Genomic DNA, 505,803 nt, shown 5'->3' on the forward strand with positions numbered 1-505,803 from the left:
GCAATCAGCACTCACCACACTTCATGTGCCTTGGCTTTACATGTGTGTCACTTTAGTAATACCTTAAGGGAGCGGGGGGAGAGAATGACAAAGAAAAACTAGCGAAATCAGGCAACCCTGAACATTGGCAACAGTAAACAAAATATCTCATGGGCCACACACAGAACCTCATGGGCCACAGGTTGCCCACCATCTGTCTATGGCCCACCTCTTCCTATGGCTAGTTCCACAATTTGCAATGGGCCTTAGCTGCCTAGACTATAAAGCTATTTAAAGGTAAATATCTCTATTAGGTTAACAAATTTACCAACTTCTGTAATAGATCAGGGTTTATCAGACTGAAGGTAAGAAACAACAGTACACTTGTATCCAGTTTTAATGCTTTCTTGTAAAACTGAAAATATAAAACCAGCTGAGCAAATGAAAGCTTTATATACATGAGGTCTGTGATTTTAAAAAGTCCTTTTAGTTAAGAAAATGTCCAATGAATGAAACTAAAACCGATTAAAGGGAGCAACAGTCTCAAATGGAAAACATACATTTCAGAAAAAAAATCTTTACAAGTTATATAACTTACATTTACATTCTTACTGAGAAATTATAAAACAAGCTGTTTCAAATGCTCCTCATTCCCTTAAAGCATGAAATTCAAAGTGCCACAGCAAAGGAACAGGTTCCAATAATTTTCTGATACAGTATATTCATTTATAAAGTGGGTTGGTAAATGTGAGGTGTTTATTTAAATGAGCACATAGGGATACAGACTAAATAAAAGTACTGAAACAACATTTCTGTTAATACGTATACACTTATAGTAATAATAAAGGAAAGAAAGGATAAGGCTGTTCTTAGGTATCTGTATAGATGGAGGGAATGTGATTCAAACAATGGTCAAAAGCACCATTTTGGAAAAATCCATTTTCTTCGGTTCCATTGGTGACTGCTTCTTCAGACCCACACTGTGCTTCAGAAATTACATCATAGCCTGAAAGCAGGAAAAGCATGAAAGCATGATTTAGCACCATAGGACATATGAGAGCTGAGGCAGGAAGCATAAGTCTGAGTCCTAGAGATAGGCCTCGCATTAATCAGACAAGAGAATTCACCATCAAAGCTTCACCTTGGCAATATGAAAATTAACCTCATAATTTGTGTCAATGTGCATGGATTTCCATTCACTACTTTGTACGGAAACCTCTCTGAGAGTGAAGTTTATTCTTTATAATCTGGCTACCATTGTGTGGGTGTCAGGGTTTGCGTCTCTGGCAGAATTACTATTATTAGGTCATGATGGATCTTAGGCAGTGTTCTGAAAATGCTGCAGTCCAATTGTGTTGTATATTTTTCCCTTTTAAAGATACCTTGAGGATATGGAAATGCTTCACATGTGCTCCACATACAGGGCCCATATATCAAACTCATGGTCCATTTTTTGTCAATGTCATGGATTTTAAAAATCATAAATGTCATGCTTTCAGCTATTTAAATCTGAAATTCACAATGTTGTAATTATAGGAGTCCTGACCCAAAAAGGAGATGTGTAGGGGAGGTTGCAAAGTTATTGTAGGGAGGTTTGCAGTACTGCGACTCCTCGGTGCTGCTGCTGGTGGAAGCGGTGCTGGAGAGCAGCAGCTGCTGGCTGGGAAGCCAGCTCTGAAGGAAGTTGCCACTAGCAACAGCACAAAAGGTTCCTATGGTATTGCCACCCTTACTTCTACACTGCTGCTGTTGGAGCCCTGCCTTCAGGGCTGGGTGCCTGGCTAACAGTCGCTGCCGGCCAGCCAGCTCTGAAGGTAACAGCACAGAAGAAAGGATAGAATGGTATGGCACTGCCCTCAGACCTAAGCGCCAGGCCAACAGCTGCTGCTCTCCAGCCACCTGGCTCTAAAGACAGCACAGAAGTAAGGGATAGCAATACTGTGACTGCCTAAAATAACCTTGCAACCTCTCTGCAACTCCCTTTTGGATCAGGGCACTCATTGAGAAATGCTGGTCTCCCCTGTGAAATCTGTATAGTATAGGGGGAAAGCACACACAAGACCAGATTTCATGATCTATGATGTGCTTTTCATGGCCGTAAATTTGGTAGGGCCCTACCTGTACATTCTTGAGATCCTGGAGGAATCTGGCTAATGCACCAGCTGGTTCCCCCTGAGCTCCAGAGTGGCCTGTTATACAATTTGGGGTTCTGTCAGATTCCTGGTGCTCTGCATGCACCCTGGGGTCTGCATTGGGGGCACAGGGTGTTCCTTTGCATTGTGAAGCATGGTGTCCTCAGACTGCCTAAAACAACCTGTATCGGAAGCATCTCCAATGGACCTTCCATTCTGCTGTTACTGCTCTTCGACTGGCCTACTCAAAGCATGCCTTTGAGTTAAGGCATGGTTTTGTCCCCAGTTCTTAATCTGTCCAAATTCTCATTGACATGATACGCTTCGTGCCATACCACTTATTTGAAAAGGCGCAGTGTGTGCTTCTTGTGCCTGATGCTGACTGCAGCAAGACTAGGTCTGAACACACACAGATTAGTGGATTTCAGTGTAGTCCAATATACCTGAATAGTTTCCTTTGTGTAAAATATTTTCTTTAAATTCCATTGCCAGAAACAGTTCAAGTGATTGGTGAAGATCTTGTCAAATCTTGCCACTACTCCCACACCTGCTCCTCTCTCTGTGCCCAAGCCTCCCTTTTCACTGATCCCTTGGTTTACTTTATCCACTCCAAAGCCCAGTGTTCTTCTGTGTGGCCTATGTGGCCTTGAGTAGCTTGCTCCTCCAAATATTTCTAAAGCCCCACCTATTTGCATGGAGCACTGATGCTGTTATGATCAGAGCCCACCCTGCACATGCCGTATCACCTCAGACAGCATTGTCTGTTTGCTTATATTGTTATAGCGGGTTGTATGTTCTTCAGAACAATGACGAATCAGTATTTCTGCAGCACAGGTTACCTACGATAATGCATATGCAGGAAGGCCGCATTTCAGTTGTCAAGACGCTTGCAGCTGATTGAGTGACATGGAAAACACGTTACTATGTACAGTAAATCACATCCATCCACCGCACACTTACATGAGGAAGGATGCTCAGGTGATTAACACACTGGACTGGGACTTGAGGTTCAGTTTTCTGTTTCATCACAGTCTCCCTATGTGAGCTTTGGCATATTTCACCATGCCTCTGTTTCCTATTCATACAATGAAGCTGACACTTCTTATCTCCCCCTTGTTTATTTAGATTATATGTTCATCGGGGGAGTGATTGTCTCTTACTATGTATTTTTACAGGAGCGAGCACCATGGAACCCCAGTCTTGACTGAGGCTCGAGATTCTATGTAATTCTATAATTCTACATAATTATAATAATGAGTAATGTACTCTGATCCAGTAGCCCTACGTAGGCAAGTCTCCCATTGATATCAAAGAGATTTTCCTTAAGTAGGACTGTAGTAGGGTCAGGTTCTTACAAGTCAATTTGTTACTTGTGTGTGTTTATTAGTTTTTAACAGAGGCCAGATTCTGCGCTCTCATATACTTGTGCAGCCTCTAGTTTACTGTATTAATTAACCAAGGGTTCACTCATCTGTGGATCAGATTCTGCTGTCAGATACACACAGTAAATCTAAAGTAAATGAGAGCAGAAAATAACCCATTCTATTTATCTAGTCAGCACTGTGTATGTAGCCTAACTGAAGAACGGTATTCCATGAATTTATGTAAGGGTACATATTATGTTAATTATCTGACAGAGCCCACGTATAAAGGGGTACACAACCGCACATGGACCAAAACCAAGATAAACATACACCCCAGAAATTACTATTAGATTCCAGATAGTGTAAACCATCCAAAAGCCCTGAACACAAAATAAAAAATTTATTGACTGTTAATGTGATTCATGGAACAGCTGTTTGCCAGTCACATTTGGCATTCCTGTGAGATGAGATCTCCATTAATATTAATGGTGCTATAAAACCCCTGAAAAAATTAAAGCATAGCTTTGATGAATCTTGGAAACCTGAATGGTTCTATTTTATACATAGAAAGATGAGATAAGATTTATACATTCTATATATTTATTTGTTTCAGACGTATAAGTATTTGTATCCTCAAGCATCATTCTAAAAATAAAATTGAGTAGAAACCATAATAGGTTAGCCCAAGACAAAAACATAATAGGTTAGCCCAAGACAAAACCAGCAATGTTGTTGTAGTTGGTGTTTTGCCACATCATTATTTTTTGCTTTGATAATTTGCTTTGGAAATTATATTTGGTCTGTTCTCTCAATGTTGCAGGCTGCAGTCTAAACTTCTTAAATTTTAACATTTAAAAACTGTTTTATTATCATCAAACTTAGGAATAACACAAAAAAATTGAAAGTTAAGGTTCAAGCTGCGTCATTAATGCTTCCTTTTTGCTAGTTATTGCTGCACATACTTTTTAGTATGTAATATAACACAGTTTGAACTGAGATTCCTTTAAAGCACAGTGGGTTGGCATGTCAGTTCTTGTTTTATAGTCCTTGCTTGGCCCCCAATTCATGAAAGCACTTATACACACATTTTCAATAATGTCCTGAGCAGAGATGCTTTCCTGAATCAGAGCATCCAGCAAAACCATCTTTGGAATCAGTGAACATTGCCTAACTAAAGAGTGAGGAATTGGTACTTTTTTACTACTATGCATTGCTTAAAATATGTTGTTTTTTGTTACTCCCATGATTTTTCATTATGGTTTTTTAGAATAGAAAAAAAATCTCTCAAATATGAATTTCGGCTACGTCTACACTGGCAGCTTCTTGCGCAAGAACTCTTTTGCGGAAGCGTTCTTGCGTAAAAACTCTTCCAGAAGAGAGCGTCTACACTGGCATGTGCTTTTGCGCAACAGATGTGCTTTTGCACAAGAGCATCCATGCCAGTGTAGACACTCTCTTGCGCAAGAAAGCTCTGATGGCCATTTTAACCATAGGGCTTTCTTGTGCAAGAAAGTCATATTGCCTGTCTACACTGGCCTCTTGCGCAAGAACAGTTGTGCAAAAGGGCTTATTCCTGAGTGGGAGCGTCAGAGTTCTGGCTCAAGAAGCCCTGATTTCATACATTGAACGTCAGTGTACTTGCGCAAGAATAGGCGGCCAGTGTAGACAGACAGCAAGCTTTTGCGCAAGATCACGCCAGTGTAGACACAGACAACAGTTCTATATTGGAGCTCGTTCTCTAGACTGTAATTATTCTAGTACATCTCTAAGCACTTTAACATTACGCAAATATACGGCTAGGAAAAAAGTTACACATGTGCAATAGCCATTGTCACTAGTTCACATTTGGTAAATCTCAGTGTAAAAAAACTACATCCTACTTTTTACTCTTAAGTGAACTAGAAATCCCTGAAGCCAGTTAATGTTTAACAGAATTTCATGGGAATATTAAAAACCAGTTTCTAGACTTAGACCCTGACTATGCACTCACTGCAGCGTGAAATGACTTATATACACCTGAAGAAAATGCTGATACTGTCTTTACAATAAGCGTCAAGGGAACAGGGCAAAAAAGTGCTTTTAGTGAATTGTCCAACAGGTGAAGAGACCTATGGAAGTCACTAGATTTACCTACATAAGTAAGAGGAGAGTCAGTGAAATTTTGCAAGAAAAAGGAAATCAAATCTGCTTTCCTAATGAGCTGATTTTAATGAAATGTTGCATTTTATGTTACAAGACAACATGGTTTTTTTGTTAATAAAAAAAATCACGAGCAAGCTTCATAACCAGAATAAATTACCTGTTGAAGCTAAAGGTGCACTGAGTACGTGACACCCATTCTGTCTCAAAGGATTAAAGCAATGGGATTCCCCTGTTAGCACATCACTGTTGACAGACTGGTCCATTGTTCTGTAGCAGTCTCCGTAGTGGAAACAGTTTTGTATTGAGTGAAAGCTGCCTTGGTAACCTGAAAACAGACATTGCATACACAGTTTAACACTGCTGTGGATGGTATTAGCTTCATTTCTGTTACAGCATTTCATTACTGCCATGGGTTCTTTAGATCCTTAGAATTTTAACTATGGGAAAAACAAAAAAGCCACAGCCTTTATTCTACTTACATATTTATACACATTGGCTGAGTCTGGACTAGCAAGTTTTTCCGCAAAAGCAGCTGCTTTTGCGGAAAAACTTGCCAGCTGTCTACACTGGCTGCTTGAATTTCTGCAAGAACACTGACGATCTCATGTAAGATTGTCAGTGTTCTTGCGGAAATACTATGCTGTTCCTGTTCAGGCAAAAGCCCTCTTGCGCGAAAATGGCGATCGGGGCTTTCTTGCGCAAAACCGTGTCTAGATTGGCATGGACGCTTTTCCGCAAAAAAGCTTTTCCGCTTTTCCGTGCCAATCTAGACGCTCTTTTCCGCAAATGCTTTTAACAGAAAAACTTTTCCGTTAAAAGCATTTGCGGAAAATCATGCCAGTCTAGATGTAGCCATTGTATGCAATAATCTCTCTCTCTATATAAAAAATTTTTCCCTATGGGTTGACAGAGTGATGTCATCATCTCACCCCGCCCCCAGCTCCAGGCAGCTCCTCTGGCCCTTACATTGCTCCCCCATGCTCCTGTTGTCACTACCAGATCCTGTCCCCCACCCCTGACACCGGCCGCCTTCCACAATGACCGGCCTCTTTCCCCCACAACCTGCAGACTCTCCTCACGCCACACTACCATTGCCACCGTCCACTTGGGCCTGCTTCCCGGCCCTGGCCCCTTTCCCAGTGACTGATCTCTTTCCCTGCATTCTGCAGCCCCTCCTTGTGCTGGCTACCTTTGCCGCTGGCCCTTTGGGCCTGCCCCAGCCACCTCTCTTGCTGACCAGCCTCTTCCACTGCAGCCCTACCGAGTGAAGCCTCTCCTCACACCATCCCCCTCACTCACTCACCCCCAAGCTAAGACCCTGCACCCTTAACCCCGTCACTCACTGCCCGGACGAGACTGCGCACCCCCAGGTTCCTCACACACCATAGTTCTACCACCTCACACTCCTGCAAGTTTGAAGCACCATCACCCTCCCTGCTGGCAGACACCTATCCCCAGAGAGAGGGGGGTGGGCGAGCATAACGAGTAGGGGGCACAGCCCTTTAGTAGAATATAAAATCTGTACTGGACTAGATTCCACAAGGTGCTGAGCTCTGTGGCCCTATCAGCGAAGCAAGTAAGAACATGCTTAACTCTGAGCAATTGACTGAGTTGCCTCTCTGAAGTTAATGAGATACGCGTATGTTAAAGTCATGCATGTTGGATCAGGGCCAGAATGCTCACCACCCTGTGGGACTGAGCCTATAATGCATTACGGCTAACTTTATCTGAATTAAATAATGCAGTCTTTTACTGATAGACCCTTGTAACTGAATAAAGGCCTTTTACCACCCAGAATGAATTATTTATTGCAGGAGATAACTCTGTATTTGTGAATACCTTTTAGAATGCTTCAGCCCTCTCCTTTTTCAAAGTCCTATCTTGTTTCAAAGCGGAAAATTTCACTAGTCATGGTGGTCTCTATACAGCAAGAAGAGTTTGGCCCAGAAGTGCTACCCTGCATTCTAATTGACTTAAAGACCTTTACACCTTTTTACCTTGCAGCTGGGGCCCCTTTGGATTTGGATTCCCACCATTGGAAGCTGTTGAAGAGTGTTTTGTATAAGCCCATTTCCTGGCTGCTACAGTTGCGTTTCCGCCCCCAGCCAGCAAAATCTCCTCCTTCCCTAAAACGTCCTGGGTCATAGGCTTTCTACCACCGGGGCCCCATACTGGCTTGTACCCACAGAAACTTGCAAAAATGATGGGTAAATTCCACCATATGCAAAAAGTCACTTAAAGTAAAGCGTGTGATGAGTGTAAATGGAGAGTGGCATTTTACTCCTTACTGGTTTGTGCCAGCGTCCTGAAAGAACAAGGTGGTAGTTCAGCCTCATCAATGTGAGCTCAGAGCAACTGGCAAAGCTGAGTACTAAGTGGTTCTCAGGGCATCCTTCACACTAATGACACTAAATATAAATGAATTATATTTTCTAATCTGAATCCTTCCTCCCCTACCTGCCCGTCTAAACAGATTTATATTCTTGCTCTCTCTCCATTTTCTAATCCGAATCCTTTCTCCCCTATCTGCCAGTCTAAACAGATTTATATTCTCGCTCTCTCTCCATTTAGCAGAACGTTTTATGGAAATTTCTCCATGGTTTACCATGAAAAGGGCAGTGGTACCTTTTCTTCTTGTTTTTTCTCACTCCTGCCCACACTCAGGCAGAATTAAACTTTTCCTCCAAGAAAGTCACATGACTTCTCTCCAGTTTTATCGAATGGAGATGCCATGCCAGATCTGCAGCTACTATAAATCTGCATCACTCCACTGACCAGCTAATGCACTGGCCTGTTGTTTTAACTGGGGGCTTAGTTTCATATAGTGAAAAAGTAACACTGGTGCTTATCGTCAAAACAGCAGGACGCCTGACACTGCTCAAATACTCCAATTACCAGTCCACGGACTGTAACAGACTCCTTCTTGTTCACAAAACTCTGCAATGCGGATTCTTACCATTACTGCAGACTGTTACAAGCCAGGCTAACTGGTGCAATTCTTTAATAATGATATAGCAAATCTAGTTGGCTAGGTTTTGTAAGGAAATTTGATTATTACATGGGTTTTGGTTGACCTTACAAGCACCACGTGTCCTGTTTCTTGAGAACTATGGTCCCTCATCACAAAAACACACTTTAATATTTCAGGACTGAAGTAATAAGGGAGGACTATTCCGGAGGAAGATACCAAGCACATTTTACCAACTGTACAAGTACTTTCTGCATTAGGCAAGACGGCCTAGAAATTTGGAATGTTGAATATTAAATGATGCATGTCTTTCCTTGGCAGAAGTAAACAGCTACCTTTATTTAATGCTAGAGTCTGGCTCAAAGAATCAATGAGCTCTTATGAGAAGCTGCTAAACTATCTTGTGATGAAGCTGCAGGTACAGTAGCTTACTGAGTGATGTTAATAATTATGCTGAATTTTACATTTACAAAACGTTAAATCCTCTCTGCACACCATCTAAAATCACTATATACTTTAGGGATGAGCAATGAAAACATCAGACACTTGGCTTCCAATGAGGCATTACTGGCTTAAATGAACACTTTATGAGCTTGGAGCAATCAGACTTTCCAGACTGCCTACTGGACAAATCACTGCTAGGGAAGGCATAATGTGTATTTTCTATGTTCCTATAATCACTGTCTCTCTCATCATACTCAGCCAGCATGCCTCATTAAAACAACTGACAATCTTTAGGACTAAGATACTGTGATTGAGAAAATCAGGGACCAGCCTAGCATCACACACTGGGATTAAAACACACTTTGCACAAGCTTTTAGATAGGCAGCTGGATCCACTACTGCTCTTGGATTTATGGATAAAGTTTCATTTGAACTGTTTGAGGTTGTACTTTATAATTGGTCAATAAGAAGTAGGGTTATGGGATTGGGGAGCAGCATGCTCAGTAAAACTAGGAGTGCTGAAAATAGCTACCAAAAGCAGTCAAGATATGTTTTGTACTAGGCTGGGTGTACACCAGTGCCTCCGCCAGGCAGCCTGATATTGCACTGAAAATGTGGCTGCAGCATGACAATTCTAGGGAAAGATAGTGTCATGAAAATATCTTAATATTCAATTATCAAATTTTACAGTGTTTGTTAAATACTTCCCAGTACAAATACAAGGGAAAAGGCCTAGCCCCATCTCTATAGAGCTTGTATATGTGATGTGACTGGTGGGTGTAGCAAACTGAAGAAAGGGGACAGAAGGACAATGGACAAAAGTTACAGCAATACAATCATGCAGTTACTCAGTTTAGAAATATGCAAGTAGCAGCAATGGGTGTTTTAATCCTTTTAAAATTAGTAGGATTGTCAGAAATGTTTGCTTACTTGAGGGCACTGTGGAAGATATTAGTGTTGCAGAGGGACCTGAATAAGGCAGAGGATAGGATAGACGAGAAGGTATTCCAGACATAGAAGGCAACATGGCAAAAAGGCACAGAAATGGTTGTTGGAGAAATGGACAAACTGAGCATCATGACTGGAAATTTGAGTCCTTAAGGCTGAAAATCAGAAGGGATAAAGCAGCTTCTAGAGTGTGTCTAGGCTGGCAGAGGCCTGATAACTTTTTGTCAACTAGAGACACTAAGACAGATTTTTTTATTACCAAAAGGGACACTCAAGAAAGACAGCAAATCAGGCAACACCTACTGTGCCCCTTGAACACAATTTCAGAAGGACAGCTACAAGCAGTAATTTTATTACTTATTGGTATGTTTATAAAATGAATCATCATCTTTGGAATATGATCATAAATGACTTATTTTGTAGCATTTTTGCTGCGAATGGTAAGATGCACAGAAATTCATTCAAACAGACTTCTTCCTTGCCTGTGAAATTGTAAGCAACTACAGTTGTAGCTAATACACTTGATTTGCATGCACACAATCCAATTTATGAGAAAAATTCAGATCGTCCTGGCACTTAAGCTGGGACATGATCAATTTCATGAGCAAAATCTCGAGTGAGCAAAATTGTATGTGCGATTTTAGATGCTGTTTCTAAAGAAAGGGAAGTTAAATTTCAATAGAAAAGAAGGAAATAACTCTGTCAGTAGCTGAAGTTTTCTAACCTGATAATGCTAAATGATTTAGGACAGCAAAGAAAATTTTATGTCTACCCATGAGTGAGATTTTGACAGGCCTTTTCTCTACTCTAGATCAGTGTTTCTCAAAATGTGTGATTGGCCTCACTGAGAAGAATCTCTGAGCATGTGTAGGGGAGATGTGAAAAAAAGGTTTAAATTACTATATAATAATCCTTTTTACCCTTCGTCAGCTCATCCAAACCATCTGCAGTAACATCCATAGGATGTGTGGTCCCAAATGGGAAGACGGTGTCTCCTAGGAATTAGGAGATATGGAAGGCAGGAAGCTCACTGACATGCATTCACATCTGCCCTGAGGCAGTTGGTTTAAAAAAAAAAAACAGTCAGAACCTCCTTCTCCATGATGAATGCAATCATGGTTTCATATTTCTTCACCTCATTCAGCATCACCACGACTACCCTGAGGGCCCTTTCTCAGATGAGAAGTCTCCTATGCCCCTGGGGATAGGCTTGGCCACATGGCAGGGTCACTTTCATGCCAGGCAGTTGTGCAATGATCTGATACAGACCGAACCTTCTTTTGGTTGGAAGATGGGTTGGCTTTCAAACTATCCTTTTGTCTGGGCGGGCTCTCCTAGCATCAGAACCTGGCCTGGCTCAGAAGCTAGCAAATATTTTAGGGGCTCAAATCCCTTGAACTTCCATGCTGATAACGAGAAGTTTTGAGCAGCCTGAGTGAATGTCAAGTGTTGCTGAAAAGTAGTCATTAAACCACAGATAAAAGTGAAACTGATTTGAAAGTAAATCTGCTAGTCCAGCTTCAGTAGCACCACAATTGGGGCAATAGGACTGTAACTTATATTTGCATATGTACTAGTGGCAAAGGAATCTCTGCAACAATGCATGCTCTAGCCAAATAAAATGTGCAATAAATGAATGAGATTTTGAATAAGACTATTTTAGGCAACCTCAGGAAATGAAACTTGCTGTTTATGGGCACTATAATTTAATTGCTTAGGCAATATTAACCCAGGGCATTCATGTAATATATCATCTTAACAATTTTTTGTAAGAAAAATTTTTTGGTTCATTTCATTTTAGTTTGGTTCATTTAAGCTCTATGAAAAGCTTTGTTTCTACATTGAATTGTCTCTCAACATACAATACAGTTTAGCATAGAAGCTGAGTCTTAAATCCTGTAACTATGGTTCAGTTAACAACAAATGGCTCAGCACAAATCTAAACATGGAACATTTCAAAGATTTTTTTAAAATTCCATATGCAGCTGAAATAAGAAGAATGCACGAAATATTTTTAGTAGAAATTTTTCTGTTCTTTTGAAGAATGCAGAGGGGTAGTACCCACTTGGCAACAGGAGCTCTGCTGATATTTTTCCAAATGGTTTTCTTTCTATTTGTGTAATTTAAATCCAATTTTCTGAGGTTAAGTTCCAATTGAAGAATTTACTAAATGCCTGTCAGTTTAAATGATCACTGTTAAACGTTTTATGTACAGTAAATGTAGAAGTATAACAGTTAATAAAGGAATAAACTGTGTTCCAAACATAACATTTAGCTCCAATTTTGCTTTGAAATCATTTGTGACAAAATAGCTGTAGTTAACCACATCAGAAAACACTCTGCTTGCCTCTATTTCCCCAAGCCATAACCTAAAAAACCTGAAACACTTTTTAAATGAATGATGTAATGAGCAAATGACTGGAATATGTCTAATAAACTACAACTCATATACGTCAAGTCATTTAAATGTATGTGCAAATAAATCCAAGCACTTCAAATTCCATAAAATCTCTGACAAGAAATCATGTCAGATATAAATAAATGCAGTATGCTGCTTGCCAAATTCTTTCAGTGTATAATAATTTCCATGTGATTTCACCATAACTAGCTAAAGACACAAATACTGTGGTTTATCATTCTTATTATCGACAACCCATAGCAATTCTCAACTTTAATGCACTTCTATAAAAACGGATTGGTTTTACAGATCAAGTTATTTAGAATTTTTCCTTTTTTACAGTAAAAACATAACAAATTTGACTGAAAGATTCCCATTTAAAAAGCTGTCACTAAAGAACTGAAACAAAGACCTCAAGTAAATTTAAGTCCAAATATGGGTTACAGATGAATTGGTTTCAAAGGCTATTACTCAAAATTGATTTTTAGAACTTTTTCATAATGAAATTATAATAATAATTTAACATTTGGTTAAAGTGGAAAATTATTACCTTTTTTTAAACCACACAACAGTTTGAAAGCAATGGTTTGCTCAAATGGGAAGTGTGGTTTTCTCTACGGAATAAAGTCAATTTATTTAAGTGATTCAAAACTTGTTCTGTCTATTTGTTTTTGCTATTATAATGAGCTGCTAATCTGTCCTCTTGTGGTTTGCAGTTATTTAGCTCATTATAGCAACATAATCATATATGATTATATGCTATCATAAATCTGCCACAATTCCCCCTCATATAGGCTGTCATTTTAAAATTGAATAATCTTTTGAGCATCAGATTCAGTTCGTTTTTTCTTTGGCACAAATAATTTAATACAAGATGCTTTTGCCTTTCAGACAAAGTCCAATCAAACAACAAAAACTCAGCAAGCAATGTAATCTAGAGGTTAAAATACTACCTGGGGATTGAAATGTATGGAGATGCCACTCTCCTAGAACTAGAAGGGACCTTGAAAGGTTATCAAGTCCAGTCCCCTGCCTTCACAGCAGGGCCAAATACCATCCCTGACAAATTTTGACCCAGATCCCCAAATGGCCTCCACAAAGATTGAACTTACAATCCTGGGTATAACAGGCCAATGCTCAAACCACTGAGCTATCCCCTCTGCCCCCAGAGGGGGATCATGAGGGAAAAGGAGGCTATGTATTATTATATGTGTCTATGTATTATAGACGTATCCTGCCATTAGGCTCATATCCAAATCTTATTTTTTCAAACTTTATAAAAACTTGGCCTTAATATTCAAAGAATAACAAGCAAGTCATTTTGCCCACTTGGTATATTTATTGTACATGAAACTGCATTTCTGAAAAATGCCTTATTCAAACAATGGTAGAGTTGTAAACTGAGCTGAGAAACTCGTTATCTACCTGTGTATATTTATATGATTGGTTATACTTGCAGCAAGAAAGCTGAAATATGATGAATATTTACCATAGGTAGACAATAGAGTGTTTAGATTATATGTTACCTAAATAGCCCAGCTTCCATTACCACAGTAATCTGTCATAATATTAAGTGCTAATGTACGCTTTCAAAACACTGTAGACACAAATCCCTCAACAAGATAATTTTGGGGCAGGAAAATAAGCATCGTCCCCATTTTAAAGACTGGGAAATTCTAATGCAAAGGATTAATAATTTGCTTAAACTACTCAATCAGACAGTCACAGAGTTAGGATTAGAACTCTAGACCTCCTGTCTCTGTAGTACCCATACTAAATGGGTGTAATGCTAGAAAGTGCCATTATAATCTATTGTATAAAAGGTGCATTTAAAGCTTCTGAAATAGTACATAGACTGATAAAATAAGCAGTTACAGCTTCAAGGGAATTAAATATTTTTCTGTCTCTTTCAATCAGAGTTATTTTGTTTTGTTTTTTAATGTGCTTGCAAAATACTTTGAGATCTTTTAAAGAAAGGTGCTACAAGCCGTCCTCACTATAAGTCCAAGATATGTTCCAAAAAACTTGCAAATTTGGGGGGGACTGTTTCACATGACTTACAGCGGGGAATGGGAGGACTTATAACACATCAGTTCCTAAAAACTTCAATGACTTTAGTGTGGAACGGATGTATACCGGGGCGACTTATAGTGGGGATGCCCTATACATAAATTCACAGCTTTGTCATTACTGCTTATAGTTTGTCCCTATAATAAGTGGGCAATGCATGTACTGATCTGAGTGATGAAAACTACAGCTCCATGTGACTCAAAACATTTATAAAATAGGAGCTGCCATGGAACTGTAGTCAGATAGTGTTGCTGGATACTGCAATAATTAAAACACAAATACAGCAACTAGGAAAACTCAAAATATAGTTACCTTGCAGTCCCTGTTGTACAGATGGGTTTTGAAACTGGGCATATGATTTATTTTGTATTCCTGAAAACTGTTGCCCATTTGGAGACTGGCTGTGTGGTGATGATGATGAGCCATGTTTCTGCAACAGAGAAGGTGGACCTAGTGTTTTCAGAGGACTGACAAGAGGTGAAAGAGTATTTGGAGCAAGCCTAGAAAAAGAAAAGAGAAAAAGCGTATTATACTACAGCATGAGAATATAAAATACTTGAAAGACTCTAGGAAGTATTTCCATAGTGATTTTAACATACAGAACTTTATTTACAATTTGTGCGGACATAAATATTTTAAAAATAAATAATAAAATATTTCTTTCAGGTGTATTCCAATAGTAAAGCAAATTAGAAATTAATTTACAATCTTTCACATTGGCTTCCCATTCTGTTAACAGTTATGGGGTCACAAGTGACAGCAAGCTGTCTGACTCCAGAATTAGATGCAAAGTCAGTTTTAATTTCAAATTTTACTAACTGACAAATGGATCTGAAAATACAGGCAGAGACTAGTTGAATGCTAACAGGTATCCCTTGATCAAATTCTTATGTATTGCAACGAAAAGGTCTCTGTTAGGGTATGTCTACAAAGCAGTGTTATTTCAGAATAACTGATGTTTTTCCAAAATAACATAGTGTGCGTCTACCCTACAAGCCTTTATTTCGAAATAACGTTGAGCTGGAGGACTTCTTTCTCCAACTCATGGTAACCCTCATTTCATGAGGAGTAAGGGAAGTTAAAGGAAGAGTGTTCTTCCCTCGACTTCCTACTGTGTAGACAGAATTAAGCTATTTTGACTTAAACTATGCAATTGATGTAGCTGCAGTTGCGTCGCTTAATTCAGCATTAGTCCGGCTGTGCAGACGTACTTAGAGTCTAATTCAGAATTCCATTACACCAATTATGCTAAATGGATCTGTCTGGGAGTAAAATAATAGCAGAATTTTATCCTTAATGATTATATCTAATTCATAGAAAACTTCATTGATATCTTTAGTCCATCCCCTTTGTTCTATGTGTACAAAAAATGAAACTGAGAGGAAACTTTCTTTAAACATGTAATTCTTTATCATGTCTCAGGACCCTTGTAAGTCATTGTACTACAATACAAAATATAAAATTATTGCCCTTCTCAACTATCAGCAGACTTGTATACTTGTTTAGAAAATCAGCAAATATTAATTCTAATATTAGTACTCAGAAATTTCAGATTTCAGTTGTTTGTATAAAGGAAACTTTACCAGTTGTACTTCTGCCCTCCCTCGCCTGCCTCCCCCAGACTCCTCTTTCAAGGCATAAATGGATGTCAAGTTTAAGTATCTTATTTTAATATTGAATTTACCTCTTTCTGAACTATGAGGAAACTCAAGCTCTAATGGTGATGTCCTTTCATCCTAAGAGGTTCCCTAATGAGTCAGAATTGTCTAAATGCACTACTACCTAAAACAGGGCAAACCATCTACCCTCAAAGGTTCAGCCACGTCAGGGATGCATACTTGTTTTCAATTATTGCTCCTCTGACAGTGCAGTTTTAAATAGAGAGGTCCAGATTGTTCTTCAAAAGCACAGCCTTGAGTAAACACATGTATGCTACGGCAGAGCCGCAGAGAAATGCTATGGCAGTGCCACAGAAAAAGGCTGGGAAGTAATTGTATCTCAGATGTAAAACCTCTTCCCAGTGAGCTGCCTGGCACAGGAAGGTGAGTCAGACAATTGGCTGCAGCTCTCGACTCAGACACTGCCACAAACTAGGAGCTGCTTCAACTTACCCCATTGCCATTAGGGACCCAAAGAACTTTACACCAATAGGTGGAGCATAGCAGAGCTTCAGCATGCTTCCTCTCCACTGGCACCTCCTCTCCACTGCAGGCAGAGGTGGCAGCCAGCACAGGAAGTGGCTTTATCCATTTGGCACTGGAACTATCTGCAGGCCATTTCCAGCCAGAGTCCTGCTGCTTTGCAAAGAGCAGGATCAAGACCCTCCTCTGTAAACTTTTTTAGAATTACGTCACCATCCTACAAATTAACAATATTGTTCTAAAGGTTTTTCTGGGGCCTTTAGACCTCTGGTTTTTTGACTTCTCATTGCAGCAGAAGAAATAATGACCAGTTGGTTCTAGACTGGTAGCCTCAAATGTTGATTTTTGGAATGGAGATCAGTCTAGAGTATGTTCACATGAAATACAGTACTGTATAGATACTATTTTCCCCCCTTCAACCTTATATGTCTTGGACTGAAATGGAAACAAAGGACAGTTTAAGTTATATAGGTTTGTGGCGATGTGTGTGAGGAGGGGGAGCCACACTTCTAATAGATTTCATAGACTTTAATGAGGCATAAGTATAAAAACAGACAAGCAGATTACCTATTGACTCCTGATCAAGAAAAGGATATTGAGAGCATAGGAGATTGAAGATGCTACCAACTCTAATAAAACTGCAATACAGTAATGGGTGATTTCAACTCTCACATACACTGTTCAAATGTCACAATGATACATAGCATAGAGAAGCAGTTTCTCCACACCATAAAAATTGCTCCTTGGAATAGCTAGCTCTAAAGCCCATAAGTGGTTAGACTATTTTTGACTTAGACCTATGTAGCACAAAAGAGATGGTTCAAGAAGTAAATACAGCTAGCCTACAAAGAAACAGTGATCAGAACATAACTAAATTCAACAGTCCAATCACTGTAAAGGTGCCAAAAGGTACTAACCTCTGAAAGGGATTTAAAAAAAAATCAGTAATCAAAAAGACACTAAAGTAAAAAGCAAGGAAATTAAGTGCAACAGGGTCACAGAAAGCATGTATGTCCCTAAGCAAAAAGGGAAGGCAAGAAACAAAGCAGTGTTATTAAATGGCATGAGTCAAGATGCTTTTCAAACCACATTTTCAGTCTGAAAGGGGCACACACTCTGGAGGTGCACAGCTGTTCCAACCTCTTTTCGTTTTCTAAAAATTTGTTCTAAAAATCCAGTTAATGTTCTTAAACTCCACCCCCTTTTCTGTAAGTGAATGTAACAAGTGCAGTACTGAATGTTACTGAGACTGAAATCCTCTGCTTATTTGAAAAGAGGGAAAGGGCCCTGTCCAAATGGCAATTTGACACAGTTTAGGCCCTGTATACGGGCTTCTTTGGGATAGACTGGTTGAACAGCCAGGCAGAACTGTCTGTCCACCACAGCACATGGTTGATTCCACAAAGGGGAGGGAGCAGAGCAGGGCAGGACAGGGACAGAACATCTGTATATGCCAGTAGTTTTCAACTTTTCTTTCATTTGTGGACCCCTACAAAATTTCAAATGGAGATGTAGGCTCCTTTGGAAATCTCAGACATACTCTGCAGACCCCCGGGAAGTTATGAACCACAGGCTGAAAACTACTGTTCTGTGGTAATGACAATCTTCTGCAGACCCCTTAGAGACAGTCTGAGAATCCCCAGGGGTCTATGGAGCACAGGTGTATGCAATCCAGTGGCCCTAGTATATAACTGGCACCTGAGCTGAATTCCATTAAAGTCTTGTGTTGTGGGCTGGGACTGAATTTCCCCAGCTGGTCTGCAGTCACCGCTCTAAAACTTGTGTTACACGTGGGTGAAATGGATTTCACCCAGTCTGTCTGAACAGCTACAGGAGAATACACAATAGCTGGTGCAATGCTGCCATGTTTCCCCTCCATTGTAAGAAAGCAAATAAGGGTATCAAGTGGCATTCATGTGTATATTGGCATCTAGATGAATGTAGATCCCCAGCACCCTCCCAGCTCATTTTCCTTAGGCCAAGGAATTACTTTAATTCACTAAGATTAGGTTTAAATTAGAACAAGTGGCTTACAGGTGAATTGGTTTTCTTAACAAAATATCAATTTCAATGGCCTAGAATTCAAGATCAATCCTAAAATACAATCCCATTTTCGTATCTGTGGTAGAGGGAGACAATTTTTTTATGGACCTCGCTTTCAGTTTCAAGCTTCAGGTGTCCTTTTCTAATTCTCTCTCGAGTGTTTGTCTTCTAAACACGTTGCCTTGGCACAGAAACTATTAGTGTGCAGGTGAAATCATTCCAGATACAGATTAAATAAATTATGCATTCGCTACAGGAAACAGTTTTAAAAGAGATGGCATCCAGATAGAAGAAGAAACTCTAAACTACTTAAAGAAAGATCTCAGGATGGACAGCTATTTGCATCAAAAACTCCCAGATGGTACTTCAGGCATATCTGCTTCAAGATCTAGTAGTTTGGACATTTCCTGTTAATATTGTACTACAGACAATATTTGTTTGTTTTGCTTTGGATTTTAATAATAAATATATATCACATTTTTATTTTCATTTTTGTTTGTACAGTTCTGCAAATTTGCAGTCTTTTTAATATATACTTTTAATTTAGATAATTAAATAAAATCCAGATCTTTTGTAATTCACTAAAATTGGGTCTCATGACAATATTGAATATTTATATTCAGAGAGGATATTTTTTTGTCCAGCCCACCTCTTCTCATCTGCAAAGATGCAAATGTCCAAGAACCACCGTAGATCTGTTATACTGTTGTGGTAGGCTGCAAAAACATTCGAAAGGACTGTACATCCCATTTTTTTCTTCTGTCTTCTGCAATATTATGAATGGCTTTGAGAATGGGCAAAGGACAGGTCAGCAAACCCAGGGTTACATAGATCACCTGGCCTCATTCCCAGAGACTCAAACCCATGGGGGCACAAAAGCCCAGAACTGTACAACAGCTTAAGGGGTTGAGGGAGCAGCCATAGAGCAATTACATGGCCACTCACAACTTCCTCCTGCATTTGGAGGTCGAAGGTGCCGCCTTCTCAGTCCCTCATGGGTTCATTCTGTTTTTAAAAACTCTGCTTACTCTTGCTTGGCACACAGAACTGCTGTATTTCAGGACAGAAATGAGTGAACTCAGATGTTGCAGACATAATCAACGAAGTCACCAGATTTTAATGAACCATAAACATGAACACAAATGCCCTGTCTACTTTCTCTACATCTCTGCTCTCCTGTCTTATTACTAGGGTTCTGTCCAAGCCTTCCACCTCAGTACTCCCTTTTTATCCATTTTCCTCTCTTGTGTTTGTGCCATCTTCCATGCTGACTTTTGAATTTCCCTGTGATCCCTGGTGCACCACTCTACCACACTCTCTTCATTCAAGTTCTTCCTTAAACCCCATTCACTAAGCTGGTAGATTCTATTCTATACTAGTTCTTATATTCACTCATCACTGCAGTATCTGCGCACCTATGGTAAACCATCTAAATCAGAAAATCGGATACACACCATTAAATAAAAAAGCCAGAATAGCAAACCATGAAACACTTTGGGTGCATCTACACTGCACAGTAGCTTGAAATAAGTTACGCAATTTGAGCTACACAAATTGCATATCTTATTTTGATCTTATTTTGAAATAGCGCCAAATTACGACATAGCTATCTACACAGTGCCATATTTCAAAATAACCCGCTATTCCGAAACATCCCTTATTCCTCGTGGAATGAGGTTTATAGGGATGTTGGAATAATGAGTCCATTATATTTCGAAAAAACAGGCTTCCTGTGAAGATGCAGAATAGCTATTTCATGATACTCCGGTATTCTGAAATAGCATTGCAGTGTAAACGTAACCTTTATAACCACCTTCCTCTGGTCATCCTATAACCAATGCTCCCTCTATTTTTTTTCCTATCAGTGTGCAGACCACTTTTTTTTATGTGCACCAAGGTATGTGTTATGTGCACCACTAGTAGAAACACACATTGCTGGTCTATACCATTTTATCTCTCCACTAGAACTGTAAGTTTCATGAGATTTTTTTTTAAAAGCTTTGGATATTGGAATGAAGAGTATGCTTATAAAATCCACAGACGACACCAAGATGGAAGGTATTGTAAGCTATTTAGAGGACAGAATTAGAAACTGGAGAATTGGACTTAGAAACTGGAGAATTGGTCTGAAATCAACAAGATGAAATTCAATGAAGAAAAGTGCAAAGGACTACATGCAAGAAGGAAAAAACAAATGCACAAACAAAAATGAGGAATAACTAGCGAGGCTCCAGCTGAGCACAGCAATGCCTGATCATCCTTAAAAATCTGGACTTAACTTAGTTGTGAGTAAAAGTATCAAGCCCATGTCAGGGTGGACCATTTATGACCATGGGCACTTAGCCAATGCATTACATAAGGACTACACACTCAGGCCACACATCTAGTGCAGTTCATGAAGAGACATTCTGTAACACTTGGAATTTCACGTCTGCTTAAAAGGAAAGTTAACAAATTAATTCCTTTCCATGAGCTTGAAATTATACAAAGTATCTTGTAACTCAAGAGCCCTTCTGGTTATAAGGAACATGATAGCTTTCTCATTTTGTAAAGTTAACTGCATCTATGACAGTCCTCATGAGAAATGATACAGAATTTTCAATTATATTTGTTTCAGGCAAAAGGGGCTGGGCCTTTATATAGCAGGAGTTGAAAGGGCTCACGCCTCCCCAGTGGCTCCCAGACAATGCATTAGAGGGCAGGCTGGGAGCTGCTGGGGGCTGGATGAAAGGACTAGGCAGGCTGGATCCGGCCTGCTGACAGCATCTTGCCCAGCCCTGGCTTAGTCTATACCCATGTGAGTAGCTGGGGGTACACATGCAACTTTGTAATAGTCCCACAATTTGCACTAACTATCTTTGTCTCAGTGCTATTACTATATAAGAGTTTTCCTAGAACCTATTAAATTGTACAAAACCAAGAACGTGCCGTTACCTGCACTCAGATTATCTTTTTTCTCTGTTCCTGAATACTGAAAGTACAGTACAATATGCTTAACTGGAAACAACTTGCAGCGAACTGAAAAATAATAAAATTCACTTCAACCTAAGATACTATTTGAATAATAATTGAAGATGAAATCTAACCACAGCATAGAAATATTGAAGGCAAGGATGTTTCCAATATGAATAGTTGTTCACTGTTTTTTATAGAAAAATCTTGATTGGCAGATTCCTTTGCTACACAATAGGCCCCAATCCTTTTCTCATTGAGCTCAGTGGGAACCAGATCAGATCCAGAGTGAAATACATCTGTACTTTATCTCAGATAAATTCTTCTGTCTATTGTCTATTAGACTGGTCTTCAAAGCTGCTTATCGAGTCCGGTCTAATACCACATTGAAAAATATTGACTTTGGGAATTGTATCTACCACATACCAGTCTGAAGGACTCTATATAGTGCTTTGGGTAGAGGCATAATGTTATATTTAGTTACAAAAGCTGATATGTTTCAGTGAAACCAGGTGCTACCATAAAATTCGTTGTGCCAACTGTTTCATTCATAAAACCTTGCCTACTCAACAGAAAAGTTACTTATATTATGAGAATGTGCAATTCAGTTCCAGAATCAGGAGATTATATTTTGGGGAGGAAAATAAAATGGGGCGGGGGGAGAGGAGGACTGGAGTTAACACTGATTTTTCATCTCTTCCATCTAATAAAAAATGATGTGTAAAGCTCCGCTAATCTGGTCTTTGGATGACACCCAGTCTCTTGCCACGTGTTTCCGTTCTGGGTCCTGCCCTATGGGAATTTCTGTCAGCACATGCTCAGGAAACAGTTATACCATTTTTTTTTTAAACAGACTATCTGAAGTTTGGTGAATTTTGCACTAATCACTGCCAGGTGGAGTTGGATAGTTCTCTGGAATGCATGGAATCTTTTTCCAACTTGATAATAAATCCTTCATTGTAGCTCACCTTGTTGGGCATCATTGCATTTTATTATCCTTTCCCACAAATGGTGATCAAACAAATTACTGGATTGTAACATGCCACATATTTTACATAGACTGAGGCTCAACACTGTGTTTGTGTTTCCATTTTCTTGTTGTTGGGACAGTGGCTTTGTACTGAGAGAAGGGAAATCGAAGTCAGTGGCCCTGGTTTTATCATGAACATGTGGGGTGACCTTGCGGGTAATTTAACCTCTATGACACATCTTTGAAAGATGGCTAAGGAATACCCACCATTGTGGGCTCCTGAAAACTCCACTGGGCACCTAAATATCTTTAAAAATCTGGCCCTTAGTTGCTCAGCATAGAGGACTGGATTGGATAACCTCTCAAGGTTCCTTCCAATCCTGCAATGACATGATTGCGTGATTTTTCACATCAGGACAAGCTTTCATGCGTTCTCTTTGTATGGCTTACTTCCAAGCCACTGAATTTGCTAAAAAGCAACAATATCAGGTTTACAGAGACTAAATGTTTTGTTCCTCTATCACAGAAAACATTAACTAGTGGTTACGTCACATGACTGGAAGTCAAAAGACTTGCATTCTAATTACCCCTCAGTCAAAGGCTTGCTGAGAAACTCATTTAACCTCCTTTTTTTTCCCTGTAGCAGTATTATTTCTTATTTTGAGGCTGTATCTGTTAGAGCTCGGCTTTAGATGCTTGGAAGGACGACACTAACAAAATGACATCATAAATGTCAATACACCCATTTTAGAAAACTGTAATATTAAATAAATGTCCATCTACCTCCTGGTGCAGTCAGGAAAACATCAGTGCTCTCTCAGAAATCAGATGCTACATTTTTCTTAGCCAAACATTGCAGAAGTAAGGCCACTTTAATGCTAATTTTGCTTTTAAAAAAAGGATAGGCCAATCTGGAGATGATTATAAATGAACTCTGATCACATTTTCTACAATGAGATAAATGACTTGGAGTTTAAATCCAGATGCTTTTAATTACTGTTTTTCTTTGTTACATAAGCCTCAACCCCGCACCTGTACATTGTTCTTTCTTTGGGCAGACGTACTGATGCCCCTTTCGCGTGCTCAGATCCATAACACTGAGATAAATTATGATGGGTTCTTGGCTACCTCCGCTGAAAATGTTTTCGGCTTTCGGAGATATCTGTTTCTTGTTATTGGGTTTTAGTGCTTTTAAAAGAGAATAAAACACTGACTTGTGTATTCTGTTATAAATGAGGAGTAGTCCCAGTGGAATCCACAAACAATGAAGGATATATTTTTCTGGTCCTAGGAACTATTATAAAAAAGGTGTTGGTATTTAGTTCCATCGTCTAAATAGTAGAGGCTTGTTTGTTTCCCACAACCATTCTAATAATGGGCCGAAATTTACTTGCCTCACACGTGATCTCACTGCCTTCAACAGGGGTTGGCCCTTAAAATGCAAGAAAGAAATGGCTATTAAAATATAAATGATCTGCAGTAGCATATTGAAGAATTATCCTTTTCTGTTTTGTTTTTAGAGCTAGTTTCCTAAATTCTATCATAGGTGACAAAGACACTCCAGAAAACTTACAGTGAAATCTTTTAATCGCTGCAACCTTTTTATCCCATCTCACATGATACAACCTTCTAAATTTCATTCACAAAACCATCCGCAGTGTCCTCTCATCTCCTTGCCACAGAGCCAGAATAATTCAAAACTTAGAATTATAGAAACTTAGGGCTGGAAGAGACCTCAGGAGGTCATCGAGTCCAGCCCCCTGCCCAAAGCAGGACCAATCCCAACTAAATCATCCCAGCCAGGGCTTTGTCAAGGCAGGACTTAAAAACCTCTAGGGATGGAGATTCCACCACCTCGCTAGGTAATCCATTCCAGTACTTCACCACTCTCTTGGTGAAATAGTTTTTCCTAATATCCAACCTAGACCTCCCCCACTATAACTTGAGATCATTGCTCCTTGTTCTGCCATCCATCACTACTGAGAACAGTCTTTCTCCATCCTCTTTGGAACCTCCCTTCAGGAAGTTGAAGGCTGCTATCAAATCCCCGCCCCCCCTTCTCTTTTGAATACTAAATAAGCCCAAATCCCTCAGCCTCTCCTTGTAGGTAATGTGCTCCAGCCCCCTAATCATTTTGGTTGTCCTCCACTGGACCCTCTCCAATGTGTCCACATCCTTTCTGTAGTGGGGCCCCCCGAATTGGACGGAATACTCCAGATGTGGCCTCACCAGTGCCGAATAAAGGGGAATAACAACTCATCAGATTTCTTTTGGCCCAATCCTCCAATTGTCTAGGTCACTCTGGACCCTATTCCTGCCCTCCAACCTATCTACCTCTTCCCCTAGCTTAGTGTCATCCACAAAATTGTTGAGGGTGCCATCCATCCCCTTATCCAGATAATTAATAAAGATGCTGAACAAAACCAGCCCTAGAACCGATACTTGGGGCACTCCACTTGAAACCGACTGCCAGCCAGCCAGCCAGCGACCCATTAACCACTACCCAGTGGGCCCAACAATCTGGCCAGCTTTCTAGCCACTTTACAGTCTATTTATCCAATCCATACTTCCTTAACTTGCTGGCAAGAATATTGTGGGAGACCGTATCAAAAGCTTTCCTAAAGTCAAGATATATCACATCCACCGACTTCCCCATGTCCACAAAGTCGATTACCTCATCATAGAAGCTAATCAGATTGGTCAGGCATGACTTGCCCTTGGAGAATCCATCTTGACTATTCCTGATCATATTCCCCTCTTCCAAGTGCTTCAAAATGGATTCTTTGAGGATCCCCTCCATGATTTTTCCAGGGACTGAGCTAAGGCTGACTAGTCTGTAGTTCCCTGGATTGTCCTTCTTCCCTTTTTTAAAGATGGGCACTACATTCGCCTTTTTCTAATCATCTGGGACCTCTCCCAATCTCCACAAAAGTTTTCAAAGATAACTCTCCTGTATTGTATTTCATCCCCTCAGACATTAACCTTACTATCTTGCCATCTACTAACACAATTATTCTTCCCCAATCCTCAGGCTACTACCACAGCCTCACAGCAGGGAAAAGAAACAGGGCTATTAAGACTTACATCTCAGGAGGAGAGTCTGCTGGTGGTATGTAGAGTGGGTCATTCCACTGCTGATTTAGGGGTAGGACATTCCTGAGGCCTCGTTACTTCACGTCACTCTAGCAATATAAAGAAGTCTTAAGATGGGAGGCTCCTTTACAGTGCGAGAATGGTATAAAGTGGCCATCACCTAAATGAAAATCAGGCCCAATGGATTTGCTCCTGTACATTTTTACCTTAAAAATATCAGGAATATATTGCTGCTAACATAGGTGTTAGCAAGCCCAAATCAATTGGCATTTAAAATGCTCCAGCTAAAAATATCCCCTCTCATTTGCTCTAAGTCTTTGGGATGTCTTAAGTCCATTAATTCTTCAGTTGCCATAGATTTTGCATAGCAGATATGACCTGAGTTGCTACAGAGTGTAAAATTAGTGTCCCAATCCTCCCTAAGGGATACATCATCATTACTGGCAAAATTGTTAGTAGCCCTTGGCTTCCTCCAGGAATGTAAATGCTATTTTCTATGTGTAATGCACATGACTGAGGTCACATAGCCACATTATTGAGTTCAAAGATTTTAACAGGCTCTTGCTCCAGTTCCACATACTGAAGGAAAATTCAGTTTTGCTGATGGATGGGCAAAAACATAATGGTTTTTGACAAACGTGCCTAACCCTCATGACCTTCTGTTAGCAAGGCTTATGATTACATGATAATTGATGTGCTAGATTGTTAATGTATGCTGAACGGTAAGATTATCTTCTTTTCTTATTATTAAAACCATGTAATAATGCTGTGGAGCTTACACTACATTGCATGGTGTTTATTATCTGCAGGGTGAACAAGATCTTGCAATAGTTGTTCCAATTTATACCAATGGCTCATTAAGTCTGAATGACTGTTACTCTACCACAGATTAGTGATCGGAATATGAAAGCATAGAGAACTGTATTTCAAAAAGCCACCCTGTTCTCTATTATTTCAAGAACAAAAGCCTTCTTTATGTATTTGTGTGCATATTTTACAAAGCGGGGATATATACAGCAAAACAGATGCCCTGGCTATATTAGAAAAATGTACCAGTTTAATTAAATCAGTACATGCACTGATCTAGTAAAACTGATATAAACTACTGATGGAACCCACAGACTAGTTTAGCTAAATTAATATAAGCAAGGATTAAAGTTGGTACGTATCAGGGCAAGCTAAATTATTAGGTTAAACTAGTTCAAATAGATCTATACTGAGACATCCACAAATTTAACCAGATGGATTTTTAAAACTGGTTTAGTTATGTTCATGCAAATTTTGTAGCATAGACCAGGCCAGACATAGCATCAATATAGTAAAGCCAAAGCTTAATAAGATGAGTTGTTTTTTCTATCTTCCAGGTGCTACAAATAAAATTTTACTATCTTTGTAACTGCTGACGTTAAACAGTTTTGACATTACTTATAGCATTTGCCATAAATAATGTTAAAGTAACACTTCACTACCTGAAATTAAAAAGCAAACAAAAACCAACCTGGATCATTACAAGCCCTACTTTCTTCTACATGCTAAAATACTCCTAAATCACACACTTCTACCTTAATTAATATTAGTATAATTTAATGTAAAATTACTTGATCCAGCAAGCTATGTACTTCATACCAGAATTTTAAAAAATTCTATGCATATTTAAAGCCAGTGTAAATACAGTGTCAATGAAGTCAGATTCTGTTAGAACATTTTCAAATTAATTAGATAATTTTGTCAAACTATTTAAATGTCTTAGCAAACCAACTGGGAAAATTGAGTGCTACACTTGGTATTGACTTTGGCAAAGGATAGTATAACATAGTGTTTTGTTTTGGTTTCTATTTAAAAGTCTTTAAATCCAATTCTGAATGTTCTGTCAACCTTGAGTAGACTATTTGTACTCTGCCCTGTGTAGCTTTTGGCATCTTACATATCTGATGACTCAATAATTATAGCTTTTACTAGTAATCATTCTGGTCCATTCCTAAGACAAACTATGGAATCCAATCTTTTCATCACATTGATTCACAGTATAGAAATTCTTTACATGTACCTAAACATGGATGCTGAGATAGGTGACGAATGAAGCAAAACGCCATATGGATGGCAAAAGTGTAAAGTAGTTCACAGAGAGTTTTAAATGTTTATTTCTCTTTGTGTAGTATATGTTTGTATCTGAATACTTATACAGAACTATTAACTGACAAAGAAAGATACAGTAATTCAGCAGCTCTAAGCATTAGTTTATAAAGAGTTTTTGTGGAGAAAATTGATGCATACTTTCATTTAATATTGTTTTGTGTAAAATATAAGATTATTAGGGCTATTAATCATTAACTCACATCATTAACTTAAAAATTAATCGGTATTAATTGCAGCTTTAATTTCAATATTAAACAACAGAATACCAATTGAAATGTATTAAATAGTTTTGGGGATGTTTTTCTACATTTTCAAATGGACTAATTTCAATTCCTACACAGAATATAAAGTGCACAGTGCTCACTTTATATTTATATCATTTTTTATTACAAAGATTTTCACTGTAAAATGAGAAATAAAATAAACAGTATTTTTCAATTCACCTCACAAAAGTACTATAGTGCAATCTCTTTGGGAAAGTACAACTCACAAATATAGATATTTTGTTATGTAACTGTATTCAAAATTAATATAATATAAAACTTTAGAGCCTACAGGTCCACATAGTCCTACTTCTTGGTCAACTAATCACTAAGCCCTGATCTACACTAGGGAGTTTATTTGAAATAACTCTATTTATTTCTAAATAACAAGCAGAGAGTCCACATTACAAAGCCCATTATTTTGAAATAAGGGGCTGGTTCTTTCAAAATAATAACCCCTGCTTTCCTTAGTAAATAAGCTTATTTTTAAATAGTTATTTCATCATCATCAACAACCATGGGCTCAACACCCATTGGTGTTTAATGCCTCCCTCACTACTTCCTTCCATCTTTCCCTGTCCAGTGCGGAGTGGCTTAATTGGAGTTATTTCAAAATAATTAATTTCAAAATAACTTCCTAGTGTAGACATCTCCTACGAGAAATATGTTTGCCCACTTCTTACTTACATTTGTATGCCTCTTCAAGATTTGGCCACCATTCCAGAGAGCATGATTCCATGCTGACAAAGCTCTTTAAAAAAATGCATTAATTAAATTTGTAACTGAACTCTTTGGGAAGGGGGGCAGGGGGAGAAATGTCTGTTTCCTGCTGTTTTACCTGCAACCATTCTGCCATATATTTTAGGGTACGTCTAAACGTTGTTTTGGCAAAGGTAAATGAAGCCGCGATCGCGGCTTCATTTACATTTACATGGCTGCCGCGCTGAGCCGACAAACAGCTGATCAGCTGTCTGGACGCTCCCCTGCTGACATCAAAGCCCTTTGTCGGCAGCTCCGGTAAACCTCATCCCACGAAGAATAATGGGGCTGCCAACAAAGGGCTTTGATGTCGGCAGGGGAGCATCCAGACTAGCGCGCTGAGCGGACAAACAGCTGATCAGCTGTTTGTCGGCTCAGCGCGGCAGCCATGTAAATGTAAATGAAGCCGTGATAATTTAAGTCGCGGCTTCATTTACCTTTGCCTATGTGTCTAATCTACATGCCTCTGACGACAGAGGCATGTAGTCTAGACAGCCTCATTGTTTCAGATTATGACCTTGAACATGTTGTTCATTTTAAGAACACTTTCACTACAGATTTGACAAAATCCAAAAAAGATACCAATGTGAAATTTCTAACAACATCCACAGCACTCATACTGAAGATTAAGACTCTGAAGTGCTTTCCAAAATATGAGAGGGACAAAATGTGGAACACGTTTCCAGAAGTTTTAAAAACATAACACTCTGATGTGGAAACTACAGATAAAACTTTTGCTGGGGACATCTGACACAGATAATGAAAATGAACATGTGTTGCTCCGCACTATCTAGCAGAACCCAGCATGGACACATGTCCTCCGGAGTGGTGGTTGAAGCATAAAGGGTCGTATGAATCATTAGCAGATCTAGCACATAAATATCTTGCGATGCTGGCTACAACAGTGCCATGTGAATGCCTGTTCATACTTCCAGGTGACATGTAAAAGGATCACGCTGCCTTGAGAGGTTGTTTACTACCACCACCCTATTTATTATAACACTCCTTGTGTCTATAAGCCCTACATAGTCTCGTGCCTTGACAAGAAACTCCCAGCCTCCGTACGTTTTCGAAGGAGACCCAAATTTCCCGTCTCGCATACCAGCTGCGCGACTTGCTTCATTCCGGATGATGGAGTAGGGGGGTTCGGGCCCTCCCTCTCTCCGAACCCTGGCCCAGGGCCCTAAGGCAGGGATTGCCTATCCCTGCTCAGTGGTTGGGGTATTGCCCCTAAACCCACCTGCTCACAGGCTCCATGACCCTGCCCCGGGCCGCTTCCTACTCCGTCTCTCTAGGGGCAGGTCAACTCTGGCTCCCCCTGCTCAACGTTCGTCCGCTCAAGCGTCTCTCAGTCTCCCCTCCTCCTCTGGCTGGCGAGACTCCTTTTTAAATCCCCCTCCAGTGGGGCTCCTGGCGTTATTGCCCTTGCGACTCAGAGTCGCCCTCTGGTGACGTCATCTGCCCACGCCTCTGAGTCGCCCTGTACGGCGTCACTGCCGGCCACTCTAGCCCCGCCTCCTGGGGCGTTCCCTGCCAACGCTCCGTGCTCCCCACGTACCTCGGGGCCGGTCTGGGGAGCCGTTGCCTGGTCCTGTGTCCCCGCGACGGGCCTGCTCTCCCCCCATGGTCCCACACGCCCCTCGCCCTGATCCTTCTGAGTGCGGGGCGGGAGTGCCCCGTCACATGACATTGTATACAAGAAGCAGACTGCATTATCTGCTACAAATGTAAACAATCTTGTTCACCTGAGCATTTGGATATACAAGTAGTAGGACTCAGTGGACTTTGTAAGTTCAACTTTCATGATAAAGAGATTGTGCATTATTTGTATTGGTTGAATTGAAAAATACTATTTCTTTTTGGTTTTTTACAATTCAAATATTTGTAATAAAAAATAAATATAAAGTGAGTACTATGAACTTTGTATCCTGTGTTGTAATTGAAATTAAAAAAGTTTCCATACATCCAGGGTTTTCTAATATTAATAGCACAATTAAACATATAATTAATTGTGATTTATTTTAAATGGTGTGATTAATCATGATTAATTTTTTAATTACTTGACTGCCCTAAAGATTATTAGTTCAGACTGTATTTTTTCCTCTTAAAAGTAAATGCTATTAAAACTTGTTCTTTATTTAGCATCTTATGAAAATATAAACAATTAAAATATAGCAAATGTATTTTATGGACTAGCTAATTCAATGCCTAAAATAACAGTTTATTTTGAATGTAGAAAATGCTATTTCAAATGTTGAAACATCCCCAGTCACTGTATAATGAACAAGAAGACTTGTTTTAAAATAAACATTCAAAAATATGTTCTATTCTTAGTTTCTTGATGGCTAGTTCACAGTTAAAACCCTGTTATTGTCTCAACCTTATATTATGTCATAGAAAATTAACTATAGTGTTTCTGTAACCACTTTGCATTTCTTAAGCACATAAGCATTGAGACACAATAAATCAGCACATTATTCTCACACAAGCACAAAAGCTTATCCAGCAAAAATTGAAAACCATTCCAAAGTAAAACTCAGATTGTAACCAAAAGCAAATGATCTGGCACTAAGTAATCAAAGCTTGTGTAGAAGGCTCCAGTTAAAAAACTGGACTCTCAGCATTTTTTTCTTTTTTTGCTCACAGGGAACTGACCCTCTCAGAATAAAGACAACTCACAAGCATCAACAAGAGTGAATCTGTGTACCTCAGAATGTTCATCTACAGAATCTGAAACACTCTTATGTTAGCCATGTCTTTGGTTATTATTATTTATTGTTGAGATGAGCAAACAAGTTTCAAATGTTAAAGTGTCTTGAAAACAAACTCAGAACTCACCTGTGTGGTATGGGTTTCACATAGTTTGGCTATATTGTTTTCTGTTGGGATTCTGGGTGCTAATTTCACAAAGGGCCCATTCCCAGATCCACCACCCAACCTCAGTTACTGGATGGTTTCCTGAGGATTTACATAGGGTTTCGCGAGAGGAAAAAGATCCTGCTCCTCTTCCCTCTCCAGGTTGTTGTACTCCCTCCCACAGGGGGAAAAATGGCCCTTCAATCTGCTTCTTCATGGATTCTCTCACCTCATTCTGACTGTCAGTTCCCACTTTCACCTGTGGGCACAATGCCCCTTTGTGGAACTGACCCACAACTGATAGGGGATCTCTGACCTCTGCTTGGGTTCCCTACCCCAGGCCCATGCTGGATCTGCTGTTAGGCAGGGGAAAGGTGAGAATCTGCCTCCCGATGAATCGTTTAGAATCAGATCTGTTCTTTTTAAAACATCACAGAAAATGCTTGTTTGGGTGCAAATATACGAGTGGAGCAAATATAAAAGTTTGACTCCTATTTTTTTGGGAAGGAGGGGGGATAGAAAGGATGGTTTGATGGTTAAAGCCAGGACAGGGAGTTAGGAGAGTGGCTATCCCACAAGCATCCTATGTGATCCTGGGATATCGTTTAGGTACAGATTTGGACTAGTCCTATGTTGATGCAAGATGGTGTAGGGGTGGTGTGTATGCTTAATGTGCCTCTGCACAGGGGCCAGCTGTAATGTAGCTGGGGAATACAGACTCAATGTATGAAGTGAGAACTGCCACACACTGCTTAAAGAAAGAGGAGGAAAGTACTTTCTCCATCCTCTGCACTAGTCAGAATAGCAGGCTGGATGCAGGGGAGGAGGAGTCCACGTCTACCGCAGTGTGCACTCCCTAAGGCTCCAGGAGAAATTACACTAATAATTAATGGGACTGGGTCTTTTCAGCTTAGAAGAGAAACAACTAAAGGGGGGGGGGCTATAATAGAAGTCTATAAAATCATGACTGGTGTGAAAACAGTAAATAAGGAAGAATAAGAACCAGGGGTCACCAAATGAAATTAATAGGAAGCAGTTTTGAAACAAAAGGAAGTATTTCTTCACACAACTCTCAGTCAACCTGTGGGACTCCTTGCCAGATGATGTTGTGAAGGGCAGGACTTTAAAAGGATGACAGGGAATAGATCACTTGATGATTATCTGTTCTGTTCATCCTTTCTGGGGCATCTTCCATTGGTTGCTACTGGAAGATAGGATACTGGGTTAGATAGACCTTTGGTCTCTGACCCGGTATGGCCAGTCGTATGTAATACTGTAGTACTGCACCTTAAGGGTACAATTAAGTTTGTAATCTCTCTGGGTTTTAGTTTCCTTAGACACATATTGGCAGTGCTTTTTTTTTGTAAGAAAAAAAGTGCCTGTACTCTGGGGCAAACTGGTTGAGCAAAAAAAAAAAAAAAAGGGTTGCGGCCCCTTTAAGAGCCAAAGCACCGCACTGGGAGTCAGAATGAAAAACGCTTCACATCCAGAACAGACTTCCGTCAGGAGCCAAGCCACCCCAGGAAAACAGGTGCCAGTACGCGTGGGGGAAATCCCATTCCCCTTTCTGTGGGCTGGGAAGAATAGGTGACAGTATGCTGTTCTGGGCAGTACTGTCACAAAAAAAGCACTGCGTATTGGTGTTGAGAAAGAATGGTGATGGCACTGGAATGGGACTGAAAAAAATCTACATTAAATGCTTGGCCATACTAAAGATCTTGGGTGAGCCTTGTGTCTGAGCTCTCCCTCAGTAAAATGCAGATTGCTCTTGTCCCTGACATTTGAATTAAAATTCATTAATATGTGAGCTGTTCAGATACTATCAATATGGGTACAAGAGTCACTTGTTCATTATATGGTGAACGGCTTAATGCATGTAATGAACGGCTTAATGCAGTGACTCTCAACTTTTCCAGACAACTGTACCCTTTTCAGGAATTTGATTTGTCTTGCATACCCCAAGTTTCATCTCACTTAAAAGCTACCTGTTTACAAAATCAGACATAGAACTGCAAGTGTCTCAGCACATTGTTACGGAAAAATTGCTTGCTTTCTAATTTATAACCATGTAATTTGAAAATAAATGAATTGGAATAAAAATATTGCACTTACATCTCAGTGTATCACAGCAATATAAACAAGTCATTGTCAGTATGAAATTTTAGTTAGTGCTGACTTCATTCGTGCTTTAGATAGCATGCTGTAAAACTAGGCAAATGGCTAGATGAGTTGATGTACCCACTAGAAGATCTCTGTGTACCCCAGGGCTACGTGTACTTCAGGCCCTGGTAGAGAACCACTGAGCTCATGTATATTTCATGAGTACAACTCTTCAGCCTTCAACACTGTAGTTATAAGCCAGAGAGAGTGTCTGCAATACTTAAACAAATAGCTCTCACTCAGACATGGACTACGCTAGGAGGCAAAGTCAAACTAAGGTACACAACTCCAGCTACGTGACTAATGTAGCATGAGTTGAAGTTCCTTAGTTAAAATTTCCGTGGCATCCCCACTGCGGTGGTTTGACAGGAGAAAATTTCTCATGTCAATTCCCCTTACTCCTTGTGACTCAGTGGAGTACCAGAGTCGATGGGAATGTGATCAGCATTTGATTTAGCAAGTCCTTACTAGACGTGATAAATCAATCCTTAGGAGATTGATCTCCACAGTGTAGATCTCTCAGTAAGTGGAGACAAAGCCTCGGGCAACCACTATCACACTCTGGCTGCTGAAATGGTGGTGGGTTTCCCACTGAAGTCAATTGGAGTCTGGTGCACTTAGCCAAACCTATAACATCACCATGGAACAGTTTTAAAAAATAAATTATAAAATCTCAGTGCAATGACACGATGAACAACAATGTAAATGTTTTTTAAAACAAGGACATTACATTGCTGAGTCTACACCAGTTCTGAATACTCAGTAATCTTCTCGATGCACTGAACAGAATTTAACATTAGCCCAATGGCATAGGAATAAATACATCTTTGAGGATTGGTGGCATGCTTGTGTAAAGTACATACCCTTCCCTGGCACTCTCCAAAGGTAACAGATGATGGTGTGGACTGGCAAGGGTTGATTCCAGTGGATGGTGTCTTGAGGGTATGTCATGAGGAGGTGGCAGGAGACCTGGTGATGGCCCATTATGGTTAGCGCTGGAACCAGTGTACATGCCTGTGAGGCAAACAAATATAATTTTTCAAACTAAAATGAGCATACTGTTGGAGAAGGGAGGTTTGTTTCAGACCCTATTAGATTAGATTACCACTGAAAATACGCTCTTTTATAAGACAAAATTAGTTTATCAACTTCCAAAGCACCTCTCAGTATGGAAGTGATCTTTATCCAAACTGAGCACGAAAAGCTCTTGATTAAATTTAATATAGCACCTTCATTTTTCTTCTAAATCAGAATCTAATCGGCAGTGCTCTTCCTGTATCCACTCATTTTAGACTGTATGTGTCAATTTTTTTTATTAGCTATTACCATTGTACATTCAAAGTCACTCCAGTGATGGCCATGTGAGATTTCTCTGGCAGGCAAACCACTAATCTACAGTTATTTGGGGATTTTTTTGAGGGGGAAAGGGGAGAAGAGTAGTAAGGCAGAGGGGTTTTTGGTAACTTTGGATGAGGAAATCACCCACAGATTCCCTGGCAGAGATTCTCCTGCAGTTTGCCATTATCAGATGTGGAAATGGGATTTGACTCCCCCAATGAAAGGCCTCAAGCTTGCCACTAAGCCTGGCAGAGTCCTTAAGATCCATGTGAGGCAAAGACCATCTATGCAGAGACCATCTATGCCTATTTCAACCCTGGCCTCACAGCAGTGTCCTCCTAGCTCTCAGCCAATGGCACCATGCTCCTGCGGATGCTGTTGGGCTGTGGCTTCTCTAGAGTATCTAATATAAAAGGTGCCTGTGGGAAAATTCAGACTTCTCAGATCTGTTTAACTTTTTCAGATTTTCATGCAAGTTTCATGGGGCATCAGGTGAAGTCAGCAGGGGAGAAGATGCATCTTTCCCCACAGAGCCTGGACTGTAGAAAGATGGCTCCACAGGTCCGGAGGAAGTTCTGGTGCCAGAAAGACGCACAAGCTCTATTACTGTCTAGAGAGGTGGAAATTTGCATGTAGTGGACCCCATCTGATGGCATGAACCGCCACTTCCCCATCCAGGTGCCTAAGCCCGTAACCTCTTACTTATGTGACTAGTACTCCTCTAGCAAATAGTTTGATTGATGGAAATGGGACTATTCTCCTGGGGGAAAAATTGGCAGAACTGGTGAGCAGGTGCTGATTAAAATATGTCATTCCTTGATAACTCTACATTACTCCATGCAGTCTCTGCTACCCAAAAACTGTTGGAGTTTTAGTATTTTATTTACAAATGGCTATAATTTGGAAATAAATCAACTAACTTTCTAGTAAAGCAGGGGCAGACATACTGAACCAATTTTAAAATAACATCTTGAAGTAAGTGAAGTCAATGAACTGAATTAAAAATAGAATGAGGATAGCATGTAGGAGAATCACACCCTCAAAAACAAGGAAATTACACATCAGGGCTGTCAGCTTGCCTTTTCATGATGAGTCATATCAATAAGAAACATCATATGACTACATGCAAGTTGCCAAGGAGACAAAGTGATGTTTTCTTTAAAGTTTTGATGAGATTATGTGACACATTAGGCGGTCCCACATGGTCTATGGATTGGATTGTGGCACTATGTAAGAGCTTCTTGCCTGCCTTTTACAGAGCTCCTTTGACCACATACACAGTTCCTTGACCAAAGTTCACTGAAGTCAATGACAGCCCCTCTCCTGACTTTGGATCGGAGCTTAAAGTAGTCCCGCTGAGCTGACGGGGACTGTATACATGTGTGCTTATAAAAGAGGATTTGTGTGCAAAGTCATTTGACTAATATGTATTATTATGTGATAGAGATCTTAGGAATACGTCACAGCGTATTTCCATCTGTGGAGAACATATATTTATATCAACTCTCATTTATTCTTTACTTAGTCAGAACGAATCAGCAGCTTCCACAACAGAGGACTCTACCTGTTTCTATTGCTATAAAATTTGAGTCTCTGAAATCCAGGACACTCTGGTCTGGCAACATTCATGTCCCTGTGGGAGCATGGATATCACTGGATCAGAGAGCCCCGGCCGGCCAGTATTAGGAGCGCAGCCTAAGCTCGCAACAAAAGGGCCAGTGACTGGGAGCTCTAGCCGGGCCTGTGGCCAGGAGCACAGCTCAGGACTGTGACAGTGGGGCCGATGGCCAGGAGTCCCCGCTGGGCTGGCAGCAAGGAGCCCCCACTGGTGCTGGAAATGCAGCTGGGCCGGCAGCAGGATGCCCCGACATGGAGTGGAGCCCAGTGGCCACGGCTGGCACCCAGGAGCGGGGCAAATGGCATTGACCTACCCTGGTCTGGCAAACTCTCTGGTTCGTGACCACTCATGTCTTGAGGGTGCCGGACCAGGGAGGTCCAACCTGTATCAGACGTTTACGTGTTCAAGCGCGCACTCTGTGAAGTAAATGTTTCTTACTCAAGTTATGTCATCAATAGGGCCCTAAGAAATTCATGGCCCGTTTTGGTCAATTTCACGGACATAGGATTTAAAAAAAAAATAATACATGTAATTATTTCAGTTATATAAATCTGAAATTTCAGAGTGTTGTAACTGTAGGTGCCTTGACTTGAAAAAGAGTGGGGGTGTGTGTGCGGTACTGCTATCCTTAGTCCTGCACTGCTTTCAGAGCTGGGTAGCTGGAGAACAGTGACTGCAGGCCAGGAACCTAGCTCTGAAGGCAGAGCAGCTGCCAGCAGCAGCACAGAAATACGGATGGCCCTGGTGTAGTATTGCCGCCCTTACCTCTGTGCTGCTGCCTGCAGCGCTGGGCCCTCAGTCAGCAGCTGCTATTTTCTAGCACCCGCCTCTGAAGGCAGCAGTGCAGAAGTAAGGGTGGCACAGTATTGTATTGCTACCCTTATTTCTGCAGGGCTGCTGACAGGGCTCTACCGTTAAAGCTGAGCACTCAGCCAACAGCCACTGCTCTCCATCTGCCCAGCTCTGAAGGCAGCACCAAAGTAAACCCTGGTCTACACTAAAGAGTTATTTCAAAATAACCCCCTTATTTCAAAATAATAAGCGGCGCGTCCACACTACTAAGCCTGTTATTTTGAAATAATGGGCTGGTTATTTCGAAATCTGTACTCCTGCTTTCCTCGGGGAATAATGCTATTTTGATTTTGTTATTCTGGGAGTCATTATTTCGAATTTAGTTATTTCAAAATAATTTCCTAGTGTAAACATGCTCTCCGGGGGCAATACCTCAACCCCCCTAAAATAACCTTGTGACCTCATGCAATTCCCTTTTGGGTGAGGACCCCCAATCCGAGAAATGCTGGTCTCCTCTCTGAAATCTGTATAGCATAAGGTCAAAGCACACAAAAAAACAGATTTTATGGGTGGAGACCCGATTTCACAGTCCGTGATACACTTTTCATGGCTATGAATTTGGTAAAGCCCTACTCATCAACATAGAGACAATTTATCTATATTTAATCATAAGACATAATTTTGCTACATTTAATTAGTACATATCTTTATAAGCTTTTCCTTGCTGGTGCCTAGTTTCACACTATAATAGTATACAGAGTTTCTATGACTGATTAATTAGTTCATTTTATTGAAGATTAAAAAGAAAATCTTTAGCAAACTCCAGCCCCAATCCTGTAAAGACTCACAAACAAGATACAGGCCAGACTTGTGACGCAACTGATTCCTGGGGAAGTTGCAAGTTGGGGGCATCGTAACTCAAACTCTCATTTACGATAGGCACTGTGCGCTGTTGTAAATACGGGGCCGAGGACGTAAGTCGGGGGGGTTTGGCCCCTTCCACACTTGCAAAAATAGGTGTAAGTACAGGGGGTCATAACTCGGGTGGTCGAAAGTCGGGGGGTTCCTGTAATGGAACAATTTACATGGTTACAGTTCAGCAAGTGTAGGTTTGGGGCCTTTTGTGAGGCTTCTTCTAATAATTTGGAAAGTGATTTAATGAATGAGTTGAAATTTTAAATATGAAGGGAAATAAATAATTTACTGTGTTTGTTTCTGTTTAATTACAGAGACCATATTCACGTGTATTTTTTAATTTAAACTAACATTGGATTATCTCCTCCTGTTTTAACTATAAAAGAAGAAATATGTATAATTTTACATACAATTTTGAGAACCACATTAGTGTATGCATCTCTGGAGTTGCTAGAAAGATCATCTTTCTAATGGGATGAACTGATGTAAATTTCTGTTTTTGTAAGATCAATAGAATAATTATAGTACAAACTTTCTGTTTGTCCCATCCTTAAAAAAATTTGGGCCAAAACTGAACATGAAAGAATTACATTAAAAACAAAACAAAACAAAACAAAAAGCTGCAGAGATAATGAGACTTGTAAAGTATCTATTGCATATACATGATCATCGCTGTTCCTAGCAATTTAACTTTTTCCCTTTGCTACCATAATCCATACTATACACAATTCTGACACTCTGCCTGTTGACTTCAGTGGGCGCTTGGCCTTCAAATGGGACAAATCATCTCTAAGTTACGGTTTTGAGCTTGATTACCTCTGACTTCAGCAGGAGCAAACAAGCCCACTGATAGCAGTTCTGGGCCCCTGGGCAGAAACCAGAGGCCTCCCTGGCCACCCCCTGGGCCACAAAAACTCCACTCTGAGAAGCCCCAAGACCCGCCTTACCAGCAACCAGAGGAACCCTGGGCCAGCCTAGCCCAATCTCACACCTGCTTGGATGACCCCAGGGCAGCTGCATTGCAACTCCCTCCCTTCCCCACATCCAACCTGCCTTTTCTGGAGAAAGCCACAGCCACGTCTCTTTGATTGAAAGACACTTTTGATAGATATGCCCCATGCAGGCCCTAGAACCGAGTTACCCTGCTCTGGGTCCTGCATGGGGCATATCAAAAGTGCCTTTGAATGAAGAGCCACATTTTGGTAGTTACTGCGACAGCGACCAGGGCCCCAGGACCCTTTTAAATTGCCAGTCCCTTGTGCATTTGCCTCCCCTATCAGCCGGCCTGGTGATAAAGCTCCCATTGACCTGAATGGGAACAGTTAGGCCAATACTGAACACATCTGAAAATCCATCCACCCACCCAGAATCATGTACTCACTCTTTGAGATATGTCTTTGTAAATTATTTCTGACAGCATCCAGCAGTCTGCTAAATCCCTCGGAGGCCTTCACACACACAGACACTGCTCCTCCCTCACTGCTGTGGGTGGCCTAATGGATCTGCTCTTCCTCCCTCCATACATGTGGGTGAGAAGTGCTGAGATGAGTAGGAATAAGAGATCCTCCGGAAAAGGGTTTTTTTCTGGAGGATCGGGGCCAGTGTAGACGCTCTTTTCCGGCTTTTCTAAAAGCCGGAAAAAAGCGGCGGACATTTTTATTTAAATGCCGCGGGGGATATTTAAATCCCCCGCGGATTTCCCTATTACGATCTGTGAAATTAGCATGCCCCTTCCGGAAAAGGGGCCAATGTAGACGAGCCCCATGACTTGGAATCACCATTTTCCCCTGGGCCGCACCGGAAGAACTGCAGCCATATGCCCACCCTTCTCATTATGCAAAGTCACTAGCTAGACTCCAGGAAAACAAGAGCGTAAAGATTAAATGTTTAGATTAAATGATTAAATGTTAAAGATCAGAACAAGGGTGTAAAGATGAAAGATGATAAGATGTTCCTGGAGTTGTGTGCACTCATTGAATTTGCAGTGCAGGAATCAGAAATGTGGATTGCTCAATTTCTTGGACTATGTAGAGTTTGTGTGTAGTAAGCGAGCAGAACTACAGAGAAATAATTGACACTGCTGGTCAGGTTGCTAGCATAGGATTTCTGCCGATAGTTAAGAGTACATTTAGGCTATGTGTCACACACCACAGAACAGACAAGTTACTAGTAGATTCCATTTTAGGCTGCAATTAGTCATTTCTGTTGAGTCACTGTGAGCCAAACTTGTAATCACTTTGAATAAATAGATTTTTATTAATTATCACAAAGAAAGGCCACTTATAAAGAACTTTATTTCCTTCACCGTGCTAGGTCTTATTCTGAAATATCAGCATTGCTGAATAGAATTCATTTACAATCCTTGATTGCTTTGAACTGAATATTTTCACTTCAGTTTCAAGACATGTTGGAAGTTTAGATGGAGCAAGTCCTGTGTTCTCTGGGGCAGTCATTCCATTTTAGGTGCCACATTGGCAGGGAAGAATGCATATGTACAGTATTGCACAGTGGAGCATCAGGTATCTGCTTGCAAAGTGGGAGGTGATCAGAGGGGAATTCTGGTACCTTTTGTGCTCTGGGGGTGGAGAATCTATATAGCCTGAAAATATAGACTTAATCTGTACTTAATTGCCCCCCACCCCTATTCTAAAGAAAGTGCAGCTCTGGCTATTTCAGCTGGGATAGTGCAACCTGAACAGGCTGGAGGTGTGAATTCATCCAGTCATATGATGCTAGTTTACTGTGCAGGAAGAAAGAAAGGGAGCTGTCTCTGGTAAGGACTTCTGAGGTCAGTTTTTCTCTTAATGGAAGCAGACTCAGTAAATTTCACTTTCTCATCTAGAAAATCTGTATGTACAAAAGACTCTCTATGATTTTAATAGATCTCCCAAAAGGCTGAGAGTTAGTCTTTTCTCGATGTTCATAAAATTTGTCTTCTAGGTGTGGTGTGTGTGGTGTTGTTTTTTTTTTTTTTTTTTTTTTGAGAACTAGCTCCTAGATGCAGAGAGTTGCATGAAAACCTGATAAATTACTTATGCCTGCTGTCGTGATCCAGTTTGGGACTGTGCATCTCAGGCCTCTTAACACATTAGCCATTTCAGTTTATAAATACATGTCATCAATCAAAATTTTAAACGGTTTAACCTTTAGACTTAACATCTGTTCCCAAACCAGCGTTCTGAGCATCTGTGATTAGTGCCTTTTCACTACATGTGCCAAGTCAGAGCAAAAAAAAAAATCAATAATAAAAATGGAAGCCCAGATAGGACTTGCACGGAGACAGAAGCAGCATATAAAGCTTCCCTTGTCATAGATCAGGCTCAGGCTCTGGCCACAATGCTCTTCCTCCAACAATCTCTGTAGGCATATTTGAGGTTTAAATTAGGGAACAGTGAAGCAATCTAGCAATGGAAATAAAAAGGAATGAGGTCTGAGCAGCTGCGTACTGTGGATTCCTCTTCATGCCACAGAGCATTCTTTCCCCCTACTATCTGCCATTGGCCTAAGCACAAGCCTGCTTTGAAGTTGGACACAGGGGATGGGAACTTTTTAAACATTTCATTTCTGCATTGTTGGCTTTCATCTCTGACATACTTAAAATATGCTGCAGCTTTACTTGGAAAAAAAAATAAAAGTCCACAGTAATTCAAGTAATCCCAGAGGCCCAGGGCTCTGCACATTAATATTGTGGTTTCTTTGAAAAAATACATGAGTATTTTCAAGTGGAATGAAAAGGACATTATATATTTGTCCATGTGGTATACTATATACCATGCCATAGCCTGATTTGTCCTGAAACATTGCTGTTGCCTATTTGTAAGCAGCAACATATCATTACAAACTATAGGCGACTGAATATCCTTTTACTTTGATTCTATTTTATATGTGCTCTAAATGATGATGGATCATTTTTGCCACTGGGATGATGAGACAGGTAACATGAGATTTATTTCCTCTGTCTCTTTCTCATATGGAGTAATGTGACCTGGCGGAAGTATAGGAGGAAGTTTACTGAAACTAGATTTTGAATACACCCCACTTACTGATTAAATATGATCAGCCAAGAAAACTTTTTGGGGACAGATTGGTATTATTGAGGAACATGCAATATTCATGAACTGGAACAATTTTACTTCGGTGACTCAGAGCTGCACAAAGACAGGTTTTCCCAAGAGCTGAGCTTTTTGCTCAGTCTGACACTCTGAGGGTTTGTACCGAGGTAACTGGATTGATTTTAACACCAGGGAATGAATTTATTTTATTTAAAATATGTTTACCCCGCCTCTCTATTTAAAATATTTGAGGCGGCTTGTAAAAATGTTAATTTTTTTTTTTAAATACAGACCAAGTCTTAGACTCACATTTCCAGAAGTGGCTTCCTCTATTTTTGAGTGGCTCACTTTTAGGAACCCAACTTGAGAAACCCACAATGCCCACCACTGCATGAACTGCAAATTGGCTTAAACTCTCAAGCCTGGAGTCCATGTCTCCCCACATCTCTTTGCATGCCTACAAGGACCATGGACAATCTATCCAAAACTAGTATTTATGTGTATAGAGATTTAAGCAAATACAGAATGAAAGCAGCCAACTGATGTCTACTACATCCTTTTGTGGAAACTCTATACAGACCATACAGGCGATGGATGTAAAACAATGGAATACCTCACTTCCAACATCCATCTGTGGTTTAAAAAAAGCAACAACAGGATGCTAAGATGCATAAGGAACAGGATGGAGAACAATACGGAAAATATTATAATGTCATATTATAAAAAATTATAAAATCAATAGACTGGCCTCACCTGGAATTCTCTGTGATGTACTGGTCACCCCATCTCAAAAAGAATATAAAGGGGATTTAGAGACAGATAACGAGAGAGAGTGATTAGGGACCTGGAAAAACTGTTGTGAAAATTGAAAAAATAGGGACTTTTTATCTTAGAAAAGAGACAAATACAAGGGGCATTTATGAAACTGAATGTTACCAAATTCAAAATTGATAAAAATATTTTAACAAAGCACAAAGACTGCGGAACTCACTGCCACAGGATGTTGTGGAGGCCAAGCGCTTTAGTTTCAGACACACACTGGACATTGATATGGGCAAGAAGAATGTCCAGAGTTATATTAAAATACAGTTAACAAAAAGTAATATAAAATTAGTATTTCAGGTTTAAGACCATCTCTAATTATTACAGATTATTATTTGTTTTGAATGAGAAGCCTCGGGACCATGACCCTATTGTGCTAGATACTGTACAACACAGAACAAAGAGATTATCCGGGTCCTAAGGCTCTTACAATTTAAGTAGGATGGGGGAAGATTACTCAACGTTTGCCTATTGCAGGGTGTCTTGTGCCTTCATCTGATATATCTGGTGATGGCCACTTACAGGGAAAGACTAACTGGACTAGAGGGATCATAAGTCTGATCCAATCTGGCAAATCCTCTTTTACTATCAGGTTGTGTCTAGACTGGCAAGTTTTTCCGCAAAATCAAATGATTTTGCGGAAAAACTTGCCAGCTGTCTACACTGGCCGCTTGAATTTCCGGAAAAGCACTGACGATCTCATGTAAAATCATCAGTGCTTTTCCGGAAATACTATGCTGCTCCTGTTTGGGCAAAAGTCTTTTTCCGAAAGACTTTTGCGCAAAAGGGCCAGTGTAGACAGCATAGTATTGTTTTTCGCAAAAAAGCCCCGATCGTGAAAATGGCAATCGGGGCTTTTTTGCGGAAAACCACGTCTAGATTGGCCACAGACACTCTTCCGCAAAAAGTGCTTTTGCGGAAAAGCATCCTGCCCAATCTAGACGCGATTTTTCTGAACATGCTTTTAACGGAAAACTTTTCAGTTAAAAGCATTTCCGGAAAATCATGCCAGTGTAGACATAGCCTCACAGTATTTAACTCAGTAGTATTGCAGTATCAACAGAAGACTAATATTGGCATGGGTTGTGTGTGGATCACTGGCTAGGGCAGGCTAGCCCTCAAGCCTGTCCTTTCAGCTCCATACCCTGTCCCTTTCAACCCCCTGCCAAAGCCCTCTCCCTCTCCCCTGCCCCCCAGCTGCTGGCTCCCATCCCAGGCTAGCACTCCTGGCATACTGAAAGGGCAGGTGGCGCAGCTGCAGTCTCCCCAGTCTTGGAGCACCGAGAGAGCGCGCGCATGCAGGTGCTGTGGCTGCAGCTTCCCTAGCCTCAGAATGCTGGGAGTGAGTGAGGATGGGAAGCACCGTTAAAGCCTCCGGACGAGTGGGTGCCATTGCCGCAGCCCCACCCAGCCCCAGACAGTGGGTGTCACTGCAGTCCTTCCAGCCCTGGAGCATGGGTGGGTGGGCAGTGCGGCTGCAGGCCTGGAAGCCAGGCCATAGCCACAGAGTGAAAGCAGAAGGTCTGGGGCAGAGCCTGGGAGGGGCCACGCCTGGCAGTTTGGGAAGGCATAGCCCCTGCCAGCTGATGGGGCCTGCTGCCCACGAGTATTAGTTCCATTAATAATGTATCAGAGCAGTTGTCATCATCAGCCTCATACCTAATAACGACACAAGAATCCAATGTGAGATCAGTGGAAGTCAGAGGTCAGGGGCCCACTGTGACCAGCTGGGAAGGGGAGTGTAGAAATGTCAGGGCTAATCAGTTCTCATCAATTTAAGAAGAATAAGCACTAGAGCCACTAGGTTAAAGTGCTGAACTTCCACCTTAAGGGGGCTAAATCCAAAATGTCATTGCCCACAAACAGCAGCGTTATTTCGGCATAACTGACATTATTTCAAAATACCAAGGAGCATGTCTACACAGCAAGCCATTATTTCGAAATAATGGTGAGCTGGAGGACTTCTTACTCCAACTCCTGTAAGCCTCATTTCATGAGGAGTAAGGGAAGTCGAAGAAAGAGTGTTCTCCCTTCTATTTCCTGCTGTGTCAACAGAGCCAAAAACCGAATTAAACGATTTCGACTTCAGCTATGCAACTGATGTAGCTGAAGTTGCGTAGCTTTATTCAACTTTAGCCCTGCTGTGCTGATGTGCCCTAACCAGAATAGCACAAAAGGGATTTGTCACCACTGCCACAACATTATTTATCATTTACAATGGGATATCTGTTTGTGAGCAGAACAATGGGTTTATCTGTCTTTGGACTGCTGAGCATTAACACAGCTTGAGCATTTGTGTACTGCTGAGACCACCACAAACTAAAAAAGATTGAGCATTAAGGGCCTGATTTTAAAAGAGGATGAACACCCACAACTTCATATAAAATTAGAGCGCTATGGTGTTCAGCATCTCTTAAAAAAATGATAATTTATAACGGTTGGAAAAGAGCAAACAGGTGACTTAGAGACCCGCTACCCAGGCCCTAGATTTTAACTCTTGCACTCCCCAACAGTAACCTGCAAAATAATACATTATAACATTTTAACTTTTGTTCTGTTTTTTGCAAAACATAATGGGCTGATTTTCCACAGTGGCGCAAGATCTTTAAGAAATCTTACTTAAAATGACACATATAACACCATCTGTATTGGAATTATTCTTACCTGCTATTAGATCATGGTGACCTATAGATCTACCACATTTCCCATCCAAAATGTGTTGTGAAGATGTGTGGAGTTGCTGTATAGCTAAGCATTCACTTAGTACATCTTGTTCAATATCAGTACATGAATGTAGCTGCAAGAGGAGGATAAAACAAAGAGCTCTTATTTCAAAGTAAACCAAACTGTAGCTAATTGAATTCATATGTCTGTTTGGTTATAGCCTACATATAGAAGGAAGGAACAAAATGTCATTCTTAGGAACTTAGTGTAATTGAGGATATATACCCAGTACTAAGTATTTCTAATTAGAGATCATGGGGTTTTCTTAAGCACACAAGTTAAGTGCTAATCTTACATCAACAGCATTTTGGTGCAGAAACACAATGTACCCTGTGTTTCTTCAGATTTTATGGCATAAATTAGCTATATATTTCTGGCTCTTTGTAGTGTTTTGAGTTCTTTGAAAAAAGGATTACACCACTTTTTGTAACTGTGACACTTGGAAAGACTTTTTGATAAGGAAAAACAAGTGTGCTTATCAGATTAAAACTGGCAAAATAAAGCATAGTCAGGAATGTGTAAAAGGTATCACTGATGTGTCAGCTGGTTTCCATGTAAATTAATGCTTTGGCAAACGTGTCTGAAGCATGCTCTGAAAACCACAATGTCGATCATATTAAAAACAGCAGAAGAGGAGAATTAAGAAAGAAAAGCATTTCTAATTCTCTTTCAAACATGCTTATGTTGCCAAGTGTTTGTCATAATATAGTTCTCAAATTACACAAACAGCCATCGTAGTCTGTGGCCATTAATAAATAGTTATTGTTTTGAAGTTTACAGTTTTGCATACCAATCTCTCTAGGGATTAGTTATTCTAAATGCAAGGCCCAAGCAAACCTATTTAGGGTTCTCTTAACCAGGCATTTGTTTGTTTAAGATCGATATCTAGCATTTCGGATAACAATCTGCAGCTGAAGCCAATAAAACTTTAACTACTATTAAATTAACCACTAGCATCCTAGATTCCGTTCACCTAAATTTTTTTGAGAAAGAACTAACAAACCTCCTCTGAGATATGGACTAAATATTCAGGGTTCCTCTGATGTAAATCTCTGCCTCAAGCATTTTTCAAAAAAATCAAAGATGGTGCCTATTGGTAGGATGCCTCAAAATGTAGGCAGAGCAACCTGTTATTTCTTCTTGCTTGGCTATGTCATTTCTAGTTAGAACTCAGCAACTGCAGATAACAATGGACAGCTTTGCCTTTGCTAAGTCATAACCCACAGACAATGAAGCAAGTGAAAACAGCTCTTTTCTCATTCTTTCTGGTTCAGATTGGAGAGGGGAAGAACCTGGAGTTGGTTTTAGAAACACTGAACTATATTCACAGTTGCACATTTTCACCCTCCAATGTCATTTTTCTTATTGCTTCTTTATTGATGATACCTGACTTGTTTTATTTTCATAGAATCTAGGGATGTGAAAGTGTAACTGTGTTCATAGTTAATCAATGAGCCTGGGCTCATCATTTAACTTTCACGGTTACATGCAGGCTCCCCGGTACATGTGGGTGGTTGACTGCTGCCCCGTGTAACTGCTGACAATTTCAGTGGTTACACAGTGAATTAAACATATTTTAGCATCCCTAACAGAAGCCTGATCAAAATACATTCAGATCTACTCCTGTCTTTGAAGCCTTTTTAATAAAAATCCTGAATGGCTCTAGGATCTATGTAAACATAGACTACAATCGTATAAATACCTGTCTATATACTTGGAGTCAACGGGACTGCATGTATGCCTAGAGTTAAGGACATATAGAGTTTGCAAGGTGGGGTTATATGGAGTCCTGATTACTAGTGAAATCACCTCCTTTGTGGGGAAAATCCAAAGGGGAGATTGGAAATTCTTGGGCCCTTAAATCTTTTAATATCTCTAGTTTGGAGCTAATAGGTCCCATGTGACCTGGTTGCCAAGGTCAATCAGCAGAAATAACTGCATCTCTCTGCAGGATCCCGACATCAGCGTGAGTCAGTTGATCATATCTCTGTTCAGGATCCTAAAACTTGATCTGTTCTTACAAGCCACTATGAAAAATGGTGCACCTAAAGTACTCTGAAGGAACAAGAGGCAAAACCAAGGAACTGCAGGGGAAGAGGAACAACTAAATATGAAAGTTATTCCACTGGACCCAACCTGTGATTAAAAACCCCTCTAGCAGCCAGGTTTAGCTTAGCTCACCAGGGAGAGACAGTTTTGGAGCAAGAAAGTGTTTCTGTAATGCTGACAGAGCCTCTACAGCCTCTGTAAGAGGTCTAAGTCTCACTACATGGGACAGTACACCACATCCAATAGATATGCGGGTTACATTTCCACATAATATGGTGCTGACAGAGCTTGTTTGCACTGTAAATGCCCAAGAGGATCATGGGAAATGTCATAAAAAGCCATCTTCCTCCTGCCTTCCTTCATCACCACTGCTTACACCAGAACCCTTGGAACTGCAGCTTTTAAACCCCATGTAGAGAGCTACTGGTGGTATGTGGGTAGAGGGATACTGCAGCAGTTACTTCATCTCCTGTCCCCGTTGCATGTACTACTTGTTGGTATTGCTCTGTTCCCAGCTTCTCAACAGGAAGAGGAAGGCCATACCATTTGGGCATCATTCTTTGTCAGGAAAAACCCACCCTGAATTCAGAACTTTACTGGGAGTTTTACCACATAAAGACACCCTTTCACTGTGGCCCATACCTGACTCTGGCCTCTGCTCGACATGCACACCTACGCCATTTCCAAAGATTTTGTCTCTTCTTCCTCTACAGCACGACCAATTCTGGCCTCTTCCTCTGTCAGAATCATGAACATTTATCTTCCTCCTTATCCTCTTATCTCCTGTCCTGACTGCTGCACCCACTTTCTCTCTGGCCTTCTTGCCACCCATTGTGCTGCTCTGTGGTCCGTTCAAAATTCTGCTGCTAAAATAACCTCCATTGTGATACTGTCACCTCTCTTGTTGAGTCCCTCCACTGGCTGCTGCACGCCACTCCATTAAATACAAGCTTCTGGTCCTTACCCTGCAGACTCTTTACTACTAGCTGTTCCCCACCTGCACTCCCTCTAGTGTCTTGTGTTGTCACCTCCCATCCGTTCCATCATCCTAAAACCTCTCCTTGCTCCAATGCCTACAGATTCTGACCAATGACTAGGTAGCTGTTGTGCTGTGACTGCAGCTTACTATTCTAACCACAATTGCGTCATTGTTACCTTATGTTCCCCTATATGCCCTTTTCTGTTGTGTCCACGTGTTATCTCCTCTCAAATACTTAGACTGTAAGCTCTTTGGGGCAGTCACCATCCTTTCATTAACTGGAATGCAATGCCTTACTACAAAAGGACCCTGATCTTTGCTTGGGCCCTGATCTTTGCCTGGAACCTGCAAATACTACCCCAAGAATAGCAACAGTATCAATGAATTCAGGATTGAACTCATAGAAACTAATGGTTTCTGATTTTGTTTTTTATAAAATGCAGGCGGGATAGAATACTAATAAATACATAACGACCAGTGTGGGTTTGCAATGATCTATAAATGCATTTAAAACACAGGTCCAATGAGCCATAGAGGGTATTGTTTCCTAGCCTACTAAAATATCACATCTTTCCTGAATTTTACACATTTTATAAAATAATTTTATACGTGTGTGGGGTTCAAATGAGCTCCTAAACTAAGAAACCTATTTGATCTGGGTGTGAATGAGAGCAGAATTTGGAGTCGTATGTCTGAAGGCTGAAGAGGAGGGAATGTGAAAGACAAGCCTGGTTTAATAGCACAGAGCAAATCATTCTGCAAGGAGAAAAAGAGCACTGAAAATCACTACAACAAGAAAATGGGAGTGTGAATGGCCACAGTGCTTAAAAACCATCAGGAAACTGAACTGCAGTTCAATTTTTGCCTAGCAAAAACACAGTGAAATCCCAATTTGAAAAAAACACAAATCACAGACCAATTAAAAACAAACATATTGATGACATTTCAGTAAGTGTTCATTTGAATGTGCCACAGTTTTGATCGATGGTCTTACCTTCTTACGCACCTGTTGTTCTTTGGCAGAATGAGCTTTCACATGTTTGCGCAGGGAACTTGGATCCGTGTAGCGTTTGGAGCAACCAGGAATTTGACAGGCATATGGTTTCTGTAAGTGCATGGAAAAGAAAAAGAAAGAAAAAGCGTTCAGCTTTTATAAGTGCCTTCCTTTATAATATGAAGCCTGAGTTTAACAATTAAAAAACAAACTAGCTAAGATTCTAATTTATGGGAAAACATATTGTAAAACCCCAAGCTGCTTGCTCAGCTTGCAACCTCTAGTTTTGGAAATACTTCTGTGTGTAAGAAGTCTGACTGTGGGCCAGCTGTGGCACACACAGAACAGCAGTGACAGCTCATATTCTGAAGTCAGATCAAATACTGAGAACACGTAACACATCTCTGTTCTTATACTTTTGAGGACTGATTACTGGATTGCATTAAATCATAATGAGAAATAAGAAGCTGGGGTTTGGGACCATCATAGCATTCTCACTTTTTGCAAGTACAAAAGTAGTACCTTCGGCCTCTTTAGAGAGGTGACTATTTTGTATGCCTCCACTCAGCACTTGTCCAAGTGTTAAAAACATCTAAGTCTCATGATCACCACCCTCCCCAAAAGAGAAAAAACACTGGTTCCTGATTCTGATTTCCTACTGGTTTTACAGACAGTGTCATGTATGCTGCAAAGCAAAAACTAAAGGCATCAACACTGGAGTGCTTTCATACGTTCTTCCCATTCCTATTCTAAATAACATGTTTGTTTTATTTACACAATTTATAATAATACAAGCAACACTAAACACAAACATTACAGCAAATCAATATATGTAGAAAAATCCAGCTTTGTCAGAGAAAGACTCTTCCAGCTGTGAATAGTGTCTGGCAGATGTTCTCTCTCCTATATGGTACAACATGAAGATCTCCAGTGGTAAGAAAAGCTTCACAGTAGTTCCAGTGGTTTCCTTTAACATGGTAGAAAGATACATCTCCTACAAGTGGGAAGAGCACTCCTTTTAGCTGGAGGGCATAAGCTCCTGCCTGTTACAACAGAACAACGGCAGGGACCTCCTGGTAAGGCAGTGGTTCTCAAAATGTGGTCTGCAACTGTCTTGCAGGCGGGCTGCAGGTTCAGAGCTCACCCACCCCTGCAGTACGGAGCCTGCGCTGGCACTCAACTCCCCTGTCCTTCCACGAGGTTGGAGCACCAGCGCTGGCTTCCCAGTGCAGGGACGGGGGTGAGCCTCGCAGGCCGGATCCGGCTTGTGGTGGCAAAAAGCAGCTCCGCACGCTGCCACTCCCCATCCCCACCCCCCAACTTGGGGAATGGCAGCACAGGAAAACACTTGCCTGGAGGCTTTCCCCTCTGTTCTCATTGGCCAGAATCATGGCCAATGGGAGCAGGGCCAAGCCCAGAGCCAGGTAAGCTCCCCCATCCCTCTCATGCCCAGACCTTGCACTCCCACCCTGATTTAGCATCCTCCCTCCTGCCAATATCCCACGCCTGTACCCTATCTCCCGGCCAGACCCCACACCCTCACTCCCTCCTTCATCCATTTTGTCAGAAAGGTCTGTATTGACTGGGGTGGGCCACAGGCCCAAAAGTTCAAGAACCACTGTGGCATGGTCCCAGCTAATGCAAGCCTGACCAAATGCCTTTTTTTTTTTAGCTGTGCCACCATCTCTCAGCCCTGACAAACAAAAGGCAACCTTGAGACTGTTGGGGGAAATCCTGAAAGACTGTTATTCATTATTCCCAAGATCAAATGAGTGCCTTTGAGTGGACCTGATCATGATATTGTCATTTCTATCTTTGAGTCCCTGAGCTAGCTCCTGCACGCCTCTCCATTAAATACAGGTTGAACCTCTCTAGTCTGGCACTCTCTGGTCCGGCCACATCAGTGGGTTGGCATGATTTTAGTTAGCCACATGTCCATTTACCATGGATGTCGCCAAGTTTCCTGCAGTCCCATAAAGTTTGTTCATAGCGACCAGTCCTGGCTCTCAGGGTTCTGCGCTGTTATCTCGCTCTAATTTACCCCTAAATGTCTTCTAAGAGCCCACTAAGCAGTGGAAGTGTTGGCAATGTGGCCAGACAATACTGAGCTCCTGTGGTCCGGCTAATTCTCTGGTTCGGTACTGGTCAGGTCCCTAGAGAGGTTCAACCTGTACAAGCTTCTGGTCCATATATTTGAAGATCTTCACTACTCAATGCTCCCTACCTAGATCCCCTCTTGTGTCTTGTGTTGTCACTTCCTTCTGATCCATCATCCTTAAACCTCTCCTTGCTGCGATGACTACAAATTCTGAACAATGACTAGGCAGCGTGTTGTGATTGCTGCTTTGTCACAATCAGGTGGTCACAAATGATCACTTCATGCCAAGCCTCACAAAGTCTCTAAGCGGAGGCTAATTTTGCTGGGGGGGGGGTTCCCCTGTGGTGTTTTAGAGCACACTTGCCTGCATGCCCATAGTGCCAATGTACCACGCCAGAGGTGCCTCCGGCCACGTGCCAGTAAGTTGTTTTAGTGCTCGCCCATGAGGTTTGGCTTGGCCTCTCACCTTTGTGCTTTGATCCCCTTCAAAGGCTGACCTCAGAGTCACATATCTGAACCTCTTCTCTTTCCATAGAAAACATTCTGGGACAATACCTTTCACCTGCAGTGCAAAGTGCACACAAGCCCACCTGCACCCCTTAAGCTGTATGTGAAGGCAGCAAGGGAGGAGTGGGATTGGGGCAGCCAGCAAAATGGTAATAGGGGTGCCTGTTGCACCCTTGGTTTGCACAGAAGGGGTGTCGTACAGAGGAAAGTGATGGAGGCGCGATTCTGCAGTCTGCAGCTCCATTCCCATGATGTGGTTCTGTTTTATCCCTACACTTCAGTGGGAGAAAGCCCAGTTACTCTGGCTTGATACAAATAAAATGAATTTCAGCAGCATTGGAAGAGTGATGACACCCCTTCCTATCTGCAGCACAGATAACTTCCCTAATTCTGCTTTCACCATGGGAAATATGACCTAGTAATTTCAGTTATTTGATCAAACCAACCCAATCTAACAGGTCCTGGTAATTATTTACACATTCTCCTTTCTGAGAAGATAAACGATGGGTTGACCCGCATGCAGAGTTTTAAATCAATACCAAATGTGCTCCATAAGAAATAAGCATCCATATAAATCCCTTTTTTTTCTAGGTGCCTCCAGAGTGTAAGTAGTCCTGTTCCTTATACCAGGAGGAAGTTTCCAAAGGAAAAATAGGATCATTCACCAACTCAAAGCCTTAAAGGCCAACATAATGCCTACCCAGAAACCTATATAAGAAAGTAGATTTATTGAAAGTCACTAGAATACACAGAAACCAGACTCCTGAGGCAGGACTATAGAAACCTTTACCAATTTCCTCAATAGAAGAACCAGCAGAATATTTTTCTAACCATGTAACACTATCAGTGATAGGGAAACTAGATCAACAAAATGCTCATTCTTAAAAATTGCCTAAATCTTTTTTGCTAGGACATTCACACAGTCCTTCAATATATGCTTAGTTTTAAAAGGGGTCTCCAGGTCCTCTGTGCTAATATTACATCTAACCTTTACAATAAAATCATACATGCATCATTAATCGCTTAAATAGACATTCTATAATGGGAAAAAATGCTAAAAAAACCCCAACAGGTCTTAAATGGAGCAAGCAAATTAATGTTAGTGTCGGCAGAATATGAATATAGTGAGAATTTCAAAGAACCTGTAACAGGGAAGCATGAATAACAGTTTCAGGAAAGTTGGAAAGTTAGTCAAAAATTATTACTGTACCTTTGCGCTGATGTATGAGCATTTCAGAGGTTAAGAAACAAAGAAAAGGAGAAGAAAAGAGAGAGAGCTAAGTTTAGAGATTTCTTTGCAATAACACATACATCAACAGATATAAGACTGGGTTATTTTGTTCAGTGTACTGTATAATTGTACAAAAGCTCTAGTAAATGATATTCCATTGGCGAATCAAGCTTATAAAAACACTAATATATATATAGCTTCAAGCAGTTAAACTTCAAAAATGTGTATCCCATACAGTATATTCAGTTTCAAAAGAGAGACATTTTAAAACTAATTACAAATTCAAATATTTCAGGTTGACTTTCAAATAAATAAAACATTGTTATTGTAAGTGTGCTTGGGTTTGGAAAATGTGACTGACTCGCTTCTCTTACTTGTTTGTTTTTGGAAGGCATAATGTACATTACGCATTCCTTAATGCTGCACTGTCTGAAATATGTAGCTGCTTAAAAAGTAAATATCAATTAAACTCAAAAGTTCTGCCTCATAAACACTCGGCCAAACGTTAAACCATATATTCACCTCTTTGAAAAAGATAAAGGAATGACTCTTCTTATTCTTCATAAACTCTAGGCTGAGATTTAACTGGCCTATGTTGTGTGTCTGCTTCCTTTGCCTTGAAATTGACTAATTAATTTTTTATCGGGTTTAGGGTAACTTCAGGACAAATTAAGTATTTTAGAATGGCTACTCAAAAAAACTGATTAAAGGGTAATATGTCAGAAACCCAAGCATCCTGGAAAAAGGGCCAGCTAACATGGCCTTTCTATTATGGATCAAGAAGAAAAGCACATTTTGTATCTTTTACTGGTTCTCCCTTTGCAGATACACGTCCATAAAACTCCACTTCTGAGAATCACACTGCAGAGTAAGGATGTTAAAAAGTGGGTAATTGTGTAACAGTGTAACTGCTGAAAAACTCAGCGATTACACAATAATACTTCCCCTCGTTCCCGCAATGGTAGCTGGCTCCCCGGGAGTCGGCTTTTAAGTTGGCTCCCTGGCAAGTACTAACTCCCGCCTGCCAGCCCCACTCCTAGGGATCTGGCTACCGCCCTGCACTCCTGCCTCTGATACAGCTCCCTCTGACTGACAGGCAGCAGCATGGGATGGCAGCCACTCCCCAGGAGCGGGGCATGAGCCTGTGTGTAACCATGAATGGTAACCAATAAGCCCAGGCTCATCGTTTAACCATTTACATGGTTACACCTTCACATCCCTACTATAAATATTCTCTTCTCCTGGCAGGCTTTCTGAGGGTCTCATCCAAAGCCCATCGCTGAAGCCAATGAACAGGCTTCCACTAACATCAATAGGGTTTAGAATAAGTCCATGTGTTGTGTGTGCAAGAAGAGCAGCACATTAGAGTTGATGCATTCTCCTTTTTGGCGGGGGTTCACAACATTGTGTCCATTAATTTATTATCTCTTCAGGCGATTGCCTTGTTCCTGTGGTCATTTAGACCAGACTATGTCAAAATATGCAAGAAAACCATTGAATTGCTTACAGTAACAATTTTTCAAGTCTTGCTTCGCCCCCTTTTACAAACACAGAGGAGCACCTTACTTTACCTCATGGTGAGCGATACCTTATTCCAGGAATATTCCCAGAGTAACATATTCCTCCTTTTGAGTAAGGGTAATGGAATTTGGCCCTCGGTAGTTAAATGAGCAAATCCTCCATTATTAAAAAAAAAAAAAAAAAAAAAAAAAAAAAAAACATGCAGCTAAAAAAAATAAAAAAATCAAAGCATCTCTTTCTTCACCTCCTACTATTCAGACATTTTCATGAAATGGAAGCTTCAATGCAATTTCAGTGCCAGTTTCAATGCAGATCCTGTACAAAACCTGTTTAAATTCTCTGTGCAAATGATAATATGAAATAAGGTAATGCTTACAGTATCCAGGTGTGTGCGCTGGTGCTTTGCCCGATCACTGGAGTTACTGAAAGCTTTCTGGCAGCCAGGATGCTGACATAGGTAAGGTTTCTCTCCAGTATGACTTCGCAGGTGAATCTTAAGGTTTTCAAGCCTAGAGAATGCCTTGTTGCACCCTTCAAACTGCAATAAAGCCATGAAACATTTCAGTTAAGCATTATTAAATAAACCATGTGTAGTCACAATGACTTCAGTGTAAAACCCAAGCTGACATGTAATAAATCAATCAAAACTCAAACATCTGCTGAAATTTATGGGTGTGAAACAACTTTTTGGGCTGTTAATTTCATCTATCATGAAAAGCATGGTGAGCGGATAGAGAAGAACATCTCACACATGCAGTGTTGAACCTGAAAGATACATTTTTGTAAGGTCTAAAGAAAGAACAGGTGTTCAGCTTCTGAAGTGTTCTCGGTGTTTTTAACATCATTCCTGGGGGAATTCTGTGCCACTGTGCAATGCAGAATTTTGCCCAATTTAACATTGTGCATGCAGAATTTCCTTTCCTCCACAGAAACGGGCTGCAGTGCTGTGAGCTGCCACTGGACTCTGCAGAACCCAGCTTGTACGGACACTGCTGGTTGGGAGGAGGGGAAAGGGAGCCAGAGACTTCCTGGCACCTGTAGTTCCCAGCATGCCCTTAGGAAAAGAGAAGGCAGCAAGTGGAAGTAGCATCAGGCTGTTTCTCTCTCTGGACCTCTGTGCTCTGGGAGGGGTGGAGGAAGTGTGTTTGGGCCAGCGGGCTCTGCAGCTGGCCTCGGGAGGAAGATGGGGTGTGGGAATCTGGGCGGGGGGAGAGGGAGGGAGAGCTTGCGATTGGGCTCTGGAGAGGAGGGGCTTAAGTATGCTGGCTGGAGGGGCCCTGCTGGTGGGCTTTAGAGGGGTAGGGTTGTGGGTATCTGGCCCTCTAGCTGGGCTCTGGTGGGGGGTGGGGAGGGCAGAAAAATGGGAACTAGCTGTTATATGGGTTTCTTTAATTCTCTGTTCCTGGGGGAATTTCTGTGTGTGTCTGAATTATTACAGACATACTTGCTGACAGGTATTTTGAAATAAATCACCAAAATAATTGAAACTGGCATCATTATGTAGTGTTATTTTGACAGATAAAATGTGCAGAATTTTAAAATATTGTGCACAGATTTTTTTTAATATTATGGCATGGAATTTTTAATTTTTTGGTGTAGACTGTCACCGGGAGTATAACATGAATTGGCATAAAAAACTCTATGGGGTATAACAATCCACTGCCACACACAGAACTGAGAGAATCGTGCAGCTTGGAAGAGCGTATTTTCAGAGAGCTGAAATGCTGCAAAATGAATAGAAAAAAATATGCTACAGAAAATGATTTGCTCCAACTCTGTATTATTCAAACTAGGCCTTTGTCTACACTACAGCCCAGGCTGATGCTCTGAGATTGATATAACAGCAGTCGATTTAGCCGGTCTAGTTAAGACCTGCCAAATCAACCATAGATGGCTCTGCAGTTAACCTCTGTACTCTCTTCTAGATGGGAAGAGTGAGGGAAGTCGACTGGACAGTTTCTTTTGTTGACTCTCCAGGTTGTAGACTTTGTGGTAATACAGCTTATGGGTATATAAACTGCAGCTTTGTTATTTATGGAGTTACGTATCTTAGGTCGACTTACCATTGTAGTGTGGATGCAGCCTAATTGCTGATGTGCCACTTTTCCTCTAGCCTGTCTGCAGCTGGCACATCAACTGCTTGCTTGATTCCCCATATTTATTTAACTAGTTATCTGAGCAATACTGGCTTTTACTGTTCTGGTTTCATTAAGAAAGCATCAATTGGTAGCTTACAGTGCTGTGTAGCATCTGTAACAAATCCTATCGGTCAAGAGCAAATACAGATGTGGATAAGCAATATTAAGAGAGATGGCTAGCAGCTGAAGATGTAGAAGTATTACTATTCATGAGTTTATGAAAGTCTTGCAAAATTACCATGAAAACTCACTACATCAGACACTCTCCACACTGGAGAGTGAGTGAGCAGAATTTGGCAAGAATGCATGTGAATTAGTCTCTGAGTATATACATTTGAAGAGATACTAATCCAGATTAAACAGACACATGAAAAATAAGAATGATCACTATTACACTTAGTGTTCTACTAGTGTAAAAATATAAACTCTGAAAGAGAAAAAGTATGTGATTGTACAAAGAATATGAGACAATTTAACTGTTTCACAGTACCGAGTGTTTCGTAGTTGCTGGGTGCCTTCCGCTCCCATGGAAAAAACGGATACTACTGATCCAAAGCCGACTGATGTAAATTGAAAGGGCTGTTAGATCCTTGCCAGGACATACCGCTTAGCTACAAGTGACACTACCAAAATATGACACCTTTTCCTCTTTAGCTTTGTTTCTATTACACTACAGGATTCCAAGGTCTAGTTCTAAAATTTATGTTACTAAATTTTATGTGTACTAGTACATTTGTGATCCTATATAAAATATATTTTCCCTTGGAACTTTAACCCCTCTCTCGGATTGAAATACAGATGGCTTGCTGTAAAAGAAAAACAGAGCCTAGTGAAGGATTAAACATAAGCACTCTAGCCTCTGTTCTAGTACTGTTCCTGCTGTAATATAAAACTAAGTGGATAGAATGGTTTCTCTTATCAGTTTGTAATATGGATTCTAATCTATAATTTGACATATGTGATGATAGAATTTGTTGGTATCTGATACACATCAGGAAAGGCTGTATTAACCAGTTGGCCTTATCAAATTTCCTAACTGGTCATCAGCTTGTTTTTGTCAAAAAATTGGTACCATTGAATAAAATGTGTTGAACCTAATATGCATCTTTTTGACACGAGGCAAAAAATTAAAGAGACAAACTCAGAAGGCCCTCTCAACATGTGGTTAGAATCAACCAAATATACCCTGATTCTTTGTATTTTTGCTGCAATATCCATTTGCTGTCTTAGAAGTACATAATCACACTTTTGAAATAAGTTCCTCTGTTTTGCTTTGCTTCAAGACAAGACTGCAGCTGTTTTTTAAAGGCCTGTTACATTTCATATTTCCAGATGTTTTGCCTGGTCCCTATTTTACACAACAAAAACCAGAAGGAAACTCTCCTTCTTGTAGTAAATAAAACTGAATGCCAAATATCTGATTTGGCATGGCAAATTCTATGGACCAGTGTCTCACCTGGTGTAAAGTGGTATAACTCCATAAACTTCCAAGGAGCGACACAAATTTACCTCATCTAAGGATCTGGTTCATGTTCCTGTACTGTAAATGGTATTTCTAAGAAGTAAAATGAGACTGCCAAGGGTACATTAGATCTGCTTGTTGCATTTTGCAAAAGTTTAACCTCATCCAAGATTATATTAACTGGAGCTGAACTTTCTCCTCAAATACTGTATGCAGTATATTTATTGTATGCCTTTCCATTTAGTAACTACTGTAACACTAGTAGTAACCTGTTCTTACGAAGTGCTAATGGAAATTAAAGATCCTTGCTTGTACTTCACAGGATTAGGCCTTATAAATACATCCTTACATGTAATTTCAGATGATCGCATGTGTTAATAAAATCTAACTGTGGGAACTTTAAAATCCTGACATAAATAAACAATTATGCATTTTGCTCTTTTGTTTACCAGACCCGGCTGAAAATGGTCTTGATTTTTTTTCCAAAGAAAATGGAGTTTTCAACAAAACACAATTTTTGGCAAAGAGCATGTGCTTTCTGTGGAAAATTTTGAATTTCAATTGAAAAGCGGAACCTTGCCCCCCCCCCCCCAAAAAAAACCTCCAAACAAACCTGAAAATTTTGTCCAACAACTGAAAAAAAAAAATCAGTTTGGCAATGTTGCTGCAGTGCCTCCTTGAAGTTGTGGTGTGATTCTCCATTCTCTTCTATGAGCCAGATTTTAACATCATATCTCTCCCATGATGTACTGCAGATATGGAATTCAGTGGATCACCAAGCAGAGTGGCTATGAGTCTCAGGGTATGTCTACACTAGAAAGTTAGTTCGAACTAACGGACGTTAGTTCGAACTAACTTTCCTATGCGCTACACTAGCGCTCCGCTAGTTCGAATTTGAATCGAACTAGCGGAGCGCTTAGTTCGAACTAGGTAAACCTCATTTTACGAGGACTAACGCCTAGTTCGAACTAGCTAGTTCGAACTAAGGGCTGTGTAGCCCTTTAGTTCGAACTAGTGGGAGGCTAGCCCTCCCCAGGTTTCCCTGGTGGCCACTCTGGCCAACACCAGGGAAACTCTATGCCCCCCTCCCGGCCCCGGACCCCTTAAAGGGGCACGGGCTGGCTACGGTGCCCGTGCCAGGTGCAAGCCTGCCAGCACCCAGCTAGCAGACCCTGCACCTGGCACGGCACAGAGCCACCCACCCGATGCCCCCCAGCCCACCCCCTCTTGCCGGGACCAGGCTGGCGGCTCCCGGGAGCTTGCCCTGGACCGCAAGAGGCGGGCACCTTCCTGGGCTAGTGCGGACATCGTGGACCTCGTCCACGATCTCCGCACTAGGCACAGGAAAGTGGCCGTCTAGGGCAGGAGAGCTGCCAGCCTGGCCACCCAGGACCAGGTGTGCATGAAAATCAAGGGGGTCCACTGAGACCCCCGACCCTGAGCCCTGAGCTTACAATGGCCGTACTGGGTCAGACCAAAGGTCCATCTAGCCCAGTAGCCTGTCTGCCAACAGCGGCCAACCCTAGGGACCCTGGAGGGGATGGACCGAAGACAATGACCAAGCCATTTGTCTCGTGCCATCCCTCTCCAGCCTTCCACAAACTTTGGGCAGGGACACCACTCCTACCCTCTGGCTAATAGGACTCCATGGACCCAACCTCCATCACTTTATCTCACTTCCCTTTAAACTCTGTTCTAGTTCTAGCCTTCACAGCCTCCTGCAGCAAGGAGTTCCACAGGTTAACTATTTGCTTTGTCAAGAACAACTTTCTCTTACTAGTTTCAAGCCTGCTACCCATTCCTTTCCTTTGGTGTCCTCTAGTCCTTCTTTATGGGAACTCAGAAAGAACTTTTCTGAATGCACCCTCTCCACCCAACCCCTGCTTTTAGAGACCTCTATCCTGTCCCCCCTCCGTCTCCTCTTTTCTAAGCTGAACAGTCCCAGTCTCTGTAGCCTCTCTTCATCTGGGACCTGTTCCCAACCCCTGATCATGTTAGTTGCCCTCCCCTCTCCCAGCCTTTCTCTTCCCCTCTCCCACCTCCTTTTCCCAGTCTCCCCCAGTTTTTTTCAATAAAGACAGAGTCAATGTTGGAAGAAACGTTATCTTTATTTTGTACATCAATAAGAAGGGGGGCTAGGGAAGGGCAAGTGGAAGGAGGTGAGGGAGGAATGGGGTACGAGCCCCCGATGGGGAGGACTGGGCTGGCTCTGCGGGCTTCTGGGGGTGGAAGCTCTCCTGCAGCCCCCCAATTACTCCCTCTCCCCAGATGGCAGCCTGCGGCAAGTGCAGCCGGGCTGATGGCCGAGTGGTGTGATGTGCCCAGTGTGGGCACTCAGGGCACTCCAAGCCAGAACTTCTTTGCAAGCGGGGCACCCCTTAGAACTGTGTGTCCGGGGTGGGGGTTGGGACCCTTTAAGCGCAGCCCTCGGCTAGCCTGAGACAGTATCTCCATGCTCTAAGTCCTCCTTTTATGCCCTGCCGGCACTGCTTCCGGCCATCATTAAGCCCTGTTCAGAGTCCACTCAATGTGGACTTACTAGTTCGAACTAGCAAAACGCTAGTTCGAACTAGTTTTTAGTTCTAGATGCGTTAGTTCGAACTAGCTTAGTTCGAATTAACTAATTCGAACTAAGTTAGTTCGAACTAGCGCTGTAGTGTAGACGTACCCTCAGAGAGGTAGCTGTGTTAATCCATAGTTTTTAAAACAACGAGCAGTCTGTGGGGCATCATGGGATACACAGTCAGGAAGTCTGGCCCACAGAGGAAAATGAGAGTATGAGGCACCAGAACTAAAATTCTTAGGATGCACCATGGCAACGGAGATATTTTCAAACCAAATTTGTCAGCCAATATTTTTCTGTTCTTGGCTGAAAATTTTCAGTTAGTAATTCTTTGGCCAAAAAATTGAAATTTCCTGTTTTTTCCCCACTGTTTTCCTAGGCAGGCCTGCTCACAGGGTATGGGAGGGAGGACAAAGGGGGCAACTGCCCTGGGTCATAGTGATTCTAAGGGACCCAGAGCTCCTGGCTGATGCCACTGTTACAGCGACAGCCAGAGTCCTAGGCCCTATAAATTGCCGGCGGAGCACCACACTGGCTCCGTGTGACTCTGAGGGTTGGGGAGGGGGACCCAGAGCAGTGCTCTGGCCAGCACTGAGGGGGCTAGCTGCCCCTTGGGCCTCACCACTTCCGCCTGAGGCCCCTCCCAGATCCCGCCACACCTTGCCTCAGGGCCTGCAGAAGCTGTCGACTCCCCTGCTCCTAGGGATAGGTGTTTCCAATTAGATCAGGATGAATAAATAAGGAAAGTAGCCATCTTTCATTCCACGGCCCAGGTGCTGTATGCTGCACTCTGGTGAGTTCCTCGCTCTGCCCAGCTTCGTCTCCATCGCAGTTCTACTGTATTGCACATTTGCCATCATCCCTGCAAGCCAGTTCCAGGGTGGGCAAGGGAGTATGGCAGCTGCCCTAGGTGCCCACATCCATTTCCCCTCTTCCCTGCTCTGACTGGGAGGCTGTCAGGTTTGGGGGGCATTTGGCTCAACTGCAGAAGTGTGGGTGTGATTAAGGATGTGAGACACGTTTTCCAGCAACATGGCCAGGGATACTCCTGCTTGCACAGCCGGGAAGTTGCCTCCTCAACCATTTGGGATCTCAAACAGTTTATTTGAGAAATGAAGCCAGCTAGCCTTTATCACAGCTCTCGGGGGGAAGTTTTAAGAGTGAGAAGTATTTTAAAATTTTCATTTACAGACACTAAGTTTCTGGTGATACTAGTTGACTAGAAGCTTGCATGAAAGATATCAAAGACAGGAGAGAGGGCAAAATCCCTCCTCTACTGAAGTCTACAGAAGGATTGTCATTGACTTCAGGTAGATCAGGATTTCATCTTGGGTATATCTACACTACCACCCTAGTTCGAATTAGGGTGGTTAATGTAGTCATACGAACTTGCAAATGAAGCCCGGGATTTGAATTTCCCGGGCTTCATTTGCATGTTGCCGGGCGCCGCCATTTTTAAATGTCCGCTAGTGCGGACTCCGTGCCCGTGGCTACATGCGGCACGAACTAGATAGTTCGGACTAGGCTTCCTATTCCGAATTATCTGTACGTGGAACGAGGAACGTGGAACGAGGCGTACAGATAGTTCGGAATAGGAAGCCTAGTCCGAACTATCTAGTTCGTGCCGCGGGTAGCCGCGGGCACGGAGTCCGCACTAGCGGACATTTAAAAATGGCGGCGCCCGGCAACATGCAAATGAAGCCCGGGAAATTCAAATCCTGGGCTTCATTTGCAAGTTTGTATGACTACATTAACCACCCTAGTTCGAACTAGGGTGGTTGTGTAGACATAGCCCTAGAGAGTATACAGTAGTTATCCAAGTGTAAGTGACCAAACTCTAGTACAGGGGTGGACAATTTTTGACAGGGGGGAGGGCACTCCAAGATTTTGGTAAGTGGTCAAGGGCTGCCCTTTTCTATGGAGGAGGCGTAGGGTCTGGGATGGAGGTTAGGTGCAGAAGGGAGCTCAGGGTAGAGGACTGGGGTGCAGGAGAGGATGTGGGGTCTGAGAGGGAGTTTGAGTGAAGGAGGGGGTTGTGATTTTGGGCAGAGGATTGGGGTACAGGGTCCTGGAGGGTGTATGGGTTCAGGAGAGGATTCATGCCTGTAGGAGGGATGGTGGAGGGGGTGCAGGTTCTGGGAGGGAGTTATGATCTGGGGCAGGGAGTTGGAATGCAGGAAGGGGTAGGGTGCCAGATGCAGGCTCTGTCTAGGAGGTGCTTACCTAAGTGGCTTCCGGCTAGCAGCCCACAGGACCTTCAGGTAGGCTCCCTGCCTGTCAGCAGCCCTGTCTGCTCCAAGCAGCTGGCTATTCCATGCGGCTCTCTGTGATGCACATGGGGTGGGGTGGGGGCTTTGCGCACTGCCCCTGCTCCCAGCACAATCTCTCAACTCCCATTGGTCGGTTTCTGGCCAATAGGAGCGGAGAGTTTGTGCTGGTGGCGAGGCAGCATGCGAAGCCTCTCCCTTTCCCCAGAGGGCAGTGCAGAGGGCACACTGACCTGTCAGCTGCTTTGGGTAGCAAGGAGCTGCTCTGGGCTGAGCGTCCCAGCGGTGCAGGCTGCGGGCTGGATTAAAAGGCTCAGCCCCCCCTTGCTCTAATCCATTCCTCCTTTCTGTCGCTTTCTCGCTCACACATACACATGGCTTGTCCTGCAGATTTCCAATGAGTGAGCAACACACAGAAAGTTAAGGTCTGACCCTAATTGAAGTCAATAGCAAAGCTCCTACTGACATCAGTGGAAGTAGGGGTGGGCCAATAATCACTGCAGCTGGGGTGTTAAATAAATCACAGATTTCCCTTATTTATTGTCAGAATGGGTCTGAAAGTGATTCCCTACTACAAAATGATCATGCCTGGTACTAGAAACTGTCCAGATATGCAGATGTTCCAGCACCTGCTTGGCTGGGTGATTTAAATATGACTGTGTCACATACGAAATGATTACCTAAAATATTGCTTTGAACTGCTGACCCAGCAGATGCTTTCAGCCTCACCAGAGGAGCTGGACCACTTGTGTTCTGTAAATTGGAGGCACAAAAGAAAGAGAACAGTGGCCCACGCTCAGGGAATTGGCTGGCTCAGGGCACTTGTAATGGGATAAGGAGCTTTTCACCTCTAGATCATCCCCTAGACTCCAGCTCAATGTAGCTGAAATCAGTAGTGACCTGAAGTCATGACAGTCTGGTGGTGGTCTCAGTCTAATGCATAAGAACAAAATTCTATGTGAGTGGGAATCGCTCTGGGAATCAGTATGAGGTGTTGCAGCTGGTGAAAGAATTGCTCTAGCACAGGTGTGGGCAATAATTTTTGACGAGGGGGGGCACTCCAAGATTTTGGAAAGCGGTTGATGGCCGCACTCTTTCATGATATTAATGGAGGAGATGCGGGGTCTAGGATGGAGGTTGGGTGCAGAAGGGAGCTTGGGGTAAGGGACTGGGGTGCAGGAGGGAGAATGGAGTCTAGGAGGGAGTTTGGGTGAAGGAGGCAATTGTGACCTATGGCAGGAGGCTGGTGTGCAGAGGTTTGGGATGTGGCCTAGGATAGGAGGGGACTGTGATCTGGGGCAGGAGATTGGGGGGCCAGATCTAGGAGGGGGTATGGGTGCAAGAGGGGGGCAGAGAGTTTGGATATGTTGATTGGGGGGCAGAGTGTTGGGGAAGGAGGGGCTGGGGTGCTAGAGGCAGGCTCTGGCCATGAGACTTATAGACTTGCAGAGCTTAAAACATTTCCCACCCAGCTTGCCTGCCCGGCCATGTGCGTGTATGAATAACCTGGCTGAGGAGACGGTGTGTGGTGGTTCTTGGTTATTCGAACAGGCAGCTCCCATTGGTCAGTTTCTGGCCAGAAACTGGCCAATGGGATTGTGCTGGGGATGAGGGCAGCTCCTGAATCTTTCTCCCCTCCCCTCCAGAGAAGGGGAGGGGAGGGCAGGGGAGCCATCAGCTAGGTTTTGAGTGATGTGGGGGTATACAATGGAGTCTGCTTGGGGCTCCCCAGTGCCTCCGCTGGCTGGATCCGGTGGCTTGCATCCAGCCCACGGGCCTTATTTTACCCAGGCCTGGTCTATCATCATTCTGTTGGCATATTAATTGGAGTGTATGACAGGAATGACACCCTTCTTTCTATTACTGTTGGAACCTGGTTAGGCACCTTCTTCATTTGTGATGTTTGATTCCAGACAGGAATACAAGACAGGAAAAATACTGGATTTCAGCATCAATGAATGAGCTGGATAGAAGGAGCAGACTTACTATAGAGTAGAGAGAAAGCTTCTATTTACATACAAAAATCTTGGTAATCAGCAATGACAGGAAAGTAAATAGAAAAAAAAGTACATGACAGTTTAATGAAGTCTGGGTAAAATATTAGGGGGAAAATTCAAGGCTGGCAGAAACCAGTGACTCTATTGAAGCCAAATGAAATTGTGCCTGCTGATGCCAGCTCTGAATCTAGCCCTACATTTTTTTTTTCTAAATTGGTCCAGGGTAACAGTGGCCTCCCAGTTCCTAAATGATAGCTCAGGCTACTGACAGAGAAAGGGTCATCCATCAGACAGAGATTGAAGACGGCTGACCCTTTAAATAGTATGGACAAAGAGATCTGCATCTCCAGAATAGCTTTTTATTTTGTGGACCATATTTTCTGCTTGAATACACAAGCAGCTCTGCATATGATAAATTCACACACACACTCACACAAGCACCCTCAGGCCAGCTGCAATAATTTTGCTGTTCTAGGCAAACTGTAAAGCTTCTGCCTTTCCCAGTCACTCGTACATTAAATGGTCTCTAAACCTTTTGCCATTCTTAATATTATGCTGCCTTAGGCAATTGCTTATTGTGTCCGTATAGCAGACCTGGCCCTACACCCACTCACAGACATTGATCAGAAGATCTGTATCAAGCAATCACAAACACTTCTCCCAACCAGCTGGAAACAAGTGGCCTATAACTTCAGAAATTCCATTTGGTCAGGAATCCTCTTGGAACATTTGATCTCTTTTGGAGAGCGGGGAGGAGCTTCAGCAGATTCCATTCAACCATGGAAAAATAAATAATAGGAAAAAAAGCTACAAATACTGCAAAACTTCAGAAACCAGCAACCTGCGATTTGCAATTTTTTAAAAGTTAAAAGTCAACAAATACGCTGAAATTCACTAAAAAAATAAAACAACCGTGATAAAATCTGGCATTCCCAAAATATCGTCCTTAAAGGCAACATTTTGAAAATGCAGCTCATGTCTATGGACCGTGCACTGCACGACTGTACCCCTCCATTCTCACATCAGGCCATGTCTGCATTGGGGTACTCAGGAAAGTTAAGGTGAATCAACTATAGATATATAATGAAAGAGCATAAGTTACAGCATGTTTAGTCCCCGTATGTATATTATGGTAAACTAAAGCCACTTCTCTCCTGAACGAGATACAGAGCACAAATCAATGCAGGATCTTGTTCTACAATATAATTTTTAGGGCACTGCTAGTTAGTGCCATATCTATGGCCAAATGCAAAGTACAAAATATTCTGAATAATGCAGATTAATTAAGGACCCCATCCTGCACCTACTTATGCTAGTGGCAAAATTTCCACTGGCCAATATCCCAGTCTAGTAAGACCCTTAAGCAACTACATAACCTGAAACATATGAGAAGATCCAATGACTTCATTTCAACTGTCTTTATGCTTGTAGTTATACAGAAACATACTTTGGTGAATCAAGTCCCTAGGAGGAGCAGAAGCACACGCTATCCTATATGGTCAAAGCTACACTAGCAACACAAATACACACACAAATATGTATTAAATTCTTAGTTTGGCCAAATTCTCTCTATTTTTGGATCCCACTGACACATACTGATAAGAAAATAGCAGCAACAGTGAGGCTTCCACTTCATTCCCCCTATCTCTGTCCCATTCGTTTTATCTCCTGATATTGCACTGACAGGATATTATTTACTTATGCCTTTCCTGCCACCAGACCACATCTTAGCCTCAGTCCTTTGACCATACAGAAATAGGCTTGCCAGGTATCCGGTTTTGAACTGGACAGTCCAGTATTTGAGCTTTCTGTTCGGGAAACAAAATGAGAAAATATAAGTGTCCGGTATTTTCTAAATAAGAGGTAATGTAGATTGTGATGGAATGTCAAGTGTGTCTGGCATTTTTGGTGAAATCATCTGGCAACCCTATGCAACAGAGAAATCACGGAACCTTTGCCTCATTCCAAATATCTGCCACTAAGACAGCAGGGCTGGCCTGAGCCATTCATGCGCCCTGGGTCCCGGGTGCCCAGTGCATGCGCGGTGCCACCCCTGCCCGGCCCAGCAGCCCCGCACGGTGTTCCCTACAATGGGGCACCCCGGGCGGTAGCCCGGTCAGCCCGTAGCTTGGGCTGCCTCTGTAAGACAGGGGTGGGCAATCACTTTCACAGAGGGGCTACTTAATGAATTTTGGTATGTGGTCATGGGCTGGCTCCACCCTTGAAAGGGGCGGGGCCTGGGATGGAAGGGGCGGGGCTGAGGACTAGTTTTCCCTTAGTGTTGTCTGGAGCCGGAGGCTCTGAATTAAAAAAACAGCAAAGGGCTCACGGGCTCCTGGCCCCACTGCTACTGCAGTACCTGGCAGCTGCCCAGGTTTGCTGAGGCTATTTAAAGGGGGCCAGGAGCCATTTAAATAGGATCCTGCTGCCTGTGCCACTGTCTGGAAATTCGGTAGCATGGGCAGCAAGCTATAAATAGAAGTGGCCAGGTGCAGTGTGTGGGCCAGACAAAAGTGTTAGGTGGGCCAGATCCCACCCTCTGGCTGCATCTTACCCAGCCCTGTGCTAAGAGCTATCAGTCATGCTTGCTAGATTCTAAGATCCAACTACCAGGAATTAATGTATAGTTCCCAAAGACCACTGGGAACTACCTGATCAACTGAGCAGACTGCTTATAATATCTCCCAGACATCTGGTATCAATCTGTCAGTACTTAATCCTACTACCTTATACTTTTTTTTTTTTTGAGATCTGATGCTGGGGATAACTGAAACAAATGCTTCATAATCCTTTGTTTTGGTAAAAGCCACCTAAGCCTTTAAACAGGTTTTATAAATAAGAATAATAATTATGCTTCTGGAACCTTCTTTTGGTTTAGATAATGAATGTGTGCTTTATAAACCATCATCTTACATAAATACAGACATGAATAGAAAATAATGCCATTGGGGTACAAGGAATAAAATGGTGCAGTCAATTGGTTTTTAATGCTGTATATTAATGCTTTCCCTAGAAGCAGATAAACTGTACTATAGTCATCACATTTGTTCATCAAGAGTCATTTTCCCCTGCATAAATATTAAACAGCTTATTTAATGCTGCAACTCCCACCACAGTTCAATTGCTGGAATGTAATCAATTTAAAATGCATATTTATGAAAATACCAAATTATGTCACAATGTTCTAAGCACATCACAATTTTCCTTACAAAAACAATTTAATATAACAACACCAATTGCTTAAAATGTTTTCCTTTTCTCCTATATTACATCTTAAATGCACCTGAAAATGTCACCATGCAGAATAACAAGTGCGCTCCCAATAGGGATTATATTATCACATTTTTGCCGTTTCCATAAGTATATTTAATCACAGCCATGTCTAGGATGTCTGGCAGTGGTATAGATCAGAAGAAACGAACTATAAACGAAAGAGCTCAGACCATGAGGTGGAGCAATAACTGACATTTTAATCGGAAATGAGTTATGACTGAAAGAGAGAAGCCTTCACAGTTGTAGTGCTAAATAGGTCCAGTGTGTCATTAGAAAAAGCTCATTAATATACACCTCTGCTCTCTGCTGCAAGATCAGTTAAACAAGCTGCCTTTTATTTGTAGACCTAAATGGGAAAGAGCAGGTCATATTGGCTGCTGACATCTCAGACGGCCTACGGGTGGAAAACCCAAAACATTTCATTCCAAAGCATTTAATACTATCAATAGGAAATCTTATGTCTGGTCAAAACATTTAAGGTCCTTCTCAATATCATGAAATGTTCTTTCTTCCCAATTGATTACCAAGTATGAAAACATTATGAATATTTATCATAATATGTTGTTATGGAAAAAATCCTTTTAAGTATGTATATTCCACCCAGATGGAGGAAAAACATTTGTGGAAGTCTTGAAAAGCATGCAAGTTTTAAGTAACATTGACCTTAATGTCATGTATAAGGCCCCAATCCTGCAAACATTTATGCATGTGAGTAACTTTATGCATGTGAATTGTCCTATTGAACTCAGTGGGGTTTCTTGCGTGTCTGTTTACAGGATTAGGGCCAAGTCTGTAACAAAATATTCCAGATGGTCTCCTTTTAAAGCTGTTTTTGTTAACTCTTGATCAGAATAACTTTAAATACTCTGCAATAGTTACAGTGTAATGACTCAGGGTATGTCTACCCTGCATAGTTTTCCTGGAAAAATGGCCGTTTTTCCAGAAAAACTACACTTAGGTCCACACTGCTATTGTGTTCTTTCAACAGAAAGTTGAAAGAATGCAGGGGTTTGTCTGACAGCGGTAAACCTCTTTCTACAAGGAAGAAACCTTTTTCCAAAAAAGCTTTTTTGGAGAAAGGCATGTGTGGACGTGGAAGAGGGTGTTTTTCAAAAGAAGAGGCCTCCAGGAAAAAGCTCAGGAGCCCTGGTGGCCACTCCGTCCATAGTAATCACAACTGAAATGCAAGATAGCATCCAATCAATGTGGATGCTATCTTTCGAAAAAGCAGATCGCTTTTTTGTTGTGTGTTTACTGTGTAAACACTTTCTTTTGAAAAAAGATTTTCTGGAAGATCTCTTCTGGAAAAGCTTTCTTGCAAAAGAAGCTTGAAGTCTAGACGTAGCCCCAGTCCTGAAAATACACAAATGATTCTACTCATGCAAAGAATCTAATTATCAATCTTGATAGAGGGATTCACATGCTTCAAGTGCCTGCAGGATTGGGCCCTCAACTGGAATGAGGAGTAACGGTAGTTCGAACTAGGAAGCCTAGTTCGAACTACCTAGTTCGTGCTGCATGTAGCCACGCGGCACGAGGTTCGAACGAGTGGGGATTTAAAAATGGTGGCACCCTGCTTATGCAAATTAAGCCCGGGAAATTCAAATCCCGGGCTTCATTTGCAATTGCGGTATGCCTACATTACCCCGCTAGTTCGAACGAGCGGGGTAGTGTAGACATACCCTCAATGAGTTGTAAAAGGATAAGCAATGTCAAGGTGAAAATGACTAAGTCACAAACTTCTTTTTAGAGGGTTTTTTTTTTGCTGCATATAGGTGCCTAATTGGGTAACCATATGATCTTATTATTTGAGATTCCTGTCTTCCTTCTTGCCATTTTTGTCTCGTTGGGGACGTCTACACAGCAAGACTAAAGTCGGAATAAGCTTTGCAACATCAGTCATGTCAATTGTGTAGCTGAAGTGAAAATAGTTTCGACCTCCCTTACTCCTCATAAAATGAGGGTTAATGAGTCAGAGAAAGAAGTCCTCCAGCTTGACATTATGCCAAAATAAAGGCTTGTAATATGAATGTGTTCTTTTTATTTCGGAACAACATCAGCTTTTTAGGCCACCGTTAAATCTGTTTTTGTGCAGCATTAAGTACATATTTTTTAAGCTGGGAATAGGTAACAATGGATGGGTCATTTGATAATTACCAGTTCTGTTCATCCCTCTGGGGAACTAATTAGCCACTTTCAGAAGACAGAATACTGGGCTAGATGGATCTTTGGCCTGACCAGTAGGGCCATTCTTATGCCACAATAATTCATATAAAAATTATAATTTTAAAAATTGTATTTAATGAACTTTAAATTTTCCCCTGTGAGGAAAAGGAAAGAAAAAGTTGTTCTGCCAAAGGAATCCACATTGAACTATTTATAGATTTAATTCTTCCTGTATCAGTAAATAATACACCAAGAAGTGAATGTTTAATGATCCCATGGTCTTTTTTTTCATCTTGTTTATCACACATTTTCCAAGAAAATACAAAACATATTAAGAAATACTGAAGCATCTTCTGATTTTCATAGCAGCCCACTGGTATCTCCAAATTCCTTGTAGGTTACTCTTCCTAGTATACGTCAAGGGATAAATATTTGTTCAAAAGAGGTGCAGTGGTATGATACTTGGTGAAATGTATGAAGAGGATATAAACCCCTTTAGGATGACTTACAGTCAATTTCATGACACCCACCATTTTGCCAGAAGGTTTTGTTTGCAACCAGACAGTTTTCTGAAACTTCGTTACAGTTGGCTTGGATGCAGTCTTTTGGCTTGCTGGTAAAACAAAACAAAACGAAACAACAACACTGCACAGAGAACTTTTTTTCAAGGTACAGGATGAAAAATTAGATCGCCATGTCATGAGCAAACAAACAATCTTTTTTCCAGCAAAAGTACATTGGAAAGGTATTACTTATATTGGGATTTGTAAAAAGCTTGCAAGCTACCTGCCATTAAAGGACAACACCGAATCCAAGGTGAGTTTTGGGGTTTTTTTGTGTTCCAATTTTTATAGACAGGTTTGCTCATTTTGGGGAAGAAAACGTGATTAATAGAATTGATTTAAAAAACCAGCCTGTGTCAGCAATTACTAAGTTTAAAAGCACAACAAATACAGTCCACATGTCATTCTCAAGCTCACTTAATTTTTTTCTTTACATAGAAAAGGGTAACATAGTTAATAAGTTCACTTCAGAAGCCTGTTCATCTATATGAGCAAGTCACCACTTTAATTAATCTTAAAGGAAAATAAAATATTTCCATTCACATTTGTACTGAACAGCCAACTTATTTACATCCATCTATACTGAAATTTTGCTTAAGTTATTAATTTAGTTGCCTACACATGGTTCATCAGGCACAGCATTTTCATCTTATTTTTAAAAAACAAACAAACAAACAAACCATGCTTTTCATGTTTAAAAGCCTGATCCTGCAAACAATTATACACATGAAGAACTTTACTCATATGAGTTGTTTCACTGACGCAAATAATTCCTTTGCAGGTGTGTTTGCAAGATTGGGCTTTAAACAGGGTAATTTCCCCAGTATAATGAATGCAACAACAGGACGAGATAAACCTAAATAAAACGCTCTGTATTTGGGTTACCATGTCTCAGAATAAAGGCATTTAAAGAGAAGACAATATTCAGAAGATAAAATGGTAAAAAACTCGAAAAAACAACCAACCAAAAAAAAACCCAGCCCAGCAACCATGGCTGATTAGCATAGCATAGCATCTTAAAAGGCCAAAATACCACATGTGTGGCATGTTACAAAAGAAGATTAAAATAAAGGGGAAAAAATCCAGAGAACCATGAAATCTCAAAACATCTGGAGTTTTATAGTAACAAGCAGGAAATAATCAAAAACATAATTGAAAAAAGTCCACTACAATACATTATGGTACAGCAAAGCTTAATAGAATTGAAGGGAGGAGAGATGAAAGCCAAAAATAAGGGGAAAGGAATAAAAGAGAGACAAGAAAAAGGCATTTATATTTTAAAGATGCCACTAAATATTTATTTCAAATTTTAATTCTGGTTCATTAAAAACTACACACCCTGTTTCCATGAGTTATTTATGTAACATGTTGAAGACTCCCCTTTCAGGAGATAATACCCATGGGAGTTTTTGCAATTCATTAACCCCTTCTGTGCAGCATAGAACTGGGGCACCTTTTGCTAATAACATTCCAGTGTGGCTAGAAGATGATGTAGGAGAAAATGCTTTTCCTATTTTAAGATGGGAAAGGAGGTAGGGAGGAGTGAGGAATGGGAGGAACAGTGAATACCAGCACTTGAAGAGTTTGACAATAATGGATTCTGGTTGCGTGCAGCCTTTAAATAAACATATTTTTTAGATTGGGTAAAATAGATTAGATTATAACCTTTTAGCACTGTATCCTCAGGTCAGTCACCACACTGTTCTCCCTCCTCGTCCATAACTTTTCCTTTAAATGGACTAATATGTTGATATTTGCATACAGTCCAGTCTACCTTTTGAAAGGCCATCAACTATTCTATATACAATCACAGAGTGTGGTAGAAACATGCCAATAGTTCATAAGAATTCACATACTGGATTGGAATTGTGATCTATGTAGTCCAGGCTCCTGTTTTTAACAATGGTTCAAACCAGATACTTCAGAGGAAGATGCAAAATAAATAAATAAATAAATCTTGTACTAGGCAAATGTGTGATAATCTGCTTGCAATGAAGGTTTTACCTGAACCCCTAGCACCAGAGCCAGCTTCAGTCTTGTAGCATTAAGTTTTAAATTCCTTCCAAACCTTTCTTCTTTTAAGCATTAACTATTATACCTCTTGCTATCCTGCCCACGGTCTGCGGCCTGATTTCTGCAAGTAACTCCATATTGGTCCTTAGCAATCATACCTCTTGTTATCCTGCCCCCGGTCTCCGGCCTGATTTCTGCAAGTAACTCCATATTGGTCCTTAGCAATCACATGCAGTATAACAGAATCCTTCCCACATCTCCTCGTGCACAGCTGGAATTGGCTACATAGTGCACTGGCAATAGGTTAAAACCTTTCCATATCAGAAAAACCTACGTTCAATTGCTGCTTAGGCCAGAAAAGAAAATAATGTTGATTATCTTAATTCAGAACCTTTGTGACATTTGATCATGATCTCGCACGTGGTGAAATTACTCGTCTCTGCCCACAGGAAGACTAGTGCTACAACCGCAAGTCTAGATTGTGGAATATGCAGGGGAGCCAACAGCCTCTGCAGACCCCTGGTGGGGGTACAGTGTGGGGGGGGGGGGCAGCTCCATGCTCCTGGAAGGGGCGGAGACTCAGGGGGAAGAGACTGGGCAGCCAGCCCTCTGCACTGCATTCTCCCAGCCCTCAAAGCCACACAGAATTATGGGAGAAAGCTTATAAAATGGCTGCTATAATATTGCTGGCCACAAGCAGCAGCCCCCTCTTGATTTAGAATAGTTTCCATCATATATAAAGTTTACAGTTAGATTCAATGGCTCTGAGCACCTTCACTATACAAATTGTTCCAGCCCTCCCGAGTCTCTCAGTGTTACCAGTTCAATTACTCCCTTAATTTGTCATCACTAAATTTCCTGTAGGAAAATATGAAGTTCAGCAGCAAAATAATGCTCTACCTGTCTACAGTGCTCTTTCATGGATCTGCATTTTTACATATGGTACGACACAGTTCAGTGGTTCTCTTCAAAACAGAATCTGTTTCACAAAAGTGGATAGATTTACATTCCTGTATTAAAAGGCACTGTCCCTACCATACACTGTTCTAATTCATTTCTCTCTGCAAATAAGGGGGCTCTGTTCCCAGTCTGTGATTTCTAACATCATAAAATAAGAATAAAGTTCAGTGTTTCCCTCAAACAATCTGCAACATTTGTATATCTAAATGAACCTTCAAATACTGGCTGAATCCCTATGAGGAACAGCAGGTAGAAATTCCATGGCTAAATCTCAACATGAGACTGGGCCAGTTTCTGTTCTCTACCATTCCTTGCTGTACAGTAATAACCAATATCAAGGCAAGGTACAGCTCCTAGAGATTGCTGCTTATTTGGGGTTGGGTTTAGTCCAGGAATCATGGGGGATCTGCTGAGATGCCCTGACTTCTGCTCTGCCATTTGGCCCCACTGGGTCTTTGACAGGAGAGCGTCTGCAAGAGCCTTGCCATGGTTTTTCCTGGGGTCACCCATCAATGCGAGGCAGCAGGGAATGCAGAACGATTTGCCTCCACCTGTACTGATTTGTTCTGCCATCCTCAAATGGTGTGTGGAGGAATATCCAGAAAAAATCTCTATCACTGTTCCACTCCATCTTCACCTTCCTGCAGATATTTTTTGGTGGGGGCCAGGACAAAGTGGGAGAAACATATACTAGAGGAGGACTTCCTTCTCTTGTGGGTGGATCTAGGCTCCCTTCCCCAGGCAGGGACTTTGTCTCCTTCATTATCAATTTTAGCTTTGCTGGTTTGTATTGTGCTTTCATCAGACCCAATAAGCTAAGCAGCATGGGCCATGATCACTACCTGGATGAGATATCAATGGGATGAATCCAGAAAACATGCAGGAATGGTGCTTGGCGATTTAGTAGGTTGCACTCTTCCCACTGAGCCAAAGTTCAATCAAAACCCCTAGCATTTTCCAAGGGGCACTGGGTTATTGGACGTGCCATCTTTCAGATAAGAAGTAAAATCCAGATCCTGCCAACGTGGACTCATCAGACACACTGGTATTTTTCACAAGAGACAGGGCACTGAACACTAGTGCCCTGAGACTATGTTCTAGTTTAGGGGATTACATTCTGCCTATCTAAATTCCTTTTTAATTTCAAGTGGAGAAGCTGCGTTCTACAAACTGCGGTGAGTAGCTGTGTGCAGAACAGCTGTCATGTTCCACTACAGAGATGGATGCGTTTTCAGTGGTGAGTGAGTGATCTCTACTGCACTGTGGGATCCTTTTGGATGAAAACCTCTATAGAAATGTTCTGCTTGAATACCACTTATTATTTTCCCACAAACTATTGTTTAAAGGGTGTTTAGCAAGTCACATCACTAATTTGAAATAAACTGCATCCCACACGGACGGGTAACAATAAAACATACGGGTGAATCATATGGCTTTCAATCGGTATGTATAAAAAAAAATAAGTGCTACACATATTGCCTGAAATGTTATTGTGTGAAACCACAGCACTTAGCTCCCTACCAGCTGTGTCAACAATTCAATGTAATAAATAAATACAAATGTGAAATAACAGGGAGGATTTGGGGAAAAACTAAAAGCTACAGTTTTTTAAAAACAATCATATGTAAATGAGTACATGTAAGTGGAAGAAAGTTATTCATGTGGGAATAGTAGACCTACAAATGAAATGACCCCAGGAAATACACATACCATGGTCTTGGTACTACATAAAAGCCTGAGAGAGAAAGGGATTAGATGGATGAAAGAATTTTTAAAGGGAAAAGAGGATCCCTTATGATTTATTAGAATAATCACGTACAGGTTGAATCTCTCTAGTCCAGGACCCTTGGGACCTGACCAGTGCCGAACCAGAGAATTTACCAGACCATGGAAGGTCAATATTGTTTAGCAGCATTTCCAACACCTCCACTGCTTAGTGGGTTCTTAGAAGATATTTAGGGGTAAATCAAAGCTAAATAACAACAGAGAACACTGACAGCCAGGACTGGTGGGACTGCAGGAAACTTGGCCACACATATAAGTGGACATCCAGCTAACTGAAATCATGCTGGACCATGGATGTTGCCAGACCAAAGAGTGCCAGACTAGAGAGGTTCAAGCTATACTATTTTTAGAACATACATCTATACACTGCTAGGGTTGCCAGGTGTCCGGTTTTTGCCCTAACAGTCCGTTATTTGTGGCCCCGGTCCGGTAAAAAAAACAGAAAATACTGGGCATGTAAAATTTCTGGTATTTTCTGTTTTTCTTGGACGGAAGGCCGGTGGGGCCATTCTTCCCCTGCCATGTCTGGCGGGGGGGGGGGGGGGGGAGGGAGGGAGCATGAGGATTTAAAGGAACAGTGACTCTTTTTTTTTTCATTCAACAAGTTTGGTCCCTTCCCCCCTTTTTTTTGGTTTGTTTTTTTCTCAACCAATTTTTTTCCTGCCATGTTCGGGATTTTTTGTTAAAGTATCTGGCAACCCTATCTGGACTGCAAAAGGATACTTCTAACTTTCTCTAGTGAGCTTTCATTCCAGTCAGGTTTAGCTTAAAAAAAAAGGAGAATCTCTCCTAGACTTCGTTTCTCAGGTTCCTATCAGTGCATACGCCCGTGCTGTTTCCCTATTACGAACTGCCTTGCACATATGATGCAGTTCCAGAGAACCCTGCCAGATGCCATTCTTGGCATACTTGAGCAACAGCAGCCTCTATACAGGAACAATTGTGTGTGCTGAGCTCAATGTTCAAGTTTCCACGTTGAAATGCCTCACACTTTAGAACTGCCTCACACTTTACATACTACTCTTAAAAAAAACTAAAAAAGAAACTTTACAAGATAATATTTGAAGAAATCTGGAAATGGAATTCATCGGAAATAAGTTTTAAATTGAAATGTTGAACTGTAGCCCAGAAATGACAAGAAAATTAAGTGTATTTTTTTCCTGAACCCCAATAAAAAATGTCTGAAACATCCACCACAGACCACATTTCTAAAAGAAATGAAATTATGTTATTGTCATGCATGATTATTCAACTTTTAGAAGGGATCTACAAGGTTTTCCTGATACTTATACCTCCATCCCCTAACCTACCAGGAAACCACAATCACTTCTGTACCTTACATGAAGTACTTTGAAATGAAAGTGCTTCAAACTCGAGTACAAGCAGCTTTCAACATGTGCATTTAATCTGCTTAGGTTAAGAAACACCCTGTGGCCACCACACTAAAGAACTGAAAACGTAAATTGAAAAAATTATATCCATATGATTAAATATGATTCTTAAAGAGAAACATGTTGTTAAGTACTTCATTCAGAATAAAATGAAATGCAGTAAAATAGAAGCTTTTCGGAATAAATCACTGACGCACATGCTTTCTATGCAAAATTGCAGTGTTCAGCTCTGTGTGGACATCTGGAGCAAATTAGCATGATGTTGAGAATAATATAAAATTAAAACATTTAGTTTCAGCTTCTAAAATTAAATATAAAAATCAGAGAGCGATGTGCTGAGCAGCTCAGCCCATGACTAGGATAACAACAATTTGAGTGTTTTTTTAAGTTGTTTATGCCTACTATTGTACTTGTTGGAGCACTGATATTGACAGGCATGATCTGTGCAACAGCACCGGGCAGCATATTGTGTTATGAAAACCACCAGTTTTTTGTTAAAGGTGCGTATCAAGGAGGTCCAGGCCAATGACGGGCCAAGCCAGTTTGTATCAAATAAGAAGTGACCTGAAAACTCAGAGCCTTTCCATGGGCTCTTATACACTCTGAGTAACTAAGGTCAGTATTTTTCACTTTTGCATGCTGAGACACTGCACTTTCTGGCTCTTCTGGGATCAGATGCAGAAGTGTTGCAGAATCCTGATAAGCTGGTTCTTGGATGGTTTCTGGCTGATCCTGTGAGATACGTCCAAACATCCTCAGTTCCTAATAGGCCTAATCTTGCAAGTTGTTCTTGCTTAATTTCCCTGAACTCACTGGGAGCTGGGGGAGCTTTGTGCCTTATTGAATCTGGTCTAGAGAAATCAATGGGAGTTGTGGACATTCTGCACCCATCAGAACTAAATCTGGATTCTCATTTAGGCTCTTTGTTTCTTGTAAGCTCTTTGTGGCTGGGACTGTCTTTGTTTTGTGCCATATGCAGTACTGAGCCCAGCAATAACCAAATCATAAATGGCCATGTATATTGGCTAAGCCGTGCAGTCTCTGCGACAAAGGATAAATGGACACAAATCAGACACCAGGAATGGTAACACAAACCTGTAGTGGAACATTTTAACCTCCCTGGACATTCAATAAGGGATATAAAAGTAGCCATTCTTCCACAAAAGAATTTGATAACCTGTTTACAGAGGGAGACAGCTGAATTGGTGTTCATTTACAAGTTCAATGTTATCAGCATAGACTTGAATAAATATCTGAAGTGGTTAAAGCAATACAAAGGTAATTTGGGGAGAGACATGGGTCAGTTTCCTGTTTTAGAAGACTCTGTGGATAAAGACACTGAAACCAAACATTCAAAATGATAAACCTGTCAGCACCCCATCTCCCCTCTCTTGGCTAATGCCTGAGTGGAACTCTGGTCACTCTACATGAAAACAACACTTCAGAGCACTGGAGATGGGAGCTAAGGTACCTGAATGTAGAAGCAGCCAGATCTGAAAATGAGCCAGTTGAGAGGCAGTGTGGTCTAGTGGGCAAGGCACTGGATTAGAGAACAAATATTGAATGGCGGGCGCCTCAATTTAGGTGAGAAAAGTGTAACACAATCCAATGGCTGGAAGTTCAGAAGCTAGACAAATTCAGACAGTAAATAAGGCATAAACTGGTAACAGAGAGAGTAAATAACCATTGGAGCAACTTACCAAGGGTCAGGATGGATTTGCCATCACTGGCCATTTTTAAATTGTTTGTTTTTCTAATAGATCCACTCTGGGACTTATTTTGTGGAAGTTCCCTGGCTTGTATCCTAAAGGAAGTTAGGCTAGATGATCACAATGGTCCCTGCTAGCCTTGGAGTCTATGAATCGGAAACCCATCTCTGACACTAACTTGCTGCGTGGCATCGGGAAAGTCACTTCACCAATGTTTTGCTTCCCACCCTTCCACTGTTCTTTTCTATTAAGACTGTATGCTCTTTTGGACAGACTGGGGTTAAGTAATACAGCACACAGGAAAGAGAACCACAGCCTCTTGAATTTGCCAGGTACAGGGTAAGTACCCAGAAGAGACTGGCGAGGGATGGTGCCTCACTCAATTGCTCCAGGGTGCTCCAGCTTTGCTGCATGCTCTACTCAGGATTTTGCCTGCTCAGTTCAACCTTTCCTTTAATTTGGAAATGGCAGGTTAGTGCTGCTTGAAAGGGTGGCGTGCCCTCCCTTTGTTCTGGGGAGTCCATGCTCTTCACTTGGACTTGTTCTAGGGCAACATGCTGCCACTTGTGGTCCTGGGGGCATTCTGCTGAGGCTCAGTGAAATTTCTCATCTGCTGGTGCAGATCAATTGAGTGCTTACTGAATTCAAATGTGTTCATCTCTAAGGTTCCTCGTTTTTTACTGAATTCAAATGACCTTTTTTTCTAGCTCACCTCCAAACTCACTGGATCTGAGTCTCCTCTACCCTGCACTTTGCAGCATTACTTAAATCTGTGCACAAAGAATACACAGTGGGTGTAAAAACATTTCCAGTTTCTGAAATGTATGACATCCACTCTGAGCTGGTGCAAATTGGTGACTCCACAAGGTGCCAGGCAATGGCGATTCAGAGCCTGACTCGCTACAGGCTTCTTTAACCAAACTGCACTTTTACTGAAAGAAACTTCGCAGAAACACTAGAACAGCGATGAATTGCAAATACTGGCCTAATCCCAACATATGTTTGCCGGAACCTTATCTCCAGGTAGCTTGCTAAGCGCAATGTTCCCATGGAGTCCTGCCAATGATAGATACAATCATATAACACAGGGGCAATAATGTTTGTAAGGGGATCACTTCACCAATTTTGGTAGTGATCGTGGGCCGACCCCAGAAGAGGAGGGGTCTTAGGCAGAAGGGGCAGGGCTTTGAGTGGAAGGGGCAGTTCCCTCTAAGTACTGTGTGCCCCTGGGGGGTAGGAGTGGAGACTTTGTGCACTGCCCCATGGGGTGGAGGAGCGTGCAAAGTCATGTGGTGCCCAGGGGGCACCCCCGGCCATTTCGAACAGCCTGCAGTTCTCTCTGGTGCCACACACCCCTGGCAAGGGGAGATTTGGTGTGCTCCTCTGCCCCTTCCCCCCCCCCCCCCCCGGGTCTCAATTGGCCTTGGAGTGGGGGCGCAACTGGGCAGGCCATGAGCCGTACCAAACTGCTTAGCAGGCCGTATCTGCCCCCTGGCTGTATCTTGCCAATCTCTGATCTAACACAAACAGACACTGAATCAGTGTTGTATCCACATATCAGGAAAACAGGCTCCTTACATTAAGGCTCCTTCAAGCGGTCTTTGGGAAAATGCCAAGCTGCCCACCTGCTTCTGCATTTCCTTTAAACCGAAGGTAACTCTGTCCTTCACCTAAATTGGATGTGCATACACTTGTCCAGTGCTTTGTGGGTATAACCCCCTGCTCACGTGCTTTAAACAGCCCTCCTCACCCTCTCCTTCCAGATGATCTAGCCTGGGGGAGGGAGACACGTTTCCTTTGCAAGCAAGATGCCAGAACATGAAATATTCCTTCATGCTTCAGCTTGGAAGCTGGTGCCTTTTTGTAAGTCCCTAACGACAGAGAAACTGACGAGAAAGAGGGAGAAGGCGCAGTTGGCAAAGGTAAATGAGGGGCATGAATGTCAGACTCCAGTTGTCTTTCCTGTTCTCATGATTTATGTGCTTATGACCTCACGAACTACATACTGCGAAAGGGGTGGGCAATAATTTTTGATGAGGGCCCACTCCAAGATTTTGGAAAGTGGTTGAGGGCCGCACTCTTCCATGATATTAACAGAGGAGATGCAGGATCTGGGATGGAGGTTGGGTGCAGAAGGGAGCTTGGGGGAAGGGACTGAGGTGCAGGAGGGAGATGGGAATCTGGGAGGGAGTTGGGATGAAGCAGTCGGTTGTGATTTAGGGCAGGGGACTGGAGTGCAGAGGTTTGGGATGTGACCTAGGGTAGAAGGGGCTGGGGTGCTAGAGGCAAGCTCTGGCCAGGAGACTTACAAGCCAGAAGCCAAACCAGCCTGCCTGCCTATACAGCCAAGACTTGCAGAGTTTAAAACATTTCCCAGCCAGCCTGCCTGCCTGCCCGGACCTGTGCTTGTGTGAACAACTGAGCTGAGGAGAGGGTGTGTGGTGGTTCTTGGTTATTCAAACAGGCAGCTCCTGTTAGTCAGTTTTTGGCCAGAAACCGGCCACTGGGATTGTGTTGGGGTTGAGGGCAGCTTCTGAAGCTTTACCCCCTCCCCTCCAGCCCACATGAGCAGTGTGTGTGGCAAACAGGGGAGTCTGCTCCCTGCTGCCTCCCCGGGCCGGATCCGGTGGCTTGGTGGGTTGGATCCAGCCCACTGGCTGTATTTTGCCCAGATCTGTGCTATGAGATTATTAGAGCGGCACTGCTCCCTCTGGGTTGAGTTTCTCCAAAAAGACACCTGAGTGCGGAGATTCTTCTAATTAAAGCCAGTCTTTAGTATGCCGAAGCAGGGAGAGAGCGTTAGCTGTCTCTTATCCAGATTGACTTTAACATTCCCAATCAGACAGGCACACTGTCGCACCCTTCTGCATCCTCAGAGAAGACACGTGTGCCTGGTTGGGAGGGGAGCGGGGCTGGGTCGGGAGGAGCTTGGCTGATTGGGGTGGGGGGTCCGGCCGGCAGGAAGCAGGGCTGGCCGAGAGGGGCTGGCTAGGGGAGACTGGCCGGGGACAAGGAGCTGGCTCGTGGGGAGCAGGGCTGGCCGGGGAGGGGGTCGGGAGGAGTGGGGCTAGTCAGGGGAGATCGGGGGAAGGAACCAGCAGGCAGGAAGCAGGACTGGCCGGGAAGAGGTCGGGGGGACCAGGGCTGGCTGCGGGGGGAAACTGGCCAGCGGGTAACGGGGCTGGCCGGGGGGGGGGGGGGGACCGGCCGGTGGGGAGCGGGGCGGGACCAGGCGCATGCAGAGCCCGGAGTGCTGCCCATCCTGCACGTGGTCCTGGCGAGGCGCAGGGGCGAGTCCGGCCCCGGGGATTCCATCCTGCCCCTACCCCACCCCCGCTCCTCTACTGCATAGCTGCATACTGGTTAGCTGGTAGACACGCTCATGCAGTGCGTAACTATGGACTGATACTCATGATAACAATAAAACTTACTTAATTAGAAAATACTGGACATTTATATATCCGGTATTTTCTCAATTTGTTTCCCGGACAGAAAGCTCAAATACCGGACTGTCCGGTTCAAAATCAGACACCTGGCAACTCTAGGCATGAACGGCTGGCTCTAGGGCTGCATTTATAAAATCACTGTGTGCAATCAACAAGGGCCCTGTTCAGTACAATCTCTAGCCATCGTTAGGCCTTTGGAAGCTTCCAAAGGAGACAGTGGGCCTGGGAATATGATGCCGAGTCATTTTTCTGGAAGTATGTATTAAGTAAAAACATGCCCATTGTGCGGGAACTCGCTTTAGCCAATAAGGACTGTCCTTTGCACTACGAGCAAAAAGAGATGGACACTCACACAATGGCCCTTCCCACCCTCCATGAACCCAGCACCCGAGTCCTGTAAGGTAAGTACACAGGCCAAATAATCACTACTGTTCTCCAGCATTGTACCAACATTCTTCCTTTTTATTCACCTTCAGAGGCCCGTCTGGGCCTCCATGATAGAATTTCATTCAACCAACCTTAGCTACACATAGTCCTCTCCAGAGCTCATGAAAAGTCACTAGCGGAGTTGCTGTAGGGTGCACCCTTCCCTTGGGAGCCAGTGTCTCCTCCACAGCTTAACAACCTCCCACCAGACAGGTCTGAGAGCCTATACAGGTCTATACAGCCTCTTGGCTCTGACAAAGCACAGTAAGGCAAGACAGGAAAAAACATGCAGAAAAAGAGAGTAAAAAAACAAGGATTATTTAATTTGAAAAGGGAAACAAATAAGAAGGGGGCATGATTAAGGTACATAAAATAATGGTCTAGAAATGGCAAACTGGGAGCATCTGTTTTCTCAATCCTGTAATACAAGAACAAGGGGACATTCAATGCATTTGAAAAGTGCCAAATTCAAAACCAGTAAAAGGAAATACTTTGTCACACAACACATAATTAGACCGTGGAACTTATTGCCACAGGAAGTCACCGAAGCCAACAATTTAGCCAGATTCAAAAAGGGGATTGGACATTTTTATGGATAACAAGAGTATCCAGAGTTATCATAAATTATAACAATGTTTTTTGGAAGAGATTGCAAACCTCCTGCTTCAGGGCTTATGCCAAACTCTAATTGTTAGAGAGCACGATGAAACCTAATGTGGGAGGCAGATTATCCCACATCTGCTGGCTCCCAGGTTTTCACACCTTCCTTTGAAGCCTCTGCCGTCAGAGACAAGTGGCTAGACTAGGTGAGCTTCAGCTTTGAGACAGTCTGGCAGTTCCTATATTCAGATATTGGTTCCTTTACCCAGCCCTTGAAGGATAGATTACATCAGGGCTGGGGAACCTACAACCCTATGGCAAGTCTCTGTGTTGTGACCAGAAGTTGAAGCCTATCCCAGTGGCCCGTAGGTGCAAGGACGATCAGGAAAGCTCCACTTCCTGCTCCCACCCCTAATGTGATCTCTGCACCTCCATTGGCCAGGAGCTGTAGGAAATGGGTGATGCAAAAGCAGCACCTGCACTGCACACTGTGCAGAGCCGCCCGGCCCCTCCACCTAAGGACCAGACATGTCAGATGTTTCCTGGACCAGCGAGGAGCCAGGGAAGGCAAGGAGCCTGCCTTAGCCTTGCTGTGCTGCTGACCAGGAGCCCTCTGGGGTAAGCTTGCACCTCGAACTGTCTCCTGCAGTCCAACCACCTGCTCCAGCTTGGAACCCCCTCTTATACCCTAGTTCCCTCCCAGACCCTGCACCCTAGACCCTTGCTCCAGCCCTGATCCCCTCCTACATCCAAACTCCCTCCCACAGCCTCCACCCCAAACTTCCTCCTGTACCGTAACCTCCAGCCTGAACCCCTCATTTCTGGCCTCCCCCCAGAGGGTAGGGGAAGCCCCGAGACTTCACACCCTCCCTCCCTCCCACAGGACTGTGTGTGGCCCACAACTGATTTTTTCTGTGGCGCCAAGAGAAAAATGGTTCCCTACCCTCGGACTACATGATCCCATTTCAAACTACTGTGCTGCTTTAGTATGACCCTCTGTATCTGCGCATGAGTAAGTCTGTGAGTAAACCATGGGGACTGTGAGTTGGCAGGTAAATGGGAGCATAGGCAGACGAAGAGCTGAACCTGTTTTACTGAGATGTAATGGAGCATCTGCCACATGCGGCAAATCAGCTCATTAGGGTAATCAACAGCAGACAAACATGGGATGCAGTCACCAGCCTGTGTGGCAAGGATTACGAAAGAGGCAATCTGGCTAGGGAAAGACATCCTAAATTGAAGGCTGGGTCCATTCAGAGAAGCAGCCCTCCTCTCCCCCATATCTTTTCTGCCATCAACAATTCCCCTTCTACTTTGCTGATAGCCAGCATGATCTTTGACAGTGAATGCTCTTTTGGGCTCCCCTGGTGTGAGATATCGCAGTCCAGAGGAGATGCTGCTATGGATTTGGTGGACTTTCCCAGTTAAGGACTGGTTGGAGATAGCATTGACTTTGGGTTCAGTCATGGGGCAGAAAGCAGCTTTTCAAAGACAGAAAATGGAAACCACTTGGCGTAGACCAGAGGTTAGCCAGAAAGCTGACTGTACCTAAGTGGGAAGATGAGGCAGAAGAGGACAGGAGACAATGCAGAGGGCAGAGAGATGAACTTGGTTAGATTGGGCAGAGGGAGGAAACAAGACAAGGTGTGGAGGGGAAGACAATCTCAGAAGTTTCAAATAAGCATCTGAACTGTGGGATCTGAATGGAGCTCCCCCGCAAGACTTGCCCATACTCTTTGTAAGCCACTATCAGGAAACCACAACCGCACAGGACAGCCAGATATGGAAAGGAGACAAATATAGAGGACACAGTGGGGCTTATAATGCCCACTAAATGTGAAGTTCTTTGTACACTGAGTCTAAGCCTTTAAGGACTGATGGGGGCTGAACCAACGCATGCAAAGGGTACAACATGCCAACATGTCCCCCCAAATGCTTTTTAGAAAAATGTATATATTACAGGTTGAACCTCTCTCATCCAGCATTCTCTAGTTTGGCAACATCCGTTGTCCGGCATGATTTTAGTTAGCCCGATGTCCACTTATCATGGATGTGGCCAAGTTTCCTGTGGTCCCATAAATTTTGTTTATAGCCACCCCAGGCCTGAGCGTTCCGTGCTCTAATTTACCCCTAAATGTCTGCTAAGTGGAAGAGTTGGTAATGCTTCTACACAATACTGAACTCCCCATGGCTTGGTAAATTCTCTGGTTCGGCACTGGTCAGGTCCCGAGAGTGCCGGACTAGAGAGATTCAACCTGTTTTAGTTTTAACATACCAAGCTACATGTGGTTAGCAGAAATCACATCCATGTACCTCAGTACCCAGTGCCTGTTAGAACAAAAGACCCTGGCTTTTCATGATTTCATTAGGTTCTCCATAACATTTGACATTTTTACCATGACAAATCCATGATTTTCCCTCAAAATGTACCATGTCGAAATCTAAGCCCTTAAACATAAGAGTACAGCCCGCAGGCTTTCTGGGTTAAAGCAAGCCCTGGCAAACAACAGCACTGAGGACAAACTCAACCACAAAGAATTATGCTAGCAGATTAAAATGGACATGTTGTGCACTCATCCCGCAAAGCCATTGGCACTAAACTTTGGGGAGCAACAGAGTGTGTAAAATGCCCTTTCATATATGTACAAGTGAAAAGCACCTCTGGGTTGAGTACAAATTAACACAAAAACCTGAAGATAACATCTTTCTCCCCATTGTCTGGTCATTTTGCAATCAGTTGAGACTTGTATTGTAACTCATATGCACCAGATCATGTAATCAAGTACCATGGGATGTAGGGGTCTTGTGTCTCTCTTTCTCTGAGTACTTCTCCCCTATGCTAAAATCATGTTCTTTTGAGAAGGAAGAGAGAAAAAGAGAACTATCTGTATATGTAACAGTGCTTGGGAGGACACTCTTACATACCAGTGTGCATGAGTAATTCTATCATCTCTGGTTGCCTAGACGACTGTCCCAGCCTAGCAGATGTTGACCTGGCTTTAGTTATCCATGCCTTCATCACCTCTCAGCTGGACTAAGAAACATGATATACCCAAGTGTGAAACCTTCAGTGCCTAGGAAACACCAAGTGATAGAAAACGCTGCAATGCATTCCCTGAGCGACATAAGCTACTCTGAGAACATCATGCCTGTCCTCTGCTCTCCACCTTGGCTTCCCAAAGAACTTTAAATGAAGGTCAAATTCTCAGTCTTTGTCTTCGAGGTGCTCTATGACTCGCATAGTTGTCAACCAGGAGAGTATCTACAAGATTACCTAAGGCCCCAGGATGAAGAAGCTGGGTGGATAGCTATGCCCCCCGGCAGAATGGAACCCTCTATAGCAAGGGTAAATCTTGTCTATGTTAATGATCACATTTTCTCTAGGACCAGTCTAAAGCTGTGGAACAGACTCCCCCAGAAACTGAGGACCATCAAAACCGCCACCTTCTGCCTTGAGTGTACAGCATATTTTTTTGACCTGGCCTTCTCTAACATGAATCTACAGAAACAACCCACCCAAACAAGACCTTTCACTGCACATGGTTCTCTCTGTGGGGAAAAAATGAGAGCACAAACAACACATGACGGATATGAGTCACGTTGCTTAATGCACAACTGGAAGGCACTCAATTGCCACAGTGATGGGCGTGGCACAAGACCCTACTGTAGAACAAAATAGACTAGAAAAACACGTTCTGCAAGATTAGTGCAAGGAATCATTCAGACCCTGGATTCCACCAAGAAGTTTGTCAGAGTAGAAGATTTACCCGGGTCCCTCATGGCGGGGGTTGTGGGGTGTGAGAATGAGGGTTGGGGAGAGGCTCTGGGGAGGCGGTCCCATGCAACGGGGCTTTCTCTCTCTCCCCCCCACCCCCAACTAGAGGGGCCTTCTCTCTCCCTCTGCTCCCCTGGGTGGCCTGGGCCTATTTTCTTCAGCTCCCCCAGCCAGCAAGAGTTTTCTCTCTCACACCAGACTCCCCAGCCAGCATGGGCCTTCTCTCTCCCCTCATCCCTCCTGGCCAACATAGGCCTTCTCTCTCCCCTCATCCCTCCTGGCCAGCATAGGCCTTCTCTCTCCCCTCATCCCTCCTGGCCAGCATGGGCCTTCTCTCTCCCCTCATCCCTCCTGGCCAGCATGGGCCTTCTCTCTCCCCTCATCCCTCCTGGCCAGCATGGGTCTTCTCTCTCCCCTCATCCCTCCTGGCCAGCATGGGTCTTCTCTCTCCCCTCATCCCTCCTGGCCAGCATGGGCCTTCTCTCTCCCCTCATCCCTCCTGGCCAGCATGGGCCTTCTCTCTCCCCTCATCCCTCCTGGCCAGCATGGGCCTTCTCTCTCCCCTCATCCCTCCTGGCCAGCATGGGTCTTCTCTCTCCCCCGCCCCCACAGCCACCAAGGCTCTTCTCTTTCCCACCAGGCCCCCAGCTGCCAGGAGCCGTCCCCATGCTTCCCAGCCTCCTGTGGCCACCGGGGTATTTCTGTCTGCCCCCAGCCCTCCTCGGCTGCTAGGAGCCTTTTCTCCCCGTCCAGCGCTGCAGCCAAGGGCCGGAAGGAAGGGTTTGGGGCAGAGGGCTACTTACCTGGTGTGGTGGCCAGCAAGAGGGCAAGCCCCAGCACTGCTGGCCATTCTCTTGGTGGTGCGGGTGCCCCCAGTGGTCTCACTGCAGTATAGCCCTCCCCTGCGGCTTGCTGTCCCCAGTGGTCCCTTTCAGCACCACATTCCTCCTCTCTGTGCCACTCCCTTTCCATGTTATGGAAAGCAGTCCTATTCCTGACACTTCCTGTTTTCTTGGCACAACCAAGTCCCGACCTTGTTTTAAATTAGGATAAGAGGATGCTGCATACCAATGTTTTGGTCCTAGCTCTTACTGTTTATAAGGAGTTCTTGAATAAACAGACTCACAGAAGGACAGACAGATGCCTATTTCTAAAATACATACATAGATCAAAACTGTCCAGACCCAAGAAGCTCACCCTTTCTTCTGAATGGTGCCATACAATGTGGATCCACTCAGAAAAATAACTGTAAAATTGGCAGCCTATTGCTGAGCAGAAATGCTCCCTGTGTTTATTCAGTTGTAGTCACTGCAGTGACTACAGTCAGTTTGTGCTGTTTTTTTAATCCTTTGTGATGTGTCGAGCACATGAGCTAGGAGAAGGGGAGCTGGATTGCATTCCATCTTGGAATGAGGTTTTCGTTTCAGAATTTATTTAGAACTAGTTGTTGGGCCAATGACTCCTGAAGAACTCCATTGGAGCCCTCAGAGATGTACCAGTATCAATGCATCACAATTGGAAGATAATAGGTGTGCATAGGTGAAACTAAACCCCTAGTTTAGCCTGCAGAACCCTCGTTAAATATGATTAGGAGGAAAGAAACTACGTTGGGTCACAGATCTCAGGATGAGTTTATTATTGCAGGGCTTACAGATAGACCAATAATCCTTTCGTTTGTAGGTCAAGAGCATTTAGTACCATCACAGAGAGAATAAGCATGGAGCGTCACAATGTGAGTTTTACACAGTCACTTTTCAAAGAGGAACCGTAAAAGTTACATGACTTCTCTTTGGTTCACCCAAATGAGTTATGCCCCTAGTCATGGATAATGACCAGGGTGATTAGGTAACCATCAAAACTGCTCTCCTATCCAATTTTGTACATACAGATAGTTACCAATGGCTCACCACTGACGGAATGCCACAACATGCTCAAACTCCACACATACCAGACAGAGTTACAACAGCGTCTATCCCTCAACATTACTCCCATTACTTTTTGCCTCTCTCCTTTCACTAGTGTGGTTGCTCTTTTAAGTTTACAGTTAACACAGCTATCCCAGATGCAAGCTCATTGGCAGTCTATCTGGTATCTTACAGTGTCAACAAACAAACATGTGAGTAATTTCCATGCCAAACATAAAACGTCAGCTCTGAATCTGTGCTAATATTTGGGAAGGTGAATTTGGAGGTGGAGAGGAGAAGCTGAACATCACAATAGGTCAAAAATCATTTTTATGTGAGTTATGAAAATTGGTAAGTGCTAAACCCTGTGCATAATGCTGGCCAACTTTTGTGCCCTTAAAAAGCCAGGGAAATGACCTGAGGAAAATGGCAATATAATCACAGAGATAGTAAACAAGATAATGAAAACATGCAATTCAGCACAATAAAGAAATGTCATTATGACCCTGCTTTTTGCTGTTGGCCACCATTCAATAACTGGTAATTTAGCCATGAAGAAACTTATTGCTATGTGTCTGTGATCTATCAGAAACAGTTCTCAATTGAAACAAAGTTACTGCTGTTCTTTGATCTACTGTTGTGCATAGGACTTAATATTCTGTTTGTGCAGAGTACTCTAAACTGGAAAAGTTTGTATTTTTTAGCACAAGGACCATAGAGTCAGTTCCTGTGTTGAAGAACACTGGATCATTTATATTAATCAGCCCCTTTTTATATTCAATTCTTTCAGTGGACACCAATCTGCAAGCAGATGTTATGTAAATTGTATGTGATACCTTACAAAATAAGGCAATATTAAGCACTTTCTACTGGGTTGACAGAATCAAGTCAACCTGGATAATCACATTAGCTTTTGGCCCAAGGTCTGGAAAATTATGTTTGTAAATATAAAAATTACAAGATGATTTTTTTTTAAACTTTCTTACAGTGTTCTAAAGTATTTCCCCTTCTGTCAGTCACAGGATATTCTGCTTATGGGTGAAACTGAAAATCCCACCTGACACCCTCAGCATAGTTAATTGGGCTATCAAATCATCTTCAGGGTGTGCCTGGAAGCCAGTGGTATTTATGCTTTTTCTGGTTCAAGTTTTCAAGCCCATCTTGAGCACTATGGAGGTAGAAACTTTTTTTTTTCTTAATAAAAGTTTAGATTCTAGCACTCTCTTCTGTGACAAAAGATCTGGGATAAGGATTTAGCCCATTGCATGCATTCAAGCTTTCGTGCCTCTCTCGTTGGCTGATCTCACTTCCTTCTGGCCTAATAATTCCTACATAAATATTCAGTGGACTTATCTGTAAAAGACAGAAAAAGAGATGCACATATTTATGACTGCAGCCCACTATGAAGCAATCATTTTCAATTACTGTGTCTATAGATGAATACAATAAGCCATTGTTTTTCATTTGCCATTTGTTTTGTTCCATGCAAGAGAAATTAAAGAGATAAAGGAAATACAAAGACTGGTCCCAGATGCATCTGTAAAGCAAGATTTGTCAATTGGTGTGTTAAAAGTATCAGGCTGGCCACCATTCCTAAAGCTTTGCATTCCAGCTTTTTAATTGTATCGAATTTTCTGCTTTTAATTAAATATTGAACATATGACTTTGTTATTTGGGATGTGATCAAAAACATATAGCTACTACTCATCGCAACTCTATGGCTGCCAGATTCAGCTGTATGCAGTTACTCATTTGAACAGCCAGGACATATGGAACAAGAAGGCAAGTTGAATAAAAACTTGTTTCTATTTTACTTCTAAGCAATGGAGGAATAATAGCAGAACCGGTATAAAATATTGACCCTTCTCAAGTAAGGCAGATTAGCTTCAGAAAAGTATGATGTATAAATAAATACAGGTTAGGGTGATCCTGATTAGAGGTCATTAAATCCAATCCATCTCTGTGGGAGTTTTTTTCTTAGTAAAGACTGCTGGATGTGCTCCATGAAAGGGACCAGGGCACTTTTCAACTAGCCCCAGTGTCCTGCCCAAATTCTGGTTTATGAGATTAAATTCTGACTACTTTAAATTCCCCTCATGAACTTTTACCTGGATATTGCATTTACTTGCTCTCTGAAACTGATAAAAATCTGCCATGAAGTACTAAAAGATGCTTGTATTCCTGTGAAGGGCACACTGATTCTTGATTTAATGTTTGTAAAGCACTTGGGATCTGATCCAGTGAGATAAAAGGCTTTTATTAATATTAATGTATTCATTTATTATATATAATCATTATTATTGTAATTTATATGGGTTTCAGATGGCAGCATTTTCATGGGTACAGCATGTGCCTTTGTAATAGTGTCATGAGAAACAAGCATCTTCATAATGGCTTTGTCAGAAGAGAGGAAAAGGATTCTTTAATTTGAACTTAAAATCATAACGTGAATTGTATTCTTACACGAACATTATATTCTGGACTAGAGCTTTTCTAATCCAGGCAGTGCAACTCACTGCACATTCTTTCCTAAATTCCATGCAAATTAATTTCATGCATGACTTACAAAGCAAAACTTGCAGCATATTCCCAGAATCCTGGGGCAGCCAATATTTATGACATGGAGAGTGGGAGTGACAACTTGGCAGGAGAGGCACATCATTTGGATGTAAACTTACATATATTTTCAAATAAATACATTATTTTCTTGTAATTTAATTTTATATGGTAGAGGAATAGAAATTGCATTATTGCTGAGTTAAATAAAAAACTGCTGCTAAAGTCTGTCCATTTTGTTCACACCCTGCAGTTACAGGGAGGGAGCATCCAGGCACCATATCACAAGACTGTGTTTTGCTCCGATCCAGCATTATTGTTTTCCTCTAACACTCAATGACAAAAAACTTCATTGAGCAGCTAATGTTGCTGGTGGTATCTCGTGCCCTTCCAGATAGCCAAGTTGAGCAAAATTCAAACCTCTGAAAGCCAGAAAATAAAGCCTTAAAACACTCACCAAGTACAGCCTTAACTCTGCCCCTTCCCTCCTCAGAAGTGGCAATAGCCACTCCATGCACTCAACTGCATTAATTGTGTTTGGCACAGCTATTCAGAGCTATGATTGTGACATGAGGCAATCTGAGGAATCCTGACATTTGTGATAAGAGGGAGAGTCTAAGCACTTCTGCCTGCCCCTCACCTTGTGTGTGTCATGAAAGGAAACACTACAAAACTAAGTTATGTAGCCTGCATGATTAGCAGCACCCTGGAGTTGCTTTCTCTTGGGGACTGTCACCGAGAGACGGGATACAAAAGTGGTGTGTGTGGGTTATGATGGGTATCGTTCAGAGTTGACGACTTGAGTCCCACAACTTGAACACGAGTCCGATTTAAGTCTTCTGGGTGACTTGACTTGAGACTCAACTCGGGTTCATTGTTTGTGACTTGAGACTCGACTTGGGTCTTGACTCGAAAGTGACTTTAGGGACTCGAGACTCGACTTGAGACGAACTGTAGTGACGTGAGACTCGACTTGGACTTGACAATGATGACTTGAAGACAACACTGGTATCATTAACCTCACTAACTTTCATCTTCCTTCTACTTCATCAGTGCTAATGGATGAATCATTTCGGCTCTCTGCTACTCTAATCACCAAGGTGGGAAAGTAGCAATATGCTCAGCTGTCATGTCATTTATCTTGGTAGAGCATGTGTAATTTATTATCTTCCAGAAAATCATTAGATCCCCTTCCAAACTACCTGTACAAATTAGCACGGGACGTTTCCCAAAATTAAAAAATAAAATACTATAAACCAAACACTGTTAATACAGGTGGTTAACAGCTATGTGCCTGTCAATTATTCTCAGATTTCTGCCAAACTGAGAGTTGAATTTACCATGTACAGATTGAACCTCTGTAGTCCGGTGTCCTCAGGAGCTGACCAGCGCCGAACCAGAGAGTTTTTGAACCACAAGAGGTCAATATTGTCTAGCAGAATTACTAACACTTAGTGGGCTTTTAAAAGACATTTAGGGGAAAATTAGAGCTAAATGACAGCAAAGAACACTGGGAGCCAGGACTAGTGGCTGTAAACAAATTTTATGAGACTTCGGGAAACTTGGCCACACCCATGATAAGTGGACATCCGGTTCACTAAAATCATGACAGACCAAGTATGTTGCTGGACCAGAGAAGTTCAACCTGAATAGGTGTAATTCAGATTCAGTGACCACAGAAGTCCCTTTTGATCCATTAAGTTACTGTGCCTTCAAGTCCTGTTGACTAAACTTGCCACACATGTGGGTTTCAATCTCTTTGTCATGTGAATGTCTAGTATATACCAGTCCAGACAGCCAAACTCTTCCGTCCTTAAATAACATTTCAGTATTGCCTCCCCAAAGTGGCAATGGTTGCCATGCACTGAGGTAAATGTCAAGGGACTATGATCAGTTAGAGGACAAAGTACAGCCCCACGTGTGTGAGGGGGAAAGGTTATCAGAACCTTATGATTTTGTAAAATACTAATTTTTTCCAATGGCTGTATCACGGGAGCCCTGTTGGTAAAATGACCCTAAATGTGGACCACTAACACTACCCATCATACCCTTGAGGCATGAGTTACCCTGTGAATATGAGCCAAGTGTTTGCATTACAGAAGGAAAAACCAGGCTTTCAACAGTGTGTGCTGGTTTCAAATGTCTAATAAATATCTGTAAAGCCCTAGCAGCTAAACAACTAACAAAATGTCAAACTTTCTTTTTGCTATTTCAGGTTACAGTAATATGGATGACAGGTAAGAACAACTCTGTGTAAGTTCGAAATCTTGTCTCTTTCCCTAACTTGTTTATCCAATATCCAGGCCCAACAAAGCTACCTGTGACATAACATATGAACATAACCACAAAGTGGAGTATTTTCAGCAGAATTTTCAGTTTTGATTTTTGAAAACTGAAATTGTTACATGAAAGAAAATATTTTTACTGAAAAATTTTTGGATTTTTTTTTCAAAACGAAAGAAAATGTCAATCAAAACAATTTTTAAATGAAAATATTCAGTTTAGCTTAAAAAAAGCTAGTTTTAGTTTAAAAAAATGCAATAAAAAAATCAGACCAGCTATAGCACACTCACAAGAGAGCTGGTATTTCCTCACTTTTGGGTGTTTGATTTTGCAACTATAATATTATTTCAATGTATTTTTGTATGTAATTCCCTGTGATTGCTTTTAAAGCAGAAAAACAGCAATTTCATCTTATGGATTGATATTGTGTTCCACAGTTCTTCAGTATAAAATGACCCTTTAAATCCATGGTACAGACTTTGACTACTTGAGCTAAAGGAGTAAGCAATAAGAGTAGCAGGGTGTCAACCTCTGTGTGCATCAAACACTAGTGGGAGATGAGACATGCACTGTGCCCTTGGGTTGCACAGATATTTGCTCACAGCAGAGGAAATGTGATAGAAATGTAGCCGTGTTAGTCTGGTGTAGCTGAAACAAAATACAGGACTATGTAGCACTTTAAAGACTAACAAGATGGTTTATTAGATGATGAGCTTTCATGGGCCAGACCCACTTCCTCAGAATCTATTATAGGCACTGGGGGGATACCAAGCCTTCGGTCCTTGTCCCCTTCAGTTTGATAGCTTTTGCTGTTGGCCCTTCCATCATGTCTTTGTCCTGGTGCCAGTCTGCACCCATCAGCCCTTGGGCCCCACTGAGTCCATGTCCCAGTCCCTGTCCCCCACCAGCTCCCAGTGCCCCCCTATTGCTTGGATTCCTTATCCAAGCCTCCCGCGCAATTCTATGTCTCAATCTTCTTTTCACCTTTCCAGCCCTGTTCTCTTCTGTACATTTTCCAAAAATTCTATCTGTCCTAAGCATGCTCCATCCCAGGGATGCAGGGCTGAATAGGACTTTCCATGCAATTGTTTCTCCCACCAACCAAGGGCCTCTGTGAGGCTAAGTACAGGACTTTTCCTGTACCTAGCCTCACAGAGGCCCTTGGTTGGTGGGAGAAACAATTGCATGGAAAGTCCTATTCAGCCCTGCATCCCCGGGATGGAGCATGTTTAGGACAGATAGAATTTTTGGAAAATGTAGCTGCCAAACTTTAACTAGTCTCCACTGAGCATGTACAGACAGCTTCAGATGTTCAGATCTGGGCCACGTTATGGCAAAAAGGTACATCCCGGACACTGGGGTGCCCCCCCCCCCATGTCAAATTGCCAGCTCCAAACCACAGAGGCACTAGAGCTTCTCAATAGTAATATGAGCAAATCTAAATATTTCCCTCTAACTTCGGTCTGAGAAACAGATGAACCATTTTTGCCAAAAGTGGGGGTTGGGGTGGGAGGAAAAAATAATCAGTCTGAGGCAAACACAACAAGGAAGGTTTCAGCCTGAATGGTTAAATGCAGGCAAAGTTATAAACAATAGAAAACAGTTGCAATGTGGACTGGAAAGTGTTGGGCTGCTTTGGGATCATTTGGGATGAAAGTCGCTAAATATAGGTTATTCATTAGGAAGAGCAGCCACTGTTCAAACAGGACTTTAACTAGTTTTAATATTTAGTAACACTCAAAGGCACTAGTACATGTTTAAAGAGGTTTGGGGGTTATACGAGTATAAAAAAGCAACTGAAACAACTGGATTTCTATCTTATTTGTCGCCTCCTATAAGCTGAAAACAAACACATCAATAAAATAAATTTATTTTAAATAGAGAAGGAATTTACTCCCAGGCTAGAACCTTGTGTGGCAAATTACAGCCTCCAATAATTTTTTTATGGGCAAGTTATAAATCCCTGAAAAATGGGGCTTAGTACAGAAACACTAGAAGACCCATAACTACATTGGCCACAGCAAATGTTGCTAGAGCGTGGTTAGTTCGCTGTAGGGTACAGCGTGGCCCCATATACCAGATGTGGCTGAACTATTTGGTTAATATTTTTGTTTTCATTTTTGACCAAAAACTACCCTTTTTTCCCTAAAACCAAAACCTTTCTTGGGAATTTAAAAAAGAATTATAGTTTTTCAACAAAAATCTGAATCCAATTTATAATCTTATTTAATTCAAAATCTGAATTTTGCTTCTCTCTGTTTTTGCCAACCTTCCAACCCAATTTTTCTAAATATAATACTGAGAAAAGGGAGAACAAGATTAAAAAAAGGTGTGTGGAAAAAAAGAAAAATTAAGTCCCCCGGAATTTCCATATTTATATTTTGGGGTTATTTGTGGGGGATAGAAAAAAATTCAATTATTTCATTAAAAATTATAAAAATGAATTTTTTCCACAAAGCATCCTTTTTTGATGAGCTCTGTTTATGACCTTCTGTGGGATACTTACAAAACCAACGAGGCTTTCCACCAGATTGCCCTTTTCACCTTAGCTGTTTCAGTAGCAATAGATCTTCATGGGAGTCTTTTTGAAGATGGTTTTACTTTTCTCCCTTCCCCCACCAAAGTAAGCTGTTTTTATTCTTCTTATTACATTGCATAATTAATATAAGCAAAAACCAAACAATGCTAATGGATTATTACCAAGTGCCAAGATTCGTCTCTCAAACCTGTTTGACAAAGATCTAATCATCATTGTGAAAAATACCTTATATTCAAGCCTTCTGCTCTCTCTCTGCCAACAAACACAATGACAGTTGTACACAGCAGAGTCTTCATAAGTATTCCCCATTTTCTCATCATCTCAGTACATAGTTCTTGATTTAATTACAAGTCTTGGCTCTACTTTGATTTTCAGTTTATACTAATGATGTTTGATTGGCAGTAACTTAAGTAAAATCACAAACTTATGTTAAATTACCAGATTATTTATGTACTTTTTGCTGTACTGTTAACAATGACTTCAGTGAAACATATGGAACAAATAACGGGATATTTAGAAATCAGGAGTTTATAAGAAACTGGAAACAACTTGATATAAACCATTTAAAATCTATATTGTGCTTCATTAAAAAAAGATATATATTTACCTAGTCTGTCTGATTTTACAGGAAACAAATGAGAGAGAGGTACTCACAATTGTAATTGGAGTGACAACAGATTTCATGGTAGCTGCAGATTTCTGCTGTTTGAAAGATTGGATTCTCTTTAAGGCTGTACTACCTACTCATATTGCTGCTCTGTTTCAAAATGCACCCAACTTTAATAGGGACTGGGGCTATGTTCGTCACACCAGAATAGTACTTTACACTATTGAAAAACAGGTGATTTTAATTCACCTTGTGCTAAATTGCACCCTTAAACCACAGCTGCATGGCCCAATCTCTACCTGAACTTTGTAGCAGGCAGCAGGACTGCGCAGCCTTCAGTATGCTGTCGGATGATGCTACCTTGCTTATCAAATGTGGAAGTGCACAACTTTGGTATCGCTTATGGCTCATTATCAGACTACAAATTAGAATAGAAGCTGACAATTAAAGTGCTACTAAGAGACGTCAAGAAGTTACAGAAAGCACAAAATGGAATCTCAGCTAGGAATTAACCTCCTTATTTGTATAGCACCTTTCATCCAACTGTCTCAGAGTTTTACCAACATCAGCTAATTGAGCCTCTTGATAGCACTGAGTAAGCACTGTCCCCATTTTGCAGTTGGCTAAGAGAGACACAGAGTGACCAAATGATTTATCCAAGCTCACACAGAAGTCAGTACTAAATCTGGTACGAAAACCTAGTCATGACAATTGGTAATGCCCTTTACTAACTACTAGACCAGTGTTTCCCAAAGGGTGTTCCGTGGAACCCTTGAGTTCCGCGGAGTGAAACTAAGAGTTCTGCGAGAAAATTCTACTCCCACGCCTCCTGGAGAGCCTGTAGGCTGCTCCCATTAGAGCTGTGCCGGCGGGGGCAGGCTTCTGGCAGTGCGCAGCTCTGGCCACTCCACCACCCACTGCAGCTGCCCCACCACTGCGCGACTCCCTCCTCACCCCGCAGGACTGCCCCTGTCTCACAGGGCCTCCGGTGCCACGCAGCCTCCTCCTCCTCGTGTGCAGATGGCTTGTTACAGCAGCCGCTGCTGCCGGGAGTGGAGGGATGGCTGGGTCTGCGGCACCAAGTAGCCACTTCTGGACCTCAGAATTTTTAAACTGCTACCTCCACCTCGGCAGGGGCCGCACAGAACTCGGCTGGGGCTCTGTCGCCCTCCCCCACCTTGGGGCACACTTAGGCTCTGCTGCCCCCTTTCCCCGGGGTGTGCTTTGGCTCTCTGGCTTCCCGTTCTGCTGCTCTCTCCCCCCCGTGCGCCCCTCCCCACCCTGCTGGGGAAATGGCAGAGTCTGGTCTGGAGGGGAAGGTTGGGGTTTCTACACCCTCCCGCCTCCAGCAGGAAGTCTGACCTGGTTCTGCAGCTGCGCTGAGATCCCCACTGCATGGGGGGAATGGAGACGATTGAGATCCCTCTCCTGCTTCCCTGCTGGGGGAACAAGAGCGTGCTGCTTGGAGGCTGTCCCTGCTGCAGCAGGGTGCCAAGCCAGGTAAGCATCCCCCCTTGTGCCCAGACCCCACACCCAAATCTCCGTCACTCAGTCCCCCTGCCAAGACCCCACATTCCCAGCTTGCTCTGACACCCTGCTCCATATATAATACTGTTATTAAGGGTTGCACAAAATTCTTTCGAGTTTAAAAGTGTTCTGCGGCCAAATAAAATTGGGAAACACTGCACTAGACAATAATCCATCCTCCTCTCCTTAATGGAACGATGTTTATCACAAGAAAGACTGACTTCCATCTTTAACTATTTGCTATTAATCTTACATACATATACTGGACACAGCCTTCTTTGCATATATTTATCGGAGAAGCCAGAGCAGACCCTGTCTCCTGAATAGGGTTTGTGTGAAACCTTTCCAAAATTAAGTATTAGAGAGATAAGGTGAGTGAAGTCATATCTTTTATTTGACCAGCTTCAACAAGCCTTTGAGCAACACAGAACTCTGGATCAGGCAGATATGATCTCACTCACCTTGTCGCTCTAATATCTCGGGACATACCTGGCTACAGCTACACTGCATACAAAATTAAATATGACATGTAATTTTGAATAAAAAGAGTACGGTTAGGCCACAAGCCCACAGCTATATGGAGGGATTCAACAGCATGCCAAGCTGGCTTCATCCTTGGTTCACTGAAGTTAGATGGAGAATGAATTTGGTTCTCCAACTTTAACTCTTTGGAGTGAGTAAAGGGATAATTTTGCCACTTTTGATGACAGCCTAATTACTATATAAAGTATTGCCTAGCCAGAGTGGTTTGGAATTTTCAGGAACATTTGGCTGTTTTTAGGTCAAAAGTAAATAATTATTTGATAAATAATAATAGGTAATGCTAAACATCTCCATACTTCTAATTAACAGTGCACAAATTCTTTAGGTTTGGCCCCGCCTTGACCATTATTCTGTATTATCAGTCCCATGTTTCACTTGACTGCTTTCTGCCAGCAGAACAGAGTTTCATTCTGCAGCCAACACTCTTCAGCGAACTTTGAGGAATAAATAGTAGTAAATACTTTTCAAAGTCCCCGTCCCAAAAGACTAGAGCTCAGCAGCAAAGTCTACTTAGTCATCTTATTAAGTGTTGCTCACACTTCTTTGAAGTACTGAACAGCTTGTAGTCCATAAAAGGCACCGTTTTGGGTACAAAAATAGTTGGAGCCTTATGCCCAGAAGGGAATTATTAGAAGCTGAGTATGGAGTAGCTCTGTGGTCTATCCCAGTAGCTGGACAGCAATGAAAGGTTGACCTACTCTTCTAAAGAAGATTTCTATTTTGTTCTTGCTGATTTTAACATGAATGTACTTTTAAATTTCCACTCTCAGGATTATAGGCCCAATCCTGCTCCCAATGAAGAGGACAGGAATTTAGCCGTTGACATTAAGGACAGCAGCAGGAGACTTTGAAAGCAAGAGTTTGTATAGTACTGAGCCTCATTTATAGCCAGTGCATTATACTGAACAGCTTTCTATCAAGTATTATTTTAAAAAAACAAAGGTGTTTGCAAAAAAAAAGTGAAGGTTACAAGGGTAAATGACAAATTCAAGCAAACAAACAGTGGCCAATTTGTTTAAACTTTGGTTTAAATTTGCAATGTTTATTGAAGAAAAGTTTGTAGCCTGAGTATAGAATTAGATAGGTTACTTTAAGTCACTTGATTATTTTTTATCTAAGCAGAAATGGTCCCTAAAACAGCCAAGTAACAGCAAATCATATTGGTTGAAAGCACATAAATATCCTTTGACATACTTTTTTTTAATAATCTTATACATACTTTTTAACAAGCCTCTATAACACAGAGAACATATGAACCCTGGTAGTATACTGTATGGCAAGGTAGTTAAGAATATATTGCATTTATAAACTATGCACAACTTTATGAGTCTCTAGCTATAATTTCATCATAGCACGGTAATTGGAAAGTCTGCATAATTTTGGAAGGATATATGTTTTAGTTAAAAGAACACTATTATTGCTAATTGGATACCAAGCTTACATTGTAAATCAGACCAAAATATGGGCTCCTAATTACAAACTTTTTTGAAACAAGCACTGTATGTCTTTACATTATTTTTGGCTAACAAGTTACTTAAATAATTGTAGAGTTACAAAGTCCATAAATCTCTTCTTTAGCTGTGACTGATGAAATGTTACAGGATAAGAACTTATGGTCCCAAGGTAAATATCTAGCTTGGCAGCCTCATCCTATCAAGTGAATCAGGTTGGAGGGCTATGTAAGTGGTTGGTTGGCACTGAAACACCACCAAATAGAACAGGTAAAAGCAGAAGGCTGGAATTAGCATGTGTAACATGCCGTAGCTTACCACATTTTAAACAGTTTGGACTAGTTTTCTGGCACCCGGAGTTGAAATCTTACAACCATGTTCTTGTGTGGAGTGAACTTGTGTATTAGGGTTTTACAATGCCACTAACTACCCTTTATGAAGCTATTAAGGTTCCGAATCCAGAAGCGCTAGGCAAAGCTATTTTAAAAATTATTTCACAACAATTGTTCAAATAGCTTTTCCTCTTCCCTTCCATCTGTGGCTGGGAGGTAGGGGAATAAGGGCAACAGCTCATTGCCAGGTGTGGAATCAAGGTGAGAAACACCAACAGGAGTACGAGCTGGCAAACGTAGGCCAGCTCGTGCATGCCTCTGAATGACTGTTGAGAGGTGCCAAATGTCCTAATTTCCTAATGGACTTTTTCAGAATGGAAGATGCTGAGAAGAGCTGCTAAGGATCTTGTAGGATGAGGCCCTCTGAAAACAACAGGCCGTACAATCACAAGTGCCAGGCCGTGCACCTAAATAGTGCAGGAGAGGAAATCTGACTCATTCCTCATGGCAAGGATGTTAATATATGTAATGAAGATACTCAGCATCTTTTTCTTAAAGAAAAGCTTTCTGTGAGAACTATAGGCAGGGCTCGACAAATAATGCAATCTACTCGCCCGTGGCGAGTAGATTGCATCCAAGAAGAGCCAGGTTCGGGCGATCTGAGCATGCACAGAACGATCTGAGCATGCGCAGATCACCAGACAGCACGGCTGGCGAGCGGGGCTCGCCGCAGTTCGGCAAGCCCTGACTATAGGTACAGGGAAAACCCACACGTGTTAAAGATATGAAGAGGAGGAAGAAAGAGAGTGCCTCCTATTGCATGTAATGCGGCCCCAGTTGATCAGTTATGCCAAGCACAACCTCTGTCTTTTATTCTCTCCACTGAAAGGAAATTCAAATCTCTCTCAAAAATCTGTTGTGAAGACGACAGTGTATTACAAATCTTGGAAAATCCCTTTGATTTTTCTCAATATTTTCTAGCACCAAGTATGACTTGAGGGCTTAAACCCCTCCCCCCCCCCCCCCATACACATTCAACTGTGGTGATGCTGTTTAAATGTCAACCTGGAGAGCATCAAGGCACAGGCCATGTGTTCCACATTTAAACGCTGTATTCACTTTTTGATATACCGTTCAGCAAGTACGCGCTGTCAGACAAACTTGATAATCTGTTCAACATGTTTCCACCTCCTTTCCAGGGTACTGCTGGATTAAGTCTGATCAAGCGATCTAGTTATTTTGGTATCTCAACAGCCAGTTGGAGTAGAGAGGGCATCTACCACTCACTCATATACTACATGGGTTCCATCGAGTCTGAATGAATCTCCAGAGATGCTAGACCGCAAATTCTGCAAATTCGGAGGGATTCCTTTATCCAGGAAGTGGCCTGGGGCTGCCTCTGTCTAGGAAGTGAGTCAGTCATTGAGCTTGACCCAGGAAGAGGGTTATTTCCGGGGGGCAGATGTGTGCCAGTCAGTCAAGGAATAAATGTGAAGGGGTAGCAGCTCACATTAAGCTTGAAACAGGGCTGCCAGGCATGGTGATGAAGAGCAGTGCACAGATCAATGACCAGTCTGTAAAACAGGCTAATGTGAAGGGGGAAAAATGCTACTCATACGTTCGTACGCTTATCAGTCTACTGTACTGAGCATGCTATCTAATGCATTGTTAGACCTCACCTAGGGCTTCTCCAAAACGAGTGTTCTCATGGGGAGCCTGCACTGGGTGCGACCACCTCCAGCAGACTCAAAATGCGAGGTGAGACGGCAGATACTACAGTGATGGGAGCCGTACAACCAGAAACGATTTCTGGAGAGACTGAGCCATACTTTGTCATGGCTCAGCTCCCTGCAGCACTGTGTTGTACAGGAGTAACCATGGCCACTGTCCAGGATACATCTCTAGTGGGGTAGCATAGCTGAGTTGTTCTCTACCGCACTGTGAGAAATACCTTTGGCCCACCTACCAGCATATCTGCTTTCAGCAGCCAGTTGAAACACTGTAGGCCCGGAAAGTGGAGATGTGCGTAGGCTCAACAGGGACTAGGTTAAGACCACCACATTGCTGCTTTCATCTAGTCAGAGTGCCTTCTCTAGTGTCAGATGTTAGGTTAAACTCAGATGATATGCATGGCAATTCATGTAATAAATTCTATGTGAATGGAAGTTGAAACAAAGTGCTTGGCCTCCTGTCCAGCTAAAGATGAGCCTTGTTTTATGGCCATCCTAAGCATTACAAGGAGAAAAAATCCTTTCCCATACATTCAGTAGATAAGACACAACTGCAAACAGGAGGCAAGAAGGTCTTGTCCACCTCGGAGAAGAATCATACTAGCTACCACCAGGGTTGCCAAATTTGGTTGGATCTGTTTCTGGAGATTTCAGTACATGACATCATTTTTAATTCCTGAAGACACCAGGTCAACTGTTCAGGGTTGGCAACCCTAGCTACAGTCCAGTTTATACCTGTCCACTGCTAGCAGTGTCCTAGAATGGCTTCTGTCACCGATGAGGCCAGGGATTTTGTCCTGAGAACATGGGTGCTGAGTGAACAAAGGGATGGGAGAGGTAAGGTGCCAGCCCCGCCCCTTCTGCCTAGAGCCCCCTGGGAGCCAGGCCCTTCCACTATAAGAGCAGACCACACCCCACCAGTGGGAGGTGCGTGGCTCCAGCCTTCCCTAGCCCCGAGAACATGGGAAGGATGGGCAGCACATGGCCTCCGCCTTCCCCAGAACATAGGGAGGGTAGGTGACCCCACCAACCCTAGAAGGCAGGCAGCATGCAGCCCCCATGTTCCAAGAGTGTGAGTGACACTTGGCTCCACCCTCCTAGGACCAAGGAGAGCTGGAGGCATGGACCAACCTTTGGCGGGACTGACACCCAGACAGCCCCCCAAGATTGGGAGAGCTGCACTGAATAGGGGTGGGGCTGAGGGTAGAGTGTGGGCGGGGCCAGCCAGGCAGTTTGGGAAGGCATTGCCTTCCCCTGCCTCTTCTACCCACCACCCGTGCCTGAGAACTGTGTTAACTGCCCGGTGTTAAAGACAATCACTCTCTGGCTGCCAGGTACTCTATGCTCTCACCCACCCTGTGAAAACTGCTGGGGCAAGGGAGAGACAGCGCTCCGGTTAAAACTCAGCCCACCAGCATGATGTAAACAACATTCAGCCTTGAACGGCCAGGACCACTCCATGTTCCAAAACGGTTGGAATTTGCAGGGGTCAGACTGTAGGACGATGACTCAGTTCACTGCCTACACTGGCCGGGGAGAGCCCTCCTTGGACTGTCCCAGCTGCAGCTGTACACAGTAAAATGGTGTTTCCAGGGTGGAGAGTCACATAAAGATGGAAAAGAGTAAGCTGCCCTGCTGTGCAGATAAGTTGCTGAGGAATTTCTCTTCACTGAGTCCATTCACCCGTTCCCCCGCAGCTTCCTGTTCTCTTTTTTATGGCACAGATGTCATAGCAACCCGGCGATTCTTCCTTTTAGGTTCCTCTTGAGCAACTGCGATATTATGGGGTGGCAGTGCCCCCCCGAATAGTTTACTGAAATCCTTGAGGAGCGTATTTCCCTATGGTGAATACGGGACAGTTGGTAAAACTGCTCAACTGCAAGCGAGTGCAATGGCAATCAATCAGAACGGTGAGGTATTACTCCCAGGCCAGGGCTGTTTAGGGGAAGGGGGGGCCCTCAGAAACAGGTGTAGCCAGGGTCGACTGGTGGGGGGGTGACTTGAGGACCTCCAGCCTGGAAGGGCAGGGACAACCACCCTCTATCCCAGGCCCCACCTCTTCCCCAACCTTGCTCCACCTCTTTTCCCAACCAATACCACCTGGGAACTATCAGGGCAGGGGATTTGGTGCTGGCAGCAGGGTCCTGACCCCGCCCCCTCTCACTGGCAGTGGTAGCTCCAGCTCGGTCTACTCCCTTGGCCACATTATTTTGCTTCCTGCCAGTGAGTGCAGGGGTGGTCCAGCCCCTCCCCTGAGTGCTGCACAGAGTGAGCTGGGGCTGCCCTTCTCCTCTTCCCCTGCTGCAACTGGTGAGCGTGGATCCCTGTTATTGGTGCCAGCCCCAAAAGGGAGCTGTGTGTGAGCAGGGGCATAGCCCCGGTGCAGATAGGGATGGGATAGCTAGGGGCTGTGTGCAAACAGTGGAGACTCAAGGAGCAGGGATGGGGTAATTGGAGAGACTGTGCAGACAGGGACTAGCTCCAGGTTAGGAAAGGGTAACTACAGACTGTGCGCTGACAACAGGTAACCCGGGGGCTGGGAGGGGTAGTCAGAGGCTGTGTGGCAGGACGACTCCCCTGCGGCCCCTGCCAACCATGAAGCGGCTTTTACTGGCTGACACACAAAAGGGGGCTGGAAGCTGAAGGGCAGTTTTACCCCGCGCTGCCTGGCTCTGGCTTCTCACCTCCAAACTGGCCAGGGGTTGGGGAGAGAGGAGGGTGGGTCTGTCCCCAGGACTGCCCTGCACTTTCACTGAAGTTGGGGGCGGGGGAAAGGAGAGACAACATCCTCAGCACCCACCAATGCTGCTCATAGGCTGCACGGGCAGTGCTGCGGATCTGGAATTCAGCCCTGACGCTCCTGGCTTCAGTGTGGGGGAGACGGCAGGGATCGGGACTTCAGTCCCTTGGCTTTCAGCCCTGCAGATGTTGCCAAGGCCTGGGGCTTCAGCCCTTGGGGAGGGGCACGTAGGGGAGTGGGGCTTCAGCTTGAGAGGTGGAGGGGGGCACCAGGGATCAGGACTTCTTGCTGTGGTGGGGAAGGGGCTCCTTGCAGGGATCAGGGCTTCAGCCTGGGAGGATGCTGGGAATTCAAAGTGGGAGGGGCCAGGTGTTGAGGATCATGATTTCAGCCCCATGGCCTGAAAGGGCTGGCAGACCTCACTCCCTCACCTTGAGAAACCCTTCTTTATGGTGCACATGCGGAGGAGTGACACCCACCCCCCACTTACCCCTCTGTCACACACAGGCTGCCTCTCCTCCTATTGGCTTCCTGTCTTTCTGCCTCTGAACCCTGCCTGAGGCGCCACCTGCTGGCCACCACCTACAGCATTCACCTCTCAGCCACAAACAGGAGGCTGCTGCAGCTGGGCTGATGCCGACCGACCAGCAGGGGGAGTACCAGAGTGGAAAACACGGCACAATTCCTCGTTTTTTTAAAAAAAGGCAGGACACCTGCAAGGGGGCTTAAATACGGGACCAGAGGGAGCGATTTCTGAGCAAAGAACTAATCATTGAGCACCTGAGAGTCAAAGGCAAACCAAAGGCATGTGGCAAGGTGATTGGGATAAAGGTAATTCATATTGACCAACATATTCATAAGCAATGTGAAAGGAAAGGGGCAGAATAAAGGCAGATGGATAAGGACAGGGACAAGAAGCCTTTGTATAATCCTGACTTTTGATTATAGGCTATGTCTGAAGGACCTGGCGATATCACTAGTCTCTAAAAATCATTCATCTCACCAAAGCCAAATATGCAGCATATGCTCCCCATACCCTCTAGAAATTCTCAGGCTATAACTGGCACACACCAAATCAGAGGAAGGAGTACAATGTTCAGATTTAATCAGATACAAGTTTGTAACTGACTTACTCCAGTAAGGCGGTCAGGGTTCTGTGTGAGATGCTCTGCTCTCAGCAGCAGAGGAAAGAATTACTGTACCTGGCAAATAGTCTTTCCATAGAGAGCAGAATTTGGAAAGGAGGAGGATTGTATTTAGAAATCTGCACAGCCACCCACAAACCACACATCTGAACCTAAGCTGAAATTCAAGCCATATTTTTCTAAACTGTCACATAACTGCATCCTCTGTTTTTGTTTTCATCCAGCAATTCTGTCTGTGTTGAATGCGTCTTAAATGGCAGGCAGGGGATCTTTAATTTCAATCAAACCCAGGCAAGCTTGTTCATGTAAGTCCATATATAGCCACCTAAAGAACGGACCTGGTTTTTAATGGTGCTGAGGCAATGAGTGCTTGGCACCTTAGAAAAATCACGGTCCCTCTTTTTATGAACCCAGGTGTTAATAGTTTTGACCTTAGTGTCCTTTAGGATGGGAGTTTTATAACACCATGGGCACCCCAAATGCACCATTCTTAACTCAAAGTTGGGAGGCAAAGTTTCTCTCTTCCCCAATCCCCCGGCTGTGCATCTTTTAACCTTGTTTCTTTACAGAAGTGGTTCTCAAACTGTGGGTCAGGACCACAAAGTGGGTTGTGACCATGGGTGGCAGGTAGTGTAGGCAAGGGAAGACACTGCCTTCCCAAAAACTGCCTACACACCACACCCTAGCTGCCAGGGAAGGTTCAGCCTGGCCTCCCCAGCCGACTGAGGGCTGGGGCTGTGGTGCAGCAGCCCCATCCCTCCAGGTGGTCAGGAAGGATCCAGATGGGGATGGGTGGGGCTTGGCTCCAGGGGCAAGGCCTCAAGTGGAAGGGGTGGGGTTGTGTGGTGTTTTAGATGCTGCTTGTAATTATTAGAACTGGGAGCACTGGCTGTTGGGAATCTGGAAGCACAGGAAACAGAAAGGAGGGGGGAGAAGATGGGCCAGTCCTGAGTGAGAGCTACAGAAGGGAGCAGCAGCAGCTTTGTAAAGAGGTTTCACCTTTGGTAAAGAAAGGCCTATTGGAGTTTGTTACTACCTTGCTTGCATGATACAATATTTTGGTGACGAGGATGGATCTTCTGTCTCTGAACCCACCTGCACCCTTTCTGCAAAGGCCAGGTGAGCCTCCAATTGCTTTTAATGCCTGGATCCATATGTTTGAGACTTATCTGCTTGCAATCAGTGCTATAGAGATTTCTGAAGTAAGAAAGCATGCTCTGCTAATCCACTGCCTTGGAGCAGAAGGGCAGCATATATTTTACACTTTTCCCCTTGCAGATGATAAATATGAGACTGCACTCATTGCATTAAAGAACTTTTTTGTGCCAAAAGTGAATGTAGTAGCTAACACCATTACAGATTTCGCCAGCGTGAGCAGAAACCAGGGGAGACTATAATGCAGTATATTGCTTCTCTGAGGAGTCTGATTGTAACTTGTTACTTTGGGAATATGGTAGATGAGATGATTGGAGACCAGCTCATTGAGAAAACAATCATGCTTCGTGTAAGAGAATGCTTGCTTCTAGAACCACAACTTACACTGGAAAAAGCAATAACCATTGCTACCCAGGTTGAGTCCGCTATAGCAGAAGCCAAAATAATGAGCATGGATACAGGAGGTCCAGTCCAGGCTGTGACTCCTTTGCAGAAAAGTCCACTATTGCTGCAGACAAACAATCACAAGGGGAAAACTAATGAAGAACCACAGAATCAGCAAATTCCCCACAACACCTGGCAAGCTACACAAGATATCCTGCAAAAGAAGCTCAGTGCAAGCACTGCAAAAAGATTGGGCATTTTGCTAAGAAGGTATGCCGCAGTAGCCAGTCCAATCAACAGGTGCATGCAGTTACAATACCAGATGTTACTGTGCTGAGTGTGGACAAAGTCACTACTGCACATATTCCAGAACAGATAAGGTGCACTGTAAGGCTGTGTCTACATTGGCATCCCTTTCCGGAAAAGGGATGCTAATGAGACACTGCGGAATTGCAAATCCGCGGGGGATTTAAATATCCCCTGCGGCATTTGCATTTACATGGCTGCCGCCTTTTTCCGGCGCGGGGTTTTTGTTGGAGAAAAGCGCCAGTCTAGACGCGATTTTCCGGAAAATAAGCCCTTTTCCGGAAGATCCCTTATTCCTCCTTTAATCGCGTCTAGACTGGCGTTTTTCTCCAGCAAAAACCCCGCGCCGGAAAAAAGCGGCAGCCATGTAAATGCAAATGCCGCAGGGGATATTTAAATCCCCCGCGGATTTGCAATTCCGCAGTGTCTCATTAGCATCCCTTTTCCGGAAAGGGATGCCAATGTAGACACAGCCTACATGTTTCTGCCATACCTTCAAGCAAATCACATCCTATTCAGCTAATGTTGGACACTGGTTCAGCAGTATCTATCCTACTTGATTCCATCTATTTGCATTACTTTAAAGATGTGCCTCTTACTGAACCCAAACTTCACTTGGTGTGTTATTTGAAAAACCAAATTCCAGTACATGGCTGCCTGTCAGCAACAGTGACGTTTGGTGATTGCTGTGTAAATGCAGAGTTCTACATTGTCCACAAAGGCACTCCTATCCTTGGCAGAGATTTATTGGCTGCTTTAAACCTCAGGGTAGTTAATGGACGAATTGATCTTCCTCAGCACAGCACTCTTGCAGTACACACACCAGTTTCAGCTGGGACCCAAGACCAGGTTGAGGAGAAACTTGGTTATGCTTATGGGTTTGTGCATAAAGTTAAAATGCGACATAATGTGATGCCTCTACGACAGAAGTTACGGCACTTCCCATTTTCGGTCAGGGAAGCTGTTTCAGAGGAACTTAAAAAACTTGTTCAAAAAGACATTATTGAAGAGATTGACTCCTTGGAATGGGTTTCACATATAGTAGTGACACAGAAGAAGGATGGAGGCATTCGCCTTTGTGCGGACTTAAGGGAGCCAAAAAAGCTATTGTGATTGACAGCCACCCTCTTCCTCACATTGAAGAAGTATTTGCAGAACTCTGTGAAGCAAAGATGTTTTCTACTCTTGATTTGCAGAGCGCATACCACCAGGTTAGGTTGCATGAAGATAGCAGAGACCTCACAGCATTTATTACACATGAGAGACTATTTCGTTTTAAACGGGTTCCATACAGTCTTGCATCTGCCCCAAGTGCCTTCCAAAAATGATGTCATTGATTCTGAAGAATCAACATAGAGCTCAGTGCTATCTGGATGATATTATCATGTTTGGAAATACTTCTGAGGAGCATGACAATCTGCAATCTGTACTAAACTGCATCAGCACAGCAGGCCTCAAGCTCAATATGTCTAAATGCCCCTTTCTGGGGCATACAATTTCACCGGCTGGACTAAAACCTGATCCAGATCATATCCTAGCAATTTCAAATGCTCTTCCTCCATCAGATTTGAAAACCTTATGTTCCTTCTTGGATCTAACCTCCTGGTGTGACGTAGTGGGGGTACTTGCTGGGCTGTGGTGACCCCTGCTGTCTGGAGCAAGACCCAACAGGGAAAGCCTCACTGTGCAAAGGTAATGCCAAACTTGTTGAACCAGTGGCCAGACACCCCCCATGGAGAGGAACAAAGGAAGGTGGAATGCTGCCCTGGCTGGGGGGCAGGGCTGGAAGAGGGTTAGTTAGTTCCTGGCTGGAAGGCAGGGAAGTAGGAGCTGGGGAGGGGGCTGGGACTCCCCTATCTCAAGGGGGGCACTGAGGCCTCTTAGCCCCAGTTCCTGTAACCAGATTACATCTGTGCTGCGCTGTGCTGGAGGAGCAATAAACCACCCTCAATTCCACTGGCTGGTGCAGTCTGTTTGTGCCATTTCGGGGTGCAGGAGACGGGGAACCCCCAACGCGCCGTCACACCTGGTATGCAAAATTCATTCCCAATTATGCTTCTGTCATTGAACCATTACGAGAATTACTATGGAGAAGTTCAGCATTGGTGTGGACAACAGATGCACGAGCTAGTTTGGAAACTGTGAAAGACTTGATTGTACATAGTCCAGTACTTGCACTATTCAGTCCTGCATTGCCCACAATTGTGACTACTGATGCTTCTAATTATGGACTTGGGGCTGTCCTCACACAACTTCATGAGGACAACACAGAGAGGACTGTTGCATTTGCTTCAAGGACACTGAGTGATGCTGAGAGAAAATAATCTACAGTTGAAAAAGACGCATTTGCTTGTGTCTGGGCTACTGAAAAATGGAGAACTTACCTGTGGGGCCGCACATTCAAGTTGCGCACAGACTACAGCCCTTTGACAACATTGCTAACCACGAAAGGACTGGGAAGAGCAGGGAATCGTATTGTTAGATGGTCTGCAAGACTACTCTCTTCCAATAAGCCTGGAAACCAAAATGTGATAGCTGATTGCCTTTCTCGCCTGCCTTTGTTTTCACCAGATGGTCCACCGGAGGATGAGGATGAAGTAGTTGCGCTTATTACAAGCAATCTTACTGCAGTTACAAGAGAGCAATTCCAAGCTGCTTGTTCAGCATGTCCAAGTCAACAAAAGCTACAGGAATTTCTGACAAAGAGATGGCCCAGTAACCCTAAAAATATTGACCCAGTTTTGCTGCCTTATTTTAGAATTTGGGATGAACTTTCTTTGCTTGATGGCTGTGTGCTACGAGGTACACACCAGCTATGTGTGCCAGAAGAATTACAGCCAAAACTCATACACCTGGCACAAGATACTCATCAAGGTATTGTCAGAACCAAACAACTACGAGATCTGTATTAGTGGCCAGGGATGAACTCCCACACTGAAGCAATCATAAAAACCTGTGTCACTTGCCAAATGCATGATAAGACGGCAGTGACATGTACCCCACCATTACAGCCTGTTCCTCTTCCGGATTCTGTATGGGAAAAAGTTGCGATTGACATCGTAGGACCCTTTGATACTGCTCCAATTGACTGTCATTATGCCATCACTTTAATAGACTATTTCAGTGAATGGCCTGAAGTGGTGTTTACATTGCAAATTTCTTCTGCTACAGTAATTAAGTTCCTCTCTACAGTTTTTAGCAGGGAAGGTAACCCCAAAGAACTGGTTTCAGATAATGGTAGTCAATTTACTTCCGTGGAATTTGAAACTTTTCTAGCAGAGAGAAACATTTTAGACAGAAGATCGTTCCTGTATTACCCTCAAGCCAATGGGGAAATCGAAAGGTTTAACAGAAGTTTGGAAAGAGAGTTTGCAAACGGCTAAACTGGAAGGGCGCTCATGGATAACCTTCACTACTGATTTCTTGCAAGCTTACAGGGCTACACGACATGCCACAACGCAAAGATCACCCGCAGAGTTACTGCATGGAAAACAGATGAATATTAAACTGAACGTTGCCGGATTGTTAAAGAAAACACCTGATGCACCAAATGAGGATGCTGTGAGAAAAACAGTTGAACAGAAGCAAGCAAAGTATAAGGCTTTCACAGACAAACGGTGGAGTGCTAAGGAACCTAAGTTTGAGTATGGTTCCTTCGTTAGAGTAAGAAAACCTGGAATTTTACGCAAAGGGGACCATAAATTCACATCTCCTCTTAAAATCATAGAGAAGAAAGGACCTTACACCTATCGACTTTCTGAGGGATGGGTATAGAATGCTTCTTATCTTGCACCTGCCTATGCACCAAGGGGAGATGATGCCAACACCCAGCCCACGTTGTCTGACTTCACCGTAGCACCAACACAACAAGACATTGCACTGGAACCGGGGTTTGAGAGACGGTCTGTCAGACCTAGACGACCACCTGTCTGGACTAGAGACTATGTTATGTAGTATTTACGGTGTTTTCAGTGTAATATTTCTGCCAACAGTATAGTTTCTTGTTCCATATTTGTTGCTGTGGTTAGAACAATGTTTATTTTATAATTGGGAGAGCTTCTTCAGGGGGGAGGGAATGTGGTGTTTTAGATGCTGCTTGTAATTATTAGAACTGGGAGCACTGGCTATTGGGAATCTGGAAGCCCAGGAAACAGGAAGGAGGGGGGAGTGAGAGCTACAGAAGGGAGCAGCAGCAGTTTTGTAAAGAGGTTTCACCTTCGATAAATAAAGGTCCGTTGAAGTTTGTTACAGACAGTCCCCGACTTACGCGGATCCGACTTATGTCGGATCCGCACTTACGAACGGGGCTTTCTCGCCCCGGAGGTCGAGGTAGCGGATTGCTACCTGCGAGCTCCGGGGCGAGAAAGCCCCGTTCGTAAGCTGCTCCGGTGCCCCTGGTCTGCTGGAGACCGTCTCCAGCAGACCAAGGGCACCGGGCGGGTTCCCGTGCTTCTGAGGCTTTGCCAGAGCAAAGCCTCAGAGGCGCGGGAACTGCCGTTGCTGCCGCTTGAGACCCGGTGCCTGTGGTCTGCTGGGGACCGTCCCCAGCAGACCACAGGCACCGGGACTGAAGCCGCAGCCACGGGGGGGAGGGGTCCCGCGCCTCTGAGACTTTGCAGAGCAAAGCCTCAGAGGCGCGGCACCCCGCTGCCGCTGCTGCTCTGCTCCCCGTGTCCCTGGTCTGCTGGGGGGGGGGGGCGCGGATAGTGTGCCCCCCCCCCCAGCAGACCAGGCTTTTGTTTTGGACCCTGGAGCAGAGCAGCTGGGGCGCTGCGGATTGGTCTTGCAGTACCCGCTCTGGGCACTACTGGACCAACCCGGCAGCATCCCAGCTGCTCTGCCCCAGGTCCTGATTCAGCCGCTGCTGGTCAGTTTCAGCAGTGGCTGAATCAGGACGCCTGGGGCAGAGCAGCTGGGGTGCTGCTGGGTTGGTCCAGTAGCACTGAGGGGTGCTACTGGAGTAACCCAGCAGCACCCCAGTTGCTCTGCCCCAGGCGTCCCCAAGTCAGCCCCTGCTGAAACTGACCAGCGCTGACTACAGGAAGCCCGAGGCAGAGTTGCTCTGCCCCAGGCTTCCTGGAATCAGCGCTCATCAGTTTCAGCAGCAGCTGACTTGGGGAAGCTTGGGGTTCTTAAGTTGAATCTGTATGTAAGTCAGAACTGGCGGTCAGTTTCAGCAGCGGCTGAATCTGGACGCCAATTCCGACTTACATACAGATTCAACTTAAGAACAAACCTACAGTCCCTATCTTGTACGTAACCCGGGGACTGCCTGTACTACCTTGCTTGCATGATACAACAGGCTGGGGCTTGATTTTGCCAGCTGGGCCTTCACCCATTGCCCATGGTCATGACCGTATTTTAATAGGGTTGCCAAGGCTGGCTTAGACTTGCTGAAGCCAGGGGCCAAAGCCCAAGCTGACTGCTTGGGGCTGGAGCTGATGCCCAGGCTTCAGGCCGAGGCAGGAGCGCACCCATGACATATCACCTACATGGGGCTGAAAACCTTGAGCTTTGGTGCCTCCTCCCACCTGGGGCAGTGGAAGGCTCAGGCCTCCTGGAGTCACACAGTAATTGTTTTCACAAAGGGATCGTGGAGCAATGAATCGTGGAGCACTGTAAATGCTTGACCATGTTTCCCAGGCACTGGGATTAGAGCTATTGCATAGTCAGTGGGTACAATCACACTCATTCTCTTTTTGGCTGCCTGGGCCAATTCAGCTGTTAAAAGATTTTCTTCAGCACTGGATTAGGTGAAGTCAATGAGCAACCCACAATCAACAAACATCAGAAGGTTTCATAATGATCAGTTCCCTTAAGAACAGTGTCTCTCTGGGGCTGGATTTCCAGGGGGACTGATAATTAGCATTGATTCCACAACAAAGTGGAACAGTCTGTTCAGGGGCTTTTAAAATCAACTACTTGATTCTCATTGACATGGCTGTTTTGGGGGCTCTCAAAGCAAGATATTATAATCCCACCAACACACAATCACTTCTACATCAGAGTAAAGTATCTATAAAACAGTTTTATGTCTGTTAATTGTAGCTAACTACTTTTTTTTTTTAACAGAAGGATTTGATACGTTGGCTTTTGTTTTCTCTCCACTGGATTGATGCACAGGTTCCTCTGATAAAGCTCCTAGATATTTTAAATTTTGAAAACCCTCTTTCTCCGAGAAACTTCCAAAGTTTATGGTATCAAATTACAGAATAGTAACAGACTTCAGGTTTTCTACCTTACTATTCCTAATGAGTGAACCTGAGTGGCCTTCTAACGTGATGATGACTTAGCAAGAAATACTCCTTTCCATGCAAATTTAATGACTGGTAAACTGAAACTGACTAGTATATACAATATACTTCAGTGTTCTTAAAATTTGGAAAATAACAACTGCTCAGCCCAGGACAGACTTTTTCCTGCAAACAAACCTACAACCAGCTAACATACAAAAACAAACCAAGCATATTCACAGCTTGTTGCTTTGGTGTGAGAGCTACCTAGGAGCTTAGCCATTGACTCATAATGCTTTTTCTTGTTCTAAAATGACAGGCAGTCTTAGTTCACAAGCTTCATTCTTTAAATGGCCATCCACTTAAGGAAAATGAGCCTCTGTTGAATACAGTAACTGCTAACGCTATTAATCAAAGCAATAAATAGTCAGTCACCAATCCATTCCCTTCTCTTCTGCTTATGGGTTATTATGCTGCAGCATCCTGGCTGCTGGCCTATTTAATCTCAGTAACAATAATCAAGACCAGAATGCACAGATCTCAGTAACCTGGCTAGGTTTACCATCCAACTGTACATAGTACAGCAAATTACTTTAGAAAAAGGGGCTCTGCCAACAGCTGTCACATTTGATTGGAACTTTTACATTTCTCAGAAATTAATATTATCATCATGTGTTTATGTCCCATTGGACTTAAAATGGTAACTAATAAATTTATTCATTTTCAGAATTGTTAAAGGATTCTGGCAAGCGGAGAAGCATTTTCTTTTTTTGAATTTGGATCAAGAATGATGACTAGAAACCATCAGAGAGCAAAAGGAGGAGGGTGTTCCTCCCATAATGCACCACAACTAGCTAAGTTTTATTCCTCCCTCTGAAAAATTAAGAATGGCCAAGGCCTAAGCCAAGTTACTGTGCTGAATGGATTACTGGCCATATTCAACATGGCAATTATATAGGACAAAACTAATACCTGCCTCATTTATTTTTAACACAATATCCATGCATATTAGAAATATAGATGTCGGCAGTGTGCCCACACTAAGGTCCCTATTTAGCGCTCACTTAAGTTAATGGAACATCTCCTATTGATGTCAATTGTGCAGGTTGTATGTCCAGATTCAAATTTCAGGCTGTAAATAACAAGCGTTTTCTTGTCTAGCTACATGCCCATACTCACTACTTTAAGCAGCAGGCATGTGGTGTAAACTTATCTGCATGGTTCAACACTGCCACTCATTTGCCAGCCCTCTGAAGCTGTCATGCAAGTATAGCAGTATAATTTCACTGGCAGTAAAATAAAATATTTACTTAAATCCCATCTGTACACTATTGTCCCAATTTTTATGGTATATTTTAAATTTTACCCCTTCCCCCCATAATTATGTACAACTCATCAGTTTATGCTCATTAGGACAATCAGAAACTGACCCAAGTCTTGTTAGAACAGTGGTAGAAACACAAATGTGTTAACTTTGTGTTTAGATTTTTACTAGAAATATGTGGGAATACCACCACTGAACTAGCACATCATCACTGCCTTACTATTACTCCAAAAATCTGCATGTAAAATACTATGTTGTTATCACTAGGGTATCACTGGCAGGTACATAACAGAGAGATAACAACAGACTCTCTGCCTGCTGCCATTGCTTCATGTTGGAATGGTTAGGTATTCCTGAAATACATCTCCAGAAAAGTCCAAATAGAAATACAATCTGATATATTCACCCATTAGGGTTACTCTATATTTGAAAAGTTTGTGTGTTTATCCAGTCGTGGCCACTGCAGTCCAAGTTTGATTTTTTTTTAAATGGCAATAATGTGTTGTGAAGTATTTTGAACATATGTTAAGGGCTTAGGTTTGAAATTTTCCTACGGAATCAGATGTGGGTTAAGGCCAGAGCTCCAGTGTGCATGGTCCCTTTAAAAGCTGCTTCGGGAATGAGAAGTGAATGAAGGAATCACAGAAGAAAATGTCCAGTTGAAATACAGAGCTTAGTGGCTGTGAAGGCCACATGCAGACAAGCGTGGGCTCTTTAGCCCAGACTGAACCCAGGCAGGCATGGGTGAAATGCACCCCGAGAATCTCATACAAGACTCTACATACCATTTAATCCCCTCTTGACAAGTTTATGTTGGGGACAGGGATTTATATGGACCCTCTGCAATGGGGTGAATTTCGCCTTCCTGAATTAGCTACTGAAGAGTATAATCAACTCAAATGGTCACTGGGAAGTTCTGGGACATGTTTTTTTACCTGATTAATCACTTCTTTCAATTAGCATGTTACACTGCATTGCAGCACCTGAACCAAAAAGCTCAGAGGGTGGACAGTTAATTATAAGACAAAACAACTCTCTTGGGCCCCAGTTCAGGAAAGCATTTAAGCATGTGCTTAAGTGCAACCCTATTTCGGAAAGCATTTAAACTCATACTGAACTTTGACCATGTGCTTCAATCCCATTGACTTCAATGCGATTTAAGCATGTGTTTAAGTGGCTTGCTGAGTCGGGACCTATGTGCCTACAAGCTATTTACATAAAAAGGTCTCTGGTGAAGAGGCAGTTCATTCTTACATATTAATAAATGCAAGGCATCTGAGATTTGAAAATAATTTATTTGGCACTGGAGGCTTTGGATAACTTACAGAAAGCACAAATGTTACACTGTGAATCTGGAACAGTGATCTTTAATATGAGTGCATATATTTTGTAAAGTTAATGTAGAAAGCTATGAACATGGAATATCGTAAAACAGATGGAAGTTTTCTCAAATGCATTACATTCGCATCACAGAACATTGCATTTGGTGTTGCATCCCATGCAAGCACAAGATAAACCTATGGGAAAGGAGTTGCACTATCCTAAGCATCATCTTGAAAGAGCCTCCACTCCTGGGGGCATTCTGCACCAAACAAAAATTCTGTCAAAAAAAATTTAAATTCCGTGCACAATAATTCTGAAAATTGTATGTGTCAAAATAATCATGCCAGTTTAAAATATTTCAGTCATTTATTTCACAATACCCATCAGCAAGTATGTCTGTAACAATACAGACACACACACACAAATTCCCCTGGTTGTAGTGTCAAAGAAAACTCCATGACAACCCAGTTCCTGTTTCTCTGTCCCCTGGTCCCACCACCTGTTCCCCTCCTTCCCCAGAGCACAGGGATCTAGAGGGAGAAACATCCTGATGGTCCCAGGCTTGTATGGAGTCTCCTGCACACTACCCTCCCCAGGCTCTCCTTCCCTCAGGGCATGCTGGGGACTGCAGCTGCCAGGAAAACCTCTTAATTCAGTGGTGGTCAACCTGAGGCTCACTGGGGTTCCACCTGCAGCCTGCACATCCCTCGCCTGCCCCCTTCCCCATGTACCTCTTGTGCAGTGGGGCCCTGCACTTCTTACTCCTCCCTCTTCTCCCCTCCCTCCCTTCAGAACTTTCAGAGCCACGAATCCACTGATTTCACGCCCCCCCCCCCCCGGCTTCTCTCCCTCCCTCCCAGAGCGTGAACAGCCAGGAACAGCTGAATTGCAGCACTCAAGCTCTGAGAGGGAGGGAGAAGAGCAGCGAGGGAGTAAGAATCAATGGATACATGGTGCTCCAAAAGTGCTGTGAGGGAGGGGGAGGAGTAGGACATGGGGGGCTTCAGAGCCCCCAGTGCATGAGAGGCATGGGCGAAGGGGTGAGAGAGGGGATGCACAGGCTGCAGGTGGAACCCCAGCAGGCCACAGGATGCCTACCACTGCAGCTCGCTGAGACGGAGGAGGACCACTCATGCGGCCTACACACTAGCCTTGGTTGCCCATCTAATTCCCTCTTCCTCCCTCAGTATTGTCTTCTATGTGCAAGCTGGGAGCCGCTGACTGCGGTGTCCTGTAGCAGCACTGCGGGGAGGGAGAAGGAAATTCTGTGTGCACAACATTAATTTCTGCAAAATTCTGCACTGCACAGTGACACAGAATTCCCCCATGAGCAAAGAGCACCAGAGTGGAGAACTGGGGGTCAGAGGAATGAACTGTAATGTGTAGTAGTGTCAAACTCTGCAAAGGTTTTGATGCAAGAAACAACATATTGCAATTTTAAACACAAATTTCCCAGCTTGCAGGAAATTCTGCTTCTTAGCTGCTTCTACTGTTTAAGTTGAGAACCTGCCAACAATGTTATTATTCACAAAGGCTCTGGGTTCAAACACAAACCCTAAAAGCTGGTACTTACAAGGTGGTAAGACCTGATGCAGCAGCCATGAAAGGGTATCATTAGCTTGAAGTATCCTTAGCAGAAAAAAAAACTAGTTATAATAGCAGGAGCAAGCCCTCTAAAATAAAGACCAACTCTCACATATGCTCAGAATGCGAACAACAGAAAGAAATGAGGAAGCTCCCCATTTTGGAAGGTATTTCCTGCAGCAAATATCTCTGAGGTACAAAAGTGTTGCATTTCTGTGTTAATTGGAAATGACATAGCACATGTCCTTGCAATCGTATGCACATTTGTGGGCAGGTCCTGCACCCATGATCTTAAGCCGGAACAAGATTGGACCTCCAGGTTGAAATCCTTGTTTAGTCAAAATCAATGGCAAAACTCCCACTGACAGCAATGAGGTCGAGATTTCATCCTGGTAAATATGCAGGTTGCCTTCATTACCTGTTCTGGAATTTATTTAATTCCACTCAATGTGCAGCTGCAGTCAAAAAAGCAAACAGAATGATAGGAATCATTAAAAAAGGGATGGAGAATAAGACAGAGAATATTTTATTGCCTTTGTATAAATATATGGTATGCCCATATATTGAAATAATGTGTATAGACGTGGTCACCTCATCTCCAAAAAGATGTCAAGGCACTGGAAAAGTTCAGAAACGGTCAACAAAAATAAGGGATTTGGAACGGCTGCTATAGGAGAGATTAAAAAGACTGAAACTTTTCAGCTTAGAAAAAAGGAAGCTAAGGGGGATATGATAGAGGTCTATAAAATCGTGACAGGTGTCAAGAAGGTGAATAAGGAAAAGTTATTTACTTGTTCCCATAAGAAATAGGGGTCACCCAAATGAAATTAATAGATAAAAGGTTTAAAACAAACAAAAGGAAGTACTTCTTCATGCAACACAGTCAACCTGTGGAACTCCTTGACAGAGAATGCTGTGAAGGCCAGGGCTTTAACAGGGGTCAAAAAGAACTAGATAGGCTCATCAATGGCTACTAGCCAGGATAGGCTCATCAATGGCTACTAGCCAGGACGGGTAGAAATGATATCCCCAGCCTCTGTTTGTCAGAGGTCAGGAATGGGTGACAGGGATGTGATCGCTTGATGATTCCCTGTTCTATTCCTTTCCTCTGGGAGCACCTAATATTGGCCATTGTTGGAAGACAAGACACTGGGCTAGATGGACCTTTGGTGTGACCCAGTATGGCCACTCTTATGTTCTGGTTGTTTATTTAAATGAATCAAAATAGCTCCACACTTCAAAATATTGCCTGGATTTATGGCATAGTACAGGATGTTCCTTTCAATTCTCCATCTCCTCCCATATTTGACATTAGTGCCTATTGTCCAGTTCAGAGAGTGGGTGGGGAAGTGGGGTGGGGAGTTGCCTGTGCCCCTGGGTTAAAAGGGATTTAATGAATCACAGAAAATAATAGCTTGTACAGTAAAAGCATTCCCTTGTGGCTTTCCATATAAATTATGTGAACATATCATCAAAACATGATGATTTTTAGTTTAATAAATAAGGCCATATGTCAGTTAAAACAGAAAATCTGCGCTGAACTATGATGTGGGCTATATGACACATTTTAATTGGATGTCGCTCTAATGTAAACAACTTTCTATAAACCCAGCCTAAAAAGAACCCTTTTAAATTGTTAAATATTATTCGCTAAAACAACTTAATGCAGTATGTCTCTTTTGCTCCATGTAATCAAATACAGAATATAGAATTGACATAATGGGCTACCTTCTGCTCTCAATAGCAGCAATATAATTGCAGCGACTTCCACAGGCTTATATCACTGGAAATAAGAACAGAATTTGGCTCGGGGCAGGAGGGGGACAACATTTCAAAGGAGCTTCAATTTGGCCTCCCTTCTTATGTTTGAATGGACATTTTCTAAATTTCTGTGCATCAAAGAACTCAGATTTATTCTTGCAAATATCATTTGTACATCTGGAAGTCTAGCAAGTGCAACCCATTTTCTGCTCTCGTGAAGTTTGCATGCAAAAATTCCATTTAAGACAGGCAAACTTGTAGCCCTTAAAAAAAACCAGACAATACTTCTGGTTAAAGACTAGAAGTCACTTTTCTAAATCAGGTACAGTGCACTGTAGTGATAATTTTTAAAGAATTGGTTTTAAGATTTACATTTGTGCTATTTAAGTGTGTTTAAATGAACTGAAATGCATTTTCCTCTCAGTATACATTTGACTGTAGTTACCATTAATGGAAGTTATACATGAGACTGGAACTGATGGAATTCATAAAGGATGCAGATCTAGGCAGCAAATTAGTTAAATAAACATGGTGTGTGAAGATGAGGGAGGTAACCTAGTGACAGATGATGTGGGACATGCTGAAATACTCAATGCATTTTTTGCCTGTCTTCACAAGCAAGGTCAGGTCTCAGACTACTGCGCTATAAAGGAGCACAGTATGGGAAGGAAGCGGGCAGCCCTCCGTGGAGCAAGAACAGATTAAAAACTATTTAGAAAAGTTAGACATACACAAAATCCATGGCTCCAGATTTAATGCATCCAAGGGATGTTTAGGACTAGTCGATGTCACTAGTCGATTTCTCCCCTCCCCCTCCCTTCCCCTGGCGCCCCCCCCCCCCCGCTTGATGCGTCCATCAGACAGAGGCAGCAAAGGGGCGGAGGAAGAGGGGATACTTCAAAGGGGCAGCACTGCACAGCTGAGACCTGGATCAGCTGGGTGGTGTTGCCCCCTTGAAATGCCGCCTCGGCATTTGAAAGGGACAGCTATGCACAGCTGAGCCAAGGATTGGTTGTGCAGCACTGCCATGCATGGAGCCCAGGGTCAGCGGGGGAGTCCCCCACTGACCCTGGGCTCCGTTTTGTGCTTCTGCTTTGAAATGCACAAGAGCCCCCACTGGGGACTCTTGTACATTTCAAAGCTGGCACGCCACACAAAGCCTGGAATCTGTGGGACTTCCCGCTGGCCCCAGCTCCACACAGAGTTCCGTATTCCTCCTCTGAAATGTACAAGAGCCCCAGCTGGGTCTCTTGTACATTTCAAAGGAGGAATGTGGAAGTGCCTATTTTACTGGACTAGTAAAATAACCATGGGTATGACTACACTACCACCCTAGTTCGAACTAGGGGGGTTAATGTAGGCATCCGAAGTTGCAAATGAAGCCCGGGATTTAAATATCCCGGGCTTCATTTGCATCTTGCCGGGTGCCGCCATTTTTAAAGCCCCGGTAGTTCGGACTCCGTGCCCGCAGCTACACGCGGCATGGAATAGGTAGTTCGGATTAGGCTCTCTATTCTGAACTACCGGTACACCTCGTTCCACGAGGAGTAATGGTAGTTTGGACTAGGAAGCCTAGTCCGAACTACCTAGTCCCTGCCGCGTGTAGCCGCGTGGCACGGAGTCCGCACTAGCGGACATTTAAAAATGGCGGCGCCCGGCTTTATGCAAATGAAGCCCAGGAAATTCAAATCCCGGGCTTCATTTGCAACTCCGGTTGCCTACATTACCACCCTAGTTCGAACTAGGGTGGTAGTGTAGACATACCCTGAGAGTCAACAGTGTGCCCTTGTAGCCAAGAAGGCTAATGGCATATTAGGGTGCATTAGGAGGAGCATTGCCAGCAGATCTAGAGAAGTTATTATTCCCCTTTATTTGGCACCGGTGAGGCCACATCTGGAATATTGCATTCAGTTCTGGGCCCCCCACTATAGAAAGGATGTGGACGCATTGGAGAGGATCCAGCAGAGAGAAATCAAAATGATTAGGGGGCTGGAGCACATGACCTACGAAGAGAGGCTTAGAATTTTGGGCTTATTTAGTCTGCAGAAGAGAAGAGTGAGGGGGGATTTGATAGCAGCCTTCAACTTCCTGAAGGGAGATTCTGAAGAGGATGGACAGAGGCTGTTCTCCGTAGTGACGGATGGCAGAACAAAGAGCAATGGTCTCAAGTTACAGTGGGAAAGGTCTAAGATGGATATTAGGAAAAACCATTTCACTAAGAGGGTGGTGAAGCACCTAAGAATGGGTTACCTAGAGAGGTGGAGGAATCTCCATCCCTAGAAGTTTTTAAGGCTACAGTTACTCTGGAGGTGAACTGATTATCCTAAAATTTAAAAAAATCAGTTTCTTGTTAATGCTGATAAAAGAGCATCCACTCAGGGCAGCATTGGAAAAGCAATATTTGCCAACAGCTACCACATAGTTACCACAGTTATTTTCTATATTTAAGTAAAAGAAAAACTGTCAAACCTCACCTACCCATAGTGGTAGCTGTTGGCAAATGCTGACTTTTTAATGACAACACTGCGATTTCATAGCGAAGGAATATCCAAAATATGAGATCTCGAATGACGTTGATCACAGGTCAGAGGGGTAGCCATGTTAGTCTGTATCTGTAAAAACAATGAGGAGTCCTGTGCCACCTTAAAGATTAATGGATTTATTTGGGCATAAGCTTTCGCGGTAAAAACCACTTCATCAGATGCATATGACAAAGTAGTTTTACCCACAAAAGCTTATGCCCAAATAAATCTGTTAATCTTCACTGTGGCACAGAACACCTTGTTGTTTAACTGACCAGAAGTTCAATTTCCAAGTTGTTGCCAATATAATTGCATTAGAATAACACCATGATTTTTGTATGATAGAAGTGCAGAAGGATGGCATTAGCAATCTCTTTTTTTGAGACATGGAATAACATTGCTGGCATCAGCATATATTTACAAAAAACAGTTGATAGGTTTAACGTACACCTCTGATGTGCTCTGGCACTACCTATTTGCACAGGCATATATTACTGCATATACTCTCTCCTATCTTAAATATTATCCCTAACTCTATAGTGCTCTGTCAGTATTTGTGACAAGAAATGTGCAGTAAGGACTATCCCTTCAAAGTCCAGGGTCTCCTTTGTTTGAAAAATAACAGCTACTGTTTCTAATCCATTTCCTTTTGATAACAAACACCACACACATAATTGATAAGGCAGAAGATCACCTGATATCAGCTTATCTTCTTATAATAAAAGAGTTAGTACCCTCCTCTCAGAGAATCATCTAACGCATTTAAGAATTAGGATTGGACCACCAACAAAGCCCTTAGTGAAAAGGGGCAGAGGCATTGTATTACAAAGCTTTTCCTTACAGTGCCTGTTACTAGTTATTGTGGATCATTATGGCTTTTATAATGACAGCAGCATAAATCAGCAGACTGAGCCTGAAAAAAAAAATGCTGTATTCTCCTCTACCAAGGCAAACGCTTGTCCAAAGCTGGTATGCAACAATAAAAAGCATTAGAAAAGGAATCAATCTCTTTCTCAGGTTTATTTTGGTTTGATTTCTACAGTACGCTCCCCAGCATAATGCAGAAAGAATAATTGAAAGAAAACCAGAGCAGCACTATCTTGCGCCTTCCAGGTGCTACCTTGCTGGAAAGGCTGCCATTATGTCTCTCCCCACGGCACACCTAAGCAGTCCTGAAGCCAAATTGTTAAATGTAGTAAGGCACCCTAACCGGTGCTTAATTTGCAATGAGTAAGGTGACGGGGGTCAAGCAAAAATGTTTTTTTTAAGCTTTCAGAACTGATGCGGCAAGCCCCGAAATCCCAGGGCTATGAACTGCCAAGCACAGCGATGCTAGGAATCAGCCCTGACACAAAGCAAGCACTGCATCTAACTTCCACAAATACCTGGCCTTATTTATTTATCAAGGGAGACCTGCTGAAAATGTGCCCCCGAGGTTATGTCTACATTGCCCCGACGTTTGGACTACAGAGGTGGGAAAACAGTGCACAAAGTACAGTGCTGTAACTCCCTCATGTGGACGCTGCAGGCGCGAATGAAAAAAGTTTCCTACTTTGTATCAGTGGAGTCCTGTTTGAAGAGGACTGAATTAGGAACCCTTTAATCCATGTCTGCGGCATCCACACTGGAGAGTTATAACACAACACTTTGATGGCCACTACCGATGGTGCCCCTGTAGTCCAAACGGTGGGCAGTGTAGACAGCCATCGAGAGAGCGCCATTCCGCAACCACTCAGCACGTGGATTGCCCTCTAATGTTTATGAAAATCATGTATGTTTTACCGCTGCTGAATCAAAGTGTGTAAGTGAACTTTCAAGTCCAGGAGAAACTTTAAAAACACTCTCAGACATTTGCCAAAAGTTCTGCCCTGTTACGGCAAGGGGTGGCAATGGTGAGGAGTTTGTGCGTGGAACATTATCATGCATTTCCTTGTGCTGGAGAAAGGATTTAAAACATGTTCAGAACAAAATATAATTGCCTAAGGAAATCTCCTCTATCACTAGGCAGCCAATCTTTCACATATAACTCCGTAAATATTTCAATCCAAGTATAAGAACCGTAGCCGAGGTATCAATAACAGTAACATATTATGAAGCCTTCACCCGCCTCCCCCTCTGACCCCCATAATAACTGTCAGGCAATCCTGGCAACGTCACAAGCATAGCAATGATTCAGTTGGCAGATTTCACTGGATTATTGTGGCCAGTTTGGAAAAACACTCTAATAAGCATTACTTTCCAAAAACCAATATAAATCTGGAAGAGGAGATTATTAAACCCAGAGAAAGTATAACAAAAGACGTTAATTGCATTTTTGGAAGGACCTTTTGTATTAAATTATTACCTGCTAGTTTGTAAGGCAAATATATAGATAAAAACCACTAACGTGACAAAGAATTTATTTATATTGGCTATGTACACTATAGGAAAGTTACATATATATGTAAATCATCCACACACATTTATGGCATTATATTACAAAAACCTTTTGTTATCCATCTCTGTATATGTCTACCTATAGATACAAACTATTTGAACAACAATTGTATGTAATTATAATAGATTTACCTGGTGTTGCTCGGCTTCTTAACTCAGTTAAATTTTGTTTTTTAGAAAATATAAATGAAAATGTACACGCTTCATTTAACTTGTTGCTCTGGGGTGAAGCTGGGGATGAGGGACTCAATACACAGGCTGCCCAGGGAGAGAGGACTAACCCTGCCCTCTCTCACCACAGCAGCTCGGGGCCAGGTAAGAAAAACCTCTCCATGGACACTGCAGCGCCTGAGGCACAGCCAGGGAGGGGTGCATGTCCCCCGGCTGGAGCTGGTCCTTGTGTTCCCCAGGCAGAGTGAGGAATGCAGCAATCTATGCACTTACCCCTCACTCCCTGACAAAGGGGAACAGCCAGCAATGTCCCCATGTGAAATTGGGAGGGGGGGGGGTGCTTCAGCCCCACCACATCCTTCCTAGAAAGCACCTGGGGAGTGGGAGGGTTGGGGCTAGGGCAGTCCTGGATGTGGGGAGCACAACCCCAGTCAGCCCCTTTTACCTGGCTAGTGATTCTGTCTTTTTTCTGTATGGTTTTATGAGAAGCAATCCCATTCCAGGCACATTCCATTATCCTGGTAGAACCAAACCGTTACCTTGCTTTGAGTTATAAGATGAAGCTGTCTGCCAAATTTGGTGGTCCTAGGTCTTATCTTTTAGGATGAGCTCTTGAACAAACAGAGACACAGACAAACTCTCTCAAATGCAGAGTAGATTATAACTTAGACCTGCTGTAAGTGTAGGGGACTAGCCCAGGTGACCTTTTGAGGTCCCTTCCAGTCTTATGAATTCACATTTACATGCAAGGACAGCAAAGTATCAGACTTCATCAGGACACAGGAATGAGCATAATGGGTCGACTGATGTGGTCCATATATACTCAGGCCTAAGGCAACAAAAAATGGCGGCCTGCCAGGGTTAGTCTGTGGTAGGCCACCGCTGCTATATTCACCTCCACCTCCACAGGTATTAGGTGATGGTACCTCTCGCTGGCCGTGAATCGCCATTCACGGCCAATGGGAGCAGCGGAAAGCAGTACAGACTGGGACACCACTTCCCACAGCCCCTGTTGGCCACAAACGGTTAGAGCAGCTCTCATGAGCTGTGATCGCCCCATTCCTGCAGAGGCACAGGTAAAAATAGAAATGGGGGCCCACCAGGGACTAACCTTGTGGACAGGATCTGGCCTGCGGGCTGAATTTGCCCACCTGTGCCTAAGGGTCACAGATTTTGTTGCATAAGTAGGCCGAGCTGTAAACTCAACCAGGTCCCTCACTCCAGTATGGCCAGCACAGCATGCCCTCTCTCCCAGTTTCCTAGATGGGCTGAGAATGTTTCTTAAACTGATTCTACAGGATCGGAAAGATTTTCCAACATTTGTAAGCAATGGTTTGCAAACATGTTTTTCTTTAAACTAAATAATTACAATCTTGAAAATAGATGGCTCTTCTCCAGAGCCTGCTGAAATCAATAAGAATGTTTCCCTTGAGTTTGGTAGGTTTTGGATTAGGCCCTCTTCAAAAAAAACACCCACAAACAAAAAACAAACCCTCCCCCCAAAAAAACACAACAAAATACAAACAACCCACCACCCAAATTACTGTGATTAATTATTCTACCATTTGGAATTATGTGAAAAGGAGGCTTAAACAGCCAGAAGACACTTTCAAATGGTGGATGACGTGACTCAAGGACTCACCGCTATTGTTGAATACTTGCAAAGACCAAACAATGGATTCTTACAAGGATACAATGTAACTGTTTTTATTTTTGTTATGTCTGCATGCACCTTTTATTTATTTTTCTAAAATTTTGATGGGATTTTTGAACTAAAAAAAAAAATATTTTCTCACAAAATGATCTGTTTCTCATTGGCATTAGCAACAAAGCAGAGACGAATAGTGATATCAGTGAAAATCTAAACCAGGGCGAGGAACCTCTGGCCTGCAGGCTCGATCGAGGCCCCTGATTAATGTGATCTGACTTGTGGCAAGTCTCCATGCCACAGGCTGGAAGCCATGAGCCTCAACACGCCGCAGGGCTGGAACTGCAAGTACCAGGTCATCCCAGAGCAAGGGAAAAGCTAAGGTGCCAGGTAAGTCGGCTATCCCCAGACAGCCCTTGGGCACAGGGAGAGACAATCAGGAAAGCCGAGAGTCCAAATTCGCTTGCCCCTGCAGCTCCTATTGTCTGGGAATCACAGCCAATGGCAGCTGTGGGAGTAGTGCCTGCGGGCATGGGCAGAGCTGCCTGGCCACATCGTGGCAGCTCTGGGAGCAGTGCAGACCAGAGTGGGTGGAGCCTGCTTTAGCCTACTATTGGGAGGGAGTCATGTGAACTAAGTGGTGCCCGGCCAGTGCCTGCACCTTTCCCTCCCTCCATCGCCTCCCAAAGCCTGGACCCCCATAATGAACCCTTTTTCCCAGCCAGCAGTCCCTTCCTGTACTCCAGTCCCCTTTCCCAGTTCTAAGCCTGCTCCTGCCACAAAATTCCCTCCCAGAACTGAACACCCTGTCCCAGGTTGGAACCCATTCCCTGCACCCCAATCCCTTCCCAGAGCCTGCTCTCCAACCCCCAGCCAACTCCTGTACTGCAAACCCCTCAGCATCAGTCTAGAATTCCCTCCCGCATCCTGAACCCCACTGGCCCCACTCCAGAACCTAGGAAAAGCCCTGAGCACCTCCCCCACAATGGGGCTGTGTGCGGACTGCAACAGATTTTTTTCTCTGGGTCAGTTGCCCCCAGAAAGAAAAAAATGTTCCCCACCCCAATCTAGACATATCTGCACAATACAGCCATCCTTTAGATTCAAAATTACTACTAAGAAATAAATCCAGAACACCACAGAAATCCCAATGCCAAAATCACCATCACCACCTTTAGGGACAGCTTTGCCACTCAGACCAAAGGTGCCAACCAAGAAGGTAGCAAGACCAGGAATATCCAAGTAAACACACAGAGGTAGGATTACAGCTGGGTCACAAGCCTCCTACAGTTTCTACAGTGCTGCTGTCTTCCTTTATAGCGAAGGCATAAAGCCTGCTTCCTGAAACATGCCCAAAAGAGAGTGAGGGGGTAGGGCCAAACATAACTCCAATCTGGAGAACATGGATATGGCTACACTTTGTCCCAGCCTGCCTGTATTATCTAAAATTCCTCCTTGGGGATTCCAGCTGCTTTACTCCTCCTCTGAATCTGCTCTTCCATGCCTGAGGACACAATTTACCTTTATTTTAGGAAATATTCCTATACATTTATTGAGATAACCACTGTACTACTCCCCACTCAAAAACAACAAATAAAACAAAAACAAATAAGCCCACAACAATTTGAAAAATAAATGCTGTGTCTGCTTCTATAACATTACAAAACATTTATCAAATTTAGAACCAGATTCAGGTCAGGAATAAAGCTATTATAAATACACAATTGTGGGAACCAACAGAAAATCAGGATTAAGGGCTCTCTGTGGTCTTCAACTTTCACAAGTTTAAATTAAAATTGGTTACAATCATTCCTGAAAATCAGACAATCCCCCTGCAGTTGTTTACTAGAAACTTTACTTAAACTAAATTCACTAGTATTATATATTTATTGTTTTCTTAAATACACATTAGTGTATTTGAATGCATCAAGAGACTAAGTTTTGAAATAATTACAACATTTGCAGTGCAACGTTGCCATCAATAGCATACAATTGAACATACTGTACTGGTTTAATTGACTTATGTCTAATGTGGCTATTGTGCACACTGGACTTTAAGTGATTCCTGGGCACAAAATCATAGATTTAGAGTTATACAGTACAATGTTTTTATGAAAAAATAAAGTGGTCACAAGAATGGTCACACTAATAAATTATGATTGCCATGTACTTACAGATACACAAACATCCAAAAGTCTAAAAGCCACACAGAGTTTTAGAGCCATGTGTGGAAATCAAATATAAATTACACTAATTGGAATTCCACCTCTGTGCAGATAGTGGGCAGTATATGATCTTAATCTTTAAGGATTCCCTTTACAATTACTGCAAATATTTTGGTCCCTTTGACTTTATAAACCGAGATATATATTTGCCTTAATAAGAGGAAAATTTCTCAAGTTAACAGACTCACATGCAAAGATATGGATTTTTTTTTTTTTTTTTTTTTGGCCAAACCCCTCCAAACTGACATGCTCTAATTTGTACGCATCTGTTAAACATGAAGTCACAAAGTGTGCCACTGAGGGAAAGAAATGCAATTAACTGGCTACAGTTTCATGTGTACCACTGCCTTCCATTACATGCAATTAGAAAAACTCAGCAGTTTTACTAAGCATAACAGAAATAGCCAGCATTCAATTTTAACTCTTTTATTCTCTTTTCTGCTTTGGAAGAATAACCGTCAAAGATTCCCATAAACCCTCTCTCAAACATTTTCTTTATCCTGTACTTTTTACTACTAGCAAAAATAGGGCCAAATGCCAACTGGTGTAATTTGGCGAAGCTCCATTTGCCTGTAGTTCGTTAACACTGAAAATTGGGCAGTTAAAAATCAGTTCACAAACCATAATACATTTTTTGGGATTGTTATACACAGTTGGAATGAAAATCTGAAAGAGGACTATTACAAACACTCTCAGAAAAGCGTACGCCATTCAGAAATTCACAAGACGTTTTTCTTTAAGAATACCTTGTCTGTATCGGAACCCACATCCTCTCAGAGAGAATGTTCAAAGTGGGCCTCAACCTATAGTTTCTGTGTTCAAAGAACTCCACGCTGCTCACTGAAATCCGTCATACAGATACCTAACGAGAGTGCCCACACCTGCAAAAAAGGCACCGCTCATTCAAAATTGCTGGTGTAAATATTAAGGTCATTTTTACCACTACTAAGGTGAACTAGAATGCTGCAAGTTACATGAACACCAAAAAGCTCTACAGACTCTCAAACATGCCAAAGTAAAAAATAAGAGGCAATTTACCTTACACTTTTGTTCATTAATTTTCTTGTCTTGTCTCTTCATTATCACAAACATTGGAGTTTAAGTGAGTATCCTAACTAAATATGCCTCCCCCCCCCTCCCAACACACAAAAATCAGACCCAAATGCCCCAGAGTTTTTGAAATATTCAGCTCACTTTGAATCACTGAGTGCTTCAATCCCTGGGATTTGAGCCCTTTGAATTCTGAGGAAGTTTGCACCAGACCATTACAGTTCAGATTTTTAAGCCCACCCCATATTCTCTACTTTCTTCACTCCATGAGAGAGTCAAAATTGTCCATTTGTTACATTGCATTCCTCTCGGTAGCAATGGCTGGAGAGGTCAAAAGCACAGAACAGATGCTGAGAAAGGAAAAAAATCGTATCCCAATATAAGATGAATCCAGTAATAAAAAAGAAAACACAGAAAGCAGCTGCTCTAGTAATCTGATTTTTCTGTCCCCTCGCACAGGGCTACTCAACACATGGGCCACAAGTGGCTCGCGACTTGTGTATCCCCTGTGGTACATATATGCAGTTTGGGTTTACGTGGGGCTCCACACGTGACTCACAACACGTGGCCTGTGGATGGGATACTTTGATCATGGCCTTCACTGGGAACATATTCTACGACGGCAAAGCGTCTCCCAGGCGGGATGAGCACTGAAAGATGCAAGCAGAAGGGCTGGCTGGAACAGACAGGTACAGGGTCTCGCATTTCTAGTCCCCAAGTAGGTGGTGTCGGGAGTGCTTGGGCATTGTGGGAAGTGCTTTGTATTCATGCCTGTCAATGTGAAAGAAGCTATTTGCATGTATATTTGCACGTATATGCAATCACACTTAAGTTGCGACCCTCAGCATGTGCTGTGAGTATTACTGAGGCCCCTGGGGCTTCCAAAGTTGAGTAGCCCTGCCCTATCAGCTACTTTTCATACTTGCTCTATTCTGAAAGTGCCCTATTAAACACTGGTAAATTAACAAACATCTGTAAAATGCTCTGGGATCGTTGAGTGTACAGGACAATGTGTGTTCCACCCTACAGAATGCAAGGTGCTTCCTGAATCGTGCTTATCATCCAACATCTTCAATTCCTTCATCAAAGGAATGTGAGGAGGTTCTTGACTTTCAAGCTGTGTTGCTATGAGTATGCCTACACTGCAAAACAACAACAAAATCTGTGGCCCTGAGTCTCAGCTTCTTCTACACACACTACTGTAACAATATGGAAGCCATGTTGTTTTCTGTAGCCATGTTGGAAGGCCTGTGCTAGGCCTGAACCACTGCCTTCTGTAGCCAGACTGAAGAGTAGCAGCCATTACTGTAAGGCCTAGAGTCACATACTCACAGTTCCATCTAAATTGTATTATGAAGTGTCACACCAGGCTTTGAGGAGGGAATTTGCCCTGAAAGCTCCCCCACTGTCATCCAGATAAAGAAACAGATCTCAAGATGGGTAAAGAAATTTGTGTGTAACACCATTCTGTCCAGCAAGAAGCTGCTTATCAATAGAGGATGTTGTGGAATCCTCAAATTTGATTTGTCCGTTTTATATGTGTTCACTTTTTTTGATTGTATCCCTTTGGTATATATGGTCATGCCAATTTTCTTCCACAGTTTGATCTGAGGAAGTGGGTCTGGCCCACGAAAGTTCATCATCTAATAAACCATCTTGTTAGTCTTTAAAGTGCTACATAGTCCTGTTTTTTGTTTCAGCTAGACTAGACTAACATGGACGGCTACATCTCTATTAGTGGTTTGTAACTGTTTCTGTCTGCTGTATAATTAATTTTGCTAGATGTAAATCAATTAAGGTGGTGGGGTATGATTGGTTAGGTAATTTTGTTATGATTGGTTAGTAAAATTATACTAAAATAATTGGTTAAGGTATAGCTAAGCAAGACTCAGCTTTCATTATATAAACTGGGGTTCAAGAAGAAAAAGAAGAGGAAAATCATCAGGAGTAACAGAAGGAAGAAAAGGCTGGAAGAGGACCAGGAGGAGGAGGAAGACCTGGAAAAGAAGAACTCACCTCTGAGAGACAGCCTAAGACCAGAGAGACTGATATTGCCTGGCCAACAGGGGAAGTCTGTTTGCCTTTATCAGGATTGGTGAGCATGACACTGTGCTTAGCATGTGCATTCTGCTTGTTTAGGAATTGTCAATAAATAGAGGATAAGGACATTATTGTGTGAGGCTCTTTCAAGTGGCTAAAGATCCTGCCAACTCGCGGGTTGTTACACCCTGAGCCCTAGGTATTGGGTAAGGGTGGGTGTGTAAATTAACAGGGTTGCACCTTGAGCCCTAGGAACTGGGTAAAGGTGTGTGTCCCTACAGTGTGGAAGGCATAGAGAAATTTGTGCAGGTAACACTGCCACATGTGCCGCCGAAAAACAGCAAAGTTCTGTTCTGGCTGGAGCTCAGGCTCTACGGCCCCCCTTGCTTGCCAGCTTTTGAAGTTTGAGTAGGAATATCTATGCTGCTACTACCTGTAGAGCTGTAGTACAAGCTCCATGAGCCTGAGTCTGTGGACTTGAGCTCTGAGACTTCTGACTGTGGCTTTGTTTTTTTCACTGTAGATTGTTCATTCATTATGATGTGCCTCATTATTCAGTCATTGATGGTCACAGAACAGCAAAGGAAGACACCTACTCAGCAGTGCAGCACACTTAAAGTCCAAGATGGTTTGCAATATTTCTCAATGCTTTGTCCAGTCCAGTTTTAAGTGATTCACATGAAGAGGCTTCTATGAATTCCACTAGGAAGTTATTCCACACTCCAGTAGAAACAGTGAGGAAATATTTACTGAAGGTCAACTTAAAATTTTCCCATTGCTCAGCTTCTTCCTATTACTCTTATTTATACCCCCTGCACCTTCCTAAACAATTCCTCCCTTTTCTTGTTTTTCCCTATAGCCCTTGTTTGAGTATACTCAGACATACTTAATTCATTTAATCATTCCTTAAAAGTCTCTCTCTCCATTCCCCCAACCATTTTTAAATTTCCCGTCCTTTAGAGGCGTGCCAAAGACACTAGTCTGAGAGATGGATATTTGCCATGAAGAAACAGACCTCCGGTAATTCCAAGTAGTTTACAGCATGAGAGCTTGAAGGCTGCTATGCGATCATTCGATGGGCTTTTTACAATGTTAAAAAGGATTATTAATCTAAATATGCATGTTTTAAGAGAGGCAACAGAATAGCTGTTTTTCATAAAGATCGATCATGTTACAATGCAAGTACTAGCAATTTGGAATTCCCATAGCAGATCAGATTAGTAGTCTGTTTAGTTCCCATCATTCCAGTGCCCCATTTACAGAAAGTGGCCATTATCAGCAGCATCAGTGAAGATGCAAAATACCCTGGTCAATAGGTACAGCATAGCTTACCCTTAGGGGAAGTTTCTTGACATGTGTTTGGCTCTTGTCCTGAAGCATGAAGCCCTGAAATGCTGTCAGTATCTATAGAGAGGTCTAATCTTTAAATCTATGAATCCCACCAATCACTTGCAATCATAGATACTCTGTGGCACTCTCTGTAAAAGGTTTTATACATTTTCTGACATCCTGCTTTATTGGAAAGGCCCCGTGTCCTGGCTGGTGAAAGAACTGATTGGATAGAGGCAAGCATGCAACTTTTCAAACATCAAAAGTAGTACTCTGAGGCTATAGAATACTGAGACACGTTTGCTGTCTGTTTCCTGTAGGTGTTGCCGACTCATTGATAGCACCTATGAATACAGGCATTAGAACTTGTGTCATTCAAAGAGAAGGCCCTTGTTTTCTATGAAAGAAGCATCTTTAATTGTTAAAGAAATCCAGGGATTTGGGTTCTATTCATTATTCTGTCACTGGTTTACTGTGTGATCTTATGCAAAGTCATTTAATCTCTCTGAATCACAGCTTCCTGATCTTGTCCAGTGGGTATAAAAATCCATTCATCTTCCTCAATTGCAAGGTACGATCGAAGTGCAACATGTTTCGTATTTGCATTCAGGAGCCTCATTTAGGGAATCACCTCTAGACGTTGGTATGTGACTGTGTGCCTTTGGCATTATTTGGACAATCCACCCATCTTTCATAATGCAAGAAAAATGCAATCTTAATACAACAGAATAGAGCTTTATGAGAAAAATAATGATTACTAGTACCAAACACTAATTAATCAGTGCTCTCAACACCTTAATAAGGTATGTAAATACTGTGTTCTCCATTCTAGAGAGGAGGAAACTGAGGCAGAAGTGAAATGAATTGCTCAAAACCACACATCTCAATGTAAGGACCGGGACTGGATCTCAGGCTCCTGTCTCCCAAGCCATCGGTTAGGCCATATAAAATTTCTCCCTCTTTTGTACCTACAGATACTATATTTTTTTCACAGGTGTAGATAGATATTGTATATATAGTGTGTATGTGCATATATATATATATTCTCTCTCTCTCTCTCTCTGTCACACACACACACACACACAAATAATATCAATATGGACATAGCAGATTAGTTTTACAAGTTTCCCACCAGTCTGACATTCATCGGCTTTATAATCTAACAGAAACAAAATACCCTTTACAAATACATGTTGAAGCAACATGCTCTCACTCCCGCTCCAGGGACTGCTGATTAAATTGATACCCAAGACTGATGTTCTACCAGTCAGACTGACTGACTAACTTTGATTTTGACATTCCCTGGGAATGTGTTTTCTTGCCTGACCTCATAAGTAAAGTTGTAAGCATCAGTTCTGAAATACTTGGAAGAATCTCCCTGCATCAGAAGTGCTCTGTAAAAGGCTCTCAAGTCAGGTAATAAACTATTTTTGATGGATTCCTATTTTATCATTACCCATGTAAGAAAAATGTATTGCAAGAATACCAACACAATTCAGGGAAGTAATCATTTGCAGATTTGGTAGGCATTCTCAGTTGGCAGAAATGAAAGATTTATTATTGGGACAATGAAACAAAAAGCAGTTGTGCAAACTTTACTGAACAGGATTAAGAGAACATGTTTTTTCCATTTCCCACTTTTGAATGCTTTGGATGCAGTTTCAAAAGAAAGATCAGGATCAATTATTTAACATAGTAGTTATGCTGTACCTGACTGTAGGATCTCTTCACACATATGTTATCTATGTACAATAATAAAAATATGAGAGCCAGAGGGCACACAGCCGTAGACAGCAAGTCCAGCCTCAGAAATAAAACTCACATTGTTCTTTGGTTCAGTGACTAGCACAGAGATGTGAATAGAAAAGGCAGGCAATGACAGATGTCTGGGATGTAAATGTACGTGAGGCTGTGTATCTCAGCAAAAAACTGCCCACTACACTATGTTAAGTTACCTTGCTTCTCAGAAAACACAGATGTCCTAAAGACATTATACCACATCACATCAGTCAGTAACTTAGGTATTGACTTCAAAAGCTACCACGCAGCTAAACAAAAGCTTGATCTCACAAACCTCACCTGTATGTGTAATGCTACATAAATGATGTAGGGCTTCTTGTGTGAATAAGGATTTACAGGATCAGTCCCAAAGCAGCCTTAAGAAATAGGTGGAAGAGAAAACAATTAAAAGAGAAATTAGTTCTTTCTCTTTCCATTTTTGTCAAAGGCTCGGTGTGACTAAGCATGCTGTAGCTGAAGCTCTCCAGGCCATATTCTGATCTCATCCAAATGGGCGTAAATTCAGAGTAAACTCTGGGTTCACATTGTATAAATGGGAGCAGAATTTAGCTCAGAATCTGTGAATTACTTGATAAAGCTATGAAGTGGGCACAATTATCAACATTGTGATGATGAATTACTGTTTGTAGAGTAGATCCTTAGATGAAAGAAGATATATTATTATTATGCCCATTCATGCAATGCATGATAGTAATAAAATAATTGGCATTCCTTAAACCTCACCACATTCCTGTGCCATGATTATTATTAATATTCATTCAATTTTACATCAAGGGACTCTCAGGTACAGAAAATGTAATACCAAAATTTCCAGATGTGTACACTGATTTTCAGTGACTCAGTTATTGCATGCCTACTTTGAGATATCCAGAACCTGAATTTCATTGGTGCTTAGCATCCAGCTGCACTACTCAATCTGCATCCTCCCCCTCCAAAGAGCTATCCAAAACTGGTAAATGCTTTTGGTAATTTTAGCTGATGTGTTTTGGCAGAAGTCCAAGAGGGTCAGATTCTGACACATTTACTCATGCTGAATAGGGGTTGAATTCAAAGAAGTAGTTAGGCATTTAAGTACCTTTGTGAATACTTGACAAGTAGCCCCCTTGAAATGGGCAAAACTATTTGTCAAATAAAGTACTACACAGTATAAGAGTATCAGAATTGGCCCACAATGAGCTGTGTATATACATAAAGATCATGCTCTGAAGAACCACTGCTTTTTATTTTTCATAAGATTATCAAAAGGCCAACTATTGCTACCTTTTCCTGAACTAATAATATTTCTTTTTAGAGTTTAGATCCAATTGTGTAAATTACTGTATAAAGTTTTTAATGTGCAATAAATTCCTCCTTCGCCCTTAAGACTACATTACAAGACCTTTTACCGACTGCAAATGCAAATTAGAAAAATTATTAAATGACATTTCATATTATACAGCTTTAAAATGGACTGGTATAATAAGAGATGTTAATGAGTATATTGTTGATCAAATTTTTAAAACAATATTTAATGTTAATCCTTTTTAATTTGGCCAAACCCTCAGGTGATCCAAGCTAATTTTTTTAAAAGATTAAATCACTGAAAGTTCAGAAGAATTTCATGCCATTTTTAATAATCCTCACTGAGCACACACTTTGCAATCAAGTAAGGCAAAGCATCTGACCTCAGGGATACATTCCATAATGCTTTATTTTAGAGCCTAGAATTTTAAAGCCAACTAACTTCTGTATAATAACATTAATAATATTCTGATGCAAGACTAAAGGATGTGGACTTATTTTTGATAATACAAGAACTCTTACATTGTTTCCAAATTAAAGGTTATTGTTCTCTGCTCAACAACTGCAGTTAAGCCCGCTATGGACAGTTTTCTTGACTGGACCTTCTCCAGAAAATTTGCCTTACTTAAGTGTGGAGACTCAGCTAAATTATACTTTTGGGATTCAAATGCTGGAATTTCTTTTAGAAACTGTTGTAACATTAAGTCTTGCCTACAGAAAACAGATAACTCACAATTATATTAACTGCTTTGTAATGTTCATGACTAGATGGGGAATAAAACTGATTACTTTAGTGTGTATCACTTGTTCTTTACCACTGGGCGCATTCATGTAGTGAAAATGATGGGCAATGAAATCCCAGAAGGGATGCACAGTGAGAAAGTATCTTGTCACACTTTTGCAACATGGAAAATAGTGAGTTACACTAAAATCTTAAAAGTTATTACAAACTGGCTTCTTGGAACTGGGAAGGACTTTCAACTTTTGCATCCGCAGATGCAACTATTTGACACAATCCATTGATTTGTGTTGCAAAGAAACATATTGTGATGCAACTGGAGTGACCTGGGATTTGGCAACTAGTTTCAGGGTATCTTCACAAGGAAACTCCCCTTCGGGGGTCTGTGGACCTGTGCTAAGAGTGGGCTTCAAATGAATGTGTTTGGAAAATCACCCAGAGTCTGGCTATAGCAGAGCTGCAAATAATTCCTAGCGTCTTACAATGAGAAAGCATCCCTGTACCCTGAGTTCTTTGTGACAAGTGGATAACACTGAAGAACTGATAGGAGATGTTATTTTTGCATGCAAGCAGGGAAAAGGGAAGTAATGAGAGTCTAGGAGAAATTTTCCAAGGAGGATTGGGAGCAGCGCCTAGAATTTTGGTCTCTGGCAGCCAGAGGTGGCAGGCTGCAGCTCATAAATTTTAAGGATTTGACTCTGGGCATAATATACCCTATATCATCAGAAAATGAGCTTGAACGATTCTGGTCAATGTTGGAGGAGAGTTCTGGTGTGACTAGTTCATTTGTGCATATCATATGGGAGCAGCAGAGAAAGTAACTTAAAATGTCTTACAGGGACTGTCCTATTGCAACCCGCATCCCTGCCAGCTCTTTAAATAGCTCCCTGCTGGCTTTTGCCACAGCTCAGCCAGCTCTCGCCAGAGCTGTGCACCAGGGCGCACCCGCTTACTTTCACCTGTGCATAGGAGTGACAAATGGCACAGTAACTAGGGAGAACAGCTACTATAATGGAAATCCCTCTTCATTACAATCCTCACACTAGACCCAGTTAGTGATTACTCTTTTTCAGCATCCTGACGTATTTAGTTTTCTAACTAAGATCTGCTGCTTTGGAGGAAACGGTCTTCTCCCCACCTCACATATACCCTGTCAATGGCACAATGTGGTAAAAATTCCATCCTTGAACCGAACAGGTGAACAGCTTACCTCTTACCCAACTGTACTTGATTACTTTTGTTTTCTTAACTTGCATAGCTACAAACGTTATTAGTGGTCATGAAGTTACGCAGCACTTTACAAACCTAGACACAATATCTGATTTGACTAGGTTGTATGACCGTAATCTTCATAGGTTGAGTACACACTGTATTAGCATGATATTTCCTTTTATTGATTCTAAATGCACTGGGTTTATTTTCATAAGTGTTTCCTCGTTCTCTTATTAAGAGTCAATAGTAATGCCTACATGCCTTGGTGAGTCATTTGCATAAACATTGCAGACCAGCTGATGAATAGATAGCAAATGAATGGAGTGGCTAATGTTTTAACTATGCTCCCCGCAACCTCTGAATAATCTTACCAGGTCAACTGAAATAAAGATGCATGAAGAGTCTTTTCCCTTATGAAATGCTTAACCTCTACCCTTCCTTATTACCCTTCTCTTGATCTCTTCAATCTTGTTTGTCATTTTCTGAAGGTAGCATGACCAAAGGTAAACACAGTTCTTTCAAAGAAGACATTATATAGTGGCAGATACAACTGTTTTTTTTTTTTATTTATGTACATCTAAAGAGAGAGGCACCTAGCCAAACAGTAGCTGATAACAATTACCAGCCAAGCTCATAACAGTCACAAAAATTCAACTTCTTGTAGAGGCTCCCATAAACCCCATTCCACACACATCCAACTCCACCAAAATCCTCCCTGGTCATCAGGCTGATCAAATAGACACATGTATACACGAAAGGTCAACAAACAGTGGCTATTTTGCCTCCTTCTGAGGTCCTTCACAGAAGTAGAAGGGAATCCAGCATAAGAACCTCTCTGCTGACTGTATCTATGGCAATACAGCTTGAGGAAGAGGTGGTCCTTCAAGTAGGTCAGTCCCCAAGGCTTTTAGGGTAAAATTATTGTCTGTACTACATTCTCTCTCTTCGATGCACCAAAGAATTTCAAGTTGTTTTAATTGCCTCTGATCACTGAATAAACACCCTTATTGAGTCAGCAACACACTTTCACTTTTAAACCATTTGCTTCACAGGATCCTGCAAACTCAGAGCTCAACCATGTAGAGCATATAAAAAGTTCAGACTTGCTTATATGCATAGAAGTTAAATTTTCATGTGAATTCCTGCTATCTAATCTTTCAGTGCATTCAAGATTATTTGTAATGCCACACAATCTGCAGTGGTTTAAACAAACAAATAAGCTTAGTATCTTCACCAAACCACTGACTTGCTGTCCTCCTCCTCCTAACCACACAAAGCTCTTAATCCTCCAATTCCTTGACAACATCAAGAAGTGCTGTATGAGAGATGTGTATTGCAGATTCAATTTTTTTTTTAAAAAGGGATCTCTGGGAATGCGGTTATACTCTTAGGCAGTGTTTTGTACCATTGGCTATAATGGCAGCAAAGTTAGGCCAACACCACTAGCATTTCTGAAAATATTACCCCTGGCATCTGTGCATGATTGTTCTGTGCTCACACAATACCCTCCATTCAAAAAATCTGAAAACGCTTCACAAACATGAATGAAATAATCCTTAGCACTTCTTTAAACTGGGCCAGCATTAAGCTTCATTTTACAGATGAAGGAACAGTGACACGGAAAGGATGTAGAACTGAGTTTCCTGAAACTACATGCATATCAATGCATATACCATTATGTAAATCAGGTAATTGCATGTACAAATAATGAATTTCCATGCTGATGAAGGATTGTCCCCTACACTGTGAGACTACAGTACCCAACACGCCTTGCTGCATTTTGATCAAAACGGATTCCTCATTGGGTGCTGTTCGCAATGAGTCATGACCTGCTGAGGGCACAAGTTTCCCATTGGCTGCTAGCATTCTAAATTGCCTCAGAATGCCACAAAGGTGTTGCAAACAAGCTAAGACTCCTGATTGCTTGCCAAACGTATCAGGCTCTTTTGAGGCTTAAAAGTTTTAAAAAGCATGTGAAATTCTAAACCAGTGATACAAAATACATAGAGAAAGTGTAAGTACAAGTCACTTATGTATACAGTTCTGTATACAGAGATATGAGACACAGGCTGCGATTTTAGGAAGGTAGATGGCTAGCTAAAGTGATGTAGTGGCCAGATCAGAGGCCAGATACTCTTGAGTTCTAATGCTGCCCCAGTGCATGTTCTTTAGGTTCACTTAAGCAAATTACAAAACTTCTTTGTGCCTCAGTCTCCCTATTTGTAATAAGGCCATAATACTACCCACTGCACATGAACTGATTAACAAGTTATTATGTTTAGATTAAAAGGGCTAATTAACAACACCGTAAGTAGACTCTTTTTGGTACAACAGCTGCATCCAGATGCCCCACCTCGGCCAGCCCCGGGGGCATGTGCAGGAATTTAATATTTCACCAGTTTGAGGGGGAAGGCACATTCTATGCCCCTGCTCTACCCCAGGACAAAAGGAGTTTGCTCTCTCCACGATGGCCGTAGGGCTGAAGGAGCTGGTCTCCTGCCAATTATTGGAGGGGGGCCTTGCCCCCCCTTTTTTTTGCACATCCCGGCTTGGTCCTTCCATGATGTTTACCGTACATATGTAAAATAAGAGAATATCTACTCTGAAGAGCCTGTAATCAAAGAAGGAACAAGAGGTGGTAAGTAGGTGTAGGACACCACAGGGTGGAAGCAAGAGCAAAAACAACAGGCTACACAGTTTGCTTTAAGATACATGAACTAGAGATGTTAATGAATGACAGACAAGCCTGTCTAGCCATTATCACTGGAGGTTTACAGGAGTACCATGATTTTTTATGCCCGTAAACATAAACGCATTGCATATGTAGAAATGAGATTTGCTTATTTCTCTTCACACTTAGATGCCCAAGTTTGAAAATGGTGTTTTTCACATACACACGTGCGCGTGCACTTTGTTGCCTATTTTTAATGAAGTTGCCATCATGCAGGAGGAACAGAGAGATGACCCTCTAGTGGTTTTGTCCACATCAAACTATCTTAGGCCTAAAAACGACTAAACACACACAGCCATATATTTACATTCTCAAGCAAGAACTTAACAATAGTCTATAGCATTTAGCAATCACTATTATTCCATACACCAAAATGCTGCTAGAACTGAAAGACAACAAAGATGCAGCTATGAGAATTTTTTTTTAAATAAAAACCATTTTTAAGGTTGCTAATTTTTGCTGTCTCAGACAATCAAAATTCCAGTTGTCTGGGACATCAAATCTAAAAAAGCATGACATTAATCTTCAAAAGTTAAAGTCTTAAGTACATTGCATCATTATTTTTGTTGGATATATTTTTGATTATAATGCAGATGAACCCCAAATTTAATAAAACTAAAATAACATGAGTTAAGTATGAAACATAACAGGATATTGCAGAGAGATTAGGTAGTTTCCTTTAGACTACTTGCAGAGCCCAAGAAAAAAAATCAAACACAAGGAACACAACGAAGAGAAGACACGGCTTAATTAGAATATAACTGAGGAGGAAAGCAGATACTCAGAGTACAGGTTTTGGCAACAAAATACAGAAAGCACTAGAAGTATCCAAAATCTCAGTAGTTCCTCTACGGCGGATGTCATTTTGTCTTTCAATAGTTGGTAGTAGAGAAAGAAGCATGCTAGCTAAATTTAAACCAGCTGTAATGATGAGAGTGTTACAGTTGGACTGGAGGAAGCTTACCTCATGAAAGTATTGTGGAAACTGCTGTTGGAAAGATAATAAAAGGATTAACTGCAGTTTTAGTGGACCATTTACTTTTCAATCAAAATGTCTCATCTATTTCCTGTTCTCAAGTGGCTTGAATTCCAAAATTCCTTTGTCTATTACAGTACATAGTAGCAAAGCCTGTCATAAGAAATTAATAATTTTACATGGAAGAAAACTTTTACTTATATGGATTGAGTACTATTTGTGCTAACCGCCCCAAACAGTCTCAATACCTACTTTGCCTGCAATCGCAAAAGAAAAAACAAAATCAACAACTTCATAAAAGAAGAAGTATGCACAATGGGTAATTGTAAGCAATGAAAGAAAATCTCCACTACAAATACCAGGAGTCTGGAGATGCAAAGCTACTGAACAGGGCAATCCACCAATCATAACAAAACCAAACCTAAGACCTCAATTGATGCAAAATGAATTGCCTTATTAATTTCCAGGGTTAACTGCACAATTATTACCCCATTAAAAGATTTCCAATAAACTAAAATGACATATCACAACACAAAGAAAACACATTTTTAAAATAAAAAATGAAATGAAATCCAGCAGACAAACAATCCCTGCTTGAGGATAATAATTTTAAGAAGATGTGTCCGTGACCTAAGATCTTGCACTGCTAGATCAAGTATTTTCAACAGCAGGAAGCTAGACTTGCAAAGAAGATGCATTTTTAATGTGCCCCAATAGGCTGGTTTTACAATAGCACAGGATACCTGGACTCAATGATTATTATCTGCTGATAGTCACTCTTTTTGTTCTGGCTATGGAAGGAGTTAACTGTATGATGTTATGCTCTTAATTTTCTTTGGAGCACACAGAGTATTGGTATGACTACACTATCAGCTGTAGCAAAACAGAGCTTTATATTTCTGCATGCCAAAACTACACACATAACAGCACAATATTTCCAGTATGTAGGTTCTCATCGGGCCTCTCACAATACTAAATTCTTGAGATATTGTCAATGGTATTTTATTTAATGCAAACTTACACAATAACTGAAAGGGGAAAATTTTTAGAGTTACATGAAGTAACTTCTGTGGTATACACAGACTCCTATACAAACACTGACAGGGGAATGTAACACTAGAAATTTGCTGTACAATAGCTGTCATATAAGCATCTTAGGGAAAATGAAGAATGGTCTCCATCTCCTGCCGGAATATACCTGGCACTCTTCTGAATCTTTCATCATCATAGAAAAGCTACCAAGTTTCCCCATTTTATCATTTTCCTTTAAAAAAGCCTGAAAGAAATGAAGAGAGAAGATTGTTTTCATTTCTTTGTAAGTGATTAAAAAGCCAGCTCCACTGAGAAATCCAGATGGTTTAGCAGTTTCATTACATTTGTATTTAAAAGAAAGGGGTTTTCATTACTCTTTTAACATTTATGGCAATAAAAATAATTGTAAAGAGTTTAAATTCCTCAGTGCATTTTACAAGAGATGCTGGTGCTACTTATGAAACTAAGGCAAAAGGTGATCATTTTATAAGTACTCTTGCTTTATATATTTGACACATACAGTTGTTATTCTTTAAAATGTTCAATTTTACCTCAAGATAATGATGCCTCACTACTTGCATTATTTTCACTGTTATTCAGTATACATGATAATAGGGAATACTGATTGCATACTTCTAAATTTAAAGATAACATTACTCAGAATTTTAAGGCAAAAGAAAAGTTGTTAAGGTTATATAGCACAATTAGCTGGCAAAGCAAGAAATGTTGCATATTACTTTTCCTCCCCTCCAACCCATCGTTAATACGTGACACAAGGCCTTGAGACATTTCCATCGCCTATATATGTACAATGGATTTCATCCTGGCTTAAACTTCTTATGAGTGTTTTTCAGTAGAAGATTTTGCTACCAATACAATAATGAGGGCAAACTGTGTCAACTGGGTATCATCACCTGCAGGTGCAATTATTCCTTTGCTTTTATTTGTTGCTTTTTTAAAAAACAACAGTACACAAAGAAGCTTTGAAAAATCTCATAGCTCAGTTTGGAAGCTCATGTCAAATTTGCTTTGTTTTATCTAGTCTATTCAAGGTCTCATATTATCGCATGTGGAATGCTCTATGGAAGTCATTAACTTTTATTTTAATTTGGCCACATTATCGTCATAGTGTGCAGATGAACAGACAGTGCTGTTCTCAAGATCCTGGTTTTGGAATGCTGATGTTGTTTACAAAAGCTTGATCAGAGGAGAACAAAGGGTTGTATTTATTTTTTAGAACACTCTATTTTGCAAGTTCAAAAAACAAAACCCAAAACACCAAGCCCTAACATCCTTAGAAAATCTCATTAAGATATTCTGATTTTTTTTAACCATTTTAAATCCTTAATATGATTCTTTTATTTTCCCAATTTTAACTCCATGGGTTATTGTTCAGATGGAGGAATGAAAAGAATTTAATTAGATTTGTTTTATGTTTCTTTATTAAAAATGTCACCCGAGGCTCAGTGACCCTTGTTTTACATTAAATGACTGTTGCTTGCTTTGATCATCATTTTATTAATGCTTTAATGAATATTAAAAAAAATAAACCATTGTATTAAAAGTTAAGCTTTCATATAAGGGAACTAAATCTCTTTTCCAAGAGCTATAATATTTATTACTCAAACTTTTCCTTCAAAATTAAGTTATTTCCCCAGTTCTCCTTAGAACAACCAAGCTACAGGAAAGTACAATAATTATATTTGAATAATACTGAAGAAAGCGAGCAAATGAGTGAGCAGAGTAGTTATGTTTCTGTTCAAACAGATTCCAGACTTACCATACACTTGTTCGGTTTTTCTCCAGAATGAACCCTCATATGAATCAGCAGTTTGTAACGAGCATTGAAGGGCTTATGTCGACGGACACAGCCTGCCCAGAAGCAGGTAAAGTCTTCTCCCTTCCTCTGGTCAATGTGTGTTTTTTCTAGATGTCTGACCAGTTCATCTTGTTGGTCATAAGTGGCATTGCAGTCAATCCACCGACAGACCTGTTTGCCATTGCTGATCCCTTGCTCATCTCCTTCACTGGGCTGAAGGGACTTTGGAGACATGGGGACGTGTAAATGAGGCAATGTCCCTTGAGTCTGGCTTAGCTGCTGGTGTAAATGATAAGGCGGTGGCAGCCCCTGATGATGCCGAAAGAGATCTATGTTAGAGGAATAATCATCGATCGGTTCTTGTTTTAAGAAACTCACCTTCCGGTTGCTATGTGAGGTGTCTTGCTGAGGCAGGTTAGTACCATTCATCATAAGGTTAAGACTTGCATTTTCCTCTATTTGCTGCATTTGTAGTGGATCGCAGTCACCTCTGTCACATTCAGTGGAAATAGGCACAAGGCATGCCGAAGGAGAGGGAAGACTGCAAGGGTTCCCAGGCTGAGCGCAAGACTGGGCACGAGAAGATTTCTGAGCACTGTGGTGGCTAATCTCTACAGGGTGAGCAGAAATGCCAGCCGAACTAGTCCGCAGCCCATTCACACAGGTGACCAGTGACGTCTGCGATGTACGGATAATAGCTGTAATATCGATTCCGTCCGCTGAAGATGGCATAACAGAGATGCATCTCTTCTTCAGGTTGCCTGCTTGTAGCCTGGCTGAATGCTGAGGGCTGCCAAATGACAATGAAGCCAGGGAGGAGCTATGTTCATTATTAAACAAGTACGATGAAAGTGAATTTGCAAAGCTATTATTCATAAGGTCTATTTCAGGATGCAGACTAGCAGAGGCTCGCAGCTCCATTCCTTCTGTAGTCCTTCTATGTGCCGATACCTCTGAAAGAACCTTATAATCACCTGGGCACTCTTGCTTAATGTGCTGAGCTGGGTGACTTCCATTCATGCACGAAGTGGAAGAATCGACATGGTCTTGAAACCTGGGAGACCTGTAATACAGTTTCATTAAATATCACCAACTGCGGTAGAATTTATGATTTGTGTACAAGAAGCAACATTTATGATGTTCTTGAGAATGAAAACATTCATTCCCTGCTGCACATTATCTGTCTCTTTCAACAATTAACTTCAAAAGTTCTGTAAGCTTTCCTTTGTGGCCCTTGTAAAGGTAGCATCATTTTACATGGGGTTAATTTTACACACTGGGCAGCATATTATACAGACACACTCTCCCCTTTTATCCACCCTCTCCACCAGGCACTACTGGCAATCCTCAATCACAGATTCAGTGTACAGGCTGGACAAAAAATAGCAAAAATTGTGATGTTTAAGGCTTTAGCAATTTTTTGAGCTTTTGGAACACAAGCATTTTGGTCAGAACAAATAGGGAAAGAGTTTTGGAGTTCTTGCACAACTCGCAGTTGTGGCATTGATTTTGTTCACACTCTTTAGAGGTATTCACCATTGCAAAATTGACACTATTTCAACTTTCAAGGCATTTCTTTGAAGAAAAATTTTGATCAGCTAAAATGGGGGAGAGGGGTTAATGTAATGTGGTAACTGGAACTGCTGGTCACAATTACAATGTACAATACTCACCAATTTTAAAAATTGATAGCTGCCTTCGATTAGTGATTCTCAACCTTTTCCTTACTATGGCACCCTGTTTTTATATAGCTAGGATCTAGCCAAGCCCTCTTCTGCCATTTGATAATTTGGGAAGGATAGAGTCACACTGACTCCTTGTCTCTCAGTAAGGTCTTGCAAGAATGCCAAACCCCAAAGCTAGGAACCCATGTCTTAGTTAACTAAATAGGGTTTAAGGAACATAAGAACTGGCATATCAGATCAGATCCATGATTCATTTAGTCCTGCTCTAACACCAGGCAATTTCAAATTGGCTCAGGAAGAAGGCTCTAAAAAACTCTGTAACAACCCATTTTAAAATAACCTGCTTATAGGGGAAGTTTTTTGTAATATTTTCTTACAGGCAATCGGTGGTTGGCTTATGCTCTAATGCACAAAGTTTTCTCTCATCATAGCCAATGTTCCCTGTAATCTTTTCCCTCCACATGCAGAATAATTTTTTCTATGTGCACCGAAGCACATGTGAATGTGAACCACCAGAGGAAACACAAAAACTAGCTGTGACCGCTCTGCTAATTGACTGGGCAACATCTGAAACTCACCTGAGTGCACAGCTTATAGTAAACTCTGATCATAGCTAATATAGCTATGCCTGTGTAATTTCCTAGCTGCTGTTCCCTAGACATTCCAACAGCTTGTGTAGTTTATGGGCCTTGTACTGGCCCTCTCCAAATGGATTAATTTCACAACACAGAGGATCATGGGTAATGCTGCAAACACTGATGTAACTATGGCTATTTGGCAAGTTTTTAAGGAAACCACATTTAAGACAACATTGGAAAAAATATGGAAGAGCAAGCAATGCATGTATATGCAGCATGTATAGCCAGATAATGAGATAGCTACTGATAATGAGTCAAACATGCATGTACTTGCCACATATGTAATAGTAATATTTACGGGGTAAATCATAGAACTTGACTACTTCACCAGCCTTCTACTCAGTAATCCATTTTTGCTGGGACAATTCTAACATTTCTACTATTGTTCAAAAGCTTCAGAGGGGTAGCTGAGTTAGTCTGTAACAGGAAATTTTTTGAAAAAAAGTGTAATAACACCTTAAAGACTAACAAAACATGTCGATGCTATCATGAGCTTTTGTGCGCAAAACCCACTTCTTCAGATGACCAGAGTATAATAAGTCCAAATCCAAGAATAAATAAGGGAAGGAACTTATACTCATCTGAAGTAGTGAGTTTTGCCCACGAAAGCCCATGATACCATCTACGTGTTTTAGTCTTTAAAATGCTACCAAACTATTTGTTGTTTTTTAAGTTTTTCCTATTTCTACTATTGGCAGCTTTCCAACAGCAATGAATTAAAAAAAAAATCCTGCAAAAACATTTCTTACCTACAACAAGGAGAGATTTGTCAGAAAGATTACAAAATGCACTGAGGCTCTGGACTGACAATATTCAGTTATTTTACCTATGACAGGTTTACAATCCAGTACCTTTTGAACCATCAGTGCTGGAGAACTAGAGTTCCCTACTTTCCACTGAGATCTGGCACTCAGCTCTTACACTGTGACATTACAGCCAGTCCCCGACTTACGAACGAGTTACATTCCAAGCACTTGGTCGTAACTCAATGTGTTCGTAAGTCGGATTGCATTCACTGACGTACAGCCCCGCTGTTTTTAATTGCGGATTTTGTTCATAACTCGGGTTCCAGCTGTATAGGAGGTTGGTCGTAAATACGAACGGTCGTAAATGGATGCGTTCATAACTCGGGGACCGGCTATACTACGTTTAAAATGTTCATTAGTTTCCATAATGTGTTCATTATCATTACTCTTCTTCTAGCTTTGTAGTGTTGCTCTCATGGTAATTCTAGTTTTCAAGCTGTCAAGATTTAAAAGCACAGTCCTAATAAATTTTCAACATTTCTACACCATGTTTAAACTCACCTGTCTGTAAACGATGTGACATAGGCAAACTAAATGATGGAGATGTAATAATGCTTTGTTTGCCTTCATTTGGATGGGCTGCATAGCTCACCTGTCGCTCACCACCATCTCAGACTCATTATGAGAAATGTTTTATAGTACACCACACCAATCACCATGTTTCCTATTATTTAATCCATTTTATATTAGGCCTCAAAATTAGAATACATCTTATTAGGTCTGCCTGGATTGGGGAGAGGGGCTGACACATTCAAAAGGGGCAGTTTACCCCAGGATCCCTGTTTGACCAGCCCCAAACTGGATGGTGCTGCTGTGAGCTGATGCACATAATCACAGTGCCACTCAGGTTTTGCCAGGTATCCCCTCAAACCATGATGGAAGAGTAGCCAGGCCAAATTTCAGGGAGTGGTGCTGCAACCTGTTTTGGAAGGCTGGGGTGTGGAGAGCTTACTTTCAGATTTTGCTATCTGCCCCCCAAAAATTCTTCTGCGGCCCTAAATCTGACATTATAAAAAGCGAATAAAATCATTTTTTCAGCTTGAAATACTGAAGACACATTTTTATGTAAAATCCCTATTCTTTAAGAGCGCCAGCTGTGGAATTACAGCGGGTATCTTAGCAGCATAGAAATGTAGGACTAGAAAAGCTCTCAATAGGTTATCTAGTCCAGTCCCCTATACTGAGGCAGGAATAAATGTTATCTAGATCATCCCTGATAGGTGTTTGTCTCACCTGTCCTTAAAAACCTCCAGTGACAGAGATGCCATAAATATTTCCAGTGGTTAACTATCCTTTCAGATAGAAGCTTTTTCTTTATGTTCACCCTAAATCTTTCGTGCTACAATTTAAGCTTATTTGTTCTTGTGCTGTCCTCAGTGATTAAGGAGAACATTTTATCACCATCTTCTTTATATCAACCTTTTATGTACTTGAACACTATTATGTCACCCACTCAGTTTTCTTTTCTCCAGACTAAACAAACCCATTATTTTTCAGTCTTCTCTCATAAGTCATGTTTTCTAGACTTTTAATCATTTTTTGTTGCTCTCCTCTGGACTTTCTCAAATTTGTTCCCATCTTTCCAAAAGGGTGGTGCCCAAAACTGGACACAGTATTCCTGTCAGGCCTGATCAGCACTGAGTGGAACAGAAGAATTACTTCTTGTGCCTTGTTTACAGCATTTCTGCTAATATGTCCCAGAATTATGTTTGCTTTTTTTTTTTAAACAGTATTGTTTCATCAAACACTGTTGATTTCTATTTAGTTTGTGATGCATTTTATAACTTCAAATTCTTTTCTGTAGTTCTCCTTCCTATGCAGTCATTTACCATTTTGCATTTGTGCAACTGATTATTGCTTCTTAAGTGTAGCACGTTGCATTTGTCGTTATTGAATATGTCAGACCATGTCTCCAGTTTGGTAAGCTCATTTTGAATTCTACATCTGTCCTTCAAAGTGCTTGCAACCTCTCCCAGGTTGGTATCATCCATAAAACTGAAGTATTCTCTGTATGCTATTATCCTAGTAATTTATATAGATATTGAGCAGAATTGGATCCAGATCAGATCCTTATCGGATCCCACTCACTATGCCCTTTCCACCTTCATTTTGAACCACTGATGAACTACTCTTGACTATGGCTTCCAAATAATTGTACATCCACCTTACACTAAGTTTGTCTAGACAATATTTTCCTAGGTTGCTTATGAGGTCATGTGCAACAGTACCAAAAGATTTACTAAAACGTTGAAATATATCACATCACTGCTTCCTCCCATCCACAAGGCTTATTACCTTGTCAAAGAAGAATGTTACGTTGATTTGACAAGATCTGCTTGTGACAAATCGATGTTGACTGTCACCTTCTTATCTTCTGGGAACTGACAGACCAATTGTCATTATTTGCACTTTTACCTTTCTAGGAAAAAAATAAGCTGACTAGTAAATAATTCCCTGGGTTGTCCTTATTCCTCTTTTTTATAAATATGTACTATATTTACCCTTCTTCAGGCCTCTGGGATCTCTGCAGCCAGTTCCTTAAGGATGTATTTCATCAGGACCTGCCAACTTGAAGACATCTAACTTGTCTGAATAATTAACTTGTTCTTTCCCTCTTGCAGCCTCAGATCCTATCCCATTTATTCACTATGTTAGTCCTCTATTCTCATCTTTTTGGCTTTGGCTATTGCTGCATTTTTTGTTACTGTCTTTCTTTTCTGTCCTTGCTCTTCATTTTGCTCTAACGTATTTCTAAAATGTTTTCTTGTTACCTTTTATGTCCCAAGCTAGTCTTATTTTGTGACTTGGCTGTCCTAACTTTGTCCCTACATGTGTTTGGGTGTGTGTGATTGATTGATTGATAAATTAGATAGATAGATTAGATAGCCTGGTTAGAGACAATGCTAGTTTAAGAGTAACAAAAAAAAAGTGGAAATTAGGTCAAATCACAAGGAAACCCCTCTTCCATATACAGTACATTGGACAAACTGCCATATACATTGGACAAACTGGACTGTCGTTACTCAACAGAATAAATGGAATAAATGGACACAAAATAGACATCAAGAACATACAAAAAACAATGGGGAAGTACTTTAACCTCCTTGGACATACAGTTACTGACTTGCAAATTGCCACCCTCAGGCAAAATAACTTCAAATACAGACTGCAACATCAATCTATTGAGCTGGAATTCATATGCAAATTTGACACCACCAGACTGGATCTGAATAGAGACATGGAATAGCTCTCTTATTATTATAGTTAATCTCCCGTTCGGGTACACTCACCTTTTCATCACTCCTGGAGGTGAGCCACATCCATCCTGATTCAATTAGCACTGATGTTACACTCCCATCTCAGTATCCCTATCTTTCTTTTGCTTAAACCATCTGAGGGAGTGAGCTCTATCTCACAAAAGCTCATGCCCTAATAAATTTGTTCGTCTTTAAGGTACCACTGGATTCCTGTGGTTTTAATCTTGCTTTATATCTTTCCAGTGCATTTGTGATAGTTTCCTTTTGTGACCTTAATAATGGAAGCAGTGCACAGAACGCATAGAATTGGTCCTGCAGCACACAGGCACTGATCCTGAGAGGCACTTATCTCCCAAACCTTCCAGTAAAATCAACAGGAGTTTCCAGACCTCAGCCTTACTCAGAATTAGGGCTGTCATTTCTGTGATACAATTGTATCACATGGAGTAGGAAATGCATAAAGAGTAAAGAAGAATGTGATTTCTAAAAAGAAATAAAAGAAAGCACTGGGATGAATGACTTCAATTAAGAAAGTGTGAATTCATACTACTTATCCATACAACTATTTGTTACAAAGGCCCTGCTTATGCAAATATTAACATTTGGCTACCAGTGCAGATTTGCATACCAGAATTCTTCATAAGAATGATCGCTTTCTAGATATATGCACCACGTGACATACATTATACCCCTATGATATAGTGAACATTGCTGTAGGAAATTGCATGATTGTCATTTCCTGATTTTTCCCCCCAACCTTGAAGTTGCATTAAAGTACATTTTCTGCAATTACTATAGAGTTTTATCATCACCCTTGTTGGACAGACTCGGCCTATGCCTCTGGAGCCATTCCAGGGCCCAAACTGGAGCAGAACTGATTCCATTCCAGTGAGCACACAAGGGAGGGACAGGATTCCTGGAGATCAGTTTTTTAGGTGGCTTCTTCTGATGTCATTATTTATCATTTATAGCATAATGACGTGGTAATAGAGAAGTCAAAGATGGGAGTCCCATTGTGGTAGGCATGGTACTCACAGATTAAGACAGTCCTTGCCCCAGAGATCTCACAGTCTAAGGACTATGACCTGAGGCAAACATAAATGTAACAAATAAATGAGGGTGGGAGGATGAAGGGATAGTAAAATGAGTACAATATTGTTGTTCCAATGTCCGGGGAACAGAAGCAGGGGCAGAACTGGTGGGTTTGATAAGAGGGATAGGCAGTAAGTATTAGGGGTTATGGTGCATTTTGGAGGAGGAAGAAGAACTCTTCTGGACCTTCCCAGCAGGACATGTATGGGTTTGGATTCATTTTTCTATGTTCACTCTAAGCAATAACCTAGTTGCACGGGCTGTTACAGCGCACTGTCCAAGGAAGCAAAGCCTTTGTACAGTGTGTTACTGTCCTGTGGGTGCAAGTGAAGTCATATTTCTAAAGAGACTTCCATACAGTAATTGGAGCCAGAGAGCAAGGACAGTAGCACTAGGCCAGAAGTGTTTTAATTTAAAAACAGCCTCAGAGTAAAATAGCACCACAGTAAATAATCTGAAAGATTTTGGCTAAACAAACGTACATGCCTTTAATTTCCCTTGTAAGCAAGTCTTTTGTGACTACTGACAGTTTTAAAGAGCTGGAGGATATTGCCCTGCTATATAACAAGGGGCCCTTTGCAACACAACTTACTTTTTGGCTGCTCTGCTGCCTTCCCTGTTTTCTACAGAGAAAAGAAACCCCACAATGTGGGAAGAGTTTTCCATGCCTGATAATGGATTATCTGACAAATGGCCAACATTCGCTGTACACAGAGGCCAACTGTGGTGAGGGTATTAAAAACTTTTCCAGTATAACACACGCATCTCATTTACAAATGCGATGTAGTGGAAATTATGTTGCATAACTTAAAAGCTATTAACTGAGCTTGGGATGGAAGAGAACGGGGGTATTATCCATGGATTAATGCAGTCATCACTGGAATACTGTTCCTGAGAGAAAACAACATGGGGGGAATGGATGGGGATAATGAATTTCAGTGCTGAGAAAAAACAGCAGAAGCCAGTTGTAACACTGAATTTCTGGCAGGATTTTGAGCTCATGGTGGAGGTGCTGTTTGTTTGTTTGGGTTTTCTTTGTGGTTGTACACTAGTCATTCAAAGATTAACCCTGAATCCTCACTGAAATTTGCATTTCCCCTTATTTATGCATTGGACATCAGAGCTGGTCGGAACAACCAGTGCAAAGTACAATCAGTGCTGTCCATGGTATGCTTTGTTATATCCATTCCCACCCTCTTTTGTTCAGGCGTTGTCCAATAAGGGCTCAGTCCCAAAAGACACAGAGCACCCTCAATTCCCATTGACTACAGTAAAATCAAGAGCACTCGGCATTATGCAGTTTGGGCTGTTAAATTTTTAACTCTTGAGGGTAAGGACAGTGGCGTACTGGCAATCAAAATAGGCCTGGGAAATGGGTTGAGAGCGGCCCACTTTTTCACATCAAAGAATTTTTTTTAAATTTACTCTTTGACCCCCATTAGCCACACCCCTGGTCCCTGTTAACCACGCCCCTGACCCCCATTAGCCAGGCCTCTGGAGGTAACACTCTCAGGGCAATATGGACACATCACCAGAAGTAAAAGATGTCATGTGACCTCTCTAAGGACTTTTCCCACCATCCTCCTACCAATAGGGATTAATTTGGCCCCCACCAAACCCCCCTCATGCAACTATCCTGCAATTGTATTTACCAATGTGTGTGACATTAACTCGGGGGCGGAGAAGCTGTGGGAAGTGTTCCCTCAGAGGCTATGTCTACACTGGCAGCTTCTTGCGTAAGAACATCTTGCACAATGGTTCTTGTGCAAGAAGTCTTGCGCAAGAGAGAGTCCACACCGCCATAGGCGAGATTTTTTTTTTGTGTAAGAGCATCCATGGCGGTGTGGATGCTCTCTTGCGCAAGAAAACTCTGATGGCCATTTTAGCCATAAGGCTTTCTTGTGCAAGAAACCCCTGCCATGTGTCCACACTGCCCTCTTGCGCAAGAGCTGCTGCGCAAGTGAGCTTACACCTGTTAGAAAAGAGCATAGCTCTTGCGCAAGAATCCCTCTCTTACCACGCCGTACTGTTAATCTTCTTGCACAAGACTTGGTGGGCAGTGTGGGTGCTCTGCAGATTCTTGCACAAAAACAGCCGTTGTTACACAAGAAGCCACCAGTGTAGACATAGCCTAAGAGTTTTGTGTTGTGCATCAGTACTGAGTTCATGTGGCTTGTTTGGATGTGCCACTGTGGCACCTAAGTTATTAATACATATCTTACAAACCTTTACCTTTTCCCTTTGCTGTCATGTCTCCTCCCCATGCTCCATCAGCTCCCCTGGTGCCTGCTGCCCCCCAAATCTTCACCCTCCTCTGCTGTCCTGACTCGGACTCCTGCCCTTCTCACTGCCCTCAGCCCTTCTGAGACCTGCTCCCCTCCACCAGCCCTTCTCTCCCCCCTGTGCCCACTCCTCTAGTAGCCCCACTCTGATCATGTGAGCTACCCCTCCTCATCTCCTCTCCTAACACCTTCCTCTACACACCTGTCCTGCCTCTCTCCTCTAGTGCTGGTACCTCCTCTGCAGGTGTCTGCCCTTCTGCTTCACCACCAGGATCCCCTGGCACCTGCACTTTCCTTTACCCCTGCACCCTCCTGGTGCCTCCCACTTCCCTCACTGCCCGTCCACTTTGCCCTCTTTTTCCCTGATGCCCACCCCCTCATCACTCTCTGCTGCCTGTTCCCCTCATGCCCCTGTGCCATCACACGACTTGCTCCATCCCCACCTTCCTCATGCCCACCCCTTCTTTCAAGCCTTATCCCAGCACCTTCCCCTCCAGCCCCCAATTCCCTTACCCTCTCCTCTCCCAGTATCACCCCATCTCCCCTCCCACTGACACCTCCCCTCCTACCCTTTTTCTCATTGTCTCCACTTGGCCCCCTGGCATTTCTCTCCTGCACCCTGTCCCTTGGTGCCTTTCCCTTTCTTCTCCTGACCTTCCTCCTTCCCCTCAGCACAAGCCCCTTCCTCTCCCACCCCTTCCTCGTATTTCCCCTCCTCCCCACTTACCTTCTGCCTTCCAGTTTGTGGGGCTGGAGTCTGTGATCGGGCCCCAGCTGCTTCCTGGGCTCCAGACCACGTGCTGGGCCTCAAACTGGGCCACGCGGTGCAACTCTGGACTGAGTGCTTTTAAAGGCCCGGGCCGTGACATCACGCCACGCCCGGGCATCTCCCCTCTCACCTGTTGTGCGGAGTTTGAGCACACTGCGCATGCATTCCCTCGCCCCCACCGTGGCCCATACATGGCCGGCGCGTGGCGCCGGGGAATTTAAAGTGCAGGGCTGTGGCACCCCGTCACAATCCCCCTCTTCCTCCAGCAGCCTCCAGCCAGCCCTTCGGAGGATGGCTGACCAGGAAATTCCCAGTGTCCCGCCAGGCCAGTCCACCTTAGGTAAGGACGTCGTTTTCTTGTATGTGACTGTAAAGAACCACAGCTATAGCACTGTATAAATAATGAATAGTAATAACAACAAATGCTGTCTGTCTTTGCACACGAAATAACTTTGATTCCATACGGCATGTCTGCTAGGAAAGACAGATGCATTCACTGTGCTAAGATTAGTTACTGTATGTTTGCAATGCTCACAGGACATGAACACTATGCTGCAGATCAAAACTGTGGAAACACGGTGGACATACAGAGAACAAGATGAATGACAGGCCATATACACAAACAGCCCGTGAAGGAATGATAAGCAACCATAATGTACCTCAAGATGCTCTGCAAACATTTCCAAACTGTTACTTAGGAAACTGTGAAACCTGCTGATTTTAGAACATGTTGTAAAACAAGAAAATTACCTCAATCACCTGCTGCTTTTTCTTGTAATAGCAGCCCTCTCGTATTCTGTTGCATACAATCCTATGTTGTTCTGGGAATCTTCCCTCAGACAGAGATGGAAGCAGTTCATATTTCTGAGTGTGATACTGTGATCCCTAGTATACAGGTATCTGTCATTTCCTCATTATGGATTTTACAAAAAGCTTCAAGAAGATCTAAGTAGGGTCCTCTCTTTCTCCTTTTGTTTGCTCCTGTCCTAAATATCTTTGTTTCATAATTGTCCTCAGTGACAGAATAAAAACAGCATGATAATTGCAAGCAATCCACTGAGCCATAAAAGGGCTGAGTCACATACAGCAGAAGCATAAAAGTTTTAATACCAACAGCAGAATATGTTTGCTATTTAGTATGAAAACGATCTGCTTTTTTATCCTGAAAGTTCTCTCTACCTGCTTATCACACTGATGTGCATTTTATTTCTGAAAATCCAGATATTGTTATTCTACTGGTAAAAGAAAAAGAGGAAACAATGCATATATGTGTATAATAAAATCAAAACCAGCCAGATTTCCATGACTAAGAGTCAACATTTCCTCTTGCTCGGTCTATGGAAATTTGGGTTTGATGGTTCCAGGCAGAAAGCACCAATTATTCCAAACATTTAAGATAAAGGCTTCAACTTTATTGAGTTTTTTATTTCTGCATCTCTTTAAAAAGGTCAAGATCATTCCATCCCATGAGCTTTGCCAAAAAGTATTGTAATTAAAATAGATGGACAGATTTTAATTCATAGCAGGCTTCTATTCACAATGGATGTCTGTTTAGGGTATTTGTTTAAAATCTGGTAATGTTAAATTTGTAACAACAACACACCAAAAATAATAGAGTTCTACATTTTCGTATAATTAATTTATAGCAAATGTTTAACTACAGATCTGCTTTGAACAGAATCTAAAAATTGTTCATATATCAAAACCAGAACCTAGATTTTTACGTTATAACCTTAAAAGCAAATACCAAGGATATGATCCTCTATGTGGGAACATTTTAGCTCAGTCTGTTAAAGAAAACACTGTAGAAATGAAAGTGGCACACACTTCTTGGAGGTTTAATGGTGGCATGACTCTATAATCATTTGTTCCCTGGCTGGAACTTGGAAGCATCATGGGTGAGGAAGAGGACCAACTCTGTCGTTCATTTCATTAGGTGCTGAGATCAATACACACAAAGCAGATTTAAACTCCAAAAGCAAAGGGTGCTCTTGCCTTTAACATGATTACCTCATGGTAGGATGATGGAGCAGTAGACGTGCATTTGCATGGAAAGGACATACGTCAGGCCTAGCAGTAAGGAACCATCAATGAGAGACGCTAATGGGTAATGTAGTGATAGAAATGTAGTCGTGTTAGTCTGGGGTAGCTGAAGCAAAATGCAGGACAATGTAGCACTTTAAAGACTAACAAGATGGTTTATTAGATGATGAGCTTTCGTGGGCCAGACCCACTTCCTCAGATCAAATAGTGGAAGAAAATAGTCACAACCATATATACCAAAGGATACAATTTAAAAAAATGAACACATTTCATTGGTTGCAAGGGGAGATTAAATGGTTGCCTGGAAGGAATGATGAGATGAGGCAAATGCCAAAGAGCTCATCCAAACCTGGCATCACACCAGGCCACCCAACCAGCCCCAGTGAGGGCAGAACCCAAGTCCAAATCCTGAAAGGTGGCTCCTAGGAGAAAAAGCTGATAGCAAGGAAGGGCTTCAAAAGGGATAGGTATATAAAGCAACAAAAACAGGAACAGTACCTGGTATCTGAGTGTGTTACATTCAGCTGACTGACATGTAGCAGTCTCTCACGAGATAACGGGCGGTCTCGGGTGAGTGGATTTCCTGTGTGGATGAGCAGACTCTGTCTACAAACAGGCACTGAGCTATTTGTCATCTCCATGTCCATCATGTTTTTCTTCTCGGGGATCAAATTACAATGGCTGTATCCACCATTCACTGTTAAATACATTTAAAAGAGAGAGAGAAAATAGCCATAAGTTTCTACCCAACGATGCTGCTAGATCTGTTATTCTCAGTTCCCACTTTTGTCTCATGGAATCGCTGAAACTGTCACTATTTTAACTTGTTACCAATACAATTATATGTTTTCTGTACAGACATGCATACCTGGCAAAAGATTCTTGTACCAGCATGCCATTAGTATTTGCAAGACCAGAGCATTAATGAGATTTCTAGTTTATTTTCTGATGAAAAATGAGAAAGAAAACCATGTTCAAGTTAGGCCTTATTCATATTTTCAGAATAATCTATTTCTTCTATATTCTTTATTCTGCTATCACTAGATCTGGCACATTTAATTTCACTTTTACACCAAAAGATGGTGAAAATGGACCATAGTTTAAGAAAAAAATCTGGATACATTTGAAAATCTATCCATGGACATTAGATGCAAAAATCCCAAAAGGGTAGATGTGTTTACAAGCAGATCGCAAGATATAGCCTACGACCTAGATCCTGAGCCTGAAAACACCAATACACATGCTTACATTTAAGTACATGAGTAATTCCACTGATTTTAATGGGACTACTCATGAACTAAAAGTGAAGCATGTGGGAAAATATCTGCGGAACGGGAGGGGCCTTAAATTGCTACCTAACAAAAAAATCACTATAGATATTTATCATGATAAATATGGCATGAGCCACGCCTTTAAAATCCCAGATGCTAAAAATGGCCATAATGGGTCAGATGAATGGCCCATCTAGCTTAATATCTTATCTATTACTTTCTGTGGGTGAGCCCTGGTTCCTGTGTTATGTGGAGAGTTAAATAACACTTCCATATTAACTTTCTCTGTACTATTTTTTTAGATCTCTATCATATTCCCCCATTAGGGGTCTCTTGTCTAAGCTGAAGAGTCACAGACCTTTTCTGTCTTCTCATTTGGAAGTGGTTTCATACCCTTGCTCATTTTTGTTGCCTTTCTCCACTTATATCTTTTATGAGATGGGACAATTTAGAGCTGCACACAGAATTCCAGTTGTGGGAGTATCATAATTTATATAGCGGCATTATGATATTTTCTGTTTTATTATCTGTCCATTTCCTAATATTCTGTTAGCTTTTCTGACTGCCGCTGCACCTATTTTCAGAGAACTATCCACAATGATTCCAAGAGCTCTTTTTTGAGCGGGAACAGCTAATTTAGACCCCCTCATTTTATGTATAGTTAGGATTGTGTTTTCCAATGTGCATTTCTGTTCATTTATCAACACTGAACTTCATCTTTTGTTTTCTTGCCCAGCCCCTCTGTTTTATGAGATCTCTTTATAACGCTTCAGTCAGCTTTCAACTTAGCTATCTTGAATAACTGTGTATCATCTGAGAACGCTGTTTAGCCCTTTCCCCAGATCATTTATGAATATGTTGAACAGCACTGATTCCAATACAGATCTTTGTGGACCCCACTATTTGCCCCTGAGCACTGTGAAAACTGACCATTTAGCCCTGCCCTTTTATCCTAGGCCTGCTTGCTTTGCTTAAAAGCCTTTGGTGAGGGACCTTGTCAAAGTCATTCTGAAAGGACAAATATACTATACCCCCTTGATCACCCTTGTTCGCATACTTGTTGATCTCCTCAAAGAATTCTACAGATTGGTGAGGCACAATTTCCCTTCACAAAAGCCATGTTGATTCTTTCCCTACAGATTGTGTTTATGTGTGTGTCTGAAAAATCTGTTCTTTTACTCTAGTTTCACTCAGCTTGCTTGGTATTGAAATCAGACTTACTGCCCTGTGATTGCCAGGACTGCCTATGGAGCCGTTTTTTTTAAATTGATGTTACATTACCTATCCCCCAGTCATCCTATACAAAGGCCGACTAAAGCAATAGGTTACATATCACAGTTAGTAGTTTTGCAATTTCATATTTTTTGTTTTTTCAGAACTTTTGGGTGAATACCATCTGATCCTGGCGACTTATTAACGCTTAATTTATAAATTTGTTTCAAAACCTCCTCTACTGACACCTAAAAAGAATGGCTCATGTGCAGGGCCGGCCCACAACATTTTGGCACCTGAGGCAGAGAGTTCAAATGATACCCCCATGCCTCCTTACTTGAGCCAAAACTTTGAAAGGTCTCAATTTTGCCTTCTTCCTGTTCTACTCCTCTTGTGGTACTGCAGATAGAATACATATGCACCAGCAGCAGACTCAATTTTCTACAGTCTGGGTCCTCGTGGTGTTCCCCCTCCTCCCCCCCAGTCTGGCACCTGAGGCGGCTGCCTTAGTTCGCCTCATGGTAAGGCCAGTCCTGCTTGTGCGTGGGAATCTCCCACATGAACAATGTATATAATCAAGGAGAAAGAAATTAAACACACACACACACACACACACACACACACCAGTTTAGCAAAGCACTGGTGGGAACTGTGACTATCTTTGGAGAGGAGAATTGGATTTATTTAACTATTTCAAAGACTGTCATGAGGTTTTATTTTTTTAATTAACATGTTTTGAGATCTTCATATCAAAGGAACTAGAAGTACTAGTTCTGGCCGCCCTTCACTTATATTTTTCCTCCTAAAAATGACAACAAAATTATAATTGAATGTCACAACAATCATTTGTGGCAAAAAAATATATATACTTGCAAAGTACCCATTCTGCAAACATAGAGTACGGTACGCCTACACAGCAGCGTTATTTTGAAACAAAGTTTGTGTCTCCACCGCAAGCCGTTATTTTGAAATAATTTCGAGATGGGGGACTTCCTACTCCGACTACTCCTCATTTCACAAGGAGAAAGGGAAGTCGAAGGAAGAGCATTCTTTCTTTGACTTCCTGCTGTGTACACAGTGCCAAAAGCTGAATTAAGCTATTTCGACTTTAGTTATGCAATTGTTAGAGCTGAAGTTGCGTATCTTAAATTGACTTTTGTCTTGCGGTGTAGACATGCCCTTAGATAAATCTCTGTATGTGTATGCATATGCACAATCAGGAGCAACTCTACTGAAATTAGCCAGATTCTCCTCTCGTACACATATATTTTAGTGATGTTACCTCATGGACGGGAGCTAACCCCACTGCAGCTCCCCACTTATCAACTAATCAACTAGTCAATGGAAATTCCATCAACTAGTCGATTAGGTGTTTAAATTTAACATGTGTGTGTGTGTGTGTGTGTATCTATATCTATATATATATAAAAAAAGTATCTGCTCTCTGAGGACAATTTTGACTTTTCATCAAACATCCCCACACACAAACATCCAAAAACTGAAAAGCTTTCTTTTTTTTTTTAAATCTGAAAACCAAAAAAGTTTCACCCCAAAACATCAAACTAAAAATTTTTTTTGGGGTAATGTAACCTGGTATAAAGGCAGCAGGTGGGGGAGCAACTAGTCGAGTAGCGACTCGACTACCAGATAATCCTAGGCTTATCAGGTAGTCAACTAGTCACTTACGTTCCAGGTGCACCTTAGAAGATGTAGCCCATGGACTGTGTAAGAGAATGGAAGCATGAGGCAGCCAAACTACAACTCTTATGAGGCACCTCCACATTAAGGGCATAATCAGCCCCCTAACTGTTATTAATTTGTACTGAGTGTTTAAAAATACTGTAAATCTTTCTTGGTAAGAAGTTTCTATGCATCTTCAAAACCACACCTCCCAGATATAATGGCAGAGTTAGGAAATATATCCCTTCTTATTACATCCTAGTTCTGGTTACTGACATCTTAGCCATGGATCATTAGTTATTTCACTAACTGAAAGTAAGATGATCGCTAACGAATATCCATTGAATATGTTATTTACAACCAAGATACCATCAATTGTCTTTTATCTTTTTCATTTATACCTGGGTTAGCAATAAAAGCAGCTTCTCTATTTTTTTCCTGTCTCTGGATGATACAAGTCTGAAATTCATTAAGGACTTTCTAAACATGCATTTTAACAATTTGATCATATTCATAGAACACGGAAACTTGAAGCTTCCATCCAGAATTCAGCAGTACTAAGCTGTAGCAACACATCAGAAAACACTGATAATTATTTTTTTGAAGAGGGAGATTTCCTGGAATAACATTAACACTATCCCCATGCATCAAAAATAACTATCTTCTCCTGTAGCTGTCAAATCATGAAACTCTTTCCCACCTCCCTCGCATAAAGAAGCTGAGTACTCAAAAGCCAAAACCACAGTCATGCATGTTAAAATTTCAGCCAACCTGCCCTATGTTTATCTTCACAAAGTACTCTGAAGATTTGTTAACCTAGACTCCAAAAGCTCATCACCTAATAAACCATCTTGTTAGTCTTTAAAGTGCTACATTGTCCTGCATTTTGCTCCAAACAGACTGTCTAACAATCTTGTATCAGGTCATCTTTGCATGATGGCAGCTTTAAAAACATTCCATACGTATGGCAGCTGACAACAGCAGAGACATAATGACATTATATGTATCATCTTCTTCCAACAGCAAATACAATGAAAGAGGGGAATTGTCTCTGAATACAGATGGCCTGATTCTGTACTCCATTACATAGAATCATAGAATCTTAGGGCTGAAAGAAACCTCAGGAGGTCGAATCCAGCCCCCTGCCCAAAGCAGAACCAACCCTAACTAAATCATCCCAGTCAGGGCTTTGACAAGCAGGGACTTAAAAACCTCTAGGGATGGAGATTCCAGCACCTTCCTAGGTAACCCATTACAGTACTTCACTATTCTCCTAGTGAAAGAGTTTCTCCTAATATCCAACCTAGACCCCCACTGTAACTTGAGACCATTGCTCCTTGTTCTGCCATCCATCACTACTAAGAACAGCCTCTCCCCATCCACTTTGGAACCTCCCTTCAGGAAGTTGAAGTCTGCTATCAAATTCCCCCTCAGTCTTCTCTTCTGCAGACTAAATAAACCCAAATCCCTCAGCCTCTCCTCATAGGTCATGTGCTCCAGCCCCCGAATCATTTTGGTTGCCCTCCACTGGACCCTCTCCAATGTGTCCACATCCTTTCTATAGTGGGGGGGCCCCAATACATCATCATAAACAGAAGCAACTTCACGGTCTTAAACCGCGTTAGTCCTATTTATACCAATGTAACAGAGCAGAACCTAGCCTTTCGACAACTGACTTTTTGTACTATCTTTGTACATCATTGGCTGGCATACAGGAGATTGAAGTATTTTCCATGCCTGGACTGAGAGTCTCTTTCACTGGCATCAGGGGCCTTTAACCTACATAGTAGTAACTTACCAATGTCAGATGAAAAAAAGAGCACATATTCCCTACAGACCTAATAATGAAAAAAAAAAGGTCCTTTGGTTTCCAGAAGGATCTCAGAAGAACAAATTCCAGAAGATTCCATCAACTTAACTTCTCTCTCTCTCTTTCTTCTATCAGGTTTTGTTTCATATTTTTAGTTTAAATGCTTAAGATATGTAAGAAATCTGCAAATCTTTTCCTGTGTACAATCAAATAGGTTCAGATTCTGATCTCTCACAATTTTTATTCTGATGTAACAGACATCAGTGGAATTGGCTCTATTGTACATATGACTTCATTGGAGTTGCTATGACTTTATGCCAGCATAAACCAGCTCAAATTCAGGCCCATAGAATGAGTAAGGGCATTATGCATATTCAAGAACTATTCCCAATCAGAATGTACATGGCTGAATCCTAATGTTGTCTTCTTGTGTGAATTTTACTTAGAAATGTTCAGAAATAGAATCTCTCTCCCTTCCCAACCAAATGTAAATGTGCCTGAATAACCAGCATGATAAGTATTAAAACTAAATGGCAGTGGCTCCTTACTCTCCCCAGAGAACACCTCATTCTTTATTCATTTAGGCTTTGTATATGGAGGTTTCATTCCTGCTGATAACATTCACCATTAGCCTTCAGCCAGATGGAAGGGAAGTCTTATTGAAAGGATAATTGCTCAACAACAAACATTTGCTGCAATGTGTTAGAGTTTACCTAATTAAGGTCAATGAACAAATAAGTGAAATGACATACAATTTAAATGACTCATTCAAAATAGAGATAGGTTTGAAATATTTGTCTAACATGCTTAGATATCCTCAGAGCATTGTGGGTTTTGTGGTGACTGCTAAAGTAGGACATTTGCTTTTTCCTGTTGCTTCACTCTCTTGAATTACATTTTATTTTAAAATATTTAGCCATCCCTGGGGTTTGGGGGATACACCACCACTTATGACATTGCTGAAAAATGGAACACTATTATTGGCACCATTACTGGGCCCAGATGCTTTTTGCGAAGAACAAAAAGCTACTGGATTTTGCACTCAAAGATGAAATTCATCACAAACTGAACAGACCATGAAAGGACATCAATGCAATAGAATTGCTAATGCCAGGGTGCTAACCCAGCAAAACTGAACACAGAGAAGAATTGCAAGGGTTCTCTATAAACCATCTGTTCAGCCCCTTTTCCAGATTAGGGATATTAGCGTCTATTTGACTAACTGATAAGCAGGAGCTTATTGATTAGCACTACTGATTAGTCGCATCCCCCCAGCTGCCGCCGCATTATACAGCTGAGAGAAGCCAGCACGGGAAGGTGCTGAGTTGGTCCCTCCTCCACATGTTTCTTTTCAATCGGGATACAACTCAGCGGCAACTGGGAAGGTTATGCAGTGAACGGGCACAGGGCAAACTGAGCGTAGGAACTGCCTACCTTTGTCAACTAATCGACCAGTCGACAGAAAATCTGTCGACTAATCGATTAGGAAAGTAATTGCATCCCTCTTCCAACGGTAGAAGTTTGAACGGTAGTTCCAATTAGGAGCTTTAATTCGAACTACCTAGCCCATGCTGCGTGTAGCCGCGGGCAGGTAGTTCGAACTACGGGGCATTTAAAAATGGCGGCGTCCAGGAACATGCAAATAAAGCCCGGGATATTTAAATCCCGGGCTTCATTTGCAAGTTCAAATGACTACATTAGCCACCCTAGTTTGAGCTAGGGTGGCTAGTGTAGACATATTCCAGATAACTAAGGGTATCTGACTAACCTGTACCCCTATTCCACCAGAATTCTGGATAGTAAAGCTTTTACAGCAGGGATGGGGAACCTAATACCCTGGGGCTGGATGCGGCCCCTGGGTTGCTTGGATCTGACCCCCAAGGTTAAAGCCGCCCTCAGCATTGGGGAGCCTGTACTGGCACTACAGACCCCCTCCCACCACCTCCCCACAGCTCCCCGCCCTAGACTGATTTTTCTGTGGGTCACCAGGCCCTGACTCAAAAAGTTTCCCAGCCCTACTTTTACTGTATAAGCAATGGTTATGGCAAGAGTTGCGGCCTTTGAAGCCTTTTCAAAACTATGGTTCCTTCACAGGTTTAGCTGAGTTGGTGTAAAATCAGTTTGAATATGAGGCTAAGTTTTCAATTTATCAACCTTTAACTGTAGACACCAGAACTGGACACTGTCATCATGGTCACACCAGCGCCAAATAAAGCCACTCCCCGACTTACGACCATCCATACTTATGACCAACGTCCCATTAACCCCATTATAATATTTTTGAGTTGAGAACCATGTACGTCAAGTTTTTTGAACAGCATGGGTGGTGTATTTAAGGGTATTTCCGACTTATGACCAAATTGAGTTACGTTCCGAACACCTGGCCATAACCTGTTCGTAAGTCGGAGACTGCCTGTACAGCTAATTATCCATCATCTCCCTTTCTCTCCAGTCTTTTTCAGAATTATTGCCTCCCAGAACAGAGTCTCCCTCATCTTGTAAGTATGGCCTATGTTCTTTGTCTCTTCATGGATATGTGACATTTGACCATATTAAAATCCCGAGTTTGCTTATGCCCAGCTCTGTTCCTTCCAGGGCTGGCCTGAGCCATTCGTGCACCCTGGGTGCACGGTGCCGCCCCCAGGAGTGCGACGCATATGCGGCCCTACCCCCGGACACCCAGCGCATGCGTGGCCCCGCCCCCGGGCGCAACGGAGCATGCGTGGTGCCACCCCAGCTGGCCCGGCAGCCCCGGGCAGCGCCCCCTACAATGGGGCAACCCGGACGGTAGCCCAGTCAGCCCGTAGCTTGGGCCAGCTCTGGTTCCTCCAGTCTATATATTATGTGCAACTTCTATCAGTAATGGTTTTATGTTTTGTTCCAAGTAATTGATGAAAGTGTTAAACAACATAGGGCCGAGAACTCATCTCTGTGGGACCCCACTAGAAACTCAGCCCACTTCCAATTACCAACTTGTCCGTTAGCCAATTTTTAATCCATTTAATGTGTACCGTTTTAATGTTTTATTGTTCTAGGGGTTTTTTTTAGTCAAAACATCATGTGGTACGATATAAAATGCATGACAGAAGTCTACATCAACACAATTATCTTTTAAAATAACATTACTAGTTTGATAAAGGTATCAAGTCATTATGATAAAAATAAAAGATAAAGGATATCAAGTTAGTCATTTATGTGTGTAACTGACTACAAGAGGACTGGGGAACTCAAACAAAAAATCAAGGGGAAATAGCTGTTAAAATAATGAATACAGCAACTGCCTATTAAAACTTGCTAAAGATAAATATATTCCATGTATATCTTTTTTGTAAATGTGGACCACAAACGTTAGCCACGTCTATATTTATTATTTCACGTTCAATTTATTTTTTTAAATCAAACTCTTCGGTTTGTCCTCATTTCCTCATATTCTGTGAGATTTCTTTTTACAGATTACATGCCACATGATGAAAGAGGAAAAAAAAGAGGGACAACATGATTGTGGGAAAGAGAGAGCATGTCATTTTACACTGGACCAAACTAAAATAGTTTGAAAATATTCCATTATTTTCTAGGGATCTGCAAATCCTTTATTAGTAGTGGCATGATATAGAGTCCAATAGAAACAAACAACAGCAGTAACGATACTCGGTATTTTTTAATCCTCAAAGTGTTTTGCAAACATTAGCTAATTCACAACACCAAAACACCCGCGTAGTAGGTAAGCATAGCCCAGATGCAGGAAAGCACTTAAAACAAGTCTATCCCTTTTCAGGAATGCATTTAAGTCCCACTGATTTCATATGTTTAAGTGTTTTCCTGAATCTGGAGGTAGGTGTGTAATATTCTAAATACTGATAAACTGAGGATCAGAGAAGCTTTAGTGACTAGCCCAAGAACATAGAGTTTGTTTCATGTCCAGGAGTGAAACTCAGAAATTCCTAGTTCTCATGACTTTACACTCCCAAACAAAACAGAAGTACAAGATCAAAAATGTGCATCATCACATCGTGCTGTAGTAATTAGCAGAATGTCTTTTCTAGCCCATACAAAATGTATATCTGGTCTTCACCTCAGTCATTGGTGCAGGCAACCCCAGTAATATCACTGGCAAAGCACATTTGGTCCATTCTGTGACTGTATTTTACTTCATTACAATTTGCATTTTAATAACAGAAAAATGTTAAGATAAATGTTTTAGGAAAATTGAGCTCTATCATCATGATTTTAATTTAAAAAGGCAATGCTAGCCGGCACATGGAGGATATAAGCTTTGTCCAGTGAAACTTGGTATAGTTCTTTTTTAAAAAGCATAAAAAGAGTGTGAATGATAAGAAGTCTAATTCTCAAGATTTTTGAAGCATGGGCTCTAGTTATACTAGAGAACAGCAGCAAAAAGAGGCTTCTCTATGGACCCATCAACAAGTACATCTAAGATGATGCAATCAGAACCCTATACAGTTAGAGGATATCCAATCCCATGCACTAAGGGCCACATACATCCTTTGCCAGGTGCCTTTCCTGCCTTCAATACAGAAAACTAGCACTTAGCTCTTTTATACACTAGGAGGATTTTGGCAATTATAATTATACTGCCATATACCAGCAAAACCGTCCAGCATAGATGCAGTTGTACTGGTATAAAAGCACAGTTAAACTGGTGTAACTGCACCCACATTAGGGCTTTAACTGACATAACTAAACTTTTAAGCGTAGACTAGGCCTCACTCACTTGCAATAGGATTTACTCTGACACATCATGCCATCAAACTGAATGGAATGACATAGCGGAACATTTGCAGGATCAGGTCACATATACACATTTTTACACACACAAATTCACATATACAGTTTTGCACACATTAATATAAAAAATAAAGGCACAAAACCATAATACCTGCATCTTCCTTGTTAAATGAACAGAAATTCCTTTTGGTTAGAGGCCACCAGCAACAAAAATCACAGTCTATCAGTTTTAGCTTCATCTTGCACTTTCTGGGAGAGCGTGGCTGAGAGCATACTCATTGTAAGTGAGATCCCCTGCCTCTCAACAGCATGGACAATCCTGTTGCCAGACACTGAGAACCTCTTCAGCAGAGGGAAGCCATTAATGTACCTGAAGAATGGCTCTCAAACCATGTTGTCAATATAGAGGAGAAGAGGGACAGACATGGCAGCAATCCACTCACTTTGCAACGAAACGGTTAACGATCAGAATTTGATCAATTGATGGGTACATACGGAGGAAAATTATGTGAGGAAGGGGCTGTTAAACTTTTTGCAGAGAACATCTTTATTGAACTTATGAACAATGCTGCCTCCTCTTGTATGCCAGAAAAACCTTAATATCAACTAACTAGGTGCACACTATATATACATGTCCTGCTTGTATACAGATCTGTTATAAAAGGGGCTATTCATAATTGCAATGAGGACTGCACTGGACTGGGCCCAGCTAGAGAGATTAGCACTCTAAAGGGAAACAATGCAAGAGGTGGCTGTCCACCATCAGTGCAGACCACTGATTTACAGGCACAGGAGAGTCCAGAATAAATGGTTTATTTCTGAAAAACACTTTGGCATCATAAGCAAGACATGGAAGCAATGCCTGGGAGAAATGGGAACAGAGGAAAAACAGTTGTGTGTTCAGACTGTACCACTACTTGAAGAAAAAAAATTTGCAAAGAGAACATTAAATCCTCAAGAGTAGATTTAAAAGTGATAGGCCTTATATATCAGGTCTCTACACAGGAATTTCTGGGGGGTAGGGCGAGCTGTGGGAGGGGCTGCTCCATTCCCCAGCCCCGCCCCCATGGCCCAATCCCACACCCAGCCTCTCTCCTGAGGGTGGGAGGGGTGAAATCAGCCCCAGGCTTCCACCAGCCAGCCAGAGCACGGGGGAGGGAAGCTGGCAGCACGCTGCCTCCGCCTTTCCCAGACAGACCGGAATCAGACCCATGGCGGACCATGAAGGACCAGGGTGAGGGTACATTCACACCCTTCATACCACCCCTGCATACAGGTCTGTGTATCCTTCAGGCCTTGAAACACTAGAAAGTGATAGGAAGGGCCACACAAGTGCATTTTCTTCTGCCATAATTGATATGAATATATTTAGTGTGACGTAGTGTTTGTGCCCAGTCAACAAGATGAATGTTGTTTACTTTCCTCTCTTAATACAGTAAACATTAGCACTCGTCTAGGCTCCAGGTGGCTTTTTCCTTCCTCACCCCAGCAGCTGGTTCATGCAAAGAAGTCCCATTAGCTAGTCATAAACAAAAGAAAGGAGGAATAGGCACATTTTGTCTGACCAAGTTCATGTTGTTGCTTAAGCTTAAAATACAAGCAATCCAAGACTAAGAATAGACAAGAACTGCAAAAACGAATTATTGTGAATTTTAGAAGCAGGAAATACTCTCAATTAATTAATCCATAAGATCTGAAATAGCGATGACCTCTCTCTTCCAGACCTGTGATATAAAGTATGCCATCAACATAAGGTACAATTTCTGCTTATGGGAGTGACTCCAGTTGATGTCAGGACAATAATAAGACTAAGTTTTTACAGTATCCCAAATACTACGGTTCCCTGGATGGAATTAGATTTTTCTATTGCCCAGTTATTTAGTCATGGTTAGAAATTGTCTATAGAAACAGCCATCGACACTGTTGGGAACAGAGACATGTTTAAGCTAGTGATGCCTAGTTTTTAAGAGTCCTGATAATGTTTAAAAACAAAAGGATAAGTACAATTGGCTATGTGAAGAGTAGAATAATCATGTTCAGTGCTATGCATGTTGCCTGCTTTCTAATCGCATATAATCGAGCACTTCTTGCGGGGGGAATGGGCATTGGGGTAGGGCAGAGGATGAGGGGTTTGGGGTGCAGGAGGGGGGCTCAGGACTGAAGCAGGGGGTTGGGTGTGTGGGATCCCAGTGGTACTTACTGAGGCTCCTAGAAAGTGGCCGCCAGGTCCCTGTGGCCCCTAGATACATGGGCAGCCAGGGAGGCTCCATGTGCTACCCATTCGCTGGCAGGCGCCATCCCTGTTGCTCCCACTGGTCATGTGGTTCCCGGCCAATAGAAGGTGCAGAGCTGGCACTAGAGGCGGGGGCAGCGTGCAGAGCCTCCACGTGCCTAGGGGCTTCAGCAACCCAATGGCCATTTCCAGAAGCCATGCAGAGCCAGGGCAGTTAGGGAGCCTGCCTTAGCCCCCGGTTCCCACTATGCCACTGACTGGACTTTTAATGGCCCAGTCAGCACCACAGACTGGAGTTGGCAGGGTCCCTTTCCAGCCCGGGGTCCCGAATGAAAATGAGACACCCTGTCAACCCTAAGCAACAACAGCATAATCCTGTTTGTCTGAAGCAGAAAAGATAAACATTTGTCCAAACACTAAATCTGCACTGATGGGGTAGTAGAGTTAAAATGAAGATGAGGGACTAATCCATATGTATGAGAAAAGGTAACAAAAAAGTTTGTATGACAAAGGGAGGTTTAAGCTGTATTGTCTGGCGCTGAAGGTTTCTGTGATGAGATCGTCTGGATAAGCTTCCCACTTGTGAGTCATCGATCACTATTCTCAGTGGCTGTGTCCAGACTGGCCAGTTTTTCCTGAAAATCAGCCGCTTTTCCGGAAAAACTTGCCAGCTGTCTACACTGGCCGCTTGAATTTCCTCAAAAGCACTGACTTCCTACTGTAAGAAATCAGTGCTTCTTGCGGAAATACTATGCTGCTCCCGTTCAGGCAAAAGTCCCTTTTGCGCAAAAGGGCCAGTGTAGACAGCTCAGATTTGTTTTTCGCAAAAAAGCCCCGATCGCAAAAATGGCGATCGAGGCTTTTTTGCAGAAAAACACGTCTAGATTGGCACGGACGCTTTTCTGCAAAAAGTGCTTTTGCGGAAAAGCGTCTGTGCCAATCTAGACGCTCTTTTCCGAAAATTCTTTTAATGGAAAACTTTTCATTTTCGTAGCCAGTGTGTTTTGCCTTACGTATTTGTTAGACCTATTTGCTGAGTAAGTGAATATCAATCTACCTCAATCCAACAGCCACCCTAAAGGGGAGAGGTAGAGGGTATCACACCAAAGCCAGAGGGTAGAGGCAGAAAGGGACAGATGACTCTTGGGGAGCCCTGGTTAGAGGGTTGCAGAGTAGGCGTCTCCCTATGCTGGCCCAATAAGGAAGGGGGGGGGGGGAACAATGGGCACACACTGCTCCAGCTAGCTAATCGTGCCCCCTTTCCAATGTCTGTGCTAGGCTGCCCCATGATCTTGGACAAACATTCTGGCTGCTGCCTGTGAAAGTGGAGTGAGGGTCGCTACCTTCTCCCTGTTCTGGGCACTCAACCAGTTCTTCTTATAGTTCCTCACACTTATAAACACCCAGCTCAAAGACAACAGAGAGAGACAGCATTTTACTGGTACACTATCGAACACTGTCACCTCCACCTTGCTCAGAATAGCATCACAGTTCTCAACCCCAGCTGAAGCCCATCACACCATCTGGGTGCTGGCCCATTACATTTAAAATGCCAGGAACATTCACTAAGTAGTATAACAACTGGCAACCGCTGACAGCCTGTTTGGGTGTCAGCTTTCTGCTCCTACTAATCAGGTCAACCGGCAATCCTGTGCTCCCACTGTATAAGGGAACCATGACAAATCCAGCACTTTGAACCAATTTCACTGTGCATATCAATACATACAGGAAAACATAGCCCTATAACATGCACTCACATCTCTGTCTTCAGTCTGTCTTTGTTTATTACTCTGGCTTTGAAACAGCCGGGTCTTTACAGCAGCCTGTGCTCCGAAAGGCACAAGAAATGAGAAGAACTACAGAACAGTTCTCTCAATAGAGAAGTTCACACATTTTGTGATTAAGGGCACCTGAATTTTGTCTAGTGTGGCTATGCTTTCATAGTAATGTAATGCAATTCCTTCGAGATGAAAGTATCTTTCCATACACACAAATTCAGTGAGTCTTTTTTTAATCTGTTTTTTCCTTTAAGTAATTTAATTCTCTAATAACCAACATATGTCTCTTATGGCTCACATGCAGTCTCCTCTCTTTCCCATTTGCCTGCTAAATTCTCTTTACACTCACACGTCTGTATTTCTGTATATTTAATTTAGTCTTGCTACTACTCCATGGCTCTTCTAGGTAACAGACCAGGTAAATACCCTGCCAGGTATACATCCCCATGGACATTAAAAACAAACCTTGTTTTCTGACTGAGGTTGGGGATTGCCACATAGCAGCTTGTGCCTGCCTTGTGTCAACATATGTCCATATAGCCCAAAAAACCCTTATGAACCACCCTATTCCACCAGCGGTGATCCCAGGGGAGGGCTTGTAAGGGCTATAGTCATCCCTATATTGGACTTAGCTCCCCTGTAGCCTCCCCTCCCAGCACAAACCTCAATCTACCTCAATCCAACAGTTATGCAGGGGTAAAGATGGCTCAGTATGGAACTGCCAGCTCCACTTCTATGCTGCTGCTCGTTGCAGCGCTGCCTCCAGACCTGGCCACCTTTTGAGCTGGACAGACAACTTTTTACACTGTGATTCAGTACCACGCATCTGATCCTCCTCTAGCCCACCTGTTAATTACTAGCCACAAACACCAGAGCCATGTGTAACCTTGGGAGCCAACAGAAATGGTGCACATCCTCAATCCTTTTGGAGCTGTCCTCACCTCAATGGCTGGCCCCAGTGCTTCACCTGACGCGTTCAAGCCATGCTCAGCCCCTGCAGTTGAGCCAGGCCCACCCAGGTGCAGGAACTTCCCCTCCTTGAGAAGGCACATGGGCTAGTAGAGGTCTGGGAGAGGGGAGTTTGATCCAGATACCAGCCCCACAGCAGTGGCAAGGAGGCACTGTGCTAGCCACCCAACTGCCCACTCTCGTTCGGTCCCACCAGCCCTCCGTCATAACAGGAGGGACGACATGGGGCCCAAATTCGGAGAATGGCGTTGTTAGCACTGTGAGGCCCCTGAAGCAGGTCACAATGCCAATCAGTCCATTTTGGCCCCGCTTCTCCCCCACCACCACAGAAGGCCACTGGGACCAAATCAGAGTGGGCAATGGGGTGGGCAGTGCTGCGCCTTCTCTGCTGTGCATAACGTGCCCACAGCAGAGAGCGCCACTGTCTTTTGCATTTCACATCCATTCACAAGCCATCTGTCCTTTAGTAACGTGATCGCCACTTCTTGCATCTCACCATCCACACGCAGAGTAAAAACGACTCCTTTCCAATGTACCTCATCCCATAACAAACCATTAGGACCTTCATCAACATTTACGCCCTCATTGCATTTGCTAGAAAAAAAGACTAGACCTACTACTTTGTTATATAGTTTGTGCAGTGCCTCACCTGAAAAGTGGGGGCCCCTAGGTCGCAGTAATACAAATAATAAATAATAATAATAATAATTGTTCAATTGCCTTATAAACTGCAGTCAATATGCACCAGCTATCCAATGCATAATTATTTCACTCTTCGCATATCAAGCGTAGATTACTGGTACAGCATTGGCACATTACACTGACTTTAAACTGACTACAAAGGGGAGCTTACAAGCAACAGAGAAGAAATATTGACATCCACAAACTCTACTCCTCCCATGGCAAAGGTCATCTCCACACCGTTCCAGTTACTTGCTACCTCACCTGGGTAGCATGAAAACGGTAAATAAATACACACACATATATACATCCAAAGTGCATAGCCATAATTACAACTTTTGGAATGCCATACGACATCCCTCTACCTTCCCAGTTCTGGAAATGCATCAATTGGGGGAAATTATTCTAACGTGCTGATGCAGTTGATCTACAGAAACTGATACCACGTTAAAATAGCTTGCAGCATATTAGTATGTTATCACAATGTCCAATTCAGTTGCAAATCAGGAGTGACTGTCAAAGACAATGGACTCACAACATTATGAAATTGGTATAAGTAAGATCAGGCCAGTGAAGTCTTGTATAGTTGATTATGTGATGATTCACATTAGTGTTGGAGCCAACACCTCCATTTTAAAAGGAAGCTTCGAGATCTGAGAGATGCTAAAGTTGCAGTTAGCTGCCAATTATTTCCCAACATGCCTAAAGTGTTTTTTGTGACATTAATGTGAACCCACTAACAACGGCAATGTGATCAGCAATTTACACTACGCATAGGCTGCCAAATATAAAGAGCCAGGTTAGCTCCTGCTGTAGATGGGGCTAACTCACTCCACTGAAATCAATGGAGTTGACCACTGTGTCAAATAGGGATGTTAAAATGCATGTAACTGATTAACTGTATAACCGCTGAAAATTTCAGCAGTTACTCACAGGGCAGCAGTCGGCTCCCTGGGAGCTGATGCACACCTGTCACCCCTCTCCTGGGGAGCTGGCTGCTGCCCTGCACTGCTGCCTCTAACACAGTGTAAACAAGAACTTAGTGAAAATACCACTTATTTTAAAGATTGTAGCAACTGCACAGGCTCAGCAGCCACTTGCTCAAGTGAGAAGATTCAGCATTTGATTTTAATACAAAAAAGGCCTCAGCAATTCACAGCAAAGACTCACTGACTATGAGATTTCTGGTTTTTTAATTAAGCCACTTTTTGGTTTGCCTTTATTATTTCTTTTAGCAAGAGCCCATCTGAACCCTAAGGCTGGCCAACAACAGAAGGCAGAACATAACTAATTGAAGCCATTTAAAAAATAAATGAGCCTGGAACTGAGCATTATTGTGTAAAGTTTCAGCATCATGCTGACTTCAGAACTTAAATGACTATGGCCAGGTCTACCCTCCCAGAGAAAGTCCACATAAAATACACAACTCCAGCTATGAGAATAGAGTAGCTGGAGTTAACATGCCTTAAGTCAAAGTCCTGTGGTGTCTCCACTGCAGGAGGTTGACAGGAAAAATTCTCCTGTCGATGTCCTTTATTCCTCACAATCTGGTGGAGTACAAAGATCAATGGGGGAACCATCAGAGGTTGATTTAGCAGGTCCTTACTAGACTAAATCAAACGCAGAGAGATTGATCTTGGGATAAGTGAAAAAAAACCCTGAGAGAATGATCAGAATAGAGATCACAAAAATATGGATTCATGATGCAGAAATTTATATGCTCCTGAACATGCTGAGTGAAATATTAGAGCAAGACAACAGGGGAGAAAGGCAGTCCCTAAATAAAGTGCCACAAAAAAACAAAACAAAACAAAAAAACCCTAAGGAAATGAAAAAGAACAGAGATTCTCTCTGTTGTCATATTTTTCATCTGACACGATGCTGACATTGACCAGAGAGAACAGTATGGCTCTCAAAATAGCATCCCCAGATACTGTAGGAATAGGAGTGTCACATTATTTCTAATGGAAGTTAGTTATGATTGCTGGCCTGCCAGAATACATACTAGCAGGCAAAAAAGAGGCTGGGCATGAACTGCACCCTTGTGAATGAGATTCAACTAAGTACAGGCATGCATCTTCTACGCACCAACAGGATTGAATTCTAGGCTAAGACTTGAGTGCATAATTCTCAATGAAGTCTAAGTCTGTAAAATAACCCAATGACTTCCCAGGGCTTGGGGCTGAATCTTACTTATTCCGTGAATTTTTTCATCTTTAACAACAGGGGTTAGAAAAGTATCTTCTTTTGGTATGATGTAATTCCAACCACACATGCGCACACATACAGAACAAAAAGTTATGCCCCACCGTTTGATAGCTGCAAATAAAATAAAAAAGATACAAAAACAATTACTGGCTTTGGTGGGAATCTCTCCTGACCTTTCTTCAGGCCCTGTATATTAGGTGCAGGCACACAGACTTGCTGCTACAATCTATAGCTAACAGAATTGAAGTTACCACTTTATTTTTTCTCGCTTTAAGATTCAATGAGTTTCCTAACTTCACTTGCCACACAGCATTAATATAGTTGATTCCATATCCGAGGAAATATTTAGTAATTTCTGCTCAATATTCAGGGTACAATATCCCACCTCATACACTCCTAAAATGAAGGAGACAAAGGTGTCACCCAGAAGCTTTTATCCCTGAAGACAAGCCAGAATTAGCCAAGACAGATATTCGCATGAGTTTCATGTCTCTTCATTGAACTCCTCCATCACTCAATCTTTTGGAGGTGATCTCTTGGATATTGCATGTATGCATCTTCTACCTACAGATCTTCATAGTATCCCTGAGGTCCCTCTTTTGTCTCAATGTTGGAAATGAATCTCCATAGCGTACATACCACCAAAGCCCCTTAGCTCCAAAATATGGGTGCTTAGCAGCTACTCCTACAATCACTAAGGCCATGTAGGACTACCACTAGATGGAACAACAAAGCTCAGGGCACATGTGATGGATAGGGGGAGTGCTGACCTTTTCTGAACATCCCAGCATTCAGCTACTCAGGTAGCTAGAGGGTGTTGACAGGGGGTCAGAAGAGCCAATGGCAGAATGTATTGAGATTTGAATTGGAAGCTACACTTGCCTTCTGTTTTTCTTTGTGTGAGTTTTAAGCCAGGAGTTAAGGCAACAAGAACTACTATGCCTACAAAGAATAGTGGGCATGAAAATGGACTGGACCTTGAAGCACAGATAATGAATAGATAGGGAAATGTCTATTTAGACATGATCAGGTTATTTTCTTTGTTTTGTTGTTTGGTTAAACTTCTCCGTGCTAAATCCATGTGTCCCTGCCCATACACTGTACTTTAAGCTGTATCGCACAGTTAGACATACAGGTGGTCCCCAAGTTACGAACGCATTGACTTACAATCGTTCGTACTTATGACCACCCTCTCATTAAGTACAGTACAGATGGTCCCCGAGTTACGAATGCGCGATATCTGCTAACAAACAGCGTGGTCACATTTAAATGAATGGAGTCTGACTTACGAACAGATTGAGTTACGACCAAGTGTTTGGCACGTAACTCATTCGTAAGTGGGGGACTATATGTATCTCTGTGTTTTTAAATTGTTCTTTTCTCAGTTGCTTTAAAACATCTAGCAACCAAATATGCTTCAAGTATGTATTTTTGTTTTGTTTAATAAAATTATTTTTTTAAAGGCAACGACTTGATTTTGTGTCCTGGAAGGTAATAGGAGGCCTATGTATGTATGCCTAAGACAGAGAGAAGACAGGACTATGGAGCACTTTAAAGACTAACACGATGGTTTATTAGGTGATGAGCTTTCGTGGGCTAGACCCACTTCCTCAAATCAAATTGTGGAAGAAAATTGCCATGACCATATATACCAAAGGGATACAATCCAAAAAAGTAATTGTATCCCTTTGGTATATACAGTCATGCCAATTTTCTTCCACAATTTGATTTGAGGAAGTGGGTCTAGCCCATGAAAGCTCATCACCTAATAAACCATCGTGTTAGTCTTTAAAGTGCTCCATAGTCCTGTCTTTTGTTTCAGCAAGACCAGACTAACAAAGCTACATCTCTATTACTAAGACTGAGAGGTCAGCTATCAGAGATTACAGTTTGTTTTCTCTTGTTATTCAAGTTCTCTTGTGTTAGAAGAGCTTGGGTTACCCCTCTGAAAGAAGTTCCAAGTACTTCTTCCTGGATACAAGAAGAAAAGTGTTTTTCCACTTTGTGGTGGCAGCCTATCTCCCAAAGACAGGAAATTTGTGATCTTGGGAAGCTTTTCAGCAGAAGCCTCTAGAGGCAAGGTATTTTTAAGGTCTCTTGCAGGCCTTCATCTACTGCACTCAGAGTGCTAGACTGGGGAACAGCCTTGACAGCATGTCTTCACTTGCCGCACTGGAGATCGATGCTCTGGCATTCGACTTAATAAGTCTCATATAGTCCCATTAATTGAATACTGAGGGCAGCTCCAGCTGGCACTTATACTCCTTGAAGTCCTGAGGAGCAAGGAAAGAGTTTGGGAGTGTTTGCTCCTGTCGGTCTCCCACAGTGGGGATGACACCAAGCTCAGCTTAAGGTAAGCCAACTCCAGCTATATATACTACGTAGTTGGAGTTGCATACCTAAAGCCGACCTTCCAAATCTAGTGTAGACTTGGCCTCAAAATCCTTAAAAATACAACTCCTTTGTTCACAGAAAGTAATCATCAGCAATTCAAGGACTGATGCAGATAATGCTACTGGAAATGAATTAGTACTAATCATCCATCTAAATTCTCCCATGCCTTGATGGGGTTATGGTAATGATTGCCTATATTTTCATTAATATAAAAAAAGTTTTAAAGCATGATTTTTAAAAGGCATGTGATGCCGAACCTGAAGTTTCCATTCTCTCTAGGACATTCGGTAGCTCTCAGCATGCTTAGTACAGCCAGGCACATGCAGTAAATGGAGAAGATAGTGTGCCGACAGGTTAGCACTGAAATATAAAAACAAACAACTGCAGCTGAACTACCAGATGCTGGGATTTGTCAAAGATTTTTTATAAGAATACACAGACTTTGACTGGGATCATCATCTCCACCTTGCCCTTGTCTGTGTAACTCTTCTCTATTTTCTTCCCTTCCCTGGTGTACATACAATGTCCTTATTTAACCTTGATTGGAGCATGCAACTTGCTGAAAGTGCATAAAATGCCTCTGCCCAGAGATGGCAGGCCAGATGATGAGAGCCACTCTGGAGATGTCCCTTCTTCACAAACCTAGCCTTTGTCGCTCTGGGACTGCAGAAGGGTAGCAGTACAGAGAGAGTTTCAAACTGAACTGACAACAGGTTGGAATTTTAAAAGGACATTGTTTCCCCCTTAAAAAAAAATTAAACATAATGGCTTAAAATGTGTGGGGTGCTCTGTCCTCTTGGAGTGTTGTGACTGAATCAAGTAGTAAAGATGCAAGTGATATCAGTCACTGTGGACTCTTGTAGTCCCTTCCAAACAAGAATCTCAAAGCTTCATTATTTCAAGGGATGCTAAAACCCCAGCCCCACTGGAGTGCCTCAGTAGCACTGCCCTCCCCCCCCCCCCACCCACAAATTCTAGGTTTGCGAGCGCAGTTCACAAAATTACCCTATCCCGGGAAACTATCTTGATTAGGAAAGTCTCGCAGCCCACTCATCAGCGTAGGTTGCCCCTCCCTGCACCAAGCCCCAGCGGAATCCCCCCAACTTAGCAGCAGCAGGAAGAGTTTCGGAAGCAGCCGTAAAATCTCAGCTCCCTTTATTATTCTTCAGCATAATCGGCCCTTCTTGCCCCCACCAACCTCATTGGGCCACATCTAACTTGGACTCTGGACATTCCTCACACTCTGCTCCATGGTTGTTCTGACCTTCCTCTTCTCTCTACTCACCAGTCCCTCGGCTATTAGTTCTGCTCTCCCTGAGAGGAGCATGGAAGATGCAGTCTCATAAGATCAAACTGGCTCAAACCACAGGTCCATCTAGCCCAGTATCCTGTCTTCCGACAGCGGCTCATGCCAGATGCTTCCGAGGGAGAGAACAGAAAAGGGCAGTTTAGGGACAAGCAGAGCATGGAGTGTCTCCCTCTTGCCTTTTCATCCTTCTTCCCACTCTCAAGAACATAAGAATGGCCACACTGGGTCAGACCAAAGGCCCATCTAGCCCAGTATCCTGTCTCTCAAGAGTGACCAATGGCAGGTACCCCAGAGGGAATGAACAGAACAGATAATCATCAAGTGGTTCATCCTCTGTCACCGATTCCCTTTGCATTCTTGCACCTTCAACTACTCTCCTCCTCCCAACTATCTTGCATGCACCCACCTATATCCCAGAGAGACCCAGCCCCCAGAAAATGTAATCACATTTAAAACTAACCCAGACAAGGTGCTTGTTGAAGTTTCCATTAAACTCAATAGCTTTATTACCTTTTCCATTCTTGTTTCCATGAGCTGGTGGGCTCTTGCACCAGGCCAGGGCAGCACTAGTGCCATCAACCCCTGAGTATTTCAGGCACATGCCTCGGCACAACTTCTTATTTAAACAAACTAAAACTCCAGAAGTGACGGCTGAACAAAAGACTGCAGTCCCCAAAGCCATTCGCCTTGTCCCTTTCAGCCCCAAGAGGAAACAGAATCCTCCCTTCAACCCCCTGCCACGGCTGTGAGAAAGTCAGTGTTTAACCCTTTCCAGGCTGTTTCATGCTCTCACAATCCCCTTTATTTGCTCTTTTGTTTTGTTGTTACTTGTCCTATCATGGCTTTGTTTGCTGTCCTTCCTCATTGTGAGCAGTACCTGCCTCTGCAAGTAGCCCAGCTGAAGTCTCCAGGACTGTGTGTGAACAGAGATGGGGTTCTATGTGAGAAGGGTACAATCTGGCCTTAGATGAGGACTCTTCAGGTCAAGGTCCACATGTTTTACAAGCTTTGTGGGAAATATACATCATCATTAACTGTATTATTTAAAGGACAATGTTCCCTCTAATCTTTTCCAACCAGGTGTGGATTTGTGGATTTTTTCCATCCATATATAGGATGAATTTTTTTATGTGCACCAAGGCACGTGCAAATTGCAGCACCAATAGAAACACAAAAACTAGCTGTGGGCATTCTGCTAATCAGCTGGATGACTGAGTGGACACCCAAGCAATCAGCTTACAGGGAACATAGTTAAAGGCCCAATTCTGCCTTTGCCACAAGGCCTAAGAGGCAGTGCATAGCTATGCTGCCACAAGAGCAGATTAGCAACCAGCTGGTGACTCAGACCTCTAGTATGAGGCATGGAGTAAGAGCAAGAGGGTCAGGTTTCAGGAATGACCTATTTTGGCTCTGGAATGCAAGCTTGACCCAGGCTGCTTTTAGGAGCTGGGTAAAACTTTGTTATAAGTCGAGCTAAAACCTTGTTCGAATGGGAATTAGTCCTCTATTTAAGACAGTTAAAGGGCCACTCCTAAAACAAAACCTCAGGCTCTGTCTACACTACAAGTGCTACAGCTGAAGGTATGCTGCTACAGCGCAGCCATTTATATACTTGCTACAGTGACAGAAGGTGTGTTTTTTTCTGTCACTGTAATAAATCTACCACTGAGAGGCAGTAGCTAGGTCAATGGAATAACTCTTCTGACATCCTAGGCCAGATCTATGCTACACACGTTGGTATAACTACGTTGCTCAGAGGTGTGAAAAATCCACTTCTTGGACGACAGAGTTACACTTACCTTAACCCTCCCCAAGGTAGACTGTGCTATGTTGATGAGAGAGCTTCTCCCACCAACATAGCTACTGTCTGTCATAGAGATGAGTAACAAAGCCAACAGGAGAGCTCTGTCAACAGGCTGAGCATCTTCATCAGAGTGCTACTCCAGTACAGCTGCATCGGTGCAGCTGGGCCTATGCAGTGATTGTAGTGTAGACCTGCCCCTCATGGTGCCTATAGTAGGGCTTTAGTTCAGCTTACCTCTCTGTTAGGTTGAGACTTTTTCTTACCCCTGTGTAACACAGAAAGACCGACACAGACTGAAGGAGCAGCTGAAAGCTCAGTGGCCGACTTTGGAAGAAAGCTGAGAAGATGTTTTGTGGCAGTGATGCAGGCTGAAAAGATGTGACCAAAAGAAGCAGTTTCCTGATATTTGATTGTCCTGCGTTTAGACTTTGTATGTGGTTTGTAAATAAAACTATACCAAAGCAAATACTAGAATCCATCAATTTCTACTTCCAACTGGGAAAAAACCCAGAGTCTGAAAGTTTGATTAGTTGCTCAGGTCAAAAGGAAACAACATTTATTACCAGGTAAACAATAGTGACCTCTAGGCACATTCAGTAAAGACAACAGTGCTTGCCTTTCCTACATCATTACTGGTAACGAAACAAGAGTTACAGTCTGGTTTCTGGTTCCTTTTGGCTCCAGGGGGAAGTAATCGGCACCAGCCTTCCTTCAGTGGCTCGGGTCAGTTGAGGGGGCCAACAAGTTGGGAAAGGAGCTGTGTGAAGGCCCTACCAAATGGCAGAAGATGGGAGAGCAGTGGTTCACCAGAGGCTGCTCCCTTTGTGACACTGAAACCCACAACACAAGTAGGCCATATAGTGAGTCAGGAAGCTACACTTCCCAATCATCAGGGATACAATTTGGCCCTGAACATGGACTTTAAAAGCTAGTGCACTTCTTAGACACTATCTTTTCAGTTTAAGAGAAAGAGTATTTTGCATCTGATCAGCAGATGGCCAGCACTGGCAACTGTAATTGGTAATAACCACGTGATATTTTTATTTCCGTGACAATGCATTTTCTGTAATTATTCCTCCGCTTTCAAAAGTTACCTAAATGCAGTCCTCACCGTTACAGCAACAACAACAACAGCAACAAAAACCTATTCCCAATGCCAACTTTCAAGTTGTTTTTACTTTTGTATATACAGAATATTGAAAACAGATGTGTAAACTGAACCTTTTTGCAGCATACTGTAAATGTTTTTAAAATGTGACTCTGGTACAATACAAGTCAAACAGTTGAATTCAAGGTAGAGAAAGCTGCCAAAAGGAGAAGACAGATGAAGTTGAAAGTCAGTTTTGACAGATTAACTGCAGACACTTTGAAACTATAAATCAGATGGCCAGTCTATAAGAAGTTAATATTTTTGTTCATATTTATTATTTCAAAGAGATATAAAAAAATAAACCAACACTATTTTCTGCAAAGCAAAGTCATACCTTGCTACTTACAGTATTATTCCCAACTAGCAGTAGACATGTGAGCAAGTTTCAAGCTCCATTATTAGCTCACGCTGAAGTCAAATAAAAGAAAACTAATGTTTGTATTTAAGACATCAAATCTCCCAGTGTTAAGACTCATTGTCCACAGTAAACATGTGAGACCAATGCAGTTTAAATGATGCATAAAAACAGATTTGCTGACTATTGTTATTTATTTTTAAAACATCTGTAGTAGAATCACAGAAATGTGGCACAGGCCGGGATCGTGAAAGCGCATCCAGTGCACTCTCTTGTGCGGTCGCAAGACCAAATAAATCGAGACCATCCCTAACAGATGTTTGTACAACCTGTTTTTTAAAACAGATGATGGGAGTTCCACCACTTTCTTTGGAAGTCTATTCCAGGACTTAACTACCTTTTGAATTAGATTTTCCTAATATCTAATCTTGATACATATTAAACCCATTACTTCTTGTTCTATCTTCAGTAGACATGAAGAGCAGTGATTCCTATCTTCTTTATGAAGTCCTTAAGATATCTGAAGACTGTTATGAAGTTCCCTTTCCTCATAGATCAGATTTTCTAAAGCTTTTATCATTTTTGTTGCTCTCCTTTGGACTCGCTGCAATTAGTCCACATCTTTCCAAACATGTGGTGCCCAGAATTGGACATAGCCCTATTGGACACTCCTATTAATACACCCTGGAATGACAGTCTTTTTAGAAACTGTATCACATTCTTGGCTCATATTCAATTTATAATGCACTATAACTGTAAATCTTTCACAGTCGTAGTACCAACTCTCCGGTTATTCTCCATGTTATAGCTGTACACTAACTTGATCTTTCCTTCCGAAGCGAAGTACTTTGCACTTGTCCTTATTGAATTTCATTTTATTGATTTCAGACCAATTCTCTGATTTGTCCAGGTTGTTTTGAATTATAATCTTGCCCAAAAGTGCCTGCAGCCCCTCCCTACTTATTATCATACACAACTTTTATAACCACACTCTCTACTCAATTATCCAAGGCATTAGTAAAAATATTAAACAGTGTCAAACCCAGTGGGACCCCCAAAACTACACTATCCTACTTTGACAGTGAGCCATAACTACTCTAAGTATATCTTTCAACCAGTTTAGGGATGTTAAGTAATGGTTAATTAGCTAAGCAAGAAGTCTATTCCATCGACTACTCGATTAGTCGGTAACGGGGCGCACTCGTTACTGCCACAGCGGCTCTGCATTTTAAATGTAGTAAGAGCCATAGCGGAGTTAGTTCCCAGGGCAGCTCTGCCTCCCCTGTCCCCACTTTGCACTGCAGAGATGGTGCTGGAGGGAACTAGCTTTTAAGTCCACTCCCCCCAGCACCAGTTCCTGCTTCCCCCCCTTGCTGCCTCTGATACAGAGTTTCTTCATAATAATGTCATGTGAGACTATGTCAAAAGCCTTATTAAAACCAAAGAAAATCACATCTACTGCTTCCTGCCCTGTGCTCCCTGCAGTGTTTCAAAGTGGAATTCCCAGCTGATCCCAGGCTGCATGAATTGCTGCCGCTTTCAAACGGCGTTGGGAGCCCGGCGTCAGTCTCCACACGGTGTTTCAAAACAACAGTGCTGCATGGAGCGTAGGATAACCAGGGAATCCCAGCTGACCCTGGGCTCCACGTGGTGCTGCCACTTTGAAACGCCCCATGTTCCCCAGCTGGCCCCGTGCTCCCCCCAGCACTTTTGCCTTTGAAGTATAGTAACAGCCCTCAAAGATGAAGGTGCGCTTATCAACTACTTGAATAGTCGATGCAAACTGAATCAACTATTCGATTAGCCAATTAATCTAAATTTAACATCCCTATCTGTTAAAGTGATTTTTTTAATAACTCACATTCTAGAAGATGAAGAATATATTGAAACACCATATTTTGCTTATAAACTGTCATTTCTACCTTTTATACAATTTGGCCAGCTGTCCTGGGCTCATTCCTTTACATGTAAATTGATGTATGTGAAGAAAAAACTCAGGACTTCTGCAAGATTTGGATGAGGTTTACATTTTTATAGGAATAGTAAAGTCTTGTTAAAACATGCCCCTAATATAAAAACCGTGATGTTCTTACACAGGATGGCCTCTGTACCGTTATTTGTTCGAGACCTTTGTGCTCAGGCAGAACCCCACTGAATTCAAAGGAGTCAATAGGAAGCCTCCAACTACTCACATATGACTGTAGATTTGGGCTTAAGTGCCCAAAATCACAATCTTTGTTCAGCCAAAATTCCCAGTGAAGTTGAACAAGTCCAGAGATAAATTCCAGAATAAGAGTTATAGGACAGATATTAGATAGGAGCTTAACATGTGTGTAGATTCATCTTTTAGATTCCTATATATTACAAATCATATTTCAAAATAAGTTCAAACCTTTTGTTTTCACATTAATGGATTCTGTATACATTTTGGCTAAACCTTGCTCTGGAGCATTACTAAGTCAGAGTTTTCAGCCCTAAAACTAACCTCAATGAAGACCAGATCTAGCGAGGAAGTCATCCTAGGCTTCAGGAGATGCAACAGCAGCCTCCTAAATTATTCAGGTGATAGGCAGAAAACAGTTTGCATATACATCTGTGAATGTAAATGTGCCAATGCAAACAGCACGTGGGAATATTATGGATTTAGGAGATGCCACAGAGATTAGTACCATAAAAAGAAACTAGTATCTTGAGAAAAATATAAATCTGTTACGATGTTTCACTGTTTGATTGTTTGTTTTAAACTCTTGCGCCCATTGATCTCAGACCATCTTTCTGAAATTTGGAAAGAAGTTGTAACTCTTGTATGAAACAAACTGAGGAACAATCATGAAAATTCACTAGGCCTCCTGCTTCGAAGTTTCACAGTTCTGAGATAAGTGAGGTGGGTTTGCATTTTCTTTCAGATATTTTTGAACACAATGGTCCCATTTCTGTTCTTACTTACAGTAGTTTTAAAATTGGGTGTAACACCACTGACTTCAGTGTTGTAACTCCTGACTTTCACCCATGCAAATGAGACCCAAATCAAGCTCAGTATCCGTGATAATACAATCAAAAGGACTTTGCTGGGGTTAACAGCCTCTGCTGGCACGCAACCAATACCCATTAAAATTAACAGGACTCGATTTACTGGCTTCAATGAGCTACGTACCACACTCTGGGAACCTAACATTGTAGCAACACAAAGAAAAGTGAGCTAAATTTTTTGTCATAAAAAACAGGATTGTTTTTTCCATTGAATCTGACTATACAAGGTTTGGTTTAATATGAGACTTAGCGAATAATGGATTTTTTGCTTTGCTTGCAATTCTGAAAAGACCATGTAAAAAACTCATTTCAAGTCAACATTAAAACATTTATTTTAAATTTTCAGCAAATCAAAGAGTGGTTTTAAAAACCCCAAAGATTTCAGGTCAAATAAAATGCTTTAGAATCATAGAACACTAGAACTGGAAGGGACCTCAAGAGGTCAAGTCCAGTCCTCTGCTCTCATTGCAGGACCCAGTACCATCTAGACCATCCTTGAGAGATGTCTATCTAACCTGCTCTTAAATATCTCCAGAGATGGAGATTCCATAACCTCCCTAAGCAACTTATTCCAATGTTTAACCACCTGACAGTTAGGAAAGTTTTTCCTAAAGTCCAACCTGAACCTCCCGTCCTGAAGTTTAAGCCCATTGCTTCTTGTCCTATCTCAGAGGCCAAGGAGAACAATTTTTCTCCCTCTTCCTTGTGACGCCCTTTTAGATACTTGAAAACAACTATCATGTCCCCTCTCGGTCTTCTCCTTTCCAAACTAAACAAGCCCAATTCTTGGTCTTCCTTCATAGGTCATGTTCTCTAGACCTTTAATCATTCTTGTTGCTCTTCTCTGGACCTTCTCCAATTTCTCCACATCTTTCTTGAAATGTGGTGCCCAGAACAGGACACAATACTCCAATTGAGGCCTAATCAGCGCAGAATAGAGCAGAACAATGACTTCTTGTGTCTTGCTCACAACACTCCTGTTAATGCATCCCATAATCATGTTTGCTTTTTTCGCAACAGCGTCACACTATTGACTCATATTTAGTTTGTTGTCCATTATGACCCCTAGATCCCTGTCTGCAGTACTCCTTCCTAGACAGTCGCTTCCCATTCTGTAGGTGTGAAATGGATTGTTTCTTCCTAAGAAGAGTACTTTGCATTGGTCCTTATTAAACTTCATCCTGTTTACCTCAGACCATGTCTCCAGTTTGTCCAGATCATTTTGAATGATGACCCTCCCCGCTTTGTATCATCTGCAAACTTAATAAGTGTATTCTCTAAGCCAATATCTAAATCATTGATGAAGATTTTGAACAGAACTGGTCCCAAAACAGACCCCTGCAGAACCCCACTTATTATGCACTTCCAGCAGGATTGTGAATCGTTAATAACTACTCTCTGAGAATGGTTATCCAGCCAGTTATGCACCCACCTTATAGGAGCCCCATCTAAGTTGTATTTGCCTAGTTTATTGATAAGAATATCATGCGTGACTGTATCAAATGCCTTACTAAAGTCTAGGTATACCACATCCACCGCTTCTCCCTTATCTACAAGACTCGTTATCCTATTAAAGAAAGCTCTCAGATTGGTTTGACATGATTTGTTCTTTACAAATTCATGCTGGCTGTTACCTATCACCTTATTATCTTCCAGGTGTTTGCAACCCAAAATGAAAGTGTTTTGTTTTGAGCATTTTTTAATGATTAAACTTCATTAAAATTCAAATCAAAGGGAGTTTTCAAAACAGTCATTTTGAATAAAATAATCAACACAATTCACTTCAGATCTGTCAAATTAAATGTTTTTTCAGAAATATGTCGGGTTTTTTTCTGCTAAAAGAAATTAGAAAAGTCAATATAAATTTCTGAAATATAAGAGTTGCCAATCCTGTAGTCAAATGATGGATAATTTTCTAATTCCTTTCTATGTCAACCTAAAGGAGCATGGATCTCTGATCTATGTTCAATAATATGCTAGAAATAATTAATTTAAAAGGCTCTTGACTTTTAATTAGAAAAATCCTCCCCCATCTCCTCAGTTGTTAACCAAATCACCTCCCTCCCACCAATACAGGAATTTTTATCCAAATTTTGCTTGAGTAAAAGCTGAATAAGGACTTCCAGATTTGTTCTAATGCTCATACAGGCCTTGAATAAAAGTATTGGTTATGGAAATGCTTCAAGAGAACATACTCAAATGTGGCCCTATATCATGTCACCACTTCGACGGGAGACATAAAGTGACGCATTGCAGTTTGTTTAGATGATTCTTTAGGAGACACCCTTCATTCAGAGCCAGCTGTGAGGAGATGTTCCATCACAGAGAGAGAGAAAGAGAGCCACTGCCCTCTTGGAAATGCTGTCTTTCAGCATAACCAAACACCCTGACCATTTATCATCTTAGAAGATCTTACGGCACTTTAGTTCTTCCAAGCTTCCACAAAAGCAACTCCTTCAATTCAGTTCTCTTCATTTGGATCCTGATACAATACACATTGGTTCCCGTATCCCTCCTACTCCATAGATACTAGTGTTACAATGATGGATAAAGGAACTACATTCCCTTTATACATATGTAAAAAGCTAATTGGTAATTTTGCTAACTATCCTGAGACCTGTAAAAGTCATTATATAAATCAACTAGGAAAAAGAGAGAGAGAGAGAAAATATATACTCACAACGACAAGTACAAGTTGTTTTATTTGGAAAAGAATATTTTCCTTAGTTTTAGGGTCGAAATGTTCTCTAGCACTTCAGAATATTGTAGTTGCTAGAGTTTTTGTATGTGTTCATGCCAATATTTTCTTACCTTGTGAGACAATTTATATTATTTTGTGGCTCACTAAAGGGAAGTACTATTCAAATATATTCATATTACAGTATGTTTTGTAAAATAAAGGGAGTGGCAAAAGCAATCCATTACAAAGTACTAGGTCTTGATCATAAATTATACAAACATACGGGCTAAAAGCAAGACAGCTGAGACCTGATTTCATTAGAATCAAAATGAATTGTGTCAGAACATCAAAATCTCTAAATGATGTTGGTTTAAGCTATTTTATAGATACAACTGCCCAGAGAAGAACTAGGAACAAGAAATGCGCCTTGCATAAACAATGTTGCTTAGTAACCTTGTATTTTTAATAGCCTACAACTCTAAATTCGGCATTGCCTGTCAGTATGGGATTTCAGCTCAAGACACTAAGGGAGTTCAGAGCCAACTTTCTGAGCTGCACCAGGATGAATGCAGAGCTGTTCATCACAGCAATACACTGACACTCATTGCGCTAGGTGCTGCATAAACACTTAACTGGTTACAAATCTATATGTATCTATTTTAGAGTGTGTCTGTCCTCAAGGCTGTTTGTTCAAGAACTCCTCCTAAATGGTAAGAACTAGGGCCACCAGATTTGGTAGGCAGCTTCCTCTTCTTTTAACTTAAAGCAAGGTCAGGGTTTGGTTGTGCCAGGAGAACTGGAAGCCCTGGGAAAAGGATGGTTTTCCATAACATGCAAAGGGAGGGGCTGCTTTTGGAGGGACACAATATGAGAGTGGCCACTGGGGACAGCCGTACCACCAAGGGCTGGGGCTCTGCCATCTTGCCTGCAAGTACACTAGTAAGTAACCACCTTGCCGCAAACCTTCGTGTCCCCCCCTCTCCCTGCACAGGCTGCAAGATATGGTGGGGAGAGGCAGATTAGAGGCCTCTACCAGTCCTGGGAGCTTGTCCTGCCATTGTGGGGGCGGGCCCTGGAGGCCACTGGAGGGGGACTGATGGAGGGAGGGGTAAGCCCCCTGAAAGGCTGAAGGAAATGGGGAGCTGCTGGAGGCCAGGCCAAAGCCCCTGAGTCTCGTCCCCCCGGACAGGCCCTGGGATCCTCACCCCTTCCCTGCCAACAGCCTGCAGGACGCAGGGGACCCCTGGAGGACTGGAGTGGACCCTGGAATATCCCCTCCCCACTGACAGCCTGCAAGGGGGGGGGGGGAGCACAGTCTGCTGCAAGCCAGGGGCAGCCCCCGGAACTTGCATCTCCCTTAGGGTTGCCAGGTGTCCGGTTTTCTACCAAACAGTCCGGTATTTGCACCCTCTGTCCAGTAGAAAAATTCAGAAAATACCAGACATGTGCAATGTCCGGTATTTTCTGAATTCCCGGCTGGGCACCGGACGGAAGCCTGGCGGGGGAGGGGGAGCGACTGGGAGGCAGGGATGGGATTGGTGCTGAGAACCCTGTGGTCGCATGCAAAAGCCGGGGGGAGGGGTGTAGGAGGGCGGGGGCTAGGACTCCCAGTCACTCCCCCCGCCCGGCTTTTGCATGCAACCAGAGGCTCCCAGCGCCAATCGTGGCTCTTCCTCTCAGCTGGGAACCTCTGGCTGCCTGCAGAAGCTGGGTGGGGGGAGCGACTCCCAGCCCCTTCCCCGCCCAGCTTCTACTAGCAACTCGAGGGAGTGCCTGCCGGGGGCGTGGCCCCTTGGACTCCGGCTGCGGCCAGTGACTGCACCCCCCACCCCGCCGCCAGCTCCGCTTCCCACCCCCCTTCCTCCGGCCCCCTCTCCTCCTGTCCAGCCCTGCGGCCCCCGACCCTCCCCAGCTCTGCTTCCTGGCCCCCGTTCCTCCCAACCCCCACCCATTCCTCCTGGCCAGCCCCACGACACTCCCCCCCCCAACTCTGTTTCCCGCCCCCCCTTCCTCCCAGCTAGCCTCGCAGCCCCCAGACCTACCCCTCCCTCCCCCCGGCCAGCTCTGCTTCCCGTCCCACTCCTCCCGGCCAGTCTCTCCCCACCCCGCCCATGATCAAGTGTGTACTTTTTTTGGTGGGGTCTACCTGGTAACCTTAACCTCCCTGCCCCATGCAGAGAGCCTGCAGACCATGGGGAGGCCACTGGAGGCCAGCGCTGGCCCTCAGAGCCTCACCTCCTACCCTTCCGGACAGGCTGCAGCCCACATGGATGGCACTGGAGGCCGTGGCTGTCCCTCAGTCAAGCTGCAGGCTGGACCCCGCCCATGCAGCCCCAGCCTCCTAGGAGGAGCCACCAACCAGGGACTGCAGCCCCAGCCTCGTAAGAGCCACCAAAGAGCGCTGCCTCGATCCCCTGGATGAACTGCTGCCACAGCAGCACCACTCTCACCGCCCTGGGTGGTCCCGATAAGTTCCTCCGCGCCAACCTCTTCGCCCCTTGCCCTGGGCCCTCTGTTCTGAGTTTTGCACCTCCCACTCCCTACCCTCACTCCTGCACCCGCACCCCCACCCCGAGCTCCCCCCACCCAAAGCTCTGCTCTGAGCATGCCCCCCACACACACACAATCATGTAAATAAAGCATGTTCCTTTTTTCTTTTAATTTACAAAAACAAACCCCAAATATTTAAGGACCTGAGCAATGTCGGGTACATCTGCTAGTGAAATATAAAACAAGAGACAAACTCTGCATATTTATACCTGCCTCTGGAAATTTCCACTACATGCATCTGACGAAGTGGGTCTTTGCCCACGAAAGCTTACGCTCCAATACATCTGTTAGTCTATACGGTGCCACAGGACTCCTTGTTGCTTTTGCAGATCCAGACTAACACGGCTACCCCTCTGATATCTGAGGCAAGAGGCACTTGTGAAATAACATTCTTGAAAGCATTTCTACCTACCATTAGCTTGTAAGAATATGAAAAGCAGTATCTGTTTTTGCTGGAATTAATGCGTTGTGTCCCCTGGAATACATTTTTTAAAACAGATTCTACTATCCTTGCTCATATATTGAACAGTTACCTTCCTATGGGTGGCACTTGCACAGGATGAAAATGCTCAGGACAAGTATCCCATTCTTATAAAAAGCTTTTCCTTTTTCAAAGAAACATCCAACAATCATTGTAGGCCAAACATTTAGGGTTTGTAGGAAAAGAAAAGTTTTTAATCAAACCAAATATGAAATATTTTACTGGGATGGCACTACGGGACCAACCTGGCAGCACCCCAGTTGCTCTGCCCCAGGCGTCCCCAAGTCAGCCGCTGGTCAGTTTCAGCAGCGGCTGAATCGGGGAAGCCAGGGGCAGAGCAACTCCAATTGTCCGGCTGCCCGGAGCACTTCCGGGTTCCAGATGGTGCCAGACCATCAGGAGTGCCGGACTATTGGATGCCGGACCACTGGAGTTTTACTGTATATTGATTTGTTTTGTTTTTATATAAAGTTGTGCTTTAGTACCAAATATCGGTACTAAAGTTAGTAGCAGAAAGTTCTATTGAAACCAGTAAAAATTTTAATTGTATAATTATTGAGATTAATATATATATATATATATATATATATTCACAACTATATATAATATGCATTATACGCAGGTTTTACATATAGATGTCATTTTACCAGGAAGTTTCTGCGAATGCTATTTTTTCTATGTTTGCACAGGAAAAGAAAAGAGGATTTTTTTTAACACCACAAATAAGCAAAAATTAGGCTTCTTTTCATATGAATAAATGAAAAAAGCAATTCATTAATTTTGTTAGGGAAATACAAAGTTCATCTAGACTATATATAAAATACATTTACAAATGTTTATTCCCATTTAATTTTCACTGTGAAACATTGAATTGTTGAGATTTTTCATTTGTCATACTATAAAAATACAATGAAGCTTCCCAAAACTGATGGAGGAAGCTGACACAAATTTATCCTCCTTAACATCTACTCCATCCAAGTCCACAAGAAGATCAGCTGCAAATTTAATCATGCGAAGCATGGATAGCATATAAAGCAGCAGGTGACGTACTCACTAAAATATACAACTGTATGGAGGTACAGAACACAAGAAGAAAGAACACAATATCTAAGAAAATTAAGAAAACCAGATGCAAAGGCACTGTGAGACTGAGTGTGCGAGACCATAAACAAACAATGGCAGCCTTCTGACTATTACCAGACAAGGGGGCGCTATACATGAGATCCTAGAATCAGTCTCATAGGAGTATGGGGTTGGCAGGATTACTTCACAACACAGCTAACTCTGACCTCACATTTTCCCCAATTTTATTAGCAGTGAGATTAATCTATTTAAATAAGATATGAAGGCATGATCAGAATTTTGCCAGTAGCAGCTTGCCAACAAAACGCTGCCTTAGGAGGCTGGTAGCCAGACTTACTTCCAGAAATACTAATTTTACAAGTGCAATTATCATTTTCTTCTCAGTCTGCCTCCTGCCTGTCAATAATGAACAATTAGTGAAGGCCAAGGTAGGGCAAGAGTACTTGAGTAGCAAGATGCATATATTTTTGTCACAGTTGAATGAAAATACCTATATTTAGAAAGGATTATCTTTTCCCCATACCTCCTCCTCCAACTGCTTTTGATAACATTTGAAATGGAGTCAGCTTTTTTCCTTTTTTAAAGGCCCTGCATATTGGCAGGCCTTAAACTTTAGGTTACTTAGTTTATGCCTTAATCTGACACTGCCTGCCATGCTAGAAACCCAACACTGCTCCTTCATGCTAGTGCATGAGAAGACAGAAGTGAAATTGGTGAGGAATTAGTGAAACAGACTACCCAGTTTCAACTGTCTAGTCTGTGATCCGCAAAAAATGAGTAAGCAGCATAAATAAATAATGAAAAATAAATTAGGGGCTTAGACATTCAGTGGGAACTTTGCCCAAGTAAACACTGCAGGATCAGGTCCTAAATGCTAAACTCTTTCAGATTTAATCAACCAAACGATTACTAACTAATAAAGAAAAGTCTCAGAGGAGTAGCCATGTTAGTCTGTAATGTTAAAAACAAGCAGTGCTGAGGCACCTTAGAGACTAACAAATATATTATATCATGAACTTTCTTGGGGTAAAACTGTTACCCACGAAAGTTCATGATATAATAAAGAGGAGGATATTTTATAAGATATTGGGCTACATTTGGGATCCTCATGCAACACTCTTTGAAGTCTCTGGCCATTTGATCTAAGTAAGGATGTCAGGATTTGATTTTTATCTTGATGGTATGATCTTAAACTGCCATTTTTTTTTTATAATGGAGATTGCCTATTTCCTAGAACTGGAGGGACCTTGAAAGGTCATGAGTCCAGTCCCCTGCCTTCACAGCAGGACCAAGTACCATCCCTGACAAATTTTGGCCCCAAATGGCCTCTGCAAGGATTGAACTCACAACCCTGGGTTTAGCAGGCCAATGCTCAAACCACTGAGCTAGCCCTCCCCCTTTAGCACAGCTACCCATCATCAAGTTCCAAACAACAAACAGCAGCATGACTTCATCTCCCTGTAATCTCTCTCTCCAGTTGGCCAGTAAGGTTGTGCTCATTCATGAACACATCATTCCTAGTTCTAAAAAGGTGCATTTTAAAGGTGTAAGGGAGCAGTCCCTGAGCTTATTGGTTAGTCAAGTTAACTACTCACATATCCTCTCCCCTCCGACCCTCCCCGTATTAGAGGCAACAGGGGAGGGGCAGGAGCCAGTGCTGGGGGGAGCTGCCTGAAAAACTTGTTCTCCCCCAGCACCATCTCTATGGTGCTGCCTGATCCACCTCACTGCTGTCTCTATCAGAGGCAGCAACATGCGGGTGGGGAGGCAGGGGCTGCTCTACATCTTGCTGGAGGACAGGGACTGCTGGACCCAGCACAAGCTGGGACTGAGGCTCTGCAGTTAAATGTAGTAGGTGCCAGGCTGCCTCCCTTACTGACTCATCATGTAGTCGATACAAATTCTATTGGCTACACGATTAGCTAATTACTTGCTTCCTAGCATCCCTAGTGCATTTTCTTAGCAAGAGTACATTTAGCTGTATCTGTAAATGTCTCTTCTGTTAGCTCTTCCACAGAACCCTAAATTAGAGACAAAAGTAATTTTGTCACATAAGCCTAACAAGACCCAAGCTAATTATAACAAGGAGTCCTGTGGCACCATAAAGGCAAACACATTTATTTGGCCATAAACTTTTATGGGGAAAAACCCACCTTGTCAGATGCATAGAATGGAAATTACAGAGGCAGGTATAAATATACTAGCACGTGGAAAAAAAAAAGTTACCTTATCAAGTGGAGGACCAGTGCTAATGAGGCCAATTCAGTCAGAGAGGAAAGATGTGGCGCACTCCCAACACTTGATGAGGTGGTGAGAATACTGGGAAAGTTGCTTTTGTAGTTAGCTATCCATTCCCAGTTCCTATTCAAACCCAGATTATTAATAGCGTCAAGTTTGCACATGAACTGCAGCTCTTCAGTTTCTCTGTGAAGTTTATTGAGAATAGTAACATACAAAGACCAGTGGGGGAGCACTTTCACCTCTGTGGGCATACAGTTTCTGATCTGCAAATGGCCATTCTCAGGCAAAAAAAAAAAAAAAGTAAAAGTTCAAAAACAGACTACAACAAGAAACTGCTAGGCTGGAATTCATATGCAAATCTGACACCCTGAAAGAAGGTTTAAATAGAAACATGGAGTGGTTCTCATATTACAAGAAGTAATTTCCTGTTCTGGTGCTCTCACCTTCTCATCATTGTTGGAGATGAGCCACATCCACTCTGCTTTAATTAGCATTGACGTCACAGTCCCATCTCTGTACCCCTTCCTTCCTTCTTTTCTCTTCAACAGCTGAGGAAGTGAGCTATATCTCACGAAAGCTTATGCCCCAATAAATTTGTTAGTCTTTAAAATGCCAATGGACTCCTTCATTTTTCTTTGAAGTCTTTTGAAGGTTTTCTTTTGGAGAGGGGAGGTGTTACATGTTACCATTCTTTGGCTATGTCTAGACTGCAAGCCTCTTTCGAAAGAGGCTCTTTCAAAAGATACTTTCGAAAGAGCCTCTTTCGAAAGAGAGCGTCTAGACTGCACGCGGAACTTTCGAAAGAGCAAGCCGCTTTTTTGAAAGAAAGCACCCAGTGAGTCTGGATGCTCTCTTTTGAAGAAGCCCTATTTACATTCAAGAACGCCTTCTTTCGAAAGAAGCACTTTCGAAAGAAGGCGTTCTTCCTCGTGAAATGAGGTTTACCGCCGTCGAAAGAAAAGCCACGTTCTTTCGATTTAATTTCGAAAGAACGCGGCTGCAGTCTAGACGCAGGTGAAGTTTTTTCGGAAAAAGGCTACTTTTCCCGAAAAAAACCCTGAGTCTGGACACAGCCTTTATGTCTGGTTTTGTCCATTTATTCTTTTGCGCAGAGACTCTCCAGTTTGGCCAATGTACATAGAGGGGCACTGCTAATTACTGTCACCATGATGTTTTTCCTTTTATGTTATTTCTCTCTCCTGCCATCATGTTTATTATTTAACTTTATTACAGTAATACCTACAGACCCCAACTGAAGATCAGAGTTCCATTGTGTTACAGGATGCATACTCATTCAGGAGAAACAGTCCCTGTCTGAAAGAACTGATACACTTTGAAATATAGTTCAAACATAGGCTGCAGACTATATCTTTTTTTCCTGAACTGGGCTCTATCCTCCTACAACTGTGTACAGCAACAGGCCCACCGATGGGGGGTGGGGTGGAGGACAGCTGCCCCGGGACCTGGTGATTCAAAAGGGCTCAGGGTTCCTTGCTACCGTAGGATCAGTAGCAGCCAGAGCCTTTGGCCCTTTAAATCGCTGCTGGAGCAATGCACCATATGCTCTGGGCAGCAGTAAGGGCTATGGCTACACTCCACAGCTAAGTCAGCTTATGTCATCAATCCTCCACCACAAATTGCAACAAGGGAGGGTTAGGTTGGACATTAGGAAAAACTTCCTAGCTGTCAGGGTGGCTAAACACTGGAATAAATTGCCTAGAGAGGTTGTAGAATCTCCATCCCTGGAGATATTTAAGAGAAGGTTAAACAGACATCTGTCAAGGATGACCTAGATGGTGCTTGATCTTGCGGTGAGGGCAGTGGACTGGACTTGATGACCTCTCAAGGTCCCTTGAAGTTCTAGTATTCTGTGATGTACCATACATTGTCCAGTGACACAATCCTTTACAACAGAAGGTGATTAATGGCCCCACCTGCTTGCATCACTACATCCCCCAGCTCCAAACTGATTCCTGACTGATTGGTAGCAACCCTCAATTGCTTCTTTCCATGGCACATGGTGGGGCAAACAACAAAGAATCATCATCAGATTTGCAGCTCATGAAATACTACAGGATCACCCACATGGTGCTCATCATAATACAGGAGCACAGTGCAGGATCCAAGCTTTCAGACAGAGGCGGCAAGCACTCAGTTCACAGAGGCTGTTGAAAAGCAGTGTGAATGGTAGTGGGAAGCCCTTTGAATGAAGGGATTGACAACACTGCATCATGAGACGTGAAGCCCACTCCATGAGGCACAACAAATGCTTCCCAGAATGCCTAGTGGCAGATGGTGATGAGTTGCACAGAGGGATAGGTACCCATGCTGCACTGCTCTCTGTACAAGAGCCCCACTATGGACATGCTCTGCCATGACAAGGAACGTTGTGTCTACAAGCAAAAACAATTGAATTACGTGGTGGAGGATCGTTGACATAAGTTGACTTAGCTGTAGTGTAGTCACGGCCTGTAGAGCTGAAGAAGAGCTCTGTGCTACAGGAAAGCTTGGCTCTGTCTCTTCCATAAGCAGAATTCGTCCATTAAAAGATATTATTTCACTCACTTTGTCTCTCAGATCCAGGGGTGGAGGAGAGTGCCGTGGGGCTCAGGGCAGCGCCACGGGGCCCCGGGCAGCAAAATTCCACGGGCCCCCCCTTTGACACAGCGCATGCGCCGTGGTGCCAAGGCACATGCATGGGGCCTCAGGAAGCGAGGGGCCCGGGGCAGCCGCCCCGCTCGCCCTGCCCTAAACCCGCCGCTGCTCATATCCTAGAACCAACATGGCTAACAACATTGCAGACACCTGACACTGGGCATGTCTTGCTGGCATGTATTTTCCATAAGAAGAAAGAGCACATGGAAAAGGATTCTTTTGATATTTGTTTTCAAAGCCCTTGACAAAAAACAGATTTTGAAGTTGGGGAGGAGAGAAGCTTTTGGTATTCCTAATTCCTCTCCCACTAATTGACTCCAGTTTCTTTTGGAAAAAAGTTCAGTTTTAGGACCAATTAGTAATTCAGCTCATGATTTCTATCTACTCGCGTCATTGTCTCAAATGACCCTTGGCTACTCTCATTCTATAGTTTCAATGGGATTCGTAGCATTTCCACAGGTACAGACTGAAGCAAGAGGGCATATGCTATCAATCCCTGGAAGTTAAGCCCATTACTCAGAGGTTTTATAGAGGAAAGGAGATGTCTGATTACCCAAGCCTACAAAGAAACATAAGCTTTTCGTGTTTCGAGACATCACTGTCCATTTTCATCAACATACCTTATAAGAACGGCTAATGTTTAATGATATACAATCATAGAGGGTGGACCCCTGGGACAGAAGCAATTTTTGTTTACATGGAGAACCTGTCATAGGCATTTGGACATCACTTGTAGCTGCTTGAACTGCATCCAAAGGAAAGGGAAAAAACACAAAAACTTGGTAATTAAAAAACAAATCATGCTCTGGGCTAGGCATGGAAAACCAAACAGAACCCAGACAGCAGTAGATTCTGTGTGGCAGGAGCTCAGCCCAGCATCTGGGACAGCCCCAGTCAGCATCAAATGGAGCTGCCTCTAGGAAACAGAAAAATAAAATAAAGGAAAGCAGCCATACACTCAATGGGAGCCCTGTCTAAAAACTCTCCATAGTTACACACAAAAAAAAGGCACCTAGGCAATTTGGGCGGATCCCAAAACACTCAGTAATTCTGGGGGCCAGATGCTTATGTCAGGTACACTGGGGTGTGGAACTAGAACTGCACCAACGTACATAAAAGGAGGATCTGGATCCAAATCTATAGTTTAAATGTTATAGTTAATCCACAGAATTTACTGGTTTGTCATCATCATTAGTACAGGTTGAACCTCTGTTATCTGGAATTCCCTGGTCCGGCAACATCGAATCATTCAGCAGGACCACAGATGTTCCAGGACCAGAGAATCCCGGTGGAGGGCTGGTGGCTGGGCTCCCTGGCACGCCACATTTGGGCAGCCAGGCACAGCCCAGAGGGGCCACCTGGTGGGGCCAGGCAGCTTGGCTGGGGCCAGGTGCATAGCGGGGCTGCCCGGAGGGGCCAGGAGCTCAGTGCACCGTAGTGGGGCAACCTGGCGGGGCCAGGAGCCCAGCACGCAGGGAGCTGGGCTGCAGTTGGGTTGCCGAGCATAGTAGAGAAGGAGGTTGGGGGAGTGGCAGGGCAGCGAGGCTGTTGGCAAGGGAGAGTTGGCCAGGAGACCAGTGGCTGGTCCACGGCTGGGGAGAGCCAGTAGCAGGGAGCCAGATATGACCTCCCCTGGTCCAGAAAAATCCCTCATGCAGGACTGGTCAAGTCCTGAGGGTGCTGGACCAGGGAGGTCCAATCTGTAGTAACAAACAATTATATTATGATAGCACCCAGAAGTCTTAATCAAGAACAGGGACCATTTTCTTGGGTGCTGTACAAACATACATAGCAGTCAACCCTACCATTGACAGCTCACAATCCAAAGGACACAGCCGATCAAAGGACAGGGGATGGAGACATAACATACAATGAATGAATGTGTATTTGTGGGCAGAGACTGTCATTTACAGTATTTTTGCACTGTGCCTGGCACAATGGGGCCCATACTTGGGCTCTGGACGCTACTATAATACCATACTCATAGCAGTATAAAGAAAAACAGAAAAGTAAAGAAGTTCTGACATCAAAGAAATGGTCAGAACCAGGATTCCTTGTAAGGTGCATGCTGTATGGCCACGCACCAAGAATTTCAGTCCTGTCCACCCCCTCAGCAGAGCCACACAGCTGTATTGCAGATGCTCCCAAGGGCAGATCCACATGACATTGACTGCTCCGTCCCAAGAGCAGCTGGGTAGCCACCATGGGCCATGGTGGCTGCTGGGGCTGGGACTATGGTACTAAAAATAGCACCGCGGCCCTGGCTCGAGTCCTGGCACACCGGGCAGCTGCCTACCATGCTGCCCCACCCAGCAGGTGCAGGTGTCAGGTGAGGAGAGTAAGGGGGCTTGTACAGGGGGAGAGGAGGAGGCTAAGGCAGGAGAAGAAAGGGGAAGGCACCAAGGGGGAAGGGTGGAAGAGAGAAAAATGCCAGAGGGCCAAGTGGAGACAATGAGGGGAAAGAGCAAGAGGAGCAGGGGGATGTGAAGATGTCAGTGGCGGAGAGAGAAGGGGAGGGGAGAGGGTGATGCTAAGAGAAGCAGGGGGAGGAGCAATGGGGGCAAGAGGAAGGAAGAGGAAAGGGGAGGAGTGGGTGCTGGGAGAAGAGGGGCTGAAAGGAGGGGTGGGCATGAAGAAGACAGGGGATGGAGCAAGTCACGTGAGAGGGTGCAGAGGGATGTGAGGCGGACTGGGACAGAGGATGGTGAGGGCACAAGGGGGAGGAGGGCAAGGGGGGGCAGAGGTCAGGAGGGCAATGGTGGTGAGGGAAGGGGAAGGCACCAGGAGGGTGCAGGTGCCAGGAAAACTGAGGGGGTAAAGTAGATGGGGTCTTCAAAACTATTTGAAGACTTCAATATCTGAGATATAGGTGAGCGGATTATTCTAGGAGTGGGTGGGTGAGATTCTGTGGCCTGCATTGTGCAGGTGGTCAGACTAGATGATCATAATGGTCCCTTCTGAACTTAAAGTCTATGAGTCTATGAGATGGGCAGACAAGGGGAGAGCAGGAGAGAGAGGCAGGGCAGGTGGGTAGATGGGGAAGGAAAGGGAAGGGGTCAGAGAGGATGGGGAGAGGAGCTAGAGGAGGGGTGGGCACAGTGGGTGAAGGCAGGTGCAGGAGTCAGAGAGGATGGGGAAGAGGGCACATCGCAGGAGGGCTGAGGGGAATGAGAAAAGCAGGAGCCAGGACAGCAGAGGAGGGTAAGGGGCAGCAGAAAGGAAAAGGAAGAGGTTTATAACTTGGGTGCCATGGTGGCACACATCCAAACAAACGCACATGACCTCAATATTGGTGCACAAGACAAAACCCACTCCACTCAGAGTTCCCCATAAGCTTTTCAGTCTATGGTCAGAACACACACAGCTCTCTCTGGGTCCCTCCAATCACATCAGTGACTAAGAAGAGCAAAACAATGTATTTGTTTTCTATGGGTATTCTATAAAATACCCATTAACTAATCTTGATATTTCACTAACCATATTATGAACCTCATTTCAGGAAAGAAAAATTGCTGTAAATGAAAACTGCACCAACCAAAAATACTTCCTTAAGTGAAGTGCAACAACTCAAGCTCTTGAAGTCAGTATAAAGTTGTTCCAAAAGTATTTGCTCATGTGGGAAAAAGCACTGTTTTATATGAAACTATTAGACTGAAACAATCAATGAGTAAAAGAGAATAATTTGTGTTCCTGGTGTATCTATTAGCAATAATACTTACACGATTTTAATGAATTTGGTGGTAAATCAATAGCTCCATTTCTGTTCTCCATTATAAGTATTACTGGATGTCAAATAAATCACTGTAATGAAGTTTGATGAGCAAAGATTCTGATGGTGGTGTACCATAATTATAAACATCAGCAGTATGGCTCTTTCGAATCATGAAAGGAAAAGTACTTTGATGATGGCAAGTGAAATGCTTTGATGATAATTATTTTTGACATTTCAGGCAATGGAAGTTCTCAAAATCTGGCCCTGACCTTTGCTCTTCAAAATGCATCTCTTCATTAGTAAATTGCAATATCTTTAATCATCAAATAATAAAAGACACTGAACATCACAAGACATACAGTACAGGTTTGATTTATTTATGTAAATTTCAAGGGCTCGGTTATTCAAGCCATGCTGAAGGTATTCAAGTTCTAAGAAAAGAAACAACCACATAGTCCTGATGGAAATTTTTGTTGCCTTCAGATGGAAAGAATCAAAGGGTTGAAGAAATAAAATATCAGTTGAAACAGTGACTATATTATCAAGGCCATAAACTATGATTTATTTTCAAGTTTCTTCTTGACATAAGTATTTGTAAATTTAAAACTTCGCCAAAGTTGAATCAGGTGCATGCCTCCAAATAAGCTGGAAATCACTATCCCCCCTTTGAACAATGTTTTACAGATTTTTGCCTGCAATATCCAAAACAACATGACTGCCCAAGGAAACCCACATGCCCAATTAAACGGCATTGCTGTTGTTTTCATGAAGTGTAAACAATTCAAAGTCTGATGGTAAACAAACCTATAGTGCAACATTAGAACAGATGTGCACATTGGCTGCTTGTAATCTACATTTTATGTCAGTGTCTAAAAAATAAAGCAGGCTGTTCTGGACAAGAGAATTTTATTTTTATCACTTTTAAATATTAAAAGTCACAACCATTTTCCTCTAGATCAACTTCTCTAAATGACAAACAACCTCACCGAGATGATGAGAGAGCACAAAGAACTCACCGTAATCTTACCAACATATCAATAAACATGGTGTATATTGGTCTCGTATTATGATGTTTTTATCCTTCAGTATATGTTTGTATACTTTGGCTCCCACACTGACATGTCCCTAGACCATCTATTTTGACCAGCATCAACTAAAGTGGCACAGATGTAACCAGAATAACCAGGCTGTCCTGTAAGCAGCAACTATAAATGTGACACAGTAGACATAGGGAAGGATAGAGTTATAGGAAGAAGCTAGAACGGAGGAAAATTGGATTAAAAGGAATTTACAGGGATCACATTTGAAGGTATAGGTGGCAGGCTATTTGCATTGGAGTAACTAGCACAAATGGGGTGATGAACACAAAGGAATCTGGCTCCTAAAACGCAAGAGAACACTGGAAATATATTTTAATTTTTTTTCTAAATTAAACTTGGCTCCTCTTTCCAATCAAGACTACCTGCACAACGAGACACAAACTGACACAGCGGCCTGTATTGCCAAGCCCAAGACATTTTGCAGCCATCACATCAGCACGAGAGTGGGTCAAATTCAGAGGTGAATCTAAAGGAGATCACAGGAAGTCATTGTTGCTGTAGCGTCAATGCAAATGTCACATCCACTTAACTCCCTCTGGACTTAAGACTCCTTCAAACTCACATCAGTTTATCAGTGGGTAACTTACACTTCCCACCACACACACACCTGAATTTGATCCTCAACTCTAAATGAGTGTAAGGGAGTCTCCAGACATCTAAGTTGATGCAACACATAAAAACAATGAGACCGCTCATGCTTAAATATAATCATCTGCTTAAGTTAAGCACATGCTTAAATACTGGATTGAGGGCAGACTGCTCAGCAACATGCAGGACTAAGAAGAGAAGTGAAGCCCAAAAAACCCCAGAACTATTAACAGGAAAGAATAAGCGAGTGCAATTTAAAGTAGGTTAGGGGCTACTTTAATTTACACCATCTTATGGCTCCCCCAGGTACAAATTACAACGGACTCCTGGATGGAGCCATGTCCAAGAGAGCTGAAGTTAATAGGAGGGAGTCTCACACCATCTTATACTGGACCAAACTGAAAGGTGATGCATCTCCAATGAAACAGGGAAGTTAACTTTTTCCAGACGTGGCTCCCAAGAAGATTTAGAACTACCTTACCTGACCCAGTGACAGGCAGCTGGTGCCAGCAGGCAGATACTGAGAGCTGGCACAGAAACAGCCTTTCTTCTCTGCCCTGTCATTGGAATGTACTAGCTCCAAAAACTTTTCAATTTAATTCTCCTTTATTAATTACTGTAACAATCCATTTAATCACACCATAGTTTTCCAGCTCTGTTTTAGACACTAAAAGCCAGGGACGTTTTAAGTAGAACCCACAATTCAGCCAAATGAGCTAACATTTTCCTTTGAACCCTATAGCATTTCAAAACGTTGGTAAATCTTTACACAGTATAAAAGTGCGGTGTGTTCACTACTTAACAATCCAGTTCTGTGCTGGATCTGTCAGCACGACAGTAAAACATCTAAGTGCATAGTGTGCTTATAATAAATACTTTGCACAAAATTATTCATTCCACATTTGAGCAGAGGGGCCTGTAATGCCTTCTCTGTTTGCAGAATGCTATAGAACCTTGCTAGTTACAGGCAAGTATATGGAAGTCGTTTTGTTCTATTAAATAAAGGAAACAAAGTTCCCATTTTTAAATTAATTCACTGAAAACTATTAAGTAGCTGGCTGTGAATGCTTTGGGAATTTATACAATTCCCCTTCCCCCACACGAATGTTCTTTTTTTCTCCCTTGTCCCTTAAACCAATATCTTGTTAACCATATCATTGCCAAGCAGATCTTCTGCAAGCCCGGGAGCCACTACCACATGGTAAAGTTCACCACCTGAGTGGGCACCTCACTTCCGCACAATATTTTCCTCCGGGCACCATTGGAGTATGAGTCAGAGTGGTCTCTCCTACTCCCTTCAAGAGAGTGCATCACTTGCTCCCCCACAACCATGCTGGATCACCTGCTGTGGTGGGGGGCCATGGCTTTGCCTCCTCTTCACTCTGCCTTTAGTGATACCTCCAGCAGCAGGTAGAATGGGCGGGGAAAGATACTGCCTTCCCAAGCCGCCAGCCTGGCCCCGCTCATTCTCCGCCCCCAGAATGCCTACTGTAGGCGTGCTGGGGGTGAAGTGTGTCTGCTCGTGCTCCGTAGGCAGGGAAGCTGGGGCCGCATGCCATCCTCCCTCCCCGTGCTCTGGGTCCAGGGAGGCTGGGGCCGTGTTCTACCCTTCCCCCCATGGTGCTGAGTGGGGAGTTCTTTGACTCCCAGGCGGGGGCTGGACAGAAGTTTGCCTTGCCCGCCCTACCTTACCCACAACCAGCAGTATTGGCCTGGAGCAGCCTTTGTGCTTAATGGGTGGAGGAACAAGGGCTTGTCTTCATGGAGCGTTTGTCCCAGTTTCAGCCATTGGTGGCTGGTGACAAGCAAGCGTCAGGTGACAACGCTGCACAGCATGGCCTCTGTTGGTTTACCCCATCAACCCTAGCGGTTTGCATGTGTGTAACTACCCCAGGGGACTGGCCACTGCTGCTAAAATTGGGGCAAATACCCATTGTAGAGGAGGCCTGAGATAAAGACTAGCTTCTGCACACGCCTGGGAGAAAAAGCTCCTTGCACCCTCAACACCCCCTTCCACACAATGCTCAAGATTTGACGCAATCTGGATCCAAACTCAAAGTGGCCCCATTCAGGAAAGCTTTATACCAGATCTTCCACTTGTGAACATTTTCTATTGGCATAAATGGAGCACTGCTGTTTTACACTAGCGAAGGATCCTGTCCAATCCGTCGATGGGTCTGTTCTGGGCAGCGTACGTTTTACAACCCCCTCAACTAGTCTTTTGCTTGTGTCTAAGCACTTGTGCCTCTCTGAATGAGGTGAAGGGGAAGTGCCTGTATACAGATCCATTACTTGTGCACCTTGAATCACAATCTCAGCTGCCATAGCTCAATGCAGAGATGCTGATTTACCCCAGCTGAGGAACCAGCCCTAGTTTTTAAATGGGAATCCCTGATGACATCCAGAGGCAATTTCTGTCTTAGTTCTATGCTCTATATATGGAGGGCATTAGCATAGCTAAAAAATCTCTGCTGTTGTATGAGGTACAATAGTTTAAACATGTAGATTGTTGTTTTATATTTAAAGACATTTACTATACTTTTTTTATATATTGTATTTACTAAAGAAATGTATGGCACAAACTTCAGAGAGGTTTAAGTTAATGTGGTCATGAAGCAATGCAGGCTTGACTGTTCCGTTACATAGCTCCTGAATAAAGTTTCTAATGGAAGATTGAAGCAAGCCACTTGGTCAGTTTGATCTGTACTGGCAAGGAACTCTAGCGTGAACAGCTTCTCCCCGGAGAAAAACAACTGTAGCATATGTGCACATCATACTAAGATAATATACACACATGCAGATAGATACATAAATATACTATGTGTGCACACAGATGTACACAGAGATAAATACACTCACACGGATACATAAAGAGATGTAGAATATTTATTATACATACATAGATACGCTCCAAAACCAAAAAAATAAAGCACCGACTAATGTTGCTAAGCAATAACAATGTACTAATGTATCACATCATTTACAAACCTCAAGCACCGAAAAGCAGGAAATGTATTCATAAACCTTTCATTGCTCACAAAATAAACAAATTAGTCTTACCAAATCCAATATCACGCATTACAATATAACCTTAGATCTGGAATACCAGCATTCGTTGTCTGTCAGAGTTAAGGGTGTTTGCAATGACCTGTAACTAAAAACAATTTGGTGATTTTTCTTTAAACTTCGCAGAAATAATCTTCCAATGTAGCAATTTTGAGGCCAAAACAAAAAAATTCCAAGCCCAGATTATAGGCATGCTAAAATAGAGCTTTATCATGGAACCTGCTTGTAATCTTGATTATGGAGCATCTACTAGCTCTATATAACACATTTATATGCTAGAAAGCACAACACCATGTCTCTGTCAATGAAGGAAAAAATTGCCTCATGAAATTATCTATTTTCAAGTTTTTCCAAATATACAAACACACATTTTCCATGTATATTCACTGTTAGATCTTCTTTTAATGATAAACACTTATCTGTACAACACAAGTGCACTGGAGTCTAACACTCCTAGTGTATCATCATCATTAAATTATTTCTTGCCATGGGAAGTCTGCTATATGCCCCACTCTTTTCAGGAAGAGACATAATCTCTTGTCCCATGGAGTTTGCATGTTAAATGCAGTCATTGCACACTATAAGAAAGGGAGGGAGGGAAGTGGAGGAGGAATGAGGATTAACATCATTAAGATAATGCAGCTACTCGAGGAGATATAGAATGCAGGTGGATGAAGTAAAGGAGGATTCTTTCTGTTTGCTCTTTGAAGATATAAATTTAATAATTGTCTCAAGTTGGTTAATTTGGTCAAAGAAGGTTAGGTCATTCTTACAAGATAGGGGAATTTAAGAATGGTCATACTGGGTAATATCCAAGGTTCATCTAGCCCAGTATTCTGCTTTCGAACAGTGGCCAATGCCAGGTGCCCCAGAGGGAATGAACAGAACAGGGAATCATCAAGTGATCCATCCTGTGTCACCCATTCCCAACTTCTGGCAAACAGAGGCTAGGGACACCTAATAGCCATTGACAGACCTATCCTGAAGGAATGTATGTATTTTTTAAAATCCTGTTATAGTTTTGGCTTTCACAATGGCCTATGGCAAGGAGTTTCACAGGTTAACTGTATGTTGTGTGGAAAAAATACTTCCTTTTGTTTGTTTTAAACCTGTTGCCTACTAATTTCATTTGGTGACATCTAGTTCTTGTGTTATGAACAGGAGTGGATACCACTTCCCTTATTTACTTTCTCCATACTAATCATTTTTATACGTCTTTATCATATCCCCTCTTAGTCATCTTTTCCAAGCTGAAAAGTTCATCTTATTAATCTCTTCTCAAACAGAAGCTGTTCCAGACCCCTAATAATTGTTGTTGCCCTTTCCTGTACCTTTTCGAATTCCAAAATATCTTTTTTAAGATGGCGTGACAATACCTGCATACAGTGTTCAAGATGTGAGCATACCATGGATTTATATAAAGACAATATTATATTTTCTGTCTTATTGTCTATCCCTTTCATAATCATTCCCAACAGTGTTAGCTTTTTTGACTCTGCTACATACTGTAGCAGCTGTTTTGAGAGAACTATCCACTATGATTCCAAGATCTCTTTCTTAAGTGAGAACAGCCAGTTTAGATCCCATCATTTTATATGTACAGTTGGGATGTTATCCAATGTGCATTCCTATAAATTTATCTGCCATTTTGTTGCACAATAACCTAGTTTTATAAGATCCTTTAGTAGCTCATAGCAGTCTGCTTGGGACTTAATTATCTTGAGTAGTTTCATACAAACTGCAAATGTTGCTGCCTTACTGTTCATCCCTTTTTTCCCCTGATAATCCATGAATATGTCCAATAGGGATAGGTCCCAGTACAGACCCCCTGCGGGACACTAGTTACCTCACTCCATTCTGAAAACTGAATCTTTGTTTCCTATCTTTTAACCAGTTACTAATCCACGAGAGGACCGCCCCTCTTATTCCATGACAGCTTACTTTGCTTAAGAGCTTTTTGGTGTGGGATCCTGTGAAAGGTTTTTTGAATACCTACATATACTATATGCATTAGATCTCCTTTGTCCACATGCTTGTTGACCCCCTCAAAGAATTCAAGTAGATTGGTATTCCTTTTACAATAACCACACTGATTCTTCCTCAAGAAATCATGTTCATCTACATGTCTGACCATTCTGTTCTCTACAATAGTTTCAACTTTACTATAGTTTAACTGGTAGTGAAGTCAGGCTTATTAGCCTGCAATTGCAAGAATCATGTCTGTAGCGCTTTTAAAAAATTGGCATCACATTAGCCATCCTCCAGTCACTTTATTCCAGGAAGAAGTGACTTTAAAAAAAAAAAAAAAAAAAAAAAAAGATTTGGAGGACTGTGGTAGATAATCAGCTAAATAGGATCTCCCAGTGCAACACTGGCCAGAAGGACTCATTGGATCCTTGAATGCACAAAGAGGAGAATCTCATGTAGGAATAATGAGGTTATTTTATCTTTATGTTTGGTGGTAGTGTGACCACTTTTGGAATACTGTAGCCAGTTTTGGTGTCCATGATTAAAGAAGAATGTTGATAAAATGGAGAGGGATCAGAGAAAAGCCATGAGAATGAGTAAAGGATCAGAAAACATGCCTTCCATTGGTAGGCTAAAGGAGCTTAACAAAGAGGTGAATTGATCACAGTCTATAAATATATACATAGAGGACAATTATTTTATAAATGGGCTTTTCAATGTGGCTGAGAAAGGTATAACATGAGTCAATGGCTGAAAGATATAGGCATAAACTTTTTAACAGTAAGGGTAATTAACCGTTAGAACAATTTACCAAATGTCATGCTGGATTGTCCCTCACTGGCAATTTCAAGATTGGATGTTTTTCTAAATGATATACTCTAGGAATTATTTGGGGGAAATTCCAGGGCCTGTGCTATACAGGTGGTCAAACTCAATAACAGTGGTCCCCCTTCTAGCCTTCTGTCAATTGGCTTTGTGAACCTGAAGGCGAGGTTTGGAATAGAAAAATGCAATGTTCATGCAGATGACCTCAAAGAGGACACTGGCTGTGTAGAAAGAATGTGTGACGATGTAGACGCATGGAAATGGTGTAAATCAGTGGTCCCCAACGCAGTGCCTGCGGGCACCATGGCGCTCACCGGGCCATTTCTGTGCGCCCGCTGAGTGATCGGGGCCAGCCCCGCCCCTGCCCCCGGATGCGCGGCAAAGGGGCAGTGCCAGCCACGGGCGCGAAGCACATGGACGGCCCCGTCCTCAAGCGCACGGTGCATAGGCTGTGCCAGCCCCGGGCATACAGCATATGGGCGTCCCTGCCCCTGGGCAAGCAGCACAGGAGTGGTGCCGGCCCCAGGTGCGCGGCGCATGGGTGCTGCCGACTCCTGGGCGTGTGGCGTATGGGTGTCCCTGCCCCTGGGCACATGGCACAGGAGCGGCGCCGGCCCCGGCAGTGCAGCGCATGGGCGGCCCCACCCCCGGGTGCCCGGAACGTGAGTGGCCCCACCCCCAGACGCCCGGCAGCCCCAAAAAGTTGGGGACCACTGGTGTAAATGGTATGATACGAGGGAGTGGAGGAGGAGACAATCTTATAGGCCAGAGTTATGAATAATCTTGAAGACAAGGGCAAGGAGACCTTAAACTTAGTGCAGTAAACATGGGTAAGCCAGGGAGGGATTCAATGAGGATAATAATGTGGTCACATTTACAGGGAAGAAATGTGATCTGACTGCCCAGTTGCTTATTAAGTTCTTGTCATTTACATCTTGATAAACCCAATGAAGACTCTCTAGCCCTCTGTTTCTTCCTGACAACATACACTGGAGACCTTAGACCTGCACATAATCCGGTAGACAATGAGGTTATGCAAGTGAAACTGAAGACCTAATTTAGCCTGGAAACTGTTTATTGGGGGAAAGGGAGCACATAAAGAAAGAACCCAGTTTGGTACTCAGATCCAAGGTCAAGTTTGCAGAGTTGGCAGCTATTTTTTTTTTTTTTTACGCATCTCAGCTTTGGAGTCACTGAGAGACACTATACATGGAAACCAACAATGTCATTTTTTACATCATCACTTTTCCAGGAGAAGCTGCCCTTTAAGAGTGTGTGACTAATGGCAGCGAACATAATCTGTTTTCTATTTGCAGTGCCAGGCTCATTTGGCTTGCGTAAAATGCAACTCTTTGTTTGGTAAACAAGCAAATTAAACTGGTGATCCAGAGAATCTTGGAAGCGTTACTTAAATAAAAGAGCCTCTCTTTGCAAACTGTTGCTTGAAACACTTTGGAAGGTGTGTTTCCAGATGTTTTATCATGGGACAGGCTGACAATATCAAGGACGTCATTCTTGCTGAGATAGTCGCTCCATATTAAAATATAAAAGAAATGAATAATCATCAGTTTATAAAGCCAGCCCCGGCCCCCAGCCAAGACACTTGTAATGCGGCACAATGTAATAAAAATAAATTAAAATTCTACTATGTCATTAAGAATAACTTTGAAAAAGCCAAACACCTAATACAAACATGGCGGGGGGAGATCTAATATATAAAGAATGAAGGGGGAAAGTTGTAAGAGGAAAAATAATAAACGTAGGACCAGAAGTGGTCAGAATCATAAACCTTTAAACAATAAGTCTCAGGCTGTTTTCGAAAGCTGGGGAGAGATAAGCGGAGACATGTGTTGGGAATTAGGGGTCTACTCCACACCAGAAGTTCCATGGCAGATGCCTGACAGCCTGGAATATAACAATGGGATTCCCAAAAAGTGCAGACTAGATCCTCAGCAAATTTAAATTGGCTTTGGGGGTGACTCCAATGATTGACAAAGGTTGATGGTGTGGTCCAGTGTGTTTATGGGCACACACATATGTATATGTGCAGATACCCATCAGGTGTTGGTTCAAGGAAGAGATTTCCAGCATAACCTGGATGTAAACACATGGTTTGCAAGGGGACTGGGACCAGCCCATCCTATTAGATTATTGCACCCAGCTGGGAAGGATCTGGTAACTCCTCTAAAGGGCAGAGAGCACTCAGATGAGGGGAAGAACAAGGAGACTACCACCAGTGGCTGGCCTTGAAGCAAATAGGGGAGGGAAGGGTGGAAGATGCAAGGGGAAAATCTTCTGGGCTCCTACAGCCATTGTCAGTCAGGGGAATAGTTTTGTTTGTGTTAACTTTGTGACTTTTAACTGGCCTTAACAATGCTTGTGGCCTTTTCAGTTCTCTCAGCTTTGAAGAATTAAAAAGCCACCAGAATTCTTCTACTCCTGCATCATCAACAAAACGCTTGGTTACATTTCCAATGTCAGTGGAAATGTATAGATAGATGGCACTGGGGCTGCACAGCTGTCATCAAGGACATAATGTATCCTGCAAAACCATCACAGCAGGAATAATGTATGAGATGGGAAGAACTCTATGCAATGCTAAGAGATCAGGATGAATTTGAGGGGCTGGAAATTAAAATGCACTTTTCTACCTGTAAATTGAGCAAAGTGTTACAGGATCAGAACACAATAAATCTAGAACACACAATATCATTTTCAGAGAGCTACTTTTCCAAGCACAACGGGACTTTAACTCGAATACAAACAGAATACAAGTCTCAAGATAAAAAGCTTCCCAAAAAATGAATTAAATTAAAAGGAATACCCAGCGTTGAGACGGCCACTCCATTTCATCGCTCATGCTTCTACAACACAATCGCTTTGCACACAGGCAAGGCCATCCAAGCACTGCAGTGACTAGTAAGAGACGAATTAAAGACACTGTAACAAACTCTACGCAGAACTGTTTTGCTCCTTTCTGGTTTAAACCTGATCCTCAGCATTGCATAGTTTTGTTTTTAATTTGATTATATACACTCTTCTCAGAGAGAAATGCAGAGCCCTCCGGTATTCAGTTAGGATGATGAGATTAAAGCAAAACGTTATGAAAGTCTAGGTAATGCTTTCTACTGAGAATGAAATAAAACCCCACTGATTCTCAAGGAACATTTGATTCTACAATCCACTAGTGCTGATGTTCACTGTTGGGATATTAACTTGCAATGCAATCCCAAGATGCAAAACACAAATTAGAGATGGTAGTAAATAGATCCCTGACCTGTTTGGTACGTTATAATGATATCCCCTTAGGAATTAGTTGTAATACTCGGGCTATTCAGTTTGTTGCCCAAATACTGCATCACACATATACAAAACCAACACCTGGCTAATGAGTGAAATATACAATAGCACAGCGACTCCAACTAAGGGGAAAGGACAACTATCACCACTGGAAGTATTAGATGTTCTTTCACTCACTAGAGAAATCACTAGCTATTGAAGGGAAGGGGAATTTACACCTTTTTCCATCTTCTGCCTCTTTCCTAACTGAACACATTGCCAACACCATGTTAACGGTTTTTGAAAATGCCCCTGAAGAACAAAGATTCTCCTTTTGCCAGATTCCAGTATTTACAAGAAAGCCCAAATCTGTGAGAAAATTCAATTGAATGCAGATGGCAGGAAATTCCTCTAAAATGACAGTGGCCAAATTCAAACCACAAGACATGAAAATAACCCAACGTACTAGACATGAAGAACATATCTTATAGATTTTTCCTCATGCAATTCACAGTCTGTGATTGATTACCAGGAAGACAGACTGCAGATTTATAGGACTTCTGTAGAACAAGTATTCTATTTGCAACAATTAAACCTTGTGTGGTTAAAAAAATAGGTTAAAGGAATCCGTAGATGGTTCTGACATTGGAGGAATGCACTTCTAGGTAGATGGTAAGTTCATGGCTAGTGCAATTTAGCATTGGAGTTGACCATGCATTAGTCTTTTTGCTCTTATTAACAAGGGTGAATTGGCAACTATTTTTACTGTGTTAGAAAGCTAGATGCGAGAGATACAATCAGTATTCCTGTCATGTGTGTTTGGTTTTTTTACATGGTCCAGATGCCAGTCTTCTTATGCTTTAGCAGCTCTGGGAGTCAAGGTGTAGTTTGAACATCTCATTCAGAAAAAGGGAGTGAACACGTGGTACATGTGGATGTTTTGCCATCTCGTGGAGATATTCTCCAAACTGCTGCATGGTGAAGATGAAAGGAAGCAGCCCTTCACTCCGAAATGAGGGAATGCATGTTCACAGCTGGAGTAACTTGGATCCTGATACACTACCATAGTATGAGAAACTGCCACTTTGCTGCACGTCCAACAAAGTTCAAATGACAGCATGCAGTCAATGAGCCTCCGTGTGCCATCAGGGAGATAAGCCAACGGAGTGCTGTAGTACTAGAGGACGCAGGTACGCCAGTGCCCTTCACACTGCCTTAGAGAGCTGGATGAAGAGGAAGCTCTGGATTGCTTTTAAAGTTAAGGAAAAAATGTTCTCTCCATCTGGAGACACAGATTGTTGTGGGGGGGGGGGGGGAAGAGGAACCAATATGTTTATTTGCTAGTCAGCCTGGCGGGGGAGGAGGGACTGACGGCTTTCGTGAGCCCATGGGCAAGGTGTGGGGTGGCCCACTCCATGCCTCTGAAAGGGGCAGTGTCTCTGGCAGCAGGGGGCAGGGACAGGGGGAGCCAGCCCTCAGTGCCACCTGGACCGTGGTGCTGGGCCTGCTCTACAACCCTCAGAGCGACGAGGAGCATGGGGTACAGCAGCCAGGAGTCCCGGGTCCCTTTGAATTGCCAAGCCCCTTTTGCCCTTTCCCTCCCGTCAGTGGGCCTGCAGCCAGGAAGCCCATCCCTCCCCCCTCCATTTATGAAGTTTCTGCTAGTCAGGCAAGGATCAGAAATAGTATCATGTGACTTACTAAGACTGGCAAGTAGTGGAAGACAATTGAACCAATTTGTTTGCAAACAAGCTCCCCAGGAGGAAACGTGATCCCATAAAACATAGAAGAAATTCGGATGAAGCGGCAACAACCAAAGCTTGGTCATGGACAGCTCACTAAACTGTCCAGCAGCCAGATTCACTATGAATGGTTTGTCCAGATCGATGCTGCTTCTCCCTACAGAGTCCAAAACAACCTCTTCCAGTGTTGTGTTTGTATTAGGTACTTAGCCTACCATTTCCTATGCTAGTGCCCTACACTATGGGTCATCCTTCTTCCCCTTTCTCTTGTGTACTCTTTATTTTCTCTGGAAAATAAAATAGGCCCAAATGCATCTCTGGCGCAAGTAATTTTGGCCTAGTTTATATTGGATTCTTTGGGGAATGGGGAAGAAATCTCCTTAAAATGTGTAATCAGTAACAGAGTATAATTCTACAAGCAAATTATTGTGTTTCTTTCCTATTGCATACACCTACCTGTGCACTCATGTGTGCATGTACACACGCACACACCTCTCTCTGTTAAAGCAATATAAAAAAAAGTAGAATAATTCATATTAGCCTTTGTTGTACTGCACGTCTCCCTCCAGCTAGTGCATATGTTGTGCACACAGCAGAGTGCTAAGAGGCAAAAATTTGGCAATCACTTTACCCATTGTACTGACCCTTTAGGACTCTCCCATCTCTCCCCCACTGCACCCCTGTAAATCCCATTGTCGTTCATGAAAGTTACATGTGTGCATCACAGGAGAAACAAGATAGCAAAGAGATACCAAACCAATACATAAATCACCTTCAAAATCTGATAGCTTCTCCCACAAGTCACTGGGAAGCAAGTGGCAGCACAAATAGTTCAAATCCTGTATACAGAGAGGAGTTCGTAGGCTTTCTTTAAGCAAAGACAGATATACAATGCAGTGAAGAGATTATGTAAATGACTAGTATGCTGCTTCAACAAAGATTGTCCAAAATTAGCTCTAGCTAAGTTAGGCACCAGATTTTTGCATTTTTATGAGTAATAGTAACTCATGTGTGCAGACTAGGAATACCTCCTTTTATTTGTCTCTGGACACTTTTTAATAGAGCTGAGAGAGCTTGGGAAAAAATACCTGCCAGACAGATATTTCTCCCCCCTCCAGCGCTGCCCTGTTCTTCAAACTCAAAGTCTAGGAAGAGCTCCATGAAAGTCAGCGAAGGAACTGACAATCAAAAATATGAGGAAGCAATTACAATGTGTTTGTAATGGCTAGGTTCTAGAAAACAACGGGACACCAATTCTGACCTCCCCTTCAGATTTACACAGGTAGTACTCCGTAAGATTTACTGGAGATGGTGCTTCAGATCAGAATCCAGCATTCTAAACCTGAGGCTTCAAAAATAGGGAGGGGAAGCAGAGAAATGTGGGTACATAATCTGAAACGCAATTTGTGGGGACTGCTTATGTATGGCAAAGTTGATGATTCACTTAAGGCAAATCAGTTTTGGTGGGTAAAGGGGAATGTTGTATAGTGTGATGTCGACGGAGCATTGTTCTGTGAGCTATAATGATGCAATGTCGAGCTGATCTTCTCTATTGTGGTCAATGGAAAATTCATCAACTTCAATGCAAGTTAGATGAAGCCCTTTGAAAGGGGATACAAAAAGCTGCAGCTATCACACGGCTGAGGGTGGGTCTTATGAAGATACCAGGAATGGAACATTAATACCAGTCTTTGATCCTCACTAGGTCATTCTGGTTCCAACCCAGACATCACAACTATATGTACTGCTGTGTGTATTGCATGTACTCTAAGGACAGAAGGTATGACCTCCTGTATATCACAGGCTACTTCATTTCACCCAATTACCCTTGTTGAGTCCAATAAATTGCATCTAGCTAAGCATTTCTTCCAGACAGGCAACAAGGCTTGATCTGAAAACATCAGAAGATGGAGAGTCCACCCAAGTTTGTTCCTATGGTTAATTAATCACCCTCACTGTTAAAAAGATATGCCTTAGTCTTAAATTGTATGTCTGACTTGAGCTTTATGTCATTGATTCTTATTATGCCTTCCCGTGCCATATTAAAGAGCTTTTAATGTCCAGAATTCTGTGAAGGTACTCATACACTGTAATACAAGTCACCTTTTAATTTTTTTGATAAGCTAAATGGACTGCACACTTTAAGGCTTTAATTGTCAGGCATTTTTCTCCAGCCCTCAAATCAATTTTATGGAACTCTTCTGCACCTGCTCCAATTTTTCAACATCCTTTTAAAAATATGGGCACCAGAACTGAATACACAGTACTCCAATATCAATTTATTGATGCAGCATGCAGAAGTCAAATCACTCCCCTACATCTATTCACCACTTCTCTGTTCATGCATCAAGGATCAGATGAACCGTTTTGCTGTAACATCACACTGAGGGCTCATTTTGAATTGTGTGTCTACTATGCCCTAAAAATCAGAATGTGTCACTGCTTCTATAATAAAGTCACCCATTATATCGGTGTAACATGCATTTCTTGTTCTTAGATGTACAACCTTGCATTCGGCTGTATCAAAATGTATTTTGCTTGAATGGGCACAAGCAGCAAAGTAATCCAGATCACCCTCTGTCATTGCCTCATCTTGATTCACCACTCACCAATTTTTGCATCACAGATGACAAGCTGTATGTTTTAAAAATGTTGAATAGCATTAGACCTTGCATAATCCCACTAGAACCATTTCCAGTAACAACTGCATCTGAGATCTGTCTATCAGTCTTAAGCCATTTAAACTGTGCTTGACTGATATTGCATTGTGCTAATTTTTTAACGAGAATGTCATGTGGTACTAAGTCAAACACCTTATAAGTGTCTACGCATATTAATCTACAATTACCTTTAACAAAACTTTTCATTTCAAACAATAAAATCAGGTTTGTTTGATAAGCCCAATGTGCCATAAAACCGTATTGTCTGGCTTTAATTATATTATATCCTTCATTTCTTAATTAACTGAATCCCACATCACTTTTTCCATTATTTTGCCTGGCATTAATAGCAGGCTAATGACTTACAATTACTCCATCATCCCTGCTTGCACTTTTTGAACACTGCTGTAATATCAATATTCTTTCACCCTTGAATTGCTCTGCTGTAAGTACTAAGTGGAAGTAGTGTTTAATTAGTTAACCGATTAAAGGGGGAGCTGGAGCAGTTCCCCCTCACCACCACAGACAAGGGCTGCTCTGGCCCCTACCAGTTAACCGGAGCAGGTGCTTACCGGTTAACTGGTTAACTATGCATGTCTCTAATAGGCAGGTAAGTGAAGAAGGAAGGACCCAATCCTAACTGGTTCTGGGCATTTTGTGGAAGTCGGTGGAGCTACTTTGGCTTCCCGCTGTTGATGGATTTTCCCTTACTCTTTCGTAACAAACATTTATTCACAATTTTCACATTCACCCATAGATCCTACTGAGGCAACTCCAGCTCCCTCTCCACCAGGGCCATAATGGGTCCAGTGGAACTCCACTGTGTGAGGGGTGAAAAGGTGCCTGGATGGTGAGGGCGGACCAGGAACAGACATGCAGAAATGCAGAGGATGTGGGAGGGAGAGGATCATGGCTAAGTCAAGAGATTTGCCACTGCACTGATCCTGCCAATACCCCATCCTCCACGTAAACCTTCATTAGGGCCATCAGTCCAGTACTTCAGCCATTAGGGCTGAGCACAATGCAGTTAATGTACAGATTCTGTAGCTCTCTTTGGAGTGACCCCCTCCCCCGCGCCTACCCTCCTCTTTAACCAATTAAACAGGATTTTACGTCTCTAAATTAAATCATATTCTATTACCAACAAATCCAAGAAAAACTACAGATTCTGCACAATCTCTTGAGTAAACTCCTTAAGGAAACATACTTACAGTAAGTTGTGTCTAATACTCTCATGAATCATCCCCCCTCCGTTTTGTTCTTGGTAAAAAAATTATTACATATTTTGTGTGCTAGGCTCCTAATCAAAATAAACTTACTCAATTATGACTGGACATTCACAACACAAACACATTCCATTACTATTGCTTGACATGGCACTTTCTCCTTTGGCATCTTGCTAGCAGCCTTGTAGGGAAAATTATTTCACCATCAGTCAGGAAGATAAAGTTGTGAGTTCTGCCTAGAATCCTCTCCAGTCAATTCTTCGTTTTGTCGGTAATGTTTGTGTCTCAGGTTCATAGCACACAGAGAAATTAGATAAACACAATACACTCCTTCCTGGAAGGTTGCAATGTAGCACTATTTTATTTCTTACCATTTTGAACATCACCACACAAGAATCCCAATGCTTATGGATCAAATGTACTAACACATAGAGCACAAAATGGGCTATTTGTTAGTATATACTCTAGACCACCAAATTACAGTAGAAAGCAGAAAGACTAGTACCCTACAGACCTATCTGTGATGCGCAAGTGAAAAGCTGTATTATTATTATAGACTTCAGTCTGAGTGATATATGCTGGGGCATTCATACTGCCAGAACTAAAACATCCCTGGAATTTCTAGAAATTATAGATTACAATTTCCTAACTCAAAAAGTGTTCCATCCAACATGGTAGAAATATCTGTTACTCCTCATCCTGCCTGGTAAAAAGAAATTGATCACATAACAAAAAGTCAGTGATTGTTTAGGTGCCATGATCATGACTTGATTACATCCGTTATATGCCAACAGAGTGAAGTCACAACTAGTAATGTACATACATGGCATTTTAAAAGGGCAAATTTTATAATGCAGAAAACAGTTATGAGACCAGTCAGGTAAGAGAAAGAATTTAAACAGAAAAATTATCATAATAATAGAATCATAGAATACTAGGACTGGAAAGGACCTCGAGAGGTCATCGAGTCCAGTCCCCTGCCCTCATGGCAGGACCAAATACTGTCTAGACCATCCCTGATAGACATTTATCTAACCTACTCTTAAATATCCCCAGAGATGGGGATTGCACAACCTCCCTGGGCAATTTATTCCAGTGTTTGACTACCCTGACAGTTAGGAACTTTTTCCTAATGTCCAACCTAAACCTCCCTTGCTGCAGCTTAAGCCCATTGCTTCTTGTTCTATCCTCAGAGGACAAGATGAACAAGTTTTCTCCCTCATCCTTATGACACCCTTTTAGATACCTGAAAACTGTTATGTCCCCCTCCTCAATCTTCTCTTTTCTAAACTAAACAAACCCAGTTCTTTCAGCCTTCCCTCATAGGTCATGTTCTCTAGACCTTTAATCATTCTTGTTGCTCTTCTCTGGACCCTCTCCAATTTCTCCACATCCTTCTTGAAATGTGGTGCCCAGAACTGGACACAATACTCCAACTGAGGCCTAACTAGTGCAGAGAAGAGCAGAAGAATGATTTCTTGTGTCTTGCTCACAACACACCTGTTAATGCGTCCCAGAATCATGTTTGCTTTTTTTGCAACAGCATCACACTGTCGACTTTATAATAATAAAGGAACTGTTTAAGAACACTTTCCTAAATACCCCAAAAGCAACTATCAAGGTTATATGTGTCAAAACAAAACAAAAAACAACAAAAAACCCTCCTTAGAGGGGAAGTGAAAGGAGGAATACAAAAATCAAGAGGAAAAAAAAGGGGGGCATACAATGAATACGAAGTAAAACCTAAAAACTAAAGAAAACTGACAAAGGAAGCAAATAGACAAGAAGAAATCTATGACAAACAGGAGTAAGGACAATTAGGAGAATCATAGGGCTGGAAGAGACCTCAAGATGTAGAGTCCAGCCCCCTGTCCAAAGCAGGGCCAATCCCAACTAAATCATCCCAGCCAGGGCTTTGTCAAGCCAGGACTTAAAACCTCTAAGGATGGAGATTCCACCACCTCCCTAGGTAACCCATTCCAGTGCTTCACCACCCACCTAGTGAAATAGTTTTTCGTAATATCCAACCTAGACCTCCCCCACTGTAACTTGAGACCATTGCTCCTTGTTCTGACATCTGTCACTACAGAGAACAGATTCTCTCCATCCTAATTGGATCCTCCCTTCAGGAAGTTGAAGGCTGCTATCAAATCCCCCCCTCACTCTTCTCTTATGCAGACTAAATAAGCCCAAATCCCCCAGCCTCTTCTCGTAGGTCATGTGCTCCAGCCCCCAATCATTTTGATTGCCCTCCGCTGGACCTTCTCCAATGCATCCACATCCTTTCTGTAGTGGAGGCCCCAGAACTGGACGTAATACTCCAGATGTGGCCTCACCAGAGCCAAATAAAGGGGAATAAAGGAAGTTTTTAGTATATTAGGAGCAAAAGGAACCTTAACAATAGTTTTAGTCCATTACTAGATGGAAATAGTGGAATTGCTGATAATTTACTAGAAAAGGCAGAAATAGTCAATACATATTTCTATTCTATATTGGGTAAATGCCAGATAATGAATTCAAATCCATTCCAACAGTGACTGAGAGGGATGTTAAACAGCAGGTATTAAAGTTACGCATTTTAAAAATCAGCAGGTTCGGATAATGTATCCAGGAGTTTGAAAAGAGGAATTATCTGGACCTTTAATGTTGTTTTTTAAAAAACTGCAGAATACTAGTGAAGTTCCAGAGGAATAGAATAAAGTGAATGCTATTATAATAATGTAATGGCTAAATGGAATGACTTCAGTTATTACAAATCTGTCAGTCTTAAATCCATTCTGGGTAAAATAAAAATGGTTGATATAGGCCTCTATTAAAAAAGAATAAAAAAGAGGGTAATAACAATAATAATAATAATATCAATTAGCATGGATTTGTAGAAAATAGATCTTATCCAGCTAACTTGGGATCTTTTTTGATCAGATTATAATTTTAACTGATAAAGTGTTGGTGTAAAACACTTGGATTTTTCAATGGCTTGACTTGTTAGTGCATGACGTTTTGACTAAGGAAGAAGAATACTACAAAATCAACATGGCATTTGATACACATTTAACTGACTAACTGGCTAAGTGATAGTTTTCAAAAGTAAAAAATAACATTGTGGAAAAGGTAACCACCACCAGGCAGCTAGATTTCTAGTAGGTTTCTGCAGAAATCAGTTCTTAGCATATTTTTTTATTAGTGACCTGGAAGAAGACATAAAATTATAACTGATAGTTTTCAGATCACACGAAGACTGATAAAGCAAACTGGTAAATGATGGTGAGAAAGGTAGTCACACAGACTGTGTGGACTGACTGATATTCTGAGTGCAAACAATATGATTTTTAAAATTGCAAAGACATGCATGCTGGGACAGGATTCTATAGAATCCTGGAAAACAGTGACTCTGAAAAAGATGTAGCAGTTATAAACAAACAACTTGTCATGGCCTACTGGATATGGGAAAGCAGTAGATATGATGTAGCTTGATTTTAGTATGGCTTTTAGTCCCTCATGACACTCTCATAAGAAAACTAGGGAAATATGGTCCAGATAAAGTAACTATAGTGGATAAATAAGTGGGTGAAAAACCAAACTTAAAGAGAACTTATCAATGGTTTGCTGTCCAAATGGCAAGGTGCATCCCGTGGAGTCCTGCAGGGACAGTCCTGGCTCTGGTACTATTCTCCATTTTCATTAATGACTTAGAAAACGGAGCGGGTTATGTTTATAAAATTTGCAGATGACACCAAGAAGAGAGACGTTGAAAGCAATTTTGGAGAACTGGATTAGAATTGAAAATGACTGTGACAAATTGGAGAATTGGTGTGAAATAAACAAGATGAAACTCAGTAAGATAAAATGCAAAGTACTTCAGCTAGGAAGGAAAAATTGAATTCATGACTACAAAGTGCGAACAGTTCTCATGTAAACATTTGGGCTTAGGCTGGAATAATTCAACATCCCATTAGCCCAAGCTCTGCAATCATGAGTCAGCTGGATAGGCCTACCATGGGTTTTTAATCACAATGCAGACTTACTCTAAAGGCTCCCTACTGCTCTTGTATGTAGTACTGATGGAAACCGTATTACATACAAACATATTACTAGGGGACAAAATGTATTAAGCACTAACTGAGGGCTGAACAACAAGAATAAAAAGCTTAAATTAATATGCAAGTCATATGTATAAAATCTTCTCTGCCTACGGCAGGATTGATCACTGGATGGAACGGGCACATCTGCTACATCAAGGTCCCCAACCTTTTCAGCCTTAGAGCTAACCATAGGTGTCTCCTTAGCACTTTGCACAGTGGGAACCTGGCCTGGGACTAGAGTGCCGAGATCCTACCACCACACAAATAAATAATCTACTACAGTGGTCCCCAACCTTTTGGGGCTGCCGGGTGCCTGGGGGTGGGGCCTCTCATGTGCCGGGCACCCAGGGGTGGGGCCGCCCATGCGCCGCACTGCTGGGGCCGGCGCCGCTCCTGTGCCATGTGCCCAGGGGCAGGGACACCCATACGCCACACGCCCAGGAGTCGGCAGCACCCATGCGCCGCGCACCTGGGGCTGGCACTGCTCCTGTGCTGCGTGCCCAGGGGCAGGGACGCCCATATGCTGTATGCCCGGGGCCGGCGCAGCCTATGCACCGTGCGCCTGAGGACAGGGCCGCCCATGTGCTTCGCGCCCGTGGCTAGCACTGCCCCTTTGCCGTGCATCCGGGGGAAGGGGCGGGGCTGGCCCCGATCACTCAGCGGACGCACAGAAATGGCCTGGTGAGGGCCATGGCGCCCGCGGGCACTGCGTTGGGGACTACTGATCTACTATATACTTGGGAGTGTTTGTGTGTCTGCCTGTCTGTTCAAGAACTCCTTCTAAATGATATGAGTTAGGACCACAAAATTTGGCAGGCAGCTTCCTCTTCTCCTGATTTAAAGCAAGGTCAGGGTTTGGTTGTGCCAGGAAAACCTGAAGTGCTGTGAATGGGACTGTATTCCATAACTTGGAAAGGGAGGGGCTGTTTCGAAGGACACTTTACTCACAGTGGACACTGGAGGCAGCGAGCCTGCAGGGGAGAACTATACTTCAGAGTGACCACTGGGAGAAGCTGTACCACCAAGAGCAGCCTACAGGGATACGAGGCCCCTACTTTACGACGGCCCGATTTACGACCCCCTGCACTTATAACCTTTTCCATATGTGCGGAAGGGGTCGAAATCCCCCGACTTACATCCTCGGCCACGCATTTACGACGGCGTACAATTCTTGTCATGAATACGGGCTCGAGTTACGGCACCCCCGACTTGCGACGCTATCCCCAGAGCCGATCGCATCACAAGTCGGGGGCAGCCTGTAGTCCCTGGCGGGCCACTGCCACTATGTTTACCTGAGCGTCAGCAGGTATTGGAGGATCACAGCTCTGGTTGGCTGCGAATTGCCATTCATGGCCAATGCCAGTGGCAAGAAGCACCTTGGACCAAAGCGCTGCTTCCCACCGCTTGCATTGGCCGTGAACAGCGATTCGCGGCCAACCAGAGCTGCGATCCTCCGATACCTGTGCCTCCGCAGGTAAACACAGAGATGGGGGCCCACCAGGGACTAGCCCATGAGCTGGAATTTGCCCACTCTTGACCAAGAGCGTGAACAGCTAGGGTAGGGCTCGACATCTTGCCTGCCACCAGACTGGGTAAGTGGGGCCCCCTTCCCAGGAGGGGCAAGCGGGAGGAAGAAAGCCCTTGCTGACTACCCCAATCCCTGGCCTGAGCCCCTCTCTCACAACCTCCTACCCTGAGCCCCTCTCCTTACCCCCTGGCCTGACTCCTACACTCCCCCACGCCCTGACCTGAGCCCCCCATGTTCCCAACCCCCCTATCCTGTGCCCCTCTGCAACTCTCCCCCCAATTACTACTCCCCCCCATGCCACCAGCATCCTGTCCTAAGCCCCCCACATCCCCAAGGCCCTGCCCTGACTCCTGCACCCCCCACACTGCCAGATCCCTGCCCTGAGGGACCCAGGCCATGCCAAGTAAGTCTTTCATAAAAGCCAAAAGGCCATATTCCTGCTCACTTTCCCTTGGCTCAGGCAAAGCCAAGCAAGCACCTGCCTGCTTCTCCTGGGGCTCCTGCTGCCTTACACTCTCCTCCATCTGCTGTAGTGGAAAGGGTTAGGGGGTAGGAGAGAAACACACATGCAGTAAGCGAAGAGCAGCAGCTGTTCTGTCAGAGCACCAAGGCTCACTCCCAAGCTCATCCTGAGGCTGCAGCAAAGCAAGGCAAGTCATTGCCCCACCTCCTCCCCATAGTAATGGGGCTAATTCAAACACTTCCATTAAAAAAAATCACAGGCAACAGCTCAGGAAACACGTTTTCACTTAATGATAAAACGCATATTTTCTTCTCAGGACAGTTACTTCGTGGGCCACAATTTAGAGCCACATGGTCTGTAAGTGGCTCCAATGACACACTGGATATCCCAATTGACACAATGTCAAACAGTCCCCTGGTAACTAGATATTATTCATCTTACGTCCTGAAGTTGGGAACTTTTTCCATGCAGATTTCTTACAGATTGCTGGCCTAGACCTGACTTGACTCAAGCGATAGCTACAAATTTTTTTTTACCTAAACGCCACCTCTGCGTGAGATGTAACCCGAAACAATTCAAACTTACCCAACGCTGCTACTGGAGCAATCTAGCCTGGGCCAATACCGAAGAGGGGCTGCCATTTTCCACATCTTTCCTGCCCTGAAGATCTTTCCATAGTTTCCATCGAGTTCTGAAACCCTTGTAGAAGCCACAGAAACAAAAGATTGCTTGACCACAACTGCCTCGAAGGCATGAAGCACCCATTGCTAAGTTTACCTCTTGGCCTATAATAAAGCCACAAGCAGTATCATTCTTGCAGCCTAAGGCATGAGCTTGTGTTTAAGAGATCATGTCTGATGTGGCTTTTTCTTGGCATCTCAGTCTCAAAAGAAGAATGATTCTTCCCCCCTAATCTCTCTGTATGCCCGTCTCTTTCAGTCACTGCTTACAAGCTGGGATCTCTTCATAGCATTCCCAAAGCCAATCTCCTTAGAAGTAAACAGCTAAGAAGTTATTTCAGTTTCTGTAAACATGCTTTTCTTCATAAGCTAGGCTGTTTGGTGTGCATTACACTCCATGCTGGCGTGCTTGGGGATGTCTTAAAGCAAAGCTTTCCACTAATCTCGCAGTCTTGCTGCCCACGGGGGACGTTGGGTTACAGAAGAGATTAAAAAAGGCTTTAGGATAAAATTCCGGGTTTATTTTTAAGATTTCAGATAAGAAAAATCATTTTCTTTGCTAATCGCAGTGACCATCTTTAAAAAGGGCTCACTTTGCCTCTGAACAAGAGGATGTCTCCCACCCCATCCTTTTTATTTCCCTCCAGAAGAGAGGAAAAAATTTCATTTGGATGAAATCAGTAGATTTTTTTTAATAGCTTGAAGTCAGGCGCACTGTTTCGCAATGTATTTAGAGGGATAAATTCTGCTCTCACACTAGCGGAGAGTTTGAGTAAACCCACTGATTTGCACTTCCAGTCAATAGGGTTTGTTCTCCTAAATATCTTAGGGAGAGCTTTCTGAAGCACCTGTGTTAGAAAACTTCTCTCTGCCCCCATACAGCCTCAATCCAGGTATGGACAGTAATTGGCATGTTCTCATTTCCTACTGTCCCTGACCCAGCCTCTACATCTTTGCTTTCACTACAGAATTCTTGCACTCACCTAGACTGACGACGACAAGGGAGATGCACTGGCACCAGCAGAAACCTATAGTTTGCCTTTCTGCTTCTTTGGCTCTGGCCAGCCCTTTGCCTTTAAGTTCTTTGCATCTGTGTGTTTAATAATACAGCTCACAATTTTCAAACATGGGTGCCTGGAATCAGACATCTAAATTCACATTTAGGAGCCTACGAAAGTAAATTCATTTTCCAAAGTGCTGAGCCCTTTGAAAATCAGGCCATTTATTTAGGTGCCAAAATATGGACTGAGGAATCTAACTTTAGGCATCCACCCCTGAAAATGCTGGCCCTAATTTCTTTTCATATTACTATAGATTAACTTACTATGCAGTCACGCAAACACGAAGAGGCAGCCATATGATCCACATGTCTAAATGAGCCTCCTATACATCAGTTGCAGTGAACAGCAGCCTGCGTAGAAATGAAGACTTAGTGAAAAATCCCTCTAGTGGCATTAAGATGCAATTGTAAAATAAAAGCCACCAAGTAAAAAGCCAGAGTGCACTTGCTAGTGCACATCTTTGCTGAGGGTAAAGAACGGCAGCCTCCCCAGGAAAATATAGTCCTTGTTACTTGGCATCTTAGTCATGAAACTTTTACTCATTCCTTAGGCAACAAAACTATAGGATTCATCTCATTTTCTCAGAATAAATTCTTGCCTTTCCTTCGACTTCACGCTGACTAGTGACTGAGATCGCTAGGATAGTGATTCTCAAACTGTGGGTCTGGACCCCAAAGCAGATCACATCCCAGTTTTAATGGGGTCACCAAGGGCTGGAATTAGCCTTGCTGGGGCCCAGGGACAAAGCCTGTATCTATTTCCCAGGGCCAATGCCCAAGGGCTTCAGTGTTGGGGGTCCTCAGTTTACAAGCCCTCCCCCTGGAGATAAAGTCCTTGGGACTTGGCTTTGCCCCTCCCATCAAAAGCAGTAGGGCTTTGGCCCTCATCCTATTTGGGGAGGCAGAGCTCAGGCAGGCTCAGGCTTTGTTTCCCCCCCTTTTGGGGCCATGCAGCAATTTTTGTTGTCAGAAAAGGGTCACGGTGCAATGAATTTTAAGCACCTCTGCTCTGGGACACCAGGATCTGAGAGGAAGGGCAGTGGTGTCTCAGTCTGTCTGTTTTTTAATTTGTGTGTGTTTTCTCACTGCTCAGAGGGGCGGGATTCAGACCCTGGGAGACAGCGGGAACTTAGTAACTACCTAACTTGCCTGAAGACAGTTCGTCCACAGAGCAAATACAGCAGAAATAGCTGCGATGCTCTCTTCCCTGCTTGCCATGACCTAACGTTATAGGCTCTTTTCCTACTCCCATTGTGAGCAGGAACAAATCCTTAGTTTCTTATTGTACCTGCATCTTATTATCGGATTCAAGAGCTTTATGACCTAAAGCACTTCATATTCTTCTGAGATATCAGATGCACTGTAACTCAGCTCAGCTCACAGTTTCGCCTTCCCAAGCACTATCTTATCTAGTATCTTTGCTCTTTAGTCTTACATGAAGTTACGCCATTCGTACTACAAAATCTCCTCTGCGGGCATTTCATTTCCATTCAGTGTACATTCTTTGGGCCATTTGAGCGCTCTGGCTGGAATACACGGTGCCATATGCCATAGCCGCTTCATAAATTATAAACCGCTACAAAGGATCCAAATATTCTCTCCTTTCCCTGCATCTTACTTTCCGCAAGTGGGGGAGAGAATGAGCAAAGAGGGAAAATCCTTCAGCGAGGCTCATTTCCATACTGGCCTAAAATGTCTCCCAGAATTTTGCCTGGCACCGCAGACAAAAATAAGCTTGTAAATGATGGGGAAGCTATCCTTGTTTAGAGTGTAATCAGAATGCGCTTTTATTTTATTTAAATGGATTGTGACGTGAAAATAAATAAATACAATGCACTTCAGACTCGATGCTCCTCTGAGTAGACAGATCTCCCAGGGTTTGGATCACTCAGCAGTGCTCTTTGGCTTCGGCCTCCCCTCCCAGTTCTCAGACTCAGCTTGCATCTCTATGCTCCAAAAGTACAATGCTCCCTTGCTCTCCCCCATCCCTTTGCAGGCCCATAAAACCCACCTCTAACCCTCACCTTATCCTTGCCTGCATTCAGTGTTTGTAGCTTCCAAAGCCTCATCACTCGCCACCGTCTACTCTCAGGGCCACTCCACCTCCTTCGTGGCAGCTAACTATTCTCCAGGGGGCCTATTCTTGTGCCACAGGATACAAGTCACTTGTATCAAAGGCACCAGGAGTTGCTTGCACCCTGCTGCAGAGGAATTAGAGACCCAGGATTTTATTCAGCCAGAAGGGAAAGAAGGTGAACAGTGTATTCCACAGCCACCATCATGGAGCCAGCAGCAGGCCCACTGATGTGGGGATGAATAAAGAGGTCAGCAGCCCTGGGACCCGGCAATTCCAAAGGGCCTGAGTCTCCCAGCTGCTGCTACCACAGTAGTGGCAGTGGCCAGAAACCTGGGCCCTTTCAGTTGTTGCCGGAGTGCTGCGTGGTGCACTCCGTGGCTGGCGGGGGAGGGCTGCAGTGTATTCCAGGTGGTGCCTAGTGCTGGCTGTCCCCAACCCCAGCCCTTCCACTAGAGGCCCTGCCCCTTCTGGGAGTGTAGAGCAGGGAGCACACGCAGAGTAGACTGGCTCTTCCTCTACCAAAAAGGAAGTGCGGTGCCTCCCCTGAATACTTATGCAACCACCGTGGAGTGCAGGAGTCCTAAGGAAGCTCCCGTCTATAACTAGGGATGTTAACTAACGACTAATTTACTAGTCGATAGGCACTTCCGCATTCCTCCTTTGAAATGTTCAAGAGCCCCACTGGGGCTTTTGCACGTTTCAAAGGAGGAATGCAGAACTCCACATGCAGCCAGCGGGAAGTCCTGCTGACTCCTGGCTCCACACAGGTGCTTCAGCTTTGAAATGCACAAGAGCCTGGGGGAGCATCCGCAGAGGACTTCCCGCTGGCACCGGACTGCATGCGGTGTGCCAGCTTCGAAATGTACAAGAGTCCCCAAGAGGACTTAAGAGTCCTCTGCTGACCCTGGGCTCCATGCTGCGCTGCCGCTTTGAAATGCCGCATAGGAGCCTGGGATCAGCTGGGGACTCCCCGGGTGGTTCCGGGAAATGCCACAGGGAGCCCAGGGTCAGCTAAGGAGTCCCCAGCTGACCCCGGGCTCTGTGCGGTGCTGCTGCTTTGAAGTACCCTCCCCCTCTCCCCCCCTTGCTGTATTTACCAGATAGAGACAGCCGGGGGAGGGGGGGAGAGAGTAACTGACTAGTTGACTCAACTATCCAATAAGCATACACAGTCGACTAGCCCTTAACATCCTTATCTACAACACGGCAAAGCTTTTGCTACAGCTTTTGTTTCCTATTCCAAACATGCCCCGTGTTTTTAAGATACCTAGATGCCAATGATAATTCTTAGCTTTTATATCATGCTTTTTCATCCATAGATCTCAAAATGCTTCACAATGGAAGGGAAATATTATCATCCCCATTTTAGATGGGCACAGAGATTTGACGTGTTTTTCCCCAAGTCAATGACAGAGGCAAGAAGAGAACCCAGTTCTCCTACTTGGTGCCTGTGTCTCTGGAGCACACCAGTTCCTAGCATCTCCTGTGTATCTACTAAATCAATTGTCCCTTTACCCTACCCAGAGATGGCATCCACAGTTTCACTGCTACGGCACATCCATCTGCAGGACAATGCAGCTGTCTGTAGTGCACATGCTACCTACTTATTTTATGAGTTTGGAGTCCCAGATGGATTACAATTTTGTTTGCTTGCTTTCAAGTGAACCATAGTATAAGAAAGGAAGCTCTGCTTTGCACTACAGAATTAGGTTGACACAAGGCAGCTTATGTCGACCTAACTCTGTAAGCAACTCACCCACTGCATCAACTTAGAAACTCCACCTCTGCAAGCAGGAGAGCATCAATGGAAGTATCGTCAGGTCGATACAGTGTCAGTGCAGGCACTATGTTGCTTACGTCAACTGTTGCTGGTTTTCAGACACTACCCCAGTTCAATCAATGCAAACTCTCCTGAAAATAGGGCCATCCTTGGGATGTGTGGGGGCCCACACAGTACTATTAAACTGGTGTTCCCTGTGCCGCAGAGCAGCCAGGGATGGGAGAAGGATGTGATTTCATAATCTTCAGCAACACACTAATGGAATATTTTTAAGCAAATTTTAAACTGAGACCTTGTCAACTCACACAGTAAATTCAGAAATGGACAGTATATACCTAGGGCTAGCAAATGCCTGCTAAATGCTTCATTGCCACATGAAAGGCTCTTGCATAGGTTGGATGTTCTGCTAATAGGTCTGGCAGGCTCTCTCCCTTTTAAGTTAACTAGATCCTCTCTCCAGAGGAAGCAGAGCCACAGAATAGGGAGAGGAGTAAGTGGATGGGTGGACATTCAGGCCCAATGGTGCCCCACACAACTGCATATTCTGCGTAAGGTAAGGACAGCCATGCCTGGTAAGGACACACACACCGCTGATGCAAGAAATACAGAGTAGATGTACATACACATGTTGATGTAAATTAGGTTAATTTAATTTTGGGCAGGTGACATTTTTCTTTGAAGCAGAAAAATCTTCTCAGGACCAACAAGAGTCTACAGTGCAGGGCACTGTGCCCTGAAATGAATGGGAAGCTATCAAGTTACTTCAATGGGCCTTACTAGAGGATCCTACCTTTGACAGCTCATCTCTTCTCAGTTCGTGAACTAAGGTTTCTTGTCTCTGATGGAGACATCAGCTGCAAAGAGCAGTTAAAGTAGGAATTACAGGTGGAACATCTCCGGTCCACCCCAGAAAATCCTCTGGGGAGAGTGTTTTCTATCAACAAAGAGCTTGTGGACCAAGTTGAGGAGCAGGCTGTATGTAGAGCTTGGAAAGCCAGAACTTTGTCCTTAAAGTTAACTATAAAATCAGTCATTGTGACTTCTGTCTGTGCATAGCAGACATCCCGGTGAATGCATTTAATGGGAAGTCAGTAGCTAATGACTGCTCCTTGATCATTTGATTTTCCTCTCTAACAAAACTGGAAGCTGCCTGAGTTCCAAAGAAGATAAAAACCAGTCCCATATTTTCAGACTTCAACAGACGCTCAAGGCCCTTGAAGAATTTAGGCTCTTTTTCAAATTTTTCATGTGGATTTAGGTGCCTAATTTTATCCAAATTCCTTTCTGTTCGACATTTATGTTATAAATTACTGACCACAGATGTAATGAATTTCATAGATGAATTACGTATTTTCCCTTCTTGTATAGCCTCCAATCTGATTGTTTCATGCAGAGAGCATACGTGATGCAATAAGGATGCATGCAAAAAACATGGAAGAGGCTCCTTAGTTAAGCATGATCTTTGCGTGTTCCTTGCATTAAGCCTTCAGCAGTTGCTTCGTGCAATGTCCATGCATGATATTTGCACCTGCTCAGACAGCCCAGATGCTACCCTGCCTGTTGTGACAGCTGTCGCTGGTCAGAAAGTGCCCTTTACAGGCAAGAGTCAACTGGGGTCCCATAACACACAAGTTTGTTGAGTTCCTAAAGTTTTTTAATAATGGAGATTGCCTATCTCCTAGAACTGGAAGGGACCTTGAAAGGTCATTGAGTCCAGTCCCCTGCCTTCACTGCAAGACCAAGTACCATCCCTGACAAATTTTGGCCCCAAATCCCTAAATGGCCTCCGCAAGGATTAAACTCACAATGCTGGGTTTAGCAGGCCAATGCTCAAACCACTGAGCTATCCCTCCCCCAGGGCTGTTGATAAAGGTAGTCAACCAGGCTCACCAGTAGGCAGTGTAAAGAGGGCAACTACCTTGGGACCCGTTGATGTAAAAGGGCTCGGGGCTTTCAGCCACTGCTAATATGGCAGTGGTTGTGGCCGGAGGTCCAGGCTCTTTTTTTTATGTGCAGGATCGGGAGGAACCCTGATGCACCATCACAGAGGGGGCAATCCCCAGCCTGGAACAGACCTTGGCAGCCCCCCACTCGGCATCAGAGCACTGGGACGATGTCTCTCTGAAGCATCCCTAATATGAAGTGAGACTGAAAAGACTATTTCCCTTACAGAGGTGGCAAATAAGGGGGATCTGGACACAGCCTAAAACTGACTGACTGACCTAGGAAACATAGAATGGGAACTTCTCCTCATCCTCACTCATAATAAGAACAAAGGGACATTCCATGATGCCAAGAGGTGGCAAAACAAACTCAAATACAATTATTCCTCACGTGATGTACAAAAAGCCTGTGGAGAGAAACTCATTAACGATGTCTCTGAAGCCAAGCTCTCAGCAAGATTTATAAAAGAATATCCAGAAATATAAGAAGTCATAAGCAATAACCAATTATAGTGTTGGAAGGGATATAAAATTCTCAAGATTCAGGGAACAAACCAACTTATAACTACAAGTGATGAGAAGGAAAAGATCCCATTGATGACTACTGTTTGGTTTCTTCCACTGCATTAGGAGCAGCATTTCCAGCAGATCTGGAGAAGTTATTTTTCCCCTTTATTCTGCACTGGTGAGGCCACATCTGGAGTACTGCATCCAGTTCTGTGCTCCCCCTCCCCCCCCATATAGAAAGGATGCGGGCGCATAGGAGAGGGTCCAGCAGAGAGCAATCAAAATGATTAGGGGGCTGGAGCACATAAGAGAGGCTGAGGGATTTGGAATTATTTAGTCTGCAGAAGACACGAGTGAGGGAAGATTTGATAGCAGCATTCAACTTCCTGAAGGGAGGTTCCAAAGAGGAAGGAGAGAGACTGTTCTCAGTAGTGATGGAGCAATGGTCTCAAGTTACAGTGGGGGAGGTCTAGGTTAGATGTTAGGAAAAACTATTTCACTAGGAGGGTAGTGAAGCACTGGAATGGGTTACCTAGGGAAGTAGTGGAATCTCCATCCTTAGAGGTTTTTAAGTCCCAGCTTGACAAAGCCCTGGCTGGGATGATTTAGTTGGGGTTGGTCCTGCTTTGGGCAGGGGGTTGGACTCAGCCTCCTGAAGTCTCTCCCAGCCCTATGATTTGGTAACACAGTATTGGTAACAGACAACTGGATATGATGATCCATTGGTCCGATCCAGTCTGGGAGAATGCCAATGTCATTATTATTGTTAAGTTGTCATTCTTATAACAGGCCTCTGCTTTCAATTTTTTTCATTTTTATTACCTTTTCTATGTGTCAATGTGTTAAACTTGACAGTAGGAGCATATTCAAAGCTAAGCAATAGTAAAGAGCCCAAAGTATGCAGAGATGAGTGTCTGCATGTACAAGATCTCCCCCAGGAGCTGAGGCAGGTCTTGTACTCATATTAATAGGCATCAGTGAAGGTTTACTTTAAGACAAAGCAATAAAATAGTCTAAATATTGGAAGAGTCCATTAGGGAATGATTTTTCAGAGTAATAGGGAAGGCAATTTTCCACATCATACCTTCGAACTTTCAGATACGCCAGCTCAAGGCCAGCACAGTTCAGCTGTAAATCAACTGCACATCATAAGAGTATTAAACATTCACACTTGGCACAAACTGAATCAAGATGCATTTACAACTGTATGAATATCTGGCGAAAATCCCTTCAAACCTATTTTTACTACTTTCTAGATTGATTCCTATTGTTGGTCTAATCTGAGGATCATTTGAGCTTTTTTCCTTTACTATGTGGTCAATTTCACAAAAGAAAATTGAAATTATGAAGAAAAAAAGTCACTGATGTGCAATTAAATTAAACTTGAAAAAGATCTTTAAAATAACTTCTAATTTTTTTAAAAAGATCATCTTGATGAATTCACTAATTGTTTACTGAGAAAATCCCATTCAGATTTAAGATAAAAGTGATCAAGAAACCAGATGTTAGGACAAATATCTGGACCAAACATCGAATAAAACCAGCTCTATTTAATGATTCCCCCTTTCCCATCAGACCTTGGCTTCCCCTTAAGAAATTATATCATTCTATCCTAAAAGTCATGTTTTAAGTATATGTTTGCTAAAGACCCTGGAAAAAATTGTGCCCCAGACTGAAGACAATGCTCTACTTTCTAGTCCATCTTCAAATACTGTAAAACCCAGCTTGTAAATTTCTGCAGTGTGGCGTGTATCCTTTTGGATCATGCCAAAAAACTAGCTCAGTTATTAGCCACAACATGGGCTGCAATTGCCCATGTCCTAATTCATTTTATGATTTGCTCCTGTGGTAAAGAGGATTTGCTTTGGATCAGAGAAGTACCCGAGTCATGAATTTAGATCTAAATCTGAACTCCCTCAAAGTCTACAAGGTTAAGATACAGTATTTTGGTTAAGGCTCATCTTTGCTTTGGATGTAACAAGAAAATCAAAGCTTGGAGCAAGGTCATGGAGTCCTTTTCACAGCATGTTACGAAGATTTACATTGTAGGAGAGAAAATGTGGCAGACTTGGCTGTAATTCCCATACATATGGCACCTCCTTTACACTCTCTCTAAAGGCCATAATAAAAAAGCAGGCCTAGAATATGTATCTAGATGTATTATTAGATAAACATCACATGTAGGTTTCAGGCCTTTTTATTAAGTAATAAAATAAAATGAGTACAGAAAGGAACTGCCACATGTCTAAATAAAAGATTTCTCAGTAGCTCATGAGCGTCTCTAGAATGCACACTTTTAACTACATCCTTATCTATATGATAGAAGGGGAGGTAACAGAAAGTAAGAGAGTCTTCCAAGTTAAAAAAAAAATGTTAAAATATATTTAAGTTTCCAAACATTGTTAGAATGATAAACACACAGCCAAACTATTGTAATAATACGTTCCCCCATTCTAACACCACAGTTGTAACAAACCAAATATTGGAAAGGCAGGAAATTGTCTTCTTTAATATTACTACAGATATTTAGAGAGAGAGAGGGAGCAGGCATGACTGGAGCTATTATGACGAAGTAACAGCCTCTGCATGATCCAAAATTAAGGATGTGCTGCAGTGTCTTAGTCACTTTCCTTCCCTCCTCTCCCTTTTTTTCTTTAAAAAGAGCCCGTGGTATTACATAAAATCAAACTTTGGAAATTGCCTCCAGTGTCCAAGCTGACCTAATGCCTCTTTGTAGAACCGTACTCAAGGGTAACATTTTCAAAAGCACGTAAGTGACTCAGGAGCCTAAGCCCCATTTTCAAAAAGCAAGAGGCACTGAGGAGCTTACATTTAATGGAAAGTCAGTGGGAAGTCCCATTCAATCAGAGTTAGACTCCTAAATCGTTTTTAAAAATGAGTAGTCCTGAGGCACCTTAGAGGAGCGAGTGAGAGAGAGAGAGAGAACCATTAGCTTTCATGGGCACAACCCACTTCTTTAGATGAGATGATATTGAGACTTGATGATCGTGACAGATCAAGAAAACTCATAATTTTCTTTTTGTTAGTCTCTAAGGTGCCACAGGACTACTCGCTATTTTTAAGGTTACAGACTAAGAGGGAGAGTAACCTCTGAGACTTGAAAAAAGGGAGCATATCTCCTTTTGAAAATTTTAACTCCACACTCCATTCCATTAACTTGTTTCAGACAATGCCCATAATCAGAGCAAAGTTTGGGGAGTGGGGATAGACATGCTTCCTCTCCTCCCTGGGGCCATCGGGACTCCTGGGCCAGATTGCTCCCAAAATAGATGGCCCGCAGGCCAAGAGTTTGAGACCGCAGACATACAGTATTATTACTACGGCTTGGTCAAAAATCTCATCAAAACTCTTTTTTAAAGAGTCTGTATTTGTATACCTCTGGCTCTAGATTTCTTGTGGGATGTTCAGCAAGTTCCTTCTCCATGCCTCTATTTTCCCTTCTGTGATATGGACATAATGATTCAACTACCGTTATCAAGGACATGTGCAATCCTGTTTTGATAATAAAGGGTTATTTGAGGCCCAGGTGCCCTGACTCCCAGTTGCCTACTACAGGTAGCACCTGTGAAAACCAGAATTTTCTGGTCCGGGCTACATATGTGGTCCAGGAAGCCCACAGATGCTCCTGGACCAGAGAACCCATGAGCCTAATGGCAGGAGGGCCAGAGCCCCATGGCAGCCCCCAAATCCAGGGAGCTGCTGGCTGCGCAGCTTGGCAGGGCTAGTGGGGGGTTGGGGGGAGAAGGGTGCAAAGGCAGGGTGCCTGCTGGGGCAGTAGTGAGCCGGCAGCATGTGGCAGGTTTGGGAGCCAGTGGCGGGGACCGCCACTGCTCCAGCAAACTCTCTCATTCAGGAGTGGCAGGTCCCAAGGGTGCCAGACCAGGGAGGTCAAACATGTAGAGCCTGACTCATTACTACTTTGCAATTGGACCCAGTCCTATTTGTGTTGAAGGTAATGGTACAAAACCCACTGGACTCAGTCTACATGGCCAAATTCTCTCTTGATGCAAGTCTATTGACTTCAACCAGCTTTTCACTTGAACAGCAGAGAAATTGGCCCCGCTACATAAATTTAGCAATGCTGTGCTTTTCCTTTGGCTCCCTCGGTCTCAACTCTAGAATTTCTCAGCAGGGTAGCTGTGTTAGTCTGTAACTTTAAAAACTATGAGCAGTCCTATGGCACTTTAGAGACTAACACATTTATTAGGGCATGAGCTTTCATGGGTAAAACCCACTCCAACTCATCTGACTATACTCAACTTAGGACTATAACAGAGTTTAAAGAGAAGCTAGATAATTTCATGGAGGTTAGGTCCATAAAAGGCTATTAGCCAGGGGATAGAAATGGTGTCCCTGGCCTCTGTTTGTCAGAGGCTGGAGAGGGATGGCAGGAGACAATTCACTTGATCATTGTCTTTGGTCCACCCTCTCTGGGGCACCTGGTGTTGGCCACTGTCGGCAGACAGGCTACTGGGCTAGATGGACCTTTGGTCTGACCCAGTACGGCCGTTCTTATGTTCTTACCCATGAAAGCTCATGTCCTAATAAATGGGCTAGTCTCTATGGTGCCGTGGACTATTGTTTCTAGAATGTCTGCATTTCCTTGGCAACCCTCTGTGCTCTATTGCCAGCTGGAGTTATAAGTAAAATATGCTGCATCTGTCCCATGTCATATGCCTTTAATTTGATACCATTTTCTCCAAGATACACTAAACCCAATCCTAGTCTCGTCAAAGTCAATGGCACGTCTTGTCATTGAAGTCAATGGGAGCAGGACTTGGGCCAATCTGCCAAATATCCCCTTTTCCTGAGTGTCCTTTACAATCTCTCATGAAACAAGGGTGGATCTGCATAGATCCTGGGAGCTGCTATCAGCTGCTCCCAAATATGACAGAGTACTGTTAATAGTCTTCTGATTGTCTTTGTTTTCCTTTTGTGTGTGTGTGGGGAGGGGGGAGCATTTGCAAAATACAATGAGATCCCTTCATTTTGTGCCATATGTCTGAGTTACTGTATAACTAGAGATCTACACAGCATTTCATGTCCTCCACTTCCTTCCCATGTGCTCCTTGAAATTACGTAGTGTCTGCTCTTTTGCCTCAGACATTATATATCATTTTTTTACATCACTTGCAAGGCTGCATATACTCTAAGATAACAGTTTTAAGCAATATGTTTTTACATTTAATCAAGCTTAACCTACTTTGTTTTTGCCTGTTCTTTATGGAAACCACAATCTCATTATCCTTATTTTTAAAATTATGGTCTTACATTAGCAAATTTTTTTTAGAAAAACAATCTGATTTTGAAGTGATTTAATTTTCTCTTTAAATGAATATTACTCAACTCTCCAGTTTTTAAACAGCTCTCAATACTGTGTTTGTTAATTGGTGCGAATGTTTCTTTGATTATCCTTTAATCCCTGCTGTTAGGAAATAAACCAAAAGAGACCTTCAACAAGGGTCCTTGATTTCAAAAGAACTAACTTAAAAAAATCAAGGGAAATAGTGAGGGAAGTGAACTGAACTGAAGAACTTGAAGCTGTGAATATGGAAGAGGCTTGGAATTACTGTAAATCGAAGTGTCAAAAGCTACCTGAAGCCTTCATCTCAAGCAAGGAAAAAATTTTCTTAGGGGAGGGTTGCATACCACGCAGGATGACCAGGCATCTCAAACAAGTGATTAGGAGAAAGCAGAACATGCACAAAGAAAGGAAGATGAGATGGAACAGCAAGGAAAGCTGCATCTTGGTGGTCATTGAGTGCAAGAACAAAGTGAGAACTGCAAAAGTCAAGCAATGCTGGGCCTTGCAAAGGGAATTACAGCCAGTAGTAAAAGGGGGAAAGTCAACATGGTTTCTGTAAAGGGAAATACCTTTCTAATCATGCCTTCTTTGAGGGGGTCAACAAATATGTGGACAAGGGGGATCCAGTAGATATACGGTATTCAGATTTCCAGAAAGACTTTGGCAAGGTCCCTCACCAAAGGCTGTTAAGTAAAGTTAGTTGTCATGGGATAAGAGGGAAGGTCCTCTCATGGACTGATAACTGGTTAAAATACAGGAAACAAAGGGTAGGAATAAATGGTCAGTTTTCAGAATGGAGAGTGGTAACTAGTGGTGTCCCCTCCAGGGTCCATACTGGGACCAATCTTATTCAAGCTATTTATAAATGATCTGGAGAAAGGGGTAAAAAGTGAGCTGGAAAAATCTGCAGATGATACTAAACTGCTCAAGATAGTTGAGACCAAAGCAGACTGTGAAGAGCTTCAAAAAGATCTCACCAAACTAAGTGACTGGGCAACAAAATGGCAAATGAAATTTGTTGATATGTTGATTCCAAAGTAATGCACATTGGAAAAAATAATCCCAACTGTACATATAAAATGATGGGGACTAATTAAGCTATAACTACTCAAGAGAGATCAGGGAGCCATTGTGGATAGTTCTCTGAAAACATCCACTCAGTGTGTAGCGGCAGTCAAAAAAGCAAACAGAATACTAAGAATCATTTTAAAAGGGATAAAGAATAAGACAGAGAATATCTTAAATTCCTCTATATAAAACCATGGCACGCCCACATCCTGAATACTGCATACAGTTGTGGTCCCCTCATCTCAAAAAGGATATATTGGCATTAGAAAAGATTCAGAAAATGGCAACGAAAATTATTAGGGGTTTGGAATGGGTCCCATATGAAGAGAGATTACAGAGACTGGGACTTTTCATCTTAGGAAAGAGGGGACTTGGGTGGGGGGGAGGACATGATAGAGGTCTATAAAAGCATGACTGATGTGGAAAAAGTGAATAAGGAAAAATTATTTACTTGTTCCCATAATACAAGAACTAGGGGTCACCAAATGACATTAATAGGTAGCCAGTATAAAACAAACAAAGGGAAGTTTTTCTTCATGCAGCACACAGTCAATCTGTGTAACTCCTTGCTGTGAAGACTAAGAATTTAACAGGGTTCAAAAAGAACTAGATAAATTCATGAAGGTTAGGTCCATTCATGGCTGTTAGCCAGGATGGTTAGAAATGGTGTCCGTAGCCTCTGACAAACAGAGGCTAGAAATGGGTGACAGGAGAGGGATCGTGTGATGATTACCCAGTTTTGTTCACTCCCTCTGAGGCATCTGGCATTGGCCACTGTTAGAAGACAAGATACTGGGCTAGATAGACCTTTGGTCTGACCCAGTATGGCTGTAATGTTCTAAAGCCAACTCCTGGTGCATACCAGCTCCCAAGGAATTGCCTGCTGTCCCTACAGAGGCAGCAGCATGAGGGGAAGGAGAAGGTGGCCAGCAGCAGCCAGTATATGCGGGGAGCCAGCTTAACAGCCATCTCCCCACACACATCTGCCGCCCCACGTGTAACTGCATTATCACTGACATTTTCAGGGTTACCTGGTTACTTAATGACATGCATTTTAACATCCCTAATTATAATACTGAGCTGTTTCAGCCATCACCTGCAACAGGAGCTACCTGCCAGTTGTGTGGTACTGTTTGCATTGCAGAGACACCTCACCAGCCACGGCATAAGTCACTAAGTGTTTCCCAGGGCATAACAATCTCATTCTTTCTCTTCATCCAGGTTTGACTATTTTCAGTGGCTAGTAAGAGTGCAAGTTAGGTATGTCTGCACTATAGCTGGGAGCATGCCTCCCAGCTCTCACAGATATGTGCTAGTGATGCTCAAGCTAGTGAGTTATAAATGGCAGCAGGGACACTGTGACACAGGCAGTAACACAAGCTTACTACTACCCAAGCTCAAATACACCCAACCCCTGGGTCCAAGCTCGGGGTGCTGCCCATGCTGCAGCGTCAACATTGATATTTTTAGGGCACTTGCTGAAGTGGCGATAACACATGTATGTCTATTACGAGGGCTGGAAGGCACGTTTCCAGCTGCAATATAGCGAGACATTGTTTCCGCTGTTGTTCAGCATTGTTAGACAAAAGTAGTTTGCACTGTGTCAGTACAAAAATGAGGTACACGTGAGTTCCTCTATCCAAATTCAAGAAAGGAATTTAGTAAGTACATCTATTTGGAAGTAACTGACTGTATGGTGTTCAGAATTCAGTCAAGATTTGAACAGAATTGCTACAGAATAATTAAAAAAGGCTTGAAATGCTTATAAATTCCAAACCTAACAAATGCAGGTTGAAGACATCCATCGGGTGAATGTTTCTGATCTCAACCATGATTGATTGTTTGCTCAGCTCCTTCTGCTGAAAGCCAACTGTCAGCTTCTTGAAGTCCATTCAAAAATATCTCAGTTCATTTAGCCAAACCGAACATTAGCTGTTTTCCTAAGTGATGAAGCTAATAAAAGTGATTTAATACCAGCAGCCAGTTCTGTAAGTAAGCATAGTTTTAACGCTCTATGCGATACTGAAGCATGATTTCAATCCAGAATAGGACAATCGCAGATCACCTGGCATATGATGTTATATACATACACGGGAGAAAACTGATGTCTTACAGCTTACAGAGACTGCAGAAGAATTCATTTAAAGAAACCAAAAGCAAGGATTATTTGGCTTTGTTTCCCCTTTGTAAGGCATTCTTTATACTTATCTTTTAAAAAGTAATGCTTTCATGAGTAGTTTTGTACCATGACTAAAGCTGTCCTTTTTTTAAATCGAGTGAGATAAATGAGCTTCTTTTCCAAACGCTGCATTTATTAATGCAGTTCCTATACTTGGGTTGAGAATGCACTGAAAGACCCGCATAGCCTTTAACTATCTATCCCCATATTTCCTCCTAAACAAAAATATGTAAAGTGCACACAGATATTCTGTAGATGTGTGCACATCTTAGCAATGCCTATAATAAATGCATTATTACTACACTGTATAAAACCTGCATATGTTTCTACCTCCTGAGTATCTATATTTCTGAGTAAAGTTCCAGTCTGAGTCTCCAAATTTGGGGTTTTAATATCCTCCTAAGGAATCTGTTTTTGAAAACTGACTCAAGTCATTATTCCCTTCCCTATTCAGCAAATGTTTCCTAATACCAATGGAAGTGTTGAGAGACAACCATCCGGTTAGAAATAAGAATGTGTGTGTGACCTATACAGTATATTTCTCTCCGTAGGACTAGAGTTCATAACATCCTGATAGACTGATTCTTTTGCAGTTTGCCAAACAGTATAATATTTGAGATCCCTTTATGTCTCCTAGGAGCAACTTAGTGTTAACAACTTAAGGTTCTGATTTTGGTTCTGTCCACCATTTTAGAATGGAGGGAAAAATAAAACCTTGTAAACTAGCTTGTCAAAAACCTTTGGCTTTATCACCAACACACTTACTTCTGAGATTTGCAAGTTCTCTTCTTTATGAGACATCTGACTTCATAGCTCAGTACAGTTTGATCCAAAGATAGCTGGCATCTTTACAACACATAGATAAGTAATGTTTTCATGTAGTATGACAGCAGTTATTGTGCATAGATCAGAATAAAGTAATTGACTACTCTGATTTATTACAAATGGTAACAACATAGAATTCACAGTAAGACTTGTATTATGTTTTCTATATAAATATCACCATGGGTTTTGCCGATCAATTTTACTTCCAAAAATGTAGCAGTGGGGATGCATAAAATATAAATATGCCTAAGTCTGTATTTTTACTATTTCTAAGAAATATATTTTAAGCAATTAAAGTGATAAATAGAATAGTAAAGGAAGCTTCTTCCTTGTTTACATTCAATATTTCATGCTCAAATGATTTCACAGGATCTCTGTGTTCTTTAAATCATCCTCTCATATACCTGATTTTTCTTATTTTTCAAAGGAAGTGAACTCAAGATAGTTCAGGGTAAACCTTTGTGTGTCTTAAATAATATGAGCCATTATATAACGTTAGACAATTCCCGGCAGTGACACAGTGTATACATACTTAACTATAGTTTGTGATTATATACCAACCTACAATAAAGAATGTAGCCAGATCAGGTGCAATCCAGGGTACAAAGTCACATGCTAAGTAATCATACTTGTGTTATGGCTTTACAAAATGATTCTACTACATTTTATTGGGTATTGGTGGACACAAAAGGCTAGATAGGCTTTTAACCAGTTATGTTTGTATTTGCAATCAGGATACTTACATGGCTTAATTGGATATAAAGTTGCACTCAGACTGGGACTTCTCATAGTATGAAAATTAGTTCTGGAGGTACTTGCTCTGGTTATAATCTTGTTGTAACATATCAACAACTTTGTAACTCAATGTGATTCAGTAAAGAGTGAACAACGTCATATTGCCGACTATGAAAAATTAATTATTCATTAAAACAGATAATGAACCAGACCCTCAGCTGATGTAAATCAGTATTGGCTTGAATGTTTCCAACTCAAGTTCCAGAATGCTCTATTCTCTTGGCATCGGTCTTGGCCTGAGTTTCGATTAGTAGACTAGTTTATTTTATATGTACTGGTAAATGTTCTCATCACAGAAAGAACCGTTCATGACAAACATTACACAACACTTCAGATCGACTTTCCCACATTTATCTGGAACAGGGCCAGATTCCCACTGGTGTCAGTGCTAAACAAAAGCGTTATGTGGCCTGAACGTTACACCATTCTTAAGTGTTTTTGTAATTTCAAAAACCCTTTCCTCACCAGCAAGTAACTGTTAGCATTGTTTATCCAGCATGAGTCTATCGGCTAGGTAAATTCTAGCTGATGTAAGTCATCATGGCTCATCTCAAGTTTTTTTAAAAAAAAAAAAAACCACTTAACTATACTGAAATCTCAAAGTCATTTTTTAGAAGAAAACGCGTACTTTGAAGTTACATATGGAGTCTGCAAATCTTTGTCCCATAAAAAGACAGTACCAAAGATGTATTTTCAAAATGAAGGCTTTAATTTTACCCCTTAATTAGACTAACTTAAAAATGTTCATCTGCAATTTTTGGACTGGGGTTATCAAGTAATGCATATTACAGTGGATCAGTTATGCAGGGGACAGATAGGAAGAAAGGCAAAGAAGAGTTCTTTCAATCTACATAAGCTCCATTTGTGGAAAGAAATCCTAACAAACAAGTTACCTGATTGTTTCTCCCAAGTTTGATGTGCGCCTCACCCTTAGATATTTAAATTGATTTTATATATACCTATCACCTTGGTATCTATGCATTGCATAAAATTATCAAGAAGAACAGTGCAAGAAAAATGTTTTGTCTCCAACCGCTCGCTTTATAGGAGCATGTGAATTTATGGGCAGGCTCCTCACATACTGTACTGCAAAGCAGAAGGAAGAGGAGGAGAAGATACCCAATGGGTTTGAACATGAGATCACTTTGCATTCCAGAGACAAGGACTGAGTTGATAATTGAGGAGAGACAAAGCCCCATCAGTAGATTAGAAAGGTCTTTTTTGTGTTAGGTAAATAAAGCTTGCTCCAGCACTGTAGAATTTCTGTTTACACAGCAGGCCTGGTTTAAGATTGTTGAGTTTTTTTGCTAAACACTTTCATATGATTTTCATGAATGGACACTGTTGTGCTGCTCATTCAGATTGCCAGAGACTGAAGTTGTAACCAGAGATCTTATTACAATTATTATTGTTTAAAGAAGGGGCATCTTTTCTTTAATGAGTTTAAATGAGAAGAGCTAAATCTCCTTCATAGGTGTCTCTGTTGGCATGATGTTGGATGGCTCTCCTCCAAACACACAGAACTTAGCCTAGCAGCCAAACTCTGGAAGAAAAATTAGTTGCCCTATAGTTACAGTGACCATATTTTCTGAACCAAAAACGGGGACACATTAACCATGCCTGCTAACCCTATTAGCCATGCCTCTGACCCTCCGTTAACCACGCCCACCTGCCGCAAGAAGTCCTACTCATGGGGGTAGGACTTGTAGGGTCAAGATGGACACATGACCAGAAGTAAGGGATGTCATGTGACCCCTCTAAGAACTCCTCCCCCTGTCCTCTACCAATAGGGATGGGTTTGGGTCCCATAGGAACCCTTCTCTGCCCTCCCCATGCAACTATACCGCAACTGCATTAACCCAGGCCCCAGACCCAGGGTCCCATGACAGTGCAGCCCTAGGAGACCAACCTCTATTCAGGATGAAGCTCCAAAGCACTTGGGGGCAGAAGGGAAGGACACCCACCTACGTCACCTTCTGGCAGGCTTTTCCCCTCCTCCTGTTGGTTGCTGCTGACGCACTGTTGTCTATTAATCATTTAGCAGCCTGAGCGTGGCAATTAGCACTGCTAGGCTTGGCAGCGGCAGCCTCCCGCCACCCCCATGCCAGCCTTGGGTGGGAGAACTCGGCACAATTCTGCCAAGATGCCAAGCCGGTTGCGTGGCCAGCGCCTGCAGCTCTGAGCCCGCGGGAGGGGATGGAAGGGCTGGGCAGAGGATGCTCCCACTAATAGCCATTAGTGGACCTAACCTTCACGAATTTATATACAGGTTGTACCTCTCTTAACCGTGACTCCCTGGTCTGACAACATCCTTGGTCCAGCATGGAAGACAGATGTTCCTGGACCACAAAGGCCAGGAAGAGGGAGGTCTGGAGTTAGGGCAGGAGCGCTGTAGGAGGCACCAGCGACTCAGCTGGGAACCTAGCATGTGTGTGTGTGGGAAGATGGGCAGCCAGGGGGGAAGGGGGAGTTATGGCACCAGCAGAGCTCCCTTGCCCCAGCAACTTGGGAGCGCTTGCTTGGCCGTGGTGATGGAGTCTAGCCGCAGCCAGGGAGCTCTGACCACGTCCCTAGCCACGGAGCCTGGCAGCTGCAGAGCTCCACACCAGCTACGCAGCTCTGGCTGTGGCACTCCAGTCCCAGCAGCAGCAAGACTGGCAGTACCTAGAGAGCCCCAGGGAGCTGGGGCAGCAGTGGGGGCAGCCTGGTGGCAGTCCAGGCCATGAGAGGAGGTAGCTTCCCTGGTCCAGCAAATCTCCTCGTCTGGGCCCAGGGTGCTGGACCAACAAGGTCCAACCTTTAGTTCTTTTTTGAATTCTGTGGCAGTCTTGGCCTTCACAACATCCCTTGGCAGAGCGCTGCAGGACCCCACCCCAACAGGAGACTCCCCCTGCAAGACAGGGCTGGTGGGCCACTCGGGGCCTAGGCTGTCCCGGGATGGGAACCCCTCGGCAGGGTTGGGGAAAACCCATGGGGAAAGGCAGCTGGGCCTCCCTGACCTCTTGCCACCAGAAGCCGCCCAGCTGCAGGAAGTGCTCCCAGAATCTGGCCACTGGCCCGAGGTTTGGCGGGGGCAGGATGGGATTGTGCGGACTCAGCTCCCGTACCTTGAGCTAGTGGCACTGCAGCTTCTTGTCACCATGCCAACCCCTTCCCCTGCTCCGCCCCGTGCCCCTGGGACTCCGGCGCCGCTCACCAGACTCAGCAGCCACACTAGGACCCGTGGCCACTTCAGGAAATGCAGCAGGTCGAAGGTGCTGCTGTTCTCCATGCTGCTGCCTGGCCTGGTCACCTCACCTGACCCCTCAGCACCACCCCAAGCCCTTTTAATGGCAGCCTAATTTTGCCCATACAACACATTATGCCCAAAAAGGTGAGTGTGCAATCAGCTACTTACATGCACAGAGCAACACTCTGAGAGCCTGCCCATTCAATATGCATGTGTGATTGGTATTTGGCATGTGCATAAACTATCATGGTTATTTCTATTACAGTATGGTCTTATGACCTCTATAGAGATCAAGCCCCCGCCATGCTAGGCAGCGTACATATGCACAAGTAAGAGAGATTTCTTACCCTACGAAAGAGCTTACAATCTAAACAAGAGTGAGAAAGGAATAATTATTACCTCCCACATTTTACAGGTGGATAGCAGGTGGAGTTCAAGTAACATGCCCAGGGCCACATAGAAAGTCTGTGGCACAGATGGAAATTGAATGCAGGTGTTCTTAGTCCCAATCGAGCGCATTATGCACAAGCCCACCCTTCCTGAAAAGCAAACTCCTTATTTGCAGTCTCAATTTATTGCATGCAAAATTGGAGGAAGGAGCAGAATACTGTCTCTTCAGAGCCAAATCTCTATGGATTGATTCATTATCAGGTACCTCTGACCATTCTGATGGAGACTACGATGTCTCCCACCCCCAATCAACATACAGGCTACGTCTAGACTGGCATGATTTTCCGCAAATGCTTTTAATGGAAAAGTTTTTCCGTTAAAAGCATTTGCGGAAAAGAGCGTCTAGATTGGCACGGATGCTTTTGCGCAAAAGCACTTTTTGCAGAAAAGCATCCGTGCCAATCTAGACGCAGTTTTGCGCAAGAAATCCCCAATCGCCATTTTCGCCATCAGGGCTTTTTTGCGCAAAACAGTCCTGAGCTGTCTACACTGGCCTCTCTTCCCCGAACAGAGCATCATAGTATTTGCGGAAGAACACTGACAATCTTACATCAGATCGTCAGTGTTCTTGCGCAAATTCAAGCGGCCAGTGTAGACAGCTGGCAAGTTTTTCTGCAAAAGCACCTGCTTTTGTGGAAAAACTTGCCAGTCTAGATGCAGCCACACAGTATAGACTTGTATTTTCACAGAGCCACAAGCAATTTTGGCTTCGTCCATTAAAAATAGTTTTGGCAGAATCGTTTTTGGGGAAATACTGCCAAAAACCTCTCTGACAGATAGTAAGCAGCACATTTAAAGACTTGTTACATTACAAGTTATAAGGGAAACCTGATTAAAAATTACACTCAACAGAGTGGAGCCGACTTAAAATGCATCAAATGGTGGGAAACTTTCCCAGTAAGGCCAAACGTATTGCCCAAAGTCCACAGGAAACAATGGAAGCATTCATGGGAACATTTTACCTTCAACACAGAACATTTGCAAGAACACTGAAAAGCAGAGCTGGCCCTAGCATTGACATGTCAGGTTTATCTTAGCAAAATACACACTGTGGTCCTAGTCATTTGCAAGGCTGATCATATAGTCTTACTTAATTTGCATCCCACAAGATCAATCCCCTTTGAACTGCATTTCCAAAATGACTTCACAATCAGTTCTTATCTGGGCAAGCTGTCTAAGGTGGAGAGAAACCCTGAGTGTTGTATATACACTGTGAAGATACAGTCTAAATGTTCAAGTCACCTGGCTTATGAGCAGGTCTCCAAATGCAGCATCAGATGAAGAGCCAGGGAGCCCAAAGAGAGGGTAGTCTGTCAGAATGAGCCAGATGCTGAAATAACTCTAAACCCAACTCAACATGCCAACTGAGGAATTTATTTCACGGATAAATTTGTATGTAGCTGTTGCAATCAATGAATCCACCAGTTTATCTATAGGTCTGTTAATTAACTGGAGTCAGTTTATACAAGAGACAAGCATTTTTTAATTGTCTTTCAGATGGTAAAATTAAAGGGTCATTTTATAGATAAGTAAATACAGGATGATGGGTTTAATTCAGCTCCCACTGAAACAACTGTCAATCTTTCCATTCGCTGTACAAATGCCTGTACGTGTTGGAATACAAACTGGCCCTTAATTTGTGTTGTCTTTCACACAGTAAAATTAGATTGGCCCTTGTCTTAACTGACTCCAGTTAATTACAAGTTAGCAAAACCAGCTACAAGACTGCCTTGTTTCACCTTTGAGCTACAGAATAATTGTCACCTCTATGGTACCTATTAAGGATGTTGAACTGTGGTAATCTAGCTAACTGTGTAGTTGATACTATTTGTATTGACTAGACGATTAGTCGATAAGGACAACTCTCCAGGAGCCACCCGTGCTGCAGCTCTGCATTTTACTACATTTAAAATGCAGAGGCACAGCGTCCCAGACCAACACGAGCTGGGATTGCAGCCCGTTTGCAGCGGCTAGCCCTGTCTGCTGTAAACATGGGCTGCTTGGTGGCAGCAGCCCAGGTCCACAGGGGGGCCCAGCTTCACAGCAGCCTCTCCTATCCCCCATTGGAGCCTCTGATAGAGGAAGCGGGGGAGGAGAGAGACACTGGAGAGATGGTGTGGGGGGGGACGGGAAATCGACTTTTAAGCCAGCTCCCCCAGCACCAGCTCATGTTCCACACCCCTGCTGCCTCTCACAGAGGCAGTGGGGGGAGAGGGGAGGAAGAGAGCGAGTAGTCGATACTCCAGTTGACTACTCACTAACATCCCTAGTTCTTATACTCTCTTCCATTTTATGTCTCAATTACAGTGGTGTGACAGAATTCTTAGTGTTCGCAGTGGTGGGAAGGGTGGAGCGAAATCACATTTGCTGATGCCCAAGCAAGTGAATAATTCCCCCACCCTTGGGGAATAAAGTTGCTGAGGAGGGGTTGCATGGACTACTGGGGCTTCTTCCCCGAGATCAGCAATTTGACTAACAGAACAGCCGGTTCATAGAGACCAACATGGGCTTGAAGCAGAAGTCACTTGATGAAGTTCTACAGCCTGTCTTATGCTGAAGGCCAGACTAGATCAGGAGAGGCAGGGGCTGAGGGGAGGTGGCCAGGGGGCTGGAGTGCCAGCATGGGCTCCCCAATGCTGGGGGAGGCCCTAAGCCTCGGGGACTAGATCCAGGCAACCCAGGGCCGCATCTGGCCTTAGGTTTCCCACCCCTGGACTAGATGATCACATTGGCCCACAAATCCATGAACAGCTGTTCCCACCTGAGAGCTATTTGATGACCTTTGTGAAATGAGTTCAATGTGCTTGGTCCAATTCTTGGTGGCCACCTCACACACCGTCGTCAATCTCGTTGTCAACTTCGGCTGAAAAACTAAGAATGAAATGGGCAGAGAATGTGAAACATCTCACGTCTAGTAGCGAGAGTGGATGTGCACTGGCAAAGCAAGGTGGGAAATTGCTGCACGGCACGTAACGGTTCAATAGACACAACCTGTCTGCAATGCTGCCAGTGCAGTGCATCCCTGTGCACTAAATTAATGGATGATTACACACCTATACCCACACCCCACCTTGGGATTTTGCCTCAATTCTTATTATTCAGAAATAAAAAAGCAGTTTTGCCAGCTGAAGCCTCACACTGCTCCCTGAAAAAACTGTTCCTGCATCCAAAAGAGCAATCCTCCTTGATGAAAATAGGGATATTTCAATCCAGAGGAGTCACGATTTTATCCAGGAATTAAAAACCTGCCCTTGTAATGACACAAAGGGGCCATTCCCTGCAGGCTCAGGAGAAACTTACGTCTCTGTCAAATCAGTGAAAATGTTGATTTTAGCACATGAATTGTTCTGCAGGGAAAGATCAGGGGAGTTTTGCACAGCTCTATCCTAAAGAGAAGATATCACTCCACTCTCTCTTAACACCTGGACAGCCACTGGGATAAGCCCAGCACTCTGCTTTTTAACATTACATCAGGTTTACATAGATGGAACACGTTTCTGAGCAGAGATTGCATATTGCAAATCCTGGTGTTACAGCAGGGACATATGTGAGTTTAATAAAACTAGAAGCAGCTAATGGGTCACAATAAAAAATAATATTTTTCCTTCGAGCAATTAACTTGTAAAATAGGTCTCTCTAATTCCTTCCTGTCTAGTCCCATGGGCCTAAGAATAAAGCTACATGAGAAATAAATAATGTGTTGCTGTTACATTACTTAAGCCAAAATCTGAAAGCCTCTACAGGAGAAATATTGTCTCCCTCATTAATTCTGAAATCTCTTTTCAAGTATATATCAAGTTACCTTTCTACTAACTTTTTATTTGTGTACTGCATTTACATCACTGTTGTTCCAGTTAAACATTTTTTCAATAAGTAATTTGGCTTTGAAAAAGAATCTATGGGGACATCTCATTGTTTGAGTAGCACTGTCTCCATCACCCAGTAAATACTCAATACACAGTTCTGGAGATTCCCGAACTATACTAAATATACTAAAACCCGATTCTATTTCACCACAGTTTAGTTTATTTACTCCTTCCTTCCAATAATCTCTGTAGTCTTCTGCAAAAATGTCCACATTCCTCACCTCACCCTTATGATTCTTAAGAATTCTGCAAATACATATTACATAATATTATATTACATAATTATTAACATACATATTACATAATATTATATATAAATATATCAATAAAATCATATTTCTAAATCAAATCAAGAACTGTGTATATTGAAAGGGAGAAACTTCCATGAAATAGCTCTTTTAACAGTGATCTTGGTGCCATATAGTGCCAGTGTAACACTGACAGGTGGAACCAAACTGGGGATCTTCAGAGCTTAGTGCAGGACTGGGCAATAATTTTTGAAGGGCGGCCACTTCACACATTTCTGAAGTGGCTCTGGGCCTCCCCACAAGGGGCGGGGCCTTGGGCAGAAGGGGCGGGGCCAGGACACTTCCCACGCTCCCTGGCCCAAAGACCCTGATTGGCCTTGTCGAGCACATAAAGTCTTTGTCTCCTGCCCCCTGGCTCCTAGAGAGAACTGCAGCTGTTTTAAACAGCTGGCAGTTCCCTCTAGCCGCTGTGCACCCCTGACGGCAGGAGGAGACTGTGTGTGCTTCCCCTGCACCCAAGCCAATCAAGGCCTGGAGACAAGGGAGCGCATGAAGTCTTTGCCCCTGCCCTGCAAGGGGCATGTGGTGCCAAGAGTGAACTGCCGGCTATTCAAAACAGCTGGCGGTTCAATGTAGGCACTGCACACCCCTGGCAGTGGGAGGAGACTTTGGGCACATCTACACAGCAGGGCCAACGCCGAAATAAGCTACGCAATTGCAGCCACAACAATTGCATAGCTTAATTCAAAATAGCTTCTTTAGGCTTTTGGTGCTGTCTACATGACAGGAAGTCCAAGGAAGAACTCTTCCTCCGACTTCCCTTACTCCTTGTAAAATCAGGGTTACAGGAATCATAAGAACGGCCATACTGAGTCAGACCAAAAGACCATCTAGCCCAGAATCCTGTATGCCAACAATGGACAATACACCAGACACTCCAGAGGGAGGGAACACAACAGGTAATCATCACATGATCCCTCTCCTGTCATCCATTTCCAGACAAGGGTTAGCGACACCATTTCTACCCATCCTGGCTAGTAGCCATTGAGGGACCTAACCTCCATGAATCTATCTAGCTATTTTTTTGAACCCTATTAAAGTCCTAGTCTTCACAACATCCTCTGGCAAGGAGTTCCAGAGGCTGACTGTGCACTGAGTGAAGAAAAACTTCCTTTTGCTTGTTTTAAACTTGCTGCCTATTAATGTCATTTGGTGACCTCTAGTTCTTATATTGTGGGAATAAGTAAATAACTTTTCCTTATTCACTTTTTTCACACCAGTCATGATTTTATAGACCTCTATCATATGCCCCCTTAGTCTCTTCTTTTCTAAGCTGAAAAGCCCAAATCTTTTTAATCTCTCTTCGTATGGGACCCATTCCAATTCCCTAATCATTTTTGTTGCCCTTTTCTGAACCTTTTCCAATGCCAATATATCTTTTTTGAGATGAGGCAACCACATCTGTGTGCAGTATTCGAGATTAGGGATGCAAAATTTTGATTAGCGGGTTAAACTGCATCACTACAAAGGCAAACGTGCTGCAGGGAGCACGGGGCCAGCAGCGTTTCAAAGCAGCAGTGCCACAGGGAGCCCAGGGTCAGCCCTCCCTGTAGCACTGCCACTTTGAAATGCCGCATGCAGCCCAGGGCCACCTGGGGACTCCCCAGCTAGTCCCAGGCTGCACGTGGCACTTCAAAGTGGCAGTGCTACATGGAGCTCAGAGCCTGGCTCTGGGCTCCACCCGGCATTGCCACTTTGAAGCACTCTGCTCATTCCCCGCCTCCCCCTATACTGCCTCTTTCTGTTAGAGGCAGCAAGGGGGGGGGAGGGAAGTGGCTAGTCGACTAGCGTGTCGACTGTCCGATGAGCATGTGCTTATCGGACAGTCGACTAGTCATTCACATCCCTATTCAAGATATGGGCATACCATGGTTTTATATATAGGCAATAAGATATTCTCTGTCGGAGCAAGAAGTCCTCCAGTGTGCCATTATTTCAACATTATGTCAAAACAACTGCTTGTAGTAAAGATACAGATATGTTATTTCAGAATAACACTGCTGTGTAGACAGCACCCTTTGTGCGCTCCTTCTGCCCTCAGACCAATTAGGGCTGTGGGCGTGGGAGCACGCAAAGTCTCTTGCCCCCCATCCCTGCCTAGAATGAAACCCTTGAGGGGGGAGGAGACTTCACACATTCCCCAATCCCCAAGTCTCACTGACCTGGGGCGAGGGAGCAACAGGGCAGCTGTGGGGCAGATCAACTGGTTTGGTGAACAGGATCTGGCCCGGCTTGTGGAGTCTCTCTTGCCCACCCCGGCTTAGTGCATATGCCTGTATTGCTTGAGCTATAAAGCCAGCTGGCTCTCAGCTAAGGCTGTAGAGCAAATTCATTCTCTGTGGGTACGTCTAGACTACATGCCTCTGTCGCCAGAGGCATGTAGATTAGGCTACCAGACATAGTAAAATGAAGCTGCGATTTAAATAATCACCGCTTCATTTAAATTTACATGGCTGCCGCGCTGAGCCGACAAACAGCTGACAGCTGTTTGTCGGCTCAGCGCGATAGTCTGGACGCGCGGGTGTCGACATCAAAGGTATTTGTCGACCACCCAGGTAAACCTCATCCCAGGAGGCATACCTGGGTGGTCGACAAATACCTTTGATGTCGCACCCGCGCGTCCAGACTATCGCGCTGAGCCGACAAACAGCTGATCAGCTGTTTGTCGGCTCAGCGCGGCAGCCATGTAAATTTAAATGAAGCGGCAATTATTTAAATCGTCGCTTCATTTTACTATGTCTGGTAGCCTAATCTACATGCCTCTGTCGACAGAGGCATGTAGTCTAGACGTACTATGTGTAAGTGGCCCACGCATAGATATAATAGTGTAGTCAATTCAACGATAAGCGAATGCTTATTGGTTAACTCTGTCTGCTATACGCATCCCCCTCCTCCATCTCGATGACCTCTCAAGGTTCCTTCCAGTCCTAGCATTCTATGATTCTGCTAGTGATTTTTTTAGAGGACTGGTCAGCAGCCTGGCTCAGTCCCAGCTCGTGCCAAGTCCCAGGAGCTGCACTTGCTGCGGCTCTGCACTGAAAGTCATTTAGGAGCCAGGCGGGCAGACAGGCCAGCTCAGTCCCAGTTTGTGCTGGGGTGCAGCTAGCTCCCGGTAGTGCAAAGCAGGACTGAGCTGGGCTGCCTGTCCACCGGCTCCTAAACGACTTTCAGGATAAAGCCGCAGTGGGAGTAGTTGCCGACCTGGAATGAGCCGGGACTGAGTAGAACTCCACGTTATTTTACTCGTTGATGTTATGCTATCAGACAGGCGGTTGGCAGATTATGTGCAATGACAAAAGCAGCTTTTGAGCAGGGATTGAGAAGAGGGTAGGGTAGTCAGTGCAAGAAGGGTACAAGTAACAGCATGGAAGAAAGCTTGAAGACATTTGCCTGTGCAACAGACACGAGGGCACTTGTGACTCTCTTTAGGTTCTGCTTTGCAAGCTGATGGCAAGGACAAAACTAAGCCCAAAATAATCAAAGCAGGAATCCAGTCCTGTCATCTTGACTCAGGCAAAACTCTCACTGAATTCTAAAACTGACAGGATCTGGCTCAAAACATTTGATTCTTTAACAAATAAGTAGACTGTTGTGTTGAAGTAATTTTAGCACAGCTGGTTCTCTGACACAGTAAAAGCCTTATTATGTAATTGGGAGAATCATCAATATCTTTGTTCTGTGTTTCTTTATTTAACCTGCCATCTTACCCTTTCTAGAGCACATTAAACTACTTAGTTATGAATGACTATAAACTGAGTCCCATATCTTCCAGTTGCAGAAGAATTGTATTAGTCCATAAACCCTAAGGCTGCAAGTTAATGAAAAAACGGAGGTTTTAAGTGTTGGCAAACTTTAAAAGTATTTGCCTGATTTGTGTGTGTGTGCGCAAGCACATGCATGTGTGTGTGTTTTCCCACTTAACTTTGCTTTAGAAGAGTCCTTAGACTGGTATGAATTCTTATTGCACACAATACCTAGAGAGAACTGCCAGCCATTTTGAACAGCTGGCGGTTCCCTCTAGTGACACACACCGCTGGGGGAGAGGGGGCGGGGGAGATTTTGCACGCTCCCCCACCACCGGGTCTTAATTGGCTTGGGGGTGGGGGAGCAGCAGAGCTTGATCAAATGGCTTGGTGAGCCAGATCCAGCTAGCAGTCCCTATCTTGCCCACCCCTGACACAGAGTGATCCTGACCATTCAGAAACCTCATTTACATGAGAACAACGTGGGGGGAGGGGGCGTGGCGGTACAGGAGATCTGGTAGTGTTAGGAATGAACAAAACTGGGCACTAACATTTTCTTCTTTTATTCACATACTTTTGATCTCACTTGCACGCGGCTGCATTCAAAGTCTCATCACTCTCATGGTAAATGGAATCCTGTTTTCTGCCGCCCTTCTAGAAAATTGAGTTTCAAGGATTTGTGGGTCACAATATTTATGGACCACACATTTAACTAGCCCCATTTCATAGATGGGGAAACCAAGGCACAGAGAGATCAAGATTGCTCAGTGACTCAGTGGCCAATTCAGGCTTAGAACCTATATCCGACACTCAGCCACACGCTAAACATCTGCTTCCTTTTACAGTTCCACCCATGTTAAAGATGATATATACATAACAGCAGGCTGAACACCTCACTCTGGCTAGTAACATACAGATGCTAAATTGGGATCAGATTCTTCAAACCCACGTGAGCTGCTTAAATTAACCGGTGTAAATTAGTAAAGCTACAGTGATTTACATTAGTTAAAGATCTGACCCAATCACTCTATTTGCATGAGTAAGCACTACTTAGCAAGCAAAGATTCACAAATTTGTCCCTTAATAGGCCTAAGAATCCTAATCCGTGTTTCCTAATTTACCTTAGGACCTGGCTTTTGAGCCCTTGTTAAGGAACAGTGCATACTCAGATGAAGTGCATACTCCCTTTGAAGCCAGTGTTCATGTATGGAAAGTCTACTCACTAGAGTAAGAGTCTGCATGCTCAAACCGCTGAATTCCAAAGTTGAAATCACTTCTTTCCTGAATATTTTCTAAAAATAAAGCCAGCACTGGAAAATATTATTTTCAAATGCTTAAGCAATGAGAACATTTTACATCCACCTAATTACGCAGCCACTTAAGAAGTGTCCAGGTTTATTAACTTCTTTCCAATTAAAGAAAAGCGAACATTGTTCTTTTATTCCCCTCAAAGAGCCCACTCATGAACACAAAGCAGAGACTCAGAACAAAACAGAGCTGCTTCCTGAAAGGGAATTATTTGTTTCTTCATTTCAGAACTTTTACTGGTTACTGTAACAGATGCGAAGGTATGCAAGACATCTTTTTTTTCTTCTCCACTCAACAAAAAAATATTGTACAGAACACAGTGACCTGCTTAGGGGAAACATTTGTCAGACTGGAGAATGTCTTGAAAAAATATATAGACACTTTTTGTCTGGTTTTATTTTATGGGGTTTGGTCACTTTTCCACCCCGTGAAACTATATTTCTGACAACCTCCTGCCATTCTCCCTACTTGGAGCGTGTGTCAGTGTCAAACCAATCGCCAAAACTAAATCAGTGTGATGTTCTATAAAACCTTGAGCTATAACCTCATGGCTTAATCTTCCATAACCCAACTAGTTTAATGAGGAACAATTGTACGAGTAGGAAAATGATTTGTCTTGGGACTATGAGGCAGATAATTTTGGCTAAATTTTTCCAGCTGGCTTCAAAATCTGAAAAAATAGCCAAATTTCTCACCATCTTGCTGAAAGAGCTTGGATGGCTTCCCTCTTTGATTCATAAAAAGGCTGCATTTTATATACTGTATATGGCATGATGTTCTTTTTGTGTTTGGCCACCAGCACAGGCATATAATTAATCAGTGCTAGCTGATATGTATTTGTTTCGCTGTTTACCCTAGAAGTGCAGCTTAAATGCAAACTTCCTACAACACTCTGGATTTCGCGGGTCTCACAGATATTTTTTGAGCAAACAAACAGTAAGAGATGAGGACTTGGGGTGTTTCCAAGTTACATCCCAGATTCTTATGGGATACCTCAGCTCTGCCCAAGAATAAAGGCTTAAAAATTGCCATTTGTTATTCATCCCACCATAAAAGAGAAGAGTGCATTACGGACAAGGAAAAAGCAGGGCTCCTGCCCCTAGTAGCTTACAATCCAGCAACCCGATCCTATGCTGACTGGAGCCACAAGGGCAGGTTCTGAATTAGCTTTAAAATCAAACAAACAGAATTCCAGATGTAAGGGGGTTCACATCACTGAAATGTGTCACTAACACCAGAGTATCCTCAGTTCACAAATCCGTTCACTGAGCTCTCCCCGTCCCCTTCTGGGACTCCCTGTACTTTGGCCTTTGCTTTGAAGTGGCCGTGAACAGTTCAAAAAAAAACTTCACACTGGTTTCCTGAATGATCTCTACAGGAAGTAATAACCCTCCAAACCCAGGGCCATGACGGGCACTTAGCAGAGAACTTCTTAGCCCACCTTCCTTCCCTCAGTAGTGAATTATTTGCAACCTGCTCACTGAGATGGCAGCAGCCACCTCTAGTGTTATGACTGAGCAACTGGTCAGGAAGGATTAGATGAGAATCGTAGGCTAAAAAGGAAGAGACAGCTAGCTATTCAGAGCCTTGATTGCTTCGTGTTAGAGTAAGGCAGGGGGACCCAACTTTGCAGTTGCAGACAGGACAGAGGGGCGGCTCAGGCAGAGGTGCAGTGGAGCTGGGGACAGCAGCCTGGTCCAGCCCAACCCACCCACTATATACATTCCTGTCACGTGGGTAAAGAAGAAGGCACCTCCTTTAAACCCAGATGCCTTCTCCCCCCTTTCCTGGGGCTATCCCTCAGTCCACTTACTGAATAACCAGGGATGGGTAGGCACAAGTCTCCCTTCCCCCAACACACACACCTATAAAGGTTCCCCACACACACTAAGGAGAGAAGCCACTGGACTCAAGCATCAGAAGAGTTGAAGAGTCTGGGTTCAATGCCAGGTTGAGTTGTCCATACCTCTGCTCCTTACCTTCTCCCTGCCGTCTGCTGTTTTGTACACCTCTGTCATGCCCCCTTACATTTTCTGTGAACTAAGTAGTGCCATTCTTGTCTGCCTCTGCGTATGGCTTTCTAGGCCTTTGGACTATTTTGGCTCCAGCTGCTGAAGCCCTTCCCATTTCCGCTAAATCCTTTTGCGATAGGGAGACCAGGACTGAACACAACTATTCCAGGTGCAGGCATACTGCTGACACAGGCAATGGTTTTTGAATATTACCAGTACTAATTTGTATTCCATCTTTGCACCCTCTATTACTGTTCTGGTCACTAATGCACACGGAGCAGAGATTTTCACATAACTCCACAATGGCTAGTTTGCTGAGTTGTTAGAGGGTTGACTCTATTATGAAGTGCTTTACCATCTGACAGGAACTGTGTCTCTTTTTGGTATTTCAAGTGGGTGGAGCTTGGACTATGGGCAGAACTTGGAAGAATATCCCTGCTTCAGATTCCTTATCCCCAATTTAAATGTCTGCTGTAGAGCAATAGCTTGAAAGTCATAATGCAGAGTAACAGGACTGAGGACATACAAAACAAAACAAAACAAAACAAAACCCTGATCCCTAACCTCGTCTCTGCTTGTTTTCTACAAGGGGCCTGATCCAAAGCTCACTGAAACCAGTAGGAATCTTTCCATGGACCTGATGTGGATCAGGCCCATTCCCTTGCATGGACACATAAGGAATTGCAGTGTTCCAACTTCCACAGACCAGATGTTGGCCATTGGGGAGATGGCTATTTGTGAGAGCAGCCATTTACAGTACTCAGTGTTTGGTCATCAAAGTCTGATATTAACCTTCAACTGGAGCCTGACTCCGAAATTTCTGCTATTGATTTCAATGGGAGAAGATTAAGGTCCAATGGGCTATATGTGGCCCATGACATCTTTGAATTTTGAGGAGCCTCTCTTTAGGCAATATATCTTCCAGCTGAGGTACTGCCAAAACCCAATAGTGCTTTCCACTAAAACCTTGACTATGAGCAGCTACCCTTTGTAAACATAACTTGCTATGGTTACGCTAGATGAAAAGTCTGATTAAAATCAACTTAGTTAAAAATCACATTACAGTAGATAACCCTCTTTTTTAAAACACACTATTTTCTTTGCAAAGACATCGCTTTAAACTATTTTATCTCTTCACCTGCATTTTTTGATCCACTAATAATCAGTCTTTTAAGTGACACCACCTTGTGAGTCAGCATGGAATCTGTGTATCTTCTATATGGACAGGATATTTAAATATTCTATTGACTCAAATATTATAAAGCTACACTTTTAACGCACATTTTTATTATTCTCGTTTTAATACCCAGAATGGATGCTGCACCCATAGCAGAACAAAAATATAGCCTTTTCTGTGACACAAGCCATTTATTTAAGGTGAAAAGGTTATTTGAAAGGAAGTCTATGTGTAAGTACAGGACTGCATGTAGTCATTGAAAACAGAGTATTTAAACATTTTCTTAAACTTACAGTAAGTGCTGATACAAAGCAGCTAAATTGATGAGCAGTTAAAAAAAATAAAAACCATGTGGTGAACTGAAAGTCATCTCCCTATGTCTATGCAGTCACGCATCCAGGTTACTTAAGATGCAGAGTTCTGAAGGATCCGGATTCCTGCAGGTTCAGCCACCAGGGCCTAAAGGTCAGCAGCATAAATGCTGCAGTGCAGCCCCAGGCCAAATTCTGTTCTCAGTTACACCAATTTGACTAAAATCAAATTATTCCAGATTTACACCAGCATAACTTGAAAGCAGAATGTAGATATCTACTTTCCCTTTAAGTTTAATATTCAATAATACTAAAACCAATTCAACGCAGCTTCCACTTCTTATATTTCCAAAATCTTTTAACTGACCTGGGCAGGAAATGCTACAGGGGATACCACAAATCCTGGTGCACATGACACAGGGTGATTCTCATTAATGCTAATGGAAATCCTGCCCAAAGCCCTCTGCAGTGAGGTGAGAATATGTCAAGTCACAAGGTAAGCTGAATTTAGAATGTTTCCTTGACTGTCCTTTGCTGCTTAAAAATATTGCTTGTACAGACTAGGTAGTTAAGTATCTTGAATGACACAGAACACATTCAGAGCAATAGATTATCGTTCAACTATAGGAACGTATCAGGACACCAGTTTTTAGCAGAATTTCCCATTGAGGAACTCTGCTTGAAAACTCATAGCATGTCATGGCCGTTTGAAAGGAAAGTGAGACAAAACAAAAATCAAACTTTCCACACAGGAAACACTAATCTTCTTAACCCTTTTCTAGTCAGTGTCTCACATTTTATAACCGCATATTTTGCTGATAAATATTCAGTCTAAGACCACTGTGTCTTGTTCTGTGCAAACTTCCCAATCAGTACTGACTCCCTTTCTATTAATCTGCCCTTTAAAATTTGCTCTTTTATCAGGTTTTAATGTCCAACATGATTTAATCAGAAACACATGCCTCATAAATATTATCTGTCATGTTCCATTAGTTTCATGTGGGAAAGTACAAGTCAATAAACAAAGGTTGTGCCATAAATCTGCCTTGAACACATTATACCTCAAATAAGAAAATAAAAACATGTGTGTCCTTTGACCTGGATAGTCTTAAAATGGGAACTTTAGGTATTGTCTTATGCCTTCAAAAAATGTTTAAAATGTTCACAATTAATTGCGTACCTAAGCAATTCCAATTTACATAATGTTGATATGTAGATGGTGATTAAATAAGCACTATGCCTTTAAGGCACCTGTTAAATAACATCACTGCTCCTAGGTTGAAACTGATATCAGGAACTGCACAATGAAAACCAGTTTTCTCCACCATGGAACTTTGCTATAAAATCCCCTAATAACCCAGCAAAGCAGTTATGTTTGGTTATTAAAGGGGTAGGGAAGAGGGAATTAACCACTTTGACTTGTGCACTGGCTGGAATTGCCACTGCTGTGACTGCTAACAAGTCCCAATATTATGAAAGAGGTCTCCGCATTTTACTATACAGTAATTACTCGTATAACATGTTCCCGCTTAACACGTTTTTGCAATAGCACGATTTTTTTTCCAGGGAACGTTTTTCAAACAACACGACTGACCCTGAAATAACACAAAAATGATCAAGTGGTGGACTACTTCATGTGGCAGTATAAGTTGGTGAAAACAGTGGCAATACGCATGAGCGGATGAATACACATGGTCACAGCGCTCCTCCTCTCACTCACGTGTTTATCTTTGTGTTTTAACAAACCATGGCAACTTGTGTTGCTAGATATCTAATGCTGACTTTGATGACCGAGCACCAAAAAAAAATTGACTTTGCCATCACCACCTTTTCCATTATTTTTAATGGGAAAATTGACCCCACATAGCACGTTTTCGCTTAGCACGAGCATTTTCAGAAACACATCTATAGTGTTAAATGAGGAATTACTGTACAGCACCACCATTGAAAAGGTTAGTGGGTCTGAGCATGAGGTTGGCATATGGAGACTGCCAGCACAGGTCTGAATTCCAACAGTTCCTTCTCCTTCCCACATAGATAAGCTGCATGCTTTGCTATTTATTGTGCAGGATTTTGGGGTCAACACCTCACGGAGTTGCCAACCCTCCCACCTTCACCAGAAGTCTCTTGGAATCACACCCTATCTCCTAGAAGCTACTGCAGCCAATCCGGGACATTTTGGGAGCCAGCAGTGCAGCAGAGCTAAGACAGACTCCCTGGCCGCCGTCACTCTGCGCTGGGCCTGGAAGCAGCCAGCATCAACCCTGTGGCTCATGGGAGGGTGTGTCTGTGCGCTGCTCCCACCCCAAGCACTGATTCTGAAACTCTCATCAACACCCCTCACCTAGGAGCCGCTGCCAGTGGGGTGCTAGTCGCCTTTGGGAGCCACCTGAGATAAGCACCTCACTGCTAGAGCCTGCACCCCTCACCCTCACTCCCACACACACCCCTGCCTCAGCCCAGAGCCCGCATCCAAACACCCTCCCAGATCTCACACCCCTCTAGGGATGTAAAAATCACATTTAATTGATTAACCGGTTAAATGCAATGTTTAACCGGTTAACCTATTAAAGGGAGGTGGCAAGGCACCTGGGCTCAGACAGGGGTGGCTCCGACTGTCCAGAGCAGTCCCTGCCTGCGATGCGCCCAACCCCAGCATGAAAAGAGCTGCTCCAGCCCCCACCAGTTAACCAGAACCCGTAAACAGCACCACAAAAGGAGGATCACGACAAGCCTGAACTCTCTACCATGAGATGCCAGAGGATACTGAGGGAGCATCTACACAGCACTTATTTCAAAATAGAGCACTTTTCCTCTGACTTCCCTTACTCCTCATACAATGGGGGTTGCAGGAGTCAGGGCACATCTAAACTACATTCCTCTTCTGAAAGAGGAATGTAAACAAGCCCGATCGAAAATGCAAATGCAGTGTGGATTTACAAATCTCGTGCTTCATTTGCATAATCGCATGAATGTGCTTTTTTGAAAAAAGGGTTTTTCGAAAAAGAAAGTGCAGTCTACGTGGGCTTCTTTCAGAAAAAAAACAAAAACCTTTTTCGAAAGAACCCATACTCCTGAAAAAATGAGGTGTACAGGTTCTTTTGAAAAAGGGTTGGTTTTTTGTTTTTGTTTTTTGTTTTTCAAAAGAACCCCGTCTAGACTGCAGTGTCTTTTTCGAAAAATCCTTTTTCGAAAAAGCGCTCTCACCCGTCTGAGCCCAGGTGCCTTAACACCTCCCTTTAATAGGTTAACCGGTTAAACATTGCATTTAACCGGTTAATCAATTTGATTATGCAAATGAAGTGCGGATTTGTAAATCTACACTTAATTTGCATTACTGATTGGGCTGATTTACATTCCTCTTTCAGAAGAGGAATGTAATTTAAACATAGCCTCAGAATAAGAAGTCCTCCAGCTTGACCGTCCTCCTGCTGTGTAGCTGCGGACTAAGTTATTTCGAAATAATGTTGCTGACGTACCCTAAGAGAATACAAAGGCCTGACTTTCAGAGGTGCTGTAGTTCTCATTGACTTTAACTGCTCAGCACCAAACGATGGACGGTTTTCAATTAATGTGGATATTATCACATTTCACTGGCAACTTATAAAAATACAAACACAGAACCTGACATGAAAGGCACATTCCAGTCTGCAACCAAGCTGCCCATTCCAAAATCCCACTTCGCTGGCATCAAAGGACAGTCATTTGTCTGGCACAAAAATATAAATCACTTAATACCACCTAAAAAGCCCCATGATGACAGTTCAGATTGATATTAATTTGCCCACTTATAGAAATTCTTGAAGTGTTCACTCTCAATCTATGGCACTTCTAATGGCAGGTACTTTATTGCAAAGCACACATTTGACCTGTTGAAGCAAAAAAGCAAACATAGTAAATATACGCGTCGGTAGCGTAACACCAAATGAAGGGTTCAACAGCCACACGGCAGAATGCTCAGCATAGCAAAGACAGAAATTGATCTATGCCTGGCCAAGGCACCAGCAGGAAGAAAAGGTGTCACTCATATAAATCTAAGACCAGGGAGCTAAAGAGCTCACCCAAATTTGAGTTGAATTTGCGTTGGTCAGTTTCCTCAGCGGCCTCAATTGACTGTAGCTTGATGTTGTAAGTCTGCCTGCACACTCTCAATCCACTTTTTCACACTGTGACTTTATACAGGCCTGTTTGGGCCTAACAAGGTCCTTATTTTTCTACAATGCAGGAAATAAGGAAACCAGCCATCAATTATTAGAAGCACAGCAGATCTGAGCCCATGGCTGTAAAACAGATTTTTCTTTAATGAAACTGAATTTGCATGTGCCAGGAATAACAAGTGCCGAGGACCAAAATGTAAATCAAACCTAAAGGAGAGTTTTCAAACTTTGAATCATTGGTGGCAACAGACAAGTTCAGAAAGGAGTATGGTATGATTTTGGAATGTCTTAAAAATGTGTGACTAATAAGACTTCTAAAGATATTATTTGTGAGTTAGTATTTCAGTCTCCCCACAGAAAGAAAACATCATACCAGAGAGAGGGCCACATTTGCTGTAATAACTAACTGTGTTAGTACACCATCATTTCTCGGCTGGGAAGAAGGTAAAGGAATTTTTGAAAGCAAAAAAAGGGAAGACATTAAGGCAAAAAGTATCAATATTCTGGTAAGAGGGGGCAACGAGAGGGTAAAAGTGTGGCTTTTCTACAGTACATCCATGCTTCAAGACCAGCATCAGGTTTTAATTGCTCCCCCTCAGTCTCCAGCTAGATAGTGGATCACATTGCAAAACTATTGCACACAATATGGCACCAGAAGGAATTCCTGGCAGTGTTTGAAGAAGAGAAGCCCCACAAAAAACGGCATGAAGATTCAGTCACCCCTAAAGGAAGATGCCTTGGAGGAAAGGTTACAAAGTAATTGAGAGAAACATTTATGCACCAAAATAGTAATTAATTTTCAATCAGTCTAACAATCAAGACACACACATTCCTACACTGAGCAGCTGTGCCATCTTGTGCTGAAACCCCACTCTTCCTGAGCCCATCTTTGTCCTACACTTTGCCACCCTCACTCGTCACCTCAGGTTTAAAATTAAGCCCTGGATCTCGAACCAGATCCACGTGAGCAAAGCCCCTTTGACTTTCAGAAGTGAGATGGTCCAGAAAAGGCAGTGGGGAAGGATCCATGAGATGATCCCTCTTTATGGGAATGCTTGCAAAATGAGAGCAGCCATGAGTAGGGTTGCCAGGTATCCGTTTTTTGTCCGGACAGTCCAGTATTTGTGGCCTCTGTCCAGCAAAAAAAAACAAAAAACAAAAAACAAAAAACAAAAAACCACACACACCCCACAGAAAACATCGGACATATAAAAGGTCCAGTATTTTGGTTTTTTTTCTGGACAGAAGACTGGCAGGGACATTCTTCCCCTGCCACATCTGCGGGGAGCAGGGAGATTTAAAGGCGCAGTGACCTTCCTTCCCCTCCCTCCCAACAAGTTTGGTTCCCCCCTTTTTTTTTCCTCAACCAATTTTGTGTGAAAATATCTGGCAAACCTAGCCATGAGATTATTTCACACAATTCATTCAGTTCTGGGAGAACACTTTATCTAGCACTCTGGAACCCATGAAATCAGTTCAACTCCACAGACTCAGATCAAGGGACTTTAAAAGTCAGAAAGGGCCCTTCTGATCATCTAGCCTGACCTCCTGCATGTTGCAGGCCACAGAACCTCACCCATTTCTGTAATATACCCCTAACCTTTGGCTCAGTGATTGATGTCCTCAAATCATTAATTAAAGATTTCAAATTACGGAGAATTCACAATTTACACTAGTTTAAACCTGCAGCTGACCTATACCCTGTGTGCATAAAAGGGCAAAAATCCTGTACGGTCTCTGGCAATCTGACCTGGAAGGCATGGGCGGTGAGTTATAAAGGCTCGTGGTGCCCATGCCCCAGCAATATCCAGAGCCGGGGGCCCTGCTCCAGCAATATTTGGAGCTGGAGCTGGGTCTCTCCAGCCCTGCTTGGAGCGGGCCCGGGCCCCCCGTGCATCCTCCCACCCCGGCCCCAACCCCGGACCATCCCTGCTGTGCGCAACTTTCACTCAGCTCCCTCTTGCCGGCTGCTGCTGCCATGCACAGCGTGCTCAAATGGCATGCTCAAACAGGTGAGTGGGGAGACGCTGGGCGTGACGTGACGGCCCACAACTTTAAAACTGCTCGGCGGTGCATTGCAGGTTTGGAGTTCGGGGACTTCTGGGGCAGAGCGCAGACTCCGGCCCTGCAAAGTGGAAGGCAGAAGGTAGGGGAGGGGAAGGGAGAAAACTAAGGGAAGGGCAGGGAGAGGAAGGAGCTTGTGTGGAGGGAGAGGGGGAAGAAAGGGGAAAGGATGGGAGAGGAAGGGGCTTGTGCGGAGGGGGAAAGCAAGGGAGAAAACTAGGGGAAGGGCTGGGAGAGGAAGGGGCGTGTACAGAGGGAGAGGGGAGAGGGGGACGAAAGGGGAAGGCACCAAGGGGACAGGGTGGAGGAGAGACAAATGCCAGGGGGCCAAGTGCAGACAATGAGGAAAAGGGCAGGAGGGGAGGTGTCAGTGGGGAGGGGATAGGGTAAGGGCATTGGAGGCTGGAGGGGGCAGTGCTGGGAGAAGGCTTGAAAGAAGGGGTGGGCATGAAGAAGGCAGGGATGGAGCAAGTTAAGTGTGACAGTACAGAGGGGCATGAGTGGAACGGGGGCAGATGGTGGTGAGGCATCAGGGAAAAAGAGGGCAAAGGGGGCAGGGGCATGGAGGGAAGGGGGAGGCACCAGGAGGGTGACGGGGTAAGGGAAGGTGCAGGTGCCAGGGGATTCTGGGGGTGAAGCAGAAGGGCAGACACCTGCAGGGGAGGTACCAGCACCAGAGGAGAGAGGCAGGGCAGGTTTGTAGAGGGAGGTGTTAGGAGAGGGGATGAGGAGGGGTAGCTCACATGATCAGAGTGGGGCTACTGGAGGAGTGGGCACAAGGGGGAGAGAAGGGCTAGTGGAGGGGGCAGGTCGCTGGAGGGCTGAGGGCTGTGAGAAGGGCAGGAATCAGGACAGCAGAGGAGGGTGAGAAGTTGGGGGACAGCAGGCACCAGGGGAGCTGATGGAACAAGGGGAGGAGACATTGTAGCAGAGAGAAAACGTAAAGGTTTAAAAATATTTATTAATAACTTGGGTGCCACAGTGGCACATCCAAACAAGCCACATGAAGTCAGTACTGGTGCACAACACAAAATCCATTCTGCTCACAGGAGGAAACTGTTCAGCTATGCCTACACTGGCGGCTTCTTGTGCAAGAACACATCCACAGTGCCATGTGCAAGCTGTGCTTTTGCACAAGAGCTACCATGGTCGCGTGGATGCTCTCTTGCGCAAGAAAGCGCCGATGGCCATTTTAGCCATAGGGGTTTCTTGCGCAAGAAATCCCTGCGGAGCATCCACACTGCCAACTTGCGCAAGAGAGCTTACGCCTGTTAGAAAAGAGCATGGCTCTTGTGCAAGATGCCCTCTCTTACCATGCCGTACTGTAAATTTCCTTGCACAAGAGCAGGCAGGCAGTGTGGATGCTCTGTGGGTTCTTGAGCAAGAACGGCTGTACTTGCGCAAGAAGCCATGAGTGTAGACATAGTTTTGGAGGGAACACTTCCCCCAGCCTCTCTGCCCCCGAGTTAATGTCACACACATTGGGTTAATGCAACTGCAGGATAGTTGCACGAGGGAGGTTTGGTGAGGGCCAAACTAATCCCTGTTGGTAGGAGGATGGTGGGAAAAGCCCTTCTAGAGGGGTGACATGACACCTTTTACTTCTGGTCATGTGTCCGTCTTGCCCCGAGCATGTTACCTCCAAAGGCGTGGCTAACGGGGGCTGGGGGTGGGGGTGGCTAACGGGGCACCACCAAAAATTATACAAACCTGCCGCCCATGCTGGAGGGGTGGGGGTAGCTCCTTCCTGGCTCCAAATCTGGTGATCAGTTAGACTCTGAATATATGGGCAAGACCCACTAGGAAGATACTACAGAGAATTCTTTTCCATGCCTCGTGAAATGAGGTTTACCGGAGCCGTCAACAAAGGCTTCCCTTGTCGACCGCAGCATGTCCAGACTGCCCAGCTGTTTGGCGGCACAGCGCGGCGGCCATTTTGTTTTAAATGAAGCAGCAATTATTTAAATCGCCTCTTCATTTTCCTATGTCTAATAAATTCATCTACATGGCTCCGTCGATGGAGCCATGTAGTCTAAACATACCCTAGGTGTTCTTCCTTTATTTTGGTTAGTACAGACATTCTGTTTCTACCTCCCTAATCCTGCCTCTCAAACAATAAGGCCTCATCCACCCACCCCAATAACTCATGTCAAGCCAAGTCTACAAACATGCGCTGGGGCATCTTAGGGAACGTCTACACAGCAGAGCTAAACACGAAATAAGCTACACAACTTAAGCTTCACAATTGGCGTAGTTCAAGTTGAAATTGCTTATTTCAAATTTGGGCATGTCTACATAGCACTTATTTCGAAATTGAGCACTCTTCCTCCAACTTCCCTTACTCCTCATACAATTAGCTTTACAGGAGTCGGAATAAGAAGCCCATTACTTTGAACTGATTTCAAAACAACAGGCTTGCTGTGTAGACGTGCAATACATTACTCCAGAATAACTGACATTATTCTGGGATTACTGACGTTATTCTGACATAACGCTGCTGTGTAGACGTACTCTTTATTGGTCAAATCCTGCAATACCTGCACCCTAGTTTATCCAGAAGGGGAGATTATGACCATCAAACCTGGCCTCCTATGTAACACAGCATGTTGCTTAGGGATTCCTGCACTGAAATAGATCACATCTTTCAGAAAGACATCAAATTTGTATTTCAAGTCTGTACATGATGGAGAAATTACCACATCCTTTGGTAAATTCTCAGCCAGTGGTTAGTTCCTTTACAGTCAAAAATCGGTCTCATTTCCAGTTTGGATTTTGTCGGCTGCATTTTCCATCCAGTTACATGTAAGAGCCCTCAAGCAGCACATACAGTCTTCTGGCATACACACTTCCAGACAGAGTTTAAACTGCCTCTTAACATTCTTTACCAAGTAGCTCCTTGAATCACTCATCATAAGACAGATTTCCTAGATCCCAAATCATTCTTCCAGCTCTTCCCAAAACTTTCTCCAACTTTTAAAATCCTTTTAAAATGTAAACAGCAGAGCTAGACATACTACTCCAGCAGAGTTCTCTCAAAAGCTGCAAACACAGGTAACGTCATTTCCTTATTCCCATTAATACATCCAAAGATCATGGAACTCCTTTCCTCCACAGCATCACACTGGAAACTCATGGTCTACACTGGTCCTTGAGTCCTTTTCAGAGTTGCTGCTTTCCAGAACACAGTCTCCCACCCAACAAGTACAGCCTAGTTTCTCCATCCTCGATCAAGGACCGTACACATGATGTGGCTGCTCCCAGATAATCAAGTGATGCAGAAATTGTGGGGTCACATGCAAACATTATCAGCAATGATTTTCTCTTTTCTTCCAGGTCATTGATAAATACTGAATGGCATCATGCCAAGAACTGATCCCTGCAGAATCCCACAAGAAATACCACTGAACTCCCCATTAACACCTCGGTTTTGATTAGGGATGTGAAGGTTTAACCAGTTAACCAGTAGGATTGGAGCATCTCCCAGGCAGAGGCTGCTCCAGCATCCTGGCCAATGAAACCACTGCTTGCAACAACGGGCCGCAGGCAGGGGCTGTTCTTGTCTGGCTGGAGTAGCCCCCACCTATGGCAGGGGGCGTTCCAACCCAGCAGCAGGGTGGGACCCTAATACAGCCAGTCTTGAGCGACCCCCCCCCCATCACCCTCCTTTAATCAGTTAACCAGTTATACAATGCGTTTAACTGGTTAGCCAATTAAATGGGATTTTATATCCCTAGTCTTGATATTTATTCATAAGTAGCTTTTAATCCACCAGTATGTTCCATATTGATTCTGTATAATGCCAGAATGTCATGTGTTGCCAGAGCCATGTAGATTAGTTTACTAGACATACCCAAATGAAGCAGTGATTTGAATAATCGCCGCTTCATTTAAATTAAAATGGCTGCCGCAGTGAGCCGATCAGCTGTTTGTCGGCTCAGCGCCCTAGTCTGGACGCTCTGCGGTCGACATCAAAGGCATTTGTCGACCGTCCCGTTATGCCTCATGGGATGAGGTTTACCGGGGCAGTCGACAAATGCCTTTGATGTCTCCCGCGGAGCGTCCAGACTAGCGCGCTGAGCCGACAAACAGCTGATCGGCTCACCGCGCAGCCATTTTAATTTAAATGAAGCGGCAATTATTTAAATCGCTGCTTCATTTGGGTATGTCTAGTAAACTAATCTACATGGCTCTGGCAACAGAGCCATGTAGTCTAGACATATCCTTACTGTCCTTGGCGACTGGTGCCTGCAGGAAAGAAGGTGCAGGGGAGGGAGACTCAGAGGAGCAGAGAGGGAGCATGTGGGAGCACCCCATTCAGAAATTAAAATTTTTAGTAGGGGCATAGGGTGGCAGTGTACTTCCTGAGCGCTAGCACGAGTGAGCTATATTTGTAGATGTCCAAACTAAACATCAGCCCAGCTGTCTTCACCTGTGATCTTCTTAAAAAGCTGTATCAATTCGGCTGGATTAGATCTAATCTCCAGAGCCCAAAGTTGACCTGCACAGATTCTATTTCCAACCTTTAACTCTTTGCTGACCAAAGTTTTGCCTGAATAGGGAATGGCTCACGGTAATGGAGACAGCTGTGAGCCATGCAGGAGAGGAGCACTGCTGTGACTCACCTCAGAAAAGAGCCTCTTGCACAGTGACTGCAGGAGGAAGCCCTGAACAACATGCCACAGCAAGAGAAGAGCTGTGAGAAGTTGTGTGAAGTTATAAGGACTTGTAGAAAGTAAACAAAGAGGTGCTGCAGAGTGCTGGAGTTTGGGTAGTCCCAGAGAAGTGGCTGGACAGAGTTTCCTGTACCGGGGGAGCCTGACGAAAAATTGCAAGAAATGGCCTTAGATAGCAGTGCTGGTTCTCCTTGAGAGGGATAGAATGGGGAATTCTGAGGTGCGGTGTTTGCTGGAGCTCTCCTACAGAAGGGGTGCGTGCACCTTGTGGTAGGACCAGCTCAGGGCTGGCTGTTTCTGGGCAACATCAAGTTCCAAAAGAGAATGTGTTGGTGACCTTGCTGGATGCACGTTGCTTCTACAATCCATCTTCCCTGGATCAGCCTAATTCTCTTGATGTAGCACACTGGGTTTCACCACTCACACACTGCTTTCTATATTGCCTGCACCCATTCATTTCCTTTTCTAAATCACACATTGCTTGAGCTATTTTTAGTTTCCCCCTCTTCTTATTGTGGTTTTTATGTGCTGCTCACACCATCCTCTCAATTCTTCTACACCTTGGCAAAGAGCTGCCTTGTTAAATCTAGATGATTCTGCTGCAAAACCTTCAGTTGTTTCACTGAGACAGAGGATCTGTGTGTGGTTTACCTTCACCAGGGGCTGTCTGTCTGTGTTTCATGTAGGAGATCAGAGACATGAATAAAACACACAGAGCAATAGTGCTAGAGAGCTTCTGTGCTGCCAGTTCTTTATATTTGGAAAACAAGATGCTCTGAGAAACAACAATAATTTCAATCCTGGCCTAATTAAATATCAGCTAGGCTGTTGTCTTCTTCAGAACAATGGCTGGCATTTTCTATCCTCCAGAGGCAATTTCTGGGTTCACAATGGCTTGTCTCTGGAACACCACAAAATAGCTCCCAACTGTTCTGTACATAAGATCAATAATTCCCATGCCCAGTTGTTTATCACTGGCTCTCCCCCTCCTGCTTTCCTGTCACTCTTGTCGGTCTGTTTTCCATTGTGGGCCTTCTCGGAGTTTTCCTGACAAATAACTGAGGATCCAAATATGCTCATGTTCTCCAATGTCTTTGTGCACAGCCTGCATTTAAGAGGGAGAAAGAAGTGCCTCTGATGTTTGTTAAGTGCATCAGACAGTAGGAAACTGGGATACGGAAAGGTTTTGAGGATCTCTCATAATAGAGGTAGCAGGCCAAAGAAGAGAGAGAATGGCGAGAGGAAGGCAACGGGGAAAGAGTTTCTTTCAGGGAAACCAGCTGGGAGAAAGAGAAGGCACTGCAAATTTAACTCATTTACTCTAAAATACCCAACACCAGCATAGAAAATCCACTGTTGTGCTCCACAGTGTTAGGTGCAATAGGACGCATAAATTGACAGCAGCAGAGGTGTAGCTTATCGGAAGAATCTGTGGCTATTCCACCTAGCACAGTAAAAGATGTGCTGTCACTTTACCAACCAGAAAGCTTTATTAACTGGCATTTCTGATATCTTCCAGTACAAATCTTCAGTCTAGCAAAGAGGACTAATACACTGCCCAGATGGTTATGCAATTGCACCTTCTGCACTCTACTTTTATGAAAGAGAGGCAGAAGACAAGCAAGCACGCTGATATCAGTGATTTATTCCAAAAAGCAGCTTCTAGTGTATGTCATGGGGTCATTACCAATCCGGCCCAGTGTCCTACACCTTCTAGATCAGGATCTCAGACTCTGCAATTGCGCAATCTGGCTCAGGAGTCCCCAAGAATGTAAATAAACCCACTGAGCATGTTCTGCTTCCCCACAGCTCCCGCTGGGCCCAAATGCTGCCACTTGGTGCCAGACTCCCCCCTCCACAGTGATCCCCAAAGCTGCATGCTCAGGAACAGGGTGCCATGGGGCAGGGAGAGGGCAGGATGATGGTGAGAAGGAGTGGGGCTTGAGGGATAGGAACAGCCAGACCCCCGCCCCCCCCCCCCCCCCCCCCGTCACCAGTACTCCTGGGCCAGACTGCAGAAGGGATGGCCCACGGGCCCAGAATTTGAGATCCCTGTTCTACACGTACAATAGGAATGATGTTGATGATAATGACTCTAAGGCACTGCAAGAGCCTCAAGTGCCTTGTGAATCAAAGATTAAATTATATTCAAATTAAATTGTATTCGGCATAGTGTTAGTGGTAAGTGTATTTTTAGTGATCTGGGTGTGCACCATGCACAGCACTGATCTCTCCATAGTATCATAAGATAACCTACTGTACAGAACACTTTACCTGTGTACACCTAAGCACTTCATGAAACCAACCCCACTGCAGTGCAGCACTATTACTGGATTGGCGAATACCTGTACATAACTTTATATTTTATTCTTTTTATTGTAGTCTAATTCTCTGAGATTTGGTATTCCATTGGTAAGTAGAACACTTACTTCTCCAGAATATTTGATTAATTGACACCCCTCTTCCCCCCATGCCCACAGCATGAAGGATAGCAAAACTTTTACTCTATTTTGAGTGGCAGACCCTGAAACACTTTGGCAGATCGCATGAGGGTCCTTCAAGTATCTAGATTTAAACTTGGCAAACTAACTTTGCACTTGTAGTTGACCAAAATAGGGGAGGTTTCATCTAACCACTCTGGTTGTTTTCTTTGATGGCAGATGGCATTGCTTAATTTGTAATGAGATGCCAGGGCTGAAACAGTTATTTTACATTCATAACTGATGTAGCAAGCCCAGAGGTGCCAGGGCCTCTGCTTTGGCAAAAATTAAGCACTGATAGTTGGCACCATGATTCAGATTTTCCCTGAAACCAAGCTGATTATAAACTGGGAATTATTTTTCATGCCAAGTTTTCTTTTGAGTCTCATATTATTTAGACTGTGAAGCTTGTCTTCCTGTCATCTCAGCACAATCTGCCCACTGTGAAGCCTTCGTATGCTCTATAAAAGCACCTTTATCGCTTCCAGTGATGGCTGGTCTACTTGTGTTCTTAGTTTGTGGGTCCCCCAGCAACACCTCCACAAAGCTCTGTGGTAAAAATTAACATTCCCCACCTCCAGAAAGTAAAGATCCTAAAGCACATTACTTGCCTTCTGAGAAAGTCATGCTGGGTTACAGTGCAACAATAGGTCACGTTTCCTTATACGCAAAGGTCTGCAAAATCCTGTTTCAATACATTCCCAAGACTTTCTTAGCCTGACTTTCCCAAGGTAAGGCTCTTAATCTTTAGAGAGACATCAATGAGCCTTCATAGTGCTGTGATTACAATACTTGTAGACAATGTTCCCTCTAATCTTTTCCATCCATATCCAGATTTTTTCCGTCTGTGCTGAATACAGTTTTTTCTGTGCACCGAAGCACGTGCAAATGTGCACCACTACTAAAAACAAAAACCTAGCCGTGAGCACTCTGCTAATCAGTGGGGTGGCTTTTGACTCTTTCCTGAGCAGCCGCCTAAGCAAACAGTTTACAGGGAACGCTGGTTGTGTCTGCATCTTCAGTCTTATTAAAACTCTGCTCTACAGCATTTCATAACCCTGCTCATGAATAGCTTTGCAGCAGCTTTCCGGATCTGCACCCCTTTATGTAACTCATCTAGCAAAAACAGGCATGAGCAAAAATACTTGTGTAAACAGCACATTTTAACTAATTATCCAGAAAGAATGACTTCAGAACTAGGCATCTCACACAAATAACATCAGTGTAAGAGCTCCCTGATAGCATGCGCTAAAGAGAGGAAGTATCCTGTGACTAATGTGTTCAATCAAAATCAACTAATATAACCTGAACTTCAGAATTTGAATATTTTCTATGACTTCTCTATAGGCCAAGAAATTATGCAGCAAATCTTTGCAAGTGACTCGCTATCAAGACAAAACTGCGAGCTGCTTATGGACTGTTTGCAGACGGGCAATAAAAGGCAACATTCTCAAATGATTTGCAGCCTATAATTTATTTGCTCAGTTCAAGCTAATTTCATTCTACACTCACAAAAAGAACTTTTGAGCATTTGCTCCTCTGGACTTGATCATTCACCGACTTCTGATGTAAAGCAGGAGTAACTGCACTGAAGTCAATGGAAGTACTCCAGATTTACACCAGTCAGGAAAAGTGGACACAGTCCCTCTGAGTTGCTGACTAAATGTAAATCAAATCTGAAGACCTTGACATTACCTAGATTCTTTTACAACCTTGATTGCTGTGAAGAGATGGTTAGTATGGGGGGAGGGAGAGGGGGGGAGTTAGGAAACAAGAAAAACAGAGTCTCAAGCTCTATTCAAAACCTTACTCAGACTATGTGATGGAGTAATCAGGGAACTAACAGCAGTTCTCTGACCCTAAACTGTTCAGCTTCAATGCAAGTTAGAGCTGCAGAGGAGTAGCTCTGAATTACTCCACCTGCATACGGTCCTTCTGGGACCTTACGTCAGCAGACCTGAGATGTGGCGGATCTCCCTTATCACTTTAGGAGAGCGGTATGGTTGAGGCAAGGGATGACAGAGTGGAGTCACCACTGGCAGAATTCCCCTGCACAAGAATACTCCACTGGCCGGCTCCAGCTGTTTTCCATCCACTGAACTAGACATGAGGAATGTCCTTTATCCCTTAGCTTCCTCCCTGCAGTGATCTGGGTAAACTAGCTGGATTGTACCAGGAAGCTCAAAGGGGGTATCTGACCAGGAGCTCTCACCTTCCTGGAAACCTTCTGGTTAAGGATAAAAATGTAATTAACCCCATTTTACAGATGGGGAAACTGAGGTGGGTGCCCAAGGTCCCCAGCAACTCCATGACAGAGCCAGACCTGGTACCCAGGCCTCGTTAATCCTCCTCTACTATGGTATCTACTTTGGCCTCGCTGACTTGATCTGACATGGCTCTCGTCCCATCTCCCCCTTCACTGATTCTTCTCTGGCTCTCAGTTCACTAGGTCTACCTAATAATTGTAGATTGAACTTATGGCAGATTGGTTTTTCTACGACATGCAATCCCCAGAGGTAAAGGCCTGAGAGGACCATGTGAGGCCCAAGCAAGAAATAAAATGCTTAACACAGAGTTGCTGATTGACTTACCTCAGGCCTACTTCTGCTGCCACCGGAGCAAGACCACACCATATTTTATGCCCTCTGTTTCTCAAGAAAACATGAGTGGAATTTTCACACACACTCAGCTCTGACTCACCTCCATTCAAATTAAAGTCAGTTGTAGAATTGCCTTTGATTTCAGTCAGAACAATTAGGTCAACACTGAGGGAAAGTCTACACTACAAAAGTAAGTCAAACTAAGTTACACCACTGTACAGTCAGCACCATAATTAAATCACTTTTGCTCGTCCACTCTGCCACTCCTTGGGTCAGCAGCGTGCATCATGAACAGAAGTGCTTGCACCAATTTAACTGTCAGCGTGAGGCATTGTGGCACTGCCTCTGAAAGCCAGCAACAGCCCAAGTAATGAAGTGTCTACATAGACACTGCAATAACCTAAGTACATGGGCCTAAGCCTCTTGGGGAAGTGAAGTTATTAAATCAGTGTAGTAGATGAGTTACGTTGGTAAGAACTACATTTTAGTATGGACGCTTACAGAGATAGGTCAATGTAAGTTTACGTTGACCTAACTCTGCATAATAGACCAGGCCTGAGCATTTATGAAAATCTTTTGCTGGAAATCCTTAAAACAAAAACAAAAAAACTTAAATAAAAAGAAAGGGGATTTTGCTTTTTTCCCATGCAAAACATTCTCCGCACTCCACTCTACTGCACCAGATACAGATTAGGGATGTGAAAGGTTAACCAGTAAGCATCACCCTTAATGAGTGATGCTGACAGGTTCCAGTTAACTGGTGGGAACTGGAGCCGCTTCCTACCCACCACAGTACCACGGGGCCCACTGCAGAGAAGCTCCTTCCACAGTGGGCCTGGGTGTGTCACAGGCAGGGACGGTTCCAGCTGGGCCGGTGCAGCCGCTGCCTGTGGCAGGTGAGCTGCTCCACTCCAGCCCCTCCCCCTTTAATGGTTTAACCAGTTTAACACTAAATTTAACCCGTTAGCCAATTAAACTGGATTTTACATCCCTAAATTACAGATGGGGGGGGGGGGGGAAGAGCAGGATTTGCACAAAGAAGGGTGAGTGGAGGGATCTGTTTTGTGGTGAACTGACGCCTTTTGAACCCAGAGCACGGCCTTCTTCAAACATTATTCCAGTCCCGTTTGGTGCTCTCTCTCAAGTAGTGCCCCTCTACAGAGATGTTCCAGCAAAGAGTTCTACATACAGTAATTGTAAGTGAGTGACTGATCATTTGCCCTCAGTGTGAGATTCGGGTTAAATCAAAGCCAGCTGCTTTGGAGAGGGGCAGGGAAAGAAATCAAAACAAGGAGATCTAGAAATTAAATGCAGAAGAAATCACTGCTATTGTTCCATATTAATAATTAAATCTAAGCTCTTCAAGCCCTGTGCACCTAAAACAATTTTAATTTTATTACTTTATTTTAAAAAGTCATCATGCCCTGTTGTCTGTGTTCTGATAACTCTGAAATGTGCTAGTCATCTCTCCCAGTTAAATATCCTGTTTCATAAACCCATTTCTAGATATTTGAAACTGCAGATCACTAATGTCTAGCTTTAGGCATCTGACATTCCACAGAATTAATATTTAAACTTATTACGAAGGAATTGGGGTTGTGTTAACCATGAAATATTTAACAGCATTTTTCTTTCTTTTGTTTCAGACTACTTTGTTTCTTTATCTGAAGTGCATGTTATAATGTTATACACTCAAATAAGAAAAAGTACATAATTAAATTAATACATTTACTGCCATTTTCCCTTTACTGCACTGAGAATTAGACAGCTTCCACTTTCTAAGCCTATCAGATTTCATTTTTACAATAGAATTCTAAGTGATTATCTCTCTTTGCCTCAGGGGTTGTTGACTTCACTATTTAAGCTACCTAACCACATCAAATTATCAAAAAGAATGAATCGCATATTTAAAATAAGCTTAGACCTTCCATGCCATATTGTGAAGATCCTTGGCTTGAGTGTTGTCATATATAATTTAGCTCTTATCTTTTAAAAAACCTAATTTTTAAAAAATTAGCCTTTGATTTACACATGGGATACTTTCTGTCTAAAGGAAGCACGTGTAGTTTATTTACAATGTTGGAGGGCAGGCTAAATAGATCGTCTACTGTTTCGTAAATTTCTACTATGTATTAAAATACCTTTCCCCCCGCCCCCCAGAGACACATTGCATACAATTTCGCAATGATCCAAAATAAACTAAATCTCCAGCCCCTGGAGAGTTTAACACAACAACTGAGATCAGTATTAAAAATTCAGATATACAGTATTTGACTAGGACCACTTTTTCCTCTGGTTAAATGTGAAGAAAAAAAAAACACACAAAAATCCATTTGCTTTCTCCTTATTCCAGAAAGACTGGTGCATTCTTATATCCGCAAATCCTTCTGGAAAAATCCATGAAAATAAGAGTTCGATGCTCTTTGAAATGCTTTGCATTAGCTCACCCATAAAACAAAGCCAATGTGTTTACAGTGTTTTTATTAGTTAACTGTGTAAAGTAATCAAAGAAATTTTTGGGAACTGTAATACGAAAGGCCAAATATACTTCACATTATTATATTTATGCAAATACCCTGAGCTAAATGTGAAACAGATACACAGATACACTTTTGACAGCCTAAATAAGTAAGTTCTTGCAATTCCCAAATGCTAAAAAGGCAGAATTTGAAAAGTTAAAGGCACAATTTGGATCCATTTCCTATAGATTCTCTGGCAACTCATTTTTCCCAATAATCATCAGTGATAAATAATCATTTCATAAACCTAAATTAACCATAGTAAAGAAAAAATACTTATGCCAGGTCGCCACTGAAGCATAGATTCTGCAAACAGAACGCAGAAGATACCCTATGGTACTTCACATACCGAATGCCTTCAGTGGAGAAAAATAATTTTGGCAACTATTCTTCAAAGATGAAACTGAAAGGTAGAACTGGAATTTAATGTAGATGAAATGTCTTTGATTTTAACATGCCACACTGAAAATTACTCCTGCCATTTTAGTGCTTCAGACAGTCATTTTGTCCATTTCATTCCAATCTTCAGGATTTTGGGGATACAAGGTAACAGCTGTGTCATATTCAGAAACACATCTTTGCTCGTTTTCAGATTTTGAGGGTAAGATTACACTGTATAAGAATTAGTAAACACTACCCCCTGCTTTTGATACAAGTTTTTTTTTAATTTTATTTATAAATTGCATCAGTGTGTGGGGAAATGAAGCTTTGAGGCTGAGAAATAAAGTAAACAAACCAGCCCGATATTAAAAGAAGTTACCATAAACTGTGAAACAGTGGCTGGATTTTGTGACTCTTCTAGTTTATTGACATGTACTAATAGAAACCTGGATATGAAATGCAGCAGTTTGCATCCATAATCCCTCTCCAATTGCCCAGCCAATATCTTAAGTGTGTTTCAAAAAGCTTTAAAACGAAAGTATATTCACATTTAGTTGGTAATCCTACTACTGAACAAACACAGAAGTTAACCTACAATATCCTAAATCTGCCCACAGACACATTCCCCTGGTAATTTCACTTCCAAGTTTTCAAACATATTTAACACAAAGGCTGGTAACTTGTTCAACCCCCTTGACAGCGGAGGAACCCCATCCAAGACAATAGCAAACCTTTGATTGACTGCAATAATCCGGATTTCACTCTGTACAATGAAATAACAGCAATCTACTGCACATCTTTGCTCATTGCTAAGGAAGTGAATCTTTCTGTAGAAGGAAAGTTCTATTCAGAGTTTCCAAGGCCAAAAGACACCTTTATAATAATCTAGGCTCACTTCCTACACAACAAAGGCTGTAGAACAACCCCCAAATAATTCCTACATCATAACTTCTACAAAACATCCAAACTGAATTTAAAAATTATTAGTGATAGAGAATCCACAAAGGTCTAGGGTAAATCGTTTCAATGGTTAATTATCCATATTCTTAGTACTGACATTTTATTTATTTCCCATTTGAATGTGTCAGAGAGGTACCTTCAATACTTCCCAGTGTTCTCACAGTGTATGGAATAATTGTCAGAGTTTATTCAGAACCCTCTTATGACTGAATCCACATAAAGGCGGCTTGTGTGTTCTTGCAGAAGACAACTACATGTACATTTCTTTCCAAGTTCAGCAGTTTTACAAACATAATCTTTCAACAGTTCCATAACATGTTCTTAAATCTACTAAAAATCCATCAGCACAAAGCTCACATGTGCAGGTGTTTGCTGGATTGGTCCCTTAAAATTGAACAGCCATTTAGATCTATTTAAGAATTGAGTAATTTAGAACAGTTTGAGTATAAGGTCAATACGTTGACTCACGAGAGCAAAGTAACTCAAACTTGCAGGATTGAAGTCCTAATTTAACTGTCTTTTAGTTTACAATAAAATATTCTTTTCAGGAGAAAAGAGAAGGATAATTTTCCTCTCATTCCACTTTACAGAGTACATTGTAAACCCAGTTTCTAATTCATGAGTCAATATAAAAATTTTAAAACCAAAATAATTAACTATTAATCATTTAAATCCATTCCTTCAAAGCAGAACACATGAGGTTATAAAATGTATCATTTTAATCATCAGGTTCATTTTTTCAGATTAAAATAATTACATCTCATTATCATATGTAATTGATAAATGATATCTATTACTATCATCTTTCTAACAGCTAGTTTATTTCTAAACCACAAAGCTCTATGTTTTTGCAGTATAGTTGCCTTATGCCTTTACGTAACATACTGGTAAGTAAATACGTTTGTTTTTTATTTGCCAAATATTGTGTTTCATTAAACATCCCTAGATAAAAAGGCAATTCTTAATACTAGATGTAATTAGATCCACTTTTTTTTTTTTTAAATGGTGCAACAGCATTTAGAAATCTGCAAAAGGGACACATTTGATTCTGTGACTTCCAATCTCACAAACACAAACCACAGAGGAAATTCCTTCAGCAGCAAGTAACTAAAAACTTATTTTCTCTTTTGAGAATGTATAGCAGGTTTAGCTAATTTGAGGAAAAATAAGATTTACCTAAAATAACCTAAAGCAAATGTGATCTCAAATGCAGTTAAAAAAAGTAAAAAATAAAAAATTAGGAATTATATTATGCAATATTCACATTAAAAAAAAACCAAGCCAAAAAAATAAAATAAAAAGAAAATCTATAAGATTTAATTGTAAGAGAGATTATTTCAAACCACAGAGCTCCCAAAATGTGAATTGGGCTAGGTTTGTATGGGAATCAGAATGAGGCGATAAAGTACACCACTGTGTATTATATACGAAATTGAGTAAATATGGAGGTTGTCATATAAAATGGGAACAAAACTACAGCCCACCAAATTCAGATGAATAATTCTCAGTCATGCAAGTAACCTCATTCTCTTCAATGGAACTAACTGGGTAAATAATGATCATTCAAATGAGGGAGAATGACAGGATCAGGCCCAATAACAGCAATCAGTATATCTAATATATTTTACAATAACTGGGCTATATCGCACCACATTATACCTTGTGTCCAAGTCCTGTAAATCTTTACTTACCTGGGAAAGATAGCCCCACTGTGGTCATAAGATTACTTATATGAGTAAGGTATTGCAAGACCTGGCCCCTTGCTTTCTTTTTTAAGAGCAACTTTGCTACTATGCAGCATTATGCTAATCTGTGGCTCTATTTAAACAATCATATAATTATGACTTTCATCAAGGAAGTGACCAAATGCTTCAGGCTAAACTTCTTTATTGTCTCTTAATTTAAGTAACTGTCTGAAGTGGCTACTGAAAAGCTTTGTGCAGTTGGGAGTATTTTCTCCCGCTGATCAAAAGACAGGAGAAGTTCGGTTTCATGAATTAATACAGGTGATTCATGAATCCAACATATCACATGAATCTGCAAAAATTAGGGTTCCATTGTAATGATCAAAACTGCTTTAATTGTTTTTTAAAGATATACGGGACCGATTTTGATGTCGGTAGTTTATTGCAATTTTTTCTACTTCTATCTGAACTTCAAGTATTTTTTGTGTAATTGGTTATCTGGCATCTCACTACCCTACAAATCACATATTATAAGATTAAAATAAATTAAATATAGCAAAACCACATAACCCCGGGAAAATATTGTAAAGTAAGTCATACCTTTTATTACAGTTATTCTATGCCCAGTGGACCACAAGTGCCTCTAAGGTAACATTGTTTGGGTGCAATACTACAGCTTGCAGTACACGGAGATCGGAGGTAAAACAAGGAGGGCTCAGCATTTAACACAGCCAATCACACTGAAAGAGAGGCTGGATAAAATATCACATTTAAAATAAAAATCATTGCCAAAAAGGAACAGAATTTGAAGCTCTCTCTTTAAAAGGTCTGCATTTTTGCTGAAATATAGACAGTTCCAGGCTGCAAACACTTACACACCTGAGTAACTTTACTCACACGACCAGTCGCTTTGAATTCAATTGGACTAGTTGTTCAGGCATGGAAGTGTTTGCACGATCAAGACCTAACACCACGCAACAGCGTGACAGGGCACAATGCTACAGCAGGCTGCTCCTTCCCATTGCAATTGCCTCAACACAGTGCTTTTTATTAGTGGGGCAGTATCTTTTTTTAATTGTTTAAACAAAAAAATTAAAGCCACATTTGGCAAAAATGCTTACAGATCACTATAAAAATAGTTTACTCTCACATGAAGAGGGTCCTTCTTCTCTGCTCCCACTCTTCAAAAAGGGATAAACCTAAACCAGGAGGCGTAGCCTGTAATCTAGCCCAGACGGAAGAGGGAGTTATTCCAATACCGAAGTGCAGAAGACCCGCTGCGTGATAGTCTGAAATCAAGCTGTCACCAGATGAAAACCTTTGCAGAATACATCTAGCTACATCTACACTGCAGGCTTCTTGCGCAAGAACTGTTTTGTGCAAAAGGTCTTCCACAAGAGCACGTCCACACTGCCATGTGCTTTTGCGCAAGAGCGTCCATGGCAGTGTGGACACTCTCTTGCACAAGAAAGCTCTGATAGTCATTTTAGCCATAGGGGTTTCTTGCTCAAGAAAATAATGTTGCCTGTCTACACTGCCTTCTTGCGGAAGAGCTCTTGCACAAGAGGGCTTATTTCTCGTGGGGAGAGGAATAACTCTTCCAGAAGAAGCCCTGTTTTCTGACGCTGTACTGTAAATTTACTTGCGCAAGAATGCGCATGCAGTATAGACACCCAGCAAGTTTTTGTGCAAGAACACTTGTTCTTGTGCAAAAAGCCTGCAGTGTAGACATAGCCCTAATGTTTTTTCTCCCCTCATCCCGATTTCTTGGTTGTTTCTTACATTGCATCCACACCCACCTGTCTTTTCCTCTCACCTTTAACCTATTTGCAGGCCTATTGGTAAAGTCAGGATACATACACATTGCCACCATTTGGCCTTTTTAATTGCAATGCAGTATGTGATTTGATTACTCTATTATCTAACTTTATAAGATGTCTCGTCTTATTAGCAGGCAATAGTTGGTAAAGCAGCACCCCAATCTCCCTGCTGATGGAGGGTCAGATGGGTGTTTTAGAAACGTCAATGTTATTATTGGAAGAGAGCAAGGCTCTCAGCAAGGGAGACTGAAAAAGGCACAACTGTGTGTGCAGTTGCTGTCACTTCACAAGCTGTGCGTCTTTAATCAGAAGGGGAATGCTACCGCTCTAGAGAATGTGAAGTGTATTTATAATCTGCTGCTGAAGTTTGCTTTCTTTCATTCATCTCCATCAAATGCACACTGTAATTTGTTGGAAGAAATGGACTCTCTACTATGACTCACTGGAGCAGTGAGAATCTATCCCAACAACATTTCATTTCCCCTATCCCCATCGTCTGCTCTGTGCTAAAAAGTCTTAACCAACAGCATAGCTGAACCATTCAGACTGGAAAAATCCAACATGCCGATACTATGCACCAGGTGGGCCTGGCAAAGAGCTCAATGCCAATTCTGTACATGGATAATTTGGCTTATGTGAGTAGTTAAGGTTACTTGTATGCTACAGTATCTGTATGCTTGGGACCTAAATAGAGAAACTGGATGCTCTGCAAACCTGAATAAACTCCAGTGGTGACTGTAGAGGAAAAAGAAGATAGTGTGATAGGTTAAGATGAATTTGTATCCCTCTCCCCAGACCCACTTCTTTCTGCTGCAAGGAAGCCAATAAATAGTTGAACTTTTGCTTTTCCAAAATGGGGGAATGCAGTGTAAGGAACCACATGGGGACTGAGAGCTCCTCAGAGGTAAGCTCAACAGCAGCTTGCTGTAGGACAAACGGACAGACTTTTAGCAAGCTGGGGAACCCGCAAAGGTGTAATAAATGGACACAAATCAGGCCTGGCAGGGGACCTGGCAAGGCACACACCTGTAGTAGGAACTACATCATAGGTGTGCTAAAACTCAGTGCATCTCCACCTCCCACCCCCAAACCAAGCTGCAAAACTCATATTTGGGCTGTGTCTGTATAGACCCAAATTTCACTCTTGCTGGACTTGATCAGATCTTTAATCAGAAGGGGGATGCTGAACCACTAGAGAACATAAAGATTATTTATAATCTATTGCTCCAGTCTGCATTGGACTGAGATGAATAAATATATCCTACACTCGACTAAAGCTCACTGGAGTTAGTGACACTTCTGAACAATAATATAACAATATAGTGGCCACATTACCTTCAGTAAAAGCTCATAAAAGAGCATTTTTAGTCCATGGGTGAAGTCTACTTTTCAATAGAAAAGAAAAAAAAAGATGTAATTCTTAATGGGAAGCAACTCACACCAGCTAACATTTCCCTAGGTTTTTATAGAAAGAGAAATCAACCTGTGAACATTATAAAAAAGGCTACCTTTCTCTGATAACTGGTGTGTATCTATCTGGGTATGTGGCATTGTGACATGGATAAGATGCTTTTATCTCTTCAGAACCCAGATGTGTATCTCTAGCGATTATGTAAAGAGTATAATATTTTAAAATTGAACCTTGATAAGTTTACATATTCAAGTATAAAAAGGTGAACAAGTTTAAATAACCAACTTGCAACCAAATCTAATGCCATTAGTTATTAACTTCCTTAAGAATGATAGATGAAAAGATGAATTTCTAAACTTAAAAAAAAAGTTTTCTACAATGACTCTCAGAAAGCAGGAATCCTGGGTTTGGGAGTAACTCCTTACAATGTTAATCACAGTTTCTCAATGTCTAACATACAAATCCAAACAACTACAATTTAACAAAACAATTTCATAAAACTAGGCATTTACTTTCAGCCACAAGAACATTACGAAATAATAAGAGCTAGTTCAGTTCATCCTAGTGAGCCGACCAGCTTAAATGACCATCCCCAGTGTGTTTTCCAAAACTGAGAAGAGGCTGCTTGAGGAAATTAAAGAGGATGCTGGTCTCAAGATTTTCTTGAAACGTATCAAGAACTCTATGCAGTCCATCTGCAGAAACAGTCTGGTTTACATTATCTTGCATTTAGAAGGTAGAAAGAAAAAAAAATGTGCAGCATTATATAAACATTTCAGAAAATATCCTGAAGACCAAAAAGAAAAAGGTTGATATAGATAAATTTGTCACGTTTTTGTTTGTTCATTTCATGCATTTTATAACTTACCCTTCATGCTCTGATATTTCTGGTGCTGGAAATACTCTTTGGAGCTTTTAGGACATCGGAATTCCTGCGTTCTCTGAAGAAGTGGAAGCCTCTCAAATATGCTTGGTCTTTTGGGGATGAGATCTAACAGTGGTACTGACATTTCATGGGGACTTTGCTGCAGTTCTTTGTCACTGCTGTTGTTGACAGTTATTTTAAAGGACATCTGAGAATTCAAAAAAGCTTTACCAGTCTTGGAACAAGTCACTTGTGGCAGTTCCTTCATAGGCACTACTTGGCATTTATCAGTCGCTTCAAAGAAGGCTGCACTGGTACTAGGTTTCTGAAACTCTGTAACCTCATAGTGCATATTTGCGTCCCTCTGCTGGAAGGGTTCTTGCTTATCTCCTACATAAAACAGCACAAGGGGTGTCAAATGGCATGGACCCTCTTTAATTCTTGGAGCAATGGAAACAACAGTTAAAGACCCGCTTTAATACATTTGTGGCCCAACATCAGATATACATTCTAGCCAAAGAGGCTACTGCAAAAACGGGCTCCCCTATAGGGTTAACGAACATCATCTCTTAGAGCTGTTTCCTGGTGTTTGGTCAAAGAAGACCTGTATTATTGCAAAGTGTGTGTGTGTGGGGGGGGGGGGACCAACACTTTCTCCCCATGCAGACACCTAACTAGAGGGATGCAAAGTCACTTTCCGAGGCTCTGTGGCTGGGAGGGAGCGGAGCTGTGGAACCCGGTCCTGGGTGGCTGGGTTTTCCCCAGGGGCAGGGGCAAGCATGGCAGGGCTGCCGCAGGCTGGCTCCCTTCAGTTGAGTCATTCACGCCGCAGCCGCCCGGACCCCAAGCGAGGTGGGGACCGAGGCGGCTGTTTCTGTGCCGCGTTTCTGGACTCTTGACTTTCACGAGGTGCTAATCCGCTGCCTGCGGGACGCGAGCGGCGCCCGGGCTTAGCTCCTGCATCCCCCGGGGGGGGGGGAGGCGAGCCCCACGCGCGGCGGGCGCTCCCCCAGGCAGGCAGATGTCACCGCCCCCCCGCGGCTGCTCCTCGTGGCTGCCCGGACAGCGCGCGCCTGCCCCTGCAGCGCCCGCCCAGTGCCCTGCCCGCACCGCTCCCCTACCTGGCTTGGGCAGGCGGGCGGGCTCCCTCCTCCCGGCCGCTGCTGCCGCCGCCGCCGCTCCGAGCCGCTGCAGCCTGGCCCCCGCCCCCGCCGCTCCGGGCCGGCTGTCTGACGGACGCACGCCCGGGCCATTGCCCTGCCGCGCCGCCGGAGCAAGCCCGGCCCCCCGAGCCAGGCAGGGCGGGGAGGGGGAAGGGCTGGGGGCCGCCCCCTCCAGGGGCTTGACAGGCTGGGGAGCCGGCGAGAGCACGAAGCGGCGGCCGGACCCTCCGCCGGCCACGTGTTGGGCCCCCAGCCGGGCTCGCAGCACCCCGCGGGGCAGGTGCGCACGTGCTCCCGCCTCGCAGGTGTACGGGGCACCCCCCCGGACATACCGGCGCGCGCCCCGGGCCACAGCGCTCACCTGGGCGTGCGCGCCGCCAGCCCCGCCGTGCGGCAGCTGCCGAGAGAGAGCAGGCTCGCCCGGCCACCAGTTCAGCAGGTCCGTCTCGGCACGAGCTGTCCCCGTGCGAAGTGTGAAGAGGCAGGGCCTCTTAGCTCTCCGCGCAAGGTACAATCTGGCCCCGTCTGCTCTGGCTCTGTGCACTTTTCTCTGTAGCGCTCTGCAAAGCCGCCGCTCCTTTTTGCAGATACAAATTCTGTTTCCTAAAATTCTGCACATGGGTGGATATTAGGGATGTTAAAAATGCATGTAATTAACTGTGTAACGGCTGAAAATTTCAGCAGTTGGCCCCCCAGGAAGGGGGAAAGCCAGCCTTTAAGCCAGTTCCCTGTGTGCACTGGCTCCTGCCTGCCCAATACATACCAGGAGCCTGCATGTAACCATGGTTAACTGGTGAATCGTGTACATGGTGACACTTTCACATCCCTGGCACATATCCATTTTATATCTGCGGGTCTCACCATCCATAGATGCAGATATCTGAAGCTTATTTTTGGAGATATGCATGCAGCTACACACACAATTTTTTTTATCTGTACATGGCTCTATTTATCTGTACTTAAGTCATCATTTATACATGGTATCAGCTTCGTCCACTCCTGGTGATGTGCAGAGATGCATGACTTAGGGCCATATGCACACACACCTAGGAGGCACCACCACGCAGCCTCTACCATTTAAGCTAAAAGCCAGCTGGCTGTCAGCTTAGGCTGTAGAGATCCCTTGTTCTTATCTAGCACTGGAAGTGGTCTAAGTGCCAATACATAGGACAGTGACCCACACTAGGTGTGTGGGTTACACATGGACATGAGATACAAGGGCACTGTCAGTGTACCTGCAACCTCTCATAATACCAAAGCCCAAACTGAAAGCAAGGATGAAATTTGGCCCTGCTTTACACTCAGTATAGGCTGCTGACAGAGGCACTGCCTGGTGAGTCCAAATGAAATCTGTTCTTAAAGGCAGAGTTTGCATTTGCAGGCAGGTCAAAAGCATAGTATATTAATTTCCATGATTTAGGACTGCTCCACCCATTTAAGAATAAGGAACAGCTATATATATACTATTAAAGTCTCTTTTCCCGTTATGAGGAGCATAAGGGCTGGAGGTGTCCTTTGATGGCACTTCCCATATCCATTGTAGCTCACTTGGCAAAGTGAGATTCACACCCTATACATCACTTAGACCACTTTTAAATGTTTTAAATAGTTTTCATTAACTGATACTCATTTGCCAAATTCTGTAACCCATAAATATCATGGCTGGGAGAGAGGAGCATTTAAATAATTAAAAAAAATACAGCAAGACAGTGAGATTAAAAAAAAATCAGCTACTCATTGTGAACATCAGTATTGTGACCCAATACAGGCGTGATATCATGAGGTTTTAAAAAAACTAAACAAACCTATGTTATTAGTATAGCTACACCAATTCACACCAGCCGAAGTCCACACCAGCAATGTATTTTCCTGTGAGTTTTCTCACCAGCTGAAAGTGGTCCAGCAAAATATATTAACCCACCCATCTTGTTTCTCTTTTTTTCCTGGAACGCAGTTAACGTCTGATAAGTTTGGCAACCTTTCATGTTGATTTTTCTTTTTTAGGTGTTAAAAAAGATTAACTAAGAAAAGGAAATTTAACATCTAAGCTGCTCTCATTCTGAATTTCCTGCTTTGGGCCATTTACATCTAGCCGTTCTTATTTCAGCATATCTGTTCTTATAGTCAGGCTGTTTTCTGTCAATGGTTCAGTGATGAAATTTCAAGTCACTGGGCCAAATTCAGCCCTGGTAAAAGCAGACGCAACTTCACTGAAGTCAATGGGTTGAAGTAGCTTGTGCAAAGTGTGGAATTTATAAAACTTTCTAAATACCAGCAGAGGCCGCCACATGCTTAATAATGTAATTATGAATGAAAACCTCTCAACCTCAACCCACATAGCTCTAGAACTGTGCACCAAAGTAAAACTTTAAAGAGACTGGGGAGACATTGTACAAAAAGGAGGAGAGAAGAGAGGAATACTAAAGGGCCAACCTGTCAGTCTAAAACAGGAGTGGACAATAATTTTTTAGCAGGACGCAGAGCCTCAGGTGAGAGGGATGGAGCCTCAGGCAGAAGGGGCAGAGCCTTTTAATAGCAGGAGTTGAAAGGGCTAGTGCCTCCAATGCAGCTGCCAGGCAACACGTTAGCTGGAGACAGCAGGAATTGAAAGGGCTCCTATTTAAAGGGATTGCTGCTCCCAGCCTCACTGCTAGCAGGTTGCCCGGGAGCCAGGGACACATGAGCACTTTCAACTGCTTCTATTTAAGGGCTCATGCCTTTCCTGGGGCTGTTGCCTGACAGCCATGGGGAAGGGACGAGCCCTTTAAATAGCAGTTGAAAGGGCTTAGGTGGCTCCGGCTCCCAGCAACACGCTGGGGGCAGGACCTGGAACAGCCATAGGGGCCAGATCAAAGCCCTAGGTGGGCCGGATCCAGCCCACTGAGAGGCTTTTGCTCACCCCTGGTCTAAAAGGACACTTCTTTCTACCAGAAAGGGGGGATGTGCACTTGGCTGGATTCAAGGGGGAAGCAAAATACCCTGGGGCCACTGCAAGAAGTGCCTGACACTTTAAGGATGAGAATAGAATCTCTAACCTGCAGGCACAAGGCTCAATTCTGATCTCTCACTAGTATAAATAAAAAATAATTCCACTGAGTCAGGCCCAAAGTGCAAGCACAGATGGCTGCCGTGACAAAGATCTGTTCACTCTCCCTGCAGTTATCAGGTTATGTCCACATATCTTCCACTAGCTGCTTTCAAAAGCGTATTACAAGAAGTGGGTTGTGCCCACAAAAGCTCATGATACTATTTACATATTGTTAGCCTTTAAAGTGCTACCAGACTATTTGTTGTTTTTAAAGATTTTCCTGTTACAGACTGACTCGGTTACCTCTCTGAATATCTTTTAGGTCTGAAGCACTAGTTGACCATGTATTTGCTGCATGCAGAGCCATGGTTTGTGTTGTGAATTCTCTCTCAAGTCTGTCACTTTGTCCCAGAGCTGGATTATCAAATCCCACCCTCATTCTCCTCAGGAAAGTTACTCATTGGGTCTTCTCCCACAGAGAAGAAACTTCACTCCCAGTTGGTCCAGTGATGATTTTCCCATCGGATAGCAAGGTTCGCATGTATGAAACTATAGGCAAAGTTCAGTGCAACTAAGATACTCATGAACAAAGGTTGCAGGCTCAGGCCTGTCTCTGCTGCCTTCTCCCCACCTCTGCTGGCATCACCATTATTGGCCCTGGAATGGCAGAAAAGGGAAGGATTTCCTTTCCTTTAGAGTGCAGGCAATGCTGGCCTGCACTCAGAGCTGCCCAAAATGTGGAGAAAAGTGTAGTTTGCTCTAGGCCCCTCGTTGAAAGGGTTTCCCAGAGTGACTGATGCAGCAACTTGGCCCTCACCTGAGTGGGTCTTCACCTTTGCATGGCAGGTCACAATGCCATTCTCACTCGCTCACGACTGAGGGGGTGATCAGGCCTACAGAGCAGTGCTGTGATGCCAGAGGAGGCAGTCAGGTGCAGTTCCCCCTTGCTAGGAACCACCTTTGTGGTATAAATACAGGATGGGCTTGGCCCAATCCCCTTCCTCCTGCCAGGGCCTCGTCTCAGTGGTAATTTTTCTGAGTGGAGGAAGTTCTGCAGTTTCAGAGTTTGTTAACTCCTTCCCCCCAGTAAATTCTGTACAGCCCTGGCCCTTATAGAATTTTAGTTTTACTTTCCAAAACTTCAGTTAAGCTGCTAGGGACTAGGCTGTGATTTTGACTAAGGACCCACAAAGAACCTTCCTTACCTCCCTGGGAGGGTGACTCTCAGCCCTTCTCCCTACTTACTCCTTTCCTAGACCAAGGGGGAGGGTCTGGATGTAGAATGAGTAGATCCTTGCTCCCTCCTCTCTGAGGACAGTAGGTGATCCAGCAAAGACTCATTATAGTAAATTTCCAGGATTGTGATTCTGTGACTCACTCTGATGCCTAAAACATCAGTGCACTGGAAATAGTTACAAACTATGGGTGAGAGCTCTTTTTGTTAGACTACCCCCACACTGAATCATCATTGGGTTCTGTAGTCTGTTACTGTCCAATTTTTTTAAGTTCTCAGCTATTTTGACTTTAGAAATTATACCTATATGGAATGCAGCTACAGTAAGGCATATATCTATGTCATAGGAAGACCCCACTGTGGCCAGAGGTAATTCAACCAATCACGACCCTTGCTTTGCTAATTTTCATGCAACAGTTTAAGTGATCATATAAAACATGAATCATGTAATCCACTACCTAAGCAAATTGCCACAACACAAGCTGTGCATGGTAGTAATCCAGGACTGTAATGGTAAACCTACCACTTCCCAGCAGAGAGGGAACAGTGATGTGGGGGGCGGGAGGGGTTTGACAAAAGTTTGCTGAAGCTATTTTGAGATTGGTGCAATGCACTAATTGCCCCTTACTCAGGACTTTAAGGATTACCTGTTGTGATCCCTCTCTGGGGCATCTGGTATTGGCCACTGTCAGCACACAGGATACTGGACTAGATGGACCTTTGGTCTGAGCCAGTATGGCTGTTCTTATGACTGTGAACAACTCACAATCCAATTGTAAGGGAGTAACCCTGCTCCTATTCAGCAACCCTGCTCTTAAATTAAGACTGAACATTTAAATTCTCTAAGCCTTTCAGAAGTCTTCATACTCTTAGCACAGAGGTGGTGTAACATGGTTCTGGCAACCACAAACAAATCCCTGGCCAAGGAAGCCATGTTACCAACAGCCACAATAACACACCTAATTTATGCTTCCACTGCTAAGCAAGGCTGTAGAAAAGCATGGATCCCAACCCAAAAAACTTTCAAGAAGGTTATTGGGGGGCACTGATGTTTGAACAAGTTTGGTTACTGTAAGTGCTCCACAGACCTCAATCTGGGAACAGCTACTGACAGCTTGTGGATAACTAATGTCAATGCCATGATGCTGGTGCCTCAGTGCTTCTACAGGCACTTAGGTTCTCTGCAACAAAGAGTCTGAACACCTGTACTAGCAGCAGTAAAAATGGATTATAGTGTCTGAATCAAGCTTCTGCTCTCAGAGGAGTAGGAAACAGAAGCTAATCCCTGAAATGAGACTGTGTGAGAAAAGTAGTAAAAAGCATCTGCAGGTGGGAAAAGACCAGACAGTAGCAAAGGTCAGAGGAACAGGGCGAAACTTAAAAAAAAAAATTAGGAAGGACGTTAAGTAAAGATTAAAAGGGGACAATGCAATTAATTCTTCCATTCCCCACACAATGGAGAGCCCTTTCAGCATCCGATTCCTGAAATCCATAGGAGTCCACTGGAATCAGGGTATAAAATGTCTCCAAAACCCTCTCCCGTTACATTACCACTTTTCCTAGTAATCAACCACTGTAGTAGCCATTTAGATGTGGGCTATGCTCTGAGGTTTGTTTTCCACCGTGCAGGTTCTCTGGAAACCCCCCGAAAACAGTCACCTTTAAAATGGACTCCAAAGAACAAACACCAAGATCTGATTTATTCACCAGCTTCCATCTTGAAAGCCCTGCTTCTGTTTAGCTAAGGAAAAATTAGTGGGGAACAGGCAGCTGCTGAAGGGGGTTGAAATTTTTAAAATGAATATGCTCAAGACTGCAATGCCTTAGAATTCTCCTAGTCTAACAATTGTCACAGTGGGTAGATGTTACCATCAGGATTCTATTTAAAATAAAACATTCCTTGTGGGAGGAGATGAAAATTCCTATTATAAATAACCCAGTTTTCAAATGTGCTGTTAATTCACACGCACAAATTAATTTACATGTTATGCAAAAATCCAGGCTTGTTTTTATTTTAATTTACTGAAACACAGATAATATAAAAAAGCCAAATTCTTAACCAAAGGGAATATCTGCAGATGGGTTCACTTTTAAAGACTGATAAAGACTCATGGGCTTTTGTGCTGCCTGAAGGGGCATTTTTTAAGTGGTTTCAAATGACTTCCTAAATGAAGAGTCAGGTCAAACTGACCATCTGTTACCTAGTGGTGTATTCAGCCATTCCTTCATAATTTACAGATTTGTTTATTAAATTTGTAGTTAAAAGAAAGACGACCTCCAGCATTTTCTTTCAAAAGCCAGCTTCTTTTCAAGTGGAAGTAGTAGCCAGCAAACCCTGGTTTAGGAAAAAACAAAGAGGGGAAAAAAAAATCTCCAATCCACTTTTTATACCAAAAACATAGTAAGTGGCCACTGTTCCAAGGACCACGGCTTGGTACAATTCCTTTAGTTCTTTTATTGGAAATTTGGCAGACTGGCAGGATTCCAGATAAAAAGGACACACTTGGAGTACTATACTTTAGATGCAAAAACTATATTAGTTATTTCTGAAGCAGTTACAGATTCATCTCACACAGTGGATCCATCATGCATACAAGAAAACAAAAACTATGTACTTTAAAAGAAAATTGAAGCTACACAATTAAAGCCTAAAAAGTTAGGAAATGCTGAACAGTGTTTCTGAAAGCACTTTGAGAAACCTGCTAACTGGCTGCGCCATTGTATTTATTTACCAGCACTGCAGCCACCTAGCCTCATGGATCTGGTTCACCTTTTGCAGCCAAGGGGAGCCATGGGAAGCAGTGTGGGCCAGGCCACCACTTCCCACAGCTCTCCTTGAGTGAAAACAGAGAACCGGAGCCAATGGGAGACAAGGCTATGGGGCTGTAGCACCAGTAAATAAACAGTGGCACAGCCAGTTTGAGAAACTTGCTAAGTGGTTTCATGGGCCACTTTCAGAAACACTGCTAGAATAAAGGTTGCCTTAATTCAACCCCATTTGTATGGATTATGATAGTGTATTTTTCTACAGGACTGCTGCTCATTCAGGGCACAGGGTGAATGATGCTCACCGAATGGGTGACTAATATTTTTTCTCCTTATTGGCATGAGGGCCACACACACAGTATCTTCAATGCAGGATGTGGATGACATGCAATAAATACAGAACTGTTAATCCCCTCTGGGCATTTCTATGGCACTCATCACCATGCCATCAGAGTGCTTTACAAACATGAGTTAATCTATCTTTACAGTACCCCTTATGAGGAGATGGAGACCTGAGGCACAGAGATTTAGGAACATTAGCAATTAGTCAACTAACCGATAAGCAGGAGCTTATTAATTAGCACTATAGACTTGTTGCATCTCCCCAGCTGTTGCTCTGCATTTTACAGCACAGGGAAGCTGGCGCACAGACATGCTAGGTCAGTCCCTGCTCCGTGGGTCTTTTAATAAGAGACCAGCCTATTCTGTAAAATGTAGAACAGCAGCTGGGAGGTGAGAGGCTTGTATGTTGAGCCGTGAGAGACCCAGAGAGCAGGGACCGACCCTTCCCTGTGCTGTAAAATTCAGAGTGGCAGCAGGGGAGGTTATGCTGTGAATCGGTGCAAGCCAGACTGCGCGCTGGAACTGCCTACCCTTAACTGACTAATTGAGGCATTGATACAAAAATCTATCAACTGCTTGATTAATTTACTAATCGCATTTTAACATCCCTACAGAGATTGAAGCAAAAATTGTCAAGTGTGCACTAAGATTATGGTTCAAAACTTGAGATCAAAACTGAGGTTTCAGTATCCCAAGGCTATATCTATACCACCTTTTCGTTGTTGGAACTTGTTGCTCAGGGATATGAAAAAAACCCACACCCTCTGGAAAACAGAAATTTTAATGATGAAAATTGGGCAGCACTTGTTAATATAAACGTGGTGTTGCAAATAGGTTTCAAGACTGTTCATTTATTTACATGTGAAGATATGGATTTAGGATCTCATGAGATTTGGACCTAGAATCACAGAAACCTAGAGCTAGTTAGCTCACAAGGTCATCTAGTCCAGTTCACTATGCTTAAGACCACCAAGTAAACCTAGACCGTCCCTGACAGGTGTCTGTCCAGCCTGTTCTTAAAGTGGCAAGGATTTCACAACCTCCTTTAGGAGCATATTCATTATCCCTATAGTTAGAATTTTTTCCCCTTACATCTTATCTGAACCTCCTTTGTGACATTGGCATACAAAGCTGATTACTTCTTGTCCTACCTTCAGTGGAAAGAGAACAAGTAATCATAGTCCTCTTTATAACAGCCTTTAACATATATGAAGACCTATCAAGTTTCCCCTCTAGCATCTTTTCCCAAAACTAAACATGTGGGTTGTTTTTTAACCTGTTATTTTTGTTCCTTTCTTGTGGGCTCTCTCAAGCTGTCCATATCTTCTTGATGTGTGATGCTCAGAACTGGCCACACCAGTTGAGACAGAATTACCTCCTTGTCTTACGCACCATGCCACACCCTAACACATTAGCATTTTTCACAACTGCATCCACTTTGGTATTTAATTTGAAAGCCACTCTAGGTTGGAGAGCCTTTCCAATATTTTCTTCTGCCTAGCAATTATTCTTCATTGCGTACTTGTTTTTTCCTTTCTAAGTGAAGAACATTGCACTTGTCTTTATTTAAATTCATCTTGTTTAATTCAGACCAATTTTCCAGTTTGTCAAGTAAACCACTTTAAAACGCTAATCCTGTCCTCCAAAAGGTTAACAAAATCTCACAGCTTGACGTCTGCAAATTTTGTAAACATACTTGCTTCTCCATTATCCATGTAATTAATATTACAATAGTATCAGGTCCAGGCCATGCCCCTATGGACCCACTTTAGAAATATCCCCCCTATTAGACAGCACATCATTGATAAGTATTTGAGTAGTTTTTCAACCAGATACACATTCATCTTATAGTATAGTAATTTAATCTAAGCCACCTATCCCTAATTTGCCTATGAGAACGTCATGGGAAACACTAACCCTCATTAAAAAACTCAAGATAGTTTATATCTACAGTTTCCTCTCTAGCTATGTGGCCAGTAATCCTGTCAAAAAGGTAATTAGGGTGGCTTGGCATGATTTACTTTTTACAAATCCATGTTGTTACTTATAAACCTATTTATCTCTAGGTTCTTATAAACTAATTGTTTAATAATTTGTTACAGTATCTTTCCAGGTACCAACGTTTGACCGGTTTATAATTCCTTCAATACTTATTCCTTCACCTATGACGAGCTCTACTGAAGTCTATTGGGATCTATATTGTTTAAGTATTCACTTACAAATTTAAGGCATGTGGGCCTTAAATAAAGGTTGGAATGATAATTTTCAGTACGTCTTCCCTAGCACCACTAAAAAGCAGATCAGCCTGCAATCTATTTTCCTAAATATGTTTGGAGCAGTGACCTCTGCTGGCAAACAAAAAGATCTGAAAAGAGTTCCATGATATCCTGTTTACCTAGGACAGATCATTAAACTAAGCTGGGGATTCTTAACTGTGGGTCGGGACCCCATTTTAATGTGGTCACCAAGACTGGTGTTGGCCCTGGGGCCCAACAAATCTGCAGCCCTGGGCAGTGGGGCTTGGGTTAAAGCCTAAGTCCCATCACCAAAGGATAAAATTATATGCTCCTCGCCCAAGGCAAAAGCCCTTGGGCTTCAGCTTTGCTTTTCCCCCCTCCACTGGAGGTGGTAGGGCTCAAGCAGGCTAGGTCTTCAGTTCCTGTCACCACCACCACCTGGGGTTGGTTAGTAATTTTTGTAATCAGAAGGGGATTTGACAACTGCTGCTTACCTTCCCCCTTCTCCAAAACACCCCAACAACATTACACTATGTTTTCTTAGCACCTATGCATGGATAAACTACAGTGAAAAGTAATCCTTAGATATAATTTGTATTATCCTTAGACTTCCTTCAGCTTGAGAGGTACTATATAAACTCCCCAAATCCTACCAAGTTCACCCCAGGATTACCACCATGCACCAAATACATTAGCCAGTAGATGCTTGAAAACTATTAGACTCTGTATTCATGACATTTTAACAGCTCATGGGAACTTTATGCTGCATCTTATATTAGTTGTTGTATGATGGATCACTTTTACTCATACTCCATTACTTTAGGGAAGTTTATAATTGTTTAAAAACAGGAGAAGAAAACACATTTATTGGTCATAGGCTGAAACTTGGAAAGTTAAAACAGATAAACATCAGAGCAGAGAAAAATAGAGGGCAGGAGGGGAAGACAGCTGATGGCCTCTGCAACTGTATGTATCTGAGGGACTAACCATGGAAGGAGGCACTGAATGAGAAGGCAGGCATGCCTCTGTGAGGCCAAGTCTACACTAGACCTGGAAGGTCAGCTTAAGTGCACAACTCCAACTATGTAAATAAGTACCTGGAATCATCTTACCTTAAGCTGAGCCTGGCTGCATCCACACAGCGGGAGGCAGACGGCAGCAATCACTACCATCAGCTTCCCTTACTCCTTACAGTTGGAAGGAGTATCAGTGCCAGCTAGAGCTACTCTCAGAGTTCAATTTACACGTCTATACTAGATCTGCTAAGTTGAATGCCAGAACATCAATCTCTAGCACAGTGAGTGAAACTATGCCCTCACAGTGGCAAGGAAGCTGGCAGTTCCCCACAAGGTTATTTGTATATTAAATTGTGCCTTACTCAATGCAGTCTGTCCAAGAACTACTCCAAAGGCTGAAACTGCTTCATTTCATGGATTTATTTAGGCTTTAAGCAGAGGGTGAGAAATCATGCACCAGGTTTCCCAGAGAGAAACACAGGAGTGTCTGAAACTTAATAGCATTTGAACAGTCAGTACTGAGATGTAACTCGTTCACTTGCAAGATCATATTTTGGCCCAGATGCACAGTGTAGTAATGAAAAATAAATAAGTCAAGTTACAAAATTTGAGGCAAGAACAAACAAAAAAAAATCATGTCAGGCAGACATTATGTTCAGTGGAAACCTTAAAATTAGCTGGGATTTAAACATTATCAACTCCTTAAAGTAGGTTCAGTTTACTATAGATTAAAGTATATCCTGGAGTTTAAAGTAGGTATATACCTCAATTAATTCCTGAGGGCCTTATTAACTGGAGCACCATATAAGTCTCAAATTAAGGTTTTAAATTTTAAAAAACCCAATGCAGTCACTGCAGAATGTAGTATTTGATATGTCATCAAGTCAATTGTGTTCCTCACACCAAAAGAACTATTACTGTCCAGTTACATGAGCAAAACCTGGCCTATCCAAATTCCTCTGCAAATATGAATCAGCATTATGGCCATATTCTAATCATGGTTACACTAGTGTAAGAGAAAGGCACGTCTGCTGAAGCAAATGGGATTAACACAGTGAAAAGAGAACTCGAATCTACATCTACTCCAACCCCCCAACACCCTGAATCCATTTGTAAGTGTTCAATTTGGTTTTTTGCTGAAAATATTGCAGCTGCATCTCAAGATTTCTTACTACTTATATTTGTGGTGTGGTGCCTGCGTTAGTAAAGATACTAATGCAGTAATGTATTTAAGAAATAATGTGGTTCCTTCAAATATGAATATATGTTTGCTTACATTTAACTGGTGCTGAGAAGATACCAAAATGCATTCCAATGTTAGCCTCACATGGAGAACAAAAGGATCAAGTGTGGCCTCAGACACACAAAAATTGTATTTCTTGATTACCACTATAACAGGTTCTCAATTCAAAACTTTGAGTTGAGTCTTAGAATTGCCACTTAGTAAACTTGCCTACTCGATTTTCAACTTTAATGTTTTCTGTATGTTAATTTAAAAACCTCTCACCAGTAACAATTCTGCAATCGTTCTGCAAACTAAAATCCAAGCTGCTAGTTTCTCAGACTCTCTCTTTTTTTAGGAAGTACAAACAAGTACTTGCTTGTATTTTTAGATATGGCTTTCTGCACATCATTTTGCAGATATTTTGCCATGAGACAGAAATATTGCCCCCTTTTTCCCACGGGGCAACTTTCATATTTTTTAATCATTTCAAGCACAAACTCTTAGCACTAAAGAATACTAAGGGCCAGATCTACAAAGGCATTCAGGTGCCTAAAGATAGACACAGGTGCCTAGTGTAAATATTTAAAATGGCCTACCAGAATCTGAATGACCAAGTACCTTTGCAAATCTGCGCCACCCCCACCATTCTTTAATATGAACACTCAAGCAAAACATACCTGGTAAAATAAGTGAAAACTGACATTGATTCTGTTCTCATCAACAGCAGATACCCATCCCAAAATAATATTGAGGTTTCCTCAATTGCCAAGGATATTTAAACTAAGAAATTAAAAAAAGAACTTTATTTTACAAAAGGTCAAGTAAAAAGATCCAAACAGTAGGTTTTTTGTAATTCTGCTAAGAGTTGCATTCCATGATTTACATTTAAAATACACTTTCTGAAACGCCACCACACAAGATAGGAAGACTGATCTTCCCCACTTTCTTCCAGTTCAAGAATGCTAAATATGTACTGTCCATCTGTAGCAGTATCAGCAACGTAACCTGATTTACTTAACTATTCTTTGAATTCCAAGAACTGCTGAAGTCTTTTCTTATGCTCTGCAGACACTTGAACTGCACTAGAACAAAATACAAGTATAAATTTTTTTTAACATGTTACATCAACCGTAGAGCAAAGTTTCATTTGTCAAAACATTTTACAAAAACAAGGAGTCCTGTGGCACCTTAAAGGTTAACAAATTTATTTTGGCATAAGCTTTCATGAATAAAAACCACTTCAGACAAAGTGGTTTTTACTCATTAAAGCTTATGTCCAAATAAATCTGTTAGCCTTTAAGGTGCCATAGGACTCCTCGTTTTTGCAGATACAGACTAACAAGATTATGCCTTTAAAACGCTCTAAGCAAAGTTGAAATCAGTAGTTGGGAGTGCATTAGAAATCTACAGAACCCAGCTGTGTTGTGTAAAAAGCCTACATTTAAATATTAAGGGCAAAAACAGATCTGGAGTTGGAGGATACTTCTTAAACCTGCTCTCTCATATTAAAGTATTAAGTAGTTTTAATTACTGAAAGTTATTTGTTCTTTTAAACCAGATCCGAAGCAGCAATTCACTTATAAACTCCTTTAGTATTCATGCAACTCTTCTCTCAAAGTAAACAGTCTATTTTAAACATCTGAATTCGGCAAAGGAAAAAATCCCCTATAAAGTAGTTGCTGCTCATATGTTACTGTTATTTTCAAAGTTAATAGTGCCGTGGCCAAATGCCAACAGGCACAATGATTTTCTAGTTCATGTAGTGTCCATCAATTCACATGTCAAATGAATTAGGAATGAGGCTGCCTATTATTTTTCCAAGAACAGCATAGCCAACCAGAGCCTAACAGTCATGTTGAGGGCTATTAGGACTCTCCAGATAATTATCCCTGTGTATAATATACATTCATCAACATTAGGTAAATTTCCCTTTCTGTTTTCAATAGCTGTTATTTGATGCACTGTAAAGCTCTTATTCATGGACTTCCTTTTCCATAGGTGTACACAGGCCATGTCTACAATAAGGATGTAAAAGACTAGTCAACTACCGGATAAGCATTTGCTTATCAGTATTTTGACTAGATGATACCCCTCCCCCCTTTGCTGCCTCTATATCATACAGGCAGCAAAGGGGGAGAAAGGGTACCCCAACACAGTGTTTCAAAGGCCAGTGAAGCCCAGGGTCAGCTGGGGACTTCCAGGTGACCCAGGGCTCACCGCCACATTTCTCTGGAATCCGAGATAAGCTGGGGACTGGTCCCAGGTTCCAGGGAAGTGCCGCGGGAAGTCCCTAGCTGACCCCGGGATCCATGGCTGCCCCTCTGAAAGGCGCAGAGGCAGCATTTTAAAGGGGCAGCCTGCCACGCAGCTGATCCATGGATCACCTGTGCAGCGGCTACCCCCTTTGAAACTGCCGCTTCCCCACCTTTCAAAGGGGCAATGAAGCCCAGGGTCAGCTGGGGACTCCCCAGCTGACCTCGGGCTTCTAGCGGCATGCAGCATAGGATGGAGCCTGAGGTCAGTGGAGGACTGAGAGTCCCCCGCTGACCCTTGGCTCCATGGCTGCCAGGGCTCTTTGAAATGCAGCAGGGGCTCTTGTGCATTTCAAAGCCATGGAGCCAGGGATCAGCAGAAGACTCCCCACTGGCCTCAGGCTGTATGCGGAGTTCTCATTCCTCCTTTTAAACGTACAAGAGCCCTATGGGGGCTCTTGTAAATTTAAAAGGAGGAATGAGGAAGTGCCTATTGACTAGTCGACGGAAATTCCATTAACTAGTCCAGTGTTTCTCAACCTTTTTTTTTAATAAAAGTACCCCTTTAAGAAAAAAAAAGTACCCCTGCTTTAAAAAAAAAAATTATAAGTACCCCCAGTACCTAGTTTTCAGACACAAATTTTTCTACCATTGCAACACATTTGTTTTAAAAACTTAATCGTAGCCGGGTGGGCAATGAAACTTTTGGGTGTAAAAAGTACAAAAATAATAAAGTGCTGTAAAACTTAAAACAAAAATTCAGTTCTCAAAATTTCATTTGTGTTGAAGTACCCCCCCCCCCCCGACTTCTCTCAAGTACTCCGAGGGTACTCATACGACTGGTTGAGAAACACTGGACTAGTTGACTAGTCGACTAGTCAATTAACTGCATTTTAACATCCTTAGTCGTTCCCAAACTTTTCGGCCTCACGCCCCCTTTTTGATTTTTGAGAAACCCTCACATCCCCCCCGCACACCCTCGCCCCCAAAAAATAGCAGCAAAACTTGTTGAGCAAAAAAGGGGAACTGACCAGGGCCAAAAATAGCAGCAAAACTTGGAGGAGTCTGACTGGGGGGGAGGGGACTGGGTCACACCCTGGAATTTCTTCATGCCCCCACCAGTTTGGGAACCCATGGTCTACACTTACAAGCTTTTAGCAGCACAGCTGCATCAGTACAGCTGTGCTGCTCTAAGACCATTCATATAACCATGTTAAGATAAAGGGAGAGATCTCTCCTGCTGATATAATAAAACCAGCTCAATGAGCAGCAATAGCTATGCCAGCAGGAAAGCATCTCCTGCCAACATGGCACTGTGTACACTTGTGTCTCTTCACACTCCTGAGTGACAAAAGTTTTGACGACGTAAGTGTGAATATCGACATGGCCAATTTGTCATACTGTAAAAGAGACACTCAACCTCACTCATACAACTTGGGTGCCATGCAGGGTCCCCCTCAGACCCCAGGGGAGGAAGGGGGGGGGGGGGGAGACTGGCAACAGGGCTCAGGGCTGAATTAACTCTTCTGGGAGATTGGGACTAGTAGATTTTCTGGGGCCCACCTAAGATCAGGTGTGTGGCTAAAAATGAGGGATTCAGTGTGTAGGGTGCAATGCCAGGGAGCGGGCTGAGGATGCAGGGTCTGGGCAGGAGGATGCGGGCATCTACCTGGTATAGCACCCGGGGGAGGGTCCAGGTGGCTCCATGCTGCTCTGCACTGGCAGGCATTACCCCTCGACACTCCCACTGGTTGGATTCCCAACTAATGGGAACAATGGGGATGGAGCCTGCTCGACAGGGCAAGAAGGGACAGAGCTTCCCTTCACTGCCATTTCCAGCACAGAGCTGCTACCTCCCACTGCCAGGCAGAGCCCATGGACTGGAAGCTTGCCTTGATCTGTCCCACTAGGCTTGGGACTTCCCTCCTCCCTCCAAGCAGCCAGGAGCTGGCGCTTGAGCCACATGGGTAGGTGCCCAAATCTTCTCACCCCACTGCAAGACAGATGGGGCACTCTGAGCATCACGGGCCAGATCAAAACAAGCCATGGGCCATAGGTTCCCCATCTTTGTCCTATATTACAATATTCACTTAAACAGAATATTGTTTAAGTAGCTGCCAATGCAAAAGGCCTTACTTTAGATGTTCTCCAAAAGTAGTAGTTATCCTGTATATTGCAGTTTTCAGGGATGCTCTAAGCGCAAATCGTAGCGTTTTATAAGAAGTATCCATCAGACTTCCCGAAGTCCTGGGAGGTTTGCTGGAAGCATGAGGCAGCTTGAAATGCTTATCTACAACCTGGATTGACAAGTGAATGAAAAGAACTGTTCTGTTGAATCCATTTCAAATACATTCTAGTAGCATGGGCAGTTGTGCCAAGTAAAGCAAAAAGACTAACAGCAAATTCAGAAGTTTCACTACTGACAGAAGTAGAAAACAGGAGACCACATGACTCAGCATTTCTTCTACATCTTACCCAATCCAAGTACAGAAGCAGACCTTGGAAAATGAGATTCTCCATTTATGGATGCTTTAAATACTGAACATAGCACAAACACTGCACTAGAAGGAACAATACCCAAGTGTGCCTTTAGAAATAAGGGAGCATTTCCATTGCACGTTTTTGGAGTGGCATATGCTGAAGAATTACAATTACCTCTAAAATTCTGAGAGTCTTCCATTAAAACAGAACAGTAACTATCATAAATAGCACACAACATTGGAGACAAATCTGTGTGTCTGTAACACTCCCAAATACATCATGTAAGTGGTAATTGCTTCTAAAGTCATGCTTTAATATTTGCCGAGAAACATAAATGGATCCGATTCCTCAAATGTGTGTGTTCTGAAATTGAAAGGCTGTACATTACATGTGAGGAATGCATGTAATCAAGCTGAAGATTAAATCCTAAACACTTACATTGATACTATAATTGTTATTTCCATGAGTCACTGTTTGCAAGAGTTTGGTATGATTTATTTAAAACTTTCCAAGTGTAATTTCACGTAAGAAAAATCGAATGAGGTATTTATTCAGTCTAAAAAAGGACTCTTGTGCTATGTTTAGCTCAACTGAAGATAAACCATTTTAAGTGTTGACATACTAGTTTCATTTTATAGCTAGCTAGCTAGCAATGCCAGCGTAACACAGGATAACTTGCCTTTTGACCTAGTTTTGCACTAAGAACAGTCAAGGATCCTCACCTCCTGAAGAGTCAGTAAGGTATTCAGAATAGCTGGCAAGGTAGTTTGGACAACTCCAAATCGGTCTTCAGTAAATGAGGCCGCTACCAAACGAGAGAGACCTCCAAAGAAAGAAAGAAATTTGTATTAAGTCTAATATAATCAAGACTTAACTGATCTTAATTAGCCTTCAGAAATTGAATTTGCTACAATTCTAGGGTTGTAATGACCCATATCCTGGTTAGGGATATAAGCCACTAGTTGATTACCCAATAAGCATTTGCAAATACTTATCAGGTAGTCAAGCGGGAACTCGACTAGTCACTCCTTCCCCCCACCCCCACTGTCTCTATCAGAGAGAGGCAGCATGGGGAGGGAGCAGGAGCCAGTGCTGGGGGGAGCTGGCTTAAAAAGCCAATTCCCCAGCACCATATCCGCACCGGAGTGGGGAGGCGGGGGAGTTTGGGGGGGAAGCAGCGGGGCAACACAGAGTGGGGACTGAAACAGTCCTGTTCATGCTGGTCTCAACTGCTGGTCCTCCGACTGCTGTCAGTAGCTCTTGTACATTTCAAGGGAAGAGGCACAGTGGAGAACCCACACCAGTGGGGTCTGCTTCCTTTGGTCCCTGCTGCCTCTCTCCTTTTGAAAACGTACAACAGCCATCCACGGCTCCTGTACATTTCAAAGGGAGAGACACAGTGGGATAGCAAGCGCCCTCCTTGTTGACTAATCAAATAGTCGATGGAAATTCCATCAACTAATCGATTAGATGATTAATTGAAATTTAACATCCCTAAATCCTGGTCCCCATTGCAGGTTACAACATCTGCAACTGGAAGATTCTACTCTGGAGGGGGAAAGAGATCTCTGAATTATAGTGCTGTTAGGTGCAGGTTACAACAGACCTTTGTTTACTCTAATTTAACTTGCAGTGGGAATTAAACCCAGGATTTTTTTTTTATCTAAACCCATAAAGATAAACTGCCTGAGCTAAGAGATCCAGGTCTGCTAGCACAAAGCCAATAGCAGACTCAGATCTATGCAGTCTACTAGAAGTGGACCAAGCCATACAGTGAATGTGGGGGTTATGCTTACTATGGAAAATGTTGATTTAAATCCACTTATATAATAATGAATACAGCAAGTTTGAAATTAGAATCTTTTCATTATGTCCACTGCCGTTATACCACAAACCTGGAATAATGCAAATTCAAATGCAATTGCTTACCTTCTAATGCCCAAATGTGCATTTGGGTATCAGAAAAGATAGCCTGGATTGAGGCCTCTGGATGCTAAGGAGAAAGTATAAGTTTTCAGAAAGTTTTTTCTTTTTTAAATCAGTCAGCCAACCAAAGTTGTTTGTTTCAAATATGACCTTACAGATTATTTAACAGACTATAAATGCATGCCCAGTATACACACCTGACAGCATAGTCCACACTAGAGAAGATCTGCTACTGAATTTTACTGGAGTCTAATAGATGCTGTAGGGAACTGAACCATTTAACGGGGATTACCCTGCTCTAAATGGCTACAGCCTGCTCTCATCTCCATTACAGCTAATATCTGCCATGGGAATGTATAACTACACAAAATGAACATGCTTCAAAATCTTGGGCAGACCTAGTTCAGGATGTGGTAAGCTACTTGTTATTAGGCATCATTTCCCACCCTGGCAGAAAATGCTGCAGGACCCACCTATAAAACAGACACATCTGTAATGCTTAATTTGTAATAAAAGTAGGGCAGTTTTTTAATTTCATAATGGATGCAGCAAGCCCAGAGGTGCGTGGACTTGGCATTGGCACAGATGAAGCACTGGGCTTGAGGGATAATGTACATCCCACAGCTTCAATGACTGGCCCAGTCTCCAATCCAGACTTCACAAAGATGCCTGCATGACCAGGACTGGGGGCAGAAAATTTGTCAATAGGCAGCTGAACTTCTCCCTTGATACTAGGCAGAGGAGGAGAGTTGTGTGCAAAGAGTCTCTTCTATGCAGAGACATAGGGAGACCGGTCCTGGCCAGTGTTCTCTCTAAGTGGCAGCACATGAATCAGCCCAAGTCAGCCAGCTCCATGCAAGGAGCTGTGAGCCTCTGACTGGGTGGGGCTGATTAAACACCTGTGAAACTGTGCTGCTGTGCATCTTAGAAGGAACACTGATCCTGGCCTATTGGTAACACTCATTTAATCTAATGAGGCCTGGTCTACACTACGTAAGATACGCAACTCCAGCTATGTAAATTACGTAACTGGAGTTGACATATCTTAAATCCCCATCCACACAAATGTTCCCTTTGGCTTCCCTTACTCCTCACAAGGAATACAAGTACCAGCGCCAACAAGGGTGCCCTTTGAGGAGTTCAATCTAGCTGGTCTACATTACACTAGCAAAATCAAACTCCAGAAGATGGACCACAGTAGCAGCAAATCTTCCATGTAGCATAGACATGCCCCAAGAGATTCAATTCAGAATTAGAGACAGCCTTTGATTAATTCTTCCATGTATGTGAGGATTGCTGATTTGGTACCTATGTCAAACTAAACCTACACAAGTTAAATAAATAGGTAGAGCTCAGCATTTTTTATTCTTTTGTACCAATATTAAGATTATTTAAAAAGGTTTCTCAGCAGGTTGACCATCTCTGATAAACAGATTTATGAAAAGTTCCCATGATTTGTCCACATCACAAGAAACCCCTGAGAAGTCTGGTTTTCAGTAGTGCAACTAGAAACACATTTATCTAGCAATTAGTGTAGGGCTACATCATCAGGATTCCCAACTCCAATCTTGGCTCTGATGCCATGTGGAACTTGCGGAAATTGCTATTTATGCACTTCAATTTACCAGTGTTAAAAACAGTAATGTTTCTATACATAATTCCAATAATGAAAGTTTTGTTAAGTGTAAAGTACAACAGCACATAAAGTGCAGTAAAATCCTGGAATAAAAAAATGCTCTACAAATGTTACTAACAAATTTAGAGGGTCAGTTAATAAGATTAGAACCCACTTCCGCCCATATGTTTCTAGCGTACCAACCAAATACTGCCACAAAGTATAAATTCATCCTTACCTTACTGAAGAAATACATTATCAGCACCCGTTTTGACAAGAAACTCCTAACCTGAGGTAAGACAGAGAGGGGGGGAAAAAAAAATCACACCATTTAAGATTAACAAAATACATGGGTAACATTTCTGATATGCAATTGAACCCTTCTACATCATAATAGTGCTAAAGTTTCCATATGGAGAAAAGTGTTTTGAAGCTTTAGGATTGGTTTGGGTTTTTTTTTTTTTAAATAAATTAGGTCAGCTAATATGAGGAGAAAGGTCATACTGTAAAATGAAGTTTTCCTCTAAAAAAGATAAATCATCTTTCAAGCTACATATAAAAACAAGAGGTAGTTTTAACTGGTTTGTACGGCAATTTTTACTCTACCTGCTCTTGCTTGTTCTGGAGCCATGTATAAATAAAGCTTGGCTGTATTGCTTCATTACCAACTCTTGCAACAGAGATCACAGGGAAGGACTCTTGATGAGAGCCATTCATTTGCAGATCTACAAAAGAAACCCAACCTAGTTAGAAAAAAAAATAAACAAACTCTGGTCATCTGAAGAAGTGGGCTATGCCCACGAAAGCTCATGATACCATCTAGAACATAAGAAAGGCCATACTGGGTCAGACCAAAGGTCCATCCAGCCCAGTATCCTGCCTGCCGACAGTGGCCAGTACCAGGTACCCCAGAAGGGGTGTACCAAAGACAATGATCAAGCAATTTGTCTTCCATCCTTCTCCAGCTTTTGACAAACAAGATGCCAGGGGCACCATTCCTTCCCCTCTGGCTAATAGCCTATAATGGACCTAACCTCCATGAATTTATCTGGATCTTTTTTAAACTCTGTTATAGTCCTAGCCTTCACAGACTCCTCTGGCAAGGAGTTCCACAGGTTGACTGTGCGCTGTGTGAAGAAGAACTTTGTTTTCTTAGTTTTAAACCTGCTACCTATTAATTTAATTTGGTGTCCTCTAGTTCTTATATTATGGGAACAAATAAATAACTTTTCTTTATTCACCCTCTCCACACCACTGACTTTATATACCTCTATCATATCCCCTCAGTCTCCTCTTTTCTAAACTGAAAAGTCCCAGTCGCTTTAGCCTCTCCTTATATGGGACCTATTCCAAACCCCTAATCATTTTAGTTGCTCTTTTCTGAACCTCTTCTAATGCCAAAATGTTGTTTTGAGATGAGGTGACCACATCTGTATACAATATTCAAGATGTGGGTGTACTATAGTTTTATATAGAAGCAGTAAGATAGTCTTTGTCTTATTTTCTATCCCTTTTTTAATAATTCCTAGCATCCTATTGGCTTTTTTGACTGCGGCTGCATACTGCGTGGACGTTTTCAGAGAACTATCCACAGCAACTCCAAGATCTTTCCTGATTAGTTGTAGCTAAATTAGCCCCCAAGTATGTATACTTGGTGCTTCCCCCCCCCCCCCCCCATGTGCATTACTTTACATTTATCCACATTAAATTTCATTTGCCAATTTGTTGCCCAATCACTCAGTTTGACGAGATCTTTTTGAAGTTCTTCACAGTCTGCTTTGGTCTTCACTATTTTAAACAGTTTAGTATGATCTGCAAATTTTGCCACCTCACTGTTTACCCCTTTTCTCCAGATCGTTTGAGTAAATTGAATAGGACTGTACCTAAGACTGACCCTTGGGGAACACCACTACTTACACCTCTCCATTCTGAAAATTTGCCATTTATTCCTACCCTTTGTTTCTTGTCTTTTAACCAGTTCTCAATCTATGAAAGGATCTTCCCTCTTATCTCATGACAACCTAATTTACACAAGAGCCTTTGGTAAGGGATCTTGTCAAAGGCTCTCTGAAAATCTAAGGATATTATATCTACTGGATCCCCTTGTCCACATGTTTGTTAACCCCTTCAAAGAACTCTAAGGGTATGTCTACGCTTGCACCCTCTTTCGAGAGAGGGATGCAAATGAAGACATTCGAAATTACAAATGAAGCCGGGATTTAAATATCCCACGCTTCATTTGCATATTTGCTTCATAGCACCATTTTGAAATAAGATGCTGTTAAAATGCAGTTATTTTGAGAAAACCCCTCTCTCAAAATAACCCTTATTCCTCATACAATGAGGTTAACCAGTTATTTCGAGAGAAGAGTTCTCTCTCGAAATAACCGCGTCTTAACAGCATCTGTTATTTCAAAGTAGCGCCATAACGCGAATATACAAATGAAGCGCAGGATATTTAAATCCCGGCTTCATTTGCAATTTCGAATGTCTTCATTTGCATCCCTCTCTCGAAAGAGGGTGCAAGTATAGACATACCCTAATAGATTAGTAAGACATAATTTCCCTTTACAGAAATCATGTTGACTTTTGCCCAACAAATTATGTTCTTCTACGTGTCTGAATTTTATTCTTTACTATTGTTTCAACTAATTTGCCCGGTACTGATGTTAGACTTACTGGTCTGTAATTCCAGGGTCGCCTCTAGAGCCCTTTTTAAATACTGGCGTTATGTTTGCTGTCTTCCAGTCCTTGGGTACAGAAGCTGATTTAAAGGATAGGTTACAAACCACAGTTAATAGTTCCGCAATTTCACATTTGAGTTTTCAGAACCCTGGGTGAATGCCATCCAGTCCCGGTGATTTGTTACTGTTAAGTTTTTCAATTTGTTCCAAAACCTCCTCTAATGACACTTCAATCCGGGACAGCTCCTCAGATTCACCACCCACAAAGGACTGTGCAGGTTTGGGAATCTCCCTGACATCCTCAGCCGTGAAGATTGAAGCAAAGAAATCATTTAGTCTCTCCACAATGGCTTTATCATCCTTAATTGCTCCTTTTGTATGTCGATCATCCAGGGGCCCCACTGTTTTTTTTTTTTTTTTAAAAGCAGGCTTCCTGCTTCTAATGTACTTAAACATTTTGCTATAACTGAGATTCTGGCTAGCTATTCCTCAAAATCTTTTTTGGCTTTTCGTATTACATTTTTTACACTTAATTTGGCAGTGTTTATGTTCCTTTCTATTTACCTCACTAGGATTGGACTTCCACTTTTTAAAAGATGCCTTTTTCCATCTCTCACTGCTTCTTTTATTACATGGTTAAGCCAAGCCCCAGTGGCTCTTTTTTAGGTCTCTTACTATGTTTAATTTGGGGGTATACATTTAAGTTGGGCTTCTATTATGGTGCCTTTCTATCTACATGTTTTGTTAGTCTATAAAGCGCTACCAGACCATTTGTTGTCTTTTTCTAGTTAGAAAAAATAGCCATCCTCTTCCTAAAGCAACAGTTTAACTCCAAAGATAAGTACTTGTATCGTTGAGGCAATATTTCACTCATCCTTCTCTTTAGGTATAAGGGTGACCTGAAACAGAAGATCCCCACCTGAACTTGATGTCCACAGCTTTGGTCCTCGTCTCATAACATGAGGGCTTTGAACTGATCCATGCCAAGGAGAGTTTAAATCCAGAATCCCAGCCTGGCGATTTAGAGCAGGAGAACTGAAAGGTGAACCAAAAGAGCTTCCAAGATCAGATGTAGACAATGTCTTTAAAGGCAACAAAGAGGATTTAACCAGGGAAGGCATGTGGGCTCTAGAAACATTAGACTTCTGTGCCTGGAAGGACATTTCTTCTGAAACAGCTGCTTCTGGTGAGAAAGAACACATGGCAAGATGACATATAGTGAACCTGTTTCTATTATTAGGTCCCCTACTGTTACAATTCCCATAGCTACTTTAGCAAACTGTTTCTCATGAGAGTTCTTAATACAACATATACTGTTTCTATTGGAAGCCTATTACCCAGAGGTGGGCAAAAGGGCCTCCACAGGCCAGATCCAGCCCACCAAGTGGGTTGATTCGGCCCACGGAGTTCTTGCTGCTCCCCTACGTCCAGGCCAATCTGGGCCTAGAAACGGAGGCACACACAGCACTTAGAATCAACCCTGGTGGTTGCCTAAGCACCGCGTGCTGGAAAGCAAGGAGTGAGAGACTTCACGCTACCCCAGGCCAATCAGGGCCTGGGCGCACGGTGGGGAGGGAGAGGTGGGGAAAAAGCACACAGTCTCCTCCTGCCCTGCAAGGGGCTTGGCACTTAGAGTCAACCACCAGCTGCTACTTGCAGGACGGGGGCAGACTTCGCATGCTCCTCCCACTCCCTGGCCCTGATTGACATGGGGGGAGGAGGGAGAGAGATTGTGTGAAGTCTACTCCCAACACCAGGGGCACAGGCACCTAGAGGGAACTGCCAGCTGTTCAGAACAGCTGGCAGTTCTTTGGGGGGGGGGGGGAGAGGGGGAGAGAGGATTGAGGGCAAAGACTTCACACACTCCCCCACCCACAGACCAATCAGGGTTGAAAGTGGGAAAGCATGGAAGTGTCCTGGCCCTGCCCCTTCCAGGGCAGCCTAGGGCCACTTCAAAAATTAGCTTCTCCGTCACAGTTACTTGACCAACACTAGCTGAAACATAACATATCCCAAATTCCTATAGCATTCAAGACTGACTAATTCTATCACCTTAAACTAGCAGTAGTAAGATATGAGCAGCACTAGTCACAAAATGGGGTATAGCAAGATTTTAGCCCTCTCTACAAGAGATTCCACAACTTAGTTAAAAAAAAAAAAAGTAGTAATAGTTTCTTTAAGCCACACAAATATGGAAGGAAGAGACAAAAGTGCTGTCAAATGCACTAAGTAAACAAATAGTCTTCTCTACAAGTTTTCTGTTTTAATTCTCTTTGGTGTTTCTTGTAACAAATCTAAGTTAAAAATAATTTTTAAACTGATAGTGTTCCCTTAATACTTGGAGAACAGTACGACTACCCACTTGGCTCAGTATCAATTTATATGAATACAGCATGTCTCATGGTGATATGCAGGTTCAAACCCAACCACAATGGTTATGAATCTGCTCTCATACAAAGCTACCTGAAGAGATCAGGGATCTTCCTAATTCTCCTGCAGATGGTTGTTTCACTCTCCCATTTGTAGCTGCAGCTTCCTGTTGCATAATTAGTTTCTGTGTCAAGTCTCTGAAAAGATTCAAGCACTCCTTTGATATTGCTGTCCAGTTGTGAGGATGTCCACCTAGGAGGAACACAGAAGAATTATTTTGAAGATTCAACGGATGTTCTCTCTCTACTCAAGACAAAATAAGCCTGTTTTGATAGCATTTTATATTCAGCATTTTATATTCTGCTTTTACTTTTAGTATAAGCTTAGAGAATTATCTGAAACACTGAATTCCTAGGAAAGCCATGTTGCATATTTATCATGGGAGTTTAGTCACCAGATATATGACAAATGGGGAAAAGGGCTATTCTAATATTCATGCCACACTCATTGCTCCCAGTAATCTCAGTGAGAGTTGCTTGGGCAGACTGGAGGGCTGAGTAGTTGCTCAGTAAATCTGAAACTTAACAAGACCAAAGAAGTGATTTTAGTTACAGTAATTAACAAATCTGAAGCTAGTTCATAACACCAGAATGCCTGATAAGGTATTCACAAATGGTCTCAAGGTCACAAATGGACTCAAGACAGTTTTTATTGACCTCCTATAGAATTGCTTAGTACATGTTAAGAGGCTCATATACTTTAATTTATATCACAGCCATTGTTTGCTTTCACAGCTGCAGGGTGTGTTTTTATGCTTGATTCCATCACACTCATCATCACGCTAAGCCTATTATAAACACGTTATTTTATCATCTGGTTTAAACTTGGGCTCTGATGTCAATAGTATCCTGTTTTTCATACTCTGGAACCATGTTTCCTTAGTTGCCCTTTACATCAAACAAGCACCACATGCCAGTATTAGTAAATTTAGTAGAGGTAACAACACTATCAAGCCTTCTCCCAATTATGCCAAAATGATGCAGGGTCTTTTTACATATGAGCCCCAGTGGTTTTTGTAGTATGTTTCAAAGTATTAGATAATTCTTTAAAAAAAAATCAGTCTTATTAGAACAGTTTTTAAAAGTTTAGAGCCATGAAGAATAAATTTTACGAATACCTGGCTGACTGAGGCTGAAGACCTCTTGTCGTCGCACAGGAGAATATTGGGACAGTAACATCAAGTCCTGTAATGCCAAGAACTGCAAAGGAGTACAATGTTTAATAATCTATAAAAACAAGTGACCACTCATACTTGCTTCAGTCAAAATGGACTGGTTGTGGGTTTTTGGATTTCAGCACAGAATTCTTCTTACAAATGCTATCCCTATGAAGCCAACAGGATTTGTGCTCAGATACCATTAAGGGCAAAATTCAGCTATATGACTGAATAAGTTTAACCAGGCTGAAGATTGGGAGAAGGATCCCCTCACTTCGACCACTAGAAAAATATTAATTTCATATTAGGACTGTTGACTAACTTTGTAGAGCAAAAAAACAACACAAATGGCTTCTTTTCTACCTAAAATAACCATCCTTCAATTTTAATGCTGATCCCATACACTGAACTTATATAAGGGATCACTATGAAATTTAACCTTCTGTCTTTAAGCACTGCACAATATTTCCGACCATTCTGAATTAGGCTGATTTTTAAGGAACGTTTGCCGCAGTCAAAACTGTTATACACAAATCTCCCATGATCTGCAGTCAGGGAGTGTTAGGATGTGTCTACAGTACACTAAAATCATACTGATCTTAAGTTATGTTGACATACAGCCACTGCATTATTAAATTGCTTTTGCATGTTCACACTACGCTTGTTACATCAGTAAGGTGCGTCTTCACAAGGAGCGCTACCGCTGATGTGTCAGTTTGGGGCACTGTGGGGCAGCTTTAGAAAGTCAGCAACAATTATTGTAAACACTGCAAAGTCTATGCTAACGCTGTGTTGACCTAAGCACTAGGCCTCTTGCAGAAGCGGAATTAAGTTGGCACAATGGGCAAGATACATTGGTTGGGAGCAACATTTTAATGTAGACACTTATAGAATTAGGTCAACATAAGCTGCCTTGCATCAACATAACTCTGTAACATACACCAGAGCTTAGTGAACGGACATGCCATATCAATGTAGCAGTTCAAATACCTTTATAATGAGAGGAGGGTTGCTATTTAAGATTTTAGGCAGACATTGGTCTGTTTCCTCAGTGAAAGTTGGTTGAACAGGAAAATGATGTGCCTGAAATTAGAGAAAGTTACTAAATTTGTTCATCACTAGTTATATTATGCAGAGCAAACATTGAAATCATTAGTGAGGCACAAATTAATCTGTCACTTGCCAACCTGACAAACTATGAAAGTATACAACCAAAAGCTTCAACCTCCTGTTAAAATGAGCCGGTGGTTTTTAATGCAACAGCACAAAACAGACTTCTATACCAACTTTTAAACTGACAAGAACCAAACAAATCACTATCTTTAAGCTACGGTTCCCTCGCTTTCTGAATACCCTTTAAGTAACCCTTGTGGTTAAACGGTAACGGTAGCATCCCATATTTTACTACATCTTACATAAAAGCTACTGACATAATGTGTAATGATGCACATCCCATTACCAGAAGGGCAGATCAACCTAAACTATATTGATCAAATAGCAAGGTCAAAGTTAAAAATAACTAGTGTGTCCTGAAGGATTCAAGGTAATTAAAAGGGGCACTGTCACATTAAACATGTCTATATCTGTATTAATTCCTTAAATTAAAATTCTTTGTTTGAAATAATTGAATTTAGTTGTCATTTGGAGAGAGTCACATTTTATACTTCCATATTTTTGCTTTCTGGTTATCATGCTACTACATTTAGAATGCAAATAGAGACGGAAACTATTTAAATCCCCCACCCAAAAAAGCAGATTTAATTTCACTATAACTATCCATCATTGTTCTTGTATCATATTCAATTTTGTTAAAATTATCATGCACAGCACCAGGGCACACAAGAATCATGTGGTGCAATCACGTATATGCAGCTGCCCTCCCCTCAGTTCCTTCTCTACTAGGAAACTCAGCCTGTAGGAAAAAAGGTTTCTGAAGTAGAGGGGAGGAAGGGATGGTAGTGGAGCACCCACAGGGACACTCATCTCAAACAATGTCAGTTACTGCTAAAGATGAGTAACCTCCTCCTCTATGAAAAACATCCCTGTGGGTGCTCCACAGCAGGTGGCTACAAAGCAATATATCGTAAGGAGGCAGGGTCTTCAGATCTGGCATGTAAGCTATAGACAACACTGCTTTAACACCACTTGTTAAAGAAAGAGGTCCATGAGAAAGTACATAGTGCTTTGCACAATTTGATCAGAAGGCCCTGCGGCTGCAGCACATGTCCTCTAGAGGGGTCTTGCAGAGGCAAGCTCTAGATGTGGCCACAGCCCTGGTGGAATGGGCTCGGATGAAAGCAAGTGGAATTAGTTGATTGTGCTTCTAGCAGAAGGCTATGCATTCAGAACTCCAGAGATCGTCTTTTGGAGGATTTTTTTTTTTGGGTAGGAAGACGAACTTAGATGAGCAACGAAGAAAAGAACAATGAGAACAGGTGAAAACAAACTTCTTAACTACACAGAAGAACGCTGAGCAAAGTACACCGCCGAGCTTTATCTTAAGCTGGGGACAGTAAGAAGGAACTGAGGGGAGGGTGGCCGCATGCGCGGCCTCCCAGACGCTGCTTTGAAGAGCCCAGTCTCCGGTGGTTGGACGCACCAACACCTGCTGTGGAGCACCCACAAGGATGTCTCTAGAGGAAGAAAAAAGTTTTCCCTGTAATCTCTTCTGCTAAATAGCCAAAAATATTTTTTTTAGAAGGAAACCAACTTTTAGAGGCACATTTTGATGCCTTTAATAAACTGGACTTTCTTAAGAAAGTTCTGATTTGGAATTTAGGGTTGATTTAAAACAATAGAGAAACTGAGAATGCCAGTTCAGGCCAGCAATAAAACATTATGTGGAAGTCTTAAGGATTCTACAAAAGGTGCTTAAAAAAACCCCACAACCTATCTGAAAATTGTACCAAAAGCTGAAGTAATCATATCCCTGGCTTTTTTAAAGGACTTGAGAGGGAGAACTTTTATGAATTTTTGTATTTTATTAATAGACATCAATCCTTCCATCTGAGTCTCTGAAGTAGTTTGTATTAAAGTCAAGTGCTTTGACTACAACTTTTGTCATGCTTGCCTGCCTTACTGTTATTAACCTGGCATAGTCTTCTGATCACAGAAAAGTTACTTACTTTGAAACAAAGATGTGTTTCCCCAGTGTTCTCAAAGGAGAGTACATAGCCTCTCTGATATTGCTAAAACAACTTACCTCTACTTATAGAAAAACTTCTTTGCATTTTGAATTTATCTTTAGGTCAATATTTCCCAAACTTTCGGAAGCCATTTCAAGCCTTCTATAAGGCCCACTCAGAATTTCCGTCTTCATAATACATACAACACTTTCTCTCATCTTACATACAGGCAGTCCCCGGGTTACGTACAAGATAGGGACTGTAGGTTTGTTCTTAAGTTGAATCTGTATGTAAGTCGGAACTGGCATCAGCCGCTGCTGAAACTGATCAGTTTCAACTGCGGCTGAATCTGGATGCCAGTTCTGACTGGCATACAGATTCAACTTAAGAAACTCTGCCTCGGGCTTCCTGTAGTCAGCCGCTGGTCAGTTTCAGCAGCAGCTGACTTGGGGACGCCTAGGGCAGAGCAGCTGGGGTGCTGCTGGATTGCTCCAGTAGCGCGGCTCCTCGGCGCTACTGGAGCAACCCAGCAGCACCCCAGCTGCTCTGCCCCAGGTGTCCCCAAGTCAGCCGCTGCTGAAACTGAGCAGCAGCGGCTGAATCAGGACGCCTGGGGCAGAGCAGCTGGGGTGCTGCCGGGTTGGTTCGGAGCGGCGCTGCGGGACCAACCCAGCAGCCCCCAGCTGCTCTACCCCAGGGGTAGGCAAGAAAAGCCTGGTCTGCTGGGGGGGGGAGGGGCACTAGCTGCACACCTCCCCCCCCCCCAGCAGACCAGGGGGACAGGAGCAAAGCCGCGGAGCACGCCTGCAGCGGGCGTGCTCAAAGGCTTTGCTCCCCGTCTCCCTGCAGACCAGGGAGATGGGGAGCAAAGCCGCTGAGCACAGCCGCAGCGGGACAGCCTGGGCGCGCTTGGGCTGTCCCCCTGCGGGCGTGCTCAGCGGCTTTGCTCCCCGTCTCCCTGGTCTGCTGGGGGGGGGGGGGGGCAGAAAAGCCACTAGACCCCCCCCCAGCAGACCAGGGACACCCGAGCAAAGCCGCCGCCTGGGTGGCTTTGCTCGTTTGCCCCGGAGCAAAGCCGCCCAGGCAGCGGGACTCCCGCCGCCTGGGCTTTTTGCTCCTGTCCCCTTGGTCTGCTGGGGGGGTCCAGCAAAGTCGCTGGACCCCCCCCCCCCCCCCCCAGCAGACCAGGGACACCCGAGCAAAGCCGCCGCCTAGGCGGCTTTGCTACCGGGCAAACGAGCCCGTTCGAGGAGAAAAGCCCCGTTCGTAAGTGCGGATCCGACATAAGTCGGGGACTGCCTGTACTTGTACAACTAGTAAAACTAGGCATTTAATCTTTAGCATTTGAGTTAACACCCATTGAAAGAGGTCAATTCAAACTTTGGAGATATTATTCCAAGTTTTCTGAAAATGCAGATATCAATTATGGTTGAGTCACATTTTGAAGTTTTTCATCATAAGAGTTAGAAACTCTAAATCAGGGATAGGCCATAGGCAGGCCAGATCTGGCCCCCGGATTGTATTACACATTGATCCAGCCTCTTTCTATTTATATCCTGCTGCCTGTGCCACCAAATTTCCAGGCAGTGGCTAAGGCAGTAGGATCTCATTTAAATGTCTCATGACTACCAGTCGCAGTGCTAAGCTGGCAGAAGCCACAGTCATGAGCCTTTTAAATAGCTACAGAAACCCCAGGCACCTGCCAGGAGATGTGGGGTTGGGAGCCCTTTAAATTGTTACTATTTAAAGGGCTCAGACCTACCAGCCCTGCCACTATTGCATTGCCTGAAAGCCACCCAGGGTTGCTGCAGCTATTTAAAGAGCTCCTGGTGGCAGTGCTAATCCAGCAGGGACCAGAGCTGCAGCTGCGAGCCCTTTAAATATCCACAGCAACCCCCGGCAGTTGCTAGGCAATGCGGCAGCAGCGGGGCCAGGTGCCACAAGGCCTTTGCTGTGTTTTTATTTCAAAATCCCAGCCCAGATAACTCCGGGGGAGGCTAGTCCCCAGCCCTGCTCCATCCAGGGGTAATGTTGGCCCATGACCAGTACCAAAATTCATTAAGTGGCCCACCTCTGCTCTAAATGAAATCTTACACATCTCAGTTCTTCAGAGTCTGCCCCATATTTTAGAAAACATTGTATTAGGAAAAAAGGGGGCTGAGGTTTTAAAACCTTTTAAGCTATAGCTCAGCAAGGACTAAAAAGAAAAACGTGTCATTGGAGAGGGGATTTTTATTATTTAAACAAGGTAAGGAATGAGACTCCAATTCTTTACCATTGGGATTTGTTGTTTCTTTTGTTCAGTCTGTTGGTCTCAGCTTTAAATACATTAAAGTCATATTTAAATCTTTAGACATATTAACACTTAATTAGTCAGTTAAAAAAGGAGAAAAATGTATTAATTCCTAAGATGCTTTGAAGGATCTCAATAGCTCGGTCTGTATTCTGTTAAACCAAAATTGTCTGTATTACAGAATTATGAGGTATATACTCAGGGAGCTTTGTTTGATATTTCTAAGGTAAGTTTCACCAAACGTTGGCTGAGCACGAGTTTCTATTTTGTTTCAAGTTGAGGTACTGCAATTAAAAAAAAACAGCTCAAAATGAAATAGATATTCTCCAAATATTAGCTTTCGATTTAAACTGTAGTTGCATATAGGCAGGGCTCGACAAGCCATGGTGAGATCTACTCGCCAGCCCATCGCACAGCACCAGTGAACAGGGCGAATGGAGCAACCGGCTGAAATTACTCGCCACAGGTGAGTAGAAATAGCAATTTGTCAAGCCCTGTGTATAGATACTGCCACAGTCTTGCTGTACTATTGGAAAGGGGAAAGAACATGGTTCAAACAATCAGAAAAAGGATATCCATCAGCTAGTCTCTGCATTAAAGCATGGCTCCCACTACATTATGTTTGAGAACCACTGATTTAAATTACTCATATTGCTTTTGAACATAAGCATTTCCCCCCACAACATTGACATCCTCCCTGTAGAACAGACACCCAATACTAACCTCTGTAGCATAGATTTTGAAGAGTAACCATGCAATGTGCCAAGTAATCAGAAGAAATATGCCACATAACCAGGTATGGTAGAGCAAGGATAGATCCAGAAGACCAGTAAGTGTGTCAAGAGGATGAAGTTTGCTGACAGTAAAAACAAAAAATATATATATGTACATCAAACGCAGTTACCTGGACAAACATTTTATCAAAAACCCATTTAATTGTTTTAATTTGTCAGCACTGACGGTTCTGTAAGATCCAAAACTCTTTCGTTAACTAAGAGTGATGTTAAGCTCCCAACATTTGTCATCTTAAAGAATAGTTATTAGAAAAGATACTACAAAGACTGGGAAAATAAAATATGTACAGAAAACATGTGACGTGAGGGAAAAACCATACTCCCCTCATATTCTAAAAGACAGTCATTTGTACTACTTACCTATCTGCATGAAGGTCCGTTGTTGCACTTATCCATGCTCTTGGGATGTAACCTAAATAGTAGTAGATAGAATCACTTGTAAAACAGATGTCAAACTTTGAAATATATATAAAAAGGCTACTAAGAACTTTCATAAACAGAATGAAGGAAGATTACACACAGACAAATGAAGACTGACAGCATGTGTGTAATGGAAAAAAGTGATATTTTTCAGACTGACTACCAAAAAAAATATGGATGGGGGGGGAGAGGGCTGATTGAAGCCCCTGATTATGAACCAGATTATGTGAATTCTCCTCCTACGTCTATTAGCAGCTTCTCATGCAAGTTACTTACTTTGTTTCACCCATCTGCAAAATGGGGCTAACGCACATTTATGAATATGAATGTCAGTATACCATTTTGGAATCCTGAGTGGAAAGTGATCTAGAATACTCTGTATTTCTAAAGTACCTTCACCATCTTATACAATATAAATATAGTAAGTGGAAGAGGAATACTTCAATATCCTTTAGGCTTAAAATACAAAACTGCCATGAATGTGTGGCTAAGCCAGCAACCCATTCACCTATCATAATGGTGAAAAATACTTATTTTATTTATCTAATAAAAAAACCTATGCACACTGGGCAAGTTATTTGTAGGATAGAAAAATATTAAAAGGTTAAAGAATTCTTAATACATAGGTAGAGAAGAAAAAAATTGTCAGAACTCTTACCAAAAAAATAATATGCAACACAGACATTTCTAACCAAGTATAGTGATTCCACACAACTATGTTTAACCAGTGCAGGCAAAGATCTTCTGAAACGTAAGTATTTGTATTGCTAAAAAAAAAGAAAAAGAAAAAAAAGAAAGATTAATTGAAGCATTCTGCATTCAGAAGAAATCAAGTGTGAAAGTTCTTAAATGCAGTCAACCTGAAGTCTAGTCAATTCTAAGATTAATTAGAAGTAATTTTGTTACCCCTACTCCTGAGTTCACCACCTGTAGTTTCTGCAACGGAAAACAGTAAGAAAAATGTACAATTTTTTTCCTCCTGTTGCTGTAGGAGGGAAAAAAAAATCACTAGTGGAGAAAATTCGCCACACACAAGAAACAAGGAAATTGATTATAACACAGTTTACTGTCATATGTAGAAAGAAAGTTGCAGACAGAGGAAAGTATGTTTCTCTATTCTCTTAATTAGACTTTAAAAAGTGTTCTATAATAATAAAAATCACACTGCTGCCGGAATTTTTAAGTTTGATAATCATTCAAAATCATGCAACATAGGCAGATACTTAAACCTTGTGTACAGTTAGACTTTTTTCAAAGGAAATATGTAAGGGTGTATCTACACAGCACCCTTAACATCAAAATAAGCTATGCAATTTGCGCTATTTCAAAACATCCCTTACCCCTCATGCAATGAGGTTTACAGGGATGTCCGAATAGCAAGCCTGGTATATTTCGATACAACAGGTTTGCTCTTAAGATGTGGAATAGCTATTTTGGGATACCAGAGGTATCTGGTATCCTGAAATAGCTCCATAGTGTAGGCATAATCTAATAAAATATATGCAAGAAAATAGATATACCTTCTCCTTTCGATGAACAGTGTTAAAAAAGCAAGGCGAGTCGCCAATATGAAACTCTTACCATCCAAAACTGTATCAGGTTTTATTTTAGAAAGCATGTGTAAATTTATTGAAGTCATTGTGGATAGTTATCTGAAAACATCCATTCAATATGCAGCATCAGCAGTCAAAAAAGTGAACAGACTATTGGGAATCATTAAGAAAGGGATAGATTCTGAAACAGAAAATATCGTATTGCCTCTATAGAAATCCAAATAGCATATTATGTCTAAATAAATCTACACCCATACTTTGAATACTCCATGTAGATGTTGTAACCCTCTCTTAAAAAAGATGTATTAGAATTGGGAAAGTTTGGAAAAAGAACCACCAAAATGATTAAGGATGACTTTCATATGAGACGAGACTACTAAGACTTGGACTTTTCAGCTTGAAAAAGATCAGACTAATGGGGATATGATTGAAGTCTATACAATCATGAGTGATATATAGAAAGTAGATAAGGAAGTGCTATTTACTTCTCATACCTCAAGAGCTAGGGGTCACAAATGAAATTAATAGGCAACAGGTTTAACAAACAAACAGAAAGGAAGTCAACCTGTGGCACTCCTTGCTAAAGGATACTGTGAAGGTCAAAACTATAACAGTTCTAAAAACTAACTAGATAAATTCATGGAGAATAGCTCTATCAATACCTATTAGCCAAAATGGGCAAAGAGGGTATCCCTACCCTCTGCCAGAATCTGGGAATAAACAACAGAAATAGATCACTTGAGAGTGAACAAGATAGTTAATCATGTCTGGGACACTTGGCACTAGTCACTGTTGGGAGACAGGATATTGGCCTAGGTGGACCTTTGGTCTGACCCAATATGGCCATTCAAGTGTTCATATATATGCCAGTTTTAAACTAAATTAAAAATGTGTCCACTGGTTTAATTAAATCTGTTTAAAGACACCATCAGCTAGACCAGTATATCTCAGTGTTTAGACCAGGCCTTGGTCCAGTGCTACTCCTGGATTCTGACGTAATAGCAGTAGAAAGAGTGTCTCCTCAGGTATCCTCCAAACGCACTCAGTAGCTTCCAATAGTACAGAGTACAGCAGACCCAAACCATTATACGTATGTAACAGTAGTGACTGATGTTGGCTTTTTTTCTTCTGAGCATGGGTCAAGCTGTTATAATTTATGTTTTAAATGGTCTAGTAGCTTGTACACTGAAAGCTTGTTTACCTCCACGTTATAAGGCGTAAAATACACTCGGCTACTCCTGCTGTGAATTCCTGCAGTTAAACTCAATGACATTCTAACATCTTGAATGCACTACCCACAGCAGTCTACCTATGCAGAGTTTGTCACACTTCAGGTCTGTGTAAATTTTACTTGGTTGTAACACATGAACCATTAAGGGATCTTTGGTTTATTTTAACATCAGGCTTTATGGGATCAGGGGAGGGACCTTTGCTAGGATTAAAGGTGATAGCTTTGTTTGTAAATTTTATATTTGGTTTTATAAAGGAGCACAAGTGCATGGCCACTAATACCCACATACATTTTGCAACTGAAAGTAGGACCCCTCTCCCCGCAAAGTTTACCCTTTTCATTTGAGCTGATTAGACAAACATTTATCTTTAGCCTCTTACCTGTATGATTGGAAATGGTAAGTAGTTCATATTGTTAACAAGGTACAAGAGACTGTAACTGTAGCCCATGAAAGCTCCAGAGAGCAGGAGGAAGAGGTGATACTCATTTAGGCACATGTGTTGAACAGCACCATCTAGGCTAAAATAAAGAAGTGGTTTATTTATAATACAGTAAGTTACTATTTTAGATTCTTTTAGTTTCTAACTTTAGTTAAACAGAGCTTTGATTTTATTCATCTGATTAGTGTAAATGAAAAAAATATTCGTAAGTATTAGCGAGGCGTGTATACCACTATAAGTTTTATTGGAGCTGTTTGTCCTATTACTTGTTCTTGCTATTTATATATCATGGGTGAGATGACCAAGATCTGTCAAAGATGGTATTTAGAACAGAAGAGAGGTTGTTAGGTCATTTAACAGCTGACGGGTCATTTCACTTTTTCAGTGCTGAACCTTCGGCAAGAAAGATTAGGTTAGATCAGGACTAAGACTCATGAGCAACAAGTAGCTCTTTATGTGCATCTCCTGCAGCTCTAGCGCATGATACTAAAACACTGATTAACCTAAGTTATTAACCCATCAGGATGTTTCAATACGTTATTAACCAATTGTAGTAAATACTTCATTTTGCTATAGAACTGTTATCTATATAATTTATATTAACTACTATTTCCCCATTATACGGTTTAAATATGAATATATGGTATTATACAAAATGAAACCATGAATTCACAGTGCATTTGTGTGTGGAATGTTGATTGATAATTTGGTATCTGGACAACTGAGCTCCAATTACAACTGTGCTAGATATCAGGAAAAACTTTCTAACTAAATGTAGATAAGCATTGGAACAGAATACAAAAGGAGGTTGTGGAGTTTCCTCCCTGAAGGTTTTTAAAAACTGGTTAGAAAAGCCACACAGAAAATGTCTAGGTTCAACCTCTTGGACCAACCTCAGCATAGGGGCCTCACTACAAGATCATAGTCGCTTCCAGTCCTATATTTCTATAGTCCATTTCCATTAATAGTCTGAACTTAGATGTTTGGGGCTTCTGGACAAACTTTTTTTAAGAAATCCACACAGTAATGTTTGTAAATTTGTCATTCTTCACTGAAGTACTCTTCTCCTCCCAATACTCAGACTAAAGAAAGTTTAAGAACAGACATACAATTGTTCATCTTCTGCTAGAAGCTAAAGGCTTATCTTCCTCTAGGAAGAATCCATCAGTGAACTCATTTTAAGTACAAACTTGCGCAATACCTTGTTCCATTAACAACAAAAAAGGTCACCTTTCTGAAGCTGTGCAGGGTACAGCAAGGAACTGGAACTTTCCTTTAGTCATAACTGCAGCACACCACGCCACCAGCATTCCCATTATAGCATGAACAGCTGAATGGATAACTTGCCGTGGGTGAATAATCTTTCCTAACAGTGCTAATCGAGAGCAAGGAATAGAAGGCACAACTGCAAATAAAAAAAACCCACAGAGAATTATCGTCTATGGCTAAATAAGACTCACAGAGCTTGTATTCAATTTGCATGATTCCTCTGACACCAGATAACATTTTGGTTAGAATTAGGGATATGAATGGTTAAGGGATTAACAGGTAAGCATCACCCTTAATGGATGATGCTTACTGGTTACGGTTAACTGTTTGGGGCTGGAGCAGGGACCTGTCACAGCCCTGTCAGAGCATGCCCCACCAGCGGTGAAGAGGTCACCCCCCACCCATTCAACTGGTTAACTGGATAAACTTAAAGTTTTGCTGGTTAACTATTTAGACAGGATTTTACATTCCTAGTTACAATCAACCATAAGCTGATAGAAATAGATAATGTAACTCAGCAGAAGAGAAGAGTTACAGACATACGAAGTAGCATGAAGATAATAGACCCCTTTACCACCCTAAAGTGCAGTCACATTAGTGGGGCAGAGCAAGATAACAGGTAACTACTAAGGATGTAATAGTGTAACCAATTAAATGATTAATCGATAAGCAGGTGCTTATTAATTCTACTGCCATGGTAACCAACCCATCAATGGTGATTGACTGGTTGATCAGGAGGGCCTGACCAGTCGATTGCAAGGCGTTCAGGGCTCCCTCTTTTCTCTCCACCCCCAAGAAGCCCAACTACCTACCTCCAGCGACAATGGAGGTAGCACCAGCTTCCTGTGGGGTGGATAAGAGTCTCACAGCTGCTCGCCACTTCCGGGGTTTTAGGAAGTGCACTGGCTGCTCCCCCACCCACAAACAGCCGGTACGGTACCAGACCAGGTCTGTGGCATGATGGGGACTTCCTGCACGCGGGGGTGGTGTGTGTGTGGGGGGTGGTATTAGTCCCCAGAAAAGGGTGCGCGCATGGACTTCCTTCCCTCCTCTACGGGGGACAGGCGGAGGAGTCGAGTGCTGAGGACTCCTTGTTCCCTGCCCCCACCAACATGCTGTCCCCTGCTGCAGCACCATGTTTCCTGCTTCAGCACCCACTGGCAGCCTACCACCTGCCCAATCAACCTGCCACCTGCTGCAGCACCCTGTCCCATGCTTCAGCCCACACTGGCACCATGTCCCCTTCCCCCAATGGAATCCATCCCCAGTACCATGTCCCCTGCTCCCACCAGCACAGTTGTGGCCACATTAGTGAGCCTTGGGGGGTTTTGGAGGAGGGGTTTGTTTGTTTGTTTTTTTGCAAATTTCTCTTGTGTAGCCCTGACCTACTTTTCTGTGGGTCAGTGATCCCTGATTCAAAACAGGTTCTCCGCCCTTCTTATAAATAAAGACAGTGCTGAAACTTTTTGTGTTTGAAATATTTTATTTAAAAATGAAGCCTGGCCCAAAAAAACCCAATTGGGGCCAAGCCCCCCTCATCTGGCCACAGCATCATAACACTCCTGCACCCAGCCCCCAGTCTCCAAACCTGAGCCTATCATACACTGGAACCACCTGTCCTGAGCCTCTCACATCCCCAAACTCCCGCACCCCCACATCCTCAGTCTTCTGCCACTACACTTCTGCACCACTGCAAATCTGTAGCCTGAGCCCATCATACTCCCAACCTCCCTGCCAATTACATGATTAAAGGTGGTAGAAGTACCTACCCAGGTGGTAGAAGTGGATGAGGCTTTTTTTAAACAACTAACAAAATCATCCAAAGCCCACGATTTGGTGGTGATGGGGAACTTCAACTATCCAGATATATGTTGGGGAAATAATACTGAGGGGCACAGATTATCCAATAAGTTCTTGGACTGCATTGGAGACAACTTTTTATTTCAGAAGGTTGAAAAAGCTACTGGGGTGAAGCTGTTCTAGATTTGATCCTAACAAATAGGGAGGAACTGGTTGAGAATTTGAAAGTGAAAGGCAGCTTGGATGAAAGTGATCATGAAATCATAGAGTTCACAATTCTAAGGAAGGATAGAAGGGAGAACAGCAAAATAGAGACAGTGGATTTCAGGAAGGCGGATTTTGGTAAGCTCAGAGAACTGATAGGTAAGTTCCCATGGGAATCGAGACTGAGGGGAAAAACAACTGAGGAGAGTTGGCAGTTTTTCAAAGGGACGTTGTTAAGGGCCCAAAAGCAAGCTATTCCGATGTGTCGGAAAGATAGAAAATATGGCAAAAGACCACATTGGCTTAACCACGAGATCTTGCATGATCTAAAAATAAAAAAGGAGTCATATAAAAAATGGGAAGTAGGACAAATTACAAAGGATGAATATAGGCAAACAGCACAGGAATGCAGGGGCAAGATTAGAAAGGCAAAGGCACAGACTGAGCTTAAACTAGCTACGGGAATAAAGGGAAACAAGATGACTTTTTATGAATACATTAGAAGCAAGAGGAAGACCAAGGAGAGGGTAGGCCCACTGGTCAGTGAGGAGAGAGAAACAGTAACAGGAAACTTGGAAATGGCAGAGATGCTCAATGACTTCTTTGTTTCGGTCTTCACCGAGAAGTCTGTAGGAATGCCTAACAGTGAATGCTAATGGGAAGGAGGTAGTTTTAGAAGGTAAAATAAAAAAAGAACAAGTTAAAAGTCACCTAGAAAAGTTAGATGCCTGCAAGTCACCAGGGCCTGATGAAATGCATTCTAGAATACTCAAGGAGCTGATAGAGGAGGTATCTGAGCCTCTAGCTATCATCTTTGGAAAACCATGGGATACTAGAGATATTCCTGAAGTCTGGAAAATATAGTGCCCATCTATAAAAAGGGAAATAAAAACAACCCAGGCAACTATAGACTAGTTAGTTTGACTTCTGTGCCAGGGAAGATAATGGAGCAAGTAATTAAAGAAATCATCTGTAAACACTTGGAAAGTGGCACGGTGATAGGGAACAGCCAGCATGGATTTGTAAAGAACAAATCATGTCAAACCTATCTGATAGCTTTCTTTAATAGGATAATGAGTCTTGTGTATAAGGGAGAAGCGGTGGATGTGGTACACCTAGACTTTAGTAAGGCGTTTGATACCGTCTCGCATGATATTCTTATCAATAAACTAGGTAAATACAACTTACATGGGGCTGCTATAAGGTGGGTGCATAACTGGCTGGATAACCGTACTCAGAGAGTAGTTATTAATGGTTCACAATCCTGCTGGAAAGGTATAACAAGTGGGGTTCCGCAGGGGTCTGGTTTGGGACTGGCTCTCTTCAATATCTTCATCAATGATTTAGATATTGGTATAGAAAGTACGCTTATTAAGTTTGCAGATACCACCTAGCTGGGAGGGGTTGCAACTAATCTGGAGGATAGGGCCATAATTCAAAATGACCTGGACAAATTGGAGAAATGGTCTGAGGTAAGTAGGATGAAGTTTAATAAAGACAAATGCAAAGTGCTCCACCTAGGAAGGAACAATCAGTTTCATACATACAGAATGGGAAATGACTGTCTGAGAAGGAGTATGGCAGAAAGGAATCTAGGGGTCATAGTGGACCACAAGCTGAATATGAGCCAGCAGTGTGCTGCTGTTGCAAAGAAAGCAAACATGATTCTGGGATGCATTAACAGGTGTGTTGTGAGCAAGACACGAGAAGTCATTCTTCCGCTCTACTCTGTGCTGGTTAGGCCTCAGTTGGAGTATTGTGTTCAGATCTGGGTGCCGCATTTCAAGAAAGATGTAGAGAAATTGGAGAGGGTCCAGAGAAGAGCAACAAGAAGGATTAAAGGTCTAGAAAAAGCGACGAGGAGTCCTGTGGCACCTTATAGACTAACTGAAGTGTAGGAGCATAAGCTTTCGTGGGCAAAGACCCACTTCGTCAGATGCATGTACATGCATGTGCATGCATCTGACGAAGTGGGTCTTTGCCCACGAAAGCTTATGCTCCTACACTTCAGTTAGTCTATAAGGTGCCACAGGACTCCTCGTCGCTTTTGCAGATTCAGACTAACACGGCTACCCCTCTGATACTTAAAGGTCTAGAGAATATGAGGGAAGGCTGAAAGAATTGGGTTTGTTTAGTTTAGAAAAGAGAATATTGAGGGGGGGCATGATAGCAGGTTTCAGGTATCTAAAAGGGTGTCATAAGGAGGAGGGAGAAAACTTGTTCATCTTGGCCTCTGGAACAAGAAGCAATGGGCTTAAACTGCAACAAGGGAGGTTTAGGTTGAACATTAGCTGCTCTGGTCCTGATTCAGCCGCTGCTGGTCAGTTTCAGCAGCGGCTGAATCAGGACGCCTGGGGCAGAGCAGATGGGGTGCTGCTGGGTTGGTCCAGTAGTGCCGAGGAGCGGTGCTACTGGAGCAACCCAGCAGCACCCCAGCTGCTCTGCCCCAGGCGTCCTGATTTAGCCGCTGCTGAAACTGACCAGTGCTGACTACAGGAAGCCCAAGGCAGAGTTGCTCTGCCCCGGGCTTCCTGGAATCAGCTGCTGATCAGTTTCAGCAGCAGCTGACTTGGGGACACTTGGGGTTCTTAAGTTGATTCTGTATGTAAGTCAGAATTGGCGGTCAGTTTCAGCAGCGGCTGAATCTGGACACCAGTTCCGACTTACATACAGATTCAACTTAAGTACAAACCTACAGTCCCTATCTTGTACGTAACCCGGGGACTGCCTGTACATGGAAATATACAGGGCTGGAACAAGCTTGTATGGAAGTTTAAATTGGATGAGAAACCTGTCCAGGGGACACTGCTCTGCTACTACATTCACCACTGGTGATTCAGCTCAAATGCAAGTGGATTTGTTGAGGCTATATAAATAGAGTTTTTTTAATTCAGTGTTTCTGACAAGAGCAAAGTTAATGTGACTATTACTAAGCCCCTTTTACACTGCAGCTACCCTTATGTTCACAACTAAACTAAGCTTTAAGGCAGGGCTACTCAACATGTAGCCTGCGGCTCATTTGTTTGTGGCCCACAGTGCCGTTTAGGTTTACCTAGGGCTCAAGACACGGCCCACGGATGGAAGCCAAAACAAAAAAGTAGTCAATATAATGGTCTTCTGTTAATATGCATTTTAGTAGTTAAATTCCTGGACTGTTACTGCTCATTAAAAGTGCTGTCATATGGGTGGAAATCAGGTAAATATTGCATTTTATGAATATCAGCGGAACTGACTTAAATGGGGCCTGCCTATTGTGTAGTCTTGCCTTAATCTTTGTATTCATGCCCATCAGTGTGAAATAAGTTATTTACATATATTTGCATATATGAAACCACATTTAAGTTGCAGCCCTTGGCATGTGCTGTATCATTGTGGCCCCCGGAGCTTCCAAAGTCGAGTAGCCCTGCTTTAAAGCATTCCACTTTAAATCAATATATACAACAATGTATAAAGCCAATACATAAACCAAGGGTGGGAAACCTCATGCCCAGGGGCTGGATCCGGCCCCCGAGGCTCAGCATTAGGGAGCCCACACTGGTTCTCCAGTCCCTCTGCCTGCCACCCACCCACCCACCGAGCTGGAGCACACAAAATCTACTAGCTTGGGCCTGCCTACGCTCTGGTGTACAAGGGGAATCTGGGGAGTGTCTTCCTCCTACTCAGTCAGGGGTTTCTCACTTGTGTGCAGTCCCCCAACCCAAAAAAGGTTCTCCGCTCTGACAAACAATTCCATCAAAACAGTCGTCTCATATAGCTCAACGTCAAATATCGTGCTGATAGCAATTTTCATAACCTACCTGCATAAAATTCAACATTGAAGATGCTTATTATCAGTATCACCACAGACAAAAGCAGCATACAAAAAATGGCATAGGAAGTATACCAGTCATTGAATGAATCTAAAATGAAAGAGAATGGGTTGTTCATAAAGTACAAAAGTACAGTATAAAGCTACAGTACTGACTAGGTTTAATATTATGCATCTAGTTACATAATACAACCAGCTATTTTTTAATGTGTAGCTGCACAATGGTTCTGGATAAACAATCATACATCAGCGGAGCAAGTCTTGTATCTTAGTATTTTCGAAAATGAAAAATCCAATTACTAATATTTACTTGGCCTTGCTTAGGTCCTTAAGAAGAGTTTCAGGGAAGGGAACTGAGGAGAAGGGGGGCAGGGAGGGTGAAGTCCCCTCCCCCCTCCAACCCAAGATTTGTACCAGTGCTAATTGCTCTTCTGCTTCCTGTCCCTGCAAGGGGGATGAGAGAATGCAAAGTGCACTGCTCATGAATCCTCTGCACTTCACAGGCAGAACGAGGAATTAGGGATGTAAGCGACTAGTCGACTACCCAATAAGCACATAGCCTATCAGAAAGAGGCAGTAAAGGGGGCAGAAGCCAGTGCTGGGTGGAACCAGCTTAAAAGCCTGTTCCAGCCCAGCACCATTTTGGGAGAATCAAAAGAGGCAAAAGCATAGTGGGAGACCACCGTGAACTGGGAATTAGCTCATTCCCAGCTCATGCCTGGTCCCAGAGGCTGCATCTTGCTTTTAGACATGCACCCAGTTCACACCCAGTTCCCTCCCCTGCACTACGCCTCTGCCTTTTAAAATGTATTAAGAGCGTGGCTCTTAATACATTTAAAAGTCAGAGCCACAGAAGGGTTCGTTTCCAAGCCAGGAGCTAACACCACTGTGGCTCTGCAGTTTCCCCCCTTATCAACTAATCGAATAATCGATGGAAATTCCAATGACTACCCAATTAGCTGATTGCCTTCAATTTAACATCCCTATGAGCAGGGCCTGCCGAACCGCAGTGAGCCCTGCTCGCCAACTGCGCTGTCTGGCAATCTGAACATGCGCAGATTGCCCGAACTCAGCTCTTCCGGGTTGCAATGTACTCGCCACAGGCGAGTAGGTTGCATTATTTGTCAAACCCTGCACTTTCCCCTCGCTCCCTGAAAGAGAATGCCCTGTATAAAAATTAAGTCTGGTCTACCCTACAGAGTTAGGTCAACCTAAACCACCTTGCATAAACCTAGTTGCATACATGCTTACACTTTAATCTGTCTTCCACCGCCATGAGTGCTGACCCTAGTAACACCACCCACAAAACGGTGTTGAGCCACAGTCAACGTACCAAGGTCGACATACCATCAGCATACACACTGCTTTGCCTGTCATTCCTAACAAAACTCCAGCAGCCATTCCACTAAACCCAACAGATTACTCCAGCTATAATTGTGAACTCCACTGCCAAGGGATCAGACTGAAAGCTCACTTATCCCTCCCTTTTAAAACCCCTGAGAATTTCTGAAATGCCTTTTCCTGACTGTCCAGTTTGGCGAACACACCTCTGTCTACTCTCAGTTGTTGTGCACAACTACTCAGCTAATCAGGACACCTACACGCTCCAGACGAGTTCTGACCAGGAGTAGATAAAATCTCTGGTCACATGACAAAATAGGATGTGCAGGCTTATTGGTTAATCTTGTTGACTTCATGCACTCCTCCCCTTGCTGCCTCTGTATTAGAGGCAGTGGGGGAGGGAGGAGAGCAGGAGTCTGTGCCCTTGAGGAGCTTGCTAAAACCCAGCTCCCCACAAGCACTGGATCTACTTCCCCGCCCCACACTTCTGCCTCTGATACGAGACAGCAGCAACGAGAGTGAGGGGGGCAGGCGGGAGCTAATACACTCAGTGAGCCAACTTTCAAACAGGCTCCCCAGGTGTGCCGGCTCTGCGGACCCATCTGCCCTGCCCCTTGCTGCCTCCCACAGTGGTAGCAAGGTCTGGGGGGAGAGGCAGGAGCCAGTGCTGGGGGATCCAACTTGCCACCAATCTGAGGCAGCAGAACAGGGGTATGGGTGGCAGGGGAGACTGCCACAAAGTAGCCTCTTGTCTGCGGGAGGCTGAGCTCCCCATAGACAGAGGCTGCTCACGCATCCCACGGAACAGCCTTTGTCCGCGGGGACCTCAGAACCCCCTCAGATAGGGGCTGCTGCTGTCCCATGCCACTGTATCACAGGCAGCAATGTGGGGTGGCAGGCGGGAGCTGGTCTGCACAGGAAACCAGTTTTTAGAGTGGCTCCCCTCACTGACCGGCTCCTGCCTGCCACCCCACACTACTGCCTCTGATAGAAAGGCAGTACAGGCAGTCCCCGGGTTACGTACAAAATAGGGACTGTAGGTTTGTTCTTAAGTTGAATCCGTATGTAAGTCGGAACTGGTGTCCAGATTCAGCCGCTGCTGAAACTGACCGCCAATTCTGACTTACATACAGAATCAAGTTAAGAACCCCAAGCGTCCCCAAGTCAGCTGCTGCTGAAACTGATCAGCAGCTGATTCCAGGAAGCCCGGGGCAGAGCAACTCTGCCTCGGGCTTCCTGTAGTCAGTGCTGGTCAGTTTCAGCAGCGGCTAAATCAGGACGCCTGGGGCAGAGCAGCTGGGGTGCTGCTGCGTTGCTCCAGTAGCGCCGCTCCTCGGCACTACTGACCAACCCAGCAACACCCCATCTGCTCTGCCCCAGGCATCCTGATTCAGCCGCTGCTGAAACTGACCAGCAGCGGCTGAATCAGGACCAGAGCAGCTGGGGTGCTGCTGGGTTGGTCCAGTAGCGCCCAGAGCGGCGCTGCGGGACCAACCGGCAGCGCCCCAGCTGCTCTGCCACAGGCATCCGGAGAAAAGCCTAGTCTTCTGGGGGGGAGGGGGTGCGTACTAGCTGCACCCCCCCCCCACCCCAGCAGACCAGGAAGACGCGGGCGGCGGACCGAGACGCACCGTGGTCCGCTGCCTGGGTCCTCCGCGGCTTTGCTCCCTGTCTCCCTGGTCTGCTGGAGACCAGCAGACCAGGGAGACAGGGAGCAAAGCCTCTGAGGACGCCGGCAGCGGGACAGCCGCGGGGTGTCTGGGCTGTCCCGCTGCCGGCTTCCCCCGCGGCTTTGCAAAGCCTCGGGGAAGCTGGCAGGGGAGCAGCCGAGGCGCGCCTGGGCTGCCTCGCTGCCCGAGCCCCCCCGCGGCTTTGCTCCGTGTCTTCCTGGTCTGCAGACCAGGGAGACGCGGAGAAAGCCCCCGAGTACACGGGCGGCAGGACCGCGAGATCCCGCAGTCCGTGTACTCCGGGGCAGCCCCGTTCGTAACTGCGGATCCAACATAAGTCGGATCCGCGTAAGTCGGGGACTGCCTGTAGTGTGAGGTGGCAGGAAGCTCCCCAGAAGTGGGGCTAGGGCTGCACTGGCTGCCAGCCCCACCTCTGGGGAAAATCCAATAGTCATGTAACTGCTAAAATTGTATGCAGTTACACGACTATTCAATTACACGCTAACATTCATACTTTGAACCAGTTGCTAAAACATCAACATGTACAAGCAGATTGTCCAGGGGATATAGAAGAAGGGTACAACTGGAACAGCAGTGCTTCACAGAAGCCAAGGAAATGGGACAGGCATATCAGGCCAGGGAGGCTAACAACTGATCCATTGTGGAGCTATCGCTTTCAGAAGCAGCAGCATAGGGAAGGGGGGAAAAAGAGGGGAGGAAGGGTACACACTGGCTCTCTCCTGTCTCCCCATGGAGCTGAATCCGTGGGAGGCAGGAGAGGGCAGGAGGCAGAGTGTACTGTCCCATCTGTCCCCCCGTGGCGCTGCTGCCTCTGTGGGAGGCAGGAGCATAGGGAAGGGGGTGGCAGCTCTGTGGGAGGCAGAAGCACGGGGAACTGACTTCCTGAGTTTACCGTCTGCCCTTCCCACCTTCCGTGCTGCTGCCTCTATCAGAGGCAGCAGCACAGGGAGGCAGATGGCTCCCTGGGAACTGGTGCTCATGGGGAGACAGCTTTTAAGCTGGCTTCCTCCCCTGCGCCGTGAGCATTGACTCCCGCCTGCCCCCACCCTGTGCACTGATACCTCTGAGGGAGGCAGCGGGGGAGGAGCAGGGAAGGGGGGGGAGGAGCAGGCAGCTCCACTCATCAGCCCCTACTTGCCCCCCCGACACACGCACTGCTTCTGATAGAGGCAGCAGTGTAGAGGGCAGGTGGCTCCATGCAAGCTGAGCCGATAGTTTTCAAACTGGCTCCTTGCATCTATCTTCCCACATGTACTGGCTCCCAACTACTCTCCGAACGCCGCCTCTCTGTCATGGGCAGCAGCATGGGAAGGGCAGGTAGCTCTGTGGGAGCCAGCACATTCCCCGCGGACACTGGCTCAGAACCAAGCAGAAATAGTATGCTTAAAGTTAAATATTTTACAGGTAGGGAAGAACACCTACTTGAAATCCATTGTATAGGATGCAACAAGTCAATGCTGCTAATACTTATGAAGGCTGCCGTACACAGAGGTAGCAGTAGTACCGACCAGGCAACACTAGCAGCCACTCTCCAACCCAAAACCTAAGACAGCAAAGGAAAAAAAGGATTAATAGTATAGTAAAAACCATAAAAACTATTGCTGTAAACTAAGCCCAACTATCACATAACCCAATTAATCAGAAAGATCAGACATCTGTGCAATGTTGTTAACACCAAACATTCAAAAAACCATGCATCTGATCCCAACAAAATTCATGAGATTTTAGAGATAATATATTTGGGATTTTTTAGTTCATTTCTGGTTTCTGAACTTTTCGGTGACAATCACATTGGCTGTCTACACTGGCGCGATCTCGCACAAAAGCGGCTGCTCTTGCACAAAAACTTGCTGCGTGTCTACACTGGCCGTGTGTTCTTGCGCAAGTAAACTGATGTTCTAATGTATAAAATCAGGGCTTCTTGCGCAAGAACTCTGACGCTCCCGCTCAGGAAAAAGCCCTTTGGCACAAGAGCTTTTCCGGAAGAGGTCAGTGTAGATAGGCAACATGAATTTCTTGCGCAAGAAAGCCCTATGGTTAAAATGGCCATCAGAGCTTTCTTGCGCAAGAGAGCGTCCACACTGGCATGGATGCTCTTGCGCAAAAGCACATGCAGAAGAACTCTTCCGCAAAGGAGTTTTTGCGTGAGAACGCTTCAGTGTAGACATAGCCATTGTGTTTTTAAGCTTTTCTCTGCAACCATAAGAGTTAGACACACACAGGTTTAGTTTGGTTTTTTAAAATGAAAACTGATGATTGATCTAAATTAGAGATATAAAAGAGTAGTTGAGTCGACTACTCACTCCACCTCCTTTGCTGCCTCTGTATCAGAAGCAGTAAGGGGAGGGAAGCGGGCATCAGCTTAAAAGTCAGTCTCCTCCAGCAGCATCTCCACGATGCTGCCTCTACCAGATGCAGCAGTGCTGGGAGGGAGAGGGGGCAGCAGATGCTGCCTCTACCAAATGAAGCAGACTCTACACATGGCAGTCCCAGGTTAGCCACAGGCAGAGGCTGCTCTGGCAGCAGCCCCTGGCTGCATGGGGTCCCAGTGGGCAACTGGGACACACACCCCCCCCCGAAGACAGGGGCTACTTCTGCTGAGCAGCCCCTGGCCACAGGGGGTCCCAGTTCCCTACTGGGATCCCCTGCAGACAGGGGCTGCTGGACTTAGCAAAAGCTGGGACTAAGCAATCCTGGCTCAGTCCCAGCTTGCAACCGGTCCGGGAGCTATCCCCGCTGCACCTCTGCAGTTGAAATACAGTAGGAGCCAGGTTGTCTGTGTGCCCGGCTCCAACTACACTTAAACTGCAGAGCTGCAGTGGGGGTTAGCTCCTAGACCCAGTGCAAGCTGGGACCGAGGAAGTCTTACCTCATCAACTAATCATGTAGTTGATTAACATTTTAATTGACTACATAATTAGCGGATTACCTGCCTCTTAACATCCTTCATCCATATCTAAAACTGAAGTCAATTTAGCTACATAACTCAAGGCTGTGAAAAAAAGTTTGCACTCCACGCAGCATAGTCACAAACAACTAACCCCCACTGCAAGATGTCACTCGAGCAGCAGCAGGCTTTTTCCCTGGACCTAGGTCAGGGCTGGGCAAAACATGGCCCAGGGGCCAGATTCAGCTTGCCAAGCCACCAGCTCCGGCCCACGGATCGCCCTGCACACAGGGGGAGGCTTTTGCCATCTCCCCTCCCCAGTCCTGTGCTCAGTGGCTGGAAACAGCCAGGCAATAGGACAGAGATTGGCCTGGATTTGCGGGGGGCGGGGGGGGGGGGGGGGGGGGGACTCCCACGCACGCGCGCCCGGCAGCGCAGAGCGAGGCGCCAGCCCACGCGCGGGACCGGCCAGGCCACGCGGCTCCCGCACAACGCTCCCCGCCCCTCCTCCCCCCACCCACCCACCCGGAGGCGGTTGCGTCGACAGTTGGCCGCGGCTCTCACCTGCCTGAGCAGCACGCGCTGCTCGTCACCCCCCGCCCTCATCGTTCCTGCAGCGCGAGCCCGGCCGCTGCTGCCGCCGCCATTCAAAGCCGCCACTGCTCAGGGCCCCGTTTCCTCCTCCGGGGCTGCCCTTCTCGTTGCCTGCTGGGAGCCACCCGTCAGGCGCTCCCGGGGGCAGCTTCCGCATGGGACCTCGTGGCCGGAAGTGACGACAAGCAGGAGGGGGAAAGTTGAAACGAGAGCTCCTGGGATCGGGCAAGTACGACCGGCCCTGCGCAGTAGCGGCACTACACCTCCCGGCATGCAGCGCGCGGAGAGCACACCCGCTGCGGACTGAGAGGGGCGGTCGGGCCCAGTCCCGTGGTGCTACCACGTTCCCGCCCACACACGTCACCGCCCTGCGAGCGCCTTCCCCGGGCGGCCAGGAGCTGCCGCGTCAGTGCGGTAGACGGGAGAGAAGGCGCCGTTGTGAAGAGCCGCTGGATCCGTCTGTGGTTTAAAAAACCGTATTACGTCACCGTCACCGCCCCTGCATTTAGTGGGAGTCGGCGGGCGGGCTCGTGCCCGGGCCTGAACCCTCCCCCCCCCCCCCCCCCCCCCCCCCCCCCCCCCCCCCCCCCCCCCCGGCGCTGCACACATTGGGGGAGAGTTTAAATGCAGAGCAGCAGCGGGGGTAGCTGCTGGGACCTGGCCGAGCCGGGAGGGAGCCGGCCTGCCAGCTCTTAAAATCCTTCAGCTGCAGCGACACAGGGAACTCTGCGTTGTGCCTGCAGGGACTCGTGATACTATTTACGTTTGCTGTTAGGCTGCGTCTACGCTGGCAGCTTCTTGCGCAAAAAGGCTGTGTCTAGACTGGCCAGTTTTTCCATTAAATCAGCCGCTTTTCCGGAAAAACTTGCCAGCTGTCTACACTGGCCGCTTGAATTTCTGCAAGAGCACTGACTTCCTACTGTAAGAAATCAGTGCTTTTTGCGGAAATACAATTCTGCTCCCATTCAGGCAAAAGTCCCTTTTGCACAAAATTTTTGCGCAAAAGGGCCAGTGTAGACAGCTCAGATTTGTTTTCTGCAAAAAAGCCCCGATCACCATTTTCATGATCGGGGCTTTTTTTTTTTTTTTTGCAGAAAAGCACATCTAGATTGGCATGGACACTTTTCCACAAAAAGTGCTTTTGCGGAAAAGCATCCGTCCCAATCTAGACACTCTGTTCCGAAAATGCTTTTAACAGAACCCTTTTCCGTTAAAAGCATTTCTGGAAAATCATGCCAGTCTAGACGCATGCCTTCTGTTTTGGGGTAGAGTTCTTGCACAATAAGTCTTCCACAAGAGTGCATCCACACTGGCGTGTGCTTTTGCACAAGAGTGTCTATGGCAGTGTGGATGCTCTCTTGCGCAAGAAAGCTCTGATGGCTATTTTAGCCATAGAGGTTTCTTGCGCAAGAAATTCATGTTGCCAGTCTACATTGCCCTCTTGCGCAAGAGAATAACTCTTCCGGCAGAAGTCCTGTTTTCTGCCACTGTACTGTAAAGTTACTTGCACAAGAACAGGCATGCAGTGTAGACATAGCGTTTTTACACAAGAACAGCTGTTCTTGCACAAGAAGCCAACAGTTTTTACACAAGAACAGCTGTTCTTGCACAAGAAGCCAACAGTGTAGACGTAGCGTCTTTAAGGTGCAGCATAACCGTTCATTTTTCTGTTCAAGTGTGCAACAAGCGTAATAAAAGAGAAAAGAGCACTTAAAACCAGTGCCCCATATGTTCCAACAAACAGCTAACCACAGATTAGGGCAAAGCATCTGTTAAAGAGAAAAATCTGAACAATTCTTCACCTATTGTTTTTGACTGATTGTGTGAAAACCCATATTTTCTTCTGTACTAATAGTTAATTCCAGTGTACATGAGGAAAGCTACTGTCATTCTATCAGTAGCTTACACTTAAAATACTGCAGATTTAAATCCAACAATATTTAGGATTGTGAGGGTATTCATTTGCTAATTAGAAGATTAATTATTTAGACAAATTGTGTAATTCACACATTACAAGCTAGAACAATACTTAGCACTTTGCCAGCTTTAATATTAAACTTCCCTCAAAACAACTGTACCACTTTAGAAATGGGGAAAACCAAAGATAAACAGAGACATCCTTGTGATGTGTATCTATAGGACTAAGCACTCCTCCTTTGTCAATAGCCACATTGACAGTAGATGATGTTAGAACACAAAGGTTCTTAACTCCTTAATTGATCTTTAGTCAGTTAACCTATACTGCTGCTCACAAAACAAACTACCCTAGATACAGGATTATTACATTTTAAATAACCTCTGAAGTTTGTTATAGGCAGAGCTGGTAGTATCATCTATAGTCAAGGCTGCCTATTGCTACCCATTTATGGGTGCTGTCAATTGTTTATAATAGAGTTGAATGAATACTGGATTTTTCAGTGTGGTAACAGAACTGAAAACATTTTCAATATGAAACTGAAGGGTTTTTTCTTTTCTCCTCATCCACATCAACTGAAAGTTTTATTCAGTTTGACTTAATTGACATTTTTACCCAACTTCCATCCTCCCCTTTTTTTTAATTAAGCCAAAACTAGTTGCTGAGTTCACTGTTTGATTGGAAACAAGCTACATTTTCTGAAAAAATATAAACTCAAATGTATAACTTTGACAGATTGTTCAGATGCAAATTTCTTATGCTGTCTCTGCACTTCTCCTTCACTTTTTTAATTTTTTTTTTTTAACATTTCTGTGTCTTGGAGCCCCTTATTGAAATTTGTCTGGGAGGTCATGTTGTACTAGGAATGTGTTTTTGTTTGTTGCAATCTCCGTGAAAGTGCTCAAATTTGGCTAATTTATAGGTCTTCAAAAATCTACCTGAATTACGTGATGCTCCCTGTCCCCCACTCTACCAGCCTCTCGTTTCTCCTCATCATCCATCGCAAGTCGAGTGGCACGGCTTCGGCCCCGCGAATGGCTCTCCTCCTTTTAGGAGTTGGCGTCATCCACCTCTCCTTTGATGCCCTGCCCTGGGCTTTTCTCCCCTCTCCTCTAGTCCTTCCTCCCTCTTTTAAATCACCGGCCCCCGTCTCCCCTCCTGCCGTCAGTTCCACACAGCCCTGCCCCATCACACACTGTCAGCTCCCGGTGGGCCACATCAACCCTCCTCCCCCCGGCTGGGGGGGAAGAGTTTCCTCTCCTCCCTTTCCCTGCCCTTCACCCTGCCCCCTTTCGGCATGCCGTAGCTCATCTGTGCCATGCATCAAGCCGTGCGGGCTTCCGGCAATCCAGCCCCCTCCCCGCCCCCTTCTTGCTTGCTGCGGGGCACCTGCCCAGCCCAACGCCTGTGATGGGAGGCTGCCCGCGCAGCGCCTGAGCACTGGGGGCAGGGCCAGCATGTAGGCCCCCATGCCATGAACAAGGCAGTGGGCGGGGCGGCGATGTCCCATCCCAATAATCAGTTGCTAAATTCACTGAATGAGGCAGGGGTCCTGTGGAAAACAGATTCCACAGTCGCATACTATTAGTGCATATATGCAAGTGGCTCAAATAAAAATTCCACAGGAAACCTTACATCCGGCATTAAATGTTTGATATTTTAAAATAACATTAAGATTTCATAAGTATTTTTTAAAGTGAGATTTGTAATTAATTCAGCAAAATTCTCTCCTCCATCTTGCTTTGTAGTTATTTTTGTCTGACAAGACCAATCTAAAATGTGTGTATCCAGTGCTTTTTTTGTAAGAAAAAAAGGTGCCAGTACTCTGGGGCAAACCTGCTGTGCAAAAAAAACAACAACCTGCGCTGGGGACCACAGTGCCACGCTGGGAGCAGAAGAAAAAACAAAAAACACGCCCTACGTCCCCAGCAGGCTTCCATTGGGAACCAAGCAGCCCGAGGAAAACAGGTGCCAGTACATGCGGGGGAATTCCCATTTCCTTTCTCTGGGCTGGGAAAATAGGTGACGGTATGCCGTTCCGGGCAGTACCGTCACAAAAAGAGCACTGCATGTATCCCAACAGACTGACAGAAGTGAAACTGTACAAGCTTTTTAGGAGGAAAAAGGAAAAAAAAAAACCGAGCATTAACAAACATCACTCACCTCTGAAAGAATTAAAATTCAAAAGCACCCTCTGGAGCATTTTATTCTGAGACATACACTGCAATGAGTGCAAGGTATGCAGAAATTAAGAACAGAAAGAAAAAACCCCTGTATAAGAAATAAGATCAGCAGTAATACACATTTAACTAGTGTTCTGATGAGCATGTAGTTGTCCATAAGTCATGTAACTGCATAGGCTGTTCCTTCTTTTTTCCATTTTTGAAATATCCATTTTCTTCAGTGAAAAAATATCTAAAATAAAATTATTGTACAGATGGGGAATACAGGCATTTAAATCTGAAAAACAGAAGTAGCACCTATCAATATGAAAATGCTTAACAGGTAAAAGATTAAAGAGTATATGTGCATCTGCATCTAAAAAGAGTTCTACTGTATCATTCTATTCATCACTTAGGAGAAAACTGCCTTTTGGAGGAATGTAAAAATCTTCAGTTTATTCATTATCCATAATCGTGGTAAGGTAGGTTGTGCCTGCAGCCAGTTAATCTCAGCAAAGGCCAATGAGAAAAGTCTAAGAACAAGTGGTGATCCAATAAGTAATAATAATACTGTACTTATTTGCTTCACACCCACCTATCTGCACTTGGTCTTTAACATTTCCTGGACCAGCTCCCATGCCTTCTACCCATATTCTGAATCCAAATGTAGTTTTGCTTGCTAGTATCCCTGGCTATCAAGAAACAAGAATTCACACCATCCCACATGTGGAATTCAGTCCATATTGCTCTCTTAGATACTGAGAGAAATATGTTCAAAGAGCATCCAGAATATCTAGACCTTCTATACAGGAGCTGATGCTTTGAAAACTATCATGTAAAAGTTAGAGAACTGTCTAAATCTATCTTCTGACTTGAATGTTAATGAAACACAGGGATGATTTATTAACCCTATATATATAAATAAAGATTTTGGTGTGTACAGTATGTATTTACTTTTAGTTACCTCTGTCTCCTCAGCAAATACAGTTTTAAGTGGTGGAAAAAGTCTTACCAAAGACATATTTATTACATCGATTTATTTTGTAATATTTTGGTAGTATTCATTTACTGAGGGTAAACATCACAAAAAGGTAAAAGAACTCTTCCTTGGATGCTTTTAATAGCCATAATACACATTAAGAAGGAAAATTATTGAATGCTGAGTTGCACACTTAGATTTCTAACAAGATACATAGACTCTTTCCAACTTACTTGTAGTAACTCAAGTTCAGCAAATATGGCTCCAGACATTTGTGTTCCTAATACTGGCAAGATTTGTGTTCCTAATACTGGCAAGATTTCTTGAAAAGGTGACTGAAAAAATCAATTCTTACTACGACTGTTGATCAATTGCAGTTAACTCACATGATGAATTTTTTGAGTTAATCACGATTAATCACAGTTTTAATCACACTGTTAAATTTCAATTGGTATTCTATTTATGTAATATTGTGAATGTTTTTCTACATTTTCAAATATATTGATTTCAATTACAACACCGAATATTAAGTGTTCAGCATTCTCTTTATATTATGATGAATATTTGCACTGTAAAAATGATAAATAGAAATAGTATTTCAATTCACCTCATTAAAGTACCATAACTCAATCTCTTTATTGTAAAAGTGCAAATTACATATGTAGAATTTTTGATACATAACTACCCTCAAAAACAATGCAAAATTATAGAGCCTACAAGTCCACTCAGTCCTACTTCTTGTTCAGCCAATTGCTAAGACAAACAAGTTTGTTTATGTTTACGGGAGATAATGCTGCTGGCTTCTTATTTACAACATCACTTGAAAGCGAAAACAAAACTTTAACATGAATTTTTGTAGCCAGCATTGCAAGCTATATACGTGTCAGATATGCTAAACATTTGTATTCCTTTTCATGCTTCAGCCACCATTCGAGATGACATGCTTCCACGCTGATGCTTGTTTAATTTTTTTTTTTTAATTACATTTGACTGAACTCCTTGGGGAACAATAGTATGTCTCTGGCTCTGTTTTACCTGCATTCTGCCATATATTTCATGTTACAGCTGTCTTGGATGATGACCCAGCACGTTTGGTTTAAAAATACTTTCACTGCCAATTTGACTAAACACAAGGAAGATGCCAAAGTTTAAGAATCTGAAGTGCCTTCCAAAATCTGAAAGGCAGGAGGCCTGGAGAATGCTTTCATAAGTCTTAAAAGAGCAACACACTGATGTGGAAACAGAACCCAAACCACCAAAAAAGAAAAGTCAACCTTCTGCTGGTGGCATATGATTCAGATGATGAAAGTGAACATATGTTGGTCCACACTACTTTAGACAGTTATCCAGCCGAAGTCACCATCAGCATGTACGCATGTCCTCTGGAAAGGTGGCTGAGACATGAAGGGACATGAAAATCTTTAGCACATCTGGTATATAAATATCTTGTGCCATGCAAACACATGTTCTCACTTTCAGGTGACATTGTAAACAAGATGTGGGCAGCATTATTACCTGCAAACATAAACGTGTTTGAGTGACTGGTTGAACAAAAATAGTACAGTGGACTTGTAAGTTCTCAAGTTTCACATTGTTTTGCTTTTGAGTGCAGTTATGTAACAAAAAATAAATCTATATTTGTAAGTTCAACTTTCATCATAAAGAGATTGCACTACAGTACGTGTATGGAGGTGAACTGAAAAATACTATTTTTTATTTTTACAGTACAAACATTTGTAATAAAATATGAAGTGAGCACTGTACTCTGTTCTGTATTTTAATCAAAATCAATGTCTGAAAATACATTTAGTTACATATTTTTCATTTTTTGTATTCTATTGTTAACTCTGATTAATCATGCAATTAATCAAGATTAATTTTAATTAAAATTTGTAATCTCTTGACAGCTGTAATTCTTACCTTATTTACTGAGTCTTTGTTGTTATTGTTCCATTTTGAGCAGCTACAGTAGGTGTAAGAACATCAAGGTCAGGAGCATCAAAAAAGTATGCCTACATTATTAGACGGGAGTAAGAATGAGTTAGAAACAAGGCCACTTCTCTCCATGCCTTGACATGTTCCTTTTCACAAGTTATAATTATTGAGGATACAGTTTTAGCATTTAGGCAAATTTTTGCTCTTTGAAAAGTCACAAAGTTGTTAATTCAAAGGGTTTCTGTAGATGACGCTTAATAAAAAGGTACAGAATCACACTTAAAAACTAGGATTAAGATATTCTTTAGAATGGAACAAGTTGTATGTCAATTTATTAAATTATTACTTTACAGTTGGAGAAGAAAACAAAAATACCCACAATACAGAGACCCTGCTGAACTTCCACTGGATACTGCTGGTGAAATCCTGGCCCCTCTGAAGTCGATGGCAGAACTCCTATTGACTTCATCGGAGCCAGGATTATGAACTCCATGCAGTATAATTTGCATTGGCCTTCCAAAATAAATAGAGAACAACGGGTTTAACAGACTTTCTTGGGTTCAAACCTGTAGTGCAAAGAATGTAGCTATTAAACATGAGACTTGGATGATGCCTCTCTAGCTTTTGTATAAAAGTGGGCTAAGAGAGCCCAAAAAATAGATTATGTTCTCTACATTACACTTTGCACTAGATTTTCCTCTTCTTCTACTGGAGCTAGTTTATAGCAGATTTGTATCTTACCCATAATCAGAACTCACAAAGAATGTTCAAAATAGTATACACTGAACATACATTCATCTTTTTTAAATGAATCTTTAGCTTACCTGGATAAGATGTTAATTGCATATGATATAGGTTAATGATTTAAAATGTTGCTGTCATAAATGCAAGGTATACTTAAGACTGCTATCTAGGAACAATTTATGCTTGCTTTTATATATATATATATATATATATTTATATATATATATATATATATATATAAACCGTCATTGCTACTTTTTATTGTAGGAACTCTAGGAGAGAGGGCTACATAAATCTTTGTGCTGTGTTTGAATATTCATGCCTATCATATGTATTGAGATTTCTTCAAGACAGTTTCCTTATATTTATCTTTTGCAATTATCAAGAGATCTGCTTAAACAAAAAGCTCTACAAACCCCCTTAATGTTAATACAATGCTGCTACTGTACAGGATTGATTTAAAGAAAAAAAAAGATATTTAAAAAAACATTAACATACCAAACAACCAATAGCAAGCAGGGCATGAAGAAACACAACGGTCACCACAGTAGCCAGTGCAATCCTACGGTTATCATCTCTAACAGCAGGCCAAAATGTCATTACTAAAACAGAGCCCGAAAGGCAGAGAGCGAACATTAGCAAGATCCAGCGTACAATTTTTTGTGGAATAATCCACAAAATCTGTTTTAAAAAAGAGAGAGAGAAAAGGCCTTATTAAATATCAAGATACATGTATTTAATTCACTGTTTCTGGCACTGCTGCTCTATATATCACATCCTTTCCTCAGGACTCTTAGCACACACTATTCACGCTTCATTTGGCACCAAAACATAAAACGGTTTCTATCACCTGAGCTAAGAGGAGACTCTCCATTAGCTGCATCAACAACACGGTTTACTAGCTGGAACCAAAGAAATAATTGTACTAAATAAAGCTTACAACGAGAGCACTTTTAAAAGAGTTTCCCTGGTTTGAAAGAATTTACCAGTCCCTGAGATATTCTCTAAAATGAAGAATTCTACTTTAAGTGGTAAAATCTGTTGAACTAGTGACATTTTTTCAGGAGACCAACTGTCCTGTAGTCTGCATCCACTAGAGAAAAAAAAAATCACCCAGATGAGCAGGTTTAATATTCCAACTAACAGAAATAAACGGTATAAATATGCAATAAAGTCTGTCATATAGTTTAACAAGTTAGGGTACTCATGGCTCTTTAGTTAAGAGGACATACATATGAATGTCATGTACTTTCCAGTTAACCTTTTCATTTGGAAGGTAAAAACAAATACCAGCCAATGCAACCATGCAGGTTTCTCAATCAGACAACCATATTTAATAAAAACTCTTTAGAAGTTTCATAATACATCTGTAGGCCATACTTACTGCTGTTGGAATATAAATGAAGAGTGAGTAGCCGTAGACGCACACTATCTCAAGAAACGAGTAGGAGACTATGTTCATAACTTTGCTATTTCTCCACATAAGGAATCCCCAGAGAGCCAGAGGAACCAGCCAAGCATAAGCGTAGATGGCTGTTGCAGCTATGGACACTGTAAAGAGACGGGAAAGAGGTTTAGTATTACTAAACCCCCATCTCTAATTTAATCTTTTTCTTAAAACTGAAGAGCTAACGTAACAAAAAAATAGTAGGGACAACCACAGTTACTTTATGGAATAATGGCAACTTTTGCATTTATGTCCTTTTTAAGCCTACCACTAATACTTAAGATTATAGGAAGAAAGTTATTTTTCTGCTTTCAGTGGTTTTTACTTTGATTATATAAAAATGAAATCAATTTCAGTATTTTCTGTGGGTACTCAATCTGTCATTTGCATGGGGAAGAATGGAAAGAAAAACTCACTTAAAATACAAAAACTTGACTAAGGACCACAAAACTGGTAGGGGGAACTCAAAAGATTAGTTTCTGATACTACTTTTAACTAATTTATTATAAATTAACAGTGCTCCTTTAAATAGGTCATACATTTCCAATAAATATTCCTTCATGGATATTGCATTCTCTTCCATAATATAAATTAGAGCCAAGGGGAAGGCAATTACTTTCCCACTCTTTAGATTCAATAGAGCAATAAATGCTAATTAAGCTTCCTTTACTGGTTTTGTATCCCATCATGAAGTAGGAACTTCAAATCCTTAGGTAAGCGGACTAAGTGATTATCACTGTATGATCTGCTGAAATTCTGTGTAACTGCTTATATGAATATGGTCTCCCGAGAGATATCTATATACAGTAAAACTCCATTGGCCCGGCATCCAATGCTCCAGCACTCCTGATGGCCCGGCACCATGAGGAACCCGAAAGTGCTGGGGCAGCCGGACAATTGGAGCTGCTCTGCGCCCGGTTTCCCTGATTCAGCTGCTGCTGAAACTGACCAACAGCTGAATAGGGGAAGCTGGGGGCAGAGCAGCTGGTGTGCTGCCGGGTTGGTCCTGTAGCGTTGCCCCTAGGGGCTGCGGGACCAACCCGGCAGCACCCCAGCTGCTCTGTCCCAGGCATCCCCAAGAGCAGCTGGGGTGCTGCTAGGTTCGTCCCGCAGCCGCTAGGGGCAGCACCCCAGTTGCTCTGCTGCAGGTGTCCCCAATTCAGCCGCTGCTGAAACTGACCAGCAGCGGCTGAATCGGGGACGCCTGGGGCAGAGCCGGACTATCAGAAGGGGGGGCCATGAGGGGTCTGGGATGGCATCCCCCACACCCCACCCTAGACCCCTCATAGCCCCCCCTTCTGATAGTCTGGCATATTTGATAATCCGGCATCCCCTGGGTCCTAACGGTGCTGGATTATCGGAAGTTTACTGTACCTGCAACTTGAATGGATTATTTTTGCATCTCCCGAAGTGGAAAGAGACAGTTATCAAAACATTATGATAAAGCAAAGCTTGGACTTTTACATACAGTTTTATTGGTTAAAAAAGTTATGAGACAAGGAAAAAGGAAAATGAGAACTACTTACACACCTTTTCTGAACTCAGGCACATACTGGTATGAAGATTTACCCAGATGGATGAAGAAATTCGAAAGATTACCACTAATAGCAATGGCAAAGACTAATGTTGCACATATCCAAAAGGGACCTTAAATGGAAACAAATCAATTTAAACAAGATCTATCTATTACACCTCCACCCATGTATTAATTTTGAACAAGAGAACAAACTTCAAGAATTTAGCTATTAAAAAATATTAATGTTACAATTGGTACACACCATAAAGATCTGGATTACTGCGGATATATAGTCTTACAAAGTTTCTCCCTGGTATTGGGAAAACTGAGCCTTTTATTCTGTCTAGGACCTAGGAAAAATATAAATGTTATTGAAAACAAAATGCACTATGAAATAATTATAAATCTATAAATATTAGTCCACCATTAAAACTATTAAATCAGTATAATTCCCTTTGTATGAAGTAAGATATTAATATTAAAAACTAATACAAACCTGGTATGTATCCACATCAAAGAAAGTCTGGTAGTATTCAAATGTCCAGAAGGGGGCACTTTTCTTCTGTCCTGCAAGTAACTTTAAGATTGGAAAGATAATTCAATAGCAATTATTACAATCAACCAATTTACTTTAAAGCCTAGTAATATTTACATAATCGTTAGAATAGCTGGAAGTAAAAGAATTATTTCATGCTTTCTCTGGTGTTTGTTAATGGCAGAAGATATTTTCCATTGGGGATGCATATTCTAGATACGAAAATTTATTATGATTCCTACTACCTTTTTTGGTCAGGAGGTTTACAAATAACATAACTTCCATTAATTCATTAGTGTCTTGTTCAACTAGCTTTACAAGTGTTAATACCGCCACTCACTCCCAATACTGTATTGCTATCAACTCACTTGAAGTCAACATCTCAGCTTCTTATAATACAGTGGCTTTCAACCTTTCCAGACTACTGTACCTCCTTCAGGAGTTTGATTTCCCTTGCATACCTTCACGTTTTACCTCATTAAAAAAAAAAGCGCTACCCACTTACAAAATCAGAAATAAAAAGAAAAGCATCACTGCACAGTATTAAGGAAAAATTGCTTACTTTCTCTTTTTACCATGTAATTATAAGATACATTTATATTCAAAATGCTATTATATTTATTTTTCAGTGTATAGTATAAACAACACATTGTATGAAATTTTATTTTGTACTGATTTGCTAGTGTTCGTATGAAGCCTGTTGTAATACTAGGCAAATATATAGATAAGCTGATGTACCCAATGTGTACCCCTATTATAAATAGGTTTAAATGGGAATTAAAATATGCACTTCCATCAGTACTGGCAGGGCCAGCATGGAAGTTTCCTCCTATCACATTATTGGATGCTAAGGATCACTGTCGCCCCATGTGGGGTAGGGGGGAGAGTTTGCTCCAAAAGTCTGTACAAAGGGGGGGTCATGTGAGACATTGAATGAAAGCTTTTGTTCTACTGATTCTGTATGTGCTACTCATGTACCTGTATAATATCTGTATGTGGAGTTATAAATACATACTCTGTGCTGATGCTGGAAAATGCTCTGTCTGAGGCAGAGCTATGTGCCAGGAATGTTCGTTCAATGGCCATGCTAATTAGTGGGGCTTCATGGACAATAGATCTCTAAGTGCCAGAGACACACCTGAACGAATGTGTCTGGCTACCTGCAAACCAGCCAGGGCATAATGGCTGCAAACATGTGAAACAAGGATAGATCCCTGACCAAGTGACCTGCTACAGCTTGGAAGAGACCACGAATGGATATATAAGTGCAATGTGGCATCCTCCAGGTGGTCTTCAGTTTAGCTCTTGATCCCAGATGCAGCCTTGCAGGGAACAATGAACCAGAAAGAACCGTGGACCCATCCTGACATAGGATGTACACCAGAGACTTTTAAGATAGTCGTTTATAACATCTCTGCTAAGAGCCTGCATCGAGAACTGGGTGATTCGATCCATGTAATGTATTATCCTTTAACAATCTTACTCTCATGCTTTTCTCTCTTTTAATAATAAACTTTTAGATTTTATATTCTAAAGCCGTGGTCCCCAACCCGGTGCCCGCGGGCGCCATGGCGCCCGCCGGGCTCTTTACATGCGCCCGCGGCGCAATCTGGGCTGGCAGGTGCCAGCCCCGGGCGCATGGCCGGTCCCGGTCCCGGGGGCGCCGCGCGTGCCCTTGCCGGCTCCGGCTCCGGCCTTGGCCCCGCCCCCGGGGGCACCGCGCGTGCCCTTGCTGGCTCCGGCGCCGGCCTTGGCCCCGCCCCCGGGGGCACCACGCGTGCCCTTGCTGGCCCCGGCCTGGGCCCCGTGGTGCTTACGGGGGGGGGGGGGGGGGGGGGGGGCGCGCCAGCCCCGGGCACGCGGCGCTTGCTGGGGGGCGCCGGCCCCGGGCGCGTGGCTATGGGGGGGGGCCCCAGCCCCAGCCCCAGCCCCGGCCCCGTGGCTACGGGGGGGGCCTCGGCCCTGGGCGCGTGGCTATGGGGGGGGCCGCTGGCGCCCGCCAACCTGAAAAGGTTGGGGACCACTGTTCTAAAGGATTGGCTCAATGTGATCTTGTGGATAAGTTCCAGAGTGTAAATTGACCTGGGAACTGTGTCTGGTTTCTTGAGACTGGAAGAACCCATTCGGGGTAGGTGAGATTGGGTTCTAAAACCCCTCACCTGTGTGTTAGGCCTGGGGCTGATTGGGGCATAGGAAGAGCTGGGGTGTGGGAGGGATTTTGCTCATGGCTGGTCAGATTGGCAGCTGAAGCACTCAGTGTGACTGGTTTGTGGCCTATTTAGGAAGGTCTCCAGTCTGGGGCTCTAAGGAGCCCCGAGTTTGAGCGATTCGCCCTGAGCGGATGCCCTCAGACGTGCCCAGACCCATCCCATCCCATCACACCTTCTTACTGATAAAAGTGTTGTAATGGATATTTAGATACATCATGTTGATGGAGGCATTATAAATGTGCAATTGTTACCTCAGTTTTGTCTGAGTCTGTTCCCAATAACTCATCATCCTCCTCTCTCCCAGAGTCTTGCAGAAGGCCATACTGATTCTTGGCATTTTCACTAGCCTCATCAATACTTATTGTAGTGGCATCTGGTTTTCCTGCCAGCAAATTAGCTGCATCATCAAATTCTGAAAATAAACACATTGCAACTGATGATTTTCAGGTTTAAAAAAATAATAGTTGGCATTCATTACTCAAAAAGCTTCTTTTTAAGACGGATACATCATCAATCGCTACAGAGTTTTGTCAACACAAGTTACGCCAACAATCCAAAACTGCTATAATTACATCACATGTGCATGTTCACACAGTACTCATTTTGTTAGTGGAGCACATTTCCATTTGCTGTTCTGGCATTAAGAAAGCATTGTTCTGTGAGCAGCTCTTTCATTGTGCTACTTGCCACCTTCTACAGGTAGGACGTGGGTAGAGCTAGAGTGCATCACAATGCATTGTGGGTGTGGGCTCAACATCTCATGATGCAGTTTTTTCTATCCCATCATTCCATGGACATCTGTTTGCATTTTATGCCAATTTTTCTCCAGCTCCTGCAATGCTATTAGGGAATTCATCATCTGCATTTGATCCTCCATCACTCATCTGCTTCTGGGCCATTAAAATTTGCTCATGGCTCTTCTTCCTGTCCTGCTTATCTTACAATTTTCATTTGCAGTCTCTCTCCATGCTCTGTGTTCTTGTTTTTCAGTGACTGAGGATTGGAGTCCCCTCTCAAAACATGTCATCCTTGCTCCTCCCTGTAGCTTCCTTATCTGGTGGAGGTGCTCCGTGGGAGTATATGCGGTACCCCTGAAGACCACGTCTGCAGAAGCACAAGAAAATCAGCCGGAACAGGATTTTTAGTGAACCCACCCCATCAAATCATGATAGTAAAATATGAATGTTTCACACATCTCTGCAAACATCTGCCTGGGAGGAAGGGGGAAGGGTGCTGAAGATGGGGGAAAAGGGTCTAGGTGTGTTTTTAAGAGGAATGCTGCAAATTAATAGGGACAAAATTGTAAATTCTGCCACCATTTTCTACATGCAGGGTCATAGGAGAGAGATATCAGCATCAGAGGGCAAGCAAGGATGCATCTCCTGCATGCATGAGGCTTCAGACCAGGTCCCTATGCTGTCTGCCAGTGTACCACTTTGGTCCCTGCACAAAAGATTCCTGATTGGTGAAGGAAAGTTTCCTACAATGGGAGAAGGATTAAAGCAGCTCTGCCAAGGAACTTTCAGCAGAGAATCAACAAGTACCTCTAAGAAAGTTTCCCTGAGAGCTCTCTGGAGGATTCTTATAAAAACTTGGTGTGCATTAGCACTGTGTTTTGCCCACTGCATAGTTGCACTGGGGAAAGTGAACTACGCACAGACACAGCTAGTTGTGTACATTTCTATTCCTTTCCCCACTTCTAGCATATAACAAAACAAAGGATAGCTGTAACCAGGCCTGCCAATGGAGAGGAGGAGGAGGAACAGGACAAAATTGCCCTGGGGCTCAGTGATTCTAAGGGACTTGGGGTTCTCGCCACTGCTGCTGATACAGTAGCAGCATTGGCAGCTGGAGCCCCAAACCCCTTTGATTCGTGGGGCTCTGGGGGGTTGGGGGGAGATGGGTGGCACCGTGGTCTGGGCAGTGCTGAGGACTGGCTGCCCCAGCCCTACCTCTTCCACCTGAGGCCCAGGGGCGGCCCGTGCCTATAGGCAAACTAGGCAGCCGCCTAGGGCGCCAAGTTGCATGGGATGCCAAATTCCAAACCATGCCCCTTCAATTTCCCACGCCTTCCCTGCAGCCAGGAGGGGGGTAAGTCCTGGGAGAGGCAGCATGCGGGAGGGATTTCCCCCGTGCTGCAGAGGGCAGGCCCCAGGGAAGGAGAAACGCGGGGGTGAGGTCGGAGGAATGCAGGGGTTTCCCCTTCCCCACGGGGGGGTGTCACCCCGAGAAAGGCGCATGCCAGCTTCTTTCTGGGTGAGTGGGATCTTGGAAGGAGGCGGGTGCAGGGGAATCTCTCCCCCAACTGACACCCTGATCCCTCTTCCCAGCCCCTGAACTCCATCCCCAGGCCCCCAGCCCCTCGGCCCCCAGCCCCCGAACTGCATCCCCAGCCACCGAACTCCAACCCCAGCCCCTCGGTCACCAGACACAGAACTCCATCCCCAGCCCCCCTCTCCCCAGCACAGAACCAAAACCTTCAGTCAATATCTGCCCTTGGGGTTGGGGGGGGGGGGGCGGGCGGGCGCCGATTGCATGGTTCACCTAGGGTGCCAGTTGCTGGCAGCTAGTCTAGGACCGCCCCTGCTGAAGCCCCATCCCTTTTGGGGGTGCAGAGCCAGGCCCCTCCCACACCTTGCCCTGGTGTCCACAGTAGCTGTCAATCCCACTGGCTGTACCTCATAACTGAGTAGCATCACTTCAAAAATGATCACTTACCACAATTCCCCTCTCCTGCATCATGTGTGCCAGCGACATAGTGCTGGCACTGGCTCGAACCCTCCTGAGTCAAAAAGAGGTCCTGGCTCACCATGGTACAGGAGGACCCTGTCACTTGTCCCATCTTGTACTCCTACTCAAATTCCTCAACCACCACTTTGTCCTTAGGGTTAAGTCCACAGTCTAGTCTTCAGCTCCCCAAGCGCAAAGTATGCACAGGGCTCTTGGTAGTGCAGTAGGGCTGCCACTGGGGATGGAGCTCAGGTCATCATAGAAGCATCAGGTCTTTGGTGCAGCATCTAAACAATGGCTTGACTCTCTGCTGATATTCCTGCCTCAGCTCCTTTATCTTTGCATGACACAAATCCATGTCCTATTCGTAGCCTTTATCCAATATACCACGGGAATGAAACCATAGCAAAATTCCTATGGCTGGAGCAGAGCTGGCACTACACAGGCTCCTCTCCCAATGGACCAACAACTCTGATGTGATGTGGGAGAGTATTTGCTGCATGGAGACGCTATGGTCAGCTAGGAACATGCAAAGTGAGCTGTCCATGCCAGTAAACAGGCGGTGGGATTTCAAAAGTTCCAAAAGCTTTAAAAGGGGAGGGATTGATGCTTGTGTGCCTGGAGGCAGGGCAAGAGAGTTCATACTGCTGACAACACCAGTAAGGATGGGCACTGAGAGACACCCCCTAGAAGCCATTAACAGTAACATAACCAGGGACGGGCTATGCTGACACTTTGTCAATGTAACATTGCTGAAGAAGCTCTACATCTCTCGTTGAGGTGATTGTTAGCAAAGCCAGCGGGTATTCCAGTGGGTGGAAGGAGCACTGTAGCATGTACACCTATGCGGTTTTGTCATTAAAAGATGACTGTTGTCAACAAAACTCTGTAGTGTAGACAAGGCCTTAGAGTCCATGTTACTAGTGCAGTGTGAATTGCTTCCTAAAGCCTGAACTGGCTTAATTAAGCTGAGTGTTCTTTCAGTTAATGGAGCGCTGTACCTCCTCTCCATCTAGTCTGCCTTCTATATGCTAACTAAATATCACAGTCTTAGATCCCTATTCTTCAGTCAGATTCACTGGACAGACCTTTATATCCACAAGCAGTCAAATGGAGCTGTGCACTGCTGCACGCACCCACCCATGCAGAACAGATTTATGATTAGACAGCCTTAGCCCTTAAAGTTACGGTCTGACGGATTGAGGATATCTAATTCAGAAATAATTTTACTTTTAAAAACAAGTTGGACACCATGCCCATTTCAGTGTCTGATCCTATGAGAAAATGTTCCCACCTCTGCACCCACAGGGCCAATTCTGCTCAGCCTCAGCTTCAAATATGCAGTATAACCAGTGCTTTCAGTCAAGTTAAAGATCACATTTAGTCACTTAAGTGCTTTAAATGCACATATATAAATATGCAAGACGGGGATGTTACATTTAGTTTAATCAAGTAGTCGATGGAAATTCCATCAACTAGTCAATAAGCGGGGGAGCTGCAGTGGGTTTAGCTCCCAGACCATAACCCCACTGTGCTTCTGCTTTTTAAATGTATTGAGAGCCAACAGGCTCTTAATACATTTAAGCAGCAGATGTGCAGCATCTGGGACTGGGCAGGAGCCAGGAATCAGCTTTTAAACTGGCTCCTCCCAGCACCGGCTCCTGCTCCCCACCCCTGGCTGCTTCTAATAGAGGTAGCAAGGGGTGGGAGAAGCAACTTGTCGAGACACTAGTTGACTATCTGATAAGCTCATGCTTATCAGATAGTCGACTAGTTGCTTACATCCCTAATGCAAGACTGAAACAGTTAAAGACATTATTTGTGTAAGCTTGCGTTACTGAAACTCACATTCCCAGGGAACCAAAGCAAAGGATACAACCACTTAAAAAGGCTCAATTACGGTCATTTATTTTCTTTAACATGAACATTTTGTCCCAATTAATAAGTGTAATTTGACAATTTACCTTGAAATTTTAAATCATCCACAGTCGCCATTCATTCACTAGGTTCTAGAATGAGTATTCAGAACTTTGAAATATCTTGAACAGCAGATCAAAAGTTAAAACATCTAAAATGAAAAAAAAAATCAGAAAATATTTTAAAAATGCAGTTTCTCTCTCAATACATCATTATACACAAGCATATGAGATGTACAACTACAGTTCTGATGTTTGTGGTAATTAAGATCTCATATCACAGAGTAAAGGCTCATCCATAACATTCTATCCTAATACCACTTTGGCTAGTTAAATTTTTCTTTTCCTTTTATTGTAATTAATATTAATATAATAGCCTTTATTTCTCATCCTAGCCTACTCTACAATGATCCTACACAGTTAAGTCAGTTTTACTTCATTAAAAAGTGTACCATGTGCACTTTTTCTGGAGTGAAACTCCATGTGCATGATAGGCACCAGTGTTCCCTGTAAGATGCCCATTGGGGTAGCTACCCAGGGGAGATTCAGGTGTCAACCAGCTGATTAGCAGAGTGCCCACAACCGCCAGCATGTGTTTCTACTGGTGGTGCACATCTGCACATGCCTTGGTGTACATAATAGGGATGTGAAAGTGTAATTGTGTACAGGGTTAACCGATGAGTCTTGGCTCATCAGTTGACCCTCACAGTTACATGCAGACTCCCAATACGGGCAGGCAGCTGGCTTAAAAGTTGGGTCATCATCCGCACCGGCACTCAGGGAGCTGCCTGCCCTCACTCTTCACCCATGCTGATGCCTCTGTATCAGACAGCAGCACATGTGAGCAGGGGGCAGGCAGAAGCAGCCTCCCTCACCCTGCACGTAACCGCTGAAATGTTCAGCAGTTACATGTTTACTTAAGCGGCGAGGAATCCTGTGGCACCTTATAGACTAACTGAAGTGTAGGAGCATAAGCTTTCATGGGCAAAGACCCACTTTATCAGATACATGTGTTTACTTAAACGTAATTAAACCTTCCTAGTACGTAAAAAAATAATAATCCACACATGGGTGCAAAAAAATAATGGAACAATGGTGGGCACTTATACATCAGCTACCACACAGGAGTTTTACAGGGGGAAATTTGTTTCTGGAGTATTTAAGAAGATCATTAAGCAGAACATATAGAAACCATTCAACAGGTTGCGGGGGACACTAATGGGGCCGTTTCTATCCTTTCTAAGGAGTCCCTGCATTTTCAGACTTGCCCAAAGCCACGAGCAGCAGCAGCCAGCACTGCCCAGACTGACAGGCAATGCCCTGTTTGGAACGTGTCAGATTCTATTGTTCATTCCCTTGATTTTTTTTTGGGGGGGGGGGCGGTTTGTCAAGGATCTGAGGTGAAAGGGAGCGGGTGCGACTTGGTGCGCAGCAGCGGCGGGAGCTGCACCCAAAGCCGGCAGGGAGCTATTTGAAGAGCTGGCAGGGACCCGGCTTGCAATAGGCCAGCACCTGTGAGAAACGGTAAGTTACTTTCAAGGATCCCTGAACATCTCTGGGGGCGGGGGGAGGGAGGCACAGGGCTGGGGGGTCCCTCCTAGGGCTGGGGGGCAGGGGGGGTCCGTCCTAGGGCTGGGGGGTGGGGAGGGCGAGGGGGGGTCCCTCCTAGGGCTGGGGGGCAGGGAGGGTCCCTCCTAGGGAGCGGGGGGGTTCCTCCCGGGGGGGTCCCTCCCTCCTCCCCCCGCGCGCGCTTGGGTGGCTAGAGAAGGTCTGGAAAAGGCACGAGCTCCCCCCCAGCACACAGCAGCGGGGGCCCAGCCCAGGGCTCTCACCTGGCGGGACGGGGCTGCCGGTGGGGGAGGGGCAGCTGCGCGTTGAGGAAGGAGCCGAGGCCAACAGGACAGAATTGTGTTGCCGGAAGCAACCCAAAAAAAAAAAAAAAACGCCGCTCCATTCGCCCCGCCCTCCTTAAAGAGACAGGAGCCTTGTCGGCAAAGCCAGCCAATCAGAAACTCAGGTACTCTCTCCTTCCCCTCCCCCCCCATAGGTAGAGCCATATTGGCGACGCCAGCCAATCAGACGCTCAACTGCTCTCTCTCTCTCTCTCTCTCTCTCTCTCGCGCGCGCGCGCGCTCTCTCTTAAAGAGGCAACGCATGGGGACCAGCAGGAGCAGGTTCATCCCATGTACAACCCGGCTCAGATAGCAGTATGCCGGCTTGCACCATTCCTCCCCCCCCCCCCCCGGGAAAAGGCGTGCTTGTATCGTGCATATACACAAGCAACGTCTGACAATGTGCTGGGCAGCTGTGTGTCACACACACACACACACACACACACACGCCAACCAAATCTTTATATACACGTAAAAATCCCACTCAGACATTCTGCAGATGCTTCTGCGCACCTCAGAGAACAACTATTTTAACAATTTTTATAGATTACAAAAAAAATTGGGAGTATTTCTTGTATCGTTCTGCTTGCAAACAAATAAAAGGAAGTTCTTCGCACAGCACACAGTCAACCTGTGGAACTCCTTGCCTGAGGAGGTTCATGGAATCATAGAACCATAGAGCTGGAAGAGACCTCAGAAGGCCATCAAGTCCAGCCCCCTGGTCTAGGCAGGACCAATCCCAGTTAAATCAACCCAGCCAGGGCCTTGTGAAGCCGAGACTTAAACACCTCTAGGGATGGAGATTCCACTACTTCCCTAGGTAATCCATTCCAGTGCTTCACTACCCTCCTAGTGAAATAGTTTTTCCTAATATCCAACCTGGAGCTCTCCCACCACAACTTGAGACCATTGCTCCTTGTTCTGCCATCTGTCACTACTGAGAACAGCCTTTCTCCATTCTCTTTGGAACCTCCCTTCAGGAAGTTGAAGGCTGCTATCAAATCCCCCCTCACTCTTCGCTTTTGCAGAGTAAACAGACCCAACTCCCTCAGCCTCTCCTCATAGGTCATATGCTCCAGCCCCCTAATCATTTTGGTTGCCCTCCACTGGACCCTCTCCAATGTGTCCACATCCTTTTTGTACTGGGGGGCCCAGAACTGGACAGAATACTCCAGATGTGGCCTCATCAGAGCCGAATAAAGGGGAATAATGACATCTCTGGATCTGCTGGCAATGCTCCTCCTAATGCAACCTAATATTCCATTAGCCTTCTTGGCTACAAGGGCACACTGTTGACTCATATCCAGCTTCTCATTCACTGTAACCCCCAGGTTGTGAAGGCTAGGATTATACCAGAGTTTGATGTCCCTGTGTCTCCTCAGGTTTGTCCCATGGTGGTTGCATTTCACGGTCTTTTCTGGCTCTGGCTGTCATGTTCTAACAGTGCGGGCACTTATGCGCTGCATGAGTCTCTCCCAGGTGTTTAACTCAGGAGAAATGGCCATCAGAAATGGGCACTGAGTCTCCACATGAATCGCATCTTTTAAAGCTGGGAGAACCTAGCACGTTAAAGAAAAAAAGCTGCGGCGGAGGCACTTCTCTCTCTTTTTTTTTTAAACTAATGTTGAAAACTACCATTAACTGACTAACCTATGAGGAAAAGTCTAACTATAGAAATGTTGTTTTTCCTGTCAGGAAGAAGAGCACTGCTCTGACTCTGTCTTCAGTGAGGATGGTAGAAAAGCAACTGACAGGGCTCACACCACGTGCAGACTTGACAAACGGCAGGGACTCTGGGTGTGCAGGTGCAGCGTGAGGGGCACTGCTCACCAAAAATCTCCAATCAGCTGCATTAGGATGCACCGAGACCTGAGTGGAGTACCCACAGGGACACTACTCAATGAAGAATTTGTACTTAATTTTAAGCACAAGTGGTCCCAGTGACATCAATTAATAAAATAAAGCAAGTCCTTTTTTTCCAGGAATAGGTCCCAAATTATTATTATGTTAATGCTGCCAGAAAAGTATCTAGTATGTAGTCAGTCTTCTCATTTGTAATACATGCAATACATTTTGGTAATAAGTCTTAGATGTGCATTAATAAAATTAATAGTAGTAAAACATTCTTTGCTGTAATTAACATCCTGATTTATTTTCAAGATACGCAGTATAGTGGACCATATTTTATTCTCAGTCACATCCCATGCACTGAAGTGAGTGGAACTGTGAGAGAGTAGAATTTGGCCAAACATGTGATTGACTATTCTTTAACCTCATTTCCCCTCCTCCTTTACCTTTGCTCCAGCTCCATTACACTGTTTTCTTTGGAAGCAGTCTGTCTGCGTCTGACACAATGTTCAAAGTTAGGGTAATTTTACAAAAAACCTTGATTCTTTTGTATGTATCTCTGTGTGTTGCTGTTGGTAAAATGCTGATGATATTATTCCCAGAAACGATGAAAAGACATATTCTAAAACGAGGACAAAAGAGCAGCATAAGCAAGAATCCAAAGTTCAGCTACGAGAACTGGGGCCCAACTTTCTTCAGCTTTAAATATTTACTCTTTGTTTTGAAAGTGAAGTGGAAAAGGTTAGAAGATGAAGCATTTGAAGGACATAATGCTCCCAACACCCCGGTAGCAGACTTCAGCAATGAAATACATCATATCTTGGACTTCATGCAAGGTCAGTAAAATAATCCAAATAGGTTGGGTCCTCATGATTAGAGTAGTAAATAAAATAGAGTATTCAGACTGACTGAGACATGTTATTTGGAGATTAGGGAGCTAAGTGATGATTTGAGGGTCCAATTACAGATTCTGCAAACCAGTTTAGATTAAGAGCAACTAGCTGCAGAGGGATTTAAGTAGAAAAGAATAGATCACATTCTAAGGGTACATCTAAACAGCAGTGTTATTTCAGAATAATTGATGTTATTCCAAAATTATGTAGTTCACGTCTACACTACAAAGTTATTTCGACAATGTCAAAATAATGTTGAGCTGGAGGACTTCCTACTCTGATTCCTGTAACCCTCATTTTATGAGGAGTAAGGGAAGTCAGAGGAAGAGTGCTCTTCCTCGGACTTAATGCTCTGTAAACAGCATCAAAAGCCAAAATAAGCTATTTTGACTTAAGCTATGCAATTGATGTAGCTGAAGTTGAGTAGCTTATTTCGGCTTTAGCTCTGCTGTGTTGAAATGTCCTAACAGTGGAGTTTCTCAATCATGTACATGCATTGGTGGTTTTAGAGAGAAATCTTTGTCTTTGAAACTGCACAATTGTATGCAGTTTTCCAATGCATACGGGTATTACATTTGTTACTTATTGTCATGGATTGGGAGGGAGCATCTGTCTACTGAAAACCAATATAATAAATTATCATGGTGAAAGAGGCAAATATAACTTAATACATTTTGTATACTGTTACACACAAGTGGAGAAAGCCCATGCATATTAACCAGACTGAAGTGCAGAAAAGATGTTTGTTAGTTTCCAAATGAACACAAATAATGCTGACAGAGAAAAACTGTTTTGTACTTTGTCTTCCACTTTGATGTTTGCAGCATACATTATTAATCATTAAGCTGCATTATCTAGTTCCATGTATATTAACCAGGGCTTTAAAAAACCCCAAACAATCAATTTCAAAATTGATACAGCATAGGAGGAAGGTATGCACAGTGTATTCAGAGATTAATCCAAGATTAGACCATTTTGAAGTGGGAGAATGAGAGCATCACATTTTGAAATTAAGCACAGCCAATGTTATTAAGTCATTAGGAACACTCTTTAAATCAAGGTCCTGCAAACACAAGAAAGTATTCCTGTAAATATTTGTGCAGAGGTTTTTTTTTAGGTCCATGCATAAGCATTTGGGGAATCAGGCCCTTAGCAGGACAGGAAATATTTACTTCCATGGCTTGAACAGACTTTGTTTAATAAATAGTAATAATGAATACTTAGAATTCTGCCTGGGCAAGAGGATTGCTGAATCACATTGAAATCATGAAAGCCTAGGATGCATTATTAAAAATATAGCCAAAGTTTTCAGATCTAGCTGTCTTATAACTAGGCTCCTCCTATAACAAAATGTAGGCACATAAATAAAAAAGAACTTATGTTCAGAATTTGTAACTTCCCCAACACCAACTGGAGCTGTGGGAATTTAATATTTAGGTGCCTAAAAATGGATTTGAAAGTCTAAATTTAGGCATTCAGGTTTGAAAATTTGGGTCTTTGAAAATCTGGGTCTTTATTCTTTAAGGAACATGCAGAATATTTTAAAGTACCTTCATACTAATTTGCTTTGCAGTAGCGTTTAGAGACCTCAGTTGAGATAGAGGGGCTATTATTTTGGTTGCTACACATTTACTAAATTAAGAGTTCCTCCACCCGCAAGAGGCTTACAGTCTAAGGCAGGAGTGGGCAAAAGGGCCTCCGCGGGCCAGATCCAACCCACTAAGTGGGTTGATCCAGCCCACAGAGGCCCTGCTGCTCCCCCTCCCCCAGATCAATTAGGGCCTGGGAGCAGGGAGAAGTGCGTGAAGTTTCCTCTGCCCTGCAAGGAGTGCAGGGCAGGAGGAGACTTTGTGTGCTCCCCCGCCCCCAAGGCCTGATTGACCTGGGGGCAGAAGGGGGAGCATGTGAAGTCTCCTCCCACTGCCAGGGGCATGGTCACCTAGGGGGAACCTCTGGGGGGAGGGGCCAAAGACTTCACATGCTCCCTCACCTCCAGACCAGTCATGATCTGTGGGTGGGGAAGCAGGGAAGTATCCACTTGAGGCCCTGCCCCTTCCAGTGTGGCCTGGGGTCACTTCAAAAATTTGTGAAATGGCTCCTGGTAAAAAATGATTGCCGACCCCGGTCTAAGGCTTGGATCCTGCAATGAACTCCATGTGAGCAGATGCCTGCGCCTGTATGGAGCCCCATTTACTTCACTGAGACTATGCATGGACACAGGAGTCTGAGTGTTTTCATAAAACTTATTGTAGGATTGGGACCTGAATAAATCAGATAGGGCTACAGTAAGAAAAGGAGAGCAATGTTGGGGTTATTTTTCATACTGAGACTGAGGTACAGAGAAATTAATGGCCCGATTTACAGAAGAGCTCAATACCTTTGAAAAATCAGGTGATCAGTCACTTGTCCAAGATAATGCAGGAAGGGTGTAACAAGGCTAAGAACAGAGCCCAAATTTTTGCCCAGACCTTAACTCTAACCCTGTCCTTTTTCTCATCATCTGTTTAACATGATACTTTAAAAATTATTTCACGTCTGTTGCAGACAACAGGCCTTTAGTCCTGAATTTTGGAAGCTGCACCTGACCTTCATTTCTTTTCAAATTCGATGAGTTCAACAAACTTGTTGAAGATTTTAACTCCATAGCGGATTTCCTTATAATCTATATTGAAGAAGCTCATGCAAAAGGTACAGTACAGACAGCAAAACATTTAAATGTGTGATGATGCAACAGATATGGATCTTTCTGTTTGAATCATGGTTGGGGCAGGACCCAACAGCTCTGGGACTAACATCTGGTTTATGTTTTATATTTGGCTAGATGGCCTGCTGCGCTGAGTGAGTATGCCCATTCCAATATGCTTATTTGCAGACTAAGACAAGGGCCCCAGTCCAGAAAAGATTTACATGTGCTCAACATTACACATGAGAATTTTCATATCTTCAACTGAAATACTTACATGTAACGTTTAAACATGGACCATTCAAAATTGCCTTATTCTCTTCTTTTTCTTTAAAGCATCTGGCACTGGCCACTGTAGGATTCCTTTCCAACACTTTGCAGTTAATTTTGGATTTAGCTATCTTGAATAATTTTGTATCATCTGGAAATTTTGTCACCTGACTGTTCATCCCTTTTTCTAGAATATTTGTGAATATGTTGAACAACACTCGTCCCAGTAGAGATCTTTGAGGGACCTCACACTTGTGAAAAAATGATAATTTATTCCTACCCCTCGTTTCCTGGATTTTAACCAGTTATTGATCCATCAGAGGCTCTTCCCTCTTATCTCATGACTGCTTACTTTGCTTAAGAGCCTTTGGAGTGTGACCTTGTTGAAGGCTTTCTGAAAGTCTAGGTAAATTATATCCACTGGCTCACCCGTGTCAACATACTTATTGACTCTCCCAAAGAATTCTAGTAGATCGGAGAGGCATGATTTCCCTTTAAAAAAAAAATCCATGTTTCCTTATTTCCAATGTAGCATGTTTCCTTGTGATAATTCTGTCCTTTACTATTATTTCAGCCAATTTGCTTGGTATTGAAGTTAGCCTTAATGGCCTGTAATTGCCAGCATCACAGCTGGAACCTTTTAATAATCAGCATGACATTAGCTACTCTCTAATCATCTGGCATAGTTGCTGATTTAAGAAATATGTTACATACCACAATGAGTAATTCTGCAATTTCATATTTGCATTCCTTCAGAACTCTTGGGTGAATACCATCTGGTCCTGGCGACTTTTTACTGTTTAATGAATTGTGTTATTTGGTTGCTCTTCAAATTCCTTCTTGGTCTGTCTAATTTGTTTGTATAGTTAACATGCCAAAGTTTATGTTCTTTTCTATTATATTCAATAGGATTTAACTTCTAACTTTTAAAGGTGGCCTTTTTGCCTTTAAAACTACTTCTTTTACTCTATTATTTAGACATGCTAGCATTTTTGGTCCTCTGATTTTTCTGCTCCAGCCCAGCTGCTTTTGTCCCCTTTCGGAGCTGCTGGCAGCCCCATGTGGGGATCCAGTGGTGTCAGTTACTGGTTATGTTACCAGTGCTTTTTTTTTGTGACACTACGCACTGGTACACTCCGCACTTTCCTGTGGCACAGCCCCCAGCCAGCTCTGGGAGCACTCACACTGTGCCAGACAGAAGCCCACGTGGGACACGTGGCAATTAAAGGAGTCCTGACCTCCTAAATTACTCCCAGCACTTTTTTTTTTTTGGCTCAACAAATGTTCCCCGGTGTTTTTTGGGGGTGTTTTTTGCTCAACAAATTTTTATCAATTTTTTTTAAACCCTCTGGCAACCCTAGTACCAGCACTTTTTTTTTTTTAAACAAAAAAAGCACTGTCTGTTACCTAATAAGCATCACTTGTTAAGGTTAATCTGTTACCCATTAACATACCTAACCTGAGCCTTGTCTAGACTAGGATGTCAGCACGTTAGTTTTTAGAAGTCCAGCATAGACAAGGAACACTGCCTTTAACATCTATGAAAGGAAGAACTTTAGGCTTTAATTTGAGCTGTTTAGCATATATTAATTAGAATATGTTTTGCTTTGTCCACACTACAATTTTAGCTAACACCACACCATTTATCCATCCATGTGTCACCTTTCAATGTCTATTAAATAGATGTGGAACAGCTGAAAATGATTTAGTCTCTAGTTTTTAATAAGCTTGCGTCTGCTACACATTTTACATTTAAAATATTTCAATAGTATTTGTACCATATGAATTTAAAAAAATAAAACAGTATGCATGTGCCAGAAATTGTTTGTATATTGATGAGAGAGACACCATCAATTTTTAAAATCAGTTTAAAATTCTAAGTAACATACCACATTTCCAGAAATCTGAAATCTGTTTCTAGAGGACCAGAAAGAGCAATTACAATCAGGAGTCCTATGGCACCTTAAAGACTAATGAATTTCAGCTTTTGTGGGCTGCAGCTCATTTCGTCGGAGCTTATGTCCCAATGCATTTGTTAGTCTTTAAGATGCCACGGGACTCCTCGTTTTTGCTGAATCAGACTAACACAACTGCCCCTCTGAAACTTGTCATTTATATGTCTCAAGCTGGGTGCCAAAAAATTGAAACCTCCCAATATGATGTGGCTAGTTATGAAAAATAGGGTTAAGTTACTTACTGCAAAGTGAATGGCAGAACAGTATTAGTTCCCATTCTAGTCTCCTTTACAAAGGCCTTGATACACTGCTTTCCTGGAAGTTTAAATGGCTTGCAATTTTTTTGGATATGCATGTCATTAACATAGCTATTGAAATTATATGGTATATAGATTGGTGTGAATAATATTACAGCACAGGGCTGCTAGCAATTTCTATTGGAGTTTCTCCAATACTTCCCATTATAAACTATTTTCTAGTTGCTCATAACTTTGTGAAACTTTTGTCCATTTGAGCTGAAATTTTCCATGCAAGGTATCTGTCTCAAGCTGGTGGTGTTTTTTTTTTTAATTTAATAAAAACAGTTCATCTGTTTGCAAGAACAAGGCTAGGGGAAAAAATACATTTTGTTCATATTAAAAAAAAGTAATATTTTATTTGGACAGATTTAGTACCCCACTTTGGAGCAGGGACTTGCAATTAGGCAACAGGTAGCTTTTGTGTCAGGAATATGCCTTTTTCCATCTCTGTGAAAAATCCCTCCAAATTTGATCATGTTACAAACGTTTTAAGCATATAATCATGATTTGCATATGCTTTTAGAGACTTCCTAGATTTTCAGCAGTTTCATTTCTGAAGATCTGTTCTAAGTGGGCATGTTCCAACCTGGGGCTGCTCAAGACTTTTCCTGCACATGTAGCTCTAAGCCGCTGAGAGCCATGGTGGGTTTGGGCACATAAAGAGCATGGGATGGGTCTCCTTTGCTATCAATGGTATATGATTATGTGATTGAAAATTATGTCATAATGCACATGCTTAAACCTTCGGAATTAAGGTTGCACAGGCAATCCTAATTCTGGCATTTTTTAACTTCCCAGTGCTTGACTTTGCAACCTTAATATAGTTCTTTTAATGCAATTGTTGGTGAGTGCACACACACAATTTTATATATATATATATATATAAAATCACTTTCCTCTCTCTTCTCTTTTAAAGATGGATGGGCTTTTAAAAATAACATTGTTATTAAAAATCACCAAAGCCTTCAAGAACGAAAAAAGGCTGCACAATTTCTTTTGAAAAAGAATCCTTTATGTCCAGTGGTTTTAGATACAATGGAAAACCTAAGTGGTTCAAAATATGCAGCTCTGCCAGAAAGACTTTATGTGGTACAAGGAGGAAAAGTTGTCTATAAGGTAATGAACTCTGAGCACATTACAGTATAGTTTTAACTTGTTAAAATAAGCATGTATTATCCACCACATACTAGATAGGTATATGATTAACATTTTTCACTGTGTTCCATTTCCAACAACTTTAAAATTAATTATACCCACATTGTTCATTAAATTATTAGCACCAAAAAGCCTTGGCATTTATGTATAGTTTTGATTACCTGGCTCTGCCTCAGTATTTATGCAGTTTTTCGTAATGAGACAAAGTGAAAGCATATTGAGCTCAGGACTGGAAGCAAAGAAACTCTACATTCTAACTCCAGCTATTTCTCCAACGTGTTGGTTGACCTTAGCCTCTGCATAAAAGTCTACCAACTGTGAGGACAATAATAATCAACTAAACTAAAAGAGTGTTTTGAAGTTTGAGTTATTTTTTTGTATAGCATTGAGACATAGTGCTAATTATTATCTGATAGCCAGAGACCATGCCTGTTAAAAGAGTCTACATCTGTTTTATTTAGATTAACTTTCAAGTTTCAGCATTAAACTTTCCAGCAGTTAAAACTGTATTTTACTTTGTAATTTACTATACAGATATATATCTAAAAGTTTGTACATGACATAGGCCAGATTCTTTACTGTTCTGTTTCTGCTTGGTGCACAAGAAAGGGTAGCCATTAGGCAATCACTTAATGCTCCATGATTATTTAGCTGGCTCTGGTGCAGGCTGTTCTAAGCTATGCACAGGTGGCAATGGGTGGGTCCCAAGAGTTCATCTACTACCTGAGCAGACTTACAGTGCATCACACTGAGACCACTCCTCCTCCTGCAGCAGGGTCTTTGGTGGGTGGGGCAGGAAATGGCTATGCCACCTATGCACCACTGGAGACTCCCCTATACAGGGAATATATCTGAACAATTCTGTATTTATTCACTTTACAGGGTGGAGAGGGACCTTGGAATTATCATCCACAGGACATACGTGCAATCTTGGAAAATCTAAAATAGGTGAACAAATCAGAAACCCCCAAGGATAAAGTGGTCTATCTGGAAAGTGATCAAGGAATAACTTGCTCTGTCCTTTTAAAAAATATATATTTTATTGCTGTTTATTTGTAAAATGATATAAATCAGGTTAAAAAAATACACACTCACCCAAGAGAAAATGGGTGGACAAGTATATAGCATGAGTTACCCTATTCAAGAAGCAGACATCAATATGATTCAACACCATCTGAAACTGATGGAAAAGCTCTCTAGGACCTGGTCTACACTAACACCCCTTCCATTAATCTAATCTACATGATTTCAGTGATGCAAATAACATAACTGAAGTCGACATACACCCCGTGGCATTTTCCATGCACTAAAGTTGGTGGGAGCTGCTCTCTTGTCAACTCTGGCTACTCTTATCCTGGTAGAATACTGGAGTCAAAGGGGGAGTGCTTGAAGATTGATTTAACACGTCTAAACAGATGTGAAAAATCAATGGCCTGTGACTAAATTGCTGCAGTGTCAATCTACCTCATACTGGAAACAAGCCTTAAGCCCAGATATGGGGTCACAGAGGTACCCATCAACTACAGGTCACTACATTGGAAATAAAAGTAAATCCAAACAGACACGGGTGGCCGGCATGCTAAGTGGGGGAAGGCATTGTCTTCTCAAACCACCAGCCTGGCCCTGCGCACACTTTGCCCCCAGAATGCCTACTGTAGGTGTTCTAGGGGCAGAGTTTGCTGCCCCCAGCACCCCTCCTCCCTGTGCTCTGTGGCTGGAGAGGCCGAGGCCACGCACCACCCACCCTCCCCATGCTCCAGGGCTGGGGAGGATGGAGCTAAACACCGCCCGCCCACCTCTCCTCCCTGTGGTGGTGGAAGCCACGCATGCGCGGCATGCTGCCTCATCTCCCTGTGATGGGAGGGGACAGGGAGGCGGCATGGCTTCCTTGGGAGGCAGGGCCTCAGTAGGAGAAGGGCTGAGAGCTTGCCTCCCCGAACCCTACCTTCACCCTGCCCTGCTCCTTCTGAAATAGAAGTAGAAATAAAAAATAAAAGTACAAAGATCAAAAGTGTTTTTATAGATTCATTGCTACCCTGTTCATACACCTTTGGACCAAAATTTTTCATATAGTGAAATTGCTAGCCTCTAAAAATCATGGCTATTTCTCTAAATGTGTAATGGCTTTCATGTGCTCATCCTTAATAGTATAGGTAGCATCTGATATAAAACATATTATATATCACAGAAATAAACTGTGTCTATATTCCTTATGCTTTGAGTAGCTCAGGATTTCTTGTAATTACTGTGAAATAGTGAGTGGAAAGAAAAAAATATTTTATTCCACTGGAAGCACCTATCATTTGGTGCCCAGTCCCTCAGTTCTGATGAAGGTAAAATTCCCATGAGATTAATGGGAGCTTTTTTGCCTGTTTAAAGACTACAAGATTAATCTCTTAGGACATGTCTACATTATGCAGAAGATTAATACTGCCACAGTCAATCTTCTAGGGTTCGAATTAGCGGGTCTAATGAAGGCCTGCTAATTTGAACTGAGAGGGTGCTCCCATCAGCACCGGTAGTCCTGCTCCTCACGAGGAACAAGGGAAGCCAATGGGAGTGTTTGCTTCTGCTGACCTCCCGCTGTGTGGACAGTGTAAAAACACGATTTGAAATACATTGAGTCCAGCTACATACCTATATAGTTGCGTCGACCTTCCCCTTTAGTGTAGACCAGGCCTTTGAGATTTGAAACCTATCCTTATCAGCAAAACTTTACCATTAATGCATCTTGGTACCAGTGGTTTTAGATCCTGTTCAATACTAGAGATAGCAATGGTACAATGTTTTATAACTAGTCACACCAAATTTTGAAACTGAAATCTAAAAGAAATATTAGTAGTTGAAAGCTATTCAAATGGCTTGGATGAATGATGGAATAATTCAAAACAAATTATTGCATACCGATCCTTGTTTTTTTAAAAAGAGACGGTTTTTCTAAATATTCACTTGCACACACTATAGCAGGTTTGTGAATGAAATAATTGTATTAATGTACATCATCATTGGTTCTATTAATATTTGTTTATGACAGTCATAGCGTAAAGCACATGCAGCTGTGACCTGATTTGAGAACATATTTATAGAGGCAATGAGCTGAATAGGAGCAATTAAAATATATCAAACCATCTCAAGTGGCTTCAGCTTGGTATTTAAATATTTTAAGAGAAGAGAAGTTATCATCACCCTATGTATCATCACCCTCTTCTTACATAGGGTTTTCAGCTGATCACAAGTTCCACAAACCAATGAATTTTGGAAGAACTTATTTTAGGGGAATGGCTTCAAGTTTGAATATTTCACACTTTTATTTATTCTGTGAGGAAAATCTAGTTGAGAGAATGTGTCCATTAGTCTGTCTGTTCAAGAACTCTTCCTAAATGGTAAGAGCTAGGAGCAACAAATTTGGAATACAGCTTCCTCTTATAACTTAAAGCAAGGCAAGGGTTTGGTTGTGCCAAGAAAATGGGATGTGCCTGGAATGGGATTGCTTCTCAGAAAACCATACAGAAAAGAGACAAAATCGCCAGGCAGGTGAAAGGAGCTGGCTGGGGGCAGCCCGCCCCCTTATCTGGGACTGTCACCCATCCCCAGGTGCCCATTAAAGAGAATTGGGTGGGGGCTGAAGCTTCCCCCCGATTCGTACAGGAACATTTCTTCCTGTTCCCCTCTGCCAGGAAGGGAGGGGAAAGTGTACTGCTTGCTGCATTCTTAGAAATGAATCTTAAATAGCCTTTTAATCTCAACGTATTGCAGTTCATAAATGGAATCAATTATACTTGAATGTTAGTGATTAAGGAAAAGCAGTTCTTCAACATTTTTACTCTACTTTGGAAAACTACACAAGTATTACCACCACTAATAAGGATAGAGATTAACAAGATGATTAAAGAATACAAACAATTTTAGTAATGTTCTAATTTATATATACAATTAAACTGGCTTTTTAAATGTCCCTATGGGACATAAAAAATTGTGATGCATTATACTATTCAAATATGCTATTTTTAAAGTATGAACTAAAATGTACATTAATATTTTCAGCACTATAGGCTATGTCTTCACTAGAAGTTTTCTTGGCAAAAAATATGCTAACTCATTTGCATGAGTCACAATCTTATTTGCATATTTTCTGCCAATCCATTTTTGCGCTGGGGTTTTTGCGCAAAAACAAGCAGTGTGGACATTTTCTTTTTGTGCAAAAACCCTTTCCCGCAAAATCCTTATGCCCCAAAAAAGGAGGTTTACCGATCTTGCAGGAAAAGGGGTTTTTGCACAAAAAGAAAACGTCCACACTGCTTGTTTTTGTGCAAAAACCCCAGTGCAAAACCGGATTGCGAGAAAATATGCAAATGAGATCACACCTCATGCAAATGAGTCCCTCATTAGCATATTTTTTGCCAAGAAAACTCCTAGCGTAGACGTAGCCATAGAGTGCTTTATATCGTCAAAGTTCTGTACAAAAGACTAATCAATTACACTGGTACTAGGGATGTTACATGAGTATTCAGTTATCTGATATCTAACTGCATGAAATCTTAGCAGTTACACAACTATTCGATAGTCCCTGGGGGCGGGGCCTGCAGCCAGTGCGCTCCAGCCCCACTCCCGGGGAGCCCCCTGCTACCTCGTGCTGGCAGCAGCACGGGATGGCAGGAGGAGTCAGTCCGCAAGGGGAACCAGTTTAAAAAACAGTTCTCCGCATAGACCGGCTGCCTGCTGCCCCGCACTGCTATCTCTGATACAGAGGCAGTAGTGCGGGATGGCAGCAGCCTCAGTCTGCGGGGGAACCGAGCTCCCCATGAACAGAGGCTGCTCCGTGAGATGTGGAGCATTCTCTGTCCACGAGTAGCTCAGACCCTCTCCCCCCCACCCCTGTGTGGACAGAGATTGCTTCATAGCAACCCTCACTCTTCCCTTCCCCCCAACGCTGTTGCCTCTGATGGAGGCAGCAGCGCAGGGGGAGGAGGTGGCACCGCGGAGTCAGTGCTGGGGGGAACCAGGTTTTAAGTCAGCTCCCCCTTCCTCTCCCACTGCCTCTGGAGGAGGTAGCAAAATGGGGGCAGGTGGGTGCAGAGCCAGCATGCATCTGCAGCCTGCTTAAAAACTGGCTTCCTGTGCATATTGGCTCCAGCCTACCCCCGTCACCCTCCACACTGCTGCTTCTCTATCAAAGGCAGCAGTGCGGAGATGGAGGGAAGGAGCAGGTGGATCCAGTGCTCATGGGGAGCCTGCTTAAAGCCAGCTCCTCATGGGCACCAACTCCCACTCCCCACCCCTTGCTGTCTCTGAGAGGAGGAGAGTTCATGTAGTCAACAAGATTAATCGATAAGCCTAAGCTTATTGGTTAATTGTGTAGTCATCTACACGATGACATTCCTAATTGGTACTGCATTACACATTACACTGCTGGGACGGGGGGAAAACATACTAGATCCAGATTTTAAAAATCCATGTAAATATAATGTTTTATTAATATACATATGTTTTATACTACAAATATCATTGCAAAGTAGTTTTGAGGCAATTCTTTAAATTTGTTCTTAAATATTATCTACTAATCCTTCTGCCATCACTGTGTGCACTGAAACAAAATGATCAAAGGCAGATTTGATGATGAATCGCAAGTAGGTAGCTTGGAATTCAGGAAGCTGTAGAAGAGACAAAGCACTTATTTTCATTATTGTAATAAGATAAATGTTCAACAGGCTTCTGTAAAGAAGTTTAACATTTAATATATAGCAGAGGGATCAAGACATTTCTACATGTCAGTTTACAGAACTTCCTTTGATTACAGGAATCCAAAATAGCCCTTCTGTTTCCCTTAAAGCACTGGAACTCACAAAGCTTTCAAGACAACAGCTGGGCCAAGAGAGATTACTGTACTTCTTCAGATGGATAGTAAGCAAAATTAGGAGATCTGGCTATACAGATATTTATACCATAACATAACATATAAGCACATATCCAAGACGTAGGGATGTATTTAAACTCTAAAATAATATGTAAAAATTGGGTTGACTGAAGGCATTTGTAACTAGTCTATCCACCACTATTACATGTGTCACTAATACTATATGTTGAATATACTCACAGAAAATTCTTCTGTTTGAAGTGCCCCTTCTGTGTATTGTAAATCTAGAAAATAAATTTTATAGCAAACAATGAGTTTACATTTCTACAATGCTGTGATAAATTTCCACTGGACTTGAAGGTTCCTGGAAGTTAAGGATTGTAAGTCTACACTGTATGCAAAAATATTTAACAAGATGATTAAAGAATAAAAACAATGTTAGTAATGTTCTAATTTAAATATATAAACAATTAAACTGGCTTTTTAAGTGCCCTTATGGGGCATAAAAACTGTGATGCATTTTACTACTCAAATATGCTTTTAATTTTTGAGTATAAAATAAAATGTATGAGTAGTACTTTCAGCACTTATATAGTGCTTTCTATTTTCAAAGTTCCATACAAAAATAATCCTCACAATTGTCATTTATGGAATTGAGGCAATACAAATAAATACAGAAATAACAAATACCCCTATTTTATAGCTGGGACAACAGAGAGAGAGAGGTTAAGTGGCCAACTTCAGGTCACAAGAATGATAACGCTGAGATTGGAATGAAGCTATTCCTTTTTGAATAGGACATAAAGGGCCAAACTTAGCTCAAGATCCAACTTATGCTACGTCTACACTGCAGGCTTCTTGCGCAAGAAGCTTTTTGCAGAAGAGATCTTCCGCAAAAACTTCTTGCACAAGAGTGCATCCACATTACAAAAGTGCATCGCAAATGCACAAGAGAGAATCCAGACTGCATGTACGCTCTCTCGCAAAAAAACTCTGAATGCCATTAACAGAATGACCACCAGGGAACCGTGCTTCTTTCGATAGACTGTTTTTGCACAAAAAAATCCTGTTTCCTGTCCGCACACACCTGTAGTGTAGACATAGCCATAGTTATTCACAGTTCTTCATAACATCCTCAGTACACTAAATATAGTTCAAATATACAGGCATCAACACTTAATCTTATCACACGATCAAATGCTTTCCATTTTTCTTACATGTAGTCACAGTTTAAACAGATCATCATCATAATTTCAGTATTTTAGTATCATTTTTGGACTTGCTAAAGCTCTGATCTAGCAAATATCTACACACATTTAATTTTAGAGCTCATGCTAAAGTTAAAAAATGCATAAGACAAGGGTTTCTAAACAAGGATTGGTTAAATGTCAAAAACTATATGACTCAAATTCTGTAAAAACATGAATTTTAAACTTTTTACTGCTCTAGTTTTCATTATGCCACCATCCTCACTTGATGCCAAAGGAGACAATACAAAGCCCAATCCTGTAAACATTTATATACAAAGTAACTTTATTGCATGTGAGCAGTCTCACTGAAATCAATGGGACCACTCACATAAGGAAGGTTACTCATATACATCAGGGATTGCAGGATTAAGCCCAGCGTGTAAAAATTAATGCAACTTTTACAACAGTGTTTCTTGATAGTTTAAATAATGAACTTTCAAATACAAACTTAAATTTACAAAACTCGGGGTTGAGACAAAAGGGGTATCAATCTATACTCCTATCCTCAAATACCTACTGAACACAAAACAGTACTCAATTTAACATTATTCTAATATAAGTTGTTGTGTTCTGGAAAATATTTTGACTCTTAACAAAGAAGTTCTATGTTACAATGTTTCAAGTCATACTTTTTTTTTTTTACATATAATTTTCATGTGGATTTCTAGCATGTCACTTTGGTAACATTAACAGAATATTAATTTTTATGGATGATGTCAATAGTAATAAAAACAGTCAATCACAATCATTTCCAGTATACCAAACAAATCTTATAAACTAAAATAAACAACTTTTATAAAATTGTTATAAACTTTATTCTTCTTAAGGTGTGGAGATATTAAGACAATGAATGAACAAATACATAAAGGCCAACATCATTTCCACCCAATCAGAGGGGTTCCACATTTGGTTACTTACCTTTTTCAACACATTCTTCAAAATCTACTGGATCTTTAGATAAACTTTTCTCAATCCTTAAACTCCGTACTAAAATATATTTAAAAAGAAATCAGCATAGAATGAGCACTGAAATTTACCTACTTTCATATTACTGATTTACTAATTATTAACAGTACTTAACATCATGCATCAACTTTTCATCTTAAAAGCATTTTACCAACATTGGCTAGTTAAGTTTCATGGTATCCTGTTGGGAAGGTAGGTGATCTCATCATCATCCTCATTTTACAAGTGGGGAAATGGAAGACTATTTAAGTGATTTCCCCAAGATTAGCTAAAGCTTGAGTTCCTAGCTCCTGAGCTCACAATATTTCTCTTACTCTTTTATATCTTTTTTCACATTATTATAAAAATTTGACAAAACACACTTAAACCTCTTTAATCTGGTAACCCTGGGAAACAGGGTGTGAGGGGGTGGAACACTCACCTGCTGCCCCACTCCCAGGGACACACATGGCTCTGCACTCTCTGCCGCTCCCAGACACCCCGCCCCACACACACAGCCATTTTGGGAGTGGCTGAGAAAAGTCTCAGGGGACGCAGCACTGCATGCTGCCGTTCCCCAAACTGGAGTGGAGCGGAGGGGGAGCAGCTGCATGCAAAGCTGCTTCTTTCTCTGTACTACAGGTGTTCCTGGATTAGGGACATCCAGAGTACGGAGGTTTAAATGTATAAACAAAGGAGATAGAAGTTTATACTACGAAATTAAAAAGCAATACATTCTAGGGGTGTAAAATCCCATTTAATCAGTTAACCAGTTAAATGTTATGTTTAACTAGTTAATCACTTACATGGGGCAGAAGCGATCTCTCTCTCTCTCCCCCACCCCTCCACCCCCATGGTGTACTGTAGTGAGCTGCTCTGACCAGGCCAGGTCCGCTGTAGGAAGCAGCCCTCCATCCACGACTGGTGGGGGACTGCTCCAGCCCAGCCAGGCCACTGGTTAATGAGTAACCAGTGAGCATCACTGGATAAGGGTGATGCTTACTGGTTAACCACTGACATCCCTAATACATTCAAAATAGATAAAGAGAAAATACTTTTTGGATTAAACATATAATTAATTTACAGAATTATTTGAAGCAAATTATTTATTATCATCATTAACAAGTCCTGACGTAAGTGGGGAAGTAGGATACTGGGAAGAAACACAAGAGGAAATGTACAACAGAGGAGGACCCCTGATTCATACTGAGGCTACGTCTACCTCTGGTATCCCAAAATAGCTATTCTGCGTCTTTAAGTGCACCTGTTAATTCAAAATATATTTCAAAATAACAGGCGCGCTATTCCAGTATCCCTATAACCCTCATTCCACAAAGGTTAAGGGTTTTGTCTAAATAATGCTTTATTTTGAAATAATCTCAAAAAAAGCTACGCATTTTGCATAGCACAAATTGAGTAGCTTATTTCGAGGTGAGGGAGCTGTGCAGATGCACCCTGAGAGAGTAGGTCAATCAGCTAGTTAGCATAGATGTTTGTACATGAATATAAGAGGCCTGGGAAACAAGTAGGAAGAACTGGAAGTCCTGGCATAGTCAAAGAACTATGATTTGATTGGAAATAATGAAGACTTGGTGGGATGACTCACATGATTGGAGCACTGTCATGGAAGGGCATAAACTGTTCAGGAAGGACAGGTGGGGAAGAAGTTGCACTGTATGTAAGAGAGAGGTATGGCTGCTCAGAGCTCCAGTAAAACATGGGAAAAAAGTCTGTTGAGGTTTTTTTTGGTTAAGTTTAGAGGCAGGAGCAACAAGGGTGATGTCATGGTGGGTGTCTGTCATAGACCACGGGATCAGGTAGATGAGGTAGACAAGACTTTCTTCAGACAACTAACAGAAGCTTCCAGATCACAGGCCTTGCTTCAGATAGGGGACTTCAATCACCCTGACATCTGCTGGGAGACCAACAGAGCAGGACACAGACAATCCAGGAAGTTTTTGGAGACTGTTATGGATATCTTTCTGGTGCAAGTGCTAAAGGAACCAACCAGGGATCATGCTAAGCTTGACCTGATGCTCACAAACAGGGAGGAATTCGTAAGGGAATAGATATGGGTGGCAACCTGGGCAGCAGTGATCACGGAATGGTCAAGTTCAGGATCCTGACTAAAGGAAGAAAGGAGAGCAGCAAAATACAGACCCTGGACTTCAGAAAAGCAGATTTTGACTCCCTCAGGATTCTCAGGGACACTAACATAAGGGGGAAAGGAGTCCAGGACATCTGGCTGTATTTTAAAGAAGCCTTACTGAAGGCACAAGAACACACCATCCCAACGTGCAGTAAGAAAAGTAAATATGGTAGGCAACCAGCTTGGCTTAACAGTGAAACCTTTGGTGAGCTTAAACACAAAAAGGAAGCTTACAAGAAGTGGAAACTTGGACAGATGACTAGGGAAGAGTACAAATACATTGCCTGAGCATGCAGAGAAGTAATCAGGAAGGCCAAAGCACAGCTGGAATTGCAGCTAGCAAGAGATGTGAAAGGTAATATAAAAGATTTCTATAGGCATGTTAGCAATTATAAAGTGGTAAGGGAAAGTGTGAGACCCTTAGGCTACGTCTACACTGGCATGATTTTCCAAAAATGCTTTTAACAGAAAAGTTTTCCGTTAAAAGCATTTTTGGAAAAGCACATCTAGATTGGCAGGATGCTTTTCCGCAAAAGCACTTTTTGCGGAAAAGCATCCGTGGCCACTCTAGACGCATTTTTCCGCAAAAAAGCCCCGATCGCCATTTTTGCGATCGGGGCTTTTTTGCGGAAAACACTACTGTGCTGTCTACATTGGCCCTTTTGTGCAAAAGTCTTTCGGAAAAAGACTTTTGCCGGAATGGGAGCAGCACAGTATTTCCACAAGAACACTGATGATCTTACATGAGATCATCAGTATTCTTGCGGAAATTCAAGCGGCCAGTGTAGACAGCTGGCAAGTCTAGACACAGCCTTACTGAATGGGGAGGTAACCTAGTGACAGATGATATGGAAAAAGCTGAAGTACTCAATGCTTTTTTTGCCTCTGTTTTCATAGACAAGATCAGTTCCCAGACTACTACATAGTTAGGGAATGGGGTGGGCAGTCTTCAGTACAGAAAGATCAAGTTATTAAGAACTTTTTAGAAAAGCTGAGCATACAGAAATCCATTGGGATGGATGCAATATATCCGAGGTTGCTGAGGGTGTTAGATGATGTAATTACAGAGCCCTTGGCCATTATCTTTGAAAACTTGTGATGATTGGGGGAGATCCTGGATGACTGGAAAAAGGCAAACATAGCATCCATCTTTAAAAAAGGGCAGAAGGAAAATCCAGGGAACTACAGACCAGTCAGCCTCACCTCAGTCCCTGGAAAAATCCTGGTGAGGAATCCTCAAGGAATACATTTTGAAGCACTTGGAAGAGAGGAAAGTGATCAGAAATTGTCAACATGGATTTACCATGGGCAAGTCATGCCTGATCAACCTGACTGCCTTCTAAGACAAGGTAATTGGCTCTGTGAATATGGGGAAAGCAGTGGATGTGACATATCTTGATTTCAGCAAATTCATATGGTCTCACAGAGTATTCTTGCAAGCAATTTAAAGAAGTATGGATTGGATAAATGGACTATAAGGTGGATAGAAAGCTGGCTGGATCATCATGCTCAATGGGTAGTGATCAAAGGCTTGATATCTGGTTTATGGTCGGTCTCAAGCAGAGTGCCCCAAGGGTTGGTTTTGGGGTTGGTTTTGTTCAACATCTTTATTAATGACCATGATGAGGGGATGGATTGCACCCCTAGGAAGTTCATAGACGACACTAAACTAGGTGTAGAGATAGATACACTGGAGGTTAGGGATAGGGTCTAGAGCGACCTAGACAAATTGGAGGACTGGGGCAAAAGAAATCTGATGAGGTTCAACAATAACAAGTGCAGAGTCCTGCACTTGGGATGGAAGAATCCCAACAGGCTGGGGACCTACTCTCTAAGCAGCATTTCTGATGAAAAGGATACCAGGATTACAGTGGATGAGAAGCTGGATATGAGTCAACAGTGTGCCCTTGTAGCCTAGAAAGCTAATGGCATATTGGCATACATCAGTAGGGCCACAGCCAACACATCTAGGGAAGTGATTATTCCCTTTTATTCAGCACTGTTGAGGCCACGTGTGGAGTAGTGTGTCCAATTCTGGGACCTCCATTACAGAAAGGATGTGGACACACTGAAGAGAGTCCAGTGGACAGTAACCAAAATGATTAGGGGCCTGGAGCACATGACTTACAAGGAGAAGCTGAGGGATTTGGGCTTATTTAGTCTACAGATGGAAGAGTGAGGGGGGATTTGATAGCAGCCTTCAACTACTTGAAGGGGGGGGGATCCAAAGAGGATGAAAAGAGGCTGTTCTCAGTGTTGACAGATGACAGAATGACGAGCAATGGTCTCAATCCCTAGAGGGTTTTAAGTCCCAGCTTGACAAAGTCCTGGCTGGGATTGAAATATATTAATAGTATCATGAGTTTTCGTGAGCACAACCTACTTCTTCAGATGGAAAAAAAAGCTCATTATACTATTTATATATTTTGGTTAGTCTCTAAGGGTATGTCTACACTACCCCCCTAGTTCGAACTAGGGGGGGTAATGTAGTCATACGGAGTTGCAAATGAAGCCCGGGATTTGAATTTCCTGGGCTTCATTTGCATAAAGCCGGCCGGCGCCATTTTTAAATTTCGGCTAGGTCGGACCCCGTGCCGCGCGGCAACACGCGGCACGGACTAGCTAGTTCGGATTAGGCTTCCTCTCTGAACTAGCTGTACGCCTCGTGGAACTAGCTAATCCGAACTAGTAAGTCCATGCCGCGTGTAGCCGCGCGGCACGGGGTCCGACCTAGCCGGCATTTAAAAATGGCGCCGGCCGGCTTTATGCAAATGAAGCCCGGGAAATTCAAATCCCGGGCTTCATTTGCAACTCCGTATGACTACATTACCCCCCCCTAGTTCAAACTAGGGGGGTAGTGTAGACATACCCTAAGGTACTACAGGACCATTGTTGTTTTTAAAGTTTTTTTAGTTACTGACTAACATGGCTCTGAGACTTTAGTTAGGATTGGTCCTGCTTTTAACAGGGGTGTTGGACCTGATGACCTCCTGAGGTTTTTTTACAATCCTATGAGTCTACAATTCTATGATTCTATAAGGTAAGTTGTTTAGTACAATAAAGTTATATTACCTAGATTAAAATCATCAGGCCAATTCTTCCTCATGCTTCAAAGCATATCTACCTCAAGTTGGGAAAAATAATTCTCCTCAACATACCATAATCGTATAATGCACAAAAGCCAGAGCTATTAGGAAAGATGTTCATCCTTCTCTGGCATATCTTGCTTCCCCAATTGGTCAATGCAACATACTGGACTCAAAGGAGCACTAGTTTGCTGGTTTAGTTACATTCTTATGGATTATTTTTTAAACTCTTAGTTAAGAAAGTGCTACTATTGAGAAAATTAACACAGTTCATGAATACATTGCATTCTTACCTAAGTAACACTGGATTGTGAGTTTGCTGATTTTTACACATTTATGAAAATTAATAATGAATTCCTGGGGGAACATTCCTGTTGTTGTCCAAAATGTTTCTGAACTTCTGTTGTTAAAAAAAAATACAACTTTTTAATTATTATGTTAGGTACAATAGCTATATAAAAATGAGATCTGCAAAGTAATTTATAATTAGGTTATTTTCACAAGAAACAATATACAGCCATTAAATATCAACATTTATATAGCTTCTCTATCTCTTACAAATAGCCTCTATTTTCTTTACTGCTTACAAACCTGTTCATCACAGAATATTCCCAGATATTTGACTGATATCCCACTGGCCACTCAGTTCAACAACCTGTCTAAAATATGTGTGTGAGTGACTTTTCACCTAGAAAGATCCTATTTAGATCAACTTTGTTGTCAATCCCTCCTCATACCCTTCTTCTTTCTGCTGGATTTCTCATGCCCTCAATAACAAAGAATTCTGGCACAGATAGACAATTCATAACTACATACTATGCCATAGCTGACACACCCAGCATATCATTGGTCAGTTGTGAGCTGTAACTATCATAACCTCTACATTATAAGTACCTTGTAAATATAGATTTCTGGAGCCTGTTCTAAATATACCATCCTTGACCTTGATCTTGCTAAGATTTCCACATATGCTTAACTTCCTTAATTGTGAATACTCCTCTAGTGCAGTATTGAACATATTTTTTACATAATGAAACAAATCCCATGGTGGAATTGTTTGGAGATGAAGAGTCAATGACAATCTTTTCACATTGGGGTAGATTTACCATTTACTTTAAACAAAGGGGAAATAGTGATTAAGGACAAAAGCTATTCTCAGATTGCATGCATGCATTAACTTAAGCCAGTGTTTCCCAAATGGTATTCCGTGGAACCCCAGGGTTTTGCAAAGTGAAAATAAGGGTTCTGCAAGAAAATTCTACTCATTACTCAGCACTGCATGTGCAGTCAATCAGTGGTGCAATCGTGTGTTATATAGCACTGGAAATTCCTGTACTCACTGTTAGGGTGCGTGGATCACGTGGGTGACTTTAACAATACAAGAAGTTAATAGAATCTACACATATAATTTAAATTATTGATTCCAAAATTCCTCGTGGATCATTGGCTAAAAGAAGGAACTTTAAAGAAAAAAGCGAGTACTTCCAACACTCTTGTTGTTACTGAAACCAGCAAGGAAAATACCAAGGCAGCTCAAGCTAATTATGAAAAATTACAGCCAAGTAATAAGAAATGCAGGTATGCCGAGGACTATTTGTCATTTGGATTCACAATCAATGGAAATAAAGATGCTCCAGATACCCAGTGTGTACTATGCAACAAAATATTATTTAATAGTTATTTCGTACCTGCTGAATTGCAAAGACATTTTAAAACATTTTGTTTTTAAATATGTGCAATTAAAATAAATGTTGATCTCATGACCTTATTTAGCATTTGTTTATTATTATCCTTACTTATTTGTGGTCTACTTTTTCAGCTCCAGATATAAGACTGTTATTAGGGATTCCATGAAATTATTTCGAGTTTAAAAGGGTTCTGTAGCCAAATAAAATTGGGAAACACTGACTTAAGCTATTTCATAATGAATTGGGTGCTACAACTTCAGGCATTTTTTCAGTTTTTGAGTACTGTAAAATAGTGTTCTCACCTTTTTATGGTGATATAGATCACAGACTTCAATATTTTTAATAAAAATACAACTGGATTTCAATTAAAAAGCAAAATGTTATGAGACTGAATGGCTCAGAGTAGAAAGCAGTACAAGGAAATGGAATCTTCTATTTTTTGATCATTAGTTCAAACAGCCTCAGGCTTCTAGTGACAAAATATCATTACTATCTGACAGCTAGGTGATGGTCTATGAGAAATGAGCTGATGATCACAGTCCAGTTCATAGGTGAAAAAATTATTAACTCAGTAGTCTCAACAAATATGGATAACAACAATCAGATATAGAAAATGGGCTATACTCTGGTTCCTTGAATTGCTCTCTTCCAGGTCAGGATTGAAATACATTAATGGAAAGGTTGGAGAAAGTTTGCACTGCTCCTGCCCAGGATACCTTTCTTGGTAACAATAGAAATCATTGTTCTCCAGTGATATCAATACACATATTATGGTAATATGGAAATTCACTTTTGAAAGAAAAATGTTTGGATAACTCCTATCCTGGAAACTATGAATAGATCTCAATAGTTACTATTTTAAAAAACACTCATAATTAAGTTTTGTTGAGAAGTTCAGTTATTTCCTAGGAATGAGTGACAGGGGATGGATCACTTGTAGAACCCTGTGCGGATACAAATGTATATCCATGGATACAGATATCTGTGGATATCAATCGGTATCTTATGAACTGCAGAGCTCTCTCAGGAACTGCAGTGGCAAAAGGAGCAGATCCTGGGAATTGCTGCTTCCAGGAGCCAGCACTCTGTGTCAGCAGCTCCCACACAGCAGCTACACCACTCCAACCCCTCCCACTGGGGTGGGCACCAGACTCAACAGCATAGCCCTGGACAGGAGATACAGACATCTGTGTGGAATGGATGTGGGTAGGCCTAGGGATAATACATCCACACTGGAGGAGCTGCTGGTGCAGGGCACTAGCTTGTGAGAGAAGCAGCCCCACGTTCTGCTCCTTTCATCGCTGCGGTTACCAGGAGAGCCCTGCAGTTCAGAAGATATAGATTTATAATGCAGATATCCACACCCATAGGCATAAATTTGTATTTACACAGGGCTCTAATCACTTGATTACCTGCTCTGTACATTCCATCTGAGGACCTGGCATTGGCCACTGTCAGAAAACAGGATACTGGGTTAAACAGATCTTTTATCTGACCCAGCATGACCATTCTTGTGGTTTTAATTACAATTAGGAAGACTCGGGATTTGACAAGAATCATGTTTTATAATACGCAGAACTGGTAGCACCTCCTTACACTTAAAGTTTCTTAACACTTCCCATTAGGACTCAGTTTTCAATTTCTGATAACTCTGCCAAACTGTTTGAACTGCAGTTTACCACACTGTGGGTCTACCTATGATTGAATTTTGGAATTTCAGAAAAACAGTTTAGCTGTTTCTTATATAAACATTTAGAGAAAAATAAATTATTTTGCCCAAATTCACATAAAAAAAATCTTGCAATCTTTTCCTGAGAAGCTCTAACAACTTCATGTTTTGCTAAGGGAGTTGCCCTATTGTTAGAAATTTGATTTTCGCTGACCCTGTGAAAATTCACCTAGGTTTGGCCAAGCTATACGCCTTGTAGCAGGGGAAAGAAGTTCATATATGCTCCACTTTTAGATTTTGGCAGCTACATTGTTAAGGATTCCATCTGTGTTAAGCATGCTCCAAGAGTAGTATGAGCTGAGTATGACTGTCTCTCAATTGCTCCTCCAGGTTGCTATGGGCCAATGCAGTGCTCAGCCTGGGAACTAAGACCAAGGACAATGTCGCTCCTGTGATCTCAATGCTCCTACTGTAGCCCATGCAGCAGAAAAGCAGGAGGAGGCAACTTGACTGAAATATAGAGGGCTGAAGAACAATATGGGGCAATAGACCAGGACAAGGAGCATGGAGAGGAAGACTTGGACTGCAACAGGAAAAAGTAAACTGGGGTAGTAGTAGACTAGAAGACACTTGCAGATGGGAAGATAAATCATATCAGATGAGGAGCTGTGAGGACAGGAGATTGGGAGAAGGAGCTTTGATGGAGGTGGGGAAAAGAATGGGAAAAGCTAGATGACCGTGACCAGGAGTTAGTATGAAACAGAGACTCGACAAGAAGTCATGCAGGGAGATGGAGATTGACGGGGCAATGAGACTGGATGGAGTGAAGACTGGGACTAACTGGACAAACAAACTGGAAAAGGGATGAGCCAAGGGAGAGGAAACATGGTCTAGCTTGGCAGAGAGATCAGGAGTAGGACTAGGATCCAGGGAGGAGAGTGGGATGAGGAGCTAGCACAAAAACAGGCTGGAGGGGATATAGACAGGAGGGGTCAGAGTTGAAGTAAACAGAACTTAAAAGGTCTTTGACCACTAAAGAATATTCTACTCCAGAACCTGGAATGGAACCCAAGATTCCAGCATCTCTCCATTACTCTGCTGTCAGCAAAGATCTGTGAAACTCACAAGCAAAGTTTGTGTTAATCCCCCTCTAGTAGCTGGTCCAAGGAGAGAAAGCAACCTATTACTGCTGTCATTTACTCCATATTTATTTGCAGTACTGTTGTTGTTGGTCCCAGGATATGAGACAGGCGAAGTAGAGGAGAAATCTTTTATTACATTAACACCTGAAAAATGGTGTCCCTTTCACAAAGATATTTACCCAATAACAGATATTGCCCCCTCCCCCATCCTGTCTCTAGCACAGTGGTCCCCAACGTTGCGTGGCTGCCGGGCGCCCAGGGGCGGGGCCACGCACGTGCCGGGTGCCCAGGGGCGGGGCCACGCAGGAGCCGGGCGCCCGGGGGCGGGGCCACGCAGGAGCCGGGCGCCTGGGGGCGGGGCCGGGGGCAGCACTGCGCATGTGCCGCGCGCCTGGGGCAGGGGCCGGCAACGCACCCCGGACCGGCACCGCGCATGGGCCGCGCGCCCGGGGCCGCCCACGAGCCACGCGCCCCAGGCCGGCACCGCACATGTGCCCTGGGGCCGGGGCTGGGGCCGCCCACGCGCCCCGGGCCAGCCCTGCGCATGTGCCGCGCGCCCAGGGGAGGGGCCGCCCATGCGTCCCGGGCCTGGAGCCGGCACCATGCGTGTGCCGCGCGCCGGGGGCGGGGCCAACCCAGATGTTCCAGCGGGCGCTCAGAAATCCCCTGGCGGGCGCCATGGCGCCCGCAGGCACCGCATTGGGGACCACGGCTCTAGCATTTACTCCATTAGCTGACCTGGCAGAAGTCTGTGCTATTTATCTAAAAGCTCCAGCCCCTGAAAAGGTCACTACAACTCCGTTATCCAGTTTGTTTTGTTAAAAAGCTAGGAAATTATACATAAAAGTTACATCAAAGAGACACAAGGTGCCAAAATCAAGCTCTCAAAAATTAGGAAATTCTAGACTTAAGGCTGCCTATGCAACCTTAATTCAACCTTCTTGTGCATGCACATTTTGATACAGTCTCGGCTACATGAACACATGCTATTTTCTTCAGGATCCCTTCCTCGTTCAGTGCACAAGATGGATGGTGCTCTGGGAATGAATCAGGGTTGTGCAGTGAAGGAGATTGTCTGTAGGATCCCTGCTCATTTGGTGCAGATCTTGAAGGGGTCTAGTGAATGAGGCGGAAGACTTCAAGAATAGAAAGGATGGTCTCATAAGACAGATGAACACTGTCCTGGACAAACAGATTCCATCCCTACCTCTGTCACAGATTTCCTCTGTGAAACTTGGCAAGTCATTTAAACCAAACTTTTCAAAGATGGCAACTGCAGGCTCCTTGTTTTCTGGGTATCAACATTAGGTTCCAGAACCAAACACTCACAACTGTAACTGAAGTCAAGGGCAGATGTGCTATTAGAAGTGCAATAGTATTTTATTAAATATTAAATACTATGAAAAAAGTCAGGTCTCATATTAGGCACCCAAAATTATTGGCCATTTTTATCTTAACTGTCTCTGTGCCTCATTTCCCCATCTGTAAAATTCCCCCTCCTCTCACAGAGATATTGTGAAAATTCAGTACTATTTGTAAAGCATTCAGATACTACCAGGATGAGCACCACAGAAAAATCCAGAAGGAAATTTATAAGAACATAAGAATGCCATAGTGGGCCAGACCAATGGTCCATCTAGCCCAAAAGCCTTCCATCAGTGGCCAATGGCAGATGCTTCAAAGGCAATGAACAGAACAGGGCAATTAAATACAGTTTCATATAAAGAATATATAATTTGGAAGCCAAATTAAAGTTGCACTGGCTATCTTAATTTTCATAATTCCTCATTTTTGAATGCTTCACTTTGCCACCTTAATGTTCTTTTAATATATACTTTGTGTGTATTATAAAAAGTAATAGCCTAAAAATCCAGTAATAGAAAAAAATCATATTGGTGATACCAAAGTACTTTATTTCTCCAGCAACCTTCACTTACATAAAGAACTAAACATCAAATCTTACCCATCAATGATGTTTTCAGGGGGGTATTTTTCATCACTTGATGTGGCTAGAATAACTTCAGTCCCTTCAGAGCTCAGGCATAAGTCTGTTGATTTCATCCTTTCTTGTTAACCAGCATAGGATTAAAAAAAAAAAGTTCTTGAAATAACATCATCAAGTGGGAGTGTGCTTGTGTTGCCTAGCAGCCAAATCAACCCTTAACAGGAATTCAGAGAGGGCATGTTACACTCTTATGGGCAACACTCTAGTCTGTCTCTTTTAAGATCTCTATGATTAAACTGCCGATATTTCTTGAGTTGCAGTCAAAACAGTCCTCTCACACAACACTGCTGCCCACAAATAGTTCCAGTTCTAAAGTAAAAGTAACTGCATTGCGTTTCTAATAGTATTCTTTTTAAAAATGCTTAACATGCATTTTACATAGTAAAAAATACCTATGTTTTAATTAAGATATATAGCTTCAAGGTTTTTAATAACATATTTTAAAAATCATTACTGTTTACTGTAATGCTGCCAAAGCAGATAAACTCCTAACAAATTATAATATAGAATTATAGTACTTTGTGCTTTATATAGCACCTATAAGTATAATTTATAAAGAACCTAAAAATCCTGGAAAACTTTACAAATAATAATAAGTCTTGCAGTATTTTTATAAATTAAATTATGGCTTTTCCCTTCTGGTATTCCCCCTATTTTCTTAATATCTCTTTAATGTCTGTTTCTTTCCCTATTCTAGGTATTTGGGCCCTAATCCTGCAATAACCTCTAAGTGGATATAGGATTGGGATCACTATCATTAGCGTAAACAATGAATTATATATAGGCTGGCAGTGATAAAACATCTAAACAAGTGAATGTCATATCACAAAACAGGGAGCCAACAGGTCCTCTCCATTGTGGCATTGCTGAGACAACAGAACTTACACAGTTATAGGCAAATGAACACCAAAAAGATATAGACAGTTTGACAGGAATTCAGGGAATGGCAACAATATTTAGGACACCGGAAAGACTTAAGAAGATTTATTATAACAATGGCTAAAGTGGATAACCATGTACAAATGGGGTAACCAACAAGGAGCGAGAAGAACTATTTAGGGATGTTAATGGAGGAATCTAAGAATTGGGATGAAACTGAGCACCTGACAATTTAGGCTGAATAATAAGAAACATTTCCTAAGGATGAGGTTGGCTCTGGGAAAGGACACCGATCACTTTAAATTTAGTCTAGTCCAAATTTTGGAAACTATATGAGGTATGTACTAACAGACCTCTGTCATTCCCTGACATCCCTAAGTGCCTCCCCACATCCCCTTCAAATCCCAGAGCCCCCTCCCAATAGACCATATCCCATCAGCACTTCTCCAAATCCCCAGAATGGGCTCCCTGCTCCTTCCCATCCTCTTAGCACCTCCCAATGTCCCCTTCAAATCCCAGTGCCTCTTCCCAATACCCCATATTCCCTCAGCACCTATCCAAATCCTCAGAGACCCCTTCCTGCCCCCCATCCCCATAGCACCTCCCCACATCTCCTTCAAATCCCAGAGCCTTCTCTCAATACCTCACATCCCCTGAGCGCCACCTTCCCATGTCCCCTTCAGATCCCAGCACCTCCTTCAAATACCATGTCCCAGAGCCTGCTCCCTGCCCCACATCCCCTCAGCACCTTCCCCTTCCCATGTCCCCAGAGCCTGCTCCCTGCCCCACCTCCCCTCAGCACCTTCCCCTTCCCATGTCCCAGAGCCTACTCCCTGCCCCACCTCCCCTCAGCACCTTCCCCTTCCCATGTCCCCAGAGCCTGCTCCCTGCCCCACATCCCCTCGGCACCTTCCCCTTCCCATGTCCCAGAGCCTCCTCCCTGCCCCACATCCCCTCAGCACCTTCCCCTTCCCATGGCCCCAGAGCCTGCTCCCTGCCCCACATCCCCTCAGCACCTTCCCCTTCCCATGTCCCCAGAGCCTGCTCCCTGCCCCACCTCCCCTCAGCACCTTCCCCTTCCCATGTCCCCGAGCCTGCTCCCTGCCCCACATCCCCTCAGCACCTTCCCCTTCCCATGTCCCAGAGCCTGCTCCCTGCCCCACATCCCCTCAGCACCTTCCCCTTCCCATGTCCCCAGAGCCTGCTCCCTGCCCCACCTCCCCTCAGCACCTTCCCCTTCCCATGTCCCCAGAGCCTGCTCCCTGCCCCACATCCCCTCGGCACCTTCCCCTTCCCATGTCCCCAGAGCCTGCTCCCTGCCCCACCTCCCCTCGGCACCTTCCCCTTCCCATGGCCCCAGAGCCTGCTCCCTGCCCCACCTCCCCTCGGCACCTTCCCCTTCCCATGGCCCCAGAGCCTGCTCCCTGCCCCACATCCCCTCGGCACCTTCCCCTTCCCATGTCCCCAGAGCCTGCTCCCTGCCCCACCTCCCCTCGGCACCTTCCCCTTCCCATGGCCCCAGAGCCTGCTCCCTGCCCCACATCCCCTCGGCACCTTCCCCTTCCCATGTCCCCGAGCCTGCTCCCTGCCCCACATCCCCTCGGCACCTTCCCCTTCCCATGTCCCCGAGCCTGCTCCCTGCCCCACATCCTCTCGGCACCTTCCCCTTCCTATGTCCCCGAGCCTGCTCCCTGCCCCACATCCCCTCGGCACCTTCCCCTTCCCATGTCCCCAGAGCCTGCTCCCTGCCCCACCTCCCCTCAGCACCTTCCCCTTCCCATGTCCCCAGAGCCTGCTCCCTGCCCCACCTCCCCTCGGCACCTTCCCCTTCCCATGTCCCCGAGCCTGCTCCCTGCCCCACCTCCCCTCGGCACCTTCCCCTTCCCATGTCCCCAGAGCCTGCTCCCTGCCCCACCTCCCCTCAGCACCTTCCCCTTCCCATGTCCCCAGAGCCTGCTCCCTGCCCCACATCCCCTCGGCACCTTCCCCTTCCCATGTCCCAGAGCCTGCTCCCTGCCCCACATCCCCTCGGCACCTTCCCCTTCCCATGTCCCCAGAGCCTGCTCCCTGCCCCACCTCCCCTCAGCACCTTCTCATGTCCCCAGAGCCTGCTCCCTGCCCCACCTCCCCTCAGCACCTTCCCATGTCCCCAGAGCCTGCTCCCTGCCCCACATCCCCTCAGCACCTTCCCATGTCCCCAGAGCCTGCTCCCTGCCCCACCTCCCCTCAGCACCTTCCCCTTCCCATGTCCCAGAGCCTGCTCCCTGCCCCACATCCCCTCAGCACCTTCCCCTTCCCATGTCCCCAGAGCCTGCTCCCTGCCCCACCTCCCCTCGGCACCTTCCCCTTCCCATGTCCCCGAGCCTGCTCCCTGCCCCACCTCCCCTCGGCACCTTCCCCTTCCCATGTCCCCAGAGCCTGCTCTCTGCCCCACCTCCCCTCGGCACCTTCCCCTTCCCATGTCCCAGAGCCTCCTCCCTGCCCCACATCCCCTCAGCACCTTCCCCTTCCCATGTCCCCGAGCCTGCTCCCTGCCCCACCTCCCCTCGGCACCTTCCCCTTCCCATGTCCCCAGAGCCTGCTCCCTGCCCCACCTCCCCTCAGCACCTTCCCCTTCCCATGTCCCCAGAGCCTGCTCCCTGCCCCACATCCCCTCGGCACCTTCCCCTTCCCATGTCCCAGAGCCTGCTCCCTGCCCCACATCCCCTCGGCACCTTCCCCTTCCCATGTCCCCAGAGCCTGCTCCCTGCCCCACCTCCCCTCAGCACCTTCTCATGTCCCCAGAGCCTGCTCCCTGCCCCACCTCCCCTCAGCACCTTCCCATGTCCCCAGAGCCTGCTCCCTGCCCCACATCCCCTCAGCACCTTCCCATGTCCCCAGAGCCTGCTCCCTGCCCCACCTCCCCTCAGCACCTTCCCCTTCCCATGTCCCAGAGCCTGCTCCCTGCCCCACATCCCCTCAGCACCTTCCCCTTCCCATGTCCCCAGAGCCTGCTCCCTGCCCCACCTCCCCTCGGCACCTTCCCCTTCCCATGTCCCCGAGCCTGCTCCCTGCCCCACCTCCCCTCGGCACCTTCCCCTTCCCATGTCCCCAGAGCCTGCTCCCTGCCCCACCTCCCCTCGGCACCTTCCCCTTCCCATGTCCCCAGAGCCTGCTCCCTGCCCCACCTCCCCTCAGCACCTTCCCCTTCCCATGTCCCCAGAGCCTGCTCCCTGCCCCACCTCCCCTCAGCACCTTCCCCTTCCCATGTCCCCAGAGCCTGCTCCCTGCCCCACCTCCCCTCAGCACCTTCCCCTTCCCATGTCCCCAGAGCCTGCTCCCTGCCCCACCTCCCCTCGGCACCTTCCCCTTCCCATGTCCCCGAGCCTGCTCCCTGCCCCACCTCCCCTCAGCACCTTCCCCTTCCCATGTCCCCAGAGCCTGCTCTCTGCCCCACCTCCCCTCAGCACCTTCCCCTTCCCATGTCCCCAGAGCCTGCTCCCTGCCCCACCTCCCCTCGGCACCTTCCCCTTCCCATGTCCCAGAGCCTCCTCCCTGCCCCACATCCCCTCAGCACCTTCCCCTTCCCATGTCCCAGAGCCTGCTCCCTGCCCCACATCCCCTCAGCACCTTCCCCTTCCCATGTCCCAGAGCCTGCTCCCTGCCCCACCTCCCCTCGGCACCTTCCCCTTCCCATGGCCCCAGAGCCTGCTCCCTGCCCCACATCCCCTCAGCACCTTCCCCTTCCCATGGCCCCAGAGCCTGCTCCCTGCCCCACCTCCCCTCAGCACCTTCCCCTTCCCATGTCCCAGAGCCTGCTCCCTGCCCCACATCCCCTCAGCACCTTCCCCTTCCCATGTCCCCAGAGCCTGCTCCCTGCCCCACATCCCCTCGGCACCTTCCCCTTCCCATGGCCCCAGAGCCTGCTCCCTGCCCCACCTCCCCTCGGCACCTTCCCCTTCCCATGTCCCCGAGCCTGCTCCCTGCCCCACATCCCCTCGGCACCTTCCCCTTCCCATGTCCCCAGAGCCTGCTCCCTGCCCCACCTCCCCTCAGCACCTTCCCCTTCCCATGTCCCCAGAGCCTGCTCCCTGCCCCACCTCCCCTCAGCACCTTCCCCTTCCCATGTCCCCAGAGCCTGCTCCCTGCCCCACCTCCCCTCAGCACCTTCCCCTTCCCATGTCCCCAGAGCCTGCTCCCTGCCCCACCTCCCCTCGGCACCTTCCCCTTCCCATGTCCCCGAGCCTGCTCCCTGCCCCACCTCCCCTCAGCACCTTCCCCTTCCCATGTCCCCAGAGCCTGCTCTCTGCCCCACCTCCCCTCAGCACCTTCCCCTTCCCATGTCCCCAGAGCCTGCTCCCTGCCCCACCTCCCCTCGGCACCTTCCCCTTCCCATGTCCCAGAGCCTCCTCCCTGCCCCACATCCCCTCAGCACCTTCCCCTTCCCATGTCCCAGAGCCTGCTCCCTGCCCCACATCCCCTCAGCACCTTCCCCTTCCCATGTCCCAGAGCCTGCTCCCTGCCCCACCTCCCCTCGGCACCTTCCCCTTCCCATGGCCCCAGAGCCTGCTCCCTGCCCCACATCCCCTCAGCACCTTCCCCTTCCCATGGCCCCAGAGCCTGCTCCCTGCCCCACCTCCCCTCAGCACCTTCCCCTTCCCATGTCCCAGAGCCTGCTCCCTGCCCCACATCCCCTCAGCACCTTCCCCTTCCCATGTCCCCAGAGCCTGCTCCCTGCCCCACATCCCCTCGGCACCTTCCCCTTCCCATGGCCCCAGAGCCTGCTCCCTGCCCCACCTCCCCTCGGCACCTTCCCCTTCCCATGTCCCCGAGCCTGCTCCCTGCCCCACATCCCCTCGGCACCTTCCCCTTCCCATGTCCCCAGAGCCTGCTCCCTGCCCCACCTCCCCTCAGCACCTTCCCCTTCCCATGTCCCCAGAGCCTGCTCTCTGCCCCACCTCCCCTCAGCACCTTCCCCTTCCCATGTCCCCAGAGCCTGCTCCCTGCCCCACCTCCCCTCAGCACCTTCCCCTTCCCATGTCCCCAGAGCCTGCTCCCTGCCCCACCTCCCCTCAGCACCTTCCCCTTCCCATGTCCCAGAGCCTCCTCCCTGCCCCACATCCCCTCAGCACCTTCCCCTTCCCATGTCCCCAGAGCCTGCTCCCTGCCCCACCTCCCCTCAGCACCTTCCCCTTCCCATGTCCCCAGAGCCTGCTCCCTGCCCCACCTCCCCTCAGCACCTTCCCCTTCCCATGTCCCAGAGCCTGCTCCCTGCCCCACTTCCCCTCGGCACCTTCCCCTTCCCATGTCCCAGAGCCTGCTCCCTGCCCCACCTCCCCTCAGCACCTTCCCCTTCCCATGTCCCCAGAGCCTGCTCCCTGCCCCACCTCCCTTCAGCACCTTCCCCTTCCCATGGCCCCAGAGCCTGCTCCCTGCCCCACCTCCCCTCGGCACCTTCCCCTTCCCATGTCCCCGAGCCTGCTCCCTGCCCCACATCCCCTCGGCACCTTCCCCTTCCCATGTCCCCAGAGCCTGCTCCCTGCCCCACCTCCCCTCAGCACCTTCCCCTTCCCATGTCCCCAGAGCCTGCTCCCTGCCCCACCTCCCCTCAGCACCTTCCCCTTCCCATGTCCCCAGAGCCTGCTCCCTGCCCCACCTCCCCTCAGCACCTTCCCCTTCCCATGTCCCCAGAGCCTGCTCCCTGCCCCACCTCCCCTCGGCACCTTCCCCTTCCCATGTCCCCGAGCCTGCTCCCTGCCCCACCTCCCCTCAGCACCTTCCCCTTCCCATGTCCCCAGAGCCTGCTCTCTGCCCCACCTCCCCTCAGCACCTTCCCCTTCCCATGTCCCCAGAGCCTGCTCCCTGCCCCACCTCCCCTCGGCACCTTCCCCTTCCCATGTCCCAGAGCCTCCTCCCTGCCCCACATCCCCTCAGCACCTTCCCCTTCCCATGTCCCAGAGCCTGCTCCCTGCCCCACATCCCCTCAGCACCTTCCCCTTCCCATGTCCCAGAGCCTGCTCCCTGCCCCACCTCCCCTCGGCACCTTCCCCTTCCCATGGCCCCAGAGCCTGCTCCCTGCCCCACATCCCCTCAGCACCTTCCCCTTCCCATGGCCCCAGAGCCTGCTCCCTGCCCCACCTCCCCTCAGCACCTTCCCCTTCCCATGTCCCAGAGCCTGCTCCCTGCCCCACATCCCCTCAGCACCTTCCCCTTCCCATGTCCCCAGAGCCTGCTCCCTGCCCCACATCCCCTCGGCACCTTCCCCTTCCCATGGCCCCAGAGCCTGCTCCCTGCCCCACCTCCCCTCGGCACCTTCCCCTTCCCATGTCCCCGAGCCTGCTCCCTGCCCCACATCCCCTCGGCACCTTCCCCTTCCCATGTCCCCAGAGCCTGCTCCCTGCCCCACCTCCCCTCAGCACCTTCCCCTTCCCATGTCCCCAGAGCCTGCTCTCTGCCCCACCTCCCCTCAGCACCTTCCCCTTCCCATGTCCCCAGAGCCTGCTCCCTGCCCCACCTCCCCTCAGCACCTTCCCCTTCCCATGTCCCCAGAGCCTGCTCCCTGCCCCACCTCCCCTCAGCACCTTCCCCTTCCCATGTCCCCAGAGCCTGCTCCCTGCCCCACCTCCCCTCAGCACCTTCCCCTTCCCATGTCCCAGAGCCTGCTCCCTGCCCCACCTCCCCTCAGCACCTTCCCCTTCCCATGTCCCAGAGCCTGCTCCCTGCCCCACCTCCCCTCAGCACCTTCCCCTTCCCATGTCCCCAGAGCCTGCTCCCTGCCCCACCTCCCCTCAGCACCTTCCCCTTCCCATGTCCCCAGAGCCTGCTCCCTGCCCCACCTCCCCTCAGCACCTTCCCCTTCCCATGTCCCAGAGCCTCCTCCCTGTCCCACATCCCCTCGGCACCTTCCCCTTCCCATGCCCCAGAGCCTGCTCCCTGCCCCACCTCCCCTCAGCACCTTCCCCTTCCCATGCCCCAGAGCCTGCTCCCTGCCCCACCTCCCCTCAGCACCTTCCCCTTCCCATGTCCCCAGAGCCTGCTCCCTGCCCCACCTCCCCTCAGCACCTTCCCCTTCCCATGTCCCAGAGCCTGCTCCCTGCCCCACTTCCCCTCAGCACCTTCCCCTTCCCATGCCCCAGAGCCTGCTCCCTGCCCCACCTCCCCTCAGCACCTTCCCCTTCCCATGTCCCCAGAGCCTGCTCCCTGCCCCACCTCCCCTCAGCACCTTCCCCTTCCCATGTCCCAGAGCCTGCTCCCTGCCCCACCTCCCCTCGGCACCTTCCCCTTCCCATGTCCCAGAGCCTGCTCCCTGCCCCACCTCCCCTCGGCACCTTCCCCTTCCCATGTCCCAGAGCCTGCTCCCTGCCCCACTTCCCCTCGGCACCTTCCCCTTCCCATGTCCCAGAGCCTGCTCCCTGCCCCACCTCCCCTCAGCACCTTCCCCTTCCCATGTCCCAGAGCCTGCTCCCTGCCCCACCTCCCCTCGGCACCTTCCCCTTCCCATGTCCCAGAGCCTGCTCCCTGCCCCACCTCCCCTCGGCACCTTCCCCTTCCCATGTCCCAGAGCCTGCTCCCTGCCCCACTTCCCCTCGGCACCTTCCCCTTCCCATGTCCCAGAGCCTGCTCCCTGCCCCACCTCCCCTCAGCACCTTCCCCTTCCCATGTCCCCGAGCCTGCTCCCTGCCCCACCTCCCCTCAGCACCTTCCCCTTCCCATGTCCCCAGAGCCTGCTCCCTGCCCCACCTCCCCTCGGCACCTTCCCCTTCCCATGGCCCCATGCGCCCAGCACCCTCTATTGTCCGATCAGCCCCCGCCTCCCCTGGGTCCCCGCCCCTGGCTCAGGGACTCGCCTCCAGTCTCGGGCGGAGACGCCGCGCGCTCCCCCCGGGGTCTCCCCGCCGCTTTCTCCGCCCGGCCGCCCGCGCACGCGCGCTCCCGTCGCTCAGCTCCCCGGCGCGCCCCCGCTCTCCCCTTTGTGGCCCCCGGGGCGGGACCGGCCTGCGGCGCGAGCCCCGGCCCCTGCGAGCGGCCGCGCCAGGCGGGGGCTCCGGGGACGGCCCGTGCCCGGAGCAGGTAGGTCGGGGGCTCGGGGCAACTTTCCCCGCGCCCCGTGCTCGGAGCGACGGGGCGGGTCGGGCGCCAGGGAAAGGGGCGGCCCCGCCACCCCCAGCTAGCCCTCTGCGGCCGGGCCCCGGCACCAAGCGCCCTGCGGGGGAAAGGTCCAGGGCAGGAGCCCCCCCCCCTGGGCCGAGACCGGGGCATCCCTGCGAACGGCCGCCCACCCTGCGGGGCTGCGCCTGCCACAGCGCCAGACAAAGCCAGGTCTTGCCGCAGTGCTGCCGAAGGGGGCAGGGGCGAAGCATGCCGCCAGGGGGTGGTGCAGACAGGGACCCCTTGTGCAGGCCGAGCCGGCGTGCTGGAAAGCCCCTCAGCCGGGCGTGCAGCCTTGAGCTAGGAGAGGGCGCACAACACAGGACAAACTTCTGTGGCACGCTTCCTTTTTTTGTTTTGTTTTTTAAACCGAAAGCCCTAAGTTAATGAGCAGGCCCCTGCACATCTGCGGATATCGGCTTTACATCATGGATGCGAATATCCACGGCTCATTTTTGCAGTTACGAATGCAGATGCAAAATGTGTACCTTGAACCCTGCAGATGTGCTGATATCTGCTTTACATCCATCAGCATCGCATCTGGAGATGTCCATGTGGATATCTGCAACTCATTTTTGCGGATGGGGATACAAATTTTGTATCTGCCCAAGGCTCTGGCCATGTGCAATGTACACGATTATTTGAATGAAATAGTTGTAATGTACTGAGTAGTGTGTAAGGTGTAGCAAGCACTGTGCTCTGCTAAATGCAGTCAGATCTACACCATGTTACAGGAGGCCCCTTCTTGATCCTCAGTAGTATGTGGAAAAGACCTGTCATTCTGAAGGAATGAGTTCTAGTTCCCATATTTTGTTGTTGCTGGCAGCCCAAGAGTGTATTATAGGCAGCCATGCTTTCACTGTATCATATGGATACATTATAATGGGCTGCCTAGGGTGCCAAAGGAAATTAACTTGGATTGAAACATTTCCAAAATGATATCATTTGCTTTAATTCTTTATTCATTTCTCATTTTGTTTTTGCAGAAACTAAAGGGGAATGTCTTACTGCCTCAAGTCAGAAAGCCTTTTGGATACAGGCCCAATATATGTGCGTGAAAATGGGCACCTGTATATGGTAGATCAGGATTCTGGCACTGTAAATAATGCTATTCCAAAACCCAAGCGGTTTAGACTATTTTCTAAAGGATTCTCTGTGGAGCTTTGTATGAACAGAGAAGATGACAGTGCAAGGAAAGAGAGAACAGATCATTTCATCTTTACTTATACTAAGGAGGGGAATCTCCGATACTCAGCCAAGTCTCTCTTCGGCCTAGTGTTGGATTACATTTCTGACAATGTTGATCATATTGATTCATTGATTGGCTTTCCAGAGCAGATTGCTGAAAAGCTTTTTTCTGCTGCAGAAGCAAGGCAAAAGTTCACAGAACCAGTTATAGGACTCAGAGCATTACAAAAATTTACTGAGGCTTATGGAAGTCTGGTGCTTTGTTCATTATGTTTACAGAATAGGTAAGTGCATTCAGTAACATGAAACTTATGTTTGTTAATATTTATTTTTTAATTAAATATAAACATGTTATTGATTTGGATGATTGCTTATTGGAGTATTGCTTACTCCATAAAGTATTGTTTTTGATAGCACATGTTTAATTTTTGCATCTGTAATGCAGAACTTAATATCTGCCAGTTAATCCTCTAAATCCACATGAACACATTCTGTAATCTGAATTGAAGGATAAAACCTGCACCTTTATTTGTAGCATGCTAACACTTGGCTCTTGTATGGTGCTTTGAAACATAATCTTCACAACATGCCTACCTTGTTGTCTGCACTGTAGTTGTAGCCATGTCAGTCCCACGATACTCAAGACAAGATGATGGGTGAGGCAGTATCTTTTATTGCATTTTCTGTTGGTGAGAGAGACAAGCTTGTCTTACTTACCTTCCTCATAGGAGTGTTAATAACTAAATTTTGTCTGAACTAATTAAACGATTTCGGCATTTACTTTGACTTGTATAGCCAGCAAAATTTTCTAGCACACAGTCCCACTGGGACATTCCATGTCTACTATCACATTTCTCATGTGAAGGATACAAGTACCCAAAGGCAGGGGGGAGAAGAGCATAGCTGTGTAATGTTATTACAGGTTTTGAAGTCAGAAGACCTCGTATTACATTTTATTAATTACTGTTTATGTCTATATGTGTTGCATGCCCTTCATATTGAACACACCTTGACCAAGGACATTCTGCGTCTTCCCCTCTTTGATCAAGTTCTAACACAACCAGAAAAGTTTCTCCTTACAAGGCTTAAATTAGGATAATATTTTATTGGGATTTGTAGTTTACATTCACACAGTTTATATTCTTTTGAGTCTTTTAAATATGAACCAGTATAAATCAAAGCATATAGGGACATTATTCTTGGATTCCAAAACTGGCATGAGTAATATAGAAAAGTTTTTACTAAAAAAAACCATCAGGCGTACCAGTTGTCACTTCATTCTCAGAATGATCAAATTGCATGCCAGTTTACTCGTGGACTGCATTTTCCATGAATGAAAGATGGCTTCCTATGGAAAACCTTTTTGTCCTCTTTATTTCTCAAGTCGAGGCTTTTGTTTTGGCCATGAAACATCAGTTGCACTGTTTGATTTGGACTGATGTGTCTTGTGATCTAGTAGTAATAGCTGTCTTTGCATGTTAAAGTCACTGGTTATGTAGCAAGTAATTTTTGAGTTAAGATCAGAGTCACAATGTTGATATAATGATAGAAATGTAGCCGTGTTAGTCTGGTGTAGCTGAAACAAAAAACAGGACTATGTAGCACTTTAAAGACTAACAAGATGGTTTATTAGGTGATGAGCTTTCGTGGGCCAGACCCACTTCCTCAGATAAAATAGTGAAAGAAAATTGGCACAACCATATATACCAAAGGATACAATTTAAAAAAATGAACACATATGAAAAGGACAAATCAAATTTCAGAACAGAATGGGATGAGGGTGGGAGGTAAATGTCTGTGAGCTAATGATATTAGAGGTGATAATTGGGGAAGCTATCTTTGTAATGGGTAAGATAATTCATGTCTTTGTTTAGACCTGGGCTTAAAGTGTCGAATTTAAGCATGAATGACAGTTCAGAGGATTCTCTTTCAAGTCTGGTGTTAAAAGGTCTTTGAAGCAGGATGCAGGTAATCGAGTTGTTGAGACAATGCCCTTTCTGGTTGAAATGGCAAGAAACTGTTCTTTCTTTGTGATCCTGTCTAATATCTGTTTTGTGGGCATTGATTCTTTGGCGAAGTGTCTGAGACATTTGTCCAATGTACATAGCAGACGGACACTTTCGGCACACGATAGCATAAATTATATTTCTGGATGAGCAGGAATACGTGTTCTTGATCTTATAACTCAATTGGCTAGTCCAATAATGGTATCAGCAGAATGAATATGTGGACAAAGCTGGCAACAGGGTTTGTTGCAAGGGAAGGTTCCAGGGTTGGTATTAGTGTGGTATGTCCTGTGGTTGTTGGTAAGAATCATCTTGAGGTTAGGTGGTTGTCTATAGGAGACTATGGGTCTGTCTCCCAGAGCCTCTCGGAGTTTAGTATCCTGATCCAGGATAGGTTGAAGTTTATTGATAATGTGTTGGACAGGTTTAAGTTGGGGGCTGTAGGTGATGACAAGTGGTGTTCTATTGTTGGTTTTCTTGGGTCTGTCTTGAAGTAGATGGTTTCTAGGTATTTGTCTGGCTCTTTCAATTTGTTTTTTTATTTCTCCAGGTGGGTAATTGAGGTTTATAAATGCTTGGTAGAGATCCTGAAGTTTCTGGTCTCTGTCAGTGGGATTAGAGCATTTACCTCCCCCCATCATCCCTCTTCTGTTCTGAAATTTGATTTGTCCTTTTCAAATGTCTTTAAAATGTTGATATAAGACATTGAGTAAGAATCTGAGCATGTGTTCCAAATGGACTGCAGCCTGGATAGATAATGATGAGAGCTTACTCATTCTAGGCATTTTTCACATGGCAGCTGGCATAATGCCAAGGAGAAGTAGACACCTTCTATGACTGTACTTTTAGTGCATTTAAATGTTCATAGCTTTCTGCTCTTTACAGATATCTGGTTATTTCTGAAAAACTTGAAGAAATTAAGTCTTTCAGGGAGCTGACCTGCTTGGATCTTTCCTGTTGTAAACTTGGAGATAACCATGAATTGCTAGAACATATCACCAAAGAAGCTCTGTCTAGGTACCAATATATTGATATGTGTAATTGACCAGCATTTTTTTCCATCACTAAGAAATTCACAGAATCACACTGTCTCTTTAAAGTTTCATAGGAAACAAGCACTTTTATTGGGGGTTTTCAGTTGTCTATAAACTCACTTCTTAAGGCAGAAAAAGCAAGCATCAGAGTTTATAACCCAAATTGCAAAATACCAACCATGTGCTGAGTCTTTAGACAAGTTCTACAATTATGAAAGTTGAAATAAAAGTTCTAGCTAACTGTTTTCTACATTTTTCATTTTCTGTTTATAATATACAGTCACTATTGCAAAACTTAATTTCCAACTGCTGTAAACTTTCCCTATTAAATTTGCTTATTAACTTTTGGGGGAGAACTTTATCAAAATAATAATTTTAATTGCATTAATGTCAGGATGAGATATTAATAACTTACATCTTTTGTCTAGTATTTGTTTTCTAAAATCTTTATGTAGCCATCTTTTTGAGCTCCTAGAGATCTAAAAGATGGAAAATTGTGAAACTTTATTAGATAGGTTAATTGTGTTTATTAATTAATAACTGTTACTACTACATAAGACTTCCATTTGTTTGATTCAAGATTGTGTTTTAAAAGGATGCCGTGGAAGTATATCTATAAACTTTTGGGGATTTCATTTATTCTTGTTTGCAATACTTCCTTATATCTCCTACCAATTATGCCTTTTCCTGTATGTCAAGCAAGATTTTCCTTTTCCGATTTTGAAAGGGGTTGAAATTGGTGAGCCCAAGTAGTTCAAGTAACAAAGAATCTTAGTGCCTGAATTAGCAGGGTGGTATGTTCCAGTGTTGCCTGTGTCAGTGAAACTTTGGGAAGTTTGTTAGGTAATTGCTTCAGCGGAGACTTCAGAGAAAACAGGGAAAATACCAAAAAGGCCTCTTGTTTTATTGGTCCTTTTAAAGGAGTAAAGGAGTGATAGACTAAGCAGGTATTAGGAAAAAATTCTAGACTTTGCACATGAAATGCTAACAATTATCCTAAAAACTTTACATTATTCCTTTACAAACTAACTTTACATTCTTTATCCTAGTGTAACTCGGCTCCTCCTGAAGGATAATTGTTTATCAGATGCAGGTCTTCGCAGAATGACAGCACCAGTTCGAGTAATGAAAAGGGGACTTGAAAATCTTTCAGTATTAGATTTGTCTTGTAAGTGTGTTGATGTGCCTCGTCATTTGCATTTAGAAACACATTGTTACTTGTCATCTAGGGTTCCTCTTAGTTAATATTGAAAGGAGACTTGTTCAAAATTAGCCCCTACATCAGGAATCCAGACAAGGATTTAAATTAACAACTTTTCAGAAACCATGTGTTGCATGTGTAACCTTCTCCTGCTACTTGATTGGCATAAAAACACCTTTTAAATGAACATTTATGCATTCCAAAATGGAACTTGAACTAGTCAATATCCAGGCTGAGTGACTCCCTACTGAATTTATAATCTAAGCTTTGTATTGTACTACTACTAAATATGACATGAACCTGACAGCATCCTCCTTTGTCTAGTCTTTCTGCTAGTGTAGTGACTATTCTGCATTTAAACTATTTACAGAGAACAAGACTAAGGTGACCATCATCTTGGGCTCAAATACAACAACAAAAGAAAACTTTCAGAACTTGACATTAACAAGGATACTGATTATGGGCAGCGGGGTCAATAGCCACCGCAGGCCCCTGGAAAGGGGGAAGCCAAGGGCAGTCATCTCGTAGCACTACCCTAGTCTTCGGAGCCATGCAGGGTGGCACTCTAGTGCTCCCAAGGCAATTTCAAGGGGCCTTGTGCTCTGGCCACTGCCACAGTAGTGACAGCAGCCAAGAGCTCTGGGCTTCTGTGAATCTCTAGGTCCCAAGCAATTGATTCCTTTGCCTCCCTCTCTTCCTGAAAAGCAGGCTGATTATAGGTGGGGCTCACAGCACCTCCTGTCATGAAGGTTGCCTGTCATTTCCTATCATGTGTTGTCAGTTGCTTATAACTTTACCAGACTTTATCCATTTGGGGTGAAATATTCTATGCTTGGTGTCTGATTTAGGCTGATTTATTCTGGAAAACTTCAGCCATAATCATTCAGCCATTTTGAAGAACAAGGTCTGGGAAAAATATTGTTTTGCTCATGTTAAAAAAATTCTGGTTACCTTTACTTGGAAAAGCTCTCTCACCTCCATGTGTTGGAAGAGGGACCTGAAATTTGGAAGATGGTGGTCTTTGCTGAGGGATGTGCTTTTGCTGACCACGTGAAAATGTGCCCGTATTTAGGCAAGTTATAAGCCTTTGAAAAATCACAGTTCGCACATGCTCACTACAGACTTTTTAGATTTTATCAGTTAAATTCCCCATGGTAGCATCTGCACTGAGCATGTTTCAGTCTGTAGCTGAGCAGAACAGTCCCTGCAATTGCATCTGTGTGTGTGGAGTTGGGAATGAGATCAGAAAGCCTATCTCCCCTGAGCTTTCAATGTTCCCCACTGGCCTGGGCAGTATGAAGGAGGAAGCTGCCTGATTTAATATATTTTTGGGTGGGGAGGGGAAGAGGGCTAAGAAATTGCACACAGAATGCTACTTTAAAATAGGGAAGTTAGAGTTGAACCTTTTTACAGATAAGCTGATGCTTATCAGTTAATGGTATTGTTTACACTCAGCTGGCTCCTGGGGAGGCGGCTTTGCTGGGTTTGCTCCCAGGGAAGAGGATTCGCTGGGGCTCTGCAGTATAACACTTTATACCGCAGAGCCCAGAGTGCATGTAACCATGTAACCGCTAAGAATTTTTAGCGGTTACACGGTTACCATATTAAATGATTTTTAACATCACTACTTTAAAAACACTTCAGGTTCCAAAGTCAAGCACTCAGCACCAGAATTAAGGCTGTCTACACAACCCTAATTTTGCCCCCTTCTGAATATGAAATATGATCATCTTTAATTACATGAGCACTTACTATATTCCCCCACAGGACCCCGGCCTCATTCAGTGCACGGTATGGACCTGCTCTAGAGATGAATCTGGTTTATGTTTTTGAAAGAGATTGATGTCCATCAGCTCCTTACTTCATTTGCAAAAAGTTGGAAGATGTGTAGTGAAGGAGGAAGGAGGTTACAGAAAGAGAAAGAACAGTCTTTCTGTAAAGGTAGTTGAATGCTACACTGGAGAATTAGATTCTTTCTCTGCGTGATAATGGGCAAATCATTTAAACCAGACTTTTCACAGATGACTACTTCCTGCCTGTTCCTCATTTTCTGGGCACCTGGGGAATGATTTGCAGGCGTGCTGAGCATGCACAACTATAACTGAAGTCTCCAGGAACTTTGAATATATAAAGAGCTACATAATACTAAATAGTTTCAGAAATCAGGTCCTAATTGTTTCAAATTAGCCACTCAAAATGTATGGATACTGTTGATCTTGATCTCTGTGCCTCAATATTTCATCTGTAAAATGGGGATAATAATTCCCAGAGTCCTATATAGATACAAAATTTGCATCCGCATCTGCAAAATAAGCCGCTGATATCTGCATCCACATCCGCAGATATCTGCAAATTTACAGAGTTCTAGATACAAAATTTGTATCTATATTCTCATCCATATTCACAAAAATGAGCTGTGACTGTCCACATCAACATCCGCGGATGTAGATGTCCACAGATTTGCAAGACTCTAATAATTCCCCCTCTTTTTACAGGGATGCTATGAACATTAATATGCATGCTTCACATGTTTGCTATTGTGAAGAGTGCCACTGAAAAGCTCCTCACAATAGCAAAAATGCTATTGGAAAGTGCCATGGGAAAATTAATAACTTTGCATAATAGGTTTGAATATTATGCAGTTAATCAATTATAGGGCCACACATTGAACAAAAAGAAAAGATTTGAATTAGGGATGTAAGTGAGTAGTCGAGTAAGCCTAGGCTTATTGGGTAGTCAAGTCAACCACTTGTATTCCCCCCCACCTTGTTGTCACTATCAGAAGCAGCAAAGGGGGGAAGCAGGAGCTTAAAAGCCAGTTCCCCCAGCATCATCTCTGCAGTGCTGCCTGACATGCCCCTCCCCCCCCCCCCCGCGCTGCTGCCTCTATCAGAGGCAGCAGCATGGAGGGGGGGGCGATGAAGCAGCCTCTGCTCACCATGGGCAGGCAGTCCAGCTCTTACTACATTTAAAATGCAAAGCCGCAGTAGGGATAGCTCCCGGACCCAGTGCTACCTGAGACTGAGCGCTTTCCCTTATCGACGAGTCGTGTAACCAATAACATTTTTTATCGACTACACAATCAGATACCCACTTCTTAACATCCCTAATTTGAATAGCCGCTTAATAAGTAGGCAGCGTCCATTCCATACACTGAATGAAAAATATGCAACCATGTAATTAAACACTGCATTATAATTCATACACCCCAAGGGACTGAATTAACGTGCTTGACTTTGCAATCTTATATGAAAAGAATATTAGATTTTGTGTGCATTAAACATGTATATTTACTTATGCACAAGTGTGGCTTATGCATTTGTAATAGTTTAACATAATTGAAGTTGTCTATTCAAGCTTAATTTTGCTCTAATGATTAAAAAATGAGTTTCAAATAACTTTCAAAACACAGAGCATCTTATTATAAATGTGCTAGAATAGCTTATATAATATTTATCATGAGAATAATTGGTTGCTTGCTAATATAACATTTGTATTGTCTCTCTTTCTACACCTACATTTTAATACTTTTTCTTTTTTAAATCTATATTTTGTAGAACACAACCTTAATCATGCAATTTAATCTAATCTTTTTTACTTTATAGGTAACCCTGAAATCACAGATATAGGAATCGGGTACCTTTTTTCTTTCAAGAAGCTGAGTTATTTAGATATTTCTGAAACAGGTCTCAAGGTAAAATAGTTTCCACCCAGTTTTGTTAAATATACACAGCATTATCAAATGCTCTTCTACACAGTCTGATTTACCATATATCTTGTTTTTTACTAGAATGTTAAGGCTGTCATTCAAAGGCTCCAGACTCAAATAAGCTTAGTACATTCAAAAGTGCCTCTGAAAGAATTTGATCATAGTAACTGCAAAACAGAAGGATGGGCAGAACAGGTATGTACTTTTTTATATAATTCTACAAAATAAAAGTATTTGTCCTATTCAATAGCAAGTCATTTCACATCACCCAGTGAGGTTGAGAGATTTTATATCTTTTTAGAACTTAATTCTGAGAAAACAGATGTTTTAAAAAGCTTAGCAAAGAGACATGTTCAGTCTTTTACATGCCACAGGAAGTATCCAGAGTTTGCATTAACTGTTCGCTGACAACCGGGATCAAATCTAAATTTGCACAGAATAAAGCAGAGTGCAAGTATTCTCGCTTTGCAAATAATGTGTGTTAAGTCTTTGCAGGCACCCATTGAGGCCACTTAAAGCAAAAATGGAGCATTGCATGCTGAAGCCTTTATATGCGCAGCTTGAAGCTGCATTATAAAACTGAGCCACATTTGTTTACCCTGGTGTTAGAGAAATTGCAGCTGCAGGGATTTCATTGTAACAAACTGGGCTATACAGTATCTATACCAGTGTTTCTCAAACTATGCTCCGCGGAGCCCCAGGGCTCCGCGAGACATCTCCAGGGGCTCCACGAGGTTGACAAACTGGCAACATCAATAGGTACAACACATACAATCAGTGGACCGCTGGGGCTCCGCATAAATTTTTACGCAACCCAAAAAGTTTGAGAACCGCTGATCTATACTACAGAGGCAGCATTGGCATAGCCACATCCCCATACCTGTGCTAGCATAAGTGCATAATGTATGTTCCACCTTCAGGAGCTGAAGGGGTTTTGCAGTGATATAGAAACACCACTTCCCTGAATGGGAGTGACATTGATGAAGTAACAGAGAGGTAGAAGATCTGAAGAAGTGGGTCTGCCCCATGAAATCTCATTACCTAATAAACCATTGAAGTATTCATTCATTGACATAGCTCTGTCTACCCTGGGGTCTGCAGCTATTGGGATGTGGTATTTTCACCTCGACTGAGATAGCTATGTTGATCTGACTTTCCAAGTCTAAGGCCATGTCCATGAGATGAAAGTTGCACTAGTTTAATTAAATTAATTTTTAAATCACTCTAATTAAACCAGGGTGGATTGATTTTAAATCCGAGTGATTTAAATAACAATTTAAATCACCTAATCACTGATTTAAATCAGGTTTCCCTCCCACTGATACAACTTCATCCATTTCTTCAAACAATGGTGCAAATTTGATCACTGAAACATTTTAATTTACAGCTTAGGACAGCATTTTACAACATCGAAGAGGGTATTCTTTGTGTACATTTTTTAGATAACGTGATTTTTATTAATTTAGGAAATAGTACTCATAATACTTATAGTACATAATACTCATTACTTGGGTCAAGCTGCAGGTGCAGCAGCAGTATATTAGGAATGGTGAGAACTAACTTACACACAAACACAATAGCAGTTATATTTTATGAAACTAAATATTAAACATTACATAAATGTTTCACATTTGCAATTGCAGCAGTCTCCTGAGTTGCTGGCTGATGGCTGTCCTTATTTTTTTTTATTTCAAATTGTATTAACTCTAACATACAAGTCTTCAAACCACTAAATGTACTTACTTAAAACATCTTCAGCTAGCTCTCATCTTCACCATTCCCACTGTCATTCTGATGCAGATGTGATTCCAAGTTACTAAAAAAGCAAAGATTGACTGTGCTTAGAGTGCACTTAGTTTTGGAGTAAGTCCCATTGAAAACAAGTATAGGATGGGGTTCCTTTGGGAAAGCTGAGTCATGCTAAAGTAAAATAGGGAATAGACTTATGGCATCACCATAGAATGTATTATGTACAGGGCTTGACAAATAATGTAATTTACTCACCTGTGGTGAGTAGATTACAACCTGGAAGAGCCGGTGCAGAGCAATCTGCGCATGCAGAATCGAGCCCTGATTATGTAATAATATAAAATAAGAAAATGATGCTCAGTGGCAACTGGCAACTCTAGATTTCTCTTACTGCATCTTTCTGTATTGTATACTTGAGTTAATTAAACAAACCATTAGGATTGGCTGAGCTAAATTTTTTTCTAGCACCATCCAACATAGCAAACAGCTTGAGAATTTACTTGTTAAAGCACACTTAAATACTAAAAGGCCTAGAGAAAGTCTTGCATTGCAAAGTCGATCCATATTGTTCCTCAGACATAGCCACATCATTTTCTCTCAATAAGCAGTTTTTCTTACAATGTTTTATTCTTGCAGCTAGACCCAGCATCATCTTCTTGCACTGCTTACCCTTGACGCATTTTCCTGTTTTGCCCAGGGCACAAATTTCTTCAAAATATTCCCAGATAGGGTCTCTTTTATATTCAGAAGCCATGATAGTTTTTCTGTGGCAAAAATGCAGGGGGATCTAGTAAACTGTGTATGTGCTGAATAATGTTTTTCCTTTTTTTTCCCCAGTCCATTCCACTGTTCCTTTTTATGCTACTTCCATCCTTTCCTATATATTGTGTCTCTGTTCTTAGACAATGTCTTAACTAACTCTGTCATGCTTGGTCCAGGTCACAGAACAAAAACAATCCTATTCAGTCTTTGCACATGTTAGTCTGCTGAGAAACAAAGAGCCCAGAACTTTCAAGAAGCAAAAGCTGGTTGTTAGGCTGGATAGACTACAGCCATCAATTCATTTTTATTAGACTCTAAGTGTAGGGGTAGCATGTTTGTGATGAGATTTAATTGTAACTTTTTAAAATGAGAAATATAGTATTTTATTATTTAAAAAATGTTAAAAATCCTATTTTTAATTGGTTTTTATTTTTAAATAATAAAAATTTTATCCACCCTTAATTAAACTGGTGCAACTTCTGTTGCATAGACATGGTCAATTTAAGAATATAGCAAAATATAATCTGCTAACATTAATTGTAATATGCCTGGCTCATCCTTTCACAGTTGAATAATTTAAAAATATATTTTTTTGGAGGTAAGTGTGACTAAAATTCAGAAAAAGCAAGTGTGTGGTGGGGTTTATGGAATTTGCTTCTGTGCCTCTAAAATGGCAAACATGACTTTAAAGTTAAGCAGGACCAGCTAACATTGTTTTAAACAGCAGTGTCTTACACTTGCTGTTATGGGGCTGTTTACCAGTGCATTAATATGCTTTAGCCAACATATTAACACACCACTAGTTTTCACAGTTTAGTCAAACCCTAAAAACAGAGTTTATAGTTGAATGTGCCAGTGATAAGATAGTTGTGTTGGAAATCTTACCAGTGTTATATCTGGTTAAAATGTAAATCAGAACGTGTACTGTTTGCTGGTTTATCTCCACAACACGTACTGCTTTGCTGGTCTATCGCCCTCCTTTCCCCTCTCCCCCAAATTCCTAACAACTCGACCCACCTATTTAAAAAGATGAGCAAGACAAAAGAGAAAATGATAGTGCAGTTAAATAATCCTGTTTGAAAAATATAATATGCGTAGCTTAGTGTTGAAGCTTATGTTTCACAGTCATATGTCAATTTGTGTGAAACAAATTACGTTGCTCGGTTTCGACCTTTAATTTGAAATACTAATGTAGTGACTTCTCATAATCTGTATTGATTTTGCATTTTATTTTCACTAGCTTAGAAGAGAAGAATCATAATAAGGATGTTAAATTGCATTTAATCAGCTAATCGAGTAGTTGATCCATTAGTTGATAAAGGGGGAAACTGCAGAGCTGCAGCAGGGTTAGCTCCCAGCTCCAGGAGCTAACCCTGCTGTGGCTCTGCCTTTTAAATGGCAGAGCCACAGCAGGAGACCAGGCACGAGCTGGCACAGCTGAGTCAGAGGTGCCTGATCCTTCCCTGCATCCCACGGAGATGGTGCTGGGGGAACCAGCTTATAAGCCAGCTTTCTCCAGCACCATCTCCTGCTTCCCCCCACTCCTTGCTGCCTCTGATAGAAGCAGCGGGGTAGAGGGAAGCAACTAGTCGAGTAGTGACTTGACTACTCAACTAGTCACTTACATCTCTAAATCATAACCACAAAGACTCCTACTGTAATGGCAGTGTTGTAAAAACATGTTAGCTGCAGATGTTTTTCTGTTTCTCCATGGTCCTTCATCTTGCTTCATATATGCATCAGAATTCCTGTTTGATAAGGTAGTATATGATAGAATTGGAGTAAGGAATATTTTACTTGGGTTACTAATACTTAAACTTTTACTGAAAACTGGTGTTACTTTATAAGTCATCTTTGACAGGTAATAGGCATTAAAAAGCTAAAGAGTAAGCTGTAGAGTTGTTTCTGACTGTCATTTCTTTTAAGAAAATAATTCAAAATCATGTTTCAGACCGTGTTGCAGTGGGAGCAGTTGGCTATGAAAACCATCCAGATCAAGGAAACCTTGAAGTCCAGAACAACAACTCAACACTTCTGTATGTAACTGTGTGAGGCTTTGAAGAACTTGTTTAGATTTGTTCATTATTTACACTTAAGGTACAGGTAGAACCTCCCAAATCTGGGACTCTCTGGTCCGGCAGGGCTACAGTTGTTGCTGGATTAAAGAGTCCCGGAGGAGGAGAGTGGGAGCCAGGGCTGGGGATCCCCGGCCTGGCTGCAGAACCCCGTCATCAGCAGGATCATCTGATGAATGAGGAGCCCCTGCCCCAGCCAGAGAACCCCTGGCGTGAGCAGGGCCATGCAGAAAATGGGGAGTCCCTGCCCTACCTGGGGACTCCCTGGCTGCTGCCTGGCCCTGCTGCTGCCAGAAGTCCCGGGGGGAGCAGGACTGGCTCCGGCAGAGGGGTTGGTGGTAACCGGACGGCTCCACCTGGGAAATGCTGGGAAACTCTCAGCAGCAGCAGGCCGGGCAGCCCTGGATGGGCAACTCCTTGGCATCAACACGGACAGGCAGTTGGGGAACCCCTGGAATCCCCAGTGAATTGGGACTGGGGTGGCCAGGGAGCCCCGGGGAATCCGCAGCAGCAGCTGAACAGGGCTGGCGGCGTCCGAGTGGCCCCAGCAGGAACCTGGGAAACCCCAGGCAGCAGAAAGCTGGAGCCTGGGAATGGGACAGCCAGCAGGGGAGCATTGGCCTCCCTGGTCCAGCAAACTCCCTGGTTCGGGACTGCTTAGGTCCCAACAGCTCAGGTCCCGGTGGACTAGTGAGGTCCAGCCTATATTTTAAAAACTCAAATGGTGGCCATATTAGTGTATACCTGTATTCTGTTCAGTCAAGCACTTGAACAGCCACCCAGGAGAGATCGAAATGTCACACAGCTGATTAGCTGAGCACCCACAGCTGCCAGCATGAGTTTCTGCTGGTGGTGCACATATACACATGCCTCAGTACTTGTAACAAAATTTATTCTGCACGTGCCTGGAAAAAATTAGAGGGAACATTGATATATTCTGTAGCCACTTGTGAAACGGAAGAATTCATTCATTTACACATCATCTTTAAAGTTACAATATAACTAAAATGTGATTGACCTTGCTTTTAGTAAATAGATTTTTTTTTCATATGATGGAATATGGATGACATATTACATAAATCCAAATCACAGACAGTTTGAGCTCAAATGCATTGAAACCAGTTTATTGATGTCAGTGGATTCTGGGTAGGAATGTTAAATATCATTTAGTTTAATAATCATGTAACCGCACCATATCTTATCAGTTACACAATTATTCAATGGTCCCCAAGGGCAGGGCTGGCAACCAGTGTCCCACTCCCAGGAATCCCCCTGTCACTCCATGCTGCTGCCTCTCTATCAGAGGCAGCAGCGCGGAGTGGCAGGAGGGAAGCAGTCCATGAAGGGAACCAATTTAGAAATCGGCTCCCCATGCAAACCAACTCCTGCCTGCTGCCCTGTACTGCTGCCTCTGATACAGAAGCAGCAGCCCGGATAGAGGTTGTTCCACCATCCCACAGAGCAGCTCCTGTCCGCAGTGAGCAGCAGCCCCTTTCCGCTGAGGGCCCAAGCTCCCTGCGGACAAAGGCTGCTCCAGCATCCTGCCTACGTCCCTTTCTCTGACACAGAGGCAGCAGTGCAGGAGGAAGAAAGGGGGCAATTTTTAAGCTGGCTCCTCCCAAGCACGGGCTCCCGCCTGTCACCCGCCCCCACCTCTGTAGGAGGCAGCAAGGAGGGGGCAGGTGGCTCTGTGGAGCCGGCACATGCAGAAAGCCAGCTTAAAAGCTGGCTACCTGCGTGTACTAGCTCCCATTTCTTCCCTCATCCTCTGCACCAGCTCTCATCTCCCCTCCTCCCCCCATCTTGCTGCCTCTGATACAGAGGCAGCAAGGGGTGGGGGAGTGTGTGTAGTTGTTTGCATTGACTGATGAACCCAGGCTTTATCAGTTAATTGTTTACATGACTATACACTAACATCCCTAGTTTTGGGTTAGTTATTGAAGCAGCTGGAATCTGGTGACCCAGAAGGTCATTTTCAGTGTGGTTATCTGATTTTGAATAAAGTGATTAAGTTAAGCACAAAATCCTCCTTTTGTAATACACTTAACATGTTTCCCAACAAAAATTAATCAGCAATATAAAGCAGCCTTATATGTTGTATTGATTAAATAAAACCAAATATTGAAAATGGATTTCATTTATAAATATTAAGGATTAGTAGCTGTACTAAACACAGCTTAAGAAATGATGAATACAGCTTTTGTGCCAAGCATATACTGCATTAGAGAGCAGGCTTAACTCTGTGTTTTGGGTTTTTTTGTAGATGGAAAGAGACGCAGGATAGAAGAACCAGTCACATGCACATTGGTTCAGACTAAAGCAAAAGCTTCTGAAAACTTGCAGTTCTATAAGGATAAAGTACAAAACTGCCATTTCCCTTTATTGAAAAAGGAGGCTGCAACTAGCCATCAATTTAAAAAAATTAAAGGGAAAGGTTTAACTGAACAAGAGAGAGACCGAACTTCAAAGCAAAAGCACACGTGCCTGACAGTGGAAGATTGGGACTTGCTGAATACCTATTGATTCATAAAGATTTCCCTTTTTTTCGTGGTAGTAAAGTTGTTAGAAATATCGCTATGAATTCACATATGGAGAAAGGAGACTGATCTTGTTTAAACAGCAGTAGCATAGCAGCAAATTATAGCTACTTGTATTGGGAAACAGGAGTGCTAGACCCAAGAGATGGAGTGGTGATCAGTCTAATGTATATTTTCTATATGCAGTAATTTTTTCAAATAAATTTTGTTGTCACCCTTAACTTAATGCCTGTGACACACATAATATAGTAAGGGCTCGTCTACATTATGGTCCAAGACCCGCTAATTCGAACTGAGAGGGGTGCGTCTGTCTGCGCCTGTAGTCCTGCTCCTCACAAGGAGTAAGAGCATTGTGTGGACAGTACCTAAATGCAATTTAAGATACTTCAACTTCAAGTGCTTAATTAATTACATAGCTGGAGTTGTGCATCTTTCCCCGTTAGTGTACGCCAGGCCTTAGGGAAATGATTCCTCTTAAGTCTTGCTCTGGAGAGCAGCCTCAGTGACAGAAACTGATCATTACTTAGCTGAATGCCTCGGGTCTGCTCACTACACTGTGCACAACAACAGCAGTGTAAAACATGAAACTGACTAGGATTGAGAAAGTCAAGGTAGTCTGGTCTTATTGGTAATGTGAAAGCATTGTGTGCGTCATGGAACAGTCTGAAGTCATCACTATGGTAGCAAGCATGATTAATCTATCGTTGTAAAGTGTCATGTGATTGTAATGGCACTATATTAATCCTTATCTAGGTAGAACATAGACCTCACCCCGTGCGCTGTACCCAAAATGATGTGCATAGAGCCTAACAGAGAAAGGATAGTAAGTTTATAGGTGTGGTGGAATAATATAAAATTAAGTACAAGCGGCTCCCAACTTGGCGACGCAATCGGCTCCTGGGGAAGTGTCATAAGTTGGGGGCATCACAACTCGAACCTGCATTTACAATAGGCACCATGTGCTGTTGTAAATGCAGGCTGAGGACGTAAGTTGGGGGGGGTTCATCCCCTTCCGCACTTACAAAAATGGTCATAAGTGCGGGGTAGGATCACAACTTGGGTTGTCATAATGCGGGGGTTTCCTGTAACAGCTAATTTCTGACAGACAATTACTTTGGAATCAAAGTTATAACATGGGAATGGAGAAAATATTGCAGTTTGTGAGTTTAATCTAGAAACTACATTTTACTTTGTGCTATTTTGAATTCCAATGGTAGAATTTATAGACAATGTTCTTTTTATAAACAAATCACTGGCACTTTACACTTATCAGTTAAGAGTCTTTTGTGGATTGAAACATGTTTAAGCATGTATATACAAGTAGGCATATAATAATCATCACTACCTAAAAACACTTATATAGAAAAGTACTGATAAGAGTTCTAAATTATTCTCTGTAGATACTGTGGAACTTGCTAACTCTAGCTAACACTAAAGCTAAGAATTTTAGTAGTGAGTAGTGATTGTGGGTGGCTAACCTTAGCACCTTAAAGTTGGGCACCTAGAATTACTAATGACTTCTGAAATTTTTGGTGTGAAGGACAAAATTTTATTTCAGTTTGTTTCTGTAATAGCAGTTAGATATCCCTCTGGGAAATCTTTCAGCACTGCTGTTTTATTCAATGGTGTGTAACGCACACGCACGCACGCATCCTTGGAATTTGTAAACAGTCTCTTTGTTAGTGGGGTCTTTATTTCAGCCTGCTAAAGAGACAGGAAGGTATACCCACATTTTCGGTTTGTGGTTCTACTTACGTATTTACAATCATGTCACCACAAAACAAAGGATTGTAAAAATAATTAAAGCAGATTTACATGCACATGCCATCTAGGACAGTCCCACCACCTCTTGGCTTTTAGGGCCTTTCTGCAGGGCATGGATGAGGGTTCCTCTCACATTCCCAGTCAGTACCTAGCCTACCAGGGAAGCTACTGATCCAACCAGCTATTGGCCCAAATTCAGCGATGAATCCTTGTCAGATGCCACCCTGATGCATGTGTAGCACATATGCTAAGAAGAGGGTCTCTCTCCATCTTATGCATAGGGTCTATACTCCTGTGCCTTCCTCCATCATGTGTCAAAAATTGGGTATATTAATAGTGGCTGCTAAGTTGGACATTTACCGTCCTGCCTTGTTCTCAAAAACAATGGTTCTCAAAAACCACCAAAAGCGCTCGGTTCCTCACCACCCAGAAGCCCATGAAATTGGTCGTGGGTCCAAAAGCCAACATGGGCTTCTGTATAAATGCTTATTGCTGTAAACCCTATTCTTTCCCAGCCCAATCCCTATCTATTGATTATGATGCCCAATTTTGACATCCTGTCTAAGATGAGAGATTCAGTTCTTAGTCTATAAAATAACTTAGAACACTTTTATGTATTGTACACCTATCGAATAAGTAGTATAGAAATTGCCCATCAAGATCAAAACAGTAGTCCATCAGCTTCTGACAATGGTCAGTATTAGGATGCGTCTACCCAGCACCCTTAACTTGAAATAAGATGCACAATTTGCACTACGCAAATTGCGTATCTTATTTTGATGTTATTTTGAAATGATGTGCTATTTTGAGCCATTCTTTATCCCTCGTGCAATGAGTTTTACCAGGATTGCAAAATAGTGCACCTGTTATTTTGAAAAATATTTTGAAATAACAGGCGGCTTGTATAGACCCCTGGTATCCTGAAATAGCCATGCAGCATAGATGTGCAGTTAGATGCTTAGAAGAAACCAGAAACACTGTAGTGGACAGTTACAGAATAAGATACTTCCTTACTTACAGATTGGTTTATGCTCTGCAACATCCAGGTTCATATCCATTGCAAATTCATTATTTTTATCCTTACTAATGTAACTATGGATGGTCTCATTCATACAAATGACAAATCCTTTTTTGAAACAACCTAAAGTGTTGGTCTCTGTAGTATCTTGTGGCAATGAGTTCCATGGCTAATTCTGTATTGTGTGATAAACAAGGCAGTTTTTCTTTTTACTGTGCTACCTTTCTGTTTCCTGGAATGCTCCCTTGGATGCAGCACATTTTGGCTATGTCTACACTTGCGGCTTCTTGTGTAAGTACAGCCGTTCTTGCGCAATAATCTGCAGCGTGTCCACACTGCCCACCCGCTTTTGCGCAAAAGCACAGCTCACACATAGCAGTGTGGACATTTTCTTGCGCAAGATGCTGCCAGTGTAGACATAGCCTTTAAATGTAGCTCTCTTGTACCTACAATGCTGGAAAAATGCAATGAACACTGTTTATTATAGGTGCCTTCAAGCTGTCACAAAGCCACTACACAGTCAAACAGCCTAGGACATTAGAACCCAACTGGGACCTGACCCTACTTCCACTGAAGTCAACAAGACTCCATTGAGTTCAAGGGGAGTTGGATGTTGCTCATACGTAGAACAGAAGGGTCGGCAGTGTTATTTCCACATCCTCACTTCTTTTAAGAAATGTGCAAATATTTTCCCTGTAGATTGCCACAAGACACTCCTTGGGTTAGTATGAGGAACACAAGCCATGATTATAATGATTAAAACAAAGCTTAATTTACCAACTGAATATCAGCTTTATTGAAGTGTTAAATTAGGCAGAGTGATTTGTAAATCAGAACTACTGAACATGACCTGTATTTCAAATTCCATTAATCTCCCATTAATAGTTAAACAACTAGGAATCTCTGATTAACATTTGGGTCTTGTACTGGAATTCTTAAAACTCTGAAGTGAAAATATTTACTTAGGCAACTAATGGTTTATAAGTGTGTCTCCTCTTAGCTGGAGCATTAAATACATTACAACATTTTCTACAAACAAGAAAAGGAAGCCATCCATTATTGCTTGGTTTACAGCTCTGCAGGGATAGGTTATCAAATACTACTTTAAAGGTTGCTATAGTTGCTGTTCCATGACATAAGATTTTACTGTTTCATTCAAGATAAAATCATGAGTCAGAAAAACAGTAAAGCTATTTTACAAAGGAGGTTTCAGATCTACCGCTGTATCCCAGTTACAAGTAACAATCAACATTTTGCATGTACACAAATCATGGTGACACGCATAGTTTTAGAATGCACAGAACACAGAGAAAAGGAATGGGCTCAGGTATGAACTGAGGTAGTGTTGCGACTAGGGGAAATACTGACTGATGCTTATTTCTTATTTATAAACAGATTTATTGTGTTTACTATCAAGTCTTGTTTCTGTAACCCACACACCTGCTGGGTGTGGTTCACTGTCCCATGCAGTGGCACTTAGACCACTTACAGAGAAAAAGAATGTGTGCTCTATGGCCTTAGTTGAGAACCAGTTTGCTCTTAGCTGAAGCTGAAGAGGCTTATGCACTAAGGTCCAGAGGTCCTAGGTTTGTTTCTGTCGGTCAGTGTTATAGTGCCTTCAAGCATAACATGCCTAATTAGACTGCACTGGCTGAGATTTTTCAAATTGGTCTAAAGGGATTAGCTCTTCCTTTTATTCCTATGGAAGACACCTGGGTAAATCTCAAACTACTTTGAAAGTCTCAAGCACTGACCCTGATGCAGCTATTTCATTAATGTATGAACCGATAATGGGCTCTGTGTCACTTAGACACCTAGAGAAACAGATGGGACACCTGATTTTCTATGGCCTGCTTTTCTCAGTGCTGCTACTGAACTGTTTATTTTCTGACTTTCATACTTCCTGGTACAAAACATATACTAGCAGTTTAATCCTGTGCTTGCGCTTAGAAAACTGCCACTCCACAATTCTATCCTAAGAGAAAATATCCTTCAAACTCTATCACTCACAAGGCTTATATTGGCAGTAACAGGTTATAGGAGGAAGAAAGGACTCACTTTCTCTCTGTCACAGGATACTCCCTCTGTGCACACAGACTGCTTAGAGACTGCTGTGAACTTCACATGTGGTTTATTTAGACTCCACCCCTTATCTACACTTTCTTAGGCCTGGAACAGAAGAGAGAGGAAATCACTTTGGGGCTCTCTTCTCACCTATTTCCTCCATTTTGTTCTACTCCCTGAGCTAACGTGTTAATTACTGTTTTAATAGTCTGTCACCCATTTTATTCTGTCAATTAGGGACAGTTTCTGCACCACTGTTTGGGGTGGCCCTTCGCCCACTGTTGCATCTTGTCCACCTGGCCTCCAGCCACCAATATACCCATTAGTATTTCACCATGGGATGAGTGATTGGTGTTTTCACAAACATTGGAGGGACCACTTTAGAATCAGTTACAAAAGGGAAAACTACAGCACAATGTATACAATATTGTTAATAAATGGTTTCTTCATGCCTCACAACAACAAACTACAGAAAGAATAGAGCTAGCAGTTTTATATCACTTATTTTTAAAATTTCCCCTCATTTTCACAACTACTTCTGCAGAATATCCAATTTCATTTCAGAGGATATTTACATGATTTTTTTAAAACAGATGGACAGCAATGAGTATTGCAACCCGATTTCATGTAGTTTAACACTATAAAAGACTCAGGGAATTTCTCCTCCTTTCCTTGCATGTTAACAAATTAGTGATCAATTGGAAGTCACTGATGTTATCAAAACCAAAAAGAGTAAGAGGTCATTTATTGGTCTTCATTATTATTTTAGTTGGTCATTATTATTTTATAATAATCTGAATTTGAGGGTTTTTTCCCTAAAAAGGAAAGAAAAACAATAGAGTCCCTGTAGGCTCAGGGTACACCTAGACTGTGTTGCTCTTTTGGGATATTGGAAATATCCCAAAATAGCAATGCTGTGTCTTTAGAAGTGCTCACTATTTCCCAGAAACTATTCTGACATTACTGCAAACCTCGTTCCACGAGGGCTAAGGGATTTGTCGGAATAGTGCCTTATTTTGAAATCTGGTGCTGTGAATATAGTGCCAAATTTCAAAGTAAGATCTTTCGATTTAGACTTGGAATAAGCTATGAAATTTGCATAGCACGAATTGTGTAGCTTATTCCAACAGAAGGCTGCTGTCTAGATGCACCCTCAGAGGAGTAGCCTTGTTAGTCTGTAATTTAAAAAAACTTAAAAAACAACAATGGTCCTGTAGCGCCTTAGAGACTAACAAAAATATATAAACAGTATCATGAGCTTTCATGGGCACAACCCACTTTTTCAGATGACAAAAATGCAGCAAGAGGCACAGAGGTTGAATTATAGAGGAGAAAAAGGGGAGAGGAGAAGGAAAGGAAAAAACCTGTCAACTAAAGTGTCCGTGCTAAATGAGGCTAATAGAGTAGGCTGTAAGTATCTAATACTGAGCTTTTGATGTCACTTGAGTGTTGAATACAACAGCTTATCCAGTTCATGTCTTTTTTTAGGCCTTGCGAGATAGTATCAAACTTATATGAAGGCTAGTTCTACAGATTCTCTCTCTAGTTGATTCCTGAAATTGTTTTGTAAGAGAATAGCCACCTTTAAATCCATGCGTGAGTGCCCGGACAAGTTAATATATTCTCCAACAGCTTTCTGTGTTACCATTTTGAATATCTCATTTGTGTCCATTAATCCTTTGCCATAGAGACTGTCCAGTTTGACCAATATACATGGCAGTGGGGCATTGCAGGCACTTTCTCCTCCTACATCCCCTCTTTTTCTGCTTTATAATTCAACCTTGGTGCCTCTTGCTCTATTTTTGTCATCTGAAGAAGTGGGTTGTGCCCATGAAAGCTCATGATACTGTCTATGTATTTTTGTTAGTCACTAAAGTGCTACAGGACCATTGTTGTTTTTTAATGGTTTTTTTAAGAATCCCTGTAGGTCTGTATATACATCTCATCTCAACAATCATAACCTTGACACATAGACAGCACTTTGTATTGTCAAAGTACTTTATCCCTCTTTCACAGATGGGAAAATCAACACATAGAAAGGTGAGTGATATGCCCAGGATCGCACAGCAAGTGAGCCACAGACACGGGATTAGAACTGTGCAATTCCTGGCTCCCAGTCCTATGTTCAGTCTGTTATAGCACACGTCATCCTATCAGTGTTGTTGCATGGTTGTCAGGAAACTACTAGGCCTTGTTGTTCTCAGACGAAAACTTCAAGCCAAGGTGTTAAAGCATCAGGAGAACGCAGACCATGCCCTAGGGGGTGTGTAGCTACCACTCAGCTCCAGTAACTTCATCTATTGCAGATATACTCATCAGACCAGTCTGAGCAGTGCTGGATTCTGTCTTGGCAGAGGGTCCTGGGAATGCAAGTGCAATACCTATAGAACACCGGGGTGCAGCTCCACCACAGAGTCCCACAAGGAGGGCAGCTGGCCACTAAGGAGAAAAGAAAAGAGGGACCATTGACTTTTCTGCTTTTCTTACAAATTATGTTTTAGACTTTATGTTGGCAGATATGAACTCTCACCTAGTAGACATAAAAAATGCAAAAAAAAAAGAAAATCTTTCATCCAGCACGAGCATATTTAACCTTAAACAGCCACCTAATTTCTTAGAGGCAGCAGATAGTGGTGGGTACATGTAAAGAGGACCCTGAGGCAGAAGTCAGGAACAGTTTAGCTACCTGTGAGAGGAACAGCCAGTCAACATTCATAAGACACAAATGTTATTATCTGAATTTCTTCTAGATACAACTGTTGATACACATCAGTTCAGGTCTTCATGTTGTGGTTGAGATTTTCAAAACAGTTTAAGTGACCCAGATACGCAATTCCATTAGTTTCAGTGGAAAACATGTCTACTTTTCCAAGACTACTTTGCAAATCCCAACCTTTAGCTTCCAATTTCAAACATGACCTTTTTTTAAGCAGTGTTTAATTCCAGCTGGCACTCAGTAAGCTGCTGAACACATCCCTAAGGATCGGCTATTCATTTTGAATTTGTACTGCTGGCGACAGGAATTTTTTGAGAAAAAAAGTCAATCTAAAGACAGTGTGTACCAGAGAACAACTGGTTCAGGGGATTGGCAATGGACTATGAAGCCTTTCCCCTCTAGGTCATTAATCTGAATATGGCCCAAGTTGGTAGTGATCAGGAGTTATTAGCATCAGATGTCTGCTTGGCAGTTGATGCAAAATTAAATTGGTGGAGACAATCCAATGCCTGTTGAACAGATGTCTGCATAACAAACCCACCACATCCAGCATACGTGCTGTTTCAGCAGAGAGACCAAGGACTAAGCAGGTGAGAGAGCCTGAACAACAGGTGTTTCCAGGTTAAGGTTGAAGTACCTTTGTGGGATGACAGGAAGTCTGCACTGTTTTTACTCACGTTCTGTTTTGTGGGTAAAGGGCAGTTATCAGTCTCTCTCACTGTCAGTCCACTATCTTTTACAAGCACCAAACCCTTTAATTATAGTTTACATCAGTAAAAAAAGCAGCTGACTTACAGCTCCCCTTCTCATCAGAACAGTCTCCACAGTCATTTGCGCCGTTACACTTCATATCAGCATAGATCCAGTATGTGGGGTTGCTGCAGCGGAAGATCAAATATCCTGGAAGGTTACTGGGCAGATCAACTATAAGAGGAGATACCTGAAGATAGTGAAATGTTCTAACTTCACTCAACAATTGGACATAAATATAATGGCTAAGAAGCCAATTACAAGCTAATTATTTTACACTTCTCTTTTCTCCTTTCATACAAGGATCTCAAAAGCACTTGAAAAATATTAAACTACGTGCCTCCTCCCCCCGGGAGATGGAGGGAAATGTTCTTATTCTCCATTTAAAATGGGGAAACTGAGGTACGAAGAGGTTAAGTGACTTGCCCAAAGTCCTATGGGAAGTTTGCAACAGAGCCAGGTGCACAGCCCAGACCTCCAGGATCCCTGCCCAGTGTTTTAACAAGTCTATCTCTTCTGTCATTGACTGAACCATAAATCAAAGCCAAATCTTCTGCATGCTAATATGATGCTCTGTCACTAGGGCCACTTACTCATATTATGACTAACTTCAACAAAAGAGGAAGGGGACCTCATGGTTAAGGCTCACAAGTGCAAAACAAAGGATCTGGATTCTTCTGTTTCTGGTTCTTCACAACTCCCTTCACAGCCTTGAACAAATCAGTCTCTCAGCAGCTGGGTTATGAAGAGTTGCGGCTAAAATATGGAGCCATGAGTAAGGGGAGGGTTAAAACATGAGAAAACAAGGGAGTGTGATGAGCATGCCCAGGAGGGCTGAAACAGGGCAGGATGAAGATATGCTGAGGCCCTAAGCTATGCCAAGTTTAAGAGGCGATCCCAGCAATTGCAGACTGGTAAGTCTAACATCAGTACCAGGCAAATTAGTTGAAACAATAGTAAAGAATAAAATTGTCAGACACATAGAAGAACATAATTTGGTTTCTGTAAAGGGAAATCATGTCTTACTAATCTATTAGAGTTTTTTTGAAGGGGTCAACAAACATGTGGACAAAGGGGATCCATTAGAAATAGTGTACTTAGACTTCCAGAAAGCCTTTGATAAGGTCTCTCACCAAAGCCTCTTACGTAAATTAAGTTGTCATGGGATAAGAGGGAAGATCCTTTCATGGATTGAGAACTGGTTAAAAGACAGGAAACAAAGGGTAGGAATAAATGGTACATTTTCGGAATGGAGATGGTAACTAGTGGTGTTCCCCAAGGGTCAGTCCTAGGACCAATCCTATTCAACTTATTCATAAATGATCTGGAGAAAGGGGTAAACAGTGAGGTGGAAAAGTCTGCAGACGATACTAAATTGCTCAAGGTAGTTAAGACCAAAGCAGACTGTGAAGATCTTCAAAAAGATCTCACCAAACTAAGTGACTGGGCAACAAAACGGCAAATGAAATTTAATGTGGATAAATGTAAAATAATGCACATTGGAAAAAATAACCCCATCTATACATATAATATGATGGGGGCTAATTTAGCTACAACTAATCAGGAAAGAGATCTTGGAGTCATCGTGGATAGTTCTCTGAAGACGTCCATGCAGTGTGCAACAGCAGTCAAAAAAGCAAACAGGATATTAGGAATCATTAAAAAAGGGATAGAGAATAAGACGGAGAATATCTTATTGCCCTTATATAAATCGATGGCACACCCACATCTTGACTATTGCGTACAGATGTGGTCTCCTCATCTCAAAAAAGATATACTGGCATTAGAAAAGGTCCAGAGAAGGGCAAGTACAATGAGTAGGGGTTTGGAAAGGGTCCTATATGAGCAGAGATTAAAGAGTTTAGTATCATCTGCAAACTTTTCCATCTCACTGTTTACCCCTTTCTCCAGACTTTTCAGCTTGGAAAAGAGGAGACTAAGGGGGGATAGGATAGAGATCTATAAAATCATGAGTGGTGTGGAGAAAGTGAATAAGGAAAAGTTCCCATAATATAAGAACTAGGGGCCACCAAATGAAACTAATGGGCAGCAGGTTTAAAACAAATAAAAGGAAGTTCTTCTTCACACAGCACATAGTCAATCTGTGGAACTCCTTGCCTGAGGAGGTTATGAAGGCTAGGACTATAACAGGGTTTAAAAGAGAACTAGATAAATTTATGAAGGTTAAGTCCATAAATGGCTATTAGCAGGGCTCGACAAATTATACAATCTAATCGCCCGTGGTGAGTAGATTGTAACCCGGAAGAGCCGGGTTCGGGTGATCTGTGCATACGCAGATCGCCGGACAGCGCAGCTGGTGAGCGGAGCTCATCACGGTTCGGTGAGCCCTGGCTATTAGCCAGTATCGGTAAAAAATGGTGTCCTTAGCCTCTGTTTGTCAGAGAGTAGAGATGGATGGCAGGAGAGAGATCACTTGATCATTACCTTATTCGATTCACTACCTCTGGGACACCTGGCATTGGCCACTGTCGGCAGACAGGATACTGGGCTGGATGGACCTTTGATCTGACCCAGTCTGGCCATTCTCATTTTCTCATGTTCTTATGTAAGAGACCATATAGCATTATCAAAAAATGTGTATTATTCTAACAGAAAGGACATAAGAACGGCCATACTGGGCCAGACCAAAGGTTCATCTAGCCCAATATCCTGTCTTCCAACAGTGGCCAATGCCAGGTGCCCCAGAGGGGGTGAGCAGAACAGGTAATCATCAAGTGATCCCTCTTCTGTCACCTATTTCCAGCCTCTGACAGACAGAGGGCTAGGGACACCATTCCTACCCATTCTGGCTAATAAGCAGAGCTCGACAAAGTAGATTTCAGCTAGGCGTCCCATTCATTTGCAGTGCACGCATGTGCAAAGCGGGTCTTCCGCATATGCAGTGCGGGGCTGGCTAGTGGCTTTCGCTGCCGTTCATCAAGCCCTGCTAATAAGTACTAATGGACTTAACCTCCATACATTTATCTAGCTCTTTCTTGAGCCCTGTTATGGTCCTGGTCTTCACAACATCCTCTGGCAAGGAGTTCCACTGGTTGACTGTGCGCTGCATGAAGAAAAACGTCCTTTTTGTTTGTTCTCAACCTGCCACTTATTAATTTCATTTGGTGACCCCTAGTTCTTATGTTATGTGAACAAGTAAATAACTTTTCCTTATTCACTTTCTCCATACCTGCCGGCTACGTCTACACTGGCATGATTTTCCGGAAATGCTTTTAACGGAAAAGTTTTCTGTTAAAAGCATTTTCGGAAAAGCGCGTCTAGATTGGCAGGATGCTTTTCCGCAAAAGCACTTTTTGCGGAAAAGCATCTGTGGCCAATCTAGATGTGCTTTTCTGCAAAAAAAAAAAGCGGCTGATTTTCCGGAATAACTTGCTAGTGCAGACACAGCCGCCATGATTTTATAGACCTCTATCATATCTCCCGCCCCCTTAGTCTCCTCTTTTATGAAAATAGAAATAATAAAGTTTTATATTTGTATATATACCAGTACATAGGCAGGGATGCAGCTAATAACCAGTAATTTTTTGTATTTAGAGGCCTCTTATAATCTGAAGTGCTAAACTGTAGCTTACTTAGCTTGTGCATAAATCTGGCACTGGGCTAGAGAAATCCGCACAGGGAGAAGACGTTAAAAAAAATGCTTACTGCATAATTTTTCCTGCTCATCCTCTCCATTAACACAGTCTCTGATTCTGTTGCAGATCCGACTGGCTGGAAGGCAAGTCACTCTATCATCACATAAAAAGCCAGTCTGGTTACCTGAAGTCACACAGAAACGGTTCACTGAAAAGAAAGCCAGGATATAAACGAGTTTAGATAAGGGTTGAGCTAACTAGAGAGATCAGATGTCCTGATTTTACAGGGACAGTCCTGATATGCTGGGCTTTGTCTTATATAAGCACCTAAAACATCCCACACCCAACCCAATTTGTCAGACTTGCCATCTGATCATCAGATCTAACAGACATTTCCACATTCACTAAGAGCACATGGACCAGATCAAACAGATTTTTTTAGCCACAATAAAATTATTAGAAACCTCAGGAATTCATTTGCCATCCTGAAAGTGACCAACAGTCCATCAGGACCTGGATCCTACCACCTAACATGCACTACTGCAATAGAGCCTATGTGTATTAAAATGTGATTATGCTACCCACACAAAGTATTGGAGATTTACAACCAACCAATACCACTCTCTACAGGAAGCCCGCAGACTGCTACACTTACTTACATGCCTCCAACTTCCATCCAGGACACACCATACGATCCATTGTCTATAGTCAAGCTCTTAGGGTATGTCTACTAACTGTACAGTTAATTCGAACTAAGCTAATTCAAACTAACGAGTCTAGAACTAAAAACAAGTTTGAATTAGCGTTTTGCTAATTCGAACTAGCATGTCCACATTGAGTGGACCCTGAACAGGGCTTAAGGATGGCTGGAAGCAGTGCCGGCAGGGCATCAGAGGAGGACTTAGAGCGTGGAGCTGCTGTCTCAGGCTAGCCGAGGGCTGCGCTTAAAGGGACCCGACCCCCACTCCGGACAGACAGTTCTCAGGGGTGCCCTGCTTGAAAACCAGTCCTGGCTTGGAGTGCCCGGAGTGCCCACACTGGGCACATCACAGCACTCGGCCATCAGACCGGCTGCACTTGCCGCAGGCTGCCATCTGGGGAGAGGGGGCAATTGGGGGGCTGCAGGAGAGCTTCCACCTCCAGAAGCCCACAGAGCCAGCCCAGTCCTCCCCATCGGGGGCTCGTACCCCATTCCTCCCTCACCTCCTTCCACTTACCCTTCCCTAGCCCCTCTTCCTGATGTACAAAATAAAGATAACGTTTCTTCCAACATTGACTCTGTCTTTATTGAACAAAACTGGGGGAGACTGGGAAAAGGAGGTGGGAGAGGGGAAGAGAAAGGCTGGGAGAGGGGAGGGCAACTAACATGATCAGGGGTTGGGAACAGGTCCCATATGAAGAGAGGCTACAGAGACTGGGACTGTTCAGCTTAGAAAAGAGGAGATGGAGCGGGGACAGGATAGAGGTCTCTAAAAGCAGGGGTTGGGTGGAGAGGGTGCATTCAGAAAAGTTCTTCATGAGTTCCCATAAAGAAGGACTAGAGGACACCAAAGGAAAGGAAAGGAACGGGTAGCAGGCTTGAAACTAGTAAGAGAAAGTTGTTGTTGTTGACAAAGCAAATAGTTAACCTGTGGAACTCCTTGCTGCAGGAGGATGTGAAGGCTACAACTAGAACAGAGTTTAAAGGGAAGTGAGATTAAGTCATGGAGGTTGGGTCCATGGAGTAGTCTTAGCCAGGGGGTAGGAGTGGTGTCCCTGCCCAAAGTTTGTGGAAGGCTGGAGAGGGATGGCACGAGACAAATGGCTTGGTCACTGTCTTCAGTCCATCCCCTCCAGGGTCCCTAGTGTTGGCCGCTGTCAGCAGACAGGCTACTGGGCTAGATGGACCTTTGGTCTGACCCAGTACGGCCATTGTAAGCTCAGGGCTCAGGGTTGGGGGTCTCAGTGGACCCCCTTGATTTTCATGCACACCTGCTCCTGGGTGGCCAGGCTGGCAGCTCTCCTGCCCTAGCCGGCCACTTTCCTGTGCCTAGTGCGGAGATCGTGGACGAGGTCCACGATGTCTGCACTAGCCCAGGAAGGTGCCCGCCTCTTGCGGTCCCGGGCAAGCTCCCGGGAGCCGCCAGCCTGGTCCCGGGAAGAGGGGGTGGGCTGGGGGGCATCGGGTGGGTGGCTCTGTGCCGTGTCAGGTGCAGGGTCTGCTGGCTGGGTGCTGGCAGGCTTGCACCTGGCACGGGCACCGTAGCCAGCCCGTGCCCCTTTAAGGGGTCCGGGGCCGGGAGGGGGGCAATAGAGTTTCCCTGGTGTTGGCCAGAGTGGCCACCAGGGAAACCTGGGGAGGGCTAGCCTCCCACTAGTTCGAATTAAGGGGCTACACACCCCTTAATTCGAACTAGTACGTTCGAACTGGCTTAATCCTCGTAAAATGAGGTTTTCCTAGTTCGAACTAAGCGCTCCGCTAGTTCGATTTAAATTCGAACTAGCGGAGCGCTAGTGTAGCACCTATGAATGTTAGTTCGAACTAACATTGTAGTGTAGACATACCCTTAGATACAATCGCATCTGCTTCAATCCCACTGACAGAGACCAAAGACTTCAAGATCTCTACCAAGCATTCGTAAAACTCAATTACCCACTGGGGGAAGTAAAAAAAACAGATTGAAAGGGCCAGACAAATACCCAGAAACCAGCTAGATTGGCCCAAGAAAATCAACAATAGGACACCACTTGTCACCACCTATAGCCCCCAACTGAAACCCTTCCAGTGCATTATCAATAACCTACAACCTATACTGGAATAGGATGCTACACTCCAAGAGGCTCTGGGTGACAAACTTATACTCTCCTATAGACAACCACCTAGCCTCAGGAAGATTCTTACTAACAACCACAGAGCATACCACATTAAAAGTAACCCTGGAACTTTCCGTTGCAACAAACCCCGTTGCCAGCTTTGTCCACATATTTACTCTGTAGACACCATCACTGGACCTAACCATGTCAGTTATACGATCATGGGCTCATATTCCTGTACGTCCAGCAATGTGATATATGCCATCACGTGTCAGCAATGTCCCTCTGCAATGTATATTGGACAAACTGCTCAGTCACTTCGCCAGAGAATCAATTCTCACAAATCAGACATCTCCATGCAGAAAAACCTGTTAGCCAACATTTTAATCAAACTGGCCATTCCCTTAAAGACCTGAAAACACCCATCTTACTTCAAAGAGACTTTAACACCAGATTACAGAGAGAGAGAGACTTCAGTACTTTTATTTATACTAAAATTCAACATGCTGCGAATGGGCCTTAATATAGATGATAATTCCCTTACGCATTACAAAGACAGCCTCCCCACCTCTGGAGTTACTATGAATATCAAGATTAGCCACTTTAATTGACTCTGACAATAAGCAATTTCCTCCTTCCTTGTCTCTTCCTCGTCCCCTCGCCCCCACCTTCTGTAGTTGTTTCGTTACTGTATAATTTGTTTATTCCTTCATTGTATCCCTTTTGTTATATAATGGTCATGCCAATTCACTTTCAGAATATGATCTGAGGAAGTGGGTCTGCCTCACGAAAGCTCATCACCTAATAAACCATCTTGTTAGTCTTCAAAGTGCTACATGACTGCTTTTTTTTGTTTTACAACAATCCTACTGACGCTCCAAGGAGAAGTGTACATTCTCGTCACCAAGACTTTGGAGAGAAGCACTTTAATCTCTCTCCTCTTCCTCTCCCCTGTCCCCGGGTTTCAAGTGGCGCCTTCAATGTCTAAGCAAAATGCAGGACAATGTAGCACTTTAAAGACTAACAAGATGGTTTATTAGATGATGAGCTTTCGTGGGCCAGACCCACTTTTTTGATCTGAGGAAGTGGGTCTGGCCCACGAAAGCTCATCATCTAATAAACCATCTTGTTAGTCTTTAAAGTGCTACATTGTCCTGCATTTTGCTTCAACTACCCCAGACTAACACGGCTACATCTCTATCACTATTCTTCAATGTCTAACTCATTGAAAAAAATGGCAGCACTTCGTGTGGAGATTCACTAACTTGTTCAGACAGAAAAAAACCAACTCACTGACCTGGAGTAGGAGGTGGGAGTCCAAATGTGACAGTAAGACCAATGGCAGCACCTACAACACCGAGTATGAGCAGTGCAATGAGGGAGACACAAAGGCATCTTCGAGTACAGCTTAACCACATGCCGCATTCCTGGCAGCAATCTGTTACAATAAAAGGGAAGGCAATGCCCGAGTCAGGGCCGGCCCGAGCCATTTGTGTGCCCCGGGCTCCGGGAGCGCGGTGCCGCCCCTGGGAGCGTGATGCATGTGCGGCCCCGCCCTCAGGCACGCAGCACATGTGCAGCCTCGCCCCCGTGCACTCAGCGCATGTGTGGTGCTGCCCCGGGTGCGCGGAGCATGTGCGGTGCTGCCCATGCCCAGCCCGGCAGCCCCGTGCGGCACCGCTTACAATGGGGGTGCCCCGGGCAGTAGCCCGGTCAGCCTGTACCTTGGCCTGGCTCTGGCCAGAGTGACAAGCGGGGGCTAAAATGAGTTGGACATTGTAAACTGCAGTTTAAGTAAAAAGAACTGGAAAAATGCTCACTTTCTTTCAGTATTCAATGTTTTCCCAATTTGTTTTGGAGCAAAGAAGAACTGGAAATATGGGCAATTCAAAGCATGGGCTGTGTTGGTTGGTTTCACGGATCACCCAGTATCAGTTTTGTAATATGGGTGGATGTCTTATGGCATGGAGCCACAAAAAGGCACATATGGGAAAGTATAATTTCAAACTGAGAAGTCACATTGTTGGTGGTTACTGTTTAGAATGTCCTTTCCGTGACCATTGGATCTTAACATTTGGTTACGTAACTACTTATTTATTATTTGTGTAGTGGTATTGCTTAGGAACCCTTGTAATGGACCAAGACCTCGGTGTGGTATGTTCTGCATAAACACTGAACAAAAAGATGGTCCGTGCACCAAAGAGCTGATTTGTGCTAACTAAGGTTGTTCACTAGAATATTTGCAGCAAAACAAATACAAAAGGAGCAAATGGAGGTTTAAAAATTAAAATAAACATTCAAACTCTTTTTATACCTCAGCTCTGCTTCTAATATCTCAAAAGTCTATGCGCATAATCAGTTATTAAGGAGTTAGGCAGTAAAAGAGAAAACACCATACTCCTTGGTAATACTGTCAATTCCCACAGACCGGTGACATGGTAAGTTGAAACATGCACACATGAGATAATGTGCAAGAGCTGAATGAAAGGTTAAATTCAAGATTATACTAAACATATTCAAGTGTAAAATAAAATGAGAAGAACTTTGCGCTGTTACAGTATCTTTCCTCCAGAAAGCTTAAAGCCCTTTACAAAGGTGAGGGCATTACTGTACAACCCTACAATAAAGCAATCTATTGTCATTTTACAGGAGAGTTAAATAACAGAGACAGTTACTGGCAGAGCTAGAAATAGATTCCCAGAAGAAATCCTGGCCCCATTAAGTCAGTGGCAAAACTCTCAACAACAATGAATTATTGACATCTGTCTTCACTGTAAAGGGTGTGAGAGAGGTTTCCACACTTGAGATGAACTTTGTAGATAACAAATCTGAAGAGCAAACCCCGATTGAGGTGTCAATAGAGAAGGCTTTGGAACGAACTGATAAATTCATAGTAATAAGTTGGTCCCTACTACATTCACAGCCATGAAGAGTGTGTTACAGACTGTGCAATCTGGTCTCCTCCCACAAAATCTGGTCTTTGTGTGCTTTTACCCTATACGATACAGATTTCACAGGGAGACTGGTATTTCTCACGGGGGGAGGGGTGGAGTCCTGACCCAAAACAATGTTGTGTGGAGTGTGTGTGAATTACAAGGTTATTTTGGAGGGGGCACATTAGCCAGTGCCCTTAGCCAGTGCCATGGCAGCAGCAGTGCAGAAGTGAGGATGGCAATACCATAGCATGCCATGCTTACTTCTGCACTGCTGCTGGTAGTGGCTCTGCCTTCAGAACTGGGCTCAGCCAGCAGCTGCCACTCTTCCGCTGCCCTGCTCTGAAGGCAGCACCAGCAGCCGCACAGAGAAAAGATTAGCAGTATTGCAGCTCCCCTACAATAACCTTGAAACACCACCCTCCCCCCATACACACAACTTCTTTTTGGATCAGGTACCATACAATTACAACACTGTGAAATTCCACATTTAAATAGCTGAAATAATGAAGTTTATTATTTTTAAAATCCTATGACCATGAAATTGACAAACATGGACTGGGAATTTAGTAGGGCTCTAATAAAAAGTCAGCAGGACCAGATGGTATTCACCCAAGATTCTGAAGGAACTCAGATATGAAATTGCCATACTACTAACGGTGATAGGTCACCCAGGTCTGGTCTACACTAGGGGATAAGTTCGAAATAAGATACGCAACTTCAGCTACGTTAATTGTGTAGTTTAAATTGATTTACCTTAACTCAAATTTTGGCGCCATCCACAGTGCGGGAAGTCAAAGAGAGCACACTCTCCCTTCAACTTCCCTTACTCCTCGTGGAAGCAGGGACACCGGCATAGACAGGAGCGCCCTCTCAGTTCGAATTAGCGTGTCTTCACTAGAACCACTGATTCGAACCCTGGAAGATCGACTGCAGCAGCTTCGATCTTATCTGTAGAGTAGACATGGCCCCAATGCTTAAGTCAGCCTCTCTACCAAATAACTGTAGGATAGCTAATGTAATCTTGATATTTAAAAAAGACTTCAGAAGCAATCCTGGAAATTACACTTCAGTAGCAGGCAAATTGGTTGAAACTATAGTAAAGAACAGAATGAGTAGACATTGATGAATACAAAATGATGGGGAAGAGTCAACATGGCTTTTGTAAAGGGAACTCAGACCTCATCAATCAATGGGAAAAGTTAAATAGCAGAGTACTCCAAAGATCTGTACAGGGACCACTGCTGCTCAACATCTTCCTAAATGATTGGGACAAAGGGGTAAACAGCAAAGTGGCAGTGTTGCAGGCAATACAAAATAACTACCCTCAGTAAAAGCCAAAGTTGACTGCAAAGACATAAAAAGGGATCTTGCTAAACTGGGAACGTGGGCAACAAAATGGCAGATGAAATTCAATGTTGATAAATTCAGAGTACAGGCAGTCCCCGGGTTACGTACAAGATAGGGACTGTAGGTTTGTTCTTAAGTTGAATTTGTATGTAAGTCGGAACTGGTACATATTGTAGGGGAAACTCTAGCCAAACATTTCTCCAGAGCTCAGTTTTATTCTCCCACACCTCACTTCCCTCAGTCCTTTATTCTAAAGCTGAGGTGTCTGCTGAGAAAAGCCGCTCCGCGTCTCCTTGGTCTGCTGGGGGGATGGAAGGGGGGCGCTAGCTTCGCGTCTCCCTGGTCTGTTGGGGGGAAGCAGCTAGTGCGGGGTTGCCTCACCCCGTTTGTAAGTAGGGATCCGATGTAAGTCGGATCCATGTAACCCGGGGACTGCCTGTAATGCACATTAGAAATAATAATTTCAACCATACATAAAAAATTACGGGATCTAAATTAGCTATTCCCACTCAAGAAAGAGATCTTGGGATCATCATGGAAGTTCTCTAATAACATTTGTTCAGTGTACAGCAGCAGTCAAAAAAGCTAACAGAATATTAGGAACAACTAGGAAAGGAATAGATAATAAAACAGAAGATTATAATGCCACTATCTAAATCCCCACATCTCAAAATACTGCATCCAGTTCTGTTTGGCCCATCTCAACAAAGATATATTGGAAAAGATACAGAGAAATAGCAAAACTATTAGACGTATGGAGTAATTTTCATGCAAAAACAGATGTGCCCTTTGATGTGTTTAGTTGTCTCTTTTCTAAACTGAAGGGAAATATGATAGAGATCTATAAAGTTATGATGTGGAGAAAAAGTGTTTATCCCTTCACATAGGGGCTACCCAATGAATTAATGGACAGCTAAATTAAACAAAAACAATTCACAGTCAACCTGTAGAACTCATTGACAGGGGATGTTTTGAAGGCCAGTAGTATATGGGTTCAAAAAAGAATTAGATACATTCAAAGGCTGTGTGTGTCCTACACCTTTGACTGATAGAAACCAGGGCTGGATGATGACTCAATAATCCCTCTTCAACTCATTCCCTCTGAACATCTGGCACAGGTGGTCATTGTCAGAAGACAGGATAGTGGTCTAGATGGACCACTTGTCTGACCCAGTCTAGCCATTTTTATGTCCTAATGGAGCAGGGTACTCACTTAGGGCATTAAGATGCCTACTCTCACCACTAGTGTTACATTCTGCTTTAGGGACAGCCAATACTAATGAAAAATGGTTACAAAATAGACCCTCTCAATGACTACTTACATTTCCAGAGGGGAAAAAATTAGTTAGAGTTGTAATAAAGTATTTTTTAAAAGAAAAAACAAAGCAAAATCTAGGTGATGAAATGCTAGAACTGCATTTTTACAACTTTAAGGTTGCACTGTTAAGTGCCCAAGCAGCAGGAAACATGAAAATTAAAGCTGAAACCCTTAATTCTGTCCACTTATACATCCATGTTATGTCTACAAATTCAGCATCACATTTCAATAGACTCACGTATCAAAAGTAATTGAGGGGAAAAAATGGTTTCAGTATATTGGTATTACAGAAACCTGGTGGGATGGGACGCATGATTGGAATGTTGGTATGGAAGGGTACGGCTTGCTCAGGAAGGACAGACAGGGAAAAAAGGGAGGAGGGGTTGCCTTGTATATTAAAAATGTACACACTTGGACTGAAGTGGAGATGAATGTAGGAGATAGCTGTGTAGAGAGTCTCTGGGTTAAGCTAAAAGGGGTAAAAAACGAGGGTGATATCATGCTAGGAGTCTACTACAGGCCACCTAGCCAGGTGGAAGAGGTGGATGAGGCCTTTTTTAAACAATTAACAAAACTATCCAAAGCCCAAGATTTGGTGGTGATGGGGGACTTCAACTATCCAGACATATGTTGGGAAACTAACACAGCGAGGCACAGGCTATCCAATAAGTTTCTGGACTGCATTGGAGACAACTTTCTGTTTCAGAAGGTTGAAAAAGCTACCAGAGGAGAAGCTGTTCTGGATTTGGTTTTAACAAATAGGGAGGAACTAGTTGAGAACTTGAAAGTGGAAGACAGTATAGGGGACAGTGATCACGAAATAATAGAGTTCATGATCTTAAGGAAAGGTAGAAGGGAGACCAGCACAATTGAGGTAATGGATTTCAGGAAGGCAGATTTTGATAAGCTCAGAGAACTTGTAGGTAATGTCCCATGGGAAGCAAGACTGAAGGGAAAAACAACTGAGGAGAGTTGGAAGTATTTCAAAGGGACGTTGTTAAGGGCCCAAAAGCAAACAATTCCGCTGTGTAGGAAAGATAGAAAATATGGCAAAAGACCAGCTTGGCTTAACAAGGAGATCTTGCACGATCTCAAAATAAAAAAGGAGTCATATAAAAAATGGAAACTAGGACAACTAACAAAGGAGGAATATAGGCAAGCAACACGGGAATGCAGGGGCAAGATTAGAAAGGCAAAGGCACAAAATGAGATCAAACTAGCTACAGGCATAAAGGGAAACAAGAAGACCTTTTATAAATACATTAAAAGCAAGAGGAAGACCAAGGACAGGGTAGGCCCACTGCTTAGTGAGGAGGGAGAAGCAGTAACAGGGAACTTGGAAATGGCGGAGATGCTCAATGACTTCTTTGTTTCGGTCTTCACCGAGAAGTCTGGAGGTGTGCCTAACGTAGTGAATACAAGCAGAGAGAGGGTAAGTTTAGAAGATAGGATACACAAAGAACAAGTTAAAAATCACGTAGGAAAGTTAGATGTCAGCAAGTCACCAGGTCCTGATGAAATGCATCCCAGGATACTCAAGGAGCTGATAGAGGAGGTATCTGAGCCTTTAGCTATGATCTTTGAAAAATCATGGCAGACAGGGGAGATTCCAGAAGACTGGAAAAGGGCAAATATTGTGCCCATCTATAAAAAGGGGAATAAGAACAACCCAGGAAACTACAGACCGGTCAGTTTAACGTCTGTCCCAGGGAAGATAATGGAGCAGGTAATTAAGGAAATCATATGCAAACACTTGGAAGGTAATAAAGTGATAGGGAATAGCCAGCATGGGTTTGTGAAGAACAAGTCATGCCAAACTAACCTGATAGCTTTCTTTGATAAGATAACGAGCCTTGTGGATAAGGGAGAAGCGGTGGATGTCATATACCTAGACTTTAGTAAGGCATTTGATACAGTCTCGCATGATATTCTTATTGATAAACTAGGCAAATATAACTTAGATAGGGCCACGATAAGGTGGGTGCATAATTGGCTGGATAACCGTAGTCAGAGAGTTGTTGTTAATGGTTCTAAATCCTGCTGGAAAGGGATAACAAGTGGAGTTCCTCAAGGGTCTGTTTTGGGACCCGTACTGTTCAATATCTTCATCAATGATGTAGATATTGGGATAGAGAGTACGCTTATTAAGTTTGCAGATGATACCAAACTGGGTGGGGTTGCAACTTCTTTGGAGGATAGGGACATAATTCAAAATGACCTTAGCAAGTTAGAGAAATGGTCAGAGGTAAACAGGATGAGGTTTAATAAAGAGAAATGCAAAGTGCTCCACTTAGGAAGGAACAATCAGTTCCATACATACAAGATGGGAAGCGACTGTCTAGGAAGGAGCATGGCGGAAAGGGATCTAGGGGTCATAGTGGACCACAAGTTGAATATGAGTCAACAGTGTGATGCTGTTGCAAAAAAAGCAAATATGATTCTAGGTTGTATCAACAGGTGTGTTGTAAGCAAAACTCGTGAAGTCATTCTGCCGCTCTACTCTGCACTAGTTAGGCCTCAGCTGGAGTACTGTGTCCAGTTCTGGGCGCCACATTTCAAGAAAGATGTGGAGAAATTGGAAAGGGTACAGAGAAGAGCGACAAGAATGATTAAAGGTTTAGAGAACATGACCTATGAAGCCAGGCTTCATGAACTGGGCTTGTTTAGTTTGAAAAAAAGAAGATTAAGGGGGGACATGATAGCGGTTTTCAAATATCTAAAAGGGTGTCACAAGGAGGAAGGAGAAAATTTGTTCCTCTTGGTTTCTGAGGACAGGACAAGGAGTAATGGGCTTAAAGTGCAGCAGGGGAGGTTTAGATTGGACATTAGGAAAAAATTCCTAACTGTCAGGGTGGTCAAATATTGGAATAAATTGCCAAGGGAGGTGGTGGAATCTCCCTCTCTGGAGATATTTAAGAACAGGATAGATAGACATCTGTCAGGGATGGTGTAGACGGAGCTTGATCCTGCCTTGAGGGCGGGGGGCTGGACTCGATGACCTCTCGAGGTCCCTTCCAGTCCTATTATTCTATGATTCTATGATTCTATATTGTTTGAGAAACAGCACAAAGTCACATAGTTAAAGATTATCATAATACATCAGAGCAAAGGAGTAGAGCAGGGGTGGGGAACCTAAGACCTGGGTGCTAGATGCGGCCTCCAGCTTGCCTGGATTCAGCCCCTGAGGCTCAGGGTTCTCCCTGAGCCTTGGCAATCCCATTCTGTCATTCCAGGCCCCCACCCCCAGCACCCTACGGAGTGGCTGGAGCACAAAATCTACTAGGCTGCCCCCCCTCCAGACTCTGGTGTCAAGAGTAATGGGGCGAGTGTCTTTCTCCTTCTCAGTCAGGGACCATGTCAGTGAGGGATTTTTGTTTTTTGCTTCTCACTTGTGTGCGACCCCCGAGTGATTTTTCTGTGGGTCAGTGGCCCCCAATCCAAAAATGGTTCCCCACCCCTGAAGTAGAGTTACATTGCAGGTTCCACCTTATTTTCTTTTCTAACCTTGAGTGTTTATCTGCAATAGTGTTTGCATTTCATTAGCAATTGGTCAGGGGCCTGCTGTGCTCAGTGGTGTACAAACATGAACAGAAGCATGGCCTTTGCACCACAGCAGATGAGATTTTGGACTCATTTGGAACAAATACATTCACCTTTGTACAGAGTGCAAAAGGAGTGCAGGGGAGTGGCCTTGATGACTTCTCAAGGTCCCTTCCAGTTCTAGTTTTCTTTGATTCTATACAAGGAACTGTTCATCTCCACAGGCAAACATTTCAGAAAATCATGAGCATGTGAAAATAGAACATGTGTTTATGACAAAACCTTTGGTTTATTAAACAATCATTAGTGAATGGAAAGCCCGTCAAGAAACTGTAAAACATTACTTGTATTTTATATCAAGTGGATCAGAAAAATGTATCTACTGATTTTTACTTTCTTTACCAAGCCACTCAATTATGCTTTGTCAATTACCTCTTTCTTCAATGGAAGACTTTGTTGAGTCAAATGAGATTCCACCAAAACCTCTCTGTAAATAACAGAAATGAAATATGTAGCGTACAGCAGCAATTTTTCTGGTAATTTCAAATAATGTTAGCTATGTTTTTCTTTTGCTTGTGTCATTTATATGGGGACACATTTTATACTTCTGAGTTTTATATACCAAGAAAGATAATTTCATCTTAAAATGGGGGAGATATTTCATGAGCAAAATGATTGCTAATTCAGCTTTGTATCTCATTTGCCCATTGTAAAGCAAAAGTGAATTAAATGTCAACATTTAGGATCTGAAATGTTTTCTTTTGGGGGGCATTACTTCTATATCTACTACTAGTTATTGTACAGTAACAAGCAGGAAAGATGCCAGACAAACTGAATGCATATCAAGACATTGTTTAAAAAGTTATTACATTTTTTCAAAGGGGATAAAATTACCTGAGAATGAGTTCTGTTCATATTTAGGTGTAGCCACAATCTTTTACTTAATAGTTGAAAAAGCCTAGGAAGTTTTTTCCAGGACAGAGTTCAGCCATGCTGTTTGCAAACAGATAGTCTCTTTCAGATGGCCCTGTTTGAATAGGAGCCTACACCATGAAGGGCACTGCCCCTGTGTTACCTGGTTACTACGAGAAACAGAGGTAGGCAGGAAAGAGTCATTCTGATCTTCAGTCAGGCACCTATGATAAGGGTATGATGGACGGCAGGAGAGGCAGCAGAGAAAAGTCTGATGCCTCCAGGTGAAGTGAGGGAGCATCTGGATGGTCATAGGCTGGTCCCTAGTGGACACATTAGCAAACACCACACAGCTCAGCACTCTACAGCTGAACTTGGGGCTGGCCTGGCAAGGCAGGAGGTACTTTGGCAGAGCTGCAGGAAAGGCTGCGTCTGTCTGCGTTGGCTGGCCTCAGCTGGAAGATTGAGTGTCATTGTGTTAAACAGACCGGAAGGAATATGTGCTGCCAGCAGGTAACTGCCACTGAACATTGGTCTGAGATTTCTGGACGTGCTTGTCACGGCCCTGGCTTTTCCCACTGGAAAGCCTATCCTTCTGAGCTAGCCTGATAGAGTCCTTTTTTCTTCTCTCTCCCTTCAGGGAAAGCCAGCCAGGCAAGGAAAGGCTCCCCTTTTGGTTTGAGGGAAAGTGCTAAAAAGGAAATAGACCTCCCCCCCCAATCAGCCCCAAGCTGAAAGGGAAATTAAAGCATGGCCATTAGGAAAAGGACAGACCCTGTGCCAGAACAGACACCCTGAAGGATCCTCGACCCTCACGGAAGCCCACAGTTCAGACTCCAGCTCTAGCCCAAATACAGTAGAGTCTCAATTATCTGACCTAAACAGGACCAGAGGATGGTCGGATAGCGGAAATATCGGATAATATGGAATACTAAAAAAATCTGAGTATAAATATGTAGAAACTCAATTTATTAATAATTCTAATGAAAAAACAGACATCAAACAAAAGCACGACTGCACTCGTGATAAGCTGTTGTACATGCTGCGTTCTTATTCGTCAATTTGGCGGGCAGCAAATGACGGCGGGCAGCCCATCGGATAAAACGGAATGTTGGATAAGCGAAGGTCTGAAAAATAAAGATTCTTCTGTATAGAGATGTGCAATTTTGTCACCCTGCAAGCCTGAATCCGCTACCCCAGGCCAGCCTGGGGTGCTTTACGACAGTATAGGTACCCTTATGGTCTGAATTTTCACAGATGCTCAGCACTTCTGACAATTAGGATCTTAGCTGGCCTGATTTCCTTCTTTTACATTGGCATGAAGGAGGAGGGGTCTCTTTCAAAAATCAGAGTTAAAACCCATGAAGAGATTCAGTCCTGCTTCCCCTGCATGAAACAGGGAGAGGTACCAATACTGCAGGACCACACAGGCTCAATTTATATTGGCACCATGCTTTGAGCAAATAAAGTGCTCTATGTAGTCTAGATAGTTCTCCAGCCCCTCTACTGTAGATGTTGACGGCAGGACATAGCAAACCAGCTGAACAGGGATTTTTTTGCCTCTCCCCCTTGTCTTTCTAGTTTGTGTGCGCACTTTGAAAACAAACCCAAGAACTGACAGCAGGGTAGAAAAAAAAGCACCAGCTAATTTAAACCTAATATTCAAAACAGCAGCACCTTTTTCTGTGTGTCTTCCTTGTGCCTCTCATTTTAACTCCACTGCTATGTGGTTCAGGCTCTCTTTCACTGCTGGCAGCTGTGAGTCCAATTGACCAGCTAATGGGTGCACGTATCAAAAAGGGCAGATACTGCTTCCCTGTAGCCTGCATGTACTCTCCCAGCTTCACTGGTACCAGCACATCTTCACAGAGAAGGCACTGGGTTAGGGAAGAGAGCCTGTGCCTCTTCCTCCCCTAACTGTGCAAGAAAAAGGCACATGTGTTTGTTCTACTCTAGCATAGGACATTGGCTTGGTCTAAAGTATTATGCTAGGCTCATCTTAGCATCTGCTCCTCCACAGGAGGCAAACTAGTTCTTGGCAAGGCGCATACTTCCCTTCCTCCAAAATCCAACTTTGGACTATGGGAGTAGCTCATCATACTTCACCTGTGGGGGAAGGGAAACTGATTAGGAAATGGGGTGACAGGAGGACTGCAGATGGAAATTGGGCTGGAATTCTAGAGATAAGGGGGTAAATAAGAGGGGATAACAGCAGCTCAGAGGATAGATCAGAGCTTTTCCTAGCAATGCAGGTATATTGTGTGAATCCTAGGTAAAACAGTGAGCATACACCACCACCTAAGAACAGCACAGTGCACTGCTGCAATTCAACTGTCCCATATACTATTTCACTAGCAAATGAGCAGAACAGAGCTTACTGAGCACAGCAGCCTCTGGCAGAAGCAGAATTAACTTTCCAGACATGCTGCAATGCCAGTCACCTTCCTGGAAATCAGACAGGTGAAAGGACAAGGAGACAGCTAGATAGCGAGCTAGCCTTACAACTGTGATTTAGAGATGGGCATATACACAGCTATTTCAATGGGAAAGTTAAATCAAGTTGATTTGTTATAGCAACCAGGGCATAGGCTGGTTTTCTGAAGCACAGTGAAATAACTAAAGGAACCATCCTCACAGACACTAAAGCAGAATCAGTTGCTGGGCCTCTATTTCTGGAGAGATTAGGAGTGAAAAGGAAACATTTCAAACTAGGGCAGGGGACTGGACTTGATATCTCAAGGTCCCTTCCAGCTCTAGTATTCTACCATGTATCAGTTTCCACATAACAGGCAAAGGGTAGCCCAAGGTGACTTAGTTAAGTTGGAATTTTCAGCCCATCACACATCTTAAATCAGCCTTTGTCTAAGACTGACAATCCTCTAATAAGCAGATGGTATGAGTTTTGCCCACAAAAGCTCATGATACCACCTACATGTTTTGTTAGTCTTTAAGATGCTACTAGACTATTCATTGTTTTAAGTCTTTTTAGTTACAGACTCAGCTACCCCTCTGAATCCTTTAATAGTTTAAGATTCCCCTCCTCCCGTTTCAATAGCATGATACTGTTCAAGTGTAACAGACTAGTTCCTGCCTCTGCAAGATTCCAAGTTTAGATGACTGCCTAGCACAACATATTCTGGGGGTGTGGGAAGCACTGAACACAAAACATACCAGTGCCCTAGAAGTTTGTTAAAAATGCTCCGTTCAAATGGCCCAAAAAAAACAAAACAAAACAAAAAAAAGATCCAGCAGCTTAAGGAACTCTAATATCCTCTGTTAGGGCTGCTGTTTAAGAAGACTACTGGGTTGAAAAAAAATATAAAGTTACAACTGGTTTGGCAGATGTTAAAATATTCCAAGTTTAGACCAAAAAATAGCAGGTTAAGTTGATGTCCAAGGAATTTCAATTGGATGTTCTGGTGACAGGGATGTTGAGTATAATTGCCTTTGATCACTGCATCTGCAGTATTTACAGCTGGTATTGAGGAAAGTAAGACCATGAGAATGTGCCTCTACAAATAGGTGCCTCCCACTTGGCTCTTTTAAAAAGAGTTAAAATGGGATTTTACTTAAATTCTTACATCACACGTGACAGCACAGCACATACCCACGAATGCTAGTGATTCAACATCCGTTTTCAGGGATCATTCTGAATAATTGGAATGATCCTTACTCCAGCATGATCCCCCTCAGAAGCCACATAGAGCTAACTAATCCTTGTAAATCCATATTCTGATGCTAAGCCTGAGAACCAGCCAGGACATTTCATCTTTGTCTATCATTAAGAAATCAGAGACCAGCAAACACTTTGCTCTAGAGTAGAAGGTAAGAACCAAGATGATAGATGAAGTGTTAAGACAACTACAGCTCAATCAGAAACTGCCTTTGCCCCTCAGTTTCTGTATCTGAGAAGTAAAGTTTGTGAGCTTTGTAAGGGGAGATGCAAGCATGTGAACTTCCACCACTGCCAGTTAGTAGGAATTACCAGAGTCCTAGGTATCTATGGTGCAGTGGTCATAGCTTAGTTATTTTACTACTAGTTTTTTGTAACTGAAATCATGTATAGCTGATTTAGCCACCGATACAGCAGGGTTCTTGTTTCTATGCTTAGGAATCCGAGTTCTCAAAGTAAGAGGAGAGATGCACAATTATATGGGCGGGGGAAGAGGAGGAAGTATTTGGTCCCTCATCTACAATTGCTTAAGCAATTTCTTTTAATTTTCCATCTTTGAGAAGAGCCCAAAACCCAGTTACTGTATACAGTATTTCAAGAGTCTGAGTATTTGAAAATAAGTTGAATAGAAATTGTTTTGCCATCTTAACTAGCATATAGGATCTAGGTTTGCTCCCATAGTAGTTAAACAATATCTTAGTGCCAAGATGAGTGAATCGGTCTAATTCCAGTAGTTCTTACTGTAGTAACAACTAATTATCAGAATCAAATGTGGTAATGGGAAAAACCTGGATACAAAAGATGTACAATAGCGTAGAAGTCAGGTCCTTTAAGCTATATAAATTTGTTTATAGAAATTAATACCTCAAGAATCTCATTGCAGGAATGCAGGTCCCCCTCCACCTCCCGCCGATACTGCTTATAGGAGTTACTGAGTCCTAGACTTTATTCCTAATATAGTAACGTTTCAAGTAACAATGCCCAAGATTTGAACCTTTGTTTATTCTTTTCCTTCCTTTCATTTCTGGTTTCCAGAAGTTTAAGTAGATATTACAGCTCAATATTAAAAAACTAGAAACTGTTAATTAACCCAATTATTTAAAAATTTAAACATTTGAAAACAGCCACCTTTAGAAAAACGAAGTGAGAAGAACAGTTTTACATGCATGAGTTAAAATTGAAGTCATTGACAATTAGAGCTATACATTGTACTGAAACAGGCAACTGGACAATTATACTTTCAGTGAAGCGATAAACATTTACACATCACAGGGGAAAAAAAACAGATTCAAAGAACATTTACAATGCCGGTTATAAAGATTTGGGATAACTAAAGTGTTATTGAAACTGTCCTGCAGACAAAGGTAGTGCAAAGAATACCAGCAATGGCCACTGGTATGAAGTCTGTATTTGCATCTTAAGCTATCATTGCTCAAGGTGCATTGAATATTAGTACATCAGCATTCTGCATTTAACAAGGCTGTGTACTTAAGTACATGACTGCATAGAAATGAGTCTTGGGACAATTGCTACTACAATACAGAAAAAAAGCTAATTTTTAAAGCACTACACAAACAACTTTCACATTGAGATCCTTGCAAAAACCTAAATGTTTAGAGATGTTAAGAAGAGCATTGCACTCCAACTTTCATAGTTAAGTCAGATCCTCTTTCAATGCCACATCAACCAAAAGTTACATAGTAATTGGGCAAACATTCAATGTTTGTATTTTAACACAGTAGACACCCCTCAACTTATACCTTAATGACAAAAAAATGTAAGGTGCACATGATTTTAAAGAACAGATTTATAGCAGCTCTGTGTATGCTTAACACACAATTGCAAGCACCACAGTGTATGTGGTACGCACTTCAAGTATGGACCCATAATGCATAAGCTATATAGTCCTCAAAATTTGCCCATTCGGCAACCATCTTCGCCTCCCACTCAACCAAAACTTTAATTAAAACCAGAACAGCAAGTTATGTAATGAGTTACTCTGGAACATCTCAAATACAATTTTTGCTAGTGTACAAAAAGCTATGCAAAAACCAGTATCTATTGCTTACTTCTAACCTGAATGTAGATATAATCAGACATTTTAAAAAAAGCGCTAATAACTCTGGCCAAAATAAGATATTTAGGCCAGTTTCTAAATTTTTGCAAAGGGGTTTTAAGGAAAACCATCACAGCGCCTTCTTCAAGATATCTAGCAGGCACAAGATTATAGCTGCTATAGGAAAGAACAAACCTGTGTTGAACAGGTTAGCTAGAATAATCATCTCAAGTTTTTTACTGATTGTAAAAACAAATGGTCTGTACAGGATAAACTTAACACAAATAGTCTTTAAAGTGCTACCAGACTAACAAAACATGTAGATGGTATCGAGCTTTCGTGGGCACAGCCACAAAAGCTCATGATACCATTTACATGTTTTGTTAGTAAAATAACGTTTACAATTCAGAAGCTTCAGGGGGTAGCAGAGTTAGTCTGGTAGCACTTTAAAGACTAACGTAGCAGAATGAGGTCAAGTTACATATGCAGTAAAAGCTATGCTATCCAGCACTTTTATAGCACTTTCTGGCTGGTAAAGTTACATTTCTGGTCTTCAGTAAAAGTTTGGTTTCTAGTCTGGTTGGCACAGGACCACCAGGCTCCCTGGAAGCAGGGACACATCCCTGCTGCTCCTGAACAGAGGAGCTGCCATGGAAGTTGTGCACTGACCCTGCAGCTTTCATTGATGAGGAACCATGGCCAATGGGAGCTGTGGAGACAGTGCTGTGGCCAGAAGAGCTTGCAGAGCCACCTAGCTGCATCTCTACCTAGGAGAGGCAAGGACATTTTGCTGCTTGTGGGGAGCTGCCCGAGGTGAGCACCATCTGGAGCCAGCACCCTGAAACTCCTTCCTGGAGTCTGAACACTGCACCCTCTCCTGCACAGTGAAGCCCTCAGCCCTAACCTGGAGTCCCTCCTCCTGCACACTGGCCCAACCACCTCCTACACCCCAGCCCTTGCCCCAGTTTAGTTAACCAGAATGTTTCATTAACCAGCAGCCCCTCATCCCCATTCCTTCAATGTACCAGATTAATCTTTTACTGTATTAGAGGGATGCTGTAGGTGAATCTCATACTGAATGTATAATGGTTAACTGCAAGCCATAGCAAAAGGCTACATTTATTCTGTTTTCAGTAATTAATTTGTTTGACAATGGAACAACTGGACCCAACTGGTTAACTAAAGGGAAGTCTTTGGAAAGAGTATAATCTAACCTAAGAAGTTCTTGAAGAGTTGAAGGCTAAAGTTTGTCAAAAGAATAAATATGCACGTCACATTGTGTGTGTAAGATAAAAAGGTCCTTAAAATTTGCATTTGACAGTGAGAGCTCAGTCTGCAATACCTCATTAATGCTCTGCATATTGACAACAGTAAAAAAAAAATTTATTTTAAGGAAAAAGGTTTAAGGTTTTTGCAAAGACATTAACAGATAATACAAAATTACTGCCAATAGTTTTCCTACTAATGTTCTTATTCACAACCAAAAATGCCCAGCCTAAGCATCTTCTGCCCACTTATTTATACCATACTTTTACAGAGCTAATTCTGCTCTTACATCATAGAAAAATTAGAAGTGACTGATTGAATGTGCCATGGTACAAGTGTAGAGAGCATGCTTAGTTTTTGGTAAGCAAAAAGGACACATTGCCAACTCTAGTAAAAGCAGTTACATATGTTTGGGAGAAGTCTACAAATTAAAGATGTTTTCCTCTAGTAGTGAAAAGAATTGATTCCATGAGAGACTGATTTGATTCTGTAACTTTATTTGCATTTAACACTGACCATTAAGCCCTGCATTTAAAGAAACCCTAAAAAAACCCCACCAGGAATTGATAGAACTGCTAGAATTAGCCTATTAAATTCTTTTTAAAAAGTATTTAAATAGTTGAATGAGCCAGATTAACTTTTGTAGGTAGAGCTCCTGCTTCTTCATGTTCATCAGTCTTGCAACGAACAACAAGAAGAGCAGAAGATGGGTATCTGGTCAGATTTTGTTCATTCATGTACTCCAAGTCTCCATAGATGCTCAGCTTCTGAAATAATTAAACTTGTTTTAAAGAGATATTACAGATTCTGAATGCACAATCGAGACATGCTCAGCCATAAGAACACAGACTGGACACAGTGGGTCAGACTAACAGTCAAGCTACCCCATTCATCTAGTTTTCAGCCATGGCCAATGCCAGGTGTTTCACAGGAAAGAAACATAACCTGTAATCAAGTGATCCATTCCTTGTTACCTATTCGTATCTGCCAGCATATAACTATGATCACACACTTCTCAGTGAGGTTTTGCAGCTGAAGCACTGCTTGAATATTATATAACACTATTTCCCAGGACATCTAAAATTCATGTTAACAGCAGAATTTGAGTCTAAGGCTAAGACTAACATGTTCTGGTCAGAATGAGTGGTACTCATATGCCAGCTTCAGCTCCTAAAAAGTATCAGTCTTGCTTTTTTTGGAGGAAGGTGAGTGGAGGATGTCAGTTCAGCCAGGCCTTTCCCCCCATAAGATTCCTACCACTCACCACATCACATTCATAGGCTCCTGCCATTCTCAGCCTTTTCATCATCCTTACTGCCCTATGTCTCACTCTGCTCCCACAAAAGAGAACTAGAAACAGCTTCCAGTTGTCAAGCATGTTACCATAGGGAAGAGGGTTTCTAACCCGAGAGAAAGACAGAGGCCCACAACAAAATTAGGAGGAATGTTACTCAGACTAAAAAATGCAAAATGTGAACTCTACAACACGAGGATTCCAATTTTGTGGGCACATACAAATTGAGTAGATGACACATCCACTACATCTTTAAATAAGTGTTATTTACAAAATGGTAGCAGAGCAGGAAGTGCTGGAGGTGCCTGCCTTTCAACCTTTAGCCCTGTGATCAGAGTATTCAGCTGGGCTGGGGTTGATCTGGGTTTAATTCCTTTGTCTGATAGGAAGCAAAGATTTGAACTTGAGTCTCCCACATGGCAAGACAGCCCTAAGCCAGTGAGACTCAATCAGTGGCCCTCTGGCCAAGTGTGGCACACTAGACAGTGCTTAGTTTGTAGTGAAGATGCCAGCATTCAGGCTTGGCAAAAATTAAGCATTGGCTGGGTGGCCAGAGCATGGTGGCTGCTGTCTGGGTCCCCAGCTCTGAAAACTGAAGGCAGTGCTCACACCGAGCTGGTGCCCAGCCAGCAGCCACTGCTGTCCAGCCACTTAACCAGTGCTTAATTTGCACCAGGCCTGAATTCCAGAACCTCTCTCATTACAAAGCAAGTACTACTAATAACTCTGATTAACAACTTTAATTAAAGAAAAGGTAGAAACACTAATACTTATGTCACAATCAAGGTCTTTATTGACAGTTATTACTCTATACTATCTGTATCATTGTCAGCCTTCTGTGCAAATGGTCTACTTATAAAATTCTCTAACTGGTCCATAGGTAAATCTAATCAAGTATCACTGCCCTAGTAAGTACTGGGATATGGGAGGGTACTCTATATCACATCTCAGTCTTTCTTGCTGATGTTGTTCCACTGCATGTAAACACTGCAATTAAATAATTATTGGAATAAGAACATGAACTTGGGCCTCCCCACAGAGGGGGAAGCCCTAGCTGTGTCACTGCAGTCATTTCCCTATCTGTGTCACTTACACATAGTGGAACAGCTTCAACAAGTATATGAATAGTCATTAAGCTAAAGTGTTAAAATGGACTACAGCCTCATGATTATGGGCACTCACTTTGGGAAACACACATTTAGGTCTTTGGTCCAGTTACTTTAGTTTAACTTTGGAAGATTAAGACCTGCCCCAAGTGCCATCCCATAGTCCAGTGAAGAGGGTGCCATTTGAGAGGCCAAAGAACAAATCCCAACTTCACAGCAGGCAGAGGGGATCACCCACATCCAATGAACTGCTTTATCTACTAGGCTAAAGGTCAGAAGGGAGGGACACCCCTCCCCACCTTGAACTTCTCCAGCCAGTCTATTTTAGGCTTTACATTTTCTTGTGTCTTTATTTTTAAAGGTGTCCCAGTACAAAGTACTTCATTTTGGGGGCAGATAAACATTTTGTTCACTCTAAGTCAAAAACATGCTAACTTTTTGATTTGCCAAAATGTTTAGTTCAATTCTAGCAGATTTTTCTTCAATTTTGAAGAACTGCCAGTGAACCAAAAAAACCTGCATACACACACCACCACACCACACCCTCAAGATCCTATAGCATTTCAGACACCAATTTAAATCGCTGCAAGGTGTTGTAAACTACAGAATAATTAGTTTTACCTCAGATGGAACATACTGCTGTACAGCTGTAGCAACAGTAGCACAACAAATCCAGAGCAGCACCAGTACGGAGAGAACAAGTGTAGTACTTAAAATCCAACCAGAGTTTCTGAAATTTAATGAGCATCATTAAAACAGGATATTCTGAGACATATGATGGACTTGAATGATCTCGACCTAGGATTGGTCAATTGCATGCATCTCTGGCAGTATCTAGGAAACCAGCCTCCCATCCCTCCTTAGTTACCTGGCTTCAGGTACTAAGTCAGGCAGTTTCTTTGTTCGATCCCAAGCTGACTTACTTTAAAACTATTTAGCACACAAGTCTCCCCACTAATTAGATATGAACCCATGACAGCTAAATCTAATTTTCTCTCTCCCTGGAATAATGAAGTTCTTAAGGCAGAAAAATAGCTGTCAACTGTTTAGCTTAATTCTAAAGAACATACTGTCCATACTCAGACTAATGGCCCACCTAGCCCAGTATCCTGTCTTCTAACAGTGGCCAGTGCCAGATGCTTCAGAATGAACGAATAGGAGGAGTGATCTATCCACTGTCAGCCAGCCTCAGCTTCTGGCAGCTGAACGTTTCAGATACCTGGAGCATGAGGGTGCTAACAGCACTGATGGCTCCATCCTCAAGTTACCCAATTCTTTTCTGAACCCAGTTACACTTCTGGCCTTCAACATTCCAGGGCACTCAGTTTCACAAGTTGATTGTGCAGTCCTCTCAAGTCAGCTGCCTACAAGGTGACCCACAGCTGAATACGCCTTCACGCAACACAAGATTTTCCTATTCACTATCTCCATGCCATTCATGATTTTAGAGTCCTCTATCACATCTCCCTTTGGTAACCTCTTTCCTAAGCTGATCAGTCCCAGTCTTTAATCTTCCCTCATGTGGAAGGGAATCATTTTTGTTGCCAAACTCTGTACTTTTTTTTCCTGTTTCTAAAGAATTTGTTTATATCCCATGACCAGGACTGCATGCAGTATTCAAAATGGCGGGGCGGGGGGCTGTTTTGATATCTGTTCCTTTCCTGTTATTAAGACTGTTAGCTTTGATTGCTACTGCACACTGAGGGGAAGTTTTTCCGTGAACTACCTACAATGGCACCAAGATCTTGCATGCAACTAATTTAGACCCCATTATGTTGTATGTCTAGAATCATGAGTGCATCCTTCTGCTAAATACCAAAGATTAGCAGAGCAAAGTTATTTTATCAACCTAGAAATAAAAGCTAAATTGCTTATTTATACAACATCACACTAGCCAGTTCTAAAGTACTACACAAATCGATTGCTTCATGCCCACATCTAAAAAACAAGTGAAATGTAGCAGTTTAACAGTTTGCAGCAATAGAGCAGTACTGTGGGACAGGAAAAGACAAATATGGTTAGGCTACACTATTTGGAGAGATTAGGTGCGCCATATGGGTAATATTCGTTTTCTTGAGAAGGAAGCGGTGAGCTCCAGCTCACAAGTGCTCATAACCACCCCTTTAACTCTGATGGAGTATGATGTGTAAAATATGACCTGTCTCTCATATCCTAACCTTTAAGGTTTTATAAGTCAGTAGAAGATACATACATAGAAAAACATTTGAAAAAGCTGTTGCCTTCCTCTTCAAAAAAACCTCTGTGTGTCTGAGACCCTCCAGGCTGTAGGTCTGTTGAAATATCACAATAGCAGCTCCATTACAAGGTTATAGTAAAAACACCATGATTTATATTTTAAAAACTCTAGAATACAGTCCCTATCTATACGAAGGCATAGCTAGTAGAAAGCTTTTTTTAAAACTGTTCTAATTCCAGTGTGGCAGAGGCATAAATACCATGCTACATTTTTAAAAGTAGTTTACTACACCTTCTGCTGCAAAATACACAGGGTGAATGAGCTTTTTCCTTGGTTGAAAATTTGACATAACAGCCATACTGGGTCAGACCAAAGGTCCATCTAGCCCAGTGTCCTGTCTGCCGATAGTGGCCAATATCAGATGGCCCAGAGGGAGGGATCACAACAGGTAATCCTCATGTGATCCCTCTCATCATCTACCTCCAGAGAAACAGAGGTTAGGGATACCATTCCTACCCATCCAGGCTAATAGATTCATGGAGATTAAGTTAATCAATGGCTATCTAGCTCTTTTTTGAACCCTGTTAAAGTCCTAGTCTTCACCACATCCTCGGGCAAGGAGTTCCACAGGTTGACTGTGTGCCAAGTGGAAAAAAACTTCCTTGTTTGTTTTAAATCTGCTGACTATTAATTTCATTGTGACCCTTAGTTCTTTTATTGTGGGAATAAGTAAATAACTTTTCCTTATTCACTTTTTCCCATACCAGTCATGATTTTATAGGCCTCTGTCATATCCCCCTTAGTCTCCTCTTTCCTATTTATTGACTTACTCTTGCAGATTATGAATATTTTCATTTGGTTCTTTGTAGAACCCAAACCAACTTACAAGATGTTTTGCTTAATGATTCTTTCAGATCCATTGTGTCTTGATCAAGCTGTGGAATATATTGAACTTCTGGCTTTGACTAAAACAATAATGAAAATAAGCGTAAGGTCTTATTTGTATTTCATAAGGTTTCAATTAACATTAAGTTTAGTCATCCTATAAGCATCATTTGCCAAAGAAATGGAAACATTTTGACACCATGCATTTAAGTTATTTTGCTTTTTACATTGCAAATCCAGTGATCATTAAAAAGAGACTGACTCCTGTTTGACATTAAGCAGTCACTTGCACATTCTATCTGTTCTGTGATTGGAAGAAGCAGAAGATTAGCACCCATGGCAAAGCCTCGTTTAAAAAAAACCAAACCACACAAGTAAGCACCTGGAATATAACTATTTTGCCATCATCTGCTTGAAGGTAGAAGGTCCATGAGGAAGTTATGAAGCTCTGTGCTGAGTCCATCATGTCACTCCAAAAGGATCTCACCATTGTCAGAGGGAAAAGGAGATGAATCCTTGGCATCAGGGACATTAACTGTAAACACATCACTAATTGGTTTTCAATTTGTTCTGTACATCATTAAACAATCTAAGACTGCCACCCAAACAAGGGTTTAGTCTTTAAATTGAGAGGAAAAAAATATTTACACACACCCCCCCACACCCACCCACCCTCAGAACTGGGAAACAACCTGAGCATGAAAAAACAAGCAGGTGGCATCTAACAAACATGCTGCATGCTTACTTGTTCTTGTCTCAATTCAGCAAATGGCTGTTGATTCTGGCATCCAAGATGGCAAGCATATTGTTCATCAGACTGGGAATATGCTTCAGTACAGGCTGCAAACAAGAGAAGTTGCATGTACTGGAAAATAATTTCACATTTTAAGGTAGCAAGCGAACACATGAATGCAAGGTATGGATACAGCCCAATAAGCACTCATGACAATTTTAAAAAGACTCCCAATCACACCTGAGAAATATGAGAGCAACGTACTACAGGTTGACCCTCCCAAATCCAGGACTTTGATCCAGTAACATCCGTGGTCCAGCTGAGTCAGGGATGTTGCTGGACTAAAGAGCCCCACAACAATGCAGGGGCTGGGGAGCTCTGGCTGGGACAGGCAGCATCTGGGGAGCCCCCACCCTGGCTTGGAAACCCCATCATCAAATGGGGACAGGCAGCAACTGCCTGGAGCTGGGCAGCCCTGGCCAGGGAACCCCACCAAACCCCTGGTGGCAGTGGGTCTGGGATGACTGGGCAGCCTCTATTAGGGAACCCCCAGCTGAAGTGGAGCTGCGGAGGCAGGTGGCCAGAATCCCCAGCAGCAGCATGGCCAGCCCTAGCAGCAGGGTGGGACAACTGGGTGGCCCTGGCTGGCAAACCCCCAGCAACAGCAGGAGTGCCCCAGCCAGGAACTCTGGAGAATACCCTGCAGCAGTGGGAGCGGCAGTGGCCAAGCGGACCCCGCTGGGGAACCAGGGTCAGCAGGGGGACAGCAAGGTGGAGAGCAGTGGCAGGGCAGGGCATCCCAGGGAGAGGAGCCTGGGAGCGGGGCAGCTAGGAGGGGAGCACTGACCTTCCCTGGTCTGGGACAGCTCAGCTCCTGAGGGCGCTGGACCAGGGAGGTCCAACCTGTAGTCCGAGGTTCTTTGGGCATAAAATCAGCTCAGACTCTATCCAGTAGAACAGGTAAGGATTTTGTACCTGAGATGACATGGATCATCATCAAGCTGAGCTCTGACAGACCCTCCCACATATCGTGAAAGAGTTCAAGTTTTGCCCTGGGAGATGAAACTGGGATCTCAGAAAGAAGCAAACTAGCAGGAAAAATTCAAACTTCAGAGAGCCATGACCTAACAAGGAACAAAGGAGGGCTTTATTCATCAGTGTTCCCTGAGTATAGTTAAACTTAACCAATTTCAAGCTCTATCAAAAACAGAGTCAGCTCTGCTTTTATTTCCAAACATCTTTAACATTTAAAATAAGAGGACAGACTAGCCATTACAGCACTGAAGCCAGAAGATTTAGATTCTATTTGTGGCTTAGCCACCCACTTGCTGTATGACCTTGGGGAAAAAGTGTCTATACCTGGGAAATCAGAGCATAGAAGTTAAGTGGGGATAATCCTCTCACTCGGATATCGTGACACTTCACCCAGAAGGCATAAAAGAACAGACTTGGTAAGTAAAAGTGAATACTAAACGGAAACACCTAGAGACAGATCTGAACATACCGGTCAAGAAGTATATCACCAAGCAATGAACCAAGTCAATTTTATAGACCACTGCAAATGATTAGGCAGAAGGCAACAGTCTAGGTGGCAGTGTTGTACAGGAAAGGAAGCAATAATTCAAGCTCTCTCCACATTTAGACTGTTGCTGCACCACCCCTTTTTAGGATATCCCTTGATGTGTGGTTTGGCAGCTGAAAAGAAATGCCTGTATCTCAGCTGTTTACAGGGTACTGCTTCTCTGCAGCACTAGCCGATTCCCGGCCCAGGTAACACAGCTCTTCATTGCATCGACATGTTTTTCCTCAACTCCCTGTTATTGGAATTAGCTACTGCCCCCTTTTGCCTTTAGCGCATTACTAAGCCTCTTTTTAGTGCTAAGTTGTCACTTAGCCACTTGTGGGATATATAGGAAGAACTGCTTCCTCTCTAGCTTTGCTTGGTTGGCACCATACTGAGATCAAAAGAATATGAATCTTAATGTTCATCAATTGCTTTAAAATCCTTGGCCAGAAGTACTACAGAACTGCAAAGAAATATTAGCTTGGTATAGAGTTTGTAACAAGTATTTTCAGTTTAATTACTGATGTTCCTGGTCTGATCTTTATAGCTAATGGTTTAAAGGATTAGTTGTGTCAATGTTAGATATTTAATGGCTTAATGCAGTAAGAAACTCAGTTCCCATGTTGTTCAACTACATGCGAGGTAGAGAAAATTAAGATTTGCTTTTCTTTCCATAGTAACCTGATTACGTTTTAGCTGAATAAGGACAAATTAATGATGTAGTATATAGTTCAAGATTTGTACTTTGAAAGCAAACATTTCAACTGAAGTGGACACAAAGCCACAGTCCCCACAAATAGACTGGGCCAGGAAAATTACTACAACTAATGCAAATTATTATGTTATGTCATTGCACAGTGCTGGAGTAAAAGGGACATCCTTCTCTTGAAAGTTACACTTTCAGTTAACCACTTTGTACCTAAAGTGACCTGGCTAAAAAGGACCCTTATGACTTAAAACACTCAAAGCAGAAGACCCTTTTTAAGGTCTGGGGAATTTTAAATGAGTGCACTATACCAATCTTTAGAGTTACACATCATTTTTTTAAAAAACTCAGATTGATAGCATCCCTTTATATGGTTCCACTCTTTCCTTCATTTGACTCTTCACATTAGATCTTATGGATGGAATATAGAATTTTTACCAGAGTCGCATTCCAGTTTGGTCCGATTCAAGTCAATTCCATCATCCACAAACTGACAAATAGAAAACAGTCTGCAGCCTCGCTGACATGCATACAGTTCCTCTTCCTGTGAAGTTACAAAGAAAAATAACATTGCTAAAGAGATTGTTAAATACCCCCCCAGAGGGTAGCAGCAAACAAACATTACTACTTTTCTGGGTATGATAGAACATTTTCCAGAACATTTTCCAGAGTGACTTAAACCTTAATGTCAGACAAACACTAATATTTGTACAGTCTGAAACAAGAGCAAATTATAGTTCTTTAAAAGTATTGGGCAACTCTGATATGGACTCGCTTAGTGCAAGCAGAACCCAGTTCTTAGTTCAGAAATATGAATGTGAAGGACTAGTCAACTAGTTGCTGGCACCCCCCCCCCACTTTGCTGCCTCAGAAAGAGGCAGCAAGGGGAGGAGGAGGTGGTGGTTGGAAGGAAGGGGGTACTTCAAAGCAGCAGCACTGCGTGGAGTATGGATCCTGGGATCAGCTAAGGACTCCACTCAGCACTGCTTTGAAACGCCGGGAGGAGCCTGACGCTGGGCTCCGCAGCATTTCAAAGCGGCAGCGCTGCCCGGAGTCAGCGGGAAGTCCTCAGCTGACCCCGGACTCCACAAGGTGCTTTCTCCTTTAAAGTGTAGCAACAGCCCTCGGGCTGTTTCAACACTTCAAAGGTGGAGTCACCCTATCCATAGTTGATGCAAATAGCATCAACTATTTGATTAGGGATGTTAAATTGTGGATAATTGACTATTCAGAAACTGAGCTGGCCTTGCAGAGACAACAACGATGCAAAATACTGTTTAATTAGCCAGTTAAACTTAACATTCAATCGGTTAACTAATTAAACAGACGCAGGCAGGGGGCCACTCCAGGGACTGTAGATAGGGACTGCTCCACGTCAGCTGCTTCTGGCCCCTTGCAGGGCTGCCAACTCCCAGTCTGCTGTGGCCCAGGTACTGGTTAACTGTTACCCGGTAAGCATCACCATTAACTGTTAAGGTTAACATTTACCCATTATCATCCCTAATAGACAGATCACTAAAGTTTTTTTTAAAAAAAAGAAAAGGAATAACTGAAAGGAGGAGAGTTTTAAAAAGAAAGATGCTAGCTGCTAAACAGTCAGAGTAGAACCTCTTAACCTTCACTAATCCACACAAAGTTGGTAGTCCTTACCTCAAAGATTTAGTGGCAAACACTATTAGTGAGGAGCTATAGTAAAGATGTACAGAATATTGTCAAACAATTCACCTATATATTATGGGACCTAATTAGAACTAAACAATTGTCAAAAATAAGTAGCCAAAGTACATTTTGAGGTGTAGTAGTCTAGTGTCATGGTAACTTGCCAAAATACTATTTAATGGTTATGCTGAGAAGAATATTCCTCTATGCAACTACAAAACTAAGATACAGCTATATAAATATAAATATAATTCATGTTCTTATTTGATTGTTGCTTTCTTCCTCACCCTCCACATGTAACAGCCTTAGATCTTAAGGGCAGAGGCCATACTGACTTCTCTGTACAATGCCCCAATCAAGACAGAATCTTCTGAATGCTACCATATTATGAAATAAAAACATAATGCTTTTCACAATAATTAAGAGCTATAGTATTGTGTTTACCAAGAAACTACTCACTTGGCTGAGAGAAACAATCCATTCTAATTACTAGAAGTAGCACGTGGCAGAGATATCAGTTCTGTAAGGAATACTTCATTTGAGGACTTGTTTACCCTCACAAGTTGTATATTTAGAGCAGTATCAATACAATTAAGGCAGTAAAATCTTCATAGTTGGTTCGTTTACTAAGTATAGCATATTTCCTTAGGAAAAGGGAATAAGTTACACGGATACAAAACAACTTTATATTGATATAACTACAGCTACACTAGATTGCATAACTAGGAGTTGAACCAGCACAGTTTCAGGTTAAAAGACTACATCCCCAATTAGAACCCTGATATTTAAGCAGTCTAAGGCTTTATAAAGACAATTACCTAACTGCCTGGCATTTTTTGAAAATTTACTTGCTTTTTTTTTTTTTTAATATAAAGCAAAGCAGTAAAAGGGATTAGAAAATATTCCATACTGTGGAACTAGGTATATTAAAGACAAGATAGGCAAGTAATACCTTTTATTGGACTAACTTCTGTTGGTGGAAAGCACAAGCCTTCAAAGTGCATCTGACTTCCCCAGACAGGAAAAACTCTAGTTTGTAACTTCCACCAACAAAAGCTGGCCCAGTAGAAGATATTGCCTCATCTTCCTTGTGTCACTCACATTAGAATCAACATAACCATAACACCACTAAAACAACTGAACATTTAACATTGTCCTGCATTTAATACCATATTAATCTGTTAACAGGAAAGCTCAAGACAGGTCTTTTGGCTCTGTCCACATCTTTATGGTTGTCACCATCTGCTTCAAATGGTAAAGAGAAACTTTGAATCAATTAAAAGAAAAAGGCAAACACACCACACCTTACTGTATAATCCACTGCAAAGAAAATGTGTTTCTTTCAGAAACAGAAGTTTTGCATCATGGGTAGCCACTCTTACCTTAGTGTGGCATGGAGCGGAAGCATATCAGGACCTTTGCCTTGCAGCGGGATGGTAAGATAGAGGCTTCTGCCTACTGGGGCATACCTGCCAGGGCTCAGAGCTTCAGCACAAGCAGGAGTGAAGTCCCAAGTGCTATCTAGCACAACCTACAAGGCTTAAGCCCTGACTCCCAGGTGGTGTGTCCCAGCTCCTGAACGTCTCAAAATGGTCATATGTGGGTCAGAAGGCCACAAGTAAGTTTGATGGCCGCTGTTCAATATGTTTTTGCAGTATGAAGCATCAGAACCACTGCCAAACTGGATCAAGTGTGTGTTTTTTTTAAAAAAAGAGCTCATTCTTGATTGTGTATCTAATAGAAATATCATGCTGCAGACAATGTCACAAATGTTGACATGCCTGTAAAACTGGCTTTGGCAAGGAGGATGTGCACACTGCTTCTCTTGAGAAATTGTAAAGTTTCTCTTTAATAAGCTAAATCAAACAATGAATGTTTCCAAAATAAAGTTGCCTGGCATCTCTATTTGGTAGCTCAGTACAGTAGACTTCCGATAATCCGGCACCTTTGGGACTCATGGGATGCTAGATTTTTGGATATGCTGGAGTATCAGGAGGTACTGTGGTGGGGGACTGACGGATTTGCCAGGACCCACACTGCAACCAGCGGGGGGGGGGGGGGGGGGGGGGAAGGAGGGCAGGGAATGGCACGGCAAGGGGTGAACCCTCCGCCCTTCTGCAAGGAGGCAGGGAAGTCCCGTTCAGCTGCCGGTGACAGACCAGCGGGGGCTGCAAGCAGCGGACTTGGGGAAGCAGTGGGGCAGAGCAGTTGGGGTGCTGCCAGGTTGGTCGCGCAGCACCGCCCTCACCTGGCCCCCTTTCCTCCACCGCCGCTTGCAGCCCCAGCTGGCCTGTCACTGGCGACTGCACAGGGCTTCCCCACCTCCTTGCAGAACGGCGGAGGGTTCACCCCTTGCCATGCCATTCCCTGCCCCTTCCCCCCGCCAGTCGCAGTGTGGGTCCCTGAAGACCCGTCACAGGAGTATAATCCCCTTCCCGTCTCTTCCCCGTGAGTGTGCATGGGGCTCACAGGAGCTCCAATTGTCCAGCTGGCTGGAGATCTCCCAGGTTCCAGTTGGTGCCGGACTATCAGGAGTGCTGGACCACTGGATGTCGGACAATTAGAGTTTTACTGTAGTCGATAGTGCTTAAAATCAACACAGGATGGATTGTTTGTAGGGTTGCCAGGTGTCTGGTTTTGAATTGCACAGTCCAGTATTTGAGCTTTCTGTTCAAGAAACAAATTGAGAAAACAAATGTCCAGTACTTTCTAAATAAGATTTAATGTAGATTGTAATGTAATGTCAAGTGTGTCCGGTATTTGTTGAAACCATCTGGCAACCCTTGAGTCACAAAAAATTCATTAGTAAACTGAAAGAGGATGAAAATTGTGTGTTATTTTTATTAGCTCCTTTATAATGTTTATTATATCAATGAGTGTGGCATGTTTAGTTTAAAAACCACCTAATAAAAGCTACAATACATCAGATTCTTGATATCCTTCAAAAACTTGCCAGAGTCCTACAACAAGGCAGTAATTATGCTTTAATAAAGGAGTCTGAAACTTGATCTGCAGTAGGAAGAGATTAGGGGGTTAGAATGAAGGAAGAGAGATGTTTATTCTTAAAAGGATTCAATTCTCAAACTTTAGCCTTTTTTGCAACTGGTATCATGTTTAAACATCTCAAAGTCTTATGTTCTAGATATATTTTTAATTCCACCTGCACAGGTCTTTGCTGTTTCTAGTCATTGTTGAGGTATACACACACTGGGTCAACCAGTTACATAATTGTATTCAATAAATATTAATTCCACACTTCAAACTTTCTGCACTATTTCTCATCTCCCTCTTGTTTGTGCTCCCTACTTTAACTCATCCTGTGACACTGCTGCAGATAAAGAATTAAGTCCTTTACCAGTCAAAAAATACAACACAACACTACTATTTGGAAAATTGCAGGTCAGAATTCTATAGAATCCTGAACCTCAATGCAAAACACAACTAGGGGAAAAAGCTTTTTCCAAACACCTTCCTTCTAAGAAAAATAGGTATGATGGTGGACTTATTCCCTCTCAGAATTAGAACCCGGGGTGGAACTTTCTTGGGGTGTTCATTTACTACTTTTCCAGACTACATCCACTATACATGTATTTTATCAGGGTCACAGGACTTTTAACTTGCCAACACACATTTTGTTTTTTTTAAGCTGGAGAATTCCACATTAAGTTAGAGATGCAGCCCTGTTAGTTTGGTCTAGCTGAAACAAAAGACGGAACTACGTAGCATTTTAAAGACTAACAAGATGGTTTATTAGGTGATGAACTTTCATGGGCCAGACCCACTTCCGAAGGAAGTTTATCACCACCTAATAAACCATCTTGTTAGTCTTTAAACCACATTAAGTTAGATTTTTTTTTTGTTTAAGGGCAGACAGGAGAAGAAAACAGGACACAGGAGGAAGCCACACAACAAAAGCTAGATGTGCTGCACTTTGATAACTTTTGAACATAGGGGCTACATCTACACTGCAGGCTTTTTGCACAAGAACAGCTGTTCTTGCGCAAAAACTTGCCAGGTGTCTACACCACACATGTGTTCTTGCGCAAGTACATTTACAACACAGCATTGGAAAACAGGGCTTCTTCCAAAAGAGTTATTCCTCTCCCCACGAGGAATAAGTCCTCTTGCACAAGAAGGCAGTTTAGAAAGGCAACGTGAACTTCTTGTGCAAGAAAGCTCTGATGGCCATTTTAGCCATAGAGGTTTCTTGCGCAAGAAAGCATCCACACTGCCATGGACGCTCTTGCGCAGAAGCACATGGCAGTGTGGACACACTCTTATGGAAGACCTTCTGCACAACAACTCTTGTGCAAAACAGTTCTTCTGCAAGAAGCCTGCAGTGTAGACATAGCCAGGGAGTCTAAGAGAAAATGGCATTTCACCACTTAGTAAACAAGCAACCTCTGCCACAACAGAGAAATTACTAACTGTCACACGGAGCGGAGCTCATCGTCAGATTTACTTCCTTCCCCAGGTCTGGGGATGAGCTCTGTGTAGCTCAAAACCTTTTACCTTATACCATCAGGAACCACTCCAATGAAGAGTTACCACCCCATCTAGTTTACCTATATTCCACGGTGGAAGGGAAGAACAAGGCACAGATAGCTTGGGGTTGGTGTGGGGGGCGGAGGGGGGAGAGAAATCTTCCTAGCCAAGGACCCCATGCCCGACAATGGGCCAGGAGAAAAACCCCAAAAGCAGTGTGCGATTTGGGGAAGGGAAGGGGGGAGAGAGGGAGGCGGGTCACCTTCATCCCGAGGGACACCTGAGGACTCGCGCGTGTCCTGGCAACACTAGCTCAGCCTGTCAAGCCACCAGAGCCTCACTGCCACGAATTCTAACGCAGCTGGGGGAGCCCGGCCGAAATCCCAGCGCCTAAGCGAGAGCCTGGGAAGGTGACGGGGGGCCCGTAGCTCAGGAGCGGAGGAACCTGCGCCCCGAGAGACGCGACGGGGGGGGAGGGGAGGGAGCCCGGGGTCCGCGCGGCCGGGCGGGGTCCCGTACCTTGGGGTAGGTGTGCAGGGGGTAGGTCAGCTGGCAGGCCCGCTGGCACGACGCCGTGCTGCCCAGCGCCGAGTCAAACGCCTCGGAGGAGCCCGCGGCCGCGCAGCCCAGGAACAGCAGCAGCCCAGGGAGGCTCCCCCGCGGCGCCGCCATCTTGCCCCCTCCCGTCTCCCGGGCGGAGCTGTTGTTTATAGCGCCGAAGCCTCCCGCTTCCGGCCCGCAGGTGAAGGAGCGGGCTGGAGCGGCATCGCGAGAGTTCCCGCGCCGCGGGGCCTGCTGGGAGATGTAGTTTTGGTGCGAGGGGGGGGCCTGAGGGAGGAGGTGGTGCGGAGTCGCTGGGAACTCTGAGGCGAGTAGGTTCGTGGGGGTGGGGGAGACTGGCCTCCCTTCTTCTTTGGGGAGCCCGTGCGCCCCGAGCCCCGCCCGACTCCATCGCCGCCACTCCATGCTCTGCCGGGTCCCGCTCCCGGCCGGGCCCCCTACCCGCTCCCGGCGTCCCCTCCTCCCGCCCCCCCCGACCCCGTCCCTTTCCCGCCTAGCCCCCCCCTTTCCTTTCCTCCCTCTCCGTGCCGGGCCCCGCGCTCCATCCCTCCCCGTGGGGCACAAGCCGGCGGGCACCCCACGCCCGTGGGGACGTTGCCGCTCGTGCACGGTGCCCGACACCCCCAGACTCAGCGCTGCGCTCCCAGCCCCCGGGATACACGCGGGGCAGCCCCGCCCCTCCGCCGTACCCCACAGCGGCTCTGGGTTCGGGGCTGAGTGTAACGCTGCCCCCTCCGCTTTCATGCCGTACCTGCAGCTCAGGCCCCTCAGTTGATTTTCCCTGCTCTTCCTGCCATAGCTAACCCCCTATTCCCAATGCAGTTCCATAAAGAAAAACGGACACCTGTTTCCTGACTGAAACAGCAGCTGCGCCTGAGCAACACGTGGAGCCCTTTAAGTCATGGATAGATTTGTGATACGAAAACCCACAGCTCAAGAAAGCCCGAGGAAAAGCGATCCAAAGGAAAAGGTTTACAAGCAAGCCACCATAGAATCTCTGAAGGTAAGAGTGGGGAGGGCAAAGGGAATGGATGGCTAAGAGATCATTTTCAGTATAGGCTGAGGTAGTTTATATAACAACTTCGGTCCCAAAGGATCACAGAGCACTTGAGACAGTACATTCAGCACCACAGAAGCGCTGCTGCCTTTGAGGTGGACAGCAGCCAAGAAGAAGAAAAACACTCAACATGACAGCAAGGAGAAAGATAATGTAGTCTAAAGATACTGGCGCAAAGGCCTATTACAAAAAAGGCCATGGAAAATTTAATGCCTAACTAAAGTAGATAGGACCTTGTTTTTTTAAATGCATCTAATAAAGGTACACCATATATAGCGAGGATCTTGGAATGATGTGTTAGATTCACCCTGCTGAGAGGTGAACCCATAGCTCTAGGGCAAGATGTGGCCTGGAGGCTGTTTCCTGCCCGCCTAACATTTTGATCTGGCTCGCCGACTGCATCTGGCCATTTTTTATTTATATACTGCTGCCCGTGACCCTTAATTTCCAGGCAGTGGTTCAGGCAGCAGAATCCTATTTAAATGGTTCCCGGTCATGGTGCTACCCTGGCAGGGGCCAGAGCCGTGAGCCTTTTAAATAGACACAGCAACCCTGGGCAGCTGCCAAGCAATGCAGAAGCTGTGGGTCCGGGAGCTGCGAGCCCTTTGCTGTGTTTTTTTCTTCAAAGCCTCCAGACCCAGACAACTCTGGGGGGAGGCTAGTCCCCCAGCCCTGCCCCTTCCACTTTAGGCCCCACCGCTTCTGGGGGGAAGGGTGTAAAACTGGCCCAGGACCAGTACCAAAATTCATTTAATGGCCCCCCCGTGAAAATTATTGCCCACCTCTGTTCTAGTGAGTCTAAGTATTTCATATCTGATGCTTAGATGCAGAGCCCCCAGGGAATGGGCCACAGAATTTCCTTTTGGGCCATTAATACTAAAATTGAGCATTAGGAATTCTGTAGTTGGAATTTTTGATAATTAACTTCACATTTCCACCACACTATGAAAGGGCATTGGACTGCTGGAAGTGCTGTTTGTCAAATAAGGGTGTGTCTACACTGCAGGGCTTAGCTCAATTTGTGTAGCTTATTTTGAGTTATGTCAGTTGCGTAGCTTATTTCAAAATAGGGAGCATCAACTCAGCACTTATTTTGAAATAGAGCACTCTTCCTCTGACTTCCCTTATTCCTCGTGTAATGAGGGTTACAGGAGTCGGAGTAAGAAGTCCTCCAGCATTTTGACACTATTTCAAAATAACTGCCTGCTGCATAGGCACGGACCAAGTTATTTCAGAATAGCGCTAGTTATTTCAAAATAGTGTTGCAGTGTAGATGTACCCTGAGAGAGAAATTTGGGGTCCTAAATATATGTAGTGATTGAAGATCTTATGACAAATGTTAGCAAAGTGTGGTTTTACTCCTGTTGTTCTGATCAAAATTCTAACTTGGATATTTATGGGCAGGCCATGTCCAAGTTTACCTGTAGCTTCCATTTTGGAAGAGATTAATTTCTTCACTTGAAACCAGTCATGTAAAATTGACCTATGTATGGCTGCCATTCAGTGGTGTGTGCTCTGTAAATATACATTCAGTACAATGGATGAGCTCTGTCAAATTGAAAGTCACTCTATAAACAATGCTAAGAAGTTTGGTGACATGGGTACATGATTCTGCATTTATGTACACTTTCTAAAGAAAGTTCAATAGGGATAGAATTTGTTTAGAAAGTTTTATGATGAACCATAAAAACAAAAGAACAAGAAAAAATATAGCGTCAAGCTTTCAGCCAGTCTCAGGTGGCCTGTAAAGCTGTACATATAGATTTTGCTGCTCATACAGAGTAATTGCATATCTATCCATGTACATGTTAATTTCTATGCTCATAAAGTGTAGCTGAACCTTGAACCCATAATTCCTTTTAGAATACATAAGTACAGAGTATAGTACCTATACAAGGTCATTTTAAACCTATGGGAAGTCATAATGTTTTAAGTAGCAACACTAATGTGGAATCATCATCCAAAAGTGCCATTAATAGGGTACAGGATCATATTTATAAATGTTGTATTTAAAGAACATAAAGGGCTTGTCTACACTAGCCCCTTTTCCGAAAGGGGCATGTTAATTTCACAGGTCGTAATAGGGAAATCCGCGGGGGATTTAAATATCCCCCGCGGCATTTAAATAAAAATGTCCGCCGCTTTTTTCCGGCTCTTAGAAAAGCCGGAAAAGAGCGTCTACACTGGCCCCGATCCTCTGGAAAAAAAGCCCTTTGAAGTAGGAATAAGATCCTCTGGAAAAGGGCTTTTTTCCGGAGGATCGGGGCCAGTGTAGACGCTCTTTTCCGGCTTTTCTACAAGCCGGAAAAAAGCGGCGGACATTTTTATTTAAATGCCACGGGGGATATTTAAATCCCCCACGGATTTCCCTATTACGACCTGTGAAATTAACATGCCCCTTTCGGAAAAGGGGCCAGTGTAGATGTAGCCAAAATGTGTATATACTATTCAAATATACAGCAAGATGCATTTAGAATTTATAGGTGGATCCAACACCATTGTCCCTGCATGAGATTAAGGCATTTGACAAAGACTTTCTGAGACATATGCATGTTTCCTGACTCTCCACGCTGAGCTAGCTTTAAGATTTGTGGAACTCCATGTTTGAGGAGGAGAGGGAAAGGCCATTAATAATAATTTATTATCTGTATTACCCTAGCATTTTCCCTTCCTCTTTTGATCTTGCTGGAAGTGGGAATTGGGAGGTTTCTCCCATTCAGGTCATTATTTTGAAGTTTACAAAAAAATTAGGAGTAACTTGTTGCATTTCAGCTTTGAGAGAAGTGTTTACTGCATATGCATTAGTTAGTGTGTATCTGAACATTTCTAACATGCCCATCACTGTAGCATCTGGGCATGATTTAAATAATTGAAAAGGACAATATATCAGCAGATGTGCAAGCTCTTCACCACTCTCTTCTTACACTGCTTTCTTGAGAGGCAGTTTTTCTCATTGTTTTCCCTCTGCAGGTTATCTTGGAGCCAAGAGGTAATAAATGATAATAATTAATAATCTCTTTTCTCTCTCTCTCTCTCTGTAGATATAAATTTATAAAAGGTTTTCTTTCTGGGTGACAGAATGATGTCATCACACTCTCTGGCCGCGAAAGTGGCCAGAAAGAAAGGAGTTGGTGAGCGTAGTGAGCACAGGGCACATTCCATTGGTAATATTAATATTTGTGATAACACTTGTGTCCCCATTCTCAGATTAGGGTCTTATTCTGCTAGGTGCTGTGCAAACAGAACAGAAAAATGTTTCCTTGTACTAAGAAGCTACAATCTAAATTTAAGACAAGTGGAAGATACAAACAGCACACCTGTTGCAAAACTATTGCTGAACAATTGTAAAAGATCTTGCCCTACACCATATGCGTCTTGTAATCTGGTATGAGGGAGCTCTACTGCAAGATGATTTGGGGTAAAAGATACTATGTTACTGCCAGATCCATTAATGACTGGCTTTTTTCAGTCCCTCTGTGGTATTCCCTAGTTCCTTTTCTCTCTCTGCTGATACTATGTGCTCTGAGATTTCCAAAAGTGAAAACAGAAGTGGGGCAGATTCAGCACCTGCCTAGTACCTAGTTGCTACTAGCAGTATTATAATTAGCTACTTCCCTCAGCTACTCCCTCCCATCCTCTCTTTATTAAGCCACCTATACAGTGGACTTCCTAATGTCTAAATGCCTGCATAACTGTCTTATTTTCTGAGGAGACCTTTGTAGCTAAGTGCCTTGTATTTGGCAGAATAAGATTAAGAATCTCACTTTGCTTTCTAGATATTTCTGTCCTGATTTACAACAGGGAGCTGCTCTCAAGCAATTACCCATCATTTTGGACCATCACATATTCTATGCTCTGGTTCATGTTATGATCAATAATTCATGTGTCGATAACAGCCCCATTAGCTGAGATGAAGACCAACATCTTTATTCACAATAAGACTATTCCACTTTCCTAATGACTTTTCTCTTTTCCAGAGAGTGGTGGTTGTAGAAGACATAAAAAGATGGAAATCGGTCCTGGAGCTTCCTGGCCAATCTCAAGAGACTCTGATCGAAACTTTGGAAGAATTAAAGAAGAAAATACCTTCTAAGGATGTGTTACTTTCCACAAAAATAGGTGCAGTTTCTGTCTAGTTTAGAGTGTGAAAATGAGATCTATGTGTTTCCTTTGCTTGTTAGATTTTTTCACACACGAGGAATTGTAGACAGTATTTTTCAGTAATTGTCCTAAGCACTTTCCCTTATTGTTGTATAGTGTATTGGAAGCTGGGTGAGCAGGCAGCCTGGCTCAGGCTTGGCTCATACTGGATCTGGGACCTACCCCCATTTCTGCTCTGCATTTCAAATGTATTAAGAACCAAGTGGGCAGGCAGCCCAGCTCAGTTCTGGCTCGCACTGGGTCAGGGAGCTTAGTCCCCCATAGACATGCTGCCACCCCGTGCTGCTGCCTCTTTTCTCAGAAGCAGCAGCACAGGGCGACTGGCAGCTGGTCTGCAAGGGAAGCTGTTTTCTAAACTGGCTCCCCTTGCAGACTAGCTCTCACCTGGCACCCTGCACTGTTGCCTGTGATACAATGGCTGCCTGCCCCGTCCCCAGAGACTAGAGACTAATTGACTAAGCAATACGATTTCATGAGGTTATTCGACTATTCAGTTAACCGATATTTAACATCCCTACTTGGTACCCTTTCCTTCCCATGGAACCCCCAATCTGGAGGGGGCTATATGCATCTAACACTGCAATGACTTGATTAATTTTCACAGGTCTGGGGGATGGGGTTCGATGTGAGACAGAGTTCCCTGCTTGCTTTTTGTGTAGCGCTCATCTCAAGAGAGAGTAGAGGTGTCAGGGCTGACTTCCTCCTTTCTGTGCCAAAGCAGTAGGTTCCTCATGCAGAGGGCCCTCTGTGTACATGGAAGAAGAGGAATGATCTGCCCTCCTACTCTGAATTTTATATTCTAATGTATCATCTTTAGCACTTTCAGCCTTCTGTCAGGTCTGTGCCTTTGACAGATGAAGCACAGTTGTGCTGTATGAAACCCCAGGACTAACACTGACACCTTCTGGCCTATAATGTTACCAGTTAGAAATTAATACCAAGCAGAAAGGGGAACTGTACCTTCTGCTTTGTGTTAGGTCAGTGGTTTTCACCGTGTGGTCTGCGTTGGCCCCATTTGAAATGTTTTAGAGAACTGCAAATGAAAAAAAAGATCGAAACCACTGTGTTAGGTAATATACCTCTTTGAGGTACATTTCCTTATCGGTGCAGCGGCTCTCTGTGCATTTCCATGGGCATGAGAAATATCACTGAAGGTGATTGGAAAACATTAGGAGTGGAGTCATTACTTCCTCAGTCACATGTAAAAGCATTGCAAATACCACCTAACAAATGTTTAGCAAACATTTTTATTCTGTGTGGGCAAATCCTGAAAGCTTTACATTAGATTTGCCATCTGTCTACATATTTGTATAGCCCTGTATTGTCTGAGTGCCTCACTACACACCTGTGTGACCTACGGAGATGCTACTCCCATTTTACAGCTGGATAACTGAGCACCTAGGCAGTTATTCAGGCAAAACTACCATTGAATCAGTGAATAAGGATTCTATGAGCATTGTCTCCAGTGTTTTCATACTTGCATTTGTGTCAAGTGATTAGTTTTCTGCTGACGCAGTCTGAATTACAATGCATTGTAGCTGTTTTATCACTAATGTGCACTGGCTGGTCTGGATTATCCTTACCAAGACACCAAAGTTGAACCAGCTTTGTCGCTGCTTCCTTTTGGCAGGTCACACAGTGAATAAGATGCGCAAACATTCAGACCCTGATGTGGCCAATCTTGCAAAAGACGTTTATGTTGAATGGCGAACATTCATCAAAGATTATTCAAACAAGCCATCAATAGAAGTCAGGAGTGATCCCAAAACGGAGACTCTCAGGAAAAATGCACGGAAGCTACTATGCAATGCTCTGGAACTAGAGGTAATATTCTTGATGCTTATTTATTTATTTATTTATTTATTTATTAGCTTGCTTGTGTAAAGGAGAGTATATAGGTAGCCTGCTGCATGGAGAGATCTCTGTTACTGGAATTTCTTCAAAAGGAGTTTTTCATTTGGCCAGTTTACTCTGGCTATTGAAAACAAAGGTGAAAATTAGCCTGACTTTACTCTCACTTACACAGGTGTCTTGTTTGCACAGTGTATATCAGTTATTCTTAGATTGTGTAAGAGAAAGAGGAAGTTTAACATGCAAAACTATATGTACTACTATTTATTAGCTATAGAACCTCCAAAGACTTATTGGTTGTTTTATTTCAGGGAAATTGTATTTTAGTAATTAAGTATTTGTAAATTAAAACTTATTAATAAAATTTACAGAGGGGGGTCAATAATATATAAAGTGGTGATAAATATTAGATCCCTGTGGTATCTTTAAGTGAATGAAAGAGATGTGCTGTAAGGCTTAATGATTAGTTTGTCTGGTGTGTTAAACTCCATAATAATTATCCTTTTAATTTATTCATTAATTATCCTTTAAATAGCAAGTGAAATGGTAGGCACTCAGGAGTTACAAAGCAAAGTTAAAAGTAATGTGTTCTTTAGCTTTACTAGCCAATTAGCCCGTCATAAGACGGGATTTTCAGGTCTCTCCTCCAGGTCGGTCTTCTCTCCTGAGCCTCCGGTCTCTCACTCTCTCTCTCTCTCTCTCTCCTCTTTCGACTGCCCCCCCCCCCCCCAGCTCTCCTCCTCCTCCTGCCTCTCTCTCTGTCTCTCTCTTTCACTTCTCCTCCCCTCCTGCCTCTCACTCGGGGGACCGCGGAGCCCAAATGGCCGTTTCGGCTCCGCACTACCTATGCAGCGCAGGGAGTGCGGAGCCCAAACGGTCGCTTGCGCCGCTTGCTCCCACGCGGTGGCCTGGCTGAGTGGTGCAGAAGTCAGCTGAGCGCCACGGTGGGAGGTGAAGGGGGGAGGGGTGGTGATGTTCATGGCCAGGGCCTGGAGCCTCTGTCATGCCGCACGTCACCGCCCCGCCCTCCCTTCGCCTCCCACTGTGGCACTCGGCTGACTTCTGCGCCGCTCAGCCGGGCCGCCGTGGGGGAGCAAGCAGCACAAACGGCTGTTTGGGCCCCACACTCCCCATGCAGCACAGGCCGCCCAGAGGGAACAGCCAGCATTTCAGGCAACAGCGCCCCCCAGAGGGAACAGCCAGCATTTCAGCGTTACAGACTCAGACACTGGGCTACTATATACAGTAAACTTCCGATAATCCGGCACCTTTAGGATCCAGGGGGTGCCGGATTATCAGATATGCTGGACTATCAGAAGGGGGGGCTATGAGGGGTCTGGGGTGGGGTGGGGGGATGCTACCCCAGATTCCCTCATAGCCCTCTCTTCTGATAGTCCGGCTCTGCCCCAGGAGTCCCCAATTCAGCCGCTGCTGGTCAGTTTCAGCAGCAGCTGAATCGGGGGCGCCTGCAGCAGAGCAGCTGGGGTGCTGCTGGGTTGGTCCGGTAGCGCCGACCCTTGGTGCCGCGAGACCAACCCGTCAGCACCCCAGCTGCTCTTGGGGACGCCTGGGGCAGAGCAGCTGTGGTGCTGATGGGTTGGTCCTGCAGCGCCGCTCTTCGGCGCTACTGGACCAACCCAGCAGCACCCCAGCTGCTCTGCCCCAGGTGTCCCCAAGTCAGCCGCTGCTGATACTGATCAGCGGCTGACTCCAGAAAGCCAGAGGCAGAGCTGCTCTGCCCCGGGCTTTCTGGAGTCAGCCCTGGTCAGTTTCAGCAGCGGCTGAATCCGGACGCCTGGGACAGAGCAGCTGGGGCGCTGCTGGGTTGGTCTGGTAGCGCCAAACCTCAGCGCTGCGGGGACCAACCCAGCAGCACCCCAGCTGCTCTGTCCCAGGTGTTCTGATTCAGCCGCTGCTGAAACTGACCAGGGCTGACTCCAGAAAGAGCTGCTCTGTCCCGGGCTGCCTCTGGCTTTCTGGAGTCAGCCGCTGGTCAATTTCAGCAGCCGCTGAATCCGGGACAGCTGGGGTGCTGCTGGGTTGGTCCCGCAGCCCCGAGGGGCAGCGCTACTGGACCTACCCGCAGCACTCCAGCTGTTCTGCACCCTGTTTCCCGGATTCAGCGCTGGTCAGTTTTAGCAGCGGCTGAATCGGGGAAGCTGGGGGCAGAGCAGCTCCAATGGTCTGGCTGCCTGGAGCACTTCCGGGTTCCTGATGGTGCCGGACCATCAGGAGTGCCGGACCGTCAGATGCCGGACCATCGGAGTTTTACTGTATATGATGTCGCCTTAAGAAAAATGACTCCTCTGGCCAGTTAAGGAGTGGTGTATTCTGAGGGGAGTTCTTATGTCCCCTTCTAGGATGGAGATGGTGGGTGAAATGGGGATGTCTCAGGATGACTCAAGAGACTGATAAAAAGTAAAGGCTCCATAATACACTTGGTGGTTTGTTCCTATCCAGCCCTTAGAATCTGTGTCAATTTCTAGCACAGCGGCCTGCTGGTATGAAAAGTAGGGTTTGCAGTGGCATAGGGTGCCTGAAGTCGGCCTTTTGCCAAGGCAAGGACAAAATTAACCCAGAAGATCTCTGGGGCAAATTCAGTGGAGATGTAAGCTGGCGTAAATGTAATCATCTGACAGTCAGTGTACATTTGAGAGAACAGAATGGATAGGGTTGTACTGGAAAAAAAAACACTTAAAAATAGACAGTGCTAGGCAGAGATACTGAGGGTTGAGAGGGCGGGGCGAGGCAGGGCAGGATAGTCCTGGCAGAGATTAAAACTGCTGTATTCAAACAGAACTCATGTGAAAGAATGGCAAGGAAAACACTGCCTGCTCCCCATAGGCATGAATCCTCCAAGAATGGAGCAACTATCACGAGTAGTTTGCTTCAGCATGGATCAGCTGGATATATAGCTAGTCCCAGGAAAAGGAGGGAATCCAAGAATGGGAGTCCAAGGACAACGGAGAGGGGAATCTGCAGATGATAGTGCACAAGGACTAAGTGTGTAAAAAAGGGAGGGGCAAGAACAGGGGTAACTGGGAGATGGGTAGCAGAGGGGGAATAAGATGGGCAAGGACTAATGTGGTGATTAATTTAATAATAACGCTAACATTTTGGAGTCTCCCATCTGTGAAACTATGGGAGATTCCCCAACACTAAAAGCAAAAGTGAAATTAAACGTGTGGTGGGCAATGGAGGTTTCATTTCTTCCTTACTGTTTATTTCTTACATTTCTAAGCTGTGCCAAATTACAGATCTTGGCACATGCTACAGCAATGACTTCGTAATTAACATTTAGCAAATCCCTTTCTGCATTCTTAATTAGACCTCCTTCCACACACACACAGCCTGCATTTCCCTTTATAGCACCAGGCAAAGCTCCCAAATATTTGGAACATCTTAGAATTGCTTTTAGGATTGAGCTGAAAATAGTATCCAAGGTGCCTTATGCCAGAAAGATCAAATGTGATATTTATGGAGACAGTGCTGTCTAGTTTGTAATTGCAGTTGAACTTGATACCCAAAGCTGGTTGCAGATTAGTGTCCTGTTGCGAGGGCAAAGCATTGCCTCCCAGCTGGAGATGTGAATGAGTTCCCTGCGACTGACCGAGTTGCCTTGTCACTTAATTGCTTGGGCTGAATTAAATTGCTCTTCCTGTTTCACATGTGATAGGAAGTAGATTTCTTTGAATTTGAGCTGATTAATGAAGAAACTCTGAAAACCACCAAACTCCAATTTCAGTCAGTTGGTCTCCTTATTAAATGAAAGGATCTAATTTTACACTTTGCTGTTTTCAGATTGATCACCCACTGGCTGAAAATATTGAGCGAGAAGCTTTTCATCTGTCTGCCCGTCTCATTAATGCACCATATCGCAGGACAGTACGAGCCCTAGTCTTCACGTTAAAGCACAAACCTGAAATCCGAGCACAAGTCAAAACTGGTGGACTCCCTGTCAGTGTGCTTGTACAAAACCATAAGAAGTGACTCAGAGTGCCTGGTGCTGAACATCGGATTACTATGCCTATGCCACATATTTGGATTGGGATTCCCTTGTATTTTAAGAGAAGTGCTGGGGCACTGGTACTGTTAATCACGCTGCCTTTCTAAAGACAGGCTATACCAGGAAGATTTTTGGGGCAAATTCTCTAGAGATGTAAGCTGGTGTAAATTAATTATCTGAGAGTCAGTGTAAATTTGAACGAACAGAATGGGTGGGATCATAAAGGGTAAAGCACATAGGCCTCCCCTACCTATGCCTTGCTGATTATCTCTCCTGCTACAAACCCTCTTTTCTTGTTCTGCAACATGTAAGTTACATCAGCTGTCCAGCATGTAAGTTGCATCTACTAGCACTGACATAACCACACATCACATGCACTATCATTTATGTCACATCTGAGTGTGATTCCCTGTCTCTGACAGGAGCCATGAGTTTAATAAGTGGAACTATCAGAAATAGGGTTGTAAGCGAGTAGTCGAGCCTAGGCTCATCGGGTAGCTGAGTCAACTTCTTGCTCCCGCCCCCCCCTTGCTGCCTTTGTTTTGGAGGCAGCAAGGCTGGTGGGAAGCAGGAGCTTTTAAGCCGGATCTCCCCAGCACTGTCTCCATGTGCCGCCTGCCTCCCCCCTGCCCTGCATTTCTGTTGGAGAGCCACTGTTGTAAACAATCATGTCAATTAAATTCCAATCAGTTATACTGAGGCAAATTCCTTGCCCCCAAAAAAGATAGGGCTGAATAGGTGTGAGTGCGTAATTTGACTTAAAGTGTCGTTATGTACTGTGGTGATTGGTTGAAAAAGAGAAAATAACTCAACTTGGCTAGAGTGACTTTCCAGGGCTGGAGTTAAAATGTTTTGTCTGTAAACTGAGCACATTTGACACAATGGCAATTATATATTGAGCCTCACTAATAGCCTTTTGACTAATGTCACTTTTCAGAACAGAACTAGACTTTGAAGTTCAAGTAGAACATGGACATCAAACATGCAACTGATGGGTCAGACCCAGCTCCCCCTCTCCATATGTTTGTGAGACCACTACAACACATTCAAATGGGGCAGAATCTCAGCTTTCATTGAAACTAAAAATTTTAAAAAATCCTAATGCTTATGAGGGAAACCTTCCAAATGCAAGCCAAAGGTAAAGTGATGTCTGTTGCCTGCCTGATTCTGCAGTCAGCCTGAAAGAATATTTCTCAGACACTTAAACTTCTCTGCCCCCATTAATCTTGGTGCATCAACTAAAATGATGGCAATCTTATGTTAGCATTAACAGTTGTGTTACTGATAACTTTGGAGTGGGAGACAAATCCAGGGGGGGGGCAGGACTTGGAATTGGGAGTGGTAGGAGTGAGGGAACCACCGAAAGAAGAAGAGAAATAGATAAAGAGGTTGGGAGAGGAAGAGGAAAAACAACGGGTTGAAATAGCAGTTGGCCCACACAAGAGTATGCTTTTCCACTGAGCGATAGCAAATGCAGCAGTGAAATACTTGAAAAATAACTATTTAGACATTTAGTTACTTCATAATGATTCAGTTCCCTCCTTGATCCCCACACAAACCTTCTATTGTCATCAGTGGGTGTTCTGTTGTGGATGGAGACAGGTATAGAATCCTAAATCTGTTTCCATTTATGGGCCATGATGAAAAATGGAATTAAGCCTACTCCAGGAAATAAACTTGACACCCCCTGAACTGGAAGCCATGCATAATGATCATTTCTTTTCCCCAAAGTGAAATGACCTGGTAGGAGACATCTCAACAAGAGGCATCTGTGACACCATGGGTTAATGCATGGGACTTGCAGTGTAATTCTTGTAAATTACTCGTTTTCTGCTTCTGGTTTTGTTTTATTTTATAGCCAGCCGGATTGCCAGCTAGGCACTTTCTACAGCTAGGGACTCTCCATAAGCTTTTGTTCTAACTAGGGAAAGTCCTGTTGGATTAACAGAACTGAGGGAACTGCAAAGGTGGTGCTCTTCATGCGTATGGTTCTAGGCTAGCTGGTCTGCATTAAAACAGTTTTGTTCCCTTTTTAAAGAGGAAATTTGGAATGAATCAGGAACCAAAAATAATCTGGAGAAGATATTTGTTTCCTTCTCCCTCAATTAAACCCAGCCCTCCAATAGTCCTGAGTGTTTGTGATGGGTGTGTGTGTATATATATATATCAGTGTTGACTTCAGGGCAAATATAGATTTATTGCAGAAAGCAAAAGGTGACGGAAGACCTTCTGCTGAGGTATGTAACAAATTCTTTACTGTTACTGCTTATAGTATGGTGATAGAGATGCAGCCGTGTTAGTCTGGTGTAACTGAAACAAAAGACAGAACTATGTAGCACTTTAAAGACTAACAAGATTTATTAGGTGATGAGCTTTCATGGGCCAGACCCACTTCCTCAGATCAATATGTGGAAGAAAATCGGCACAACCATATATACTAAAGTGATACAATAAAAAAAAATGAACGCATGTGACAAATCAAATTTTAGAACACAGTGGGGATGAGGGTGAAAGGTAAGTTTCTGTGAGATAATGACATTAGGGGTGATAATTGGGGAAGCTATCTTTGTAATGGCTCAGATAATTAGAGTCTTTGTTTAAACCCATACATAAAGTGTCAAATTTAAGCTTATAGCATGGACACACACTGTTTTGAGACTAAGGGATGGGTTTTGAACCTAATGGCAGAGAGAAGAGATGAAAATGTATCCTCTTTTGGTTGCAGCTCAAGCAGCCTTGTCAGGGTTGACTTTTATCCCTAGCTAATGGGGAATCATCTGAAGAGCAAATAATTTGGCTTTAGGATGCACCGAGCCACCAAATGGCAGGTATTTACAAGTAATTTCTCCGAAGAAGTGGTGCTCAAACAGAACTTCATCCCCCTGCTAATTACTGGGCTCACACAGGAAGTACCAAGATATTCCACAGTAGTTGCAGTGGGGCAGTAGACAGCAATTGTAATTAAAAAAAAAAAAAGGCTTTTAAGTATTAGAGAGCCTGGTCCTGCACAGAATGCTCATAGTATGTCCTAGGAATCATGCTGAACAGTTTGCAGGATTGAGACCATAATAGGTGGTGGTAAAATATTATTAACCAGCTGTTTCCATAAAGCCATACACATTTGAATGATGCTTAAGGACATACTTGTCAGTATCCATTTAGGACACAGAGCAGGAATATTAGAGAGACAGTGTGGGCGAGACAATTCTTTTATTGGACCAGCTTCATTTGAGGAGAGACCAGCTTTCCAGGTTACTTTGACGATTTCTTCAGGTCACTGGAAAAGAACAATGCATAGGGCAGGAAGGCCCTCCCCATGTCCCTCTCTGCTCCCCCCTTCCCTTCCCTTCATGTATTTGTGGTCCTCCTGGGAGCCTGCACAATCTAATCTTTTCATTTAATTCCTGGTTGGGAAGAACTGAGGCTAGCGGATGCAGGAATGTCTGCCTCAGTCTGCAGGCAGCCTGTGTCTGTCAGAAGTGTTGATTCTCCTGTTCCTCCTTATTCCATTGATTTATTGACACTGAAGCTCAATGATGACACCTCAGTGTCAATATTAACTATTTAACTGCTGCTTCTTTTAGCAGCTAGAATAAGCTTTGAGGCTGGGAACTGGGAGGCTGGGAACTGGGAGTGCATGGAAGGGACTACAGAGGGAAGAGATGAGAAGAGACGAAGACAGAGAAAGGGGGGAGAAATAGAAAAGGGAGGCTGGAGAAAGAAGAGCAACAAAGACCATGGTAGCAGTGGTCTTGCATGCAACATGGTTTTCTATAAAATGATGGTGAATGTGGTCAAGGGACTTAAATTACAACTAAAAATGCAGTTCCTATTACCAGGCTGTATTCTCCCCTTGGTATTAGGGCTGGTCTCTCTGTACTATGCGTGGGAGATGGACTGAGGGGAGCAGGGAGTCTTCCCTTTATAACCCAAGCCATGGGGCATCATTAAGCCTGACATTTGGCCCACAGTACAGAGTGAGTGTGACATTGACCCTACTGGTATTATTCATCATTTCAGTGGCACTCATTATTTATGAGCCTCCCTCCTGTAGGTCACAAAATGGCACAAGCAAGATTGCAAATAGTAAATCAAGCAGAGGAAGGCTCCAGTATGAACTAGATCTGTTCTAATGCATATTAAAAGCAGTTCTTGTGTCGGTGCAGAAACCCTTGTTCATTTTCAAGGCCTTTCATAGCTATTAGCCCACACACTATCCCCATGAAATGAATAAGCAGGTTTTGGCTTTATCAGCAGGGAAACTGAGGCAGACAAGTGATGTGACTCAAGAGGGAGGTATCAATGCCAGGACAGTTCCTGTCTTTAAATCCTGTGCTGTCAGACCACTAGGCAGTGCCTATGAGCTCTGTCAATAAGACCAGACTATGGGATAATCATTTCCAATTAGAAATTATATACAAACCAATTATCTCCATACACAGACTATACCTTGAATGGATAAACATCTATTTCTCTGAAGCTGTGAATGTTAAAATGGCTGAGCAACTTCCCTCCAGGCCAACATTTAGCCTAAATGAATTTTCGTAAGTTTAAATTCTAACCCCATGCACTGATTAGAAATGAGCAGGGAGGCAGAAGCCCTAGCAGTGGGAAGGGCAATGTCACATGATCCCAGCCATATAGATAATGTGCTGCACCAGACAGGAGGCCTTGTCCAAAGCATGGGCTGAGCCACACAGATGTCAGGATAAAATCCCCTTTCCAGACTCTGCTCAGACATGAGTAAACAATACAGAAAAGGGTCTAAGTAACCTGCTTTCTGGACAAGGCTCTTGCTAGTTGGGATTGGTCCTGCCTAGAGCAGGGGGCTGGACTTGATGACCTTCTGAGGTCTCTTCCAGTTCTGTGATTCTAGCACAGCTTCAGCTCTAATTCTAAGAGGGCCTATGGGACAAGTCCAGCCAATCTGTGCTTGTTTCCAATTCCTGTTAGAAGCCTGGTGAAATGATCCCAACGCAGCAGCCGCTGCGTCACTGTACATATTAACCCATGGAACTCATTGCTCACAGAGAACATACGTAGCAACTACAGAGAGAACCGTCCTGCCATCCCAGTATTTTATCTGCCTAACCCTCCACCAAAAAACAAATCTTTCCGACCCCTGTGAACTCAAGCCTCCCTTTACTATGGCATGTCTGGACTTTGGCATTGTTAGAAGGCTTCAATTTCTGCTCTAGAAACAACTCCTGCTCCATTATCCTGTGTACAGTTAGTACCTTTTGGCTGGGCATTTCAGTGCCCTGTAAGGCAATAATTAATGTTGCCTTCCATTGCCGCAATCCACTACAACCATTTCTGAAGAGGAGTGACCTGGGCAATTAAGGCTTCTCCAAGGGCATATTTCAAGTCATTCTCAAAGGTGGGAACAGCCTCTAGCAATCCTAACTCCCAGACCCCTGGTCTGACCAACAGGCCATAATTTAAAGGGCCAGTTGCTCAAAAAATAATTCCTCTTATAACCAAAGAGTTAATCACTAACCACATTGGTTCTCCAACCAACCTCCTGTCAGCTCAGCATCGGGTGGAGAGAGGGGCATGTGACCCATCTGTCAGCTACCTGTGAGTGTGCCACCAAACCCTGGCCAGTCCTTGAGTTTGGATTGAGGGGCATGTTTTTCTTCTCACACGTCGTGTAACAAATTACAGTGGGGAGGAAGAGAGCTTGCTGCTTCTCCAGCGCACAGTATTCTCCAGAAGCTGAAGCACTGAAGGTTTAAAATAAGCTAGAGTCAGACCTCTCAATATATCATTGCATTTTTAATTGTCCATATGCTCAATCCATTATGTTTTCCCCAGATGGCAGGAATGCTTAACTACAACCTCCTCATCTGGGCTGTAATAATGAGGATCTCTGGCAGGCACCTGGCACTGAAAGGTAAAATACAAGATCGATGCACTGTAAACTGAGGCGCAAAAAAGGGGTGAATTCACTGCTCTTGCCCATTGGAGAGACTTCTTGCTGCTTGCAACGGAGGCCGGGTCAATCATAAGGATGTGATCTTTCCATTATTTTTGTATTGCAGCCTTGTGAAAGTAGCCCAATCATAGACTGGCCCCATAGTACTAGGTGCTACACAAACATAGCCTTGCTCTGCTCTGCCTCAAGGAGCTTACAACATTGTGACTGAGGTTAAATCTAAGTTCAGGTGACATTCAGTGAAGCCTTACTAATGACAGAAGGCCTGAGCCTAGCACAGGCTAGATAGGGTGTGTTGTGGCCATAATCAGAAGGGGAAATGCAATGAGGAGAATAGGCAGTGAGTGGGAGTCTGATTGTGAAGGATTAAGAGCACTGTGCAGCTGCCATGTTATCCTGCCTAGTCACAGGAGCAAAACCCGAGAGAGAAATATGCAGCTCATTAGAATGAGGGGACTCATACTTGGACACAGGCCTCTAACCACAGCCTGCCCTTCTTTTTCCCTTCATATGCATAAGTAAAGGAGCTAGGGACTTGCAGCTTGCTACTATGCAGTGTGGCTAGTATTCAACCTTACTTGCCCTGACATGTGGCTTCCATTTGCACTGGAGCACACCAACCTGCTGCATGATGGACAACGGTGGGTCTTCAGAACATAGAGACTTATCTCTCCCCTGGTCTCCCCACTACAGTCACTTGGCTTGGTGAAGGGAGAGGCAGGACTTTGAATACCCAGGAGGGCAGGTAGAAAGGGTCCTGAGCAGTGGGAAGACAAGTGGGTATTGGCACCTGTTTTTGTTACCTGAGGTTCAGCAATGTGCAAAGGGGGTCAGCGCTCCACTGATAACTGTAAAATAGCAGTATGTGTATCAAGATCCTGAGACTGAAATCCAGGGCTGTGTCTACACTGGCACCCTTTTCCGTAAAAGGGATGCTAATGAGACCAGTCGGAATTGCAAATGCCGCGGGGGATTTAAATATCCCCCGCGGCATTTGCATGAACATGGCTGCTGCTTTTTTCCGGCTCGGGGTTTTGCCGGAGAAAAGCGCCAGTCTAGACGGGATCTTGCGGAAAATAAGCCCTTTTCCGGAAGATCCCTTATTCCTACTTGAAAGTGTTCAGTCACAGGGGGAAGAAAAACTTGCCATGTATGTACTGAAAGACACACTGCTAAATAAAATAGCTCTGTGGCTTTTATGAGCTTCCTTCTGCCCCCACTAGCAAATGCTCCTTTTCCATTGTGTGGACCCAAAGCCTGCACAAAAATAAATACAATCAAATAAACAAAATGTTCATTTTAAGCATAGCAGACAAGCCTCCGGAACGATATTATTTTTTGCACTCTTATCCATCAAGATAGGTAAACAGATGTTTGCTTCCAGAGTTAGAACCAACCAACCCCCATGAGGAGACTGTGCCTGCCAAGGTTCAGCCTGGAGCAAATTTTACAGCTAAATTATAAGCCCCTGAAAATAGAGGTTTAGAATTATCACTCCATGAGATGCCTAAGTAGAGGCTGGAGGTGAAAACAGCCTGGCTGTCATGAAGGCCAGACAGAGATGATGTTCCAGACATGCCTCCTCTTTAGGCTGTGTAAAAAGGTAATTTCCCTTTAGGAGCATAGATGCTAGAGATGGAAATATGCAAGATAAAGTGCAGTAAGATGATTGTGGGGGTTTTGAATGTGAATTCCTCATTCTGAAGAATACTAGTAAGATGTTTCCTAGTTCTGGTGGCATAATTAAAATGGCCATCAATCTGTTTGATGACCTATCTCTCCGTTCTCCCCTTGCAATCACTAGGAGCTGCTTCTGACTTACACCTGCAGTGCTTAATGCTTTATCCAAAGAGCATGTCATGCCACTGGACTCCACAGGATGGTGCTGCATCCAATACAACATTCCATCTCAGATACAAGATGAGGTAAGTAAAACTGGGGGGAAACTTTATCCCAGACATGAAACAGGATCCTAGAATTACTGCATGTTTATGGGAGACACCATAGCATCCAGCAAGGGGACGTAATGCTCTTCTTTTGACATAATATAATTCACTGTGTGGCATTTCCACCACCCTCTGCTTTATGAATGGGGTGGGCCGCAGTATTTTAGACGCACATTATCTGCACTGTACTGTCTCTTCAGAGCAGGGGTGGGAATTGAAATAATTGTGTAAGTACCTTTCCAGTCATATAGGCAAATTCTCCAGAATTGGCCTTCTTGGTGTTACTGTGGGTGATTGGACTATTCCTTTAGAACAGGGGTGAGAAATCTCTGTCCCAGGGACTGAATCTGATTCCCAAGGCTTGAGGCGCCTCCCCCACCCCCAGCATTGGGGAGCTGGCACTTGAGCTCTGTGGTCCCCTCCTGCCCAGACCCTGCATCCCAAGCCCCCTTCCCAGCAGCCCCCACGCACACATTGAACTTCTAATTTTTGGCCCGACCCCAGAGCATAGAAAGGTCCACAAAATATACTAGTCTAGGCCCCCCTAAGCTCTGGTGTGTGAAGTGAATGTGGGGGTTGGGTTTTTTTTTTTTTTGCTTTTTGCTTTTTGCTTTTTGCTTTTTGCTTTTTGCTTTTGGGTGGCCCCCAACTGATTTTTCCATGGGTCACCAGCCCCCGACCCACCCCTGCTTTAGAATGCTGAGGTTAGAAACAAGCAGCACCAGCTCTTATTAAGCGTGTCTCCAAATCACACACGCTAATGTGATGGTCTCTGGTCTAACTATTTTTTCAGCCTCTGCGGCAATGCAGCATACTGCATAGCTCAGCTGGACACACCCACCGTACCTTCGCAATCGTCCGAATGGACATCCCAGTGGTTGACAAAGCACACACATGTCCCATCAGCAGTGCGATGGGTTGAAAAATTAACGACCGAGAGATTTCCACATGCCTATAAAGCAAGCACAGAAAAAATGCCCCTTTAAAAAAAGGAGCGGCCTTTGAGAACATGCCCAAAGTGCAGGAGTGGGAGAGTGTCATATGTCTTCCTGCAGAAAGACCTCTACTGGGACAGTATTCTCACTCTTTGTTCACTTGGTTTAGGGGAGCAACTGAAGCTGAAGAATGCAAAGACTATGTCACCAGTGGCCCCAACTCCTGCTATTTCAGCCGCACCAACCTGTGCCTGTACTTGACCTATGAAATCTGGGTGGAAACTGGAAACGGGACATCAGAGAAGCTGATTGTTAACACTGAAGACATTGGTGTGTAGGGGATGCGTGTATGCGTGCCAGGGTGTGTTTGGTGGGTTAGTTCTTTGTTGAATTGTATTTATTGTGGAGAGAAAATTAGAGCAAATATTCACCTTTGAGTCCTGACCCTGAGCCCACTGGTGGCAATGGAGAGACTCTTCATGACATTAATAGAGCAACCCCGTAGAGGAAGGCATCATGCTCCAGTGATCTTGACCTAGGACTATAATAATTGAGATATTGATTCCCTCTGTGCCCATATGCAAACCAAAAGTCCTGGGTCTGTTTATTGCTACTTGATAGATGGAGAATCAGTCTTGTGGATGGGGAGGACAAAGTTGCCCCCCGGTCCGGAGATTCAAAGAGGCCCAGAGCTTCTGGCCAGTGTTGTCTCTACTGCAGCAACAGTGGCTGCAGCCCCAGCCCCCTTTGAATGGCGGCCAGAGCGCCGCTGTGAAAGCTGGTGGGTCATGTTGCAGTCTGGGAGGCACTAAGGGCTGACTGCCCTTGGTCCCACCCCTTCTGCCTGAGGCCCTGCCCCTTCCAGGGGTGCGTAGCTGCTCCCCCCACACACACCTTGCCCCAGGATCCGCGATGGCTGTTGGCCCCACTGGGAATAATACAACCTCCCCTTGGTGTCACAAGGAATAGCTATGACTGAAGCATTGCAACGCTCCTGGGAGAGCAGTGCTGTTATTTAGGCAACAGTTTGGCCAGGGCTGGTAACAGATTTTTTTCGGCCCTGGGCAATGTGGGTATGTCTACACTACCCTCCTAGTTCGAACTAGCGGGGTAATGTATGCATACCGCACTTGCAAATGAAGCCTGGGATTTGAATTTCCTGGGCTTTATTTGCATAAGCGGGGAGCCGCCATTTTTAAATCCCCGCTGGTTCGAACCTCGTGTAACGCGGCTACACGGGGCTCGAACTAGGTAGTTCGGACTAGGATTCCTATTCCGAACTACCAGTACACCACAGAATAGGAATCCTAGTTCGAACTACCTAGTTCGAGCCCCGTGTAGCCGCGCGGCACGGGGTTCGAACCAGCGGGGATTTTAAAATGGCGGCTCCCCGCTTATGCAAATGAAGCCCGGGAAATTCAAATCCCGGGCTTCATTTGCAAGTGCGGTATGCATACATTACCCTCCTAGTTCGAACTAGCGGGGTAGTGTAGACATACCCTGTGTGTGTGAGGGCTCAGCTCTGGGCACTCAGAAGGGGCAGGGCCTCAGGCAGAAGAGGTAGGGCTTAGTACAGCCAGTCTTCAGCGCTGCTTGGAGAGCCCCGCACAAGCTCCAGCAGCCATTGCTGCTGTTGTAGCAGCCACCCAGAATGCTTAGCTCTTTTAAATTCCTGGGGCAACTGCCCCCTTTGCCCTCCCTCCCCTGGTTGGTGGCCCTGGGGTTGGCTATTCCTGATCGCCGAGGCTTTGTCTTCACTTGGGAAAAAGGTGGTTTTACCACACAATAGCGAATACATCATAACTAACGTGAGTTAAAATCATGGGCCAAACAAGGCCATTGTTAGTTTTCACATGTGTTAACAGGTCAAACCTCCACAAGCTAACGTGTGAAAACTACCAACTACCTTGTCCATGGCTAGGGACGTCCTTAGGATTTATGGGGCCCTACGCAGTGCTATTAGTTCTCTTTTGCCTGATGGCAGCCCGGGTTGTGTGTGATTTTTTTTTTTAAAGAGATGTGATGTTATAATCTTCAGCAACACACATGAAATATTTTAAAGCATATTTTAAACTAAGGTCCTGTAGACTCGCACAGTAAATTCAGAATAGTGATAGAAATGTAGCTGTGTTAGTCATAGTCCTGTATTTTGTTACAGTAAATTCAGAAATGGACAGTATGTGCCTGGGATTGCCAAATGCCTGGTAAATGGTTTCATTACCACTTGCATGGCTCTTTCACAGGTTCAGTGTCTTGCTAATAGGCCTGGCAGGCTTTTTCACTTTTAAGTTAACTAGCTCTTCTCTTGGGTAAGCACTGCCACAGAACAAGGATAGGAAGAGGTGAGAGGGTTGACACTAAAACCTAAGTTAAGCCCCGAATTTTCAGGTGCCCTATGCAGCTGTCTATTCTGTGTATAGGTAAGGATGGCCCTCTCCATGGCAGGGTTTTCATGTGTACCAGCTAGCACATAGTAACCCTCCTCTTGTTTTCCTATTGTGGACGCACCCCCAGCGTGAACACAGACCCCCCCCCCCCACTCTAGGCTTTTAACAGACACAATATGAACAAAAAGCCAAGGAAGGTTAGATCCCAGGGCTGTGTCTCAAGCCCTGGCCCCAAATTTTAAACAAAGAAGCTTCAGCTAACAATGCAGCTCCAGTAGTCTCTAGGGTAGAACAGCAGAAGGCAGCCAGGGGGGACAGCCCCTTATCTTGGGCGATTGCATCCAAAGGCAGGGGCTAGACTCCTTCCTTTCAGGGCTTTTTATACTTCTAGGCATCTCACTCTCTTTCTCTTGGCCCTCACCCAGTATCTGTTCTCCTCCCATCCCTTCTGACAGCATGCTGGATTTAACACAGCCTCCCTATTCCTGCACTGCTGCAGCTCCTCTTTACTTTTCTTTTCTTTTCCTCACAGCACGGATATTTTTGGAGGGGAGGGGTTGGGGTAAACAAGTGGAACCCTGCAAAGCTGCAGATATCCATGGGTATTCGCATCCACAGATGTCAGTGCGGATATCCGCGGCTCATTTTTGCAGAGACAGATGCGGATACAAATTTTGTATCTGCGCAGGGCTCTACAAATCAGGGTTTTTGACCTGGGAGTGACCATCTCTGTCTCTCTCTGGGTGCCCTAAAATCTGCCCTGTTCCATATCTATGCCATGTGGTCCTTGCAGCTTGATTGCGCTGTTTGCCACTGGCTCAGTTCAGCAGCCCCTGCATGCCAGCCGCTTCCCCCAGAGTGGATGGGGAGCTACTCAGATGCAGCAGCAGCTCCAGAGTTAGAGAACCAGGCCCCTCCCTCTTGTGTTTAAGGCAGAACACACCGATAGCAGCAGAGCCTGGTAGAGCTGGGCCAGGATGGGCCAGGTTTCAATTGCATGAGACTCCAGAAAGTCTGCATGTCACATGTATGAGCTTAGCGTCTCTGAGCATCTAGCGCAGGGTGATGGGCTGATAACGGTCCCTTCTGAACAGGGTCGAGAATGGGGTTTAACACAGTATGTCTCCACCATGTTGTAACTGGGTCTAAGCCATGCCAATGACCGTGCCTGTTAAGCACTGTAATGTGATTCTAATTCCAATTGTTCCCATCTACACAGGCAAATACCGAAATACAGCTGAGGCATTTGTGTGTGCTAGTTCAGTCCCCTACCTCTGAGAAATGTGCTGCACAGACGGGCCCATGGCTAGAGCTGTTTCTTCCTCAATTTTTTGTCTGGACAGAATGTTAATCCCCAAGCAGAGGGTGAGCATCAGCCTCTGAAAGTAATGGGCCTCTTTCAAAGGCAGCAGTGGTTGAAATGCCCTGACATTGGCTTGCCTCCCTCCCATCACTCTTTGCTGCCAGCTTCTCCTCGCTATAAACCGTTTCTTTTTTTTTTATTGTTGTTTTTGTTCAGCCTACAGCAGCATGAGCTACCCATCCCCCCAGATGCAGAGTGAAACAGCTCAGCCTTTTCCTGGGCTGGTGGTTGTGGTTTGACTCAGTGCCAGGTTTGAGCATAGGGAGTGGAGGGGGGGGGGGGGAGAAAACAAGCATATCACACACAGAGACTGAGTGTGCAAAAGGAATTGTCTCACTCTCGTATTCAAACCGAGCAAGTGTGTTACAGGAGCAGTCTCTCCCACGTACAGTGAGTGTGCATTAGTAGTCTCTCTCACATACATGCAGAGTGTGTGTGTAATGGGAGCAATCTTGCACACGGCAAGTGTGCAATAGAAGTAGAATCTTGCACAGAGTGAGTGTGCGATAGAATTTCTCACACACAAAGTTGAATATGTGATAGGAGTTGACTCACACTCACACACACACAGAAGAAAGAGCAAGTGTGTGACAGGAGTAGGGACTTTCTTTTTACCACAAGTTGGGACTGGATGATGGGATGGATCCCTCAGAAATTGCCTTGCGTGTTCCTTCCCATTGAAGCATCTTGCACCAGCCACTGTTGCAAGACAGACTCCTGGTCCAGCTGAACCATTGGTGTTCCGTATGGCTGTTCTTATTTTTCCATCCAGGGACTGGTCATACTTCTGCACTGAGAATGGTTTGTCTCTGCTAAGGAGGTGTTCTTTGCCCTGCCACACAAACCTTTCCCCTCCAATCCCTCCACAAACAGCCTCTGCCTTTGCGTGCTCCAGGAGGCAGCTCCATAAAACAGAAACTGTGGCCCTCGCAGCAGACTTAGAGGCGGGAAAATCACCCCCAGGCTGAGAGGCACATGCAGTAAATTACTCAATCATAATACTTCCCTGCCTTATTGTACCTAGAAGAATTATTTTAATATCCATAGTCTAGTAGCACCTTAAAGACTAACAAAACATGTATTAGCTTTCATGGGCACAACCCACTTCTTCACAAAGCTCATGATACCACCTACATGGTTTGTTAGTCTTTAAGGTGCTACTAGACTATTTGTTGTTTTTTAAGTTTTTCCTGTTACAGACTAACTCGGCTACCCCTCTGAAGCTTTTTAATATACATTACTTCCTTCACAATGAGACTTACTATTAGTAACATGAGGGGGAGGGGCTCTTGGCCAATGAGATTTCTCAGTATCTTCCACCCCTCCTTGAAGACTTTGGCCTGATTCAGGAAAACAGCACTTGAGCATGTGTTTCAGAATATTCCTGACGGGGGGGGAAGTAGAGTTATATGCACGTGTGTAATTACAGGCAGTCCCCGGGTTACATGGATCCGACTTACATCGGATCCCTACTTACAAACGGGGTGAGGCAACCCCGCACTAGCTGCTTCCCCCCAGCAGACCAGGGAGACACGAAGCTAGCGCCCCCCTCAGCAGACCGGGGAGACGCAGAGCAGCTTTTCTCAGCAGACACCTCAGCTTGAGAATAAAGGACTGAGGGATGTGAGGTGTGGGAGAATAAAACTGAGCTCTGGAGAAATGTTTGGCTAGAGTTTCCCCTACAATATGTACCAGTTCTGACTTACATACAAATTCAACTTAAGAACAAACCTACAGTCCCTATCTTGTACGTAACCCGGGGACTGCCTGTACTGAACTAAAGAGTATTGGGACCAGATTCGCTGAAGTCAATGGTGGTTTGTGGCGGTCACCACCCTCACTTTTCTTTTTCAGTTATTGGGGCAGGGAGGAAGGGCATTCCTTTGGATTCCCATAAAACCTCAAGGCCAGTCCTGCATTGGCAGGACTCTCAGCCCTCGTCTACACTAGGGAATAATTTTGAAATAACAAGTGGATCGTCCATACTACCAAGCGTGTTATTTTGAAATAACAACTCTTGCTTTCCATGAGGAATAACACTTATTTTTAAATTGTTATTTCGGAAGTTATTATTTCTAAAGAAGTTATTTCAAAATAATTTCCTAGTGTAGACATGCCCTGAGGGTGAGTAGTGACACTGGCAGATGTTTTAGAAACTTCGGCTTCACAAGTGCTGCCAACTAAGAGCGGGTAGCATAGGGTGATTTTACTGCTTGGGGCTGTGGGCTTTTGATAAGAAGCTGTTATATTAGTTACTTCGCGCCAAAGGAAACTTTAAAAACAATGAGTAGTCCTGCGGCTCCTTAGAGACTAACAGAAATATATATATACAGTGTCATGAGCTTTTGTGGGCAAAACCCACTTCCTCAGATGAGATGATTCTGAGTAGAGAAAAAAAAGGGTTAAGAAGGAAATAAGGAATAAAGAAGAGAGAGGGAGAAAAAATTGTACCTGTCAATTGTAGTCCCAGTGCTAATGAAGCTAATTGAGTGGGCTGGAAGTGTCCCATGCTTAGCTTTTAATGTCAATAGGGTGTTGAATGTAAGGAAAGCTCCTTTTGTAATATGTTAACCAGTTCAAGTCTTTGTTTTGCTTTTAAATAATAAGATTCACAACTCTTGCATTTGCCAAAATTCAGAGTGGGGTTGCTCTCCCCATCTGCTGCAGTTTCCTCTTCTATTGTGAATGAGTTACTCTTTGCTATGGGGAAGATACTAGTTTTTTTTAGTGATTTCCTCCTCTAGTGATGAGGGGTAAAATAACTTGGGATTCAAGGCCCAGGTCCTCAAAGGGTTTTAGGTACCTAAATCCTTTCGATTTCAGTGGTGCCTAAATACCTTTTGAGGCTCTGGGCCCCAGAACTGAAGTCTTATTGAAAATTTTAGGCTCCCGAGTATTTAAGTCACTTGGAAATGAGACCTAGCCAACTAAATCATTCCAGTCCTTTAGAAAATTTCACCCTACCGCATGAATGGACGCATATGTACATGGTCACACAGCCAGCCCTCCACCCAAGTCCAGTATGCCCACAATGTGAGTTTAGCCCCTCCTCTGATCACCTTCTTTTTTTTAAATAGCCAAAACTGAACCACCAGAGGGCCTAAAGGCCATTGGATTTGGCACCCATCTCTCCGTAGAATGGAGGTACCCACCAGGTTTGGCAGCCTCATATTTTCCACTGGTGTTTGAGCTTCAGTACCAAGAACAGGGATGTGGCAAATGGAAGGTGAGTCACTTTTGCTTTTCTTGCCTTCCATGAGCTGTGTCTGTTGTGTAACATTTAACATTTAAAAACATGCCTGGGGCTTTCCTCACTAGCAGGGCCGGCTTTAGGCCGATTTGCCCGATTCCCCTGAATCAGGCCCCGCGCCTAAAAGGGCCCCGCACCCTAAACCCGGAAGTGTACTGGGCGCGCTGTGAGAGGGGGCATCGGCCTCGAAGGAGGAGCACGGTGGCTTCTGTGTGCCGCAGGAGGGGGAGTCGGCCTGTGGGTTTGGCAGGAAGGCAGGACTCTTCCCTGTAGCTGGGGATTTAAAAGGGCTGAGTTGTTTGTTTGTGTGCTGAGTTGGTTTTTTTTTTTTTGCTCAACCAAAATTTGGTTCGAATTGGGTCCCGCACTTCCTAAAGCTGGCCCTGCTCACTAGAGTCCTGGGTAACCGTAGCTGGCTGGTTTGCAAGGAACCTTGTCCAGCAGAAGTCTGCACACTGCCTAGAAATTTAAACACTTAAAAGTGGGCTAGGAACTTTTCAGCAAATAAGAGATTCAACAGCAGCAGATGTGCTGTCACAAAGAAAGTGAAACAATTAGACTCCTCATTCCTCCATGGACTTCACAGGATTACACCAGAGATGGCTCTGACCCTGCAGTCAGTATCCTAGAATATTAACTTGTGAGTTCAGTGTTGACCATGCATTCTGTAAGGGCAATGAAAGTGATTGAAAATAAAGGCCCCTTTTAAAAAACAATATTATAACTGGCCAGGTGGGTGGACTAGAAACCCTGTTTGACATCAATGATTCTTTTAGATGAAAAGACTACCCTAGCTCAGGATCCAAACTTCGTGGTTAGATTCTGTCCTTCTCCTACGCCTTTTTGCCCCCTCTGATCTCTTTCTTTCCCCCAGCAGCATCAAGGGCCAGAAAGCGGCCTTAACTAGGCAACTAAAGATTCTTCCAGCACAGTGGAGTCCATGGCTGGCACAAACTAAGTGCAGCGCAGCTCTAGACATGTCTTCCTACCACCATCACCCCCACCTTGCTGGATATACAAAGGTGTTGGGAGGTGATTGAAACCTTCTGTGGTTCAACAATTCCTGCTGACATAATGACTCCTCTTGAGTCATTATAAGCCAGTGTAGTTTGGAGCAGCCCTCCTATAAATTGTGTGAGTATTGGAGTCTGTAAGCAGGTAGAGCTCCACTAGCATTGGGCAGCCTCACACTGGCCTCGTTTAGTCCTAATCAGTCTTGAACAGTTTTGTCTGAAAATGTGTTAGCTGTGGACACAAGCATTGTGACAACCACGCTATAATGAAAATGGTTTCAAGAACAGTTGCTTTCCAAGAGGTTGCGCTAATAAAACTTAAAAAATAACAAATAGACTAGTAGCACCTTAAAGACTAACAAAACATGTAGATGGTATCATGAGCTATCGTGGGCACAACCTACTTCTTCAGATGACCGAAGTGTTGGAAGTCCAGATCCAAGATCTTGGAACCCTCTTGGATCTGGACATCTTGAATCTGGACTTCCAACATTCCGGTCATCTGAAGAAGTGGGCTGTGCCCACGATACCATCTACATGTTTTGTTAGTCTTTAAGGTGCTACTAGACTATTTGTTGTTTTTTAAGTTTTTCTTGTTACAGACTGTAGCTCGGCTACCCCCTGAAGCTATATATTAACTAGCCAATTAGCCCGTCATAAGATGGGATTTTCAGGTCTCTCCTCCACATTGGTTTTCTCTCCTGAGCCTCCGGTCTCTCTCTCCGTCTCTCTCTCTCTCTCTCTCCTCCTCCTTCTATTACCTCCCCCTCTCTCAACTCTCCTGTGCCTCCTGCCTCTCTCTCTGTCTCGCCTTCTCTTCTCCTCCCCCTCCTGCCTCTCACTCGGGGGACCGCGGAGTCCAAACCATCGCTTGCACCACTTGCTCCCATGCGGCGGTCTGGCTGAGCGGTGCAGAAGTCATCCAAGCGCCATGGCAGGAGGCGAAGGGGGGCGAGGCGGTGACGTACATGGCCAGGCCCCACCTCCTGGGCATGTACGTCACCGCCCTGCCCCCCTTCCCCTTCCACCGTGGTGCTCGGCTGACTTCTGCACCACTCAGCCGGGCCACAACGGGGGAGCAAGCGGTGCAAGCAGCCGTTTGGGCCCCGCACTCCCCATGCAGCATGGGTCTCCCAGAGGGAACAGCCAGCATTTCAGGCAACAGCGCCCTCCAGAGGGAACAGCCAGCATTTCAGGCAACAGCGCCCTCCAGAGGGAACAGCCAGCATTTCAGGCAACAGCGCCCTCCAGAGGGAACAGCCAGCATTTTCAGGCAACAGCGCCCCCCAGAGGGAACAGCCAGCATTTCAGCGTTACAGACTCTCAGACACTGGGCTCTATATTATATATGATCGTTTACCTGCAATATATGATTTAGCCACTAGATGTCTCTGTGTGCCATATATTTCCAGATAGGTTGAGGTTCCAAGGAGACAAAACTGGAACTTAGACTGCATGGAAGTCTTTTTCCTATCTATAATTTGCAGTTCTTTTCTTTAATGAGTACCTCTTCTTTAAGACAGACTGTGACTTCATATACCATGCATTTTCCAAACAATTTCTTTTTTGAGAATAAATCAAAATCTGTTTAAAAAGGAAACCTGTTTATTTAAACAGGTGAGTTCTTCCATGTATGGTTTATTGGTCCAGGGTCCACAGATTTCCTGTGTTCCTCTCCTGGTGCAGACACTATTTCTTATATGGCCTTGAGCCAGTCACTTGGCTGTGCATCAGTTTCCTTGTTGTGTGCATAATTTAATGCACATAAAATATTTTGGAGGTGCCAAGTGTTAAGCATTATTACCATTCGTTCTCTCAGTTATTTCTCCTAACTAAAGAATGAAGGGGGAAAAGAATTACTCTTGTTCTTTGGAAGGGAAGTGAAAGTAATGTAATTAGTTTTTTTCTCTTTCTTTGTGTTAGCAAGAGCCTGATGTGGGTGAACAGACCAGCTACTATATATATGATGTGAAGCCAGAAACTGGGTACATTCTGATGGTTCGCTGCAAGAACTCAGAGGGAAAAGGCTTTTGGAGTGACTGGAGCACCCCAATTATAGTCAGTTCTGCCCAAGCCACAGCAAAACCAGTGCACTCTGGTACTGAGTGAAGTACCTGTAGAAGATACACCACTCAAGGCAATAGTTCACCTAGCTCAGCATGTTGCCTTTGGCTGTGTCCTACACCCAGTGCTTTATTAACAGCATCTAGACCGGGTATGTGGGTATTGGGTCCCAAGGGCAGGAAAGTCTAAATTAATTTTGTGAAAGTGCTTTTTATTAAATAAAAGGAACCATAAAAGCTAAGTTGCTGTTTGTATTATTGTTAGCTAGCAAGAAGATGCTAATGCTCTGAGTGTGCTTTGTCTGTTAATGCTGAGCAACTTATCTGAGCCCCAGTTCCACTCCTAAATGGGACCTCTTTACAAGCCATAAGGCCTTAGGACTTGTCACCACTACCAGGGGTTGATTAAACAGGTCTAGTGAAGACCCACTAAATCAACCACCAAATGTGCTCCCGACAATTCTGGTACTCCACTGGCATGAGAAACTTAAGGTAAGTTGATGGGAGAGATTCTCCTGTTGACCCAGCAAAGTGTAGACACTATAGATAGTTAACCTAAAGTACACCGACTCCAGCGACATCATCCATATAACTGGAGTTGTGTAATTTAGGTCAAGTTTAGCTCATAGTGTAGACCTGCACTTGTTGATAATCATACAGTTGCAACTGGAGCTGGGAAAGGTATTCTTCAGCAGCAACTCCCGGATTCCCCATTATAAAATGATCAGGATCTGGGGACAAAACAGTTAAGGCTGATATGTGAGGTCTTGTCATTAAGTTTGAAAGTTAAAAACAACCCAGATCAGATTGAAGGTTGTGTGTTGTGCTTCCAGAGCCTTTGTTTCAGCTGCCGGCAAGGCTGAGGGATAATTCCTAGCAGTTATACGTAGCTCATATTTGGAACATTATGTATTTGTTTGTTTATTATTCAACCACAAGGGCTAGAAACTTACCCATTTTTAAAAAAGAAAGCTGAGATTCTGCAGAATCTGAATATACCATGTAGGCCACATAAATGTACCAAGTAGGCTGGGTGTTTGACATCTCTGCTTAAGAGAGTCCTGGGGTATCATTTGTTTTTGTAACCAGGTTAGCTTGGAAACCTGGAACTATTCCTGGAGGAAGAGAGTGAGTGTGACTCATAGTAGCTCTCAGCTGCCTAAAACCTGACTGAGTGACACTGGCCTTTAAAATGTGAGGCAAACCTATCAAATAAGAACTTAAAAGCACAATAAATTGCTACATTTATATAGCGCCTACAAACTAAAGCTACATCCAGTGCCACTCAAAATCAGCTGCCTCTACAACAGCATGTGATAGGTGATGTGCACACAGCAATGGACAGGTTATTTTGGCAAAGCTATACCTAAATGAAAAAGAGCCAGGAGATCTATACAGAGAAACTGTGACTTCAAGTATTATTCAGAAGCCCCAAGTGACAGGGCTACTCTATTCACATAATTCAGAAGGCCTAAGCTGACCAAGCTCAACTTTCTAAATGGTTACTAAGGTATTTATATTGTATTAGCATCTGTGTACCTCATTGCCTCTGTGGGAGGCAGGGAAGTATCACGAACCAAGTCTCAGATCAATTAAGATGATAAATTTCCTGGCTGAGCCTAGATTGGAACCAAGGTCTCCAGCATCAGGGCCTATTGCATTAACCACATCACCATCCTTCCTGGGTTTCTAGGTAAAAGCTCTACACTCAACCCCACTCTTTGGTCCATACTTCCTTTCATTAACACATAAAGGTTTCAAAGGCCCATTTCATGATTAGCCATTTGTACCATCAATACATTGCCATCACAAGACAAGAGTGAACTCCAGGCACACAAGGGACACAGGATAAGACAACAGACCTGTGCTGCATGGTGTGAGGTACAGAGGGAGGATCAATACACAAAAACAATTCTTTGGGCTTGACAAAATACACGTTTGGCCGCACTGAAGGGAACAGTTGGCCCAACAGGCAAGTTTCAGTAACAAAAAAGGCAACAAGTGGCTGCTTTTCCTCCCAAGTGGTTCCATATTGCTACCCGTTTGCAAACCCTCAGATTGTCAACACACTATGCATTCCCCTGACATCTCTTAGCTCCAATGCACAACACAGACAGCCAAAAAAGCCACTAATACGATGTCTGCTAATTAATGGAAAATAGTGTTACCTACATCTCAGACGATGAATTGAAAGTTGTTTGCCAATAACTATTAACTCAAAAAAAATCCTTTTTATCTGCAACATATTGGACACGTTACAGTTAGTGAATAGCATACAGGTGGGAGAGTTATTGTTCAATAAAACCAAAACCAACCCACTCTCAGCTGTCAGATATATCCTTTCATTCGCAATTTATGGGTATGTCTACACTGCAGAGTTTTCAGAAAAATGGCTGTTTTTTCAAAAAAAACCTTCACTTACATCTACACGGCAATCGTGTTTTCGGGGAAAAAAAATTGAAAGAACAGGGTTTTTCCAACATTATTATACCTCTTTCTACGAGGAAGAAGCCTTTTTCCGAAAGAGGAATGTGTGGATGAGGAAAGAGAGAGTTCTTTCGAAAGAAGTGGAAAGAAGAAAAAACACAGGTGCCCTGGTGGCCACTCCATCCACAGTAATCACAGCTTAAATGAGAAATAGCATCCATTCATTGTGAACGCTATCTTTCGAAAAAGCAGATCACTTTTTCAATGCACTTTTGCTGTAGACACTCTCTTTCGGAAGAAGCTTTTTCAGAAGATCTCGTCTGGAAAAGCTTCTTTTGAAAGAAGCTTGCAGTCTAGACATAGCCTTATATGTTACAGTAGAAATAAGGATTTGAAGCCTTTCTGTACCTTTATTATCTCACCTCTGAAATATTTGCCCTTTTTACCTCTGTAGCCTCTGAAAAAGTGAATCTTTCAGAAAGTTAGATGGTAGGTGAAAACAGGGTAATAATTGAAACAGGTATGCAACCTTAACTAACGTGCTGTAACTATGACAACATCATAGCGTGTTCTCATTCCAAGGAAAAACAACTCTTGAGGAAATACCAAGAAGAGCTGAAATGTAAGATTTTTTTTTTTAAATCTATATGGGTTAAAGTTAGAGCTAGATTATAGATAGATTAGTTTAGAATAAAATAGAGCTCCAGAAAGGTAGGAAAGTCCTCAAATACATAATTAAAGCGGAACATTCAGGTGTTCACAACCCACAAATGAGGCCAAATATTCAGAAATGTTCAGCTCCCATGTAGGTATAACCTACACAACCTACTGGGTGTGGGTCACAGTCCCATGTAATGGTACCTTGGACCACATACAGCGAGAGATAAGAATGGGGTGGGTTTAATGTTCTGGGATCACTTGAAAATTTAGCCATACTGTACAAGTGATTGCTTTATTTTACCACAAGATGCACCTTTTCCCCTTTGTTATCTCCACCCTTGCGTTTTTGAAACCACGAAGATATGGGCATGCAGTCCTGAGCATTCCAAAGAGCACCCACAGAATGGCCCCTAAATGAACGTTAAAGGGGCGACAAGTTGGGTGAGTTAATATTTGTATTGGACCAACTTCTGTGGGTGGAAAAGACAAGATTTTGAACTTCACAGAGCTCTTCTTCAGGCCTGGAGAAGGTAACCAGAGCACAACAGCTAAATACAAGGTGAAACAAGGTAGACTATGTAGCTGGAGTCAGCTTACCTTAGGCTGAGCTTGGTGATGTCCCCACAGCAGGAGGCCAACAGGAGCTAATGCTCCCATTGGCTACCCTTACTCCTGGGAAGAGCAGGAATACCAGATGCCAGTCGGGGCACCCTCGGAGTTTGATTTAGCGAGTCTAAATTAGACTCGCTAAATCAAACTCAGGACGATAGATTGTGGCAGTGTGGCTCTCCCTTTTAGTGAAGATGTGGCCTCGGTATGCTAAGCAGAAAGGTGTTAAACATGGTACGAGAAATCACTTAAAATGAAAAGGGTAGTTAACACCTCTGCAGTCATAAGACAAAAGAGGGTTACTAGGGGTGCGTCTACACAGCAGGGCTTAACTTGAAATAAGCTACGCAAATCAAGCTTCGTTAATTGCGTAGCTTATTTCAAAATAGCTTATTTTGAAATTGGGAGCATCTACACAGCACTTATTTGAAATAGACCACTCTTCTATGAGGATTATAGGAGTTGGAGTAAGCAATCTTCCTCCATCTTGACCATATTTCAACTTTATTTCAAAATAACTACCTGCTGTGTAGACACAGACTAAGTTATTTCGAAATGATGTTGTGTAGACGTACCATAGGACTGCAAATAAGAGATGATGGTATCTGCAGTCTGTATGCAGAAGCGGATCCAGTTGTATCTTGTCTGTTTGGTGTTCCTGAAAGAGCTCTAAGATGGCCACTGATGAGTCATGAGCCTACAGGTTCTTAATTCTCTGGTTAAAGACACAAGAGTAATCTTTCATTTACCCTAGGAATAATGCTACTGCCATCAACAGTTATATCAGTGGTGACTTAGGCTATGTACACACTGGAGCTTATGTCCATATCAGTTATGTCACTCATGGGTGTGAATAAGCCACCCTCCAAGTGCTGTAAGTTACACCAACCTAAGTGCAGGTGTGCACAGCGCTATGTAGGTGGAACAACTTCTTCTGGTGATGCAGCTCTCACTACTCATGGGGGATGGAGTAATCCAGTAAATGGGAGAGCTCAGAGTGTCTTTGCCAATACAGTGTGCTGCTTTAAGCCCTGTAGTAGAGCCATTGCCTAAAAGCCACCACTGATTCAGGTACTGCTGGCTGGGCAGCAACACAAGAAAACTGCAGGGCTGTAAAACTAACCTGGCTCTTTATTAAGAGAATTATTTACAGAGATGTTACAACTGTTGCAAGCTTTTGAGCTGTGTGCACACAGACTGACCTCCTGGAGCCTCTTATAGGGCTGTCCTTACATACACTTATGCAGAATATGCAGCTGCATAGGGCACCACTAACTTTGGGACACCACTAGCTCCAAATTAAATAGTGCCCTAAGCTGTGTATGCCTGGCACTGGCCAAAGGCAGTGTCAGCTCAAGCAGCCCCAATCCCCCTTCCCCCGCCCCGATACATCTCCTGGCCCTAGCAGCCCAATCTCCTGGCCCCTTGGCACCTGCTCCACCTCCTGACCTCTGTGGTTCAATCCCTAGGCCTCCAGTTTTGCCTCCCGGCACCAGTGGTTCAGTCCCCTGACTCCTCAGCTTCTGCTTCATCTCCTGGCCCCAGCTCCCCCCCGCTCTGCCTGCCAGCCCCAGGGACTACGCCACTGACCGGATTTTTAAAGGCCTGCTCAACTGTACTGACCGGAGCCACCGGCATCCCTTTTCAACTAGGCATTCTAATCGAAAACCAAATGCTGGTCACCCTCCTTCCAACCTCTTTCCTTCAAGTTCCATGCTGTCACCACTTTTGTCCTCCCCTTCACATTTCAGTGAAAACACCCATCCATGACTCCATGCTACGTTTTTCAACCTTACTGACTCTGGGGACCTTCCTTCCTTTTGAGGTGTGCTACATGAGAGCACTTGGGCCTTCAATGAAGAGCACCACCAGCTCCAGCAGCAGCCAGGCTCAGTAGGGCAGGAAAATTTTGAGCCACGCTGCTCCTCCTGTCATGGCACCATGTACCTTCAGGATATTTTATAGCTGTCTGTGCAAGCAACATCCTTACACTTGCATGCTCCCACAGTGAGGCCTTGTCTACACGTACCGATGCCAGCGATCTATTTCAGCTATGCAAGTAACGTAGTTGAAGTTGACCTCACTGTGGCGTCTGGCAAGGTTGGCAAGAGCTGCTCTTCCATCGATTCTTCTCGTCTTGCTGGAATACTGGGGTTGACAGGAGTGTGCTGGGAGATCGATTTATTATGTCTAAGCAGACACAATAAATCGATGGCCGGTTGATCAATTGCTGCAACATTGATCCACCGCGTAGTGTAGATAAGGCCTTTAAATGCATTCCCTTGCTTAGAATAATAGCACAATGTATATTACTCCACCCAGGTCTTTCCCTATTGTTCTTGAGTAGGCTTGTATGCAGACAGATGGCAGATAGACTGCATCCAACCTACTGGAGAAGACTTTATCTTCTAATGTAGAGGAATGTGCTCGTTTGCACTAACCAAAATGAGAACATGGGAAGTGGCAGTCAGAGCAGCACAAGAAGGCTATCAATAAATAAATAAGTAATAACCGTAACAACAACAACAACATCATGGCTACGTCTAGACTGGCCACAAATTCCGGAAAAGGGATGCAAATCAGGGATGCAAATTCAAGTAGGAATAAGAGATCCTCCGGAAAAGGGCTTTATTCCGGAGGATCGCGCCAGTCTAGACGCTTTTTTTCCGGCTTTTCCCCAAGCCGGAAAAAAAGCGGCGGACATGCTTATTTAAATCCGCGGGGATATTTAAATCCCCCGCGGATTTCCCTATGCTGACTTACCTGATTTGCATCCCTTTTCCGGAATTTGTGGCCAGTCTAGACGTAGCCCATGTGTGTGCACAGTACCTTTTAATTGGATAATGTTAAAATGCTTGACAAACTTTAATGAATTAAACCTCTCAGAATCCCTGTGGGGTAATGCAGAATCCTTGTCCCCATTTTACAGATGGGGACACTGAGATGCAGAGATGTGACCTGCATAAGTTCACAAAGTCCTCCTATGCCTTAAACCAGTGGTCACCAACCAGTAGATCGGGATCTACTGGTAGACCTTGGAGCCTCTGACAGGTGATCTTGACTGGTTTGGCCAAGAGGCTATCAAGTGTGGGCACTTCAGCTGCCCCTCCCCCTACTGCTGCACATCTCCTGCCCTTTGCCTTGGAGTTGCCTCCTCCAACCCCTGGTAGCCTCCTGCTTGCTGGGAAGGGCAGGGGAGGGAGAAGAGGGGTGCTGATGTCAAGGTGCCCCCTCCCATCCTGTATCCTATCTCCACAGAGCAGAGTGAGGGGCACAACAGGACTTGGGATGGAGTTTGCTGGCTGCCTTTGAGAGTGGTGCAGGGTTATGGCAGGGATAAGCCTGTCTTAACCCACTGCACCACTAAACAGGAGCCACCGGAGATAAGCAGTGCCCAGTTGGAGCCCACATCCTGAAACCCTGCCCCAGTCATGAACTCCGTCCTGCACCCCAAGTCCCAGCCCTAGCCTCAAGCACCCCTGCATCCAAACATCCTCCCAGAGCCTGCACCTAGAAATCCTTCCAGTACCCCAGGCTCAGCTTAGAGCCCCTCACACTCCAAACCCCTTAATCCAAGACCAGAGCCTGCACCCCAGCCTGCTGCCCCTGCCTGATGAAAGTGAGGGAGAATGTAGGAGGGAGGGAGGATGGAGTGAGCAGGGGGCGGGCCCTCAGAGAAAGGACACAAAGGAGGCGGGGCCAGGGTGTTTGGGTTTGAAGTAGCTTTCGGCTTGCACTTAAATTCAAAAAGTGATCTTACGCTTAAAAAGGTTGGAGACCCCTACCATAGACAGTCGACCATGCTTCCTCTCCAAAAGCAACTTAGGCACGTTTCTCTTAGGGTGTGTCTAGACTACCTAGTTTTGTTGACAAAAGTGGACTTTTGTCGACAAAACTATACCAGCGTCTACACTACCGCTGAGTTCTGTTGACATAACGTCGACAGAACTCAGCAGTTTTGTTGACAGTGGTATACCTCATTTTACGAGGCATAACACCTTCTGTCGACAGAACTCTGTCGACAGAAGGTGTTATTGCCTGTAACATTGCTTCCAGACTACGGAGTTTTGTCGACAAAGCAGCTTGCTTTGTCGACAGAACTCAATGTGTCTGGACGCTCTTTGTCGACGGAAGTTTTGTCGACAATATCTGTCGACAAAACTTCCGTCGACAAAACGCGGTAGTCTAGACGTACCCTTAGTAACTGTGCAGTAAGTATCTAATGCTGCTATTCAAAGAATGTCTGTTGCAGTCTGGCGTATCAGACGACAGAGGCAGAAAATTAATATTCTTGGATAGTGAGGTAACTACACCATACTAACTGTGCACTCTCTCTGCCCTTTTTTACATACTTTTGGTGAAGTGTTTTGAAAAGACAAAACTAATCCAGTTAAAAAAAAAGAAACACATTTGAACTAGAAAAGAGTTTAAAACACTTAATTTTATTTTTTTCAGTTTTGGGGTGTAATTTTCCCAGGTTGTCAGCAATTACACTAAGGAAACAGCATGTACAGTAGTCTAGTCAATTTCTCACATGAGTGTCTACAGAGCTTCAGGGCGACAATAATAAGAACAATTTCAGATAAATGAAGTGCAGCTCAGTGCTGATATTAGTGTGCTGAGTTTGCTATGGTTCTCTGAGCTTAGGAATACTCTTGAGTACTTAATGCAGCTCTGTAAACTATATAGACATTTATTAGCCCCTTTTGGCATCTGTGATTCAGGTTGCGTGTAAGTTGGTAATCTTTGCTTTGAGTACTTTAAGGTTAACAAGGATCTAAGGAGATTTTTTTTTACATGATCAGATAGGAAGACATCAACAAAGCTCCGTGGAACCTTCATTATTGTAGTAAACTGGCTAGTTTATATGTGTACCACTGCCTTCTAGCTGATAGACTCAGAATTGCTCTACTATATGTCACAGGCCCTTTACTGATCGCAAGTAAAGGAAATTCTCCTTTAGCTCCTGTAAGTTGGATCTGTGATTTGAGAATGATGATCAAAATTTTATACTTGCTTCTGGTCTGAAGTTCTGAGTAGCCAGGGGGTGCAACACAGTGACAACCAGGAAGTCGTAGGTCACCACAGTTAGTTACATTAATCACAATTAGTACATTTAGCATCTTATATCACTATATATTGAAAGCACTATATGAACATGCCAGAACTAATGAGGCTTCACATCACCATTGGGAGGGTTGTATGCAAGTAAACTGCCACCTTCGATTTACAGTTGGGGAGGCTAAGCAACTTGTCCGAGGCAGAAGTAGGATGAGCATGTTGGGGTCCTGGAATCTCAGTTTTGAATGCTGGAGACCTGGGAGTTGGGTTTCTGGAGACTGGCAATAGAATGTAGCGTAACAGAATCATAGAAATGTTGAGATGGGAGGTCTTCAAGAGCTTATCTAGCTAGTCTGCCTCCAGCACTGAGGAAGGACCAAGGACTCTGAGACCATCCCTGAAAGGTGTTTGTCCAACCTGTCCTTAGAAACCTCCATAGCCTCTCGCCAAAGCCAGTTCCAAAGCTTAACTCTCCTTCTAGTTAGAAACAGGAGTGAAAGTAACTTAATATTTCACACGGGTACTGTCCTATTGTAACCTGCGTCCCTGCCAGTTCTTTAAATAGCTCCCTGCTGGCTTCTGCCGCAGCTCAGCCAGCTCATCCCAGAGCTGTGCACCAGGGCACAACCCACTTACTTTCACCTCTGGTTAGAAAGTTATTTCCTAATATCTAAACTGATGAGGTGAAGACAAATGAGTCAATGCACAACAATGAACAAAGGAGCAAGAAAATCTATGATCCATTTCTCCAAAATAAAGGATAGTCCCCTTCCCTCCCTTCTCGCCTTTTAGAACAGGTGGTAGCAACTTTCCAACACTGCTGACCTGGGCCTGAGCTGTCTGGCAGTTCAGACCTGTTTGGAGCCAGAGTTATCAGTGGTTCCCATGTTGTGGCCTGTCTTGCAGGACCCAGTGCTGATGGGCCACTGAAAACTAGCAGGGCATATGGTGCTGACTCTCCTTTTTATTTCCATTTGCTTCTGTTAGTGTCCAGATTGCAAAGAAGAACCGGAGGCAGCTGGAAACAAGATAGAGGAGCCAACCTAGTAGGGGCAAGTCTATGAGGAAACAGAAATTGTCTTCAAGGGCTAGAGTCAGCAGCTGGAGCTGCCAGCCAGAAGCAGGAGAGAAAAGTCCAGGGGAGTGGAGGAGAAGGCAATGCGGCATCCAAGCACAGGGAGTAGGTCTCTAAGGGTATGTCTACACTGCATGGTTATTTTGAAATAAGCTATTCCAGAAGAAATACTCCGAAATAGCTCATTTTGAAATAGCTCATCTACACTATAGGGAAGCCTCAAAATTAGTCCGAGGCAGGCTTCCCTAATGTGGACGTGCTAACTGGATTTAGATCCCCAGGAGGCACTGGGGAGTAATTATTTTGAATGGCCCTGGGAGGAGCTATTTCGGAATAGGCATTATTCCTCGTGAAATGAGGTTTACAGATTTTGAAATAAGCCATCCGTTATTTCAAAATTATTTCAAAATAACGGAATTGCTGTATAGATGCTCGCATTGTTTTTTCAAGGTGGGGTGGAGGAGGGGCTGAGGTGTGAGGTCTGGGTGGGAGCTAGGGGGCAGGATGTCTGGCCGGGGGAGGGAGCAGGAGCGGGCTTAGGGTATGGGGTCTTCTTGGTGTACGGAGAGAGTGAGTGGGCTGGGAGTGTGGGGTCTTGGCAGGGCAGTGAGTGAGGGTGTGGGGCAGGAGCAGGAGCAGGATGAGGGTAGGTGTCTGGCCAGGAGGGAGGGTTCAGTAGTGGTCTGGGGGTAGGGCATCTGACCAGGGGAAGGATGAAGGAGTGGGTTGGGGGCAGGGTGTCTGGCTAGGAGGGAGGGGGCAGGAGTGGGCTGAGGCGGTCGACAGAGCCATGTAGATGAGCTTTCTAGACATAGGGAAATGAAGTGGTGATTTAAATAATTTCATTTCCATCAAAATGGCTGCCACGCTGTGCCGATCAGCTGTTGGGCGGCACAGCGCGGTAGTCTGGACGCTCTGCGAATTAGCTGGTATTCCTCCTGCAATGAGGTTTACCAGCTAATTTGATTTAAACGGCTTTAAATTGGAATCCCGTTTCACTGCCACGTGTAGACGCGGGCAGCTACTTCGGGCTAGTCAATTTCTAAAATGGCAACCGGCTGGGAACATGCAAATCAAGTGCGGGATATTTAAATCCCAGGCTTGATTTGCAATTTCAGTCACCCTCATTAGCCTCCCTACATCGATCTAGGGGGCTAGTGTAGATGTACCCTGAGAGATTTCCTGACCCTCACTGGTAATTAGCGTTCTTTTGGCTCAGAGGTTTTGATTCAGACCGCAAGCCCTCTTCAGAGTCTCCACTACAATTTCACTCTGTGGGCTCAAGCTTAGAAATGTTTCCCAAGGAAAAAAAAAATTGTGCTACTTTGGATCATGGCTCACATCCCTCCATGTGATGGTGACTCTGCACCTAACTAAGTAGGAACTGGAATGCCTATGGGAAGAGCCATCTTATTCATTCTGATCTTGAACTGTTCCTCAAGCTGTCCCCAGGATGAACATGGATTTCTTATGGACATAAACTTGCCGCCGTTAAGCACCTCCATTTTGCTAGTCTTTGAGCGCCTCTCTGCAGCGTTCCATAGCGCCCTCTAGAGTTCCCAAGTATGTGCTGCATTTTTCCACTCCTGCTCTATTCCCTTAGCAACAGCTGTGACGGACTTTAGCAGTCCCTTCATGACACCCTGGCAGCATAAAGAAGCCTAAGATCTGGCATAAGCATCCCACAGAAGGCAGAACTAGTGTAAGGGTGTTGCACTGGCTCCGCTCCCAGACCCTGGTACAGGGGCAGACTGGGAGCATGCTAAAGGCGCGGCCAGAGTATACTAACTCCATTATTCTCTGCTTCCCCGGGGTCATATTACAAGGGGGCTTTGGGAAGCACCATGTCCTTCAAGAAGCCTTGAGGCTACTCTAATGTACATAGAGTGTGGCAGGGACTTCACCACCCGCTGAACCTGGGGGAGCAAAGATGTCTTAAAGCTACTTCCCCTCCCTGCCCCCTCAATGTCTGCACCAAGCCAGGAATGGAATAACTGAGGGACAGACCTAGGAGATTCACCAAAGCCAAATCCCAAGGACGCCGTGGGACTAGGTACTCCTGCAGCAGATACCTCCATCCTGGCCATTGTCCGAACAGTCTGAAAGCAGGGGCTCTGATTTTGAGAACTGTCAGTTTGCCATCTCCAAGAGACTTTCAATCCAGCACCTTTCACCAGTTCTAAATCCGCTGCCAAGATTAATGAACCTTGTACAAATATCGCAGAAACACAGCCAGGTTTTACTGCCATTGTTTGAATTACGCAAACACTCCCTGCAGTACATAGTCCTTTAGAGATTGGAAAGGTCAGCTGGACAAAGGAGCATTGGCCTCCACGCACTTTGCAAAGCTATACTACGGCCATTGCCCAGGCCTTGCTGTCAAGCAGCGCTCTTTGTTAAAGCCATCAGCACATGATTTATAATGTTACCTTCACTTGAGTTATTTACCCTGCTCCAAGCGCTGTCTGTGCTGTAATGCATGCAGCAGCCATGGGCATGTCCTGAAATCAAGGCCAGAGATAGGGGCTGCTCTAGCTTGAGCCGGCTGTCAGCAGCTAGGGCTCAGCAGGGCATATTGATGCCGAGGCCACATCTCCTTTCAACCAGTCATGATTTTGACACCAGCCTTAAGGAGGGGATGAAGTAAAAGCCCCAGCGCCTGCTTTACTCCCCTGAAAGCTACAGTGGGGTGATCTTTCTGTGACCATCTACCCTGGCTTAAGGGTGACTGGGGATGGCTGTGTGGTGCAAAACTGCCAAAGAGCAGTCTGGGATTTGGATCACTGACTCCATCCAATCATTTTTTTTCATCAGGCATTTGCTCCCCAAGAAGATGACTTAAATGGTGCAAACATCAGGACCAACATCTGTAGGTTTGAATTACAGGGTCATATCCTGGCAGAGTCACATCCATTGCTGGTGTTAATAGCCTCGTGTGGGTCATTTGGACAGTGCGTGTAAAGATCACATGGACATTAAAGACACCCTGGCCCTTTTTTGACTTGATTCCATTGACCCAACCCCCTACTGTGCTATGAGCCAGTTGGCTGACACCTGCCACACCAGAGGTAGTTGAATTTCAGTGAAGTAATTCCTGTCTGACACCATCAAACTGTGTGGTTGAGTAGGCTAGACTCTGGGGGAGTAGCCAGGAACTTCTGAATGCACGTGCTGCTGAGTCTGCCACAAGATTGCTGGATGGCCTAGATTTTCAAAGGGTGGTCCCCTTTTGGGTGGTTTTCCAAGGTTTGGATGCCCCATCTGTGATATGGATGGTGGGGCCTGATTCTCAGAGGCTCTGAGCAGCTCCCATTGGCTGGACTTATGGGATCTTAGCATTTCCAAATATCAACACTTCAGTGTCTCCAGTTGGACACTCAAACACAAAGCTCTCCACAGATTTAGTGGCCGCTTTTGAAAATGTTGGCCTTAACCTCACTCTGTGACTCAGTTTCCCTATTTCTAAAATGTGGAGGATACTGGTTTATCTGTATGAGAAAGGTACCATGAGGTAAATTTCTGTAACACTCTAGCACAGGCATGTCAAACTTGAAGCCTACTGAGGGCTGCACAAATGAAAACCGAGCTTTCAGGGCCACCTAGGGTTCCCAGATGGCTTGTCGAGCAAAAAAAAAACCAAACGCATTTTAGGTGCCAGGGCAGAGGCACCAATACCGGACACTTGGCAACCCTAGAGCCGCCAAAGAAAATGTACTTTGTCGGAAAGTTGTAGTTATTTATTATTATAGATTATGTTTTAGGTATATTTTATAATATTATAATAATTTGATGTATAAAATTATTTGCTCATATTAAATAATTTAATTAATTTTGCATAATTTTTTATTTAAATATAAATTTAAGGTACTTTTGAATTTTGTATATGATAAATAATTTATTTTGTTGAAATAAAAACAAGTATAAACCCCGGTTAATCAAATAGAACAGGCTTCTGTGAAAATTTAAAATACTTTGAAGGTTTGAGATTTTGCATAAAGATATAATTATTCATGGCATTGCAAAAATTGACATTTATTGATATAAATTTATATACATTTTGTGATTTTATTTGGGAATAAATAAATAAAAACAAAATATTAATAAAATAACCCTTTCCTCTCCCCCCAGAGCCAGGCTCTCCCAGCACCCCCCCCAACCTAATACCTGGGTTCTGGAATTGATGTTGCCACCTGAGGCGCTGGGGCGGTGTGAGCACAGTGGCCAGCTGTGAGCACCTACTGGAGCGCCCAGCTGGCCGTGAGCACATGCAGAGAGCAGCCCAGCTGGCCATGAGCAGTTGCTGCAGTGCAGAGTGGCCCAGCCAGCTGTGAGCATGCACTTGGCCACGTGCTCTGAGCAGCCAGCAGCCTGCACTTCATTCTTTTATAAAAATGTTCTGGTGACCGCAAAAAATTTCCATCAGGCTGCATGCAGCCCTCCAAATACCAGTCTGACATGCCTGCTCTAGGACATATGCTAATTATCATGTATATAGTTATATGGCTCTTGGGGTGCCTTCATGAGAGATGCTGTATCAATGTTGGATGACATGGCTACCATTAGGCTACTCATTTAGGGTGGTTCGGTGAATGATGTCAATTAGTCTGACGATATTACAGTGGTATAAAGCTTTTCATGAGTTAAGAAATCAAAGTCCTTATTTCTTAGAGCAGAGGAGATTTCACAGAGGACCTGAGTGAGGCATGCAAAATTCTGAAGGACAGTGAGAAAATGGATGCCAGAACCTATTGGAGAAAATTAGAGGTGCTGGTATGTGAGGATATGAACTAAGGCAAAGAAAGGACAGAGCCCAGAGAGAGCACCACCTGAGACTTTTTAATTTTATTTTATTTTTGCACAAAGGGTGCAATGGATCACTAACAACAGCAAGAGCAGACACAGCTGTGAGCATATCCCAGAACAAGTTAGACAAACATTTACAAGAAGAAAACATGACAGGGTGCAAACACTTAATGGAGAAGGGGTAAACTGCATGGCTGCCTTGGCCCTAAAATGTTCCTGTGCTTGCAAAGTACCGTCATCAGACAGGCTCTGGATAACCACGGTAATAGCCCCAAACAGACACAACCTTGTCGGATGCAAATCAGCACTGCTCCCTCTCAGGGAGGGACTTGTCCAGACTAGTGTTGGAATTAAGTCAGAGTCCACAAGGGCTTGGCCCCATAGAAATTTAGCAGCTTTCCAGACAGAAGGCCGGGTTAAATGGAAGAACTCTCATTATTCAAAGGATTCCTTGCACTCCTCATGAGGATAGTAAGACTACCGTAGATCAGAGTAGCCCTTGCCCTAGTCTGGGTAGTACATAAAAACACTGATTTAGGGAACCGCCTCCTTCTTCAGATCAGGAGATGGGTAAAAATGAAGAGAGCCAGAAACTCTCTGGTTAAAGCACTGACTACATCAGTGGTGCTCAGTGGGTCTGAATACCAGGGGCCACAGTGCTGCTGGGCGGGAACATCTATCCAGCGCAGTAACTAGGTATTTTTGCACTGAGGGCATGCATCATGCTCTTTTTTCGCAGCTTATTATTTTTACTTATTGCATCTTTGTGCCCCTGATTATGATGTGCCCAGGGCAAGCGCCCCGCTTGCCCCACTCTTGTTACGGCCCTGCATCCATGCACGGCTGCTTCTTGCAGAAGAGGTTCCACTGAGGTTCAGGGCTGGGATCTGGAGAATGACTAGACTAGGCCAGCTGCAGATGACTAACAGTGCTCCGTGGGACCATGGACATCCAAGCAGACAACGAACCACCTTTCATTCCCTTTGGATCCTCGCTGCCATAGTAGCTGAATAGCCATAGGCGAGCCAGCCAATGGTTCAATGACTGCTGTGCTGCCAAAGGAAACCAGTGGGGCCAGGAACTACCTCTGCAGACAGCTTCTCTCCACACAGATCTAGGTAGTCCTTTGAGTTGCTGGGCCTTGGGCCCTGTCTCTGAAGGAGATGTTTGGAAAGATATGCCCTGCCCCACTCCTGTGGTGGGACAGTTGGCTCAGTGTGAACATAGGGAAGTACCACTTTCCATTTTGGATTCTGGCACTGCAGTGTGCTTGGACTATTTCTCTGGGAGCACACAGGAATCAACTGTAATTATTGTGGCTACCCTGCACACTGAACCCTTGGGGCACCAGTAGCAGGCCTGATGTATTCAGTTTGGATGTAAGCAGGCCTTGTAGACACTTGCCCTGGGGGTTCCCCGTATGCACTCAGGAACATGGCTAAGGGAAAGGTTGCTGATACCTGATGTGTGGAGGCTTAAAGAGTTAGAACTCAAAATGAGTAACAGTAGTTTGTTTGGGTCCCTGACCAAATAGGCCTCATTAACACTGGTCCTACACTTGATAGGCAACTCCCTTCTTTTGATATACTAGTACATATATATACACTTCTCCCTCTGTAATTTCTACTCCAGAGCATCTGGCGAAGTGAGTTTCACCCAAGAAACTTTATGCTCATATAAATCTGTTATTTAAAGTGCCACAAGACTTCATGCTACAGGCTAACATGGCTACCCCCTCTGAGACTTTCCTTTACTGTAATTCAACCCTAGTAGCCGTGGTCTAAGGTAAAATGGGGGGTACACAGATCTTTGGGAACAGATGGCCTGAGATTTCTATGTGTAGCTAAAGATCAAGAGCTGGATACCACAAGGGGACACTTTGCAGAGAGCTGGGGGATGGGCTACCTTTATTGTCAACCTGCAGGGCAAAAGCAGGGCGGTGTTGCACAGGAGAAAGTGCATGACTGACTGACAGGTTGATGGTGTGAGGGAGCTGGCACCTAGCTACACACAGGCAAGACTCCCTTGCACTGGAGGCAGGTGGTAACAAGGTGACAGCCCTGAGAGCTGAGAGAAATATCCCAGGCTCCCACTTGCAAACACAGCCCAGTCATTTCCTGGTTGAGGGCTTTTCTTCTTACCTGGCCAGGGGAAAAGGAAGTGAAGTCAATGGCAGTCCTACACACAAGGACCTGTAACATATCCAGCAGGTTCATTTTTCAAGAGCAAAACAAAAAGCCACTCAGTATATTTTCCTACCTCAATGCACAGGTCCACTGGCATCAGTCTGAGGTCCAAGAGTGTCAATCAAGGCAGGGTATGACTTAGGGACTGTTTACCTAGGAAGATTCAGCTACAGAAACCTATTTGCAGACTAGGAGCTTGATTCTGCCTGGTGATGAGTTCCTCGTGCTAGATACTCAGCAGCCTCCATGCTCACTGAGCTCCATAGGAATTACACTACACATGCTCAGCTGCTCATCATTAACCTTCTTAGCAGCCCAATCCCATATCTTTAAGTTGCCTCAATTGTCCAGTCTTGTTACTAGTCCCAAGCTGAAAGTTACATACATAGCAATGAACTCACATAAAACATTTCCAGACTGTGTGGCGGGGGTTTGGCCCTGTTTCCCGAGCATATGTACAGACACACACACACAAAATGTTTTCTTAATGGAGCTTAACATGGTTGGCAAATACTCCCACCCATAAATCTCGCATTTACCAATGGCAATTGCTGCAACAAACATTGAATCGTCAAGACCCTGATAACAAAAGGCTCCCTGTTAGGAATGGCAGGCACAGAATCCTTTCTTTTTTACCTCCCTAAATGCCCTTTGTCTGTGGAACTGTAAATATCAATATATTATCCCCAATTCTTTGTTCGGCATCTCAGCTTCTTGTAATGGATTCTCCAGCAGTTCTCTCTCTGTCTCTGTCTCTCTCATGTTTTTGGTTTTTTGCTTTAGGTAGAATAAAGAACTATTTATCTTGGGTCCCAAAGGTTGCCCATCTACTCGCTGCCTGCATCTGGCAAAGGAGATCTGGGAGATGATACCTTCATCAAAAGAAATAAACAGGAGCCCCCAGCAGTAATATACTGTTGAAGGCAGAGTGCAGGGTGTCGCAGACACAGCAAGTAATAATAAACTTTTGTACTTCTCTTCAGAGACTGTGAGCCAGGGATCTCAAAGCACTTTACAAGCACTCATGAACTGAGCCTTACCATGTTCCTCTGTCTACTCTATGGGGCTACCCTCACGGTATTTAATTGAATGGCTCATAGTCTCTAATA

At 43.4% G+C, this 505,803-nt stretch overlaps 10 protein-coding genes across 29 annotated transcripts; 4 read left to right on the forward strand and 6 right to left on the reverse strand.

Annotated features, from left to right (window-relative positions):
• Nucleotides 1-358: 358 nt before the first annotated feature.
• GLIS1 (GLIS family zinc finger 1) lies at nt 359-287,733 on the reverse strand. 8 transcript variants are annotated; one of them, XM_089780429.1, is made up of 11 exons: nt 287,345-287,732; nt 285,824-286,028; nt 159,501-159,699; nt 146,392-147,493; nt 55,835-55,996; nt 50,114-50,212; nt 46,020-46,152; nt 34,682-34,832; nt 14,758-14,945; nt 5,775-5,942; nt 359-985 (listed from the first exon to the last, which is right to left on the reverse strand). In XM_089780429.1, the coding sequence occupies exons 1-11, from the start codon at nt 287,600-287,602 to the stop codon at nt 849-851; spliced, it is 2,802 nt and encodes a 933-aa protein (XP_089636555.1). In that variant the 5' UTR covers nt 287,603-287,732; the 3' UTR covers nt 359-848. The 8 variants fall into 8 exon arrangements, with proteins under 8 accessions (XP_089636555.1, XP_089636554.1, XP_089636556.1 ...); XM_089780428.1 differs by having other exon boundaries at nt 50,102-50,212; nt 287,345-287,731; XM_089780430.1 differs by having other exon boundaries at nt 50,102-50,212; nt 285,824-286,210; nt 287,345-287,731.
• An 11,886-nt stretch (nt 287,734-299,619) lies between these two features.
• On the reverse strand, nt 299,620-337,182 carry NDC1 (NDC1 transmembrane nucleoporin). 3 transcript variants are annotated; one of them, XM_075936015.2, is made up of 18 exons: nt 336,796-337,182; nt 334,767-334,887; nt 330,302-330,403; nt 324,462-324,636; nt 323,172-323,310; nt 320,666-320,774; nt 319,948-319,999; nt 319,517-319,649; nt 314,366-314,458; nt 313,337-313,418; nt 312,253-312,411; nt 310,709-310,969; nt 307,712-307,848; nt 307,344-307,394; nt 305,494-305,557; nt 304,287-304,387; nt 303,220-303,380; nt 299,620-299,913 (listed from the first exon to the last, which is right to left on the reverse strand). In XM_075936015.2, the coding sequence occupies exons 1-18, from the start codon at nt 336,835-336,837 to the stop codon at nt 299,850-299,852; spliced, it is 2,046 nt and encodes a 681-aa protein (XP_075792130.1). In that variant the 5' UTR covers nt 336,838-337,182; the 3' UTR covers nt 299,620-299,849. The 3 variants fall into 3 exon arrangements, with proteins under 3 accessions (XP_075792130.1, XP_075792129.1, XP_075792131.1); XM_075936014.2 differs by having other exon boundaries at nt 310,709-310,972; nt 336,796-337,174; XM_075936016.2 differs by having other exon boundaries at nt 307,712-307,830; nt 310,709-310,972; nt 336,796-337,170.
• A 3,732-nt stretch (nt 337,183-340,914) lies between these two features.
• Nucleotides 340,915-356,873, reverse strand: YIPF1 (Yip1 domain family member 1). 3 transcript variants are annotated; one of them, XM_075936019.2, is made up of 10 exons: nt 356,747-356,873; nt 354,963-355,066; nt 350,520-350,680; nt 348,020-348,100; nt 347,786-347,873; nt 347,538-347,654; nt 345,945-346,111; nt 345,059-345,241; nt 343,802-343,893; nt 340,915-341,155 (listed from the first exon to the last, which is right to left on the reverse strand). In XM_075936019.2, the coding sequence occupies exons 2-9, from the start codon at nt 354,991-354,993 to the stop codon at nt 343,807-343,809; spliced, it is 915 nt and encodes a 304-aa protein (XP_075792134.1). In that variant the 5' UTR covers nt 354,994-355,066; nt 356,747-356,873; the 3' UTR covers nt 340,915-341,155; nt 343,802-343,806. The 3 variants fall into 3 exon arrangements, with proteins under 3 accessions (XP_075792134.1, XP_075792133.1, XP_075792135.1); XM_075936018.2 differs by having other exon boundaries at nt 340,915-341,200; XM_075936020.2 differs by lacking the exon at nt 340,915-341,155 and adding an exon at nt 341,213-343,396.
• A 2,250-nt stretch (nt 356,874-359,123) lies between these two features.
• Nucleotides 359,124-367,990, forward strand: DIO1 (iodothyronine deiodinase 1). Its single transcript, XM_006133457.5, has 4 exons — nt 359,124-359,490; nt 362,092-362,235; nt 365,671-365,870; nt 366,792-367,990. Exons 1-4 carry the CDS (start codon nt 359,160-359,162, stop codon nt 366,855-366,857), a joined length of 741 nt encoding a protein of 246 aa, XP_006133519.4. The 5' UTR covers nt 359,124-359,159; the 3' UTR covers nt 366,858-367,990.
• Nucleotides 367,991-371,359: 3,369 nt separating this feature from the next.
• On the reverse strand, nt 371,360-394,540 carry IFT25 (intraflagellar transport 25). Of its 4 annotated transcripts, none has more exons than XM_075936024.2 (6): nt 394,403-394,540; nt 385,656-385,754; nt 379,487-379,593; nt 373,932-374,000; nt 372,004-372,047; nt 371,360-371,560 (listed from the first exon to the last, which is right to left on the reverse strand). In XM_075936024.2, the coding sequence occupies exons 2-6, from the start codon at nt 385,751-385,753 to the stop codon at nt 371,453-371,455; spliced, it is 426 nt and encodes a 141-aa protein (XP_075792139.1). In that variant the 5' UTR covers nt 385,754; nt 394,403-394,540; the 3' UTR covers nt 371,360-371,452. The 4 variants fall into 4 exon arrangements, with proteins under 4 accessions (XP_075792139.1, XP_075792140.1, XP_089636562.1 ...); XM_075936025.2 differs by having other exon boundaries at nt 385,656-385,758; nt 394,403-394,534; XM_089780436.1 differs by lacking the exon at nt 394,403-394,540 and adding an exon at nt 386,801-387,175.
• LRRC42 (leucine rich repeat containing 42) lies at nt 394,486-411,185 on the forward strand. Its single transcript, XM_075936017.1, has 8 exons — nt 394,486-394,625; nt 395,690-396,175; nt 398,783-398,914; nt 399,981-400,099; nt 403,738-403,826; nt 403,923-404,036; nt 408,304-408,388; nt 410,691-411,185. Exons 2-8 carry the CDS (start codon nt 395,703-395,705, stop codon nt 410,948-410,950), a joined length of 1,272 nt encoding a protein of 423 aa, XP_075792132.1. The 5' UTR covers nt 394,486-394,625; nt 395,690-395,702; the 3' UTR covers nt 410,951-411,185.
• Nucleotides 411,186-413,243: 2,058 nt separating this feature from the next.
• LDLRAD1 (low density lipoprotein receptor class A domain containing 1) lies at nt 413,244-440,231 on the reverse strand. Of its 3 annotated transcripts, XM_006133464.5 has the most exons (6): nt 435,701-440,231; nt 435,239-435,293; nt 426,963-427,103; nt 422,943-423,080; nt 419,322-419,450; nt 413,244-418,249 (listed from the first exon to the last, which is right to left on the reverse strand). In XM_006133464.5, exons 1-6 carry the CDS (start codon nt 435,719-435,721, stop codon nt 418,104-418,106), a joined length of 630 nt encoding a protein of 209 aa, XP_006133526.4. In that variant the 5' UTR covers nt 435,722-440,231; the 3' UTR covers nt 413,244-418,103. The 3 variants fall into 3 exon arrangements, with proteins under 3 accessions (XP_006133526.4, XP_075792137.1, XP_089636564.1); XM_075936022.2 differs by lacking the exons at nt 435,239-435,293; nt 435,701-440,231 and adding an exon at nt 429,355-431,645; XM_089780438.1 differs by lacking the exons at nt 435,239-435,293; nt 435,701-440,231 and having other exon boundaries at nt 426,963-431,645.
• A 142-nt stretch (nt 440,232-440,373) lies between these two features.
• On the reverse strand, nt 440,374-458,014 carry TMEM59 (transmembrane protein 59). Of its 2 annotated transcripts, none has more exons than XM_014578760.4 (8): nt 457,862-458,014; nt 451,637-451,742; nt 448,941-449,035; nt 448,578-448,730; nt 448,197-448,275; nt 447,326-447,404; nt 445,735-445,843; nt 440,374-443,477 (listed from the first exon to the last, which is right to left on the reverse strand). In XM_014578760.4, exons 1-8 carry the CDS (start codon nt 458,012-458,014, stop codon nt 443,325-443,327), a joined length of 927 nt encoding a protein of 308 aa, XP_014434246.1. In that variant the 3' UTR covers nt 440,374-443,324. The 2 variants fall into 2 exon arrangements, with proteins under 2 accessions (XP_014434246.1, XP_006133529.1); XM_006133467.5 differs by having other exon boundaries at nt 440,374-443,480.
• On the forward strand, nt 457,665-469,804 carry TCEANC2 (transcription elongation factor A N-terminal and central domain containing 2). 3 transcript variants are annotated; one of them, XM_006133466.5, is made up of 5 exons: nt 457,665-457,752; nt 458,726-458,906; nt 462,938-463,079; nt 464,752-464,945; nt 468,774-469,804. In XM_006133466.5, the coding sequence occupies exons 2-5, from the start codon at nt 458,805-458,807 to the stop codon at nt 468,960-468,962; spliced, it is 627 nt and encodes a 208-aa protein (XP_006133528.1). In that variant the 5' UTR covers nt 457,665-457,752; nt 458,726-458,804; the 3' UTR covers nt 468,963-469,804. The 3 variants fall into 3 exon arrangements, with proteins under 3 accessions (XP_006133528.1, XP_025045611.1, XP_075792138.1); XM_025189826.3 differs by lacking the exon at nt 457,665-457,752 and adding an exon at nt 458,083-458,210; XM_075936023.2 differs by lacking the exon at nt 457,665-457,752 and adding an exon at nt 458,197-458,214.
• A 1,021-nt stretch (nt 469,805-470,825) lies between these two features.
• LOC102457650 (cytokine receptor-like factor 1) lies at nt 470,826-488,075 on the forward strand. The gene is made up of 5 exons (XM_089780437.1): nt 470,826-474,874; nt 476,721-476,841; nt 477,967-478,127; nt 484,625-484,773; nt 487,734-488,075. Exons 1-5 carry the CDS (start codon nt 474,769-474,771, stop codon nt 487,917-487,919), a joined length of 723 nt encoding a protein of 240 aa, XP_089636563.1. The 5' UTR covers nt 470,826-474,768; the 3' UTR covers nt 487,920-488,075.
• Nucleotides 488,076-505,803: the final 17,728 nt, after the last annotated feature.

Source organism: Pelodiscus sinensis, chromosome 9 (assembly GCF_052426305.1).
Source record: "Pelodiscus sinensis isolate ZL-2025 chromosome 9, ASM5242630v1, whole genome shotgun sequence".
Taxonomy (NCBI): Eukaryota; Metazoa; Chordata; order Testudines; family Trionychidae; genus Pelodiscus; species Pelodiscus sinensis.

Excerpts from the sequence above, each read along its gene's own strand:
- GLIS1 (XM_089780428.1), bottom strand. The coding sequence starts at position 287,602 with ATGTGCAGAATTTTAGGAAACAGAATTTGTATCTGCAAAAAGGAGCGG. Across the intron at positions 50,213-55,834 it reads AGCGCACACACCTGGATACT|AAACCATATGCCTGTCAAAT; the intron begins GTAAGCATTACC and ends ATGCACTTACAG. Across the intron at positions 34,833-46,019 it reads TCACCATGATCTAATAGCAG|GCATGTACACTGGTTCCAGC; the intron begins GTAAGAATAATT and ends TTTGCCTCACAG.
- NDC1 (XM_075936014.2), bottom strand. The coding sequence starts at position 336,837 with ATGAGGGCGGGGGGTGACGAGCAGCGCGTGCTGCTCAGGCAG. Across the intron at positions 314,459-319,516 it reads TCAAAATCTATGCTACAGAG|GCACATCATTTTCCTGTTCA; the intron begins GTTAGTATTGGG and ends CTCTAATTTCAG. Across the intron at positions 304,388-305,493 it reads GCACATTTGGGCATTAGAAG|GTCTCTCTCGTTTGGTAGCG; the intron begins GTAAGCAATTGC and ends CTTTCTTTGGAG.
- YIPF1 (XM_075936019.2), bottom strand. The coding sequence starts at position 354,993 with ATGGCGACTGTGGATGATTTAAAATTTCAAG. Across the intron at positions 350,681-354,962 it reads GGATGATTTAAAATTTCAAG|AATTTGATGATGCAGCTAAT; the intron begins GTAAATTGTCAA and ends GTTTATTTTCAG. Across the intron at positions 347,655-347,785 it reads CAGTAATCCAGATCTTTATG|GTCCCTTTTGGATATGTGCA; the intron begins GTGTGTACCAAT and ends TTTCCATTTAAG.
- IFT25 (XM_089780435.1), bottom strand. The coding sequence starts at position 386,831 with ATGTTTCTTATTATTCAGCCTAAATTGTCAG. Across the intron at positions 374,001-379,486 it reads CACAATCCAGTGTTACTTAG|TACGGAGTTTAAGGATTGAG; the intron begins GTAAGAATGCAA and ends AATATATTTTAG. Across the intron at positions 372,048-373,931 it reads TGAAGAATGTGTTGAAAAAG|ATTTACAATACACAGAAGGG; the intron begins GTAAGTAACCAA and ends TTTATTTTCTAG.
- LRRC42 (XM_075936017.1), top strand. The coding sequence starts at position 395,703 with ATGTCTTACTGCCTCAAGTCAGAAAGCCTTTTGGATACAGGCCCAATA. Across the intron at positions 396,176-398,782 it reads TCATTATGTTTACAGAATAG|ATATCTGGTTATTTCTGAAA; the intron begins GTAAGTGCATTC and ends TGCTCTTTACAG. Across the intron at positions 403,827-403,922 it reads TTTCTGAAACAGGTCTCAAG|AATGTTAAGGCTGTCATTCA; the intron begins GTAAAATAGTTT and ends GTTTTTTACTAG.
- LDLRAD1 (XM_089780438.1), bottom strand. The coding sequence starts at position 427,239 with ATGTGCTGCGTGCCTGAGGGCGGGGCCGCACATGCATCACGCTCCCAG. Across the intron at positions 419,451-422,942 it reads TGAGCAGGAAAAATTATGCA|TTGATCTGCCCAGTAACCTT; the intron begins GTAAGCATTTTT and ends CTCCTCTTATAG. Across the intron at positions 418,250-419,321 it reads TTCTGATGAGAAGGGGAGCT|TGGCCAGCTGCCCTCCTTGT; the intron begins GTAAGTCAGCTG and ends TTTTCTCCTTAG.
- TMEM59 (XM_006133467.5), bottom strand. The coding sequence starts at position 458,014 with ATGGCGGCGCCGCGGGGGAGCCTCCCTGGGCTGCTGCTGTTCCTGGGC. Across the intron at positions 448,731-448,940 it reads CTGAATTGAGACAAGAACAA|TTAATGTCCCTGATGCCAAG; the intron begins GTAAGCATGCAG and ends ATGTGTTTACAG. Across the intron at positions 443,481-445,734 it reads AGCAGTATGTTCCATCTGAG|AAGCTGAGCATCTATGGAGA; the intron begins GTAAAACTAATT and ends TAATTATTTCAG.
- TCEANC2 (XM_006133466.5), top strand. The coding sequence starts at position 458,805 with ATGGATAGATTTGTGATACGAAAACCCACAGCTCAAGAAAGCCCGAGG. Across the intron at positions 463,080-464,751 it reads GTTACTTTCCACAAAAATAG|GTCACACAGTGAATAAGATG; the intron begins GTGCAGTTTCTG and ends TCCTTTTGGCAG. Across the intron at positions 464,946-468,773 it reads GCAATGCTCTGGAACTAGAG|ATTGATCACCCACTGGCTGA; the intron begins GTAATATTCTTG and ends TGCTGTTTTCAG.
- LOC102457650 (XM_089780437.1), top strand. The coding sequence starts at position 474,769 with ATGCTCAATCCATTATGTTTTCCCCAGATGGCAGGAATGCTTAACTAC. Across the intron at positions 476,842-477,966 it reads CATCTCAGATACAAGATGAG|GGGAGCAACTGAAGCTGAAG; the intron begins GTAAGTAAAACT and ends CACTTGGTTTAG. Across the intron at positions 484,774-487,733 it reads AGGGATGTGGCAAATGGAAG|CAAGAGCCTGATGTGGGTGA; the intron begins GTGAGTCACTTT and ends TCTTTGTGTTAG.